The sequence below is a fragment of the Hyaena hyaena genome, unplaced genomic scaffold (assembly GCF_003009895.1).
Source record: "Hyaena hyaena isolate Hyena2069 unplaced genomic scaffold, ASM300989v1 scaffold_162, whole genome shotgun sequence".
Taxonomy (NCBI): Eukaryota; Metazoa; Chordata; class Mammalia; order Carnivora; family Hyaenidae; genus Hyaena; species Hyaena hyaena.
The window spans coordinates 1,591,306-2,168,021 of record NW_024080795.1 but is presented as its reverse complement, the minus strand read 5'-3'; the positions used below and the strand labels follow the sequence as shown (position 1 = coordinate 2,168,021).

General features: G+C 42.1%; 2 protein-coding genes and 1 non-coding gene across 4 annotated transcripts; all 3 read right to left on the bottom strand.

The window, feature by feature from the left end:
* Nucleotides 1–99,455: 99,455 nt before the first annotated feature.
* HS6ST2 (heparan sulfate 6-O-sulfotransferase 2) lies at nucleotides 99,456–391,272 on the bottom strand. Of its 2 annotated transcripts, XM_039239902.1 has the most exons (5): nucleotides 390,845–391,272; nucleotides 389,466–389,984; nucleotides 179,730–179,762; nucleotides 144,750–144,836; nucleotides 99,456–100,779 (listed from the first exon to the last, which is right to left on the bottom strand). In XM_039239902.1, exons 1-5 carry the CDS (start codon nucleotides 391,270–391,272, stop codon nucleotides 99,912–99,914), a joined length of 1,935 nt encoding a protein of 644 aa, XP_039095833.1. In that variant the 3' UTR covers nucleotides 99,456–99,911. The 2 variants fall into 2 exon arrangements, with proteins under 2 accessions (XP_039095833.1, XP_039095834.1); XM_039239903.1 differs by lacking the exons at nucleotides 144,750–144,836; nucleotides 179,730–179,762.
* Nucleotides 296,900–296,972, bottom strand: TRNAK-CUU. The gene has a single exon. It is a non-coding gene; the product is annotated as a tRNA-Lys (tRNA).
* Nucleotides 391,273–444,789: 53,517 nt separating the features above from the next.
* USP26 (ubiquitin specific peptidase 26) lies at nucleotides 444,790–448,060 on the bottom strand. The gene has a single exon (XM_039239888.1). The coding sequence runs from the start codon at nucleotides 448,058–448,060 to the stop codon at nucleotides 445,298–445,300; it is 2,763 nt and encodes a 920-aa protein (XP_039095819.1). The 3' UTR covers nucleotides 444,790–445,297.
* Nucleotides 448,061–576,716: the final 128,656 nt, after the last annotated feature.

Genomic DNA, 576,716 nt, shown 5'->3' with positions numbered 1-576,716 from the left:
AACTTGGCTGGATTAAATCTGCAAAGTCTTTTCCCCTACAATGTGCAGACCCTGATGTCCCTGCTCAGATTTTTCCCCTTTGGTTTTTTTCTTTTAGCCTGGCTACCTGTACTCACCCTTGAATGAGCTTAAACCACTTGTTGGTCAAAGGAATGTGCTTAAGCACAGTTAACCAGTTACGTCTCTTTTTACCATTGTGTGTGTGTGTGTGTGTGTGTGTGTGTGTGTGTGTGTGAGTGTGTGGTTGGATGCTACTCTCACAGTTCAAGGAATTTACATTTTTTGGTCCATTGAGCACCAGGGACTAGTAGCTTAGAGGTTCCCTCTTTGAAAGCTTCTGAAAAAGCACAGCCTTGGGCATGCAAATAGTCTCACACACTATCGGGGATGACTGTGATATTCTGTGATGACTGTGACTCCTAGGCCTGGTTTCCTAGGAGTCACCCCTGGGTCAGAGTGGTTTATTGTTCAGTGTTTGGTCAAAGGGGTGTTTAAGGCCCTTGTGCCAGTGAGGCTTTTGCCCTGTGTTGGGGCATCTGTGTGTGGCTAGGGGATGCTTTCAAAAAATTTTTAATGTTTATTTATTTTTGAGGGGGGTGATCTGATGTGGGCTCTGTGCTGACGGCAGAAAGCCTGATGCAGGGCTTAAACTCACAGACCATGAGATCATGACCCAAGCTGGAGTCAAACACTTAACCCACTGAGCCACCCAGATGCCCCTGGGGATGCTTTCAAATTTCCCTTATGTTTTGCTCAGATTGGTCCTGAGGGGAGGCAGCCTAGCATCCACTCACAGCCTTCCCAACCCACCAGATTTGACTACGATGCCAGGAGGGCTTTTCTTAACTGTCCCTCTGTTTTTCTCTCTTAAACTTCTGGCTGCTCTGCTTTTGCATGTATCATGGAGTTACCAGTCTCCTCTTATTTTACCCCAAGATCTTCATTGTTTTCCGTGGACTTCTCCATACTCAAGTCCAAGTAAAAGTCGTCCCCTCCAGCACAGCTGTGAAGCTCTGTGCCCTCATGACCTGCTTTTCCGCCTGTGGAAAGATCTCTATGCCACTGCGCCAGAGCTGGAGCCAGGGATCGAGGTTTCCTGGAGTGACACCTTGCCCTATGAGATTGGTACTTGCTAGAGGTGGCAACCTCTGATGTTCTTCCTTTGCCACTCCAGGCTTGGAGCCTTTGTCCTGTGAGCAAGCTGGTGCAGGGATAATTCAGGCCAGTATTCTTGGCTTGCCGTACCCCGGGCAGAGCTTTTACTCTGTGAAGGGGGGCTTGGTGAGGGAATAAGGACCTAGTCCCCTTGGCCACCCCTACCTGGAATAGAGCTTCTGGATCAATATGCTGGAGAAATGAGAAACACTAATATCTCAACCCTCCCAGGGTGAAACCATAGCCCCAGACCAGAAACTGTGGAGAAAGGAAACTCTGGTCATTTTGGTTGCATATGACCAAGTTAGAGCTTCCATAACAGAGCTGGGAAGGGTAGGCAAGTCTTTTGCTGTTGTAACAGAGATTTAGTAAATTTACTTGTGAATGTTCTTCCATTAGCTCTGTGCCCATAGGACCATACCCAGGGATTTAAAATGAGTGGTTTTATTTTCCATTTTTATTTTTTATTTTTATTTTATTTTATTATCTTTTTAAAAATATTTTTATTTATTTCTAGGAGAGAGAGAGAGACAGCATGAGTACGGGAGGGTCAGAGAGAGAGGGAGACACAGACTCTGAAATAGGCTCCAGGCTCTGAGCTGGCAGTCAGCACAGAGCCCGACGCGGGGCGGGGCTCAAACCCACGAACCGCGAGATCATGACCTAAGCAAAAGTCGGACACTTAACCGACTAAGCCACCCAGGCGCCCCTTCATTTTTATTTTTTAAGTTTACTTATTTATTTTGAGAGAGAGAGAGAGAGCGAGAGAGCGATGAGTTGGGGAGGGAGAGAGACAGAATCCCAAGCAGGCTCCATGCTGTCACTGCAGAGCCCAATGTGGGGCTCGAACTCGTGAAACTGAGATCATGACCTGATCCAAAACCAAGAGCCAGATGCTCAACCAACTGAGCCACCCAGGTGCCCCTAAAATGACTGTTTTATATAATTTTCAGCAGTTCAATTGTTTTGCTAGGGAGAGGGTCTGCTCAGCTCCTTGTTCCATCATTGCTCCTCATCCATTTTTTTTAGTACGATGAAACTGATGTAGAAATGGAAACATAAAAATTTTGAATGGCTTACACAGTGCTGAGGCTAGGACCAGAACCCAAATCCAGTGTTTTTCCCACCGCTCCAGGTGTTTCAAGCAAAATGGCCAGGGCTTTACATTTCTGCTGTGTCATAAATGAGTAGATGTGATCCAAGTAACATCTCAAAATCATAGCTAGATACAATAATCTAAGTTCAAAATTGGTTCACTAAAGAAATGTGTTGTTAAATGACCTTACTGTTTCCTTGATGCTTTTTCTTTTGATTCTTTTGTGCCTCACTGATCCTCCTTCACCCCATATTATCTCCCACCCCATCCTTTGCATATACTATAGTCAGTTCTTGGGTTATTGTGAAATTTCCAGAACAATTATGCTATAGGGAAGGCGCACATAGCTTTGAGTCTTTCTGAAGAGTACATGCTTACCAAACACAAATTTTGAACTGGTGGGCTGGTGTAGTTAAGAGAATCCAGGCTTTGATATAAAACTCAGTTTCATACCACAGCTTGGTCACTTCCTGGTTGGGGGCTCTCAGGCATTTTGGCCAACTTTCTGAAGCTCAGTTTCTGCATCTGAAACCTGGGAATAATAATGCTGTACAGAATGTTGTGGGGAATCAATGTAGTCAGGTGTGTGCAGAGCCTGGTGTGGAACAGGGACTCAGTCTACCATGGCTTCTTACCATCCTTATTGTCTTTGCTGTTGTTAAAGAGAAGTTGGTTATTAGGGTTTCAGCTACTACTTCTTTTCTGCAGATTGTTGCTTAGTTTCTTGTTCTCGATGGTATCTCTTTGGGTATTATGTTGTTCAGTTGACGCATGTCCTTAGCAGTTACATAATATTGTCCTCTACCTAATATTAAATTCAGTACTTTACATATTACTAAAAGGGCAGAGCTGCCTTGGAGATAGAGTCTGTATTTCTAGTCATTTTGTCCTAGTTTTTGATTTGGGGGTTTCTACTTCCACCCAGCTTCTTGCCTGTTGGTGTGGCTGTCCCATTAATGTTGATTATCAGAACATCTAGAAATAGTGAAGTCATTCATTAAATTAGTAGTTTGGAGATCAAAGGGCAATTGTTTTATGTAAGTGTTTTAAAAGATTCATATCCTTTCAAACGTAAGCAATTCAGTAAATCTGTCCAGTCTAAGTGTGTTATGATTGGCTGGATTAACCTCCTTCCCTTCCTCTTCTATGCAGAGCTCTGCACTGCAGCCAAGGTGACCTGGCTAATGTCCATCAGAGATAAACAAAGCAGTTGGTTCTAGACCTACATTCCATTTTCTTCAGAGTTTGTTCATGAAATTCGTAGGAGGCTGAGCCAATGAGAGTGTATTAGTGTGTGTGTATCTGTGTGTGTGTGTGTGTCTGTCTCTGTGTGTGTGTGTGCGTGTGTGTGTGTGTGTTTGCTTTGGGAAGAGGGTTCTGAATGAGGCCTTGGAGGCTCGTAGAGAGGTCATGACAGGTCACCAAGGTTCACAATAATTACAAATTACAATGTGTTTATTATGCTGAGGCCTTATTCTAAGTGCTTTATAAGTATTAATTCATTTAATGCTCCCAACAACCCTGTGAGGTAATTATGATTATTATTCCCATATTAGAAATGAGGATACTGAAGCACAGAAAAATGACTTGCCCATGGTCAAACAGAGTTGGCATAGAAACTAAGATGGCCAACTCTAGAATCAGTACTGCCAATTACTGTGTTGCCTCTTGTATGACATGGGCTAATAATTGTTCAAGTGGATTTGTATTATTCTTTTTTTAAATGTTTATTTATTTTGGGAGAGAGAGAGTGTGCACCCATGAGTGAGCAGAGGAGGGGCAGAGAGAGAGGGAGAGAGAAAGAATCCCAAGTGGAGGAGAGGCAGAGGACAAGAGAGAAAGAGAATCCCAAGCAGGCTCTACTCTGTCAGTGCAGAGCCCAACATGGGGGCGTAATCCCATGCACTATGAGATTATGAACTGAATGGAGATCAAGAGCCAGACGCTTAACTGAATGAGCCACCGAGGTGCCCCATGGTTTTACATTATTCTTAAAGCTACATTCTTACATTCTTTTTTATTTCAAAAACTTTTTATTGTGGTTAAAACATATGCTATAAAATTTACCATCTTAACATTTAAAAAAATTAATGTTTATTTTTGAGAGAGAGAGACATGGAGCATGAGCAGGGGAGGGGCAGAGAGAGAGAGGGAGACACAGAATCCAAAGCAGGCTCCAGGCTCCAAGCTGTCAGCACAGGGCCTGATGCAGGGCTCGAACTCACCAACTGTAAGATCATGACTTGAGCTAAAGTCAGATGCTTAACCTACTGAGCCAGCCAGGTGACCCCATCTTAACATTTTGAGATGTATATAGTTCAGTAGTAGAAAATACTGCTTTCCTTTTTAAATTTATTTTTTGCTTCCCCCCTGCTTTATTTTGGTATAATTGACAAATAAAGATTGTATATATTTAAGGTGTACATTCTTTACCCAAATAGCCTACGTAGAAGCTCCACAGTGAGGAAACAGCAAGATGTGCTCATCCTGAGCTTTCCCACTGACAGTGGCCGCCTGGTTCAACAGGGTCAATCCTGGGAGGGTTCTGCTCTCAGTCGTAGCAGGAGAACACTTGTGTTGGACTCCAGCACCTCACCCCGGCAGCCCCAGAGATCAGAACAGAGGCCACCAGGAGGGAGGCTGGTGGTGCAGTTGACTGTTGAAAGCTCTCTGGGGAGCCTCTGAGTGAATTTTTCAGGGCAACGGGCAAAATGTAGGCCGATAATGTAGAAATTTCCCAGTGCAGTACTGAAGAGACGTCTGTGGGAAGAGGGGGCAGAGCAATTCGGGGCCTACCCTGAGTATTGCTCTGAGGCCAGGTCAGCATGAGAGCATCTATCTCTCTTACCAGAACCTGGGATGTTACAGCGAAAGCAGCCACTCTGAGAGCATCAGATGGACACAGAGCTCAGTGGGGCAGCATGGATGCTGGAGCAACACTTTCATCCAAACTGGACCTTAGGTAGACCTATAAGCCACCAGCTTTCCCGACTCTGGGTCTCTTATTAATCCCACTTATTCCCCACCACACATGATACAGCTGTTTGCCAATTTCAATGGTGTCTGTAGACGTAGGGTGTGTTCTATTTGATTTGAATCTTCTGTTCTTGAGGCTGGTTGGTTGGTTGATAGTTTAAAAGGTATTTCTCTGGTGCGATGTAGGCCCCCAAAGAAAACAGCTAAAGAAACCATTGACCATAGACTTCAGAGTCAACACAAGCACAGAGAGATAATTTGTTAACCATCAGTGAAAGATTTTGGTCTGCCATTTGCCCTATTGGGGGAAGGTTGGAGAGGAAAAAACAAAACCTCTCAAAATCCATCCTAAATTCAACAATCTGTAATTGTACTGAAACAAATGCAAGGGGAGTATTTTCTACCCCTATCTTCAGCCTCATGAGAGACTTTTGCTCCCTTGTCACAGAGTGTTTCTCCTGAAAGGATATTGTCTCCTGTGCCTTTAAAAGGAAAGAAGGAAAAAAAAAAAAGAGTTACATGCAACTAGGATGCCATTCTCAATGGTTAATTCAAGCAAGGGGCTTATCTAGCTCTTTGTCTAATCGAATGAAGGCATTTGATACCTGTCTATATTCAAATTGATTTCTTCTTACAAAATAACAAGTGCAAATGACTGCTCAACATGAATTGATTGATACCATACCCTAGAGACCACTGGGTGAAGATTCCAGCCTTTGAGAAATCTGAAAACAGATTTGGGCCCATTGATGCAAGGTGCAGTCCCAGTTGGGAGACAAGGGATGGAGCCTATTTGTGCTCCCAGACCTGTTGCTGGGACCCAAACGGACATTGTGCTGATCAGGCTTTATGTTCTCTTGCTTCCATTGCCTCCGTGCTCTCTCTTCTCCTCTGGCTCCTTTCTTGACCTTTGGCCCCCACCCCCACCCCACCCCATCTCATTTTCTCCTCTTGGCTTCTTCTTTTCTCTTCAAGTTTTCTATTATTGTCATGACGTAGCCTTGCTTTTGACTGGTCTTTGGAAGAAAATAGTATAGTACAATGTTGAATAGAAAATGATGAGGGTACACATCTTGGTTTTTATTGGTCTTAGGAAGATAGTAGTCCGTTATATATATATAACCATCAGTTCTAATGTTAGCTGCAGGTTTTTGGTGTATGCTCTTTACCAAGTTGAAGAACGTCCCTTTTATTTCTCAATCTGCTCTGTTAAGAATGAATGTTGGCTTTTGGCAAATAGTTTTACTGCATATGTTAAATTCGGCATGTGGTACTCATTTTTTTAATAGGGTGAATTACATTGATTGATTTTCAAATATAAAATCAAGCTTGCATTTCTGAGACAAATCCTATTTTGTCATGATATGCTATTCTTGTTATATATTGATATTTATATTGATACTCATGAGGGACTTTGGTCTGTGTTTTTCTTCTCTAGGTTTTTAATCTTTTATTAAAAAAAACTTTTAAACGTTTATTCATTTTTGAGGGACAGAGTGTGGGCAGGGGAGGGACAGAGAGAGAGGGGAGACACAGAATTTGAAGTAGGCTCCGGGCTCTGAACTGTCAGAACAGTTTCAACCCCTGAACAGCAAGATCATGACCTGAGCTGAACTTGGATGCTTAACCCACTGAGCCACCCAGGTGCCCCTGTGTTTTTCTTCCTGTATAATGCCTTCATCTTTTAATATCAGGGTAATGCTGGTCATATAGAATTAGTTGAGAAATATTTTCTCTCCTACATTTTCTGGAGGAGGTTATATACAATTGTTATTATTTCCTTCTTAAATGTTTGGTAAAATTCAGTAGTGGAGTCATCTGGGCTTGGCTTTTTCTTTTTCTTTAAAAAATTTAAAAAAATGTTTTTATTTATTTTTGAGAGCGAGAGTGAGAGAGAGCATGAGCAGGGGAGGGGCAGAGAGAGAGGGCGAGATGATGACCTGAGCAGAGGTTGGACACTTTAACCGACTGAGCCACCCAGGCACCCCTGGGCCTGACTTTTTCTTTGTGTGAAGGTTTTTAACTGCAGCTTCAATTTCTTTTATAGATATAGGGTTATTAAGGTAATCTGTTTAGCCTCGAATGAGCTTTGCTAGTTTGTAGCTTTCAAGGGATTTGTTTATTTCAACTCACTTGTCAAATTTATTGACATAAAGCTCTTCATGGTATGTTCTTGTTATCTTTTTAATATCTGCAGTATCTAGAGTGATGTCATCTCTCTCATTCTTGATATTAATAATTTATGTCTTCTCATTTTTGCCTGATGGGTCTGACTAGAGATTTACTTATTTTGTTTTGTTTCTCAATGAACCAGCTTTTGGTTGCATTCATTATTTTCTCTTTTGCTTTTCTGCTTTCTATTTAATTGTTTGATACTCTGATATTTATTACTCCCTTTGTTCCATTAACTTTATTATCATTTGCTCTTTTTTTGCTACTTTCTTAGAACCCAAGGTCATTGATTTGCAGTCTGCTTTCTTTTCTACTGTAGGCATTTTGTGCAGTAAATTTCTCCTGAAATACTTCTTTTGTGGCATCCCACAAATTTTGATATTTACCTTTTTACTTTTAATCAACTAGATTGAATCTGTTGGTAGTACTGCCATCTTAACAATATTAAGTTTTCCAGTGTGTGAGCAGAGGATGTCTTCCTATTTATTGATGTACATTTTAAAAAAGAGATTAAACATTTCTGAAGAGTATTTTATGTGGAGCAAATGCTTTAAAATTTTCTCTTTCTAATACACAATGCATTCTACAAATGCATATAAGAAAATGTAGATATGTGAATGCAAAAACAAAATTTCCTGTGGTTCCATAACATATAGAAAGCCACTGTTAATCTTTGGAGATATGTATGTATCCAAAATATTTTCTGTGCCTTTATACCACTAGACAGATGTTCCATTTAAAGAAGTGGAGTCACTTCTAAATGCTGTTTGTATAACCTGAGCCATTACTTAACAAAGATCCATTAATATATCTCTATATCAGTAAATACACATTTACGTTATTGCCAGGAGCTGCAGTGTATTCCATGACACTGTCTCACCACACTTCTATTTTATTCAACGTGTTCATTTCCAAACAAACCTAATGAAAACATTTTTAAAACAGGCTTGACTTTATCTACTCATAATAAAGAACAGGACCCTAAATGCATTTGCATCTGGGAACCACAACTAGACACACACACACGTTCTCAAATGCACCACATAATTGTGTGCCTCTTTTCTGACATTTGGCTCCACCGTGCACAGGTTCAGAACATCTTCCCAATTAGTATGACCTGAGCACAACACCAAGTCTATGAAAAAAGGGATTACAATGACCTCCACCCCAGTGAAATAAGCAGATAAAAAGCATAGAGGAGGGCACTTGTGGGGATGAGCTCTGGATGTTATATGGAAACCAACTTGACAATAAACTAAAAAAAAAAAAAAAGCATAGATAGCATAGATCATCCGACTATCATTCGTGCAATCTTGAAACACTTAGTATAGAGTACTAATGTATGGGAATAAAAACATACATGGCTTTTACTATTTTATTTTTTAAAACCCCTTTCTCTTAGTTCTTCCATGGGTCTGATTCTATTTCAACCTATGTTCTCTTATTAACATCTTGTGTGACCCCATTGCATATTTTTTAAAAGGGGCATTTCCAATCCAGATTAATATCATGGCATTAATGTTTTTCCAAAGCGCAGTAAATACAGAGACTCACACACATGAGAATATAAGTTTAGTTTACCATTTAAAAATCAATATAATTCATCACCTTAATAGAGTTAAAGAAACATTTATATGAACTTCTTAATAGATGCAGCAACATTACTTAACAAAATTCAAAACCCATTCATGAGTTTAAAAAAAAACCCACAATGGGGCGCCTGGGTGGCTTAGTCGGTTAAGCGTCCGACTTTCGCTTAGGTCATGATCTCGCGGTTCGTGGGGTCGAGCCCCACGTAGGGCTCTGTGCTGACAGCCAGCTCAGAGCCTGGAGCCTGTTTCAGAGTCTGTGACTCCCTCTCTCTCTGACCCTCCCCTGCTCACGCTGTCTCTCTCTCTCTCTCCTAGAAATAAATAAAACATTAAAAAAAAAAAAAAACCGACAAGTCTGCAAACTGGGACTAGAAGAGAATATCTGGAACTTGTAGGAGATTTATATAAAACCTCAGCTAAGTCATACTCAGTAGGAAAAGACTGAATGCCTCCTCCTAAGATTAGGAGCAAGGCAAGGATGCCCACTCTCAACACTTTTTGAACTTGAAGTTCTAGCAAGTATAATAAAGCAAGAAAAAAACATCCCAACTGGTAATAAGAGATTAAATTATCTTTATTCATGCAGAACATATTCATTTGCATAAAAAATCCCAACTAACCTGCAGAAAAAAATTACAAAAGCACACTAATAAATGAGTTAGCAAAGTCTCCATACAAGGTCAATATACAAACATCACTTGTAATTTTATATATTAGCAATGAAATACTGTGAATTTAAGAAAAAAATTTTTAAATGTTTTTATTTATTTGTGTGTGAGAGAGAGAGACAGCATGAGCAGGGGAGGATCAGAGAGAGAGGGAGAAACAGAATCTGAAGCAGGCTCCAGGCTCTGAGCCGGCTGTCAGCACAAAGCCTGACGCAGGGCTCGAACCCACAAACTGTGAGATCATGACCTGAGCTGAAGTCGGACGCTTAACTGACTCAGCCACCCAGGCACCCCTGAAATACTGTGCGTTTTAAAATAAGTTTTAAAGTAACATTTGTCATTACTTCAACAATGCCATCCTTAGGAAGAAATGTAACAAAATATATGCAAGACTATATGCTGTAAGCAGTAAAGCATTGCCGAGAGAAATTTTAAAAGATTGAGATAAATGGACAGGTAGGAGGACTCAATGTTGTCAATAAGTCACTTCTCCCCAGATTTATCTATAGATTTCACACAACCAATAAAAAAAGTCCTAGAAGGAGTTTTTCGGTATAAATTTACAAGCTAATACTCAAATTTATATAATAATGAAAGGATCTAGAATAGCCAAAACACTTTTAATAAAGACAAACAAAATGTGAAGATTCACGCTACCTGATATTAAGACTTCTAGTAAATAAGAGAATAGACATTTAGATCAGTGGAACAGAATAGAGTTCAGAAAAGATCCAGACTTATGTGATCAATTGATTTTTCACAAAGGTACCAATGTGATTCCACGGGGACAAGATTGTATTTTCAGTAAATGGAGCTGAAACAATTGGTCAGCCAGATGCAAAAAAAAAAAAAAAAAAAAAAAAGCCCAAAATGAACCTCAAAGTTTATTTCACACTACATGTAAAAATTAACATGAAATATATTATGACCTAAATAGCAGAGCTGAGATTATAGAAACCCTATAAGAAAACATAGGAGAAATTTTTTGTGACTTTGAATTAGGTAAATCATTCTTAGGACACAAAACCCAAACCGTAAAAGGCTATAAATGGATACACTGAACTTCATCAAACTAAAAACTGCTATTCTGCAGAAGCCCCTAAAGAAAAGGCAAAGATTAATCACAAGGAGAAAATATTTGCAAAGGAAATATGGTAAAAGACTTGTTGTATCCAGAACATATATAAAACTCTTAGAATCGATAGTTGGAAGACAACTTTAAAATTGGAAAATAGGTAAAATATTTGAATAGACACTTAACCGAAGGAGATACATGGACGATCAATAAGTGCATAAAAAGATGTTCAACTTCATCAGTCAATGGAGACGTGCAAATGAAAACCACAGGGGGCTCCTACTACACACTTCCTGCAATGACTAACATCTACAACAAGACAAAAACTTGTCAGTGCTGGTGAGGAGGCACAATAGCTGGAACTGTCATACATCGTTGCTGGGACTGCAAAATAATAAGCCATTTAAATAAGTAATTTAGGGGCACCTGGATAGCTCAGTCGGTTAAGCGTCCGACTTTGGCTCAGGTCATGGTCTCAAGGCTCGTGGGTTTGAGCCCCACATCGGGCTCTGTGCTGACAGGTCAGATCCTGGAGCCTGCTTCGATTCTGTGTCTCCGTCTCTCTCCGCCCCTCTCCTGCTCATACTCTGTCTCTCTCTTTCTCAAAAATATATAAACATTAAAATTTTTTAAAAAATTATTTGGCAGTTTCTCATTAAGTTAAGGATATAGCTCTCTCTCTCTCTCTCTCTCTCACACACACACACATACACACACACACACACACACACACACAATTCAACTTGTAAGTACTCAAGAGAAATGATGTATTTCCTAACAAAGACCTGTATGCAAGCATTCACTGTAGCTTTATTCATAAAAAAATCTGGAACAAATCAAATGTGTCTATTAACTGGGAAAGGATGAATAATTTGTGGCATTGCTAGCCAGTGGAAAACTACTCAGCAATAAAAAGGAATGAACTACTAATACAACAAAAGAAAAAATATCAGAAGCTTAAGTAAAAGAACTCAGAAACAAAACACTCCACATTATGTGATTCCATTTATATAGTATTCTAGAAAAGGCAAAACTTTGGGACAGCAAGAAGATCAGTGTTTGTCAGGGCCTTAGGCTGTGAGAAGGGGATGGACCTCAAGGGAGCACAAACAAACTCTTTGGTGTGATGAAAATATTCTGTATCTTGGTTGTGGTGGTAGTTACGTGACCCACGACTATGTATTTGTTTCTCAAAACTCACTGATCTCTATGTGTAAATGAATAAATATTACTTCATGTAAATTATTTTTCAGACAAACTGGTTTAACAGAAGTGTAAAGCACATGACTTTGGTTTGGGATTCTGTTCTCCATTTCAGGCCTCCCCTGCCTGTCTGTCCATTGTATCTGAGTGTCTGAGGCTTACTTGTTGAGATTCCCAACATCATGTTGACCAAGCCTACCCTGTGAGACACTCTGAGCCTCTCTCTACCAGCCTCAGTATCAAAACTTACTTGCCTCATGTCCTTCCCAGAGTCCATGGTTCTCAGCTAGCTGTTCAGGTGGAGATCCTCACCCTTGTTTGTTTTTCAAAATGGAGTCCCCTAGTTAGCCCCTGGTGGTAGCTGTTTCTTCCACATTAAGGGAGGTCAGTGGAACCTTCTGAAGCGTATACATTGAGAGAAGATACTAGCTCTGATATAGGCAAAGGAGTAAGTTGTGGGGTGGTTTCAGGACTCTTTTGAATATATCATTCTGGAGACAATACTCCAGGTGTATTTGCAGGTAAACATTAATGCATGCTCTCTGACTCCACATCTGGAAGGTACACATGAGGAACACCTGAGATGGGCCATTTGTGATATTTGGTTTCAACTTGAAATATGAACAAGTTGTTGGTTTCAATACATCATTCCACATAATGATATCTACAGCCTTTATGACTGTAAACTCCTGCCACCCTGCTTCTCTCTTAAATTCCCAACCGAAACTTTGCTACCCCCACATTGCTTTACCCACATTTTAAGGACCTCTAGTAGCTTGGGTAGGAACTAAAATTTCTATTTTAGGGCAGAGAACACTGACCTCCATGTTAAAGGTTAAAGTACCTCTAGCAAATGACAAAACCTTTATTACAAAAATCCCAAAGCTCTAGCTTTTAAGTACACAATACAATGTATTATTAACCAGAAGCACTGAGCTGGAAGTATAGCCCTGGAACTTTCTCATCTTGTATAACTGAAACTTCGTACCCTTTGACCAATAGCAACTCGTTTCCCCCTTCCCAGAACCCCTGACAACCACCATTTTACTTTCTGCTTCAAAGAGTTCGACTATTTTAGATAATTACTAATATTACTGTATTGTATACATCAAACATTGCTAAGAGAGCAATCTTTATGTTAAGTGTCCTTACCACCTAAATGAATCAATAAGTAGGGTGGGAGGAAACTTCTGGAGGTGATGGAGATGTTTATGGCATAGATTGTAGTGATGGTTTCATAGATGTATACTTATATTCAAACTTGTCAAGTTGTATGTGTGATATATGTAGCTTTTTGGCTGTCAATTATATTCCAATAAAGTTTTTTTTAAGCTCCAGTGATAGGTGCTTCCGAGTGTCTCAGTCAGTTGGGTGTCCAACTCTTGGTTTCAACTTGGGTCATGATCTCACAGTTCATGGGTTGGAGCCTCTAGATGGGTTCTGTGCTGACTGATGGTGCGGAGCCTGCTTGGGATCCTCTCTCTCTGCCCCTCCCCCCTCAAAATAAATTTTTAAAAAGTGTCCCAAAAGCTCCAGCTATAGCTGACTCATCCCAAACGACAGTGGACGATAAAAACACGACCCTCTGGTTTCATTATCATTGGATTTGACCTGTGTGTTTTCAGGATTGCCCTGAGACAAAGGAGGGTATTCCTGAATAAATTACTGGATTTCTCTAGGGTGCAAGGGAAAATCCTAAAGGGGAACATAATTATTGTCTCGCAGAAATTAAGATTTCCAGTAAGAGTGATTTCCTGCTAAAAATACCAAATACAGTTATTTTCATTGAAAAATTAAAAACATGCACATATATAATATATACCATCTATATAATCTATGTACATATAAATGTGTGTACATACATATATATTAGATTAGGATTAATTTACTAAAAAGCAAAACAAAATCCAGGCTATTTAACATACCTTAACAATTCCAGCAGCATTAGGCACTGTAACATTCAGTGAACATAACACAGAGGATATTTATGTCCCATTTTACTTGATGTCACCTCATCCTGTTTACATTATGCTTTGATGTATTCATAGGATATATATTACCTTCAAACATTCTTGTCAATAACATTTTCTAAAGAGAAGCCAACATTCTAGGAAATCACTATTGTACTTCAAGTTGCAGGAATGTTTTAATCTCTTATGACTGTTTGCCTCTGATCAGAAACTCTCCTATCTTATCGAAGCAGACTCTGCAGATTCTTCTTAGGCCATTGTTTAGCTTGCAGACTCTTCCAGCCACAAAAAGTGAATTCCTTTTTTAGGAAAAGTGACTAAACATGTATTTCTGCTTAACTTACTCAGCAGTTCTACAATAAGTCCAAACATATTCCAGTTATATTTGAACAGACATCAATTTTTCTTCAATTTATAAATTTAGTATAAACAATTATAAATGTATAACACAAATTAAGACATTATAAATTTAATATTTGTCAAGTGTTTACTATGTGAAAAGCACTGTATTAGGTGCTAAGTGGGGTATTACAATGATGTATATGCCATCATCCCTGGAATCAAAGACAGTAGTAGGAGAGAAAACATGTATGCAAATAACTGTAATAAAATCCTTAGATTGTAGATATGACTCCAGTAAAGTACTACCAACGTTCAGAGAAGGGATCAGGAAATGCATAATACAGGATGTGGCATTTGTGTGGGAAGTGGTGACAGCATATTGAGGCTGAAATGGAGGTCATATAATGGTGAATAGATTGCAACCAGGCTAGAAATTGAGGCTGGTATCAGAATATGAAAAATCTTGGATACCACAATAGGGAATTTGGCTCTTCAAGAAATCAGAGTTTTGCAATAGATGAGATGCTCACCGCTCCTGCTGCCATTGGCCAATCTTCCTTATTCCCTGGAGACTTTTGACTCACAGAATTCTCCCTTCCAAGCCCTGCCATCTTCATCCTTGGTGACTTCATATGTCCACAGTGGACAACCTTTCCAATACATTGGTCTCTCTATTTTTTAATCTTCATCAACCCTCCACTTCAACTTCCCACTTTCATGTCAACACTTTGGACATTGCCATTACCAAAAACTGTTTCATCTTAGAAATCTTTTTTTTTTTTCCTTTCATAGTTTATTGTCAAATTGGTTTCCATATAACATCCAGTGCTCATCTTAACAAGTGCCCTCCTCCATGCCCATCACTCCCCTTCCCCTCTCCCCCACCCCCATCAGCCCTCAGTTTGTTCTCAGTATTTAAGAGTCTCTCATGGTTAGATTTCCCATTCTGTCAATGGCCACTCATTTCTCCAGTTCTTTAATTCTGTTACTCTTATTACACCTGTATTTTGGTGGCATCAAAACCTCTATTGGTCTTCTTTTGTGACTTCTTTTCTATGTAGCCTAGATCCTATTGTCCATAACCTTTATATTTTTTAAATATTCTAAATTTCTTGACCATAATTTTTTATTCACACCTCTTGGAAAAAATTCAACTTTTGGGTCAATCTATCTATTTGCTCTCTATATATCTATATCAAGGTTGATGAAAAAAAAAAGCCCTCTCCAAAAATACAGAAAAATTACATGATACTTTCCCAGCTTCAGCTGGGGCTTCCACGCTATTCCTCACACATGTATTTCACTGATCCACTGCTTTTCTCATTTCTATTCCAACCCTATGCTCTCGTTTTCAACATATGACCTCAACTTCTGCTTTACAGAAAACCTAGAAGCCATCTCAAAGGAATTTTCTCAACTTCCTTATATACCAACTATAAATGTACCAGCCTCTACATTCAGTATATAGCTGGTACCTGAAGCCATAGGAAAGATTTACATAGTTCAGTTGATATTGTTTATACAGAACATTGGTTTTCAATATTTGGAGTATATCTGAATCTCCTAGGATGCTGAATTACAATGTAGATTCTTGGATGTTGCGAGATTCTAAAATAGTAAATGACAGTGAAATTTACATTTTTACGGAGCATCTTAGCTTGTGATGACACATGACCCACATGTGTTCCCAGAACCACACCTTGAAAAATAATGATGTACAGGGACACCTAACTGGCTCAGTTGGTTGGATGTCCAACTCTTGATTTCAGCTCGGGTTCATCTCACAGTTCATGAGTTTGAGCCTCATGTTGGGCTCTGTGCTGATAGCGTGGAGTGGGCTCTGCACTGACAGAATGGAGTCTGCTTGGGATTCTCTCTCTCCCTCTTTCTCTGTCCCTCCCCCACTCACTTTCTCTCAAAATAAATAAATAACACTTAAAAATAAGGTACAGTGAGAATAAAAGAGGGCTAAGAGCAAAACCTTGGGCCATATCACCACTTAAGAGGAACCCATATGGCTTATCAAGAAGGGGAAGATAGAGAGGAAAACCAGGGGAACATTATACCAAAAAATAGGGGGAGAAGAGGGACTTTCAAGTAGGCAGGTGAAATGAATAATATAAATTATCCTAAAGATGTCAAAAAAAGTAAAATAGGTCTATTGGATTACAAAGAGGTGGGGGAGATAGTTATTGAGTTGGTAAGAAGGATTTCACTATGAGGGAAATTGTAGGGTGCTGTTGCTTTTGGAGAGAAGTGGAGATTGTGTTGTGTATGCAGCGAATATAGACTTTTCAAGAAATGTAACTACAAAGGTACAATCATTAGGACAGCAGCTGGAAGAGAGCGTGATATTCTAGACTAAAGACTCTTGGAGGGTAGAGCCTGTGCTTGCGTTTATCCTTAGGACCCAGTCCAGTTCCATTATATGTTTGTTGAATGAAATAATTACTCCAGTTTCACGTACATATGTTTCTCTTCACAGTAACAATTTTATTTAAATAGTCCTCAGAGACTCTAAGTGGCAAAGTCTGAGGAGAAAAATGGTTGGTGCTCCCTAACTGCTTAAGTTCATTAGTGACTGGGGGAGGAATAAGAAGGAGGGTATATTGTTCTCAACAACTGAGGGGCTAACTAGTGTGACCCCTACTGATTTTTGTTCAATTAATAACTGAGTCAGAAAATATGTGAGAGTAGGAAGAAATGAGTGTAAAAATGTGGCTGGGGCCAGATCATACAGGATTTTGAATTCCAGGTAAGAAATTTGTTATGCCAGGCAATTAAAAGTGTCTGAGCAGAGAAGTGACAACATGCATAGGTATTTAAGTGGATGTTTCAGGGGTGTCTGGGTGGCTCAGTCAGTTAAGCATCCAACTTCAGCTCACGTTATGATTTCAGGATTGGTGGGTTCAAGCCCCATGTCAGGATCTGTGCTGACAGCTCAGAGCCTTGAGCCTCCTTCAGCTACTGTGTCTCCCTCTCTCTTTGCCCTCTTCCGCTCACACCCTCCCTCGCTCTCCCTTTTTCTCTCCCTCTCTCTCTAAAAAAGTAAAATAAACATGAAAAATTTTAACTTGATGTTTCAGACTTAATTATTTTACGAATATTGAACCAGCTCTGTAACCCAGGAATGAATCCTACTTGATCATGGTGGATAATTCTTTTTATGTGTTGTTGCATTCGATTTGCAAGTATCTTGTTGAGGATTTTTGCATCTGTATTCATCAAGAAGATTGGCCTGTAGTTCTCTTTTTTTGCTGGGTCTCTGTCCTGCTTGGGAATCAAAGTGATGCTGGCTTTGTAAAATGAGTCTGGAAGTTTTCCTGCCATTTCTATTTTTTTGGAATAGCTTCAGAAGCATGGGCATTAACTCTGATTTAAATGTCTGGTAGAATTCCCCAGGGAAGCCATCTGGCCCAGGGCTCTTGTTTGTTGGGAGAGTTTTGATAACTGATTCAATTTCTTCACTAGTGATGGGTCTGTTCAGATTTTCTATCTCTACCCGTGTGAATTTTGGTAGTGTATGTGTGTTTAGGAATTTGTCCATTTCTTCTAGGTTGTCCAGTTTGTTGGCATGTAATTTTTCGTAGTATTCCCTGATAATTGCTTCTATTTCTGAGGGGTTGGTTGTAATAAATCCATTTTCATTCATGATTTTATCTGTTTGGGTGCTCTCTCTTTTCTTTTTGAGGAGCCTGGCTAGAGGTTTGTCAATTTTGTTTATTTTTTCAAAAAACCAACTCTTGGTTTCATTGATCTGTTCAACTGTTTTTTTTTTTTTATTCTGTATTGTTTATTTCTGCCCTGACATTTATTATTTCTCTTCTCCTACTGGGTTTGGGGTACTTTTGTTGCTCTCCTTCTAGTTCCTTTAGGTATGCTATTAGATTTTGCATTTGTGCTTTTTTCTAATTTCTTGAAATAGGCCTGGAGTGCAATGTACTTTCCTCTTAGGGGTGCCTTTGCCGCATCCCATAAAGTTTGGATTGTTGTATTTTCATTTTCATTTGTTTCCATATACTTTTTAGTTTCTTCTCTAATTGCCTGATTGGCCCATTCATTCTTTAGTAGGGTGTTCTTTAACCTCCATGTTTTTGGAGGTGTTCCAGAATTTTTCCTGTGACTGATTTCAAGTTTCATAGAATTGTGATCTGAAAGTGTGCATGGTATGATCTCAATTCTTTTATATTTATTGAGGGCTGCTTTATGACCCAGTATGTGATCTATCTTGGAGAATGTGCCATGCACACTTGAGAACAAAGTGCATTCCATAGCCTCAGGAGGTAGAGTTCTAAATATACCTGTCAAATCCATCTGGCCCAATGTGTCATTCAAGTCCACTGTGTCTTTAATGATTTTCTGTCTAGTTGATGTATCCATTGCTGTAAGTGGAGTATTCAAGTCCCCTGCTATTAGCACATTCTTATCCATAAGATTGTTTCTGTTTGTGATTTGTTGTTTTATATATTTAGGTGCTCCTATATTTGATGAATAGACATTTATAATTGTTAGCTCTTCCTGGTGGATAGACCCTGTAGTTATTATATAATGCCCTTCTTCATCCCTTGTTACTGCCTTTACTTTAAAGTCCAGTTTGTCTAAGTATAGCTACTCCAGCTTTCTTGACTCCATCCCCTTACTTTCAATCTGAAGGTGTCCGAGTCTCTTAGTTTCAGAGTCTGTGACTTCCTCTCTCTCTGACCCTCCCATGCTCACACTGTCTCTCTCTCTCCTAAAAATAAAATATTAAGAAAAATTAAAAAAATAATAAAATGAGTCTCTTGTAGACAACAAAGAGATGGATTTTATTTTTTTATCCATTCTGCTACACTATGCCTTTTGATTGGAGCATTTAGTCCATTTACATTCAGTGTTATTATTGAAAAATATGAGTTTAGAGTCATTGTGTTCTCTGTAGGATTCATGCTTATAGTGTCTCTGGTACCTTGCGTACCTTGCAACATTTCCCTCATAGAGTCCCCCTTAGGATTTCTTGTAGGGCTGGTTTAGTGGTGATGAATTCTTTCTATTTTTGTTTATTTGGGAAGACTTTTATCTCTCCTTCTAATCTGAATGACAGGCTTGCTGGATAGAGGATTCTTGGCTTCATATTTTTACTGTTCATCACATTGAAGATTTCCTGTCATTCCTTTTTGGCCTGCCAAGTTTCAGTAGATAGGTCTGTAACTATTCTGATAGGTTTCCCTTTGTATGTTAAGGCCCTTTTATCCCTAGCAGCTTTCAGAATTCTCTCTTTGTCCTTATATTTTGCCAGTTTCACTATGATATGTCATGCAGAAGATCGATTCAAGTTACATCTGAAGGGAGTTCTCTCTACCTCTTGGATTTCAATGTCTCTTTCCTTCCCCAGATTGGGAAAGTTCTCTGCTGTAATTTGTTCAAGGACTCCTTCAGCACCTTTCCCTCTCTCTTCCTCTTCTGGAATTCCTATGATACGGATATTTTTCCCTTTGATTGTATCACTCTGCTCTTGAATTCTCCCTTCGTGTTCCTGGATCGGTTTATCTTTCTTTTTCTCGGCTTCTTCTTTTTCTATAATTGTGACTTCTAATTCACCTATTCTCCTCTCTGCCTCTTCAGTCCGTGCATTGGACACCTCGATTTTATTATGCACCTCTTTATAGCATTTTTTAATTCATTGCAACTATTTTTAAGCTCCATAGTCTTTATAGCAATAGCTTCTCTGATGTCTTCCATGACTTTTTCAAGCCCAGGAATTAATTTTATGACTATCGTTTTAAATTCTTGTTCAGTTATGTTGCTTATATCTGTTTTGAGCAGTTCTTTAGCTGTCATTTCTTCCTGGAATTTCTTTAGAGGAGAGTTCTTCCGTTTCGTCATTTTTGCTAGCTTTCTGTCTCTTGTTAGTTTTAAAAGCTTGTTATACGCTCTATATCTGCGAGTACTGCTGTATTAAAGAAGGCTCTTTGACTGTCCAGGGCCTGTCCATTCAGGAAGTGTTCTTTGAATTGTGTCTCTTGGTCTCTCTTGTTGAGACATTGGTTATTTTATTTCCCTACTGGTAGTGGTATTTGGGACTCTCCACCATGTGTACTTTGGCTTGTTTATTGAGGTAGCCACGTGTATGAGGTTGTTTTCTCAGTGGTCTCTGTCCTATGGCTTCAGACCTTCTCAGTTTGAGAGATGGGGGTGAGTGAAATGAACAGAGCTCCCTACTTCTCTGCCATCTTTCCTCCTCTGTGCTTGCGGAAGTATGAGCTTTTGCTGTATCTCCTTATGCCAGATGTCCCGGATGCTGTTGTCTTCCAACAGATGCAAGAAATATAAAGATGTTAAGTCTGATCTTTCTCCACCTTCATCCAAGAAGCTTTCCCAGGGCAGGAGTCATGTCTTTCTCATCTTGTTTCCCCTCTGCTTGGCTCAGCAGCTGTTACAGAGCAGTTTCTCAGTATATGGGTGTTGACAAATATTGTTGGTGTGTCCTGCTCCCTTCAGAATTGTGCTTTGTTTTAAGGACCTGAATAGCATCACATTACCCTTTGTATTCCCCTTTCTTTATGACGATGGAGGTGATAAAACATATGTGATGAGATAAAGCGAGGAAAATCCAGACTTAATTATTTTAAAGCCTATCTGCCTGATATGAAATATACCCTTTCGTGAGATGTGGTGGAATGGACTATAATAATATTATAATAACTTTATATTGTGACAGATGTACTTATGGAGGTGAGCATCTCATAATGTGTGCAAGTATTGAATCGATACATGGTACACATGAAACTAACATAATATTATATGTCAATTATAATTCAATTAAAAAAGCAAAAGCTTGAGTTAGACATACTTGCTTTCAAATCTGGCTCTATCACTTACTGATGGTGTGTCTCAGCTGCGTCGTGGTTTCCTCATCTGTAACATTAGGTTGTGAGGATTCGGGGAAACTAATGTTTGCAAAGTATTTGACCCAGGTTGAGCCGAAAATACATGTTGGCCCTTATTACTGTTGTTCTAGAGAATTATGGGGATGTCCTGCTGGTGTTCTCTCTCTCTGGCCAGAAACAAAGCATTTTTTTTCCTCTCAGAACTATTCACACTTGGAGATGGCAATGGTGCAGAGCCTTTTCACTGTTACATTAAATACATCTTAAACATACCATGCAATGCCCCACATAAAGAATTGGGGTGAAGAAAGATAGTAATTGTTGCCGAAAGCTTGACTACTACTGTGCTCACCTCACAAAGTGGAGTTTTGGTACGTCCATCCTAAGCCATTTTCAGATTTTTGTTTCCAGAAAGCTTGTAGGAAACCCAGGCAAAAAATGTGGGCCATTGTTATTGTTCCTACCTCAGTTGACAGAGATATGCCCAACGTGAGGAAGTTACATGCCATCTTGAGGAATTTTGTTGATTGTTGAATAAAAAGCACTCTCCTGTAGAGGGTCTGCACAGTCTCCAGCTGAGATCACAAGGCAAGAATCCCTAGTGCTTACTTCCATATTAGTGACAGAAAAGAAGGTCAGATCTATCCTTGCATTCAGTGAGGCTTTAAAGAGTCTGCTAGTTATCCATTGCCTGTCACCAAATTTTATGTAATTTTTCAAAGGATTGAGCTATAAAATGCCTTTTGGGGGCACACAGCCCTTGACGTGAGCATCTTGTTAATGATTTGTTTAGTTGATTGCCTTTAGCTAAGATGACATTACCCATCAGGCTTTGTTTCAAGCCCTTGGACATCAAATGGGAATTTTTTAAGCAATTAGAATGGTAGCACCTCTTGCTTTTGAGATCCCCGAAGCAATAAATTGATGTTTAAACTATTTATAATTCAGTAGTGGCTGAGAGGACAATTTGCTGTGTATTTCTTGTAACACAACTACATCAAGTTTTTCCCTCAGAAATTCTTCAGTTGTGCTAAGATAGTTTCAACCATTTCCATTCCTGGTGTGGATTCTAAATCCTCAAATATTACTTAATGAGGGAATTGCTAGATCTTTTACTGTAAATCCATTCTCAGTACCAAAATGTTAGAAAGTGGGTTTTGAGATGTGGCCTATAAAAACAAAACAAAACATAACAAAACAAAACCCCTAACAGCGAGGGAATGGCGAAATATCAGAGTAAAGTCTTTAATCTGGGATAACTTTTCTAATACAGAGACCATTAGTTTCAAGAACTGATACAGAAACTGGAACATAGAAATAATAGCAACTTCCTATCACTTTGTATTTATTAGGTTATACTTTTCTCCTTTGCTTCTCCTTTTCCCTCATTCTCAAAAATTTCTTGGTATGAACTTTGCCAGGACAGCTATATAATTTGTGGGGCCAGGTGCAAACTGAAAATGTGAGCTCTCTTGTGCAAAAACTATTAATTTAAAGTTGGCAGTAGGAGAACATTTAGCCAAGTTCTGGGCTCTTCCAAGTGTGAAACCCTGTGTGACTACACAAGTTACGTACCCATAAAGCCAGTCCTGTTCCTAGCTTTATAGACTCCCGATGTGGGAAACTTTGCAGGTAAAATATCACCTTTGTGTTGAATCTCAGGTCTTTTTCTTAATGTCTTTCATGCTATATCTTGAAATAGAACAATATGCTTATTTTGATTTTGTAAGAATCCTCTATGTTTTACTTCCTTTCAGATTTTGTCTTTGATCCTTGCTAAAGTACCCCTTGGATGTATGTTGAACTTTGATTATAAAGCATCCACTCAGTGTTTACTCTCATTGCGACTTGTCTTTCTCCTAGTTGCAAGGTTTGTGCTGACCAATTTGATATTAGAGTGCATTATGTGGGGTTTTTTTTTCCTTTTTTTGCAATCAAGAAATATACATGATTTTCCTTTGTTTACAATTGTGGGTTTTTTAACTTGAATCTTAAAGCTACTTCTCTTACTTTTTACCTAGGAACATGCTTTTTTAAAAGATTTTATTTTTAAGCAAGCTCTCCACCCAACAGGAGGCCTCGAACTCACAACCCCAAGATCTAGAGTCCCATGTTCCACCTACTGACCGAGACAGGAACTTCCTTTTATTTATTTTTTATTTAAAAAAAATTACTTATTTATTTTTGAGAGTGAGAGAGACAGAGTATGAACAGGGGAGGGGCAGAGAGAGACACACACACAGAAACCAAATCAGGTTCCAGGCTTTGAGCTGTCAGCACAGAGCCCAACATGGAGCTCAAACTCAGGAACTGCGAGATCATGACCTGAGCCAAAGTCGGATGCTTAACCGACTGAGCCACCCAGGTGCCCCTAGGAACTTCCTTTTAATACTAACCATAACTCCATATATAGCTTGATTTGTTCTAATTGTTACAGTCCAAAGCTTTGACTTGATTTTTTTCATCAATTATTCAGTAGTTGGATTGAGGATCTGCTAAACTTATCATATAACAGATTGGTTTAGTTGAATACCTTTTCTAGGTTGTGTTCATTCTCTCATGAGGAGCTCTTGAAATTCATAGGCTTGTTCTGCAAAGGTATATTCATTTGGAGAAGACTCTGATTGCATTGCTTATCGAGAAAATACCAGTGTTTTTAATTTTCCTACTAATGGGTTTTCTTCACTGACGTTTTTTTAGAAATTTGTTTTAGAACTTTATAACTTTTCTACTCCTTTGTTATCTGCATAAACACTACCCTATCACATATCTCAAGATCCCTGAAACTTTCTTTTATTAAGTCTCATTTATAGAAGTGCCTAGAACAAAGCTACATGTGTAGAGAGTTATCCAGGAAGATTTCTCTTACGGTATCCTCAAAGTATGCAGTGATGCTCTCAAGGCAGTCCTTTTTGGGGAGCATTACTTATGAGAAGATCAGGTTTGTTGTTCTTTGACTTCATAGCAGAGAACCCAGACTCTGCCTTTGCTTCAAGTCTGAGACCAGACTCTGTAGGCAGGTGAGAGCTAGTCATGCCTCTGAAGTAAAATATTACTCATTAGTGTTTCTGAGATGAACTCTTATCGCTTTCAGTTTGTAGCACCACTTTCCTCCTTACCAATAGAAGAAACTCACTCATAGTAGATTTGGACTGCTGGTCATAAGTGGGGAATCCAAAGCCAGGTCTACAAATAAATCAGCCAGGGACTGGAGCTCCCTGTAAATGTTACGTGGCCCTAATTAATTGCCGAACAAGCTCTTATAGCTCACTCACCGTCTTTTGCTTCTTTGCTGGCTGTCAATTCAGCTCAGATTCTGCAAGGTCCACCATACTTTTGGAAAGCAAGTAGGTCACAAAACATCATAGACCAAGTCTGATATTCCTCTAAGCCTCAGTGTATATTTGGTAGAAGCCATGCATTAGTGTCATATAACATCAAAGAAGCAAAGACTCTAAGTTGCCCTCTGAAGACAGTTTGCGCCCCCACACCTTCTTGCTTTCCCCTGCTTGCTAAGCTCAGGGCTTGGGGTGAACGCTTTGGGTGGAGATTGATTACAGAAGAATTCCATCCATCTAACTGATAGCAAGAGGAGTCACTGAAGGTCAGGGAATTTCAAATAGGTATGGAAGATTCTGGGAACTGTTGACTACTCTGATTTCAAAGCAAAGCTACTGGAAAATGTCTAATTCTTATGACACTAAGTGAGATGCGGCATTTATGGTTCTATCTAATGCAATTTGTGGGATAAGCAGTCTGAGAGGGCTCCCAAGCTTGGCTCAACAGCTGTTGCTGATCATCCAGTGGAGCAGAGATGTCTCCATGGTGATCTCCCTGTTTCAGCCAGCATAGGGATTCCCATAGGGTTTAATGGCTTGGCATAGTTCTAGCATATCCTCAATAAATAAAATACTGTATCACATAAGGGAAACTATGAAACATCCTTTCAGAGAGAGGGTAAGGGTAGTGATTTTTGTTATATTATGTCAGTAGGGGGTGGAAAGTGAGAAGAGATTCAAATTGGAGGTTATTAAAACACCTCTATTCTCTGAAGTGTCTCCTTTTCCCCATTCTTCAATCATGTAAATGACCAATGAACAACCTTCCCCGGGGGTATGCAATTGATTGCACATTACAGATGATGAGAAGGATGCATTGTTGAGGGAGACAAATAGTAAAATAAGCAAATTTTATGGAGAGGCAGTTTCTCATTTAATGTCCTGTTAGTTTGGGAACATTTAGGGGAGGGGAGAAATGACAAACATGTGACAATTTAGAGAACATCTGTAGCTGTATGGGTGAGTGTAGGCCAGGGATTTGATTATTTAAAACATAATGAGAAAGATATTAAATCTTTCTCTTCCTCCCTTTCTCATCTGTTCTGTGCTGTATTTCCCAGATGAGGCAGCAAAGGTGGTACTGGTTTTGAGAAAGAGAGAGACACCAAAGTAGAAGGGCATGGTCTTCGAAGCCTCTGCAAAAGGAACGTGTCACTTGGGAGCAGAGGGGCACTCTATTGGCACATCACTGAGGTGTCTTAATGACAGTTTGAGTACTTGTTGCCTTGAAAATCACAGAAGCTTTGCTCCAGAGAACAAAGTGACCTGAATTCTATCTAGGATATATTATCCCACTGTTTTGAAAAGAGAGTTATATAATAAAGAACTTACAGATATTTTGTACTTTAAAATCTGTGACATTTAAAACAAATAAATAAAATTTGTGCTATCTTAGCATGAAGTCCCTCCTTTTCAAAACAAAGCATAACTTTAAGACCCTATAGTTTAACAGATACCCACTGGTTCTACCGCTGTTTGGTGGTAGAACACTCAAATATTCAGGGTTGTTTTTGCTTGTTTGCTTTTTTTGGCTGTTGGTGGTGGGATTGTGTGTGTGTGTGTGTGTGTGTGTGTGTGGCTTGTTTACTTAAGAGGGGAAATGATTAGTTTTGAACAGTTAACCATCTATCCCTTGAGTTCAGAAAGAATAGCAAACATTATATGTGTTTATATGAATGGATTAAGCCTCAGATTAAAAGTACAATTAAAAAACATTGACAGTCTCTATTCACAATACCAGAGAGGTGGAAGCAGCCCAAATGCTGATGGATGTATGAATGGATAAACAAAATGTGATATATACAATGGAATAGTATGCAGCCTTAAAAAGGAAGGAAATCTTGTCACATACTGCAATATGGATGAACTTTCAGGATATTATGCTAAATAAAATTACCCAATCACAAAAAGACAAATACTGTGTGATTCTACTTATATCAATTATCTAAAGTAGTCAAATAGAAACAGAAAGTAGAATGGTGGCTGCCAGGGGCTGTGGGGAGGAGGAAATGGAGACTTAGTGTTTAATGGTACAGAGTTTCAGATGTACAAGATGAGAATGTTCTGGAGACCTTTTACAATCATGTGAATACACTTAACATTATGGAACTGTATACTTAAAAATGGTTAAGTTAATAAATGTTATGTTATATCCTCTTTTTTAAAACCACTATTAAAAATAAACCCTGGCAGTCTCTCCCAAACCATCAAGCCATACAGGACTTTCTTTTCAAACATGTGATAATTTTGAACTCTGGCATACATTTATTCTGAGCCTCCAGTAAATTGTTTTAAAATAGTCTTTAGACATCCTGTAAGTTATTATATTTATAAACTCCTCTTTTCAGTTTTTTCCTTGCTGTCCACAGTCTTTCCATGGCTCCCTTTTCAAATATTGAATGCACAATGGATTTATTTCTTTACTTTTCTATTCTGAATTTCATTGTGTCGTGATCGCTATGAAATAGGAAGTACCTGTGGGAAATGCAAATTTCCTGCTTTTCCCTACTTTAATCCCAGATAGGCTACTTCTAGCTTGTATGCAGCAAAATAATACTTCTGCATTCTTGGCACTTACATCTCCTAGGTAATCACGGAGCTATCATCCCCTCCCTGTTTATCCCCCTGCTGGTACTTATTCAAACTCATGCCCACTTCCATTTTCTTTGTAAGAAGTCTCTGTAATCCATCTCTTATTTAATCTTACCATTGCACTTTTCAGAACTCTCTCTAATGTGTTCTGTCTTTTTGAACCGGAAGATCCCTGAACAATTTATTTGCTATTCCATGGGTGGGAGTGGATTCTGTAAAATTACCCTGAAATGTATTTCTGAGTGAGAGAATATACTTTTGCATAAGGAAAAGTTGGTGATTGTATAGTCCTGAGGACACTGGCCTTTTATAGTATGAGCATAAGGAGAGTTGTCACTAGGAGCAGCTGGGTGGCTCAGCTGGTTAGGCATCTGACTTCGGCTCAGGTCATGATCTCAAGATTCCTGGGTTTGAGCCCCATGTCGAGTTCTGTGCTGACAGTTTAGAGCCTGGAGCCTGCTTCAGATTCTGTGTCTCCTTCTCTCTCTGCCCCTCCCCTGCTTGTGCTCTGTCTCACTCTGTCTCTCAAAAATAAATGTTTAAAAAATTAAAAACTTTAAATAAAAAAAAAGAAAAAATTGTCACTCTCCATAATAACATTTTGAAGTTTGGTTATCTGTTAAATGAGAAAATCCATGATGGCAAAAAAAAAAAAGAAAAAAAGAAAGAAAAACAAAAACAAAAACAAAAAACAAAAAAACTCAACTACTATAAATTCAGGAACAATTGTATCAATCACAACATCTAGGTCTATTTGAAGAATAGGAGTGTATTTAAGCGAGAGATGTATTATTTATTTAATCTCCAAACAACAGTAACTGGGTGTGTAATGCTGGCCAATTTCTCTAACTCCATTCCACCCACCACCCTCCAGGAGTTTTGTGATCTGAAGTTTAGGAGAACAGTTGTGTAGAGTAATTCCAGGTACATTTCACTTAGGTAACTCCGGAGAGAGGGTTATGTAACTTGTAAAGACCTCCAGCCGAGGAGATTCCACAGGTTTGCACTTCCAGTTGCACAGGAGAATGTGACAACATAACTCCTCTGTTTTAGGCTCCCTGCCAGCTTCAGACATCTGTATCATTCAAAGGCAGGAACTTGTGGGGGTGTTTCCTTTTTCTAAGCTGGCTGCTTCTCCCCCTAATATGTGCAGTCAGTTCAGGGGATGGCCTAGGTGCCCCACCCTCATGCATGTTACAGAGGTGAAGAGCAGGGAGCTAGTTACAGGGACAAGGATATAGAGACACCAGGTCTCATATCAAATGCTATTTATTATCACTTCATGTATTCATCTTGGACAAGTTGGATAAACTTCCTGAGTTTCTATAACCTTTTTGGGTAAATAGAGGCAAGAGCAGTAACAGGCTGCTGTGGGCTTAGTTAGTTAAAATAATGGCTCTAGACTTAGGTTTTCTAAAGGCTTCAAAGCTGGGGAATAGCTGTCCTCCTTTTTAAAATCATTAATACAGTTATTAAATTGTGCTCAGTGCTGACTCCTTGGTGAATAGCTATACCCAGACTAGAATCAAAGTGTGTAGGTATTAACTATGCGTATAGTCATTTTTTTTTTTTTTGAGAGGGAGGGAGAGAAGAGAAAGACAGGGAGGGAGGGAGAGAGAGAGAGAGAGAGAACAGAGGAGAGGCAGAGGAAGAGGGAGAGGGAGAATCCCAAGTAGGCTCCGTATCCAGCACAGAGCCCAACATGGGGCTCAATCCCATGACCCTGGGATTATGATCTGAGCCAAAATCAAGAGTAGGATGCTTAACCAAATGAACCACCCAGGTGCCCCAACTATGCTTACAGACTTTGAGGAACTTCAGAATTCACAGGAGTTTTTTTTCAAGTATTTTGATTTAAAAAAAAAAAGTTATTATGATGTGTGTGTGTGTGTGTGTGTGTGTGTGTGTGTGTGTGTGTGTGTATGTGAAGGAAAATGTAGCAAGTAGCGCCAGATCATGGAAATAGCACTGGACAATCTTTATGGCAACCTTATTTACAATAGCCAAATTTTGGAAGTAGCCCAAATGTCCACCAACAGATATTAGAGAAAATATGGTGTGTGTGTGTGTGTGTGTGTGTGTGTGTGTGATGGAATATTATTAAGCCATAAAAAAGAATGAAATTTTGTAATTTGCATCCACATGGATGAAGCTAGATAATAATGCTAAGCAAAATAAATCAGAGAAAGATAAATACCGTAGGATTTCACTCATGTGTGGAATTTAAGAGGCAAAACAAATGAACAGAGGTGAAAGAGAGAAAGAGAGAGAGAAACCATGAAACAGACTCTTAATTATAGAAAACAAACTGAGGGTTATCAGACAGGATGTAGGGAGCATAGGTAAAATAGGTGATGGGGATTAAGAGGACACTTACCACAATGAGCATTGAGTAAGGCATAGAATTGTTAAATCACTATATTGTACACCTGAACCTAATATAACACTGTATATGTTATTCCACTGTACTGAAATTAAAACTTAATAAAATTTAAAAAAGAAAATATGGAGTGCCTGGGTGGCTCAGTTGGTTAGTTGTCTGACTTCAGCTCAGGTCATGATCTCATCGTTTGTGAGTTTGAGCCCCACATGGGGCTCTCTGCTGTCAGTGAAGAGTCTACTTTGGATCCCCAACCCCACCCCCCCTGTCTCTGTTCCTCCTCATCTGACTCTGTCAAAAACAAACAAACAAACATTTAAAAAGATTGTTAAAAAAAAGTATCTACTGTTGTCTAAGCTTCAGTTTCTTCCGCTATAAAATGAGATGATGGAGAAGCTAGTTACAAAGGTCCTTTGCAGCTCTACTTTCTTAGATTCTGTGTGTTGGTCATATTGCAGTTGATTGATACTAATGGCATTATTTTATAAAGCATATGTTAAAAATATAGTTTGTGGTAAAAGCTGTACAATCATATTAGGCAGTAACTCTCCAAACAGCTATTTTTTAATAGTTTATTGTCAACTTGGTTTCCCTATAACACCCAGTGCTCATCCCAACAAGTGCCTTCCCATCTCTCCCACACTCCCTCTGCCCTCAGTTTGTTCTCAGCATTCAAGAGCCTCTCATGGTTTGCCTCCCTCCCTCTCCCCAGATATTTTTACCCTTCTTTTCCCGCTTCGTCCTCCATTAACTTCCTCCTAATCCACCTATATGTGCAAACATATGGTATTTGTCCTTCTCTACCTGACTTATTTCGCTCAGCATCACACCCTCTAGTTCCATCCATGTTGCTACACATGGCCAGATTTCATTCTTTCTCATTGCCATGTAGTATTCCATTGTATAGATAAACCACATCTTCTTGATCCATTCATCAGTTAGGTTCTTTCCATGGTTTGGCTATTGTTGAGAGTGCTGCTATGAACATTGGGGTACATGTGCCCTTATGCATCAGCACTCCTGTATCCCTTGGGTAAATTCCTAGCAGTGCTACTGCTAGGTCATAGGGGAGTTCTATTTATTTATTTAACAAATAGTTTATTGTCAAATTGGTTTCCATATAACACCCAGTGCTCATCCCCACAAGTGCCCTCCCCCATGCCCATCTCCCCCCTCCCCCCCACACCCATCAGGGGAGTTCTATTGTTAATTTTTTGAGGAACCTCCATACTGTTTTCCAGAGGGGTTGTACCAGTTTACATTTCCACCAGCAGTGTAGGAAGGTGCCCGTTTCTCCACATCCTCACCAGCATCTAGAGTCTCCTGATTTGTTCATTTTAGCCACTCTGACTGGCGTGAGGTGGTATCTCAGTGTGGTTTTGATTTGTATTCCCCTGATGATGAGGGATGCTGAGCATCATTTCATGTGTCTGTTGGCCATCTGGATGTCCTCTTTGGAGAAGTGTCTGTTCATGTCTTATGCCCATTTCTTCACTGGATTATTTGTTTTTGGGTGTGAAGTTTGATGAGTTCCTTATATATTGTGGATACTAGCCCTTTATCTGATATGTCATTTGCAACAATCTTTTCCCATTCCAGCAGTTGCCTATTAGTTTTATATATAGTTTCCTTTGCCATGCATAAGCTTTTTATCTTGATGAGGGCCCAGTAGTTCATTTTTGCACTTTATTCCCTTGCCTTTGGGGATGTCCAAACAGCTATTTTAGACTTAGCATCTATAAACTAATGATCTGTAAGATAATAAATACTGGGAATTGTTAGAAAAATCTGAGCCATGATTCTGGTCTATGACATCTTTCTCCACCTAAAGGAACTAGGGAGCATGGGTAAATGGCTAATCCCAGGGCTAGGACAGGGAAGGTATAAGATGAGCCTAAGACATCTTATCATTCCAGAAAGCAGTGAAGTGCTCAAAATATAATTGGGGCCTTCAGAAGGACACAGCTTGGAGGAGGTCCCACTGTCTAAATTAGGGGAAATTTGAGCATCCAGATAATTCAGCAATAATTATAAACTATTGTGGGGAAAGTGGAAAATCATGAGGTCATCTGAATAATAAGTAACTAGGAAGAAGTCAAAGCTCTTGCCTTCAGTCAAATGCTGAATGCTGTCTGGTAAATATGGAGGAGGTGCTGGAGTTGAAAAGTCAGTATTATGTAAATATCATAATAAAGGTTGTATAAAATGAAAATCATTGGACATTAAGTTTAGGTGGAAGTTTTGGTGAGGAGCAGGATATTTGCATGGAATTAATGTGTCTTCTTACAGACTCCTTATAAGTTGCAAGGGGAAAATAGTAATTATACAGTGGAAAAACTGGACAACTATTTGGCCAGGTGATCAACATTAACATCACTAATGATGGACTGATGAACATTGTGTACCTTCCATATGATATCCTGAGAAGATCACAATGCCTACATAGTACTCCAGCCTAGAATACATATTCTAAAGATAATCACGAATTGGAGAAACCCCTGAAAAAGGATCATTGAACTTGTCAATGTCATAAAAAATGAAGAAGACTTGTGGAATGTTCCAGCTTAATGGAGGCTACAGAAACATCACAACTAAATGCAATACCTGATTCTAGACTAAATTCTGTACTAGAGGGAGGGAAATACTATAAAGGGTGTTGTTAGATAAACTGGAAAAAGTGCAATATGGTATATGGATGGTAGATTAGATAAAAATAGTATATCTAGTATATCAATGTAAATTTATGAAGTTGATAACGCCCTACAGAGCCATACACTGAAGTATTTAGGGGTAAAGGAATGCGATGTATGTAACTTACCTTCAAGTGGCTCAGGAAAAGAGGGGATAGGGTGGAGAAAGTGAGAAAAAGAGAGAGAGAGAAGTAAATGATAAAGCAAATAAGGTAAAATGTTAACAAGAGCTGAAACCAGTAAAGGTTATTATGCACATACACTTTACATTATCTTTTGCAACATTTCTGTATGTTTAAAATTGTTGCCAAATAATGAGGTAAAAAACTTTAAGTAGTCAAAGATTTCTTGGATACAACCCACAAAACATGATCCATAAAAATGTTAGGAAATTGGGACTTCACCAAACATAGAAACTTCTGCTTTTGAAAGAAATTGTCAAGAGAATGAAAAGACAAGTCATAGACTAGAAGAAAATCTTTGCAAACCATATGAAGAACTTGTATCCAAATAAAAGACTCAAATCCAGAATACAGAATGATTTTTAAGGTAATAAATATTGAAAAATTTTAAAAAGCTGAACCTGGATCTTGTTCTGTAACACTTAAAGGAACTAAGGTAAGGCAGAGAATGGCAGAAAATACAGAACGATAGAAATATGGAAAAGAAATATCCAAACAAAATAATGAAATTAAAAAACCAAGAAAAATGGTAAAATTATTTGAACAGATATCGCATCTAAGAAGGTCTACACGTAGCAAATAAGCTGTAAAGATGACCAATCCCATTGGGCGTTAGGGAAATGCAAATGTAATAAGACACCACTTCACACCCACTAAAATTGAAATGGCTGACCATATCAAACATTGGTGAGCCTGTGAAAGAACCGGAGCTCTTAAAAACTGCTGGTGGGAATCTAAAATGGTACAATCATGTTGGAAAATGTTTTGACATTTACTGAAAAGTCAAACCCGAACTCATCATAGGATCCAGCTACTCCCAAGAGAAATGTAAGTGGATTTCCACATAAAGACTTGTATGAGAATGTTCTTAGCAGCTTTCTTTCTTTCTTTCTTTCTTTCTTTCTTTCTTTCTTTCTTTCTTTCTTTCTTTTTAATTTTTATTGTTTTATTTCTGAGAGACAGAGAGAGACAGCGTGAGCAGGGGTGGGTCGGAGAGAGAGAGGGAGACACAGAATCTGAAACAGGCTCCAGGCTCTGAGCTGGCTGTCAGCACAGAGCCCGATGCGGGGCTCGAACCCACGAACCGTGAGATCATGACCTGAGCCGAAGTCGGACGCTTAACTGACTGAGCCACCCAGGCGCCCCTGAGCAGCTTTATTTCTATAACCAAGACTGGAATACTGCTCAAATGTCCACTACCAGGTTAAAGGATAAACAAAGTGAGGCAGCAAAACACTCAGCAGTGAAAAGGAATGAATTGTTGATACAGGCAACAAGTTAGGTAATTTCAAAATAATTATGCTGAGTGAAAGAAGCCAGACAAATGCAAATACATATAACATGATTCTGTTTATATAAAATTCTAGAAAACGCAAACTAATCGATGGAGACAGAAAGCAGAAGAGTAAGTGCCTGGAGCAGGTGGACAGGAGACGGGCGGGCAGGAGGGATTAGAAAGGCACAGGCAGAAACTGGGTTGTGACTAATGATGAATAATATCTTGGTTGTGTTGATGGTTTCATGGGCGTATGCACGTGCCAAAACTTATCAAAGTGCATGCTTTAATTAGGAACGGTTTATTGCATGTCAGTTGTGTCTCAATAAAGTTGTCTGGGAAAGTGGCTAGCAGAGTGGCTGGTACACAGCTCGTGTTCACTGTATGTAGATTCTCATCTCTTTCTTCTACAAACCCCCACCTCCTGCTCTTTACTAGGTAGGTAGTTGTGCCAAGTAACAGCAGTTTCCATTAAAGTTGTTTTTTTTTTTTTTTCAGAAATTTAAAAACAAAAATTAAAACAACAAAACACACAAAAGCTAAGCATCCAAAAATTCTGTACACACAAAGGAGTGACAACCATTTTTTTAGATTCTAAGATAGATAAGAGATAGATTCCTTCTCCTGTTCCTCTCTATCTTCTCCGTCTTCCTCTTTCTTCTAACAACTAGGCTTTGCAAAGATTTAGTAGAAACAATGGCCACAGCTTTGGGATAAGACGTTCTCGGTCAATTAAAGAGCAAAAACAAAACCAAAATATTCAGATTCCATCTCAAAGCACCTGCAACTCAGAAATTCAGAAGAAGGTAGGCAGCTACACGCCTTTTAACAAGAAATTGAAAAGAGGCTAATTGTTTCTTATTTCTTTTTCACAAACATGGAGAGTCAAGGAGGCAGCAAATTATTCTATCCTTCTTGGGGGGTTTGAAGTCCCATTCTCAGTTGAAGAATGGGATTGGGTTGGGTAGGATGGATTTGAGGTAGGAGATCAGAGAAGGGTTTCCCTTCAATTCTTGATTTGAAAAGAAAATAATGTCCTTACTCCCAGACTTGGAAATTTGCTTGAAAGCACACAAGTTTATGATGCTTGATAAGTTTTAAGCTAAATAAAATATTTGTTCTCTGCAAATATTGGCTCTCTTCTGAGTAGAAACTGACATTATTAGTGAGGAAGAGCTTCTGTCTGCACAGGTTCATCAGATATCATTGAGAGGATCCAAAGATGGGTTATTGTCAATATGTAATCTAATTCCTTACATGACTCACCAAAGTTGTCATAGTAATGCATATTGTTAATGAGCAGCAGAGTAAAGGCAAAAGACTGAAAGATGAATGAATGAGCAAAAATGGCAAGACAAATATTAAATCCAAGATTTAAATTAATTCCGTCCAACCAGTGGGTCAAGTACCTGTAGGCAGAATGATATAGGCCTATTGTGAAGATACGTACTAGAAACTATGGTTTAAAATATTTTGGTGTGTTAAAGTAACTTAAAAGGCCTGATAAACAAAATAAAAAAGACTCTTTTATGGTTTATATGATTTCTCATAACAGAGATAAGTTTTAAAATTTTCATGTAGCACAGATCAGCAAACCAGACATTTCTCTCAAAATTCCTGTAACTCTTTGGATATTGAGTGGAGTTAAGAGGGATTATTATGACAGGATGAAATCAGAGGGCCCTAAATGGGTACACAGTAGACCCACGGAACGAGTGAACTAAGCTGGCAACATAAGGAATGACACCCTAAGTGAGATGAAGTAGGCATTTACAAGATTTTAATGTTTTTCAATGATGCAAGGTTGCTTCTTTGTATAAATAGGAACACTTAGAGTTTTGATTAATCATGATAGGGCTCTGAGGCAATACTGAGTTGAAGACCAAGGTGAGTTTGAGACTGTTGCTTAGCCAAGGAAGAGAAACCAAGGTAGCCTTAATGCAATATTTGGGACTGAAGAAATAAATATAATTTTTACCTATGTATTTTGTATCTTAAAATTCATGTTCATATTTTTATATTTATTTATCTTCTAAAAGCAATAGCCATATTGCTATTTTTCTGTAGATGGTTTTAGGAAAACAAAGAGGATGCCTCGGTGTCTCAGTCAGTTAAGCGTCTGACTCGTGATTTCAGCTCAGGTCATGATCTCACGGTTCTTGAGTTTGATTCTGTGCAGACAGTGTGGAGCCTGCTTGGGATTCTCTCTCCCTCTCTCTGCCTCTTCTCTGCTCACGCATGTTCTCTCTCTCTTGCGCTTTCAAAATAAATAAACATTTAACAAGGAAAAACAAAAAGAGCAACATTTGATTGTATTGTATCTTTAAAAATATTTTTTAATGCCTATTTTCTCTGAGAGAGAGACAGAGTTCAAGCAGGGGAGGGGCAGATAGAGAGACACACACAGTATCTGAAGCAGGCTCCAGGCTCTTAGCTGTCAGCACAGAGTTTGGTGCTGGGCTACAACCATGAACCACAAGAAAATGACCTGAACCAAAGTCGGACACTTAATAGACTGAGCAACCCCGACACCCCTCACTGCATCATTTTTTAAAATGTTTATTTTGAGAGAGACAGAGAGAGCAGCTATGAGTGAGGCAGGGGCAGAGAGAGAGGGAGAGAGAGAATCCCAAGCCGGCTCCGCACTGTCAACACAGAGCCTGATGTGGGGTTTGACCTCACGAACGGTGAGATCATGACCTGAGCCAAAATCAAGAGTCAACCAACTGAGCCACCCAGGCGCCCCTGATTGCATTGCATCTTTCTAATTTCCTTCTCATTCTGTAACCCTAGGGAGGGCTGAACATATGCTCCATTGACAGGTGGCACTAATTGGGCACTGACCTAAATGACAAAGGTGGTACCAAGGAGACGCTAACTCATCTCTAGACTGTTGAGTGTTCCATAAATGTCACCCGATCTAGCGAGGTCTTATCAGAATGAAGATTTCCAATTCGTGGAATTCAGGCATGAAAAATATCTACTTAATCTTCAATGTGATTACACTGCATTTTAGTTCATTGCTGTGTCATGTTTCTCCATGCGTGTCCAACTAGAAAAGAAAACGAGACAAGCAAATAAAGACATGCTAATAGAAGAAAAGGTGCTGGTAAGTTAACTAGGCAATTTCTTTTCACTGTAACAAGACTTTCGAGCCCTGGCTAGTAAATTTAAAACACCTCCAAGATTCCAAAAGAAATAGCCGACACATTCCTTTTCACACATGCAAAGCCTGTCAGATCCTGTGAGAGAATAAAGGCTTCTTTTAAAACCCAATTTTGAAATTTGAAAATAAACGTAGAAATGTGATCAGATAATGCAGAAAAGACAGTTTACTAGATTTTTTAACTGCTAAATGCTCATCAACTTTTCTTTTTTTTTTAAGTTTTATTTATATATTTTGAGAGAAAAAGAGGGTTAGGGAAGGGGCAGAGAGAGAGAGAGAGAGAGAGAGAGAATCCCAAGCAGACTCTATGCTCAGTGCAGAGCCTGATGTGGGGCTTGATCCCATGACTGTGAGAACATGAACTGAGCTGAAATCAAAGGTTGGTTGCTCAACTGACTGAGCCACCCAGGTGCCCCTATTAACTTTTCAAAGGCCAGTGTCCACACCAAGACACTCCGAGAATCAAAGAATCTCTCCACTATTTTCTCCAGCAGCCCCCATCCGTGTCTTTTTACCTTATGCCTTTGTTACCATGCGAATATCCATCTCTTTGTGTTTCTCACCCAATACTTGTTCTAGTACTATTATCTCTTCCCTCCTTCCTTCTTTGCCCACCTTCCATTAATTGCCTATAACACAGAACAAAGTTTAGACAAAAGGTAATATGCAAGCGTAATGTAACCTTTTAATTGAAAAACGAGATGAATAGGAAATTCTATATTTGTTCCTCTTGGGGAAGAAGAAGATTGCTTTTTATTTATGTGACCTTGAATTTTTTTCTCCTCTGGATGAAGGGTCGGAAGAAAAAATTCCCCACCTTTGCTTTATGTAGCCAGTGCTGGGCACTGACAAGTTTAGCAGGATGAGAAACCAGCAGGGAGTCCAGGAAAACTTCTGTTCCATCCCCTGTTGTGAAGGTTGTTTCTTTATTAAACTTCTGCCTTCAACACACTTCCTGAGCAATGGGAGAAACATGTCCTTGCAATCACTCTGCCGCCTCTGCCAGGGAACAGAGTCAATACTTCTCTTGGTGGGAGGGATTTGGTCCCTCCTGAATGCATAATGCTTTGGAGACATAGCAAGGTGGAGTTTTTACTTGTCAGAAAAGAAGGGAAGGGGAGGGGAGGGGAGGGGAGGGAGGGAAGGGAAGGAAGGAAGGAAGGAAGGAAGGAAGGAAGGAAGGAAGGAAGGAAGGAAGGAAGAAAGAAAGAAAGAAAGAAAGAAAGAAAGAAAGAAAGAAAGAAAGAAAGAAAGAAAGAAAGAAAGGAGAGAGAGGAAGGAAGGAAGGAAGGAAGGAAGGAAGGAAGGAAGGAAGGAAGGAAGGAAGGGAAAGAAAGAAAAAGTAAGCAAGCCAGTGTACACGGGGCCTGGTGGAACCAGTGGTGGATTTCCTCTCCAGCAGCATCTGGGAGAGTTGGTAACCTTCCTGTTGTTTTCCTGGTCTTTCCACCTAAGTCACGGGCTCCCCCACATCCTGTTGCTGTGTTGCCAACAATTCCTCAGGCCCCGGGACACTGACGTTAACTGAAACACCATGCTCCATGTACTTGTTTAGGCTTTGAAGGAAATGTCACATGGGGCTTTGTAATCAGGAGATGCCCAGCTGATACCAAACGTGTTCGGAAACAACATTCTAGATTTAATGTATTTCTTTCTACAGGTGCCTGCCCTCACACTCCCCTTGCACCCCAGCTTCCTTTCTCTCATAAGGTCATATCCTAGAGGCTGGCTCACCACTCTAATTTAAATGAGTGTTCTTAGATTTATCTTACACTTGCTAAACCTAGAATTATAACTAGCGCCCCATACTGCTCTTTTCACATTCTGTCATTATATGCTGGGAACAAAACAAAGAGCATTATTATCAATGGAAACCTAAGGTTTTAAACATCCGAGAATCTTGAGGTTATACAAGTTCTTATTTTGGTTGATGGGAAATTTTTTTAATGTTTATTTATTTTTGAGAGAGAAAGAGAGAGCATGAGCGGGGGAAGATCAGAGAGAGAAGGGGCAGACACAGAATCCAAAGCAGGCTTCAGGCTCTGAGCTGTCAGCACAGGGCCCAACGCAGGGCTCGAACCGAAGAGCCACAAGATCGTGACCCGAGCCAAAGTTGGACGCTTACCCAGGCGCCCAGATGGGCAATATTTTTTAAAGAGACCTCAGAGAAACAACCACAAAGCAGTCAAAGGCCTGTCTAAAATGGCCGCAAGATGAAAATGCCTTGGCAGTGTCTCCTGGTTTTTCATCCTCAACTCTGATTTGGGGGGTTGTTTCTTCAGTTTGTATGTGATCTCTCCTAGTGACCTCTGGATATAGACCTTGGTTCCCTTTCCAAACCATCCTCTTAGACCACAGACAGCATCCACCTCCTGCTCATTCTTTCTGGTACAGACCCCTATTCTTCTGATTTTGCCATTGCCTGGGAGGCCGTGGGGTCTTAGGCCTGAAACACCATTTAAAATGCATGTGGCCTAGACCTCACCTCCAGAGACTGTAATTTCATAGGCCTGGGTGGACCTAACAAATTGGCACTTTAACTCATCCTTCAGGTGATCTTTTTAAAAAAATTTTTAATATATCATTTATTTCTGAGAGAGAGACAGCATGAGCAGGGGAAGATCAGAGAGAGAGAGGGACACACAGAATCCGAAAACAGGCTCCAGGCTCTGAACTAGCTGTGAGCACAGAGCCCGACACGGAGCTGGAACCCACCAACTGTGAGATCATGACCTGTGCCAAAGTCGGACGCTTAACCGACTGAGCCACCCAGGCGCCCCATCCTTCAGGTGATCTTGAAAAAGTTAGATCTCACTTTGAGAAACCACAGTCCCTTGACACCGTACTCCCATTTATCACCTCTTCCTCAGTTTCCCTATGACCTTTCCTTTTTTAATCCACTCTCTAAAAATAAGGATTCCTCAAGAATATAATTTACAATCTCTAGGGTGGGCCTGGAAATCTGCCTTTTAAAACAACCTCTCAGATAATTCTGATGCATGTTTTCTACAGATCACATCTTTACAAAGATGGCCTTAAAAGTTTTTGTAGGGGAAGAGTGTGATTACATTTGGATTTTGGGAAAACCACTCTGGTAGCAGTGTGGAGAGTAGAATACAGGACCCAAGTCTGGGCTTTGTCACTTCTGGCCATGTGCCTCCTCTCTGTCACTGGCTTTGGCCCTTCCCTCCCCTTCCTGTAGGAATAAATTCCGAGAGGCTCCACCTGCAGCCTTTCTCTTGTCTGTGGATGAGGTAGCCAACTTAATGCCTTCAAATATTATTTGCGTAAGGATGGTTCCAAAATTTCTACTGCTATCCTTTTTGCCATGCTATAGCCCCTCATTTCTGGGCACTCTGCCAGTACCTCAAGTGCAGAACACCCCCAATTTAATTCCACATCTTTCCCCTAGAAGGCATTCATTATCCTCTTTCCTCTCTTTGAACGGCACTGCCCTTCCAAAATCACTTATCCCTCAACCTCCCTTTTCCTTCACATTCAAATCTTCTCGATTCTGCCTTCTCAAAATCCTTGGTTTTGATTCCTTTCTATTTGCTATTTCATTCCTGTATTTCAAGAACCTTCATGACAACCGATCTTCATTCACTATACTTATTAGGCAGGCATTCAAGACCTTTATTTGGCCCCATCTACTTATCCACTACATCCTACCACTCTGCTTTATGACTCTTTAATGGCAACCAAATGCGATTACTCTTCCTTCCCCCACACAAACCTTGTCCCATCCTTAGGAGACGCTTTTGCTTATATATTTTGCATGGATTATCCTTCTCTCCATTTCCAAGTCATCCATTCCACAGCCAGCTCCATAGGCATCCATCTAAAACTTTCCCACCCAGGGTACTTTATCAATTCCTATTCTCTGCTGTTTAATGCTTTCAACCATATGTTGTCTATACTTTACATTTATGGCTTATATGCCATAGAATACTTTGAGTTCTCTTAAGGAAAATGCTTGTATCTGATTTTTCTTTCCTTTCTTTTTATTGTGGTAAAATGTACATACCTGAAGCTTATCGTGTTAACCATTAAAAAATTTACTTTGGAGAGAGAGAGAGAGCTAGTGGGGAAGGAGCAGAGATAGATAGAGAAAGAATCTTAAGCAGACTCCATGCTCAGAGTGGAGCCTGATGCGGGGCTCGATTTCATGTCCCTAAGATGATGACCTGAGCTGAAATCAAGAGTTGGACACTTAACTGACTGAGCCACCCAGGCGTCCCTATATTAACCATGTCTAAGTGTATAATTCAGTAGCATTCAGTACCTTCACACCACCACCACTATCCATCTCCAGAATACTGTCATCAACCCAGACTGAAATTGTGGACTCATTAAACACTAATTGCCTATTTCTTCTTCCCTCCAGCCCCTGGGAACCACCATTCTGCTCTCTTGTCTATGAATTTGACTGCTCTATGCACTCATATAAGTGGAATTGTACAATAATTGTCTTTATATGTCTGATTTATTTCACTTAGAATAAGATCTATGAGGTTTGTCCATGTTGTAGCGTGTGTGTGTGTGTGTGTGTGTGTCACATTTTTTATTCATTCATCTGTCAATGGGCTATGTCTGAGTTTTTAACTCCTATGCCCTCAGTACTTAACAGCAATGCCCGTGCCCAATAGATACTTAATGTTTGTAAATTAGATGAGCAACCTTTCTCTAGGTCTTAGTTTATCTATGAAATGAGTAGTATGGATTACGATACCATTAAGGGATGTTCAGTCTCAGACATTTAGTAAAAAGGTATTTTGACTAGGAAGGCATTGGAACTCAAATGCCTCTGGAGAGTGGAATTAGGCGATACCTTTTCTAAATAAATACCATATTTACTTAGAGTAGAAATTCACTTAAGTAGAGAATGAATTTATTGGAATGATATAAAGTAGCTCATGATATCAATGGAGAACCAAACTTAAAAAAAAAAAGAACAACTAAGCAGCTTCAGGGGTAGGAATCAGGAGCTACTCAATACTCTAGTCAGGGTAAGCACACTGAAATAACTGAGTTTCAGCCATTTTCCTGCTGTTCAGGATTTCTTCTCGAGATTAATATTCTTGGGAGAGTCCAAGTGGCTCAGCTTGGGTTACCTGACCACCCATTGGGCAAAGTACACCAGGATAGCAGATCATGGGGGAAGAGAGAGTTCTCCATAAGAAAATCAAAACGTTATGTAGTCAAAACCTGATTACACCTTTTAATTACAGGGGCTGAAGACCCTATTAAAGGAAGATAATTTAATCTGTGTCCACCTTCTGGGTGGTCTCATGGACTGGAATGACCCAAATTGAGGTCATATTGCAGGGAGAAATAAAACAGATTCCCAGAGAGATCTTAGAATGAAATGTTCAGCAGGTCCCCCAAAGGTGCCTGCTTTTAGAAAAGAGAGATTATTGCAGATACTACCCTGACAGAATCCGTGTGCCCTAGGGGAGTGGAATTTCACCATGGGCAGCTTCTCTGATTGAAACTAATGATGAAGAAAATGTTCTCACTTTGCTAGAGTAGTGATATGTGTATTAATCAGGGTGTCCCATTGTATTTCAGCATCACCAACATCCAGCATAGTAGATTTCCATCCTACCAATATCTAGGGGGAGGTAGTGATGATGGTGATTAAAACACAATTCCAGTTTCAGAAGAGACTGTGATGGACCTATTTGGGGCCTGTGTCTGTGGATTCTTTTTTTTTTAAGTTTATTTATTTATTTTTGAGAGAGAAAGAGAGAACCAGTGGGGGGGGGGGGAGGTGGGCCAAGAGAGGGAGACAGAGGATCTGTAGCAGACTCTGCACTAACAGCAGAGAGCTCGATGCAGGGCTCAGATTCACAAACTGTGAGATCATAACCCGAGGCAAAGTTGGATGCTTAACCGACTGAGCCACCCAGGCACCCCTGCCTGTGTGGAGTCTAAGCTCTGTTAATTGATGTGGTCACTAACAACCAGGACTAATTTGTCATCGGCTGTCAGCATTCATGGGAATTCTCAGGAGAACTTGAGGTATTTGTCAAAGGTTATATTGGATACAGAGCCAAGTAAATGAGATCTGACAGAGCTGCCAAGATTTTGATACTAATGATACAATCTCAGGACAATCTGGTTGGTGAAATATGGGGGAAATAGCCTATATTTCAGTGAATCTTTTGAATCTAGGAAGGTTGGGTATTGGGATAGAGTCTGTTAACAGTTAAGATATAGAGCAGAGTAAGCAAACCATTGTTAGTCCATTCTCCCTAAAGGGCGATGGTACCTTAAAAAAAAAAATAGCTGATAGGTAGGATTCATACCTTTCTCATTCAGCCTGAGAAGGAGCTTGCCAATTTTTCTCATACGAGTTACCCTATCAGTTTCTCATAACTCTGATATATCACATCCCTATCTGTGATTTCCCCCTTTTATTTATGTATTTGTTTTACTATTAGTCTCCCCTTGCTAGAAGGTAAGCTCTAGAAGAACAGGAATTTTTATTACTATTTTTCACTACTGTATACCCCAAGCAAGGGAAGTATATGGCACATGATAAGGACTCAATAAAAATTTGTTCTATGAAGGTATAAATGAATATAGTGCACTTTTTGAAAATTTGAACAACATTCAACAAAAATAATTCAAATATTTGATGGGTGGCCAAAATATGTTCCGCAAAATCAAAGTAGTGAGTTTTTAGGGGTAGGGATACAATGAATTCTAAAGTACTATTTTACACCCATCTAACGTTTGTGTAGTTCTTTTTTTCTTTTCTTTTTTTTCGGTATCTCAGCAATTAATGCTTCATAAGAGTATCACATAATCTGGATTTCAGAGAACTAGGTCTTCTGAAGCATGAATCACCCTAAGCCTGACAAACTTTAATTAAATTTGTGTCTCTTGTTTCCACAAGGGCATTTTTAGAACATTAACAGGAATTAGCCTTGCATTAAATTTCCTTGTACCCTCCACAGCATCTTAAATAGTGTTATGCATAGAGAAATCAACAGCAAATAATTGTAGAAGGAAGGAAGGAAGGAAATGAACCTACCCTAGCACCAGGTGAATTTTTATTATTATGCTAAAGAAATTGAAATAAATAGATAACCATGCATCTGATCTAATAGTAGGCCACATTTGCCCTGGCAAATGAAATAGGAAGTATTGAGGTTCTTGGCAATAAGAGGTATGTATTCTTCAAGTTTTTCCTTCCTTCCTTCCTTCCTTCCTTCCTTCCTTCCTTCCTTCCTTCCTTCCTCCTGCCCTCCTTTCTCTCTTTCTCTTATTTCTTTCATTTTTTTTCTGAGAGAGAGAGGGGGGAGAGGAACAGAGGAGAGAGAGAGAGAGAGAGATTGAGGATCTTAAGCAGGCTCCATGCTCAGTGTGGAGCCTGATGTGGGGCTTGATTCCATGACCCTGGGATCATGACCTGAGTCAAAATCAAGAATTGGATGCTCAACCAACTGAGGTACCCAGGCGCCCCCATTTTTATTTTAATGAAATTGACCTTCTAGGAGGTTTTTTTTCCTGTGTCTGGATACCTTATTATTATTTTTAATTCCAATATAGTTAACATATAGTGTCAAATCAGTTTTAGATATAGAACATAGTCATTCAACAATTTTATATATATATATATAAATATATATATAATATAATAATTTTTATGTATATATATATGTATGTATATTACTCAGTGTTCATCAAGGTAAGTGTTCTCTTAATTTTCTTCACGTATTTCACCTACCCCTCCCTCCACACACATATCTCCCTTCTGGTAACCATTCATTTGTTCTTTATAGTTAATAGTCAATTTTTTGGTCTCTCTCTCTCTCCCCCCCTTCCCTCCCTCTCTTTTTCCTTTGCTTGTTTGTTTTATTTCTTAAATTCTACATATGAGTGAAATCATATGGTATTTGTCTTTCTCTGACTTATTTCACTTAGCATTGTCCTCTCTAGTCACTTATGTTCTTGGAAATGACAAAATGTCATTCTTTTTATGGCTGAATAATATACATACATACACACACCACATCTTCTTTATCTGTTCATCTGTATATGGACATTTGGGCTGCTTCCATAATTTGGCTATTGTAAATAATGCTGTAGTAAACATACAGGTGCATATATCATTTTGAATTAATATTTTTTTATTCTTTGGGTAAATACCCAGTAGTACAATTATTAGATTGCAGGGTAGTTCTATTTTTAACTTTTTGAGTAACCTCCATATTGTTGTCCACAGTGACTGCACCAGTTTGTATTCCCACCAACAGTGCATGAGGGTTCCTTTTTCTCCACATCCTCATGAACTCTTGCTGTTTCTTGTGTTTTTTATTTTAGCCACTCTGACAAGTGTGAGGTGATAGTCCATTGTGGGTTTGATTTGCATTTCCCTGATGATGAGTGATGTTGAGCATATTTTCATGTGTCTGTTGGCTATCTGGACGTCTACTTTGGAGAAATGTCTGTTGATGTCTTCTGTCCATTTTGATTGGATTATTTGTGTTTTAGTGTTGAGTTGTAGAAGTTCTTTATATATTTTGGATACTAACCCTTTATGGCATATGTCATTTGCAGATATCTTTTCCCATTCAGGAGATTGTCTTTTAGTTTTGTTGACTGTTTCCTTTTTCTGAGCAGAAGCATTTTATTTTGATGTAGTCCCAATAGTTTATTTTTGCTTTTGATTGTTATCTAGAAATATATTGCTATGGCTGATGTCAGAGAAATTACTTTCTGTGTTCTCTTCTAGAATTCTTTATGGTTTTAATTCTCACATTTAGGTCCTTAATATACATTTTGAGTTTATTTTTGTGCAAGGTGTAAGAAGGTGGTCCATTATCCTTGGTTGAAAGTTCTAGGTCTTATGAGACCGAAAAGCCTGTTGAAGTGCACTTTATTTGTTGGCAAAATATTAATTGTGCACTCACCATGTGAAAAGTCATGTGCAAGTAGCTCAATCAAAGTGATACAATGCTGTTTCATAGAACTCTGTTTAAGATAAGGAAGGATGCTCTCATGTGTCTGAGCTGACTCTTCCCCTCTTGTGAGTCCATCCTTCTAAGTATGGTATACAGTTTCATTGATACACACATTTTCTTCCCATCAGAGAAGAGACTCTGCAAGTCTTTATAAAGGTCAGAGTTTATATATGTGTGCAATGGCTTGTGAAATAAAATATATTTCTTACTGAAAAATCATGAAGAGATTTTGAAAGCTACTGAAGTAGACCATGAGCTTCCTGAGAACAAGGGCAGTGTCTTTATTTTAGGGCCATAGCCTGAGTGTCTAGACCATTGCATAAATATATATATGGACTCAATGAATGCTTGTTGACTACAAAACCAAAATAAAACAGGCATATTTTAAAAGTTTATATCATAGCTACATGACAAGTCCTGAAGCAAAGGGCAGGAGTTCAACAGGCCTGGATTATAAATTCTGGCCATCTTCCTTTCCTGGTTAATTCATTCTGGCAAGCTCTATAACCTACCTGAACCTCAGGTTTTTTAAAATTTGTAAAACAGGAATAATAATACATGTCTAGCAGAGTGGTTGTGAAGACTAAATAGGACAAAGCTGATTTGGCAGAGAAAAAGGCTAAATGTGCCCATCCATTCTGTCACGAACCATATTCGCGAATACTAAGAAATCAAGAAGTAAGACAGTTTCCCGAAACTTATAAAATCTCTAATTCAAGTCCATTTTGCTTTCCATCTCTGCATATTAGGGACAGGTACATTTTGGCCTGATTTACCTGGCAAATGGTTATATTTCTCTCTCTCCTCTGCAGATCCAGAGATACCCAGACTTTGCTAGAAACTTCACTGTACCATGTTTGGCCTTCCAAAAAGGCAATGTTCTCAATGTACTAGACGGGAGCAGATGTGAAAATAACATCTGACTCAAATTCTACAGCCCAGAGTTCTTTCAGAGGGATTATTTTGTTGAAGGTCACGTATACTGGAGCCACAAAACTGGTATTTTGATTTATCAGGAAGGATCTAATTAGAGCTTAATATGTAAATCTTCAATTTATAAAGCTAATGATCTAATATTATTTGTAATATCCTAGAATTGCTCTTTGCTTTGTGAATTAATTATGGACATTTCATCCTGAAGTATTGTGCAAAGCATGAAGTACAATATGGAGAAACTGACAAAGGAGTGGAGACAGAGACACAGTCTCTTTCGTAGCCCTGTTTGGTCCCTGGTCATTCCTCAAGCCCACCACCCTCACTCTTTTCCATATAAAGTAAATAATCGAGTGAGTCAATCTTCTCATTTTATTTTGTTCATTTTAATAAAAACTAGAGATTCTCAGACTCTTATATTAATGCATAATTCATCTTACAAACTTTTTAATATATTGCAATTAGCTGTGAAAAAATACAAAATTTTTTGAAGCATTTGTTTTGTCAATTTAATATTACTGTCAAGTATCTATCTAAAAATTATTTTGTGGCTTTTCATAAGTCCGTTGGGCATATGTCTGGTGGCACCAGGTGCAGCCTATACTTTGTGCACTTTTAAAGCAAAAGGAGAGGCAAGTTTTTTTGGGAATTTCCTCGACTTGCTCTGTCTGGGGCTGTCAAAGTCTGTAACAATCAAACAATCATTCGTTCATGGATAGAGAAAATAGTGTGCTGCCCATAATATCACATTTGGGCATGCTAGTACATGATCCATATCTGTGTGTGCTTGCTCCACTTAACATGCATGGCAAAACCTACTCGTTTCTACCTGTAGGAAGTTTCTGCGAAGAAATATACTTGCAACTGTGTCAGTGAACTTCAAATATGGACTTTTAAAACTGACAGAAGCCTTAAACTCACATAAGCAATCTCTTCATTTTGCAGATGAAAAACAACGAGGCCTAAAGATGGGGCTTACTTGCCCAAGGACACAGAACAACCTAGAAAGAAGTAAAGCATCATCTCAGCTCAGTACTTATTCTTATATGTATGTTCAGAAAATGGGCTACGTCATGACACAATATTCAGTCAGTAAAGGACAAGAGTTTTATTACCAGTAGTATTCTACAGAAATATTATCATCCCTTGGGGCTCCTGGGTGGCTCAGTCGGTTGAGCATCCAACTTTGGCTCAGGTCATGATCTCATGGCTCATGAGTTTGAGCCCGGCTTCGGATCTTCTGTCCCGCCCACTCCCTGCCCTTCCCCTGTGCATTCTCTCTCTCTCAAAAATAAATAAACATTAAAAAAGAAATATTATCATTACATGGAAATAAAAAGTAGTAGCACTCTTATGGCACATTTGGCAAGAAATGACCTCAAAAAATGTCAATCAGTAACTTGAGGAAAGAGAGAAAATGTCTCTGGAAGGTCTTTGTTGTTGTTGTTGTTGTTGTTGTTTTTTAATTAAATTTTTTTTTTTTTACAAGAACTGACCAGTTTGTTTATTACTTCTCAGGCTCAGGTGAGTTTTCTCAATCAAATAGCATGCTAGACTACAGTTTTCTAATTGGTCATTGCACATTGAGTTCTTAGTCTTTTTTTTTTTTTGATTAGTAAGTAAAGAAAAAAGTAAACCTTGAAAGACAATAAAGATTATTAGATGAAATGATTTGCAACTTTCTGATGACTATATTTCTAGATCTAAACACATACAAATATGTGTGTGCAAGAATGTGATCATACTTTCCATGTTGTTTTGCAATACTTTTTAGAATTTTCATTTAAAACATAAATATTTCTCGTTTTACTGAATATTCCTCACAACCTCATGTCTAATGGCCCCTTAGTGTCTGTTATATGGGTTGATTATCATTTTCATAACCAATTCCTTGGGATTGGGCATTGGTATTGTTTCCAAATTTTCAGTATAATGAAAGAAAAGATCAAGGAAATTTATATGTCATTTTGCCTTTGGGTGAAAACCTCCTGGTGTGGTTCTTGAACTGGGGATTGAGGTGTCAAAAGACATATGCATTTTACATTGTGCTTAGTCTGTTATTGAGGTAAATTTGATGGCAGTCAATTCTAAAAGTCTACTTGAGATTTGATGGCATCATTTAATTGCTACCATTGAGGAATTAATAGTTCCTTATAAATAAAATTTACAAATACCTGAAACATACCTCTTATGACACCAAATAATTTTTAGCTCTTTGGCTAAAATATGTCTTTAAAATGTATCACGTGTCCCTCTGACTTCTTGCAAAAACTATGCTCAATATAATTTAATCCATATTACTTTTGTTGCATAAACATTCAAGTCATAGTGATTTCTTTCTCGACTTTTGGTCTCACATTAAATGGGCACAGATTCTCCTACCTTCTTTGCATTATCATGTCCTCATGTGTGGGATACAACATCCTCTCTTTTCTTGTTTCCTTTGCCCTTCTCCTTACATTAATAATCTAATACAATATTGTAAGAAGAATCAAAGGAAAAACAGTAATCAAACTTATTAAACCATAATTTGTATCCCATTCCAAGTCTATAGAATCGGACCTGAGGCTACTCATCATTTCTCAGAACCCTTGGCTATTGACTTCCTGGTTGACATCTGTGTACAGTTGGTTGAGACTGGTAAGAATCTGACCTGAAGATTATCAGTGTGTCTCTACCACAATGCAGTTAGTTCTTATCAATGTAATTATTTCAGTTAAGGCCAAGTTTACATAAAGTTTATGTATTTATCTTAACTCAACTTTGTCCCTAAGTCTAGCCTCTCCAACAAAAGCAAGAAACTGTCAGAGGCAGAAATGTCCACTCCTGAACAGAAGATTTCATTAAACTATTCCTTCCAGTCATTTTTGCTGTTATATATTAAATGGCAAGCTCTACACTTTTATTCTATAAAGTGGTGGTTTTGGCACTGAAATTAACTTATAAACATAGTGTTCAGGGTGCATTTTCTGGGAGAAAAAAAGATGTAAGGAATTATCTGAACTAGCAGCATAACAGTTGCTCAAATTCACTCACACTCAAGCATGAGCTGGGTCTACATAATCAAAGTGAAGTGGAGAATTAAAGTAATTTGAGATAATGCAGACCATAAAAATGTACCCCAAACCTTTCACCTAATTGCATCAATTATCTAATTGAAGCAAACCTTGGGGAATTGGGGCTTGAATTATTCTGATAATTGATTTAATTTTCATTTAGTTTTTTTGTATGAAAATACACCCACAAACACTCTACCTTGAAGCTTTCTATTTAGTGACAAGCTAATGCAGCCTTCATCACTGCAACTGACATCATTTGTCACGTGTCATTTTCTTGCACTGGCACATCCTGGCCATCAGACTTCATTGGCATGGCCATAATATAGCTCTAGGGGGAAGTTTCAACTTTCTACAACTTGCATTATGCAACTGGATATTGTCTTTTGGAAGTGAGGAATGGAAAAGTCCTGCATGACTGATATGGACTTATCAATTTTTATTCTACGTTTGTGTTTTAAAACATGATTTCTTACTTTTCTGGTCTATCTGACATGTTGTTGGAAAACTTTCGTTGGAGAGAAGAGGACCAGGGGAGATTTTCACTGCTCAGTTCTGCTAATTCAACATGAAAGTATTGATATAATGTGCTCATACAGAACTCAAAAGACTCCACATGACACCAAATATACACCTCCCCACATTAACTAAACCCTCTGAACTGGCAGTAGGGGCTCACTAGTTAGTCCCTTAGCTATTGAAAGCACGACACTCTCCTTTTGTTTCCTTGACCAATCACTAGTAACTCTGAGCACTTTGGAAGAGTCAGCCATTTGCCTCCTCAGACTTTGTCACTAATGGGGACCTAAAGACTATTCAGTCCAAACCAGTATCACAAACAGAAACAGAAAAGTACAGAAAATTGTAGGAGTTACTTCATTCAACATTTAGTAGGACTGAGACAAGTAAACTGGCAAACTTCAGTCCAAACTGAAGGTGTTCTGAGAGGGTAACTGATCACAGCATACTAAACACACACACACACACACACACACACACACACACACACACACACACACAGTAGTCCTGGGGGTTGGGAAAGACATTCCAGGCCATGGAGTTCAGCTTTAGATTTAGGGCAATAGAACACCATTCATGAATTATAAAAGAGGAAATAAAATTATGAGATCACTCTGTGTGTCAAAAAAATTGGTATGGAGTGAAAAAGATGTCAGGAAGACCAATTACCAGGGCACTTCAGTGATTTAGGTAAGAGAGGGTGCAGCAAAAGATGAAGATGAGTCGAGAAAGGTATTAGGAGTCAGAATCAGTAGGATTTAGTCATCAGTGAGATGTGGGTGGAGGGAAGGAGGAGAGATGCATACCTCTTGGTATCCCTTGGTGTCTAGCTGGGGCAACCAGGTGCATGGTGGTATCATTCACGGAGCCAGGAAATACAGAAAGAGGAGATTTGGGGTAGTTTTTTAAAAAATATTGTTCAATAGAACATTGTTTATTAACAGAAAACCGTTTAATATGACCTTAGGCTAACACAAACTTTTAGATGTCAGTGAAGACTCATAAGAATCAGAGATTTTATCCTATATCAAACTTAACTAATACTTTAAAGGATTCAGGTTATTTAAAGGATAGGGAGGTAAATATACTGGCAAAGCATAGACAAACATGAGGTCACAATTCTCTAGTGTAAGTGAAGAATATTTCTTTAATACAAATAATTGCTGGCTCTGATTTATCCATTTCATAAGTTCAGATTTTATTACCTCAGATTTTCTTAAATCGGGGTCCACTTTCTAGTTATATCTACAGCTATTGTTTAAATACATGGGACAGAGTATTATTGATGCCATCTTATCATTACCTTTAAGTAAATTTGCAGTAAAATGGATGTTTAAACTAATTACTATAAATACTATTTGCTAGTTATTAAGTAATTGAATATTCCCAACACTATATTTACTTTTTTCCCCTGGAACATTTCTTTCTGTCACTTTTCTAAAAACTTTACAAATTTAGCCTATCATGACGGAGCCCTTAAAAATTAGCTAGAACCAGGATGCCTGGTGGCTCAGTCAATCAGGCGCCTGACTTCGGCTCAGGACATGATCTGAACATTTGTGAGTTTGAGCTCTGTGTCAGGCTCTGTGCTGACAGCTCAGAGCTTGGAGCCTGCTTCAGATTCTGTGTCTCCCTCTCTCTCTGCCGCCCCTCCACTAACGCTCTGTGTGTCTCTCTCTCGGAAATAAATAAACATTAAAAATTTAGCTAGAACCCTCAATATCTACAGGAAATCTGGCTTGTAATGTCGTTAGTATTTTTGGACTTCCAGATGGTCCCGCTGGCTAATGTTTAACAAGAGGTAGAACATGAATGTAGCTTCCTGAGAGCCATTCATGGTTGTGGGCAATCAGTACACCTGCAGGCTGCCGGTCAGGATACCCTGACCACGCTTTGGCAGTCTTGTTTTGTGAGAGAACATTTATGGGGTCAAGTGGAGAGCAATCGGATGTGCCAGAACAAAGCAGGCTAATACAATGTGCAACAGCCAAATGGTTGTTGAAATCTGAAAGTTTGTTTTCAATTTGAGAAAGCAAGAGAGGGGAGAAAAGTGAGACAGTGGGGTTGGGGGAGCTCCTTCATACAAAGGACAGCACCATCCTGAACCCCTCACCACCCACCCCACTGTCATGCGACTACTATGATCCCATATCACAGCAGTTTTATTCAGGTTAGCTTCTGTGTATTAAACATCCAATACAGGCTAGGCCTAGAGCAACGAGGATGAATACAGCAGTTTCTGGCCTCTGGGAACTTATAGTTCAGTGTGGGTGACAAGCACATTAATGGATAGTTACCCAACAATGTACTTAGGGCTCTAATACGTGTGTGCACAAAGTGTTGTAGGTTGGGGCCAGAAAGTACAGGGACATAACTGCATTGCAGACCGTTTGTACCTTGTCCAATAGAAAGTCCTTGAAGCTTTGTGAGCAGCGAAGTGACATGGTCAAAGGAGTGTAAAAGAAAATCTGGTAACTTTGTGTAGTAAGGACAAGGACATGGGAAAAAATCACAGGAAAGAACGTAATTAGGAGACCGTTTGATTAATTCTGGCATATTACAACAAAGCTTTGAATTAAAATAGTGCTGGTAGTAACTAAAATAAACGGTGTCCATTAATTTAATGGAAGAATTGAAATCAGCATAGCCTGGTGGCTGAGTGGTCAGGAACGACGAAGCAAAGAATGGCTTTGTGTCTCTGTAACTGACAGACAGTGTGGTGGAGCCATAAATAGAAATGGAAAGTTTATGAGAGGAACACATTTCGAAGGAGAGAGGCTATGTTGTTTTCGGCATGTGTGTTTTGAGGGGCAATTGAGCATCTAAGTGGAAATGTGCAGCACACAGCGGACACATAGCCTTGAGCACAGGAAGGAGGACAGGTGTCAGGAGGGAGGCTTATAAGCATTCTACGACTAGGGGACAATTGAGACTGTAGGAAAGCATATATACTTTGAGAAAGTGAGTGGAACAAGAGGAAGATGGAAAGCCATAGAACAGAACTTTGGGAAATGCTGGTATTTCTGGGGTAAGAGTAAGCAAAGATGTCAAAGGGGAAAGAACAGTCTTTTCCCAAAATGGTCCTGGGACAATTGGATATCCATATGCGCCAGAATGAAATTGGACCCCTACATACTTCTATACTAAAAAATTAACTCCAAATGGATCAAAGACCTAAATATAAGAACTAACATTCTAAGACTCCTAGAAGAAAATAGACAGCAAATGTCCAAGACTTTGAATTAGCAATTTTCTCCTATATACGGCACCCAAAACATACACCACAGAAGAAGAAATAAGTAAATGGAATAGTATCAAAATTAAAAATGTGTGTGCTTCAAAGAACAAACATCATCAAGAAAGTGAAAAGACAACCCACAGAATGGCAGAAAATACATGCAGATCATATATCTGATAAGAGAATGCAGAATATATAAAGAATTTATAACTCAACAATAAAATTACAAACTCAATTAACAATGGGAAAAGATTTGGATAGGCATTTCTCTAAAGAAAAAAAACAAATGCCCGATAAGCACATGAAAAGAATCAACATGATTGGTCATTAAGAAAATGCAACTCAAAAACACAATACGATACCCGTTCACTTTCACCAGAACTGCTATAATCAGAAAGACAGACAATAGCACATGTTGGCAAGGATGTGGAGATGTCGGAAGCGTCATACATTGCTGGTGGGAATGTAAAATTTTGCAGCCACTATGGAAAACAGTTTGGAAGGTTTTCAACAAGTTGAACATAGAATTACCATATAACCTGGCAATTCCACTTCCTGTTACAAACCCAAAAGAATTGAAACCAGGTATTCAAACAAATGCTGGCACATGAATATTTATAGTGGCATTATTCAAAATCGTCAAAAGATAGAAACAATCCAAATTTTCATCAACTAATTAATGTATAAATAAAATGTGGTGTTCCCACATAAATGGAATATTACTCAGCATTATAAAGGAATGAGATGCTGATTTGTGATGTAATACAAATGAATCTGAAAAACATGCTAGTAAAAGAAACCAGACACATATTATATGAGTCTAGATAAGAAAGGTCCAGAACAGACAAATCTATAGACCTCTGAAATTAATCTAAAGTAGATTAGTGATTGCCTAGGTTAGGGGAGGGATGGAGAATAGCTGCTCAATGGGATTTCCTTTTGGGGTAATGAAAATATTCTGAAATCCAATTGTTGTACTAAAAACAGCATCATATGCCTTAAACAAGTGAAGTTTATGGTATATAAATGATATGTCCATAAAAAAGCAAATAGCATAAGTAAAACCTGGATTCAAAAGAGAAACAGAAGTAATCCTAAACCTCAGAAGTAATCATAAACCTCAACCTCCTCTCCCTCTGTGAACACACAGACAGACACACAGAAACACAGACACACACACACACACACACACACACACACACACACACGGCTTCGATTAGCACAAGTCAGTGAAGGAAAGAGTAGAGTAAAAAGTCCGGAGAGAAAAGGAGTTGGCACACGAAGGAACAGGAATACCACAGAGCCCAGAGGGCAATGCTTGCAGAAAGGCTCCTTTGCAGGGGCACCTGGGTGGCTCAGGGGTTATGCACCCAACTCTTGGTTTCGGCTCAGGTCATGATCTCGCGGTTCATAGGATCGAGCCCTGAGTAGGGGGCTTAGCTGACTGTGTGGAGCTTGCTTGAGGTTCTCTCTCTCCCTCTCTCTCTGCCCCTCCCCCAAATGTGTTATTTGTCACTCTCAAAATAAATAAACTTAAAAAGAAAAAAAAGAAAGGCTTCTTTGCAGAAGGTGGGTGGGAACAGGCAAGGCTGCTGGCTTAGGGAGGCACTGGGGATTGGGCAGACTGGAAGAGAGAAGGGGGCAAACAGAGATGAGGTGTTGACCAGAGAGGTACATGGCATATGGCCAGGGCCAAGAGAATGAGAGTGCTGGGTATGTAGAATAAGAACCTGGGGCAGGAGGCAGGGAAGGGAAAAGCAGCCAGCACTCCTGACAGGCATTCGGAAGATAAGTAGCAGTCACAGATCCCAAGTGGAGAGAACGGGACCAGAGACTGCAGAGGCAGATAGGTGAGCCCAGGGAAAACTACAACAGAAAGCACGACCCAGGACCAGGGAGGGTGGCTTCTGAATTATGCACTGAGAATTTCTAGCAGAATTCCTAGCAGCCATCTCTAGGCTGGCTATACTTGTTTTGGAGTGTGAGAGAAAAAAATAAATAAAAATGTGATCAAGAATCAGATAATATAAGAAATTCTGTCGCAAGACAGGAAAGATTCTAAGGGTCTGAAAAATCTAGTTTAAACCAGTTCCCTTATCAGCTATAATAAGAGCTTGAGTAGTCACCACCCTTGGCTATGGGCACTTGTGCTTTAAAAACATATTTCTTTCTGCTAGGGATTATTTTGAGATAACATCATCCATAAGGGACATAGCCTTCTAGATAGTTGAGATTTTTGTAATTACAAATATAGGCATAAAGCAACTAAATATATATATAAATAGGGACAAAGGCACTGATTACTTTATTGTAGTAGTATGGTTTGAGGTTTTCTATCTTGGTGGAAATTTGATACATTTTGCACTGTTCCAGGCTCTCTCTTCTGCCTGGAATCTTCTTCCCCTAGGTATCTGGATGGCTACCTCCCACCCTTCTTTCAGGTCTTGGACCAAGTATGACATTCTCAGTAATGTCTACCCCATCATCCTGTTCTGTAGAGCAACCTACTCAACACACCTTGCATTACCAATCCCCTTAACCCTGCCCTATCTTTTGTTAAAATTTTCAGATCATTTATAATCTTCTATCATACTATGCAGTTTCATTGTTTTCATGAAGAAGAAGAGTGGCTTTTAGTCACTTAGAGGAACACAGTTTCAGGGCTTATAACAATGGGACTGTCCTAAAGACGTTTTGTTTGAATAGGAAAATAATGAGGTCTGTGATAGGTGAGTGCGATGATCGATGTCACAGTAAACTATTTAGAACCATTCTGATTGTATCCAGTGATGCTTGAGAGATCATAAACTAGTTCCATTACTGCTTGTTAGAATCAGATGGAGATGTTCAGTGGCATCAGAAAGGAGGTATAAGAGATGTTTTATCTGAGCATTAACAAGGACTTCTAAAATCCTCTGACCTTTCCAATAGCCCTTGCTCACCAACTGGGTGATGCAATCAGATTCTGTGTGAATTAGGGGTGCCTGGGTGGCTCAGTCGGTTAGGTGTCTGACTTCAGCTCAGGTTCTGATCTCCTGGTTTGTGGGTTCGAGCCCCGTGTCGGGCTCTGTGCTGACAGCCAGCTCAGAGCCTGGAGCCTGTTTCAGATTCTGTGTCTCCCTCTCTCTCTGATCCTCCCCCGCTTGCTCGCTCGCTCTCTCTCTCTTTCAGAAATAAACAAAACATTTTAAAAAATTTAAAAAAAGATTCTGTGTGATTTAAGGAATATTAAATTCTTTAACTAAAACTAATCCTATAAAAGTATTACAGTAAATGGTAAATCACCCTCAGATCTCTATTGCTATCTTTTGCTAAGTTCCTCAGGCCCTGTTTTCCGTGCTGATAACTAGTAGAAAGTTCTTTCTGCTTGTCTTTGACATACACAGTGAGGTGATCAATCTCAGTCTACGACACTCAATGATAAGAGCTTCATAAAGAATCAGGTCTTGACTTCTAGCCAAATGGCTGTGACCATATTCACAAAAAAATCAGGTAAAAATGAGGATATGCTATATGATAGAGGTACTGTGAGCTACTTCTAATTGTGAGGGGAACATATGAGAAATATAACTTGTATATAGAGATGTTGGAACTTAAGGACCATTTCTATGATATATGGCCACAGAGAACAAGTGTTTGAAATCCAGAATCAGTTTTGTATGGTAAGAGACAGTAAGGGTACACAGAGCTGGCCTCTGGAGTCAATGAGGGCTGGGCTTGAATCCCAGCACTACCACTTACTTAGCTGAGTAATCTACTTCCTTCACCTATCAACAGTGACACCTTGCTGCATATCTTACAAGTTTGTTTTCAGGACTAAATGAATTGATATTTGTTAAGGGGCCTGGCCTATAATTGGTGCTCCACAAATATTAGTTCCTTTATTCATTCAACAAACTGATTGGATACTTTGTGTGTGTGATAATCATTGTGCTAGGTATTGGGACTACAAAGACAAATGAGATGGAGTGCCCATAGTTAAGGAGGTCACAATTAAGACAAGGAAACCCAGAAACAACCAGTTAAAAAATAATATGGAAAATGCAGCAATATAAAAGCTAAGCCTGGGCTTACCTTATGAAAGTGTTAAGGAAGGCTTCTTGAAGTAGATGATGAACCTTAATGGTTGATTGGGAGCTCTTCCAGGTGAAAGGAAGTAGAGGGGCATTCTGCACAATAGATGTAAACTGAGCAAAGACCCAGAGGTGAGAAAACTAAGAAAAACCATGGCACTGTGACCATTGGGTATTCCAAAACATAGTGTATGAGGAAGGAGTTGCTGGAGACAAGAATGGAGATGTGGGCATAGAATATATTGGAAGTCCCCTCTTTCCTCTTCTCCTTCTCTCCCTCTTTAAAAATCCAGGATATGTAGCTACTTTAGCAATCCAGAGAACTGGATTCCTAGGCTATTTATATGGTACATCTAGTAAACAGGAGGGCCATTTTGAGACCACCTGCCTCCATTACCACTTGGAAATTGGGGTGTGGAAGAAAATAACAACCTTCTAAGGCTCTTGGGTGGGGCTAGAAGACTCAGCAGCTGTGAAGTTAGGTTCTCATTATGGTAGAGCTTGGGTAGCTAAAGTGTGGACTCTAGATTCAGGCACACCTCTTGGCTAAATAGCAGCCACCAAAATTGTCATAAAAGAGCAATGAACCCAAAAGTTGGCCCCATTTTTCTCAACGATTTTTTCAAACCCTCCTAACCACTATTGCTTTGACTTCATCCCATTTCAGTCTGATTTGATTACACTTTTTAGTGGGGCCCCCAAGCTCCAATATTGTCACATCTGTGGCCATAACAACTAGAAACATAGCAATTACTTACCTGTCAAATGGGAAAAGCTAGTTTCTTCTTCCCTCTTTTCTGGGCAAATTCATGTTAAAGGAAGACTATCCAGGGAATCATCAAATTTGCTCACGCTTTATCATGCAGATAATGGACTTGTTTCATAGACATTGTATCAGCACATCATATTAAAATTTACAGACAGGAGGAATCATTTCATTCAGAGGCAATTTGGACTTTGTTTTTGTATGAACTTACTTTGAATTTTAAATTAAACTTCACAAATGGTATCAAGAAAAAATTAGCCTCAATTAAGCCTACACAACGTATTCATCTACAATCTCTTTAAATTAAAATGAACTTAGAAAAGAATGCTAAAATAAACATGGCTTAAGAACTCATAGGCCGGGGCACCTGGGTGACTCAGTCGGTTAAGTGTCTGACTCTTGATTTCAGCTCAGGTCAGTCAGGTCATCAGCTCACAGTTCACGAGTTCAAGCCTCCCTCTCTCTCAAAAATAAAAAAAAAAAAAAAAAAAGAACTCATTGGCCAAAATGCTAAACATGGAGTTACCATATGAGCCGGCAATTACAATTCTGGGTATATAGAAAAATGAAGATGTATGCCCACACAAAAACTTGTACACAATTGTTCATAGCAGCACTATTCACAGTAGACAAAAAGTCATAACAACCCAAATGCCCACCAGCTAATGAATGGATAAACAAAATGTGGTATATCCATACAAGGGGCTATTATTCATCCATTAAAAGGAATAAAGTGCTGATATGATATGGATGAACCTTGAAGATATGATGCTAAGTGAAAGAAGCTAGACACAAAAGGTCACTTATTATATGATTCCATTTATCTGAAACATTCAGGATAGGCAAACCTACAGAAACAAAAAGCAGATTAGTGGCTGCCAGGCGCTAAGCAGGGAAGAGGTTGGGAGGTTACTGCTTAATAGGTATGTGGGTTTTTTATTGGAATGATACAAATGTTCTAAAATTAGATAATGGTGATGATTGTACAACTCAGTGAATATACCTAAAACTGAATGGTACGCTTTGATGGGACTGTATGTATATAGTATGAACAGTGTTCCATCTCAATAAAGCTGTCAAAAACCCCCATTGGCACATTTAATGTTTATAATTGACTGTCTTGGGATTTAGAATGTTTATTTTGTGCTTGAGCAACTCCCTTCTCTACCATTGCTGCTAACCATGTATGATAACGTAACTAATGGAGCAAATGAAGGCAGAAAGGCTAATCATTGTTATTATACTTGTAGGCAATAAAAATAATCCCTTTGCCTTCTGCTCAAAGGGCTTGCAGAATAAGTTCCTTACTATTTGTCTTTAGCCAGGTTTTTAAATTTCTTGCATATTCGCAAGTGCTAGCTCACCCTATGTGCCCTTCTGCCCAGTTTATAATTAGGCCTAGATCTGTTGCCACAGCGTACCGTTACTTCAGCAATCAAGTATTAATGCCACTTTCCCCCCATTTAGTAGTTGAAGAATTTCAAATTGCTACTGATTAGCATTGGAACCATTCCCTAAATGGGTCTAAATAAAAAGAATGTGCTTCAATGTTAGATGAGAAACTAGGAGACTGCATTATCTGTTCCAGGCAAGCAGTCACCGTTTCCAAGTTGGGGCTCAATTTTTTTTCTCCAAAAACTAGGTTTCAGAAACGTATACCAGTTAACAGTAGGACTGAGAACATATGAATACAGTAAATGCAATGGGAAAGGTTCACTTGTGGCTTCTTTAAATGTCAAATAAGGCCATGGTCACTAAAAACTTTCTTCTTCCTTTTTATGAAGAGAATACCTGTGGGTATTATGTAGGGCATGACTTAATAGTTTGCAAATCATTTATCAGCTGATAAATTATAAAAAGTAAATTATTACAGGAAGGGAAAGGAGCAAAAGCTAACATTTTAAAACCTAGGCTGTCAGTTTAAAGAGATCACATGTTGATACTTGGAGCTGTCCAATGGCCATGCCCTGTGTTCTGCATTAGATGATTAAGAGCAAAATATTAACTTTAATTAAGCCCTTTTATAGGAGAGGGGTAGATTATACATTACTTCATATATTAGCCTGAACTAAAAAATTGGCCTAAAAGCTCTGTTATCTCCAGATAGAATCCAATAAAATTATTTCAAGAAAGACTTTCTTTCTGAATTCAGAGATAAAGGCATGTTTTTAACAGAGGGAAGATCAGCTCATTCCTTAACTCCACGAGTCAGGACTTGTCAGTCTACCACCATTATGCTATGACATTCACAGGTTAACACAGACATGTGCCAAAGGGGGAGACTTCACAGTCTATAACTCATGCTGGAGGAAATCTTCAGGATCCGGATAGAAACTTACATAGGTCCCAAGTATCTTAAGAATTACAATGCCTTTTAGGAATGTTCAAAATCGGAATTTTTAAATTTTTGTTTTAATGTACAGAGAGAGAAAGAGAGGAGAGAGACAAAGGGAAAGAGAGAATTTTAAGAAGGTTCTACATTCAGTACAGAACCTGACATGGGGCTCAATTCCATAGCCCTGGGATCATATCCTGAGCCAATTTCAAGGGTTTGATGCTCAACCAGCTGAGCCACCCAGGTGCCCCACAAGATCAGATCTTTTAAAATATGTTTTGAACAAGCAGATAGGGGAATGGTAAAGCAAGGGATCCTCATAAACAAGTAACTCTCTGGTGTGTGGAGAGCAAAGTCCTACACACCCCAAACTCCATAAAATTTCATCTTTAAGTAATCTTTACATCCAATGTGGGGCTTGAACTCACAACCCCAAGATCAAGAGTCACATGCTCTACTGATGCAGCCAGCCAGACACCCCAGAGCAAGGTCCTTAAAATAAGGACCAGCAGGAGAAAGTAGAGAGATTAAGGCTTCTTCTACTCACCTTTTGTAATTGAGTCTGTGTCTTCCACTGGACTGTGGGCTTCCTGAGAGCAGTCTATTTCTGTTTAATTAATTGCTGAGTTCCTCTCCGTATAGCACATTGTAGGTGCTCTTTAGATTCTTATGACCCTTAATGTGTTGGCAGAAAAGAAGCTTGAGTCAGTGTACCTGTTCTGTGAGTGCCTTTGAGTAGTTTCCTTACATCCCAAGGGGAAGTAGGAGAGTGAGCCCTATATCAGAGATTCCCAGACCTGACTGCACCCCGAAAATCACCAGAAGAGCTTTAAAAATGGGGATGTCAGGGCCTCATCTCCAGAAAAACTCATTTAATTGGTTTGGGGTAGGGCTGGCCATACGTGTTTTTTATTAATCCTCCAGAGGACTTTAGTGTGTGGCCAGTGCTGAGAAGCACTGCCCTGTAGTAATATAGGAATTCAATCCACTGGTGATTGTGAGTCACATTCGTTAGTATGCTAGAAAGTCATCTTTTTGTTTAACGTATGGCTTTCTCGGTTCTACCCCAAGAGATCCTGAATCACTGGGTTTGGCAAGATGCTTCAGCCAAGAATCTACATTTGTAATATGCACATGATTCTAATGCAGTGGGTCCAAAGACCACACCTCCAGAAACAGTACCATGGAGCCACTCCCTTTGTCCTCTGAAGGCACCTGGGTTAGCTTTGAGAATAGAAACCAAGTTAAACAGCATGAGGTCTATTCTTAAAGCAAAATAAAACTGTTTCTATCCTCTAGCCATCAAATGCAAGAGTATTCATTTCTCTGATAAGTGGTCCTATGGTGCCAAATTTTCACCTGCTTGATCATTGCTTAGCTTAAGACCTATCTGAAATGCAGGCTGAAAACAACTAGTTGTTCTTTCTGTGATGCCATTGGTCCTATTTAGGCAATTGTCTCAAACATTTTTGATCCAATGACATTAGACGAAACAATTGTTTCCTTTGCACCCAGCAGCCTTGCAAAGAAGTATATGAGACCAGAATTCTCATTTTGAAAAATGGACAGTTTGAGGCAGAAACTGACCCTAAGGCAGGGCTATATTAGATTGGAAAAAATCAAAGCCTTGATTTGATTTGCGTCAAAAGCACTTTAACATCCCTGACCTAGTTTTTCCTTACTAATCCCCTTATGAAGCAAGGTGGGGCAGGTGTCATTCTTGTCCATCTTTGAAGCCTCAGGTTCCAGCTTGAGCAACCATTCCTTCAGGCTAAGTTTTGTCTTCTCCCTGGGTCTTTTCATGTGAAGATACTCTAGCAATAGGTTATGGCATTGGATATTTTCAGCAGGTGGCTTCCTGTTTCCTAGGGGAGAAAACTGGCAGGGAGAGATCATTGAAAACCAAATAAAAGGGAACCATTACCCAAAGGAGCAACCCCAAGAGAAGTGATTGTGGAAAAATAATGTTCTAGATCAGCTTCATTTATTTCTCAAGTCACCTGGAGCAGGCCTTGGCACCCAAATGCAAATGAGGCAATTTGGGGACGTCGCCACGTTTGTTAGAACTGTGTTCAGGGACACATTATTCATTGATAGCAAAAATATTGAGAATTGAGAGAAAATAAAAATCGCCTTAAAATTGAGGTACCATCAACCTACCATCTTCTCTTTTAAAAATGTTGACCTTTGGGAATATAAAGTCTTTTAATACTAAATCAGTTTGGGTGATATTGAATTATGCCCTTAACATAGGGAAGAGGCTCTCTTATCTTCCTCTTTGGAAAAGAAAAGCTGTTCTCTGTAACTAACCTCCTTTGTTCATTTAAACAGTCATCTTTGCTTTCCCGACTCTCTTTTCTTTATCACTGTGATTTGTGTATTCCTTGAACATAGAAAGAGAGAGAGAGAGAGAGAGAGAGAGAGAGAGAGAGAGAGAGAGAGAGAGGATGGTCAGGATCTAGCCTTAGTAATGTGAGACGGAGTTTGAATAGAACCAAACAGAAAAATCTAGACTCAGAGTCCAGAGGTCAAGTAATCTCTGGAGTCTGAAAAAGTCTAAATATGAGTGCTTCACTGTGGAATCTGCTGTACGGGGGATGTTTACATGGAGACATAAGTTCGCATGGCTAGTTCAAAGCAAACTACTGGGCAATATGTACTCTTCAAAGAGGTCAAGGTAGAGTCCAGGGGCCAAGAGTTCCATGCAGAAAAACTGGGAGGTCAAGGTCAGAAGAGAATTATCTTTATAGATGACAGGGAGTTCCAGGCAGACAAATGCCTTACTGTGACCATCAGAGATAAGGTTACCAAGCTGTTCAAAGATAGGTGGGTATGTAATCACGTTAGCTGTTAGCTGCATAGATGTCAACAACTGGCACCTTAAACCTGAGACACAAATGATAGAAACATAGTTTGTGAGGAGTTGTGTCATAAGGGAAGAGCAGGGTACCCTTGATTCAAGACTCATCCAAAGGACAGCTGAAGACCTGGGATCTTGGTCCTAGCTCTGCCATGAGCTCACAGTATGGGACTTAGGCAATTCACTCATTTTTATCCAATGAAGGGGTCAAGATAACTCAGTTCTAAACCATGATATGGCACTAGTGTATTGCAGTGCTCTTCATCATTTGTACTGGTAGTATGGAAGTGTTCATGACGCTGAAGGAAATATGTCCTGCACAGAATTGTCATCTAATGTGTGGGCGCCATGGGGAAAGGTTGAAACTTATTTATGTGGGGCACTATTTCTCAAAATGTAATATGCTTGCGAGTCACCTAGGGATATTGTTAGAAGGCCGATCCAGATTCAGTAGGTCTGGGGTGGAGTGTGAGGTTCTGCATTTCCCTCAAGCTCTCAGCTGATGCTAATGTTGCTTGGCCATGGACCACACTATGAGTATCAGGTGTATAGGGGATCACACCAGCTCTGAAACTCTATGATCCTTAAGTCTAATTACTCACTATCTTCTTGTCCCTCCCTCTCCCAATTCTAGGTCAGTATTGGCCCCAGATATCAGGCTTTGATGCATCTGTTGGTGAGTGGGGCCAAGTAGGTAAAATGCAGAACTAGGAGAACCATTTCCCCAGTCTGACCCCAGATGCCAGTCCAGTTGACGTTGTGCTGCATATAATGTGTGTCAGTTGCCCTGACTCTGGGTTCCATGATCCTACTAGCTGTTGGCTTTGGTGGAGCTTCTTTGCTGCATCAAATTGGTGGAAAGGGTTGCTGGCGACATCCACTGTAGGGAAATTCATGGCATCATAGGGTGAGGTAGCCCATTCTCATCAGAGAAGCAAGCCTTTAAAAGAAGAGAAAGAAACACTACTGCGGAGAAAGGATGGTCAATCCATTTGGGAGATTTTTCCCAGACTCCCTGCATTAAAATATCCATCTCACTTACCTTTATGAATAACCATTTTCTGTCCTAGACGGTGACCTCTCCTTGTTTAATCCTGGATATCTGGAGCCGACTACTGCGCACCGTATAGGGTGGGTGTTTGGCAAATATTTGTTGAATGTATGACTGAATTAATGAACCAAGCAGTCAGATCTACAGTATGCTTAAAGGAGTCTTGCGTGGGGGATTCAGAAGGAGGAGCAGACCAGCGAGAGGCAGAGAGCAGGGAAGCATGCGTTCATTCAGTCTTCTGAAGTGCCCCTGCCCTTGCACTCCCCTTTGTTGTTCTGTAATACACAACAGGATGCACCTGCCCAGACATGGGAACTCTAGCTGGGTAGCTAGGAAAGCTGATACAAAGCCCCTGTTAATTAAAAAGCATTTGCAACTGGAATTGTCTTCTGGCCAACACAAAGTGGCCTGCCTCTTGATGGATTTAATGTCTACATGTATTGAGAATATACAATGAGCGGTCTCAGAATCATCTCCTAATCCTGAAGCCAGCAAAGGAAGCAAGATGTATCCAAAGTCACCCTGCTCTGTTATTTATCACGTCAAAGGAAAATATTAAATTAATGAATGGCCAGATGGCTGAGGAAATCAAGTATGCTTTTCTATGGGTTTATTAATGAAAATAATGTTTAAGCTTTTCTGTCCTAACTTCCTCTGGTTTCTTATTACTTGGTCCTACCTATCTCTAAACTTCTAGCTGAGTAATAGCACCAATGCCCATGCTGGAACTTTCAGAACGATGTACTCAAACAATTTAAACTAAGCTTTGCCACCTCTAGGGAACTTTCTATTTTGAAAAAGGACGCTAATTAAACCAGTGGAATGGATAGAAGAGAAGATGAGTGAGGATGAAGTGGAGGTGGGGAGGGAATTCTCACCGATCTTACCTAGAAGTCGTGTAGGTAAGCCACAACATCTCCCTGTCATGCCTGTTTACCAGGACACCACTAGCCCCACTATACAGATTTGCCATCAGGAGAAAAAAAACAACGTGTTCTGACCAATGGGAATCCAATCGTTCTACAGTTGCATTTTTGAATTAGCCTAGGAAAAATCCCTCTGGTTGAAAATTGAGACAGATGAGAGCTTTAAGTCTGTGTGGCTTAAAGGAGGACTCTTGTGTGGCCTTCTGGATGCACTGCATGACCTGGCCCTCCAAGCAGACAGACTGAGGTCCAAAAAGACCAGAGAAGCCGGCAAGTGTGTTGTGAACTTTTAATTGAGAGATCAGTGTGCTCCCCTGTGACCAAAGCCCGAACTGCAGCTGCGAGAGAGGAGACTCAGACCAGTGGTTCTTCCTGCTAAAGCCTCACCACAATTACTGTGTGGCTGCTTTGTTTTCCAGGGCAGAGGCTAAAGCGGAGGATATTTAGAAGAGCTTCAGAGGAAAATCTGAATTCTGCTTCCAGCATTACTAATCTTCCCTGTTGAAAATTAGCAACTCTTTAGTAAACCCTTGATAGAGCACCATTAGGGTTTATGTGTGACAAAGAGTAGCTACTAATGGCTCTTAATGATGAGTAAGTGGATTGCTCAGAATATTACTTATTTAATGAAAAGTAATGGCTGTCTCACTGCAGCGAGGAACGAGATGCTAAGTGGCCTCTTCATATGTATGTTCCTTTTAGTGCTAGCCTTTGTCAGAGCACACACACTTGAGAGACTCTAAACAAAAAAAGACTCATCTTCACCTGGTAACAAGCACTACAGAATGCACCCAGAAATTGCTTTCAGTCCATTTTCCAAATGCTCCTTGGTGCTTCCAACCAATTCTCAACCTCTTTGTGGTTCTAAAAGTTGGAGACCATTGATCTAATGGAAATGGACCAGAGAGTAAGGAAGTCTGAGTTTTTCCCTCTGAATCAAATCTCCACTAATAGCAGGATGATGTCAATGATGACATCTGTATCCTTACCTGGAAAACGAGAGGCTTGGGCTCAGGGGCCTTAAAGGCGTCTCCTTGCAAATTCGGTGTTCCGTGTTTCCGAGCTTCATTCAGTTTGTCACTGGAAAGGTGATATTGCTAAAGCACACACTTGAAACATGAAATCAATTGATTGATTGTTTGGAGGCAAAAAACACTTTAAAGGCTTGCTGGCTCCTGCACTGATTCAGCATGCCAGAGTGAGGGTGTAGTGACCTAACACTCTTCTTGCCCCAAAAGTATTTGAGAGCTGCTACCCCTCCATTATCTTGTTGGATTATTTGTGTCTTGATTCCACAACTTTCCCCAGTCTAGTGATATATGCACAAACACATTACCAAACTATAATAGGAACAATACTGAAATGGCTTTAAAGTCCAACAAGAGGGAAATGATTAAATAAATTATAATATATCAACTTGGTAGAATAGCAGGCAGCCACTGAAAATGACAGACAAGAAGTTGTGTAACAACAGGAAGGGGTATTTATAAACGCTAGAAGCTTTCAAAAGGAGAACACAGCATTGTAGATTTACCATGATTATAACCATAAATTATGTAAGTATATAGATAAAGTTTAAAAGGGAATGAGGGGAAATGAAAATAATTATATTTAGTCGGCAGAGGTTGAAAACATTTTACTTTAAAATGTCCTTTACTGTGGTTATAATATTTTAACAATTTTTTAAGAAAACCGAATTATAAGTGAATCCTATCTTAAAAACAGATTACAAGCCCGAGAGTATTCTGTAAGTCAAATGTCTGGCACACCAAAATATTATTCACAGTGATTCTGGGGAGTCTCAAATGATTTCAAAATATGCTACTGGAGTTAACCAAAATATAACTTAAGCACTATGAGTTTTCAGGGGCACCTGGGTGCCTCAGTTAGGGGTAGGGTTAGGTTTAGGGCTTAGGGTTAGGGTTAAGCGTCCAACTTCAGCTCAGGTGATGATCTTATGGTCCCTGAGTTTGAGCCCTGCATCATCAGCCTCTGTGCTTATGGCTCAGAGCCAGGAGCCTCCTGCCCCTCCCCCTCTCATGCTCTGTCTCTCTCTCTCTCTCTCAAAAATGAATAAATATTAAAAAAAAGAAACACCATGAGTTTTCAGTTGAAAAAAGTAGTATAAAGCTACAATGTTGTCATAAAATAGGAAAGAGACATTTTTATTTCTCTTGAATGCTGGTGGTACTTAAGAAAAAGCAGGCTTAATTAAAGGAAGATGATGAAGGTAGGCAGGTACTTCTGTTGACATTCTGAAGGGGTCTTTGGACAGTTTCAAGGGTGTTAGCAGTCTCAGGCACTGGTTCTTTGTATAATTTCATATCATAATTTATACATTTTTCTTTGATTCAAGTGCATCACTATCATTACGCTCATGCATTTTAGACCCGATGAGGGTCTTCTTCCTTTTTACACACAAATGAGATGAATATAGAGGGAGACAGAGAAAAAGAAAAGAAAAGAAAAAAAAGTTTCAGGAAGTAAACGCAGAGTTGAGAAAGAAAGAAGCAACTAAAAGGTGGTTGAAGTAGATGTAACCCAAAATTCAAGAAAGAGCCTGAAGTGAAATTATATAGATAAAGACAAGACCACGTTTATTTCTGGTGTTCTAGCAGAGCAGAATAACTATCTTGACTGATCCTCCTGCCTTAGACACACACACACACACACACACACACACACACACACACATACACAAACTAAAAATGTTAACTGAAATATTCTAAACATCATCAAAGCATCAAGGAGCTGGAAAAAGAGTTATTATTTACCAAGCCAAAATGTGACCGAAGGCTGGAACACAGAAGTTGTGGAGCATTCCTTGTAATTCTGAACTAAGGACATTTACCGAACTTAGAGAATCGCAGTATGAATTTTCATGGCCTCCTGAGGTGTGGCTGACAGAAGATTAAGCTCAGAGCCATCCAAGGTGGGGAGTCTAATACTGATTATATAATTACAATACCTTGTGGAGTCAAAAGAACAGAATACACACATGCACGCACGCACGCACACACACTTTATTTATTTATTTATTTATTTATTTATTTATTTATTTATTTATATAGCAGGTGCCTGAGTGGCTCAGTCGATTAAGCATCCTACTTTGGCTCAGGTCATGATCACAGTTTGTGAGTTTGAGCCCCTTGTCTGGCTTTGTGCTGACAGCTCGGAGCTTGGAGCCTGCTGCAGATTCTGTGTCTCCCTCTCTCTCTGCCCCTTCCCCGCCCCCACTCTTTCTCTCTCTCAAAAATAAATAAACAAAAAAAAATATATATAGTAAATATTTCTCGATGTCTCTGTATCAGAGAAGGAAGAAATGTGGTTAGTGTTACAAGGTCTAGTAATTGTCTAGGAGAGTAAGAAAATGATCAAAATATTGTTGGTAAGTTAAGTCTGCACATAGCCACTTCAAGGATAACCACTAAAAGCATCAAATAGAGTCTATAACTTCTAAATTAGTAGAAGAGAAAATGGAATGATAAAATATGTTTAATCCATCTAAAATAATGAAGAAAGAAACACAGAACAGGTGTGTAAAAGAAACAGCAGAGCTGAGACCATTGGAAAGCACAAAACAGCCCTCAGTTCTTTCTTGGCATTCAAGAGTCTCATGGCTGATGGGGATGGGGGGGAGGGGAAGGGGGTGATGGGCATGGAGAAGGGCACTTGTGGGGATGAGCACTGGGTGTTATACGGAAACCAACTTGACAATAAACTATTAAAAAAAAAAAGAAAGAAAGAAAGCACAAAACAATACGGTAGATTGAAATCCAAAGAGATCATTAATTATATAAAATGTAAGTGGGCTAAAAGCTCTAGCTAGTAAGAAAGATGTTCAGGTTAGATTAGTAAAACGATCAGCTAAATGTTGTTTATAAGAGTCACATCAGAGAGAGAGAGACAGAAAGGCTGAAAGTAAGATATGGAAAGATATGCCGTGAACATGCTAACAAGAAGAAATACGGTGTAGCTAGTTTAGTATCTGTTAAAACAGACTTTGAGGCACAAAGTATTTCTAAAGATGAAGAGGGTCACTTCGAAATGACAATAAGCTTAATTTGCAAGACTGTTAAGACAGTTGTGAATTTGTATCTCCTAACCTCTCAAGAATATAAATGGCCTATGAAAAGAAATAGAAAAGCCCACAATAATGGAAGTTTTTTAAACACATCTCTCTCTCTCTCAGTAATACATAGAACAAGCAGACCGAAAAAAAAAAAAAAAAGGAATACAGAAAACTTAAATAATATGCATAATGAATCATCTTAAGAGATGAATTAAGATCGTAACATTACAAAATACACATTTTGCCAAAGATGCGTATACCACTCATATAAAACTATACCTTCAACAAGTGTTCAATCTTGAAAACCACACAATTCACTTTATCTCACAGCAGTGCAATAAACCTAGAAATCAATAACCAGAAGATAATTGGAAAATACATTTGTAAATGAAGAAACATGTTAAGGGGGCGAAACAACAGATTATAACGAAAATTAGAAATTAATTTGAACTGAAAGGTAATGAAAGCCACAATGGCCGACTGCTACATGTGCATGAGATTGGCAAGAAGGGAGGAGTCTTACAATGCTTACTGCTGGTGAGTCTGCGGAGCAGTGGGAACTCTCGTGCACAGATGGAAACCTAAATTGGTACATCAGCAAAAAAAAAAAAAAAAAAAAAAAAAAGGAAACAGTTACGTATTTGGTCACAGGCTGAGTCCCAGTGATTCCATTCCTGGTTATATACCCTGGAGACCTGTGCTTATGTGTCCCAGGAGATGTGCACAGGAATGTTCTTAGTGTTGGTGTTTGTAATAGCTCAAAACTGGAAATAGCCCAAATGTTGTTAGTAATGACGTGGGTGATGCTGCTGCTGATAATAATAATGTGGATAAGAAATTGTGGAACATTTTTAAAATGGAATGCTTTACAGCAGTCCAAGTGAATGAACTACCCATATGTGCAGCAGTGTGTCGATCTCACAAATAGAAGGAGGGAACCATGCCTTTCATAAATGTATACTGTATAATTCCATTTTAAAGTAAAGTTTTTCAGTTTTACTAAACTTCAGAGACGCATACCCAAGAGGTACTAGTAGAAACTTAAGCAAGGGAATAATTGGTGCAAAGTCAGCATGGTGGGTCCCTCTGTGAGGAAGGACTGTGACTGAAGCAGAGGGAGCTTCTGAAACGTTGGTCTGTTCTGATGTTCTCACTGTTAGGAGATACAAATCTACAACTGTCATTTCATTCTTGTGAATTAGGCTTATCATCATTACGAAGTGACTCTCTTCATCCTTAGAAATACTTTGTGCCCCCAAGTCTCATTTAACAGATACTAAGCTAGCTACACCATATTTCTTCTTGTTAGCATGTTCACGGCATATCTTTCCATATCTTACTTTCAGCCTTTCTGTCTCTCTCTCTCTGATGTGACTCTTATAAACAACACTTTGTTGATCGTTTTACTAATCTAATCTAAACATCTTTCTTATTAGCTAGAGCTTTTAGCCCACTTACATTTGATATAATTAATGATCTCTTCAGATTCTATCTGCCATATTATTTTGTGCTTTCCAGTGGTTTCGGCTCTTCTGTTTTTCTTTTCTTATACACCTGTTCCCTATTTCTTTCTCCATTATTTTAGATGGATTAAATACATTTTATCATTCCATTTTAGCTGGGGTGAATGTTGCATGGGTTTTCTGTAGGACATCGTCCTTTAAAATATGCTCATGTTTCACATGAACTTCTCCAAGTGTGATATGTTTCATAAAAATTAAATTTGGGGCGCCTGGGTGGCTCAGTCGATTAAGTGTCCGACTTCGGCTCAGGTCATGATCTCAGGGTTCATGGGTTTGAGCCCTGCCTCGGGCTCTATGTTGACAGCTCAGGTCCTGGAGCCTGCTTCAGATTCTGTGTTTCCCTCTCTTTCTGTCTCTCCCCCACTCATACTCTGTCTCTCAAAAAATGAATACATGTTAAAAATTTAAAAAACACATATTAATTTTTAAAAGCATCAAGAAAAGAAAAGGTCACTTCCTCTTTCACTTCCTTTTCGGCTCATTCACACTCACTGAACAAATACTGACTTCCTACTATGTGTCAGGTATTATTCTAGAGAAATCACTGGAGATACAATAAAACAAGACTGACCCTACGTCTGAAACCTTTGTGTGGCAAATGGCAGAAAAATCTAACTCAAACTGGCCACACAACTGAAATGTGCAGAGGCACACTGAGTCTCAAATAGGGTTTGACCTAACAATTCAACAATGCCACCAAGGTTCTTTTCGTCCCTCTTTCCTAACCTCTGCAGTATCAGTTTTATCTTCTGGTTTTCCGTGATGCCTTCTAGCAGGTTCAGATGGTTCTCTACTGTCTATAAATGGCTACAGCAGCCCCAAACCTCACATCTTCATACTCATGGAAGAGCAAATGTCCCGAGGTTTACCAGAATTGGACAAGCTGAAGCCAGGGTTATATTCCCATTTCTGAAACAATCAGAACAACGTCAAGAGGGGGAGCAAATTAACGCTGCTGGGCTTGGAGTAGGTAATGAGCTCAACATATTCAGTCCAAGCTCATGGCTGAAAATCATATCTGGACTGCTCGCCAAATCGTGAATCAGAAGCTGTTGCCAACAGAATGGAAGTTAGAAAGGCAACTAAAATTGTTCTCTACAGCCCCCAGATCATGGAGCACATATTTTGGGGAGGGTTGGGGAATCAGAGAATAAATAAGTACACAAATAGGCAAGATAAAAATAGTGATAAACGCTTTGATGGTCATAGAATAGAATGTGGTCTCCAAGAAAACAGAGATTTGTAGTTGGTTTGCTCTTTGCAATATCCCACCTACCTAGTCCAGTGCCCAGCACACATCGGACCAAAGTAAATATTTGTTGAGTTGAACTGAATGAAATATTAAGCAGGGTAAAATGATAGTCATTGCTCTGTATCACACACACTCTGCTCCCAACCAACTGCTCCCCATGGGTTCCTTGTCAGCCACGTGCCTTGGCTTCCACTTTGCTTCCCACCTGGGACCTACTCCTTTTCCCCTCCGTGTGTCCAGGTCCTACACATCCTTCCAAACTTTGTCAAAATTCCATCTTCTTCAGGTGCCTTCCATGACCTATCTGCTGCTCTTTAACTTCTTCCTGACCGTCCTCTGCTCCACCACGGCATTTATCAGCGATGTGCCTTTTAGCCCTAGGTCTTATTATACTTGGTAATTTGCGAAATGTCCTTCTCTAACATTAACTGACGGAATTTTATCTTGGCAGCTTTTAAAACCCCAGACAGAGCGTGATCGATCTGTAGATAGGCATCGGTTGTTTTTTTCCCTAGCTTAGCCATTCGCTAGGTATATATGAACTTGGGTAAATGGTTCGCTGCTCTGAGAGTCAATTTCCTGATCTGGAACATGGGGGTAGTATCTCCCTCGTGAGGCTGTTCTGAGTACTGAGATTATGAATGCCACCACCACATGGTAGGTACTTGATAAACAGGGCTGATGAAGAGGAAGACGAAGGAGGAGGAGGGGAAGGGGAAAGGGAGTTGACGGGGAAGGGGAAGGAGAAAGCTGCAGGCTTTACCCCTCCTGCTTGTTTGTCACTGGTGTGGAGACCCAGTGCCAGCCCCCTTTGATTCTGCCGGCAGCGGGAGGGCACTCGCCGAAGCATGGCCAGCCAACTGACCACACTGCTGAAATGAAGGAATAGGGAGGAGGAGAGTGGCAGTAGCGTAGCCGCCACTGCCCTGACCCAGCCATCCGTTACAGCCACGGCACTCGCGACGATCTAACAAGCACCTAATTGACTCAGATGATGGTATGTGTGAGCCTGGGTGCTGGATGAACTCCCGCCGGGGGCAGACGCGCTGCTATTATGCTAATTCTTGTGCATCCCACGGGTCAGAAAAGAACAGATACTTCATCTGCCACGGGAGGAATGGCAGCAATTAAGGCAGTCACGATGCCATGAAGTGGTATTAACGAAACAAATGAGGACTCTGTCTCTGGGTAAAGTCACTCTGGTCTTTTGGGGGAAAAAATCCCTGCCTAAATAATTTCTGTTTACTTTTTGTGCTTGTAGGCCATGACTGCTCGATTAGATCATTCATGAGCATGGTGTCCCCAAATGTAAAGAGTGAAATGGACAGGCTTTGCTCTAATCCCTGCTTCTCTACCAGCTGGCTCTGCGGGCTTAGAGTACACCTGCTGCTTTCTCAGCTACAAACTTTCCAACCCCTCAGCCAAGTCCACCCCATCCAGCTCTGCTTTCCACTGCAGCTGAGAGTTGGGGCTGGGGAAGGTCACTACTGAGCAATCAGGTCAAGTGAGTTAGTGCCTGAGGTCCTGACCTGCACACATCACTTGCTGGAAAAACATTCTAGAACATGTTCCAGGTATGCTCATTCTAGCAGTTGAAGTGAGATTGACATGATTTTAATTTTTCCCATTTATAAATTATGTGGCTTTCAGCAAACACTTAACTTCCTTGGTGGAAAAAATAGGATCTACCTTATAAAGTAGTTATGAGAATCAAATATGATAATGCGTACATGGTGTTCGGCTTGGTGCTTGGCACCAATTAAGTATCAATGAATGTTAGCTTTTATTATAATTATTGGCAAGGGCAGTGGTGATATTGAAAGCAATGGCTTTGACCAAAGAGCTGGATGGACTGATATTATTATCTGGGTAGGTCTGTAGCTGCTCAATCAGTCTGGCCTTTGAGAATCAGCTAGCTTCGTAGACCACACGAGAGCTGGTACAACTGCAATTTAAAGAGAAAATATTTTCTGTAAAGCCTTAGTTGTCAGTATCTGAGAGGTAGATTTAGTTCCTGGCAGCCTCAGGAGTTTAGCTGGACCAAATGGTTCTGGTGGATCAGCACCCAGACTATTTCAGGATCAGCACGGGTCAGTATCCTAGTCTGATGACTCAGTGGTAACTTGCAGGGAGATTACACAGACATAGAGTAAGCCTCTGCCCTAGGCCTCATCTGCTCCCCTGTTAATCAGTTTGTTAGTCAGGTCCTGCAAGAAACAGATACCAAGATGGGAAATCTAATGTGCAAAGATTTCATTAGAGGAAACACCTGTGAGGGAAAATGGGGGTGCAGAGCCAGAGAGGCTGGCAGCAGCCTTGGACGGCGATGTAAGTCTGACCCCGCGAAGCGAAGGAGAGAGGTCAGACTGGACAAAGGATCTCAGAGCACCACAGCCGAGGCCCTTGGCCACTTATGTTCTCTGTGGTTGGAGGTCTGCAATGCATATTATCATGGCTGCCACAATCAATGACAGGAAAAATATCTCAAAGACAAAATGATCAAATTTGCAGATGACACAGATGCAATGCTCGGAATCCTGTCCTCCCCAGTTTTAAACGTATCCTTTTTCAAAGTGAGCCTATTCACAAGCTCCTCTTGTGAATACGCTAGTTTCTTGGGCCCCTCTCTCTATTCTTTCCATCACGACCATTTGTGGTTGTACAATCAAAATTACGTTCTGAAAGGTATACGAAATTATACGGTGGAGGAGTACATGCTGACATGAAAAGAGAGTCAAAGTGTATTTTTAATTTAAGAAAAACAGGTTATAAAACCTGTATTTATAACATGATTTCCATTTTGTTCCAAGGATATCTATGCATAGGAAAAAATACAGAAAGAGATAAGCATAGCAATATTAACAGTGGTTATATATTTGGTTTTTAACTTCTTTTTGTGTCTCTGTGATTTTGATTTTTCCACAGCGAAGGTGTATTACTTCGAAGACATTCCCAGTGTGTTGGAACTATCTTCCAAAGGCTGGGGTTCACCTCTCACTGGTTTGACCTCTTTGTAAAGGATGAAATGACAAAAGGGGTTATCTCAAGACTTGTCACTATTTTTAACTGCCTTCTTGGCTTTTCGACTCTTTACCTGCTGTGACCATTGAGAACTTCTGACACCCTGCCTAGGTCACAGGCCTCCTAATGTCCAAACCTCTTATCTGACTTAACTTGAAGCTACCATGGGATTATTCCCCATTGGAATTATTAACAGTCATCATATTATTAATATGTTTGCCCTACTTCCTCTGAGTGCTTAGTATGTGCTGAGAACTATAATGATTATTTTAAATGCAGTGACTCAATTCATTTTCTCAATAATTCTATGAGGTTGGTCCTATTATTATACATATTTTACAGATGAGGCAATGAGGCAACAGAGGTGACTTAGGTGAGCCAACTCACAGTCAGTGGGGATATTTGCCTACCTTTGTCTGGAAGATGGGTCACTGATGCTTCTTGGTTCTGCCTCCAAATGGCTAATTCCTATCAACTCCACTGGCCCACACATAGGTGTGAAAGATGTATATGCAACTTTTTTTCCAGGTAGGGCACCACATAAAGCATCCAGATGTGACTAGGGAAAAGTTATTAAATCCTCTGAGCCTCAGTTTTGCTGTCAGTAAAGAGGACTGACATACTTTTGCAGAGTTCTTAAGAAGATTGAATCAAAGGGGCGCCTGGGTGGCTTAGTTGGTTGAGCGTCCGACTTTTGCTTGGGTCATGATCTCGCGGTTCGTGGGTTCGGGCCCCGCGTCGGGCTCTGTGCTGACTGCCAGCTCAGAGCCTGGAGCCTGTTTCAGTCTGTGACTCCCTCTCTCTCTGACCCTCCCCTGCTCACGCTGTCTCTCTCTCTCTCTCCTAGAAATAAATAAAAAACATTAAAAAAAAAAAGAAGCTTGAATCAAATAAGGTGTGAGAGATACCTAATGCCAATTCCCAGTAAGAGAGAGGGCACTCATTGAGAGGAAGGTGAAGAATTAGGAATATTCATCTTCAGTTAATGGAAAAGAGGGAACTCGAATATGAGCCCTTTTAAACATTCATTTTTTGAAAATGAAAAAAGAGAAAGATTGTGTTCAGAATGAGTTTTCAGAGCAGTGGCCTTTAGAGTGTAGGCATTTGGAAATTTAGTGGACGAACCATATGACTAACACCTTGATAGGAAATGTAGTGTCACTCAGGTCAGCCCAGGGTGCTATGGAGGCACAAAGAAGCTTCTATGAACAAGGAATCTAGGAGAGAGGGCCCAGGAAAATGCCATGGAAGAAGCGATGTTTACACTGAATTGTGAAAAGTGGCTAGAACTGACCGAAAAAGGGAGTTAGGGTATACCATGTAGAGGGAACAGCACACACAATGGCCCTGAGGCAAAAATGATGTCACCAGCATCATTGTCACACCTATCTTTAGAGCATCTGCTGTGTTGCAGGCCCTATATAGGTGCTTTCCATATATTATTTCAAATCCCCACACAGCCTTGTAAAGTAGACATTATGCACATTTTCAAGATGAGCAAACTGAGCCTTTATAGGTTAGATAGTCATGTAAGTGGCAGAGCTGGAAAGGGGGAGCCTGGGCACACTGCCTCCAAAGCTTCATTCTGCTGCACCGAGGTTCTCTTCTGAGACATAAAAAGCCCAGCTGAGTTTTGGGAACCATGGAATAGTCCACGTGGGAGAGACATATCTGAGGAGTAAGAGAAACTAGGCTGGAAAAACAAGCAGGTCCCAAGTCCCCCAAGGGTTTGAAGGCCATGCTCAGCTACTCTGGCCTCATCCTGAAGGAACGGGCAGTTCCCAAGGCACTTCTGATGGTGGGGGTGGGTGACAAGCTCAGTTCTGTGTCATAGAAAGATCTCTTTGGCAGAAGTGGGCACTGAATGAGAAGATCGAAATTGAATTAGGGAAGCCAGTTGGGAAGCTGTTGTAGCAGCTCAGTGAGGACACCTGAGGAAAGGGGGCATAAATCTGTGAAATACCTGCTGAATTGGTGAATGAGTTTACTAGAAAAGTTTCTGAAGTCTGAGTCACTTGTCTCCAGAATCTTCACAGTCTCTCCTGCTTCCCTTTGTCTTCCCTTCTATTTCCTTGCTCCTCTTCCTCAATAGAATTCTAGATTCCCAAACCAGGGAGCTGTCTAGGAAGGAGATCATAAAGAAATAGAAAGCTATTACTCCTTCACGTTTGGAAGCATGCCCTGACAACGCCGGGGCAGTAAGGAAAAAGTCTGTTTAAAAGATGGTGGGGGTAGGAGAGCAGTGGCAGCAAGCAGCCATTCTGCCAATGCCACCAATGAGGCCATTTGGCCTTTCTAGTTGGGGACAGGGCTCACCTCTCAGCCACACCCGGATAGATGACTCAGGTTCTTACTGACTAATAAAGAAGCCTTGGGTGGCACAGTGAACCCTTTCACTTTTATAGGAAGAATGTATGTTCTGGGTGGTTACCTGCCAGCACCTTGATTCCCCATTAGCTACTTGAATGCACCAAATGGCACTGATAAGATGAGAAGAAGGGAAAGCTCACTAATATGTATAGTCATTACAACTCTGCTACTAACTTGCTGGACAGCCTCAAGCAGGTAGGTCATTTCCCTTCTCCAGGCCTGGATTTTCTCACCCACACATGAGGAGCACAGTGTAGGCAGGAAGAGCATGGACTCTGCTGCCAGACTGCTTGGGTTCAAACACCACAGCAGCACTTAATAGCTGTGTGACCCCGGGCTAGTTACACAATGTCCCCATGTCTGAGTTTCCCCATCTGTAAAATGGGGCTAATGATTATAGGGCTGTGATAAAGACAAAATGACTTGATATCTATAAAGGACTTAGCACAAGGCTTGGCTAGTTTTATCTAGTCAGTGAGGCACATGGAGCAGATGTTCTCCAGTGTTTTTAGAGTCCTCTTTCTCTCTAACCTGAGCATCTCCCTGACCATGGGTAGATCCTCACCATAGGCCACCCATACCATCTTAACTTAATTAAAGGGAGAATGCCTTCTCCCTTACAACCCATCCCCATCTTGCCCATGTGTGATGGACTCATTGTACTAAACTCTTATGCAGAACTTTCTCCACATCCCCCATGCTAAAATTTTCTTATAATTATTAATTGTAATTACTTATGTTGTACATGCTAACATCTCTTTAATTCTGTCGTGAATACACTTCTTGCTGAAGGCAGCATGGTTTTCTATTTCTTAGATGGCCACAGTAAGCCCATGAAAATAACTGAATGCCAGCCTGATGTCAGAAGAGCAGAGTTAAGCTTTTCTATGAACCATTTCTGAATGCAGTTCACCTTATATGTTCACAAAGTCGGTGGCAGTCTACATGGAGCAACCAGCCATTACCAAGAAGACCTCCTTGTCCAAAATATCTGCCTCACCAGGGCCAGGCACTCCACCATCAGTAATCCATGTCTATGTCTTAGGCTTTCCCCTTTTCATAACCCTTCTAAACACGGAACTACTCATGGGATCCTTATAAGACAGAAATGGCGGCAGGATTTAGGATTGGAATACATGGAATTGTAGAGGAGAAAAACATGTACTGGGAAGTTGAGTGCTCCAGTTTAAATTCCTGCTGTCCTTCTAACTTCCATGGAGAACTTTCATGAATCACAACCTTTCTGTGTTTCTGTGTACACAAAGAAATATTGTAATATATACTTCTCCCCATCGCTTTGGGCTTTAACCATCTAAGATTCTACAGAATCAAATAGTGAAAATTCAGTCTCACCTTCAGGCAACTATGGAAATATTTCTTGCCTGATACCCATTTCTCTTGCCCTCAGTTTTCTGATTGGTAAAAACAGCTCAGAAATCCACTGTGACAACATTTATCAAAAACTATAAGAAGGTTCACCTTCTTTGATCCAGTAATTTCATTTCTGTGAAATCATTCAAAGTACAGCAAAGCTTCATGAACAAGGACTTTAAATATAGTGATATTTATAATAATGAAAACAGAAACAGCCTAAATGCTAAATCATATGGAAAAGGGTAAATAAACTGTACCTTCCATTCATTAGGGTTGATTCATTCATTGGATTACCAAGTAACCTTTAAAAAGTAATACAGCAGAGACATTGTTTATGCTATAAAGACAAAATTTTAAAGTATTCAAAAATTGCATGTAGAATATTTGTACAACATTTCAAATAAACAAATCATTACAAATTATGAACAAAAGAAATATCAAAAGGGAACGTATAACAAAATGACAGGACTCAGGTGTAATTTTTTTCTGAATTTTCTAATATGAGCATATAGTTTTTAATAATAGAAGTGACGCTGTTTATTTAAACTACTGTATTTCACAGAATTTAATATGTCATAAATTGTAATATGGATGCTGATTTCATGGACATTTACTCCAAGTATAAGATAGGGACTAATTGCATTAAACAGCTTAGCGCAAAGCCTGGTTCATACTAAGCACTCAATAATAGTTAGATATTATTGTTTGTAACAGTATTATTATGTTTTTCCCTCTAATTCTGATAGACAGCAAAGATGAGTACAGAAAATTTCCAGCAAGAGGTACTTAGTGGGTTTTTTTTGGGGGGGCTGGGTTTTTTGGGGGGAGTTGTTTGTGTTGTCTACGAGAACATAAAGATGGGCTGAAGGTATGCATGCATTCACAAAATTACTTCTCTAATTTTTATACTTTATTTGCATTAATGAAAACAGAATCATAATACAAAGGAGGGGGAAATCTGAACAGCAAAGGCTAGAGAACAAGCTTCTATTATACCTTTATGTTAAAAAACTTATTGTATTTATAGAGAAAAAGCATGGGGTTTGTGTAAGTGAGGATTAGTCATTTAGACTCTAGATGCCAAGCTCCATTGTAAGATTAGAAGGGGCTTTCTCAGGCATTATCCCCCACCTCAGTACTATTTCCAGGAGTTAACAATTGCAGTCCTTGGCATAAGTGGATTGTAACAAAACTACCTGTGTGAACACTTCAGAAGTAGATTTATTTCTTAATACCTTTCTCCTGCCCACAAAAGATTTGAAACAGCTACATTTAAAGATAAAATGGGGAGAGTCAAAGCAAGGAATAATAAGATCCCGCTAGCAACAGATGTATGGGAAAATATTATATAATGTACAAGAGGAAGAGGAAATAGTGTGGTTCTTTGAGCTTGTGGGTAGGTAGTTGAAAACATGACACTGAAGTAAACGGAAACTTTAACATGCGCGCACATGCATGTGCACGCGTGTGCATGCACACACACACACAATCACAGCAGGCAACATGGGCTACCTAGATCCCCATGTACATACGACTGATACGAGCAATCTTAATTGATACTGAACATTAAAAAAGGTGTCTTAGGACCTTCATTTTTTTTTTTTTTTTTACAAATAGTTTATTGTCAAATTAGTTTCTACATAACACTCAGTGCTCATCCCCAAAGTGCCCTCCTTCATGCCCATCCCCCCCTCCCCCCCACATCCATCAGTCCTCAGTTTTTGTCAGCATTCAAGAGTCTCTCATGGTTTGCCTCTCTCCCTTTCCCCCACCATTTCCGCCCTTCTTCTCCCCCTTGGTCCTCCGTCAAGTTCCTCCTAATCCTCCTATACGTGCAAACATATGGTATTTGTCCTTCTCTGCCTGACTTATTTCGCTCAGCATAACCCCCTCAAGGTCCATCCATGTTGCTACACATGGCCAGATTTCATTGTTTCTCATTGCCATGTAGTATTCCATGGTATAGATAAACCACATCTTCTTGATCCATTCATCTGTTGATGGACACTTAGGCTCTTTCCATGTTTTAGCTATTGTGGAGAGTGCTGCTATGAACATTGGGGTACATGTGCTCCTATGCCTCAGCATTTCTGTATCCCTTGGGTAAATAACTAGCAGTGCTATTGCTGGGTCATAGGGGAGTTCTATTGTTAGTTTCCTGAGGAACCTCCACACTGTTTTCCAGAGGGGCTGTACCAGTTTACATTCCCACCAACAGTGTAGGAGGGTGCCCGTTTCTCCACATCCTCACCAGCATCTAGAGTTCTCTGACTGGCTCATTTTAGCCACTCTGACTGGCGTGAGGTGGTATCTCAGTGTGGTTTTGATTTGTATTTCCCTGATGAGGAGGGATGCTGAGCATCGTTTCATGTGTCTGTTGGCCATCTGGATGTAGGACCTTCATTTTAAAGTGTTTAAAGAACCACCTCGATTCCTTGAAGAGCTACTATACCGCTTTGGGAACTTCTTGGAAGCCAGAGTTCCTGGACGTCAACAAAAGGACAAGTCACCACATACCTTTTACAAAATGTTACAGGATCATCATAGGCATGAAAGGTAAAATAAGCCTAATTTTCCTTATAGGACAACATTAAAAAAATAGCTCCACAATAAAAATAAAAAGAAAGGAGGGAACAGCACAGAATGATGAGTAACAATCAACACTACATTATGAAGAAAAAAATCCTGCTGACCCAATGTAATTTTTGCTGGTAACAGATGACAAGCCTAATGGATTTGGGGTAGCAAACAACATAATATGTATTGACCTTAGAGAGGCTTTTGATTCTGCTCCCGGCCACGTCCTGCTCATTAACTAGCTTGAAAACTATGGTTCAGACCATGTACAATTGGCACTGGAGAATGATATCGACAGACTAGTTTTTGATAGTTCAATAAGAACAAGAGGCAGGGAAGCACACAGTGTTGGTTTCTCAAGGAACTGACCTAAGGCTGACATTATTTAATATTCTCATCAATAGTTCAGTGGGTAGAAGACCAAATATGCCTGTTAATGACAGGAAAATACAATAATGAAGATTTTCAACCCAGAGATAAGACATTACATGATAGATGATAGTTGACAGCTATTTTTACTCTCCACCTCCAAAAGCAAAAGAAAATAGATCTAGAGAAGTATATGAAAGATGGGCAGAGAAAGACAGATCACTAGTCTTTGACAAATACGATCTTCGAGGATAAGACAAAAAGGAGGTCATAGAGAGTTAAGGTGGGAGAGCAAATAAATGAGGAGGATCCGAGAGAAGGAGTTATTTGTAGATATACAGATCTAGGAAGCTACTGGAAAAGGCTGAAAAGTCATTTACAAATATAACTGCAGGTCAGAATCTGATGGTGATGTGTGACTAGCAATCTGTTTGCCTGTTGGAAAAAAGTACACCAGGCCACAAATAGCTAAATATGCCTGAGGAGTGTGTTTAAGGTAACCACTCAGCAAAGAAGGTAAAATAATCGGCTAAAATGGATATCATTCATCATGGCAATTTTTCCTCTGAGGGTAAATAGTTAAGGAGTTGAATGTAGATGGAGCCTTGATGGATGCTACATGGTATCAGAGCATATAGGATACTCCAAAATCAAGAACATTAAACAAAATGCAGTATAAGGAGGCAAATGTTTTTAACAAAGCAAAGCCATGATAGAAAGCCCCAGGTGGTCAAGAGGGAAGTGGGAGGCAATTCTATGGGTCTAGGAATAGATTACATCATTTTTAGTCCCTGGGAAGAAGGAAGAGGAGAGAGAGCAAGAGGTAGAATTGGCTGAAGTCAGAACTCCCCAAAGCCCTGAAAAGCAAATTGGAATTCTTTTTACAAAAAAAAAAAAAAAAAAAGCCTTTTACAAAAGTCCAAATCTAACCAGATCACGAAACGCTAATGACAAGTAGTGAAAAGTGCATGATTGCGTATGAATGTGATTTGGAAAGCCCTAAAATATAAAGAATACAAAAGGTAAAGAGGAAAACATACTTCAATTAGTTAAGGTAACAAAAGGAGGCTGAAGGAAAGAAAAACACGATTTTCTAGCCATCCGTTTTGCTCCTCACCCCAACCTCTCACATCATCCATTTGAGAGCTACTGCCACATGACAGCTGGGAAAAACTTGTAATGAAAGCAAATTCTGTGGGCCTGAAAAGAACAAATTAACGGGTATTAGGAGCACACAGTTGTTAAGCCCCATCTCATGTCGGTCTTAGCTTTTTGATTTGTTACTGAGGATTATTTGGGCACCTGTGAAGCTTTGAGAAGACAAATTATAACTTTTATAATCCGACTAATATCTTTTAAGATACATTTATTTTTACATTTTATAATACGTTAATACCTGCTCATTATTAAAGCTACAGAGAGGAGTACATAAAGCAAAATATGGTAGTGTTCCTTCACATTGCCAATCCAAATCCCCTCTAGGTCTAATTAGCTAATTAGTATTGTCAGGCTGGGGTATGTCCTTCCAGATCTGTTTCTGTAAATCTACACACATGCCCCCCCACCCCACCCCCACACACCTGAAATACATAGACTAGAAATTGGCTCATGGTAGAACATGTAGTTCTGCCCCATTCCTGGTAGTGGGAATGTCGTTCCGCATACCTAGTAGTATTGATATGCCAGTGTACTTAACAACCAGCCTAACTGATAATTAGATTGTTTTCCGCCTTTTCTAGCATAAACAAAACTGTGATGGCATCTTTATATACCCAAATTTGAGCACTTAGGGAGTACTTCTATAGGAGAGGAGCTATTCTCCTAAAAGTGTAATTTCTTGGGATACACTTGAGAAGTTTTGATAGAAGTTGTCAAATTGCCATCCAGAATTGCTGTCACAATTTACTCCCAAGAGTATTTGACAGTATGTCTTTCCCTACACCATCCACAACCCTGGATACCATCTCCTCCCCACCCTGCCCCCATTTGAGAAGCCAAAAAAAGCGACTATTTTTTTAGTGTGGATTTACATTTCCCCATCACCAGTATCTAGGGACTATTGTCCATTATCCAGTGAGGTTGAGCACCTTTTCATATGTTAATTAGCCAGTTTTAGTTCTTCTGTAAATTGCTTGTTCAAAGACTTTTATTCATTTAGCTATTGATTTATCTTTTCCTAATTGGCTTATATGAGTTTTTTGTACATTATGGATGTTAGCCCTTTGTCATATACGGTATAGCTGTTTTCTTCCAGAGTGTCCCTTGTCTTTTCTCTTTTGTAGCATCTTAAAACTAACTTTATATATTTTTTTCTGAAGAAAACCAATAATTTTTTAAAATTATATCATTAAATTAAGTTTTACGTTTTAATTCAATAAAAGCTACCCCATTTTACACTCTTTGTTATATACATGTAGTTAATCTTTCTGGCCAGTGTATAAATTAAAGCCAAGTCAGGCCTTACCTGTTGAGTTGTGCATTCTTTCGTAAGGCACTTAAAGATAGTTTACACTCACTTTGCTATCCTATCTTTTATGAAATTTTAGCCAAGCCCTGCTGGTCATATGCCTACTCTTAGGAATCAAGCTGCTAATGGTACTATGAACCCACCTACCTTCCGTTAAGCCCCAAACGGATGAGATAGCAACACTTACTTGAATTGAGACTCAAGTCAACTCAGACTGCTGTTATTTTGCCACCTTGTATAGGACTTAAGTGGCATACACAAAATGAATCTCATAATTCAAGCCTTAAGAGAAAAGTCCATGGTTAAAGGGATAAAACCTCTATGTGCCATTTTACTCCACAGACCATCAAGCATGTCCAATGACAACAGAATCTGTTCTATAAAAAGTGCCAATTTACGCCACAGTTTATTAGCTTGCTGTATAACTGACAAAGCAAAGAACTCATAAGTAGCTGACAGATTTACAGATCGCATACCTGGTGCCCATCGCTGGGATTTTAGAGCCAAGTCTGGCTGTAAATAGGATTTCTTCATTCTCAAACACTGTGGATAATATTTGGGAAAACATTCAAAGTCCTTGACTCCCTTCCACATTTGCTATCTTCCCAATGCTTAGGCCCCATATGAAAGAATAAGGAGCTGAATATTTGTAGGGCCTCCATTCTGTCCTCCCTGCTCCCCCCCCCCCAGTGTACACCATGTGAACAGTCACTGCACCATCTTGTGGCCATGCCTGTAAATTGCACGTTCCCTTCCAGTAGGCAACTTGCCAAGATTCTCTCTGCTGAAACCTTGCAAAAGGTCCATCACCATCCTGTCCTATCTTTTCCTTCTTTCCAGCCACCATATTGGAAAGGAAAGGCCATGCAAGCAAGCCTTACCCTCTGTGTTTCTGTGTGTGTGTGTCTGTGTGTGTGTGTGCCCGTGCCCACACACATGTCCTGTAAGGACTGCCTCAATGCCTCAACTACCTGTAAAGATTCAATTAGAAATCCTGAGGGCACCTGGGTGGCTAAGTCAGTTAAGCAGCCAGCTCTTGGTTTCAGCTCAGGTAAAATCTCACGGTTTCATGGGTTGAAGCCCTGCTGCATGGGCAGTGTGGAGCCTGGGATTCTCTCACCCTCTCTCTCCCTGCGCCTTCCTTGCTCACATTATCTGTCTCTCTCAAATAAATGGATAAACTTTAAAAAATTCCTTGAAAGTCAGATGAAGGGACTTCCAGAAGAAATTCTTCACAAAAGTACTGTTTCCTTCAATTACCGATATCACCTACTCTGAATAGCAAGTCTATGTTTGATTTTCAAACAATTCCCCTATAATACTGTAGAAGCCCCTAAAGAAGTATTAAAGATACAGCTAGCCAGACACATTTTGCTTCACTGGTAAAATAACCCAATGAAGGGCCCTCATTAAAACCAACAGCAAGAAATAAATTAAGATCAGCTTAGACACTGTGGAAGGAAATCACCTTATCAGATTAGTAAAATGACGTCTCTCTGAGGGAGGTGACAATGTGATATATTTAAAGGAGTACCAATTGTTTGGATCAAAGTACATGGGGGCTGAATTGGTCAAACAGGCAACTTGGACACATTTCAACAGGGTTGGTGGAGACAGGCTATTGTTTACTGCTCTACGGGAGTAAGGAGCATCTGATAGCTTAAACAGGATCCAAAGACTGAGGGCTAAGTCAAGGCTATTGCATTGGCTTTATAATGAGTCCACTTGCCTAGGCTGAACTACATTTCCCAGTATTCCCATTCTTGCATGTTTTGGTTACAGTGGTCCACAAGAGAGATTCTTGTGGGAGATTCAGAGGGCAAAAGGGAAGCAGAAATCATGATGCAGCTCACACATCTTGCTTATCTGCTGGCTCACCTTGTTGGTGTTGGGGTGTAGCTGGGCCTGCAATGGCTCCATTTTCCTTGTGTCTTTTTTCAGCTTCTTCAACTTCTAAACCAGATACATGTGTGTTTAGCTCTGTGACAAAGTGTCTTGGCCTCTGCTGGACACTCATGACATCAAGATTGAGGCAACAAGTACTGTTATGGGTTTCAGTTCATCTTCTTAAGTTACACAGTGTTCTCTTCCGCCCCATTTTCTATCCATCGTCCCTTCCCAACTGCATGCCCTGTGGATTTCAAGCTTCAGTATCAGGCACAAAGGCAACTACCTTCCAGAGACAGCTTAACTACACCCTACAATTGTGTGATGCCAGGTCCCTCAAAGACATCTCTTTATGGATAGATATACATCCTTATGGGTCTGCTTCTCTGGTTGAACCCATGACTGATAATATGCACGTATAGATGGGCCACACACAAAGAAAACCTATGACATTACAAACTGCTCTTGAACTTAGTGAAGTTTTCCCAAGGATATAATTCATGAAGAAAACCCCAATAAGTTTCTTCATTGGAAACAATTTAATCTAAACATGCAGGGTCCATTATAGGCAAGTCAATGATGGAAGACAGAAAATGTCTAAAAAGTATGTGTTCTCCTAAATAATATATTTATTGTTCAATATAGGAGATAAAGCAGGCATGCAAAAAATAAAATTCAAGGCAATATATGATAAGCCTTGCAAGAGAGGTTCAAAGTGTTATCAGATTAGTTTCCCCACCAAGGATACAATATTTTTTTTTTGAGAGAGAGGGAGAGAAGAGAGAGAGACAGAGCATGAGTAGGAAGGAGGGTTTCAGAGAGAGGGAGACATAGAATACGAAGCAGACTCTAGGCTCTGAGCTGGCAGCACAGAGCTTGAGGCAGGGCTTGAACCCACAAACTGGGAGATCATGACCTGAGCTGAAGTCAGATGCTTAACCAACTGAGCCACCCAGGCACCCCAAGGATCCAATATCTTAACTGTGTATAGAAATGACCACAAACATCTTAGTTGATCACCTCAAAGAATATGTCTACTGCTCTCAATGTTTCCAAAGTGTAAACCAGATAAAACAACATCCTAAGTAGTCACATAAAAGGCTATTTAATGCTGGAATAGCACTCCTGTTTGGGGTCTCCTCAAGGCCAGGGGTCAGGGGCCAGCAGCCAGGGTGCTGTGTCATGTGCATTGGGGCCTGGTAAGTGGGTTGAGTGGATGGCCAGGTCAGGGCACTCCCTGCTGTATGCATGTGCTCCAATCCCAAGGACTACCAGCGATGGACTGATGTTAGACCCCTGGTAGTCAAAGGCTACTGTAGAGGAAAATCCAAGACAGAGAATATGGGGCTCAGGGGTGATTCTTTCCACGACAAGTGATCCTTTGTGACAAAAGCCTTTGCAGCAGAATTCATTTTAAATATTCATCAGTCATTGGTTCATTCATTCAACAAACACTGAGTAACTAACATGTCCTTCCTCTCTATAAACACTCTGCCACTTCTCATCCTTCACGTTGTATTTGAAATGTCACCTCCCAGAATAGCCTTTGTTGTTCCACCCTAAATATTTCCTTTTTATCATTTTTCTCTATACATTTCCTTTATGGCATTCAGCATGGTTTGGCATTCTAATTGACTGGTAAGATATTTGGATTAATGTCAGTCTCCAGTAGTAGATCATAAGCTTCACAAAAGCAGCTATCATATCTCTTTTATACATATCTAAACATCCAGTATGAACACAGACCCTGGCATGTAGTTGGCTAGGTACTCAGTAAATATTTGTTAAATGAGTGACTCCCAAGGCACTGTAACTAGGAAGATGATTGGGACAGTCTACATCCTTGCTGTCCTGGGGCTCACAGAAACTAGGGGGAGGTAATTAGGCAACTAAAAGAATAAGTTATATCAATGACCTCAGACAGCCTAACTCTTTACTGGCCAAAGATATACCTGCAATGATATCAAGGTTTTGAAAGTGTGTATAAATCAAAGAGGACAAGATCTTAAGCAGTCAGGTAAAGCGGTATTTACTGTTCCTGGCTGAGCTCTGGGATGGGGGTTGACACAGAGGCTGAGGTGAGCGCAGGAGAGAGGTAACTAAATTCAGTTTGGAGAAGTTCAGGAAAGACTCACTGGAAGTGGTAACATTGAGGCAGAGTCTAAAGAAGAACAGGGCTTAACTCTGCTAAGAGGGTGCATTTATGTGCATGTGTTACTGGGTGGGGAGCACGTAATGCTAACAGAGATGGTAAGAGTGAGGGGGTAAGCGATAGCATTTAACGCAAAGGGAACAGCATGTGCAAATGCCCAGAGGTGAGAGGAGAACTCAAATAACTCCTCTTGGGTGGTGCAGGGAGTGTGCAGGGCAAGTGTTAAGAGATGATACAGGCAGATCAGCAGGGGCTAGGTCATGAAAGGTCGTGAATGCGAGACTAAAGAATTTGGAATGACACTCAAAGTTAGTCACAGAGTGCACTGTATTTACAAAGATACCATTTTGTTGGTTATTCACCAGGGATTATAATTAAATGCATGAAATAATACTAAAATGCAGTACTAGTAGTGAAGATACCATAGTTTTCAGATACAAAACTAGAACATATGAACTGAAAATGGAATAGTATAATAGAAATCATGATCATCATGGAAAACGTAGAGCATTTGGCTGATGTGTGGTTTTCCTTTACAATATTCAACAGACAAGGGATTCTGAGTACAAAGCTGAGTACATCATGTGCATTTGCTGAATAGTAATTCCTAGTATTGTTGAGGATAAATAGACATTGTTCTTATCTAATAAAAAAAAGGTATCTGCCAACTTTAGACAAGTATTACTATGTCCAGTGAAGTGTCCACTATGTGTAAAATACAACCCTGGACCTCATGAGCAGAGAGTGGAAGAAAAATATAAAGCAAAAAAAAAAAATTGGAAATCTCATTTTTGCAGGGATGGAAATATTTCCTTTTAGGATAGTGAACCCAATTACTGGGTAACTTATGAGAATACAATGAATGTGGCAGGGGAAGAATGTAAAACATTACCAAGAAAAATGGTGCAGGTGTTTCATAAAAATGTACCTAATGAATAAAACATATTAGTTAAAAATGAGAATCAACTGCTTCAGTTTTAGAAATGTTTACCTGTATTCATCCAATCACAATTGCAAAGCACCAGAACTCCGTTCTAAAGTGCTTTGTGTGTTTTAACTCATTGAATCATTACCACAAATCTATGGAGTAAGTACTATTATAATTTTAATTTTTTAGAAATAAGGGAAGCTAGGCTCAGAAAGATGAAGTCATTTACCCTGGGTCACATGGCTAAAAAGGGGTTGAGCCAGGATCGTGAACCCAGGAAGTGTGATTATTATAGTAGGAATCTCAGAAAAGATTCTGCTTTAGGTTGAATGCCAAAAGGCAATATAACAGAGAACAGTAAAAAAAAAAAAAAAAAAAAAAAAAAAAAATAACGTGGAAGTTCTTAAAGTTTTTTTTTTTTTAATTAAAACATTAGGGTATTGCTGGACACGCCAGACCCAGACAGACCTGAGATGGAATCTTATCTCTGCCAGGAATTACCTGTGTGAGCCTTAGGGAAGTCACTTGCCCTCTCTGGGCCTCAAAGTAAACCCGTAAAATGGGGGACAGAAGAGTGGAAATATGATATGGGTTTTCCTGGTGGTGGTAGATCTGAAATAAGTTTTTTAAAATGCTTTGAGATTATTTCAAAAGAAATTTTGCTATTCCAGGTGCATCATACCCACCAAGTATGGAAAACACATGCTCTCTTCAATTTATACAAGTACACGGTATGTGTAGATTGTATATAGTGATGGTCTTTAATAGGAAATGCAATCTATGAGGTACAGAGGGCCCAACTCAGACGGGAGACCAAAACCATTTTGTTGGACATTAAAAATATTTTCTAATGCCCAGAGTTGAATTGGGAATTATGCCCATGAAAATCAAAGCACAGAACTCTTGGTGAAAAGACCTGAGACCAAGGGCCGAGTTTGGCTGCTTCCATTTGTGAGACCTAGAAGAGTATTTATGGGTCTAGTAATATTGGGTTCAAGGGAGAGGGGATCTCAGGCTGTGTCTCCAAGGGCAAAGGGTCTAGGCAATGCGGGCTGGGTATCTGTAGGTCCAGAGCAATCCAAAGAACCAGAAGGAATCTAGTTGATTTGTGACTATTCCTAACTGGAAAAGAAACCATTGTTAATTAAATTTCAGAGAAGCCAGGGTCACCTGGCTGGCTCATTCTGTAGAGCACTTGACTCTTGATCTCACGGCCATGGGTTCAAGCTCCATATTGGGGATGGAGCTTGCTTAAATTTTAGAGAAGCCAGAAATGGCTTCCTAGCTGGTCTATATCAGGGGCTCAGGGCCCTCTGTCCCCAGGTGCTGTTCTGGAGGAAGCTTCTGCTATAGAAGAGAACTCCATTTGGGATAGGGCAAAGGGTTTGGAGACAGACTTGGTTGTGAAACCAAGACATGCCATTCAGTAGTGGTGTGTATGGGGACACATCTCTCTAAGCCTCAGCTTACTTCTCTGTATAATGGGGGAGCTACTAAAACGTACTTATCTGTGTTTTTGGAAAAATAAGATGAAGCTTCTTCTCCAGATGATGTCTGGGAATTGCTTTTGCAGAAACATTCACAGATGATGTTGGGGAATTGCTTCAAAATATTACAGTTGGTAGGGAAAGCAAGTGAGGACATAGATTAAACAAGTTTGGCCAGGAGCTGATAATTGCTGAAGCTGAGTGATAGGTTTGAACCTTCCCATAATGAAATGTTTTAAATAATAAATAAAGCAAAGAGATCGAGCTCCGGAGTTCCAACCAGGTTTGATTTGGGCTCCCGCCTCTAAGTACTGGGCACGTTAATTAAGCTCTCCTGAGCCTCAGCTCACTCCTCTGTAAACTGTGGGAAGTAATTATTCCTGCCTCACAGGGTAGCTGTGGAGATAAAATGAGGTTATGCATATAAAGGATTTAGTAGAGCATCTGACATAGAATACCCTTTCAAAGATATTAGCTACTGGTTTGCCATTGTTGTGGTTGTTTCTGCTGTTACTGTTATTAATATATGGAGGGCCAAGAAGAGCTGTTGGTATGCAGTAGGTGTTTAATAAATGGTATGGATCATGGTAATTATTCTCAACATCATCAGGAGTTGAACTCTTTACACCAATTCAAAATGCCGAGTAAATCTGAGCTCCTAGTCTGGCCAGAGGCATTGAAGTGTCCCACCTGAATAAGAATTTGTTCTCCCTTAGTGGAGTGGAGCGGTTATAAAAGTTCAGCAATTTCCATCCGAGAGCAGGACCAGCTAAGTAGCCTCAAGTTGAGCTGTGAGAGCGTTCCTCTGTGGACCTTCTGTGAGCAGGAGGTGGTTGGGGATTAAAGACAGCTGGACACAGGCAGCTCCACCAGGGGGTTCACCCAGAGGTCTAGAGCAGACTCTCGGGCCTGGGAAATAGACTCAGATGGTAATCGTATATATTTTTTTTAATTTTTGAAAGTAATCTCTGTGCCCAGCATGGGGCTCGAACTCGTGACCGTGAGATCAAGAGTCACATGCTCCATTGACCAAGGGGGCCAGGTGCCCCCGGAAATCATTTTCTTGATAACAGCCTTCTCTGACCTCCCTTTCTGGCTTCCTAATACACTGGGCCTAACTCAGAGTAAAGTGCTCAATGCAAGTTAGTCAAATGAATGGGCTATAGGAAAGAAATCAAGTTGCCAGAAACAGGAAGGGGGTCAGCAAGCTGAAGCTGGTTAAACAAATGCCTCCAGACTCAGGGTTGGTTTGCTTGCAGAGCCTGGGGCTGGCCTGGCCGTGATGTGGGGCACGGTGTTTGAGGGCAGGGAAATCAAGTAGGGAGTGAGAGAGCAGAGCTTTTAGCATGACCTGAATGACCTATTTGTCTTCATGCCTCACAGAGGTTCCACCGGCTTGAACTTGTGTCTATCTGGGGGTGGCTTCCTCTGGTCTGTCCAGACACACTCAGGGTGGAAACTCTCACCAGCTCAATTGCTTGCTCTAATTGGTTGCTACCTGCTTTTGACCCCAGGGTTATTAGAGTTTATTAAAACTCTATTAAGATGGCAATCAGCCTATGTAAGATTTTGCATATAGCCTTTTAGAGTCAATGATACTTCAAAAACTCCTATTTGAATTCATTTTGGAAGGCTCCTGCCTGGGATGAGCTCAGCTTTACAGAGCTTTAGCTTGGAGCAAAGGCTCAAATTCAAGTATGGTGGCATTCAGCGGTGAGTGTAGGAAGGGTTGAGGTGGGATTATGGAGAGCCTTGTGCATTTAGCTGAGTGTGGACTTCATCCGCAGATAGTGGAGAGCCTCCAGTACTTTCTGAGGAAGGCAGTGCAGTGATCAGACCTATGATTTAGGCCAGTAGTGCTCCCATTTACCTAGCCATATTCGATTCACCTTTGAATCGTCTTAGAATCTCACCAAAAGGCAGAATTCCCTTGCTTTGCCCCGGAGATTCTGATTCAGGAACTTGGCAGTGGGGCCGAGGAAACTGAACCTTTAAACGAACACATCATAAACACTTTCTGAGGCCACAAGTCCATGGTTAAGTTTTGAGACACAGTTTTAGGAAGATGAGTGTGGCAGTCAAGAAAGAAACTGAGAACAGGAGAGTAGTTGGGAAGAGGTCGCCACCATCCAGGTGTGCAGTATGGAAATCTGACCTTGATACATCAATTTATCACAACTAGTCAGTGCTGAGGATCTTAATCTCCCTTTCTGTCTGTTCAGGGTTGCAAAACCTAAGTCTACCGCTTTGATTAAATTCATGAAGTCTTTACCATATAACCGCAAGGACCTTGATGGGCACATGATCTTGGTCTAGCTGGTTTCAGGGACACAAGACCTCTCTAGGGGCTGAGAAAAAAACCACTCTTGTATTTGAATTAACCCATGAAAAGGCTGGCTAGGGTTGGCTCCAGCCGGCTGGTTAGGCCCCATTAAGTTATGGTATAGCCCTCTCTTTTAACACTTGACCTTTCCCCTCAGGGCCTCTTAAGTCACGTGAAATGCAGTAGAGCATTTTCAAGTCACAAAAACTGTTAAACTTTTCTTAGGTCCCGTTAGGCATCACTGAATCCTACCCAGATTAGTGAAGTCACAAGATTTAACCAAGCATAATGAGAATAGCATTTATGCAACTTAATGAGATTTGATGAGGATTATTGAACCTTGTCCGTCCCTTAAGGCAACAAGATCAAAATTTAGCAATTCAAATGAGAATAGAAGCTAAGTATTCTTTTTCCTCTTGTTTTTTTTTTTTTTTTTAAAGAGAAGCCAGCTACCTTAATTTACAAGACTTGCCTGGGCCCTTCTTGACTGCTAAGCTTATAAACTAGTATGTGCTCACTTTTTTTTATATATATATTTTTATTTATTTCTAGGAGAGAGAGAGAGAGACAGCGTGAGCAGGGGAGGGTCAGAGAGAGAGGGAGACACAGACTCCGAAATAGGCTCCAGGCTCTGAGCTGGCAGTCAGCACAGAGCCCGACGCGGGGCTCGAACCCACGAACCGCGAGATCATGACCTAAGCGAAAGTCGGACGCTTAACCGACTAAGCCACCCAGGCACCCCAGTATGTGCTCACTTTTAATGGGTTTCCTCTCCCTCCTGCCCCCAGGTGGCATATACGCATTTTAACAGGGTCTTCTGGACAGGCTGCTGTCACCCAGAGTAGAGACGTGGAGTGTGGGAATTCCAGGTGCCCACCTAGACCTGTGAGAGAGGCAGCTGGACTTTGGGGGGTGGGGGGGGCTCTCATATCTCATGCAAACAGGCCCACGCTGTGGCAGTATTGGGTGGAGAGGTGGGTGGGAAAAGAAGGGGGCTGGTGGTGAGTCATCCTTGCCTAAGTGCAGTAAAGTGGTCCCAAATGAGCCAGGGACATCAGATAATGCGTTTGCATTGCTGGAGAGAGCATCAGTGACTCACTTGGCATTTTGTGGATTAGATCTTTCAGAATGTTCCTGTCAGTAGCTCTATTCAAAATTCAAAAGCAAACCTTAGGATAGGTCTTTATATATTTAATTATGTGACAATTGTGACATATATATTTTATATTTTTAGAGTCATTGTGTCATTTGTGGGATTCATGCTTGTGGTGTGTTTAAAAATGAGTCACAATGGGACATACACTACTTTTTGCTTATTTTCTTGCCAATATTTTCAATTCTTGATCTCAGAGTCAGTGTTCAGCTATTAAAGACATAGGCATTCTCAGACATCTAGCCTTCCTACTAATGGCAAGAGTCATAACGATAATGCTATCCAACACATAAAAGGCTTATTCTGTGTCAGGCACTGTCCTAATTGCTTTACAAATTATCACCTTTTTGATGCCCACAACAACCCTCTGAAGTGGGAGCTATTATTTTATCCATTTACAGGGGAGGAAACTGAGGCATACGGAAGTTAGTGACTTCCCCAAGGTCACAAAGCTGGTTAAGTGGTGGGGCTGGGATCCGAACCCAGGCAGTGTGGATCCAGAACCTATGCTGTCAACTTACACCAGCAAAAATCGATTTGGGTGCTTAGGGGTAACCATCCACTGTTTTCCAGGTTTGGAGGGAAAACCATGATATGCTGTTGAACTTGGAAACAAAAAAGGATGGTGGTAATTGAATAATGAGAATGTTGTGGTTTCATTTTTGTTATCCATATTGTCTGTGTGTGTGTGAGAGAGAGAGAGAGAGACAGAGACAGGGACAGAGACACATGTAGACAGAGAGAGAGAGATGAGGAAAGAGAGACATTAGATTTGAATGGTGGTAAAACAAGGAGGTCTGGAAGAAATCACATAATTACACTAGTTATTTTGAATCAGTGAGAGTTGTGCTGGTAATTTCACTTTTTACTTTACGTACCTCTATTGTTTCAATTTGTTACAAGGATGTGATTGAAAACACACACTGAAGAACTAATTAAGCTTTTAACTATATTCTCTAACACAGTATTTGGTTTAGGTTTCCATAATTCTGAGACAAAAGATCAGAATCTTCCCTGTTCTCAGGCTTAATGCAGTGACTTTCATGTAATAGGTATTCAATAAGTGTTGTGTTGCCATGTTGTGTTATTGGGCAGCATGTCATTTGTATCACACCCCCTGATTCTCTCAGTCTCTGGGCTCATTATAAACTCTGTCAGGATTTCGCTATTTAGGACATTTGATTGTTTTAGCACAGGGGTTGCCCAATTTTTTCTTTCTCTCAAGGGCAAGAAGAGAAGTATTTCAGGCTTTTGGGGGTCATATGCTCTCTGTTGCAACTTTGTATCTGTCATGTGAGAGCGGCTGGAGGAAACATGTAAAGAAATGGGTGTGGCCAAGCTCCAATCAAATTTTATTAACAAAGCAGGTGCTGGGTGGCATTTGGCCCCAAGTTCACAGTTTTGGGATGCCGGCTCTAGCTGGTCACAACAGTGTCACAGGCCTTGAGAAATAGTTGATTTACTTTGTTCTGAGGATAGTTTTCTCCTGCAGTTCTAAGGCCTTTGCACTTTTGTGAAGGTGCGATTGATGTATTATAAATTTACTTTAGAATTTTTCGGGTGTTGATATGATTCCTTTGATGTTGAAACCTGTCAGGTTGCCTCATTCTTGCCGTTTGACACATTAGGATTGCCTTATTCCACTGTCCCATGGGATGCCACTTGGGGTCCCCAAACACTGTCTTGTTATGCTTTTTATAGAACACCCAGTTTTTGTTCATTTGGTTAGTGGAATCCCTAGTGAAGACGAGAGAGGGGGTCGTCTTCCTTAGGACAGGGCAGGAGAGCAGTGGGCTGCACACCAACCCCCACCCCCCCGCCCACTACTCTGTTGCTCTTCCACATCTCAGACGTGGGGAAACTGGAGATCTCAAGCCTGTTGTGTGATGCTTTCATGCTTCTTTCCACTCCCCGCAGAAGGAAATCATCCCCCCAAGTGTGAAAGCTCTTTCAGACCTTCCACTCACTGCCACCCCCACCCCCCACAAAGATAGCTCCATTTGGATTTGATTATAACTCCTATTGAGAATCCCAAGTCCTTAGGGACTGGGCCAACTAGTTTTTTCTTCATTACGGTTCCTCTCTGGACAAACTCAATAGTCCATTTCCTTCAAAGCCAACCTTGATCTTGTGCCCCGAAGCATAGATAGTGCAAGGCTTCTCCTTTTTCCCCACTTCAGTAAGAGTGCCCTGCTCTCCAAGAGGACCCTCCTCAAGGGAAAAGCGAAGCAACTTTTATTTCCTATTTCAAATTCTTGGCCTCTGTTCAAGTTCAGAGTTCCTCCCAAGGAAGTTATACAATCAGGGCGATTGGCCACCCAGCTCTTGCTCAACAGATAGTTGATGGGCAAAATTTTCTAAGTATGAATAGTTTCCAGATTAAATAGCTAAAGCCCCCAGATTTGTAGCTTCCTTCCCTTCTAATCCATGCAACTGATACCTAAATTCTCTTTGGAGAAGGTAAAGGGCAAGCCATCCCTATCTGTAATCCAAACCATAAGTTTGTTCTGAAAAGTATGTGCCTTACACATAATTAGATCATATTATGTTCATAACTTTAAAAGCCAATACTTAAAAGCTTACCATTAGCCTCTATGGTGTAGACAGGGGATAGATAAGAAATAAAAGGCTCCATGTTTCCTTTCTGCATGCTTGTAGACATGCAATATCTACTTTAAGAACATTTATGTGAAAACTCATACATGTTTAATTTCCATAAAGGACTGAATGTGTGGGTCTCCCCAAATTCATATGTTGAAACCTTAACCCCATTGTGATGGTATCTGGAGGTGGGGCCTTTGGGAGGTCATTGGGTCAGGGGAGTGGAGGCATCATGAATGGGATTAGTGCCCTTATAAGAAGAGGCCAGAGAAGTAGCTCGCTACTTTTTGCCATGTGACCATACAGCAAGAAGTCAGCCATCGACGGAAAAAGGGCCCTCCCCGGAAGCTGCCCATGCTGGCATCCTGGTCTCAGACTTCCGGCCTCCAGAGCTGTGGGAAAATAAGGTTTTGTTGTTGATAAGCCACCCAGTTTATGGTATTTTGCTATCGTGGTCCACTGACTAAGAGACATAGCAACTCTTGTCTTTCCTTGACAACTTTGTCTTACTCAGAAGAAGAGACACCGTGGACTCCCAGAAGGAAGCCCCCACACCTTCCTTGAGAAAAGAGAATTCTGTCCATGGTGTCATAAACTTGAAATCATGAAATTACTCAGAGTCTGTAATTTAAACTTTATTTCATATCTATTGTTAAATTACACAAAATCAGCAAATAGTTTGTAAAGCTACACCATTGGACAGATGTTTACAGTTGAAATCATGGGATTTCTATGATAATGACAAAAATGTATATTTATCATAACCTTTATATACAATAATCAGTATAGACAGAGAAAATGCACTTAATCTCCGCAAGCCATGCACACCACAGCAATATAACACAAAATGTTTTTTCTGTAACAAGCTTTTCCACTGGCTCCGGCTTCATCCTGCTTTCCAGCAGTACCTATCAGTTTTAAGAGCAAACATTGTCAACTGAAACTAAACAAGATTGAAATAACCACAGTGATCTACAGGATCTTTATTTTAAAAACACAATGTACACAAAATAGTTTCACTTGAAAACACGTGGACTTCAAGGTGTGTTCGGGTTTTAAACAAATTCCTTTCGGTTTTTCAGTTCTCCAGATTCCCAGGACTGCAACACTGTCAGACAAAACAAACTTTAGACACAGTAATCTAAGCTCAGCGTCAAGAACATTTATTTTTAAACCCAAATACTCAGCTCCTTGTCCGGCTCATGGCCATAGTATTACAGATGAAACTAGATCATGCAGATAAGCAGCAGATTGTACAAGATGTGACATTATCCTCACACTTCTAAGCATGTCGCTCCTGAAAACATAAATGCCACTTCCAAGTGGCTTGTTGGATTGACAGCAGGGAGTTAGTGTAAGTCCTTACAAAAGTATAGCAAAACCCATAAAATGGAAACTACCCAGAATCCTGATGCTTGCCAGCACAGTGGGGGACATGCTCCTTCTTGCCCTGCTCGATTCATAACCGATACCTTAAAAGAATTTGTGCAGAGACTTAACAATATGAAATCACTCTCCTCAATGCATATGCTCCTGCTACTTAACCTCTCTGCAGAGCACTCTTTCTCTTTGTTCCTTCTGAAAACAGAACATGGTAGGGGGTTACCCGAAGTATTGACAGACAGCTTTTGGTGTTACTGAATAACTGGCTATCCTAATGCTTATTCTACCATTTTACCCCTCTTGTAACTGTCTACAATCTGTCAACACACAAAAAAAGAACAAATGGGCTAGAAGCAGCCAGCCCAACAGGAAACAGTACAATAAAAATGTACAAAAAGTCAATAACAATTCACTCACATTCAGGTTCAATACTATCTGATCAAGAATAACTTCAGCAATATTTTTAGACACGTTATCCTGTTCAAGAGTTTCTTGATAAGGACCTCACTATACAAACATTGATAAGACAATCCTATAGAAAGAAAGTCCTGACTTTAATCCAGGATTATGTATCACAAGAAACTCAGCAACACACCATTTAGATGATGAAGAAAGATTCTATAAATGGGTTATTTTGGAATGCGCACAACTCGGAGAAGCCTTAAAATGAATGAGAAGCAGCGCCAAAAAGATTCCAGAATTGTTGAAATTACAGTGCCCAGAAAGTGTCTGAAAATTAGATCTTTACACTGGTATTCCATTTGGGAGAAAAATGTTTTTGTTTACTATGAGATACACCCTGTTTAAAACCTTTAGACAGTAGAAGGTAGAAAAAGTTTAAATTCTAAACATCTCTTAAATAACAAGATATAAATCCTGTTCTACTTGAAAAGCCAATGTGTTTACATAAAACTACCCATGTTTGGGACAGAAAAATCTTCGTATCTATGGTATGGTAAGATTTACCATCAGTTCTTATTCCATTTAAATAGATGCCTTGGTAAAATCAGAAGAAACTAAAAGGTTTCGTGGTTAATTTTAGTTGTTTTTTTTTTTAATGTTTATATTCACGCTCCCCCCTGGAAACAAATGTTTGCTTCCAAGATTGAGCTTTAACAGTGTATTGTGAATGATTTGGAGTCCGTTTCTTACCCATAAGTTGAATGACCACATTTTATGTTTTCATTTTGTCTCTATGACTAATTTAAGCACTTCTTAAAATATCGAAACAGCAATTTCTGGCAAGTCTGGTTTGGTTTTTGGATTTTATAAATACTCCAACAAACCAAAAAGAGACAATTTAATTACATACTGAGAGTTGTTTTACCCACACACAGTATAACATTTAATTGAAAGGCAACTGTAAAGGCAACATCTTTACTTTTTTCTCTAACTTCCAAACTTAAGGAAGCAGTATGTGTTTGGAAACTCTCATGTTTTAAGATCTGCCATATTTCTACTGGCGCTTTGGGACAAGTACGCAAAGGCCGTTGGGAGCCATTTAACGCCATTTCTCTACACTGCCTATGTAATCATTGGTGCCATTGCTAGTGTTGCCATCACTCTGCTCTTGGCCTGGGTTCTGCTTTTGGCTTTCACGGTTCTCCTTCTGGCTCGAATTCCGACTTGAATTCTGAGTCAGGTTCTGAATCAGATTCTGAGTCACATTATGATTGGCATTCAGATTTGGATTCTGACTCGGATTCTGGCTCTGACCCTGACTCTGGAAATGGGTCTGAAGGAACCTCCCCTTCAGAAACTTGCGTTGTTCCTGACGCTTCTGCCTAGCTTCCTGATGCTCCTTCTGCCTCATAAACTGATACCTTTGCAGAAAGAGATCTTTTGCATAGCTGTACAATTCCATATCCAGAAAATTTAGTCCCTCAATCCGCTTTTGGATTTCCTCATTGATTTCTACACTAGAGGCCCTAGTGGTATTGTATTGGGTAAATGGTGAAATAAAGTTCATATTGAAGGTTTTCTCAAAGAGATACTGGGTCTTTCGCTGAAACTCAGTGAGGCCAAAGAACGCCATGTGCTTCAGATTCGATTTGGCACTTTCCAGGAGGACCTTGTTTCTCTGCTTCTCAGGCATGACAGAGAGGTTGTAGCAGCCTACTAGGGTCAGGTCAGAGAGCATGCGCACTTGGCGGTTGTTGGCTAGATTATAGGGACAGTCCATGAACTCTTTTAGGGGGCAACCAGACCAGTCATCGCCAGTGTAGCAGCTGGGTAGCTCTTCTGAGGTTGGGGGTCTTCCATCACAGACATGCAGGGATGCTTTCCACGTCGCGCCTCTCTGGACATGCCTCCATTCGCTCAAGTACCGGGACACTGGGTCTCGGAGGATGGTGATGTAGTGGAAGTTCCTACGGACAAAGCGCAAAGACCAATAGTCAGAGATGTGGGTGACATAAGTGGAGTCAGGGAGGTGCATGGCTTATGTGATGTTCACTGGGCAGTAAGGAAGGCAAAAGGGGAATGATGGTGATCTGGTGACATCTGTCCTGTGAACTGTGTTGTAGACCCTTGTCTGAGTCCCACTAGCCTGGCCAGGAAGCTAATTCTTTCACCAAATTTGCTGGTACTGCAGCTAAAACAAGTAGGAAAAGTTTAGGCCTAGGACATCATCCTTGTCACTCTTCACTCCCTCTCCCTGCTCCCCGTTTCTCTTTCTCCAACCAATGACAGAATCCTCCCAGAGACCTCATTTGCTAAGAGGGGAACCATTCTATTCCATACCCCGCACCCTTGAACCTGCATCAACTAATCATAAAATGGACACCAGCAGAAGTGATTTTTTAAATGTTTTATTTACTTTTGAGAGAGAGAGAGAGAAAGAGAGAGAGCGAGAGAGTGAGAGAGAGCGCATGAACAAGGAAGGGACAAAGAGAGAGGGAGACAGAATCCTAAGCAGGCTCCAGGCTCTGAGATGTCAGCACAGAGCCTGACGCGGGACTCAAACTCACAAACCGCGAGATCATAGCCTGAGCCCAAGTTAGACTCTTAACCTGACTGAGCCACCCAGGTGCCCCACAAGTGATTTTATTGAAGTGATAATGGAGTTGATAAGTGAACTCAAATTGTAATCTTTCTTACTAAATATAGAAAAGCATTTCCCCAATATCCAGTCTGAACAGGATACCTTATTAAAAAATAAAACCTCATTGAAAGAGTGTCGATACGATGCTTTGATTTTGGCTGTTGTCTTAACATCGTGGCTCATTCGTTATGGAAGTGGAATGTACAGATAGGCAGAGCAGCCCGGGACCTCCAGAAATAAACACTGCGGTTAGTCACCGACTGAAATAGACATGGTAGCTGCCAATGGCATATATGCAAGCTACTACCTCGGTTTCAGCCGTTGCTCACGTTGCTCATATTCCCAGCATAGCAAAGTTAACTCTGTCAGCTCCAAAATGCCCCCTTTCTTTACCTACTGAAAGGACACCTGGGTGTCAACAAGAGTGGAGGCTTTGTTGTATGGCTATCTTCACTTTAAAACTGCAAATGATAAAGTTCTTCATTCAAAGAGTGTACTAGCAAACACTTAAGCATACATGCACACGCACACAGTGGGTGCACACACACGCACCACACACCAGAAATGTCAAAGCCTAAGAAGTGATTAGGCATACTCAGGGCGCCTGGGTGGCTCAGTCGGTTAAGCATCCGACTTCAGCTCAGGTCATGATCTCATGGTTGGTGGGTTTGAACCCCACATCGGGCTCTGTGCTGGCAGCCAGCTCAGAGCCTGGAGCCTGTCTTCGGATTCTGTGTCTCCCTCTCTCTCTGACCCTCCCCTGGTCATGCTGTCTCTGTCTCTCTTTCAAAAAAAAAAAAAAAAAAAAAAAAAAAGAAGCGATTAGGCATACTCAAGAGGAGAAATGACCCGCAGGTGGTGCTTTTAATTAAGAAAAAAATTTCTCCCCACTCAGGTTCAGTGGATGAAGGATGAAGTCAAGGAAGGGCATGTAGTAGAAAGAAAACAACAAAACACACTGAGTATTAGCATTTAGTTTCTTACAGGAAACCTCGATAATGGCTGGCAGCTTTCATGAAATCTATTGTGAAATCTATTCATTCCCATCCGAGAGAGTGCTGGGTCTGTACACTTGCCAAAGCGAACCAGCTCAACCACTCACTGGCTGAGTCTGTTGGCTAATGTCCTCTGAGGAAACGTTTCTCTAGAGTCTTGGGCTCTGAGCAACTCAGGCAGCCGGGGGTCTATCCTGGATGCCTCTATTCTGTGCCTGGTGTTTCTTTTCCTTGGCGTGACCTTCCTTCTTTTGCTGGAAAATTCTACTTATCCTTCAAGTTGTAGTCCAAGCACTATCTCCTCTCTGAGAAAACTTACCATACCCCCTGCTGTCAGCCCTCACCTCTTCCTCTGTGACACCACAGGACATCCACACTTGGCTCGCATGTCCACACTTAACCTCTGTTAAAACACTTTTGGTAAGGAATTGTGATTACTTGTTTGTATTTCTGCTTAAACTATGTTTTCCAGAACAGGGGCTCTGTGCTACTTTTCTAGAACTTCCGGGGGATTGGAAGGAGAGAGCTGGGGACTGGGAAAGCCATGCCTTACCATACAACATTTCTGGATAATCTTCTAAATGCCTTGCAAATACCACAGAAAGTTTCTTTTTAAATTATTTTATATATTTTTCTGGAATAAATAAGCATGGGGCATAGGAAAAGCATCTGGGAGTGAAAATGGAAAGGGGCCTAGACGTCCTTCACCTACCTCACTGCTTTTCCTAGGACCGGACTTTGCCTAAACCACTAAAATTCACGTCTGTGAAGACCCACTGCTTAATGGCCAGCGGTTTTTGCTGCCCCGCAGCCTTTACTAAGACAGGTGACCGTTCCCATGTGCTTCCTCCTTCCACCCCTTGTTCTGGCATTCATTCACTCCTTCATCCAATACATATTTATCGAGCCTTTATGCTATGCTTGAGGCAATAGCTTAGTGGCAATTAGTCTAAGTATTTGGAAAAAAAAGAAATTTATGAAGTCCAGTGATACATTTGGATTAATCTTTGAACCGGCTTTACCAGGCATGCATTATAATGGGGGCTGCTGGGTATTTTAGACCCCCATAACAGAGTCACCTTCATGCTTAGCTGACAGTCTGCTCTGACTTTCTGTACTGGTTTAAGCCTACAGTGACATCTTCTGGTAAATCCGGGAGTGAACCCCTGTGCAAGTCTGCGGCTCTTCTTCCTGAAACACTTTCCTGTCTTTCAGAACAGATAGATCCCAGCCATTGGGGTTCATGTCACAACCAATGTTTTGTAAGCAGCATCCTCACAGAGGAAGAGAGAGGAGGCACCATAGAAAGGCAGACACAGACACACATCCAGGGTCTCTCCTTTTATGGATGTGTGTCTCCTTCCGCCTAAAGGTCTCTGTGTGCCCACAGAAGATGAGGGCAGCCCAATGGGGGAGGCCTTGGTCTTTACACTGCAGGGATTGTCATGGCGACAGAGAAATCACACGAGCCCATACGCATGCACGCGTGCACGCACACACACGTGCACGCGCTGCCCTGGTGAGACCAGCTGTCTGTGCGCAGATGGCCATAGCTCTGGAGATTCAGGGGTTTCCCACAGCCAGCTTCTTCCAGAGGAAACAGGCTGGGGCTCCCAGACTGCGTCCCCTGGAAACACTTGGGGCTGCTTGAGAGAATGATCCCAGGGCCGAAAGGGAGATCTGGTGAAGGGCTGGTCTCCGGGAAGGGCCAGTGGCCTCTCGAGTGTCGTGGAGGTGGGAAGGCAGGTGAAGATAACACCTGGGGGGTTCTGTTGGGCAAAGGATCCAGGAGGCTCATTATTCTGAGTAGAGACTTGTCAGTAGAGACTTGCCCCCCCCCAAGGCACCTGAAGATGTGATAGCCCAACCTAAAGGGGAACGTGGCTGAGTAGGCGAAGAGGCACAGAAACACGGGTGGTGGTCTTCTGGTGGTCACTTCAGTTCCAGCACCTCACGTGTGCCTGGCGCTGAGACAGGCACCAGGGACGCCAACAGCACCAAGACCTGGCGCGTCAACACAGTGTGTCGTTAATGGTTGGAGCGAGCACAGGGCGCAATGAAAGCACCGCGCTGCGACTCCTAGCCTAGCCTAACAATATAGGCCAGAGCCTCTGCTGCTTCGTTTTGAAAAACAAGTAAGAATTACATGAGTGAAGAAGAGAGGAATGGAGTGTGACGGACCAAGATGAGCAAGAGCACCAACTAGCCTGTCGCGTGCAGAACAAGTGCCCTGAAATGCCCTTGCTGCGAATTAAGGAGGGAGTCGCAGGGCTTGGGGATGGACAGGTAGCCACAGACCTGACTGTGGAGGCCCTCGGATCCCTCACGAAAGGATTTAGACTTGTGTAGATGACAGAGAGGGCCCTAAAGGGTTTAATCAGGGGAACGACATGACGGAATCCGTGTCTTAGAAAGCTCAGCAGGCACAGTGCGTGGAGATGGAATTAGGGAAACCAGCTGAGGCCACTGCACAAAACAAGAGAAAAGAAGAAGGACAGACTAGGGACATTTTTAGCGGGCAGAGTTAACAAAACGTGGTGTCAAAATGAATGCAAGGGAGAGGAAGGAGGAGGGTTAAGGATGCCCCTGGGATTTTGGTGGACGGCCTCATGTGCCCTGGGGCATCCAAGAGAGAGTTGAATGGACAGATGTAGCATTCAGAGGGTGATGCGGCCCTCAGATAAAGATGTGGCTTTGCCAGCAAAAAGTGGTAGTTTCAAACTGTGACAGCCTACTTAGGAATCGAGTTTTAATTCCACACGTGTGGCTTCAGCTCCTTGGAGACAGCATTTACATACCCTGAGTTACCTCGAGGTTTCTCTTCTTTATGCTAAGTATGGTTTTCAACTATTCTGGACACTGCTTCAAGTTGCCTCAGTGTCTTCTTGTTTCTTCTCAATATGGTCCACTTTATTGGAATGTGCCCTCCAGGCACAGTCTGACGAGTGACACATAGGGACAGTCTATCACCTCCCTCATTCTCGACACCATGTCTTTTAATGTGGCCTCATATCACACCAGCCTTTTGGGCACACATGCCACATCGCCCACACACAGTCAACTAAACACTTTCATTTTTTCCATACATACCCCATTTTGAAATCCAATCTACATTATCCTGGACCTGGATGTACTTTACTTGTGGCCCTGTTTAATTTCTTCTTATTGCAGTAGGTTGAAGCCTGTCAAAACACATCTGGGTTCTGATTACATCCCCCGTATCTTCACCATATCTCCTTATTTCTTTTGGCAATGCCTATATGCAGGCATTGACCAAAGCAAGACAAGATGCAGGTGAGAGCAGATCTGTGGTAGCTGCTGGAAATCTCCCTTCACGGTGACATTAACCGGAAGGGTGCTGGTGAACGGACCAATTTAATTTTAAATGAGTGAGCCGTTTAATATGGCTCCATCCCAGGAAAATCACACTCCGCCTGTTTCAGTTAGTGGTAATGGGACAGAAATATCTTGCGATGAAATGTGTCACTTAATTAAGAAGAACAGGTATCACAACTTAATATTGGAGTCAAGACTTCCCTTTGGTTATCCGGGTGAATTTAATGACCACTGTTTGGTACGTCCGTATGCCCATGATGTCTTACAGGCAGACCAACGTGAAAGGCTTGCCACCCTCTATGAGTCTAGGCAAACTCTTTCCTGTCATTGCTAAGCAACTGTGGAAACAACAATAGAAATCAACAAAGCGTGAAACCTGGGGGCCACCCCGGACTTCCCTGTCTTGCTCACTACCATCATGTGAACATTCCCCAAGTCCTGCCGATTCTAGCCCTTAGGAACCCTCAGGTCCATCCTTTCTACCACTGCCTGGGCTCAGGCCCTTATCATTTCTCTACTCGGTCACTGCAGCAATGTCCTGGCCCACCTCCCTGCCTCTGGTCTCACGCCTATCCCACCCACCACCCATATGGCACACATCTGACCTGTCATTCCCTAATGAAGACCTCTTAATCCCTAACACCTGAGACATGAAATCCAAGCTCCTCCACATGCTAGGCACGGCCTTGTGGGAGCTGGCAACCACCTTTCTTTCTCTCCAGCCTTATTTCTGTCAAGCTCCCCGTACACAAGCCTTTCTCAACCAGGAGTGATTTTGCATCTCCCCCTCCCCTCCCCTGAGTCTGGCACATTTGGCAATCTCTGGAGACATTCTAGTGGTCACAGCTTGCGGGGGGGGGGGGGGGAACATGTGCTACTGGCATCTAGTGGATCGAGTCTAGAGACACTGCTAAACCTCCTACAGTGCAGACAAAGTTGTCTAATTCCCAGTGTCAGTAGTTGAAAAGCCCTGCTCTTTTCTGTATGCTCCAGGTATAGAAAAGTAATTTTGTTTCCCAAATCTGTCCCAGGCAATGACCCTAGAGGCCCTTTTCCTCTGTGTATGGAATGCCCACTCTTTTGAATGACCCGTGTAATTTTTAAAGTTTGTTTGCTTGTTTGTTTGTTTGTTTATTTATTTATTTATTTTTGACAGAGAGACAGAGAGACAGAGAGAGAGCAAGCACATGCAAGTGGGGGAGGGGCAGAGATACAAGGAGAGAAGAGAGGATCTAAAGCAGGCTCTGCACCATCAGCACAGAACCTGATGCGGGGCTTGAACCCACAAACTGCCAGATCATAACCTGAGCCGAAGCTGGACGCTTAACCCACTGAGTCGCCCGGGCACCCCTGGCCTGTGTATTTTTTAAGTTACCCAGAAGATGCCTTCAAAACTCAACCATAAGATTGCTTCCGCCATGACACCTTCCTCAACCTTCCTGGGCAGAGTGAACTGCCCCGGCATTTCTCTGTTCCAGGAATACAGCATTCCTATGTAGCATTTATCAGTATGTGCAGTGATTGTCCAGTGATTTGTTTGCTTCCCCTGCTGGACTGTGAGCGCTGGGGGTGCACAGGCTTGTGTCATTTATCACTGTAAGCTCCTCTGGGTCTAGCACAATGTTTGACATAAAATAAGTGTTTAATAAAGGATTGTCGAATGAATGTCTGCAGCAGAAGCTGCAGAGCTCGGGATGAGCTAATAGGAAAGGCATCTTTTACTTTGATAAGGAAAAGCCACTAGATGTCAGTATTAAATAACAGATACACCACTTTATGCCTGTGATGGAACATTTTAAGGAGATCCAGTTACATTTAGCTGTTGTCCCTGACTTTGTGTATGGCAGACCAACGTTAAAGAAAGCTGGAGAATTTAAGGATGTTAAAAGTAAGTAAATGGATAGAAACGGGTACCATTTTTTCATTTTTATTTTAACAGATTATCCTGCAATAAGGACCTGATTCTAAGTCACAGAATCCTAGACTTGGTCAGAGCAAGAAGAAACCTTTGAGATGGCAAATCATCTCAGTCACACACTTTAGAGGTGGGGAAATCGAGGCCCTGAGAGCAGCACGGATTTGCCTAGAAGACACAGGTTGCTAACAGCCCTTGCGAATCAGTCGAACTGCAAGGATTCCTGGGCTAAGGGTTGATATTCTTAGTAGATCCAGCTTCATGTCCGTCAGTTCCTTCTGAAAGCACAATAAACCGGGTCTGCAATAACCCTCATGAAGAGGAGACATCTGCTGCCGAGACACGGCACTTCTCATACCCACTGCACAGCCAGGAGCTGGGGGCGCTTGGGTCTGTTGCTTACCGACGAACTGCCATCTGGGCCATGAATCTGCTCTTATTATTCTCACTTTGAGGATGAAGAAACTAAGAGAGAGATGGTTTGCCCCAGTGTCACGTAGCAAGTCCAGTAAGGGTACTCAGACCGAGCCCATTTCTCTCCAGAACCTGGGTTCTTCACATCCTAGGGCTGGGGCCCAAGTCCAGGACTTCTGCTTCTGTCAACAAACTACCCTTGTGGCTCCAGAACCAGAAGCATCAGCACCACTTAGGAATATTTTAGAAATGCACTTTCTTGGGCCCACCCACTGAAGCCGACACTCAGGGGCTGGCACCTAGCAGTCTGGGTCTTTTTTTTTTTTAATTTATTTATTTATTTTGAGAGAGACAGAGAGAGAGCACGAGAGCTAGTGGGGGAGGGGCAGAGAGAGAGAGGGAGAGAGAATCCCAAGCATTTTCAGTGCCGAGTCTGACACAGGGGTTGAGCCCACGAACCGTGAGATCATGGTCTGAGCCAAATCCAAGAGTCAGGCACTTAACTGACTGAGCCACCCCGGAGTACCATGGTGGTCTGTGTCTTAAGAAGCCATAGGAAATTCTGTGGCACATGCACGCTTGAGTCTGGGAACCACTGTCCTAGGCATGTGTCTTCAGGGATTTCAAGTCCGAGATCCCAAAGGGGTGCCCAGAGTCTGGGCAAGCCAAGTGAGTCCCCAAGAGGAAGCCTGAGCTCCTTGCTGCACTCTGTGGACAAGCCTAAGTGATGCCCGTTTCTGTCCAGGGAAATCCCAGGGAGCTTTGCCTGAGCAAAGCTATGAGGATCACGCTGTAAACATTTATATCCCTTTTAGGCCGCTGGTTCACGAATGAGGGTTTTCTTGCACCACTCAACGGAAAAATAAGTATCAAATCTATTTCTCTTATGGAAGAAGGCCAACAAAACTGTACAAGTTAAGGTCATAGGAGTGATCAATAAAAAGTTAATTTAAGAAAGGAAACAAATTCTTAGCCCAAATCAATAGGAGTGAACGTTTTATTATACCTGTAGCTTAATTTCATACTTTTTTTTTTTTTTTAAGTTCAGCCCTTGCACCTCATGTTCTGGGAGTAATGAGTGGTAGCAAAATACAAGCCATGGTTGGTGGTCGTAAGTACACAGTGCAAACGGCAGGAGTTATATATGACAGTGAGTCATCAATGCTGAAAGGTCTGGTCTCCTTTATCGGCTAATGATGCCTAAACCAACTGCACAGATCATCTTATTGCATGCAAATGGCTCGGTCAAAGCGAGAGGAATGGCGTTCAGATCAAACAACATTAATATGTGAGCACAGAGTAAATCAAAGTAGAGTTAATCGAATCAAAGACACATAAGGCTCTGACAGGATTGGATCCCTCAAGGCCTGGAGTTGCCATTTTAACTGCTTTTCGTGGGCGACTCATGCTGGCAGTTCCCAAAGAGGAGTTCCACAAACGCTGTGATCAGCAGCAGTGAAAAAAGTGGGATTTCAAGAGGGGACTACCTTGAACTATCTGGACACTCATTTAAATGTGTTGTTTCTGGTACATTTGTTGAGACCCTCCTGTGACTCAGTAGTCATGCTTTAGCTGGTGAGAAGAGGGAGCCATCACATTTGCATAGAGTGAGTTATTCAAGCAGTGGCACCCGTGATTTAATCTATCTGATTGTCTTCCCGGCATCAGGGAGACCTATGTGATCTAGAACGTCTGCACTTGCCCTTCAAATTGATGCTGCGGGCTCAAGACAAGGCCAGACTCTCCTGGACAGCCTGTGAGAGGAGCTGACCGCCTTGGGAGCCCACCGACGTTGACATCTACCACAACCAAGACTTTCACTGCTTCTTTGAATGGACTGAGTAGAGTCCTCAGCAGGACAGAAGCATTCCAGGAAAAGCACCTGCTGGGCGTAAAACCAACTCGGAAGAAACTGAAGGTCTCACCCACCAAACAAACTACTCAGTTCGCCTTGCACAGGATTGCTTGCTATTCTTCACACATCACCCAAAGGAGCAGTTCTGTGTATGTAAAGTAATATCTTAATTAACACCTCAATTAAATGATCTCTTTTCTTTGGCTAACTGAAGCCTTTTTTAAATGTGTCTTCCTTGTGTTTATTTATTTATATATTTTTTTGTAAATAGCTTTTTTTTTCTTTCCTGCTTCCAGTTCTCTTGCCTTCCAGAAGGGTCAGCCTGGTGAGGGAGCTGGCCCGCCCTGTGGCCCCAGGCTACGCGGCCAGGCCTGCAGCCGTGTGTGTGTGTATGTGTGTGTGTGTGTGTGTGTGTGTGTGTGTGTGTGTGTGTTGTGAGGGCCCACTCGCCTGACCACAGATGGACTTTCATTAAACACAAGGATGTTTTTCTAAGCCAGTCTTCTCCTCTTCCTCTCACAAAACATCCAGATGATGTTTTTTCCTTTGTTGAAAAGGAAGAAAAGAAGATTTCTAATGTCTGTAAATTCAAACCCAACACAAAATTCTTCACGCACTAAGTCCTGGTGATATTTACTTCTTTTTAAGAGAAATCTAGCTCTCCTCCTTCCCAAAGCCCAGTAGGCTCCCACGTACATAAATCGAAGGACTTCTGCAAATAGTGAGAAAAATGAGTTCTTTAACAAGATGTGAAATTCCAGGTTTTATGACCCGTAGTTACCAGCCTTCACCCAGAGTCCACTCAATTGCTTGGTGGCATGAAAAGTTCTGCAGCTTACACCGAGCCCTGAAATGTTTTGCATTCTAAAATTATTTTGTGAGTCTCAGCTCATTAATACTCGGTGTGTTTTTGAGGTGTAAGGAAGTTTCAGAGAAAAAGTCGTTCGGTGCGTCGGGCCCCATGAGGGGATATGTTCTGCCCGTGCCACGTGAAGACCACTTCTGCCACTGGTTAACAAGCTCACGCGTCCCGCCTTCCCCACCTGCCTGCTACTCAGCTCCCTGAGTGTTTCTAGGTGGCATCCCTGTGTCAACTGTCACGGCCTGAGAGGGTTGCCACCCCAGGCAGCCGGCAACAGGGGTTGGTTTTCTTCCTTCCTTCAGAAGGGCGGGCAGAGGTGAGCCGTCGCAAGCGTCAACCCCTGGACGACAGAAGGAGGCCAGGGAAATGTCTAAATGAGACCGGCACGGTTACTGTCGTGCATCTCAGATGAGCATCCGCAGTGTCTCTTGTCCTGGGACACTATTGTCCCCGACCTGCCTTTTTGCTGGGAAGTACATCCACTACAAAGCACAAATCTGAGGTTTCCTTTTATGACAGGAAGTCATAAAAATGGTACCATCATGACATTCAATTCAGGGACAGGAAGGCACAAGTAGGGGATATGGTGTACTTTTAGCGCTGGAGGTGGGGAGCTAGGCATTGGGTCACAAGGGGAGCTAGGCATTGGGTCGCAAGGCATATGCTTACTTGATCCACAATGAGCATACCATCTCTGAGTGACTGAGAAGTTGCCACAAGGAAGCTGTGAGCGTAGTAGCCATATGTATGTGGGCTTCTGTTCTCAAAGAGCTTAACATGCAGCTGGGGAGACAGAAGCACAATTCAGTGGTGGGGGGTAAGGGTGGAACATGGCGAGGCGCTAATTGTGTCATACAGAGTCTAGGGACAAAAATGAGTCAGAGAGGACAGAGTTTATCGTATGTGATAGTCATCAAGGAAGGCTTCGTGTAGGAGGAGGTGGAGGAGGAGAAAGCCAATGCCTTCCTTCATTTTAGGCACAGTGTGTGTAATGATGAAGAGGTTCCGTTCTAGAGCTGTGCTGTCCAAAATAGCCACTAACCACATGTGACTGTTGAGCCTCTTGAAGTGCGGCTATAGCCCAAAAGAAGTAGTGGTTTTAGTGTTTTCAAGCAGACTAAGATTTCCAAGACTGAGGGGAAGAGAAAATAGCCCATGAATTCATTAGTATTTACAGTGTTTACATTGTGGGAATGATACTATTTTTGATACATTGGATTACATAAGATATATATTAAACTTATTTTCACTATATCTTTTCACTTTTAATGTGGCTACTAGAAGGTTGAAAGTGACAAATGGGACTTACATTGTATTTCTGTTGGAGAATCATTGTATTCTCTATCTACAGCCAGACTGCCTGGGTTCAAATTCAAATCCAAATTCAAATTCTAGCTCTGCCATTACTAGCTGTGTGGGCCTGGGCAAATAGCTTAACCTCTCTGTGCTCCTGTATTTCTCATGTATAGCCTGAGGGAAAACTGTAGGGTCTGAATGAAGATAACAATGAATATATCTATCTGTCTATCTATTTATCTCTCTCTCTCTCTATCAATCAAGTTGTTAAAACCATGCTTGGAACATAACACTACACATATCTTAGTTACTATTATTATTGTTGTTGCTGTTTGTATACAGGTAAGGGTATTTGGCTAAAAGATGTTATTTAACTATCCTAAAATCACAGAGCTAGTAGTGACTGTCTGGCAGGTCTGTGTGACTCCTGAACCCAAAATCTTTTTTATTTTTCTGGGAGAGAGAGAGAGAGAGAGAGACATATCAAGTGGGGGAGAGGCAGAGGAAGAGGGGAAGAGGGAATCCCATGCAGGCTTCACACCCAGCACAGAGCCCGACATGGGGCTTGATCTCACAACCATGAGATCATGACCTGAACTGAAATCAAGAGTCAGACGCTTACCCAGCTGAGCCACCCAGGCATCCCCTGAGCCCAAACTCTTGCCCACTGCCCTGGTTGATGCCCTGTTTGGTTTTTGTATCCTCACTGCCAGCGCTGTCTGAGTCTCCTGTGTGTGTGCTCTCCCTGGGTTGGACAGCCTCACTTGGGCTTGGGCACTGAGCTCAGCCTCGAGAGGCACTGGGCAAGGGCACAGCTGACCTGGCCAGAGCAGGAAGTGTAAAGTAGGAGGTAGCAGAATATGCCAGGATGTGGGTGGAGACGCTGGTTTTGTGGGTTTTGTGGGCCCTGTGACTGCGCCTTAGGGAGGGAGCTGGGCACATGAGACCTGGGGGCTGGGGCTGTAGCTCGTGACCATTCTAGCCCCAAATTCCCATTCCGCAGATGAGGAAACCAGACAGCCAACTCCCTTGCCATTCCCAGATTGTGACAAATCCAGAGACACATGGAATCATTTCTTTAGGGACCTCCATGAAGACAAGAAACCAAGTAACGGGGCGTTTTCACATGGTAGATGGTCACTAAATATCACTTATGGTAACTCTGAGCAGGCTGTAACTGGTTGCACTCATTCACCCGGGCCTGCTGTACACGTGCTGTCTGGGAGGCAGGCACCTCAAGTGTGCTTTGGAGAAATCGTTAGAGAAAAACTAGTCAAGATAAATGCCTGCTCTCAGCATTGTGCTATTTTCCAGAACAGCACAGGGGGGAAGTTTCCCCCTAAATGAAAGCTGCCCTTCTTGAGCCCTGGGTTGATTTTAATGAGCTTTAATATTGTTTTAAGGTGCTGAGAGAGATGAAGTACAAACCCTGGCTTTTGGGGGAGAAAGCAGATCTCGTTAACCATTTCAACTGTAAAGAATTGGAGCCATTCAGAATTTCCAGGGCTGGCAGGGTCGTGCCTCCTTCCCCCTGGGAGAGTTTTTTCTGCAGGGACTCAGGCTGCAAAAGGCACAATTATTGGATAACACGGCTGTGCTGTATGTGTGTGGAAATAAGCCTTCTCTACAGTACCAGGCACAGCCTTGTTTCTTTATAATGATAACCCTGGGAGTGGAAAAATAACTCACTAATACCACCCTCCCCTACTTGAAAAAGACTCTGATGTGTCATTGGAGTGAGTACAGGATGGGGCAGCGAAGACACGAAGATCCTGCCTGAGTAGAAGGAATTATTTTGAAGGAAATAGTTTGTTAGCTTGGTGCTAACAGTTTATGAGAGTTCCATTAAGTTCTGCATGTCATGGGTTTGTTTTCCGTGGTGTCGATAAGAGACTCTGGACAGCTAGCTGTATTTCTTCTTTCAGGCAAAGAGAGAATGTACCCGGGGAGGGGTGGGCGGGAAGGGAACCAAGTACCCTCCACACTGCTCCCCAGCTCCTGCACGTTACGAGTGAGTATCACACTGGAATGTCCCGAGTCTTAGAGAAAGATATTTTTGTACCCATCCACAGTGCGACAGAGTGGGAAAACGTAAAGTTCGTGAAACCGGACAGCTGTGTATGTTGTCAAATATAAGTCATGGTTCTAGTTTGGCAGGTAAAAGCATAAATGTTCCCCTATTTTTGACAGAGAAGAAGCTCTTTTAAAAAAAAAATGGCACTTCACACGAGCCATCTTGTGCAAAATGGGGCTCTAGTTTTCTGAGGAGTCGGCCATCTTCTACTTGCGGGGGGGAGTTCATTGAGCAGGAAGCCTGAGTGGTCGGTAGCTGCCTCCACATACAGGCTGAGCTCTGCGCTGCCCTCCGCATGGGTGAGGGCCGTGTCTCATGTGTGTAAACCAGCCCACCTGCTGAGAGGCAAAGCCTCTGTAAAGGGAGCCGATGGAGGTCATGCACAGATGAAGGCAACAGACCCATATCTGGCACGGAGTAGCAGGGCTGGCAGGCCTCTTACAGGTCACTTGGTCCAACTGCTTTACCAACGGGAACACCCAGGCTCAGAGATAAATGACATGGGCTTGTCAGGGGTCACCCAGCCAGTCTGTGGCAGAGTCATGATCCAGAAGCACATCTCTGACTCCTTCCCCAGCTTTCAAAATATCATGCTCCAGGTGACTGACAAACGAATCAGCTTCTGGAAAAGGCAGCCCCTCTGGTAGATGCTTACTGACTTTCTACTGCAAGATCTGAAAGCCACAAAGAAGGACTCAAAGTCAATGCTTAGACTAAGAAAGATGTCGGACTTGGGTTTTCCAACTTAAGGCAAATCCTTGAGGGTCGCACCACCCTCGGACCTTTCCATTAATCATTCACGCTGAAGATGTGTCAATGGGGAGTCAGATTCATTTACACGCTGCAGGAGTCACCTACACAGCTTTCCCTCCTGGCTTGGTTTTTCTCCTTGGAATTGAGGTGAACTCTCTGAGATAGTGACCCACAGTAAGTTGGATTTAAGGCCACAGATGTTTACTCTAAATAACATTCTCCTTCCCATAGCGATTTTTCAGAAAGGTCATCTGAAGAAAATCACGGGTATCACTGGGAGAAGGAAGGAAGGAGGGAGGGCTGGTTAATCACGATCGGAAGTTTCATGAGACACAATGAATGGCTCACCGTTCTTATATTTTTAGTTCATCACGAGATCCCTTTATGTATGCAGGACAAAAGCTCGAACTACCGTTTTCCAGATGAGGAACTTGAACTTCAAAGGGAGTGACTTCCTAGTCAACAGTGGGTCTACGATCAGAACCCAGGTCTCCGAACTCCCAATTTGGTGTTTTCTTCACTATTCTCTGCCACTCGTTAAGCCCCCAGGGGATATCTAAACAGTCCATTTCTCTTGTGTTCTAGTTTCAACCAGGCTGTACATTCTTTGAAGGTCAATCCTACCTGGCATCTCTCATCAATCTCAGCACTGGGCCCAGCATCTTATGGGAACACAGACTGGTGGGGTCAGTTATGGAAGGTCTACAGTGGAGCCTTGGAATTGACCAGGATGCTCCTTTTTGCCCTCTCCTACCTGCAGCTCCTCAGACCCCAGAGTCAGCCTTCCCCAACTGGGAGAGACTGCTGCATACATGAAGCCCCCCAAAGGGTAGACAAGGCCCCTTCTCCTAAAACACTTTCCCGACGAGCCCTGAAATCCCACCCTTGGTTACTATTTATTTTGTCCTTCTCCATCCCCATCCTGCGTCTTTCCTTCCTCTAGCCTTTCCCTCCCAGACTCTCTCTGCTGAGGCTGCTCGAAAGCTCAGATCTAGAAAGAAAGTGCTTACAGAAACTCCTTTTCATCAAGGCATCTGCCACCTGGCATCACCAGAAGGATTTCCATTTTAGAGAGGCATCCCCTGAGGATGCTCAGTTAGTTAAGCGACTGGCTCTTGGTTTTGGCTCAGGTCCTGATCCCACAGTTCGTGGGTTCCATCCCCACGTGAGGCTCCGTGCTGACAGTGGAGAGCCTGCTGCGGATTCTCTCTCTCCAGCTCTCTCTGCCCTTTCCCCTGCTCGATGTCTCTCTCTCAAAAAAAAAAAAAAAAAAAAAGAGGCCATTTGGTGACAGTTTTGATCAAACTTCTTTTCCTTTTCAGAGTCATGAATCAGTCATGAACATACCAAGTCGAACAAGATTTGATTTCCCTAAAGCTATTTTTGAAACCCTGTTGTTCCCCCACGCCACCTCCTTCCATTTAACATTTCACGAGTCACGGTGTTACTAGGAACGTGTGCGCCAGAACACATCGACCTTCACCTTCTGCATGGTGGGAAGAATGTGTTGACCGTCGAAATACGGGCAGGTACCTCTTGGAGAGGCCGGTGTCGCCGCATTTCAGTGTAAAAGCATAGTTCAGGCCACACGTGAGTCACCTTTGAGGTTCTCAAATAATGTGAAATATTTGTATTTCTCAGTTCATCTTCTAGGATTAAAGAGCTATTATTCCAACCCTTTTTGAAGGCATAACACCCTCTTTGTCTTCTAAAAAAAGTTCTCCATGACAAAGATTTTTTTAACAAGGCACATTTTCTTTTTCTCTCATTAGAGCCTCGCAACATGCCAGTCCATTTCATAGATGCCGATATTAGTGCACAGAGGTGAAAGGTCACACAGCTAATTCGTGATCAAGTTACATGTGTCTGAAACTCACGTCTAGACATCCAGACTCGTTTTGCTACCCTGTGCCACTTTCCTCATTTATTCGAGAATGAAAGGAATGTTGCATGAAGCAGCGCAGAGCATTCTGCAACATCCGACCGGGCATGCGACCATGGACCAGCCTTGAGGGGCGGCAAGATTTTCAGGGGTGCTGGGGAGCACAGCCTCTCCTCACAGTTGGCCAGGAACCCACAGTGTACAGTTCACTCCTTTGGCTTAAGGATCTACCCTCTCTGTGTGGGGCGGGGAGCAGGGGATAGGGGCTAGAGCGTCACAAGCCATTTAGATATTTAGCAGTCATTTAGATGGGAGAGGGTTTGAAGATCAGGTCCCGCATTGGGAAGGTGAGAGGGGTGCTCAAAGCACCCAGTTCCAAGGAAGGAAAAGGAGGCCAAGAACAAAAATTGAGGACACCAAACGCAAACTTGGCTGCCTTATAATTTTCCTGGGGCTGAGGACCTGTCAGGAATTTCTGATTTAAAAGTAAATGTGAAGCAAAAATAGAAAGGGTAAAGCACAGGCTTTGCAGAGAAAATTAACAGATTGATTTTTAGTTGAATAACATCCACACTTTATGGCTGAGTTACTGGGCCACTCGTATCTTCCAGCCTATCTCTGCCCCCCTGTACTCTGACCCCAGAAGTCCTGTCCCTGTGACTCACGCCTTTGCCTATGCTGCCCCCTCCAAGCACCGCCCCCCCCAATCAGCTGTTCCTCACTCCCTGTCTCTCCTATTAGGGCTGTAGGGCTGTCTTCTCCAGGCTTCCTTCCTCCTGATGCCCACAGCTGAGGCGGCCATGCTTTCTTCTGACCCTCCAAAAAGGGTTATGTGGACTCTCCGGGGACCCTATTTATCTGCCATTGTAATGTAAGGTATTCCTGTCTAAGTGTTCTCTTCCCCCCAAAGCTGTGAGCACCGTGGAAAGAGGGCAGGTCCAGGTCTTGAGAAACAGCCAGCCATTGATAAATGCTTTGTAGTTAAGAGCTCCGTCTCTGGAGTCAGAGAGTTCTGGAAGCCAGCCTCAGATTATACAACCTTGTGCAAATCACTTAAGCACTCTAAGTCTTGGTTTCCTCATCGTAAGCACCCACTTCACAGTGTTGTGATTTCTCAGTGAGATGATCCATGCAGGGTGCTTAGCACTGCGTGGGACACCTGAGTATGCATCCCATAATTACTTGCTCTTAATATTATTTTTCTCTTACTGAACGGTGCAATTCTCTTAGGCTCCCTTTGTCAATAACCCAACAGAGCCGCTATCCCAGAAATGAAGGGAATCGCATTAGGAGGGTTTGTTCAGTGCCAGGACTCACACTATCCTTACAGTGACATCTACCCCACCAAAATGCAGGCAAAGACAGTAACTCGTTTCAACTTGAATCCGATATTTCTGTGGCCCACATGCTGAATGCCGCTGTAGCCTCTGTTCCCTGAGCAGTGCTTTGTAGAGACGGAATAGCGGCAGTTTTTCATTTTCCAGAGTCCACTCACCCTTCCAAGAATCTCAATGCCTCATTGATTCATAATACAGTGCATAAAGATTTCATTTTTCCTGCCCACAGTGATACATTATGGAGGCAATCTGTTTTGCCACTGAAAAGTTTGCTTAGTAGAAAAATTTGGAGTTTTGACATTCAGGAAATTACAGTCATCTGTAAAACACGATTGATATGCCAAGGCTAACATTTTCATTGCACTTGCAGAGCCAGAATAACTATGATAAAATATGTGTTACCCCACACACATTTTGAGATCTTTTAAGGAAACATTAGTTAGTTCTAAGAACCCTCCTGAGGCTCTAGGTCTGGAATGGCTGGGCCAGTTAGCTGTTTGCCATTCACAAGGATACCTCCAGTGACCAAGCCAAGTCTCTGGTTCTTTTTTTAAAATTTTTTTTAATATTTATTTTTGAAAGAGATAGAGCATGAGCAAGGGAGGGGCAGAGAGAGAGGGAGACACAGAATCCAAAGCAGGCTCCAGGCTCTGAGCTGTCAGCACAGAGCCCGATGTGGGGCTCGAACCCACGAACTGTGAGATCATGACCTGAGAGAGGTCAGACCCTTAACTGACTGAGCCACCCAGGCACCCCACCAAGTCTCTGGTTCTAAGACAAACCTGACACTTCTGACTTGGACTCGGGTTGGAGGCTAGAGCTGTTTTTTGCGTGCCACCAGGTTAAAGACTTGAAAAAGAATCAAGAAAGAGGAGTTTAAAAAAATCCACCTCCTTTGTGGAATCGTCAACCAGCCACAAAAACAGAGGTAAATAATAGGCAGAGCTACAAGTTGAAGGCTTACAGTAGAGAAATCCACATGTCCTATGTCTGTTTACTGTTTAAATTTGCTCTCTATATTTTTACACTCAAACATTTCTTTGTCTCTTTCTAGGTACGCTTTTCAGTGTTAAATGGCCCCAGAAGACCATGTCTCTGGAGCTATCCACCTGTTAAAAACTGATTGCATTTATCATTCTGAAATCAAATGTTGGATTCAACTGAGCTGAGGGGTATGGATGATCTTTATAACCATACTCAACAACTTGTCCATCCAAAGTCAGGTTTGGCTAGGTTACAGAAAGTTTTTGGTTGGTCCTTGTCCACTGAGACCCATGAGCAGTACACATTCAAACTGTGTGGTTCTGGGCGGAGGGCGGGGGGTGTGTGTGGTGGGAGGCTGGGAAGGGGACAGGTGCCACTGCCCTTGATATTGGAAATGTCTGAGAGTGGTTCCCTAGCCAACCTTGGGTCAGCTTCATTAGGTGTTCAGGAAGGCATTTTTGCACAAAACATGTAAGCCAGACTCATGGATCAAGCTCCCATACTCAATTACAGCAAGTGCACACTGACCCTTTACTATGTAGCAGGCACAAGTCTAAGTGATTAACATATGATACGTCATTTAACTATTATCACCACTTATGAGGCAGATGATAGTATTATCATCCTCTTTCTATGGATGAAGAAACTGAGGCCCAGGAAAGTTGGGCAACTCTCCCAAAGGTAGTAAGAGGTAGAGCTGGGATTCAAACCACCAAGAGGTGATTGCGGAGCTCATAACCTCTGTGCTATAGAATGCCTTGTGTAAATGGTCGTTGTTGTTTATTGTTTTTCTTTATTTGTAAGGCCCTCTCTTGTCGGACATGTGACTTGGTTTCTTCAAGTGTCCCATACCTGTGGTAGGAAGGCTTTCTTGTCCTCTCGAAGCTCTTGGCTAAACTTGTGTTTTATATTTACAAAGCACTCTCTACTTGCCCCTCACCCTCCCCTTAAGCTTCCTGCACCTAACAGCTGATCTTTACTCGTTTCCTAACAGTGGTTGAACAGATGCTAGAGGGGCAAGGCTAAGGTTAAGGGTGGGGGGAAGCAGAGAGATAGGTGCCAAAGACAAAGTTTAGCAAAGAGTATGCTTACCTAGGAGCATTTGGACCCTCTAGCAGGGGAATCTGAAGGAAAAGTGATTTCTCAAAGGGGTGTTGAGGATCCATCTGCCCCCGCCACCAGGCTTAAGTTTAGGGGTACCCATATTCAGGATTCCTGGGTCCCATTGCTCCCCTCTAGGCCTTATTTAAGCTGACCAGGCAACTGATTGGGGGCTATTGGGAGATAAGGGAGCAAATAGAACTTACCGGAAAAACAGAATGAGGTGAAGTAGAAGTCTTAAGAGGTAGAGAAGATGGAGGGGAAGAAAAGGAAGCCAAGGGGCAGTAAGGACAAGAAAGGATGAAGGGAGAGCAAAGAGCAGAGAGTGGGGGACACCATGGAATAAAAAGGAAGAGGCGACGTCAGGGGTGTCAGTGACAAAGGGCTGTCAGAGGTGATGTCTCCTATCCTCAGCCGCCCTTGACCATTCAGGCACTGTCCAAAGTCTGTTACATTGCATGGGGCTTCATCCGAATGACCTTGCTCTTTCCCTTCTCCGAGCCCCAAGTGCACTTAGAGTCAGCACGTGACTTTTTTTTCCCTGAATTTTTACACATGAGATTTTTTTGGAGGGTCTGGAACTAAGCTGTATGCTCTTTAGGGCTTGGGGCCCACTCTTACAGCATGGTTTCTGTCCCCAAATCTCTCTCTATCATTACGGAAAATCCTCTGTGTGTTAAGGTAACTGACATATTAGGCTTCCTACAATCACTAGCTCATATTTGTTAGCAAATGCTCTATTAGAAAGTAAATAAATCCTTCCAGGCATGGGATACACGGGGAAATTTTCCACAGGAGGAAGAGCACTGTTTGGAGATCGCAGATACTGGGGGAGGGGCCCCAAAGGATACCCAGAGAAGAATGGAGAAAGTGCCTCAAAACCGCACTCACCTAAAGATTCCCCCTCAAGGTTTACCTGTTGTATAAACCAAGAGATCCCAGATACATTCATGTCCTTATATAATCATTCTTCTCTGGTTATATGATACACACGCACTCAACTTTAAGAAGTAGTGCTTACATACTCCTAGGCATGAGTAAGAGAGCCTTTTGGAAGTCACTTCAAATCCTTTTTAGAAGTAGGCAGCACAGGGGAAAAAAAAAGTGGCACAAAAATAGAAAGCCTTTCCCCCTTTGTTTATCTTCATGATGTTTTACAAACTGATTTAGAGGGCTCTACTACTCTGTGACTCACATATTTGGCTTACAACAGGTTTTGAAATCCAGAATCCATAAAAGGGACCTAACATATTGTGAGCAAATTGCAGGGGCTCTCCCACCCAGAGGGCTCTCAGTGTTCGCTGCCAGACTTGCCTGCCTGCCAGTCCCACCCAAAGACTCGAGGGTGCTTTGCCAGAGCTATTCAAGTGCCCTCTTCCTCCAGAATGAGGCAAGTGACTGTCACCCCCAAGGGGCTATTTTCAGGTAAGACTCACCAAGCCTCTGTGAGTTGTTGAGAGCTGGAAGAATTTGGAGGACAGGCATAAGGCAGGCATCCATAGTGTCCTGATCCCACTGAATTAGTGGAGCTTTTCTTCTCAGTCCCTTCCTGCTCCAAACCCACAAGAACTGTGCCCATTTCTCTTTCAGCCATCAGTCGTCAGGACCTCAAGAAAGCAAGGCCTTTGGAGGGCTCTCTTAGGCGCAAGCCAGGGGGCTGCTCCAACGTGCCTCTCCCAGGAGCTTCCAGGCTATTCCTTTCATCCCAACCCCCTCCACAGAGTCTCCAGCTTCATAGATTCAATCCCTTACACACCTTGCAATTTTCTTCACTGCGGTCCCTCGATAGTTTCTTTCACACCTCCCTTCACTGTTCTGTTTCCTCCATCTCCAGGGTGATCGATGACCCAATAGGCATTTACATTTACAAAGCAATTGCATTTACATAAGATAACTCTTATCTACAGCCCAAAGCGGCACAAGTAAAATACATATAGAATAGAGAAAACGCCTATTCATCACCTACCTATATAGTGCCTTCGAACAGGATAGACTGTTCTAGGAACTGGTGTATGAGGGGAGAGAGCCCCATAAAATTTATCACTAACGGTAATCAATGAGTTCCAACTAATGCGCTCCACACCTCAAGGTGAAAATATACCCCAAGTATGGGGAAAGCATATTTACTCCTTAAGTTTGCTGAGTTTCATTTGAGCTTTCATTGATTTCATTTAATACAGGATTATATAATCAGAAAGTCAGTAGCAACTGAAAATACCAAGCCTAGTCTTCACCCATCAGGGCATTTTGGTAATATCTAGTAATGGCAGGAGACTCTCATTTAATTGAATTGGAGATGCAACATGTATTAGCTTACAGAAACTTAATCAGTGTGATCAAATTAAAATGGGCCACTCAGACATACCATCCCGATTAAGGCACTTGCAAACACTCTACAATTATCAGAGATTTGTGGTGTTAATGATTTAAATTCAGGTTTTTTTCCCTCTGGAGGATTCGGTCTTGGAACTTTTTTTTTACTAGACAATTAGAAAACCCCATCCTTTATTTTGAAAAATGTTGCAATAGTATTATTGACATTAATTCTCAAAGAATGCAGAATAGTAAATAGCATGTGTTGGTGATTTTTTTTTTCTTTTAACATTCATTGCCTTCTCTTTGGGATGAGGATCATTAATCTCGAACCTTTAGCTCTGAGGAGTGGGAATGAAGTTTGGCAATGGTGAAGTGACCATTTTTAAATGTATTAGGGGAAAACTCCACTTTTCTGCTTTGCGCAAAGCGGCTCTGGGTTTCCCGAAAGAGGTTTGCTTGTGGCCCTATTCAAAAACCACTTTGGTTGAACTGGCCCGTTGTCTTGGGTAGAAGACTACAGAATTAGGCCATTTCAAATGCATTCTTAATAGACCATTATAAACACTAGCTTGGGAGATGTGAATTACTTCTCCCTCCCACTTTAAAACTCACCTTCCCAGCCCACCACCCTTAAATGCTACAGTAGTAAATGACCTGGGAAGGATGTCTTGTTTCCAACTCCATAATTTGTGTGGATAGTGGTGATGGGGAGTTGCCCAGCTACTTCTTACTACTTTAGTCAGCAAAACCGGTCCCTTCATCAAACAGCACAGAAAATGGAGCTTCAGGGTGATTTTTTTCAAGGTGGCAGAGTTAGTAAGGATCAGATCTGAGGCTAGATACCCAGTCTTTCCACACTCTGGTTTTATTCTCCCCTGCTTCTTGTCAAATCCAGCTCAGTCTCGATTAGGACAAATTCCAAGTCACTGGAATCTGCCTTAAAAAGAGGGTATAGGATTCACTAAGAGACTCAGTTAATGAAGTTAAGGGCTACTGTGGGGTGAGGGGGAGAGGGAGATCAAGGGGAGTAAGGGGATCATGTGCTGAGATGGGGTGGGAGGATCTGGATTCCACCAGGCCCGGCGGTGGTCTGCTATGGCAAGATGGTTAGAAACAAGATGATTCTGACATTGACCAAAAGCACCATCAGGCACAATTTCCCAGACAGTAGGTTTGGAAAGGCAGGGACAAGTGGTGGGTTAAACTTAAGAGGCTTGTGGGGTTAAGAGCATCCCGGAAGTGCTTCCTGCACCTGTCTGTAACATCATGGGCTGGGGGGTGGGGGATATGCAGTGAGCCCTACGCTCAGTTTAATACTAACATCCCCAACACAACTGCTCTTTGTTTAAAATAAGTCCAATGCCCTTTAAGGTTCAAGGAGAAGAATGTATTTATTTTTTATCTATTCATTTAAAACACTAGGCTAGAGCGCCTGGGTGCCTCAGTTGGTTAAGTGTCCAACTCTTGGTTTCGGCTCAGGTTATGATCTCATGGTGCTCCTTGGGATTCTCTCTCCCTCTCTCTCTCTCTCTCTCTCTCTCTGCCCCTCACTCACTCATGTGCACTCTCTCTCTCTCTCTCAAAATAAATAAATAAACTTAAAAAAATTTAAATGGGCTAAATCATTTTAACATTTTCACATACTGAGTTAACAGTGCACCCCTTTTCTGCTCTTGCAATTCCATGAAACAGAAGAATAGGTGGCCTTTCCTGGGGTGTGTTGAAGACACTTTTATTCCATTTACTATGAACACTTCACAGAAGTGTCTCTTATCAGTACATATATTGAGAGCCCATGATGTACTCTGGGATGCTCTATGGAAGAGAAAAGAATTACGCCCACTCTTCCTTAAGGAGACATAGTGGTAAGTTAGTAGGAGAGATCTGCCAACAGGGAAAGTTAATAAGAACGAGAGCTGCTCTTTCCAGAACTTTCTCTTTCATTGCCCAGCATCCACAGTGCTCCAGCCACGTGTCCAGTTGAGCCTTCTTTGAAAAATATACCTTTTTGTTCCTTGGTTTCTAGTTATCCATGGATACGAGCATCTTCTTAACTAGAAAATAAGGTGCTTAAAAGCAGTAACTGAATTTGTGCCTGTTCTCGCCCTGCTCTCTCCCCTCCTCTCACGTGTACCTCTCTACTCCCGCCCTACTCCTGCGTCTGCAACTGTGCCTATCACATACCAGACGCACAATAAACATTTGCTGACCGGCTTAATGAACACATATTAGTGCCTGGTTAAATGCTAAATAGATACAGTTCAAGGAAAGCGGGGGGGGGGGGGGGGGGGGGGGGGGGGGGGGGGGAGGATGCTCTCAGGCTGTATCAGAAGAGGCACAAAGGAGGGAATGGGAAGTTAACTGTGTTTTGCAAGATGAGGCATAACAATAATGCCATTTAACGAGCAGCGATATGGACCAGGATATTCGCGTAAGTTACCTCGCTGAATCTCTAGTAGAGAAGGCGGTCCAATTGTTATCCCCATTTTCCAGGTGAGGAAACAGGCTTGAAGAAATTAAGTCACTTGTCCAAGGAGTGAGAGCTCAGACAGAAACCCATATCTATCTAATTCAAAAGACTGAGCTCTTGCCAATATACTAGGATTTAGACAGGTGGAGTTGAAGGACAGAGGTTGCTGGAGATGGACACAATAGTATAAACTAAAGGAGACAACCCGAGGGGAGGGTTGGGGCCTATGGTGACACAGAACAGTGGTGATAGTGTTGAATTGGTCAGTGAACATAAGATACTCGAGAAAGAGTTTAAAAATCCTAACAAAATTGTGTATAGGCTTATACAAAATACGTTCAGTGAAGAAATATTAGGAAACTCGTGGGCCTTCTAATGGCATTCAAATGGACGACACAGACTTTGGCCTGAACACCCCGCCTGACTATTTTTCTGAGAGAGGATGCCTTACACAACTAAAATAATCTCCCCAAGCTAATGGTCCTTTCGTTTTCAACAGGTTTCATTATAGCATAGCATAGAGGCCAGTTTAAGGAAATGGAGTGGAAATAGCGAGTGTTCATTTAGCCTCCAGAGCAAGGGCCATTTGGGGAACATCACTCAAAACCTGCACACTGTTTTCCCTCTGAGTATTTCCAGTTCAGTCTGGGTTTGGGCTGCAGTCTCAGGGACCAGTCACCTGTCAGTCTGGTTCCCTTCCATCTGTTTAGAACAATGTGGCCACAGGAGGGAAAATATATCTTTTTTTCTTTACTTCTCCTTTGTCTCCCATCCCCTTCCTCCTCCCCTCCTCCTCCTCCTCCTCTTCTTTGTTTCTAAGAGCTTGAAGAATTGACGAAGGGGGCTGCCAGGCTGCCTAACAGTCACAGCTGCTTGGCCTGTCCTCGGGCAGCCAGGCCATGGTGGCTAAAGGTGCTGCTATTCCATGCTATGCACCCTGAGTATTCTTCAGCTGACTTTGTATCAGTGGTTATCAAACTCAGTCTGAGCAGCAGGGCTTTATAAAATGCAATCCAGTCAGACCTTGATATATATAACAGGTTAAAACAGAGTCACTCCGAAAAAGGTGGAGAGGAGGCCTGGCGTCCCATTATTTACCACTTTGGACTCCCCATTACCCCCACTTTCATCAGGCTCTGAGGTCTTTCTTCAGAACATAGATGCAAAAACCACTGGTCTACACAGAGGACAGGCATGGTAAGTACACTTCAATGGCTCTATGAGCCCAAGTAGCTTCTTTAGATCTCTTTTAGCCTTTTTTTTTTTTTTTTTTTTTGGCATCCATTGGAAGCGAAAATAGGAATGCCAGGCAGGCAGATTCTCCCCTAGGAGGCATCTGCAAGACAGGAGTCGGGTGCTCCTATGCCAGCACAACATGCCTTGTAGGCATGGTAGGCATTTGGAAATGAATGGTAACACGGACTTCTATATCACAAGAAAGAAGAAAAAATAAACAGCCATCCACAATACTGTGCATTTCTTTCTTGTCAGTGGATGGGTGATAGAGACCCAGATATTCAGGTAAAGGAACCCATAGTCTCCAAACTTAACATGTGTCCAGGGACAGAGCTGGCTATATCTAAGTAGTCCCTAAAATAGAAATGCTAGAGTGGAGAAATGAATATTAGGAGGACCCACTGCAGCCCTGGAGTAAAGGGGGTAAACTTTCTCAGGGAAAGGCATGAATCTGTCTACTTGCCTTATGTGGAGTCACACTTTTTCTCCAAATTCCTGAACATCACTAGGAAGTGTATTTGTAAGTAGTTATATATTGCAAGGCCTTTACAGACATGATATTGCTTGTTTTCACACCCTCTTGGCAATGCTGGGCAAAATGACAAGGCTTATCTGCACTTCACAGAAGGAAGAGGAGTGGTCCAGGGAGAGTCACGTGGCTGTGCAGTGGCAGCATACTATTTTCTGACAAAGGTCACAACCGAAACAGGGGCCTGGTGCTAATGTGAAGGCACAAAACAGAAGTTTCCATAGGCATGAATAGGGGAAATCAAGGCAAGCATGCAGAGGCTGGACAGAGCACCCCATTAAAGCCCAGGGAGCACACCTCTCCTCCCTAACGATGATGAGAGAGACACTGCTGGCAAGCGAGGCAAACCCAGCACTCCGACCTCTGTCCATTATGATCTCTGATGCCCCAAAAGTGAAACTCTTCACATTCCAAGGCTTGGAGAATCACCACCTTGGCTCAGCCCCACAATCCAGCCACAGTAAGAGGCTGTCTCCGCTGAGGCGCCTGGACATCCACCCTGTGGGGAACCTTCCAAATTGGGTATGATACATGCCATCTAAGCACGTGATCAGTTCCTGAACCAATGTCATGGGGCTGGTTCCCAGATTAAACGAGAAAATGCATGCATTAAAGCACTTCCAACGGTGGTGCATAGCAAGCACTCACTAAATGGTACTGATTCTTTTCAAATTCCTGGCCCTTGTTACAGCTGGCAGTCTTTACTATTTTTGTTGGGGATGCATTCTGTAAGTTCTTTACCTGCACATAAAGTATGTTTTGATGGGTTTTGTTTTGTTTCGGTCAGGTTCCTAAAAGTATTTGACTCTAAATTCAGAGTGGCCTGCTCTTGAGCCCTATGGAGTAGGGAAAATAATTTAGGATTTAGAGTAAAATGGGCCCTGGGTTCAATCATGGCCCTGCTACTTACTCTCTATGCGGTTTTGGGCAAAATATGTCATTTCTCTCAACCTCAGTTTTCTCATCTGTAAGCCGTAGACATAATTTCTGCCTCATAGGGTTGTTGGTAAAATTATATGAGGTAATGGATGAGAACACTCTTAGTGCACTATAGAACACTATACAAGTAATGATATTTTTATTATTAGGAATTTCAGGCTTACTCAGACTTGCTTCCCTCCTCCCTCATATGCATCCCCCAGTTCAATCTGAGCTTTGCAGACGGACAGTGATGGACAAACATATATCAGGTCTGCCAGACTGCACAGGACTAGCCAATTGATCATTATAATCAAATTATCCAGTCAATTCAAACAGCTAGTCTTTTCAATTATCCCAATCTCCTACCATGTTCAACCCCACTCCAGTGACCCAAGCAATGGTTTGTGATATCACATAAACATATCCTCTGAGTAACATGATGTTCCTCTTGGACCGTGTTCACTTCGACGATCTTTCCAGGGATGCTAGGCACTGTGCACTGATAATTTGTGCTTCAAACGCATGTGACATCTTAATCATCCAGTACACATGCTACTTCAAGTAAGCACTAACAGATGGTGGTTTGAATTTTACAGCATCACCAGCATTGTTCCAGGCAAAATGTATAGTTCCATCATCAGTGAGCTTAGTTCTGTGCGTCTCCTGTTTCTTTTTCATTTAGTCTTTAGTAAGCAACCATCCCGAAAACCCAAAGCATGTTGTATAATTAAGTCATAGCCATTGACCAATGATGGAATTTTGTTTCTGTCCTCCCCACTCATTACACAACACACATAGTAATGAAACTGTCAGAGCCGAGTGCTGGTGGTGGGATTCCAGGAAATATCATCCTTTTCTTCAAGTTGGAATTCTACGGTGAGTGAGATTTCACCACACTTAGTACCCTATAGAACCTTCTACCTAACTCAGTACTATTCCCTCAGACTAAGGTCTCCAGCAGCAGGGCCAGCCTTCCAATCTTTGGGAACCCAGGTCTACCTCAGTCTCTAAGTACAAAGGGCATCTCCAGAAAGGATGGACAAACTTAGACTCAAGGGACAAGTGCAGACGTGCCCAGAGTCTTGGCCCCATCACCTATCAAGTACATGACCTGGAACAATCCAATGTCTTGTCAATAAAAAGAGCTAATAATAACCTTTGTTTTATAGGCCTAGGGTAATGACGAAACAAATTAATATTATGTAAAGCATCTTGCACAGTATCTGAAACTGAGGACACTCAATAACTTGTAGCCAATAAACACATTATTACATGGTTGCAGTATGTGAGGGATGGTTCTACTTCCTATACATGTATTACCTTATTTGAATAAATGAAATTTTTCCTCAAATGTCACCTTTCAGGGAGGCCTTCCCCGACCACTTTATTTAAATTTACACATTTCCTATGTGCACCACTCCCTGTCCCCCTGCCATGCTCTTTTCCCCACTTATGACTTATTCCCTTTTAAAACAGTGCAGGGGAGCCTGGGTGGCTCAGTCGGTTAAGCGTCTGACTTCAGCTCAGGTCATGATCTCGTGGTTCGTGGGTTTGAGTCCCGCATCGGGCTGTGTGCTGACAGCTAGTTCAGAGCCTGGAGCCTGCTTCAGATTCTGTGTCTCCCTCTCTCTCTGACCCTCCCCTGCTCATGCTGTCTCTATCTCTCTCTCAAAAATAAATAAAATATTAAAAAAAATAAAATACTGCATATTTTATTTATTTGTTTAATAACAGTATTCCTCCACTAGAATGGACATAAAGGCAGGGAATTGTGTTTGTAATTGGCATTTGCTGTATCCTTAGAGCCTATAACAGTACCTGGTACCTAGTAAGCACTCAACAAAATGTTTGAATGAATGGAGAATTTAATCCTCAAGAAAATCCTATGAAGTGGGCACTGTTAGTATCCTCTTTTAACACGTGAAGAAACTGATACACAGAGAAATTAACTTGCCCATGGAAGGGTTGGGATCTTAAAGCAGCAGCTGGGCTCCAGAGTGTGCAGTTGTAAACACTGTATTATACTCTTGCTTTTCTTTTTCTTTTCAAATAGTTTATGGTCAAGTTGGTTTCCATAGAACGCCCAGTGCTCATCGAAACAAGTGCCCTCCCCCACCCCCATCAGCCCTCAGTTGGTTCTCAGCATTTAAGAGTCTCTCATAGTTTGCCTCCATCCCTTTCCCCAACTATTTTTTACCCTTCTTCTCCCCCATGGTCCTCCTTTAAGTTCCTCTTAATCCTCCTATACGTGCAAACATATGGTATCTGTCCTTCTCTGCCTAACTTATTTCATTCAGCATAACACCCTCAAGGTCCGTCCATGTTGCTACACATGGCCAGATTTCATTCTTTCTCATTGCCATGTAGTATTCCATGGTATAGATAAACCACATCTTCGTGATCCATTCGTCAGTTGATGGACACTTAGGCTCTTTCCATGTTTTGGCTATTGTTGAGAGTGCTGCTATGAACATTGGGGTACATGTGCCCCTGTGCATCAGCACTCAAGAACTTCATAAATGGAGAAGGGGGCAGAGGGGAGAGAGAGGAGAGAGGAAGAAAGTACAGATGAGAGAAAGAGAATAATGGGAAGAGTGTATGGGATCCTATGAACTTTAGGGTTTATTTTTCATTTTGTTTTTTGCTTTTTGTTCTGCACCTCCTCTCCATGAATAGCATCTACTCTTTTTTCTGATGAAATTTTTTTCTTTCATAGTTTATTGTGAAGTTGGTTTCCATATAACACCTAGTGCTCATCCCAAGTGCCCTCCTCCATGCCCATCACCCTCCTTCCCTTCTCCTCCATCCCCATCAGCCGTCAGTTTGTTTTCAACATTCAAGAGTCTCATTCTTTGCCTCCCTCCGTCTCTTCCACTATTTTCCCCCTTCTCCTCCCCCATGGTCCTCTGTTAAGTTTCTGCTGTTCTACTTATAAGTGAAAACATATGGTCTCTGTCCTTCTCTGCCTGACTTATTTCGCTCAGCATAATACCCTCAAGTTCCATCCATGTTGCTACACATGGTCAGATTTCATTTTTTCTCATTGCCATGTAGTATTCCATTGTATAGATAAACCACATCTTCTTGATCCATTCGTCAGTTGATGGACACTTAGGTTCTTTCCATGGTTTGGCTATTGTTGAGAGTGCTGCAATGAACATTGGGGTACCTGTGCCCCTATGTCTGACGCAATTTTTGTGCACTGCTGTGGGAAACTAGCTTTGGCCATGTGATAAAGGCAGGGATTAATAATCTGTCCCCAAAATAGCATCTTTAGAGAACACTACTATTGTTCAACTATCTCTCATTGTTAAATGTGTCTTTTTACAAAGTTAAATTGATGGCGATTATTTACACAACAAAAGATCATACCTATTCAACACTCCACTAGAGGTTCTAGCCAGTGCAATAAGGCCAGAAAAAAAATGGCATCCATATTGGAAAAGAATAAAACATTTTATTTACAGATGCCATAACCATATATGTAGAAAATTCAAAAGACTCTCCAAAAAACTCCTGGAACTAATAAGTGAGCATATTAGCAACTTAACAGGACATAGGATTAATACATTTAATCCTATAATACAAACAAAACTCAGTTGTATTTGTATATATGAAAAATGAACAATCAGAAATTGAAAAAAAAAAAAAACCAATACTATTTACCATAGCATGAAAAGTATGAAATAGTTAGGGATATATCTGACAAAAGATGTACATGAAAAACATGTGCACTGAAAGCTACAAAACATTGTTGAATGAAATAAAAGAAGATCTAAATAAACGGAGAAATACCCTGTGTTCATGGCTTGGAAGATTCAATATTGTTAAGGTGTCAGTTCCTCCCCAATTATTTTAATTGACATATAAATGACACATAACATTGTATTAGTTTCAGGTGCACACCACAATGATTTGATATTGGTATACACTGCAAATAATCACCACAGTAAATCTAGTCACCCTGCCTCCATCACGATATGAAGTTACATAATATGCAATACGGTATTATTGACTACAATCACCGTGCTATACATTACGTCCCCATGTCTCATTTATTTTATGACTGGAAGTTGGAACCTCTTGAACGTCTCCTCCCATTTTCTCCACCTCTAAAACCCCCTTCCCTCTAGCGACAGCAACTATGTTTTCTGCATCTATGAGTTTTACTTTGCTTTGTTTCTTCATTTGTTTTGTGGGGTTTTTTGGGTTCCACATATAAGTAAAATCATATGGCATTGGTCTTTCTCTGTCTGAATTATTTCACTTAGCATCACACCCTCAAGATCCATCCATGTTGCTGCTAATGGCAATGAAATCTTGCCATTTGATGGCCAATCAGTATTCCATTATATATCCCATTATATATACATATATATCAATCTTCTTTACCCATTCATTCATCAATGGACATGTTGTTTCCATATTGTGGCTATTTGTGAATAATGCAGCAATAAAAATAGGAGTGCATGTATCTTTTCAAATTAGAGCTTTTATTTTCTTCAGATAGAGACCCAGTGGTAGAACTGTTGGATCATATGGTAGTTCTATTTTTAGTTTTTTTGTTTTTTAACTTTATTTATATATTTTGAGAGAGAGACAGTTACAGAGAGAGAAAGAGAGAGGGGATGCAGGCAGTTGAGGGGCAGAGAGAAGGGGGGACAGAGGATCCAAAGTGGACTCTGTGCTGACAGCAGAGAGCCTGATGTGGGGCTCGAACCCATGAACTGTGAGATCAGGACCTGAGTCAAAGTCAGACACTCTCCCTACTGAGCCTCGCAGTATTTTAGTTTTTAAAGGAACCTCCATATTGTCTTCCACAGTGGCTTCACAATTTACCTTCCTACCAACAGTGCACAAGAGTTCCCTTTTCCCCACATCCTTGCCAACACTTGTTGTGTCTTGTCTTTTTGATAATAGCTATTCTGACACATGTGAAATGATGTCTCACTGTAGTTTTGATTTGCATTTCCCTAATGATTCGAGATGTTGGGCATCTTTTCATGTGCCTGATGGCCATTGAGTATCTTCTTTGGAGAAATGTCTATTCAGATCATCTGCCCCCTTTTTAGTTGGATCAGTTTTTGTAGTCGATTTGTATGAATTCTTTATATATTTTGAATATCAACCCCCTATCCAATGTATGATTTGCAAATATCTTCTCCACTCAGTAAGTTGCTTTTTCATTTTACTTATGGTTTCCTTCACCGTGCAGAACCTTTTTAGTTTGATGTAGTCCCATTTGTTTATTGTTGCATTTGTTTTCATTGCCTTTGGAGTCAGATCAAAAAAAATAAAATCAGCAAAAGCAATGTTTCCTTCTAGGAGTTTTGTGGTTTCTAATATCACATTCAAGTCTTTAATTCATGTAAAATTAATTTCTGGGTATGGAGTAAGATAGTGGTCCAGTTTCATTCGTCTGCATGTGGGTGTCCAGTTTTCCCAGCACCATTTATGGAAGAAACTATCCTTTTCCCATTGTATATTCTTGTCTCTTTTATTGTGAATTAATTTGGCCATTATGCACAGATTTATATCTATTCTGCTCTATTGATCTGTTTTCATGCCAATATCATATTGGTTTGATTACTATAGCTCTGTAATCTAGTTTGAGATCAGAAAGTGTGATGCCTCCAGCTTTATTGTTCTTTCTTTCATTGTCAAAATTGTTTTGGCTATTTGGGATCTTTTATGGTTCCATACAAATTTAAAGATTGTTTGTTCTATCTCTGTGAAATGTTTGGAAGCATTCCTTCCTCTTCAATTTTTTTGGAAGAGTTTGAGAATAGGTTTTAAGCTTTCTTGAATGTTTGGTGTAATTCACCAGCGAAACCACCTGGTCCTACATTCTCATTCTCCTTGCTAGTAATAAATCTGCTTTCTTCATGATTCAGTCTTGGAATATTGTAGGTTTCTAGGAACTTATCCATTTCTTCTACATTGTCCAATTTGTTGGCACATAACTGTTCATAGTAGTCTTTTATGATCCTTTGTATTTCTTTGGTATGAGTTGTAACTTCTCCTCTTTCATTTATGATTTTATTTATTTGGGCCTTCTTACGACTCAAGCTAAAGGTTTATTAATTTTGTTTATCTTTTCAAGAGCCAGCTCTCAACTTCATTGATCTTTCCTATTGTCTTTTTAGTATCTATTTCATTTATTTCTGCTCAGGTCTTATTATCTTCTTCCTTGTACTAAATCTGTGCTTTGTTCCTCTTTTTCTAATTTCATTAGATTATTTGAGATTTTTCAAGTTTCTTGATGTAAGCCTGTATTTCTATGAATTTCCCTCTTAGAACAGCTTTTGCAGCATCCCATCAATTTTGGTATGTTGCATTTTCATTTGTCTCAGGGTATTTTTTGGTTTCTCCTTTGACTTCTTCATTGATCCATTGTTTATTTAGTACCATGTTTAATCTCTACATATTTGTGATTTTTCTAGTTTTCTTTTTGTGAGTGATTTCCAGATTTATACCATTGTGGTCTGAAAAGATATTTCATATAATTTTAATCTTCTTGAACTTATTGAGACTTGTTTTATCACATAACATATGTTCTATCCTGGAGAATATATCATGTGTACTTGAGAAGAATGTGTATTCTGCTGCTTTGGGCTGGAGTGTTCTGTATATACCTATTAAGTTCATCTGGTCTAATGTGTCTTTGTGTCCTTTAAGGTTGATGTTTGTTTATTGATTTTCTGTCTGGATAATCTAGCCATTGATACAAGTGGGGTGTCTCCTACTATGATTGTACTGCTGTTGATTTCTCCCTTTAGGTCAGTTAATACTTGCTTTATATTTTTAGGTTCTCTTATTTTGAGTACATAAAAATTTACAACTGTTATATCTTCTTGCTAGATTGACCCTTTTATCATTATGCCATGCCCAACTGTGTCTTATATGACATTGTTTTTGTTTTGAAGTCTATTTTATCTAAGTATAGCTACCCCAGCTTTCTTTTGGTTTCCATTTGCATGAAATATTTTTCTTGATCCCTTCACTTTCAGTCTATGTGTGCTTTTTTATCTGAGGTAGGCAGCATGTAGACAGGTCTTGTTTTTTTAATTCATTCAGCTACTCTGTCTTTTGAGCAAAGAATTTAGTCCATTACATTTAATGTAGTTATAGATAGGCATGTACTTATTGCCATTTTGTTAATTGTTTACTGGCTGTTTTTGTAGTTCCTTTCTTCTTCTCTTCCTCTCCTTCCTTGTAGTTGATGCCTTTCTTTAGTGTTATGTTAAGATTTCATTTTCATTATCTTTTGTGTATATACTATGGTTTTTGCTTTGTGGTTACCATGAAGCTTACATATATCAGCCTATATATCTAACAATATAGACTAATGGCAAGTTGAGTTTGAACACATTCTAAGACTTTACCTTTTTACTCCCCTCATACACATGAGACACAATGATGTCACATTTTACATCTTTTATTTTATGTATCTCTTAATTAATCATTGTAGTTTAGTTATTTTTACTAGTTTTGTCTTTTGGCCTTCATCTAGCTTTGTAAGTGATTAGTTTACTGCCTTTAATACATATTTGCCTTTGCCAGACACATTTTTATTTTTATGTTTTCTTGTTACTGATTAGTGCCTTTCTTTTCAACTTAAAGAAGTCTTTTTACATTTCTTGTAGTTTGATTTAGTGGTGGTGAATTCCTCTAGTTTTTGTTTTGGTTTTGGTTTTGGTCTGGAAAACTTTATCTCTCCTTCAACTGTGAATGATAGTCTTGCCAAGCATTCTTGGGTAGAGGTTTTTTTTGCTTTTGCTTCTTTGAATATGTCATGCCACTTATTTCTGGCTTGTAAAGTTTCTGCTGAAAAAGCAGCTTATAGTCTTATGGGGGGAGAGGTCCTTGTACATAACAGGTTCTTTTTCTCTTGTTGTTTTTAAGATTCTCTCTTTATGTTTAACCTTTGACACTAATTATAAAGTGTCTTGGTGCAGCTGTCTTGAGCTTCATCTTATTTGTAGCTCTCTAGGTTTCCTGGATCTGGATGTCCGGTTCTTTCCCCAAGTCAGGGAAATATTCAACCATTATTTCTTCAAATAAGTTTTCTGTCCCTCTCTTTCTCTTCTCCTTCTGGGACTCCTATTTGTAAGTATTGTTCCACTTGATGTTGTCTTATAGGTCTCTTAAGCTATCTTCATTTTTTAAAATTCTTTTTTCTTTTTGCAGTAGTAACTTCTACTCCCGTGTCTTCCAGGTCACTAATCCTTTCTCCTACTTCATTTAGTCTGCTGTTGAGCACCTCTATTATGCTTTTCATTTCAATTATTGTACTCTTCAGTTCTGTGACTTCTGTCTGGTGCTTTCTTGTATTTTCTATCTCTCTGTTGAAGTTCTCTATGTTCATCCATTCTTCTCCTGAGACTGGCAAACATCTTTATAACCATTACTTTGAGATCTTTATTAAGTAAACTACTTTTCTCCCTTTCATTAGGTTTTTTACTCCCTGAGGTTTTATCTTCTTTCATTTGGAGCATATTCCTCTGTTTCCTCATTTTGTTGCACTCTCTGTCCTATGTATTAAGCAAAACACCAATCTTTCCCAGTCTTGAAAAAGTGGTCATAGGAAAATGAGCTTGTCTCAGTCTGCTGTCTGCAGTCCCCTGGAAGCCTAGAAATGCAAGCCCCTGGCCATCAAAGCCAGGTGTTCAAGGAGCATCCCCTATATGGACTGCATGCACTTACTGGGTATGGCTGGGCCTCATGGGAGCACATGACTGTGGCAAGTCCACTCAACGGGTTCGGTGAGGCAGGGCTATGGGGCACAATGGTCCAGGGCATGCAGCACTAGCAAGGGAGAAGGAAAGTGCAGATATGGCACCTTCAAGTGACTCCATCCCCAGAGAGAATTCCAACACATCCCTATACCTTTAGCAGACACTCTAAAATTAGCCAGTTAACTCCTTCACTCATGGTCTAGGCATTTTTCAACCTGCTGCTTTTGCCATGGGTTCCTAGGCAACTGAGTCTGTACATGGGCTCTTTAAGAGCAGTCTGCTTTCCTTTCCATCCTTTTGGGTCTCCTGGACATAAGCCCTGTTGGGTTTTCAAAGCCAGATGTTTTGGGAGCTTGTCTCTTTGGTGCAGGTCCTAAGGGTTACAGTTGCCAGATGTAGGGCTTGAACCCCTCACTCCTCAGGGATGCATTTGGTATTTGTGAAATCCCACCTGCTTGAGGATTGCCATGCCAGGGGTGGGGTTTTCGGTGAGCCCAGGTCGCTATCTCACCTACTCATCTCATTCTGGCCTTTTAATCCTTTGTTGTGAAGGAGCATTCAGCTTGTTTTCAGGTCTTTTTCAAATGATTTTTCTATACGTAGCTGTAGATTTGGTGTGTCCTTGGGAGGAGGAGAGCTCGTGGTTTTCCTACACTGCCATCTTAAACCACTTCTACCAATATTTGATATGTAAATTCAACACAATCATCTCCAAAATTTCAGCAGGCTTTGTTTCTTTTCCTGTAATTTTATAGGCTGATTCTAAAATCCATACAAAATACAAAGGACCAAGAATATCCACGACAACTTCCTTGAAAAGGAAGAATGAAGTTGGAGCACTCACATCATCTGATTTCAAGACTTTTCATAAAGCTAGAGTAATCAAAACAATATGGAATTGGCATAAGGATAAACACCAATCAGTTGATAATCTAGAAGTAGGTGTGTGTGTGTGTGTGTGTATGTATGTGTGTGTGTGTGTGTATAAGTGATTTTCAACAAACATGTCAAAGTAGGTCAATGGAAAAGATATTCTTCTAGTGAAATGGTGCTGGAATGACTGGATATCCATGTGCAAAACAAAACTTAGCTCAAATTGAATAACCGCCCTAAAAGTAACACCTAAAACTATATAAAACATCTAGAAGAAAACAGGTGAAAACCTTTGCAACTTTGGGTTAGGCAATGATTTCTAAGATACGATACCAAAAGCATAATCCAGAACATTTTAAAAAATGATAAATTGAGTTTCATCAAATTGAAAAGTTATACTCTACACCTAAATTCTTCTACACTCCATATTTTTAGCCCCTGTTGTATTCATAATGCTAATTTGGATAACACGTCAATTTTGCCCTATGTTCCCACACTTTCTTAGCACTGGAAATCATAGTTGGTCATATTTAATAGGTTAGTTTTCTGGAAAACATATGGCCTGGAGGCATTAGAAGATACCATTTATTTAGCCTTTGTAATTCCCTCAGCTCAGAAATAGCTGGTTTGAGAACTAACAATATGGAGGTGAAAAGTCAGATGTACCACTGACAGATGGATGGATGGACAGACAGATTGGGGAAGGAAGGAGGAAAGAAAGGAGGGCAGAAAAAAGACAGATAGACAGAGGCAGATTTATTAGTTGGAAGAAAATGGGGATTCCTGCTTAATATCACTCTTCCTTGCTCTCCTAGGCTTTCTTGAGCAGGAAAGCAAGAGTGGAATTCTAGCCAGCACCTTGGAACTGGACATAACTCTGAGCTGTGCCAGAGCAATGCAAGTGAGAGTTCTCAACCATGTATGTTTCAGAGGAAAAAAAAAAAAAAGTTATCAAGGACTTGTGGTCTAGAGAGCAACATGTTGGCTCCATGGTTTTGTATGGCAGGTAAGAAGGGGAGAAAGATGGCTCCTGCTTTCCAAAGCTCCATTAGCACCATTCTTGATTAAGCTGTAGAACCATGACCAGTATAGACAGTCAGATCTGGGGGTCATTTATTATGTTAGTAAGTATTCTCTTCATCTTAACCATCACAGAGATGCATGTATACCTGCTAGAAACTGTTTCCATGGCTGATCTATTTCTTTCTGGATCTATTACTACTTTATTGACTAATCTAATCTGCTAGAATTATTTATGTGATGCTGGTGGTGCTGGGGCTTCTGTTTTCACATCTCCAGAGCTGGCAAAACAGATATCCAGGTAAGCTGCACCACCAAGAACTCTCATTTGGCCAGAATCAAACTGTCCATGTCACTGTGTTCCCAGCTGCAATAGGTTGGCAGCTGAAGCAAACATAATCACTAGGTAACATTATTAAGCACTTGTCATGTGCCACGTACTGGGGGACCCTTACTTTGATTATGACATTTCATCAATACAATGGCCCAATGAGATAGTAACAAAAAGTTAATGAGTGGTAGAATGAGGATTCAAATCCAGGTGTATTTGATTTCAAAGCTGATGTCTTTTCAAATACACACAAGACTGCATGATTAATTTATTTAAAGAGATCTTTGAACATTCCTGTGCTGCAGCTGTTAGCTACAGGTTAAACCTCAAAGTATGTCCAGACGAATGTGTTATTTACCCCTTGTTATTGAAAGTCTTTTTCAAATGTTGTAGGCTACTTTCATGCCTTATTAACGAATGTGTTTTCTGGAACAGATTTGACTTTTTTGTTATGTCCAAACGTCTCACACTATTCTGGATGGGGAATATTGGAGGAAAAGGCAATTAGGCTACAAATGAACTGATTCTTGGGCACATTCTACTAAAAGCCATTTTTAGGAATGCATTCTGACATCAGTTCGGGTTTTTGTCATTTGTCTTTTTCTACAGAGGAGTAATTGCAGAGAGAAAGAGACAGAAACAGAGACAGAGAGAGATATCAATCAGTTTAATGCTCTGTGATTTTGGACTTAGTCTAAATCACAAGCCTTTGTTATATTAGACTTAGTCTTATTGCTAAACTAAGGCACTACTGACATCATCATCACAGAAAGCTACAGTGATTATTTGACAGGTTGATACATGGCCATCTGAATGTTATGTCCATATAGCACAAAACATTTTAAAGTAAATGTACACACACACACACACACACACACACACACACACACACTATAATATACAGGGGCAAAACTAGGGGTTTTAGGAATAGTCACAGACTACTGTCTTTAAAAATGCATGGCTTTCAATTAGAGGAAATGACATAATCATGAGCTCACAGTGTGCAGGATTTAGACTCCAGGAATGGACATATAAACTGCTGAATCTGAACATATAATTGCACCATGCTGAGTCCATAGAGATCAAGCAAGACTTCACCTCTTCTTTCTAATACAGCAAAGTTTTTCATTTGGCTCCTGCCAACCCAAACCAAAGGAATGTTGGTGTGTTTAGTTTATTTATGACGCTATGTGCTCCTAACTGCTCTCATCTAGAGACTGCTGAATAGATAAACAGGTCTGCTCATTATGGGACAGTTTTGGCAAAGACAGGTTGGAGTCAGTCTTCCTGCGGCATCTGCTACTAGGGTCGACTCCAGGCAGATTTTGTAAAGTGAGCAAGGTTGACTTGGTCCTCATATTCCCTTTTGTACTCCTTTTTCTCCATTTTAACATCCCTTCATCCTTGGCTTAATTACTTTTTTTGAAGTTTATTTATTTATTTTGAGAGAGACAGAGACAGTGCAAGTGGGGGAGGGGCAGAAAGAGGAAGAAAGAGAATCCCAAGCAGGCTCTGTGCTGTTAGGATGGAGTCTGATCACGGAGCCCAACGTGGGGCTTGAACTCACAGACTGTGAAGTCACCACCTGAGCCAAAACAGAGAGGCGGACGCTTAGCCAACTCAGTGACCCAGGTACCCCCTTGGCTTAACTCATTTAAGCTAACATTTACGGTACTTAATTCAACATTTATGGTATCATTTACCAGGCGCTGTGCTTGAGTTCTTTGCCCTGGTCCTGTAATATTCATGCCCGTCACTAGTATTTGAAAATTGAACTTGGTCCTTGTCATTCCATAGCTTGAGCCTATGTGGAAAACATTTCAGGCTAAGAGGGTGATTAACTTCTATCATTGTCTACAACTGCCTGTGATCTAATTTTTAAATTGATGCCTCTGAATGTCACACACACACACACCCTCAACCTTGGTTGGCTGATTTGAGGGAGAATAGCTGTAGTGATCTACAAGTTCATTTTATTGTTTCCTTGATGAAGTGGTGTCAAAGGTTTGAGATCATTCAACAATAATGTTGAGAATGGGTGATTGTCCAAACACAACCAGAATGATGTTAGTTTAGAGAAAATGGAAAGTGTTTGGAAAGTGCATGCTATTTCTTTTTATCTTCAGTCCTGCTACATTTTTTAAAAAGTGTAATAATTCTAATTTTTCCCCAAAGTCTCCATGTTCACAGTGGCTGGCAGAACCCACTTACACAGCTATCATGGTACATGGAAGGCCGAGAACTCAGCTGGACACCCTGAGACCACGCTCCAAGCCTCCTTTGGTGTGATTAGCTGAAGTCCCTTGCTATCTGGGAGAAGAAGTGTAGCCTACTTTGTAGTACAAAGAGCATGGGACAAATATTAAAAGACCAGGATTCTAGGCTGACCTCCACTACTAACTAGATTCATGTCTCTGGCAAAGTGACTGACACTTCTTGAGTCTCCGTGTCCTTATCTGGTCAGCAAAAGAGTTGGTCTCCTGTAAAACATGTTCTGATACAAAATGAAAATTTATAATGGCTCTTTGTCGCTGCCCTGTATATGCTCAGCCTTGACAGTGCAGGTACTTGCTAGGAACAACCCAATTCAACAAATGGGTTAATCCTGGTGTGAGGTATTCAATAGAAAAACAGATTCACATTACCAAAAGGAACCAAAAGTGAGCTTAAATGTAGCCTGTCTAATCATGGGTCAACATCTACAAAATTTATGCTTCCTGATATCAGGTACGGCTCTGTACTATATATATATATATACATATATATATATATATATATATATATGTATATATATATTTTTTTGGCCTTGTCAACTTGGCTCACCATTGGCATAGACGAAACTGCATGCATCTCCCCCAAAAGTCATTGCCAGGGTAGTCTGGCTCTGCTGCTCGGATATATCCCATGCCATCTGTTCTTTCTGAAACAGAGGGCTGGCTACCCAGCTTCAGATCCAGGGAATGAAACAGAGCAAGCAGAACCGACAAAACTTTGAAGCTGTAGGTTTCTTAAGCTACTTTGCATGCTGCACTGCATCTGAATCGGCCCCAAATGGACCAAAGTCTCCCCAAAAGGACAGAATTAGCCATTTGGTTTTTTTAGCTCTGACCTAATTCACAGCTCCAACTTGTTCTTATCAACGTAGGTGGATTCTGTCCACCTTAGTGACAACTTTGCCTTTTCCTCTTCTGACCTAGCCTTGCTACATGAGGAGTAAGTGGAGAAAACCAAAAGGTTCAGGGGTCATTTCTTAGAAGCTTTCATTGATATCGTCACATGATGTCTTCCCCACTTCAACCCTGGCACTGCTTGGGGGTGACTATTTGTGCTCCAACAGCACCTTGTGACTGCTTTGCTGTAAATACTGTCTTGTCATCCTGTCTCCTTTCCTCTCTCTACAAGGAGGCTGTGAGCTCCTTGAAAGCACATATTGTGTCTTGTATTTGTCCATGAGGCCCCAGAGTTTAGCAAAATGGCACAAAGTAAATGCTCTATGTATTTCTATTATTATCCTCAAGTAGGGTTTTGCCAAAATTGTCCATTTGGAGACCCTATGGAGGCACATCATATCCTCTCCAATTTCCACATGTGTAAAATAGAAATAATAATAATAATAGTGCCTATTTCATAAGCTTTTGGTGGGTAAGGATTAATGAGACAAAATTGTCAAATGCTTGGTACGGAGGTTGGCTCAGAGCACTCACTTGACACATATTAGCTATTAGTTTTTGTAGCCATGAATTTCGTTTCTTCAAAAAACAGTAGGCCTAAATTCTTTTCAGAGAAGAGAAACATATTCCTTCTGTTTTCCAGCCTGATTTCGGCCTCAAAATAACATAGACACTTAAACACTGCTCCATAGTACACTCTCATTAGGGCAAGTAACATGAGAAAGTCAGCAGAACGGCACCATGGATGCCGGGTGTTGTGACAGTGCACCACGGAAAAGCCCCAGGGTGCAAAAATCTACCTACCCACACCACACACCACCACACACTCCCAGACCAAGGAAACGCATAGGAAGTTAGCCTCTCTGAACTACAACACATGTGCCTGACAATGATAGACACTGTTGTAGAAAGTATGAAAAGTGCCCCCTGATAGTCTCACCGTATTGAGACTGCTCATGTTAGCAAAAAATATCCTGAGGAGATGTGCAGAGGAAAAAATTTAAAAACCTCCTGAAAGCTTATGGGGTATAAATAAGAGAAAGGGACATGGCACACATATCCACGAAGAGGATACCGGAGAGCGCTGTGGTTTTCATAAATAATCAACAAAAATAATGAAGAATTAAAAAGAACTATCTCAATCTGTGAGTCATGTGCACAGCAAACAAAAGACACCTAGCTCAAAATGTGCAAAGAGGGAGACCCTCATCGTGGTCGAAGCTTGGGATATGTCCAAATACAGAAAATGTGATATAAGATCACACTTATCTACTTAAGAATGTATTTATGCCAGCCTCCTATGGTTCACAAGCTGGGTATGGTATTAGGTATGCATTCTCTATGTCATCTTAACTCAGTTCGACCAATGAATGCTCCTTTTGTGGCTCACACTGGGAATCTTCACTCAAAATGTAAGAGACTAGGTTCCTGCAAAGCCAAAAGAAACAAAACGATGCCCCTTTCAAAGTGCAACAGCAGTAACAAGCATCCATTGCGATACATCAGGGTCTAATAAATGGAGACTGTGCCCTGCAATTGTCAGTGTGTACAAGGTGCACAGACGTGGCCCGCCATTTCTGTAAGCATGGCACTAGAAGCGATTCTCCAATGCCATATCTGTTCACTGAGAGTGCACGCTGACGATGAATTGGGACTAATTTGGAAACATTCATCTGCTTGGGACTGTGTGCATCAATTCCCTTCCTTCATAATTTATACAGCATTTTGATTGTGGTGCTGGGCGATAAATAACTGAAACGAGTTATAAGTGCTCTGAGATTTAGCCTTCGCCACCGCTTTTTATATTCTCCAAGATAGCCCACATTCAACTTTATATGCAAACCTAAAATGGTATTCAGGAGGAGAAGAAAGGGGAAAAAAAGGTAGCCAGTAGATCTTTCACTTTGGGAATTGAATATAAGATCATATTCAAATGCAGCATTTATGGTCCAACACTGAATACATAAAATATACGACCATTACAAATTCACCTTTCATTGCAAAGCCATACTCCTGCACTGACGTATCTTATTGCTAGATTAGAGCTTTTAGCATGATGAAGGCATCTTTCATCTTCTCCTAGATGCAGGCTGAGTACTCCTTCTGGGCTGTATTTCTGCCTGTCACAATGCCCTATACCACTGAGAGACGTAGCCTACAGAGAACCCAAGTCATTCACCAAAGGGCTGCAGCCACTTCGAAAGGGAAGCCCCTAATTGGAAGTATGTCATCTACATGGGATCACATTTGTTTCAGACTGCCATGCTCTGCTGAATCCAATTGGCTGCATCAGCCAGCGTTGTTTTCTGGAATTAACCCAAAGAGGTAAATCTTATATCACAAATATTCAGCCAATACAAGTTTTGGCAATGCCACAAAGACAGTTTCATGTAGGACATGGTACACGCTGGTTACTAGGAACAGAATATATACACCATAAAAATCAGTGATATGGTTACAATGTAAATGTATTTAAACCAGGACATTCATGGAATGGCTTTCCAGATTTTTCTACCTCAACCCTAAACCTTAATGTATGGATCAGAGACAGATTTTCATGGATTTTGCAACTCATAAAATGATTAATCCGGGCTGCTGCTACTTCATTCTTTAAGTGATGAAACACATAGTCCAAATCTTGCATTGCTTGAAGTCCTTGGCCTTCACATTCAGCCTGACTTTCCCCACCCTCTCCTCCCGCTTCTTCACAGTCCTCCATATACCCAATACTCTTGACACATTCTTTACTCATTTAAATTCCCCAGTGCGAGGCACACAGAAGGCATTCCACAAACCTTTGCTGAATGAATATGAATGAACGACAAAATGAAGACAGCACAAGGCTTTGTGAGAGTTTTGTCAGATGCACAGGGAAACTTTTCACTTACTTCCCACTCTTAGATGCGTTCCGAGCCTTTGTGGATGATGGAGAGTTGGCACCTGGATTAGTGTTTGGAGAACCCCGTCTATCCTTACTATACCCACAGAAAGAATAGAAAAACATATATAACAGTGACCACAGAGGCAAAAAGCAATTAGTCATTTCATTTAAACACTTTTAAGTGCTCTCTCTCTCTCTTTCTCTCTCTCATGTCAAAATAAAGCGTGATCTTATCCAGTGGTGCCCTTCAAAGGTAAAGAGAGTGGGACCCACTGGTCACGTTCAAAGAAAGCTATCCTTTTGGCATTCAAAACTTGAGCTGGTGGATTCCATTAGTGATAGCACCATAGCCCAGGCCCCGAAAGGAGGCTCCAGTAAAAAAAGGTGGAAAAATAACTAGCCTTTAACATAAAATCCTTTATTTCCGGTCTCTGGAGCGTCTGTATTGCAAGTTCAGTTCTGAAGCTGCTGACTTTTAGTGAAGTATGTGGATGCCAAATGACTTCTAAAAGTCTTTGGGAGATACTATCAGATGAATTAATAATTTTCACTCATAATGTTAACATGGGAAGGCCGTGAATTCAGATATTCTTTCAGGAGAAGTACCACCTGCTTCATGAGTAATTGAATTTAAATCTCCACCTTCAATAACTCCACAGCTTATGTCAAACCTTGGAAACAATTACAAAATAAATCACTAGGAAGGTCTGCTTAATCTCATCAGGTTAATAAACGCAGACAAATTAATCACTTGAAGGTAAACAAAAAGGAATAATTGATTGGAGTCTTCTTGATTACTTTATTCTATTTTCTTTATCAAACTATTTTTACCATTATCTTCAATTCAGCTGCTCTGCCTTGAAATTATTACTTTACTTCGTCTTCAGATTTCCATGGAAACCAATTCAAAGCCCTTTCTTTCCACTTGATGATGTGTGGAATTATTTACCCCGATTTCATCAGAAAGATTTTTTTTGTTAGTCAGATCTACGTCAGCATAACCTTTTATGAAAAGTGAAGGTAAAAAAGAAAAATGCATATCTTGGCTTTCAGGGAGGATAATAGAGCCTTCCGAAGGCACAGAATATTGTTTCAGAGAATGTCAAAGAGCTTTCCAGATGCTTCTGAATCTTTTAAGGGCTCAGAAGTAGGTACCTACCAGTATTTATATGTGGGGTAAGGTAGGGGTCAGAAAAGATATTCTGCCCTACACTCATCAGATTTAAATGGCTAAATGGATGTGACTGGAACAAGAGTTAATCATAGGTTCCGGGTGACTGCAGAGGCAACACAGAGGTATGTGGGCACATACAAGGGCTGATCAGACCGCAAAAGCCCCAACAGGTAGGATTCAGTGTCCAGTAGGTCTAAAAAGCAGTTCTTTGGAATGTGAAACATCAAGGTGAACTCTGATCCTTCTGCTGGAGGGGACAGACATTCTAGAGAGAGTGAACACACAGTCTACCCTGGGAAGAGGCATCAGAATCCTGCCAAGGCAAAGTGCTGGCACCCCTGCACAGTTGCAGGGACCGTTTCCTTGTGCTGCTCACCGGAATGTGGCTACATTCCGAGTGGCGCCTGCAGACTCCATTATGCTCTTGACTATGTATAATGACTTCCTAGCAAAGAACTCCTAAGCTGTACCTGGGACCATACTAGCTACCTTCCTCATCCAGAGGCAAGCTCAGAAACTACGAGATAATACCAAACAATAGGGCAAATTCAGAAGAATTCAAAACTGTCTCTTCCAGCAGGTTGGTGCAGTCTGATGCAAAGGACGTAATGTGCTACGTGTGGCGAAATTCAAGCAGGGCTCAGTTTTACTCACTTCCACATCCTAGTCACTGGCCACCGAGCCTTCCTCCTCCTTGCCCCTCACTCAAACAGGAGCCAGCGGGAAACCTCACTGGCAGCATTCTGAAATAAGGGATCTTTTGATCTTGCAAGCTTCGGGTCTCAGACTAGGTGGTCATTTAACACTCCCAGTCATCAAGTTCAGGCATCCGAGATCTTTTCAGTACAAGAGTACCCATTCTCACTGCTAAATTCCCATGCTTGTGGCTTGGGCATGAAACTCCTTTATAACCCCCATGACAAGTGACCCTGTCTATTAAGCTCAATGCAGGGCACGGCAGGACCTCAGGGAAAGCTGGCAGCAGGGACTGGCAGCCTTCTTATTGTTAAGTGCCACTCTAGATCGGAGTGGTCTTGGAGCAGTACCCCTTTAAGAGATAGGAACAAGGACCTGTCTGACCTACCGCCAGATCCTGTAAGTGCAGATCCAAAGGGAATAAAAACAAAGACTTACTCAGAGAAAAATCACACATGGAAGGTATGGCATGAAGACTGGGGAGTAAAAGTAACCAAATAACTCAAAATGTGTGTTCCAGGCAAATAGAAGATCCATTCACAGTGGTAAAGTGTGTCTGAAAGTGGAGTAGGGACCAAGCAGACTTTGTGGCAGGCTTGGGTCCCAGGAGTTTATTTTGTAGATATACTAAGGACTGTTGTATAGAAAGGCTTGGTGGACATTGATGGAAAAGAGTCATCGGTCTACCCCCAAATTCCAGGCTCAGTACCTAAGTCTGGACAAGATGCTGTAATTCTGAAACCTTGAGGCTGAAGGGCCCGGAGTTTTCCAGAAGGGCCCCATGAGAAAAAAAGAGAAAATCCTGCAGCTGCAGACTATCTGGGAGCCTCGGAGATCTGGAAAAACACAGGTCAAGGACCCAAAGATTAAGCCAGGAACGCTGGCCACTGGAACATCCACCAATCTCAGGGACTTAAAGCAATAAGCCCACTCTGCTTTTAGGATGTACAGATGATAATTTGTGGCATATGAGATGGGGGAGGGTTGTATGAATCAGGGCTAGTTTCCAACCCGCAGATCTGAAACAGACCTACTCCTGTTGTCATTATTTTGTCTCTAAACCACCTGTCAGACCTCTTTACTTCACTCTCCTCTTTGCGTTGCAATCCTAAAGGTTGTGGCCTGAAATCCCTGAGAGTATGAGCCCAGGCTTCCTCCACTGCTCCTGAGTAGCTATCCTTTTTTGAGAAGAGTCTTTCTTCCCTCCCTCACACCCAGCTTCATCAAAGGCCTATGAAAACTATTCCAGGTGAGCTCCTGAGAGGAAAAGTTAATGAGAGCCAGCACTCCTTCTGTCTGCCTGGCCGGCTGATGGTCTCCATCTATCACATAAGCCATTTTCCACAGGCTCCACAAATGTCTCCAACACCAGAAAAGTGAAAAAAAAAATCTGCAGTATTATGCACATTGTATTCAGGTGGGAAAACTCTGACTAACCCAACTCTCCAGCATTTTCAAAGTGTTTCTGATTGAATAATTTGATGCCGAAATGGCATCCAGTGTACTTAACCCAAAATGGCAATCAGATCCACTCCAATCTGGATTTTTCTCTTAGATCAGAGAGGTGCTTGAGGGAGAAGAACCTAGAAGTTTCAAACACACTCAACTCACTTTCTTGATGGGTGGCATGCAAAAACTTCTGCATTTCCTATAGTACTTTGTAGGCTCTTTTTGAAATTAATTCATCTTGGACACATGAAAAATAATTGTGCTGCTCTAACTACAACAGCACTGAAATTCAAAAAAATTAGTTTTTTAGGGTCTTAGGAAATTGAAATTGTATTTCAGGACAGTCAGGCTACATGTCTCTTGTTTGGCACATAGCATATGGTGCTTGTAGTGTTGCTTATATTTTATTGTGTATCTGTCTCTCCAACTACCTCTTAAGAGGGCACTCAGAAAGCATCTGTTGAACAAACAAATGAAAAGTAGTTGCCTTTGGGCTCAGGAGAAAGGAGTGCCGTGATCGATTATCAATGTCTGGCACTGGTGTGTGAGAGAGGAAGTGATGACATATGTCACATGTTTTCCATTTCCATTCCTAAAGAAGAATGGTCTGAGAGAACTGTATTCTAGTTGGATTCTGGTCTAGTTAGAATTGGACTGATGGTTGATCATCACATGGATCACAAGGACACATGAGCTTGGAAAGGATTCTCCAGCAAGCTTGCTTGGGTGGTTGAGTGAATAAGGAGAACCCTACTGCATTTGTATAGCTCTGACCATTTTCCAGTGTGTGTTCCTGTAAGTGGTAACTGAGATAAAACCCAAGCTATTGTTAAGGGGTTATTTCAAGTCTGTTTTGGGAAGCGGTAGGTACTATTTGCTCCCTAGAGATGACCCTGGGCTCCTGAAAGCTCATAGGATGAGGAAATGCACTTAAAGCTTATAGATTGTACCAGGGATAGAAGCTCATCGATCTGCTTCCCCAACAGGTGCTTGAGTCCTATCTACAACATACCCACCAAGTGGTCATCTTTTCAAAGGCTTTGAAATCATGATTGCTTCCCCATCATGATTGCTTCCCCATGAAAGCCTGCTTTTCTATTTTCTAAGAGGCTCACATTTCCGAAGTATTTTTGCCCCTTGTTCTGTTACAGATCAAGACAGCTCTTCAAATATTGATTTCCTTTAATTAGAGCTGATGAGGCATCTTTATTTCATTTTTCTATCTTGCTGGGTTATGTCCTGAGTGGTTTTCTTTCTTTGTTTCAAACTTTTTTTCATTTTCTTCTACCCAGAGTGTCTAAATTAGTGTCCCTACCCCTTTAAGGGTTTCATTCCTATTAGCTATAATTCTGCTAATCATCAGGCAGAGAGTTCAGGTCACTAACCTGTGCTTTCAGTTAGCTTCCTTCCATAGTTGTTCTTGGCTTAAGTGTGGATAATGGCAGGTTTTTTAGAGACGAGAAAAGCTCATCTTTATTGCTAGGAAGTGCAGTGTTAACTGCGAACTCTCAGAAGCAACCTCATCTGTTCAAAGCACTTATTCAAAAAAATCTCAACTTCTAATCCTGGCTGCCAGCAAGGCATATAACATCTCGCTGTCTTAAGATTCTCATTTATAAGGCAGAGGGAATGAAACTGATCAGGAAAACCATTCACACATACACTCACAATTGCTTTGTAATTGTAGAGCTCTTGGAAAAGGCAGTGAGACACTCACGTTATTTTGCCCTCTCCCCTTCCATTAACTTTCCACTCTCACAACTCACCTCAGGGGCATCAGGGTCTGGAGCAATAAGCTTATTGATTATTGTTGCTATTTTGCCCTCTTCACCTCTTGGCACATAAGGTGCCTGTTTCCTGTTTCTGCCCAGGAAAGAGAGTCACAACCCTGAATGCCTCAATGGGATCAAGAAAGAACATGAATCGTTTCCCAAATTATATTATTTTCTCACTTAAACTGGCTATTCACTTATATCTTTCCCAAAAGCTTGGACCTGGGTTACAGCCTATGGGAGGCTGCTGGAACTTGTCATACAGCTGTTACATGTACATCTATCTCTGGACTCCTCCATCAGATAGGGGATTGACAAGCAGAAAATCTTAGTTCTGGGACTGCAAGGTTTGGGGTGATGGACACCTGAAATATGATGGGAGCCTGGACCGCGACAGTAGTTATGGGGGTGGAAAGAAGGAAACCAGGCATGGCATATCAAAAGAAATGACAGAACTTGGGGACTGACTACATCTGGGGAATGAGAATAAAGTCTACATGAAAGGTCTGGAAGTTGAACAGCTGAGAGAGCAAAGGTGCCAGTGAAAGAGACAGATTGGTTGGGAGGGGAATCTGGATGAGAGAAGATGATAGATTCTGTTTGGGGCATACTGAGTCAGAGTGTTGATGGAAAGTGTCCAGCGAGCAATTAGAGAAATGGCACAGCAGCTTAAGAAGAAATACAGGGTCAGATGTATAGTCATTGCGTGGAAGTCAAAACTATGAGTATAACCATCAAGGTCTGATGGGACAGCGATCCATTGTGACAAACAAGTGGATGTTTCACATGGGGGGCAGCCCGTGCCATCGTCTGCTTATGTCTGCCTCAGTTTACGGGGATTTACATGTGTGTTACAAAGTCTTATCTCCCAGCGGTCCAAATAAAAGGCAGTTGACTTAGTTATGTAGAGTTCAATGCTAAGGTTAACATGGGAAAAGGCAGACCTTGACCCTTGTGAGGGCCAGTGATTTTCCCATCCCATGACCATATCCTGCTTCTTCCCATCTTTCTAGCCCATCAAGATTGCTTATGTGATAAGGTAAACGGCACTAAGAGGTGAGGTGGGTGACAGTCTTTGTCAATCCATTCCCATAACAAAAACACCTCACAAAGTACATTCCGTGCTGCTGGCAGATGAGCACAACTGTGCTTGAAACCTTGGTTTCGCTTGCAGCTCACATCTTTTCCTTTTGGCTCCCCTTTACCAAGGACTAACCAAACATTGGGGAATATACCTCTGATAGCGCTAAAACCTATTCTTATTTTTCACCATGACTCCCTTTCCCATTTTCAGTCTCCGCACTGTCTCTCACTAACTGGCACCCTCCACCACCCTCTCTTAGCATCCTGGGTGGTACAAAGATGTCACAGCTAGTGACATCACCACAGTTGGGGGCAGGGGCAGCCTGTCTGGGAGCAAATCAAGGGTTATGCCCTTGAAGAACTAAAGTATCCTAGGCTTCCTAAGTTGAGCTGGGTTCATGAGGGCGATATTTAGAGGAAAATGACGATTACCTTTCCCCAAACTGAGGCAAGCTTTTGCCTTTAGTTCTGGGTCTGTCATCCACCCACTGAATCACTTCACTTCTCTGGGTCTCAGTTTCCTGGTCTGCCAGTCTGACTTCTTAAGGCCATCCCATGGTTTTGAAAATTATAAAATGTTAAATAATCTGTTCACTCAAAGAACATTTCCTGTGTGTTTTCTGTGTGCCCTTCATCGTGTTGGGCCCCGGGGATACAATGATGACTGTGACAAGGTCCCTGCCCTCAAGCCGCCCAAACGCTAGTGGAGAAGGTGAGTATGTTACCAGATACATGACACAGTGTACCAAGTTGGATAAGTCAAATGTGGAAAAAGTGCTAGGGAAATAAATCAGGGAGTAACTGCCTATGCCTGGGAGAATCGGGGAGGTAAATGTACAGCTGAGTTACCATTAGGAAAATTATGATTTTCATTTTGTGTTAAAAATGCATAAATCAGAAAAGAAACTTTGGGTTATGAGAATTTTCACAAAATAGAGTGAAATTATGCTTATCCTTACTTTGAAACACCTCCTGACAGGGGCGCATAGACTTAATCATACATCAGGAATCACCTGCAGAATTTATAAAAGGTAGATGGCTGGGCCGCACGCCCACAGTGCCTGCTTCACCAGCTCTAAGTTGGAGCCTGAGAATTAACACTTCTAACAAGTTCCCATGTGAGGTTGCTGGTCTATGGAGCACACTTTGGGAACCACTGCCTCACAAGAAGAGATACCCACACTTTGTGGCAAGTGAGAGATAACAGTCGGCCATATCCATTGTCCCTGCTTTCCAGACAACACAATTAGAATCTGCTTGAATGAAGTGCCCCAATCTACTGCTGCTGAGCCAGGGAAGAGGAAGGACACAAAAGGGCTGCCAACATCCTTCTCTGGAGAAGCCCCCCCTTCTGAGGAAGTGGCAATTACTGTAAACACCAGAGAGTGGAGCCCAATAGCAGGGCAGACAAGAATTGGATCTGACAGCATCAATTGAGCTTGAAGTTCTATTTACTTTTTGAAAATGATCTGGCATAATTAAAAATTCACAACTGGAGCCTACTTGCTGAACATTATACATTAGGGAGTCCCCAGAGTAGGCCAGAAAAGTCTCAGTGAACTTTTTAGGAAAAGCCAAAGAGGCCAACTGCTGTGGCAGGAATTTGTACACAGAAAAGGAATGAAAAAAAAAAAAAGGAAAATCAGTGAGCTCATTTATTTGGAAGTGAGATTCTGACTTTAAACTGCAGAGTGATATGAACCAAGGGTGTTGGCGATGGGAGGGACTGATCATTTGTTCAGTTCCTTTTCTCTCGTGAATAATTACTTTGCTTTTACTTCCTGCTAAGTATGTTCTTATGGATTTTCAAGAATGTCCATTCTGCCTGCACATTATATGTTAAATTCGTTGAGGATACAAACAAATTGTATTCATGTATGTTCACAAACTTTCTTATACATCTGTCATATAGAAGGTTTTCAATACCTGCTGACCAACAACCAACCTGGTAAATTTGGCTTCAAACATATGTTTGTTGAATTGAACTGACTAACACATATTAGGTTAGAGGTTTAGTAGCAGTCATGTGGCTTTGGGTTTTTTGCTCAATTGACTTATGGTAGACTACACAGTATGCCTAAAGATGTCACAGTCTATCACAGTGCCATTTCTGAGCTCCAGTGCCCACAGATATGAGACTCAAGTAGGGTAAAAGCAGTGGGAATCAACAACTTTGGAGAATGGTGTTGACAGACTAACAGAGAGCGACTATAAAGTTGTAGAAAGAACATGGGCACTGGAATCAGGGAGAGCTGGGCTCATCTTCTGTCTCTGTAATAGCCAGAGGATCTTGGACAAGTTAGGCCATTGAGGCAGCATTGGTCCTGACTAACCAAGGCCTCAGATCTTAACACAGGGCTTTGGGGTTCCAATTCTCTAGCCACATGTTGGTGTCCAAAGGCAGGAGCATTCAAAGGTATTCCTGGTGCTGAACTTGGCGTCTTACATGCTTCCTAAGCTTCCTTGAATATATTCAAGATGTAAAAGTGCAGCTGTGTCCTTAGAAAGTGAGTGGAAGGGCCATGTCAACAATGGTGTTGACCATGCTTTCTGGAGTAGTCAAGAAAGAAGAGTTCTCTCAATCGTGCTCCAGTGTGTCTTTTAATAGTACTGAGCCTGTAAACCGAAGGTTCTTACACTTTTCTCTTCATTTATATTTAGAGGGACAGTTAAAAGCTTGAAAATATTTTCATTTTTAACTGCTTAAGCATCACAAATATCATTCAGATATTTGTTTCAGTGCATGCTATTTCGAAGTCAGGTCTCCATTGCAAACATTGTCCATTCTATGATGTGTAGAGACCACTAATTTTCTTTTCTGAATAAAACCCAATAGTCAGAATTTTTCTGTTCGTATTTGGAAAACTGAGCAATATTTTACCGTATATGTTCATGGGAGATTAAAATTCTGACAGTTCATGGAAACAAAACATATCTTGTTTGTATATCACCCACTAATCACTGTTAAATGCTAGGCCTTTTGTAATTTACACTCATATCCTTCTTTCCACGAATATGAGTTTTTAGTAACAGTCCAGTCTAACCCAAGACACTTAGCTGAGGCCCTATTAAATATACCTCACCCCAGTTAAGGGAAAGAGTCCTAGAAATAGGGAGTTTAGAAGAGCACTTCAAGGTAGTAAAGTAAGGTCCTGAGAAAAGAAGGGATATATCCAAGGAAACTACCCAAGGATGTAACATGAAGTTAATGACAGAACTTGGCTAGCACCTAGCAAACAGGGCCAGAGCCCCCACAGAGTACAGAAGAAGATGCAAAGGCTTTGGGCCAAAGATGAAGTAACATGAATAAGTTGTGGCTCCAACTGCCAAAATAAATAGTACAAGAAAGGTGGGCAGCTTTGTTGTTGTTGCTGTTGGGGGAGAGTATGAAGGAGATTCCAGGTTTATTTTGGGGATGTGTTGAGTTTTGTGTGCAAGTGAGACCCCCAGGCTATGAATTTGGTTGACAATTGGAATATACGGATGTAGAGCTTAGCTGGATATAGATTATCTTAGCTGAAGAATAGTCTCCAGAGATCTGAGAGTCTTCAGCATATTAGTGGTAGGTGAAAACCTCAGTGGAGAAGAGATTACACAGGAAGAGTGTGTTGAATGAGAAGAGCAGAGCCTGGGAAGAAGATTAAGGACAAGCTAGAGTAGACAAAGTGGGCTCATGCAAGCTGAAGAAGACACTGGCATAAGTTATACAATCATAAGAGACTCATTTGTTGATTATAAGACATTTGTTTGTCTTGGGTTTCCAACTGCTACATGTTGCTTTCCCTTAGTGCACTTTCCTGATGATTTGTGGTGTTTTATCAGTCATGCTGTCCTTTATAATGCCAGAAGTATTTATAGAGAACAAGCCTTCTCGATCACATGCAACCTATTCTCATCAGTTCCTGGAAAAGACGATCTGAAGTATGCTGAAGGAAGAAGCATCTTGTACCAAACAAACACCATAATTTTTTTTGGTTTGGAAGCTGTAATTATAGGCTTTAGACATATTTTTTTCAGTCTGGCCTTATTTGTTGCAACAAAGATCAATAAAATAAGAAATCATTTTTGTGACTGAACTAGATAAAGCAACTGTACTCAAGTTTATGCAAATATATCTCCCAAAGAAACAATTAGTTATAATCTCCCAAATAAATATAATTAGTCTGCTTTTCATTATTGTTTCTGTTATTTGCTTCTGCTATTATGTACAAAATCAGAAATGGGACTTACTGTTCTCTTAGCTTCAAAAGTTCAAGAAAATCTTGGCTCTGTAATCATCAGAATGTGGATCTGCCATATGCCAAACTCACTTGTTTTGCACTTGGGAAGGTCAAGGCTTCCTGAGAGTCATGGTATCATCTCTGCCACCTCTTTGTAATGTAGTCTCTGTGCTTTGACATAACCACTCTCTGGTTCTCCCTAGCCACTAAACTATCAATCTCCTATTTAATAAATTCTTTAAACCTGTATGAACTAGGTGTCCATAATTTCTCCATAGCAAACACTGACACCACAATGCAAGATCTGACTGTCTGGGAGCACTTCTTGGCCTAGGGGAAATGGAGAAATGGAGGAGTAGAGAGGTATAAAACTACAGTGATAAAAACATGAAAGGAAGAAATGAAACTTATTACTGTGAAAGCTTAAATGAAGAAAGGAATAAAGTCCTCATGGAAAATGTCCTCATCAGTGGCTGGGAGCAGATCCTTCGGAAAGAGCCTGCCCTCTTCCTTATGTCCCTCAACCTTTGTATGAAAATGGCTGCCTTCACTCTGTTGTTGACACTGTCTATGAAGGGATGCCATGAATATTAAACCATATTAAACCATTTCCAGATTCCTCTCAATGGGGGACATATGGGACAGGAACCCCTAGTGGTAAGTTGTAAAGAGTGACTCTATGTGACCTAGGCAGATAACTTAAGCTGTGAAGGGCTAGAACCTTCACTGGAGCTCAAGAATGTCATCTTGGCAAGTTAATCATCATCCCCTTGGGAAGAAGACCAGTTCTTCAGATTGTATCTGGAAATTGCACAGAAGATTCCAACCAGCGAAAACAGAGTTGTCCCTTAAAGGGAAACAAGACAGCATTTACCTAATGGAAAGCCACTATTTGGAGGACAGGCACCCGGCTAGCTGCCTAAAAGGGATCTAAACAATCATTTGGGGCTTAGGGGCAAAAGAAATGTATGTTTTGAAAAACTATTCAACGATTTCCTCGGGATTCTTAGAATTATTGATTTTGTGACCTGTCTACTCTATGCTAATTATGTTTTCCGTCTTTTGTTTTTAGTGTGGTTTATTGAAAGTTATCTTTGACATTCTCAGCTTGTCTAGGGCTCATGGGAGGGCAGTTCAGCATTAGGATTCCAGAAACTCATGTAGAAGATGAAGGCAGGAAGGGAAAGTGAGACCCTCTTATTTTAAAAAAGTTCTGTTATTGTTTTCATTGAATTTCTCTTAGGAGCTTTTGCTCTACTCATCCCTGGCAAGCCAGTGTGTGTGTGTGGGGGGGAGTTTTATTTAAATTAAGAGGGCATGTCCTTTACTGCTTGCTTTCCAGGACGTCAAAACTCAGCCAGACCTCGTCCAGGCACATTGTCCAACTGCCCATGGTTCTAGGGAAAGGTTATTCATGGCCCATGTGATACCATGGATGAGAGGGAGCCAACTACTTGCAGGCCTGGGCCCTAACCCATCCAGTTTTGATTCTGGGAACAGTACAGAGTCTTTGTTTCTTGGAGAGCACTCCTCTGGAATAGGCTATCCCCTTCAAAAACTGAGCAGACAGAGCAGAATTGATTTTTAATTCTGTCGAGTGATGGCCATAAAGTCAAGTAAGGCACCAACTACAACAATCCTACAACTAGTAATTGCCAGAGGTCAGCAAAACCCATGCTAGAAGGTTCTGGTTTAAGAGGAAATTTCCTTCTTGGCAGTTTTATACAACTGGCTCCTGAGATAAGGAGAAAAGTCCAACAACAACAGGAAAGTGCATGCTGCTCTATGCCCCTGCTCTATGGTGGCTTACCATACAGGACATCTATAACATGACCTTGGGGGAAAAAACGAGATGAATAAAAATACTTCAAAAAGAGAGGGACTCATTCTCAGACAGAAGGAGGGTTCCCAAAATTCAGTGCTAGATTAGTTCCGAGTTTCCTAGCAACCAAGGCCATAAGGGAAACATGCTGGGTAACAGCCTTCTCAACTTCTGATCAAAGAAAAGGGCATCATTTTGTCAGGAGAGTCAAACTTATTCCTGGTGGCAAGTCCAAGAAGCACCAAGTTTTCTGGAAATTCAGAAGCACTTTCCACAGGGCAGTATGTTACACAGCCTTTTTAAAAAGTCAAGTTGAGTGGAGTATAATTTCCATACTCTAAAGCTCACCCATGTTTAGCAGCTGAGGACACCACATTAGCAGGTAAGCCAGAGGCAGCAACCTGCGGGCAGCCCAGTTAATGTGGTATAGGTGCAGCCTTCCTGGTGATCCAAGCTGATACTAGGGAAAAGTGAGGAAAACGTAGAGACATGCATTTGGGCACGGGCCTTGGATCAATGGTTCTCCAGACCACCCAGTCGCTGGATAGCAGGAATGCTCGCTCCCATTGAATTGTCTTGTGTCAGTGGGCGTGGGGCTTTCCATGACTTTCCTTCCCTAGCACATCTCATCTGCCTGGATCTTGGCCATTATTAGCAGTAATACCTGCTGTTGACATTCTTTGGCCAAAGGCTGCAAAGAAGCACCTCTCCTGATTTCCCTTGAGCCTCTTTCTAATTGTTTGTTCAGGATTCCCGGGACATTGCTCTCTTGTCAAACTCTATCACCAGATATCATCTGCTCCTTCTGTTGGTAGTACTCCTATGTCTCGGTCAGTTCCTCAGGGCAGGGCACCGGCTCATCACCTGAACTGCAAATCCAATGATTTGATGCCCTTTGCAGGCTGGGAGACCACTTTTTTCTTTCTTGCCCATAGATTACCAAGGAATAGAGGAAGGAAATAGATATCTTTCCCCCACGGCATATTCACTTGTAATCAAAAAGGACACAAAAAAGGCACCAGAGCAAACAAAAAGGCTCCCTCTTTCAAGACCTTAACAAATTAAAACCCACATCAATTGATTCTTTAGTTCTTTAATTGTTCCTGGATTAAACGTACTGGGGTGAGTTTTCATTTCAGCCCAGGTTGTCACAAGCTCAATAATTCACCTAGGGAATTCTGATATTACAATTTAGCCCTGCTTGTCTATGGAGTCAAAAGGTGTAACTTATTACCAAGTAAGAGGTATTAATTAAATTTTTGTAAAAGAACCAGGATCAGAGTTATTGGCAAATGAGGAGTCAGTCAGTGTAGGCGGTGTGACAAAGTCTTGGAACAGATCGTTAGCAAGCCAAGCAGGGCCTATTTTATACCCAATGCATGCTGGTCCTCTTAAAGTTGCCACTGAAGAGGCTGTATACTTATTCCAAGGATGCTTCTGGCATTCACATTTCCAGAGCTCTTCCCTCGGAACTCTATCCACAGACAGTTACGAAATACGTGAGAAATCTCATTCATGACCGTGTAGTCACACCTCACTTTTGGCCCCAACCACAGCATCCTGCTTGATCACCCAATTAGTACCTCATAATTACCTTCTGATGACATGAGACTGGTTCCCAAAATCTAATCCACCCTCAAAGAACAAAGATGTCTCCTCACTGAGCAGAGTCAACAGAACATGCTACAGCTGTTGACTGTGTGCTTCACTATGATGAAGAAATCAGCACCATATTTCCATATATTCGTTCTGCTATGTTTCTTAAAAATAAATCTGTTCCTTTCGCGTATTCACTCTAGTGCCTTGGCGTCATTCTCCTTTTGATTAGAAATGATGCATAAGGAAATAGATTCATACGTCCGTGCCTTCAAAGGTCCATTAAACATAATGTTATTTAAAAGCACATTAACTATCCTAACCAGTGTCAGGCAACAACCAGGGAAGTGCAGGAGTTTGAAGACTAGTGCAGAGTTTTAGGATGCCAGATGAGAATGTAAATCACAACTCTCACTAATTAAAACTTTGGTCCTTTGATTGCTCCTGGATTAAGTTCACCGGGGTGATTTTTCATCCCTGCCTGGGTTGACACAAGCCCAATAATTCACACTGGCATTCTGACATCACTTGTTTGGCTCTGCTTGTCTATGGAGTCAAGAAAAGTATCTCATTAGGGAGTGAGAGGTATTAATTAGACTTTTGTAAATAGCGACCATGAATGATGCTAGCCCGTGATTTCACCCAGATTCTTGAGAGGAGCACCGGTGGAGAGCTGGAGAAGTGAAGTTCTCATTCCAAGCCATCACACCAGCCCCTCAATTGATTCACATGCCTCAGTTTCCACAAATGGAAAGTGGGGTAAAACAAGGCAATCTCACTACCTGGCTTCACAGAATAATGATGGTGATAAATAGGAAATGACAGATTATAATAATTCAATTATTGTATAATTAATATGTAATGATGATGTGAATCTCACAGTCATTATAGCAGTCTGTGGCCTTATTGTACAAGTTCACCACTGCTCTAATCTACTATTGTTTCAACAACAACCCACTTACCACCTGCTATGGGCAAAGCTGTAAGTGATACAAAAATACCTATTATGCACTCCCTACTCTCAAAGAAATTACTAAGTTGTAATATTAAATTCTAGGACACTCAAATGAGCCCTCTTCCTTGCCCCTTGCAGTTCAGTCACATACATTTAAGAGCAATAACGGAATAATTAATTTACAACAGTGTGGTTTTCTGCACCCCTCATATGCCAGTAGAACTCATCAGTTGTACCCACCATATTCTTCTCTGCCAGTCTTGGGCTTCATTGCCCTGTTTCCTGGCTGCTCTCTTTCCACCTGTCATGTCTCCTGAAGGTTATTTGGAATAGGCACTGAGGACAGGTCTCTTGGGGGAACTCAGCACTAGGGGAGGGTAGGAGAGATTTGATTGGACCCTTAGACTTACTACTTTCTCCTGAGAAGAAGCAGGATGATGAAAAGGAACAGCCAGGATGCTGGGCTCATTTGGATGTATAAGTTCTGTTATGTTTATTAGAGCAAGCCTCATTGCCTTCTAGTGTTGCCTGGTTTAATGAAGGCCTTTGCTGAATAAACAATCGTACCTAGAGGCAATAGGAACATTCCAGGCCCATGAAGGACAGTCTTATGTTGGGGGAGGCAGGAATCAATGCAGTGTGATGGCTGAGAGATCATTACTTCTCTGAATGAATTTCATCCTAAGTGACACTCCTTTGGGATAAGGAACGGCCAACTGGAAATCATTCAAGGTTATCAATGAAACAACAGTATCTAGAGTATTCAGGTGAAACATGTGCAACTTAAACTGGTGATCATATGAAGGACCACAGTGAAAGCTGCATTGTTTGTAATGGGCCCAAATGGAAGATGCCAGTCAGCCTTTCTGAAAATCCTCATACGAATCTTCAGTCTAGCAACCAGTCCATCAGTGGATAGCTCTGCTGTGATTTCCTAGAAGCCTCCTGAAATACAAATTGAAGCTGGTTCTGATGACTTTAGCAGAGCATAAAAACCAAGGGATGTGGTGGGGGAACCTTTCTGCTTGACTTCACACAAGCCTAAACCAAGAGAACTACAGAAGCCCATGAAAAATGGGGAGATCTCCAAAATAAAATCTAATTGGAAACGTAAGGTCATAATTGTATGAAACTATTGATTAGGAATACAAGTAACGAATGGGGAAATGCTAGAGTACACTACTGATTACAGAAATGTAGTTTAAAGAGGCAGTGGTGGGAATGAGAGGCCAAAAGGCCTCTGACCCTCTTAGCTGGGAGAAGAAATCACTTTCTCTTAGATCTAAGCTGCAGCTAATACAGGTGCTTGGGAAAGTGGCAGAAAGCAGAAAATTGCCTTAACTACATGGGCTTAAATGACAGCTAGTCAACGCAAAATATGTCTTTTAACCGCATGAGAAATGATTAGTAGGTCGAATGTCCCAATGTGAAAAATGTGCCTTTCTGACATTCCAGGGCTGGGCCTCAGCCCCTTCATTTATCTCCTGAGCTTCTGTTCCAAGCCAGGATCAACCCTCCTCCGTCCTTAGTGATGAGGTCCAGAATAGAGCTTTAGGTGAGTATTGAAATCCCTGCTTGAATTCCATTATTCAAAAATACCCTTGGAAAGCCTGGCTCTGTATGGCACTTTGGCGAAAGGTACCACAGTGAGTAGACGAGTCATTACCCAGAAATTGGTACCAGCAAATAACAGCCTATGCCCACAACCTGCCCAACAGCAAAGCTGTTGTTATGAAGGTATTAAAATCTACATCTTTAAAAAAAAACCAAACCTCAAATTGCTGACTTCACCATTCAGGCTTAAGCTACAGCTAATCAATACAAACTGTGTCCTCAAACAGCCTGCAGACCCCAAATTGCTAGCTGCTGGTTACATGAAGCAGGTCATTACAAAGGGCAAATGATAAAATTTCCAGTTAACCTCATTTGGAATTATCAGGACACTTAATATTACATTTTCGAAACTTTAAACATCTGATATACCTCTATAGCATACAATTTATCGTTAGACTGTGAGCCTAAGATTCCACTTTTCTAATTTGATTCTAAAATATGGTGATTAAGAGTGCAAGCCATTGAATTAAGTTGTATTGAACCAGAACGTCCCAGTGTCTCAACTCCCCTCTGGTTAAGAGCTGGGCCCAGAGGAAGTTACTTAACTCTTTCAGACCATGAAGCTACTTCCATTTAAAGCAGGAGGTGAAACGTTGTACGTAAAGTGCCAGACAGGAAGTATTTTCCATTTGCAGACTCTACCATTGCAGCACAAAAGCAGCCACAGGCAACACGTAAATAAATGCGTGGCCATGTTCCAACGCAACTTTCTTTACGGACGCTGAAATTTGAATTTCACATAATTTTGAAGCGTCACAAAATACTGTTCGTAATTTTTTTCAGCCATTTGAAATAAAAACCATTCCTAACTCACAGGCCATGCAAAAACATGCAATGAACTGGATTTGTCCCAGGGGCTATAATTTGCTGACTCTGATGTAAAATTCCAGGTCAGCAACTTCCCTAAGAAATGGAAAGGGTGTTCAGTTTGCCAAGACACTAACTTCCAAGCAGCAAGCTCTGAGAGATTCAGGTGCTTTATTGTTCAGGTATCAGTTGTTTACCCAAGTGAATGCATGAGTTTGGGAAAAAAAAAAAAAAAAAAAAGACACAACTTGTGTCAGTTCCAATCTCAAGCAAAGGTTTCTCCTCTCTCTCTTCCCTTCTCTCTTCCTCAGCCTGTTGACTTCACTTTATTTCTTCCATTTTGTCCACAGTGACCGCAGTTTCTTCTCACAGTGTTCCGAGAATTTAAGAGAAGTATTTGGAAATCCATTAGCAGTGTTTATTCCTGACCTAGAATCTCTCACCACCTTGTCTCCTAGAATGACTCTCTGTACCTCCAATCCATTCCAACTCTGAGGTAATTTTACGTCACCGACAGACTATTTTGATTTTTATTCACAAATCTTTTTGTAAATGATGAAAATATCAATGAAAACCTTCCCCAGTCTTCTTTTTAAAAAAGGAATTTAAACTCTCCAGAAAATGGGTCCCAGTCTACAACACATTATCATTTAAAATGCTACCAGCGGGGCGCCTGGGTGGTTCAGTCAGTTGAGCTTCTGACCTAGGCTTAGCTCCTGATCTCACAATTTGTGGGTTCGAGCCCCGTGTCAGGCTCTGTGCTGACAGCTTGGAGCCTGGAGCCTGCTTCGGATTCTGTGTCTCCCTCTCTCTCTGCCTCTCCACTGCTTGTGCTTGCTCTCTCTCCTCTCTCTCTAATATAAAACATTAAAAAAAATTAAAAAAAAATGCTACCAGCAAAACCATTGACAACACTAGAGTTATACTCAAGAGGTCATGGTGAAAAGCACTGTCCAAACTGTACTCTACAAGTATCAGCTCTAGTTGGTGGTATTGTTATGCCAACTGAGTTTTGATGTCAACTTGTCAAAGTGAATTTTTGGGGAAGAGCCAGCGTTATTAACTCCTGGGTTGCTGGAGTTGTTCCCAAGGGGCAGATGATAAAGCAAACCCCTGGGTTATAGACCAGACCGTGGCTGTTTCTGGCGATGACTAGCTGAGGACAAAGGGTAAGTCGTCTCGAGTTCTCATTTTGTAAGATGGGAGGGTTTGCTAAGATCCTTAAAGACCCTTCCGTGTTCTGACTCCTAAGTATTTTGAGTTGGAGATGATGACAAAGGAGAAAAGTGAAGCTTGCTACCTCTTGAGGTCCAGAGAAAAAAATGACCAGAGAAAACGCCTCAACTGTTGCCATCTCGTTGTCTCCAGCCATTATGAAAACAGAGTAAGCAGTAGTTGCAATTTTCCCAACATCATTGCCTGCTGCCAGTCTTTCCAAAACGAAATCTAGATCTTAACTTATACTTTAAAATAACTTATTATACGTCTGTTAGGTTAAGCACAGTGCAGTCCCAGACAAGAAAATGTCAATAAGCCCTAAGGTTGTTTTTACGGAAATATGTATCTCTATGGGCTGTAGTACTAGAATGCCTTTGGCCTAGAATAAAACCCTTCAGGACAAAACCGACTTCCAACAAATCATTCGAACAGCAACAGTCTCTGAGGATTGTCTCTTTAACTGTTCTTCATCTTGAACTCCAGGCATTTTTTCCTCCATTCTGTTAAAAGTAATCTTCTTCCCCTTCACTAAACGAATCTTAATAAGTTGCATTTTTTTTTTAACAGTTCCACTTTCCTCGGGTGTCTCGTCTCAGTCTGACAAGGTACAACATGAGTGATCCACATGTGAGGGGGACAAGGGGCATTGTGACTGGCGGGCATGGTCCTCTGACTTGTGCGCGGCTCAAAAGCCCCGGCTAAAACCCACAGGAGGTAACAGGGGAAGCATCTGTTTTCAGGTTTGTTACTTGGGCTGGGGGAGGCAGGGGAAGCTGGTTGTTTATAGAACAATTTATGGTTACAATTTCAATGGTTGATTACTTGATTTCTTAATCCAGCTCCTAATCACAGATCAAACACGAGTTCCAATAATGAAGTAATTTTAGGCATGATTACAAACAGTCTCCTACTGAGGGCTTTTGTCTCGGAACAAGGGGCTCCCATCCCACGCTCAGTGTAACAGGCAGGACAAATGATGGGTTGGCAGCTCTTCTGCCCAGGCAACACATGCCTTTGGACTAGAACAGTGTTCCCTTTCCTGCTAATAGTCTCAGTGTGGTCAGTGTGGTGATGGGAGTAAGTAGTAACTATCATGGCCCATTCCCTCCCACCTTCCACATCTGTGCCAGTATTATCTTTGGACAGAACAGCTATTTCACCCCTCCCTGCCTGCACACCTTGGATGGCTGCAGATTTGCCTACTGAATCAGATCCGCAGCTCAGCATGGCGTCCGAGACCCTTCATGATGAAACCCAGCCTCACACACACCCTAAATGTCACAGCTCTGCCCTTCCTAGATCCTCCATGCCTGTCCTTGCTTCTGGGCCTTTACAAAGCGGGGCCTTTCCTCTGTTTGGGCTGTGTTTCTCGCATCTTCTCCTCCTAGCAAACTCCTGCTTCTCTCTGGAAACCTATACTTGTTACCTTTTCTGTTGTGTCGTCTTCTCTACAGCCCCAGGCGAAACCAATCTTTTCCTCCTGGCTCCACTTTGTTCAGCTCTGATTTTATCACATTGAATCATAAGATCTGTCCACATGTTTATCTTTATTTCCACCTTTGCAGACTGTGGGCTTTTTGTGGGGATGTATTTCATCTCTGCATTTCCCCCATCTCTTTTACATCCAGGCCGAATAAAATGTTTGTTGAATGAATCCGGATGGTGTATAACTGTTCAGGAGGCATTTGATATACAGCAGAGAGAGTCACAGAAAGATCCTCTTTTGTAGGGGTATGAAATGCCCTTCAAAGGGTGGCAGAGGAACTACCTATCCTTGGCCACACTTGTGATACTGTCTTTCCTCCCCTTACAGGTACAAAGCCTTCTTAGCCACGGACCTGGGGGACTCTGTGAGCCCATGCTGCAGGAGACGCCACACACAATTCTCAGGCAGCAAAGGAAAGCAGGCTCTAGGAACAAAGGGTTTCAGGGAAGGCCAACCTTCTTTAAGTGTCATTTAGGGAAGGAACTCAGAGGTCAGAGCCCGAAAGAGGGAGTGCTATGTGAGAAGAAAAGCCATTCCGATGCTTGTTTTGAACATTAGCACCACTGCTAAATAAAGGAGGGGAGATAAAGGAAATGAAGGTTGAACCCAATTTATATATTTGGGAGAATCCACATTAAATAATTTTTTTAACCACCAGCTGAGTGTTAGTTAACTCTGTGAACACTCCTGTGGTCATTAAGATTTTGTTTAACCCCAAGGATTGCTTATGAATTTAAATAACCCTCTAAAAGGGGAATTTTCAAAGGGAAGTGAGCTAGTTAATATGCAAGCAGAGACGGAACTGTTTTATCTCCCTAAGAGACCTAGGATGGTCTCAGCCTCCACTTCCCCACTCTTGTGTGCACTGAACACCTCTAAATCATGTGCTTAACACCATGTCACGTGTTGGTACTCAGGGACTGGGTCTGTAGTGAATGCGAAGGTCTTACTTTATAACTGTGATCCCTGGGGGGGTGGGGGGGGGGAACTGAGGCAGCCGTCACAACTTTCAGCAACATAAGGTGTTTTCACGTAACCAATTGTTTAAAACTAACACTTGTCCCCTCACTCCACAAATGCTCACTGAAAACCAACTAGGTGCCAGGCACTATGCCTGATGCTGGGGACACCAAGTTGAATGAGAGAGCAGCACGGAACTCAAGAAGCACACAGTCTAATAAAGGACACAGATGGTTAGAGAACAACCTGTCTCCTCTTCCAGCGCTGGACACAGCTGTCTTCTTAAAGATCAGCAGTGGCTGCCTGCTGGCCAAGTCCAGTGCCCTCTTTTTAAGAATCGGACTTCTTGGCAATCTTAGTGCTGTGACATTTGAGGAAAGGCCTGATTTAATTTAAGGAGCAAGCCCTGCCAATATCTAAGGGAAGAGCTTTCCAGGCCAAGAGAGGAGCAAAGGCCCTGAGGTAGCAGCTGGTCTGGTGTACAGAAAGGAAAGTGAGGAGATCAGTGTGATTAGAGAGGAATGGGCACAGAGCAGAGTAATAAAATACGAGGTCTGACCAGGAACAGGGGCCAGATTGTGAAGGCCTTGCAGGCCTTGGGGGGAGGGTCCATCTTGGATTCTTCGTGAGATGGGTGTCACAACAGAGTTTGGAACAGAGAAGTGACAAGATCTGAACGGGGAGAGAAACAGAAATGTGAAAGGTCCTCTGAGGATTTCGACCAGAGCGACTGGAAGGCCAGAGGTGGCGTTTACTGAGATGGGAAAAACAGAGAGGGACAAACCCTTGGGAAAAGTGTGGAGTTTGTTTTGCAGCAGGTAAACTATCAGGTACCGATTAAGCTTCCCAGGGGAAGTGTGGTGTAGGATGTTGGTCATGCGAATCTGGAGCCCAGGGTAGAGCTGAGGGCTGGAGATGCACACAGGAGCCGAGGCTGTCCCCTTGTAGCTTCCTCGCCAAGCAGGCTCCACATGACTCAGCCACCACCATCATCACCCAGATGGTATAGGAGCCAACTGGTTTGCAGCCAGCCTGGCCTCTTCACCATCTTCCTCACATATCATGCTCACCCTGGCCTCTCCTCCTAGGACTCGCTTGGCCTGCAAAAGTGGCAATTCTAGTCATGGCAAAAGCTGGCTAGGAAAATGGTATACTGATGGGTCTGATACAGATCTTGTTATTATGATGAGCGATCATTCACCGAGGAAGTACATTTTTGATGGGGTTGCTTTTCTTCTAACATATGCTAGGATCAGAATGTGAAGATGGGCATAAGTACAAAATGGCGTCCTAGATGCCACAAAAACTTCTTGAGAATATCAACATCAAGTTAAATTCACCTGGAGGGGGACCTACTATCAGGCCATGCACTCTCAAGCTGAATTCTTGGGCTATTATTTTAGGGGCAGATGGTCAATTGTAAGCAAAGCAAGAGAATCACAGTGTTTTGTTTCCTGCAGAAACTAATGAAAGCAGGAAGAAAAAAAAAAAAAAAAAAGACCAGATACTAAAACCTGCCTGAAGCCTCACCTCGTAGCCGCAATCAGTCTGTCTGCTGGGTACATTGTTAGCTCCTCGCTAAAGTCATTCGCTGGCTGGAAGCTTGACAAGTACTAATTATTCTCATCAGTTCCCTGACCCTGCAAGTAAAATTCACGACTGTTTAAAAGTGGTGCAATTTGAAAGCCTGGGGAACACAGTGTGCTCAAAATCATCACAGAGCTTTAGAAACACAGACAGGTATCCAGACAGAAAGTTGGGCAAGCAAATGCACAGTAGGCTATTTGAGTTTCCTCACCCTCAAGCCACTTTCCACCCCTCCCTCTGATGGAAAGTTCCACCCGGAAAGCTGAGGGAACAGTCACACGTACAAAGCCTGACATCTGACTTCTCCTTCCATTTGGGCATCAGAGGTCATTTACACATCCTCAAAAGCTAGTCTTGCGAGGCTCTGGAAGAAAGAGATGGCCACACCAGTCAGAAAATGAGTCAGTGGTGGGCCCCAGAAAGCTGGGCCAGAGGCACGTTAAGGAAAGCTGCCAATTCCTCAGATCACCATGGCAATATCAAAAGTGATGAGATGATTTTGTGGCTCCGGCTGGTGCTCTTTGTGACTCATGGTCCACAGGCTCACCATAATTTTCAGTCTTCTCTCAGCGTTAAGCTAGCCTGTGCACGTATGCAGACAGTCGGTCTGTTTCCATGACTGTCTATGTATATTTCCTGCCTACCTTCTTGCCTGCCCTTTCACTCACCTAGCACCAGAGGGTAGATCTAGAGAGTTGGTAAGTTCTACAGAGTCGTCTTCTAGCACATCCCCTCATTTGAGAGATGGACAAACCAAAGTCCAGAGAGAAGTGACTTAACTGAGGCCTCATAGTGAATTTCACAGCAACAGAGGTGAAATGTGACCCTAGGTTGGCTGGTTTTCAGCTCTCGGTCTCTGTCCATCTCTGGCTCAGCATCTTGCTGCTTCATTGGTCTTTCTTCCTTTAGCTCTACATTTGTGCTCCTGTCTCAGTCTCTGTCTCTTGCACCTACACACAAATGTTGGGAAATGAATCTTGGTTTGGCACGTGTCGTACTTTTGCACCATTTTCTCACAACTGGTCACCGCCTCGTAACGTAGAGACTTAGTTGGCTCCTGTTACTTTACTGCATTGCTTCAGTTCCAAGCTTTGGTCATGTTTCTGTAACATCTCCTTTTTCTAAAAAGGTCAAACCAAGCACCTATATTATTCCACAGATGTTGCTTTCACCTGTGGGATTATTACAACTAGGAAATATCTCAAGGCTAGTTTATTAAATTAATGTTTGTGATACCTCTTCTACTCCCAAGTTGACCCAGACCTTCGAGGAGCTGAAATACTGCACATATTTCCCCATGGCAAATTGAGAATCCACTTTTAATTTGATCCATACTTTCCAATGTAACTTGTTGATAGAAAGAAAGAAAGAAAGAAAGAACGAACCTTGCTTGCTTTCTCATCCCCAATTTAGAAAATAACCCTATGATCTATTGCATATTCTATACAAAATAGCTTTCAACTTGAAAAGTCACAAAAAGAGAGTGAATACTCTCCAGAGGTTTTACAAATCCTGTAGACTGTGACATGCCACTTTGTGTTTTCTTTGAATTTATATGAGAAGGGAAATGAGTATATCAGGTGTGATGGATATTCTTTCCAGTTTGTTGTCTGTTTCAGATTATAAGCTCCCAGAAGACAGGACTATCCTAAGCCCTTGCTCAGGGCCTATTTACTGTCTTATGTAAACAGGCAATGAATCTGTGCTTTTGGCTGCAGCTGCTGCTAGAAATGGAGCTGGTGTTGCAAAAAGGAAAAAAAAAAAAAAAAGAAAGAAAGAAAATCAAGGCTGGCTCCTCACAAGAGGTCAGCTGAGAGTTATCCTGACCCAGCTTGGTGCCACATTCAAGGAGAAACTCTAGAATGTTCCTTCTAAAACCTAGTTGTTTGGAAGCTAGATCACACCACTCTATCTGCCTTTACACACTGGCACACAGATTTAATATGTAGGCATTTGAATCATGCCAAGACTGCAAAGAGATTTATTTGAGGCAAAGAAAATGAGGACACCTGCCCCATCACTTGCTATAGCAACTCACAGAATAGTTCCCTCAGTAGCTCCTGACCCAACAACCCCCATTTAGTGTAGACTCTTTGAGGAACCAATTGTGTATCTTTACACCATATTCCATCATGTTTATTTGTCTCCCTAGTTCAACTCTGAGTACCACAAAGGCAGGATCTCTTCCTCTGACTCACCTCTGTATCCCCAGTGCCTGGACAATGTCTGGCAGGGAAGTTGCTCAAGTAAATACCCAAGGAGCAGATCAATCTTTCTCAAAGCAGGGGACTAAAATCACACTAAAGATGCAGTTAAACGGCAATCACTGGCTTCCTCCCATTTTACAAAACCATCTTTACTAGCTCTCCTTTACTGGAGACACAATCAAAATTTCTGGAACATACTGGACTTACTAAAGGGAAGCTGTAGAAAGCACAGCACAGGGAGAAGCACATAAAGGGTTTTCAGTTTTCCTATCATGGCTTCCTTTGTCCATTCACCTCCATCGTAACATTGTTGCTTATAAACGTTTTCTATTCCTACACTCAAACTGATTTTACCTCACCAGAATGCTATATCAGGATTGTATAGATTTATTTGATACAAAAAGGCATAAGTGAAATTTCACTTTTTTAGACTAATAAAATGAAGGGACTAAATTATAAACTGTCATCATCAAATCCCACCTATTATAGCTGTATTAGATAGCTTGGGATATCTCTAAATGTTTATTTTATGTCCCACTCCCAATCCTATGATCATTCTTACCAACATGATAGTTAAAGTACATTTGCCAGTGATGACAAGGATTGACCAGTTTTAAAGAGAGTCAGGGAAATAGAGACAGTGCCGTTGATAGCTACAGATGCCTAAAGGCACACTGAAGAACGACACCCATTGTTTTGAACTTTTTACTACATTTAAAGAACACAAAAGTCCTTATCACTACTCAGCATAGTATATATTTCATTGGCACTCAAAAATATTATATTACATACATGTAACCCTCATTTGGGGCTGAAATCTTTATCAATCCCATATCATTTTTGATGCCTCCAAAATCATGTACACCCACAGAGGATAAAATTTGTCCCCACGGAGTTTATTCCAAAGGCTACACATCCTTCCTCTAGCAGTCTGCTAATTTCTTTCATAACATCCATGACAATCTTGACATGCTTTCTTGTTTCGGATGGTCTATACCCACCACTAGACTGTAAGTGCCCCGAATCCTTAGCACCAAGAATAGTGCCGGGTTATCGTAGATGCTCAAGAGTCCTATTGTCAAGATCTGAAAGACCTCTTCCATGAGAAGGGGGAATCCGAGATCTTGTGGAAGGGGACACCAGAGATCCTGTGCTTTCAGAGTGCCGTGGGACAGAAGGCGGAAATAGAGGACCCTCCCCTGGCTATTCTGCTTTCACTTGGCACTCAGATTAGAAATTCAGTGCTCAGGTGCTCAGATTAAACTATAGTTCATGTGTATAGAATTTCAAACCAGCCTCAAGAGTATTATTTTATTTATAAATATTTTACTAGCATTGTGAAAGAGACACTGAAGGCACTCATATAAAAAGGAACCAGTGAAGCTTGCAGAACTTTCCTGGTGGATGGCTTAACATTAGATTTTATGATCACTGAGTGTGAAATCACATGGCGCTTCAACGATGTAACACTGTATCATTTTCAGAGGGTCTTCATTAAATCCTCCAAGCCTCTTTAATTTTCTCATAAAAGATACCAGCATTCACAATGATCAATAATTAATTTTTGGAGGCTTTCTTAGTTGATTTCACCCCTGTGGATTTCAGAAAATCCTCTGTGTTTCCTATGCAACCAGAAAGTAACTGTCATTAATTAGTCAAGAAAGGCTATTTGTGCAAAAGAGAATCACAGCGACCCCTTTCCTCTGCATGGGTTCAGAAAGTAGGCTATCATCTGAAAGGTGTCTGTGAGTCAGAAAATGTCTCCTGCCTAAAGCATCGCATAATGTTCATTTCTTCCCTATAGCTTTTATTCCTTTTCATGCAAACAAGCTGCAACGGGCTTAAGAGACTCTTTATGTTGCCTCATGCATCATCTCCGACATTGTCAAATCAATTAATAGGAAAAAAAATGGGGGGAAGGCTACACAAAGGCCCTTCATAAAGTCTTCTGTGCATTTACATTTTAATATAGAAACAATCAGTAAATGCCATTTACAGGCCCATTTATGTCAGTTTAAGAGGACTCTGACATTCCACAACTGTACATGAGCAGCGTTCTTTTAGGGTTCCTGACAAATGAACAAGAGCTCCCAGAGAAGAGAAGGTAAACTGTGCCCTGTGGCGAGCAGAAATCGAGTCGGAAATCGTAGAAGCCGTGAGAAGAAAGACCAATGTACTGCCAAATGCCATTCACACATGGTCTCTAGCATACCCACCGCCAAAAGTATGAAAGTTTGAAAAGTTTTCAAACCACATAAGGCCTTGATGAAGGCCCTTATAATTCCAGTGTCTGGCTGATGAGGCAATTCTGAGTGTCTGGAAAATCAATGGAGCAAATTGGACGATAAGCCAATGCAAGCAAAGGGACAGGAAGCCCCACGGTGCCACGGTGACAGTCATTTTTTTTCCTAGTGCAATTTTAGGATTTCGAAGAAGGGCCATTTGCCAAGTAGGAAATATTTCAACTCTGGAAGGGGAACAGAAATAATCTAGTAATTTCTAACTTGTGAAATAGTGTTCTCCATTTTACGTGCTCATAAGATCTCCTGTGATATATAGCTGTACCACAAATGCCCTGGGTAAGACAGCGGGACCGGACTAATGGAAAATATTGTAGACGGAAAAAAAAGTAGAATAGTGAAATAGAAAGAAAAGGCGGAGGCAATAAATATGCCTGGAAAAGGATGCAAAGAACTGAGAACCTAAAACCAAAGACTTACATCTTCTGATGGAGAACGAGCTAGAGCAGCGATCAAGAAGGAGCGTTAAAGCAATGACATATACATTTAACTGTGGATCCCCAGCCTACAGCCGCAAACTTGCCTTTCTTCATTTACTTCAAGTGAATCTTGAGGTTTAGGCTCCATTTGCAATCCAGCCACTCTCTGCTCTATGTGATCTTATACTATCAGCTGACCCCAAACCTTTCAAAGCAAAATGTGCTTTACCTATTGCTAAGGGGTTGTCCTCACATTCATTGATAAAATTCCTTGAGAATAATGAATCACAAGTGCTGTGAACAGAACGAGTACCAAGAATTAAACAGCAGAAATCAGCAAGCAAGCGACAAACAGCAGTTGGCAAAGGCAATTACCAATCAAGGGACCAGACAGGATGCAGCTGACCCGGGTTCTTGTTTCAAATCTGCCTCTAACTAACTGTGTGTACGTAGTGAAGTCATTGCCTTGGTGGTCATCTACTTCCTCAGGCGCACACTATTATGGCCTTTTAAATTTGAGCCATATAGGAACTCCCTGTGCTGTCTTCCTCACCTGTTTTTAGAAGCCCCTTTCTTCTAGGTCCAAATCCTCTGGCTGGAAACTACATGGGTGCTTCCTGGAGTTTCAAAACCCTCTTGAATATTCCTCTCCTTCATACTCCCTTGCCACAAATTCTTGGCCAGCTTTTCTCTGGAATTAAATTTTTTAGTGTTTTTATTTATTTTTGAGAGAGAGATCGAGCAAGTGGGAGAGGAGCAGAGAGACAGAGAGACATGGAATCTGAAGCAGGTTCCAGGCTCTGAGCTGTCCGCACAGAGCCTGATGTGGGGCTCAAACTCATGAGCTGTGAGATCATGAACTGAGACCAAGTCGGATGCTCAACCAACTGAGCCACCCAGGCACCCCTCTCTGGATTTTTTCAAGACGGCACTCCTAAAATGGAGTCGTGTTTAGAACATGGCCAAGTGTCTGAATGCCAAGTGAAAGAGAGTGACAACATAAAAGAAGTTCCGAGGATGCTTCAGATATTGGTGACTTTCTATCTGTTCCACCTTCTCCAAACCTGCCCTTCCTGCTTCCCCATCTTCTCCCACAAAGTGTAGGGCAGCCAGTGGAGGAAGGTGCGGGGAAGTTAGGGAAGGCAAGCCTCCTCACTCATACCTCAGTTCCTAACTGCGTCAGCAAGGTGCTAAGGGAGATGGCCCAGTAACGGCTGGAACCACCGAGTGGCCTTCTCAGAGCTAATGTGATTTTCTTGGCACCTAACTCACTAGTAGATAACACCTGTATCATGTCATTTTGAGGCCAACTTAGAATGCCTTCCTTCGTTTTAGTGATACTTGGTTCTTTTTAAAGATTTCCTATGGGCAAGCTGAAAAGACAGTGACTTTCAGATAGTCACATATAAGAAGCTGCCAGTTGCATCTGCGGTGTTGAACTGCTGCCCTAGCTGGCAGAGGTTAAACCAAGAAGCAATGTTTTTGACTTCTTGTGACGTTTACAAGAATTGTAAAGCTGGCTTTTGCCGGAAAACTTATGCTTAATCTAAGCAATTCTGATCCTACTAGAAAATGTTCCTATGTATCCACTTTACAAAATGAAACAGAATGTTGGAAAGAAATCTTGGCCCATGTGTCTGGAAACAACGAATGGTACCACTCTATAGCTAGAAAGAACTGTAGGGACTGTCTATGTTGAACACTGGTTTTATAGATGAAAAAACAGACTCAGAGAGAAGTGATCTATCTAAGGTCATACAGCTCATCTGTAGCGGTGAAGACTGGCACTCAGGTCTCCTGACTCGCAGTCTAAGACTCTTCCCTCTACAGAAGTGCACAAAGCCAAATGCCACCACAACTAACTTTCAAAGTTTGTGTTTTTCTTTCAACAGGCAGTTTGCCTTGGGTGATCAAGTGCAGCATGCCTAAGGGACCAGTAAGTCCATTGATGATGTGTGACAGAGGAGAGGGTGAACCTTTCAAATTCTAAGGATGACAAAGGCAAGAAAAGTATGGAACAGAAGCTTAGTAAGAGGGTATACTGGGTTTTATTTCAAGACTAGCTAAGAGAAGGTGGTCCCAGTGGCAGAGCGGCCAGAAGCAGCAAAATTAGAATTGGTACCAAATCCACTACAAAATAGAGGAAACCAAAGCCCCCAGACAAAGTGTTAGTGAAGTCTGTACAAAACTTTCACACAAGCAAAAAGTAGAACTCACTCTGTTCACTCCCCACCCATCCTCCATCCACATCGTTATATTTTCGTCATGGCACTTATCCCTCTCTGAGATCGGCTTGCTCATTTACTTGTATACTGGTTTATTTTCAGTTTCCCTCCAACGTATGTGCATACACCCCTTAAGGAATACAAGAACAGGGACACTGTCCATCTTACTGTCCCCAGTGCCTGGAGCAGTGCCTGAAATACGTAAGTACTCGGTAGATGCATATTGAAGGAGTAAATGTGATCAGGGTAAAAGAAGTCAGACTATAGTTGATGCGAACCATGAGAACAAAGACATCCAAGACTATGGATTCAAGCATGGTTTCATTATTCTTACTTCCAGTCACAACAAGAGAAGTACATCAATGCCTGTAACTAATTTAGGGCGAAAAAAAAAAATCCTGCTCAATATGTGCAATGTTATGAGAACTTTTATGCCATGAGGGTCTCGAAGGAGGCAATGGCATGATGAAGGGCACTGGTACCATCTACACCTCCATAACAGGAGCTCTGGGGCATCAAAGTAGTTTTTCAGGATTACAAACGCCATGAGGAATCTTTGGGAACCAAGAATGATCATGAAGGGGACTTTGAAACTGACCATTCGGACCAAGAACACTTGGGTTTCAAGTAAAGGCCACGCTACATTTCCTAAGAGGAGGCTGGGGTGCACCCACAAAGGCAAAGAAGTCACCCGATGCCAGAGACCATTACAATTTGGAGGATAAGGTGGCCTCTGAAGACTCCATCGGGGAGTCACTAAACTGGAGGGATGGTACTTAATTTTGGGCATTGGGTCCCCCTTCTTCAAAAGGAATACTGTTCCCTGTAGCTTCAGTGGCTGCTGTAAGAAGAGCTCATTTACAAAGACATCTCCTACAAAGAATACCATACACATTAACCAGGACTTGTCTATCTCTCTGCTCTAATTAAGTTTTAGAGTTAGGTATAATCATTCTCCCTCTGGCCTGAAACACTGAAAGCCCACTGGAAATGTAAAATCCCAAAGTAATTCAATATATACTAAATTTAAAGGAAATAATCGATGTCTATTTCGAATTTATACACATTTCCTTCCCACTTTAACACTGTCTTATTTCCCTTAAGTTCCTCTTTGGACATTAGGATGATCTGCAAGGTTATGGTCATTGAACAGTTTGTCATATGCTGCAGGTATTTCTAGACCAAATGAGACTCTCAATGTACTTGCATATAACTGAAGAAAAATGTATTAGGCACTTCAGGACAGGTCCTTTTATGTTCTATATTCACAGTCCCATTGATCCACAGAGAGTGTAGCATCTACTAGGTATTCAGTAAATGTTTACAGAATGAATCAAAGAAAAAAAATTATCTACCTTCTGACAGGATTATTTTCACACATTCAAAAATCTCAGGCATATCTGACCCAGCATATGTGTATGCATCTGTGCATGCATGTGCTCTCAAAACTCCCACAGGCTCGCCCTTCAAGGTTGAATACGTTATCCTTCCTCTTGGCATGCATGTGTGTGCAACAAAACACTGAAGCAAGATTGACTATAAAGATTGTCCTTAGAAAGATACTTTTAATTAGCATTTCCCTCAAACATGCCAACCTTCCAGCACCTCAAAATTGAACTCAGTTTTTGTTAGGTAAGCTGTCTCCTTCTCCCTAGAAAATATATACCTTTTAAAGTTTGAACTGCCTATTTACATCTTAAAGTTCATAATAATAGAAATGCACAGTTTACTTGTTATGCTTTCCCTGAAAAATTCATTTTGAACCACTTGCCTAACCCAGGCTACTTTTACTTCTGCTTAGGCTAATGTCCAACACTTCTCCCTTGTTTTCAACTCTTAATACTTCTTGAGGCTAGATCTCTATCCCACCCCACCCCCATCTGTATTCTTGAGGCAGGATGACAAAAACCAGACTATACTTGAGCCTCCTACGATATCCTGCCCTGGAGATGCTCAGCAGGCAGTTGGAAATTGGAGTTAGCCCGGAGCTCCGGAATGAGTTAGGGATTGGAGGGGTCAATTTGGGAATCATTAGTGTAGAGGTGAAAGGTGAAGCTATGTGAGGAGATGAAGTTACCCAGAATGAGAACACAGAAAAAGAAGAGAAGCAGATCAATGACAGGCTTGGGAATTGCTCCATTGAAAGGGTTGGGGGGTGGGGGGGAAGCTGTGTGTGTTTGTGTGTGTGTCTGTGTGTGTGCATGCATGTGCTTAAAAGATATCCCAACAAAGGAGACCTATGAAATGTTGAGAAGACAGGAGGTGAACCAAGATAAATTATGAATGCTTTCAAGCAAGAGAAGATGTGCGAAGGCACCAGAACCTCCAAAGAGTTCAAGAAGACTGAGGCCAGAGAAAAGGCCATTGGCGTTTGAGTCACAGTGGTCACAAATAACCTTTAGGAAAGCGATCTTCCAATGTCATTCTGTGGACTCTGTGTGCCCACGTGCAGATGTGTATAGGTGTATATGCATGTACCTCAAACTACCATATGATTAACTATGTAATGAATAAGACTGTACTGGGTGTGCCAGATAACAGCAGTAACAGCCACTACCACTCACTGATGGTTTATAAAGTGCCAGGAACAAGGCTAAGCACTTGAGATGCCTGAACTCAATTTAATTTTTGCAACAGATCTATAAGGTGGCTACATTTTACATGTGAGGAAACGGAAAGCCCCCAGAGGTTAAATAAATTACTCAAGGTCACCCTGCAAGAAAGTGGCAGCACCAAAATTGGACCTGAAGACCGACCAACTCCAAGAGCAATAAAGTAACACTTCCGGTGTGCTGATGTGAGCTGGGTAATCCGGTCACGGGGATGAAAGAGCTGATATTGGTTGACTGTTTCCTACTGCCAAGTGCTTTGCATAGGACATCTCCTTTCACACACACGCCATCAACATCATGGCTATGTTTAGGGCAACTTTATCAAGGCATATATATATTTTTAAATCCGATTCTGCTTTTTAGAAAATAAGTTGAAGCTATATGATTTTAAAACATCTCGTTACAATTCAAATGTATTTACTATCATAGCTCCCAATGGTTTGAAAGTTTTAAAAAAGTGTGGCATCATTGATTTGGTGGTGGTTGCTGACATTCAAATTATTGACAATCAAACTCATTTGAAAAGTGAGGGAATTTGACAGGGTGATCTGAAGGCCTCCTCCAGCCTTGACTTCCTGTGGTTCTCCTATGCATGTATAATGCCAATCATTTTAAAGATACGGAATAATGAGTGGAATGTAAATGCAGCAGCAGAACTGGTTGGTGCGCCAGCACCCTTTTATTCCTTAAATTTATAGACGACTATTGTTAAAAGTATTATAAAAAACAGTCTTTAGTTGTCCGAGCCACTGATTGCTAACTTAAACAGAAACGTGGAAACTCCATCACAAAATGGTACACTGAAAATCCAGCCAATTCGTTTGCTTAAGCAACTGCAGACTTTATATTATGGCTGGCTATAGGAAAAAGAGAGAGAGAGTGACACTCTGGCAATTAATGTTTTTGCTGTCTATAGAAAAACAAATGAGGTTCTGGTCTGAAACAATTAGTATCAGTGTTAATTGTGCATGTGCGTAACAATAATACAAGGCATTTGGGCTGGCTTCCACTGATTGTTCCCTTCTTTCTCTGGATTACAGAATTCATTCAGACAACTAAATAATAGTGAGAATTTATGCAAATTGTTAATTATGAGGCAGAGCTCATCATAATCTTGTATATTTCTCAAACCGCATGTGCAGGGGGTTACCAAATGAACTGTTGCTTTATTTTTACTAGTGGTTGAAAAATACGCTAGCCTTGCAAATCGTTTTCATACGTTACTCAGCCCAGAAGCACCAAAAATGGCCTCAGTGACATTTACCAAAGCTGTTTCTCCTCCTTCTCCCCATCTGTACCTTTCTTCCTTTCTCACAAAGTCAGAGCAGCTATACATTGCTCTGATGATAACTGATCAGCACCATAATAAAAAGAGAGCATTCACTTTGTTACATAGCGAAACTGGTATAGACATAGAGTTCTTTCATGTAGTAAGTTTTAAAGCAAACCTAAAACAAAATTCTCAACATTTCCCCCATAAAAGCAATGGTTAGGATACTAGTTTGTATGTTATTGACCATTATTTTAATGGTCATCCACTCTTTTATTTTACAGATGAGGAAATCAAGGCTCACAGCAGAGATGGGACATGAGCAAAGTCATCCCACTAGTTGTGGCAGAATATAATGCCCTTGTCACTATGATACATCATCTATAATCTTTAAATGCCCTCCGATACTAATGTTCTGTGATTAGGGGTCTATGTGTGTCTATACAATTTATCCCAATGAATTATAACCTGACTATAGAATTAAAGGCTGAATTTACTATTCTTATCTGTGAAACAAATCCACTGAGGCCTTAATGGCAATATGGAAGTCCAGCTCCTGAAAGCTAACTGGGCATTTAAGAAATGGCCCATCTATTTTGTTTTAATGAGTATCTGCCGCAGTGGGAAAATCTCAAGGCTACCACCTTTGCTCCCTTCCCTATTTGGTCAGGGAGCATAGGATGGGATTTAGGTGGATAGGAAGAGAAAGCAAAGACACTGGTAAATATTTCTGGTGCCAATATGTCTATAATAGTCCAAACACAGTACCAGTGAGCACCATGATCTTAGAAAATAATGTGCCAAGCAACCAGAGCACACATTTACGAGACAGCTTATGATTCTCACTAGCTTCTTCAGCACTGGTGGCAATACGGTGGTACCACAAAGGTGCTGTCCCGGAGCAGTCTCAGTAACCCATCCACCCCCATGGTTAGGAACTTTCCATGTTTGATGGGATTTGCTCTGCTACAGAGTTCCTACCATAAAGGCCCCTCGCCTGTGGGATTATCCTATCTTGCAAGTCCATATATTTACACACTTTAAAACCCCCTGATATTTTCAAATAATTGATTTCCCTTCAGTGAAATGCTGACCTAGTTGTTCCCTAAACCACCAACCAGCCTAGCAACAGGCAGGCGTGCCTGAAGCACTGTGAAAAACACTTTGTTGACGGTGGGGCGTTCTTAACAAAACACTCTACTGTGTCCTCCTATTTCAGCAGAAAGGAAAAGGAGCTAATGACCCACTGCCCAACTGTCTAGGGTGCTGGCCCTGAACATTCATCCCACTTTTGCACTAGGTCAGCTTTCAGACCCGAGACTACATGCCTGGGTAGTTTCAGCTGTTTTAAACTTAAAAAAAAAAAAAAAAAAAAAAGAGCCCCGGGAATAATTTGTCCAAGCCCAAACCCAACTGTTCATTGTATTGAAATCAAAGGAATAGGCGACTGCAGAGTCATTTTGTTTGTTCTAGCTTACTTGGGTTCAGTTGAACTAAAAATACATTGTCACTTACCTTGCTGCATCTAGAATCTGAAAAATCCTCCACCTGTTAAAGGAACAGTAAAACCAGGTGCTAGCAAGAGCGTGGTAAGAGAGGAGTTAAAATAAGAAAAGTTTTCCACTTTGCTTTGATAGTGTATTTTTCCAGCTTCCCAGACCACAAGGAAATAGCCCATGGATGGCTCCTCCACTTTGTTCCCCGTTCACTCTTCTCAAGGAGTGGGGGATTATGAATCAGGGGGCTGAGAGGGGCAGGGCAGCATGAGAGCCAGACCTCTGGAGGGCTACGGGCTGAGAATGATAGATCTACCCCTCGGTCATGTTCATTCCACGCCCCTTCACAAAATTGACGGCAATCTAAGCAAAACACAGAAAGTCAATAAACCAAAAACCAAACCAAAGCAAATGTTATGGCATCACTAAAAAGGAAACACCTGACTGCAAAGACCTATGAGAAATTTACAGGTTTTTTTTTTTTTTTACATATTATCATGACTATATGCGACACAAATAACAAAAGGAAAAGAATGATTAGACTTTGTTGATGCTCTTCAAACATGTGACAATGCAAAGCGCACACGAAGTGATATATAAATCGTCACTCTAGACCCTTCCACCCAAATGCAAGACATTCACCAAAGGAAGCCATGTTTTTCCATGCAAAACAAACAAACAAACAAAATGCTTAGCTGTTTTCTTACTATATGTCTTAAGAGTCACAAAACACATGAATTTCTGATGTTCGCAGGGGCTGGGAATTTGCACACAGGTCAATTGCTAATCTGAGGGTTCAAGGGGAACTCAATTACCTTTTCATTATGAATTAAGCCAGAACAAGGGATATTACAATGTAATAACACATTTGTGTCCAAAACACATTATACAGCCTGTACACTTTCTTGGGAGAAGTGCTTCTTCACATGGGGAATGTCTGGATGCTTTAGGAGTTAACAAAGACTGAATTGTAGTACTAGGAGCACAGCCTTTGCATCACCATTTGCGAAGCAATATAAGACTCTTCTCATAGGTTCCTGGTGTGGCTAACCCCCTTCCCTGGTTCTGTGAGTTGTTAAGACTGCCGGAGAAGCCAACGTTATGAGAAACAAAAGTAATGTACTTGGTGAGCTTGACAAAAGCTCTATTAGACAAGACACCCCATTAGCTGACTTACCATCCAGGGCCCAATGTGCTCCTCTTCCATTCCAGTCGCAAGAAAGAGGCAATCTAGAGTGTTCTGACCTACCTACCCCATGACTTAGCTTCCCTACACAGTGAAGAGAGGCTAGGACCTCTTCCACTGCACTCAGCCTCATGAACAAAAAATAACACAACTTTGGGTGAAAAATTTTTACAAAAGCAACCACTAATAAGAAAACATAAAGCTGTATGTTGACTTTTAGTACTAGAAAACTCCAAAGTCAAATATATAGCACATTCCAAAACCATCATTTTCTATTCTGCTGCACTAATAGAAACCCTCAAATAATAGAATTACATACAGAATTGATTTATATGGGGACTGGACCAAATTTAACTTTAATCAGGGGAACTATTATCTCTTATGATTTAAAAAAATTTCTATGAAAATTTCCCCACTGCCTATGAAAGTTTGCCTGGTGACTGCGTTGAGAAGACTTTTGGGAGTTCATTGCCTTACCTTGGAATCCAGGTTGCCAGAGGTGGAATATTCAATGGTGATCCAGGAAGATGTTACAGGTGCATCAATCAAAAGGGTGGGCAGTCATCAGAAGTGAATCAAAGGCCATGGAGGGAAAATGTAAAAAAAAAAAAAAAAAAAAAAAAAAAAAAAAAAGAAAAAAAAGAAAAAAAAAGGAAAGCATACTGATTAGAAAAAGTGAATTAACTTTATGAACCCATTTTACATTCACACACACACATACATTCTTTTTTTTTTTTTTACAAATAGTTTATTGTCAAATTAGTTTCCACATAACACTCAGTGCTCATCCCCACAGGTCTCCTCCATTCCCATCCCTCCTTCCCGCCACATCCATCAGTCCTCAGTTTTTGTCAGCATTCAAGAGTCTCTCATGGTTTGCCTCTCTCCCTTTCCCCCACCATTTCCGCCCTTCTTCTCCCCCTTGTTCCTCCGTGAAGTTCCTCCTAATCCTCCTATACGTGCAAACATATGATATTTGTCCTTCTCTGCCTGACTTATTTCGCTCAGCATAACCCCCTCAAGGTCCATCCATGTTGCTACACATGGCCAGATTTCATTGTTTCTCATTGCCATGTAGTATTCCATGGTATAGATAAACCACATCTTCTTGATCCATTCATCTGTTGATGGACACTTAGGCTCTTTCCATGTTTTAGCTATTGTGGAGAGTGCTGCTATGAACATTGGGGTACATGTGCTCCTATGCGTCAGCATTTCTGTATCCCTTGGGTAAATTCCTAGCAGACACACATACATTCTTTAGGAAGGTTCTTAAATGGAATCTTTTAAAAGGAGTCTTTAATAAAAGAAAGGGTAATTGTACAATGTGACAGAGGTGGTAAATATCACTACAGTAGCATTCATATTACAATACATATAAATGTATTAAGTTAACACATTGTACACCTTGAATTTATACAATGTTGTACGTCAAATACATTTAATAAAAAATTACCCCACAAAAAAGTTTAGTATTTATTATGTGATAGGCATTAGTTTTTTTTTTTTTTTGTGATAGGCATTGTTAATAGGTATTGAAGATACAGCAGTGAATACAACAGACACAAATCCCTGCTTTCATGTAATGTGCAACCTCGTGGAAGATTTTTTTAAAGCCAAGTTCTTGGAAAAGAGTTCCACAGAAATATACTATGTGTTATTAGCTCTAGAAAAGAGATTTTCCCCATTTTATTTATGTCTTTACTTATGTATTGAGAACATATCCAATGGCATTGGATTCAACAATTGTACTAGAAAGAATTGTCTTTTTGATTGGAGAGGATGTTATTTGCATTCACGAAGTCTCCTTGTGCAAAGCCCTATCAAAAAGCTGTAAGACAGACTTCGTTTCAGCCAGGCCATTTGCTGTCCACAGAACTCCACGTGCGTGCACTTTGCAATGCTATAAAAACAAGCAGTGTCTAAATGGCAGCTATGTAATACTGCAGTGTCACAGAGGTCTTCTCACTGGATGCTGTGGTATTCTGTAACAGCTAGCACCGGTGACACTCTGAGATCAGACTCCTCACCCCTCAGCAAGTCACGTCCTGGGAAAGCAACAGCAGCTGGTGGATAAAAGGAGCTGTGGTTTTCATGCCCAAGACCCAGACACTGGATGGAGAAGAAGCAATCGAGTAACCATCCTCTGGGCTGGAGTTTGAGATGTGACTAAATCTTCCTCAAGTGACAGCTACTGCCTAAATGTCAAATTAGCAAGGAAAGGAAGAGACAAAAATGCAGGGAATACGTATGTATCATTGGAAAGATGGGGCAGACTTGGAGGCCCCAAAACTCCAGATGGCGATTTATGCTAACCAGAAACCTCCAATGATAACACCTACTCCCGGGGATTTATATCCTCAGGGTAGTTGCTCAGGGCTTCAGAAATATACATACCTACAAAAAGCGCTTTCTAGTCACTTTGATATTAAGGATCCAAATAAAGACCTCACTTTCTGAGTACAACATGCCATTTAGGAGTTCAGAGAGCCCAGAACCCAACATTCTGAGCCTATGTATAAATGAGAATATGGCCAAAGCAATAATAGCCGAGCTGACATGCAGCGGATCATCTCTCTTTCTTTCTTTCTTTTTTCTAATAGTTTATTGTCAAATTAGTTTCCACATAACACTCAGTGCTCATCCCCACAAGTGTCCTCCTCCATGCCCATCCCTCCTCCCCCCCCCACATCCATCAGTCCTCAGTTTTTGTCAGCATTCAAGAGTCTCTCATGGTTTGCTTCTCTCCCTTTCTGTCCAGGGAAACAGCTTTGTTTATTTGAAATATAGACTGGCTGGTTCTTTAGGATGGAAAAGTTATACAAGGAAACTTAATTGGAAATCTAACTGATGCACAATTGACCCCCCCCACCGCCGCCCCATTTTTCTTTCTGCTCGTGTAGCTACTTCATCGGTTGGGAGCCTGGGCTGTTGGTGATTGCTGTCAATCAGCAGAAAGATGCACACACTCCCAGATAAAGGCTACACAGATGCTCAGGTTTTGCAAAGAATGGTTTTAAAAAATCCATGCTGACATTGTTTTGGTCTGATTTCAGATCTGCGGCATATAATACGCTCTGTGGGAACCAATTACCTATCACTGTTCCAGAGCTGCCAAGCAAATGGCCCATTCACCCTCTCGAGTTTCTAACACAGGATTAATTTTCTCACCCTCTCACCAACTCCCACACCTCGAGTTGGAGTTGTGGTGCCCTTGATTTCCCACCTTCTTCCCATGTAGGATGCCCCTCCAGCTTCACCCTGGTCTGATCTAGTATACCGTTACCCAATTACCCACCACCTCTTTTTGTACCCCAGGCCACTTGCCCATATAGACTTTGAAGGCCAACTTCAGTATATCCTAGCGAAAAAAAGGTTATTCTGCATGCTAAATCGGGTCCTCTAAATGCGTAGGGGTCCCGTGCCCACAAAGTCCCAGGCAAAGAATTCTTGTTCAAACTGGTGTGAGGAAAGTCCTGAATGCTTCTTATGGGACTAGGCAAAAGCTACCTGTATTCTTTATTTGTGTTAAAATGCTTGGCCTCAGCCTTTTGCTTACACACAAGCCTGAGAGGTAGTGTGGGGCCATGGAATAAACCCAGGCGTCACACAGACTAGTTTTAGTCTGAGCTCTTTCATTTACTACCTGCATGACACTACCAAGGTGCCTTAAGCTCTCAGCCTTGACTCCTTCATCTACAAAATGGGGACAAGTATAGTGCCCACTCCAGTAATGACATTCAACATACTGACCAATCAGAGCAGAAAGCACCTAAAAACAACCTGTGTAGAAAGGCCGATGTGTGCGTCACAAGGCTGCTGTGAGGTTTAGATGAGATCATGCATATGGACCCACTCTAGCAGAGTACCAGGTCCAGAGACCGGACTCACTAACCTTTTATGCATGATTATTTGTATCTAGGGAAGAGACAAGTAAACAAACTGTCCAGAAGTATAGTGAGTCTACGGCATGCCGGTGTCAGGGACCACAGTCCCCTGTCACTAAGCCATCTTGTTACTTTAGGAACAGAAACGGCTTTTCAAAGCCAGCGTTCAAAGACACACACATGTGAAAGGTTATCTGGAAAGCAACCGCATTTATTGACATGGGAGAGTGGTGTTCCCCGACACCCATGTTCCACTGTTTGGCTACTCTGCATTTTTCCTTGTTCCATGCCAAAGCTACCAAGAGCTTACGTATTCCACGAGACGGAGCTCCTATGTTCTGAGGATACGGGCATCCAGAACATCCCTTCCAAGCTTTATTGTAGGGGTATTTGTTTTATCCCTGAAAGTCAGCCTTTGGCACAACCATGAGGTTTCCTGAATTTGTCTTGACTGCTTCTTCCAGAGTCCCCTTCCCCCAAGATACTAAACCTGGCTTCCAGACCCATCTTCCTGGCCTACTTTCTCTTCCAGTTGACAAGGATTTCAATGCTATCCTTACCTTTGGTCAATAGTATTAAGAATATAGCGTCTTCTAGACCCACAGAAACAACCTTCTAATGGTTCAGTCTCCAGTCTTACGACATTTAGAGAGGACACATTTTTGATAAGGATTTGTCCCTTCCATCTATACCACCTAAATACAGTCTATATAATATATGACACAGAGCTACTATAGCTATGTCAAAAACTCTTTGGTTAATAGCTGCTGGTTTCTCATTCCCTGGAGTCCATGTATGTAGGGAAAGAAACACGCGGCACAAGGTTAGAAAGACGAGACTGAGGTCCCCATGACAACTCTGCTGTGTGACCCATGGGGAAGATGGCTCTACAGGGACTGTGTAGTCCCTATCTACACAGTGAAGGTTTTAGACTCGGTGCTTTCCCAAAGGCTCCTGTTCATTACAACATTTTAAGACTTTATAAGGAATTGGACTCAGCTGGGAACATTCCTATGAAGCATAGCCTATGTTCTTACAAACGGAAACCTAGAGAGAAATACTCTTGAGTTGCTCTGAGAAATTCTGGGACCAAAGGCAGAGTGTCTTCAGTGGCCCATTCCTCCCATTAGATCGCCAGACCTCACTGGCTGCTCAGAGGACTGCACGAGGCAGGCCAGAGAGATTCCGGTCAGTACCTAGCGTGCAAGACGGGAGTCACCTAACTAGGGTGTAATAAGCCAATTTGTGGGGGAGGGCTACAGATAGCTTAAATGTGGTAATTCTCATGAGAGACTCTTGAATACTGAGAACAAACTGAGGACTGATGGGTATTGGGGGGAGGGGAAGGGGTGATGGGCATGGAGGAGGGTACTTCTTGGGATGAACACTGGGTGGTATATGGAAACCAACTTGACAATAAACTATGAAAGAAAAAAATGTGGTAATTCTCTGAAGTTATATTTGGAATGGGCAGTAAACCCCCCCCAAAAAAAGTAACTAACATGGGTATATCAACCCTTTTGGATGGCAAATCCCTCAAGTACCATCCCTACCGAGAGCATAAATCACCTTCTATCCCAAGGATAGATTTAGATCTCAAGTGCCTGATAAACAAATGAAATTGAAACTTCTTTTCTGCAGTCATCAACCACAGACACTGAGCCACTGAGAGATGATCTTTGGTGATGTTTAGGGACCATTAGTGTTGAGGGGGCAGGGACTCATCACAGATCACAGAACACATCTGTGGCCGAGCAAGACCAGGACCCAAGTCTATGGGTCCTTTCCCCAGTGTGTGTGGAAGGGGGGACACACTACCCACCCCGCATCCATCAGAGAACTGCCTGGGGGCGGCGGCAAGCAGGCACCTCCACCTCCAGACACAACCACACAACCCTCAGCACATCTCAAAAAGCAATGGCTGCAAAAGAATGGGAAGACAGCCATAAAACCTCTCAAGGATGTTAACTTCTTCTCTTTCAGTAGCTGTTCAATTGTAAACACATTTTCCTAAGCTGCTCTCTCACGTTCTGTTTTCTGCCTAAACAGGCTTTTACTACATCACGTGGCAACAATCAGGGATCCTTATGTTCTTTTCATTTGAGAAATAATGCCTAATACCTGAGTCTCGTATTGCCAAAAACACCAACCACATTTGGGAAACAAAGTGGATCTGATGAGGAAGATTGCTCAACAATGCTTTTCAAATAGTGTTTTCTCATCTGTTGGCGAGCCAGTGAATTCTCGGTTATGATGTCTTCTCTAAACTGTTTGTCTGTTGTCTGCAGTTAGTTACTGGACCGGCCGCTCACAACACCCCCGTCTCCGCCCACCGGTTTGTAGTAAAATTCTCCCCTTTTTGGCATCATAAGAGTGCCCTCTAGTGCTGATCTAATTAAGAATGTGGAGACTGAGGGATTCCTGTTTTGGTGAGAAATGGGCGTAACTCTAATTTGTCCTTGGCTATGTCAGGATATATTCTTTCCAAAAGAATCTTTAAGGAACCTATTTGACAATTTTGTCTTTCAAAAAGCAGTGAAAGGAGTGTTTTGCCACCGAACAAACAAAGCAAAATAAAACAAACAAACAAAAAGGAGGGCCATCAAAGAAAGTCTGGCTTGTTCTTCCTCCTGAAAAGCATTCCTACTCATGATGTGGGGGCAGTGTCTGAATTATAGAATAAGGCACACAGACACAGGCCGACTCCATCAATTGAAAGTTGACGGCGATTTTCAAATGTGTTTTAGAGTTCCCCAGATGCAAACACTTGCATTTGTATGGAAGGTTCCAGCCACACATTTCCTCAATTTGATTATATATATATACCTCTTCCTTGAAAGAAAGGCAGGCCATTAAGAGTCCCTTATAGAGATTCTGGGGGTATAACAGGGCTTGCTTTCTGTTAATAAGGGCCTGGAAAAGTCTCACTTATAAATATAAACGTGTGTGTGTATTGCTTGTTTTCTCTCGTTTTCGTTTCCACATTTTCAATTTTGGGGTCTAGGAGGTCCACAATGAATGCTATTTCAGCACTGGCTCAAATCAGCAGGGAGGATTTCCACTAGACCCTTTACATTAAGCTCCATTAGGGGCTGCTGCTCTATTGCACGCCATGTATTTTATGCTGACACAGACCACAGAGGGTGAGCTGCCAATGCGAGATGTACCTGCTTTGCTCACATTTTAACATGCTTACAGCACACAGCATGAAAAATTCCCTCCCACATAATGACTTAGCAAGTGCCAAACTAAACATAGAGATCATTCTCAGGAAATATCAGCCAAGTCACTGACAGGATCAGACAGTAGAGATACACAGAATGGTATATTCTGGACCATTCTGGAGCAACATGCCACCCACTCTAGGCAAGGAGCTTCCATCTCTGCTGACGTCCAAGTTGGCAGGAGACACTGGATTTGGTCTGAAAATTCCCTCAAGCCAGCCCCAAACAGTGAAGTGGCAGGTCCGTGAAGGGGTGATGTGCTGGAGCGGAGGGCGCACGGGCAGAGGAGTCCACAGAAGTGTTTCGATCTCAGCTCCTCCGCTGTTCTTTCCTTCTGTCTGTCTTTTCCTTCCTACCTGTCTCATTTTCCTCAACAAAACTGTGATCTCCTTGTGATCCATCTCCAGTGATAGGTAACAGAGGACCCAAACCAGGGGCTCGATTAAACCTGGTGAATGTAATGTAACCAAGTATTCTGGTGAAAAGTGCCCCTTCATTATCCAGATGTTCTCAAAGATCTAAGTGTCTGGGGTCAAGCAAATGAAACATCTGTATAATAGACTTCATTGTTAAAAATCTGGGCTAAATAAGCGAAGTAAGTCAGAGAAAGACAAACACCATATGATTTCACTCATATGTGGAATTTAAGAAACAAAACAAACGAGCTAAGGGGAAAAGGAAAGAGAGAGAGAGAGAGGAGAAACAGACTCTTGACTACAGAGACCAAAATGATGGTTAGGAGAGGGGAGGTGTGTGTGTGGGGGGGATGGGTGAAATAGGTGACGGAGATTAAGGAGGGCACTTATGATGAGCGCCGGGTGATGTATGGAAGTGTGGAATCACTGTATTGTACACCTGAAATTAATCGAACACTGTATGTTAACTAACTGAAATTAAAATTTAAAAAAATAATAAAAAGTAAGTATAGTTTTTAACCTGCTATTCATGGATATGCTGCTTTTTGAAAAATCGTGACCCACTCAACATTTTCGTAGGCTTTGGACATGTTGCAAGGTGACAATGTAGAACCACTGTGAGGGCAAATCCTTTGTTTTCAAGAGGAAACAGATCTCCTCTTATTGCAGAATTCTTAGTTTGATGTCTTACCTGAAGTTTCAAAACCAGGGACCAAAAAGCCATGTGTGCTTCTGCGCCACAGAATACAAACTACAGACAAATTTGCCAAATCGTCAGGATGAGTACACAGAGTATCTTTTCTAGAATTACTGGAAGTGATTCCTCAGTGACAAACAATAACAATCATGCTATTAGCTACCATTTAATGAGTGCTTACTACATGCCAGACACCATGCACTTTACAGGAATTATCTCATTGCGTCCTGAACGAAAGTCTACACTCACTGCATAGATAACGGAGCCTCAGAGGGGCTCGCACAGCTAGTAACTCAGATCCAGAGTTGTAGGATGCTAGCACCCCAGCTCATTAGCTACTAAAATGTACCTGTGAGGTAGGCAACCTTCTCACTTTACAGGTGAATCAGGTGAGGCCCCGAGAATAATTCGCTCAGCGTGGCGCAGCTAGTAAGCGAGAGGGCTGAAGTGGGATATCCAAAACCCTGCGTCTTCCCCTCTGCACTGTGCGCTACGCCTCCTCCAGACACTAATGACGGAAGAGTGACTGCATATAAACTCTCTGTGCCAAGAGCACTTGCACTGCGAGCCGGCTGCACTCTAGTTACTGTACAAGCCTGTAAACTGCCCTGAAGTGATTCCTTGCGAGCCTCTCTTTAAGCTTCTCATGGGACCGTTTTTCATTTTGAATTCCAGGATAAACTTGCAGGCTGTGAGTGCCAAGCACTTGAATACACAAGGAAGAGCGGTAATAGTTCATTTGAAGATGAAAGCCTGGTGTAAATCTTCACCATGGCCGCGCTGCTCCCCTACGACATAAATCAGGTAGCAGTGGGTGGGCTCGGGCCCACGGGGAAACGGAAGCTGGCAAGCAGGTCAGGCCTGTCTCTTTAGAGCAGAAGTGAGGGCTGTTTCTTGCTCATATACCTGTGTTTTTATCTATAGGAAATGTGATTAAATTAGATGTAGACAGAATCCAGAAAGTCCATGATGACCAAGGGAGAAAAAAAAAAAACAGGAATAAGCTACATGCCTCATTCCAAAAAGGCTCATATCATTACGGTAGTAAGAGGAGAATTGTTGCCTCGGGAAAGAACTGTTTTCGCAGAACGATGGGGTCCATCCTCAAGCACGGCAAGCTAGGCTGCTCACAATTTGACCTTGACATAGCTTAAAAGCCTGTCAGGGCTGGAAGATACACTTAGAGAACATCAAACCCAACCTCTGCATTTTATAGGCCCTGAGAGAGAAAGGACTTATCCAAGGTCACACAGTTCATACCACCATGGCTCTGCTGCTCGCCTATGACATCCAACAGGTGGCAAGGGGTGGGCTAGACAGATGGGAGTGAAAAAGCCAGTTGGGAACCAGCAGCAGGAGATCCAGGCATAAGGACTGGGCTTTGTTGTTTAATGAGAACAATAATCTTGCGAGATGATCTTTCCTATTGTACAGGTGAGGAAACTGAGCCTCTGCGAGAGGAAGCCACTTGCCACAGGTCGCGCAGCTATTTAGACAATGGGACTTGGTTGATCTGAATCCAAAGCCTATGTGCTTTTCACCTCAACTATGTTTTGGCCCCCTCCTTTCTCTGTTGGCCACATGCCAAATAGAAAGGAGGTCCCTCCAAGTTCCAAGCAAGTCGTTATGTGCTCCTGTTTTTGCAGTTGTAATTCAAACCGGGTGAGCTCACATCTGCAAACCCACGTCCAACAAAACTTTGTCCAGCACCTGGTTCTTGCCTCCTAGGAGCACCTTTAGACTCTCCTTGGCCTTGGAACCTGACGTACACAGGGAGTCATCAGAATAGCCTATCAATTTCCTCATAACCACAGACAGCTTTGTAATCACTACACACACACACACACACACACACACACACACACAGGAACTGGTGGTGCCACGTCAGGCTACTGAGGCTCCCTGCCTGGGGTCTAAGGGGCTACTGACCATGGTGCCCAAGCTGTCAGCTAAGCGGGATGATGCTGAAGGAGTTTCTCAGTGCCTAAAGGCAAGGGGGGCCAGTGAAGTCTGTACGTAGCATGAGGCATTGCTCATCTCCACACACGACTCCCCTCAGCCCCACTATGGGAGCCCTGTAGCAGCAAACTCATGTCTCTTCCTTTGAGAAGGCTGATAGGCACTGAAGTAGTAGGGCTAGTCCCCAGGAGGAGGAGGAAGAATCTGGAACTGCTAGTTTGAAGCTGGATTTGCTGAATTGCTAATTGTCCAAATGGCACATCTTTAGGCTATTTGTTCATTCCTCCTGAGCAAAATGGGGGTGGGGAGGTGGGCAGTGTCTGTCCTATGGACAGTGGAGAAATCACCAGGCAGTGGGGCTCGTGTAAACCAAATCCTGGTTTCCCACTGACATACATCCTGAACAATCTCTAACTCCCACCAGTTGGCAGTTGCCCTTCACGCTCTGGCTTTCAGCTACTCTGCCCTCAGCCCTTCATCAGGTAGGTAATGATCTGGAAACCCACATGAGTTGCTGCTGTAAGGGAAGCCCAATGTAAATGAATCTTTCTCTGGAGAAACCCTCTGAATATATCAGGAAAGCTATTCTAGATCTTGGATGGAGATCTCTCCCCAAACAAGAGCACATCTGTCTTCAATTCAAATTTTATTCTTCACTCCTCCAACATGTATCTAAATTTTTAACAGCTTTGTTGAGATGCAATTCACATACCACACAACCTACTTAAAGTGTACAAATCAGTGGTTGCTAGTAGAGTTACAGATCTATACTGCCATCACCTCAATTTTAGAAGATTTTCATCACCTTGAAAAGAAAGCCAGTACCCATATGGCTGTCACTGCCATATACCCCTATCCCTTGCAGGCCCTGCCCATCACTGATCTACTTTGTCTCTATGGATATACCTATTTTGGACCTTTCAAGTAAATGAAATCATTTAACACGTTGTCTTTTTATGTTTGGCTTCTCTGACTTAGCATCATGCTTTCCGGGTTCCTCCATGTTGTAGCATGCATCAGTACTACGTTCCTTCTCGTGGCCAAATAGCATCCCATTGCATGGATATCCAGACTGCAAAAAAAAATAGTAAAGGGCATCTAAACAATTTCATCCCCACCCACTAGACAAGTCTACAGATCCATCCTGAGCACCTGCTGTGGTGGGCCTAATACTAGCACCCCAGGGGTACACGGAGAAGAATCAGAAGATGAAACAAACACATCCAATTGTTCCACAAACATCTACTTAATGTCTCTAGTGCGCCAAGAATGTGCAAAGGCACTTGGAAGACAGGGATCATCCCTGCCTTCTCTGAGCAAACAGTGGGGACAGTGGTGTGGAAGACCATGCAGCATATATAGCTGGTCCACAGGACCCACAAGTTACGGTAAGCCCATTTTCCACTCGGGACGAGTGTGCGGGCCAGGATTGGGTTCCTGATCCCACAGACGTTCAGGAGTGAAGCCAGCCCAAGAGAGGGCAGCAGCCAGGGATCCAGGGCGGGGGGGTGGGGGGGGTGTTTTGCACTTTTTTTATTGGCATGGAATTCACATAACATAAAATGAACCATTTCAAAGGATACAAGTCAGTGGAAGTTGGTACATTCACATGTTGTGCAACCACCACCTCTATGTAGTTCCAAAACATTTTCATCACCTTAAAAGGAAACCCGTACCCATTAAGCGGTCACACTTTCTTCCCCACTTCCCTGAGCTCTGGCAACCACCAACCTGCTTGTTGTCTCTCTGGATTGGCCTATTCAGATAATTCATACGAGAGGAATCATACAATACATGGCATTTTTAGTCTGGCTTTTTTCACCTACATAAAGTTCTGGAGGTTCATCCATATCATAGCATACATCGATACTTCAAACCTTTTTATGGCTGAACAATAGCCCATTGTGTGAATACATCACATTTTGTTTATCCATTCATCCGTTGATGAGTATTTGTGTTGAGTCTACTTTTTCATTAACATGATTAATGTTGCTATGAACATTCATTTACAAGTGTTTGTGTGCACATATGTTTTCATTTCTCTTAGGTATATATACACACCTAAGAGTGAAACTGCTGGATCATATACTAACTCTATGTTTAACTTTTTGAGGGACTGCCAAACCATTTTCCATAGCAGCTGCACCATTTTACGGTCCCACCAGCAAATTACAAGGGTTCCAATTTCTCCCAGAGATTCGTTTTATTTCATACTCCAGAGGAGAGTTCCATTAAGCTGGAGACACCCAATTAGCCCAAATGATTGACCCTAATGTTGGGCATTTGGGGCTGCGCCTCTTAATTAATGCTTAGGCTGGGGGGAGAAACAAAGCAAATGAGGACAAAGAGAGAACCACAACCTCCCCTCCAGCCTCACCCCACCCCCAGCTCTGGGAGTACCTCTGCGCATGCTCACAGCCTAAAGGGAAAGTGGGCAGGTTGGCCGAATTGCTGTGGAACTGTCTTCTGACTCACATCAGTGGGATTCACAGCATCTTGCCCAGCAGAGAAGTGTGAGGAGAACATTCTCAGCTATAAGCCAAGCCCTGCAAGACTCAGGAGATGATTTTATGAAAGAAATGACATGAAATCAATAATGATTCTGGCAGTAAGGGAAAGAACAGCACAGCCTTCTCTATTAGACAAGAAATTGGAAGAAGTGTCAATGGTTTTTGAGGGCACTTAGATCCTGTGATACTTGGCACTAGCTCCTGTCCCCTGGAATAAAGATCTGACATAAATCTAGAAAATAAATAATGATGATGAATGTCTAGCTCTAAAGATGACAACATCTAAGTATATCACTGAAACTTGCCCTTAGGGCCTGTCTCTCTCCCCCAGTGATCAGACATCTCGGCAAACAGTGAATCCACTCCTCCTCCAGCCTGTATCACACTCCCTGGGCAGGTCAGCTCCATGCTGAGGTGGCATTAAATCTTTCAAGCATCTGATGCCATTTTCCTGAGCCAAGACTGTCACTATTAAGATGACATACTACTGTCTAGGAAGAGCAGAGGCATGATCCCAAAGCCCTCTCCTCAACGTCTGGGGGTTTGTATTCTAAGGGAAGAAGAGGCCAAGGGAAAGGATCTCAATGACCCTGATCACCTCCCAAATCCTTGGGTTTTCAGGAACCTAACGTTTAGGTGGGTGGGTTTCAAACACTTAGAATCAGAACCCTCTTTTCAAACAATACCCTCCGATACTTCCATCACATAAAACACATAAAAACTGAGCTGTTCCGTTTGAAGAGGGGATGAGATGAAGGCAGAGGGGCAAAGAGCAGAGCAGCCATGTACTGCTCCACAGGATGTGCCCTGCACAAGCCCAGGGAACACCATTCACGCAGAGCAGCAGTTCTACAAGTGTGGCATGAGGACACTGGCGGTCCCTAAGACCCAGGCCCTCCCTTTCCAAATATGTTTGTGTGAAGGTGGATCTTCTTCACATACTTCAGCCAAAATAACATATTAAAAGAGCTCGAATGCAGAATCTGATATGAGAATCCATGTGTCTTCTATGAAGCCAGATAACCAAAAAGATTTACAAAATATAAAATATTGCCACTAATTTTTGTTTTGCTTTGGAAATCAGTTATTTTTTTTTGTAAAAAAAAATGTTAGTCATGTTACTAGGTAATAGGTGTATTCTCATTACTTTCCATAAGTTAATACATGGTTTGGCATTTTTCTCAGTTTTAAATTCAAATACAGTAAATAGCAATAGATATATCCCGTATAAATAAAAGCTCTTTGGGGGTTCCCGGTGATTTTTTAGGAGCATAAAGGAGTCCTGATATTGAAAAGTCTTGGAACCACTGATCTAGAATACAGTGAATAGGAGCTGTGCAAAGCCCTGAGACCCTAAGGGGTGCTATACACGGTCTGAGTTCTGCCTGCTTGTCTCCTCCCACACCTTCCCTGCCCCTGAGGCAGCTCCTGGGACACCTACTCAGAATCCTGAGTCCAGCTGCTCAGTCCAGCCCCCTCATCTTAGAGACCAAGAAACTAGGGAAGGCAGGGTTATAGATTTGTACGTCAAGAGCAGCAGGGATTACAGCTGGGTCTTCTGCCTGCAACTCAGGGTTCAAACTGTCTTCTCTTACAAGGGCTGCCACCAAAATAACAATAGCAGCTACCCTTTGTTGAGCTCTCTGTGCTAGACACTTTCTAAAATTCAGGTGCTCCCGGTAACCCATTCAGGTGCTCCCGGTAACCCATTTCTACTTTGCAAGCACATCTGGTCTGTAAAGCTCCACGTTTGAAAAACAGCCTGCCTTCCCTCCTCCACCATACTCACCTCTGAATCAGTCCAACCCCAGCCTCCTCGGTACAAAGAATTCAAGCTGGCACCAGCTTCCTCAGCACATCTTGATAAGCAGCATGCAACCCACCGGAGAGAGGATTTTTGAAAAGCCAGGAATCAGTTAATTTAATCAGGTTCCTGTATAGTTCAAGAAAGACCCACGTGGCAACAACCGAGATGTGAACAGCAGCATCTTGGCGCCTTGCCGTTGGGTGACTGCACAGAGTGTGCCTTGGTGCCTCTTGCCCTCCTGCCCAGTGTACACTTCCCATCCTTTGAAAAGACCCTACTGGGAAGGGGTGAGCTGAATGGACCACGGGTAATCCCCATACCACTAGCGTGGCAGTGGCCGGGCACACAGTACCTGAGAAAGACCAAGAAACATTCCCACTCATCGCCCAAATTGGCAGAGCTGTGAGGGCCCACGGAGATTGGGGTGCACAGCAGAATCCCCTGGGAAGCTATTTAAAACACGCAGGACCGCAGGGCCCTGCCCCAAGGGAAATCTTAGTTTAGTCAGTCACGGATGACTCACTAGCGCACACCGCTGGTGGGGAACCAATGAGGAGCAAAATCTCTCACCTAGCAGATGGGGAAACTGAGAAACAGAGAGGGAAAGAGCTTTGGCCAGAACACAGAGTTCAAGAAACAGCTGGGATGAGAATCCAGATATCCTGAGTCCTAGTCTCGTGCTTTTCCCACAATTCCAGGCTATACTCAATCCAAGGGGAAAACTAGTGTGTGTAGGGGCGAAAAGGGGATGTGGAGGAGCATTTAGAAATCACCAAACCATTTTTATTTGATTCGTGCTTTTCATTTCACATTCTCACCCTCTTCTTCCAACTTGATCACTGGATCCAAGCCTCTCACTTTATAGATGAGGGACCTGAGGGCCAGAGTGGAGAGGCGTCTGATTCTGCCCTGGGTCAGATTTAGGACCCGTATCTCTGTGCTTTCTGGGCTGTTTTCCTCCCACTACATTTTGACCCCTAAGTCCCATCCTAAGAGAAATATATTATTATAGATTGTATTTCATTATTCTTCCTCCTACAGAGGGGCAAACTTTGTTAGAAGCCAACACCCCCCGCCCCCCGCCTGTCTGTACAGAACCAGCCTGCCCTGGGAGCTGCTCTGACTGCTGATTTACAATCTGAGCTCATATTTCAGGGCTGCCCTGGAAATATTGGGAAAGCCAGCTCTGCTAATATAGACAGATGATGGCAAAACTAAAGGGTAGTATTGCATGCAGTAAATTATTTGCATAGGTGGGACTTCTCTTTTAATTTTACCATTTTAAGATTACAAATTGTTTTCTGGCCTTTATGTATAATTAAATATAGACGTTCTCGGAGTTTAATGTCAATTTAAATTTCAGCCCTCGGAAAGTAATTTGTTTGCATGTTCAATGAACAAACCATTTCTTATCCGTTTCAAAGACCTGGGCTCATGCATCACGAATCAAGGTTGCCTTTATCAGAGCTATAAAGGTCAGGCAAAGTGGGCTTGCAACTCTAGTTTAGTCATTCTCTCAAAGAGAAAAATTGAGCTTTTGATTCTCTGTCTGAAGTACACAAACGTCTTCATTTCTTTAGGTATGTGAATGATTCACCTGTGCCCTCTTTACACACAAAGGCCAGGAAAATAGCGTTCACTGAGCCATTAAGGGCTGAATCACTGGAGGAAGTGGAACAATTCCCTTTACTCTCTGGGCCTCAGTTTCCTCAAATGTATTGGATATCTCTTCTATTGTCAGCTCTAGACATTGAAAGGCGAGCCCTAGAGGTGATTCTGAATGACCCTGCTTTGGCTTAGAAAGCAGTTCATAAGATTTTAAGTCCTTTAGGTGAAGCAATCAGCAGTGAAATGAGACCCATGGGTCCTTCGGCAACCTCCTCCCTCTGTCCTCTCCTTCCCCCCCATCCAGACAGATGGCAGCTATTGAAGACCTTTTCTCAGTAGTTCCAAGATGATCTCCACTCCTTTAGACATCCCTGTACTTCCAGAAATCTATTCTCCCGATGCATTCGCCAGTCTCTTAGCATTCCTCTAGTAAAGCCACGCATGTACTAGGGCTCGTAAAGGGAATACTGCTCATTGACAATACATGACCAAGATATTTTATTTAATTGAAAATAGGAGCAGGTTGTTAAATAGGTTATGTAAAATGATGTTAGTGCCCACATCCCCAGAAGTAACCCAATCAGCCCACACTTTCTGATATGGCAGATGTCTAGACTAACTAGGGTCTCTGTTTCACTTCCCTATCAAAGCTAACAAAGGAGAATTCTGGAAATTATCCTATAAGTACTTACTAATGGGTCCTCTGTTTTATCTTTCTTTGCTCTAATCCAAAGAATTAACATCTATAGAAGCTCTCTTTTTAAGAATGTGTTGAGACTCTGGTTCAATTTGCTGAATCCTTATAACTACATGCACATACCCCATACTAACATTTCGATATGGGGATTCTGAACCAGAAAACACAATGGATGAGAAATATTCAGGGTCCAAAACCTTCCTTACCTTCATAGTTGGATCTTCCTACCTCTACTTTAGCTCTTAAACTAGTGCTTGGTTTTATAATTAATTGTTAGGCACATCTGCCTTCCCATCTCAGCTGTAAGTTCCTTGAAAACAAATGGTTTCTTTTCCATCTTGTATCTCTTAAATTGCTCTAATATGAAAGGTCCCCAAACAAACAAAACTCTAGTTAGATATGAATTCTTTAAGTCGTTAAGATAATAGGACTCAGAACAGGAAAAGAATGTTGCTTCTTAATGTTCCATATTAGAAAGACTAGATAAGATTTAACAGAGTGTAGAAGCTTCTAGAGGAATGTCAGCAGTGGCTCTGGAACTGGGGTGACAGACTCAAGCCAACACTAAGTGCCTTATGATATATCTTTCACTTAAATATCCTTTATGTAATTCTAATAACATCTTAAGACAAGGTATTATTATTTTCCTTTTATAGATGAGGCACAGAAAGATTAAACCATTTATCCAAGGTCAACCTATGCTTCAGGGTAGTAAGTGTGTCAAAAAAACCAAAAGACTAGAATCTCTATTTTTTTAATATAATTTATTGTCAAACTGGCTTACATACAACACCCAGTGCTCATCCCAACAAACATGCTCCTCAAGGGATTAAGAATCTTTAAACCTGAGTTTTACTCTCAGCCTTACTACTGACTCTCTAACTCCGAGATGATGAAAACTCCATACTAGGTAACCCCTAAAGTTACTGCCAGCCCCAACAGAATCAAGCCCCAACAGAATCAAGAAAACTTGCCCATTGCTTAGATATGCAGCCGGCAGAGAGATGGTGGCGATGGAATTGTCTGAGAAGATACTGAGGTTTCTATCTTGAAAAAAGTGGCACTTCATTAACAAAAAGAAAGGGTATAAGTTTGGTTTTAGATTGGCGGTATTGGAAGGTTGGCAACACATGCCCATTGGAATGACCACGCAGCCTTTGAACCCGAACTCAGGACACAGGTCTGGGCTGGAGACAGTGAGGCTTTCCTCATAGCAACTGATAATCAATGAGATCTACATGAATGGAGGCAGAAAGGCGCAGAGAACTGAGCCTCTGAGAAATCCCGGTTAGAGGTATACACAAGAAAAACCTACAAACAAAGGGATAAACATGGAGAGAATAGCACAATGTCAATCAAGCCAAGAGAAGACAGGATTTAAAAATGTGAGGTGACGTGAGGTGCTCAGAGGTGGTGAAAAGCAGCTTAAAGACAAGTCACTCCCTGTTCTGCTTTTTAAAAAAATTTTTTAAATGCTTACTTATTTTTGAGAGAGAAAGACAGAGTGTGAGCAGGGGAGAGGCAGAGAGAGAGGGAGACCCAGAAATCCGAAGCAGGTTCCAGACTCTGAGCTGTCAGCATAGAGCCCAACGCAGGGCTTGAACTCATGAACCGCAAGATCGTGACTTGAGCCGAAGTCGATGCTTAACTGACTGAGCCACCCAAGTGCCCCAAAGTCACTCCCTCTTTTGAAGCCTCATGGCCCTTTCCCCTCTCTGAAGACATCTCTTTCCCCACGTGGGCTCCCAAAATAAGGGTGAAACTCCACTTTTCCCTGGATGCCCTGGATGCAGTAGACACTCGGTGTTCTCCAGTGGACTGAGTCACACTGCACTGACTAGTTTAAGCGACCACAGTCCTATGGACTGTCTCTCCACAAGCAAAGGCAAAAGGCTGCCTAAAAAGCATAGGGACAGGAACAAAAGCAGCTGCAAAGCCAAGCACAATCTGTATGAATGAATATGCCATGTTGGCCCTTCCCACCAAACCTGGATGCCATCATTAGCTGTGTCTTCCACATGTGAAGACACAAATGTGTCTTCATTTCTGAATGACAACAGAAAGAACAGTGACAGAAAGACCTGGAAAGATACAGTATGTGGGTAGAGATCAGCTCTATTGGGTATATTGTTTCCAGAGAGAAAGTCAGTGTGGAGATGGTGAGGGGTGGGGGAAATGAGAAGAGGCCTGAGTAAAGACGAGAACGATAAACGGTAACTAAATAAAAGGGCAATTTCATTATCATTTCAATTTGGGAAACCAAATTGTGTTGTTTTCTTGACTTTTCAAACACACGTGAAAGTTGTAAATACAAGAACAAAAAACAATGAGATCTTGCCAGTGTCTTGAATCAGTTGTCCAATGAGCCACTCCTCATACACGGCTGTCATTTGGTGCTTCAGTTTCCCAGGAGGGAGGCCCGTGCATGCCCAGAATGGTCATTGTCACACTTGAAAGTGGTTGGCATCAAGGCAGCAGAAGTAAGGCAGACTAGGAGGTGGGCTCCATAAGCAGGACGCCCGTTTGAGAACCTCTTGGGCAAGAGGTCAAAGCAGAGGTCAAGAACATGTAAAGACTCCAGGAAATTCCGAAGGAAAGGGTAAGATATCAAGTGGTAGGGTCCAGTCTGTGACAAGGAATTCAGGCAGTTAATCATGCATTCGGGGCCAGGCAGGTTGAAAAGGTCTGAGCGCACAATCAATCTGGAATAAAGGTATGTGTGAGGAGTTCTTGACACCAATCATCAGAGCTCAAAGAGGATGCCTACTCCCATGGTTTCTTCCTCCGCTGATACATTCTATGGAAGTCCAAACGGAATTTGGGTATGGCTGGGCTTGGGCCTGAGGACACGACAGACAAGGAGCAGTTGGAACCGGACAGTGAGGGTCCCATGGTTTTTCCTGATAATTCATGATTGAACACCACTCACCATCTTCTTAAAAAGCACTTCAACTATGTTCTGATCAACCACACACCATATGAAAGGTAACATATGGGCTCAGTTTCCCTTCTGTGAAATGGGCAAAGGCATGGGACTTAGGGGAGAATGTCATTGACAGTGTCTGACTCCACATCTTGTCTATTCAATCCACAGACAGAATTGTAACCCCGTTGATACTAGGTCGATACGTAGTCTCCTAAGTGGGATACGCTGCATCACATTTCACCATGGGAATGAAAACACACACGTGTAGCTTCTGTTAGCTTATTTGCACACCTTTTCCTATTTTTTTAGGTTAAACATCCTTTGAGCAATCTCGATTCTAGTTCGCTTAGCCTGTAAATTAATTAAATATTAAGCGTATTTGCAATACTCTTAAATAAAGTATTCCCAACGACACACTGTAGGTCGCATGGTCCCCCAGCACAGGTGGTGTGCAGTAGTGCAGATTTCAGCAGCGTTCACTGAAAATCACCTCCCTTCTTACAGTACTGATTGTGTTGCATATTCTTATGCATACATGGTGCCCAGGCCAGTACCAGCTGTGAAGTAGGCACACCATTGATATTGCTGAGTGAGAGAATGAATAAACGAATATATAAATGAATGAATGATTAAGCAAACCTAAGATAGAAGACTGATATCAGGTGATGGGTCTGAGTATCTTAGATAAATACAAGACTTCCTTATGGCCCTTCTTGAAATTAAAAGCAGAGGTGCCTGGGTGGTTCAGTCAGTTAAGTGTCCAACTCTTGATTTTGGCTCAGGTCATGATCTTGTGGTCGTGGGATCAAGCCCCGAGCTGGGCTCCATGCTTAGCATGGAGTCTTCTTGATCTCTCTCCCTCTCTCTCTACCCCTTCCCTCTCACTCTCTCTCTCACTAAATAAATAAATAAACATAAATTTAAAAAAATAAAAATAAGAAAAGAAAAATGGAAGACTGTGAAAAAAACCAGTAAAGACCCATATATTCAGATTGGTGGGGGGCAAAGAACAAAGGAAGTGCTGAGTTTAAGAATATGAAAAGGAGACAAGACTCTTGAAATGCAGTTTTGACCAAATGAGGACAAGTCTAAACCCACAGAGTGAATGTCGCAGCTGGAAGGTACCACAGAGCTCATATGACTTGACCCTCTCATTTTACAGATGGAAACACTGAATAGCCCAGAATGGAGATGCCACCTGGCAAAGGTCAAAGGACTAGACTCTGAGGGTAGCCAAGCAGAAGAATCATACCGAGGATAACCTGGGCTCCAGAAAGCCGAACAAACTGAGGAACATAGTGGAAAAAATGGCTCCAAACAAATTCTCTATCCACATCTAGGCCTGAGAGTCCCTTCTCCGCAAGTCACTTAGCCCCTTACATATTCCGACATCTGCTAGAAAACTGTTGCTGGCGCTTTCAAGAACAGACATGCATTGCTGTCATGACAACTTGTTGAGCAGAATTGGGTTCATGGGGAGTGAGACAACAGCTAGCAGCTGGGTGGTAGCAAAGGCGCACTAAGCTCTTCTTGTCTCCATGTTCACCCTCCCCATGGCTCCCAGCTCCTTCCACCTTTAGCAACATGGTGAGCGAGATGGTCAAGAACTACAACAGAGGCTCAGCCCCCCAAGCCTATCTTCCATAATAAACTCAGCCTAAACACCAGTTTGACTAACTCTCTAATTGAATCAACCAATTGTTTCTCTGAATCATTTCTGTGAATCCCTGAGGTCAATTCTGGGAAAACGGTCAAACCAGCGGAAGGGGCAGGCACAGCTGTTCGGGCATTTCTCTGGCTAGAACATGCCTTGTCCCTTTAGGGTACAGTGAAGGCCCCAGACCTGGGCCAGGGAAGTGCCAGCTGTGGCGGCCAGCAGATTAGGCACGGGAGGCCTGCTGGAGCCTCCCACTGAGTCCTGAGACGGGAGTTCCTGGAAGTAGGCGCCTTTGCACTAGGCAACATGCCAGCTGGGTTTGAGCAGGACCTCAGTGTTGGCTCCCATGGCCAGTGCCTGTTGTGTTCTCAAACTCACTGAGCTAGTTCTCTTCTGACCCGAACCAGCTGCATCAGTGAGTTAGCTCTCCGGGAGCCCTCGCTGCACACTGAGGACCCTGTCTATACTGTCTTTTCCACTGGCTCTTCTCTTCTTGTATATTTCTCTTGCATCCCCAGCCAGAATGATAACTCCACGGCGTCTTGCTCACCCTTCCTTACAGCCCCTGGGATGGGATGGGAACTGTCTGTGTACACGGGGTAACCTGAAATGGACTGAATACCAGCGTGCTTTCCCAAGTCACAGACACCCTCCCAAGGTCAAAGAAAGTTGTCTTCCTACCTGTTGCTTTCTCATGACGTTGACAAATCCAGATGGCTCTGTGACTAGTCCTTGCGGTGGAACTGTACAAATGCTTGCCCAGGGCAGGATGCAGGGCTGAGGGGGGAAAATGGAACCAGCCTGCTGACAGAAATAAGGGGACCTCTGCATTTTGATCTCAACGGTTAATCTACTGTGTCCCATCTCTGAGGGAACGAAACGAAATGCGGTAACTGCCATGACATTGAAGCAGCATTGCAAAAACGACTTTGTAGAGCAAATAACTATCTTATACTGGCTGTTTTTATGCCTTATTGAACAACTAGCAGCTTATGAAAACAACGTTTCATAAATATGGTCGCAGGTTCCTGAGTGGAGACTGTCAGGATGTGCAGCAAGGGCAAGTCACTGGTTTCCCCAATATCTCTCTGAGCTCGTGCCATGTGTGCCCTACTCTGGGCCATAGGGAGTATGCAGCCCACACCCAAACACATTTTCCGGGGCCCAAGAGACTATATATGAGGTAGCATGAGGGAAGGGTTTGAGTTCTAGCAGGGCCCATGCAAACCCAACCAAAGAGGATGCTTGTATGAAACGCAACGCTGGATACTGTGGAGGGATGGACCAGGCCTCCCACCAGCAGTCAGAACACCTGGCTTTCCATCTTCTCTTTGCTACTGACCAGCGATGCAACAAGCCATTACATCATGGAGAGTCCCTGCAACTCAGGATGCTCATCTGGAAAATGAAGATGATTATGCTTGCACCCCCTCCCCCGCCTCCCAGGGTTGTGAGATAAAATGGTAACTTTGAAAGCTTCCTAGATCCTCAGTCACTAGATGCACAGAAGGAATTATCACCAGTGTTATACTCTGAAGTATGACAGGCAGTGAACTGAGTTCCTCAAGCGCATTGTTTAAGCGCTCATTATGTGTGCCAGGAAGCCACTGAGGGGATCTTGGTGTCATTGGTGGGGTTGACACTGGATGTACTCCAAAGTCCTTTTCAGCTTTAACTCTGTAAGCTGGGAATGTACAGGCTTCTAATGAGCTTCTTGTGGAGACCATGAGTTTGAGTTGAATGATCATTCCCCAAGCTTTGTGTTTTTTAAATTTCTTTTTTTTAAATGTTTATTTAATTTTGAGAGACAGAGCATGAGTGAGGAAGGTCAGAGAGAGAGGGAGCCAGAGAATCTGAAGCAGGCTCCAGGCTCTGAGCTGTCAGCACAGAGCCCGACATGGTGCTCGCACTCACCAACTGTGAGATCATGACCTGAGCTGAAGTCGGACGCTTAAGCTTAACTGACCGAGCCACCCAGGCGTCCCTAACTTCTTTCATTTTTGAGAGACAGAGACAGAGCACAAGCAGGGGAGGGGCAGAGAGAGAAGGAGACACAGAATCCGAAACAGGCTCGAGGCTCTCAGCTGTCAGCACAGAGCCCGATGCAGGGCTAGAACCCACAGACCATGAGATCATGACCTGGGCCAAAGTCGGCCGCTTAACCGACTGAGCCACCTAGGCAACCTTGTTTTTTTTTTTTCAATATCTAACAGGTTTCTTTCTAATTATAAAATCAGTATGTTATCTTTGTAGAAAACCCCAGATAATATAGAATAGTACAAAGAAGAAAAAAATCATCAGTAATCCTCAGTCTTAGAGATGATTGCTACTTATATAGTGCATTTACATCCAGCCATTTTTTCCGTGCGCTTTTTTTTTTTTTTGAAATTGAGCTATTTTACAAAATGGGGATATGGTTAAGTTTTGTATCCTGAGAGGATTTTCTAAAGATATTATGCCTAACAAACATTTTCATATAACCTAAAGTCCTTAAATAGTCCCTAAGAACATGATTTTTGATAAATAAGCTAAGTAATATTCTGGTCTATGATTCAATTCACAAACACTGTTAGACAATGAGAGTCCTATAGTTTTTTTGTATCAGAAGTAATGCTTCAGGAAATATCCTGATACATAGATATTTGTATCTGATTGTTTCTTTTGGTAAAATTCCTAGTAGCAAAGCTGTAGAGCCAATGCATACAAACCTTTTTAATTCTCCTGATTACATTGCCAGCATGTTCTCCAGAAAGGCTGTGACTTTTCTGAAAATTTATGACTGAATTTATGACTCCTACCAGCAGCGTATGAAAACGTCCATTCCACTGCATCCTCTTCAACCCTGGAAAGTTTTATTTTAACATTTTCATCCAATTTTACGTAAAAATAATTTCCATTGTTAGATTTAATTCACAATTCATTAACTACTGGCAAAGTTGACTTTTTGCCTTTTGTTTATTTGCTATTTCTACATAATCAATTGTGAATTGTCTTTTGTATTAGCCTCCTTTAGAACCTACAATTCACACTGCTCTGCAGATGTAATCATTTCTGAGTCATCAATACCAAGGAACAGGGGTGTTTTGAATGAGCCCAATCCCATCAGAAGCTCCTAGAGCTTCTCTGCTTGCAAACCACTTACGATGGGGGTTGGGAGGGGGGTACTGAATAAAGGGTGTGTGTAGTGAAATCCATTAGTGATTTGTGTTTTTCTGCATTTGTTTCTCCTGCTCTGCTTCTTGTATAAGAGCTAATGAGTAGCAAAACTGACAAAAGACTAAGAAAAAAAGAGAAGGAGAAAGGGCACAGATAATCCCTTAACTAGGATTGAGGAATGGATGGTGTTTGCCTTTAGAAGACAAGACTTTTTCTTCCTTAAGTCATGCAATTCCCAAGATGCACCACTTGATGGCAATCCTCCATTGGTTAGGCAAAAAGGTAAGCGTTCCCAAGGCTAGGGAAACTGAGGAAGCTGCTGTTGAAAGCGAGAGACAGGCACATCAAGGTGGCTAACAGTTAAATACAGGTGGCCTTTGGACCCCACGGGGAACTTGGATCACTGGTGCACAAAGGGATGAAAAACAAGGACTATGTATTATAGACAGTGAGAGTTTGTGGACACTAGCTAAGGAGGATGGGAGGGGATGCATTTCTTTCTACTTCTCTTCTCCCCTCTTTCCCTGTGCTCTATTTTAAGTATTGTTTGATTTACTTCCTTGTGTCTGAAAAGGCAAAATTATCTGCTTTGGGCTTGTAATTGTCAGGAAGTACTGTGTGCTTCTCAGGGGCTGCAGGGGGTGGATGCTGTACGGTAGAGACTCAGGCTGTGCTGTTAAGACTATTGACTAAAGCAGGGAACTAAAATTTCTTGGATCAGAGAATGGAGATCGAATTCACAAGGCCTTTTAAGTCTGGTTCTAACCCCAAAGGTTAACACAGTATAGGAGAAAGGGCATCCCGTTGGAAGCACTCAACCTCTGGTTCATTTCAGCTTGGACGCTTCTAGGTGTGTGATTTGAGCAGGTGACCATACTTCTATGAGCCTACATGTCTTCCTGTATAAAATGGAAGATAACAGTACCTACCTCACAGCATGTAAGAAAGACTCCTACAGTTATGAAGATGTTCCACCCAAGATGCAAAAAGCAGTACATATACTAGTCACTAATATGTATTGATATACATACATGCATACATTAATACATAGTAATGACTATTAATACATATAATAGCCTCAGATTTGGATCCAATAGCCCTAGATCCTCATATAGGCCGACAATTAGCTGTGTGTTACCTTCATGAAGTCCTCCCTCCTCTCTGTAAAAGAGGATAGTAATTCCTATCCTATTGAGTGTTAGCAATACTGAAAGAGAAAACATACATAAGGTACAAAACACAGTGCCTGACACACAGTACCCAGTCAGTCATTAGGAAGTGCTATCCGTAATGGTAGTAATAGTATAATATAAAGCATTTCACCCATCTTCAGAGAGCATAGTCAAGAGGAGGGACTCACACATCCAGCGCTAAGATGTAATGGTCTTGTGTGATCAGCCAGTGCCTGGAACCATGCAGATCTGAGCAAGAGTGTGCATGTGTAGGAGCTAGTACAGGACCCAATCTTGACATGGAATCTGCCAGTTCAAACCGTGTGCCGTTAGTTACATGTGCTTTGCTTTGCTTTGTTTTCAAAGGCTCAAGGTCAAGACATAAGTTTGCCCATATATCGGCTGTTTCTCTTGAAGTCACCAGAATAGTCAAATATCAAATCTGAAGGGGAAGCTCTGAGGCCAGACTCACCTGGAAACTGAGACTCAGTCAAAGGCAATGGCTTGCCCCAAGTCACAGAAAGTCTGTTGCATTGTAAGAAATGGATTCCAAAATCCAAAGCTATGAAGAGGGGCTCTTCTCATGGCAAGGCACCATATGGCTGGTCCTTTACACAGCCCATTACATAAAGGCCAAACGAGGGTTCTCCCAAATTTGGGTGAGCTATTGTTGCATATCTTCATCTAGTTTCAAAGTAACCAGCCAAAATTTTCTCCAATGGCAGGTGCAAATATGGGTTTTGTCTGTGCTTCTGTTCATTCAAAGCTTGACTCTCATTTTTTATGCACCAGTTGAAGGAAACAATTACATGGTTAATCCAAATGTCATGCATGGACATCTGGATTTCCATGACACTAAGTAATTCTCTGAATTATATGAAGCCTGGGTCAATATTTGAAATCACACACATATCTCACTTTCCTCAATACTTAAAAGACTCAAGGATACAAAGCAAACCCTCTGGAGTCCTGTCTAGACACAATGGTAACATTTCAGGTAAATGCCACCAGATGTACAGCAATGCCTGTTTGAGGGTGTAGATCCAGGTTTAGGCAGAAGCTGAGGAAGACTTGGCTTCACAGCAGTCCCTACAGTAGGACTCTGGAGCTGCTGCTGACAGGAAGTTCAGCATCAGCACAGGGATGCATGCGATAGTGTCACCAGAAGGCTAGGCTCCAAAGCATTGTAGTTCTCGGGTCAATTTTGTACGCACACTCCCTGTGGGAGAAAATGACAAGCTGAAGCATGACTGAATGAAAGGGACTGGAATGGCAAGGAGTAAGAGAGCATGGCATGCTGAGGTGTGGCTGAAGAACCAGGGCACTTTCTTAGCAGCTACCAGGATGATGACGGTGATTGATAATCATGGTAACTATCTTATATTGAGCACTTCTATACCAGGTGCAGCACTCAATGCTTACATGATCTCACTCTTCACCTGTAACACAGGGTGAAGGGAGTGGGACCCACCAATAGATTTTAACCTGACTTGTTCAAGCCACTTAGTCAGGAAGTGGTAGAGCCAGAATTCAAACCCAGGCCATCTGGCACCAAACCTTGTGCCTTACCCACTACACTAATTACAGCATTATTTTTAGCAAGAATCATCAGAGCTTCCATCTACTAGATGCTTTCTATGCATGTATATGCACCAAGTGCTTTTCCTAACCATTGCCCATGCCTAATTTCATCGAATGGTCCCAACAGCTGTATGAAGCATGTAACAAGGAGAGAAGAAGCCACTGAGGCTCAGATAGGTCAAGGCACTTACTCAAGTTCACAATGATAATAAGCTGCTGAGTCTGATTCGAGCTGTGCTTTCCCCTCTCCTTGCCCAAGATGAAACGTTGGGGTAATGAGCTGCATAGCCCCAGAGATTTGAAGGACTGCAGTACCATGAGGGAAAAGATTCAGCTATTCTCATGGTACCCCAGGGCCCTTGATGGTGCTAGTCAAATCTGGTTCCGATGGCTTGAGCCAACTAGGCTCCAATGATTGCTAAGCAGATTCTTTCAGCATCAGCTGGTTGTCTGGCTTCCCAGGCTACAGTGCTGTGGTTCAGCCTTCCTGAATGACTCCACTAGCTCGGTCAATCAAATAACCTTTCAGTCCGACACTTGGTTGGCTGGATTGTTTTTGCACTCCGTTGACCTGTCTGACTGCACAGAGTACACTGTCAGGCTGCCTGAGGGTTATGTCAACACAGCCCCCACCCCCGCCTCCACCACCAAGAGCTCTCTCTGTAAGCCCCAAACCTCAAAAGCCCCAAAGCCAAATATCTGCTTCCACCATGTGCCCAGCATACATTCAGATCAAAGAAACGCATGAATGGAGGGCAGGCAACAAATATAACCTCACCCACAGTTGAGAATCACTTAAGTTTTGCCATAAAACTGCTTTGGCCACACTATTCTGAATGTACTTTGGAAATAGTTTTTAAGTACATGTGAAATTCTGTAATCTGTGAGGAAGAACAAGATGCCCTGACTAGCCAATGGAGTCAAAGACAAAATCATTAGTGCCCAGTGGTCTTATAAGGCATAATGAGAAGAGAATTGCCTCAGCCAGGTACTTTTACCTTTACCCACACACTTGATGTTGAGTCAGACAAAACTCAGACTGAAGCAAAGCTCCAGGCAAGAGTGGAGTTAGCGTCTCCCTCACAATCTGTAGTATCTCAAACCTTCACAGAGTTGGGGGACATGCTGAGTGTCCCAATTTAAAGGATGACCTCTTTTTTACAACCCCTGAGAAAGTAACTGAGACTCAGGGGTGAACACATTATCACTTTCTACTTAGGCAGATGGTTCTCAAATCTGGCTGCACATCAGAATCATCTGGAGAGTTTTTTAAGAACCGATGCCCAGGCCCGACCCACAAGATTCCAATGTAAATGGTCTGGTCAGGGCCCGAGCACCATTTCCGTCCTATAACTCTGGTATCAGTTTTTATTATTTCTTATCTAGAATCTTAGATTAACTTTCAATTTTTTTTTTATAAAAGGCTCTGAAGTGTTAAGAATGACACACATAGATGAGTAAGAATCTGAAAGCAAGCTACTTGTCTCCTGAGACCTATCATCAGCTGTCCTTCCTCCTACAGCCTTAGTTACAGCGCACAAAGGAGATGCTTTGCTCACTTCCCCGAAGTAAATGAGTCTAAGCCAAAAACACTGCCTCCAATGACCCAGGATCCGTCAGGTACATGGCTCATAGGAATAGGAATGCCATTAAATGCAAACCTGTAGAGCTCACTAGAAGGTCAGAGAGCCAATATGTCATTTAGTTAAAAGACAAAATATATTCTGACCTAAAGCTCTGGCTTCCTCATAACCAACCCACCCCTGCCCTGCCCCGCCCCCCACCTCTGCCTCGGAAGATGCCTCTCTCACCTGTAACGTTTCATGAAGGACAACAGAATTCAGCCATATAAACAACCCCTGTCCCATTTTCTGAAGTCTACAATCACAGGCGCCCAAAAGAAACACACCGTAGGATTGTAACGGGGTGCCCCTGGCAGACATACCAGCACAGAGAAGGCTATTCAGGATCTGAGCTAACAGAATCCCAGGAAGTGTTATGGCCAACAAGTAACAAAGAGCTCATTTGGATTTTCTATTTCTACCCTTGGAGTGGTTGGTTTTCTAAGCCAGAGGAGGAAACAAGAGTCACCCTTTGTAATGATGGGCAGCTAAGTCCCCAGTCATTTGAGAAACATGGACTGTGTGCATTGAGCCAGATGCTGTGCTGTACATTGGAGACACGGACAGGACACGGTCCCTGTCTTCAAGAAGCTCACAGTCCAGCGAAGGAGACAGTTATGTAAACAATTTCATACTGTGTAATAAGGGCTAGGGTGGGAGAGACTGTTCAGCTCAGTCTTGGAAATTGGGAAATGCTTCCTGGAGGAGGTGAGACCTAAACTGAGAAGACCCCTTCCTCCCACTATGCAAGTTTGAGGACAAAGCTTTGGCAAAAGAGGGCTTAGATCAACAATAAGACTTTGTCCACCTGAATCGCCTCTATAACTGAGGGAGTGCATTGATTGTCTACTTATAAGGCATATGAAGTAGGCAGCAATCTCCAGGGAAATGTGACTGGAAAGAACTGAGGCCAGTTACTGAAGGCCTGCCCCTCTTCTCCACACCCCTCCCTATTGACAGCAATTCCAGCACCTGGCTGGCCCCTCCAGGAGTAGAATCTGATGCTCTTGCCTGCTCTTGAGAGGGGCTGTGGGACCGGACTGAGAGAACCCTGACTTCTCCTCCTGGCTCTGCCTCCATGAGCTGTGTGACCATAAGCAAGCTCCTTTCCCTCTCTGGACACAGGCTTTCCCATCTGTACAAGGAGGGGTTGGGCTCAGTGCTTTTTTTCCGTGGGATTTCCAAGTCCTCATGTCTTTGGATTCTTAGCTCGTCCGAAGTAGGCAGACTTGGGCAAAAACAACAACCCAGCCGGTCAGCATGGTGGCCTCTGCCATCTCATCCGTGGGTGCTGCGGGCCCCAGAGGATGCAGCTCTTCAAGTCCCCACACCCCCCTAATTGGAGACTGAAGTTCTGCTTCCCACTGGGGTAAAGAAACAGCAAGCCTGTGAGGTTTGGAAAATAAAGCCAAATGAAAGGCATGCCATTAGTGACCACAGTTCTACAGGATTTTCTCTAGTTTAAAAAATTAGGAGAGAAAAGATTGACCTTTTTTTTTTTTTTTCAAAATAAAGCTGTTGCTTCTTTGCCACAATGCCCGGGCCAGTCAGCGTGCCTGTGAATCAGACATCAAATATTTTCTTCCTTCCTCAACGTGGCCCCCCTGTGGGAATAGAGTCTACTATGAAGAATAGCATTAAGTGGGACTACCCTACAGCACAGCTAAGGTGCAGTTCCAACCTGCCAATCAGAAAAAAAGTGATTCCAAATCCTATTGCCATTACTGTCTACCTGTTTTCTTTTGAAGGACCCTTTGATTTCTTTCTTTCTTTTCATCTCCTTTGGCTTTTCAACCCTACCCCGAACACTTCAGTGATACTTAGGAGTTCGTTAGGAGTTGGCCACTTGTTAAGCCTCACTCAGGAAAGGACCGCCGGTAATGGGACCAAAATAAATCTCAGATTTAACTCCTCTCTCCCACAAAGCTGCCGTCCTTGGCTGCCACCAGTTGCCACCATTTAAGGGAAGGCGGCTACATACCAACCTTTGGCACCCAAGGAGGAGCCATCCACAGTGACACACACTTGACTATCTACAAATGCCGACCGGGAAGGGGCTGAGGCCTTCATAGATCACAGTTGGGATGAACCTTTCAACAGCTAGATGCCGTTTATTTAGTCCATTCCCTGGAAAACCACCATCCATGGGAGGCATCTCATTTCTTACCTAAGTTTCCGCAAATATACCAAACATATGCATGCCTTCCCCGACACACTTCTCCCCGCTTGGAATAGCTTTCCCATCTGACCCAGCTCAAATATCACCTCCTCTGAGCAGCCTTTCCTGACCTCTCCCCTCCCAAGCAGAAGTAATGCTTCCTTCCTTTGGGTTCTCATAGTACACTTTGTTCTTGCCGCTCTCATGCTACTTATTACATGAGAGCCAGTTGGTGACCTGCCTGTCACTCCTGGGAGACTGTGAGCTTCTTGAGGACAGGGGCTACTCCTGATATTGGGACACGTAACTTTGAGCTCAGCCCATAAAACGTTTCAGAACTTGGGGGCGCCTGGGTGGCTCAGTCAGTTAAGCGTGCAACTTTGGCTCAGGTCATGATCTCATGGTTCATGGGTTTGAGCCCCATGTCGGGCTCGCTGCTGTCAGTGAGAAGCCCATTTTGGATGCTCGGTCCCCTTCTCTCTCTCCCCCTCCCCCACTCATGCTCGCTCGCTCTCTCTCAAAAATAAACAAACACTAAAAAAAGTTTTACAACTTGAAAAGGGGTAAAGGCAGCCTTCAACAGTGAAGCCATAAGGCAGACCTTTAATAGCTATAAAGTCCCATGCCTCTGAAAATGAAACGTGGACCCAGAGACACACTTGATCTTGGGGCTTGGGATGGTACATATTCTGACCACATGAGACAGATAGGAGATAAGGGACAGAAAGGACTATTCCCTTAACTAAACTCACCAGATTTTTGCAATCAGGCTCAAGCACTAGTAAGGGGGACCAACACTGTGCATTGTGTTGGGCAGGCAGCTGACTGACAGCTACGAACTGTGGGGGACAGTTTTGAATTGGGCGATTCTTTACAGTCACTGCAGCCTGGTTGGGGGAGGGCCACTAGTTACAGTTGCTTGGCTGTAAATAAAATATCCCCTGGAACGAAGCATTTTAATTTGAAGTGATTCTATCAGGAGCAGCTGACAAACCTTTCAAGGAAACTGGCAGTGTTAAGGGGGACCTCTATACTAATAGGAAAAGGGCTTTGAAAAGAGCTAATGAAGTTTTAGCACGCAGCCCTGAACATGAGCTAGGCCCATCCGGATACTGGTCAGTGTGTTTCAGAAACAAAGCAAATTAACCAGGGCAGGGGCTTTAGGAGTCCACATGCCCCAGCTCCCTTCTTGAAGTTTCCTGTGAAACATCAGGAGCCAACAGCCTCTTATACGCCAGCCTCCCACAACAATCTGTGTGGACCGGGCCTTATCTCCAGACTGGGCATGGTCCAATCTGGGCCTGTGTCCTTGTAATACCTTCCTCCGATTCCAGTGCCTGGACCACTCCCATGAACCTGCTAGGTTCTTAAGAGCTCTCAGCTGACTTTATTTTTCGGAGGAGGCATTTTGTTTTTTAGAAGGAAAGATGCCAGTCGCCAGAAAGAGCCAAGGAAAATCTGCAAGCCACCTTGCCTGGTCAGTATCAAACCAACAGGAAACAGGGTAGAGAGCGAGCAACTAAACCAAAAGCCACAAACTCTATTTTTAGAATTACAACAATATGTGGGCTGTACAGTAGTGCTGCTAGCTTTGTTTTTATCTGCAGACATCTGTTTGGGGTTTCTTTGGCTCCAGTGCTTCATTTCTGTGGTGTGACGGGCCAAGGGTCTGAGAATTGGGTAGAATAACTGGGATGTATATGCACAGTTCCCCAAACAGGCATACTATCATCTGCAGAAGGAAAAAGAGCTCTCCAAATGCTGTGACTTAATAAGAACTCAGGAAAATTTCCCTGTCCCCAAATTCCCACCCCCAAGTACCCCCAACCTGCAGCTGGTACCTAAAATTATGCTATTAACACATCAAGCCTTTGGCTTTATGTATTCACCCAAGCGTTTGAAGGCTGAATGCATATCTCTTGAATTTTTATTCAGTAAAGGCAGAACGTTCATAGTAAGCCACAAACACCAGGTTGCACGATCTTTTGCCACTCAGCTCCCAGAAAGCATGGCACCCAGCTGCTGTGGAAGGAAGGGATGATGGGTAAACCGGTGGATGAGGTCCACGAGACAGACACTTATCTAAGATTGGAAAGAAGACAAATCACAGGTACGTGGGTCCTTGTAGAGCAAGCCAGAAGGAGCATACACAGGCCAAGGATTTGTTTTGGAAGTGCTCTTCATGGCGTCTCAATTCATAGTCTACTCATCAACAGCTCAGCCCAACCTCTGGGTACACAAAGGGAGATCTGGGTAGGACACAGCTGCCATTCTGGATCCATCCCATCCCCAAAGAACCCTCAGAAGCTGTGTGCCTCACAAGGGGAGGGGCTACTTCCTGTAGCAATCGGTGCTTCTACCCCCCACTTTTCAACAAGGTCATCTAAATGTCAGCTGCACAGTCAAAAAAAAAAAAAAAAGGCGGGGAAGAGGAAGAGTTACGAGTGTTATTAAGACGGAAGTCCATCAGCACACTCTCAGGACTGCACCTGGGAAGGCAGATGTAGGATGCTGCCCCTTTTCAGGGCTGCCCCTGGCTCCCAGGGACCTGATTGCAAAGCCCAGACAGGGGTCATCACACGTTCCAGAAGCAATATAATGTAATATGCAGCCTGACCAGGCAGGGGAGAAAGGAGGGGCAAGCCACTTCCTCTGCAATCCCCTTCTTGACCAAGGAGCCCACCCTCCCTGTTTGCGGGCCGGAAAAGGAAGGATAAGAAACCGTGTTCCTACGGGATACCACCTTGGAATACCATTATTTTCCCTGCAGTCTCTTCCAAGATTCTCCCAAGAGCAAGAGTTCGTTTCTCAGCTCTTTCTTGTTTATTAATCAGCAAGAAGAAAACATCCCTGTGAAACTGACAGGCCTCCGGTGACATGTCTCCAGAGGTACTCCTGGGTCTGTGTGCTAAGGGAAGTGCCCCCTACCTCAGCCCCCAGCAACAGAGTTGGGTGACGGTGGCCACCCTCCATTAAGCACCTCTCCTGTGCCAGGCACTGGCTCGGCACGTGAATGAGCTCCTTCCATCTTCCGGCAAGTCTACTAGTGTCGCCATTTTACAAATGAAGAAACAGTTTCCGTGGGGCTAGGTGACTTGCCCAGATCACACAGTTAAGAAATTCTTGAGCTGGGATCCAAACCCAAGTCTGTCTGAAACCAGAGCCAGTGTTCTTCTACACGAAACCGGATGGAGCGTCTGGCATCCACTTCCTAGCACTCACCCTTCTAACCCCCAAGTGGCAGAGTTGTTAAAGAACAGACACCAGATTCAGCCACTTATTCCAATGGGAACCACACTGCCTGGCTTTGAAGGATCTTTTTACAGAGATGCCCGTCACAGATGAGATGGTACACTGCATTAGTGCCAGAGCCACTTACTCCCGGATCCCAATTCCCCTCAAAACAAATCTTTCCACCAAAGTCAAGTCAGCTCAACATTGTGCTTTCATTGATGCGGTTTCACCTGAGGGAATAAAGTGAAAGCAGTGTCTCTACCCAGCTCTCTGCCACTTGGCTGGCAGCCTCTCCACCCCCAGGAGCTGGGTGGGAGGGGAGAGAAGGGGAAGTGCGGGGAGAGGTCTATACCTAAGACATTATATCTTAAATGGAGATTTGTCCTCTCTTATCATACTGATGTGCAAAGAAGGAGAAGAGGAAAGACAATAACAGGAAGGACAGAATGTTCTGGGACAAAGGTCCAGGCTTCCAGAGCTCTATCTGAGGAGCAGACCCAGACAGCAAAGACGGGCTATGCCCTTTGCGAGGATGCCTTTCCTTTGTGGGAATAAAGCAGCCACAGGAACAGCTCTAGCTAAATGGGCACAGAATGGCCACCCTTCTTGGACCACATGCTGCTTCTGGGTCTTATACTTCCAGCCACTGCCTGTCCTCCTCACGGGGCTATATGGCTGCAGCAGCCAGAAGTGCACACTAAGCCTTTTCTACAGCCAGTCTTTGTCAGAAGCCAAGGAGTGTAATTTAGCTTACTCTAAGGAGAAGCTTCTGGAGGGAAGAGTACTATGGTTTTATTTATATACAAATAAAGAGAACGCAGGCCACGAGGGCCGTGTGCATGGTTCAGATGCAGGAAACCTAACTCCAGGAATTGGTTCTGCACTGGAGAGCTGGGCAGGGATAGGGGGAGGCAAGTGAGGTGCTCACCTTGGGCGTACCATTTAAGGGGGCACCAAAACCACTCAGTGTTCAAGATACTTTTTCACGTAAATGTTGGTATTTTAGAATAGTTTCAGATTTATAGGAAAACTGTGATGAGTACGGAAAGTTCCTACACACTCCACACTCAGTTTCCCCATTATTAACATCAGTAAGGTACCTTTGTCACAGTTAACGAGCTAATATTGATAGGCTATTATTAACTGAAGCCTATACTTCACTCAGATCTCCCTTAGTGTTGACTTTTTTTTCTATTCCAGGACCCCACATTACATTTAATTGTCAGCGTGCATCTCCTTAGGCTCCTCTTGGCTGTGACAGTTTCTCAAACTCTCCCGGTGTTTGATGGCCTTAACAATTTTGAAGGGTACTAGCCAGGCATTTTTGTAAGATACTCCTTTGTATGGCTTTTCCTGATGTTTTTTTCTCATGCTTAGACTGGGGCTATGGATGAATGGGAAGAAGACCACAGAGGTAAAGTGCCATTCTCATCCCATCACAGCAAGGGTACATGCCACCAACATGATTTATGACTACGGGATTCAGTCTGGATCACCTAGCCGAGGTAATATTTGCTAAGTTCCTCTACAGTAAGGTCGTTCCCCTTCCTCCTTCCACACTGTGCTCTTTGGAAGGAAGTCAGTCTTTACCACTCATACCTAAGGAGGACGGAGTCAGGCTCAACCTTAAGGGCAGGGAATCTACACAAATTATTTGGAATTTCCCTGCATGGCAGATTTGTCTTTTCTTACTCATTTACTTAATCACTTATGTATACCAATACGGCCTCAGATAATTACATTGTACTTTTGGGTGTACTCCAACATCATTTTATTTGTTTGTTACTCAAACTGTTCCGTCTTTGGCCATCTCTTTCAGCTGGCTTCTGTGCCATACCACCATCACTGTTTGCTTTTTGTTCCGTTTGTTTGTTTTTTTAGCACCTCTTTGCTTTCTGGCACTACAAGGTGCTCCAGACTCATCTTGTATATTTTCTGCTCCAGTTCTAGAATCAGCCATTTCTCTAAGGAGCCCTGGTTGCTGTCACTGGGGAACAGTATTAGCAACTAAGCTATGGGTGCCGTTGGATAACTAATGTATAAAATATCTAATCAGCAAACTCTGGCCTGCAGGGTGTCTGGTTGTTTTTATAAATAAAGTTTAATTGCAACAAGCCATGGCATTGAGGTGGTGCAAATGAGGCAGGGGTGTGCAAATGCAGAGTTGGAGATTGTCTTTATTTAAAAGTTGGACATTTGGTTCCTCATGGAGTTCTCTGCATTAATTTTGGGTCTTTCCAACATATCTTTAAAATATTCTTTATTTTGATTACTGAGATTTTTAACAACCCCTTCAGTTTCGTACCTGAGGTGAATGCCTCACTCATCTCATCTGAGTCCAAGCCCTCTTAGCAAGTAATCGGGCTAAAGGTCAGTGACCTAGCTGAACTTGTGATTACTTCTTCTTTTTTTTTTTTTTTTTTTTGCAAAGTGGAAACTAATTTGACAATAAAACTATTTGTAAAAAAAATTTTTTTTAATGTTTCAACCTGTGATTGCTTCTTAAGGGTGCAGCTTACGACCTACATCTGGCCAGCCACCAGAATCTCCAGAGATTTCCAGACCTCACTTCAGCCCTCCTAAATCATACTTCCTGGGAGAGGGTTCAGGAACCTGCTATTTTCACAAGTCTGTGACAATCATCCAGGGTGACACGGGTTCTAATGTTTGGGAACCATCACGTTAAGCCATCTAACAAAGGTCGGTGGCTGTTTTATGGGAAGGTGATGTGATAAGAGCATATTCCAAAATTATCATGCTCACCTTTGTGTTTAATGATGACATTTGTTTTATAATTTCAAATAATATTAATGCAGCAGAGAGGGCGTGTATGCGTGTCTCCAATTAAGATATGGGCCTTTAAAGTGCTTGTACAATACGGATTCTGAGCACATAAGTCTGGACGTCCTGAAAGTTCCTTTCGGGGTCCTGGAAGCTGAACTGAGACTGGGCCCTGAGCATCTCCTCTTCCTCTCTCGCTTACCAAGCTGAGGGGAATGGCTGCTCCCTTTGGACTTTCTCTTCATCAGCCCACAAATATTTGTTAAACTTTCTTGCTGACTCACGTGTCCCTTGAGCCCTCACTCCGCCCTCCCACCTCCTTTGCCCCTAGTTCTGGGGCTCCTGCCCCTCTTGCTCTCTTTGCTCTTATAGGCACTCTTTTCTCGAGGCTGCTCACACTCCTGAGTGTGCTCCTGCCTGGGCTTTCTCTACCCCTCCGGTCTCGTTCTCTGCCTCTGCCACGCGCTCGTGCTATCTTGCTCCCACGCATGCCTGTGATGTGGCTTTCTTTCTCGATCTCTTGTACCCTCTTCTTCCTCCCTTCTCCTCTACGTTCCTCACCCCCTTACACTCTTGCTCTCTCATTCCCTTCCTTTGCTTGTGTACCTGTGTGTCTCTTCAGAGCCAACGAGTCATTTCCCTAAACCCACAATGTTCCCCAGAGCAGAAAAATTAGAACAGCTCCATAGGGGAAAACAAGAAAGGGTTTTTTGTTGTTGTTTTTTTTAACATCCAGAACAGGAAACATACCACTGCGTCCAAGGCTCTCAACAGCGATCTCAGAAAAGTCTTAAAACCCTTGGGGCAAAAGGTGCTGTTAAGGATGTAGATGTGCAACCTAGCATTGTCTGTTAGAGACAAAGCAGGCAGCCTCATTAGAAGCAATCAGAATTACCAAAGGGGAAAACCACTTCACAAGGAGGGTCCCCTGGGAAGCTCTAACAGCTGGGGCTCTGTGAGACTAACTGTGGAACTCACCCTCAGGAGCAGGAAGCTGAGGCTAAGGGCGGAAGATGTTTAACTCACCTCAAATGTGTTATTAGCAAAAGAACTTCCCCCAGTAGAAAGCCAGAGTGTCTGAGAAGCAGCCGGCAGAGAGGAGAGCCCTCAGTAGAGTTCCAGAGTTGCTAGAGGATTTCAGAAACAAGCCTCAAGGATGGAGCTACTGGATAAGTATTTCGTTTCTGGCACCAAGACACGAAGACAGGCTGGGAGGTTCACTTAATTACCCCTGGAAACTTCTCTCTCTGCCACTCGCTGCCAGGGAGTAGAGAAGCATGGTTTGTGGCACTTAGGCAGATGCTGGGTGGGATGTGGGTGTGGAGAGACCGCAGAATCTCACACACACACACACACACACACACACACACACACACACTCATCCTTCCTCCCTTCTCTCCTCCGTAAGTGAAAAGTTAGCTAAAGACCCAGTTTTAGGAATGGGAGATTTAGGCAATGCTCCAGGGTTTTTATGATACTTCTAAAAGTCTTCTTGAGACAAACACATGCCAGAGGCCAAAATAAGACTTGGGCTATTCAGAAACTTCCCCCTTTGTTTGGAATATTTGCTTTTTAAGAGAGATTTAACCAGTACATTTGTGACTCATTTATAGGAACCTATCTAACTGTAGCAACATAAAAAAAATCATTCAGTTTCAAAACTGCAGTCTGATTTATATTAAGCTTTTTCCTCCAGGAACAGAAAGGACTGATTAAGCGGGAGCCACCAACTCTCCTTCCCTGTGAACAGGAGGCAAAATTCATTCTTCCCCAAATGAACAAACAGGAGAAAACAAAATACCCTTGAGCATGAAACCTTCAGAAATTTCTATTTATTAAAACCCAGCCATGGGTCTTCAAGAACACTTTTTGACTTTAATCTCATGGATGCAGTTGAAACTAAGAACGTCAAAACTAGTCCTACAACTTCACTTAATATATTTTCAATCAAAAGTAATGGCTGCCTACTAACTCTCTTGGCAGAGCGAGAGCTGAGTGCACACAAACAGAAATGAGTGTGAAGCCCTACTTCGGGGTCATTCCTCCTCAGTGTAACTTCCTGATACAACTTTAGTGAATAATCAGAGTATTCCGATCCCTCCTCCCTCCAGAGGACTCCTGAGAGCAGCGCTTCTCCAAGTTCAGTTCAAACATCAATCAACCGCATCAGAGTCACTTGGAGGTGCTTGCTCAAGAGGGGTTACTCTGGTCTCACCATCATTCTGATTCTGGAGGAGTGGAGCCCAGGAATCAGAATTTTAAAAAGACACCCCGAGTGATGCTAATGCAAAGTAAAGAGTGAGGATCACTGACCTAGAGCAAGACCTGCCTCTGCCCACAGAGGTTGCCATAGATGGGGGCTGGGGGGTGCGGGGAATGAAGTGAAGGGGTAAAAACTTCCAGTTAGAAGATGAGTAAGTTCTGGGGACATAATGTACAGCACGACAACCATAGTTCACAATACCGTATCGTATATTTGTAAGTTGCTAAGAGAGGAGATCTTGAAAGTAAGTTCTCATCACAACAAAAATGTTTGTAACTGTGCAAGGAGACAGATGTTAACTTATTGGGGTGATCGTTTCACAGTATGTACAGATATCGAATCTTCATGTTGTACACCTTAAATTTTTTAATGTTTATTTATTTTTGAGGGAGGGAGAGAGAGAGAGGGAGAGGGAGAGAGAACGAGTGGGGGAGGGGCAGAGATAGGTGGGGGAGGATCCGAAGTGGGATTCAGCGGGACTTGAACTCATAAACCATGAGATCATGACCTGGGCCAAAGTTGGACGCTTAACCAATTGAGGCACCCAGGCACCCCTACACCTCAAATGTATACAATGTTATATGTCAATTTTTGGAGAGAATTTTAAAAGCACAACAACCAAAGAGACTTGCCTATAAGTCCTGAACCCCACAGAGGCACAAAACCTGCCTCAATGAGGACTGTGCCAAAAGCTTACTGAGGAAAAAGGGTGCTCTCCTTTGTCATGGCCCCACAAGGCAAACGGGCCAACACGCGGGGCCATATCCAAGAGCATTTTTGCCAGTGTGCCTTAAATGTTTGTCTTTCTTCCCACTTAGTGCGGACTGGAGCTTCGCGCCTTCCTTGTCTGCAGCTGAGTCGGCAGCGCGGTCCCCCAGACATACAACCGGTGTAGGGAAGTCTCTGCGCTGTCTCTCTGCAGGCAAGTAGGCCGCCAGGCTGCACCTGAGTGCTGACAAACTAGGCCTCTCCACCCAGGGTGCTGTGAAGACACAGGCAGCTGCAGAAACAACCAGACACTTCAAAGGGTGGCATTTCCCCCGAGGGCTATCTGGAACAGAACTGCTTCCTCTCTTGGAATGCGGCAGAATGGCAAAGAAATGCAAAGAGGCTGGCCTGCTAACCCTCCGTGTGCTGGGCTTCCCCATAATTTGGTTACAGGGGGTTTCGAAAATCTACCCCTCCCTTCACTCAGCTGCGAGCCCGTTTTCTCCTTCAGTCACCAAAGAAAATGTGAACTACGACAGACAGACAAGCATCAAAACGACCATTTCTATGTTGGCCTCAGTGAGGAAACATCTCTTCTGATTTTTCACTCTGTTCTCTGAGAAGTCAGTCCTGCAATATCGGAGTGCATTTCTCCTGTTTGGGAATGCATTTCTGATGGACTTTTGGAAAAGTCTCACAATCCCGAATTCATCTTCCCGAACCCCTTGGATTTCTAGAATGGCTTGTAATCTGAAAAAAAAAAAAAAACAGATTTAAAAGCAGATAGTTTAGCTGGCAGGGCTGGGAGTGGGAGTGGGGAGTGATTGCTTAATTTGGGGTGATACAGGTGCTTTGAACTAGACGGTGCCGATATCATTTCACAAAATGGTGGGCCTACCAAATGCTACTAAATGGTGCCATTTAAAATGGTAAATTTGATGTCATGTGGATTTCACCTCAATAGAAACAGCAAATAATCTGGTAATGGAGAAGCTCGTTCCGAGTCCTGAGCAGCAAAGAAACAGAACTAACACAACATGAAATCTTTGACAACAAAAACAGCCAAGATCACAATGCTCAATGATAACAGCTCACGTTTATTGATTACTACGAGCTGGGCATTATGCTCAATTACCTGCCGTATTTTTACTGAATCTGCACCCAGCAATCCTCTGAGGTAGGTTCTGTGAGGAAACTGAGGCTCAGAGAATTTAACTGATATGCTCAAGGTCACACAGCTAATGAGGAAAGACTTGGCTTCAACTCATGGCCATCTGACTCCAGTGGGCATGTTCTTCGAAGGAACACGTGACCTGAAGATTTTGCACACAGGAGGAAGAGTATTCTCTCTACCCATAAAAGTTCAATTCCTTTTTTAAAAAAATTTTAACGAGCCGTCAGCACAAAGCCCAACGCGGGGCTCGAACCAATGAACCACGAGATCATGACCTGAGCTGAAGTTGGACGCTTAGCCAACTGGGCCATCCAGGAGCCCGAATTTCTGTTTTTGTTTTTGTTTTTTTTTTAAATTAAAGTATAGCCGACACACAATGTTACATTCATTTCAAGTATACAACATAGTGATTCCACAACTCGATAGGTTACGCTGTGCTCACCAGTGTTGCTACCATGTGTCCCCATAGAGTGCTATTGCAGTGCCATTGACTATGTTCCCTATAAAGCCCAGGTTCTTTAAATGAAAACCAAGGTGTGCAGGTGAGCACCTTGAAATGGCACACACCACCCAAGGCAGTGGGGTGGGGGTGGGGTGAGGAAGGTAGTAGAGTATGTATTCTAAGTGAAGAAAAGTTTTAGAAAGGAAAGTGTGTGTGGGGGGGGGGGGGTTGGTACTGTGTGTGTGGAGAGAGCATGAATGTGGGAGAGAATGACAACTGTTTGAGTCCATGGAGGGGGAAGGGTTAGTAAACGTCCACCTTCTCACTCTGCTCTCAACATGCAGAACTCACTCGCTCTTGAAGTCTGGACATCTCTCACTTCTAAGGGTGTTTGTCTGAGGGAAAAGGCAAGTTGAGGCCCAGGCCAAAAGCAGTGGCTTTTTACCAAAACGTTCCACACGTAACCAACAGAAATAAAATAATAAAACTTGGATAATGAATAAGACCTGCAATTATTTCCAGTTGGGGTGATGTGGCTAGTATTCAGTTCAGCTTAACTCAAATAAAAAGAGAACACTGTTTCCTGGAATAAGATAAGAGGGGGAAAAACCCACTTTCTAGCTAAGGATCTTCCATCTTATACAAGAAATGGAGGGGGAATAAAAACTTTCGCCTCTCTGCTTTAGAGCTGCGAAGCCTGCAGGGTCCAGGTTAATTGAACCTAGAAATGTTCAAAAAGATGCAGGAAAAGAAGCAAAATTACCCTTTACCTGTCTGAACACAATTCACTAAATTAAAGCCCTTCACAGGGAAGTACATCTGTTCTCCCCGGTGAGGCGCAATCTACAAACCTCCAGAGTGAAAAGAAGTTGTGGTTCTTTGGGACTGAAAGGGCCCTGGGAAATAAGTGCCCGGAAGTCAATAGGCCGCTGCTGCTGTGGGAGGGGACAGGCTGCCAAAAGAATCCCACTGAGAGAGAAACCCCAGGAGCTGGCCCAGCCGGGGGTAAACCAGCACCAGAGCATTCTGGGAAGCCAATCCTGGAAGTGGGCATGGAGTTCTTTGACCCTGAAAGTGTGGATCCCAGGCTCTGCCATTTCTCAGGCCAATCATCCTCCACCAAAGTCTCTACCTCCCTGTGGGCAGAGGCAGATAATGAAGTGCCTGTTCTGGCTCATGCTGCTGCTTTACAAAGGGAGTTTTTCTGTAATTGGTCCATGTGAGGAGAGTTATTGCATCTTCTGAACCGTTAGGTCTCGGATGGCAATACTGAAGCACAATGGCTACAGTCACTGCCTTTGGAGACAGTATATTCATAGCTACTTCCTGCAGAATGAGAGGGAAGACAGAAACGGCAAAGTGATGTGTGCACTGGACTTAATGAAAGGTGGGTCTGAATCTTCTGCAAAAACTCCATTAAAGATACTGCTCCTTATACTACACATGGGTCCACAGTGGTAATTCTCCTCCACCTCAATGTCCCGGTCTATACAATAGGGGGTAATTATCCATATATCATGGGGATCTCGGTGAAGGCTGAATGGAATAATGAATGCCAAGTGCTTAACACAGTAGCTGGCACATGGTGAGCTCTCCAGGAATATTAACTATTCTTGATATAAAATGATAATTTATCACTATTATTCGCATTTTAAACTAGCTTGTCTCTTCTGAAGAACAGATACAACTCTGTCAGAGAGGTGCTGTATAATCCATCACACTCCACTTACGGTCTTTGCTTGAATTTGGAGCCACACTGAATGTCAAGTTCACTGGTGATTTTAATCATACTAGATCTTGAGCTCCCTGAGGACAGGGGCTATGTTTTACTTGGCTCTGTATTCTTTTTTTTTTATTTTATTTTTTATTTATTTATTTATTTTTTTACAAATAGTTTATTGTCAAGTAGGTTTCCATATAACACCCAGTGCTCATTCGGCTCTGTATTCTTAGTTGCCGTCCAGGGACTAGTTCACAGTACTTATGAAATGTCTCAAATTACTTCCATCCCAAGTTCTTGATGGAAAATGACTTCTGCCTCTTCTCTTTTGCCTTTCTTTGACAAAGTCTCAGTTCCCTCTCTAAAATTCAAATTATTTAATAGACAGGCTTTTTTAAAAAAAAATTAATGTTTAGTATTTATTTTAGGAGAGAGAGAGAGAGAGAGAGACAGAGACAGAGAATGAGCCAGGGAGGAGCAGAGAGAGGGAGAAACACAGAATTTGAAGCAGGATCCAGGCTCTAAGCTGTCAGCACAGAGTTGGAGGTGGGGCTTGAACTCACGAACCATGAGATCAGGACCTGAGCCGAAGTCGGACACTTCACCGACTGAGCCACCCAGGTGCCCCTTAATAGACAATTTTTATTGGAAGCCCTCTTGGGTCCTTTTTAGAAGTAAGCAGGGAATAAATAATACTGTCTGAAATATTTCTCTACAACAGCCCTACACATCTCACCTAAAAGCGGGAGGCGGTGAAGGTCCAAACAGGGGTGGGCAGGGTTCCTGAAGGTCCAGAGGAAAGCACCGTGGAGGTCAGTAAGGGGGGCCAGGAGGGGCAGAGGCCACAAAAGACCCAGAAATGGGCCTGTGGACATACTGGTGTATACTGGCATCATGTCAGCTCCTGGTGGCTCTTCCCAGAAGACTGGTGTAACACAGCATTTCCCCTTGGGCCCCTGTTACGAACGTAATCAAGGAAATAAACAGAAACGTTTCTGATTTCTATCCTTTTCAGAAAGGGCAGGGGACAGGGAATTGCCCACAGCGTAGCATCATGGTTAATAACACGAAGTTGGACTGACTGAGTTTGTGTCTGAGCTCTGTCCCTCACTATCAGGTAACCTTGAGCAAGTTTCTTAGCCACTCTGAGCCTCCTTTTCCTCTTCTGTAAAATGAGGATTACACTAGTAATATTGTCCTCATTAGGTTGTTGTGAAGATTATTTGAGAATTATGGAAAGCTGTTATAATTACTGGGCCTGCAGGCATTAATTAGCCCTAGGCTTGGGTACGTGAACAGCTCATAAAGAAAGAATCCTGAACCAGGAGCTGTGGGTTCACACCTTGACAACTGGGCTGTGGGGCCAAGAGTCAGAGATGAAAAGGCATGGCTAATTCCTCATCTGTAACAAGGTAAAAGCCTGGCTTCTATCTATCTCCCATGATTAAAGTTTTAAGAATAGAATGAGCTAATGCGTGGAAAGTACTTTGCGAAATGCAAGCATTCTGCGCATATGTAAGCGGTAGTCTCACTGGGCATTCCCAGGGAGAGGGAAACATATTTCGCTCATGAATACTTCGGTTTTAATGCTTCTGGGGGCTCTTCTGCTATCATGTTGGCGTGCAGAGAAGCAGCACCAAGTTCGACCACAGATGTCCTCTCTGCTCTCCGATCTTTCCAGCTCCCATCCTGTACAGGAGCTTTTTAGAGGAGCCTGCTGCTTTTAAAGGTCCTTGCCACCAAGCCATCAGTTTAGGAATCATCTTGCAGCTGTGACACATCTAATCTTGCTTGCTGTGAACCGTGCTAGGGCCACGACAGTGTGACTGAGGGTTTGGAGCTGACTGTCACAGCTAATAGCTCAGCCCACAAGACTTGGAAGGTGCCTGTGTCACCCCCTGTCCACTTGGCAGATGAAGTGCTATAGAGTTGTCATCCGTCAGCAAATAGAAAGCAATCTCTCCTGATAGAGATAAAACAATCAATACATTTGGGTTTCAATCAGAGAGACTATGTTTTCTTCGAACAGGTCTTAATCAGCGTATGCTCTGCCAGAGAGCATGTTGGGGTGGGATGTGAGCTGTGCGGGAACCAATGTCACCTGTCACCCAAACAGATTTAATAGGGGCAACACACTTCCGAATATATCCTTGCTTCCTATCTCCTTTTAGACTCTGTGACACAATTCTTTAGCATGGTTACCTGACTCACTGGACTGCCAGCAGTTCAGCGTTAGGAAAGAATGGATTTTCCCCAAAAAGGGGTAGCACAATTCTATTTGTGGTAGAAGCTCCTGAATTCAGAGCTAAAAAGGACCTAAGGATCTTCCAGCCCAGTTCGCTCCTCTTATAAAAGGAACTGAGGTCATAAGAGGAAAAGTGACATGCCCAAGTTCACACAGCCTGTCAGTGGCAGAGCTGGAGTTTAAACCCAAGAAGTACTAACCATTTTGGACTAGGACATCATGCAGGAAACCAGCAACTAAAGGCAGTGAAACCACTACTGACTTCCTCATAAACACTGTAAGAGAACATGCTGTGTGCCCTCTGCTTCCTCTTCTAGATGATTGCTAAGATCTCTTCAGTGATGGCAGTCCAAGAGTTTATGATGTGGCATTTGTAACTCCGTCTCTCAGATACCAAATCCCTGCGCTGTGCAGTATAGGATCTGGAGGCACACGTTGTCTATACACCCTGAAAGAGCCAGCTGAAAAGCAGGAAATCCAACTGACCTCCTGTTTCATGTGTCCTGAAGGAAAACATCCTTCATTGAATTATCTGCCAAGTGCCCATGCAGAAAGCCCCCACAACCCAAGCTCTCTCCTCTACCCACCAAGTGAGGGCTTTTTCCTTCCTTCAAAAACCAAAGGTGCAATTTCAGGAAATGTCTCCCGTCTATGATTTCCAAAAAACAACAGTAATTGTAAGGGTGGTTTTAGTGGTGTCCTGTCAACTCCACTCCTTGTGCGTATTTCCTCCAATCCTATTGCAGAAGAAACAAGCCAGGGAAGACCCCACATCTCCTAATTTTATTCCGCCACCCCTGACTTGCTCTGGCCTAGAAGAGGAAAGAGGTTCTGGTCTGGTCTATTTCTGTTCAAGATGCTCACGCTTCAAGAACTTCAAGTCAACACAGAAAATGTGTTTTTGATAACTACTGAGTACTGAGCACCATGTAGGAGCTGTGGCTGCACAAAGTAGGAATTCAGGTACTGAATAGCCACCACAGCTCTTCTGTCCTAAAGGAGCTTGCAGGCTGGGAAGGGAGAGATGAAAACTTCTTACTAGAATTTTTTGTAGCACACAATGTCTTCTATGGGAGACATGAATGGAAGAGATACACAACGAACAATGATTCTAGTTGGGAGGAAATCAGAAACACCACAATAGAGTGTCATCACTAAGCTTTAAAGGGTGATTAAATTTCTTTGGAGATGCGGGGAAATCATTCCTTTACAACTAGGTATCCTTTATTAAGCAGCAACCCACATCCTAGGTTTTAAAATAATAATAGCTAGGGCGCCTGGGTGGCTTAGTCGTTTAAGCGTCCGACTTTCGCTTAGGTCATGATCTCGCGGTTCTTGGGTTTGAGCCCTTTGTCGGGCTCTGTGCTGACTGCCAGCTCAGAGCCTGTTGCCTGTTTCAGTCTGTGACTCCCTCTCTCTCTGACCCTCCCCTGCTCACGCTGTCTCTCTCTCTCTCCTAGAAATAAATAAAAAAACATTAAAAAAAATTAAAATAATAATAGCTAGGGGCATCTGGTGGCTCAGTCGGTTGAGCATCCTACCAGTTCAGGTCATGACCTCACAGCTTGTGAATCTGAGCTCTGTGTAAGGCTCTTTGAGCTCTGCTGACAGCTCAGAGCCTGGAGCCTGCTTCAGATTCTGTGTCTCCCTCTCTCTTTCTCTCTGCCCTTCCCCTGCTCTCTCTCTCTCTCTCTCTCAAAAATAAACATTAAAAAATTAAATGTTAAAATCATACTAGCTAACATTCCTCAAGTGATGTGGGTTCAGAACTACACTGAGCATTTCACATTATCTCATGTAACCATCATTATCTCATGTAACCATCAGAGCAAACTCATATTGGTTGGCAGGGACTGTTATTCTCTCTTTTTTAATGTTTATTAATTTATTTGAGAGAGAGAGAGAGAGGAGGGGAGAGGGAGAGAGAGAGGAGGGGAGAGGGAGAGAGAGAGGAGGGGAGAGGGAGAGAGAGAGAGAGAGAGAGAGAGTCCCAAGCAGGCTCCAGGCTTAGCATGGAGCCTGACATGGGGCTCAATCCCACAGGCCATGGGATCACGACCTAAGCAGAATTCAAGAGTTGGACACTTAAACGACTGAGCCACCCAGGCACCCCTGTTATTCTCTTTTTAAAGTCAAGGAGACCAAAGACCCAAGGATTTCCAGCTAGTCAATGGCACAGCCTGGAGTTAGCCTGACTCTAAAGTTTCTTAAAAGTGTGCTTTGCATGCTCTTTGAATGACTTGGGGAACTTGTGAAAAGCACAGATCCTGAGCCCCAGCCCAGACCCAGGGACCAGAATCCTTGTATGTAGGGCCCAGGAATCTGTATTTTAAACACGATTCCCCAGGTGAAACAAACGCAAATGAAGTTTGCAAACCGCTGCAATATAGCACCTGTTTCTATGAAGAGAACTGGGGGAGAAGAACCAAAAACAGCAGCAGCAGTCGCTATTATTGGTAAATGAATGGTTTCATCATTAATTTACTAAGTCATTTAGATTTTACCCTGATATGCTTGATGTCATGTCTAAGAAAGGCAGCACTAAAAGGCCGACCATCTGGAACTTGAGGGGAGAAAAGCGTGATAAATGGATGGCAGCCACTAGAAAGGGAAGCAGATCAGGTTACAGAGACAGTGGCTCTGGAAGACTTTGTCAGGAAATGGAATGCGGGGGCCTCAGCAGTCTAATCCTGGCCCTGCCACTAAGTAGGCCATTTGACCCAGAGCAAAATTCAGCTTTCCTAGGGCTCACTACCCTCTTGGAAAAGAATAGTACGTAGTATACATAACCCAAGAAGCTAGAGCACAGTAGCAATCAAATAATAGTGACATTGACAGTGTGCCAATAAACACTATAGCAATGACATCCTAGGGAAGCCAATCACCTAAGGATCTTATCTGATTCAGTAGACTGGGGTGGGGCCTTGGACCCTGCATTTCTCCCAAGGTCTCACGTGATGTCCATGTGGTTGGGCAATGGGCCACACTTTGAGTCGCAAGGGTCTAGCTCATTCTATCATGATTACATAGATCTTAATGGGCTATAAGGAACTCCTCTTTGTCCATGGTGGCTGGAAAATGAGCAGTTCTAAGCCAGAGAGCATCCTATGATGATGTAGTTTCCATGTACATGTCACCAATTTTCACATAAATTTCATACCAGGAAAACATACTCAATTTTAACATGATGCTGCATGTTATGAGGTCCTACTTCCATACCTTAGAAAATACCTTTACAGGGCACTTGTCATGTTCGAGTGATGGGGTAAAGTACTTTCACATGGATTATCATATTTCATTTTCTCAGTACCACGGTGCAGTACATAACTGTTTACTAACCATTTTGTAGCTGACAACAATGAGGCTCTCAAAACTTAAGTAACTTGCCCAATGTCCCACAACTGGAAAATGACAGAGCCAGGACTGGAACTCAAATCTGTCTGGCTTCAATGGACTGACTACTAAGGACTTCTAGTGCAGTCAATGCAAGATCAGTAGGTTCTAGACACCTGGGGACTGAGAACATGGCCTCCCTCAAAGAGAGTGCCAATGGAGCCAGTTGCTCCATCAGGCTTTAAGATGGCCCAGATCTTGTACCTTCAAGGAGCAATGCTGGCACTGTGGTAGCATCAGCCACTTCTCCCAACTGCCCGCTACTGAGCCTCCATGCCAGGTGTGGTGCTCTGTGCTGCTTTGCATACTTAATCTCATTGAATCTTCACTGTTCCCCTTTTATTCCAACTTTTTCTATAATGACACTGAACCACAGAGAGGTTAAGGAACTTACCCAAGATTCCACACCTAATGGCAGTAGAGCTTGGCTTCAAAAGTACTCCTGCCTGAACACACATCCTTTTCTTTCTTTCTTTTTTTTTTTAAATTGTTTAATGTTTATTTATCCTTGAGAGAGTGAGAGAGACAGAGAATGAGCAAGGAAGGAGCAGAGCGAGAGAGGGACACAGAATCTGAAACAGGCTCCAGGCTCTGAGCTGTCAGCACAAAGCCCGATGTGGGGCTCGAACCCACGAACCGTGAGATCATGACCCAAGCCGAAGTCGGGACGCCCAACTGACTGAGCCACGCAGGCGCCCCACACACAGCCTTTTCTTAAAACCATAATGTTGTGGTGCTTCCACTTGAATTAGCAGACCCAACTAGACTCTCCTGGAGTCTGGAGATGAAACATCTTCCTCTTTATCCAGAGGACTTTAGTAATGACCCAAGGCATCCATGCCTACAGTTGGCTCCACTGGGTTGACCCTCATGGTGAGTGTGGCTTAGTTGGTAAAAGAGATGCCAATACTTTATTATGCCCACCATACCTGTGTAGCCTAAACTATAGCTTGAGGACATAAATAATTGTAAAAACATAAAAAACATGTACTGGTCAGTTCTATAAGAAAAATAGAAACAAATCAAATCTTTACTATCCCAATCCTCACAAACATCTTGGGAAGCAAGTATTACTAGCCCCATGTAACAGATGAAGAAAGTGACGACCAGGAACATCCACTAGCCCGAAAATTGAGCTATGCATTCCCAAAACTCTGTCACCAAAGTTGGAACTTCTTCCACCAGCGTTTACTGACCATCCAGAACAAGGCCCAACACTTTTGCTTCCTTACCATGCTCAGGCTTCAATTTCTCTCAGTTTCATTAGGCTTGTGTGTTGGTGTGATTTGGTTTCTCTGGACCTTTATTCTAGAGCATTCTAAGTTTTCTTTCTCAGAAGAAAAGTGTGCACACATAAATCCAAGCCATGGGCTTCTTTTAAGCACTCCTTAATATTTTACTTTTCATCAAAATTCTAGGCATAAGCAACATTCAAATGTGGCTCTTTTATGTGATGTGATTAAAAGTCCTGAATAGTGTCTGTATGAATCATCAAGCCCTGTGAAAGCTTTTCTATAATAGCATTCCCCCTTTGAATAATGTGCTGATCCATTGATTAAATCAGTTCCAAAGGTTGAATCGGTGAGGTAAAATTGGCAAGCAGGAAGGTATTACCAGACACTAATTCTCCTTCCTCAGGGTAACCTCTATAAACGTGTAGCAATAGAATAGCTTTGCAATCTTCGGGGAAGTCTATGGTGCTGAAATGAAACCCATCAGACAAAGAATACCTTTTCCCTGCCACGAATTACCCTGTGCTTTATGAGCAACAGGTAAACAAGTAACTTTTGAAAGCAGGAAGACAATAATATTTTCCATTCGGCAAAGGTTTTATTTCACAAAGGCCTGCAGCTTTAGCACTTTAGAAAACGGTTAATTTGTCCTCATTGTTTTTTAAACCTGGAGGCACTGAATGTGTGGGCTTCAGGAGGGGAGAAGTCAGCACACATCATCGAAATAGACCAGCTTCCACCTGGTAACAGGAAAGTGGCTCAGGGGGAAAAGCATGCTCATCAATTGCGTTCTGGAGACATCTACTGCAGCTTTCCCAGCCACTGACTTCTTCTGCCAGACGCTTAGAGCTCGTGAATGTCCTCTCTAATTTCAAACCACAAAAGCTATTCTTTAGTGATGGCACAAGAGACAAATACCTTCCACTCTTGAAAAGCTTTGGGCTTGGTAGACAATTCCAGGCAAGCGGTGGGCACACCCTCAAAACTTCACAGAGACAAAACACACTCTGCGAGCCCTGAACAAGCGAGTGCAAAAAGGAGAGAGGTTATCAACAGGTGAGTGGACCAGAACTTGCAATGGCTCTGAGCAGCTGACCCTCCTAAGTCTCGGCGACCCGGGACATGTACAGCCAAACCCATCTTCAGTGCTATGTGCCAAGACTCGCCTTTCCCGTTGCTCTTTTATGACTGGTGTAGCTCATGTATGATATGTTTCCTTGATCTTCCCCAAAAAAGGGTTGTCAATATCAACGTTACCTTGATGTCGGTGGAGTACTAAGTGTTTTGCATTTGTTATTTCATTTAATCCCCACAAAATCCTTGGAATAGAGGAAAAATCACTACGAAGTAATGATAGTTATGTCCTGAGAGCTACCGTGCTATGGGCCAGTCACTTGACACGCATCATCTCATTTCCTTACTACGACTCTGTTATTAACCCCGTTTTGCAGATGAGGAAACTAAAATTTGGAGATATTATATAACCACCCCAAGGTAGCTGCTAATATAAGTAGCAGAATGAGAACTGAAACCTAGGTCATTCAAATTCCAGTGCCCACACCTTCCCCTGCTACTGGATTTTAAACTCTTGAGGGGAAGAACTGTGTTCAGTTCATCTCTTTTTCACTCCCAGCACCTAACAGGCTCTGACGCATAATAGAAAATCAGTAAATTTTTGGACTGCCTCTCTGAGTTTATGTCAACACCATTTCTCCAGCTCACTCTTAGCTCTGTAAAGATAATTCATAAACTTACATAAATAAACAACCCACACCATTCTCTATTCTTGGCTCCAAATCACAATGCTGCTAAACCGGGAGAGCCCTCCTAAGTGGTGTTCAATCATCCTAAGCTAACTGGCTTCCCCCTTAGTGGTAGTGGTCATTCTGACTCTCCTTGCAAGCAAAGGAATGGACTGGTAAGTCTTTCATTTCCTTGAGTCTGTTATTTCGTAATTCCCTTCAGCTGCATTTGAGAAATACTCACTGCCGGTAGACGCTTCAATTGGCAGAGATTTTCTGAAAGGTAGTTTGGCTAAGATAACAAAAGCCATAAAAGTATGTAAACCTTTTGACATGATGTTCCAAAGTGTGTTCATTATAATAGCAAAACATCTGAAAATGTCTTCAGTGACCCATGATAAGGAAATAGTAAACTGTGGTAGAACTATTACGCATCTATTACAAATATTATTTACCTAGTATACCTAATGACTGGTAAGTGGCCACAGTGTGATGTTTAGTGAATAAGATGGTCCTGGAGTTTAAAATCTAGGGGGGGAGACAGATATTAGACCAACAAGTATAAACCTAATAATTATAAAGAAAATTAGGACCGTGTGTCTGCATAGTGTATAGCACATGGTGGATAGTAGGTATTTAGGAAATATTTGTTGAGTGAAACAAGGAATGAATGAATGGATACAAGCAAACAAAGAGAGTAGGAAAGTAAGTCGAAATGGAGCTGTCTGGGTCATGAGACTGCAGGTGATTTTTATTTTCGTTCTACTTTGGGGGCTTAAAATTTTTTTAATGGATTATTTTTAATATCTGAAAACATATCTTCCTGAAGAGATATTACCTATAAAGAAGGAGGAGGAGCCAGCGTGGTTAGTGTGAAGGGAAATCAGGAGTGAGAAATGTAAGAAACCTCTGGAGGACCGGGATCTATTTTTTCAGATTAGAAGTTTCTTCCATAGAATGAAAAGAAGCAGCTGTTAAAACTCCTTCTTTGTCTTCTACATATAACTTTAGAAAGAAAGACAACTTTTAGTTCTTCAGTTTGTCCCAAAAGAAAAAAAAAAAAAAAACCGGGAAGCAGATCACAAAAATGGGCTTCTTGTCCTGCATTCAATGAAGGATCAGATCTTAAGGCCTTAGTTGGTTGCTTGGGCTTGGGCCCCATGGAACCCGGCTCACACTGGAATCTTCTGGCATGTAAAACTGGCAAAGCCTTGGGGAAAATACTGTCACCAAATTATCTTTGAAGTAGCATTTACAATGAGACTTCAAGATATTTTGTTTGCCTAAAAATAAAGTACGGGATGAGTTCACAATTTGTAATTTATGAGAGCCTTTGGCATATATTTGACATCTTCATTTTGATCTCCTCTTTGATGTGATGTATAAATTGATTTTCTTTTCCACTATCATTGTTCTTGGATTTGTACAACAGAACCCTTTATTTTCAGAAAAGTGATTAGCATGAAATGTGACTTATGGTGTCCTAAACTATGTGTTCTATAAATGGTAAATGGTTGTAATTACTATAAGATGAAAGTCATACATTGGATACATTCTTGTAATTATTATGAAGAAATGGCATGGTCATGGTCTCAAATCAATTTAAAGAGGCATAAAATTCAATTTCATTTTCTCAAGATCTGTGTAAAAGTTGAGCACATAACAAAATGTGGTTTCAAATGTAACATATTGGCACAGAAGCAATCTCTGCACAGACGTTATGAAATGACGTATTTCTAGAATTTACCATGCTATATTGAGGCCCAGTGTGTATTTTCTTATGACCACCATACTCTGAATCAGAAAAGTGCTAAAATCTGGTTCAGCAGATCCCTGATCTCTCTTTTTCATTTCCTCTATAAGGAAATTCAACACCACCACCTCAGAAAGATGCAAGGAAGAAAATATAGCCCTGGCAAGGGCATTTCCAATACAAAGGAATAACAGTTTAAGCCTTTCACACTTGTATCCCATAAGTATATTTATACCATGCATTTATAATTCAAAAGTCAACATTAAATTAACCCATTAGGATGGCTCTACTGAAAAAGAAAGGCAATAATAAGTACTAGCAAAAAAAGTAGAGCAATTGGAACCCTTGGGCATTGCTGGTGGGAATATAAGATGTTTTCCATGTGCATGCACTATGGAAAACAATCTAACAAGTTCCTCAAAAAGTTAAACATAAATCACCACATGACCCAGCAACTCCACTCCTAGGTACACACCCAAGAGAAATGAAAGCACATGTCCACCCAAAGACCTATGCATGAACATCCATAGCAGCACTATTCATAATAGCCAAAAAGTGGAAACAACTCAAATATCCATCAAAGGATGAATGGAAAAAGAAAATGTGGTATATTCATACAGTGGAGTATTATTCGGCCATAAAAAGAAATAAAGGTCTGATACTTACTATAACATGGATGAATCTTGAAAACATTTAGCTGAACAAAAAAAGCGAGACATAAAAGACCACATATTGTATGATTCTGGCTGTATGCAATGTTCAATATAGGCAAACTTAAAGAGATAGAAAACAGATTAGTGGCTTCCAGGGGCTGGAGGAGGAGGAAATGGGGAGTGCCTGCCAATGGGTACAAGGTTTCTTTTGGGAGTATTAAAATGTTCTGGAACTGGCGGTGATTGTGGCACAACTCCGTGACTACACTAAAAACCACTCGGTTGTATGCTTTCAAAGAATGAACTATATGTTATGTGAAATACATCTCAATAAAGCTGTTATTTAAAAAAAAGCAATATTAAATGGACAAGCTGAAAATAAAGATGATGACTCAAATAACATCCATGTCAAAAGCCGAAAATTCATTAGTTCAACAGCACATTATTCAAAGGGGGAAAATGTTGAGGTCTAATGTGTGCCAGACCCTATTCTTGGAACTGAGTGTAACAACATCCCTGCCCTGATGCAGGGGACACTCTAATGACCTAGATTTACACATTCTGGCAGATGGGTGTGACTTTAGGTTTGGAGGAACTTCCAAGGAAAAGGTTTTGGGGGTTAGGGGAAGAGCTCTTGAGCCCTCTTGTTCACTTACAAAACAGGGCTATTTTCTCTCTTCTGTTCTCCACCCCATACATTTATTTTTAGCACCAAGTGCAAATAGTCCTGCTTCAAGAAAAATAGCTCCTACAGACAGTGGCTCAAAACGGCTGTGAAACTAAATTCCAGCCACTGGTGCAAGGGACACCTATGTGTTTGGAGAAAGGCATACAATGAGTCACAAAAGGCCTGGACAGCTGAACTTGTGGTTGGTTTAAAGCACCTTCAGTGAACTGATCAGCATGGGCCATAGCTACAGGAATTACCACAACCAGTTTTACTTAAACATGAGTTATAGATCTCTCTAGAACTGCTCCTGCATAAAAGGAGTTTCTCCCACAAAGTACCATTTTCTTTATGGTCCATTTCTGCACTGTGGACTACACAGTGAGTAGTCTTTCAAGGCCCTATCTTCGGAGTCAGGGGCATTCTGTCCATCCCCCTTCGCAATATACTGCTTCCCTGTCTCATCCAAAAAGCGCGTCCAGACATTCCCTATGGACACCATGCTAGTTCTCTTTGTATGTGACTCAAAATGCCCACACTTTTTTCTCCATGTTACTTCTGAAGGCCCAGCAGAATTTTGACCTCCTCCAGGAAACTTTCCATAGCTCTCCAGTCCATACTGGGCCTGGTCTACTCCACAGAGGACTTATTCAATGACCCCAGCTCAGAGGTGGGTTCCATGAGGGCAAGGATCACCTGTCTGGCACTTCTCCTCCACCTCCCTGAGCACAGCAGAAGGCACAGAACAGTTTCAGGGCCAGCACTGATTCTGCAAGCTTCTGCTACCTCGGATATATGGAAGGGCCATTGGGGATTTCCTTTCCTAAGTGACATTACTAAGATTTCTTTATGGGGTGCAATAAAAGAAAGTGGAATATAGTGTCTTCTTTCCTAAGTAAACAGAGCTTGAATGACCCTGAGACCTTCACTGATGCACTGTCCACTGAAGGCACATCATTCCATTATTTAAATGACAGGCTGGCTGAGCTCAGATTCATGGTACCAAACCACGAGGCTTCACACTGTGCTCATGCCATCTTCTATTTTAACTTGTCCATTTTAATAACTTTGAGGTTAGTTGTGATAGAAATCATCTCTATCATCTTTTGGCTACTAAAGCAAGTGACTTTTTCTCTGTCAGCTCACACGAGCTTCAATGATAGCAGCTATAGTCTGAGGCTCTCCTATTTTCATTGGTCACAGGTCCTAAAGAATCTTGTGATTTTCTTGATACCCTAAACTTTCATATACTCACTTTTCACTGCTGATAACATATAGATGGGCTGCCAAACTCACCCCTGAATTATTCAACTGTATAAGCACACAGGATGGGCTTTATTTTATTTTATTCTTTTTTATTTTACTTTATTTATTCTCAAGTTAGCTAACATACAGTGTAGTCTTGACTTCGAGTAGATTCTAGTGATTCATTACTTACATGCAACATCCAGCGCTCATCCCAACAAGGGTCTTCATTAATACCCATACCCCATTTCCGCATTCCATCAACCCTCAGTTTGTTCTCTGTATTTAGGGGTCTCTTATGATTTGTCTCCCTCTCAGTTTTTATCTTATTTTTCCTACCCTTCCAGCATGATCATGTTAAGTTTTTCAAATTCCACATATGAGTAAATTATATGAGACACATGTTGGGCTTTATGAATGCCCTACGTGCCACAAAGTTGTTAATCTCATCACCGTGAATATGAGACATTTTCGACAAAAATAAAATACGAAAGACAAAGTTCTTTTTTCAGGTGTGCCTTACAATGGTGTGACCGCAATGGTATGCTCAATAGATCTGAATAAAAAAAAAAATGTGTTTTCCTATTGTTGGAGGAAAGACAGGGTAGACAAAACTGAGAAAATTTTCAAAGAGAAGACAGGTACATCATAGCTAGAAAGAGAACTGTTGGAAGACACATTGCTGAAAAGACAACTGTCTGAAGAATATGGATTTTAGCCCCAGGAGCTAATCTAAAAGATTGAGCAAAGTATATTAATGCGAAGAACAAGACAATTACTTCCGAAGACAAATCTGCAGCATCTCTATCTTCTGATCTGCAGAACTCAGGCAAAGAAGAAAAAAAAAAACCAAATCTGCAGAACCCATCCTATGATGTCAGTGATCTGAGGTCCAGTGCACATGCAACTAAGAGATGCCACTGATGCATTAGGAGTCTTCTCTGTCTATTTCAACCTGCTCTGCCCTCTTTCTTTGTAAAAGTAGGGATGAGTGGGGCTACAGGCCTGCTCCTGTCCGTCCTCCCTCCAACTCATCCCACAAACTTCAGCCAGTCAGATGCATCCTGTCACTCTGCTGCTCAGAAAGCTCGTGGCTCCCACCCATCAGCCCAGCATTCACACCAACCATCCCACCTCAGCAGCCTAGTCTTCCACGATCCGCTTACTCCTCCATCCAAGTCAGGCAGTGCATTCACCAGGCTCTCCCCCCAACCCACCAAGCACGATGCCGTGTGTGCGCAGCTGGTGCCATTCTCTTCACCTGAAATGATCTCTCTGCTTATCAAAACCCCACCCAACTTTTCCTAAGGTCCAGTTTAAGTGACCCCTCCAGCCCATTCACTCCCTCTCTTTTATGTCTTCATTTGATAGTCACATACTTATTTTGCATGACAAATGGCTTAACACCAATGGTTTTCAAAGGTAGGTGATTTTGCATCCCAGGGCAAACGGAGCAATGACAATTTTTGAAAACATTTTGGTTATCATAACTGGAGAGGGATGCTGCTGGCATCTGGTAGTTTGAGGCCAGGGATGTTGCAAACCATCCTACAATATGGACATCCTACAATGTCCACAGGACGACCTCCCACAACAAAGAATTATCCCACCCAGAATGTCAATAGCGCCAAGGTGGAGAAACCCCAATTTACACACATGTAAGTATGGTCTACTCAGCTGGATTGGAAGCTCTCTGGGCAGGAACATTGTCATTCAGCATCTAGCACAATTCTGAGTCTCTATAACAGCATTCTTTGATAAATGCATGTTGATTATATGTCACTGTCTATTGGATGAGTAAAGAGGAAAAACTTTCATCTAAAGTGATGCGTTGGTTTTATTCTACTTTTTTCTAATGAAGTTTAAATATCACTTTTAAAGAATGTTATTTTAGACTAATTTTTAGTATCCTTTCTTAAGCCTTTTCTGAGTTGGACGGCTCTTAATAAAGAAATGGGGAGAGAAGTAGTTAATGGGACTTGTCTAAAATTGTCAATTATGATAAACTAGAGAGGAGTTTCAATCTTTCAATTTTTCACTCAGCTGTACCTGAGCAGATTTTAGACAATTAATTCACCCATTTGAAAGAGAGCTAGTAAATTCCTATTATATAGCAAGCACTGGGCTAGCCTTCAGTTCTCAAGTTTTGGTGTGATGCATTCATCACTAGAAGCCATGTCACTGTCATGACTTACATTTTCCCATGGAAGCAATGCTGCAATCTTGACCAGAGGTTAAGCATTAAGTATATCACAGATATGACTATGCATGTGACATAAAGGCGATCATAACCAAACCATAAGGCAGTCTTTACAATAAATTCACATAGAACATTGTTCTCCAAGTTCTTTAAATAAACAATGGCCTCTGCATACAATGATGTATGTATTCAACATGCAAAATACAACTCCACTGAATTATAAAGTCCACCCAAATATAATACATTAGCTGTAGAAATGGATATCAAATATTGGGTTGAGTAATAAATGTGTTTACCTCTTATGAACTTGGGAGGACTGGGGGAGTGGTGTACAAAGCTAAATTTAAAGTCCTTGATCTTTTAAAAACTTGTCTTAAGGAAGCAGAGTTCACCTTTTCTTGCTCTCCAGAACATTCTTGACACTTGACAGCTATCAGGATGTTTCACACTTCCAAAAAACATATATAAAATCCTCCATACATGGAAGATTAGGCTGATGAGGTGACTTGGTTGGTGTGAATGCCAGGCTGATGGATGGGCACCACTAGGTTTTTGAGCAGCAGAGTGACAGGGTGCACCTGACCTTGTCGTTTGTGGAACAAGATGGAGGATGGACAGGATCAGGGCTATAACCCCCGTCATCTCTGCTTTTACAAAAAGAGAGGGTAAATTCAACATGTAAAGTAGAGATCATCAACACTACTTATTTTTTCATAAACTACATCAAAACATTTTCCAAAAAAATCATAGAAATAGGGATAAGATAGTATCCTGGAGTGGAGAGATGACTGCAGAGAGAATTGCTGTGTGGGTGGGGAACTCAGCAGCCACCACATGGCCCAGCAACATAGGGCAAAGTAAAAGAGCACAGGAACTGCCAGCAGGGAAAGGAGGAAGATGAAAAACCTGTCTGAGTTTGGGTTGAGATCAGCACTGTGGATAACTGGGCAGTGGTTGTGATTCTGCTACAATTCAATCCATTCTGAAAACAAGAGACTCCATCCTTTGAAACTTGCTTCACACCTCATGGATGATACTTTACATCCTTTCCCCAAACCTACAAGGACCATCTAGTAAACGAAGCTGCTCTAAAGTAGATTAAATGTGCAGGCTGAATCTTAGTAGTTAAACCCCATCTAGTCTAAGAATTAGTGAAAAATCATAATTTTCACTTGATACAAATATCACCTTACAATCATTTCAAGGAAAATTCCTGAAAGAATACAGTGGAACTGTCAGATACTGATATCTTATAGGATAGTTTTGAGTTGGACCAAAACCTCTATAGTGTTTTAAAAAGCTCATTAAGATCTGAGCCACAAAATAAACGTGAAAGAAACGAAGGCAAAGCTTCTTTTAATTAATGGAGGCAAATGCAATATTTGCAGAAGTCGATTTGGAGAAGATTCATTTGAGGTTGTTTTAGCAAGCTCTCTGATCATCCACACTGGTCCCTCCCCATCTCCTCCTGCCCCCGCCACATCCAGCACACACAATGATGACAATAACTGTTATTTCTTAAGCCTTTACCATGTACCTGGTCCATTCTGCATGGATAAATTCCTTTACTCTACCTAATAACCTTATGAGCTAGGTACTCTTACTATCACCAGGCTACGAATGACAAAATTGAGGCTCAGAGAGGTAGTGAGTAGCTCAAAGTCATACAGCTAACAGGTTGGCAGAGTCACAATTCTGACCCAGAGCCCATTGCTGTTGCGCTATGCTCCATTAACCACCTACTCCCACTTGTACCCCTTGCCCAGATGGTCTTCCATATTTGTCAGCTGTAGCTGACCTTTCCCAATAAGAGCTCTTGTGCCTGACTGCCTTCTCTCCCACTGCCCTTAAAATGGAGCCTCTTTTCACCCTTTGAGAAGTGTGACCATCATCCATTTGGAGAAGGGATTCCCCTTTGGTTCACTGAGAAACATGACCTTTTCATAGTTCAAATAATTTCTGGGCCCAAACTCTCCTTTAACACAAAATTGTCCGGTTTCCCTTCATCTCGGCTGTAAACAATGTCTCTGATGTCAGCCCACAAGAGCTATCGCTTGTAGAATACTCACCATATGCCAGGCACTATGCATATATCCTATTACTGAAAATTTAAGACCATTCCACAATGGTCTTCCTATCTCGGAATTGATAGGAGTGTTCTTCCTATCTCGCAAGTGAGAAAGAAAATTGAGGTTTGGCTAGAGTAAGTGATTTGCCCAAAGTAACACAGCAAGGATGTGCTTCATACAGGATTAGGGCCTGGAGCTGTTAAACCAACATTGACAGGCCATTCCACTTTGCTGAAACTTCATGCCCTCATCTGCAACATGGAAGAAAAAAAGAGTTCCTATCTCATGGGATTGTTGTAAGGATGAAATAAAGTAATAATTGCAAAAGCTCAGCACAATACCTGCACAAAGGAAGCTGTCCATAATGGATATTTTCCTTTCTTTGTTGAGGACTCGACTTCATGGGGTGGGCCGCTACTCCCAGGCCTCCAGCCCCAAGATGGCTGGAGAGAGATCCAGGCTAAGTAGCTGGAGGTAGCCTGAACTCTCTCGGGAGCATGGGCTCAGGTGGCTTTGGGTTTCATTTCTGCACCATGGTGTTATTATCTACCTTATGCCTATAATCAAGCCAATCACTACACTAAGAGAAGCAGCACACCGTGGTGCATGCTTTGCAGCTGAATTCATTAGCAAGTAGGCTGCCTTTAGATGTGCTCCAGACCATACCTAGTTATAAGGTCTCTTATATATGCTGTTTTTTCAAAAATGAGAAAGGATGGCATTGTTTTCCTATTGGGTCAGGAGACCCAATGAATAGATATAGAAAATATTCCAATTGGTTTGAAACGTTCAAAGCTACAAAGGAATGAAATAATTTCATATGTTCTAAATGTAACGTTCAAGATGTATACAAACATTAGAAGTAAAAAAGAGGTGACTAATTCTCACTTGGGGAGAAATCAGAGAAAACTTCACAGAAGACAGCTGAGTCTTCAGTTATGAGTCGAAGGTAGGTAGAGGCAGGGAGGGGAGGAGAGTGGCTTTTCAGGGAAAAGAAAAGCACAAAAACACAAAGGTATGTGAGGAGGAAGGTATTCTCAATAATTATGAGAGACTGAAAGTTTAACAGGAGGGGTGGTTGGACAGGTGAGCAAAGGTAAGATGAAAAAGAGGTGCATAAGTCAGGCCAAGGAGCAGAACATACAGATTGTGGTTTCAAAGGTGTTCTACAAATGGTTGTTGGCAGGACCTATACTGAAAAATGTGAATGTGAGGATGAAGGGTGATTCCATGATGAACTCCATTTGGGATGCTGAAATATACAAAGTTAAACATGGTTTTAACTGGACGACTTCTAGGGACACTCAAGAGGAGTGTCCAATGAACCTCCAAGAGGAGAAGAGTATAGTATACAGCCTTTCCCAAAGCTACTTGAACACAGTCCCATTTTTCACAGAGCATCCTGTAAAACCAGGGTGCAATGGAGTGTACTTTGGGAAATGCGGGTTCACAGAGTGGTTCAATAGTTTGAATAGGGCCTTGAAAGATCTCTCTGTCAACAGCACAAAACAGACTTGTGCGGTGAAGTAGAATTGGAGAGATATATTATGAAGCTCTTGAAATACTCTAAGAGATGTTCAAGTAAAGAAGGAGTCATTGGCATGGAGAGAATAGAGGACAGCTTTGAGAAATATACATGAAATAGAATGCATAGAACTTGAAGAACTGATTTAGATGACTGGATGAGGGAAAATATGTGCCCAACTTCCGGGCTTGGTAGAGGACATGGAAGGCAGTATCACTATTAAAGCATGATAAAGAATACAGAGAAAAATGCAGAATTGGGGTGGAGCGATGGTTAGTGGTGGATTTCTTTTTCAAGTGGGTGGAATTTGAGATACCTATCAGGTATCTTACATGAAAAACGTCCAGCAGTCAGTTGGATGGATGGGTCTGACGTTCAAGAGAAAGGTCAGAGCTGCATAGGTAGATTGGGACTTGTCAACATATAGATGGTACATCCATTGGAACAAATAAGATTGCCCAATTGAAAAATGCAGTCAGCATTAGTGCTAAATGCTATGAAAACAAGCTGGTTATGGGTTGATTACAATCAGGTTTGAAAATCTGGGCATTAATGACCTAGGGGAAGATAGTTCCATTGGTGATGTTGGGAAAGATGCCAGATTTCAGGGAACCAAGGAAGAATGGAAGGTAAGACTCTGGAGAGGACAAATCTAGGAAACATTCATTAAAAATAATCTGAAGAAACAGAAGGTGTTTATCATAAAAAGAAGACACGGGGAAGGACGATCATGGCAGGTGACTTTAAGAAAGCAAAAGAGTTATTTTGTGTTTCTCCAAAAGAGACCAACTTCAAGTACATATCAGACTGACCTGGTTCTTGTCCAGTTTGCATGACCTCAGGTAAATCATGTCAGTGATCTGAGCCTCGGTTTCTGAATGCACAGGACAATAATCATAGGTACCTCATGGGGTTCTGTGAGAATTAACGTAGTTACTAAAGTAGCATATGGATGAATGCATGTATCCCACTGCTTGGCACATATTAGGTGTACCAAAAGGGTTCCATCTCGCTTTCTAAATAGTTTTTTTTTTTTTTTTTTTTTTTTTATTTCTAGGAGAGAGAGAGAGACAGCGTGAACAGGGGAGGGTCAGAGAGAGAGGGAGTCACAGACTCTGAAACAGGCTCCAGGCTCCGAGCTGGCAGTCAGCACAGAGCCCGACGCGGGCTCGAACCCACGAACCGCGAGATCATGACCTAAGCGAAAGTCGGACGCTTAACCGACTAAGCCACCCAGGCGCCCCCATCTCGCTTTCTAAATCAGAGATAATGAAATAATGCCGGTAGCGCTTTGCAAACTCACAATCTTGACACGGACGTTGTATGATGGGCGGAAGCATGTCTGTAAACCTCTCTTGAAATTTTCTCTTTGTCAGGAGACTGAAACCTGCACAGACATGCGCGTTCTCCTTCCGAAGCCCCAGACCTTGTTTGCTAATGTCATTCATCGCCACCTGAAGCAGCCAGAGACGCTTTTCCCTTCGTCTCCTCCCCCAGTCACCCAAACCTGGCCCCGGGGTCCCTGGCAGAGCACAATCCCTCCACAGTAGCTTGCTTTCACCTAGTTGTGCACCTGGGCCTCCCGGGGGGCGGGGTGGGGGGGGATTCCCAGGGGGCCAGCGAGCCAGGGAATTTCGGTCTGGAATTGCTGCTCTCCAGAAAAGCCTCCCTCAGGCCTCACCATCTCTGTCTTCAGAAACCCCCTCCGGGAAGGCTGGCCAGGGAGAGCAGAAGCAGCCCTGTGAGGTTGCAGAGGATCCTGGGAACAAAGCCTTGAAGCCTTGAACGGAAGGAAGACGAGGGTTTTTCTTGGGGCCTCCTAAATGCCCCCTCTCTGCAGACTGTTTTCACACTGGGAAGTTACAAAGGCAAGTAATTTCTCTTAAGGTGTAGAGAAGGCAGGGTTACCAAAAGTGGTCTTTGGGAAAACTGGAAATATCAGTTGGAAACAGAGGCACAAAATGGAGGCAATCCAAACCACTGATCAAGGGTTCCGACGAAATGTGGCACATGTATTCTCTGCACTGAGGCCACCATACACACTTCTAACACTTGTCACAATGAAGAACAGAACTCTACTACTAAACTACAAGAGGGTAAGCGAAGCAGAAAAGGAAAATGTCCCCCAAATTCAATGAGACCCTTTAAGTCAATGGTTCTACGTGTCAGCTATGCATTCAAATCACCTGGGAAGCTTTTAAAATAACAAATACCCGGACACCCCCCCACCCAGACCAAATGAATCAGAATTTTAGAAGATGAAGCTTGAGCCTCAGTATTTTTGAAAAGCTCCCAGGGTGATTCAGATGAGCATCTAGAGCTGGGAACACTTCCCCGATGTATGTAAAGCACCCAAACAGAGTCTAGACAGGACACGGTACATGCTGGAGAAACGAGAGTGCCTTTTCTCCATTCCCTCAGCAGGCACCAACCACATCACTGAAGGAAACGACATTCGCTTGGGGTGGCATCACAGCAAGAAACAATCCCACAAAATCATGTCATTTGCAACACTTTTAGACCTTGAGGGCGTTATGCTCACTGAGATAAGTCAGAGAAACACAAATACCATATGATCTCACTTATATGTGGAATCAAAAAAAAGCAAAATTCATAGAAACAGAGAGTGGAATGATGGTTGCCAGGGGCCGGGGGTGGGGAAAATGGCGAGGTGTTGGTCAAAGGGTACAAACTTCCAGTTACAGGATGAATGAGTTCTGGGGCTCTAATGTATACATCGCAAGGTGGCTATAGTTAGCAATACTGTATTGTACTGTACACTGGAAAGTTGCTAAGAGAGTAGATCTTAATTGTTCTCACCACACATGCGTGCACACACACACTGTAATTATGCAAAGTGATAGACATGTTAACTAGCTTTATTGTAAGAATAATTTCACAACATGTATGTGTATTAACTCATCATATTGAACTTAAATGTACACAATGCTATACGTCAGTTATATCTCAATAAAACTGGGGGGAAAAAGAAGCAATCACACAGACTTCCAAACAAGGTCCTAAAGCAATGACCACATGGCATTTGAAGTCTGTACATAATAGACTCAGCCACCCACCAGGCACCGGACACCCCCTTGGGAAGGCTCTCCGGCATCTGCCCTTTTCCACCCCACTCCACCTCCTCCCTGGTTCAGTTCAGAAAAGTGAACATACTTGTCCACAGCTAAGCCACTCCAGACTGCAGGCCTCAGTTGTCATAGTAACCTGCTAAAACATTTATTTGTTAGCCCTCTTGTAGCCTTTCAATAGTTGATATAAACCTTCTCATTCAGTTACACTTTTCAATTTTAAGCCGCATTTGAGTCTTTTCAATTTAATTGAGGCAGAAGAAGATGATTAAAGGTTCTATCAAAATCAAGTTGTGACCGTGTAGCTTTCTACATAACTCCCAGAGAGCCCTCGCACGGCAACTCCATCCCACAAGACTTCAGGCTGAGGCTGAGGCCCAAATGTGGCCCTCGGAAGTGTTCAGAAGACAGAAGTATGGGGAAGTGAAGCATGAAATTGCTTTGAAATGATGAAGCAAAGATGTGTTTTTCTTCCCAATCAAATCTTCTCTGGAAATCCTGACAGCAGGTTTACTCAACGCCCTTGAAATCTACTCTGTAGCATTGTTTTTCATGCCTCGGTCTCCTGTTCAGCACATCACCCTATAATGAAGCCCATTTACCTTTAAATCACTTACAAAGAGACACATTAACATTGGTGGACACTTGGGGGATGGCTTCTGATGTGAGTGCTGACTTGAACTGAAGGGTAAAAATACCTTCCACCAGCTCCGAAACACTCGCTGTTCAAATGGCAATGCCGTGATGGAGGGCAACATGCTGGGCGGCCCAGCTCCAGGGGTAGGTTGAGCTTACTGACTCCCAGAGGTAGAACCACTCAAAAACAGACAGAGAGGGCGAAGAATTTGTTTTCATACTTGCAGTTACTGTGGGGTTATGTTATTTGGCCCATTTATGCACCACAGAGTTCCCATTAGCACAAAAAGAAAGGAAAGCACACAGGGGCCAGGAGGCCTGGGCTCCATTCTTGGACCTGCACCCAAACATCTCTATGATCGTGAGACGTGCAGACCAGTGATGATACCCAAAGTCTATAGTACAACTTGGGAGCTGTGTGACCATAGGCAAGTTGCTGAACCTCTCTGTGCCTCAATCTGTCCCTCATCTGTCAGATGGGAATTATAATGGCTTCAACCGCATAGGCCTTGTTCTGAGGATGAAGTGAGTTAATATAAACACTTAGAACAGTGACGGGTATATGGGCATTACTTTGTAAAGTTTTAGCTATCAATACCATAGTTTTAGCTATAAAATGAAAGATGTACTAAATAACTCTTAAGCCTCCTTCCAACTCAGTGACTGTGCTTTGCTTCTCTGTCATCTAGAACCTCTGTCAGATGTTGAAGTAGAAACAGCAGCATGAGTTGAGAATGTCCTGGGCCAGTCTGCTTGCTTTTCCAGTAAAATCCTGGATTTGTGGCATAATTGGGGAATGAGTCACTCCAGTTAACCACGTTTTCCAGATTACAAAGGTTTAGGACTTCAAACTTTCTCAGGGGTTGCCAGCTGTCCCCCGTCCGCCCCCAGCCTGCTGATTTCCTCCCTGCTGTCCTGCCTTCCTCACAGCTGCACCTTTAATCCTTATCATTCTCTTCTTCACTTTCTCTGCTTTCTTTCTTTCCGGTACTTTCCTTCCTTGGAGTCACATATTGCCTTGGCTTGGACCTTCTTCCCAGCTTTGCTCCTCCCTAGCTCCTGCTCCCTCTCAAGCCCCAACTTAAACGTGCACTTAATTCTTTCCTTTCATAGCACTTATCACCACTGACATGATGTATTCAGAAGTATTTTTGAATGAACGGGTAGTATTTATTCATCTGTTTGTTCGCTCGTTCGTTCATTCATTCATTTCTTCAATCCATCCTTCCAATCATCCAAGGTATTCTTTTCTTTTTGGTCATAAAACCAACTATAGGGCATTTTGAACAATCCTTTGAGTCAGTATTTGGCTCTTTTTCATGCTGTTTACTGAATCATTCTTTGCAGCCAAAAACGAATTAAGAAAATAAATATATGTCAGGGCACCTGGGCAGCTTAGTCAGTTAAATGTCTGATTCTTGATTTCAGCTCAGGTCATGACCCCAGGGTCATGGGATCAAGCCCTGAGTCAGGCTCCATGCTCAGCGTGGAGCCTACTTGGGATTCTCGTTCTCTGCCCCTCCTCTGCTCAGGCTCTTTCTCTCAAAATAAATCAATAAATTAAAAAAAAAGAAAATAGATACATATCTCTAAAAATATCACTTCTTTGGTTACCTGAGACCTTTAAACAAGTGGCTGAGAATAAACTTCATAATGTTTTTTTAACATTTTAATTAAATAATTTTTAAAATCCTCTTCAGAGAAAATGTTATGTTAAGATATGTTCAGGTCCAGGATCACAAGGGTGGCTCAGTTGGTTGGGCATCAGACTTTGGCTCAGGTCGTGATCTTGCATTTCGTGGGTTCGAGCCCCGCACTGGGCTCTGTGCTGACAGCTCAGAGCTGGGAGCCTGCTTCCGATTCTGTCTCCCTCTCTCTCTGCTCCTCCCCCATCACACACATAAATAAACGTTAAAATTAAAAAACAAAAAAGGGATATGTTCAAGTCCAAAGACACGGAATGGTGACTATCACTTCTCATTATCTAATTATATTTGGAAATATATTCAGGGAACTACATTAGGAAAAATTGTTTTTGTTGTTGTTGTTTTAAGGATTCATGCCATAAGTTTATTTACAAACATATAGAGTGTGTTGAACTCAAGGGTTTGATCCATTTTTGAAAGAGACTGCACCTCTTAAAATGTTCTTTTTCACATCTGTTTACTGGAGTAATTAAAATATCCTTATTTCTTAAGCAGTTGGTGTCTTACTATTAAAAGAGGTACAGCAGCTGAGGCACCTGGGGTGGGGGTGGGGGGCTTAGTCGGTTTAGCGTCAGACTCTTGATTTCAGCTTAGGTCATGATCTCGCAGTTCGTGAGTTCAAGCCCCATGTTGGGCTCTGACTCTCTCTCTCTCTCTCTCTCTCTCTCAAAATATATATATAAATATTAAGAAAAATTTAAGGATGTAGCAAGTCCAGATCCAAAGTACACAGTCATCATAATTAGTAACTGCCACTTGTTTGCCACTGAAAAATGGCATATTCTTCCCGAGCCTTCCTTATAGTGGCTCCTACAGACCAGAGCGGTTGTGAACCTCTCTGGATGCTTTGCCCCAACATGGTGCTATTGGAAGTTCTGCGAAAGGCACAGAGATCTAAAATGGAAGAGATCAGGAAAAACATTATGAGAAGACCAATGTCATTTTGACCAAAGCTTTGATTGTCACCATCATTTTAAATACCTGATACCACAGTCAATCTTTACTGAACAAATATTTTTACTTGAATTAAGGACATACTTGCTTTCTAGCATGGGCCTCTAACACGCCCTTCACAATTTCAACTGCAATATAATCTTCCTAGAAATATGTGTTCATTGATAAGGTTTTAATACAAAGTACTTACATTCATCAATGATGGTTAGAAATCACCGTGCAGTTTATAAGAAGAATATTTCCTTTTTCAAGTGTCCAAATAATATTTCCTCACTTTGGACCGGTTCCTTTTAAAGTCAGAAACTGGAAGTAGCTTGGGGATTGAATAAACAAGTTTTTCTTTTCCTTTCTTTATGTAAGCAGGAAAAAGAGCTAATGAGTGGAGTGGACAGCTCGATTTTCAAGTGTGTCATGCTTAAAGAAGGGTTAAATCTACCCCCTTTTGTTCATGGAGGTTACAATTTCCTATATGAGTCATAAACAATTTTTTTGTTGAAGCTTTCGTTGATAGAATCGTTGCACTCTTGTGGAAGAAAATACCCAGGCTATTTCGATCTCACAAGGAGGTAACCTGATTTGGGCTTTGCAAGGTCCTGGGAAGACAGAAGGATGGGAATAATTGGGTGACAATCTTGACAGTAGAGCACTTCCCTCAGTGGGAGCAGTGGTTATGTGTAGACACCACTTGACACTGAAAGTTTGTGTTTCTCCTCTTCCACCATGACATCAATTCTCATCCATGGAGTTCTTTGTTCTGGGTAACAGAACTTCAGCTGGGGCAGCAACAAGCTGGGCTGTGAGGAACCTGGAGGTCCTACAATCTGGCAACGGGGCTAAGAATCCAAACTGGGACTAGCATCGATTACTCTAGTCCAAGCTTCCGAATTGGGAATGCATGTCAAATCATTTGAGAGAAACGTTTTTGGAACAGCTTTATGGAGATATGATATCAGCCGTATGCCATACAATTCACCCATTCGAGGTGAGCAATTCAATATTTTTGGTATATTCACCTAGTTTGCAACCATTGTCACAATCAATTTCAGAACATTTTCAACACCCCGAAAAGAAACTGTATATTCTTTAGCTAATCATCTCCCAATCTCCCTCCTTCTCCCATCACCTGACAATCACTGTTCTGCTTTCTGTCCCTATGAACTTATATATTCTAGGCATTTCGTATTATATGGAATCATATAATATGTGGCCTTTTATGTCTGCCTTCTTTCTCTTAGCACATCTTCGGGGTTCATCCATGTTGTAGCATGTATCAGTATTTCATTCTTTGTTTACTGCTGAATAAGATGCCATTGTATGGATGTACCTTATGTTGTCTATCCATTCATCAGCTGATGGACATTTGGGTTGTTTCTACCTTCGGGCTGACATTTGCTTTTAAGGTATAGATACTGACTTCTCAATTAGGACCCCAAATCACATCCACAACAACTCCAGGAGAATCCCTGGGAATGTTTTCCAGAAACAGCTTGTAAATTTCCACATCAACTCTTTTTACATGCCAGGCCCTATGCTAGATGCTGGGCTTACAGGCAAGAATAGTACATGGCCCATGCCTTCAGGAAGAGTATTCAGAGAGAGAGTTTGAGATTGAAATGTGTGTGTGTGTGTGTGTGTGTGTGTGTGTGTGTGTGTATGTGAGAGAGAGAGACAGAGACAGAGAGGCAGACAGAGAGAGAGAGAGATATTTCTTCTATATTGGTCCCTATCTTCTTTCTTTTATCTCTGTTGGCCTGTTAGGAAATTGATCAGAAGTTTATATTTGATGGGAGAAGGCTTTCATCTAAATATTTATATAGGGACATTTGGCTTGACTTCTATCTTGGTCTTTACATTCTATGATGTACCATACCCTAAAGCGTGGAATGTAGATGTTAAAGCAAGCACCTTTAGAGTCAGGGTGAAAATGTTTGATGTTTGACAATTAAACACTTCTCAGAGCAAGCTGCTGTGTTGCCAACAATGTGCCAGGGAAGGAGCCTGAGAGAAAGCGAACAAGAAGCAATCTAAATCCTACTTTGTTCATGTTAAGTTTTTCCTTTTGGAATTTCAACTACTTAATTATAATCCCGGAATTGTGTTTGATTCATTCTTGACAAGACCATATGTGCCCGTGTTGCCAGATTCTAGTAAAATAGATATTCCGTGCCATGTTTCAACACTCTGCCATTTGTAAAATTAGCAATTTCAAGGAAGCAAAAGGCTACTTGCCATTTTGCTGGATCAGCACCTCATTTGATCTGCTTGCATATGCTGTGAGTAGAAGTAAAGAACGCACGATTTTGTCTCTAGATAAATAAATTTGAATGCAAAATAGATGCAAAGCTGTGTCTTGAGAGACAGGGTTCATTTACATCTCAAACTAGCTCTCAGATCAGAAATGTGGCGCTTGGGTTTCCTTCTGTTCTGGAAATGTGCTTTTTTTTTTAAGTTTATTTATTTTTGAGAGAGGGAGGGAGGGAGAGAGAGAGAGAGAGAGAGCGCATACATGCACACATGGTGGAGGGGAGAGGGGAGGCCAGAGAGAGAGTCCCAACAGGTGCCCTGCTGTTAACTTAACATGGGGCTCAATGTGGGGCTTGAACTCCTGAACCAGGAGATCATGGCTTGAGCTGAAATCAAGAGTCAGATGCCCGACCGAGTGAGCTACCCAAGCACCTCTGGAAATGTGCTTTAAAGACAAGGAAGCTTGCCCATCAAGGGAGGAGGACAGCATCCACTGCCTCTCATTTAAAGGACAATGTCAGTTATGTGACTACCCTTTCTTAAAATTCTCATAATCCCTTATATTTATGTGGAGCTTTTAGGCTTTTGAAATATGTTGACACGTATCTCTTCATTGAGTCCTTACGATGATTCAGTAACACAAAATGGGAAAGGATAATTCTGTTCACTGTAAAAATGCAAAAGTTGCCATTACAGGACTTGTCCACAGTTATATGCCTCATAGATAGCTGGCCTTGATGTCCCATCTTTTGACACTTAGCACAGGGTCTTTTCCACTGGCTCTGACACAAGTCTCCATTTGCTATTCCCTAAAAACCTGCAGCTGGTAGACTTCACAGGGGACAAAGGCAAAGAAAGTGAAACTGGAAGAAAAGTAACTCTGTCTTCAGTTTCTTCCCCTCCCCTTTCTTGCAGGGACCATCTTGTCCCTGCACCCCTCTGAGGCTGGGAGGGAGGGGATGCTGATGATGCCTTTCCGCAGGTCTGTCAAAACCATCCCTTCCGTTCTCCTTCCCTGTCCTTGAGTCCGCTCCTGGGGGCTGAAGCAATGCGAACTGATTGATAACCTCCCTGGGAGAGACACCCATGGGCCTCCATTCCCAGGGCTATGTAGGCAGATCCGGCTGGCTACACAGGAGCCGTGATCCTTTGTCTAATTAGCAAATGCCTTTCCTTTCTAGCTGAACTTCCAAATACTGCAGAGCAAGGGCCTTGAAGTCGGAGAGACCTAGAATTGAGTCTCAGCTCTGGGACATCCTAGCTATGCAACCTTGATGGACTTCAAATGTCTGAGTTTTGATTTTCTCATCTGTAACAGGGGGATGGTATCTTCTACCTCAGAGGATCTTTGTGAGAAGGATGTGAGATAATGTAAGTAAAGCCATTAACATGGTGCCTGGCATGTAGTACCTACTGACCACTGGCAGATAATGTTTTTAATAAACTCGCAACGTTTAATAATATTTCTTAAGCATATTTGGGGAAGGGGGTGCAGACTTGGGTCAAGAATGAGGTACAGTACTGAGAATCCTCTCCAAGTTTCCCATCTGCTAGGCAGATATTGACTGCCAATGGACCTGCAAATTACATCTAACTTGTTTCTGTTCTCCTTATGAAAGGTATGAAAGGTCAATGGTAAATATTTCCCATCCCACCTACTGAATTTCTCCTGCCACCTGGATACCATTTCCCCCCTTTAAATTTTTTTAAATATTTATTTATTTTTGGAGAGAGAGAGAGAGAGAGAGAGAGAGAGAGAGAGAGAGAGATTGAGCCCAGCAGAGTGGCAGAGAGAGAAGGAAACATAGAATCTGAAGCAGGTTCCAGGATCCAAGCTGTCAGCACAGAGCCTGACATGGGGCTTGAACCCACGGACCATGAGATCATGACCTGAGCCAAAGTCCGATGTTCAACCAACTGAGCCACCTAGGCGACTCTCCCCCTTTTTAATTCCTGTTCTCATTAATGGCACCATGACTTGACCCGGGGTTTGCTCAAAGTACCCACCATATGTTTTCAGTAAAAGGGGAACCTATGTCCTGATTGTGCTGAAAGCGGCAATCACACATAGGTTGGTAAATTTAATGGCGAGTGTCTTCTGAAGAACTTCCAGTGGTCAACGCATAAAATGCAACAACCAAGTTTGAACAGCAGTGTGGCTTTGAAATAAACAAAGGTCCATTCATGAAATAAGCCTTAACTGATACATCTTCTTCTGAGGCATCCAGCCAGATGGTCACAATTAAAGTCAATAGGCTTCCTGTGACAAGCAGAGCACTGGACTCTGGCAACTGCCTTCAACCATTTGCTCCACGTATGGTGATAAGGCCACAGATGCGGGTCAAGCCCACAAAGCAAAGGCAACAGGCTTATTCAGGTTCCTGAAAGGGTCAAGAGACATTAGGACTCTTTGGAGTCAGTTACTTCCATATTTTCAGTGGGGAGTGAATCTCTGCCACACTTTATTCTTCTTCAGCCTACATTAGGAACAAGAGCTTCCTGTAGCCCCAAAGTGCCAAAATCACAGAAAGGAAAGGAACATAAAGGGCAGAGGTGGGAGGGTTGGGTTTGGAAATAAACTGCATTATGTTCTTTGAGTCAGAAAACTTTAGTATTCCCTGAGTAGCCCACCTGCTTGTCCTTAAAGAGTAGATTCTGGTAAGGTAAATGCATCCCGACTGAAGGAAGGTATGGAGCTGAATTCAAAGGAATAAAAGTAACTCCAATTCCAAGAAATCTGTGGTCTACCAATGCTAAAAAGACACAAAGATTCAATTAATCTGTCATGTCCTCTCTCCTTGATTGCCATGGTACTTGGTGGATGCAGAGAACTACGTAATTGATGGAAAAAAGTATGTTAACCTCAAAGCAAAGTCATATGGATGGAAGCCGTAATACCAAGCCCCTTCTATTTTCCAAGTCAGATGAAAGCTGAAGCCTTCACACTGCCTAACTGCAGATTGATTACCTTACCGCCCTGTAACCGATGCTTGCCAAGAACACCATCACCATTAGAATTCTGGGCTCCGTCCGCTGTCTGAAACTTGACAAGGAGAATGGAATTCCATTTAATATCTAACTGTGTAAAAGTACAGCTGTCATTTGTGAGATTCTTGAGTGAAAATAGAAGTCTCTTCTTTCTCTTCAGTATGGTGGTAGAGCGTACACACACGTGTGCACCTAGGACCACACGTGTGTATGCATCAGGAGTGGGAGGGGATGGGGGAAAAGAGGCAAGTGCTCACTGATCCTCTGAAAGGCTGATCCTCATACTGTATTCTGGTTGGCTTTGTAGAGGAAAAGGCCCAGGAAGGAAAAAGGCCAGAAGGGACAAGGGGGAAAAGTGGAGAGTGGAAGCCCCATTCACTTTTTTTAGGTTTATTTATTTATTTTGAGAGAGAGGGAGAGAAAGTGCAAGTGTGGGAGAGAGGAGAGAGTGAGAATCCCAAGCAGGCTCTGTACCGACAACATGGAGCCCAATGCAGGGCTCAAACCCATGAACTGTGAGATCATGACCTGAGCCAAAGTCGGATGCTCAACTGACCGAGCCACCCAGGCAACCCATAGCCCCCATTCACTTTAAAGGAGTCTTTACTTTAGAGGGAGGGGAGGGGAGGGCTGGGCTACTTTTCCCTTCAGTCCAGCCCCTTCCTTCACAAGGCCAGATGCTCCCAGGAAGGCACCGCCAAGGCACACAGAAGGCAGGAAGCAAAAGCGGTGCCCAGTGCATGCAGTATGGAACGTCACAGCCATGTGGCATCATCATAGAAGTCCAGGGCTTTAGCAACTTGATAGGAAATGATGCGATTAAGACCAAAAGGGCACCTGGGTGGCTCAGTCAGGGAAGCGTCCGACTCTTGATCCAGCTCAGGTCATCATTTCACAGTTTGTGAGTTCGAGCCCTGCATCGGGCTCTGCATCGCTAGCACGGAGTCTGCTTGGGATTCTCTCTCTCCCTCTCTCTGCTCCTCCCCATCTCATGCTGTCTCTCTCCCTCTCTCGAAATAAATAAATAAACATTCTAAAAGTCTTCATAAAGACTGAGATCGAGATTCTCATCCACCACCCATTTTCCTGACCAGAAAACCAAGGTTCAGAGAGAAACAGGAAACTCCTAGAGTCACCGCGCAGAATAGCCAGCAGGGACCCTTTCTACCTACTTGCAAGTAAGTATTCCCCCATGCCCTGCTGCTTCTCTGTAGTTCATGATTGTTAGCATTTTGCTTTTCTTTGCATTTTTTAAGGTGCCGCTGTTTGGATGTTCCCGATTCAGGCTTTGCAGCACGCTGATGTTTTCCAGTATTGTCCTATCCATCCTACTTTATAAAAGTATCCCACAAAGCATGTCAAAACAAAGTTAGGGATTTTAAAGGGAAAATAGTTCAGTAAATCTCTACAGAACACATCGTTTGAGTTAGCATAATAAAAAAAAAACTGATTCTGTTAAAATAAAATCACTTTGGAAGACAAACGTTTGGCCTGAGGCTGATGTCAAGTCCAAGGTGGATAGGCTTCCAGATCTTCTAACAGGGCTGCCACTGTCCAGTCCTAATGTCCCAAGCACCCACACTCCCAAAGCACTCAGGGAACAGGGTTGCATATCTTTACGGTAGCACTTATCCAAGGATGTTATAATTACCTGTTTACTTCGTTTCTCACCCAGCTGACTGTGTGTGATCTCCTCAAGGTCAAGAATCCCTTCATCTTTCTGCCCTCACCACCCCAGCAAGGGGCCTGACTCAGAGTAAGTAAATGTTTGTTAAATAAATCATTAGAGCAGCATCATTCCATTTTACACAGCTCTTGCAAACCCATCCAGGCACTGGATTACGAGTAATTTATGCACTTGAGCCCAAGGACCTTTTGACTCTTTTTAGTAGCCCATCAGAAAAGTAAGGCACTGCCTTGGTTCTTTGCAGTGCATGGTGAAGTTTAAGAATCTTTAAGATGAAGATAAGGGGTGCCTGGCTGGCTCAGTCAGTAAAGCATGTGACTCTTGATCTTGGGGTCATGAGTCTGAGGCCCGTGTTGGGCATAGAGATTACTTTTTAAAAAAAGATGAGGGTCAGCACTGTTATCAAACAGTGAGTTCACAGGCCTTAAAAGTCTCTTCAGAGAAAGTAGTGGTTAGGATTAGGGATAATTACAAATGTTTCTGAAAATGTTTATCTGACTGGAAATATTTCTAATTAGACACTAATTAGAAAAGTGAGGTGCTGTGGAGTAGGATAGTGCAGTCCCATTAAGCCCTTAAACACAGGTCTCTGGACCACTTTATTTCACCCCAAATATCTTCAGGGTCCATCTCCATGTGAAACATTGTGCCCTCTTTTGCTTTTGAGCTGTGAATCTGCTTCTGCCACTGACTGGTTCTGGGACTGGTATCTATGCCTGGATAACCTCTCTGTGAGCCTCCTTTCTGTGAGGTGAGGATAATATCACTATGTATACAGGACAGTGGAAATGATTAAATGAGAGAATCTGTGTGAGAGGCCTAGTGTTCTTTCAAAAGTTCTTGACAAATCTATCTACACGATTGCCCTGCTTTCTTGTGAAGACTTTAAAGGATACCCTGATCTCCTTACCTGCTGGCAAAGGTTGAAATGAAATGGCACCTGTAAAGATGAAGGTAAGGTGGGGTGTGAGAGAGAACCAATTCTCAAGAGTCCAGAAGATGCCAGAAGGGTGCTCCATCTCCTCTGCTGACTGCCACCCCACATGTCTGCCTCAACGCCCCAGCCCACCTCGTGGTGCTGGAGAATTCCATCATACCATGGTCTGCAACATGGCTCCATATGGATTACACAGTCTGTCCCTTCACCGGCAGCACCCCAATGCCACAGAGAGAAAGTCTACAAGAACTTGGTTGCTTTCTGAATATCGTCCCTGCCTCCTGAATCTGGTGTTTTAAAGGACAAACTCGGCAGCCTCTGCCACCGGAGCCTGGCTCATGCCTCCTATAGAAGTGAACCCCAGGAAAGACCACCCATGGTCACAAATGTTCTCTTACTGACGTGCCAGCCACATCTGCAGCTTCCTCTTCCTACCTCCCTTGTGTTGTGCTGGATTCGCATTATATTCTCTGATTAGTTTCACTGCCTTGAAAATTGAATATTGACTATGAGATAAAGAATGGAAAGGAATATTAACACTTTTGATTTGAGAAGAGGACTTGTTAGAATTGTCCTCTGATGCATTATGCCAACAGCGCGAACCCCCAGGTCAGCAGGATTTTGGAGCCAAGGGGCTGCCCTCTGTTCTCTTCCACTCTTTGCTCAACACGGGAACAGAGCTTGAGGTGGCCTTCTTTCGTGTTCCTTGCACACTGCAGACCTCCACTCTCCCAGGGAACGTGTGCTGCCGCACCCCAGTGCAGAGCATTTGTTAGGCTGTTAAGCACTGTAGTTGGAAGGAAAACATTCAACGTGTGCATCCTCAAAGGACTGAAACAAAGGATAGTTCTGGAATGCTCCATAGAACCACCCCGGCAAGTGAGGAATCCAACTCTGTTTTTAATCGATACCTAAGGGATCCAATTAAACATGTGTCTTTTGTTTTTATTGATAACCAAAATGGTACATCAGAGAAATACAGAAGGAGATGTTTTTCCTCTCCAGGGTACATATTAATGCTAAGCTGTAAGGTAGATGGCGGAGCTTTTATAGAGGCTTAAATGGTTTATAGATTTTAATTGCAACCTATTTTGAATGAATACAATTAAACATTGTTTGTAATACAAAATACCTGCATAACACATAATTAGAGAACTCTACTCTTTAATGGGGGTGGGTGTGGAAGGCTGGAGATGTCCATGAATAAAGCCATACATGGTAGCAAAAAATGATCGTGATGCTATACAGCTAATGGAACACTAACCAAGTGAGGGGAAGAACAAAACCCCAGACACACGAAAAGAATGACAGTCATTTATGTCCTCTGCTTACTGCTTTTGCCTAAAGACCAGGCAGCAGAGTGATGGCCACACAGCTCAAGAAGTTTGTGTCACGCTCCCTTTGGAGTTGCCTTTGATCTGACGGGAAAACCAGATGCATCTTGTCTCTGTCCTCCCAGCCTGTGCTCCTGCAGCAAGGCTGCCTGCCTCTCATTAGCTGCACAGATGAGGAGGAGGCTGTAAAGTAGTAACACTTCCCTGGGAAAACAAACCTTCATTCTAAAATAAACTTTGAGATCCGAAAAACAGCGCAGGCCAGCTGTTCCCTCTGTAAAAAGACTTGTTGCTTAACTAATATCTCCAAGGACAGTGATAAGAAGTGAAAATTCACTCCCGTGCTCCCAGACCAAGGGAACAGTGGGGCACCGGGAATGCACCTGCACCTCTGCGCCCAGTGTTCTGTGCACAGAAACACTAAACTGAGCCACGGTGATGTTTCCAGTCTCCGAGACCTAAGGAAGAGGGGCTTCGGGTCCACTGTGCAATGACAATGACCCGAAGTGGACTGAAAAGGGCCTGGTCGGGGGGGAGGATCAATCGGAGGGGAGAAGGGGGCTCACTCTCTTGTCCCTCTAGTCAACATGTCACGTTTGAGAGCTCCCTAGAGATACAACTGCACCAGTAAACTTAATCTACCTCCCCCCCCCCACACACACACCCAGTCCTTCCTCAGGAATATGGCTGTGCAGCCTTGCGTACCAGAGCTGCTTGACTCCAGCCATGAGAAAGAAGCTGGGTGAGGCCATGGCTAGCCATGCCCAGGTACGGCCGTCTTGTCCAGCTCCTACGAGGCCCAAGGCTCTCTCTGCTTGGTTGGCTATGCTGTCAACTTCTCTCCTCGGTTTTCCCTTCACTGGTCCTTACAAGCTACAACTTTCTCTTAGGTTTTCCTGGTCTCCCAGGAAATTGTTCCCTTTTATCTGCTGTCCTGGTTTCCTGCTCTACCTCCGGGTCTCCACCTCTGTCGGGTCTGCAGGATATTGCCTAAAGGATAACGCCTCCAAGAGAAGTGTCCCACAGAGGTTCACAAACACGGTGCGAAGAAATGGGATAGGAAGTCAGGCAGCTTTGCCTTAGAATGTCGAGAATTCCTCAGAATCAGCAGTTGGTGTCTCGGACAAGTGAAGCCCTGAGCCCCACTCTCCCCATCTATAACATGTGTATAACAATAGGAACTACCAGTGGTATTAAATGAGATAACGTTTGGAAACACTGGACAATGCCTGACATATAAGAAGTCCTCAGAAAATGGTAGCTCTTCTTAATCAAGAGGTATGACTTTAATACAAGCTTCCCTGTAGCAAGAGCCAGAGAGTTCCTGCTGGCCAACTATACGTCTGCCATGGCAGAGCATAAAACTCCAGGCCGTTGTTTTTATTATTAAGTCAAAACTATATTGATAATTTATATATCAAAATCAATGGCAAACTAAAATAATTGGCTTTATTTACACCTTTGAGCCTATGCCTGTTATAAAAGTGTGACTTCAGTGAATAAACATGGCCAAAGGACTATTGATATATGGTTTTCTTCAGCAGGCTTCTTCCCTGAGCTCAGGAGGTTGGGCGGTTCTGCAGGCGTTACCAACATTCCAGCACAGGGACGGAATCACGACTGCCCCATGTCGACCATGTCCGCTCCCACCACCCACTGCTTAGAACCCTGCACCGAGCAGGCACACACATCCCTGAAAACTGACCACCACCCACCTGGTCCAAAGGAAACCCATGCACCGGTGGCTGGCAGTCCAAGAGCACTTCTTGGCCTCATCCTGGGGAAAAGGCCGAAGCCCGTGAGCCATTATCCTACATGGTGTTGACGTCTCTAGCTGTGTCTGCTGCTGTTCTCCGCTTAAATCATTCACAGGACAGAGTCATCAGCCCTGTTGCTCTACTGGAGTGGTAGTCTGGGCATTCAAATTGATTCCTCATTATTTTGTTCAAAAAAAACCTTCTTATTTGAATACAGTTTGCATACGATGTTACATTAGTCTCACGTGTACAACACAGTGATTCCACATCTCAATACACTATGCTGTGCTCACCGCAGGTGTAGCTATCATCTGTCCCCATACAACGCTATTACAATACCACTGCTATATTCCCCATACTGTACTTTTCATTCCTGTGGCCGATTCATCCCATAATTGGAAGCCTGTATCTTCCACCACCTTTCACCCATTTTGCCCATCACCCCCTCCTCTGGCAACCATCACTTTGTTCTCTGTATTTATACAGAGGTATAAATTCTGCTTTTTATGATATAGGTATGACTCTGCTTTTTGTTTGTCTACTCATTCATTTGTTCTGTTTTTTAGGTTACGTATATGAGTGAAATCATATAGTAATTGTCTTTCTCTGCCCGACTTATCTCACTTAGCATTATACCCTCTAGGCCCATCCATGTTGTCGCAAATGACAGATTTCATTCTTTTTTTTTTTTTGGCTGAGAAATATTCACACACACACACACACACACACACACACACACACAGTCCCTTACCCATTTTCCTTACTCATTTGTCTACTAATGGGCATTTAGATTGATTCCATATTTGGCTATTGCTATTATAACTAATGCTGCAATGAATTCTTTTCACATTAATGTTTTTGTTTTCTTTGGGTAAATACCCAGTCAAGGAATTACTGGATCATATGGTATTTCTATTTCTAATTTTTGGAGGAATCTCCATACTGCTTTCCACAGTGGCTGTACCAGAGATGGATTCCTTGTAAAGCAGCCTGTTGAGAAGCCAGATTTCCACCCCATATCCAAGCCTCATCAAAATGGAAGTCCACCAGTACAGTGTATAAAGAGGAAGTTCTGCTATAAATATAACTACTGATTATGACTGTCCACAGATGCTCAGTGTGCCTCGCAGGGGCAACAAAATGGGAAGGAGGGCTAAAGGGCAAAAGGAGTCTGGCCCCGTGCTATAAAGATTCTGATATAAAACCTCGGGCTGTAAATTAAGACTGCTTAATGGATTATGTATCTGATGAACTTGGAGTGCCAGTTCTATACACAAGTGGCCACCTTTCAGCTTGGCCTGTTGGCTATACACAGAAGCATGGAGCACATCAGGAGAAAATCGAACGTTAGGAAGTACATCTCCCTTAACACCAGTCCTGTAAATATCAAAGCCCAAAGTGCAGGAAGCAAGAGGTGGGGAGAAGTAGGAGGTTCTGAGATCTTCTCAGGAAGAGCTAGTCCAATACCTCCTCTCATTGCCTCCCTGCCTTCCTCCTTCTCCCTGTGACAGGCCATTCTCTCACCCACCCTTCACAGCCTGGGATCCCTCCCCGACAGAGACCCCCATATTGGTAGGTCTGCATAGCTCAGCTAAACACACATCTTTCCCCTGAGAGACCGGGCTTCCAGATGTTGCCCACCCCTTCCCCTGCCCCATGTATACTTCATACCTACTGAAAAAGCATTTCATTAAGGCCACAGGCCAGGCAAAGGACGGACCCAAGTACCAGAACCTAGCCCCTGAACTAGAAACATTTCTATCCACACTCCCATAATTCAAAACTGGGCATGATGTTTATGTGTCTCCATAATTGCACATTTCATAAAGCATATGAAATTTAATATCTTACAGATATTCAAATCTAGTTCCAATACACAAACACCCATTAAAGGCCATCTTGGTTGAACAGACTGAATGGGCTAGGGCTTGTTCGTTATATAATATTTTGCCTTCAAACAGGATATTGTATCTACATCAGCAGAGTGATATTCATATGAATATCATCCCTGTAGATCTCAAAGGCTCCTTCCACTTTCGATATTGTAAGATTTTCCATTTCTCTATAGAATTACCTTTTTGGAGAGAACAGGGTGTTAAGGTGATATTTGCTAAGATGAGACTTTGCCTGAGAATTACGGTACACCTAATAAGAGCAATTCAATCCATTTTACAAAGAGAAACTAGTCATCCATTTTCGCCTCCTTGCAGAGGAGGTTCTGATGGAAGAAAGAAAAACAAGAGAACATGTAAATGCATCTAACCAACAGTGCCACTACTTTAAAATTCTCCCTGATCCCTCAGTGACACAAAGTGAACCCTTAGTTTAAAATGCCACAATGCTGCACCTGGGTGGCTCAGTTGGTCAAGCGTCCAACTCTTGATTTCGGCTCAGGTCATGATCCCAGGGTCATTGTATTGAGTCCTGCGTCGGGTTCTGTACTGAGTGAGGAGCCTGGTTGGGATTCTCTCCCCCCACCCCCGCCCCACCAATCTCTCTCTTCCTCTCTCTCTCTCAAATTAAAAAAAAAAAATAACAAAAATAAAATAAAATTCCACAAATGTCTCATCTCATTTGTCCTACATAAACCTATATAATTTCTTCCCTTGTAAATCACTCTGTAAACACAAACACACAGAGTTTGGGAATGTTAGTGGTGACAGTCTGCAAATCATTCCCAAACCATCCGTCCCTCTGATGTTTCAGACAGCCAGCTAAATGTCCTAGAGCAGAGATTCGCAAGTAGTGAGAATGTAAGCTTTCTAGGCCATATGATCACTGTTGCAAGTGCCGAATTCTGCTGTTGTAGAGCAAAAGCAGCCATAGACAACATGCAACTGAATGATCATGGTTGTGTTCCAATAACATGTGATTTATGGGCACTGACATATGAATTTCATATAATTTCCCTGTGTCACAAACAGCACTCGTTTTTAATTTTTTTTTTCAGTCATTAAAAATGTGAAAATCATTCTTAGCTCACAGGCAAGCGGGATTTGGCCTTTGGGCCAGGGTTTGCTGCACCCTGTCCTCGAAGGCTAATATGTACTAACATCCTGTACTATTCATAATTGAAAAAGTCAAGGAAATAATAATTATGATGATATCTGAGTCCAAGGATTATGCACAACTATTTAAATAGAGTCTCTTATTAAATCCTCATGACTAACCTACGAGGTTGGGACTACTGTCGTCCCCATTTTACAACTGGGGACACAGACACAGGAAAGGCGATAGGACTTCCCCAAGGCTATGCAGCTACTAAGGAGTAGAGCGCAGATTGGAACCGCATCTGACTGACTCCACAGCCCATGCTCCTTACTACCGCCACATGTTCTATAGAACGGGACCGCCTGCTCCACACTAAGCAAACTTCCCCCAAGACTATGAACTCCTGTCCCAGGAAGAGGTAAACGCAATGGCTGCAAATGAAAACGCTGTCAAGTACATGAACTAGTGGGCCTGAGGCAGCCATGATTCAATTAAAGTCTAAGGAGCTGAAATTTGATTTTCCACCAGTGTTCAACGAGCATTTAGAATGCTCGAGTCTTTTCACAGCTGACGGAGATAAAATAATCAAGGCAGCCTAACGAGAAAAGGTGCCGGATGGGTACAGTGGAGTGGAGACGCGTTCCAGCAGGTACGGGATGGGGGAGCAGGAGTGGACAGTGGCAGAGCTTATGCTTCCAGAGACTCGCTTCTCTCTTTAGACCGTTTCTGTAGCTCTTTATTGAGCTCATGTCAGAGCAGGGAAAATTGCTGAATGCGGCAAAATTGAAAATGTTAACACCTTAAAAGACACGAAATGATTCAAGAAACAGCTGATAGATTCTTTGCTGTGAGGAGCAAGCACACTGGGAATAGAAAAGTCATGAAGCATGATTTTGGCTGAAATCCAGGCAGCGCAAAAGGACGCTATTTAAGTGACTCAAGACGAAGCGTTCTGGGCATCAGAGCAAAACAGCACTGGCGCTAAAAGGCTCATGGGAAGGTAATGTCATGGCAGGGAGTGCCTTTGCTTGCTCTCCCTCTAGAAGGCTAGAAGAAACTCAGCATAAGTGTCTGGCCATTTGCTCCCAGAGGGAAGGTTCCTGAATCCTCTTATGCAACCGCAGTTGAGACTCCCTAGCCTACAAGACACTTCAAGCTTGGCTGGCTTGGTGCATTCTCACTTTTAGTACAGAAGACTCCCCGCAGCCTTTCTGGAAATCTTACCCTTGTGGTGGAGAATGGCTTTCCCTAAATCCTTGTCTCAGAAGATCAGGCAGGTGAATTGAAATCAGTATCTGAATAAGACACAGGATGAACAAAAGTAAGAGAAATATACAAAAAGGGAGATGTTCCACACAAAGCCCAAATTGCTCCCTGAAAACTTCTTTTCACATTTCCAAATGTCACTCTCCACACTTAAATAAACATGCCTTTCTTCCAGACAGGGGAAAAAAAAGTGCCCAATTGGTTTTGATATTTTTAAATGTGCCTGTGATATAAGTGTTGCCTGTAATGGGCCCCATGTGCCTAGGAAGGCATTACTCAGTCACTCTACTCCCCAGGGCTCACTGCTCCACTTTCTCCTAAATCCCTGCGCTAGGAAGCCTACATTGTCAAAGACACAGAGGCCAGAAAGCCTTCTGGAAGCAAATGATACTTTGCAGCTCAGAACTCCAGGACCCATGATTGCTTTGAAGGTTAAGAGCCAACTCCTATCCCCTAGAATAAGAAAACTGACAATATAGTGTTGATTTAAATATGGCTGCTCAGGGGAAAAGCCCATAAAAACAAACATGAGGAAACTGAAGCTAAATAGCTAAGAGACGCTAAATGACTGCTCCCAATTCCATATGAACAGAGCTGGCCCGGAGGTGGTCCTCAAATCAGCATGCTGGACCATAGTCTTCCCGGTAGCAAGGGTCTCAGCAGGGGTGAGGGGAGAGGATGAGAATCACACACCACCTGCATTAGTGGCAGTTACATCTACTCATGGATTTCACAAAAGTGTGAAGTAGGGTTTCTCATGTATCAAATGCAGGAAATGGAAGGTGGGACCCAGGCATCTGATTTTTTTCTAATTTTTATTTATTTATTTACCTACTTATTTACTTATTTATTTATTTTTAATGTTTTATTTCTGAGAGAGAGAGAGAGAGAGACAGCGTGAGCAGGGGAGGGTCAGAGAGAGAGGGAGACACAGAATCTGAAACAGGCTCCAGGCTCTGAGCTGGCTGTCAGCACAGAGCCCGACGCGGGGCTCGAACCCACGAACCGTGAGATCATGACCTGAGCCGAAGTCGGACACTCAAGCGACCGAGCCACCCAGGCACCCACAGGCATCCGATTTTAAACAAACTCTATAGGTGATTCTGATTCTGATGTCTCAGGGACCACACTGTAGGGAACACTCAATCAAAATCTCTCAGAGTGGATCTCAGACGTTCCTTCAACAAATATGTTTTCAGCCCTATGTGGTAGGCACTGCGATTGGCGGAAGGAAGCCAAACATATGGTGGCTCCCACCTTACCGACCTTGCACATGACCTACGTGGGGGCAGCCATCTTAAAGTATATCTCTAAATCCACATTTTGACTAAGGGTCTGAGGAACAAAAACATCACACAACTGGCTAAATAAATGGAGTTTCTTCTTATAGTTTCCTTTCTTTCTTATTCATGTTCTCCTTGCTTGGATTACTATTCTTTTTTTCTTTCTTTTTTTTTTTAATGTTTTATTTCTAGGAGAGAGAGAGACAGCGCGAGCAGGGGAGGGCCAGAGAGAGGGAGTCACAGGCTGAAACAGGCTCCAGGCTCTGAGCTGGCAGTCAGCACAGAGCCCGACATGGGGCTCGAACCCACGAACTGCGAGATCATGACCTAAGCGAAAGTCGGACGCTTAACCGACTAAGCCACCCAGGCGCCCCTTGGATTACTATTCTAAGGTCTCGTCCAAGCAACAGTCTCAATGTTATGATCCTATCACATGTCCCATAAACCACCTTGATGCTTCATTTCCATTATATGAGCTTCTCTGGGACAGAAATACATATTATAACGAGCAGCACAAAACAAACGAACAATGTCTTCCTGACCTCCATTGAAAAATAATACCTTATCAGCTTTAACCCAGCTGCATTGTTCTTTGTAAAAAGTAAATGATTATATGAGATTGTCTGAAACACAGAGCTTTAGTTAAGACCCTGCCTTCAAGAAACCAAGCAGCCTGAATCATAAGCTGGAGCTAAGTTGAAAGGGGTATTTGCTCCCCAACTTGCAACCCCATTTTCTGAACGTCTTAATGATTGCAGTTCCAATCCTGGTGTAAAGAGACACTAGACTAAGATTTGTGAAAATGTTGTCCATGGATCACCCACATAAGAATCACTCTGGGATGCTTGTGAAATATGCAAGTTCCCAGGCTTTACTTAAACATTCTGTAATAGATTAACTGCATTAGTGTCCACAATTAATGGCCTCTCTACAGCCTTGCCCTTTGTCCTGTAACTTTGTAGACTTTTCTCACTCTGCATGTGAACTAAGTCATGTGACTTGCTTTGGCCAATGGGATATTCACAAATGGGAAGCAAGCAGAGACTTGCTCTCTTACATGATTGACTTGCTTGCTTAGACTAGTCACACTCATAAAAACAAGCTGGGCTTATGTTCTCAAGAACGAGAGGTCACAAATCATCCCAGCTAAAGCTATACTAGAAAAGCCAGCCTTTAGCTGTCCCACTAGCTGACTGCAACTGAGTCCAGCTATGATCAGCCAAATCTGGCCCAGATGAGCAGGACCATGCAGCCAAGTTTCCCACCAGCAGTGCACAAGGGTTCTAATTTCTCCACATCCTTACCAACACTTGTTATTTTCAAGTTTTGGGGGGCTTGTTTTTTGTTTGGGAGGTGGGGTTCTTTGCCATCCTAATGGGTGTGAAATGTGCTTTTGATTTGCATTTCCCTAATAATTAATGATGCTGAGCATCTTTTCATGTGCTTATTGGTGGTCTGTATATCTTTTCTGGGAGAAGAATCTATTCAAGCCCTTTGCCCATTTTTAATAGAGTTGTTTGTTGTTGTTTCCATAGGATAGTATATGGTACCAAAGGAGCAAGGTTTCTTAGACTAGAAGATAATTCTAAATTAAAGAGGTAACTAAGCATGAATGCCTCCTCACACTCTGCTGAAAAGAAGCTCTGCTTTATCTCTGCTCTGTGCATTGTTTCCTCTTAATCCCATCTCAGAGGAGGGGCCCGAGTCCACATTTAACCTTCTATCTGTGGACTGGCTTCCATTCTCTCCTGCTTCCTCCAAGATCTTTATCAATTATCCTCCAGTCTCTCCCCATTTATTAGCTGCCTCTTTACTGACTCATTGCCCTCAAAATATGTGCTCAAACTCCCCCATCCTCAAGATAGTTTCCTAGGATCTGTTTTGTCCTCAAGATTCTGCCATCACTCTACATACAATGTCTCCAGATAATCACTTCACATTCAGTTTTCAAACCACTGTCACATGATTTCCGCCCCAAATAGTCTACTTGGCCTGCTTTCTATTCCTCAATAACCTCTTCAATTGCTAAATGGAAGGCACATTTCTCAGTCTATCTGACTTGGCCATTCTGTAGCACTTGACAATGCCAACCACCTCTTCCTTATCGAAATCCACTTCTCCCGTGATTCTGGTGATCTCTCTCACTCACTCTTGGTCCTCCTCAACTGCTTCCTCTTGGCTTTGGTTGTTTGCTGCATTCCTTCTGCCCAGAATACACATGTAGCTATTTCCCAGGGTTCTGTTCTTCTTCTCCCTCATGCTTCAGACACATACATCTACCTGCTTACTGGACATTTACACTGGGAAGACTCTGAGAAAGCTGAACTGTAACAAAACTGAACTTACTTTCCTTCCTTCTCTAAATCCATGCCTCTGCCCAGGCTTCCTATCGTATTGAAGAGCAGCAGTGCAGTCCACCATATCATACAGGATGGAAAACCATGGCTTCATTATTGACTCTCCTTCACCCTTGCCCTGACCACATGAGATTGGCAATATGTCTTGGTGAGCCAGCCTCTCACATCTGTCTCCTCCTCTCCATGACGATGTCCCTAGTCCATGTTCTCCTTACTTTTACCTACTGCAAAAGCTTCACAATTGATTACGTTTGGCCTCTGATCTCTCTTCCTTCTAAGTAATCCTCTACATTATTGCCAAAGAAAGCAAATACATAAATGAATAAGTCGAGTAAATAAATAAACTACAATGAAAACGTGTTTCCTCCATGTTCAAAAACTTTCAAAGCTCCCATCTCCCATAATGCCCAACTGATATGCAAGTCCAAAGGTTGGTGTGGTATGTGGAAAAAGTCTGGGCATCACTGTCAGAGAGCAATCTCAGTTTGAATCTAGACTCTGCCACTTGCTAGGGGTGACACTGATCAGTTTACTCCTCTTCTTTACACCTGCTTCCTCAGGATGATTGTGAGAATCAAATGAATTACCTTATACATATTCAGGACACAGCATTTTACAAAGCCTGGTATATAGTAAGTGCACATAAATATCAATTTTCTTCCCCCATTTCCTACCAAGTACATTCCCAATCTGTATTTGCAGGCTTACCTCCTAGGAAGTCTCCTGAACTATGTTCTGGACACATACAACATTCAGCCTTTCCCAAGCCATAGCAAATACTTTCTTTCCTCTCCTTCTGCTATCACCCTAGCCTGGAATGACTTCTGTCATCCCTTCCAGCCTGATTTCAAAACCCAAATCAAATGCCACTGCCTTCATATAAAGTCTTTCCAATATCCTCTGCTCTTCACGTGTACTTCATTTGGGGTGGTTCCTGTTGCCTGCCTTGACTTATGGCTACTTATCTGTTCACCTGCCGTATCTATTCACCTGACTGTGAACTTCTTAAGTGCACACACTGTTTCTTAAACATATTTTTATCCCTAGACCTCAACACACAAAAACACTTAGAACAAACTGTTACTTTAACGTTGGAACAAAATTAATAGAAATTATGTATGAGGACAGTCAGGATTTAAAACCCAAAGAACAAATACGTAAATCACATTTTAGAGTCTAATGAAATATGTGTTTTCATATTCAGTAACTAAGTAATAAAACAATAACAGCCACTTGTATAGTGCCTGTTCTGTTGTAAACACCATGCTAAGTGTTTTACATGCATTAACTCATCTAATCTTCACAATAGACCCAGAAGGTAGGTACAATTATTATTTCAATTCAATGAAAGAGGAAGCGGAGGCTCAGAGAAATTAAATAAATTGCCTGAGGTTACACAACCTATAAAAAATAGAGCCGAGAGTCACAGCCAGGTAGTCTGGCTCTAGAATCCATGCTCTTAAAGTACCACAATGCTCCAAAATTGTATATTGTGATTAACGTTGTGACATGCTAAGATGGCAGAATATATGGATCTTAATCTTGGCTCTGTTAGTTGTAGGTCTTGGGGTAAATCACTTCTCTCTGAGCCTCAGTCTCCCCATATGTCAAATGAGAAGATTATATCCAATGATCTGCTTGGTCCCTCTCAGCATCAACATTCCATGATAGTCTGATAGCTATCATTTACCTGCCTGATGTCTCTTTCAATAGCTTGTGAACCCCTCAAAGGCAGGTCCTGTATTTTAGTTGAATTTGTATACGCCACAGTGGTTGCCTAGCACTGAGGGAGATGAGGACATTGGAGAGTCATGGATAAAGGATACAAGACTTCTTTCTGGGGCGATGAAAATGTTCTAAAACTGACCATAAGATGGCTGCCAAACTCTGCAAATATACCAAAGACCACTGAATTGTACATCTTAAGTGGGTGAATTATGTTATTTTTACTACATCTCAATAAAGCTGCTACCAAAAAAAAAAAAAGAACCAGAACTGTATTCCTATAGTCCAGCATATAGCGTTGCTCAACAAATGTTTTTTGAGTATTGAAGAGTCATACTATATGGCTTTCAACCTTCAGATTCGAAGCCTACTGATGGAAAGAGGTGTAGGCACTTACCAGTTCTTTGCACCTTCTGCAAGTGTGTTCTAGTTGGCAGGTTAAATAACCCCCTGGCCAGCTTCCTGACTTCTTGTCATAGACTTATCAAATTTGTTCTGCACACAACTATTATCTTTTGTATTAACAGGGGCTCAATTACAGAAGTTTAGCTATATTTCTAATAACAGTGTTCACTGTTCTACTGCCCATGAATAGACTAACCTAGCCCCCAAGATTCAAAGGTTATTGGCTGCCTGGAGTTCTTCAAGTGAAAGACCTTCCAGGAAAAGATGGTGTCACTCCTGTAATTAGTACTCCAGGTACAAAATTAGTTATTTGAACCAAATGAGTAGGGAGGCCTTGTCAACACTGTTTTCCACCTCAAAGGGAAGAAATTAAGCCTATTAGTTACTGGAAAATAGTCTGCAGTTTGTGTAAGAGTCTCTACTGGACAGAAGTTTTCTTAAAATATTTGCTGGCTTATAATTAGCTCATGTATCTGATTAACTTCAGAGGAAAAATACTTCAACTTGGAAACCAAATGTTAAGCCTCTGTAGTTGAGAAAACCTAACTCCAAAGTCAGTAACTTTGGAGTTCGCTGCCAACAAAGAGTAATGAAGCTTCCAGGCCGTGGGAAGTCCAGCGGCCAGCTGGGATCTGTTCCTTAGTACAAAGAGGTCCATCAGGCTGGGAGGCAGGCAACAGAAGCAGCAAGGACTCGGGGCTTTAATCGGTAGTGATCAGAGAATAAAATGAAAAGTAAAATAAGATCACAGCAGGACAAATTAGGGGAACAGTGGAGGCCACAAAGTTAAAACTTGGAACATGTAATCAAGGTGATTAAAAACTCGAGCTGCTCCACCTTGTAACTCACCAGCCCACCAGCTCAGTGCGCACTCTCCACAATCACAGCCAATTGTTCTCATATTTAAGAGAGCTTTATTCTAGAAACTCAGCTCAGTCAAACTTGTATTAGGGCAGTTGAACAGGATTTGTGTCATCATCCATCCTCCCCTCAGTAGATCTGACATGCCAGATAGGGACCCAGATTTAAGTCACGCCAGCAGGGTTTGGATGGCTTCTGCTTGCTCAGTGGTGAATAAGAGGAGAGACTGTGCCTAGTAAGCAGGACACAGAATACCACATAGATTCATAGACCTGCAAAGCCACCTAGCCCATACTTGGGAGGTAGCTTACAACCACTTTTGAACCCTCTAGTCAGCCTACTAGAGGAAGAATGGGCTTGGGATCAGGGCAACAGCCATCCAAGGAGGCCCGACTGCAAGTAAAGAGCCTAAGCTTTGCCAAGCCACCCATCTCGAAAAACTGATGTGATCTTTTGTCCATGTAGGTTCTCTTCATTCATCTAGTCAAGACTTGTGGAGTCCCTGCCACAGGCCTCAGGCCTTTGAGCATGATTCTGAAGACAAAACCTACATGGAGTCAGCAGTACACACAATCAACTCAAGTCAGCGAATACCAATAAACTCCCCTAAGTGTCAGGCACGGTGCCAGCGGGGATGCAAATGAATAAAAAGAACGTGAAGTTAAAGATGGCTAAAAGCCAAGATTCAGGAGCCACAGTGCTTGACTTGAAATCAGATCTGTGCTGCAACTTCCTAGCTTTGTAACCCTTAGCAAGTGACCTTAATCTCAGTTTCTCTCTCTGTAAAATGAGCATGATAATCATTCTTACCTCATATGGCTATGGTGAGAAGGAAATGAGTTTGCTTATATTCGTGTATATAAAGCCCTATCTGGCACACAGCAAGTGGTGCATGTACTTTAGGTATATATGGAAGTTATTAAACATCTTTATGTCATGATCTTCTTTAAGAAGCTACTGAACACTGGCCCATTGCCCCAAAATACCTAAACACCTATACATATGATCTAATTTTAAGGGCCTTATGGATTCCCCAAGGTCCCAGAGACTTAGGTGAAGAACGTCTGATTTCGTGGGAGAAACCCCCTAAAAGTAATCTCAATATTCTTGTGACCCCTACCCCCGGTATTACGAGTTGTATTGGGATTACAAACCTTTTTGGCTTTCTCAAGAGACAAAGCAGAGTAGTGGTTAAGAACATGGGGTATAGAGTAGGGGAGCTCTGGGCTCCAGGCCCGATTCTAGCACTCACTAGTTGTGTGACTAAAGGCAAGTGACTAAAGTTTTCTCAGCTACAATTTCCTCCTCTGCAAAACAGAATATCAACAGTATCTACCCCAGGGGGTCGCTGGGAGAGATAATACACACGCAGTGCCTTGGCATGTGCCTAGTAAATGCTCGTTAATTGTCTCTAATACTAATAATATCCATTAGGGATAGGCAATCATTCCCACGAAAACAAAGAATGATGGTCAAGAATGGTTCTGCATCAGGATGAAAATGAGCACCTGAATGTCTATTCTTTTGAAAATTACAAGCTAAAGTTTCCCACTTACAACTAAATCTCTATTCATCTATAATGGGAACGTGTGCAAAACTCAGTCAGGGCTCACCATGGAAGAGGCTGGTGTCCAGTGACTTTCTCAATAAATCAAAGACAGTCTATTTTCTGTATTAGCAGAGCTAATGCAACATGCCAAGAGAAATAGGTAGGTGTGACCAATTGGGAGTTTCTTTCCATACCACCAGACCCTTGAATGTCTCACCACATCTTTTGTCATCCAAATCAGCACTGAAAAGCACTGTCAGCCAACCCCCAGCGCATTCAGCAGATAGGTTGCTTAATTAAATATGCTACTGAATGGGCTATAGAATTCTATTGCTTATTCTGACAGGTGAAAGACAGAAGGGACAATTTCCCGGGTTTTTATTTAAGATGTATTTTCAATGTATCCTCTACACAGAGTGTCCCAGTCTGCATTAATTTTTATAAGATTTTTTTTCCTAAACCCAACTTTACACAGAATAAGCTAGTTGATGAAAACAAACCCAAAGTCAGTAATGCTGCCATTGTCCCCACACTGAGAAGCAATGTGCAAAGGGAGTATTAGGCCACGAGGAACGATTTAGACAACGATGCAAAGAGGTGTTGGGAAATTGCCTCTCTTTCCACCACTGTCGGTGTTTGTGCCTTTTGGACTAAGAGCGGGGAAGCATTCTTCAGGACCAGCTGCGAGTGTGCCATGTGTACACACTAACAAGTTCTATATATGCTGAACTTTGAGGTTCACTGAATAGTATTAAATGATGACTTGATTCACTTGGAATTCACCCAGCTTTACAAAAAAACTTTTTTTTAATGAATATTTACTTTTAAGAGAGGAAGACAGAGCATGAATGGGGAAGGGGTAGAAAGACAGGGAGACACAGAATCCAAAGCAGGCTCCAGGCTCCGAGCTGTCACCACAGAGCCTGATGCGGGGCTCGAATTCATGAGTTCTGAGATCATAACCTGAGCTGAAGTCAGACGCTTAACTGACTGAGCCACCCAGGCACCCCCTGGAATTCACGCAGCTTTGAAAACACAATGCTGCCACCAAAAAACAAAACACAAAAAAGTACAACAGTCTGGTGAAAAGTATAGTAAGCGTGGTGTGCAGGCTTGCTGGAACACTGAACTAGGGACTCACGAGGGCCAGCTGGGATCCATGTCCCAACAGTAGCATCAACTGCATGTAATGTGTTCAAAACACAATGTTCAGAGGACTCAGAGCTTGACCCACATCCTCTTGGGAGCTGACCTTTCTGAAACAAATGTGAAAGAAAGACAAGGCCCCGAAAGCATTCTCTTTGGGACCAGTTTGAGAATTGGGAAGAAACCCTCCCTCCTATTTTCCCACCTGGGGACAGAATTGTAGTTGACATGCTCCAGGTCACCTGCATTCCCAGAGTCAAGCACTTGACCTGACAAGGAAACTTAGAAAGGAGCCCTCTCCAACCACCGCGCCAACCACCTCCACCCCCCCCCACCCGCCGCTTCCTCACTTCTTTGGTTTAAGCTGCTGAATATGTGATAACACAAGTCCTTAATGCTGGGATGGCAACAAAACACACTGACAGAGCCCACCCAGTAGCTTAGCAACTGTTTTTATTTCTTTAGGCTTTTTTTTTTTTTTTGAGAAGTAGAGAAAAGGAAAAAAGCTTTGTCAAAGTGAATGTCACGCCACCTTACTTCTTTCCACTTCGCAAGGGTAGGGGTGAGGAGAGGGTTTGGCCAAATGGTAATTGTGAGCTGTGAAGCCTTTCATTCTGCAGTGGTGTAAGAATGTGAAGCCTTCCATTCTATGGGTGGTTCACCCCAGCAGGGGACGGCTCTTCTCTTCTCTTAGAAGGCACCGTGGACGCTGGCTGTCCTAGAAGGTACCTTGAGGCTCCCTAGCCTCAGGTTTATTGAAGGTAAGCAAGCTATATCTCTTAGTACTAGGCATTTAGGAAAACATTTGAGAGAGGCCAACTCCACCAATCCAAAGGTCTTGGCTTCCTTGCCATTGCATTTGTACAAAACAGGCAGATGAAAGAATGGACAAGGCCCAAACCCAGATGACCACCCTTTCCCTAATATCAAGAAAGTTGAGCACTGCCATGGGTCTAGCCTAGAGCTAGGGTATGTGGGGGGTGGGGGGGCAGCCAGAGGAGAATGATCCCCCATGGATTTCTTAGCCCAAAGGATAAAAAAATGGGGCCCCTGGGTGTCTCAGTTGGTTGGGCATCTAACTCTTGATTTTGGCACAGGTCATGGTCTCTAGGTTCGTGGGATCAAACTCCACGTCAAGCTTCAAGCTGATAGCGCAGAGCCTACTTGGGATTCTTTCTTTCCTCTCTCTCGCAGCCCCTCTCCCCACTCACACACTCCCTCTCTCTCTCTCTCTCTCTCTCTCTCAAAGTAAATAAATAAATAAACTTTTAAAAAGGGATAAAGGAAGAATGGAAAGGTGGCCTTACTTGCAGGCATCTGGGGAAGTCCGTGTAAGGCAGGAAAGGGGGACAGAGAGCAAGCTGAAGACCAGACTGCAAGACTAGCATGCAGAGCTTTCCAGGGGGGCTAGGGCAAACGGGGCTTTAGATGTCTGCTGTCATGAATCAGTGTAATGAGCTACATCTATGGCGCTGCATAAGGATGAGTGTGTGCTCTGATCAGTGAGGAATATGAGGGGTAACAGGGCATGTAACTGGCCTGTAATACACAAGTTGGAGCAAGGGCCTGAGCTGTTCTTCCATTCAGTGAGAACTGAGTGGTCATTAGGCTGGCCGTAGGGTTTACAGTGTTGGTGCGACAGCCTAAAGGACAGGACACTTATTCTCACTCCACCCCTCTGGAGAACTGCATCAATGAGGTGCCCTTTCTAAACTCCCCATCCCAGAGCGCTCAGTGTCTCTGCAAGTAGGGAACAGTAGCATCGTTTTTGGTGTCAATCTCCCTTAAGAAATTAAGGTCTGATTATGAAATTGAGCTCTTCTCCTTGTCAAAGTGACTTGACTGATAATTCTTGTCATCCCCCCTCCCCAAAAACCTCACTGATAAAGATATATAAAGTTCCTTTTAAATAAAGGACCATTTCTTACATTAAATGGGTGAAAGGCCACTTATCATCTGAGAAACTCAAATCAAAACTACAATGAGATACCACCTCACACCTACGAGAAGGGCTAAAATCAATACTACAAAAAACAACACATGTTGGTGAGGATGTAGAAAAAGGGGAACCTTCTTTCACTGTTGGTGGGAATGTAAACTGGTGCGACCTCTCTGGAAAACAGTGTGGCGGTTCCTCAAAAAATTAAAAATAAAATTACCCTATGACCCAGCAATAGCACTACTAGAAATGTATCCAAAGGATATGGGCGTGCTGATTCATAGGGGCACATGTACTCCAATGTTTATAGCAGTACTTTTAACAACAGTCAAATTATGGAAAGAGCCCAAATGTTCATCAGCTGATGAATGGACTAAAAATATGTGGTTTATATACACAATGGAATACTACTTGACAATGAGAAAGAATGAAATCCTGCCATTTGCAGCAACATGGATAGAACTGGAGAGTATTATGGGTGAAATAAGTCAATCAGAGACAGACAGATTACATATGTTTTCATTCACATGTGGAATTTGAGAAACTTAACAGAAGACCATAGGGTAAGGGAAGGAGGAAAAATAGTTTCAAACAGAGAGGGAGGCAAACCATAAGAGACTCGTAAATACAGAGAACAAACTGAGGGTTGATGGAGGTGGGGGAGTGGAGAAAATGGGTGATGGGCACTGAGGAGGGCACTTGCTGGGATGAGCACTGGGTGTTGTATGTAAGTGATGAATCATGGGAATCTACTCCCGAAGTCAAAAGCACACTGTATACACTGTATGTTAGCTAACTTGACAATAAATTATGTTTAAAAAAAAAAAAGAAGAGATGGTATATATACAATGAAATATTATTCAACCATAATTTTTTAAGTTATTTTTAAGAGAGAGAGAGAGAGTGAGCACAAGCACAAGTTGGGGAGGGGCAGAGAGAGGGAGACAGAGGATCTGAAGCAGGCTCCACACAGACAACAGAGAGCCCAATGTGGGACTCGAACTCACAAACTGTGAGATCATGATCTGAGCCAAAGTCAGATGCTTAACCGACTGAGCCACCCAGGCACCCCTTAGCCATAAAAACAAATGAAATCTTGCCATTTGCAACAACATGGATACAGCTAGAGAGTATAACACTGAGTGAAATAAGTCAATCAGAGAAAGACAAATACCATAGGATCTCACTCATGTGTGGAATTTAAGAAATAAAACAAATGAGCAAAGGAGAAAGAAAGAGAGACAAACCAAGAAACAGGCCCTTAACTATAGAGAATAAACTGATGGTTACCAGAGGGGAGACTGAGGAGGGATGTGGGAATTAGGGGGTGGGGATCAAGGAGTACACTTATTATGGTGACAATAAAATAGAATGATAAAAAAAAAAGAAGTGAAAGTCAAAAGTAGTTTTTCTGACTCTAATGAAATCATAGTTCCTGCTTCCCATTCCCATTCTTTGGAAGTAAGGGGAGGCATCCAAGTGGCTCCGACCCAGACCCTACAACCCCTCAGGAGCTCAGTTCTGAATCCAACACTGCGGCTGGAGAAACCCAAATGGGGAATCTAAAGCAGTCATGTTCCAATGAATATACCAGCTAACAGTTACAAAGCACAAGCTATGTGTCAAGCAGTCTTCTAGCACTTGATGATACAACCCATTTAACCTTCATTAGAACCAAGGAATGGGTACTATCATTGGGCATTTTACAGACAAGGGAATGAACTGAGCCAGAAAAAGTTTAAGTGAGTTGCCCAGGGTCACAAAGTTAATAAGTGATAGATAAAGATCAAAAGACCAAGAGCCCCGCTCCAGCGTCTGTAAGCTTCTCACATTGTATCTCAGAAGAGCTGGCTCTGTTCAGTAGGCCAAAGTGACTTCTGTCTCCCTTCTCCCCACTGGTCCAGAGTTACGTCTACCTCTATCCTTGCCTGTGGTCTTGGAGAGGACCATGTACAAGCACTCCTCATGCTTGGGCTAAAAGGAAGGGATCCTGGCAGTTCCTCAAGCTCTGCCTGGGCTCCCGATATGTGCTATATCACTTGCAAATATATCCAGATTATTACCCCAATACTTCACCTGAACCGTCCTAATGAAATATGAGTGGATATTAACTAAGCTGTAAAATCCATAAAACTGCTGCTTTACAAGAGACATTTACTTATGAATCAGCAGTTGGGTTAATTCATTATTTAGTAGGCTTGTTATTTATAGCATATTACAGCTTGGTAAATTATTTATATGTGCTTGTTTCTGTGCATGATTTTCCCTCAAGAGAGGGAAAATGTTTATCAACCACACACAGCGAGGTTGTTTCAGTCGGAGGCCTGTTGTTAAAATAGCCTGGGCTAGTTTCTCTGTCTTACTTCCTGCTCAGGACTTCTCTGAAAGGTCCAAGGGCTGACAGCACTGTAACCAAATCAGGCAGGCAGCCATCACAAAGCAGCCAGCAGTCACTGGACGGTAGCATTTCTCACTATGTACGGGTTATAAAATAAAGGTTCCGTAGGCTAATCCATTTGGTTACTACTAGGTTAGAGTCAAAGTTTCAGAGCTGCAAGACTCCTAAAGGCCTTTAACATAATAATATTTCTCTTACATTTCCAAGTGCAGGGCACGCAATAAATTATTTGACTAGAGTCCTTTTTATGCACAAAACTCATGGAACTGAAACCCACTTTAGAAACCTTTTTCTGAGAAGTGTTCCTCAGGCTTAAAGAGAAATTAACACTTGGTAAATGGGGTGGGGGGAAGGGTCTGAACTCTCCCATTTTGTCCCTCTGTGAGAAACTAAAATGGAAATGGTTAACACGGACCAATCTACTGATGTATCACATAAGCGATCTAGTCCGGTTATACCAAAGACCTGCACCACAACATTCAACAACACATTCTTGTATTGCTTCCATCAATTACTTGGGGTTTTCCTTCTGTTCTCTAAAAGGCTGTGCTTCGTTATGGCAGCGACTCTCTTTGCCTCTTCTGGTCCCCTCCTCACACCGCCTAAGTGGACGACCAGCACCAGATCCCCACAGACATGGGGATAAGCAGCAACAATTAAGTAGCAGTAATAGCAACCAGCTATTTCGGGCCTCAGCTGTCTGGGCTGATATTTCTTCAGGAGAAAGTAGAAAACCAGACAGCATATTATGGGGCGAAGAAGTCCATAAAGTTAAATGGTGGCAGAGGTCAGAAGAAAAAAGGATAAAGAAATTAAAGGTGGTGGGACCTCTGGGGCCAGGTTTCGAAGGCTTGGCCACCCCATGCCGTGAACGTTTTATCAGGTAAGGAAGGCAGCTGGCTCACCGCCAGGAAACCTGGCCTCCACTCCATGGTCATCTATTTTTTTAAACTCTCTCTCTTTTTTTTTTTTTTACTCCATGATTTGTTCTCCAACTGGAATCACATTCAGCGTAAGGTTTTCATTGAAAGAGTCAATGCTTTTCTTTTAAGTGTGAGTTTTAAAGATCTGCTGCATTCATAAGCACAATTTTATTCCATTCAGCAGGGCCAACATCTTTCTCATTTGAAGGACATCCGATTTTATCAAAATTCATAAGCCTATAAAGTCCACTTACCAGAAACTCATTTTATAGCAATCGTTGCTGAAATCCGTCTCTAAATTCAGGGATACCTATCACCTATGATAAAGTTTTTCAATTGTTAGAGAACCATAGACGGCTAAAACAATTACTCAGAGTAATTGAAATACACTTCCTAATCTGAATATGTTGCTTTCTGTTGAGGTCCTTGGAAAATGTTAGCATAGCTCTCTGGGTGGAAAGGACTCTGGCGTGGGCCCTGGCTCTGCAACTTCTAAAACTGTGTGAGCAAGTTCCTTCTTCTCTGGGCCTCAATTTCCTCCTATCAGATCAGAGCGTTGAGGTAAATGGTCTCTGAGATCCAGTATTCTAGGATGACCTTGAAGCATTGAGAGAGAAAGGAGGAAACCAGCTAATAGGACACCGGGCTGTTTAACGTGTTTAATGACATCAGTCAACAACAAAGGCATCATGCCAACCAGGCCCGTCAGGACCTCTTCAGAAGAAACAAACTGCAAGGAATCTTTGGCCTAGACCTGCTCTGTCATATGTTGAGGTGGCACCTCAGCACCCTCTGTCAACACAGGCCGGGGCCTCCCATGACACAAAGCACACAGATCACTGCCCCCAACTTTCTCAGGAATGTACCTGCTACTGGTTAAGGTGAATGCTTTGGGCTCAGATAGATTCAGATTGAAATCCATCAATCTCTCTAGAGATTCGGCTTTCTCATTTGTGAGATTCAGTGACATAATACATATAAAGCACTTAGTAGAGGAATTTACCTCTAAACACTCAAATGCTGCTTTTATTATTTTCACCATGTTATTAACTGAAGCAGCTTAGCCACTGCCCCGTACATTTTCTTCTCTCTGTAATACAGCCCAAAGAAATCTCACCTCCCTTTCTACAATTCTCTTTATGTGAACTCTCACTTACAGCCAAGCTAATCTACTCGCCATCTTCCCAACGCTTCTGACACTTAACCAACCCTATACTTACTGCCTGAACGATTTGTCCTCCATGAATTATCCCTGATCCCTTCAATTAGCAAAACTTAATTTTTCCCCTAAACATATAGTCGTCTACTACCTAAATCACTTTCTTGAGAATTAATCACAAAACTGGATGGCTCAGTCAATTAAGCATCTGACTCTTGATTTCAGCTCAGGTCGTGACCTCACGGTTCATGAGATCGAGCCCCACGTCAGGCTCCATGCTGACAGTGCAGAGCCTGCTTGGGATTCTCTCTCTCCCTCTCTCTCTCTTTGCCTTTCCTCTGCTTGCACAAGTGCTCCCTCTCTGTCAAAATAAATAAATAAACACGAAAAACTTTTTTTAAAAAAACTGCCTTGCAGTTGGGACACATAGATTACAACCAGAATGGCTTTGCTTTTCACACGCGACCACTGTGACAGATGGCAGAGGCTGCACTGCATTCATTGGCTCCCCCTTCGGTGCCTCGCAGAGAGCAACGGGTCCAATAAACACGCTGGCTTTTTTATTTGCCTATGGACAAACCTAGCTCCATCTTCAGCAGAAAGGTTCCACTAGAAATTTCTATGGGCCTTTGCTGTCCAATATGGTAGCCAGTAGCCACACATGCGTGACTGCTGAGCACTTGAAATGTGGCCAGTCTAAACGAGATGTGCTGTAAGTATAAATTGCACACTGGATTTCCAAGGCTTAATACAAAAAAAAAAAAGAATGTAAAATACCTTTTATATTACTTGCATGTTGAAATTATGATATTTTAGATATATTAAGTTAAATAAAATATAGTATTAAAATTAATTTCACATGCTTCTTTTTACATTTAAAAAATTTATATACATAACTATTTTATATATATATAACATATAATATACACATAATATATACATGAATATATTTTTTTAAGTAAACTCTTCACCCAATGCGGGGCTCAAATCGCATGCTCTACTGACTGAGCCAGCCAGGTACCCCTCTTTTTACATTTTTTAATGTGACTGCTAGAAAAGTTTAAATTATATATGTGGCACACATTATATTTCTATTGTATGGCACTGCTGGGGCCTTTTGAAAATATAAAGCATGTGAACACAATGATAATTAGACTCACTAATGATTTTGCCACTGTTCTTTTCAGAGAACACCTATAACGACCTGCTGGTGTTTGAATTCCATGTCTATTCTGATCTAGCGCTGTGGGTGTGAACTGTTCATGGGTCCTGGGACGATGGGAGCTCCCGATGTGTATGCCAGATGGGGACCTGCGTCAAGAGTGCTTGGTAAAGGTACGCACTATGGTCAGGCCATCTCTCTCTTGCTTGAAATGTTTTTCTTATTAATTAAGAAGCTTAAAAGCCCCCTAGTGAAATACTAAAATAAAATATGGTCAAGTGGTTTATTCATGCAAGTGGAGAGGGTGTCAAAGGAGCAAACTGAGGGATCAGTGTTGGATAATGATATTGATTTTAAGGCAGTTGCTGGGGAACTAAGGAGCTTCCATTGATCAGAAATCACTCAAGAGCTCTTGGTACATTCACAAAGACCGTTTGTACCTTCATGCCAAAAGTGGTTACAAAAACAGCCTTCCTAATCAGAACCTTGTCTTTGTCACTGCATTATTCAAGCCTAGGAAGTGACTGCTGTGTGCATGCAACTTCTCTAGGTGCTGTGAAGGCTCCAAAAGATATCAGATAGAGTTCCGACACCCAAGGGTCATTTGCTCATGAGCTCCCTCTGGTCCACAGTGTCAGGGAAGGCTTCACAGGAAAATTAAGGCTGGAGCTGACCCTTCAGGGCATGACACATTAGATAAGAGATGATCTGTCATGGCAGCAGATGTTACAGCAAAGGACAAAAAGGTTGAGAGGGAAAAGGAAAACAGAAGGATATCCATCTTGGGACTATCTATGGTGGGAAAAGAGGGAGTGGCAAGGAAGAAACGTAGCTGTGAGACTTTGGATGTCTTTCAACTTCCTGATCAACAAAGGAGGATGGTATCCTCACTATCTTATCATGAATCTTAAATGAGTTACTGCATATGAAGTCACCTAACATTGTTCTTGGTCTACTGGAGACACTCCATCACTGTTAATTCCCTCTCTCATCTTTCATGTTGGGCTTAGATCTCTTGGTGTCTGACCCAGACACCTTGATTTATACCTGTAACTGCTGCTAAGCCTTAAATTCAAGCCCATGATGTTCCTAACCTTGATGTTGATCTCTCTCTTATTACTAGAGAGGATTTCTGGTGTTTGTTAACCCGCGAAGAGCCAGTCCGTCTCAGGAAGGATGAAGATAGCTGAATAAAGCTCCCATGGAAAATGAAGAGCCACGAATTTCATCAAAACAGACAGCAAAATGACCAATTAGTCTCAACAAGTAAGTGTTCTCTCTCTGGATCCACATTTCAAACGGGACCAACTGACACAAACACCATTTCTTCAGCCAGTCTGACTGACCCTAGAACGCTCCATTTTAAATCCACTTCCCAGGGATTTGAGTACAAAGTGCAATTCTGCCACGGCAAAGTATTGCAAGATCTGCAAAGCAAGCACTTCACACACGCTCTGTTTTAACTCATCTAAAGAAAACAGACAGCCAGGAGCATTTGGGGGGGGGGACTGTTTCTCTTAAAGTCAGCATTACCCTTCCTTCATCTCTGTCACGCACCTTCTTCATCACCCCTTCCTGCTACTTCACGTGGTTCAGAACAGATGGCACTGGTGGTGTTCGTTCTTGGTGGGGGGGGGGGTGGATACATTATGTACAGTCACAAAGTGATACTAAGACAACCTAGGCACAAAATAAGCTAAGCTCAGTATCAACAGCTGGGTGGAAATGAAATGAAGACCATGCAGACCTGCTTGGGCCTGCCAACGTGAGGTGGCAGAGGTCCGGGTGATGCCAAGGACATGGAGTTCTTCCCTCAGAGATCACCTCTCAAATCACTTCAGAAGAAAGCAATTTTCAGAAATCACTAAGAAATGAGGGACTTTAGAAATAACATTTGCCTCAAAGAGGGGGTGCAGTTACTAACTGGGGCAGGAGGGACCCTTGTGGGGTTGATGGAAAGATCATATATGTCTAAGTCTATACCTTGATCTGGGTAGTAATTATGCAAATGTACATATGTAGAAATCCATCAAGCTAATGAGCTAAAGATGTGTGCACTTTACTGTATGTAGGTTATATCCATTTAAAAGGGATTTTTAAAACTCTTAAATGTACCCACATACAGGCCCACAGGAAGGCTCAGGCTGTGCTGCTGCCAGCCATGTCCACTGGCACAAGCCTTTCAGAAAGCAATTTGTCACTGTGTAGCAGGAGCCTTAAAATAGATTCAGAACCTCTGATGAAGTAATCCCACTTCCGGGTGTCTCTCCTAAGGAAATAATCTGAAACCTGAGAAAAACTATGTGCAGGATGATGGTCAAACAGATAACTGAATAGAAAATGTCCTTGCTTGTGAGTAAATAGGCTGTTATGTGAATATCAGGTTTAAAAAGCAGGATAGAGGGGTGCCTACGTGGCTCAGTCGGTTAAGTGTCTGACTCTTGATTTCAGCTCAGGTCATGAGATCACTTTTTGTGAATTCAAACCCCCATCTGGGCTCCGTGCTGACAGTGTGGAGCCTACTTGGGATCTTCTCTCTCCCTCTCTCTCTTTCTCTCTCTCTCTGCCTTTCTTCCCCCTTTCATGCACGCTCTCTTCTTCAAAATAAGTAAATAAACTTTAAAAAAAATAAAAATAGGGGCACCTGGGTGGCTCAGTTGGTTAAGTGTCCAACTTCGGCTCAGGTCATGAGCTCACAGTTCGTGGGTTTGAGCCCCACGTCGGGCTCTGTGCTGACAGCTAGTTCAGAGCCTGGAGCCTGTTTCAGATTCTGTATGTCCCTTTCTCTCTGACCCTCCCCTGTTCACGCTATCTGTCTGTCTGTCTGTCTCTCTCTCTCTCTCAGAAATAAATAAAACACTAAAATATTTTTAAATAAAAAAAATTAAACAGCAGGATATAAACCTTGTTTGTACATCATAACTTGCCCTGACCAAAGAAACATGGAGAACAAAAAAGAGGAAAAACACCCCCAACTATAGCAATGTTTATTTCGTGATAATGGAAAGGCAGGTGATTTATGAGTCTCCGTCCTCAGGTTGTCTTAGAATCACTTTGTGTCTCTGCACAACATATTTACTGTCTGTGTTTTCCATGAAATGTGATTATATTATTTTCTCAAAAAATCAAGGGATAGGGAACCTAGGGCTCTCAGGATGGTTCTGCTGTTAACAACTGCAAGTTATCAAGCCAGAGAGATGAACATTAGCATAACAAAATGATACTTCTCAAGGTAATACCACACCCTACCTGGATTCTCTTACGTTAGTACCATGCTTTAAATATTTTCCACAGCACTTTTACATACATAAATACATCAAAATTAGACACAGAGGCAATGATAAAAATGCAAACATAAAGAAGCCTCTGAATCTCCCAGATCACATAAGCCTCACAAGGATGGATATAAGACCAGGGACCCAGTGACTATAAAGGGGTAATGAGCACAAAGGTAAAGCTTCACATGACCAGCTTTGTCCTTCAGATCCCTGCATTTCCTAAGAAATTTTGATCTGGTCTTGATTTATTCAGCTAAGTGAGTGATCCAGAGGCAAGCGAGTTGAAACTCACATTTTTTTTCACTTCCTGTAATAAAATCAAGCACTTTCCAGTGGTTTTCATCATCCCCTGCTACTTCTTGCATTTCAAACCAAGGTACCGAAATCCCTGTCACTTCTGAGAACTTCTCAAGGTTTTCTCCATTCTACCTGCATGAAGTTTGAGGACGATTTCACTTTTCCCTCTAGGCTTTCCATTAGCTAAAGCCATTAGAAAGAGCCTGAACCCTGTCTTTATGAGGCCTCCTTCAAAGTGGGCTGTCACTGGGGTTGATGGTCCGGTTACAAGATTGAAGACTTGGACTCTGTAAAGAACTTTGCTCTTGAAAAGTCATTAGTCTCTTCAACAAATGGTGATGGGAAAACTGGGGCAGGCACATGCAAAACAATGAAACCAGACAAGCTTCTTACATTGCACACAAAAGGTGAACGTGGATTAAAGACCTGAGTGTGAGTCCTGAAACCATAAATGCCCTAGAAGAGAACACAGGCAGTAACCTCTTTGACATCGGCCACAGCAACATTTTTGTAGATAGATCTCCTGAGACAAGGGAAACAAAAGCAAAAATAAACTATTGGGAGTACATCAAAATAAAAAGCTTCTGCACAGCAGAGGAAACAATCAATGAAACTAAAAGGCAACCTACAGAATGGGAGATGATATTTGCAAATGACATATCCAATAAAGGGTTAGTATCCAAAATATATAAAGAACTTATACAACTGGGGGTGCCTGTGTGGCTCAGTCGGTTCAGCGTCTAACTCTTGCTTTCGGCTCAGGTCGTGATCCCAGGATCATGGGATCAAGCCCTGTGTCGGGCACCATGCTGAATGTGGAACCTGCTTGGGATTCTCTTTCTCTCTCCCTCTTCCCCTCTCCTTGCCCTCTGTCTAAAAGAAAAAAAAAGAAAGAACTCATACAACTCAACACCTCCAAAACAAATAAACCAAAAACAAAATGGGCAGAAGACATGAACACACATTTCTCCAAAGAAGACATCCAGACGGACAGCAGAAACATGAGATGTTCATCATCACTTACTGTCAGGGAAATGCAAATCAAAACTACAATGAGATATTACGTCACACCTGTCAGAATGGCTTAAATCACAAAAGACAAGAAATGACAAGCTTTGGCAAGGATGTGGCGAAAAAGGAACTCTCTTGCACTGTTGGTAGCAATACAAACTGGTGTAGCCACTGTGGAAAACAGTACAGAAGTTCCTCAAAAAGTAAAAAATAGAACTACCCTACAATCCAGCAATTGCACTACCAGGTATTTACCCAAAGAATACAAAAACACTAATTCAAGGGGATACGTGCACCCTGATGTCTACAGCAGTATAATAGCCAAATTATGGAAGCAATTGACTGATGAATGGTATATATGATATATATATGTATATGTATATACACACACACACACCAGAATATATATATATATATATTCCATTGTGTACACACACACACACACACACACACACACAGGGGAATATTATTCAGCCATGAAGAAGAATGAGGGCTTGCCATTGCAAAGACATGGATGGAGCTAGAGAGTATTATGCTAAGCAAAGTCAGTCAGTCCACAGAAGACAAATGCCGTATGATTTGACTCATGTGTAATTAAGAAACAAAAGAAACAAGCAAAGAGAGGGAAAAATCAAGAAACAGACTCTCAACTATAGAGAATGAACTGATGGTTACCAGAGGGGAGGGAGGGGTGATGGGTAAAATAGGTGATGGGCATTAAGAAAGGCACTTGTCGTGATGAGCACAAGATGATGTATGGAAGTGCTGAATCACTATATTATACACCTGAAACTAACATAACACTGTATGTTAACTAACTGCAGTTAAAATTTAAAAAACCAAAACAAAAGCCATCAGTGAGGTCCCCAGGCCCAAGGGTTTACACCCAATCAGAAATTCCCAGTGTATTTTACCTCCAGTGAATATATAAACTCCATTAATCCACCTGCATTTTTCTAAGACTGCATGCTGACGGTTATGTGTGCAGAACACACATACATATATGCATATAATCAGTAGAAGGTAGTGGGCAGAAAAGGAGGACACTGAAGGTTATATTGTTTAATTTTGAAGATTTTTAAGAAGAACAAGTATCAAGAAGTTGTCTCAGGATCTTCATTTTCCCAGACCTTTTCTTCCTTTCAGGTATCTCAAACCTAACTATAAACCCCGTGACCAATGTATAATTTCAGTACACTGGATTAAGGGCCAAATCATAAACATGAGGAGAAAGAGATTTTCCAGAATCCGAGAAGAAGAGGCAAAGAACCAATTCTGAAATACCATGATGTTATGATATAGAGGCAGACAAAATGCTACAAACTGACTTTGTTACAAGCAAGACCCTGAGCTAACCCGGACGTCAGTCTCCCCATCTGTGAACTGAAGGGTTCCAACAAAAGAGCTTTGCAGTTTCCAGATTCTCTGGTACAAAATGGTAGCCTAATAGGGGATTCAAGGGAAAGGTTATACTTGAAAAGACAACCTGCTATTAACCCTTTATCTGCTATGTCATTTGCAACCATTCCGCTGGTTGCCTATTAGTTTTGTGGACTGTTTCCTTTGCTGTGCACAAGCTTTTAATCTTGATGAGGTCCCAATAGTTTATTTTTGCTCTTGATTCCCTTGCTTTTGGATCAAGAAGATGTGGTTTATCTATACGATGGAATACTACATGGCAATAAGAAAGAATGAAATCTGGCCATGTGTAGCAACATGGATGGACCTTGAGGGTATTGTGCTGAGCGAAATAAGTCAGGCAGAGAAGGACAAATATCATATGTTTGCACGTATAGGAGGATTAGGAGGAACTCACGGAGGAACAAGGGGGAGAAGAAGGGGGGAAATGGTGGGGGAAAGGGAGAGAGGCAAACCACGAGAAACTCTTGAATGCTGACAAAAACTGAGGACTGATGGATGTGCGGGGGAGGAGGGATGGGCATGGAGGAGGGCACTTGTGGGGATGAGCACTGGGTGTTATGTGGAAACCACCTTGACAATAAACTATTTGTAAAAAAAAAAAAAAAGAAAGAAAGAAAAGAAAAGAAAAGAAAGAAAAGGAAAAGACAACCTGCTGGCTCCTCTTTGGTAAGGCCCAGCCACTAAGACATTCCAGAGCATACAGCCCCTGTCTAAGTACATTCTGGACACTGCTCCCCAGTTCTCAGAATGGAGGGGCTTCAGAAATGGTTCCCATCTACTAAAATGTAGCCAACAGCTGTACTTGAGGGCTGGGAGGAACGCACACGTTCTGTTCCGGGGGCGAACAAAGGGGTCAGGCCTGTCTTAGGCAGAAGCCACCCCAAGGCAACAATGCTTCTCTTCACATGAGCTTTCCCACCTGTCAACAGATGCTTAAAGCAACAGGATGAATATGGAACAGCTGAGTTGGACACCAAAGTAGAGCGAGGCAGCTGTTCCTTGCCTTTGAGTATAAAAAGCAAGGCAGTAATGTTTAAAAGGGTCTGGTGGTGTATAAATATGATCACTTCGCACATTCTCTTCTCTCCACACATTTTAGGACTCAAGTTATTTAACGGAAGGAACTGCAGAAAACCCAAAAATGCTCTGTATGGGCAGGCCAAAGAAGGCAAAATTATAGTAGACGATGGATGATCTTGTGCTGCCACGAGGAGGGGGCAGGACTAGCCAGGGAATCACTGCCCTGCAGAATCATACTTCAGTGGAAAGACTAGATCTTACCAAATTGTTCAGAAAAAGTTCATCTGCCCACCACATCTTGAGGACTAGTCAGCTGAAGATCACTTCTCTGAACGGTTAAATAAAGGCTAATAGAATTCTTGCTGAAATTTATAAAATGGATTTAAGCTCATGACATGTACATTTGGGAGGCATTCTGATCATGAAGGGGATCAGACTATGCCACCCCAAAATCTGTACTTTGATATAAGGATTATATTGAGCTGAAGACAACTGAGAAACAGTAGACACAGAAGGAACTCTCTGCCCTCCCCCTTTCTGCCTAAAAGCAGGGTATAAATTTCCCCTTGTGAAGGTTTTCTGTCTCCACACTCCTGTACCAGGAAGAGGAGACAAGTGTTGCCACTGGAGATAGAAAGTCAGCACTGAGATGGGTCTGCACAACAGACCTTACCAAAATAACCTTGTTTTCCTTAGTGGTCCCCCATATATTTACCTTCCCACAACTTACCACTTCGACATGTCCAAACCCCTTTTCTTTTGTCTTGTCACTTCTCCACGAATATATCACCTGGTGTTAAAATGGCATATAAGCCCCTGGGTTTAACCACCCCCTTGGGTCTTTCTTTCTTTTCTATGAAAGCCTTCAGGCACATAAAAAAATAAAATATTAATGTCAGATAAAATCTGGATGCCACTGCTCCTGTTAGCCTGTCTTCTATCAGTTTAATTTGCAAGTCTCAGTAACAGAACCTAAGAGGGTAAAGGAAAAGAACTGTTTTCTTCACCTATAATTACAAAGATAATTTTTATTTTATATTCTAAAACTTCCAAAAGCTCTAAATCTAAACCATGATAGGCATCAATTTTGCAAAAAAAATTAAGGTTATATTTGTCACTGATTTCCACCATTTCCAGCATTAATGTCTTATGTTTATATCCACCATTATGTTTGACAATTTTGTTAAAAGCTAAAATATTAGGCCTCCTGGGTGGCTCAGTCAGTGAAGGGTCCAACTTTGGCTCAGGTCATGATCTCGCAGTTCGTGAGTTCGAGCTTCACGAAGCCTGCTTCGGATTCTGTGTCTCCCTCTCTCTCTGCCCCTGCCCCACGTGTGCTCTGCCCTTCTCTCTCTAAAACAATAAATAAGCATTAAAAATTTTTTAAAATCTAAAATATAATGAAAAGTCTGAGTATTGACATTTAATGCAAAGTACATCAGGCCAAACAGTTTACACTAAACTTTCATTTTGTGTAAAAATAATTTTTATCGCCTATATTTTATCTTTATATTTTCAATTCTGTGAACTGAAAAAGTTGATATTAATTCACTTTTACTTATTTGCCCTTTAGTTTTTCCATTATAAAATGGTGAAGTAAACATGTGATCACTATGGAAAATATAAGAAAGTACAGAAAAAAGTAGAAAAAGAAAACAGCCACAATTCGCCACCAAATTATATCCACTGATAGCCTCCTGGGAAATATCTTTCCATTCTATTTTTCGATGTATAAGTTTTGCTTATACAAACCTTTGTTGTATAACAGCTTTAGTGAGATATAATTCACATTAACATACAACTCACCAGTTTAAAATGAACCATTCAGAAGTCACAGAGATAAAAGGTACAGCACAGGGGATATAATCAATGGCATTGTAATAACGATGCACGGTGACGGATGGTGGCTATCCTTGTGAGCATAACAGAATGTACAGACTTGTCAAATCAAGGGGTGCCTTGTTGTAGGGGCGCCTGGATGGCTCAGTCAGCTAAGCGTCCAACTCTTGATCTCAGCTCAGGCCATGGTCTCAGGGTTCATGAGTTCGAGCCTGGCATCAGGCTCTGCGCTGATGTCCCAGAGCCTCCTTGGGATTCTGTCTCTCCTTCTCTCCGCCCCTCCCCTGCCTGTGCACATGGTCTCTCTCTCTCTCTCTCTCTCTCTCAAAATAAATAAACTTGAAAAATTCACTATGTTGTACACCTGAAACTAATGTGTCAACTATACTTCAATAAAAATAAATAAGGAGTTATTGTATAAAGCCTACACAAAATAGAGGTTTCGTATGTTTGTTATGTTAAACATTTGAACTACAGTTAATATGCTATTTGGAATAGACAATATTAAACATCTAAAATAATTAATTGATTTAAAAACAGAATGTATCATTCATGCTCTTTAGTATATTCACAATATGTGTAACCCTCACCACAGTCAATATTAAAACATTTACATCATGTCCAAAAGAAACCCTGCACCCTTTAGCCATCACCGTTCCCGTCCTGAGCAACCACTAACCTACTTTCTGTCTCTTCAGATGTGCCTATTATTGTGTTGATTTAAGTTTCTAATTAAACTATATATTTGTATGGTTTTCCTTCAGTTCACATTATAACGTGTGCATTTTGCAATGTTAATTACCAAGTTTTCTTTAAAAAATAATGATTACATAATAGTCCCTCAAGTAGATTTATGATAATATATTCAACTACTTGTTATTGGAAATTTAGATACTTTCCACTTCTCTTTGTTCTGATCAGTTTAAGCTGCACTGGTCCTTGCACAAAAACAATTGGTGAGAGATTCATTCATATGAATTCAAGTCCCGGTAAGGCAACAGCAGCCTTCCTGCCAGCCTCTATTTCTCCTTCTCTGTAGGGCTTACTGCTCAGCTAGATTTCTGTCCATGGAACCCTTGGCACGAGTGGCTAACCTTGTCAGGGAAAAACTAGGACTCGAAAGCGCCCCATGTGACAAGCTGTCAGATGCCGGATGCCTGGTGTCGTGTTATCGTCGTGATCTGATCGCTATCACACTCAGAATACCATTCCTCCATTCCGCTCTGCAATCTGATGCCCCCGGGCTGCAGCCAGAAGCACAGGGCAATCGGGAAACCTGCAGGAATCTAGTCCCCACTCAGGAAGGAAGTGGGCAAGAGGCTTCCAAGGGCATTCGCAGGAAGGGAAGCTGTACATTCCGCCCTCTCTGAATATGAAAACTGATGGAGCAAAACCCAGCCAATCTGGAGCGAGCCTGAGTTTTCAGGTCGCATCCTCTGCAGTAATCCACAACTGATAATGACCGCTGTGAAGGACCAAATAAATACCAACTACAGAAAACACTCACCGAGCAGTTACATGCTTTTCTATGTACTATCTCATTTAATCTTCACAACGAAAACTTGAAGGTGCATATTTCTATTATCTATCCCCACTGGGCAGTTCAAGAACTCAAGGCTCACGTGCTCAGTAATGTGTTCAAGGTCACAAAGCCTGTGTTCCTTCTCCCCACCCCACCCTCCAAAAAGTGGCAGAGGCAGAATTCAAATCCAGGCCTACCCCATCCCAAAGCTGGAGCCCTCTGATTCATTTAAATGCTCCCTAGTTGCTGCCAAAGAGAAGGAAAAAAGCACTACCACACATTTATTAGAACGCCTACTGTGTCCCAAGACCTGGTACCATACTTCCTTATACGTGAGCACTCAGAACACCTCTGTGACTTCAAGCTATTTTCTTTTACAGTTTGACAAACCAAGACTTTTGAGAGCTTAGCAGATTTGTCTGAGACCTCATAGCTGCCTGCAATGAAATTCCTGATTCCAACTAAAAAAATCTCACTGCTAAACCCAAGTTTAAAGAAAAATGCCTCTGCTTTAAGTCATTGATAAGGTCGGGTCTCCTGGTAACAACATTATTTGAAGACCCAAGTCTCAGGAAATTGTTCTTTGGCCATGTTGACGGAGAGCAGGTTAAACCTGCCTCAGGGGGCACTAAGTTTTGAATACTTAGTTTCCAAATGTAAGATAAACGCAATGGAAATGATATAATTTTCTTCACAATTTGAGATTTGCACATCACGTAAATGTGCACTTTGTCAAAGCTTTGTAGTTCACCTTTACACTTAACAGACCTCTCGGGAAGCAGAAAAATATGACAATTATGCAAATAGCAGTGTTGAGCCAATTACATGGAAAAGTGGGTGTACTTAAAAGAAAAAAAATGGTTTGCCAAAATGTAAGCTTCCCTTCTTAACAATGGAGAGCTTAAATTCGAAGACATTTTTGGCAAACATGAGGGCATAGGTGGCTCTTGCTCTCCCTCTAGGTGTTATTAGCTCCCAAGGGATCCTCAGCCTTTGTTTTCTGCTTTTAATAGCCCAAGCGCTTTTTAATGGTATTTTAAGTGAGTTGCTAAAATGTTCAGAATTCATTTCCCCGCGTTGAGCTCCACAGAGATGATTTTCAGCGAGCAAATAAAAATAAGCATTTAAAAGATTTCTTTGCTCATCAAATGGTGAAGAAATCCATTCCTTTTAGCCTGCTCCATGCTTGAAAAGGTTAGTGTGGCCTTTGGAAAATACCAGGTTGTGCATTCCGTACACTGCTAATGATTACCGGGATGCGCTGACACTTGCAAGTACATCTTAACCTTTTTCAAATGGGGCCTCCATTGTCTTACCTTAATAAGCAGTTTGTTCACCTTATGTCTTACAAAGGCCACCGCAGTGGAAAATACATAGGACATGTAAAGCTACACGAATGAGCAGGAGGGCGGAGCACAGAATACATGAAACACACCCTGCAGAGAGCGCCCCCCCCCCCGTCTCTGACCACAGCCCCGTACTGACAACTGCCCCCTTGAACAGCCTTCGATGACGACTCATCAGCTCCATGTCTTGCTGGAAGTCCTCATCTAATCGTAACTGGGTGAATTTAATTCTTGCATATCTATGTGTCTCCTGATTGCCACCAAGCTCGGGGCTCGCCAAGCGGCCCCTGTGGTTGAGAGAACCAGACTGCTAATGCCTCCCGCCATCTGGTAGCAAATTCTAGATCTCATCAATCCCTACACATGCTTCAGCACAGCTCCAGAGTCCCCTGTTGTAGGTCCCTTTCTCCAGACCCCCATGGTACTTTATTTCTTCCAGCAGCTTGAAACATTCATTGAACATCAACTGTCTGCGACACCGCTGTGCCGGGCTCCGGCGGTAACAAAGGTTGAGCCACACGGCCCCTGTCCTCAGTGAGCTCAAGACTAGGTTGGGTGCGCTTCTGTGGAGTTTCTGTGATGTCAAAACAGTGGATGCTGAGATCGTTCTTCTTTATAGATTCCAATTTGTCCCTGACAATGACTGCCTTTCCAGGGTTCTGGCAACACAGTACGTGGAGGTTGTGGGAGGAGGGGGCATGTGTCACAAGGGAGAAGATGGAAAGAGAATTCACGAAGACGAGTTTGGAAGAAAAGGCAGCTTCTCTGGTCTCTCCACCTCCCAGGCAGAGAAATCCTCCTTTCCGGCCTCCCTCACCTCAACACAGATTCAACATAGTTTATACTAAGTGGCCCCTTGCGAATCGGTGGTGCTCAGTGGCTGGTGAGCTGCCTGAAGACAGCGTCTGAGCTTACCCTTCCCTGCACCCCCTCTAGCAGCTAGGACACTGCATGGGACAGCCTACGCCTTACCCTGTTCCTTGCGAGATGAACAAACAAGTAAGGGTAAGTGAGCATGGCTGGTTACTGGCAACTCTTGATGATAAGACTGACAAATCTCAACTTGGTTGTGCATCATTTTTTTCATGAGATAAGTCAGAAGAAATAAAGGAAATGTATATTCATTGGTGTTTCCTATAGAATTAAAAATTCTAGCTCCCTCAGTCTAAAGCATGATATTAAAAAACTCTATTGGACAATCTGTTTGTGGGAAATGAGGAGCCATTTAGGATTCATCAGAGCAAAGAGGTTTACTTGAGCCTTGAGGTGGAGAGAAATGGTATTATAAATCCATTTTAAAAAGAAAAGCCAAAAACGCCTAGAAAGCATTTTGCAGTACAAGAGAAAAGCAATTTACTTGTTACTGCTTCAATTTCTTAAATCATCTGGCTTCATAGATCAACACTAACTCTCTTTAAATCTACCAAATGAAATTCCATCCAATGACTCATTACCCAGGGCGAGCTGCAAATTGTGATTTGTGATTCCAGTAGCTCCTCCCGGAAATGCGAGAAAAAGGATTGTCCAAGAAAACAGCAGAGCCCTGCACGTGTGTAAATAGATGCCGTTCACACACCTTCCTGATTCTGCTCCATTATGTCCAGAATTGGGAAGGCAAATCCAAAATGGCTCCATGACTTTTCGGACAGGTGTTTCTAACTGAATATTGACGCCTGGCCACAGAATGAAGGAAAGTTAGCAGAATGCAGAACATCTGGCTTCACTGTCCTTGGACTCCCTAACTCAAATGGGTCCCCTTTACAGCAGTTTCATCTGGAACACTCTTTGTTGATCCCTTCATTCACACTTCTCTTGTATATCTAGGCAAACCATCCTTTACAGAGTAGCATTTGGGAAAATAAAACGCCCAAACTCAGCTGTCATTCACACTGGTCTACACTATTCTAGAACTGTGACTGCAGGTGCCCAGTGGGAAGTCCAAAGAGTTCTTGGCTTGACCCCATTTCCCAGAATCAGCCTCTCATCTCAAAAACTATTTGCCATACTCTGCGTGGTTCTTGGTCCAGTCCTAATCTGGTAAGAACGTATTGTTTAATGAATGGCTTTACGGCCAACAATTAACGTGAGTATGCAAACAGACATAACTTCCATGTTTTTTCTCCCCACTGGAAACACTGGGTTCTTTACGGTACCGGCACACTCGTACTCATCAAGTGGTTATTTGGTTTAATGCAGCATATTTTGCAGTAATTATATTTTTGCAGCTGTATTCTTCCACACTTGCACAAAGTCATCATTTTCATTATCACAAGTTCTTTACCCATCTTACCCTTCTGTGAACACTCGTGCCCTCCCCCCACCTCACTAGATTCGAGAAAGCCTACAGCAAAGCTTCATGACACAGTCTTCCTCTCTCTCTCTGTACAGGTCTCCCTTGCCTTCCCCACCCTTTTCCTGCTAGGAAGAATCATCGGTTCTATTCTCAAAAATGTCATTCATCCAGTGAGAGCCTAAGAACTATCCCCTGGTTTCTGTGTATCCAAAAGCATGTAGGTCATTAGCGACATATCTCAGTTTTGCCAGATGGTGTTTACAGACAAGGGAGCTAGGAGATCCCTCGAGTGATAGGCCTGTATTAAAGGGATAGTCTAAGGGGGCTTTGGCTCCTAGGACTTGGAATTATAAATTATAATATGTGAACTGCAATTAGACTCCACCTGGCAACACTGCAATGAATATCTTATCATTTTAACTTGGAGTTTATTTTTTCCCCACTAAGTAAAGACTTACAGAAATTCCAAAATCCCATATATTACTTGCAAAAGAATGCAAAAGGGTTGTTTTTTTTCTGAATCAAACTTAAGTGTAGAAAAAGTGATTCGGGATTTCTAACCCATTAGCTGAAAAATGCAGTTGTGGGTGATAAGTTAAGGGTAAAAAAGCATCCCACCTCCCACCACCATTAAATCTGTTGCCTACAGTAAGCAAGAATTGTTCACAAAAACTATGTTCTGGAACTGGAATAGGAAGATACAAAACAGATCCCCACAGAAGTGTGATATCCTCTTTGTTTAACGCTGTGGTTTCTTTTTTTAAGTTTATTTATTTATTTATTTATTTTGAGAGAGAGAGAGAGAGAACAGAGGAGGGGCAGAGAGAGAGGGAGAGAAAGAAAATCCTAAGCAGGCCCAGACTCCATGCTGTCAGCGCAGAGCCCAATACGGGGCTCAAACTCATGAACCGTGAGACCATGAAGCGAGCTGAAATCAGGGCAGGTGCCCGAGTGTGATATCCTCTTAGAAGAGCGCCTCTGGGCGCACCTAGGTGGCTTAGTCGGTTAAGTGTCTGACTCTTGATTTCAGTTCAGGTCATGATCTCACAGTTCATGAGTTCAAGCCCCATGTTGGGCTCTGTGCTGACAACACGGCATACTGCCTGCTTGAGATTCTCTTTTTCTCTCTTTCAAAATAAATAAATAAACTATAGAAGGAGGAGGAGGAGGAGGAAAAGGAGAAGGAGAAGAAGAAGAAGAAGAAGAAGAAGAAGAGGAGGAGGAGGAGGAGGAGAGCCTTGTAGGGCTAATGAGAGCAGCTGAAGAGCTGTGAACTGGGCCTGATCCCTTTGCTTGCTCCTGAGTGTGAAACAAGTCTCTCTTAGTTCTTTGTTTTCTTTTTAAAAGTAGTTTCTACACCCAACATGGGGTTCGAACTCATAACCCTGAGATCAAGAGTCACATGCTCTTCCAACTGAGCCAGCCAGGCTCCCCAAGGCTCTCTTAGTTCTTACCCACATCATAGCCACAAAGATTCAATTGGTTTAATGGCTGGATTTAGTCGGGTGTTGGGCAGGGAGGGGGAGTCAGAATAATGAGATAGATAATGCAGGTTCCCAAAAGTCCAGATGTTTTGAAATGACATAGACTTTGTGGCTCCTTCCCTCCCTTCCTCTTTTATCTCCTCCTTTTCTTTGTCTCTCTCCCTCTCTTTCTCTCAAAAAAAGTGCCCACCACATTTCGCATTAATATTACTGGAATTTGTAATGCGTGTATATTGTAAGGCCACTGTGAGGATTAAATGCAATTGTGCATGTGAAAATGCCTAGTGCAGCAACTGACACATTTGGAGTGCTCCTGAAATACCAACGTCACTCTCCTTTTCTCCTTCTCTTGCCTTGACACCCCTCCGCCCTCCCCTCTTCCCCGCCCCCATCCCGCCCATCTTCTTACTTGGCTCTGTCTATACCCATTGTGCGCTTATCTGTCCATGACTGGGAACTGAAGCCAATTCTAACAGATACATGCAAGCAGCAGAAAGCATAAATATCAGGACTTAGCTTTAAATCTAGCTGTATGCCCCCTGTTCTTAATAACAAAATGGTTATGTTGAACAATGTATTATTTCTCTCATATATAATGTAAACCATGTTTGTTTTTTATGAACTTCACAGGGATGGTTCATAAAATTCCCAAAGCAATTATAAAACTGCAGCAGGTCAGTAGAAAGGGATTGGCTTTCAGAGCTTCATTTTTTTTTTTTTTTTAAGTAGAACAAAGTTGCTCTTAGGTCCTAGTTATAAATGATGTGAAAACCCTAACAGGGGAAATCAAATCGCATGATCTCACACATTCACCAGATTTCATACTTTGAAAGAAATTCAGTCCCTAAGTTATTTTTACAAGAAATAATGAGCTAGTACTCTGATGTAGAGCCATGGTAGAAACTAGTGATTTACTGCCTTTCAGAGAGTTCCAAAGAAGCCTGTTAGATTTATTGCTCATTTCTCCAAAGGTCTCCAATGAGACCACTCTTCTTATCTGGAGTTTGTTTCTTTTATTTCCCCGAATCAAGAAAGTATCTATAATCAGCATCAATACTGCCTGGTGGTCCCATCCTTGGGATTTTCCACAAATACTTCTCCAGCATCCCCTCTGTGAATGACCCTTGTATCTGGTGGGTATTCTTAACAGATGTCGCATTGGGCACCAGAGGGACTCCTGACCTTCTCATAGGAAATAACCATGGACATGATACTGATTATGGAGTTCAAGGGCATGGAGGCATTGCTAGCAATGAAGCTCGTTATCAGGACTGGAAAAGGAGACTTCTTGTTGCCAATAAACGTCTCAATAATATTAAGAGCAAACTGAGGCTAATTCCACTAGTGGACATTTACTCAAAGAAAACAAAAGTACTAATTCAAAAAATATACACCTCTATGTTTATGGCAGCATTATTTACAATCGCCAAGATATGGAAGCAAACTAACTTCCTATCAATAGATGAATGGATAAAGGGGATGTGAGATGTATATATAATGGAATATTATATGTGTGTGTAATGAAATATTACTCGGCCACCAAAACAAATGAGACTTTGCCATTTCTGGCAATGTGGCTGGAACTAGAGGACTTTATGTTAAGTCAGACAGAGAAAGACAAATATATGATTTCACTTAAAAAATAAACAATAAATAATAAAAAAAAATAAAACAGTAGAAACATAAGTCAAAATAAATACAAAGAAGACACTGATGGTGGAGCCTAGGTGGCTCAGTCGGTTAAGCGTCTGACTTCAGCTCAGGTCATGATCTCATGGTTCATGAGTTCGAGCCCTGCACCAGACAGGAGTCTGCTTCAGATTTTCTGTGTGTGTGTGTGTGTGTGTGTGTGTGTGTGTGTCTTTCTCTGCCCCTCCCCTGCTCGTATTCTGTTTCTCTCTCAAAACTAAATAAACATTAAAAATTTTTAATAAAAAAAAAAACGAAGAAACTGATGGTTGCCAGAGGGGAGGGGGTAGGGAAGAATGGATGAAGGGGAAAAGTTTTGTTGTTGTTGTTGTTTTTAAAAAGAGCAAACTGAAGGGGCACTGGCTTCAACATCTACTTGGTGATCGATCTACCACATAAAATGGGGAGCCCCTACACAGATGATTCTCAGAAACAGGCTCACAGTTTGTTTATTTTTTAAAGATTTTTATTTATTTTGAAAAGAGAAAGAAGTGGAGAGAGAAGCGGAGAGAGACAGATAGAGAGACAGACAGAGAGGGAGAGAGAGAATCCCAAGTAGGCTCCACACTGTCAGTGGAGAGCCCAATGTGGGGCTCAAACTCACAAACAAACAGCGAGATCATGACCTGAGCCAAAATCAAGAGTTGGGTGCTTCACCGACTGAGTCACCCAGGCGCCCCAGAAGCAGGCTCATGTTTAACTTGATACTGAAACAGCCCATTGGAAACTGAAAAAGGCAAGGAACCATGTGTCAGGTTTTATTAAGACAAAAAAAGCTGTACTGATTTTTTTTTCCCACAAAGCACAGGTTTTAAAAACAAAATCTGCCCATTCTTTTTATAATCTATAGGCCTTACCATAACAGGTTACACCTTTTGTCTAGTGTTTTCACAAAAATAGGCCGGTGAAACCGATGGCCACATGGACATCCCCATCAGGTGAAGACGAAAGGGAGGGATGAAGTGCTTGCAGCTCTTAGAGTCTTAGAAGATTGCAGATGAAAGACACAGAGTCGGATACGAGCTATGAAGATGTGCTACCGAACACAAATGCTCAAAGGCCAGGAAACCTCAACCTGATGCATTCAGAGGTTTTGTCTATACAAAGGGGCAAAAACAAAAACACTTGAGAAATTTGGTCCGCACATCAACCAGTTTTGACTGAACACATCAACTCAACCTACTGCTCGCCAGCAGCCGGACTGGGTCGTCAGCCGTTCCAAGCAGAGCCACAAGCAACAGCCCGGCCTGGCCAATGTCCCATGACAAGGTTGCCCAGCCCTCTGTGGGGACCACATAGGCACAGTTTTGGTTCCGTAGTAATTGTATGCAGCCTAACTTCAGCACATTCATTTTTCACACCGTGGTTTCATTTGTTTACTTGCCATGTTCTGCAGATTGGTCCCTAATCACCAAACAGCTTGCAAGCAAATACCTTTAAATATGTTAAGTCTACCTCCTAATACCAAAGCATTGTGCAGCTGCGACAACTTTTCATTACCACCTCTAATTAAATGTTTTGCTAAACTATCAGAAAAGAAATGTTTTCCTTTTGATTCCCAGCAACCCTCAAGAGAGCAGGGCAGACAGAAAATGGCTTCGAGGCTGGCCTGCTCTCTGCCCTCTCTCCCCATGGGCTGGTTAGGATGCCTCTGTGAACGAAGACCGAAGCCTCCCTGTACAAACAGGCAGAGACCACCCGCACTGGTAATCAGCGCATCCAACAGGCACGGCCTCTGCAGGATTCGGGTCCTGGTGCCTCTCTTCCCGAGGGTCCTGTCACACCCGGGATGATTAAACCTGTCCTGTCCTTACCCGCAATTCATTATAGAACTGGGACCAGAGGGAGATCTCTAGCTCCATTACAAGTGCGTGGATCTACAACTAATGATATAACAGCAGTACACTCACAGAACAGTAACATGAAGAAACCATTCTATTTCACTAAGGAGCAGAGCCACCACACATTGGCATAAGTACCCTCTGCCTTACACTTAACAGCTATTTGTATACACATGGCACACAGTGGGCTTCTTGGCTCCTTTCCATTCCAGGCAGACCCTAATGGCAGTCGCCATTTCTGACATCTGCAGACAGGAGAGATCTCCACCTCCTACTTGGCTCACATTGCTTTCTTCATTTCATAAATGGCAAGCGACGGTTTTCTACCACAAATAAATGTTTCTGTAATGATTATATCCCTGAATGCTACCTGAACTGGTGTTTACCACTACTTACTCACGTCTTGCAAATAAAAATGTTAAATGTCCCTTCAAAAACAAGTAATTGATCATACAATAATTAAGTCAGTTATGTATTTTCATGGCTGAACATTCTTACTAAACACTGTACCACTCACATGGGTTTTAGTGTTTGCTCTGAAAATGTCAGCATTTCTTCAGTGTTTTGCAAAGCAACAAGGTTGATAAAGGTAAAATGAGGGCTTTTCTTACTAATTCCTGAAAGGAAGCTCAGTCATCTACATGTATGTGCACAACTGCTCTGATCTGGGCATCAACATGATGCATTTTTCTTTTTTAAGCTAAGACAGTGGGTATAGGGGCGCCTGGGTGGCTCAGTCAGTTAAGTGTCCGACTTCAGCTCAGGTCATGATCTCTCAGTTCATGAGTTCAAGCCCCGCATCGGGCTCGCAGCTGCAGAACCTGGAGCCTGCTTCAGATTCTGTGTCTCCCCCTCTCTCTGCCCCTCCCCAGTTTGTGCCCTGTCTCTCTCTCTCAAAAATAAAATAAAAACATAAAAAAGTTAAGACAGCTGGTATAAACAGACCCATAAACCAAACCTACAAACAGGTTGAAGAACGTGCTGGCACATCAACAGCTCCTCAAGAATCATCACTCCAGAGGGGTTGTCACAGAAACGAATGAATTAGTCATTAATAGAAATATATTAGCTAGAACAATGGGGTGATGGTGGTATTCTGCTTTGTGCTGGTGAGAATACCCGTGGAATGCTATCTTCAGGTCTAGCTACCATGACCTTACAAGGGACAGTGATAAGTAGACAAAACCAATCAACATGGGGAGGGGCCTGGAAGCCAGAGATATATGACAAACATTTAGAAAGTTTCTTTTGCTTGGGAAAGACACCCTGAGGAAAGTGTACAAACTTCTTCTATTCAAAGGACTGCAGCATGGAAGAAGAAGGGGACTTACTTTCAGTTACTTTAGAGGGCAGAAACCAAACCAATAAAAGTGAATTTGAGAAAGTTACACAGAGATAAAGTGCCACTCAGTGTGAGGAGGAAGTTCGTCACCATCCCAGCAGAGCAGGCTCATGCAACTGTAAATTTGTCATTCCTGAAATGTTTAAATGAGTTTGTGTTCAACTGTTGTTTATCAGGGTCCCTGTGGAGAGTTCACATCTTCTAGAGAGGAGGTTTTTCATATTTGGGGTGGGGAGGGAGTGTCCTGGATTCCTCCTGGAAAATAATGAAAGGTCTGAATTCTCTCTCCAGATAAAGGTATAGATATCTACCTTTTTCAGGGAACCATGAGCTAACCAGGTTAAGAACCCCTGGGCTAGAGGGCTGAAAACCAGGGCCCAAGGCCTCTTCCAACCTGGACATTCCATGATCCGCCTGTACTCTGGGTTTTGATCTCCAAGCACAATAATGGCATTTCTCATCTAACCGAGTACATACATTTTGAACCCAAGGACGGGATCAAAGGGTCTGCCTTCTTCAGCCAGTCATTCCCTTTCTCTTCCTCTCTCATTTCTCATAACAGCACTAGTGCCTTCCTCTCCACTTCCAAACGGGGTCCTCAGCCAGGGTGGCTGTCACAGGGGGAGCGCTGATTCTCCACCCAACCACTCTTTACTCTTCTGGCCCCTCTCTACACGACACAGACTCTAAAAGTGGAATCTACACCCACCTGCCTAATGCAGATATAACATAAACACGCCCTTGACAACAGTGGTGGAGCTACAGAGAGATATTTATAGGATGAGTCTCAGTCACTGATTAATTCTAAGGGTAAAAATTATGTACGTGAAGAAATCTCAAAGGCGTTCTCTCAATTAAAGTCAATTTAGGTCAAGTCAATAAGCTTAAATTTAATAGGCATCTACTATGTGCTGAGCACTGCCTTTGAATGCTGAGAATATCAAAGAAAATAAACTACGGTCTTTGCATATAAATGAACGATAAAAATAGAATGTTCTGAGTACTATAATAGTCTCTCTAGGGTTTAAACTCAGTTCCTGGGGGAAAAATAAATTATACAGAAATATATATATATAATTATAATTTGTATAATTTTATGTGTATATAATTGCGTATTTTATCTTTATAGATACACACATACATATAAACATACATACAGTTATAGATACATGGAGACTGATTTAAAGGATGAGTCTCAATCACTGACTAATCTAATCTTGAGAACAAAAATTACATAAAGAAATCTCAAGGACATTCTCCCAATTAAAAGTCAATTTAGGAGTGCCTGGCTGACTCACTTGGAAGGGCATGCAACTTTTAATCTCAAGGTCATGCGTTCAAGCCCCACACTGGGCATGGGGCCTACTTAAAATTTAAAAAAATTAAAATTTTAAAAAGTCAGCTTAGCTTAATTAAAAAATTATATATGTGTGTATGTAAAACAGGGAGCTGATATTTCAAATTTCCAATTTCTCCATGTATATGAGGCAGAGAACTAGCCATAAGCCAAGAAAAGAATAACATAACTTAGCATCAGGTTAATTGTAAAGAAACTGAGATAGAAGCCTCCTAAACTTCCCCATCTAGAAAAAGCACTAGGAAAGGTCCCCACACTTACTGACTGGCACACAGGGAGTGTACAAAAATTCTGTTGAATGAATGTGACTAATCAAACTACCCTGAAATCTACTCAGAAGAAGGAGGCAATCCTTTAAAATGCCTTGGATATCAAAAATTGCTGTACAACCCCCTATTAAGAGGCTATTAAGTCTGCATATAAAGAATCCAGAAACGCCCAGCCCAGCACCTTGACTGAGCTTCTTGAAATATTCCTTCCAGCTCCAAGACCGTGATTTTATATATAGAATTGAATGTCTTATTTAGCAGTTTCAAAACTCTCCACAGTTCTTTCCTTGAGTCCCCATTCAGATATCAAGAGACTCCTGTTAAAGATGTTATTCCTAAGGAGTTTATTTTCCCAGCACCCAACAGAGCAAGAGACAGAAAATGAAGAGTCCTTTACAAAAACTATGCTCTAGACCAGGCTTTGGCAAGCTTTTACTGTAAAGGTCCAGAGGATAGATTTTTAAGTTTTGTGGGCCATACAATCTCTCCTCCAGTACTCTGCTTTTATTTCAAGAAAGCAACACAAGCAAGACCTAAATATACAGATGTGGCTTGTGTTCCAATACTCCTTTTATATACGGACACTGAAATCTGAATTTCATGCGATGGTTTCGTGACGCAAACTATTCTTCTTTCGACTTTTTTCATCCAAATAAAAACGTAAAATCCATTCTTAGCTTATATGTCAAAGAAGGAAAAGAAACAGGATGGCTGACCTCTGCTCTACAACTTAGAAACCAAAATGGCACATCTGGCCCTTGGAAGCAAAACATTTCCACTATCTGTTCATTTCACTCAAGTGGAAGATCTCATGCTCTAGGGGTACCCAATAAAGAAGACATCAGAACTGCCTTAGTAGGATTCGTGTACCAAGGTCATCTCGTATCATTTTTTCGAGGGATAGAATACAATTGAAAGCTGAAACGAGAGTCTGGTGATCCTGATTAGCTGTGGAGACAATTTGCTCATAAAGCCAGCAGCTGAAGCATTGCTCGGCCTGACGCAGAAATCGGGATAGAGGCAAGAAAGTTTTCCGTAAAACAAATCACAACAGAGACAGCAGGAAATGGCCACCATTATCCGTGATTCTCCATCTCTGTCTAAGAACAGTGCTTGCAAGGGGTGCATTTTGCCCAGCAACCATCAAGTCATCCTGGTCCCCCCATCACCTAGGCTCTGTGGATGTCAATACTTTTCTTCCCACTGAGGTGGCATTTGGAGATTCCATTTGCAGAGCAGCAGTGCTTGGCTAAATTCTCTCTTGCTAGTCTGACTGAACAGGGTTGGTTACAATTGCCATTCTAGATCACACCAGTTCTCTGCTAGGGAAATCTGAGAGTACCAAAAAAGTAAAATAATAATAATAATAATAATAATAATAAAATAAATTTTAAAAGACAAAAGAGAAGGAGACTAAGCACAGCACTTCCCAACGATTCAATGGTTACCAGCCCACCTACCACAGAAGCCCATGTCAGTCCAGGAAACCAATCTGTATTATGTAACAGGGAAACCCTCTGAATTTGATAATTATGGTCCATCAGAAGCAAGAGAGGCTCACGCAAGAAGCTGGAGGCACTAAAGATTTGCTGGCTGACGGTGTGTCAATCTAGCCAGTACGAAGAGATCTCAACATGCTATAGTGATGCAATTTCCAACCAGATGAAATTAAATGGGAATAAATTTAAGGTCCTGTCTCGGGTCAATAGAATTACCTTCCCAAGCGCACACAGCGAAGGAATTTGGAAGGAATGTGGCCACGTGCGGCTTAGTGGAATCTTCAGTATGATGAAGCCATCAATAAACAAGCAGGGTCTTGGGCTGCATTGTTGAACCAAAGTAGAGTATAAAGAAGAAAGAGATGATCAGTATCAGGGAGACCATATCTGAATATTGTTAAAAGCATATGGAAGAACTAAGGCTTATTTCTGTCAGAAGGATCAAAAGGAAGAGAAAAAAAAAATCAAACAGATGTCATCGGAGGAGTGGCTGTATGACCCCTCATCCCACCCCTTTCTCTGATTCAGGTGAACTCTGATTCAGTCACACTCTGCCTGGCAGGGAAAGGAACCCCCTCCTCCTGTTACCCTGAAGGCACCCTTTGCATGCGCCTTTGCTTCTTCTCTGCTTCATTAGAAGGCACATCAATGGAAAGGACTCGAACCAGACTAGAAAGAGTGGGAGTGGGGTGTCACACAAAGCTCTGACAGGCTGGCATTCTGCAGAACAATTAGACATCTTTTGTGCACTTCCAAGAAGCCCCACTAGCACCGATGGCTGGGAACAATTGATGAGAAAATTTCAACTCAATATACTGAATGGCTTCTGAGACCCTTGTCTCAGAGAGCATCACGCGTAGGCAAGGATGACAACTTGGTTGTAGAAGCAGCTGGGGCATCAGATGGGGGTGGGTGGGTGAAGCAGATGACTTTTGCGAGCTTTTCCAGCCCCAAGATTCCAGCAGCTATGCAAACCGAATGCTGACAACACTGTGTTCCTTCCAGTGCAGGCTAAGAAGGCAGTACACTAAGCCATTCATGCGGAAGATACCCAGGACCCTGCTTCACACGAGTTCACCAAGATCACCCGTTCCCACCGTCCCTTTGGAAGAATTATGGTCTATCTAATAACCCAACAACAAAGCACCAATGCGCAGGGCTTGCAGTCATCGTCCCTCAGCACCGCCTCCATACCTGAAGATGCGGCCCTCCAGGGCCTCAGGGATGGCAGCAGGCCAGTCACAGGACAATGTTTGGCATCGGCACATGCCCAACACCCATCCAAATGGAAACATAAAGAAAATCGGTTTCCAGATCCTTTCTGCTCAAAGGAATAGTGTCCTTTAGAATTCCTGGCCCCTTTCCACAAGGCAGCGCCTTCCAGTTTCCTGGCACTTGGCCTCAGTGGCACTCAACATACATTCATCTGGCTGTCACGAGGCCATTTTAATAGATGTGTGCCATGGACTCTTGGGATTGTGAATGGGAAGTCTCTCCACTCCCAAAGCATCGCTAAGAGGTCCAGAAGGTACAGCTTGTAATCACTCGACAGGGGCTCTCAAGAACATTCTATGCAGATCCCAAGAGCATCCTGACCAAAACCTATAATGAAAGCCAACAGCCTTCTGGTAGGAAACCCAAAAGTGGTGGGAGCACCAAGGTTTCCAGCTCTGGAAACAGCACGCTCCTTAAACACCAACATTCCAGCACCTGCAAAGGTCAGTCACAAGCAAATGGACAGACAGGCCAACTGTGATTAGATAGACGCATGCAGACTCCTCCCTTCTTTTGAAAGAACACAGATGAATGGACCTGAATTTCACACTCGTAAATGTGTTCAGGTTCCCTTAGAGCATATCTTAAAAGGAGAAAAAGAGAAATCTCCCTGTCCTTGAGCTGGTCAGGCAAAGAAAAAAAAAAAAAGTGTGCACATGGGCACGGCGACTCTTAGCAACCAGACAAAATTCAGATGCATTGGTTTGGAGAGGTCTTCTTTTTCCTTCTTCATTAAAGGTGGATAAATCTCAACAAAGCACTGAAACAAAAAGCCAACAAAGATAAAAATCTCCTTTCACTGTCCACTTTTCCCTTTGTTATAATTTGTAATAAACTCCTTCTGGTGATTTTTGATTGCAGAAATAATGTGTGCTTTTATTCCTTTATGCAACACAGCATTAACTCTCCAGTTCTCCCCCTGACAATGCAAAGACACAGTCAAAAACCTGGACGCAAGGAGCAGAAGGCATTCCAGCTACACACATTGTACTGTATGACTCCCAAGGAGCCAGACAAAGAACTGTACGTGGAAAAAAATCAAGCAGGGCGGTTGCCAGCCAAACACAACTGTCTTTTCAAATCAAAATCATTATAATCACAGAAGCCTACATGAGATCACAGGGGTTATGCTAACAATATCACACAATCATTCCTACCTGTGGGAACCGTGCTGCACTGCAAATATTAGCACTGAAAAGACAATACTCTGCAGCATTCACCCTCAGCGGAACCCAAGTATTCAATAAGGTAAAATATCTGGAAAAGGCAGAGATGTTTCAACGGGGCACACTGACTTGATAGATCACTCACTTGGTGACACCACGAATATCAGCAGATCTGATATTCCAATACACAAGCCGTAAGTTTTATGCAATTGCATGCATCGCACCTATCACCTGTCATCCAAGGACACTTTATTATCTGTTAAATGAACTTGGTGTACAAAACTACCTATTGCAAATCAGAGAACTTTTTACAGTGATACTGCAGAAGCTAGAAACTAGTGGTGTTAAGCCATGTAACCATTTGTCTTCCCATTTGCACAGACATATAGAACAGCAAGCTGCTTTAGGAATCATGTAGTTCAATCTTCTTATTTTGCAGAAAAAGATCTCAAAGTCCAGAGAAATGATTCGACTTGACGAAGGTCACAGAGCATGAAAAATGAGTTAGAACCCAGGTCAACCAGCTCTCATCAGCAAGCTCTTGCGACACACGCAGAATGCCTACTCACTTTCTACATCAAGAAAGGGTCCATTGTTGACATCTAGAAATCAAATGGGACATTTCACTGGGATGTTGTGTTTGGGGAAAGGTATGGTGTATGTTTTTTAAATACTCTCTAAAAACCTTATTATAAACATATTTTGCAAGAAAGATGATCATTTTCTTCGAGTCTAGGTTTATTTTTATTTATTTTGAGAAAGAGAGAGAGAGCACAGGAGAGGCAGAGAGAGAGGGAGAGAGAGAGAATCCCAAGTAGGCTCTGCACTGTCAGCACCGAGCCTGATGTGAGGCTTGAACTCATGAATGATGAGATCACGACCTGAGCTGAAATCAACAGTCAGACGCTTAACTGACTGAGCAACCCAGGTGCCCCGGAGTCCATTTTCCAATCAATGCCTTATTATGTAAAAAGTGCCAAGCTCTGGGGAGCCAATTTTCCCCACTCTTTATTCTCCTTGAAGTTTAACCCTGGACCCGAACTGTTCTCTGGCCACCAGATGAAGCTGCCAACATAGTTTTGCATTCTCTCTTTCTCGGAGAAGTAAAGAATCGGGAACAATGATGGCAGTCAGATAATGCAACATGCCAGTTCCAGTCAGGCAATCTGAGTTCCAGTTTGTGTGGCTTCGGGGGACCTCCATTTCTGCATCTCTAACACAAGAGGAGCAGCTGTCAATCAGCTACTCAGTGTCCTGCGACCTCATACTCCTAATCGGGTTTACTTACACCACTGCCATGTGGGGAGAGAGAAAAAGGTGGGTGAGGATGTGTTAAAGGGGAAACATCTGTTAAGAGCTCAGGTGGGAAATCTACACATAGAAATGCATGGATATAATTTACTTTAAATATAAAGGCTGATGTCCAGGTTAAAAATGGCTAGGTTTCTACATCTACATACATACACTTCCACACAGGACACACCAGCATGCAGCACAGCCTGATGTATGTATTCTCTCCCGAGCTAAGTAGAAAGATCCTGGCTTGGTTTTATGTGCACAGCTACTTCTCAGGCACTGCATGCTAAAAAGCAGTTTATTTTTCACTTTCTTTAAGCCTGTGCGAAGCAGCCTTCCACTGCTGCTTGCCTAATGTTCTCTGCTATCTATTGTCTACTTCAAACTCCGTAGTAGGAGGTCAATATCAGGTAAAATTAAGAGCCATTAATCTATGTAGAGATTAGTATAAGAGCTACAAAATCTATGTTAAAAATATAATATCGGGGGTTTTTTTTGTTTGTTTGTTTAAAACAAATCACATCACTGATCTATACAGTGTTTCTGCATAGCTGTCAGGGAAGGATAGGCTGAAAAGAGGCAGCAGAAAAAATACTTTCCTATCACTTACTGGGGCCAATAATTACCTGTTTAGCATGCAGAGGTGAGGACAGGGGGATGAGGAACAAAGTATTCCTGGTGGTTTTAAAACTCAAAGTAATCAGGGAGCAAAAAGACATTCGTAGCAAAAAGACATTCATTATTGCCTATCTGTGATAGAATAAACTTTGCTTAGTTCTCATGATATCACTTGATGTCCATCTATTCCAGAACCTCGAGAGGCATGTTTCCCCATGAGCAGATCTTCAGTAGCAACACAAAGTCCTGCTGCAGCACCTCGGGCGGCTGTCCCTTAGGTCATGTTTATCAGGGACTCGAGCTCCAGCCAGCGCCGGACATATATCTATGCTTCGCATTCATCAATTGAGAAATGAGTTTGGCAGCTGATAGGAACCTCAGCTCAATTAACAAACAATACAAAAATGTGAATCAAAAACAATAAAAGACTCTCCCAGACATTAAGCAAATTCCACATTTAACAGCTTGTGTAAATGTACTTCTGTGCTATAATAAAGAATAGGATATTATGAACCATATCTGGTGTGTGCGATTCACTGAAGTTCCAAGGATCTCTGCGCATAGCAAGAGGCTGAGGTTATTTCCATGATACTAAGGAACACATTTCAAACCATGCGGGTGAGGAAGAGAGAGACAAAATTTAGTTCTAATCCAATTTCTCTTTTTTATTGTACTAAAGAATAGCCAATATGCAATCCAGAGACTCCGAAATCAACTAGAGAAATAAATAGCTCTCCTTCCTACAGAGACACACCTCCCAATGTACCCTTAAAAAAAAAAAAAAGTAAATGTTAGAAAGATCAAGGTCTCCGGCATCAGGAAGGCTTAGGTTCAAGCACCTTACACAAGTGTGGGAAAGTCGCTGAACCTCTCAACCTCACAGGGTTGTTGTGAGAATTAATTTAAACAATGCCTGGGAAATATCTACATATAACAAGAACTTAACTGATATTACTGCCCTTCTGTTGGAGGTTACTAATGTGGGCGATGGAAACAACATCCATAGAGAGACAATTCATAAATTGTCTGGTGTCACAAATCTATATCACGCATTTTCAACAAGGGCAGGATCGCCCACGAAGGGAAGAAAACTGCTTCTCAGAGAGGATGAAAAGCAATCTTAGGTATTACAGTGGTTTGTGACCTTCCACGGTCTATTCCTAGCCCATCAACCCCCCAAATCTTAGTTTTTAGTATTTTGTTTCCATTGTTAGCAATCAGTTAAACTGAATTTAACTTCTCCTTACAAGAATGATCATGAAAAAAAAAAAAACCCATTAAGAAACACTGCTCTGTGTCCTTCGCATTGTTCAAAACATGCAATCTTAGGCTATTTCTTTTTTTCTCTCTCTTTTTTTAAGTAGGCTCCATGCCCAGCACTGAGCTCAATGTGGGGCTTGAACTTACAACCCTGAGATCAAGACCTGAGCTGAGATCAAGAGTCAGATGCTTAACCGACTGAGCCACCCAGGCATCCCCACTCTTAGAAATTTTCATTCTATTTTCCTACACTAGCACCCCATAAAGAACTGCAGTGTTGAGCAGCAAGGGTTAGGAGTAACCAGAGGGGCTTTAGCTTTATGTATAATAACATCTGTTGTACAAACATATGACATTTTCTGCTTTTAACAGAATAATAAATTCCATTTTTTAGGGTCTTCCTTTATAAATTTTTGTATGTCCTTTTTCCCACCTTCCGATTCCTATTTTTAATTCATTTCAGAAAGACAATATCAATGCACTATTTTCCTTTTCAATCAGGATTTGGGATAAGCAGTACTATATCAAAACGTTCTTGGAGCGGATACAGATTAAATATGAAGCTTCATTCTTGCTTATTTGCATTGCTATCCACCCAAAGAAATTCATCAAGTTTCCAAGGGTGACCTCCCAGATATAAATCTATCCAGCTATCTCTAATGAATCTGTACATGTCAAAGTCTTCTCCTATTTTGTCATCAACTAATGAGCCTGGGGACCCATCCCAGTATAGGATTTGGATTATGTCCCTGTAGTTACCTAGAGCCATTCTATAAAATGGATAAATGGATGCCACCGCCAGTTTAGTCCCTTAAGTGTCACGGTTCTGATTAAAGTGGGAGAAGGGCTTCCAAATGGGAGGCCTACACACAGCTGATAGCCCTAAGCTCCACCACCTGTCCAAGATCTTTCCCGCAATCCTGGAAACACTAAGTAACTTCAACTCAAGATTTATTCAGTCTTTCATTTATAGCCAGCCGCCAATAATTTGCAGTCTTGGGGGACAGCATGAGCACGGATAATTGAAATCCACAATCTCCCAACACAGCATAGCCAAGAATGTCAGCCCCTTCCTCATTTAACTATTTCACTTGCAAAGCCATAAAATAAAAATTAAAACTGTTTCCATCCACCTGTCCCCCTCCAATCCTACATAGACATTGTATCTGGAACTTACAAACGTAAAAGGTAGGCATGCAGGCAGCAGGAAGCCGAATGAGGCAGAATATTCCCCAGTAAAAACAATCAGACTGTGAATAAGAGTTACTATCACCCAGAAACACCAAGTCTTCTAAAATGTTACAATGTGATTCTAAATGAATTGTGTCCTGGAGGTTAAAGTAGTGTGAGCCTTCATCAGGGTCTCTGGGGAGCATGACCCAGGCGCTCACCACTTAGAGGCTTGAGGTACGTCCAATGCACAAACAAAACCCACAAACCACATTACCGTTCTCCCGACCTGGGAAGCACACCAGCAGCCTGGTCTAACAGCATTCTGGAATCTGTGCAATTCCCATAGCTTCCTTTCCATTGCTAGTCCCAACACTACTCTTTGCTGAAAAAAAAATTTTTTAAGATTGCCATCTTCATGGTCTTACAACATCCATCTTTTTATAGATGGATATCTTGTTTGAGGAGGCTCAGACCTAATTACTTCTCATCTGTCTGAAAGGATTTTGGTACTAACCTATTCATGTCAGTGTGACTGAAAGAGCAAAAAGTAGTTGCTGTGGCCAAGTGCTGTGAAAAAAGAAAACTGTGCGTCTAGTCCCACTTTCTGTCTCTGACAAGTGGATTCTTGAGAGAGTGTCTGCATTTCAATGTCTTCACCTAGGAAATTGAGATAATAATCCTGGCCCCATTAGGCAGAGTAAAATAAGATAGGTATAAAAGCATTTTAAAAGCATAAACCATTATAGATGTGAAGCTTATTTCTAGACCCTTTGACTATAAATGTTTGGGTCCCCCCCACATCCATATGTTGAAACCTAGCCCCCAAAGTGATGGTATTTGGAGGTGGGGCCTTTAGGAGGTGATTAGGTCATGAGGGTAGAGCTCTCACGAACGGGGTTAAGTGCCATTATAAAAGGACCCCAGAAAGCTCTCTCCTCTCTTCTGCCATGTGAAAAGATGATGAGTAGACAGCCATCTAAGAAGGTAGGCTTTTATCAGGCTCTGAATCTGCCAAGACTTTAATCTTGGACTTCTCAGCCTCCAGAACTGGGAGAAACAAGCGTCTGTTGCTTATAAGCCACTCAGTCTGTGGTATTTCCGTCATAGCTGCCTGAAGACTAACACAAAGACATAATGAATTTGTGGCCCTTTCTAATTTATAATGGGATAACCATAAATAAAAATAATTTTAATGGGCATAGGGAAACCTCCATTTTTAAAAACTAGAGCAAAAAAAATTTTTTATAGTACAAAAACTCTTTAAAAATATCCACCTACAAGTACTCATTATGGAAAAAAATAACATTGCTTTGTCATGCCCTTTACCGACCTTGACCATTTATTCTGGACTCCACTTACTAAAATTAACAACTGGAATTATTTTGATTTGTTCTAACACAGATGAGCAGATTTTCAAAGCAGTCAACTGTACCTGTGCTCTTCTGCATTCCTCCTAGCTGAGAAGTCAACTGCTCAGTCTGTCTGGTCTTTTAATAATTTCCAAAATGCTAGAGTAAACGCCATCTTTAGATTTCCCTTGGTTAGTTCAAGAAATGCCACACCTAATGTACTTTGCCTTCTCATTCAAATGTATTTGAAGTGAGTTTTATTTTTTTTTAATATTTTTATTTATTTGTAGGAGAGAGAGAGAGAGAGACAGCGTGAGCAGGGGAGGGTCAGAGAGAGAGGGAGATACAGACTCTGAAATAGGCTCCAGGCTCTGAGCTGGCAGTCAGCACAGAGCCCAACGCGGGTCCCGAACCCACGAACCGCGAGATCATGACCTAAGCGAAAGTCGGACGCTTAACCGACTAAGCCACCCAGGCGCCCCTTTGAAGTGAGTTTTAAAATGCCCATGTGGAAAAAGGGGGTAGTTCAACACTTGATCTTAGCCAAAAGGCCGAGAAGCGATAAAAGGGGGTAGTTCAAAATGGCAGCATAAGAAGACCCTAAACTCACCTCCTCCCATGGACACACCAATCTACGGCTAATTATAGAACAATTCTCTCTGAAAAAGACCAGAAAACTAGCGGAACAGCCCCTCCACAATAAAGGATAAAAAGGCCAGACTGAGACAGCTAGATGAGGCAGAGACAGTCTCACCAAAACCGCACCCCCAATACAGCGACCTCAAGCAGGAAGAATCTCACAAACAGAGAGTGTATCCCTGCTGCGTGAAGGGTTCGAACCCACAACAGGAAATCCAAACCCTGGGACCTGCACTGGAGAAAAGAACCCCCAAGTATCTGGTTTTGAAAACCAAGGCTTACATCCAGCAGACTCAAAGAGTTGTAGAAAATAAGATTCCACTCTTAAAGGGATCACACACAGATTCACTCTCCACAAAAGCAGCAGGTTGAAAAGTACATAGACCACATGTGAAGGTGATTCACTGGCTAACCGTAAAGCTTCTGCTAGAGAGGCAAGGGTCTGTTGGAACTCTCTTCTGTAATGGAGGCACTGAAGGCCATTTTTCTATTCTTCTACCTTGCCATCACCAAAACTGGAAAAAGCCATTTTATACTCTCCCTTTATATTGTTAGAGTCACGTGCTCTGCCCCAGCACTCACCCAGGGACCCACCTCACTAAATCCAGCAAGCAAGTTTGGTCCAATGCTCCCCCTGGCCCCAACAAAGTTAGTGGATGCATACAGTCCACACACAGGATGCCCTTTGAATGCCCGGCTCTGGAGGCCAGAGGCACTTGTATTTCTGAGCCCCACAGAATGAAAACAATTGGGGAGAGTTTTTGCCACACTACCACCCCCAGGGGACTACACAAATGGCAGACAGAAGCACACTTTTAGTCTGCCAACAACCACTCCTTCAAGATAGAGAGAAACAGCTGTTTCACCTAATACACAGAAACAAACACAGAGAGTGATGCAAAATTAAGAAATAGAGGAATATGTTCCAAACAAAAGAACATGATAAAACCCCAGAATAAAACCTTAATGAAATGGAAATAAGTCAAAGAGTTCAAAATAATGAACTATAAAGAGTTCAAAATAATGGTCATAAAGATGATCACAGCGAAGAATGGATGTACCCAGAAAGAGCTTCAAGAAAGAGATAGAAAATATAAGACAACATCAAACAAAAGTCACAGAGCTGAAGAATATAATAACTGAACCGGAAAAATATACAAGAAGGGTTCAATAACAAAACAAGTGAAACAGAAGAATGGATTAATGGCTAGAGGACAAGACAGTGGAACCAACCCACAGAGAATATCAGAAAGAAAGAGAAAAGAATTCTTAAAAACAAAGATACCTTAAGAGATCTATAGGATAACATCAAGTGGAACAACAGTTATTTAATAGGGGAGATAGGAGAAGAGACTGAAAGCTTATTTGATAACATAATGGCTGAAAAATTCCCTATCCTGAGTAAGGAAAAGCAACCAGGTCCAAAAAGGCTAGAGAGTTTCAAATAACATGAACCCAAAAGATCCTCAGCAAGACACATTATAATTAAAACATCACAAGTTAAGGATAAAAAAAGAATCTTAAAAAGCAGCAAGAAAAAAAAAACTTACATACGAGGAACTCCCTCCCATAAGTCTACCAGTAGATTTCTCAGCAGAAACCATGCAGGCCAGAAGAGAGTGGCAAAATATATTCCACGTACTGAAAGCAAAACTTCCAGCCAAGAATACTCTACCTGGCAATATTATCATTCAGATTTAAAGGACAAAAAAGAGTTGTCCAAAGAAGCAAGAACGAGAAGACTTCACCAGCACTAAACAGGCTTTACAAGAAATGTTACAGGGACTCCTTTAAGCTGAAGAGAAAGGGCACTAATTAGTAATAAGGAAACATATGAAAATAAAACATCTCACTGGCAAACAGCAAAGTTAGTGGGCTAATCACTTATAAAAATAACATGAAGGGTAATAGATAAAAGTAGTAAAAATAACTATAATCACAAAAATTAATTAAGAGATATACAAAATGAAAAGACATAAAATGTGATATCAAAAACATGGAACTTGTGAAGGAGGAAAAATGTAGTCTTAAAATGCATTCAAAAAGTGCCATGCTATCAACTTAAAACATACTGGCATATACATAGACTGATGTATGTGAGCCCCATGGTAACCACAAAGCAAAAACCTGTAGTAGATACCCAAAAAATAATGAGAATAAAATTTAACTATAACACTAAAGAAAGGTAGCAAACCACAACAGGAAAGTGCAAGAGAAGCAAGAAACAGAGAAGAACTACAAAAAAAGCAAGGAAACAATTAACAAAATGACAATGAATATATGCCTATCTACAATTGCTTTAAATGTAAATGAAATTAATTCTCCAAATATAAATGAACTACATTCCCCAATCAAAAGACATAAAGTGGCCGACTGGATTGGAAAACAAGACCCATCATAGATGGGTCATATAAGGCGGCCTACAAGACAGTCACCTCAGATAGAAACACACAGACTAAAAGTGAAAGGATAGAAGAAAATGTCATGCAAATGGAAACCAAAAGAAAGTTGGGATAGCTATACTTATATCAGTAAAATAGATTTTAAAACAAACACTATAATAACAGGCAAAGATGGGCATGGCATAATGATAAAGTGGTCAAGCCAGCAAGAAGGTGTAAATATTTATGCACCCAACATAAAACACCTAAGTATATAAAGCAAATATTAACGGACTTGAAAGAACACACCAACAGCAATACAATAATAGTAAGGAACTTTATCACCCCACTTACATTAATGGAAAGATATCCAGACAGATAATCAATAAAGAAACATCAGCCTTAAAGGACACATAGTACACATTAGACTAGATGGACTCAGTAGATACATGCAGAACATTCCATCCAAATGCAGCAGAATACACATTCTTCTCTGGTGCACATGGATCATTCTCCAAGATCATGTGTTAGGGCACAAACCATGTCTCAATACATTTAAGAAGACTGAAATCAGAGACACCTGGGTGGCTCAGTCAGTTAAGCATCCAACTCTTGATTTTGGCTCAGGTCACAATCTAGATAGAGCCCTGAGTCAGGCTCTGCACTGAGTGTGGGGCCTTCTTAGGATTCTCTCTCTCCCCCTCTCTATGCCCCTCCCCAGTTTGCTCTCTTTCTCTCTCTCTTTCTCTCTCTCTCTCTTTCTCAAAATAAATAAATAAACATTAAAAAAAGAAGACTGAAATCCTACCAAGCATCTTTTCAGACCACAATGATATGAAACTGGAAATTGATCACACACAAAAAACAAAACCTGGAAAAAAATCACAAAGATGTGGATATTAAATAACATGCTACTAAATACCCAAATGATTAACATAAAAATCAGAGAATAAATTTTAAAAAATACCTTAAGACAAATGAAAATGAAAATACAACATACAAAAACCCATGGGATGCAGCAAGAGCAGTTCTAAGAGTGAGATTCAGAGCATTATATTTAACCCTATGTCAAGAAACAAGAAAAATCTCAAATAAACAACATACCTTTACATTTAAACAAACTAGAAAAAGAGGACCAGACATCCTAGCCATGGCAATTAGACAACAAAAAGAAATAAAAGGCATCCAAATTCATAAGGAAGAAGTAATGTTTTCATTATTTGCAAGTGACATGATACTATACATAGAAAACCCTAAAGACCACCAAAAAACTCCTGGAATTGATCAATGAATTCAGTAAAGCCACAGAATACAAAATCAACATGCAGGAATTCTGTTGCATTTCTATACACTAATAATGAAGCAGCAGAGGAGCACCTAGGTGGCTCAGTAAGCGTCTCACTCTTGATCTTGGCTCGGGTCCTCATCTCACAGTTCATGAGTTCAAGCCCCTCATTGGGCTCTGTGCCGACGGTGTGGAGTCTGCTTGGGATTCTGTCTTTCCCTCTCTCTGCCCCTCACCTTCTTGTTCTCTCTCTCTTTCACTCTCAAAATAAATAAACTTTAAAACACCCTTAAATAAATTAAAAAATAATGAAGTAGCAGAAATAGAAAGTAAGAAAATAATCCCCTTCTCTCTGCCCGTCACCTACTTGTACTCTCCTCACTCTCAAAATAAATAAATAAATTTAAAAAAAACTTAAATAAATTAAAAAATAATGAAGCAGCAGAAATAGAAATTAAGAAAATAATCCCATTTACAATTGCACCAATGGGGGTGCCTGGGTGGCTCAGTCTGTTACGCATCCGACTTCGGCTTAGGTCACGATCTCACGGTTCGTGGGTTCGAGCCCCACGTCGGGCTATGGGTTGACAGCTAGCTCAGAGCCTGGAGCCTGCTTTGGATTCTCTGTCTCCCTCTCTCTCTGACCCTCCCCTGCTCACGCTGCCTCTTCTCTCTCTCTCTCTCAGAAATAAATAAAACATTTAAAAAATTTTACAATTGCACCAATGATAGTAAGATACTTCAAAATAAACTTAACCAAAGAGGTGAGAGACCTGTGCTCTATAAACTATAAAACATTGGTGAAAGAAATTGAAGACAACACAAAGAAATGGAAAGACAGTCCATGCTCATGGGTTCGAAGAATAAATATTGTTGAAATGTCTATATTACCCAAAGTAATATATGCATTTAATGCAATCCCTATCAAAATATCAACAGCATTTTTTCCACAGAACTAGAACAAATAATCCTAAAATTTACATGGAACCACAAAAGATCCCGAATAGCCAAAACAATTTAGAAAAAGAAAAGCAAAGCTGGATGTATCACAATTCCAGACTTCAAGTCACATTACAAAGCTGTAATAATCAAAACAGTATGGTACAGGCCCAAAAATGGACACACAGATCAATGGAAGAGAATAGAAAACCCAGAACTAAATCTACAATCATATGGTCAATTAATCATCGGCAAAGCAGGAAAGAATATCCAATAGGAAAAAGACAAGTCTCTTCAATAAATGGTGTTGAGAAACTGTACAGACACATGCAAAAGAATGAAACTGGACACTTTCTTTCACCATACACAAAAAATAATCAAAATGCATTAAAGACTTAAATATGAGATCTGAAACCATAAAAAATATCCTAGAAGAGAGCACAGGCATTAATTTCTCTGATACTGGCATTAACAACATTTTTCTAGATATATGTCCTGAGGCAAGGGTAATAAAAGTAAAAATAAAAATAAAGTACTGGGACTACATCAAAATAAAAACTTTCTGCACAGCAAAGGAAACAACAAACAACTCTAAAAAGGAACCCACTGAATGGGAGAAGATATGTACAAATGACACATCCAATAAAGGGTTAGTATTCAAAACATATAAAGAAGCCAAAAACAAATAATCCAATTAAAACATCGGCAGATGACATGAACAGACATTTCGCCAAAGAAGACATCCAGATGGCCAACAGACACATGAAAAGGTACTCAACATCACTTATCATTAGGGAAATGCAAATCAAAATTACAATGAGATATACCCTCATACCTGTCAGAATGGCTAAAATAAAATACACAAGAAACAAGTGTTGGCAAGGATATGGAGAAAAAGGGACCCTCTTGAACTGCTGGTGGGAATGCAAACTGGTGCAGCCACTGTGGAAAACAGTACAGAGCGAGGTTCCTCAAAACGTTAAAAATAGAACTACCTTGTGATCCAGGAATCACACTATTGGGTATTCACTCAAAAAATACAGGAGTACTACTTCAAAGGGATACACATATATCCTATATTTATAGCAGCATTATTTACAATAGCCAAATTATGGAAGCAGCCCAAGTGTCCATCGATAGATGAATGGATAAAGAAGATGTGGCATAATACAAAATAGAATATTATTCAGCCATAAAAAGAATGGAATTTTGCCATTTGCAACAACATGGATGGAGCTAGATCATAATGCTAAGCAAAATAATTCAGTCAGAGAAAGACAAATACCATATGATTTCACTCATGTGTTGGAATTTAAGAAGCAAACAAACAAAAAATGAACAAAGAAAAAAAGAGAGACAAACCAAGAAACAGATGCTTAGCTATAGAGAACAAACTGATGGTTACGGGAGGGGGCAGGAATGGGTAAAACAGTCAATGAGGATTAAGGAGTACTCTTGTCGTGATGAGCACTGGGTGCTGTTTGGAACTGTTGAACCACTGTATTGTACACCTGTAACTCATATAACACTGTATGTTAACTATACTGGAATTTAAAATAAAAGAAAAGAAACAAAGCCCAGCATTAATAAAATGAAGGAAACTAAATAAAGTTGAGAGCAGAAAGAAATGAAAATAGAGACTAAAAAGAAAATTAAAAAGATCACCAAAACGAATAGCTGGTTCTTTTAAAAGATAAACAAAATTAACAAACCTTTAGCTAGAGTCATTAAAAGAGCAAAAAACTTAAAAAAAAATCAGGAATGAAAGAAGAGAAATTACAATTGATATGAAAGAAATACAGAGGGTCATAAGATTCTACTATAAATAATTATACAACAACAAAATTGGACAATCTAGAAGAAATGAACAAATTCATAGAGACAGACAATCTTCCAAGACTGAATCATAGAGAAAAGGAAAATCCGAAGAGACCAATTACTAGCAAGGAGGCTAAATCAGTAATCAAAAACCTCCAAACAAACAAAAGTCCAGGACCAGACAGCTTCCCTGATTAATTTTACCAAATATTCAAGGGTTCTTAACACTTATCCTTCCAAAAAATTGAAGAGCAGGGAATGCTTCCAAACTAAATTTATGAGGCTAGTAAAACCCCAATAACCAAAACCACTCAAAGATGCCACAAAAAATTACGGCCAATATCCCTAACGAACACAGATATAAAAATTATCAACAAAATATTAGCAAACTGAATTCGACAATACATTAAGAAGATTATACATCACGGTCAGGTGGGATTTATTCCAAGGGTGGATGGATAGCTCAATATCTGCAAATCAATCAATATGATGCACCACATTAGCAAAATGAAGGCTAAACATCATGCAATCACCTCAACAGATACAAAAAAGCAGTTGACAGAATTCAACATCCATTCATAATAAAAACTCTCAACAAGGTGGGTATAGAGGCAACATACATCAACCTAATTAAGGCACATATGACAAACCCACAGTAATTAATATACTCAATGGTGAAAAGCTGAAAACTTTTCCTCTAAGATCAGGAAAAAGACAAAGATGTCCATTCTCACCACTTTTATTCAGCATATTACTGGGAGTCCTAGCAATCGGGCAATAAAATAAATAAAGGGTTTCCAATTTGGAAAGGAAGAAGTAAAACTCGCACTGCTTTTAGACAACAAGATTTTCTATGTGAAAAACCCTAAAGACTCCACACACACACAAAAATGTTGGAACCAATAAGTGAATTCAGTAAAGTTGCAGTATACAAAATCAATATGCAAAAATCAGTTGTGGTTTTATACACATCAACAAACTATCAGAAAGAGAAATTAAGAAAACATTCTTATTTACAACTGTATCAAAAAGGAATAAATTTAACCAAGAAGTGAAAGACCTGTACACTGAAAACTACAAGGTACTAATAAAAAGAAATTGAAGAAGACACAAATGAATGGAAAGATATTCCATGCTCATGGATTGGAAGAAGTAATATTGTTAAAATGCCCATAATACTCAAAGCAATCTATCGATTCGATATAGTTTCTACCAAAATTCCAGTGGCATTTTTCACAGAAATAGAACAATCCTTAAGTTTGTATAGCAGCACAAAAGATCCTGAATTCTAAAGCAATCTTGAGAAAGAAGAACAAAGCTGGAGGTCTCACACCTCCTTATTTCAAACTATAATACAAAGCTATACTAATCAAGACAGTATGGTACTGGCCTAACACCAAATACATATATCAATGAAACAGAATAAAGAACCGAGACATAAACCTATGTATATACAGCCAATTAATTTATGACAAAGGAAGTAAAATTGTACAATAGGAAGAGGATAGTCTCTTCAGTAAATGGTGTTGGGAAAACTGGATAGCCACGTGCAAAAGAATGAAGCTGGACCACTATCTTCCACTATACACAAAAATTAACTCAAAATGTATTTGAGACCAGAAACCATAAAACTCTCAGAAGAAAACAAGCAGTAGCTCCTTGATATCCTCTTGGAGATATTTTTTTGGATCTGACTTCGAAGGCAATGGAGGCAACAAACTATTACAAAGCTTCTGCGCAGTGAAGGAAAAAACCATCAAAGAAATAAAATGTCAACTTACTAAATGGAAGAAGATATTTGCAAATCATATATCCAAAAAAGGGTTAATGTTTAAAAATTTTAAAACTCATACAACTCAATAAAAAATTGTCTAGTTTAAAAATGGGCAAAGGATCTGAATGACCATTTCCCAGAGAACACATACAGACGGCCAACAAACACTTGAAAAAATGTTCAGCACCAGTAATCATCAGTGAAATGCAAAACAAAACCATAATGAGATATCATCCCACATCTGTGAAAATGGCTATTATCAAAAAGACAAGAAATAACAAGTGTCAGTGAGCAGTGGAAAAAAGGAACCCTCGTGTACTGTTGGTGGTAATGTTAACTGGGGTAGCCAGTGGAAACTGTGGAAAACAGTGTGGAGGTTCCACAAAAAAAAAAAAAAAAAAAACCAACAACTAAAAATAGAACTAACATGTGATCCACTAATCCCACTTCTGCGTATTTATCCAGAGGAAACAAAACTACTAATTTTAAAAGGTATGTGCACCCCCAAGTTCATTGCAGCAATAATAGCTATATGGAATGGAAACAACCAAAGTGTCCGTCACTGGATGCACAGATAAAGAAGATTACACACACGCGCGCGCGCGCACACACTAAAACCTTGGTTTGCAAGCATTATTCATTCAAGAAACATGCTTGTAATCCAAAGCAGTTGTATATCAAAGCGAATTTCCCCATGAGAAATCATGGAAACTCAGATGATTTGTTCCACAACTCAAAAATATTCATATAAAAATGATTACAATACTGTCATCTAATACAAAATAATAAAGAAAATACAAAACAAAGAAAAATAAGTAAATTAACTTACCTTTGCACTTACCTTTGAAAACCTTCATGGCTGGTGTGAGGGAGACAAGAGAGAGAAGGGTTAGGACGACTTTCACTATCACTAACAGAGTTATTGCTATCTATTGGCTCAATGGAATATTTTTCTTTTTGTGCAACTTTAACAAGGAACCTATCCAATAACACTTGTTTTTGCCTCCTTTTGAGGATTTAGAGAAATGTGACATTACATTGACAATCACCCCCAATCCCACAATGAGAAAGAGAGAGAGAGAGAGAGAGAGAGAAGAACCACTGGCTCAGTTGAGATCATGTGACATGCGGCATCATGTACTACTTGTATTGCAAGACATCATTTGTTTATCAAGTTAAAATTTATTAGAAATGTTTGCTCATCTTGAGCAACACTCACAGAACAAGTTATTCACAGTCCAAGGTTTTACTGTATATATGTATACATATATACATATATAGGTACACAGACACACACAGCAAGTGGAATACTACCCAGGCACAAAAAGTAATAATGAAATCCTGTCATTTGTGACAACATGGTTGGACCTTGAAGATATTAGGCTAAATGGAGTAAGTCTGACAGAGGAAGACCAATGCCACATGACTTCCCTTGCATGTGGAATCTAAAAAATAAAACCAATGAACAATAAAACAAACCTTCCAAATACAGAGAACATATTGGTGGTTACCAGATGGGAAGGGGATTGTGGAATGGGAGGACAAGGAGTCAAGAGATATAAACTTTCACTAAATAAGTATGTCACGGAGACGTAAGGTACAGCGCAGTGACTACAGTCAAGAATACTGTACCGTACATTATGTAACTTTATACTAGAGCCCTGCAGGACTCACAATGATTATAAAAGCTACCATCGATTGTGGTTCTACAACGTCCTATATGCCACGCATCACACTGGTGCTTTATAGATTGGTGCCCTTTCATTCTCACGACAAGCCTGCAAGGTAGGCATTATGCCTATTTTAAGATGATGACACTTGAGACTCAGAGAAGTTAAATGACTTAGTATTTAATTTCCTTAATTGCTTAAGAAGCCGGATGGCAAGGTTCATGAGAAGCCATGTCTTTTTTATTCACCAACATATCCCCGTTGCCTAATATAGAACCTGGAAAATAGTAGGCATGCCGTAAATATTTGTTTACTGACCGATGAAATGGCACTATGAGCAAATGGCTATATCAACACACAAATTCCAACAGGGCTGGGGGATTGGAGAAGTCTAACAACTGATTTTTTTTTTTAATAATAAAAATGTTAAGCAGTCCCCAAACATTTACTGACTAGAAATGTGTGAAGTTGTTGGACTGCCTTCAACTCTTTGCCCAGGCACTGCAAAACAACATGACCCAAATCTTCAGACCCATACTGGTTTCCAAATAGGATTCACCTGAGACAGTTTAAAGTAACTTTTACTGTTCCTTGTTAATGGAGAGAAGTGACTTTCTGAAATAAAGTATTTCATTTCCATTCCAGGTAACTAGAACGTGGTTCCCTGAGTTAGTCGGTCAATGCTTTCCTTATGGCTAATTATAATGCTCACAGCATCTTGGAAACAGCCACCAAAGATAGACCATTATTAGAGTTCTCATGTAAATTCACATTTGACATGTGTGAAATTATGGATCGAAAATAGAACCTTCATTTCCCTAGACCAACCCCATTTAATAGTTAAACCTGAATTAGTACCCATTCCTAAAAGAAAACATTTAGTTGCCTTACTTAGGTAATATGTTGCTATCAATCATACCTTAGGTCTTGAAAGTGAAATTTACATAACATGTGAACAATCACTGGACTGAAAACACTATACAAATCATATACGATTAAATTTATCATATTTCCTTAAGATTTTTAAAAATTAATCACATTTATTGAAAAGTTGTATTTTTCCCCAATAAAGACCAAATCAAATGCTACTGCCAACAAAGAGGTTTCCTGAGAGGTAATTACTATTAGTAAACTAATATTACTCCAGGAAAGTAACCACAGTCCTGCTGGTAGCCAGGCCAAAAGATGTAACAACATTAAACAAAGCTATTGTGGGAAACTCATTATAAAAGAAAAACGATATCCCCAAAATAAACACTCAAGCTGCGTCAAATCAGATACCAAATTATTTGGAAATGAAATTATCTTTGAGAGGATATTTACTATAAGCAGTCAAGATTTAAACAAATAAAATTATAGGAGAAAAAAGACCCAATTTTCTCCTGAAGATTTATCATGGTTAAACAGGCAATCTCCTGCAGCTCAAGAATCCAAGGCTGTAACTCTGGGAGCTGCTCTCAGGACAGAGGACTGAAGGATATGAACACAAGAAGGTTGATGATGTAATGAAAGAAAATCTAAAGCAATACTTAAAAAATCTGAATAAAAGCTGATTGTGATCTGGGTACTCAAGGCAGAAATAAAACAGCCACTGTCTTTGAGCAAAAAAAAAAAAAAAAAAAAAAAAATCCATAACAGGAAAAAAAAAAGGGAGAATGATCTAGGCAAATATGGCTGTAGAAATACCCAAAGATGAGCCATTTTAAAAAGCCATCTTTGGGGCACCTGGGTGGCTCAGTCGGTTAAGCATCCGCCTCTTGGTTTTGGTTCAGGTCATGATCTCACAATTCATGAGTTCGAGCCCCACATGGGGCTCTATGCTGACAGTGTGGAGCCTGCTTGGGATTCTCTCTCTACCTGTCACTCTGCCCTTCCCCTGTTCCCCGTCTCAAAACAAATAAATAAACATTTTTTTAAAAAGGCATCTTTGTCATTCTTCTTATTACTCAATATTTTGAATGTAGGGAAATAGAGACATGACCAAGAAAGCACTTACAGGTGGAGACAATGGTTGAAGAAAAAAATAATGGGAAAGAAGGCTGGAAATATTTGTGAAAATTTCACAGGCAGACACACTCAAGTCCCAGACAGAGAAGTGATTTGGCTGAAGCCATACACAGCTAGTAAAAGGCAGGTCTGGACAAGAACAGCAAGTTTCATGAAGGCAAGGACTTTGTACTGTTTTGTTCATTACAAGGAAGACTGAAATATAGTATTACATAGTCAAAAATATTTGTTGAAGGACCACTGGGAGCTGGGGGGTGGGGAGAAAGAAGGAAGAATCAATTCAGTTCAACTCAAAAAGTATTATATACAATATCCTGTTTGGAATTACAGGAGAGGACATGGTGTGGCACCTGGCTCAAGAAATTTGCAGTCAGTCTGGGGTAAATAAGATGTACACATAAAAGGGGTGACTCAACTACCAATGTTATATGCTGAGAGCCAAATGAGTGGTGTGGATGTCAGCCCTGCAGGGAAGCTGATGAAGAGAGACTCAGCCATGAACTGCCGTGGTCAAGGAATTCTCCATCGCAAAACAAGAAGTACCAGGCACCACTAAAGGCAAGGCACTAGCACGACTGGACTTCCAAGCTCGTTGACTACCTAATGCAACAAGATCTCTTCAGAGTTTCCAAGGTACGTTCAGTTTGCATGATCTCCTCCGAAAGGAAGAGAGAAGACATGTTCTCTGAAATGAGAATTCATTCAACCTAGGGCTGTATGTGATGGCACTTATCCACTTGCAGGAAGTTGGGAGTCTTAATGCGGATGTTTGCTGCCTATGTGATGAGAAGATGCCAGATGGCCACAGATAAGGGAAGAACAATCGTTGGGCGGTGCAGCAGAGTCAAAGCACAACCGAGAAATGTGGAGATGATGGAGAAATGGCAAGCACTTCCTCTAGTGCACAAGCTGAGCCATTCTCTCCCTTGTTCTGTAGCAACGGCTTGGAGAGAAGCCACTGTACACTCGCTGGGGATGGCAAAGGCTGCCCCTAGCACGTATGGTGCCTTTATGCACAAGACTGAAAGATGCCTTCTCCAGGCACTCCTTTCTCCAGGATGACATGGCCCCACTCCAAAGCCCAGGGCTTGGTGAGCGAAGCACAGGCTGCGTTTTAGCTCCCACTCATCTCCTCTGCCAGGTGCTTTTGTGCAATGCCCAAATTGCACACCCAAATATGCCAACCCTGGAAAAAAAAAACCCATTCTGTCTTTGACCTGCTATATTAGAGGGTACTTCCTTTTACAGAGTCTAAATCCATCTTCCACTGGGATTTGTAGTGTTCTTTCCAGCCAGGGAGGGGGATATCTAAGTCCCCTGCCCAGCGATGGCCCTTCACTGCTTTTGTGCCCGTCCTCAACGGCATGTAGCTATCTCTTTGGAAAAAAAATCAAGCCAGCTCCAAACACACAGAAAAACCACAGTGCCACTGAAAACACAGTTACAACAGAGCTATCATAACGGGAATGGAAATACCAGGAAGAACTCTATGCAGACAAGGATCATGACAAGTTTACCACCCCTCTAAAGGAAGGGTTTTGAATGCAAAACATGAAACATGGGGAAAAGGAGAAGTCGCCGAATATGCAAGATAAATGCACTCAAAAGAGCCCCAGAGTATGAGCTAAAAGGAAATGGAGAAGAACAGAATGAATCCAGGGGAGGAAATAAGAGGAAACTGTAGTGAAATTGTAAAGAATTCCAGAGATGTGTGCTACAGGATGGGGACTGAAACTGCTTAGGAAAAGAAGAAAAGGCAGACGGGTGGCAGGGGTGCCTGAGTGGCTCGGACAGTCAAGCATCTGACTCTTGATTTCAGCTCAGGTCAGGATCCCAGGGTTTGAGTTTGAAGCCTGAGTCTGGCTCCGTGCTGACAGGTTGGAGCCTGCTTGGGATTCTCATTCTCTCTCTCTCTCTCTCTCTCTCTCTCTCTCTGTCTCTCTCTCTCTGTCTCTCTGTCTGTCTCTCTCTCTCTCTCTCTCCCCCTCTCCCTCTCCCTCTCAAAATAAATAAATAAGCATTTTTTAAAAGGCAGGTGGAGAGGAAGAAGAAGGAGATAAAGAAAGAAGGGAGATAAGGGAGGGAAATATAGCTTATTTCAATATGCACGTTTGGATGTCTGGTTTGGGTGTTTGAGAATTCACCAGTGACCGTGACTCTGGAGAAATCAAACTCAACGCCTTCTTATGAATCCTGATTTATCACTTTCAATGAAACAGTAGCTCTGTCTGAGGCATCTGTGTGTGTGTGTCGGAGGGGAGTGTCCTTTGCTGATTTTTCTCCCCCAGGGGAAATCCACATAGAATGTAGTCTGCAAAATCGGGCTTGAATGATGTTCTTGGTAATGGGCATGTCTGAGCGTATGAGGGGCATATTGTCAGTCAGTAGTTGATTTGTTTTAGAGTGCTTCAGCTGGGCTTTTCCCAAGTCTGCTGCATTTGGCTTTTCTTCTGGTATTTCATGTTCATAATATGCAGTTTCATTTGCCATTGCACATTGACCAGATGGCCTCCTCTTTCATTCCCACCTCGGCTGAATCGGCCCAGTCTTTGTACATCCTTTCTCTTGCCAATCATCACAGAATAAATCTCCTCAAATCAACCAGTACTTTCTTCTATTGACTCTGTTCCACTGAAGACTGGATAATTCTGATATTCTGATCGCTTACTGCTCATCTAAATGAAGAGCAGGTGTCTGAGGGCAACGGGGGAAAAGGGAACAGCTTCCAACAAGCAACAATGCTCCATGAATAGAATTCATTTCTGTGACAGCTTGTTCGTGTTTTCCTTTCAATCTCTTTATTTATTTCAAAATAGGACACAGGCAAATAAGAATAAAAATAAATCACCCCTAGGGGTCCCTAGGTGGCTCAGATGGTTAAGCGTCTGACTCTTGACTTCGACTCAGGTCATGATCGCACAGTGGTGAGACTGAGCCCTGCACTGGGCTCCGTGCTTGAGCACGGACCCTGCTTGGGATTCTCTCTCTCTACCTCTCTATGCACTTCCCGCACTCGTGCTCTCTCAAAATAAATAAATCAACTTAAAAAAATGAATCACCCACAATCCTATGATCCTAATATACCAACTGTTTTCATTTCCCTGAGCTCCCTTGCTACAGGCCCGTATGCCTATCTTTTAACACGGTTGAAATATTAGCCCAGATACAAATCTGCATCCTACTGTTTTCCATTTGCCATTATGAACACTTTCCATGCTGCTACACGGTGGTCACAGTGATTATTTTAACAGATGTATAATAGTCCAAGGCGTATGTGTATCCGCACAAATGACTAGATATTTTCTATTGCTTCCCTTTCTTTCCTTATAGCTAATGCTATAAATTTAAATGTTCACATATTCAATATCCAGACTTTTTCCCCTTTAAAGATATAGTGGTAGAAGGAGGTAAATTTCATCAAATTCACTTTCTAAATCAGAGTAATTTTAGCTGCCATAGCAACATATGAATATACCAGCTTTACTACTTGTCTCCAACACAAAGAAATATTATTTTCTTAAGTTTTGGTAATTCAAAAGGTATGAGATGCCATCTTGTCATCATCTATGTTGTACATCTTTGAAAAGCTCCATTTCAACTATGCCCCACAGTTTATTCACTAGTTGTATCCAGTGATATGTGAATTGTCTGTTCGAGTTTTCCATTAACTTACCTGGGTGTCTTAAGACAAATATTCCCCAATCTGTTTTCCTTTTCATTCTAAGTACTTTTTTTGTTCATAATTTTTGATTTCCTTTTTTACACTTATTCATTTATTTCAGTAATCTCTGCACCCAACGTGGGGCTCGAACTCACAACCCAGAGATCAAGAGTCACATGCTCTTCTGACTGAGCCAGCCAGGCGTCCCCATAAGTCTTTACTTCTTAAGTAATCGAAATCCATATATATTTTCCTTTATGATTTCTTCAGTTCAAAACTTACCACATAACAGATGGTTTCTCAAATGAATTTTCCACTGGATTTTTTTCTGTGATTTGATTTTTAAAATAAGTTTATTCTTTAATAATTGAATCATATGTCATTTGAAATCGATTTTCATATAATATATCAGATTAGAGGCTTATGTATTTTTATTTGGTAACCAGTTTTCCTCAAGCCATCAGTTAAATAGCACTTCCTTCCCTTATTTTTTTGTGATGTCCAGTTCATCACATATTCAATTCATATATACGAATTCAAATAGAACTCACAACCATCCATTTTCATTTTTTCTTTTCTCTATATTTTTTCAGTTTTATTGAGGTATAATTGACAAATAAAATTGTAAGATATTTAAAGTGCACATCATGATCTGATATACATATACATCATGAAAATATTCCTCCCATCTAGTTAATTAACGCATCCATCACCTCACAGATTTCTCTCTCTTTTTTTGGGGGGGTGAGACCATTTAAATTCTATTCACTTAGCAAATTTCAATTTTACAGTGCAGTGTTATCTACTTTCATATCTATATACCATTTTTTTTCTGTTCCATTAGCTATACTATTTTGGGACCAGGGTCATGCTGCTTTGATGACTATTGTCCTTTATTGTGTATTTATCAGCTTTCTTTCTTTGCTTGGTTAATTGCAAGTGTACTGGAGGTGTTTCTTCACAAATTTCACTAAAATAGGAGCAGGCTCGGTCTAAAAAACGGCCATAGAATAATGAGATAAGGACATCGGCTTCATAATCAAATCCCTGCTCTGCCATTTGCTAGCTCTGTGACCCTGAGAAAATTATTTCTCCTCTTTGATCCACAGTTTCTTTATATGTAAAATGAGAATAATGAAAGTACTTATACCTCATATACACATAGTCCAATACTATAGCTACTGGCCATATTGGCTGTTTACATCTTAATCAAACAGAATTAAGTCATCAGCTCCTCAGTTACACTAGAAACATTTCGAGTGCTCAATATTCACATGTGCTGGTGGCTGCTGGAGTTAAACAGTGCTGGCATTATAGAACATTTCCATCATCTTGGAAATTTCTCTGGGACAGATCTGCATAGGGTTGATGTAATGACTAACTAAGATGCCTCACGGAAAACACTTAGCACACAACCTGGTACACAGGCAACACTCTATGGTAACTGTAGAAACTATGAAAACACAAATGTTTTCAAATAAATGTTAAAGTATTTACTACTAGTAGTAAAACAGAAAGGGTCTTCATCAAGAAGTTATATTCGCACCTCATAGTAAGAGACCACTTAAAAATCAGTCGTTGAGGAAGTAGAAGAAATATATCAGTCTCATCAAGGTGGACAAACATGGCTTCGGTCCTGTATTACAACTCCAAGGGTGCTCTGATGCTTCAGGGTTGACATTTGGCACCTCAGCCAAATAATCTTTACCACAGAAGAGATAATTCACATGGAAATATTTCAACCCTATTCTCCATGGAGCAGTCACTAGTCTAGAACTTGGTGTCCTGAGGGGAATCCCCACTAAAGGATATACCGTCGGGTCTGAGCAATCAGTGCCAGCTGTCAGTATAATTAGTAAATGAATGAAACAGCACTTCATAATTATAGGTCAGTGTCTTATACATTTGGCTAAAATCACTCATCCAAAGTTGGATAAGCTCTCGGTGAACCTAACATTCCTTAAGTTATGAGCAGTGTGCAGATGCCCACCCTGCCAACCCAGATGCTTAATCCCTGGCTACTATCTGCACTCGCCTCCCAACACCTGTCTAGGGGCCACTGCTCACCACAATTGGCTGTTACATGCTACAGACACAGCCGCCTTCCAATATCGTTCTGGGCCCCAAACCCTCAACTCTTGAGTGGAAGTGGAAGAGACCTTCGAACGACCCACATCAGTAGTCCTTTATTGGTGCAGACAACTAAGAGCTGGTCATAGTCTTTCATAAGAAATCAGTTGATCTCCAGGACCTACTTACTATTTAACTGGAAGCTTGTGCCTCTCAATCCCCTTCACCTATTTCACTCATCTTCCATCCCCCTCCTCTCTGGCAACCACCAGCTTTTCTCTGTATTGAAAAGTCTGCTTGTTGTTGTTGTTTTGTTTTTTTACATACAGCAAAGGGAATATAGTCAATAATACGGTAGTAACATTAGATGGTGACAGACAATGACTACACTTATGGTGGGGAGCACTGAGTAATGTCTAGAACTCTCAAATCACTATGTCGTTACCCCTGAAGGTAATATAACATTATATGTCAACTATACTTCAATAATAACAAAATAAAATAGAAACGAAATCAGTTTATTTTTGGCATTTTCGTTTTATTATTATTTATATTTTAGTTAGTTACCATACAGTGCAATATTGGTTTCAGAAGTAGAATTCAGTGGCTCATCACTTACATACGACACACGGCGCTCATCACAACAAGTGTACTTCTTAATACCCATCACCCATCTAGTCCATCAAATCCCATATTGATAAGATCCTCATATTTGATTTTGGAAGTCAGCCTTTCAACTAAATTTCCATTTGCTTAAACCACTTTATGTGGAAAACATTCCAAAGAATAAGCTATCTTCTATGAGCTTTTAAAAACTTGAAGATGTTAAAGCTGGTGAGAGACCTAGTGGGGACTGAGACTCCTCATCTTACAGATCAGGACAGCAAGGAGGAAGAGAGGGGAAGTGACTTACCCAGGGTCACAGCTAATTAGTGGCAGAGTCACTAGAACCCAGGTGCACTCATTCCTAGTAGAGTGCTCTTGAAACAAATCAAGTGCCTCAGTAGTATTTTGCACAAACACTAACATGTCTTGTAATTTAACAGAACCCCTCAATGTAATCATATAAACTCTGCAGGTTAGCCTATTATTTAATGAATTTAATGTTCACAACCCAAAATGTTCACTGAGAACTCAGCTACCATAGACTGGATATTTGTGTCCTCCCCCACCAAATTCATATGCTGATATCATAATCCCCAATGTGAAGGTATTTAGCCATGGGGGTTTTGATAGGTGATTTGGTTAGGAATGAGATTAGCATCGTTATAAAAGGGACCCCAGAGAGCTTGGCCATCACTTCTGCCCTGTGGGGACACAAGGAGACAAGCTGGCTAGGATCCAGGAAGCAGGTTCTCAAGAGACACCTAACCATGCCTTTGATTTCACACTTCCAGAACTGTAAGAAATGAGTATCTGTTGTTTATAAGCCACCCAATCTATACTGTTCTGTTATAGCAGCCTGAACAGACTAAGACAGAAGCTGACTCCCTGTCCTTTTGGGATACTAAGAAACTACCAAGATTGTTGTGTTTTTGAAAGTAGGAAAAAAAAATAAATCAATGAGAGACCGTTCCAGAATTATATTACACAAAGAGGCTTTATACCAAGATACTTTAAACAATAAAGGAAAAGATAGCCATGAAACAATCAATAAAATGCCTTCTTTCTGAACGGGCTAATCAAAACTCTGCAGAAGCACACAGCTTCCTTCCTAGAGTCCTCAGGAGTAAAGGTGACGCACCGCCGAGTCCCACGGCTGAGCCATGTGAACATCAAGCCATCTTCCGACTCAGCTCATCAACTCCTGCAATCTTCCAAATTGAATTAAGGCCAATTAAACGTTTCAGGGATTTAAAAAAAACAAAAAAAAAAACAAAACAGAAAGAAAGGAGAAGCTTTGGCACCAGCAAGCACTGAGACATATACCATGGAAATTTCATGTCTGGTCCTCAGTGAAGAGTCTACGTAAGATCCTAATTCCTCTGTTCTACTGTCTTGCTGCTATTGCAAAACCACAGGATCAGAGCGGGCTGCTCCAGAGATCACTCTTTCCGCTGTACTTGTGATATAAGCTTGATGTTATTTCTATCCCCACTTATCCTCTTAAATTTGTCCCAGGGAGGACAGGAAACAGTTACTCCATGAGTGACGATGGTAGGTTCTGGGTCCTCGTTCATGTATCTAAATATTCCATTATTCCAGACTTCTCATTCCCAACAATTTCCCCTTGCCATCGGACCTCTGGTTACGAAAAGATATTAAATTAGAAATAGGAGCCTCGGTGGCAAACTTCATTAAACTGCATCTGCCTGAAGCATCCATCCATACTTATGGAAACTATAGGCCCAGCATACACTTAATTTCAAGACACATTTGTGGAATGAAGAAGAACGTGAGAGAATGAATGAACGGCTTTAATGACATGAGCAAGCCATCAGTTAAGCGAACATATGAACTGGCTGAGAAAGAAGTGTCAATCTACTTAATGATCAAGAACAAGAATCTGGTTCAGGACTTGGAGAAAGGAGAACAGATATGGATCCAGGGTGAAATTGTGAGCAGCCCCCCATTCAGGCTCCTGCAAGATGAATCCAAAGCTTCAGTGTCCTAACAGCAGACAAATTGTTCCCGCAAGTGATGAGACATCGTCTTTATGCATTTGACAGCTTTCTACAGCTCCCTCCTACTTCGTGAGAATAGCCCTGCACACCAGATTTCAAAGCAGCCAGAGGCTTTGAGCACTGCTCTCTGCCAGGTTTATCAATAACCTTGAAGCTGCAGACTTGCCCTAGATCCGAGAGGGCACTTCCCCAGCATTCTTGCTCTGGCCTTGGGAATTCTCTGTGTGTACTTTGAGACAAACAAGTAATCCATAAAAACTGGCAAGAAGAATTTATCCTAGAGCTGTCCCAACAAAAAGGAAGAATTTGAATCGATAAGCAGAACCATCAATGCAACTTTATTTCAGTTCTGAAACACCCTCTTTGGGGCACAAAGCAACTGGTAATGGTAAAAAAACCTCCACACAAACAGCCCGGGATGTCAGATCCCAGCAAAACTTGGGAGGCACCAGCGGGAATGCGCTCAAGACGCAGATCCAACACTTCTCCCTCGTGCTACCAAAGAGGGGACAACGCTCCCTTCAAGAGTCCTAGGAGCCCGACTCGTGCTTCCACCCCCTCAAACCGGCTATGTGAGAATGGAAAACCCAAATCCCAGAGCGATCTTGGGCCAGCACAATATCCGGGCCAAGGTGACTGCCAAAGGCCTCCCTGGATTTGGCTGGCTGTTCCACCATGTGGGAGAGGCTCTCCCACACCCCCTCTTCCAGAAGGGAAACCCATGGCAGAACATGGACAGCAGAGAGTCAGGAATGTTCTTTCTCTGTGCCTCTGCCACCTCAGAGAGGGCCATGGATCACAGAGCAGAAGTCCAAGAAAGAGTTCAAGGAAATGAAATCCACTTCCTAGAGACAAGAAAACTGTTGGTTGCTCTCTACCAAGAAGCCTGACTCACTAGCAAAGCAATGAAAGTGCCAAAGCCTGGGGCAGGAGGCAGGTAGTTGGGGCAGGAGTTTGGGCTGGAGACGATGGTCCCCGCAGGTAGAGCGTATTGCCAATTTGTCGGTAATAGCGGAACCGAATAGGGGCTGGGGGCACCTGGCTGGTTCAGTCCGTAGAGCACATGACTCCTGGTCTGCACACGTTGGGTGTAGAAATCCCTTTAAAAGAAGTCTTTTTAAAAAATAACTACAAAGGGTTAACATGTCCCTGGGAGAAGTGGAGAGCGTGGGAGAAGTTAAATGGACTATAAACATGGAGTTTACTGTAACGCTCCCTTCCATTCAAGGTTCAAGTTCAGCAGTTAAAGGGTTTGAAGACCCTGAGTTCCAGCTCAACACTCTGGAGATGGAGCCCTGGTACCTCCGTGCTCAGCCCTGTTGGAGAGGCATTAAGCAGTCCCAAAGTCCCCCATCTGCAAAGGCTAGCAGGCTGGCGTGAGAAAAAAGTCAGGAACCAGCCAGCTGTTTCCTTTCTCTCTCTCCATCTGTGTCAGCAGCACCCAAGATGTCTGAGCATTTTGTTATGGGCTAGGGAAGTGGTTAGCTTGCAATTAGCACAGACCTTTCTGGAAAGCTCCTCGTGGGGGGCCCTTTATGAATAGCAGAGGAGACCTCGCATGAATTCAGTTTCTTTAGCTGATAGAAACAGGGGTGGGGGTGGGGGTGCGCCACATCTGTAGAATGACACACTTAAGGCCAAAGTCTACAGTCCAAGGCTTGGATGAGAAGTGGATGTTTTATTTTAAAATCCAGCACACTTTTAAGATCACAAGACTTTTGGGGGTGAGGGGTGGTGGCAGGAGTGAAGAGCTATTTGGTTTTACACCAACATTCTGTTCTCTGTTAGCCCACAAAAATACTGCCTCGGGGTATCTAAAAGGATGTGAAGTGAAAATCCAAAGATAGAGCCATTAAATGAAAAAAACTCAACTTCTTTGGAAAAGATGCTATAACTGAAAGTTTTGCCAGTTGGTCATTTCAATGCAGAGGATTTAAAAACAACCACAGTCCTTCAAGGAAGGACTCCAGTAATGAGAAAATCCTGAAATACCGCTTTTCCAAAATGCAGGTCTATAATCACGTCCTGAGACAAATATGGGCTTGCTTAGGTAATCCTCTGAGCACCCCCCCCCGCCCCTTTGTGGTGAAAATATCAAGGGACAAAGGGACTGGAGGATGGGTTATTTATGTGAGAATGGAGGGCCTAATCCACTGCCACCTTAGGCAAACTTCATTAACCTCTGGGATACAGTCCCCATTTACTGAAGAACTGAGGCCCATCCAGAGTTCCGCAGGCATCAGGTGCTAAATTAATTGGAATCCGGTGGAATCTGGATCTCTGGACTTTCCTTTCTCCCATCAATAGTTCTTTGAGTGGCAGAGCTTTAAATGAGGCTATTTGTGATCTGGAGACAGAATAACAGCTTATTTTCAAGTAATCCTCACCATGGTGGGGAGGGGTGTTTACATTTAGGATGGTCTTTCCTGGCGAGTTTTCATTCTGAGGCTTGATTGCTTTTGGTCCCAGGAAAGAAGAATCAGCCAGGGGGTAGAAGGGTTCTGGGAAGAATGTGTGGGTGGGGAAAAGATGGATAGAGAGAGGGGAGGATGCATACTCCTGGAAGAACACCTACTCCTTTAAGGTGGGAGGGAGGTGAGAGACAGCTTGAGGAGGCAGAGGAGTGAGTGGCTGCTGAGGAATCAGATCAGTTCCAGCCTTCGAGAAGGGGCCTGACAGTGCCTCGATTTTAACCCCTGGTGTACCTTGGCAAAGGAAAATCTCACTCTTGCTGGCACTGCTGTTTCAATACAGATAACACCTTCTAGTGGGAAATTCAAAGGGGAAAACATTTTTCTTAGTTTTCTTCTCAAAATCCAAGGTGGAAATATGTGCCAGTAAATATGATATTTCCTCCACATCAAGGACATGAATTGCAAAAGAATAATATTTTGCCTCTTTTATTGGCTGCCATTCAAAGACCTGGAAACATTTACCAGCAAATGTAATTACTCTGCATTTTATAGCTGAGGAGTTGGAGCTAGCAAGGCTAAAAAAATTTTTTTTTTAATTTTTTAAGTTGCCTAATCCAAGATACAAGCAGTCTGTCTTCCATACACATTTGTCAAGGTCTAGGAAAGCCCCACATCAGGACAGTCCACAGAGGACAAGGCACACCCAGGCAACATTTGTTAAACACCTCCTGTTTGCTAAGCACTTCCACGTATATTATCTTACTTATGCCTCGCAGTAACCAATGAGGAAGGCAGTTACTAATATCTCCACTTTACAAATGGAGAAAAATGAGGCCCTAAACATGGCAATTCACTACATGTGTTTGCACTTACCATTTCTAAAATGTCTACCCAGATATTCGCTTTTTTAATCCCCATAGCATCTTTTCAAATTATGTACTTCAGGTACTGTTAGTATTTGTAATGTGTAAAATTAGGAGACTAAGCTCCCAAACGTGAAGCAACTGACAGTCGCACTGCCAGTTGGTAGCAGGTCGGGGGCTTCAATTAGGTCCTCCAACTCTAACCCTCCACTTCTGGCTTTTGATCAGAAACTATTTCACCCAGGTCATTTGACACAACCAGTGTTCCCCAAAAAGTTCAACACAATATGATAAAGAAGGCTGCTCATGCAGCACATGCACTCAACAGGCACCGTGCAAGACACGATGAAGGATCAGGTCCAAACTGCATACTCGCTCTTCTCAAGTATCTGCCAGCCTACTGGCAACAGTGTTCTAGAAACGCCCTGAACTCTGTAAGCCACACCTTGGCAAGAGGGTAAGAGAGGCGTTGACAAAGACTCGTGGTACCAACAATGACAAAGCCATCACTTCCAGATGCGGAAGGAGGGAAGGTTGGAGAGGCTTCTTGGAGGAGGTGGCCTTGAAATTGAGTAGCAGATGGAACTGAATGACAATCCAAGACAAGAGAATCATAGGAGTAAGAATATTTAAAAGAACATGGGGGGAGGGAATAGTCATTTGGGAGTAGGATATAAAACCCTTTCTAGCAAGATATATTCCCCTAAGTAATAAGCAGTTGTAAAATTACGGCTGCTACCAAGGCTGTAGCAAATGGTTCGGCTCATATTCAATGTGAACTTTAAAATGAAGAGACATTCTCTGCTACACAAAGAATGTATTTGTTTTTCTTGAACACTCAAAGATGATGAATAATAGCAAATGCCAATGAAATGCTCTTAAATGGTGCTAGAAAGCAAAATAGAACCTCAAAGATTGCACAAAATATTAATTTAAAGAAAATAAGATCATTTGGAATATAAATCAAGGATAATAAACCCATCACATTGTCAAAATCTGAAACATTTTCAATAAGGTACCACATCCTAGATACCACATACAATCAGACAATTTTCTTGGCTATTACAACTTTAATACAGAGCACCACAAAATGCTTCCCTGGCACCCTGAACCAGTCCCAATCCTGAAATAAAAACCAGAAAATCAGTAATGATGCCTGGGAAAGCAATATTTGAAAACCCCATTTCCAAGATGAAGCATGTCATAAAAAGAAATTAAATAAACTTCACCAAAGCCAGCAATGCCCCGGTTGCTACAAGCTCCCCAAACAGACTGCTTGACAAAACACAGTACGATTTAACTTCTGTTTAATTAGCAAATTGGAATGTAAAACCCATTTTCAAGGGCCTTCAGCCTCTTCTCCCGAAGCAGGAGAATAGCGAGGTCTTTGGTCTCAGCTTAAACCCCATGTAAAGTAGCTAACAGTGCAAGGGCTTACCTCTTGAGGAATGCCTCCTAGTAACTAGAGTTACTTAGCCCCTGCTAAGTAAGGCAAGCTGAGGTTTGCAATGCCCCCATCCCACTGGGTAATACCCGCCCCATGGAGAAATCCTGTGCATCATAAAGAAGAATGCCTGTTCTAGAGAGCAACACATTTTCAGACCACAGTACGTATAGCAAAGGTGGCCGTCTCTCAACTCTTGGAAACATATTGTTTTGGTCCTATTTGAAATTCTATCACATTCTGGTAAGTACAACAGGAAATTGACACCCTCCCAGGACTTGATTGAAAACCTATACCATTCAACCACAAAGAGGTGGTTAAAACAAAGGGAGCACAGGATTTCCCTCCAGGAGGCTTAACCAGAGCTGTCATGGTTGAAATCAGAGGAATTCGAATTTTGGGGCTAGCAGGGGCATGAAAGATCAGCTTTGGAGTTCAGCTCAATCTTCAATTCCATTTTTTCTTATCCATTACACATCAACTGAATACCCTGGAGCAAGCCTCTCCTCTGAGCATTGCAAATATAATTCAAAGACTCGGACTTATTGTGGTGATCATTTCTCGATAGGGGCGCCTGGGTGGCTCAGTCACTTAAGCATTTGACTCTTGATCTCAGCTCAGGTCATGATCTCACAGTTGGCAAGTTCGAGCCCTGCATCCGGCTCTGTGCTGACAGCATGGAGCCTGCTTGGGACTCTCTCTCTCCCTCTCTCTGCCCCTCCTCCACTCACAAGCGTGCATTCTTTCTCACTCTCTCTCGCAAAATAAATAAATGACCTTAAAAAAAAGAAAAACAAAAAGATAAAAAAGACTGTGCTGTAGCAGCTCACACTCACAGGGAAACAGGCCACAAAGCAGCACAAGGACCTAAAGGGCCATGAAACTTTTTCCATCACTTGGAAGCTGAGCAACTACAGTGTTCACCACTGCTCTCTTGGCACTTCCTCACTTCCTGTTCTTGCATATTAGAACGCAACACTCCAAAATGCACATGAGCTAGACCTCAGGGGCCACTTTATCCCACCCTGGACCTGAACACAGGAGCCCCTCTTCAGAAAGAGTGCCAAGTGGTTGGTGTTCTGCTGGAACTCCAGGTATGAGCCAAAACTTCTCCAGGATTTGCCACTATATCACAGATGTTAACAAAATGTTTATTCAATGATCTGTTTCTTTCTCTCAAAATGTTTATTCACTGATATATTTCTTTCTCAAGCACTTCATGCCTTCCTTTTCCCTACCGCACCCTTCACTTCCCTCTACCCCCAGATTAAAATAAATGCAGCAAAGAAGTTTAGAGAGAAGAGTCTCACCTGAGAAGACATGCTGTAAATTTAGTAGGGAGTCAATTTCATCCACTTTTTGCATGCTCGAATCCATGGCAGGAGTGGGAAACAGTTTACAGTGGGGAGGGGCTTCTGTACTGAGTCAAAGGAACAAGCATGAAGACCAGCAAGTCCTGAGGGCATCAAGAGCAGGTTCAGTGGGGCAAGAGGAAAAAAGAGATGGGTGTAGTCAGTGATGAATGTGGTCAGAGGCTGAGGTCTTCAGAGTGAAGCCACTTTCACAAAGCATATAAACAAATGTTTATAAAGCATGGTAACTAACAGTTACCAGTACTGGTCTGTGTACTTGAAAGCTCCTTAGAGAGTAGCTCTTCTTTTCTAAGTTTGTTTATTTTGAGAGAGAGTCAGAGAGAGAGCACACGGGGTAGAGGCAGAGAGAAAAGGAGAGAGAGAGAATCCCAAACAGGCTCCACGCTGTCAGCACAGAGCCTAAAGCAGGGCTCAAACCCATGAACCGCAAGATCATGACCTGAACTGAAATCAAAAGTCAGACACTTAACTGACTGAGCCACCCAGGCGCCCTGAGAGTAGCTCTTAAACATCCTCACCACCCAAAAAAAAAAAAAAAAAAAAAAAAAAAAAAAAANAAAAAAAAAAAAAAAAAAAAAAAAAAAAAAAAAAAAAAAAAAAAAAAAAAAAAAAAAACGGATCTATGTGAGGTGACAGATATGTTAACTTACCTTACTATGGTCATCATTCACGATATATATGCATATCAGATGTGTATCAGATCATCACATTGTACGCCTTAAGCTTACACGATGCTATTGTCAATTATTATATCTCAATAAAACTGGTAAAAATAAAAATAAAAAAATAAGAAAGCTCAAATGTGTGACTGCGCTAGCAGTGCATATGCGAGTGGATGAGCATGGAGCAGAAATGCATGTCATCCAAGCGAGTATAGAGACACTGAAGCATCAGAACAGTCAGTGTGGAAGTAATTAGGTGATGGGTGCAAAAAAAAAACTATGATCAGTAACGTCAAGGTTTTTAATTTCTCCTCCACTAATGTAAAGAGCTCAGATTCATAAACAACAATAACTCCTCATACCACATGCACCTGTTAAAGAGGTCATTACTTTTAGCCTTGAGAGTGTGGCCACAGCTAGTGCTTAGTGAACACTTACTACGTGCCACGCATTGGATTGTGTGCTTTAGAGTGATTATTTCATTTAATCCTTCCAACAACCTCATGGTCAGTACTATCAATATTATATTAGTATTGTGTTGCAGAAAAAAGAAACCGAGACTGGGAAGGACAGTACCATGTCCAAAGTCACACAGCTATTAAATGGAAGAATTACAGTTGAATCCATGCAATCTGACTCTGGATCCAAACTTCCAAACTTTCAGCTTCATAAAAAAATACAGAAATATAAAAGCAGAGGGATGTTGGTTTAAATGTAGGCTTTCACGGCCATTATCAGGACCAGAATTGTTTCCAGGTTGAACCATCAGAACGGCTTAGTGTGCTTAAAGTTCCCCAAGCTCATATATATGTAATGTATTTGTGACTTTTGATTTTTTTAATTCTGTAATTACCTCCTCATCACTAATAATCAAATATTGATCAAGCTCATTTTGTGGTTACGGATGTTGAAAGCACAGAGGCCCTGGGTAAGTACTGATGAGCGTCACCTCCACCATGCTCCTGGGCGAGGCTGTTTCACATAGAGCTCTAATGACAATCACAAGAGCGAGGGAGGGAAGCTGAAGGTCACTGGCTCTGAAAGCCAGGGAAATTGGGGAGTACTTCTGCCTGGGCTCTGGCCGGCAGTCATCAGGAAAGTTATCTAAAGGGTCTAGTGCATTTATTTTTACCTAATTATAGCTATCAACTGACATTTTCAAAGGGCTTCAATTATGTAGTCAGCAGCCTGGGAACTCATAGCATCTGATACAAATAAATTGCATACATTACCATGTATGCTTCTTGGTCAAGGCTTCGGTAATAGGGAAATTCCAGAACCATTTGCAGGTGTGCCCATTCCTGTGGGAGCAGGAGTTCTTAACCTACTGGAGGTCACGGGTGCAAGAAGAATGTGATGAACAGTTCCAGATTCTTTGCTCAGAAAAGGCACATATATACACACATGAATAATTTTATATATAATCTTGGACAAGGGGAGTGTAAAAACTTCCTGAAGCACCTTTAAAGACCCCTCCTTAGAATGTTACCAATGTCAGCGAGTAGGGCAGGAAGGTTTTAACTTGACGCATTCCCTCACCTAATTTCTTACAAAAATTTTGTTAATTGAAAAAACAAAATGTTTTGTCAATACACCTTAACCTCACATTCAATATGGTCTTGAAAAGCAAAAGAACATTTTATCATGTAAAATCACTTCAACAATATGTTTGTTAAAAATGCCCCATCAGGTTATAATATTTGACCTCCCTTGTATTTCTGATAGTGAACACTCTTGCTCAATAAAATACTGTCCAAGGATCAGCAGCACTGGCATCACCTGAAAACTTGATAGACACAGAAGGCCTAGGTCTCATCCCAGAAGTAATGGATCCAAATATACATTTTACGAGATTCCCAGGCGATGTATATACACATTACATCTGAGAAGCACTGATGTACACAGTAGAAGCATCAGGGAAGAAAGAGGCAGTGAGGTGTAGAGCAATGAGGACCCGGACTCTGAGACCAAGCTCTACAGTTGGCTAGCACATGACCTTGGGCAAATCCTTCTACTTCTCTGAGGATTCCTCTTCAACTCTATCCATACATCAAAGGGCTTTGGTGCCTGGCTTAAAGTAATCACCTGGCAAATAATACGTCATGTTCTCACTGTTAAGATTTTTATTACATATTAACAAACGTCCTATGTCAGTGTTTAGCAAACTAAAAAACCCTGTAGAGGTAAACAGGAGGAAAGGAGAGGGAGCAGTGTGCAACTGATCTCAGTGGGATGAGTGGACTAGATGGGCTCACAGGACTTATGCGTGCAAAATTAGGGGTCTTGTGGCTCTACTAACCATCTCTCGGATGTGTGCCTCTCAGCATATAGGGAGGACTGAAGCGAAGTCAGGCTATCTGCTCAAATGCCAGATGGTTAGCATTGTCCATGAAGCCCAAAGGAGTTCTTCCCAGGCTGAGAGATACCCAGGGCTCGGTGGTAATGGGTAAGGGGGAGGGGGCATTCCACCAAGATGGTCTGACTAAAGCCAAGGAAAGCAATAATGAAGATAGTGTTGGGGCCTATCAAGGCCATGAAAGAGGGTGTCCACTGACTCTAGGCATACATGTTTCTGTGTTTCCCAACTACACAGCCCTGAGAGTAATTTCCAAATGGTAAAGGACAGGGCCAGGGCCAGAATTCGAGCCCGCAGTCTCCAGATCCAATGCTCTTTCCACTTCATTGCAGGAGTTTCATTCAGAACTCACCAACGACCTAGGCCCTTTATGTAATGTGCTGGGGCTTCCCATAGCACAGGGCTGTTCAAATTCACCACAGGCACCCCAGCAGGTCAACATTGGGGTGCTTCTGAGGGAACCACAGGTTACATTTGTGAAGTCCATTTTGAGGCTTTGGCGACACGACACAGTCACAATAGCTTTCAAATTACAAGAAAAAATAGACCTATTTTTGTAATGGAAAAGATTACTAGGAAAGCCACGTACTTCATCTTCAAAGATGATACAGTTTCCAAAGGGATAATAGAAGAGGCTGAAGGGCAGGAAGTCCAGTTTAATGTGAGAAGCAGATTACTGCCACAAACACTAAGTGAATGTATATTTTTAAAATTTCACTTCAAGAGTAGCCAACTTTATTTTACCCATAAAATCAAAGCACCTCTTCCTTCTTCTCGTCACTCAGTTCAAATTTCATCCCTGATCCCTTGGGTTTCACTATTCCGATAAACTAGGAAATTACAATTTTCCTCCTCCAACCCATTACCTTTTACTGTCACTTAAATTTAGCACAGAAAGCATGCCATCAAGAAGAAGGTAGCAATTGCATTATTTTATTTTAAGGTGTCTTCATTAATCTGACCATGTAGAGAGAAGAAATTCTTATTTTATTAAATACGGTGGCTCCTCATTTTTCTAGCTTCATTGGAGAAAACAGCTTTCCATTGTGATAACTAAAGGTATTTCTCAATGAACTGACATGATTTTTGAAATTATAAGTACTTCCATGGAAATCTTTCCAAAATGTCATAGGCGCCTCTCACTTCTTCAATGTATAATGTATATAATGATATATATAAGGTACAATAATCACAATTTTGCTTGTTCATTCATGTATATGTGGATATAATGTATATGCACACACACTTTATTCAGTGCTTTATATGTGACAGACATTTGATGAGGACTTTATTTCATCTCAGGGTCTTTATGAGTATCTATTACTGCACTAGGTTAGGACAATGTGATGCTCAATGATATCAACATGGAAACAACTCTCTGGAAACGAGCCATGCTTGTTAGATTCACCTGCTTCCTCTTTCTGCTATCAGCTGTCGCTTCTGCTTACTGACACTGGACTGTGGTTTCCAACCTGTTGCTCTAGGTTTTCTCAGTAAACTGAGAGTGAATCTGCATGCCCACAGAGTATAGTGCATGAGCTTAATGGAAACTATTTACACAACTCGGATGTCTCTTTGGCTTCTATACGAGCATCATTCTAGTGTTGTCATCTGGAAGATCCTAAGAGTGAATAAATGGAAGAATAACAATCATTAATAACGGAAGATTGGGTGGCCCAGTCAGTTGAGCGTCCACCTCTTGATTTCAGCTCAGGTCATGATCCCAGCGTTGTGAGATTGAGCCTTGTATCAGGTTCCATGCTGAGCATCAAGCCTGCTTAAGATTCTCTCTCTCCTCTGCCCCAATCTCACTCATTTGCATGCACTCTCTCTCTCAAAAATCAAATAAAATAAACTAAGAATGGAAAGATTGATTGCCTTGAAGGAGAAGGATAATGTTAAATTTAATGTTTGCTCATATTAGGAACTCAATGAATATTTTATGCTAGGAATTTGGAGCAAGTTAGAATGTAAATATAGGGGTATGACATCATAAACTAAAGAACCAATGTACCACATGAGAAAGTCAGACGGACATGTAACCAAATCCAAAGCAAGGGCTGATAATGCAAGTATCAGAAGGATTTCTGCCGGATGTGGTCCATCAGAAAAGATAACATCAAAGAGCTAAGTCTTGAGCTTTGAAGGCGTATAAGATTTAAAGACAGAAATGAGCAATGTCTACACAGGAGTCAATAAGGAACTCTACCACTTAATGCAGAAGGAAACAACATGGCAAAACTATAAAATGAAACTCAGTCAGAACACAGACCACTTTAGAGATTGAGAGGTATCTGTTGTTTAGTAACATACAGACTCTTCCTGGACCAAGAGTAGCCTAAAATAGTATTGAGGAGAAAGGTACAGGAAGTGCCAGATGATGCAGAAATTATTGTAGAAAAACAGGAAACCCCTAGCTTTTTAACAGCTCAAATGCAGATATGACGGCAAAAGCATAGGGTATAGAATCCAAAAAGCCCGGGTCCTAGCTCAGCCAATTACTAGCTGCATAGGCTTAGATACATAATTAAACCTCTCTGTATCTGAGTTTCCTCACCTATAAAATGGTAATCGTGATAGCACAATGCAAGGATTTGGTGAAGGAGAATATATAAAGTACTTAGAGCAGTGCAAGGCACATAATAAACACTGGATGAATGATAGCTCTTATTTCCAAAGATCACTGATATCAGTGACCTGGGTCTCTAAACATGCGAGACCTGGGTCTCTAAACATGCAGAAAAAATAAGGGATGGAAGTTCCAGGAGTAGGGAACATAGGAGAAAATGGGGATGGGAAGGCTCTCAATCCCTGTGGATGTTCACCAATTCCCTCTATCCTCTGCCATTTGCAAACTTGGTGACAGATGAAGTTCAACTCTTACCATTTTGGACCTGGAGTCATATGATTCATGGTATAGTCTCCTATGAGTCACTCCTGCTGCTAAATATCATGATCACCATGATGTTAGTTTGAGTTAGCTACTGCTCTAAATGGATTTACATCTTCCCAACAGTTCAGAAAACAAAATGTTTTATCTACTATTAGGCCCCAAAAAGATACCTTTTTATACATATTCTCTTTATTGACTTAGGGAAAACATATAGAAACTGTATTCTAATAAGCTGCTTGAAGGACTAAACAACGTAAATCCAATCCGACATCTGTAATATGTATTAACAAGTTCTGCTTCCAACCATGATGGAGTAAAAGAATCAAGCTTAGCAACTAAAAAACTAGACAAAATATATGAAAGAGATGGTTAATAGACAGTGAACAATAGGCAAGGCAGGACTCTGATCCATGAGAGAGGGAGAACAAATAAAGCAAACACTATAATTGCCCAGAGAGGGGTCCTATACAGCAGTGCAAGAAGGGGGGATACAAACAGAGCCGAGTGGTTTCTGTGTGTTGAGGACACAGAGATCAGGGTATTAGAAGGCCAAACACAGAGGCCAAAGCAGTTAAAACTTGTGGGGAGGAAAGTACCAAAGAGGAGAGAGCTGCACAGGCGAGAGCTCTAGAGGTCTTTAGAAGGCTCCCTTCGTGTCTTTAGCTGAGTATTGATCTCATGTACGGGGAGGAAATTACCCAAGACCAAGGAAAGAACTACTAAAAAATAAAGTAAGAAGAAAAATCCCCAGAAGCTCACGAAGGGACAGCCACAGACTGGAAAGACCTTGTAATACATGGGGAAATAGTTAGCAACCCCATCAGTGTACTGCCTCAGTAATGGGATAAAATTAGCCCTAGGCTAAAAGCTGCAGTGATACTACCCTAACAAAGCATAAAGCAAGCTTCAAAAGGATCCAACTGATTCCAGTTAGCTGCATCCAGTTCAAAGCTCAACAATAGTCAAAGGGATACAATAAAATCCAGCACCCCACAATATAAAATTCATAATATCAAACATCCAATGAAAAATCATCAGATATGTAAAGAATCAGTAAGATGGGGCACCTGGGTGGCTCAGTCAGTTAAGCATTCAACTCTTGATTTCAGCTTTGGTCATGATTTCACAGTTTATGAGTTCGAGCCCAACATTGGGCTCTGCGCCAACAGCACAGAGCCTGCTTGGGATTCTCTCTTCCCCTTTCTCTCTGCCCTTCTCTTTCTCCTCTCTCTCTCTCAAAAAATAAATAAACTAAAAAAAATAATCTGTAAGATACTACTCTTCAATAAGGAGAAAATAACAACAGAAACATTCAGAGATTACACAAGTCATGTAATTAGCATATAAGGACATTTAAAGAGCGATTATAAATATATTTCATTTGATAAGAAAACTAGAGAAAAGCTTGAGCATGTTAAGTACAAACATGGAAGATACAGAAAAGGCCAAAATTAAACATCTAGAGTTGTAAAGTATAATATGTGAAATAAAAAATACACGGGTTGGAGTTCCTCATGTACTAGACACTGGACAAGAAAAGATGAGTGAACTTAAACACAGAGCAACAGAAACTATCCAAAATCAAAAACACAGAGAAAAAATTGTGAAAAGACCAAAGCATCAGTTAGTTGTGGGAAAATTCAAGGGGGTCTAATGATGTACCAGAAGGTCTGAAGAAATAAAGACCAAAAGTTTTGAAATTTTTATGAAAACAATAAATGCATAAATTTAAATAATAAAAAAGTTAGAAAAAGATTTTTCAAAGGAGCAAAGAATGACAGCAGACTCCTTGTTAAAAGGTATGCAAACAAACAACAACAAAGTGACATCTTTGAAGCATTGAAAGAAAAAGTTAACATCTTCTAATTCGATTCCCAGAAAAAAAGTCTTTCAAAAATAAGTTCAACATTTTTAAATGAGGTGAAACCAAGGAGTAACCTTAAAAAATTCACTGTCATAACTCAAGCTGTTTTCAGATCAGTCACTGGTGCAGAGAAATACTATGGATTTTTGTAAGTTGATACTTAATCAGGAAACATTGCTGTACTTTCTAATTACAGTAAACCCTTGGGTTGGAAGCATAATTTGTTCCTGAAACATACTTGTAATCCAAAGCACTTGTATAGCAAAGTGAATTTCTCCATAAGAAATAATGGAAACTCAGATGATTCGTTCCACAACCTAAAAATATTCATATAAAAATGATTACAATACTGTAATATAATACAAAATAATAAAGAAACTATGAAATATAAAGAAAAATAAACAACCTACATTTACCTTTGAAAACCTTTGTAGATTGTGTGAGGGAAACAAGAGAGAGGTGTAGGACAACTTTCACTATCACTAATGGATGTTGACTACAGTACAGATTTAATAAACTCTTCTAATATACTGTATTTAATGTAACTGGCAATAAGGCAGCAGAGGAAAGGGTCTATAACCGCAGGCAGCCTGACTTAGAATGAAGCAAAGCATTCCTAAGCTTGCTCTTTTATGGAAAAGCCCAGGACTGTCCATAAGTGCTTTGAAGTGACAAAAAATACACTAATGCCAGTTGTGGGCACCTTCCAACATTCTGGAAAAGCACTGATTTCTGCCAAACACTGCAGCCTGAGACCGAGCATCCGAGCATGGGAGATAATCACCCACAATCCCACAGTGAGAGAGAGAAGAACCATTGGCTCAGTTGTGATCATGTGATGTTCGATGTCACATAGGACTCGTATTGTGAGACACTGCTCATTTATCAAGTTAAAATTTATTAGAAATGTTTGCTCATCTTGCAGAACACTTGCAGAACAAGTCACTAGCATCCAAGGTTTTACCGTAGTTTTCGCTGTTTTTCTGTATATTACTTTCTTTTTGTTGAAGATCATATCAACTACAAATAATGATAGCTTTATTTCTTTACTTTCAATCCTTAAACTTCTTACTTCTTTTTGTTTCCTTAAGGGATAATCCACCGCCACAATTTCATCATTATAAGAAATAATAAAATTCTTTCAAGAGAAAGGAAATAATACCAAATGGAATACTGGAGATGGGAAAAGGAACGAAGAACACTGGAATTGATAAATATGTATGTAAACATTAAGTATTTGTTTCGAATTTTAAAAAATCTCTTTCAAAAATAACTGTTCAGAGCAAAAATAATAACATCATTTTGAATGCTGTATAATTCATGTACCAAAAAAAAATCATGAAAAGGAGCACAGAGGCTGAGAGGGGGGAAATTAATGCACACTTTTCACAGTACATGTGAAATGGTACAATATTATTTCACGGTAAAATGTTAAAAGTTAGAGAGATGTTGTGATAGACAGCCTCTAAGATGCCTTCTATTATCTGTGCTTTGTGTAATCCCCTCCCTTTAAGTGTGGGATGGATCAGTGACTCACTTCCAACAAAGAGAACAGAGTAAAAGTGCTGGGATGTCACTTCCAACATTATGGAGCAAACATGGTTCTGGTTTCTCTCTTATTCACCCTCCCTCGTTATCTCTCACTTATTCTGATCAAAGCAGCCTATATGGAGGTCAACTGGGCAAGGAACTGAGAGGGACTTCTGACCAACAGTCGGTGAGGATCTGAGGCCCTCAGTCCAACAGACTGCAAGGAGATGAGTCTTGATAACAACCACATGTGTGGGCTTGGAAGTGTATCTTCCCTCAGTTGAGCCCTCAGATGAGGTGACTTCAGCCTGAGCTTGTTTGTGATCTTGTGAGAGACTTTGAGCCAGAGGATCCAGCTAAGTCAGGCCTAAATTTCTAACTCCTATAAACTGAGATAAGTATTTGTTGTTTTAGTTGCCACATTTGTGGTTAATTTTGTTAGGCAGCAACACATAACTAATATTGTTATAAATTACCACTCTAGAATAACACTAAGGAAAAACACAAAATAAGAAGCATAATTAATGAGCCTATAAGAAATAAAATGGAATGTTAAAATAATCAATTATTCCAAAGGATGGCCAGAAAAGAGTTGAAAAGAACCAAACATGTATTGAGTATCAACCATACTAAAGAAATGGGGTCAAGTGCTAATAACCATATGGAGTCCCTGCCTGGCCTTAAGAAATGTTATATTCTCAGTTAGGGACCGGAACTCAGGAAAGTCCACAGAAGAAAACAATCCGAGGTATGGTACCCAGAGACCATATGCTTTGATGGTTTAAGGGCAAAACAGTCTCTAAGGTATGGGGGAAACCAATGGAAGAGATGTGAGATATGCCTAGAAGATGGCTAAATTTTCAGCAAGCAGCAATGTGGAAGAGAGACAAAATATTCCAAGCAGAGAGGACACAGAATCACAGGCTCAGTTCAGAAAGCTGGAGGGACATGTTAAGGGAAAAAGTCAGGGGAGGGAAAGGCAAAAATCTGACAAAAGATCTGGAATAGTGCTTTGTAACAGATCTAGGAAAGAGGGAGTCTTATAAACGAGTATGGGGCTACAAGACCAAATTCTGCAGAAGAAGCAAGGAGAGCAAAGACTGCAGAAGAGAGACTGAAATTGACTGAGGCACAGGCAGACCTTACTCCAGGGATGGTATCTATTTGTACCCTTCCCTACAATGAGACCAGGGGCAGACATCACTAATTGACAGCAGCACTGAGACTGTACATAGCCTTAGATTCCTTCTCAACACAGTGCTTCAGGAAGCTAATACCAAAATTGGCACAGGAGATGAAACGTATTTGTCTCCTGTGGCCTAATAATTTAAGAAGTCGGGTCTGTAGGGAATGAAGGATGTAAAGTGCTAATTTTGTCTTCCAACATGGAGGCTTATTATAAGTCCACCTCTAACTGGAAATTTTGCAGTGTTTCCAAAATCATGAATCCCTTAGAGGGATAAAATGGAGGAGGCTTTAAGAAAGAAGGCTGCAACTTCCAAAGTAGCAGGATTTCCTAAATCTACCTTGGTAATCAAAAGGTTAAAAAAACCAAAACTAACTTCCTCCACCTAATAAACAGCACCTAGGAAGAATCTTCAGCTAACATTACACTTAATGGTGGAAGACTGAATGCTTTCTCCATAAGAACAGAAACAAAGCAAGGGTGTCTGTGCTAGCCACTTTTATTCAACATTGTACTGGAAGTTTCAGGCAGGGCAATTAGGCAAGACAGTGAAATAAAAAACATCTTGGTTGGAAAGGAAGAATAAAAACCATCCCTACTTGCAGATAACACAATCTTATATATAGAAAATCTTATGGAATACACTAAATACACTATTAGAATAAATAAACAAATTGGGGAATGTTGCAGGATACAAGATCAATATATAAAAATAAATCGTATTTCTCTACGGTAGCAATGAACACACTGAAAATGAAATTAGGAAAGCCATTCCATTTATAATAGCATAACTAAAAATAGGGGCGCCTGGGTGGCTCAGTCGGTTAAGCGTCCGACTTCGGCTCAGGTCATAATCTCACGGCTTGTGGGTTCAAGCCCTGCGTCGGGCTCTGTGCTGACAGCCAGCTCAGAGCCTGGAGCCTATTTTGGATTCTGTGTCTCCGTCTCTCTCTGACCCTCCCCTGCTCACACTGTCTCTCTCTCACTCTCTCAGAAATAAATAAAACATTTTTTAAAAATAAATAAAAATAAAGTACATAAGAATAAATTTAATGAAAGCAGTACCAACTATACACTCTGAAAATTAAAATAAATTGTATAATGAAATTATGAGGACCAAAATAAATGAGAAGGCATCCCATGTTCATGAATCAGAAGACTTGATATACTTAGAATTACAATACTCTCCAAATTGATCTACAGATTCAATGGAATATCTATTAAAATCCCAGCTTTCTTTGCATAAATAGACAAGCTGATCCCAAAATTCACACAGAAAAAGAAGATATCCAGAGTTTCTGGAACAATCATGAAAAAGAACAAAATTGAAGGACTCACATTTCCCTATGTCAAAACATTAATCAATATAGTATAGTAGTGGCATAAAAATAAACATACAGATTAATGGAACAAAATTGAGAATCCAGAAATAAGCCCTCACATTTTTGGTCAACTGATTTTTAACAAGGATGCAAAGCCACTAGAGAAACAATTCAGTAGGAAAATAACAGCCTTTTTTTTTTTTTTACACCATTGCAATTTCTGTTACATAGGATTTATGACAAGTATTTTACAGTACAAAAAGATGACTTTCTGTTTGCATACTGACATTTCAAAACCTACAATACATATTTTATTAGAAGATAAACTCTATGTATTCTTTAACCACAATTCTGCTTTTTGGCTTAAAAATGTTACTGTGTATTTTATGTCATAGTAATTGATATGCTCATTTTACCCACACGTATAAACTAAAGATTATAAAACAAGCACCTCATGTGACCATGACCCAGATGTAGCTACAGGACACTGGTCAAAACCCTGAAACCTTCAGGTGCCTCCAGTAAGTAATGTCCCTTGCACACCCAGAGGTGGCCATGGCTTAACTCTTGTGATTATTACCTCCTTGACTCTTGCTATAGATTTACCATCTATTAGAGTTTAGTTTTCCCTGTTTATGAACTGTATATGGAAATGGAATCATACTCTATATATTCTTTTGTGATTTTTCCTCTTAGTCCATATTGTGCAAGTCAGCCTCATGTGTAGCGGAAGCTTGCTCATTTCACTGTTGTTTAGCATGTCATTGTATGAATATACCACAAGTTGTCCATGCTCCTATTGATAAACATTTCCAGTTTTTACTATTACAAATTATGCTATTATGAAATGCATTGTTGTACATCTGATGGTGCAGTATCTAAGATCTATAGTTAAAAGTGTCATTGCTGGATCATAGGGTATGCATATTTTGAATTTTTTTAGACAATGTCTAAACAACCTTGCCAGCCTACTTCTACTGCCTTATACAGAAACAAGTAAGACCATCCCAAAGTACTGAGTCTGGGTGTATCAGACATTTTTATTTTTGTTAATTTTATGGTATAATGGTATCTCAGTGTGGTTTTAATTGGCATTTCCAGTCACTAATGAGGCTGAATAATTTTCTTGATTATTGGCCTTTTCATTTTCTCCTTTTGTACAGTACTTAGTGGTCTTTCACATATTCTTTCTTTTTTATTTTCTTTTTTTCCTAGATGTTGTTCTCTGTGTATTCTGGATATTAATCACTGTATCATGTTTCTGCAAATACTGTCTTTGTGACTTATCTTGTTATTACTCTTGTGGTATCTTTTGATAAACAAAGTTACTTCAGTGAAGTTGAATATAAACCCTTTCCTTTAGAGTTAGCACTTTTTAAATGGCTTGTTTAATAAGTGCTTTTCTACCATAAGGTCATGGAGACACTCTCCTATACTATCTTCAAAGGGTATTTTAGATTTGATTTTCATATCTAGGTTTTTAAAATCTAGAAGTCATTTTCTTGTTTGTATGATAAGGTAGTAATCTGGGAAACATTTTGTCCCATATGGATATCCAACTGTCCTACTACCTTTACTGAAAAGTCTATCCATTCACCACTGATGTGCCATGCCTCCTCTAGGGAATGTCAAAATCAATGTATTCCTGTATCTATTTCTCAAATTCTGTTCCACTACTCTAATTAACTACTCCAGCATTAAGCACAGCCTTATTCATTACAGCTTGACATCCAAAGGGGCAAGTTCATGCATTTTATTACTGTTTAGGAATATCTTGTCTCTTTTTGACTCTTTCCATTCCTACATAAGTTGTAAAATCGGCTTAACAAGTCCCACAAAAATAAATGGGATTTTGACTGCAATTACACTGGATCTGTAGATCAATTTGGAGAAAAGTTAACAGTTTTAAAATGCAAAGTCATCTAATCCAGATATGTAGTCTCTCTCCCCTTAGGTAGGTCATCTTAATGTTTCTCGATAAAATTTTACAAACTTCAGCAAGGTCTTGCACAATTTTTGTTACTCTTCCTAAGCATTTAATGTTTTTTGATGCCATGCCAAATGGCATCTTCTCCAAATTTTATTGCTTATATGTAGAAATGGAAATGACTTTATACTAACGTTATATCCAACCACTTTTGCTTAACATTTATGAATTCTAAACATTTATTTGAAAAATCTTGTGGATTTTCTATTTGTACAATCATATTTGTGCAAAATAAGAGTTTTGCTTCTTCTCAGGGCGCCTGGGTGGCTCAGTCGGTTGAGCGTCCGACTTCGGCTCAGGTCATGATCTCACAGTTCATGGGTTCAAGCCCCACGTCGGGCTCTGTGCTGACAGCTAGCTCAGAGCCTGGAGCCTGCTTCAGATTCTGTGTCTCCCTCTCTCTCTTACCCTCCCCTGCTCATGCTCTCTCTCTCTCTGTCTCTCTCAAAAATAAATAAAAACATTAAAAATTTTTTAAAAAGAGTTTTGCTTCTTCTTAATTCTTGTATCTTTTTATTTTTCTTGCTTTATGGTGCTGCCTAGGATTTCCAGTAAATTACTAAACAAGAGCTGAATGTTGATAGCCTTGTTTTGTCACTTTCTGAAATCTCCTGTAATAATTCTGTAAGTTTAGCAGCCACATCAAGGCATCAACACTCTGGCACAACAGGCAGAGCTGTGACATACGTCAGTCTTCACTAGATACTGAGTCTTTCACTTGACCCATGATGTGATCTGTTAACTCTCCACCACCTACCTCTGTGACAGTGAAATACTCTGGCTAAGGAATTCCCTAAGTTGCTATAACTGAATCCAAGTTAAAGTCGTTGAAGCAGAACAAGGCACCATAGGTAAAGACCGGGAGTGTAGTTAATATGCTGCCATCACCAAGTCCAGCCCACCCGGACTCCACATCTCTTCTGGTGGAAGTCACTAGAGTGAGGCTGCTGCAGGGTGGTATAGGAAACTGCCAACAATAACAGACTTTTCAGGAAATGGTGCTGGGGCAAGTCAATATCCACATGCAGAAGAATGAGCTTGGACTCCTACCTCACACCATATACGAAAATGAACTCAAAATGGATCAAAGACCTAAATGGAAGAGCTAACACTACAGAAGTCTGAGAAGAAAACATAGGTGTAAATTTTTGTGGCCTTGGATAGGCAATGGCTTCTTAGATATGACACCAAAACATCAAACTACAACAACAACAACAAAAATAGATAAACTAGGCATCATCAAAATTAAAATTTTTGTGCCCCAAAGGACACCATCAAGAAAATTAAAAGACAATTCACAGAATGGGAAAAAGTATTTTGCAAATTCTACGATTGAGAAGAGACTTATATCTAGAATATATAAAGAACAATTACAACTTGGTACTAAAAAATCAAATAATCCAATTAAAAACGAACAAAGATTCTGAACAGGTATTTCTCCGAGGAAAATATAAAATGGCCACTAAGCAGATGAAAAGATGATCAATACAATTAGCCATTAGGAAATGCAAGTCAAAATTAGTATCACATACCACTTCACACCCACTAGAACGGCTATGATGAAAAAGACCAATAATAACAAGTGTTGGCAAGGCTGTTGAGAAATCAGAACCCTCACCCATCGCTGGTGGAAATATACAATGGTGCAGCCACTTTGAAAAAAAGCCTGGCAGGGGTGCCTGAGTGGCTCAGTCGGTTGAGCGTCCGACTTCAGCTCAGGTCATGATCTCACAGTTCGTGGGTTCGAGCCCCACGTCGGGTTCTGTGCTGACAGCCAGCTCAGAGCCTGGAGCCTGCCTCAGATTCTGTGTCTCCCTCTCTCTCTCACCCTCCCCTGCTCACGCTGTCTCTCTCTCTCTCAGAAATAAATAAAACATTTAAAAAGAAAAAAAGCCTGGCAATTCTGCAAAGATTAAATATAAGGTTACCCTATGACCCAGCAATTCCATTCAAGGTATATACCCAAGAGAACTGGAGGCACAGAGTAGTACACAAACATTCATAGCAACATCATTCACAATAGTCGAAAAGCAGAAACAATCCAAATATCCATCAACTGATGGAGAGATAAATAATATGTGGTACATCCATACAACAGAACATTATTCAGCAATAAAATGAAATAAAGTATTCATTGATGCTACAACACAGATGGACCAAGAAACTAGTCACAAAGGACCACATATCATATTACCCCATTTACGTTAAATGTCCATAATATGCAAATCTTTAGGGACAGAAAGTTGATTAGTGGCTGCCAAGGCTGTGAAGTAGGGAAGACTGGAAGCGAAGGCTAAAGCTTGTGAGGTTTCTTTTGGGAATAATAAAAATACTCTGAAATTATAGACTTGTCAAATCACTGTATCGTACACTTGAAACTAATGAAACATTATGTACTGACTATCCTTTCATTTCTAAGACTTCTAAAACTGACTGTGGTTTTGGATGCAGAGCTTTGTGAGTACATGAAAAACTATCGAACTGTAGCCTTTAAGCAGATCAATCGTATGGTATGTTAACTGTGTATCAAAAACTGGTTTTTTTTTTAAAGGAGAATTAGGAGAGGTGTTGAGAGTCCTATCAAAGTAGCTGAGTTGGACATGAGTTGCCTGTGCTCCTGCTTTCTTAAATTAGAAACCATAGAGATGTTTCTAAGCTAGGCCCATTGAAGAACCCCGCTGGAATCGCAGGTTTGCGATCTGGCACTGGCAAAGGTTGCAGTGTGCTGGACCCCAAGCAGCATGGAGCCAGTCCCCCGGCTGTCTTTTCTGATTAGAGTCAATAAGCAGCTATGAGGTTTAAAGCCAGGTTAACATAGAAATGAGATTTTCTGCCTTAGCAAATCCTGCTCTAATTAAGTAAAATACTTTTAAATGATTATCAAAATAGGCCTACTACTGAGTGATCTCAAAACATGGAAATGCCAGGATTTTGATGCCTAAAGTGAGCCATACAGGCTCTTGTTTCCTGAATCCAGGCGGAGAGGTCTTTCAACTGTCAACTCTTCATTGATTTGATTTATCTCATGGCCCACTGGCTACACAGTGGTGTATTTCCCACAGCTAAAGTGGAATTAGCAATGCAAGACCATAGAGTAAGGCTAAATGCAAAGAGGTCAGCAAACACAGTGCCTCTACTAAGAATCATTGATTTAAACTTCTTTTTTTTTTTTTAACAGAACTGAAGTACAGGTAAATTTTTTGCTAACTACATTGATGACAAGAGAATGCTTTCCTGATGCTGGGCAGGAGGAAGGAGCAGTCGTTGTGAAGTCATTCCTCAAACCATAACAAATTGAGAGCTGCGGTTTAATATATAACCCAGATGGTCAGTTTTGTAATGATTTTAAGTTTGCAGTATCTTCCCCTTTTTCCCCCCTGGGGCTTTATATTTCACTGGGCAATAGTTCACACCCTGGTTTCCCACCAGGCACTTTTTAAAGGCAAAAATGCAGATTACTTCATCTTGTGGTTTGGTCCTGGTATATGGAGCATTGCAGCAGCAGCAACGATTTCTTGTAACCACCTCTGGCATGTAGTAAGATCCTTAGGGAGGTCGTATTTCAGGCAGCATAATTTTACTACCACCAAGAACGGTCATCGCTTAAATAGCTACTGAGGTAGTAGTAAATGAGGACATCGGAAACCCCCACCCATCCCACCCAAGCTCCATTCTTACGTGGATAGAAGAAGACGACGTGAACAAAACTTCCCTGTATATTCACATCCACTCCACCATTTGCCATCCTGGGATCCCAAAAGCCTTCCAATTTGGACCAATGCCTTATAAAAGGAGAATGTTATTCTTTTCTACCTCTTGCAAAAACTGGTTGCTATGAATCTTGGCTGTCACCAGCACTTCTTAGAATTTCAGTTAGGAGTAAACTACAGATCCAAACAAATCTGAGGATCCTATTTTAGTAGAACACGTTCTGCTTTGTTGCTGAGGCAAATCATCTCTGAACCAATTCTTGTTCATCAGTTTTGTGTGGCCAACATTGAATATCAAAGAATGCAACCTTGAAAAGCATCAGCATGGCAAAAGAAAAGGAGGGAGAAATAAGAAACCTAGATATGGCCTCCATTATATCTTTTCGGGCGCAGTAGGAAATGCACAAGTCAACTTACATGCACTCTTTCAAGGGCATACTTTACTTTGAGTCACTATCAAGGAACATCCTGATGACCCATACCATGAAGAATTTGGATTTGGTTAATGCCTTCATAAATCCTGTCGATGACAGTATAACTGTGTTAGAAAGGAGAAGGATGGACATTTTATGCATATCACACAGAAAGCGGAGGAGTACAACCTGCAGAGTCAAAGGTCAGTCGGTTCCAGGGCAGGAAGTAAAATCCTGGCCTTGTGTTGCTTGGTTCCGGGGCCGAGCCCACACAGGGATGGTTTTAGGTTTCCAGCAGCAGGGGTTCCTTGCCTTTGATCCATGTGCCTCTGTAAATACAAGCCTCTGACGGACACAGGAAAAAATACTTCTAGGAATCCTGTAGCATGACGTGTATTAAAAGTCTTAGAGGGGAAATATTTGCCAGTATTTTCCCAGTAACCTGGTCCTACAGGCACTTAAAAGGCCATTCTTAACTAATTTCCTTCCCACTGCTCCACGCCCCCTGTTATACTCCAATGATCCATCCAGCTCTTACCAAAAGTTCAGCAGCTAAACAGCCAAGTTTTAAGGGGATTGCATTTCATGAGCTTCTAGCACAAACTCTTGTATTAGATATACCAGCAAAGTAACACCTGCCCCCTGGGTTTGTCAAAGCATTACCTCCAAAAAAGGGCTTAAGCAAAGATCTCATCAACATTCCTTGAGGTGAATTAACCTCAGCCATCTTTGCAATTGCGATTCCCTCAGCCTGAGCTACTTCTGGCTTGTCCATGGTTAATTCCTTCTCATATTCTCTGGGATTTCAGCTCAAATGTAACCTCTATAGAGTAGCCTTTCCCAAGCATCCCTCCGCCCTCCCACCACAAAACCCTCTTTCACGTCGTCCTGTGGTCATGTCCATAGGCAATAAATGAGACAGACCCTGGCTTCTGCCACTCACTGGTGTGACCATGGCCAAGTCACTTAATTCTGTCTCCTGACCTTCATCTGGGTGATCTCCATTGCAAAGTCACCGTGACATGTAAAGGGGAACAAACTATAGATTGAGAATCAGGGGGCCTCCACTTTAGTGTGGATTCTGTAACTAACATGGTGAGTGACCTGGGACAGGTGACTTCCCCTCATGGAGCCTCAGTTTCTTCATCCATTCACTGAAGGGATTGGACTCAAGGAAGTCTATGGGCTCTCCCTGCTCTGAGAATGGCTTATTCTACATCTAGGCAGCTGCATTTTCATCCCTCCATCCCCAGTTCACAGCTGCCCTGATGTCAGGCCAAGGTTCGGATTTCTGGTGGCACACAAACTATCCCCTCCCTCTCCCAGACTACTCCATTCAACTCAATAAAATGCATAGTTTAATAAATGCAGGCTGGGGCACCCCAACATGCATGGTGTTGGAAAGGTGTTTATTTTACAACCAACAAAGGGGTCAGGGTCATCTGTGGTTTGTGGCTCAGAATTTAACTCTAAAAGTGCACTAACATTTATTTCTCTTGGAACCTTCTTGCCAAATTCAAATGTTCTTCTTTGCGCTCTTCAATTTGATGAATAATGTCCCTTCCATTGACCCATTATGGAAACTCCTAACCCGTGGCTTTACCTCCTGTCTCTGTGTCCTGCCTTTCCTGGTGAACTACTAGTTCCCACTACCCTTAGGGGACATCCTCTAAAATCCAGTCCCCTGTACTTGGTCAACTTATGAGTCCCAACCCTATGCCAGACCCTGCATGAAAACCTGAAGGTACAGCAATTAAAACAATCTAATAGCCCCCGATTTGGGAGTGAGAGACATGTTATGCATAAAAAGCCTGTTCCACCAAATCAAACATGATTACATACCAACCTGGCAAATGGTGGCTGATTAACCGTCTCCTCTCTCTGCCTCTACCTTTCCTTCAGGCTTCATGTTGCTTCCTCTGAAGTGTCCTTTTACCCATTCTTTTAAACCTTGGCTTAAGTCACCACGGAATTATTTCAATTGAATTCAATAAAACTCATTAACTAAACATCTTATCTTATACAAAGAGTGAATTTTTTGTTTCAATAACAAAAACAGACCTTTAAGTTTACCCACACTCTGCTCTCCCAAAGGGGGAAAAAAGATGATTAAGGTGCCGTCACATTGCTAATGTTTACTTCCATGAGAGTGTGCTTTCTGTATGATATCATCACTTTAACAATCCACATACAAATGCTTAAATTGACCAGAGAGTTATGGAATCCACTGACAATTACTACCTGATAACCTACCCGAGCACGGCAAAGCTGGGCCTTCATCTGACAAGCATCAGATCATGTAATGCACTTCTGGCTCTGAAGCCAGTCTATGTTCAGAACCGAGGGAAATCACAGTCTGTAAAATTTCAGCCTAAACCACCAAATGTTACTTGGGGTGGTAAATGTTTGCAGGGTGGTTTACTTACGATTGTGTGTTTGGCTATTTTCCTCCTTAAACTACATGAAATTAACAACATGGAGTTCTATAGATGGCAGCTTTCTACTCATCCACAAAAGGGAAACTCACAGGATTGGCATTTTCCAGGCAGCCAACTCACCAACACTGGCCTTGGCCCAGGGCAAGCACTGAGAAGGTTCCATTTCTCGGTGTGACCAAATCCTTGTCTTCTGAACCTCAGTGGACCTCCAAGGGGCCTGCGGAGTTGGGCCTGCACCCCCAAAACACAGAGCTGGCATCTCCTCCACTCACAAAAGGGACCAAACAAGTAGGTGGAGTTTTTCTTCTTTCCCGTGACATTTTTTAAGTGTTAACAGTTAACAAACATTTCTATGCCAGCTTCAAAAATGATCAGCTTATGAAAAATAACAATGTCTCATCCAATTTTTAAAAGAAAGATGTACTTGAAAAGGGAAAACTACAGCAGACCGAGAAGCAGCCAAGTGAAATGAGTCCTTGGTGCTCTCCTGTAACCAGCCAGAACTGGAGACAGATTTCTCAAAGCAACAGCTAATCCTCACTTTAGCCGTTGGACTGTTGTCAGACTTGACCTCTGGGGCCAGCCTCAGCTCCTCCCTGGCTTGATGCTCCCACTGCTAATGCAGAAAGCACTGCCATTGGCCATCAGCCCGCTGGTGAACCTCAGCTATCTCTGTTACTATAAACACTAAGGCTCCATAGGAGGCAGTCCTCAGGGCTCAGGCTATGGCAACAACTTATAGGTGAAATCACCTAGTGACTTGATGTTTCTGGGGCTCTGGTGATTCATTTTCCCTCATGTACATGAACTGCATTCAGCAGTGAAATGACGTCCCTGCAAGATGAAATATGGCTGTGGACACAAAGCACTATGACAAGGTGAAGAGAATTTGATTAGCACTTTCAACAGGCCAGAGTTCCAGTCCCAGCCCTGCCAGAAGCTAACTATATGACGTTCTCCTCTGTGGACCCCTGCAGATGCAGCAGGCTGAATTAGGTCAATTTTCAAACTTCGTAAGAGCAAAAGTCTGTCACATGAAACCGTATCTGGGAGCCCAACATAGGAAGCAGAGCAAAGAAACAATGTCTTTCCAATTGTGTAAACTTCCACTGTTTAGCAGGAAAAAAAAAATACATCTCCTTCATCTTAAGATGGACTATATTTAGTCATAGTTCATATTTAAAATAGGATGGGGCTGGGGTGTCAGGGTGGCTCAGTTGGTTAAGCATCTCACTCTTGATTTCGGCTCAGGTCATGATCCCAGAGTCCTAGAATAGAGCCTTGCATCGGGTTCCACGTTGAGCATGGAGTCAGCTTAAGATTCTCTCTCTCCTTCTCCCTCTGCTCCTCCCCCTAGTACCGCTCATGCTCTTGTGCACTCTATCTATCTATAAATAAATAAATGAATAAATGAATGAATAAATAAATAATCGGATGTGTCTTAGAATGATGGTATACATTATTTTATTTATTTTTTTAAATTTTTAAAATGTTTTATTTATTTCTGAGAGATAGAGACAGCATGAGCAGGGGAGGGTCAGAGAGAGAGGGAGACACAGAATCTGAAGCAGGCTCCAGGCTCTGAGTTAGCTGTCAGCACAGAGCCCAACACGGGGCTCGAACCCACGAACCATGAGATCATGACCTGAGCTGAAGTCGCACGCTAAACCGACTGAGCCACCCAGGTGCCCCTACATTCTTTTAATATTCCCAAAGTCCTAATAATAAATAGACGCAAATTACCACTAATGACATCTCAGCATCAAAGACAGATGATGCTTTGGAGATCCCCCAATCTTCATGTCCCTTCTGCCAACAGTTGGGATCTGGAGAATGTAGTGTGAAAACTATTAGACCAGAATGTTTCCAAGGAGCATTGGAAATCTGACATTCTGTGGTTTGAATGCCATGCATAACTATTAGAAATGGTGGCAAGGTCCAAGCATATCCAGTGAGTGACCATTTTGGAAGATGTTTCCTTTGTGCCTTAAAAAAAAAAAAAAAAACAGTTCTGAAGGCAATTCTCTAGGAGGGGGATCTCAAAAGGTTAAAACCACCTTTACGTGGTTGAGATATGTCCTCACGCCATGTCCTCCCAACGTGACTTCTCCAAAGGCACACACACCTCTTATTTTGAGCCCTCATTGATTAAATGGAGCCACATGTCCCTGTAGGAGAGAATATTTATTTCAGCGTTAAGGTGAGAAAAGTTTTATTTTTTTTTAATTTTTTTTTTAATGTTTTATTTATTTCTAAGAGAGAGAGAGAGAGACAGCATAAGCAGGGGAGGGTCAGAGAGAGAGGGAGTCACAGACTGAAACAGGCCCCAGGCTCTGAGCTGGCAGTCAGCACAGAGCCCGATGCGGGGCTTGAACCCACGAACCGCGAGATCATGACCTAAGCGAAAGTCGGACGCTTAACCGACTAAGCCACCCAGGCGCCCCGGTGAGAAAAGTTTTAATAGAGTTCTGGGCCTGCCTGGCCATGGGCAAATGGGGAAGCCCTTTACTGTGGGCAAAGCACTTTCATGTCCATGACCTCCCCTGATGCCTCAACACAAGCCCAAGAGGTAGAGAGGGCAAGCACTGTCCTATCCTCATCTTAGAAGACAACCAAAGATCAAACAGGTGAACCAAATTGCCCAAAGCTGCCTAGCTAGCAAATGGCAGAGCCAGGATTTGAACTGCTTCATCAGAACGCAAAATCCACATCATTCGCTATCATACCTGTCCGCTCACAGACCTTCCAACATGAAGTCCCAAAGCAATCCGAGCTCAGCCTGGGATCAGGTTCATTTTAACGGAGGAGCGCCATGGGGTAGTAATTTACATGCCACTCTCTCTGCCAGAAGTGGAAGGCTTAATTTCTTAGGTCTGTATCTCTGCTTTGAAATCATCAGAAGCTCTAAGGATTGTCCAGACTGTCTATTCTGGAAGAGCCAGATGACAGACACATAGATAGCCCTGGCAGCTCTATTCAGCCGAGGAACGATGGTGGCATGGACTCTGAGAAGGAGCGTTACCAGAGGTGGATGAAAGACTAGCACACTTGGTGCTGAGAGCTGGTGAGGTTTTTAAACAGGCCATAAACAGCCATAATTTTCAAGATCAGAGGCATTTACCCCCACCCTCTGAAGAAAGCCTTCAGAAGTATAATTCAATTAAAGCCCACCTGCTACCTCCTAGGAATCTGGTCAGGTAAGACATGGTGTCTCTTACTGGGTAGTCTTCAGGGAGGCCCTGCTCTGCTGCCTTGTTTGTTCTGAAAAAAGCCCCATCTCTTGCTGACAGCCACCCTCTGTTTAACGGTCCCTCTTCTGGATACAAATGACAAGGGACCTCAGAACAAACGACCTGAACGACCTGCTGAAGGCAAGAAAGTGCTGCTAACTAGTCTGATCACACCTTGAGATTGACCCTGAGTCCATGCTCCTTCTTTATGCAGTCAGTCCTTAACATTTATGCTAACAGAAAGGAACAACGTCAAGCACTATCTAGAAAAAAGATGTAATGAAGGGATAATTCATACTGGGTGGTCGGCCATGTTGGGTGATGTTTTACAAAATCATATTCCTAATTGTGTTTTCTTTAAGGGGTCATGGAAATAATTTGCTTTTCCTGGTTTGGCAGTGGCAGGGAGTGCTTCCAGCTGTGTATAACAGGGAAGGGGCGCCTCTGGCCAACCCCCCAGAGTTCACAGCTAGCAGACTAGACCCCTGCAGAACATATGACCAAAGGTCACTATGTAAAGGCAGCCCAATCGCTTAAGGCAAGTGGCTAGAATATTTACTTCACCCTCCAGGTACGACCATAGTTAATATCCTAATAGAGGAGAAAAGATGAGATATAGTTTTCAAATTTGCTGCACTATAGTCATAGAAACTCTAAATGAGTCCATTTCCATGATAAAATTTATCATAGCAGGACTTCTAAGAACACAGAGATCAGCAGCACTGAGTTCTAAAAGCCTAAGAAGCATCCTCTGAAGTTTTCCCTGAAATACAATACAGGTTTCAGGTTAGTTACTTCTTAAGCCTTATAGGAGCTAAGAAACTGAAGGAAAGGTGAAATGGCTGAAAAGAGGGATTTTGTAAGGCTTCCCCCTCCCACCCTCTTGTCCCCACCCCTCCAGTAATGCACGTGAAGGTACAGTTTATACAACTTTGATCTTCCATTAGCAAATTCCTTCAAGTCAAATGCACTTCACTCTCTGCTCACGCCAGAGTTTTTCACAGCAAAACTGGACGCTCGGGCTGCAAAGCAGCCATCAGGGCATGATTGCCCTGTTGCCATCTGGGAGGCACTTCGTGGGCAAATTTCTGTCCTCAGAAGCACTTCTTCTCATTGAACAGAATAGAAGCTGCCTGAACACATTTGCAAACCTGATTGACCCTTTAAGATCTCCTTGATTTGATCTTCCCAGCACTTCTCCCTAGAGAAAGCCAGCTGTAAGCATCAGTCAGAGTACAGAAAACCCTGGAAAGATGAACAAAGAACAACCCCTGCGATGAGTTGCTAAATTAAACGAGGAAGAAAACAAGCTCTACCAAATGTCAACAGAGCTCAGCATTCTCCCCTGAATGTGACCACCCTCCAGTGGTGGGAGCAGTGGGGGGCGGGGCAGGGGGGGTGGTGGAGGGGCAGCTCTGGCTGAAGCCTGGAGAGTGGCACAGAGCTAAGAATTCTTGAGGTAGATTCCTCCCCCCACCCGATCCATCCACCAAAAACACTGTGCTGAAGCCTTCCCAGGCACAGGTTGTAGCTGGTCCCTCCCACATTAAACATCTACCAAACTCTGACAGAAAGCAAGGTAAGAGAAACCTGAGAGGAAAAGGAAATGACAGACAATCTTTTAGATACACTATTTGTAACAAATTGCTATTCAGTGTATGATAAAATCCTCAGTAATTCAAATGAAAAAAAGGGGCGCCTGGGTGCCGCAGTCGGTTAAGACTCCGACTGCGGCTCAGTTTGTGATCTTGTGGTCCATGAGTTCGAGCCCCACATCAGGCTCTGTGTTGCCAGCTCAGAGCCTGGAGCCTGCTTCAGATTCTATGTCTCCCTCTCTCTCTCTCTGCTCCTCCCCTGCTCATGCTCTGTCTCTCTCTCTCTCTCTCTCAAAAATAAATAAACATATAAAAATGAGAAGAAAAAAAAAAGAATGTGAGCATGGCATCTTGGATTGCCTGGGACCAGAACAGCAAATATTCTGACTAGAAAACATTGAGGTGTCTCATTGCCAAAAGATCTGAAACAATGGATATCAAGTTATTGGGGTTTTACCACAAATGATATAAAAATCTTATTTGACTGTCTGCTCCAAGAGCCAACAGTCTTAACATGTCTGGTGCCTGAACAGCTAGCTAACTGACTGGATGAACAAAAGGATGGATGGATGGATGGATGGATGGATGGATGGATGGATGGACGGACGGATGGATGGACGGACGGATGCCTGGCAGGCTGGATGGATGAAGTGACAGATGGATGATCAACTGGCCAGCTGGATAACTGACTGACTGGCTAAATGGATGAATGGATGCTTGCATGGATGGACGGATGGATTGGTGGGTGGGTGGGTGGATGGATTGGTGGTGGGTGGATGGATTGGTGGGTGGGTGGATGGATTAGTGGGTGGGTGGATGGATGGACAGACGGACAGACAGATGGACGGACAGATGGATGGATGGATGGATGGATGGATGGATGGATGGACAGATGCCTGGCAGGCTGGATGGATGAACTGACAGATGGATGATCAACTGGACAGCTGGATACCTGACTGACTGGGTAAATGGATGAATAGATGCCTGCATGGATGGGTGGATGCATGCATGCATGGATGGATGGGTGGATGGATGGATGGATGGATGGATGGGAGGAAGGAAGGAAGGAAGGAAGGAAGGAATAGCATCTGTAGGCAGCCATGTCTGGATGAGTTGGCCCCTAAGACTGGTCCACCTGCACTCTAAGCCCTTGGCTCCTCAAGCCTTACATTTTTTTGCCCCTGTCTCTGCTCCCACCTAATATAAAGACAAATCTAGCAAGAGTTGGGTTGTTGCTTTATCCAATATAGAAGGCTACAACAATGAACATGATCAGAAATGTATTCAAGAAATATCATACTGGTTATGGTGTGTATAGAGAATGCAGTGGAGGGGATGCAGCCAGGGAGACTAAATGAAAGCTATTGCCATAGTCCACCCCCCCCCCCCCCAAAAAAAAGATGAAGGCTTCAGCTAAAGTGTTGGCAACAAGAAATGAATGGTCAGATTTGGGACAGAAAAGGGTCAAGAAGGCTTGATGATGGACTAAATTTTGGAGATGAAGCAGAGACCAGGGTCTAAATCCTTGCTACCTGAGGTGTAGTATACAGACCAACAGCATCAGCATCACCTGGGAGCTTGTTAAAAATGCAGAATCTTAGGCCTACCCTAAACCTACTGAATCAGAATATGCATTTTGGCGAGAGCCTCAGGTCACTTGTGTACAGTAAAGGTTGAGAACGTCGTTTTAGAGAACGTTCAGGTTCCTGCAAAACTGGCTATGGTGCCAGCCAGTGAAAGATAAAACTGGGTTTAGCTTTTGGAAGGTTGGATTTATGATGCTTGAAAGCTATTTTGTCTTTTCAACAAACATTAACTGACTACTATGAACAATGGCTCTGGGAAGACAGACATGAAAGACAGTTCCTGGCCTTAGAGAACTCACATCTGGTAAAACAAAACAAAAAAAAAATTTAAGGCAATTATATTATAGCACAATAAATACCACGTTTGAGATATTCACAGACTACAAGTTTGTTACATTATTCAAAAAATGCTTCACCCTACAGTCATCCTGGGGTCAAGAGCTAGCCAAGACCCCACCTGGGCAAGGTCAGGTTGAATAGGGAAGCCCCCTCTTCAAGTTACCCAGCCAATGAGAAGTCCACATCATCCTCCAACCAGACATGTCAATCACTTAGGACCCCAGGGCTTCTTTCCTTCAAATCATGTGGTTGGGGTGGTAGCATGGCTCAGTGGTCTAAGGCGCTGGATTCAGGCTCCATTAATTTTGATGACATGGGTTCAAATCCCACAGCTGCCACACCCTTCATGGTCTCAAATCGTGTGGTTGGAGGTAGGAGGTAGGAGAGTATTTTATGGAATAAATAATTTGGCTCAGATGCTGATGAGCAATCTTTTTTTTTTAAATGTGAATATTAACTGGATTTTATTTTTTTATTTTTTATTTTTTTATTATATATATTTTTTTACAAATAGTTTATTGTCAAATTAGTTTCCACATAACACCCAGTGCTCATCCCCACAAGGGTCCTCCTCCATGCCCATCCCCCCTCCCCCCCACATCCATCAGTCCTCAGTTTTTGTCAGCATTCAAGAGTCTCTCATGGTTTGCCTCTCTCCCTTTCCCCCACCATTTCCCCCCTTCTTCTCCCCCTTGTTCCTCCGTCAAGTTCCTCCTAATCCTCCTATACGTGCAAACATATGATATTTGTCCTTCTCTGCCTGACTTATTTCGGATGAGCAATCATTTTTAGTGACTGCCTTACAGGTCAAATCGTTGAAAGGAGTAAAGTCAGAAAGCTGTAGACATAAAGAAGCAGCAGTATTTTAACAATTAAATACTCTTTTCAAAAAGTTAGTAGGCAGATTTGGAGAGTACCACCTTGGATCAGCTAAAAAGGCATTTCACCAACCACAGGTACTCACTAATGCTGGTTGCTTCTATTTATCACCCGCATCCAAATTCAATTCATTACCAAAAAGTGAGAAAAAGCCATTCAAGCCACTCAGCCATGGACCGTGTCTAAATCAGACTAGCATTTCAACGTCTCCCTTCTATGGGCAGAGCAATACATTCCTCTTTGCTTTAACGCCATCATTTACATCTGTTTACTGATGTCAATGACCCCTACATATATTGCTCCCCTAGTGATTCATTTCTTGACAATATATATCGATGCTTACAAAACCACAGACTACTTTATTTGAGAACAAGATATTTTTCAATAGAACACCAAGTGGTTTTAAGACATGATCTAATTATCAGTCCTGCGTCTCCACAAGTTCAGTGATAGTAAGTAACCATTTTCGCTTTGCCATTACGGAGACTGAAGCAGAGAACACTTTAGGGGTTTTGTCTAGAGTCAATGTGCTGAGCTGGGAGATGAACTTGGAAACTCTTACTCCCAGGGATAGTGCCATCCACCACAGACCCTCCCCCTATGTAACAGCATTCGTAAATAGATGACTCAGATGCGCAATGAGAAAAGAAATCTCTAGGCATCAGGAAAAGTCCGCAGAGCTCCATAAAACTTTTGCAGTGCCTGGATTTCTGCAAAAACAAATGTAATTTCCCCCTCCAGCATCCAACAGTACTTTGAATATCTTGCAAAGATGACAAGACTTCTTACGATAACTATTCCCCAGTTAAAATTCATCACTGTGTAAAGCATTGTTCTTGAGCTGTCCCACATCATCAGAGGCAAGCTAAAATACCTAAAATCCCTCAGATATGGCACATTAGCTGAACTTCATCTTTTCCCAATATATCTAGCTCAAGTTGGAAACCAAGAATATTTATGGGACATAATGAAAGCACTAATAATTACAAGCTTTGACTAATATATGCAAAAATCAGATAATATCGATGTTTGGGGACCATTAAAACATTTCAAGGGGTGCCTGAGTGGCTGAATCGGTTAAGCGTCGTGCTCTTGACTTCAGCTCAGGTCATGATCTCATGGTTCATGGGTTCAAGCCTCGCATCAGGCTCTGTATTGACAGTGCAGAACCTGCTTGTGATTCACTCTCCCTGCCTCTCCCTTGCTCACGCGTGTGTTTTCACCCCATCCCTCCGCCTCTCTCTCTCTGTCTCTCTCTCTGAAAAAAAAAAAAAAGGAAGAAAAACAAAAAACAATTGCAAAACAACCATTTCAATCTTGGGGCGCCTGGGTGGCTTAGTCAGTTAAGCATCCAACTCTTGATTTTGGCTCAAGTCATGATCTCACGGTTCGTGGGTTCAACCCCTACATCAGGCTCTGTGCTGACTGTGGGATTTTCTCTCTCTCGCTCTCAAAATAATAATTTAAAAACATTTTAAGCGGAAGTAAAGAGCAACAATAGCCTCAAAATCATAGAAGTTGTTGTTACATTTTAGGTTTCACAGATGATTAATACTTAAACAGCAATTTATTCCTTCTAAAGCCCTTTCACTTACCTTACAGCACGTGTGCCTCAAAACAATTCCATGAGGTAGCACCCCCATTTTACAAATCAGGAAATTGAGATCAGAACTATGTGAAGCAATTTACCCAAAATCTTACCAGTAGTATGTGAAAGAGCCATCTTTCACATCTGTGTGACTCCAGATCCTAAAGATGAAATAGTTGATCTTACCACACACATACACAAAGAAACCTTTGAAGGTGATGGATACACCTATTACCTTATTGTGGCAATGATTGCATGGGTGTACGCCTATGTCCAAGCTCATCAAATTGTATACATTAAATATGTACAGTTTCTTGTATATCAACTACATTTCAATAAAACATTTTTTAAGTGAAATAGCTGATTCTAGATTTCTGAGAATAAACACCTCTATTAGCAATTTGACTAGTTATAGATAATACTCACAATGGTAATTTTTTTTACCATAGAACTGTTATTTCCCCTTTCTCCATGAACAATTGTGATCTAGAGAAGATGTGGTATATTTATATAATGGAATACTACATGGCAATGAGAAACAATGAAATCTGGCCATGTGTAGCAACGTGGATGGACCTTGAGGGTGTGATGCTGAGCGAAATAAGTCAGGCAGAGAAGGACAAATATCATATGTTTGCACATATAGGTGGATTAGGAGGAAGTTAACGGAGGACAGAGGAAAAAGCGGGAGAAGAAGGGGGAAAATAGTGGGGGAGAGGGAGGGAGGCAAACCACGAGAGACTCCTGAATGCTGAGAACAGACTGAGGGCTGAGGTGGGGTGAGGGAGAGGGGAAGGGGGGAGATGGGCATGGAGGAGGGCACTTGTGGGGATGAGCACTGGGTGTTATATGTAAACTAACGTGACAATAAACTATTAAAAAAAAAGAGAAATTGAAGCTTTTCAAAGGCAGTATAGAGAAAAAAGAGAACAAATAAATAATAAATGAAAAGGTATTTACTTTTCAGTGTACACACTTCATGGGAAGAGTACGTATTTGCTCCCCAGTGCTCTTGGGCTTGGCACATGCGGTGGGGATGAGTGGGCATCTGAAGGCCGTGCCTGAGAGGTGCTCTGGAATCCCTCACTTGGGGTCCTGCTGCTGGGCTGAGGCAAGTAAGGCCTTGGCACCATTTTTTGTGGTTTCCTCTTATCAGCCATCTGGACATGTGGCATCCCATTCAGTCAGGAAAAAACCTCTTCCTATGCTTCACATTATTAATTAGGTGCAATTTCTTTTTTTTAATTGTTCATTCATTTTTGAGAGAGAGAAAGACAGAGTACAAATAGGGGAGGGGCAGAGAGAAAGGGAGACACAGAATCCGAAGCAGGCTCCAAGCTCTGAGCTGTCAGCACAGAGCCCGATGCGGGGCTTGAACTCAGAGTCATGGCCTAGGCTGAAGTCAGATGCTCAACTAACTAGGCACCTCTAATTAGGTCCAGTTTCTGATTTTACCCTCAGCAGCTACTGAGGATGACTTGCACTGCAATTAGATGTACTTTTTACGTAATTCAGAATTATTCTAAATGAGATAATGAGATAAGTGTCTCCTGACTCCCAGTCTGTGTCTGCAGTCCTGAGCTCCCATCCCACAGATCCAATGCCTGTGGGCATCTCAACATGGTGGTGCCACCATCTCCTCAAATTCCATGTGTGTGAAGCTTGTCTCATCCCCCATGACTCTGCCCTGCACAGCGGGGCCTCCAGTTTGCCCTTCTCACTCTCACTCCCCACCATCCACACCTTTCAGTTGCACATTTTTTTCCATCCTTTCTCCCAAAAACCTCCTGAAACCATTCACCTTCTCAGCACCTCCCCCCCAAGCTGACCCACCACCCCCTTTGCAACAGGCAAGTCTACAGTTATGGTTGGGGACTCTAACACCTCTCTCTCAACAACTGAAAATAAAACTAGACAAAAAATCAACAAGGATGTACAGGATCTCCACAATACCTTCAACCAACAGGACTTAATCAACACTGGCCAAACAACAGGACCTAATGACCTCCACCCAACAACAGTAGAATTCCTCTCAAGTGCATGTCTAAATTATTGATGTTTAAAGACAATAATGTACTGCTGGGTTTCTAACTTGTATAGATGTAAATTTTATAACAATAACAGCACAAAAAAGGAGAAGGAGGAATAGATTAAGAGAAACATTTCTAGATCTAACTGTAATGTATTATAAATATGGAGTCAATTCTGAAAAGTTCCAATGTATAGATTAAGCCCTGGAGCATACACTAAAAAAGTAACAAGTTACAGCGAAAAATCGCTAACGCAATTAAAAGGTTATACTAGGGGGACACCAGGGTGCCTCAGTCGGTTAAGCCTCTGACTTCAGTTCAGGTCATGATCTCGCAGTTCGTGAGTTCAGGCCCCATGTCGGGCTCTGTGCTGACATCTCATAGTCTGGAGCCTGCTTTCGATTCTGTGTCTCCCTCTCTCCCTGTCCTTCCCCCACTCACACTCTGTGTGTGTCGCTCTCTCAAAAATAAATAAACATTAAAAATTTTAAACATACCTCAAGAGACTCTTAAATACAGAGAACAAACTCAGGGTGGATGGAAGCTGGGGGAGAGGGCAAAATGGGTGATGGACACTGAGGAGGGCACTTGTTGGGATGAGCACTGGGTGTTGTATGTAAGCCAATTTGACACTAAATTATATTTAAAAATAAATAAAATAAAATAAAGTAAAATGTTATACTATGAAATAGTTACCTCATACAGCAGAAAGCAGTGAAGGAGGAAAAGAGGAACAAACAACAACAAAAAAGATGTGAGATATACAGAAAATAAAAATAAAATAACAAATGTGGATTGGGCTATTAATAATATGAATGAGTGAAACAATCCAATCAAAAGGCAGGCACTGTCAGATGGATTTTAAAAAGACAAGGTCCAACTATATGTTATTCACAAGAAATACCCATTACATCCAAAGGGAGAAACAATCTGAACAAAAAAGGAGAAAAAGACCTATATCATGGAAACAAGAACCATAATACGGAATGACTCTACTAATATCACAGAAAATCAATGTTACTAAATGTTACTAGAGATAAAAAAGGAATTTTTATAATAATTAAATGAACAATGCACCAGGAAAACAAAACAATCATAAATATACATGCAGTTACCAACAGAGCCTAAAAACACACGAAGCAAAAGCTGACAGAATTAAAAAGAGAAATAGAAAATTCAATAATAATAGTTGGAGACTTCAATGGCTTAATTTCAGTAATAACTAGAACAACTAGAAAAACATCAATAAGGAAACAGAAGTCTTGAGCAGTATAATAAACCAAGTCTTAGCTGACATCTCGAGAACATTCCACCAACAAGCCAATACAGTCTTCTGAAATGCATGTAGAGCAATCTCTAGTACAGACCATAGGTCAGGCCATAAAACACCTTTCAATATATTTTAAAAGACTCAATCACACAGTGTATGTTCTCTGACCACAGTGGAATGAAATTATAAATCATTTAAACAGGGTATCTGGGAAATTCATAAATATGTGGGAATCAAACAATGCACTCTTAATAGATAGATAGATAGATAGATAAACAATGCACTCTTAAATAAACAATGGCCCAAAGAAGAAAGCACAAGGGAAATTAGAAAATCTTTGAGATAAATTAAAATAAAACAAAACATACCAAAACTTACAGGATGCAACCAAAGCAGTTCTTAGAGAATATTTTATAGCTGTAAATATAAAAAAGAGAGAGAGACAGAGAGAGAGAGAGATCTCAGTCAATAACTTAATTTTCCACCACAAGACACTGGAAAAGAAAAAACCACACTAAGCCCAAAGCAAGCAGAAGAAAAGAAATATTATAGATTGCAGTGGGAACTGAGAGTTGAAAGGAACAGAGAAAATCAATGAAGCCAGAAGTTGGTTCTTTGAAAAGATCAACAAAATTGACAAATCTGAACCTAGACTGACGAAGAAAATAAAAGACTCAATTGCTAAAATCAAGAATGAAAGAGGAGGCATTAAAATCATTCTTTAAAACTACAATGAGGGGTGTCTGTCTGGCTCAGTTGGTAGAGCACGCAACTCTTGATCTCAGGGTTGTGAGTTCGAGCCCCACATTGGGTGTAGAGATTACTTAAAAATAAAATACCTTTTCTGATGGACATTCAGGTTCTTCCCATACTTCAGCTATTGTTGAAAGTGCTGCTATAAACACTGGAGTACATGTGCCCCTATGAATCAGCACTTCTGTATCCCTTGGGTAAATTCCTAGCAGTGCTATCGCTGGGTTGTAGGGGAGTTCTATTTTTAATTTTTTGGGGAACCTCCACACTGTTTTCCAGAGCAGCTACACCAGTTTGCATTCCCACCAACAGCTCAAGAGGGTTCCTGTTTCTCCACATCCTCACCAGCATCTGTAGTTTCCTGATGAGGGGACAGGAGAAAGGGGGAAACGGGTGATGTGCATTGAGAAGGGCACTTGTTGGGGTGAACACTGGGTGTTGTATGTAAGCAATGAACCATGGGAATCTACCCCCGAAAACCAAGAGCACGCTTTACACACTGTATGTTAGCCAACTGGACGATAAAGTATATTAATAAATAAATAAATAAATAATCTTTTAAGATAGCTCTATATATATGAAAAAAATAGAATTAAGAATCCACAAATAAACCCATACACTTATGGCCAATTGATTTTCAACAAAGGTACCAAGGCAATTTAATAAAGAAAAAGTCTTTTCAACAAATGATAGTGCGAAAATTGATAATCACACAGAGAAGAATGAACCTAGGCCCCTTGCAATACGCACAAAAAATAACTCAAAATATCTCGAGGACCTTATTTGAAGACCTAAAACTGTAAAACTCTTAGAAGAAAATACAGGGGTGAATCTTTGTGGTCTTAGGTTAGGCAAAGCCTTCATAAGGGACAAAACAACGAACAGTTAAATTGGACTTGATGAAAATTTAAAACTTTTGTGCTTCAATGAGCATCATGAAGAGACTAAGGAGACTCCCTGAATGAGAGGAAAATACCTGCAATGCATCAATCTGATAAGAGACTTGAATCTAGACTCTACAAGGAGGCACCTGACTCAGTGGCACTTGCCGGGCTCAGTCAGAGGAGTGTGTAACTCTTGATCTCGGGGTCTTGATTTCGAGTCCCATGTAGGGTATAGAGATTACTTAAATAAACCATTTAAAAAAGAACACTTAACTGAATATTGAGGTAGAAAAAAAAAACAACATAAAAATGGCAAAAATGTCTAAATAGAACTTTCCCCAAAATTACTTCCGAATGGGCAACATGCACACAAAAAGATGCTCAACATACCTTTTAGGAGAATGCAAATCAAAACCACAATAAGGTGCCATTTCACACCCATGAGATGGCTGGGGTGAGGGAAGAATGGACAGTGACTGGTAATGGATGAAATTTGCTAGTGGCGATAACGGCACAACTTTGCGAATATATTAAAAGTCACGGGCTGCATGCTTTATTTTTTGTTCTTTCATAGTTTATCCAGCTGCATGCTTTAAAAGGGTGAATACGATGATGCATGAACTGTATCTAAATAAGAAAATAACTTTAAAATGTATCATAGGCTTAAAAGTCAAAGTTAAAACTATAAACCCTTTAGAAAAAAGCACAGGAGAAAATCTTCAAGATCTAGGGCTAGGCAAAGAATTCTCAAACCTGACCTCAAATCATGATCCATAAAGGGAAAAACTGATAGACTGAACCTTATCAAAATCAGAAATTTTGCTCTGTCAAATACCACGTGAAGAAGATGAAAGGCAGGCAAGCAATGGACAATGGACATAGAGAGAACAATTTAGCTGACAAAAGACTAATGTACAGAATATAAAAGTGACACTAAAAACTCAACAGTTAAAGAAAAAAGAATCCCATCAGAAAATGGGCAAATGGCATGAACAGACACTGCGCCAGTGCCCAGATGGCCAGTCAGAATGAGAAAGGGTGCTGAACATCACCAGCCATCAGGGAAAGGTAAATTACAGCCACAATGAGATGTTACTATACACCTATCAGAAGGGCTAAAATAAAACAGTAACAACACCAAATGCTGGGAAGGATGGGGAGAAATTGGATCAGCCATGCATTGCTGCTGGGAATGTGAAATGATAAACGTACGGCTTTCCACAAAACCATTTTGGCAGTTTCTCATAAAAATAAACACATAATTAGAAAATGACCCAGCAACTGCATTCTTGAGCATTTATCCTAAAGAAATTAACACTGATCATCCCACAGAAGCCTATACACTAATGTTCATAACAGCTTTATTCATAATAGCCAAAAACTAGAATCGGCCCATGTCCTTCAACAGATCAGTGGTAAAAAAAAATATGTGGTTCATACTTACCATGGAAGAATCTTCAGCAATAAAAAAAGTACAAACTATTGGTACAAGCAAGATTGAATGAATCTCAAGTGAATTATACTGAATCATCAGAAACACCCCAAACTAGCTCTCACCCCTAATCCAGCCAAATCATGGTGTACCAGAATTCCACACTGACAGCCACAAGTGGGTGTGAGACCTAGATGGTGCCTAGGGCCCTGAAGCAGATGTGGGTGCAACCGATTGTCCCCAAAGCTAAACCTGGGGGAGTAAGTCATTCAGAGGCAATCTGTCATTTAATTATAGCAATAATTAAATGCTGGGTGGCTCAGTCGCTTAAGCATCCAACTCTTGATTTTGGCTTGGGTAGTGATCTCATGGTTCGTGGTTTCAGGCCCTGTGTCAGGCTCTGTGTGTGATGGCAGTGAGGGGCCTGCTTGGAATTCTCTGTCCCTCTCTCTCTGTCCCCTCCTGCTCCCTCTGTCTCTCAGGGTAAGTAAATAAACAAAACACATTAAAAAATAATTATGGCAATAATGTATCTTTTTCCCCCACCTGGTGTTTCTCTTCCTCAGACCCAATTTTAGCTTCTTCAGTTGGAAATCCTACCATTTCTTGACTATTGCGACCTGCTTGAAGTTGTGGGAGAACATTTCTTTTCTTCCTTCTAGGTTTCTTCTGCTAAGCCAAATTCAGAGCCCAAGAGCCAAATAACATAGCTGTGTGTACCTCGGGCTTTGTGGCACTCAGATCTCTCCATCTTAGCAGGCTCACTACACACAAGAGCTCCCCTCCAATAACAGAAAGAGCTACATCCTGAAGTCAGACCTCAGCAAACCAGAAGAGCTGGATTTTCGTAGCCCCAGGTCTTTCCGCCATCATCATGGAAGTAAGACCTCTGTGACATTCTCTAGACAAGATATTGCCAGCCAAAGGTCACAACCTGAGACCTCACACCCTCCCTACATACTGGAACCATAAAGTCCCTACAATGAATAATCACCATACTTGAAAAGCAAAACAAAAAAAAAAAATGACAATTCAACGGGGAGCATCGCAAACTTGCCCATTCCAATGCAACCATGCTTTTTAAAAAGGGAGAGACTGCTCCCCTGCCATGTAACTGCTCACTTCCATGCTTGCAGCATTTAACTTGGCATTCTGCAAAACTCTGGAAAATCATGAGCCACTTTCCTATAATTGGGGTAGATGAGGTGCCTGCAACACAGGACTCCCTCCTTGAGATGAGCTGAGCTCACTGGGCTTCACTGAACAGTCTAGCTAAGCCATATACATGCCTTTAGCTTCCACCATGTCAAAAGCCCACCCCCTTCTCATACAGGAGAAAGTGCTGGAAACCCAAGTGTGATTTCGTCTCATCCTAATGGATCTCGTGACATCCAGGTCTCTGAGGCCCTTGGTAATAATTTTTCAAGGCCATCTGGAATAAATAGAAGTCTCACTCATAGCCGCATGTATGCAAATTTCCGCACTTTAAATGGATTCTGTCCTTAAGTGCATAAACCAAAAAGCATAGAAACAATTGGATTAGAAAAGCGAGGGTTTTTTTTAACCCCCCTCTAATTGGCATTAAGTCACCAAACATTGTCAAACACATATCACTTGCTTAGTTACTTTGTGTGCACATGTGTATATCTTTACAACTTCATAAACATATAAATGAGAGGGAGATATGCAGATTTAATGTACACCCATATGGTGATAAATACAAATGCTGCCAGAAGATTCTAAAATGCTATACTAATGCTGAAATGATATCTTTTTTATCTTTTGATTTGCTTCCAAGTCACAAAGAACAAAGTGAGAGTGGTAGACGCTAAGCATGTATCCTTACCTTAACAGAGGAATAATGTATAGGCCATGACGTTCAATAACGTGAAATATTTCAAAAACTACCTTGCTTAAGGTCCACAGTCACATATTAGAATAATTGTCTTTCATTAATCTTATGGTGTGCTTCTGCATAAAATCGCTTCTACATGTCCATTAAAATTTGTAGTGAAGTGCTTTTTCATAAATAGCCTACTGTGCACCATTCACTCCTATATGCTTCATTCCAACATTGCTTTCATGAGTTGGAGTTGGCCTGTTTTACTCCTAGAACACGCTGTACCACCCTCAGCAAAACCAATCACAAAAATACTAAGTATTTCTGCGTCTAGTGTATCTGGCAAATAGGCTCCATTTTTCAACCTTCAGGATGTCGAGCCGGTTAACGTTCCACTTAGGAAAGTCTCGGCCGTAAGGTATCTGCTGAGGTGGCCATTATTCCAAGGTCACCCTCTGGTTATACTGAGCATCTTTTTACCATTCTTCCATGCCATCAGCCTAATTTCTTGGCCGCCCGCATTCCCATCTGCCAGGCTGGTAGACCTATGCTAATTCACATGTTCTCTTTTCCAAAGCAGCCTCTTCCAAAAGAGAGAGAATGGTCACTCCTATCTTCGTGATGAGCCCACGGGATAAGAGCAAGTTTAAGGATTTCTCACTTGGTTTTGAGAGAAAGTATCTTTATGTCACTGGCTTTCATGTTTCAAGACCATATGAACTGATATGGCAGAACTCATTCGCACTACCTTCCAAAGGCTGTGTCTACACAGACCAAACACAGCGAAAAAGTGATGGTCGTTTATAGAAACAGGCCAGAGTCAGAGCAGTGCAACTGACATTGCTCATGAGGCAACTGCCAACATTCCCGAAGGACTAAGATGCTTTGGCCTCTTAGAAATCTTATCAAGTATGTGCACCATACTTTAAGTCCACACAGGGCATAAATTAAAATACAGTTAAGGTGCTCATTTTCCTTATCTGAAAATCATCTTTCCTCTAACATAACTCCTTTCTTTGTTTATTTCCCCTAAAACTGCATTCTTCTTTGTAAATCAGTGTCGAACTCATTTGCAATATCTTTGATATCTACTTATTTTTTCTTTATTGTTGGAGATCTAAGTCTTCACTTAAGAAGAGGCATAAAGAGCTGCAGAACTCACCTTTAAATTGTTTTTAATGTTTTATTTATTTCTGAGAGAGAGAGAGAGACAGCGTGAGCAGGGAAGCCCAGAGAGAGAGGGAGATACAGAACCTGAAACAGCCTCCAGGCTCTGAGCTAGCTGTCAGCACAGAGCCTGATACGGGGCTCGAACCCATGAACCGTGAGATCATGACCTGAGCCGAAGTCCGATGCTTAACCAACTGAGCCACCCAGGCGCCCCAGAATACACCTTTAAAGAGTAATTTTTATTAAACTTTCTAAAAAGTGCTTTGGAAAAAATATCAGTTAACAAGTCTCATTTTACCTAGCCTGTATAATAGACATGGCCAAAACGCAGGTAGAGGCTCCTGGAGATTTTCCTGAAAATTTAGTGGCCATTAAAACATATCAGACAAGCCAAGTGGCCTAATTCTTTTTACACTGTCAGCTGCTATATTGACTGGCTGGGTAGATTTGGGCCCAATTTTCTGTTCGTTCGTCTTTAAATGGATTTTTAAAACATCTACCTTAGAAGGTTGTTTTAGGATTAAATGAGAAAAATACAGCTATGCCCGTGGCATAGGGCCTGTCTTAATAGGTACCCCAAAACATTAATAGGTCTCCAGGGGAAATCAGGCCAACCTACCTGGGTCAAACCATCACTTTCCAGTACTTTTCTTTGCCAAAATCTTGGAGTTCTACCCTCTTGCATGTGAATTAAGAAACCTGATGTGGTCAGTGAAGAATTGGCAATCCTTCCAAATATATCAGGCTACTAGTTCCTTCTCATGCACTCAGAGCCTGATCCCTTGTTCCTGCCTAACTGATTACAACATTCAATGACTAAGCACTGCATGGTCAAATAGTATGGTCTGTAAGATATTTACTCACTTAAGTTTTTCCAGACTAACTTTACAGCTTAGTATATGGTCTATTTTTACAATTGTTCTATATGTGCTTGAGAAGAATGTGCATTTTTTTAATTGGGTGCAGGCCCGTTACACTGAGCTTGTTAACCAAATCTTCTGTATCTTTACCCATTTTTTTTTGTTTGTTTCCTCTGTCAATTTCTGAAAGACATTAGTAGATTTTACATCTCCCTAGTGGCCTGTCAGTTTGTGCTTTATATATTTTAAAACAAGGTATCAAGTGCATACAAGTTTAGAACTGCTATCTGGAAAATGGAACTTTTTGCCATTATTCAGTGATCCCGTATATCCCCAATGAACGTTTTCATTTAATCTATTCATCTGATTTCAGTGTAACTACTTCAGCCTCCTTCTGGTTAGTATTGGCATGGTATGTCTATTCCAATCCCACCTGTATCCTTATGTTTTAGTTTTGTCTCTTATGCACAGCACATGGCTGGAGTTTGTATTCCCATCAAATGTGATAATCTAGGTCTTTCAACTAGTGAGTTTAGTCAACTTCTATTTATTATATTAACTGAGAAGCTGGCTGCCTAGATCAAAGGACCTTTTGGAAGTATCTCTTGAGTTTCCTGTCTATAACCTGGTCACTCTAGTCAATTTCTAAACACTCTTTGCTGGCATTCACTCTCATATAGGAAGTTAGGAAAAGTCCAATGATCTCCATCAGTGAATCAGAGCTGATACTATGCTGAAGACTTGTCTTCATTAGTACAGTTATGGGAGAAAGTCAATTAATGCAAGGAATGTAAATCAATGCATTACACATTTCAATTGCCCTATATTCCTTCAGAAAAGTGCATGGAAGTGATTCATTAGAACTAAACTCTTCACAAGAAACAGACCAATTCTCTTAGGCTCACTGGGGCATCTCTGCTAGTAAAATTTAAAAAGCAATCAAACTGAATAAGAAGTCCTTTTTGCAGACATTTACATCGGGGAAGAACATGATTCTTGACAATTCAAAGTAAATGAAGTGCAAATTATTCTCTTATAATATATCCCAGAATTGCAGCTTAAATTGTGACTAAAAAAGAATCCACAGTTTAATCAGAAAAGTATATTTATTGGTAATTCCCATGAGCTCCTTTTTGATATATTTATATCATAGGATAACAAGTTCATAACTATTGCTAAGTTATAAATATGGAATTCATGCAGAATTTGCATGTATTGAATTTTATTTTGAATTTGCAAGTGTGCCTATATTTGAATATTTATAATATTCCAGAAAAAGCACAGTAGAATGTGCAAGACAGATTTATTTAGTGTAATGCTCTGAAATGTGTCAAAGTCTTCAACACTGTTCTTAGAGGCAAAATGGCAGAAATAACAAATGGGATGCAATAAGACCAACGGAATAATCTGTGAAGTCCAATCCCCAGTAAAACTAGAAATGCTCTTTTGCCAATAAATATTTTACTCAAGTTAGACAAATATTTCTGCAAGCTTAGAATGGCATTGTATTAGAAGACATATACCATTAATCGGATTCTTCATTATGCTTTAATGGAAAAGAGAACATTCCCACCCATACCTGCTTTTTTTTCCTAAACTCGGTGACTAAATATCTTCTTTTTTTTTGTCTTCAAACGTCGATATTAGCTTTTCAACTGGGAAGCACGTTCTTTACACTGTCAAAATAACTGGTACCTAAAATGGAGTTTCAGTGGAATTGCAACAGTAAGACTATGCACCTCACTGTATATAGTAGCCCCTCGGATACCCAGAGCAGCTGAGGAATGAAGTGGTCTAATCAACTTAATTCATAATTCATAAATGTTATTTATAAGTATATTAACTAATTCATAAGTAATTTAATTTCCGGTTAACTGGGTGCAATGCTCTTATGAAGGTAAAACTGCTCTGCGAGCCGGCTGTCCCAGCAAAGTGGACTCCCTCCCTTTCCTGGAAGAGGACATGAGCACTAACTGACCGAAGCTCTCAGTTGTGGATGTTTAGAACGAAAGCCCTTCCTCAGCCCCAGGACTAGACTCTTCGAGCCACACCATTAGCTCCAGCATCAGCTGACCTGGAAAGAGGCCAATGAAGATTCAGAGTCTAGGCTGTCTTGGGTGGCTGCGGCTGAGCCAAACAAGTGTTATTATTTCCAATTGTGTACCATTATTAATTTCCTGTTCCATTTAACTTTTATTTTTAATGTTTATTTATTTATTTATTTATTTATTTTCAGAGACAGATCAAGCAGGGAAGGGGCAGAAAGAGGGGGGGGAGAGAGAAAGAGAACCCCAAGCAAGCTCCATGCTCAAAACAGAGCCCAAAGCGAGGCTCTATCCCACAAACCTGGGATCATGACCTGAGCCACCCAGGCGCCCTTCCATTTAACTTTTAAACAGAGAAGCAACAACAGCAATCCATTCAAATATCTCTATACAGTACTGGGTGTAAGAGTTCTACGGTGTCTTTAGCATATGATAAAACAGCCACTCATTAAAAAAATCAACAGCCGCTTCCTGACTTATCACCTCTGCCTTTCAGTCTGAGAGCTTATTTAGCTGAGACTGTTTTCCTCATTAAGAACTCCCCGGATATCAAGAGGCTAATGAAATAGCCAGCCATGATTTTCAGGAACCAAAAGGTTGACATGAGTATAATTTATCACAGCCAAAATAAAACATCATTTTAAAAATCGTTAACGTTTACTTTTATTATAAAAGGAGTGCATACTCATAAAGGAAATGCAAACCCTTCAGAGAAGCAGAATAATAAATCACTAATGGATCTACTAATACCTGGTATTTTCCCTTTCAATCTTTGTCTTTTATGCTTAGCTTTAGAGGGATGGGAAGATGTTTTGTCTCTCACACACACTCTCTCTCCCCCTCCCTCCCTCTCCCGCTCTCCACCCCCTCTCTCTAACATAGCTGTAGTTATAATGGGTCCATAATTGTCTATCTCTTTTTCCCTTAGCTTTAAATCACTAGCAATTTTCTATACTTTATGAAAGGACATTTAAATGATTTTGTAATAATCCTCCAAGTGGATGTACTGAGATTCCTTGAGCCATTCTCTACGTGGATGTCCAGACTTTTCCAATGTGTTGCACTTATGAAGAACTCCAGTGTACCTACGATTATATCCCCCTAAACTTCCCCCACCCATAGTATTTCTCACAATTTTAAGTGATTAAGTGTTGGTGTCAAGTCTATCTTTCCCACTTCACGCACATCTGCCTGGTTCCTGACAGTGCCCCCACACACACAGCACAGTGATGGGGGACACTCGATAAATATTTGTTGAATTGAAAAGTGAGTAAGTGAGTGAATGAATAAGTGAGTGAGTGACTGAATGAAAATGAATGAGTGTCCAGGACTGTGGCTTTCAGTAAAATCCCCGAAAAGAAGTTATAGGTCAAAGAAATAAATATTTTTAATGTTCTCTGTTTATATTACCTAATTTATTTCCAATAGAATCATTCAAATTTCCATGCCCACTTACAATGTATGAGAATTAGGATATTTACCACATCCCTGTGGGACTAAACAGTGTTTCCATGTCTGTAAACTAGTTGTGGTGCCCGTGCTGTAAAGTGTCTGGTCATATTCTTTGCTTTTCTAATCAACTCGTAGGAGTCCTCTATACCGAAAAGATGTCATTTTTTGTCTATTTTATTTGTTGTGCATATTTTCATCAGTTTGACATATGCCTTTCCATTTTGGCTACTTTTTGACAGATGAACAGTTCTCGTTTTTATGTAATCATAACCGCCTATCTTTTCCTCTATTCAAACACCCTTCTCCTTGGCTGAGAGCCCCACATGTGAATCGCGGCTATCATTTAAATAATAATGCCAATTGTGAAATCAGATTAACTGGGTTCACAGACTCCCACATATACAACTAAGCCCTAATGTGCCCCACAGTGCTCTCCCTTCCCTATAAACCCTGGCCACTAGACACCTAGGCCACATAGACAAGCCACAGCTCTTTAGTATAGTGCCCTCCAGCCCAAACGAGGTCCCCTCCTCAGGCTCTCCAGTTTGAACGCTGGTACCACCTCCACTCCCGAAATCAGGAAGATGCATTCAACTGGACTCCACCCTTCACGTGCTTTTGTATTTTTTACATTCCTTCCACCCACGTGTTTCGCCCACTCACTGGGGTTCAACTTCCTCATTGCCATTCCAGGACCTCGGCAACAAGGGCTCCCCTACCTACCTCCTTCACCCTTCCCCAACCAGGACCTTCTCAGGTCTGGCCAGCCCTGGCTAGGTGGGCCTGCTGAACCTCGTGATGCCAGAAGGATGCCACGCCCACCCATAATGCCTCTTTTCTTCTAAATACAACCCACCCATTCCCAGACGCCTTCCTGAATACATCTCTCCTTTTTCTGGCCTGTTCCTCCTCACTTAGGAAGGAATGGGCCTGAGAAAGCGTCTTGGTTAAATCTCCCATTCTACAGAGGGGGATGGACCTGCATCAAGTGACAAGCCCTCCTCCACCCTCACCTCAACTCTGACCTGTCTGTACTACACAGGTCTGCACTTGACCCTCTAATCTTTATGGACTTGCGGCTGAAGGTGGTGGTGACCTTGGCTTTTCAGGCTTTGTCTTGGCTCTAATTTCCCCCAACTGCTAGCACTGTGCAGAGGTCACGATACTTCACAGTTTGCCGATTAGACATAAACTTTCACATAAGCAGATGGACTTTTCTCCATGTTGTGAAGATGTGACATTTTAAAGACATCCTAGATATTCAAATCGCTCCCAAACAAAACTCATCTCCTTTATTAAATGTCTAAAATCCCAAATTATTTCGTTCTGTTGTAAGCTCTGTGACAGCAAGGATGATGTGCCTTCCCCGGAAGATAATGGGCAGTTTCACAAAGTTTTGCTTAATGAATAACGAAGGAAAAGATGACTAATCATTAATGTCATTTCCCGCTACCGAAGTTGACGACAGGTATCTATAAAAGACAAGCTCTAACAGTCTTCTCGCCACACAGCACCACTGAACAAAAATTCCTGTTAGGAAATGCTCATCCTGAGTAGCTCTTTCGTACCCTGAGGAGGGAGAGTTTTGTCGGGACCCTGACATGTCTGCCATCCAGGCAACGGTGCCGACGAATCCTGCTGCAGTTCGACAGATGTGATCTGAGTCTCTCCCCTTCTCCTGAGGAGTAGGTGGGAGGCCATGACAGCTCTTCGCAAAGGCCGCTGATGCAATGCACGCCCGGCTAAGTAAAGCCGGCCCCGTGAGAGCGAGCTCAGCGGCCCCCGGCCTCAAGGGCCACAGGGCAGCCTCGCTCGCTGCACCTGCCCATTCGCTCGCCCCCTCACCCCCTACCTGGCACCTAAAAGCCTGGCGTGTCATCCCGCCTCGCTGCAAAATCCAGAACGGGAAGGAGTGGGAGCCTGGGCACGTGAGGCGTGAGTGGGCACCGGCACCACGGAGGGCTGGCTAAGACGCAGCTCTTTCAAAATAGAGCCACCTTTTTAAAAGAAACGGAAAGCCAAAGACAACTCTTCTCCCTACAAATGCCTTTCAGTCTTTTCCTGTCAGTGGTATCCTACTGGATCTTAGATGACAATGGGTTACTCTTCCCCGTGGCCCCTGCAATCTTTGGAGACGCTAAAAGTCGAGGACGCCACAGGAAGAGCACGATCGGATTGTTTGACTTGTACAGCAACAGAGCCTGATCTGCCCCCCTGCACCGTCCGGCTGCCCCGTGTGTGCCAGCCAGCACGGTACCTGGCAGACAGAAACGAGGCCAGCACACATTCTCTGCGCCCAGTTCTGAATTCCTCCCACAGACGAAGTGGTGCACTAGAGTTGGCTACAGACAGAGGGGATTTGGCCTCGGAAGAGCTTGCAGAATTTGGGAGTTTTAACAGCTGGTAAGCAAGAATGTTCTGATACATTTTCAAAAAAAAAAAAAAAAAAAAGGTCTTAGAAATTCTAGAATGAGCAGGACCCTTCTCTGACCCCAAACAACATATTGGCAGACGGATGCATGAAATGCAATTTCTAGTTGTTTCCTTTGTTTTGTTTTGTTTTGTTTTTCTTTCTGAGAACTCTTACTCTCAATAAATAACTTGACCCTTTTGCCAGCCATGCATTCTCCGTCTTTGTCCTTGCCAGGCAACGTGCTCACAGCCATTTCTATATCACGCAAGCACTCCGCCATCCTCCGAGGCGGGGAAGCACCGCACAAGCAGCAGCAGGAGCGGGATTCAGGCTCTCAGCCCGCAGCCACGATGGCCCCTCACCCCTCCCCACCCCCCCACCCCCCTCCGCCCTGCCCCACCCCTGTAATGTGGATGGGATGGTTGTGAGTCAGAAGGTGGCCCTCGCTGCCGCTGCCACTGAGCAGAAAGCCTCGCGCGCTACAAATCTGTTCTCCTCCCAATGGCTGTGGCAACCCTGCTCCAATCACTCGTCCAAACGCACACGTGTACCATTATTGCAAATGGCGACGATGCAGGTGATAACAATATCGGTTAACACCCATCGAGTGTTCACTTTGTGGGCATTACTAACCTGAAACACGGTGTTTGTGCCAATTCCCTGCTCATCAAGACACAGGCAACAGAGCAGACAGAATTGGAAGAAGATTCCCACTGTGCCACTAAAGAGCTCAGGGACCTTGGGAAAATCTTTCCCCCACGTAGGCTTCACTCCCGTCTGACAAATGGGGATACTTTTGCCCACTCTGCCCTCTTCCCAAAGACACTGCAAGTTTACGGCGAAATACCAGAGATTAAGGGATGTGAAAGATCCATCAGGAAGTGGAACACACTCTCCATACGTATAAGGTTTGGACAGGCTCTGGTCCAGGGTCACACAGCTGGTTCATGGCTGGCCTGAAGCTGAGGCCCAGGGGCTGGGACTCCCAGGCCAAACAGACAGAGCCGCTGTTCCTCTCAGTTCAGGGGAGCACACAGACCACCACCTGGCACGGAAGACCACTCCACACAGGAAATCCGCATGGCTGACTCTCATCTCCTGAGGCGGCTCCTTACCCCCACGCATCACTGCTTCCCCGTGTCTCAATTTTCCTCACACACACACACACACACACACACTCTGTCTCTCTCTCTCTCTCTCTCTCACTCATACACACTTATGCGTAACTTCCCTCTTAGAGATTCTCAGAACTCACTGAACTGGTCCTGAAGGCAGGGATGTATGAACATCCTGGGAAATTCTGGAACCCTCAAGCTATCGCTGTTCTTCAAAATGAAGATTTCTGGAGGTGGGGAGGAATTAGTGAAAGAAAAAGGTGCCCTCAGGGTAGCACTGTGTTTCTGTAACAAATTGTATTTGACGTGTGCAAATATTGTAAGACCCAGTAATTCTGACTCTTTAAGAAGTGGCTCTTCTTTAATTAGACTAGATGGCACTGTGGTATCACCCTTTTTACAACCAAGGAGATCTCATTTCATTTCAGATCATTTTGCTTCGATTTGGGACAATCCAAGAGGGTGAACCCTCCCCTTGAGAGGTCTGGTTACCTTACGGAAATTTTCTGAAGGAATCTGCCAGAGGATAGTGGCCACCAAAAAAATACATAATCCCGACCACATCTAAAAGGTGCGCTTAGAGACCACGTCACACTCTGACCTATATGTCCACGAGGATTTCAAAAGACACATGTGCCCTAGACAGAGCCATGACTTCCACAGTGGCCACGACCTCATTTCTATTTCTCCGGATACAGTCACGGCTGTGGGATTCTATTTTTGCCCTAAAGAGCTTTTTTTTTTTTTTTAAATATCACCACCCCTCACTACACCTACAAGCTCTACCAGCAAGTGAGATTATTTTCAATATTGCCAAATTGTTTGGGATCTTCCTAAACACCAGAACCTCATGACAATGACTTACACAACTCCCACAATGGACTGAGGTGGCAACCTTCCTGGAGCCAAGGTTTGCTCACGATTGGAAAAAAAAAAGAAATCTGTTAGGGTAGTGAAGGCAGTGAAAGGTCAACAGATTCTGCCAGAATCGCGGCATTCAAGAAAAGACGCTGTAGCCTGAGGGAAGAAAGAATGAGCAGGGGTGAGGTCTCTTCACAATTCAATGGTGACCAGAAAGTCAGGGGGCTCCATTTGCCTGCATCTAGAAAGAAGAAACTGCACTGGCTGTGTGCAAAGCCCCTACTTGGAGTACCCTGCCTGGGGCGCGGGGCCGCAGGGATGGGAGCTGGGAGCGGCCCAGGTAGGCAGCTAATGTAAACAACAGTCTGGAGTGTCCCCGTGATGCCTGATGGGGAGGCAGAGAGCACGGCCTGTCCTTGCCTGCCCAAAAGCCCCGTCCAGAGGTCCCCTGGCAACTAGACTCACCCAGCCCAGTCCCTGGGCCCCCTGCCCCAGCCCAGATCTGTTTTAGGGGCAGTGTCAGAATGGGAGCCCTGGCTTGCAGCAACTCCAGCCCAACCTGCCCTTCTTCCCCGCCCCCTTTTATGGCATTCCGTGACCTCCAGCAACTGGGCACTGCGGCTGGATGGAGGAAAATGCCCTAGCTTCAAAAGCAGCTGGCTACACACTCTTCATACATCACCTTTCTCCGCATCAGCCCCGGGTTCCCAGCTCGTGGGCTGCCGCCCCCCCCCCCCCCACCACTGGGGCTTGGGATTCGTACATCTGGAGAGGTTCCTCAAGACCGAACATCACATGGGGTCACGGCAGAGTCCCAGCTCGCCCGTCGGCACGCAGGGTGCCCCCTCACACGCAAAGTGCTGGGGGTACCTCGAGTGCAACCAGTAGCGAGGGGCGCAACCTGGGTACCATCAGCTCTCTCCCGGTGTCCCAAAACGGCGGCAGAGGGACACCCAATCGTCCAGGAAGAGCAGAGCCAGAGGAGACAAAGGAGGAGGGTGGCAAAAGTCAAGCAAAAAGAGAAAAATCAGAAAGGGTAAAAGAGAAAGAACGAGGAGCTAAGTGAGAAAGAGGGAAAGGGCAAGAGCCAGCGGCTAGGAGTCGACAAGATCAGGAGCAAAAGAAAGAAAGGCCAATAGAGGAAGTGAGAAACGGAGTGGGGGAGAATGCAGGAGCGGGAAAGGGAAGAGAGCGCAGAAAGGAGGCTTTGGGACCAGGGTGCAGAGAAAAGCAGAGAAAGAAGAGGAGGGACTCGGGACGCCACACACAGAGCCCGGTTCTTTCCGGCGCGGCGCGCTGGTGCGGAGTCCGCGGGCGGCGGCTGAGTGAGGGGCGCTCGTTAGGGGCCTCCCGACCACTCCCCCCGCACGCACTCGCGGCCACGGAGCAGGCCAACCCGCAGACAGACAGACCAGCCGTCCCGAGCAGCGGCGGACAGGCTTTCCGCGGCCGCCACGGCGCCGTGAGCGTGCGCGCCAAGGAGTCTGGCGCCCGCCCAGCCCGGGCGCACTCGCGCGGCCCCCGAGGTGCGCACGGGGGCGCCCGCAGCGGTCAGCAGCGCGTCCCCGCCCTCCGCCCGCCCAGGCCCAGGTCCCCTCCCGCGCTCCAGGGCCCTGCTCGGCCGCGGGCGCGGACTCACCTGGACGGTCTCAGCCTGGCGTCGCGCTTGCCGTCCACCACGGCGGGCACGCAGCTGGTGAGCTCGGTCCAGTCGGCGTGCAGCCCGCAGCTCCAGCCCGTGGAGAACCTGGAGAAGAGCCAGGTCTCCCGCTTACCCGGCCGGTGGCAAGTGCATTTCTTCTGCCCCACGCGGCACTCGCAAGGCTGCTCCAGCTGGATGTTGCGCACCAGGTGGCGGCCGAAAGTGGTGCCCCCGGTCTTCTGAATGTGCAGGAACACGATCAGGTCATCGCCCTTGATGTCGAAGTCTACCTTGCGCAGGAGGTCGCCGCGGCTGAAATTGTAACGGGGCACGAACCTGGCGGAGCTCTCATCCTCCGAGCGGTACGGGTCCGGCATCGGGGAGCTGAACGCCTGCAGGCGGAGGAGCTGGCATTCTGTGCCGGGGCACACGTACTGGAGGACGATCACCGCAAATAGGAAGAGCATCACCAAAGCCAGCAGCAGCTTGTTGGATTTCTCATCCATGTTCCCGACGCTGGGGGAAACCCAAGCTCCTTACGTCAATCCCGCAGCTCAGCCCGCGCTCGCCGTGCGCCCGCACCGCCTCCTCCCCGCGGCGCCGCCGTTGCGCCCCTTTCCCCCTCCCCTCCACACCGAGTACTCCACGGCGGCGGCGGCGGCGGCGGCGGCGGCGGCGGCGGCGGCGCCCTTCCCCGCTTCCTTCCTTCCCGGCAGGCTCAGCGCTGTGGCTCCTGCCGCACACCCCCCTCCCCCCGACTCCTTCCCGCTGGCCGCCGGCCCTCTCCCCCCGCCGGAGCTCGCCGGAGCCGCGTCGTGGGGGTCTCGTCCCCGCGGGACGCCGCTCGCCTCGGTCGCCCCACTCCCCAACTCACACCCCCGGTCCGAGCCCCCGCACGTCTCGCTCCGCTCGCGGTGGCTCCCATCTCCATCCCGCTTCGCCCACCGGACTCTCCCCGGTGCCTTTGCCCCCAGTCCCCTGGGCGCGCACGCCGCCGCCTCCCCGCCCGCCCGACTGGCGGGCTCCCTCGCCGCGCGCCCCGAAGCCCCGCACTGGCCCGCGCCCGCTCGCCCACCTTGGCGGCCGCCTCGAGTGAGCTCCGAGCCGGGCGTTCGGAGTTGCCCCGGGGGGACGAGTCCTCCCGCAGCCCGACTCGCGAGCGGAGACGCTGCGCAGCCGGTGCCCGCGGAACGGCGGGGAAGCGGCCGCAGCGGGGCCAAACGCGCGCCGCGCCCCTCCGGAGCCCCCCAGCCCGGCCGCCGCCGGCCAGCTGGAACTTTGCGCCCTCTCCTCCCCTCGCGGCTGCCTTCCCTGCCCGCGCGGCTCCTGCGCGCCCCGACCCGGGAGCGCGAGTCCCGCTTTCGCCCAAAACGTACCTGGCTAGGGGGCCGAAAATCTTGGAGAAGATCGCGCCGAGCACGTGCTTCAGCGAGTGGCCCAGGGCGGCCAGGCCCCGAGTGAGCAGGGCCCGGCAGAGGGAGCCCAGGTCCCAGCGTCTCCTGAGGTCGTGCATCCGCCTGCGGCGGCCTCGGGGCAGCAGCGCGAAGAGAGAGGTGCGCGCGGCTCCCGCCAGGGAGGAAGACGCCTTTAGGGGCTCGTCCAGGAGCGGCTGGGAGTTGAAGCCGCGAGACACACCCCTAGGAGGGCCCGCGCGGACTGAGGCGGCGACTGATCCCGGCCGGCTCGCTGCCAATTCGGCCTCTACTCTGGAATGCCGGCGGGGACAGGTGGTGCGGGCGGGCGCTCCTCGCTCCGGTTGCAGCGGCGGCCCGAGCGCCCGGGCTGCACACGCAGGCAGTGCCATTCCCCCCTTCAGGCAACTCAGGGTACTAAGGATCAGCAGCGAGCTTGAATTTATGTAATAATGCCTCGCGCCTAAGAGCTCAAGCCACTTCACGAGCAGAGGACCTGGGTTTTCTCCTGTCTTGGGGAACGGAGGTCACTCCAGTGAGCGCATCACTCCACTTTGGCTGGTAATTTCAACCTCCCCTAAAATAGCAAAGGCGCAAATTGGACCTTTTCCCTCTCTCTTTGCCAATTTCCATTCTCCAGCGGAAGCGGGGGCTTTTTCTGAAAAGGTAAGTCAGCATGAAGGAAAAGCATGACAAAAAAAAAAAAAAAAAACACGTTACCGAATGGGAATCTGAGCTTTTACAGAGCAGAGACTCACCCTTACTCCTCTCTCCTCTCTTCTTGCTGAATCCCAGTCATCCAGCCCCGTGCCTACAGGAAGGCTTCGCTCCTATAAGGTTTATTGAAGGAAAGATACATGACTAAATCCTACATCAGAGTGAGGCCATCTAATCCAAGGCGATGTGATAAATGAACTGAGGCCCAGAGACGGAAAGACACTTGCCCAGGGTCACACAGCAGAGCCTCAGGGTTTGGAGCCAAAAAACCAGGCACTAGCCAGACACTGACACCACCTCCTCTAATAAATAAGTGCAGACCATTCCCCAAGCCCTGGTGTTAAAAGGCTCTTTTTGGCTGCAAGGACCACAAATGTAAGGATTAGCAAGGAAAGAGGACAAGGACCCCAGCGAACTCAGGACTCAGACTGTTCCTATCTGATTGATCAGGTACCTCACGAACCGCTGTTTCTGTGATCAAATGCCCATCTGTGTAGTCCCACCGCTGCAGAAGGGACTTGGGTGGCAGCAGAGTTTCAGAGCAGCACTGTCAGGGCTGAGGTAGGGGGATAGTGAGATGAGTATGGGGATGGGGTCAAGCCCCACCAGGGACAGGCTCTCCCAGGATCTCTGTCAGAACATTTGATCCTTCTGTGCAGCGAAGCAACAAGCACTGGTCTGAGAACAATCACTTCCTTGCTGGGCAGCCCTGAGATAATCACTTGCCCCTCCTAAGCCTCAGTTCCTGCTTCTGTAAAATCAGACTCATTCCTCCTTTTTAACCATCTGGGTAACTGTGAGGATGACCTTTGGGCAATTTTTCCTGCTATGTTTATGGGCTGCTCTAAGCTCGGATGTGCTCACTGAATCACAGGCCAGGTAAGGAAGGGGTCCTTCTCAGCCTATGTCATAGCTGCGCCCCTTGCCCTTACCTCGCCCCCGTACTTCCTCAGTCCTGGCTGGACTTCCATGTGCCCCCAAACCTACTGGGGACAGTCAGGGACCCTTTGCCCAGCTCCAGGAATGAGAGATTTGGGGGAACCCTGCATTTCAGGTATCATACCTGTCCCAGGGCTCCAGGGGGACACGCTGACTTGAATACGGAGCCAGATGCAGCAACTTACAAGGTAGACATCTTGGCTTCCCCAAGAGCTCCCTTGCTGCTCCCCTGCTCAGGCTTGTGGGACATGCCTGCTCCTCCTGAGGATGGGTGTGGATGTGAGCCCCCCGGGGGAGTGGGAAACCCTGGGGGTGGCCCCGGAGTTCGGCTCGCTGGCTGTCCCTTCCTTCCCCTTGGCCCCTACAACAGTCAGCCTATTTAGTCCAGCAGGTGGCTCTCCTTGTGATGCCATATGATGAACCCTCTGCCATCAGACTATTATAATGGCATTCTTTGGATCCCCAGGAAAACAATTCTGGAATGGGTGGGTCACACATTCATGCCTCCAGCAACGAATTGGAGTTTCTGGGATTGGAACAGGGGGAAGTGCCTTGGGCAGAGATGCAGGGAGGGCAGGTAACCAGTGGAAGGAGGGGGGATTGGGATTTACTCTTTCAGATCATGAGAAGGAACGCACACGCATATGCGTGTGCACACACGCACGCACACACTTACAGTCTGACTCAGAGGAAGAGACAGGCAGATGGGTAGTCGCAGAGCAAAAGAAGGGACAGGTTGGGGCTGTAAAGCCCAGTTTCTGAGATCCAGAATGCGTGCATACAACAGCTTACTGAAGGATATTTGCATTTACAAGCCTTGCCTCCACCCACCTCATGCTGTAAGAAAAAGAAATCAATCTCTCTGGTAGATTTCATATATCAGGGCTCCTAGAAGTGGAAGTGTCTTTGAGGGGGGCAGGGGACCCCACAAGTCTCAGAGGACCCCTCCTGAGGTGAAGAGGCTGTGTCTGAGCCGTGTTCTGCTAAACTGTCCAGGCTGGACCCACCTCCCAGGAGCCCAGGAACTGAATAACAAAGATCCTTATACGCAGGAAGCAGCCCTATTTGGGAGCTGGGGGGGTGGGGGTGGGGCAAAAGGGGAAAAGACCTGGCCTTATCAGGTCTTTGGTTTTGCATCTCCTTATTTCTTAGACCAATCTGAGTGTCAACGCGTGGGCGTATATTTGAGATTCAATACTTGGAAGATGAGGAGGACCCTGCAGTCAGAGCAGGGCTTCTGTTTGTCTCCACAGCGTGCTTTGCTTTTCATTATTTTTCCAGAACCATCCTTCCACGGTTTCCACAAAAGTTTGATGATTCTGGGAGCATAAAGGTCAGCCTGGCTTGCATACTAAGCAGGGCACTTCCAGACATTCATTTGGTGGCTGAGTTTGAGAGGGCTGCAGGGAGAGTTAGAAGAACATCCACCCCAGGAGTCCAGAGATCTGGGCTCTTGTCTCGACTGGACCACTAACGAGTGAGGAAGCCGCTTGCCGGCTCTCAGACTCAGCCCCCTGGTTGTAAGAAGGCAAAGTTGATGTGGTGATTCAAAGGGCACTTTCCTGCTCCTGAATTCTAGGTCATGTGGTTTCTTGTCTCCCCCAAGGGCCAAAGTGCTACCAAACCCTCTGCGCCTCATCTCAGCGGAAAGCCATAGGCCTAGTCCTTAACGATGGCAGTCGTGACACTCACATTGTTAGGTCCCACCAGGCAATCAGCAGCTGGACTTGTTCCGGGCCGATGTTATAGGGGTGACAGCAGGGTCCCCTGTTCAAATTAGAACAGAAACAGTGAAAACGTAATGTCAAAGAAAGTGCTGGCACTCTTGATAGAAAGCATAAAGCACTAAGGAAATCTAAAGAAATGTGCTTTCCCCCTTACCCTCAGCCTTCTTTTCTGCCCTGCCTTCCCAGCTGTCTCTCATTTTTTTAAATGTTCATACCCCGAATAAGAGGCGATTTTTGTCACAAAGATTGAAGGCATGAAAACTATCAAGTCAGTTCGTTTCAGTTTTTATGCATCTCTCCGAACTTCAGTGAACAGCAGTACTTAACGAAAGCACTGTTCTGGAGAGCCGCCTGGGTGGCTCAGCGGGTTGGCGCCCGACTTCGCTCAGGTCATGATCTCACAGCCCTCGAGTTCGAGCCCCTCACGGGCTCTGCGCTGACAGCTCAGAGCCTGGAGATTGCTTTGGATTCTGCGTCTCCTTCTCTCTCTGACCTTCCCCTGCTCATGCTCTGTCTCTGTCTCTCTCTCTCAAAAATAAATAAACGTTAATTAAAAAAAATAAGAGTGCTATTCTGAAATGTAAGCTCGAATATTATAAACAAGTTGGTGTGTTGGATACAGCAGTATCAACAGCCAGCCAATTTCCCCGCACAAAACACTGCGTTTTATTTATTAGTCTTACAGACCGTGGGGCTCAAGGAAGGAAAGAGGAGGAGAATGTGCCAGGTACACCTTTGCGGGTGCTACGTGAATGCATGCTGCAAAGGTAAAATGAGCACTGGCCGGGGAGTCACAGTGGATGCGGAGCGTGCAGACCAATGACTGCCCGTATCCTGAGGAGGAGCCTCCACTATCTCACTAAACGGTGGAATTCCCACTTCTCACTGTGTGGAAGAATCGGTCATACAGGCAGGACCTTTTTAGAGCTATGGAATCCAGGGCTCGGCAGCCAGAGGCAGCAAGTAAAACTCACCTCCTCAGTCACCTTACTTCTTTGTGCCTCAGTTTGCATTCTTATAAAATAGCCTGACTGGGTACCTTTAGAAAGCTGCTTAAGAGGAATGCAATCTCAAATTAACTGTGTTTTTTTGTTTGTTTTTGTTTGTTTGTAGCAAGGAAAGAACAGAGATTTAGAGAGGATATCACCTTGGGATTTAATCAGGGCCTCAGTTTTCTCATCTAGGAAAATGGGACTAATGACAGCCACCTCACTGGGTTGTCGTCTACTGAGTGAGCGCACTGAGTCTAGTTTCAGGAAAAGTAGATCTTTAGTAAGTGTTCATTGAGTATCTTTGGTCTGAGCTCTTATATTTTCCACAATAGTAACATACATATATTTAATGACTGGCCATGGGTGGCACGCGATGGTCTAATTGTGACCCAGGCTGGCTTTGCCGCCCCATCCCAGTTATTTATATGCTTCTTTCTCTTACCCTACCTCTCTGTACCTCTCCAGTGATCTCCTGGCCTGTATCCCATGGAGGAGGAAAACCTCTGACCCATTTAATCATACTGAGGATTGAAACATGGACTTGAGAGCCCTAACAGGAGACATTTACAAGAGAGGAAGATAGCAATACTTAGCCCTAATAAATGATCCCTCCAATGAGATACCATGAACTGCATAGTAAGGGATACTACGCACAGTGCACCCTCGAATGACATGAGGCTTAGAGGCGCTGATCTCGCGCAAAGTCAGAAATCCATCAATAACATTTAACTTCCCCAAAATTTGACTACTAAAAGCCTGCTGTCGACCAGAAGCCTCAGCAATAACATAAATACTTGATTAACACATATTTTGTATACTATATATTTTTTTTTAAGATTTTATTTTTTAAGTAATCTCTACGCCCAACACGGGGCTCCGACTCACAACCCCAAGTTAGAGTCACGTGCTTCTCCGTCTGAGCCAGCCAGGTGCCTGTTATATGTGTTATACTGTATTTGCACAACAAATTATGCAAGACAAAATGAAATGTTATTAAGGAAATCATAAGGAAGAGAAAATACATTTACAGCACTGCACTGTAAAAAAATTTGCAGGGGTGCCCGGGTGGCTCAGTCGGTTGAGTGATCAGCTCTTGATTTGGGCTCAGGTCACAGTCTCCCAGTTGGTGAGTTCTAGCCCCACATTGGACTCTGTGCTAATAGTGTGGAGCCTGCTTGGGATTCTCTTTCTCTCCCTCCCTCTCTCTCTGCGTCTCTCTCCTTCTCTCTATAAATTTAAAAAATAACATTTAAAAAAAAATTTACGTATAAGTGGGTCTGCATAGTTCAAACCCAAGTTGCTCCAGGGGCAGCTGTATAATTGGGTGGGGAGAGATGCTTGGGATGCTGAGGTGGAGAGTAGAAGTGGGTTGTACTCACTTTACGCCACTCTACACTACTGACGCTGATGGTTAGCTCCATCCCCTTCAGAACTTAACAGTGGATCTGGCCAGAGCAGTTTTGATTTGATCAGCTGGTCAAACCACAGCAGTCAGCTTGAAAAACAAGGTCAGTTTTGTGTTCACCCTGCAGGAGCCGGAGCTGGCCAAGTGCATCCATCCCCAGAACCCTGGGCCGGCAGCACCAGTTCACAGCAGCAGAGCAGGAAGAATACCAAGCTGGATGCACAGAGAACAGTGTCTGAGTCCCAGTTCTGCCGCTAGCTTGCTGTGTGACCCGGCGCTACTTGCTTGATGCCGCTGAGATTTTAGCTGCTGACCTTGGTAAAATGAGGCACTGCACTCGAGGACCCGGAAGGCCCATCCCAGCCGGAGCTTTCTGTGATCCAAGCAGTGCTCGCTATGAGAAGTGTTGGGGAGGGACCCCACTCTCTAACCTTTGTGTTGGCAAAAATGCACTACCACAGATGATCCTCCGGCTAGTAGCTGAGGCGAAAAAGCAGGGCTTAGGGGCACCTGGGTAGTTCAGTCAGTTAGGCGCCTGACTCTTGGTTTCTGCTCAGGTCATGATCTCCTGGTTTTGTGAGTTCGAGCCCCACAGCAGGCTCTGTGCTGGCGGTATGGAGCTGCTTGGGATTCTCTCTCTCTCTCTCTCTGTCTCTCTCTCTCTCTTTTCCTCTGCCCCTACCCTACTCACACTGTCTCTGTCTCTCTCAAAAAATAAATAAACTTTTAAAAAAGTAGGACTTGAGGCGCCTGGGTGGCTCAGTCGGTTAAGTGTCTGACTTCAGGTCAGGTCAGATATCACGGTTCGTGGGTTCGAGCCCCGCATCAAGCTCTGGAGCCTGCTTCAGATTCTGTGTCTCCCTCTCTCTCTGCCCCTCCCCTGCTCATGCTCTGTCTCTCTCTGTCTCAAAAATAAATAAACTATAAAAAAAAATTTTTAAAGTAGGACTTAAATGAGAGGCAAACTTCTTTAGATTTATGGGTGAGACAGAAACATGCAAGCCTTCTGGGCTTCTACTGACTCTCGGACGATAAAGTCCAAACCAAAAGATTGGGGGACAGAGTCGAAACTGACTTCCATATGACACAAAAGCCCTAGGCAGGCTTTAATAATGATAATTTAAAAAACAAGACTAGCGTTGCCTGGCCCTCAGTCTCCCACTTGTTTTTGTACTCTGGGATCTTGGTAAGAGAAGCGCACAGCCACTGCTGATCTCCTGGCTGATCCCCATGGGAGTTTTGAATAATAAAATAAAGAGCTAGAAATTGTATCTCAGATCAACAGGAAGGATTTGGAGAAAGCTAGCCTCGAGGCTAAAGTTGCTCCCAGGAAAAGCATTTCTTTGTCACTCAAACAGCTTTGATAGGGAATAACCCAGGAAAAAAGAAAATTAGTTTAGAAAAATCATACATGTCACAGACTAAATGAAAATTAATTTTTAATAAGAGAGAGCCAGACAGAAGCTCCGAAAGCCCTGAAACTGGGCTTGAGAGCAAACTCTGGGGAAGGGCTTACTTTGTGCACATGTATTTTCAAAATCTACGTTTCACCAAGTGACAGTAAGATGCAGAAAGCTACGTTAAGGCAGCATGGGGAGGAGGGTGAACTTGGTAAATACACTTTGCACGCTCATCTCCACTGAAGAAAGTCGCCTTTATGGCTGTCATCTTACAGAAAATTTAGCTGAAGCAGAAGGGCGATATTCAAATCCCCAATGAAAAGAGACAAAATGTAGTTGGTGGGGCCGAATGAAGAGTTAGAAACATAACGGGGTGGCTAAGGGGAGGGCCGAATGCTGACAAGGATGCCCCGTGCCCTGGTGCTCTGCACAGTGATCAGCGGTGGCTGGCCGTGGCGATGTCTCCTGTAGGCTGACCCCAGAATGCTTAGCAGACGGTGCCAAGAACCGCTCCCGTACCGAACACCTAATATGTGTCAGGCACTTCACCAAACACTTTGCAGGCCCTCTCTCAGTGAACACTCCCAGCAGCCCAGGGAGGTAGTGACTTCTGTTGTCCTTATTTTACAGGTAAGTAAACCGGGGTTCAGAGTTACAGCCATCCAGCTAGGAAGTAATACAGCTGGGACTTGAACCCAAGTCTGTCTAACCTCACAGCCTTCAATAACGCTATGCACCGATGATCTTCATCCAGTTCGGGGATACCTGGGCATGAGCAGGCGAGTAGGAGACATCCTGTCCCGAAACGAATTTCAAGAGACCCAGGTAATCCTCATCGCAGGCAGGAGAGTTGGGCAGAGAAAGACTGTGGCGTGTCTGCCCGTTTGCACATGCATGTGTGTGCCTGCACGTGCTCTAGGGCACCGATGGATTTAGAGGCCGAGGGCCCAGGGCCTGAATGTTTTTGATAAAGAAGGGGGGCAGACGTGGAGATACTGCTGACTGGGCAACTCAATCCATCCACACAGCCTTGGGATTTCACCCACATCATCTGATACTGTTATTTTCTGGAAATGTCATAAGCAACTTTGTCTACTCTACTAAGGAATAGCTTTCTGGAAGGCTGGAACCTTGGCTCCTTCATTTTTTAAAAATCCCCCATAGTGTTCAATAACAATAATATTTGGTGTGAGACTACTCAGTTTACCAAATAACTTTCACAGACACTGCCGGGACCTTCCCACCAACTTGGCGCAGCAGCTGTCATGGCCCTCACTTTATACATGACAAAATGGAGTCCCTGAGAGCTGGAGGCACTCGGCTAAGGGCACACAGCTTGTGTGGCATTGCCGCTGCTGACCACTCCCTTACTCCCCTCCCACATGCTAACGTGAAGTAATGGCAAGGCACCTCACGAAGGACCTGGCACAGGGTAAATGCCCGAGAGGTATGAGCTTTCCCCTTACCGGACAATGTATGACCAAAAATGATGTTTTTCTCCCCTAATTATATCCCACCAGGTACCCCACTATCCCCGACAGAGATATCGTCCATGTTCTCAGTGAGCTTGGCATCGGAGCAAGGAAATCCACCTAACATGCATGAACCTGAGGCGAGTGAATGACTGACTGGTCTGTGGCACTGGACTTAGTGCAATGAAAAGTCAGAGGACGCTTGGCAGTGAGCTGAACTGGTCAGAGAAGTTTTGCTAGCAAAACACTGGGGGGGTCTTGAAAAGCCAATCAATCCACTCCCCCTTCCTTTTCGTCTTGGTGCCAGAAAGAGAACTGGGGCTGACAGAAACTGCTTTAATCGCTTTTCCTTGTGCTCAGCACACCCAGTTGTTTCCTTGGTGATGAGGTTGTATAAAAAGTGTCCTCGTGGGGCGCCTGGGTGGCTCAGTCGGTTAAGCGTCTGACTTCAGTTCAGGTCATGATCTCATGGTTTGTGAGTTCAAGCCCCGCCATCAGGCTCTGTGCTGACAGCTCGGAGCCCGGAGCCTGCTCCAGATTCTGTGTCTCCCTCTCTCTCTGCACTTCCCCCACTTGTGCTCTGTCTCTCTCTCTCTCTCTCAAAAATAAATACATGTTAAAAAAATTTTGTAAGTGTCCTCACTCTCCCCATCTACAAATCCCACCCTCAATCAGCGGCGCCAAGAGCGTGACATGGTGGGGTCTTTCATCAAGAGAGCGGTGTGTGGCCTCACAAGCACAGCACAGTCTGTGTCAACACCCACAACCCCGTCGGAGAACAAATAGTTGATTTTTTAGACCAAATCGGTAAGCTACTTTTCACAGGGAGAAGAGAGAGCAGGGTAGACACAGCTTAAGTAAAATAAAAGGCAATCTGCATTTCACCCTCAATGTTTCTATAGTCCCACGATCGTGCCAGAGGTTTGGTGGCAGGTCGAGGCAGAAACTGACATTCTGTGTTCCAGAGTCTTCTGGAAGACAGCCAGACAATGAATTACCAAATGAACAGTTCCTGGACCTCTTATGGAGGACAAGTCTTTGGCCCACTGAGATGCCAGGATGCTGTGGCAAACTAAGAATGAGGACGACGACAAGAGCAATCATTTGCCAGGATGATGCATCCAGAATGCAGGACAAGACTATTTTCTTTTTTTAATGTTTTTTTTTTTTTTTTAATTTATTTCTAGGAGAGAGAGAGAGACAGCGTGAGCAGGGGAGGGTCAGAGAGAGAGGGAGTCACGGACTGAAACAGGCTCCAGGCTCTGAGCTGGCAGTCAGCACAGAGCCCGACGCGGGGCCAGAACCCACGAACCGCGAGATCATGGCCTAAGCGAAAGTCGGACGCTTAACCGACTAAGCCACCCAGGCGCCCCAGGACAAGACTATTTTCTTTGTTGGCTGCGATCCGGAAATATGGCTAGATGTGATTTATCATCTACTCGAATGCTCATACCATGACATCCTGAACAGAGACATTTTATATTTCATCTCAACTGAAAAATTCTTTTTTTTATTATTTAAAAAAAAATTTTTATTGGAGGAGGGGAAGGGCAGAGAAAGAGGGAGGCACAGAATCCGAAGCAGGCTCCAGGTTCCGAGCTGTCAACACAGAGCCTGACGTGGGACACAAACCCAGGAACCATGAGATCATGGCCTGAGCTGCATTTGGACGCTTAACCTACCGAGCCACCCAGGTGGCCCTGAAGAATTCTTTCTTCAACACTAAATTTGTCAAAAACTCGATAAGCTGATACAGCCAGATTTTGTTAACCGATGAAAGAGAATTAGTCAGATATGAAACAAATTCACTGTAAAGACGTTATTTTATTCTCCATATTCTCCATACCTCTTTTGTGCTCTATCATATACTAGAGTTTGCAGTCTAATACTCACACAAGAACTGAAGATGCAAGATTCGGACTGAATTTTGCACACACCACCCCCCTCCGTATTCCCAAAACAGATCTGAAAAGAGAAGGCAGAGGTCCCTGTTAAGAATATTTATGGACCATTCTTCATGTAAAATAATAGAAGAACTCCCCAAAAGCCAAAGTGCCAGAATGCACTGGGCAGGTCATTTTCCTGCCTTTCTCTTCCCAGAAGTCTGCTGGGAAGGCTCCTGGTCAGTGCTGCAAGCTGCTCTTTTATCTCTGTAACCGGAGTGCCTTTGCTGAGCAGGCCTCAGGTCAAGTGTCAGCTTCCCTCTCTCCGGTATTTAGTGAATTCCCAGTCAAGTCCAGGCTCGAGTCAGCTGCCTCCATTGTAAGTCTTTTGCAATTCGATGGATGGCTTGGCCCTTATGTCTTGAGGATTGGAATCTTCCATGCAGGAATTGGATTTCACTTTCCATGTCTACAGCGCTTGCATCAAGGTTATTAATATAGTCTATACAGGGGGATCATATTGACAGCAAGCTGGAATCCACATAATAAAGTCTGTGGCTTGGAGCTAGGCTGAGCCAAGCCCCCCGGGAAGAGACTGAGTCACCGTAAGCAGGCAGCCACCCTTGGGGAGCTTTGAGAAGTGTCCAAGCCAACTCTGTCTGGGACACAGCGTCTTCTCTTCTCTCTCAACTCCTGTCTCCCAGCCTCCCCACCCATGCCTGAAAGTGCCCTGCACCATCTCTGAGGGAGGAAAGTAACAAAGAACACTCATTTTCACCAAGGTGTGAGGGACTCAGAGGATTCCCCTCCCCAAAGCTCAGTTTAAAATGAATGAATCACAATACAGTGACTTCTACCAGCCTATCAATAAGACCACTGGAGAAGCAGGCACTGTCTTGGAAAGAGCGTATTCCCTACAGTCAGACCAAGATTTGGATCTCAGCTCTGCTCCTTCCTAGCTGTGTGGACTTGGGCAAGTACTTAGCCTTCCAGAGCTTTCTTTCAGTTTCTTCCTCCGCGTGATGGGAATGATATTAATGAACTATCTCGTAAACATGCATAAGAAAGGTGAGTGATAATGTATGTAAAGCACGTTTTCCAGGATCTGACAGAGAAGATGCATCCAAGAGATGGCAGCCATTGTCATTGAACAAAGCAAGACAGATGGCTGGGTTCTTCTTAGGGTTCTTCAAATCCAGAGTGACTGTCTACATGCACTCCAGACAAGAATTACTCTGCTCAAATAAGTCACTGGATCTACACATATGCTTTACTATTTATTCCACCTTCATGTTTTTAATTACCCAAATAACTCATGACTGAAAACTCTTTATAAAAGTTGTTCAGGGGGGTGGGGTGGCTCAGGCGGTAAAGTGTCCAACTTTGGCTCAGGCCATGATCTCATGGTTCATGAGTTTGAGCCCTGCATCGGGCTCTGTGTTGACAGCTCAGAGCCTGGAAACGACTTCAGATTCTGTATCTCCCTCTCTTTCTCCCCTCCTCCACTTGCTCGCTCTCTCTCTCTCAAAAACAAAGACTTAAAGCAATATTTTTTCAAAAGTTGTTCAAAGGGGTGCCTGGGTGGCTCAGTCGGTTAAGCATCAGACATCATCTCAGGTCACTGTCTCACAATTTGAGCCCCACATTGACCTCTCTCCTGTCAGCACAGAGCCTGCTTCAGATCCTGTGTCTCCCTCTCTCTCTGCCCTTCACGCGTGTACCCTCTCTCTCTCCCAAAAATAAATAAACTTAAAAACAAAGTTGTTCAAATATCAAAGAAACCTCCAAAATTCTCTTCGCCTCCACACAATCCCATTCCTTTCCCCTGGGGTGATTACTGTTTTCAGCTTGTTTTGTAGGTTGGTGGACTTTTTTAGTAAGCAAGTTCACAAATGAGTATGCATATAAAAATACATAGTGTTGTTTTGTGTAAGTTTGAAAAAAGGAAATGTATGTTTTGTACGCTTTAATATTTTATCGGCATGCATATGGAAATACACATATGGAAACGTGACCACAGGCTAAGTGTACAGCTTGAGGAATGTTCGCAAACTGAACATACATGTAACCAGCGCGTGTAGCACAAAACATTAACATTACCCCAAAAGCCTCTGTACCTCTTTCCAGTCAAGAAGCTCCCAACAGTGGCCGCTGTTCTGACTTATCGACATAGATTCCTTGTGCCTGCTTTTGTACGTTAGGTAAATCGAATCACACAGTGTATTTGCTTTATATTGCTATGTAACAAATTACCGCAAGCTCCGTGGCTTTAGGTGACACAGATCTATCATCTCACGGTTTTTGTAGCTCAAAAGTCCAGGCATGGTGTATGCAGCTGGACTCTGTTCTCAGAGCCTTTAAGGCCTCAAACTGAGGTGTCAGCTAGGCTAGGGGTCTCATGGAGGGCTCAAGCTCCTCTTCCGAACTCACTGATTGTTGACAGAATTCATTGCTCTGTAATTCTGGGACTGAGGCAGTCCCAGAAAACAAGGGTTTTCTTGCTAGCTGGTTGACCAGGAGTCTTTCTCAGTGACTAGAGGCCGCTCACACTCCTTGCCATGAGGGGTCCCCCACCTTAAAGCCAGCAACAGAGAAGTTCTCTTATGTCAGGCTCCCTCGCTTTTCGCTCTGACTTCCTCTTCTGCATGCAGGCTGAAGAAAATGCTCTGCTTTTAAGGAACTCATTAGATTAGGTCAGGCCAACCTGCATAACCTATCTTAAGGCTCACTGATTTGGGAGCTTAATTAAATCTGCAAAATTTCTTTGCAATATTACCTAGATTTGTGTTTGACTGAGTAACTAGGGAAGGTATGTGTACCCAGCTCCAAGAATCTTGGAGAGCTATTTCAGAATTCTGCCTACCACACGCAGTGTTTACTCTTTCATGTCTAACCTTCCACTGAACATTATGTTTGTGAGATTCATCCATATTGTGAGAAACAGGTCTTTTGGGGAACATATGTACATATACAAAATAAACATTGTTTTGTTATAAGGAGCTAAGATTTTGGAATTCTTCGTTACCACAAAATAAAGTAGCCTAGGGGCGCCCGGGTGACTCAGTCTGGGCATTGACTTCAGCTCAGGTCATGATCTCTTGGTCTGTGAGTTGGAGCCCCACATCGGGGGCTGACATCCCAGAGCCTGGAGCCTGCTACCGATTCTGTGTCTCCCTCTCTCTCTACCTCTCGCCTGCTCATGCTCTGTCTTTCTGTCTCTCAAAAATAAATAAATGTTAAAAAAATTAAAGAAAAATAACCTAGCCTATCATGACAGAAATCTGAAAGCGCAATGGCTCTGACCAAGGGCCACAAATACTGCCATATTGTCCTCCACTGAGGCAATCCTATGAATGTCATACCAGCCAGTACCTTGATGGCTATACCCTTACCAACATATATTGTGATATAAGTTTGTGTGCATATATAAATTTTGGCCAACCCAGGCTTTATTATGTACACCTATAAAATACGGATTTTACCTTGCCTAAGGATCTAAGATAACACGCCTAACCCCACTGCCAGCTCGAACCGCTAACATTACCACTACGCACTGGGGATGTCCCTTACTGTGCTCTATTTTTTTCATGGATCTGATCACTTCCAAATATCCCATTTATGAATTTATGATGGCTATTGTTTGCTTTCTATCTGCACCCACTAGGATATAAACTTCCACATGTCAGGGGCTATTATTAGTGTATTGATATATCCCAAAGGCCTAGAAGACGGCCTGTCACATAGCATGTGCTTAAAAATATTTGCCAAGTGAGAAATGACTGAGTAACTCAGTCGGTTGAGTGTCCAAGTCTTGATTTTGGCTCAGGTCATGACCTCATGGCCATGAGATCGAGCCTCAGGTCAGGCCCTGCAGAGCCTGCCTAAGATTCTATCTCCCTCTCTCTCTGCCCCTCTCCCCTGCTAGTGTGTGCTCTCTTTCTCTAAAAATAAATAAATAAATAAAAACTTTAAAACATATTTTCCAAGTAAACAAATAAATGTTAACCCAAGATATAAACTTTAAATACTTATTATTATTTATAATAAATTATTTTTACAGTTATAATGATCATATTTCCTAAATGAAACAATTAGAACACTGCAAAAAAAAGTGTTTTCTAACGTTAAATGTGAGAAAAGATTTAATTATGCACTTATATCCATTGAAACTCCCCTACCTCACTTTTTAAATTTGACTTTACATGGTTGTATTAGACCTTTCTAAGAATACCCTACATTCTTTCTGGATATGTCTATAAAATTGAGAATTGAGAAACTTCTCCAAAATCTAAGAAAAGGGCCCTCTCCATCAAGCATAGTTCCATATCAAAACAATAAACATTTTTTTCCTGTAAATTCTGTCCTGAAATATGTTCCCTTCTCATCACGACTAATGAATGAATATGCTTCTCCTCCTTCAAGATTGCAGTCAGGAGGTGCCTGGGTGGCTCAGTCGGCTAAGTGTTGGATTCTTAGTTTTGGCTCAGGTCATGAGCTCATGGTTTGTGGATTTGAGCCCCACCCGGGCCTCTGTGCTGAGAGTGAAGCCTGCTTGGGATTCCATCTTTCCTCTTTCTCTGCCTCTCCCCAGTTTGTGCGTGCTCTCTCTCTCTCTCTCTCTCTCTCTCTCTCTCTCTCAAAATAAATAAATAAATAAACTTTAAAAAAAAAAAGACTGTAGTCAGTTGAGGTATTGAGCAGAGTGGTCAAAGGGAGCTTTTAGCGAGAGTGGAGGTATTCTTTATCTGTGTTCTCTGATACCATAGCCACTAGCTACCTGTGGCTACTGAGCTCTTGAAATGTGAATACTATGACTGAGGAATTAAATTTTAATCCAACTTAATTGTGAGTCATTTTTATTCAATTTAATTTTAAATTAAATTTAAATGCCCATATGTGGCTAATGGTTGCCATATTGGACAGGAAAGCTCTAGAAGAAAGTGATGGAAGAGTGGAATCCATTTTTGATCCTTCAATTGTGACAGCAAAAGGGATCCTGAGACTCATAGGTGGGAGGAGAAGGTGCCAGGTCTGGTCCTTTTCTTCACAGTCCCTTCCCCCAAGTGATGAAGAAGGAACAAATGCTCTTACCCTCTCTCTTCAGGTAGGCTGGGGAACAGAAGGACTCATGCCCTTTCAGTCATTAGATTATAACCCTGAGTTGTTCTTTCATGGGGTCATTGGCTTAGGCTGTATTTACATGGGTCCACCGACTCAAGCTGGAACTCTGGATGCGAAATGGGAATTGGGGAGTCATGGATTTCACAGCTCACACAGTTTCCCTGCTTCTACTCTGCCTTGTGCAGCTCACCCTGAGGGCATGTGCAGAGAGGCACTCAATCTACCTGCTGGAGGATTGGACATTTCAGAGGAGGTGGTAATTACTGAAACAGGTAATGGATCATAAGGAAGTAAAGCCTAGATAGGTTATCCAATAAAGAAAATAACCAGACCCAGGTATTTCAAAAGAGCAAAGAAAAAAGAATATTACTTACTTTGAGTTACTTCTTGGAGCAGAGAATATCTGGCTCTACTGTGCTGTTATGAAATTAATTTGAAGTTGAGAAACTATAATATATTACAGCTATCAGTCTCTCTGGACGGTTTTACAATCAACATGTAGGATATGAAAAAAGAAAGATGCCAATAACATATTAATGTGGTATTTGGTGTTCAATCTTCTTTATGCAGCAGAATATTACAGCTGAGCAAAAAATGATCAAAAAGTTCATTCTCTTTTATACAAAGAAACAGAAGAAGATAACTTGAACTTTAAATTATCCCATTTGTCACTTTCCATTGATTGAGTCTTGCTCATTAAGATAAATTCCAAGCCAGACTATCATTTTTATCTTGTGAGCTCTCCAGAATGTATGCTTTCCAACTGCCTTGATTTCTTTCTTTCCTGTAATTTTCCTTTCACTTGTTTTTTTTTTTTCATTTCTATATTGGCAGCTGTTGAGGAGGTATGTCCATCCCATGGTGTTTCCCTTCCTATTTGAGTTCCTCTGGAAATACATGTACCTGTAGCTCAACGCCTGACGTCCACCTCCATATATACACAAGTAAAGTCAGGCACAGCCCCCCTTCTACCTTTTGCTTGCCATGTTAGTACAAGACGGGTGCATGGGGCACCTGGCTGGCTCAGTCAAAAGAGCATGCAACTCTTGACCTGGGGATCATGAGTTCAAGTCCCATGTTGGGTGTAGCGATCACTTTAAAACACACACACACACACACACACACACACACACACACACAAATTGTGCCTTTTAAAAGGTGTGTGCCTTCTCTTGAATAGAAGAGAACCCAAACTCAGTTCTACCATAAACTGGCTATGGGATCTTGGGGAAGTTGTTGACCCTGATTCTCGGCTTCCACATCTGTCAGAAGGGAGATACTAATGAGAAGGACACCAGGGCTAAGTGGGCTTGCTTTATATCTTTTGGCTGATTCTCACTATCTTCTCCAGACTCTGTTTCCCTTCTCTCCCAGCATGCCCTGGCTCTGCTCAGTGACTTGTTTCAGAGCCCTCCAAGGACTAATGGTGAGATGACATGGACGTTCCTCATAATTGGCAGATAGCAGGTGCTCAATAAACATGAGTTCATCCCTCCCTCCCCTCTATTCTCAGTAAAACAACTAGTGCTGGATGTCAAACAGCAGCCCCTTGTTCCTCCCCCACCCTTGGCTCCCAGGGCTAAAGTGAAGGGACAGCCCAAAGCACCCATGATTCTAACATGTTTATTGATAACCCAGGTTCAGATGGATCTTGTGAAAAGTGGAAAATCAGAAATTTATGTTCAGTTACCTCACCCCACCTGCCACCCCCACACCCCTGTGGATCTACGCTTCCTTACTGCCTCTACTCATGGGCTCAGTGGCCTCTTTTCCCCTTCATTCGCCCTCCTAAAACTCACCCTCAGGTCCTTCATCCACACTACAGTGTGGGTGAGTGGAAACCCTCCTCCCTCCACGTCCATTTGCACACGGATCAGAATCTTCAGTGAAAACAGATTGTTCTCTGAGTCTAAAATCTTACACATCGAGCAATGGGAGAATATCCTCCATTTCAAAGGAATGTTCAAAGGAACTCTTTTCTGGAGTCCTGGAAATAAAGCGTGTAATTACATGCCCACAGGGGCGAGCCAACACCACAATGGGTTCTTGAATCACAGCGCAGCCAACTATTTTCCCAACAGAGATTGCCCAAGTAATTGTTACCCACAGGAAAGAAATCCTCCTAAGTCCTAGTCAGTTTGAACAAGGGGGGGCAGCAGAGAGCATTTTGCCAAAGCCGCAGGAGGATAAAATGCTGCAGTTTGAAGGGAGGTTTGTGAAAAGGCAGGTTGGAAATGGAAGCGGTATTGATGCCAAGGAAGCAAACGGAACCAGGGGAATAGGTGTAGACTTGAACAGACGGTTTTGGTGCTGGGGGGCAAAGAACCATGAAGAGGTCTGGAGCTCCAAATAAAGTCTCTAGGGAGGAAGCAAATAATTCTTCAAGAGACTGAAGCAGCCCTCCCCAACCTTTTGTGGGTTAGGAAAGTGCCCAGGTTTCAAAATCCGATGAAATCCAAGGGATTTCTCTGGAGAAAAGTAAACACAAACACAAATTTTGCAGGCAAACGCAAGGAGTTTTCGGCTCTCACACCAAACCCATTCATGGGCTCCCGGTCCCAAATTAATCTAGGTTCTCAGAGATAATAAAAATGGGGCCATTTGGTCATTCAGGTTTCTTGCCCTCTTGCATGTGTAGACCTGGGACTGCCTTCTCACTCAAGAAGGGGCCTGAGCCTGTCTTCAGAACGACTTGTGTTTGTATTGGTTCTAGACCATTCCAAAGTAGCGGTGGGCTCTGGAGTTTAGCGATTTGGAGGATCCCCTGCTACTCTACCTCCATACACTGGCTAACATATCGAGTTACTCACAGGACCTAAGGACTCTGCATCCCTTTCTTAAATATGGTCTCACAACAATAAACACTTCCTCTTCTTATCCCCCTTTTATAAACAACAAAACTGGGGTTAAGCCACTTGCCGGTTTCACAGAGCGGGTCGTTACAGAGCTGGGATGGGCATCCAGCACACTCTGAGCCTGAAGTCTGAGTAGTCAGCACTGTCTATGCTGATTATCAGATCCGGCTCAGGCTTCAGAGCTTTCAGAACGACATTCAAATATTCTTCTGCATAGGAACACTGTTCAGAAAGTCAGCTTCAAGTCTTTGCTTTTCTAATGGGTGGTAAAGATCCCAGTCACTGGGATCCTTGTCCAATATTTGGTTAGGCAGGTAACATACCCACTTGGGGATGAGAGGGACCTGTGAGGCTTACTTTCTCTGTACCCTTAGTTCACGTGCTGCGCCTTGAAACACACGACCGACCCCCAGATAACCACCCAGGTTTGTGAATGTGAAAACATTGCTGCCCCAGAAATCCGTAGAACTTGCTGACTTTTGTAGAGGTAAGTTGCTTTCTTCTTTTTTATTGTTATGTTCTGTTGGATTTTTAGTTGATAAAGTGGATGTTAAAAGAAGGAATATGATTTAGAGAAAAAAAAAAAAAAGCAGAGCCCCCAGTAGTGGGGGCAATTTCCTCCTCACTTAATGACAGAGGTTTGGATCTATTAGATTATGTGAAAAGGTAGCAATGAAACATGGGTTGAAAACCAGCTGTAGTACTTGGCTTATTAAAAATAAATAAATCTCCTTAAACAATTACTTAAAAATATAATATTGGTTAACTTACTTATTTTATTTTGTTTTGTTAAAGTTTATTTATTTTGGAGAAAGAAAGAGAGATAGAGAGAGCACAAGCAGGGGAGGGACAGAGAGAGAGAATCCCAAGCAGGCTCCATATTCATTACAGAGCCCAACACGGGGCTCCACCCCAAGACCATGAGACCATTTCCTGAGCTGATATCAAAAGTGAGACACTTAACTGAATGAGCCACCCAGACCCCCCTCTTTTTTTTTTTATTTGAGAGAGAGAGAGTGTGTGCAAGCCAGAGAGAGGGACAGAAGGAGAGAGAGAGAGAGAGAGAGAGAGAGAGAGAGAATCTTAAGCAGGCTCCACACTCATCGTGGGCTCAGTCCCATGGACCCTGGGATCATGGCCTGAGCCAAAATGAAGAGTCAGACATTTGACTGAACCACCCAGGCGCCCCTGTTAACTTACTTTTTGAACAACCCTATAGAACATAAACAAATATGATCACAAATAGCAGGTATTTTACAGAATAAGGAAGTCAGACACTGCATCATATAAATAACAGATTCCTGTGGGTTAATTTAAATTGTATTCATACCAAAAACTTCACCTAGCTTTCCTACTGTTCAATCCGCTGCCATCTTAGATGTACGGGCTTTTCACCAGCTTTGTAAATAAGCTGGATCAAAGCATCCTACAATAAAATGAAAAATAATTAAAACGATGTGTTTCTCAACTTCCCTACAATGGCATGGCATTATGGGTGATATCCATGAAATATTCAATGTGCTGGGGTTTGCTCTACTTCCCACGTTTGTAAAAGACTTTTATTTATTTCTTACAGCTACCTAGAATAAAAGACTGCCTAGTCACTCACTCTGATATTTTAGCTCTAAAGTATACTTTTCCCAGGGAAAAAAGTTTCAATTGACATGATTCCCCCCGATGCTTCCAAAGAATATGGTGGTTTTCCAGTGACACACTCTGATCTGCCATGAAGTATGGTCAGTGTCCAGGGAAGTTGCTTCCTGCAAAACAGCACAGTTCTGAAAAAGAGGGAGGGGAAGAGGAAGTGAGGTAGGAAGGGAAAAGAAGAGGGGGAAGAGGAGAGAAGGAAGAAATGGAGGAAGAAGATAGAAGGAGGGAGGGAAAGAAAGAGGAGGAGGAGGAGGGGTGCAGAAGAAAATTCTTGAGAGCAGCCCTGGTATTGAACTTTGAATGAACTGAGTTGAAATGCAGAAGCAAATGAGTAATTAATTACCCCAAAGTGGTTTCATTTTCAACCAGAAGATACTGAACCACCTTAAAGGGGCAATTCCTTTCCTCCATCCATGGAAATGGATGGCTCACAAGCAGGTTGAGATCAGTCATAGAGGAAGAAAGAAGGTTACATTTCTGCGCATATGAATTAAATGAAATCACAATTCTGCTAGAAGGTGCCATCCCCACAAAATTTCCAAGTGGCATCAAAATGCTTGCATGTCCTTTGGGGAGTTTCTCTTAATCTATAGCTGACTCCACAGAATAGTAATTTCACAATACGTTATGAGCTATAACATAAAAGGAAGTGTGCTATGGTCAAATAAATGTACGGAAAGCTGAGTTAAATAAATAAGTACTTGCAATTGCAAGGCTTCTTAAAATCTTTAGTGCTGATTGGCACTGCACATATCCCATAGGAGGATATAGCATATTATAAAGTGTTTCCCAAACATACATGTCAGGGAGTGTGTTGTTAATAAAATGTTTATTAAGGAGTTTATTTACTTTTTAAGTAATCTCTGTACCCAACGTGGGGCTCAAACTCACAACCGAAATATCAAGAGTCGCATACTCTTCTGACTGGGCCAGCCATGTGCCTCAACACCTATTAATATCTCATTGATTTAATGTTCCCTGAAAGAGTTTGGGAAATATGGTTCAATAATTTAAGTCGCTTTCCATGGTATCTGAGCCAAGGACACAGAAGAGAAATGATGAGGGTCCCTGAAAGATGGGCAGAGGAACCACAAAGACCAACTTGCCCTCTTTCTTAAGTTTGCCTTGGCTAGCCCTGGACTGGTCATGGGAAGAACTACTTCTTGGTTTCTCTGAGCTTAGTGGACAAACCTCTGGCCCCACATAAGTACAGCTTCTTTCCAAGCTGCTTCTGTAGGTCTAGCTGTGAACATGAATTATGCTGGTCAATCCAGCTTCTGGACCAAATTCAGAGGGCGGACAGCTGGGGTCTTCCAATCCACCAAGGGACCCCAGTTATGTACATCATGTCCAAAGACTGCAGCCTGAATTTGTCATAGCTGCTAGGCATTTCACCAAGTACTGGCGACCAAAAGGATAAGGGAAGGGGGAGACGCAGAGCCAATGAAAATGGCAAAGAACGGATTTGTCAGGTCTGCAGTTAAGAGATTTGGTTATTGGAGTTTTCATTTTATTTTTATTGAAAGAATGATGCCAAGGTTGGAGAATTTCAACAGGGTTCTAGATGTTGGCTGAGAGATCACAAACAGATGAATCCTGCCACTTCACACTTCTATGACCTCAACTTACCCACAGATTATCTGGAAAGTGACATTTACTCCAAAGCCATTTCATTGCGCCTTTTCATGAATGTGGAATGTCATGCTTTCCTGGAACAGCTACGTTTCTGTCACAACTCCAAAAGACAGGAAGTTTGGTAACAGAGCATTAGCTTAGTGGAATGTAATCCTTCTGCCCTACTTCTGAAGCTCTCTGCTGTTTTCCCATGTAATTGTCTTTGACGTTTAATTGAAAGCACCGTGTCTTGTACTAAGCAACTCATTTGAGCCCTTGGTGGTCACTTAAGACCCACTTCATTGCCATCTGGTGCTCATCTGAAGCCAAGATTATGTAGTAAATGCCTGGTTCAGTTCTGTCTACTGCAGTCACCCATTGATCTTGCGGTTCTTGGAGAAGTGGTTTCTTATTCATATTTTCAAGTCCTACTTTATAATGAAGGTTCTTTGGCTTCTCATGGTTTCATAGCTGTGAAATCAATTATGACTTCAGTGGCACTGACAATGTACTGTATTTGTGAGAAGAAAATTGGAAAATTATTACCTGATGGATGAGAAATGATTTTGACATTTAAAAACAGAAAATGCTTCTCCACATCTCTCCTAAATGATGCCTGATGTTGACATTAGCATTTATGTATTTCATTCAGTTGTAGGAGCCATTGTGTACTAATTCTTAATAGCAGTAAAACCTATTGTGAAGGAGAATAATATGCCTCCGAAAGGTTTTATTGCAACTTTCTCCTTCTAGGCCCATCGTATCAACTCTATAGTAACTAACTTATTTCGCTGAAGGCCTGCTGTAAGAACCTTGAGGAAGAAGTGCTGGGACACCTAGAGCTGAAGTGGAAATGGACAGGTCAAGAGGTCTAAGTCCAAACGTTCACTTTCATTCAGGAAAGGCTTAAAGGACAAGATTAAAGACTGAAAGGTAAGAGGTTTTTTGTTTTGTTTTTTATTTTTGTTTTTTTTTGTTTTGTTTTGTGTGTGTGTTTGTTTTTTGTTTTTTTGTTTTTTTTTTTGTAATGAGGACCAAATCTTCCCTCCATTATCCAAAGGCAATTTCAATAAGGAGAGAAACAAAATGTAAGGCTTACGTTTGGGGCAACTTTAACAAAATTGTAACCTGCCTAGCTGTGATGAGAACAGAGGAAAATGTTATTCTACCACAGTTTCCCCACAGTGATTGGATTTGGAAACCTGAAGCCAAAGGGCTTCAAACTGTCTACAGATGGATGTGAGTGCATGTATAGAAGCCACCTCTCTGTGGAAAAGACCTGGGTAGCAGAACCACATCCTATCAGGTCAGTCAGGTCCATGCTCACTGAGCCCACTAATGTGTGTCTGTGCCAGCTCTGGACAGCTCTGTGGTTTGCTAAGATGTTCTCTTACTCTGGGTCACCTTGCCAAGTTGAAAACAAGGCCCTGAGGGGACACCTGGATGCCTCAGTGTGTTAAGCATCCAGGTTTAGATTTTGGCTCAGGTCATGATCTCACCGTTTGTGAGTTCGAGCCCCACATCAGGCTCCGCACTGACAGCATGGAACCCCCTTGGTATTCTGTCTCCCTCTCTCTCTGCCCCTCCCCCACTTGCTCTCTCTAGCTCTCTCAAAATAGGTAAAAAATAAACTTTAAAAAAGAGAAAACGGGGGGCGCCTGGGTGGCTCAGTCGGTTAAGCGTCCGGCTTTCGCTTAGGTCATGATCTCGCGGTTCGTGGGTTCGAGCCCCGCGTCGGGCTCTGTGCTGACTGCCAGCTCAGAGCCTGGAGCCTCTTTCAGTCTGTGACTCTCTCTCTGACCCTCCCCTGCTCACGCTGTCTCTCTCTCTCTCTCTCTCCTAGAAATAAATAATTTAAAAAAAAAAAATTAAAAAAAAAAGAGAGAAACCAGGGGTGCTGAGCATTGCAGGTGATGGGAATCATCTGAACAAAGGAAAGGGACTATGAGCGAGTGTGTTCTGGAAATACTAAGAGATGTTCAGTGAGACAGAGTATGTGAGCCAAAGGGTCCCCCAGGTAGTCTGGGGCCATATTTTAAAGAGCTTCCCAGGCCACACTGAGTTTGGATATAACTTTGGAGAAACATAAATCCCAGAGCAGTGAGAACAATCTGTGAATGGGGGAAGATTGGTAAGACGTCCGTCTTCTGCTTTCCCTGGGGATCAATTCATCAACATGGACTTAGCTCAAGCACCACCACCACACACTCTCTGTGAGACCTTCTGCCCAATCCCACCATCATAGACACATGTGCACTTGTGTAACACACACACACACACCAGCTAATACTTCATTTCACCCTGTAATTGCCACTATCCTGACACCTAGCACAATCCAGTGAACAAACTTGTGTACATACCTGTTTCCTCAACTAGAACATGGTATCTGCCCAATGTGTTTTGTTCATCTCTGTACAATGCCTGGCACGTAGTAGGAATTCAATATATGATGTTTGCTGAAATAAATTCTCTACCCCCTTTTCTGCAGACAACCCTGCAAGCTCAGAGTTTGATCCTGCTTCTGTGAAGAGGGTGTGATGTTAAGGTTTTCCTCTTTAACACGATGGGAGGATATCACACACGTTGCTCATAACCATTGATTTCTATTCAACTGAGGCTTGTGGAACACCTACTAAGGGAGAGTTATATTTATTATTTGTCTACAGAACATTACAAATGGTGCTTTGGTATTCAAAATCCATTGTACTTGTGACTTATTTAGTTCTAAAAGAAAAGTCAGGAGACTTTTTTTCCTCTTTAGGTAATGGACACGGCAAGTCAACAAAAATATACTGAAAGACATGTGCATTCAATTTTCATTTGTCTTAGATCAAAATTAGATGTTTCTCCTCCACTATCTCATAAACATTTATGAAAAGATTTATGAAAGAAGATTTATGAAAGAAACTGAAGGGAGTGTCATTAAAACTGATTACCATAGTGAAGAGTGACATACACGTGGGGATGCAATCGTGATTATGATGTTAGGAAAAGTAATCTAATGATCAGTAGAATAACGTAATTTTACGGTGTTGGTAAAAGACTAAGGGCAGAAGCTGTTGGTGAAATCGCACCTGCAGATGCAAAATGGACCCTGATTCATGACCAAGAGGACGTTTGTCTTTGACATCACCCACTACACGGGCCCCCAGGTGGACAGGGTCTTCGGGGCCTCCCCAGCCACTAAGAGGCCACATTGCCCAGACCTTGGTGACAACTGAGCCCACCTGTGTTATGCAAAAGCTGGGAGAGAGAAGGACGCACTCAACAGGAAGGGGAAGGAACGTTCTCTCGGGGAGGAATAGCTCCTTTTGACACACGTGTCCACCAATGCTCCCAGCCCCAAATGGAGTAACTACTTGCTGCTTCCTGTGCTCCATGTGCCGTGATTTGTGCCATCCCACTTGCTCTGCGGCTGGCCGTCCCAGTGATCCTCCCCTTTCTTGCAGAGCACCACTCTCTTACTCACCCGTAGACACCCCGCTTCTCAGAGCTTCTCACCCTCAAAAAATCCTCTAACCAGGGCACCTGGGTGGCTCAGTCAGTTGAGCATCTGACTCTGGATTTAAGTTCAGGTTCTCATGGTTCATTAGATCGAGCCCCGCATCTGGCTCTATGTTGTTCATTCTCTCTCTCTCTCTCTCTCTCTCTCAAAAAAAAAAAAAATCCTCTGCCACTGTCTTTACATTCCCCAGCAAACCGATGGGAGACGCACTCTGTCCTGGCTCTCTCTCCTTCCTCACCATACCCTGACTCCTTACTCATGAGCCTGGATCCAGTTCCCCACCCCCCACCATCCTGCTACTGGCTTGCACTCAAGTGACATAAGCGGCCATCTCAGTAGTAAGTGCCACTGCCTCTTCTCCATTCTCCAACACATCTGGAGAAGCATCTGAAGCATCTTCTCCCACTTAGGATCCCTAATATTGACCTTGGCCAGCCTCTGCTGACTCTCTAACCAATCCCTTCTCCATCTCCTGCTGCCTATGTGCGGGCATCTTCAAGACTGTCCTCACCTCTCCTCTCCTCCCCTTCCCAGCTGTCGGCTTTTCCCATGATGCAGATGACCACCCCTCTGGGGCAGACTCACATCTATGACTCCAGCCCACCGTGCTGCTCCTTCCCATCCAGCCCCCGCTCCCACCAGCACACAGACAAAAGCCCCTCTTCACCAACTGCCCTCTGCGCTGATGGCACGGCTCATGTAACGTGTGGCATTTCACTATTAGGGTCCAAAATTAGAGTATCAGACCAAACCAGGCACAAGCTTCAGCTCTGCCACATACTTTCTGTCTGACCTCTGACAAGTTTCTGCAGCCATCTGAGCCTTACTTTCCCCATCTGTAGCATCAAAGATATTGGGGCGCCTGGGTGGCTCAGTCGGTTGGGTGGCCAACTTCAGCTCAGGTCATGATCTTATGGTTTGTGGGTTCAAGTCCCATGTCGGGCTCTGTGCTGATGGCTAGTTCAGAGTCTGGAGCCTGTTTCAGATTCTGTATCTCCCTCTCTCTCTGACCCTCCCCTGCTCAGGCTGTCTCTCTCTCACTCAGAAAAAAAAAAAAAAGATACTAACTCATCCCTGCCTTAGGAGGTCATTGTGACAATTAGAAGAATTCGTGTAAATTGCGTGGGACATAATCAATATTCCTTAAGTTTAGTTGTTATTATTAACATATTCAGTAAATGTTTATTGAATGAAGGAACAAATACGGGGACGTTTCAGGCAGCATAGCAGGAAGGTGGGAAGGGGCAGTGAGGTTTGAAGACCTTGGAGCCCCCTCACCTCTTGCACCATGGAGTGCAGACACCTCCTCCCGGTGAGCCAATGCAACCCAATGAAGATGACTAAATTGTGCAAAATATTGCTTTTTAAAAAATATTTGCTGCTACAGAAGGCATGTAAGTAATAGTTGCCTTTCAGCTCAAGCTGTTTATCATGTTAACCTCATGTATACAAACTCCATTGTGAGGTTATTCCAGTTTTTGCTGATTACATAAATGGGATACAATTACCCTTGGTGAAAATTGCACAAACAGAATGTGCTATCAAAGAAGAAAACCACCATTTGATTTTCCTGAAACCAAAGCATCCTCTCCTCCTCAGCGTAGCCAGGTTATCTTCTGAGATATAGCAGGCTTTTTCTGTGAAGTAACTTTCTCACCAAATCAAGCAGTCATCTCCCTAAAGGATTTTTCCCCCAGTGTGGGAGGAATCGGTGCTTTGATTGGCGATTTCTCTTTGCTTCATTGACCACTCCGATTTGTTCTTACCTGAGCCTATTTCTTAAACAACCTTTGTATTTTGCAGTTATTTTATATTTACAGAGAAGTTAGAGTGTCCCCATATAGCTGTCATCCAGTTGCCCTTGACGTTAACATCTTATGTAACAGTGCTTTGTTTGTCATATCTTGTCAAACATTGGTTAATTATTATGAATTAAACTACAGACTTTATTCAGATTTCCGTGGTTTTTCCACGAATGTCTTTTGTTCTACTCCAGGATCCAATTCAGAGTAGCATATTGCATTTAGTCATCGTATTGTTTTAATAAATACTCAACTGATATTGAGTAATGCCATATAATTATGGTCAAAAAGTTGTCTGCCCCATAGCAATGTATAAAACCTATGAAGTGCAAAGTGGGGTGGGGAAAGCTGGCCAAAATGGACTTGAGGCCAGTCAGCCAAATAAGCCAAATTAGTCAGGAAAATTTGTTCCAAATATTGTCAAAGTGAAATGTGAAAACACTTTGCTTCTTCCTCCCCGGCTATGCTTCTGGTTGCACCTTTTACATTCATGGGTTGAATTTTGCAGGGATCTCGTTTTTCACCAAATCAGAAGAAACAAAGAGTTGTGTTCATCTTCACTGGAAACACAGCTGTGCAACCTTGAGTGAGTCAATTTAACCTTCCTTGGCCTCACTTTTCCCGTCTACACAATTTGTGATTTGTCAATGGCTGCCAAGAGCTGGCTGGTGGCTTTGTTGCATCAGAATCACTTAGAAAGCTTGGTGTTAGGCTGATTTGCAGATCCTACCCCATTTGTGAATATCTGGGCAGCTGCGCCTGGGGATCTGTATTTTCTCACACACACACGCACACACACACACACACACTCGCACTCACCCCAGGTGATGTGGACACACAGCAGGGTCTGGGACACACTGAGTTAAACTAGCCACATACCTCCTTGGGTTCAGAGGCATAAGTGTGCTAGAAAGTGCCCTCTAACAGGAGGCCGAGAAAAGGGATTAACCTAGGGATGCCTGGGTGACTTAGTTGGTTAACCATCCGACTCTGGATTTCTCAAAATTCGTGAGATCCAGCCCTGTGTTGGGCTCCATGCTGACAGCACAGAGACTGCTTCGGATTCTCTCTCTCCCTCTCTCTCTGCTACTCCCTTGTTCATGCACACATGCTCTCTCTCTCAACATAAATAAATATTAAAATAAAAGGATCAGCCTAGCTGTGCAAGCAGGTCTGGTGCTTCCTGGGCCCCCTAAGACCATCTCATGAAGAGACAATTCCCCACTTCCTAGGCTTCTGTTGTGTTCTCCCTAGGCATGCAGTTGGAACTGCACATTTGACCCTACATAGTCCAGAATGTTTTTGTGCATTCTATTTAAAGCACTTTTGGGGAAAGTAGCTAAAGAAAATAAGTAATATAGGTGAAAGTTTTACAAAGACATTGGGATTTTAGTAGATGACAACTTATCTTTGTTATATTTGAAATTTCTGCATTGATTACTTTTCATTCCTCACACCTGGGAGTCCACAAACATGAAAATGAAATGAGCTCACACGATACAGTAAATTAGTGCACTTGTTTACCTGCCTTCTGCCTTTTAAGAAATCTTCTTAAACATATTCCAACAGTCAAAACAGAATACGAACACATTAGTCTTACTAATGTTGATTTTCTCTGTGATGGCTACAACTTTCTCCATTTAGTTCACAGGACCTCAGAGCTGAAAGAAGCTCAGAGATCATGCAATCAAAACAGATTATATATATCGAATAATATAATCTGGAAAAAGTCAAAATGCAGACAAAAGGTAATGGCACATGACATTGTGAGTAAATTGGTAATTAGTCAGTTCGTATCACAATGTTTTGAGACACCCATTATTTCTACATTTTACAGAAAAAGAAGTTTATGCTGAAATGCACACACAGCTAGTAAGTGAAACAGGAATTCACCCCAGGGCTAAGACCTCCACTGTCATGCTCCAGAGATGCTCACAGTAGCCTTATTTCTAACAAGAATGGATTAGAAGTAGCAGAGAAATACTTACATGATCTATTGTATATCTACTCAATGTATGCAGTCATTAACTTAGACACCCTTATATCCTGCAGATAGGAGAATAAATTGATACAACCAATGCTGAAAGCATTAGCAATATGCATAAAGTGTCTTTTTTTCACTTCAAATTTTCATATTTATTTATTTTTGAGAGAAAGAGAGACAGAGTACAAACAGGGGAGGGACAGAGAGAGAGGGAGACCCAAAATCTAGAGCAGGCTCCAGGCTCCGAACTTCAGTGCAGAGCCCAATATAGGACTTGAACTCAAGAACCGCGAGATATGACCTGAGCGGAAATCAGATGCTTAACTGACTGAGCCACCCAGGCGCCCCTTTAACCATTCACTTTTAGAAGAATTATTTTCCCCTGGTATTTTGGCTATTACAAATACAGATTATGTACTCTTTTGTCCAGTAATCCACAGTCTTGGACCTTACTCTAAGGTGATAATCACAAACATAGGAAAAGGTTTATTTGAAAAAGTATTTATTGAAATAGGACTTTAAATTTAGAAAAAAAAAACTAGAAGGAAAGTAAACATTCAAAATTAGATAATGAGTTAAATAAGTGATGGTTCTTTATATACAAAACGTGTCACATGAGCATTAAAAATGGGGTTTAAAGACATATGAAACTATTTATAATATTGTAAGTGAAGAGGGGCGCCTGGGTGGCTTAGTCGGTTAAGCGTCCGACTTTCACTTAGGTCATGATCTCCCAGTTCGTGGGTTCGAGCCCCGCGTCGGGCTCTGTGCTGACTGCCAGCTCAGAGCCTGGAGCCTATTTCAGAGTCTGTATCTCCCTCTCTCTCTGACCCTCCCCTGCTCACGCTGGCTCTCTCTCTCTCTCTCCTAGAAATAAAAAATAAAAAAATATTTTAAAAAAATATTGTAAGTGAAGAAAGTCTGATCAAAATATTGTGTGTACATTATGATCTCAATTTTGTTGAAAGAAAAATATGTGCCTATGTAAAGAAACGTAAGACTGAAAGGAAATATATCAAAATATTTTAAAGTGTCTTAAAAATGAAAAAAAAATTCAAATGGTTCTCTCTGCATGGTGAAATTAGAGTTCATTCTTTAGTATCTTCTTTGTGCCTTTCTGAATTTTGAATTCACTTTCGTCAGAAATGAACAACTTTTATAATCATAAAGAATACAATGCTATTTTTTAAAAGAAATGAAAAAATCAGATTACAAAAATAAATACATAACATACAGAATGCTATGATATTTTGAGTGAAAACACAGAAAAATTGCATACACAGTAGAGTTTATGAAAATACATACATAAATAATTGTAACTCTGCAAAAGAAAGACTAGAATGAAAATATAGCAAAATATTTAAAGTATTTGGGTTTGGATGACAAAAATAAAGTGGATTTATTCTACCCCTTTTTATTTTCAAAAATCCCATTAATTAACAGGATTTTAAAAGTTATGTTCAAAAGTTCCTCCATCTTCTCCCCATCCCAATAAATCCCATGACAACCTAGGGTGCAATGTGGGTTAAGAGCACACAAGTTCTATAATTAGACACACGTTCACTCCAGTCTTGGTCCTGAAATTTACTAGCTGTGTGTCCCTAGGCAATCAGCTTACCATCTCTGAGAAATAACATAGCACCTAGCTCCTCAGATTACTGGGAGCGGGAAAGGAGATGACAGATGTAATTGCTTGTCATATGACCTTTTGGAGTCACTAATGGGGCTTTCTGGCCATTAGGGTAGGGAATATGACGTATTTGGAGTTTTTACAGATTCTCAACTACACTCTCGGGCTTGCTCACTTCACCAGGCCTCAGAAAGGTGAGAGTAAAGTCGGCAGGCCTTCTGGACCCTTTGTATAGCATGAGGAAAATGCCCAACAGTGAGGACAGGAGAACGTGGAGGAAAATGTGTTCTTCCAGTCCTGCTAATGATCTAACCCACACTGGATGTCTCTGTAGTTGGTAGGTCTCCTGCCAGGGAATTTCCACTTTGGTCAGCATGCTCAACCTCTGCTTATTAAACTTCAACTCAAAGATGTGTTTGTTTGACTCTTTCTTTGATTTATCAATATCTGTCCCTCTTTTGTATAAGTGTGGGGTTTTTTTTTAAATGTTTTTATTTACTTTTTTTGAGAGAGAGAGAGAGAGAGACAGCGTGAGCAGGGGAGGGTCAGAGAGAGAGGGAGATACAGAATCTGAAGCAGGCTCCAGGCTCTGAGCTAGCTGTCAGCACAGAGCCCGACGCGGGGCTCGAACCCAGGAACCGTGAGATCATGACCTGAGCTGAAGTCGGCCACTTCGCCGACTGAGCCACCCAGGTGCCCCTGTATAAGTGTTTTTAAGGAATAATGATGAGTGCTCAAACAGGCCATGAAGACACACACAGACACACACAGGGATGCACTATAGTATCTTCCTGTTGCCCTTCCCTGCTATCTGATGATCCATAATTAAATTCAGTCCTTTGGGTCAACTTCACATTCTCCTAAAATGGAGTATTTACTCATATCAATCACACATCAAGGCCATTACTTTGTTAGGGACTTCCTCTAGTCAGATACCTGGGAACAAGGTCTAGGGTAATGTGAATTTTGAAAATAAAAGAGAATTTCAAAATTGAGGACATTTGACTCAGTGTAGCCTAAGCATAGAGTCAAAGACAGGGGGTTGAGGGACTCAAGGAGGTTCCCCAGCTCTGTGGTGAAGAAGAGCAGCTACCCTGGCGCTCATTGTCTTCAGCTCTAAAGTGGCCCAAAGATTCAGGCCTTCATTACTTGATGAAACCATCACCTTATTTTAGAATCAGTGGAAACTAATCATTCAAGGTCTGGGTCAGTCACACATGAACCCTAAGTCAGAATCCACACTGTCACTGTGGAACCCCAAGGAATACTACTTGAGATGATATGGCCTATCAACAGGTGGTGTAGTGATTAAGTAAAATACTACCAATATTGAAGAGCACAGTGGCGGGCACAAACAGAAGTCCTCAATAAATGGGAGCAATTATTTCTCTACCCCTTGAGGTCATTCTTGTTCCTAAACATTTCTCCAGTTCCAACTAGAAAATGAAGACACAAGCCTCTCCCTGATCTGTGAATGACAGTGCATAAGAATACTAGCCGTGGCACTTCCTATGTCAGTGTGCCCCGGGCTTTGCAAAACCATAGTTACCTTAATTCACATACCTCCCTCATTCCAAGTCAGGCCAAGGGAAGACTACATACACTTGGCCACCTTCCCCCATCCACTGGGGGTAGGTGGAGCAGGACATTGCAAGCTTCGTCTGAACTGTGGCAAAGATTCATTGCCAGACTCTCATTATAAGCTGGTTCAGAAGGTGTTCATCTCAGTCCCCTGAATGTCACTGGCCATCTGCTCACCTAACCCCTCAGCCCCTTGCAAACTGCTCACCACCCAGAATGGCATTTATGAGACTCTCTGGGGAGGACACACACTATGGGGATACAGTATTGTTTGTGGTGAGGGTGAGCATAGTTGGCTAAGAACGACTCACAGCCAATGGACAACCCATTCCTTAAGACAGAGAGGGGAAGTATTTATAAATACAGTTCCAACTGCCATGGAAGACCAGGAGAGGAAGAGAGAGAATCCCAAGCAGCCTCCTGCTGTTAGCGCAGAGCCCAGTGTGGGGCTCGATCTCACAAACTGTGAGATCAAGAGTTGGACGCTTAACTGACTGCACCACCCAGGCGCCTCACACTACACACTTTAGATGCAAGACCTGTGCTTGCATTTAAGAGGCAAAAAGAGCTCCCAAGGCTTCTACGGGACCTCCCTGTCATGATGGCTTTTGTTGCATGGGTCCGGAAGCCGGGATGGATTTTGGAAAATGCTTAATATGCACTCATTTGTGTCTATTATGCCTTAGATGATATCAGTGAACTATAAATTATAATAAATATGAAAAATACTTGGAGGAACTATAAACTTTTTTCAGGTAAGTGATTGTCAATGTGCTTTGGATCCTATATTTTTGGACAGCTGATATATGTGAAAAGAACTTCAATCCGGAACCATCTGCAAGTACCAACAATTGCATCTATTGTCTAGAATTACAGAATAAAGGCCCAAGATCCAGAAACTGTTTATTCAATTTCTATATCCTTCAATACCATCAGTTCTAGGAACTGTGTGTAATATCCCCTTTTTTCACAAGAAAGAAAGAAAAGAAGAGGAGAGGAGAAGAAAGGAAGGAATTTTTAAAAACCCACAAAAAGTGCTGATGCACAGGGGCACATGTACCCCAATGTTTATAGCAGCACTTTCAACAATAGCCAAATTATGGAAAGAGCCCAAATGTCCATCAACTGATGAATGGATAAAGAAGATGTGGTTTATGTATACAAATACTACTTGGCAACGAGAAAGAATAAAATCATGCCATTTGCAGCAATGTGGATGGAACTGGAGGGTATTATGCTGAGTGAGATAAGTCAGTCAGAGAAAGACAGATACCATATGTTTTCACTCCTATGTGGATCTTGAGAAACTGAACAGAACACCATGAGGGAAGGGAAAGAGAAAGAAATAGTTGCAAACAGAGACAGAGGGAGGCAAACCATAAGAGAGTCTTAAATACAGAGAACAAACTGAGGGTTGATGGGGGGTGCTGGAGGGGGAGAGGGGAAAATGGGCAATGGGCATCAAGGAGGGCGCTTTTTGGGACAAGCACTGGGTGTTGTATGTAAGCAATGAATCATAGGAATCTACCCCCGAAGCCAAGAGCACACTGTATACACTATATTAGTTATCTTGACAATAAATTATATTTAAAAATTTTTTTAAATAAAAACCCGCAAAAAAGTAGAAGTGACAATTTTGATGGGTGTGGGGGGGAAGGGGGGTGATGGGCATGTACACTCTTTCAATAAACTTCATTTGAAGTTGTGTGCATGTGTCCAAATTCTGTGCATGGATTAAATACTGTATGCCAATTTCAAGAATTTTACATTTCATGCTCTGCAAACTCTCAGTACAGAGAATATAAAAAACTTAAAAAATTAAAGGCCTCAATTTAAAGCAAAATTACCAGTATAGATTTTTCCATGTATAAATTGAGACTACCAAAGACATACATTCATAAGTTAAAAAACGTATCAAATTTGAACAATTAATATTTTGAGTTTCATATTCTCTCCAGAAAAGTGATTCTTTATCTTAAAGATTTTATTTTATTTTTAAGTAATATCTATACCCAATGTGGGGCTCAAACGTACAACCCTGAGATCAAGAGTCACATGCTCCACCGACTGAGCCAGTCAGACACCCAAAAATGGTTCTTTAATAAGACAAGACAGCAAAAACTTCAGCTGAGTTCAAAAGAAACAAGAACATGAACTGTTTTGTAACTCATCTTCAATATTTTAACATGTTTTCAAAGCTTAGAATTTTTCTTTTTTCTTGTTTTTAAAGGTTTTTTTTTTTTAATTTTGAGAGAAAAATGAGCAGAGGAGGGACAGAGAGAAAGGGAGAGAGAGAGAAACCTAAGCATACTGTCAGTGTGGAGCCCAATGCAGGGCTCAAACCCACAAACCTGTGAGATCATGACCTCAGCTGAAACTGGGAGATGGACACTTAATCGACTGAGCCACACAGACATCCCCAAAGTTTAGAATTTTTCAATACTTTCAAATATTGAAGATCTTCAATACAGCCAAGTTGGTTTCCAACGAGTGCTAGTATGAATCCCGATGCTTATACAAAGTCACATTATCTGAAAATAAAGAAAGTGGAAAGTGTCCTAAAAATGACTACTGCCATTGTGTTGCTGTATTCCTTTCCCGACTGTTTTCTACAATACCGGCTTTGTATTAAAATGGGATCATACTATGTTAGCCGGTCTACAACTTCCTGTTTTCATTTGACATTCCTTAAACATTTTTCTGTAACTTGAGATACAGATTTGCCTCAATCTTAACTGCAGTGTGGTTTTCCATTTTCCAGCTGTCCTGAAATGTATTGCACTGTACCTGTCAAACGCTGCCAGCAGCCAGGGCTCAGGAAGTGTCGATCTCTGCTCTCCGTACAACCCAGCAAGCTTAGTATTTTAGAAGCTAAGCAATGTCTAATGTTGAAGGCAATCAAAGTGTTCTACCAGTCTTTGGAAACATCTTCAACTTCACCCCGGCCGGTGGTTGTCACCTCGGGTTTCTGACCCTTCAGGTATTTTTGAAACCTAAATTATTATGATCCTATCATCCACTCCTCCATTTTCCTCTTCTCATAAATCTCAATTATTCTCTTACCCTGAAGTGCTTTACTGTACACACCAAATACACCGAATTGATAGGGACACAGCCAATTTATTTTGAAGAAAAGCACCAGAATGGTTTCCTCTCCTTCTCCACAGTGAGGAGGGAGGATGCTTCTTCCCAACCCCAGAGCCTCCCATCTCTCTATGAAGAGAGGAGGTTGGTAAGCACTTAACAAATGTACTTAAGATTGCAAACAATGCCACTAAGTGCACGATTTTAACACACCTAGACAACACTCCATTCGCCTTACTCATTCAAAGCAATCCGATAAATATCTTACCTTACATAGCTGAGCCAGCGAGGGGCTTGTACACACGCTGCCCTGCCCACAGCTCACACGGATTCCTGTTGCTCTGACTTGGCTCTCAGTCCCAGAGCTTAATGATCGGAGCTCCGTGCCTTGAACATGTCCCTTCAGATTTTTATCATGGATGTGCTATCTGCCTGACTTCCAGTGTGGATTTCTGGCCTCATCAGTGTGAATGGGTTTATTCTTATCTCCACACACAGAGCAGATGGACCCCTATGCAGGAAATAGCACCAAGTCCCCATGCCTCACCCTGGAGCAGCCTGCCCTGGAGAGATGCTTTCTTTGAAGGATAACTAGGAAGCCATTTATTGCCTACAAAATACTATTTCAGTGCCATCTGATAATCCATCTGTCTCTACTTCGAAGAGTTCACAGTTGAATGAAATCAAACTATAAAGTGCACGTACAGCTCGAATTATAATACAGATAAAAATGTATCTATTTAGTATTTTCCCTATTCTCTTAGATATGTCTGCCTAATCCTCACCTCAGCCATTACTAATGGTCAAAAGACACTGGGAAGCCTCTCCCTTGACTGGGCTTTTCTAGTTTTATCAGTTATCTTTGAGAAAGGTAGTTACTATGCTTCACGCTTCTAGAAAAGTTCTCACTAGGAAAGACCTGCAGGTGGCTTTGTTTTCAGTGAACATATACCCTTTTCGTTACTTGCTTCAGTGAAGCCGTGCTGGCAATAAAATCACTACGTTCGTGAACTGGTTGCGAAGCCACAGCCAGCCAGCTCTTGAACCCGAGCAGCCAACTAATTAGCGTTCCCATGGAACCCAGCTTGTACCTGGACAAGAGCTGGGTTATTAGATGGGAAATAGGGAATCGCTGCAAAACACAAAAAAAAAGGCCTAGAATACAACTGTTGTTAGGGCACTTGGTCTAAGACTGGCATGTAAATGTCTGGGGAAGAAAATAGGTCCACAAATCGGAATGAGCTGCTGGGAATACAGGTTCCAGCGCCATCTTCAGAGATAAGATCCTCTGCCTGCTTTCTAGCAATAAACCGTATATGTCACTGGCTGGCCTGTTATAATACCTACTGCCTTTTAGAATAGAGAAAAAAGTCTCAATGCTTCGAAGAAACACTAGAGTCAGTCTATTGCCTTTTACGTAGGCTCCATGCCCAATGTGGAGCTTGATCTCATGACCCTGAGATCAAAAGTCACATGCTCTGCCGACTGAGCCACCAGGCACCCCACACTAGAGTCACTCTAGTTCAACACCCTTATTTGACATATGAAGAAACAAACCCGTCTAAGCTAGTGCTTTTTCTCAGTAAACCTCTGCTTCTCAAAAAAATCATATGGCTCACGTAATCCATGGTGTCATTAGAAAACAATTATCAATTTGGGGCGCCTGGGTGGCTCAGTCAGTTAAGTATCCGACTTTGGCTCAGGTCATGATCTTGTGGTCTGTAAGTTTGAACCCCATGATGGGCTCTGTGCTGACAGCTCAGAGCCTGGAGCCTGCCTCAGATTCTGTGTCTCCCTCTCTCTCTGCCCCTCCCCCACTCATGCTCTGTCTCTCTCTCTCTGTGTCTCAAAAATAAATAATAAACATTTTAAAAATTAAAAAAGAAAGCAATATCAATTCAAAAGCTTTTCTCTTTAGAAATGACTCTTCCAGAAGCAAAGCTTTTATTTTCTGAAACTAAATAGCACTAACTTCATTTAACTCAGATTGAATCACTGGAGAATTCATATTTGCATATGCATAATGTATAGACGATGCCAATACATTCCTATCTTCTTGACTTTGTCTTAACTCGCTGTTTGGTTTTGGCTGCACGTCTCTGTGCGCAGCAATTAACAGGAGACACTGGGCTGCTGGAAGGAACGCACCATGTACTACGGCAGTCTGGGGCCATGGCCACCTCGGTCTGTTGAGATGGCACCTCACTCCATATCAAGCACAAGGAGGCCACAGCAGACAAAGGCCCCTTGCCTCTTACAGTGTCACCAAAGCTAACCTTATCTAAAGACTTTTATTCTAGAAATTCTTCTGGAGGAGAATGGGATCAAGTATCAGCATAAGTAGCTTCAGACAAAGAGAAAGGAAGCTACACCAAAGCGAGTGATCGTCCCAAGCATGCATGCAGCAAAAGTGAATTCGGGGTTCCCGGTTTGTAAATACGGTGGTATACTCCCAACCACAAAGGCCATGACAGATGAACCGCAGTACAAGCAAGACAGCGTCACGGGTACATGGGAACTTGCCTGAGCACAGAAGCCCCCAGCAAACAACGTGTTTGCAGAAACCAGAATCCTCTTTTGAGTGGCAATTAGAGTGTAATCTCCCGCCCTCACTGCCCTCGTTCTTAATTCCCACACCCGTAGTCCCAGAGAGCACTGTACATGCAGGGAAATGGAATTATTTCCCAGTCTCTGGGGGGATGGGGGCTGCATCTCCCATCCCCGAGGGCAGGCTAGGCTGACCATTTTGAAAGCTTGATGTTTGTATGTCAGCAGGTACCTATATTCATTTCAGCTTCTTGAAGCATTTATGAACATAAGTTAGTCATATTTCAGCCACAATATGGGAGATAAGACAGCCAGGAGATCTCATAGGTAGGTTGTGAGGAATAACTAATGAAAAAGCACTTTGCAAAATATGAAGTATGGTCCTAATGCTCAATAGTATAAGATGCTTTACTTGACCATTAGCCTACTTTATCACAAGCTGCCTGGAAGGCAGGCAAATGCTAGACGTCATCAGCACAGCCTCCAGTTATGGATTAGGTCATAGAGAACAAAGTCACTTTGGTCAGAACTGTCTCATCTCACGTGAAACCAGGTCATTAAATTTTTCCAGAAGACACCTAGTTCTTGGGGGTCTCATGACCCCCATTTACTGTTCAAAAATAAACTTTGTAATAAGGTAAAAGCTGATTTAATCCATTCATTTCTTCTGGAAAAACACCTCTAACAATGTATTGATTTCTTTTTTCTTCATAAAGAAGCCAACTTATTACCAGATACTCGAACCTAGGGTAGTCTAATAAAGAGGCAGAACAGAGTTGGAATTATAAATAAGGGCCTCATACTTGCAACTCATTTTGCAATCCTGAAGCCCAGAAACTAACACCATTTTGAAGCACTATTATACGACAGATAACAGAGACTAAACTAGGTATATGAGGCTGACACGATAGAAAAACCAAATAAACAGGAAATGACACAAGCCTGGAGTTCCTGAAAAACAAGCAAACTTTCTTGAAAAGCTAAAAATACAATGTGAATAAGATAAGCATTCTTTGTCTTTAGGGAATTTGTAATCAAGATGAGATGACAAATAACTATGATATACAAGACAAAGCCTTCCATAAAATCTTAAAGAAAGAACTTGTCACCATTCTTCTCACTGCACCTCTCCCCACCTACCCCCACAAAGAAGGAAAGCATCTCTGCCTTCAGTAGCTACTCCCCTAAATTGCATATTCAGTGAAAGTTATTCACCAAATTTCCTGTTCCTTCTTTTAAAGAAAGCAAGCTCCCCTACATATTCACATATGCTCAAATGAAATGTTCTAATGTCTGGAATTTGCTCCAAGATAATTCCATGGTGTTAGGAAAGGGGGAGGGGGCAGAGATCAAACCTGATTGACCATGGGTGGCTATTTATTGTATATAGATTATGGGAACACGAAGTTTCTTTGTACTACGTGTCAACTTCCGCATGTTTGAAATTTCCATGGTAAGGTTATGAATTGCATTCTGCCTTGTAGAGCTACATTAAATGCTGGTCGTCATGAACAATAAGTGCTTTCTCACACTTGCTTTTCCCTGGAGAGCAGGAAACCAAACCAGCCTGCACACTGCGCACTGGGAGATGGACCCAGACAGAAGGGGTCAGGGGCCCCGGAGGCATGGCTCATCAGGCTCATCACCACCTGGCCGGGACTGCAGATGCCAGGATCTAAAGACATGTGATTCCTGACAGGAGACCACAGACCGAAGATCTCATAAAAGGTTATGAAAGCATCTGGATGTGAGTAATGCAGGCACCTCTAGCAGCTCTGTAATGACGTCTACAGAGATTTCCATCCCCAGTCACAAACGAGAAACAAAATCATCCTTTGCAACTAACACCATCAAGTGGAAGCTGACATTAGAGGAAATAAAGATGCATACATTCCATGGAATCAATATGAGACCACAACCATATCAAGAAGAAAACAATGTAAAAGCAAGCACTGCCCATTTCATGCTTTAACTCATTCTTTGTACTGACTCTGAATCTTGTTAATATCAGGAGTCAGCTAACCATGAACAGATCTGGGGCTGATTTCTCCCCCTAAATCCAATCCCATCCAACTTTTCTCTTGCTTTTCTCTACTGCAGATGTTGAAAAGCTAAAAACACCTTTGTCAGGACACCTTGCAGCTATCGGTGGCCATGTGAAAAATGTATTGTCTGGGTGTGCAGCGCCTGGATTGAAAGGAGGAACAATCAGACCAATACGCTAAGAAAGACAAAGCTAAACAATCCTCAACAATATGTGCCATGAGACAGATATGTTTACATTATTGTTCAGTTGGGTTTTTTGTTATATGTGGCCAAATACACTCTTATCTAGTTCAGGAAGAGAATCAATGTCTGTCCAAGCAGAGAACGCAAAAGGGATATGCGTGCTGAGAAATGTTTAACAACCAGTGTTCTCAAAGGCAAAGAGAAAAGACCTGATTTGTAGTATTTGCTAATTTCTGTGGAGTAAAAACACCCACCATGGCCAAGATGAAGCTACCAATGGATGCCATTAACTGTAGCGGTGGGAAGGAATGCACATAAACACCTCCTACAGTACAAACCTGCCCCAGCCCACCAATGGATATGTCCTTTCTAGACTTCCCAGGAAGCCAGGCTCAAGAAGACTGCTTAGAAACTGTCTATAAGCCCACAGAGAAATGGTACTGAAAGAAGCCAGGCCGCTCAGCGAAAGGGGATGAGAAGGAGGAGGGAAATGGGAAAAGCCAAAGGGAAAACATTAATTTTGACTGCTAGCTTTCTTCAGGGAATAAGAGCTTTGGAAGTCAACAACCTGGGAAGGAAATGTTTTGTGCTATTTGGTTATGCTACCTGACTCTTAAATGTGTAAACATTCATGGGAACCCTAAACAAAATATAGGCACCTCCGTGTCGAACACTTGTTTAACACTTAAGAGTCTACATGGTATTTTCACATAGGTTATCTTGTTTAATCTCCACAATTATCTAAGGACAAAGAAGTTATTATTTTTGTGTGTGTTTTACACATTAGGAAATAGGCATCGACCTAAAATAGCTTGTTCAAGGTAAGGCAGCTTCAGAATCTACCCCTTATGGCAATAAAAATCTGTGATGACTTTCCTCGTGACACTCCCCAATGAGTGGGAGGCAGAGTCGCAAACACAGAAAAGGTTTCTCTTAGTGCTCATTGGACCCTGACTTCGGAAAACAATGGTTAGTGTGGTGGTTTGTAATTAATACAAACGCAGTAGCTTCTGTGGGGTTTTTTGTTGTTGTTGGCTTGGTTTGTTTTTTTTTTTTTTTTTTTTTTTTTTTTTGGTATGGAAATCATGTCCCTAACACAGAAAAGAACAAAACCCACAGGGATGGCATATGAAAAGTATTATCAGTTCTTATACATATTTCTCAGACTTTGTCTTTTCAGGTTTCTGAATAACAGCTCAGATCCCCGGCACTTCAGTAACTATCTAAAATGAAAAGGGGGAAAAGAAAATTAGAAGCTTCTGAAAGAGGAAAATGAACATCCTACAGAAAAGATAATCATTTTCAATAATGGTCATAATTATTGCTAAAGGAGAATCTCTGCTTAGCAAACTTTTCATTTCCTACTTGTATTTCTCTCTGCTAAACTCCAGGCTCTCTCTCAGAATTATTCATGTAATTTCCTCCCAAATAGGGGAAAATAATTAAGGCCATTAGAGCATATTCTAAGTGGCCAATATGACTAAGTGAAAAATGCTTAATACTTACCAGACTCCAGAGTGATTTTAGAATCCAACCCCATCTCTTCACCACGAGACCCCAAATGCCACCAGTGAGAAGGGACAGGAGCTTTTCTAGGTAAGAATTCACCTCAATGGTACAATGGCTATTAGGCTATTATCTCAACACTTGAGGGAGAAACCAGCCTACTGAGAAAAGGGAAAGTTTTCATATGTTATAAGGGAAGGTTAAGAGGGAAGGAGAGAGAGGTAAGAGAGAGGAAGAGGCAATCAGAACGAGGCAGTACCAGGAACGGCAGTTTTGGGGATAATCCCGAATGAAGGGTGCCAATAAATGCACAAGGTGAAGGGAGATATAAAGGTGAGCTGTGAAAGATGGGGGGAATTATCCCAATCGAAAGTGGCCTGTTACATAATGGTGCCCATGAACCAGGCTGTTCCAGACAGTGGGGCTGCGGAACAATGGGCTTGCATGTTTAAGCAAAGTGGAAAGTGATCTGCCTTGAAACCACGCAGAGGCTTATGGGAATTGAGAACAATTCTAGGGACATTTTGCTGCCACTTTAGGCCCTCTGGGTAGACCTTGATGAGAGGATTCCAATCATGCACAAGAATACCCACTATGTCCTAGAGGACCTGCTCATGGCCCAAGCCGTCTCTGAAGTTGCTTGTTCCCACCACGCCCGGGGCCCGGTAGCAGCAGTAAAAACTAAGGTAAAGAAAGTACTTGTCACATCAGGTACTTTCATTACCTCCAGCTATTCTTTCTTAATGCAAATCAGTCAACCTCTCTGCACCAACAAGACTGGAAGCAAATATGAGTGACATGTTAGTATAAAAATTCCCAACGTCTTTCTTTCTTCAGTAGAAACTTAAAGCCTTAGGCTTGCAGATGTGTTATCCAAATTGCTTTTCCAGAGCATCCAACACTGTAGAGTGAATGTATAACTTGTTTTAAAATTTCTAAGTAGAGAGGTGCCTCGGTGGCTCAGTCAGGTGAGCTTCCGATTTTGGCTCGGGTCATGATCTCGCAGTCTGTGAGTTCAAGTCCCACGACGGGAGCTGGGCTGACAGCTAGGAGGCTGGACCCTGTTTTGGATTCTGTTTCTCCCTCTCTCTCACTTTGCCCCCCCCACACACACACACACGCTGTCTCTCTTTCTTAAAAAATAAACATTAAAATTAATTTAAAATTTTTAAATGGAGCAAGTGTTTTGTGGGATAGAAAAAGGAGAGATTGAGAATTTTAGGCAGGGATCCGAAGACTCCTATTTACTTTCAAGTATTTGGAAAATATGTTGCTCAAAACGTATAAATATTAAGCCCTTAATGTTACAGGTGGATGCAGGGGTAGGGAGTATTTCCCTTGAGCTGTGTTCCGATGGTCAGAGAACTGAAGCTCAAAAATTTACTCTAGCTCAATGGTCACACAGGATTTTAATCCAAAGAAGCAGAGGCCTGATGATACTGAAGTGAGGAATCCATGCCAGTTATCAATGTATTGTCTCGTAGCTCCAAATTCATCTGTCAATACATGCGCTGAGGTAATGGACAGAATTCATGTAAACATTTCTCCTTCACAGTGAGCACAGTGTTGGGCTTTGCCAGTAGAGGGCGCAGGAGAGACATTGCCGGAGAAAAGGGGCTCTTGACTGTTTCTGGCAGTTGCACAGTGGGCCTGCGGTGTGGATGTGAAGTTTGGGGAAGAGGTCTGTGAATAGAGGCCTCCGAATAAGTGCCCAAGGTGAAGATGTCAGCTGGACAAAATGATGCAGTCTGTGTATGCCAATCAGCTTCTTTCCCCAGCCACCCGATCGCTTGCTCAAAGAGCGTATGAACCAAGTTGCTGTGATGGCAGGCGTGGTAGAGTCTGTGCTTGGGCAAAACATCGACTTCCCCGCCTGAAGGCGGACCTGGCCACAGCCACTGCTCAGTGTGTAACTTGCTGACGATGGAGTTCAACCCTGAGCCCCGGATACGGTACCGTTCCTCGGCAGGCCCAGCCAGCCGCCTGTTGGTGGATTGATTACATTGGACCTCTTCCACCACAGAGGGGGCAAATATGTATCCCCACTGGAATGGGTATGCATTCTGAGTCTGTGTTTGTATTCCCTACTGATCATGCTTTTGCCAGCACCACCATCCATGGGCCCACAGAATGCCTTATCTTGAGCATCGTGGCAATCCACACAGCCTTGCATCTGATCAGGGAACCAACTCATCTCACGGCAAGGAATTGCACCAGTGGCCTCATACCCCTGAGAACACCTGGGCTTATGACATCTTCCATTACCCACCAGCAGCTGGCCTAATGTAATGGCTGACTGAAGACTCCATCACAGTGCCAATTGAGAGAAAGAAAATCCCTTGCTAGGATGGAATTCAGTCTCACAAAATGCAGTTATGCTGTAAATCACAGACCACAGTGTGGTGCCATGTCCCCTGTGCCCAGAATACACAGGTCCAGGAATCTGGAGAGTGGGAGGGGCTTCTTTCACCATTACATGTAATAACACACTTCCTGAACTCTTGCTTTCCATTCCGGGAATTTTGAGCTCCACTGATTTGGAGATACTAGTTCCCAAGGGAGGAATGCTTTCACCTGAGGCCACACACATGTCTCCACTGAACTGGAAGTTGAGAGTGCCAGCTGGACATTTTGGTCTTCTTGTGCCACTGAACACAAGAAGGCTTAGTCTACTAACTGGAGTGATTTATCCCCATTACCAAGGAGAAATCAGTTTACTGCTACACACTGGAGGCAAAGGAGACTTCGTGTCCAAAAAAAAATTCTGGACCTAGGTAAGGAGAGGTTTTATTCAAGGGGACTATTGCAATAGGAGGAGGGGACTGTTGCCATAGAGAATCTTCCAACCATAGGATCTGCAAGTGTCTCAAAGGTTGGGTGGAGAGGAGTTTTCTTCTATAGGAAAGAATGAATAAGGCTAGAAGGACCTGGATGTGGGAAAGTGGGATGAACATGTGGTATGTAATTGGAAGAACAATCATGGAAGGCCTTTCTCTGTGGTCAGACGATTTTCAGGAGGGGTTGTTAAGGAAGGACCATTCTGCATTCTGGTGCTTGCTCAGGCTGAGAGTAAGCCCATGTTCAGGGACCTTGTAGGGATGGGGAGAAGCTGGATTAAAATTTGGTCAAGTCTAAAGTTAGCTAGTTACGTGATGTTCAGATTGATCAAAGGGACCAAACAGTTCAGTTCAAGTGATGAAACCCGAATGGGAACTTGGAAAGTCTGTGTCTGGCCTTGTCATAGGTAAACAAGGGGGTCATGCACAAGTCTTACCTAAGTCATGCCGGGAGGAGAGATTCTTTGCAATAAGCCATTTCCTGGAACAAAGAAGAGTGGGGGGATTTCTTTTTTTTCTTCCTCCCAGCTTTACTGAGATATACTTGACATCATAACATTCTGTAAGTTTAAGGCATGCAACGTGTTGATTTGATACATGTACATATTACAAAATGATTACTACCAGAGCATTAGTTAACCTCTACCTGTCACATAATTATCCTTTCTCTTCTGTGGTGAGAACATTTTAGATCTCCTCTCTTAGCAACTTTCCAGTACATAATACAGCGTTATTAGCTGTAATCACCACGCTGTACATTAGATTCCCAGAATTTGCTCTTCTTATAATTGGAAGCTCACACCTTTTGACTACTATTTCCCCCAATCACCATCCCTTGTTAACCATCACCTCTCCAAGTTTTTCTCCCTCTTCCACTTCTAAGGATCATTGTGACTACATTGGGCCTATCCAGATAATCCAGGGTAATCTCGCATAACAACCTTGCCAAGTACCATAACATGTTCAAGGGGTCCGGGGATTAGCATGTGGACATCTTTGGGGGGCATTTATTCCCCCATTCCAATTCCAAGTCCATTGGGAATTGGGATGAGTTTCACTCATTCAAAGAAAAAATGTGTCTTTTGGTGGGGACATAATATTGTCATTTTTTTGAATGCGAGAGGGTGTTTATCTTGACGGTTGGATGATGGGTGCATATGTGACAGTAGGGCATTGTTCCTGCATATTTTGTTATGTCTGTTGTCACCTCTATCCTGGGCAATACTGCCCAATTGTTAACCATTCTCCTGCTAAATGTTCTTCAGCTGGAAGGGCATCATTTATTCACTGACCAGCTTCTCAGGTACATGGTGTTGGCTCTCATGGGGATGGATCGTGAGTGGAATTCAGCATTGCTGTCAAAGAGTAATCAGTGTAGATGAGCACAATGTGTTGTTTCAAAATTTCACATGACTTCAGGGCGCCTGGGTGGCTCAGTCAGTTTAAGCGTCCGACTTTGGCTCAGGTCATGATCTCACGGTTCATAGGTTCAAGTCCCTCGTTGGGCTCTGTGCTGACAGCTAGCTCAGAGCCTGGCTCCTGCTTCAGATTCTGTGTCTCCCTCTCTCTCTGACCCTCCCCTGCTCATGCGCTCTCTCGCTCTCTCTCTCTCTCTCTCTCAGAAATAAGTAAAAAACAAAAACAACCAAAAAATTTCACATGGCCTTGATTCACGTGTCCTCATCTGAGAACCTGTTGACATATATAATGAGATCATGATACAATCTGTAGAGGTCATTGGACATGTGGTAAGGAAGGTGGTAATACAAAGAGAGAATTGCCAGTGGGGCAAGAGTGGATCAGTGCCCATTTCCTTCACATCAGTTACCTGCCATGAAGATGATGATGTCTGGACAGAGGAGGAAGTATGTCCTGGCTGGGTAGGAAAGTACAGAGTTACACGTATGTACAACAGTGGCTTTTTAGGTTGGATTAATTTCTAAAAATATAGCAAAGGAGAGATTTCCCAAGACTTAGCTTGCATATTTGTCCTGCAGAATATTTTGTGGTTTGAGGATAAGTTGGTACAGATTCTGTAAACAAACCAGTGATGAATAACATTAATTTTTAAAGAATTCCACAAAGGTATGAGTGAACTATAAAATATCTTACCGTGTTCTCAACATGGACATGGATGCCCCCTTTATTTCTTCATGTTGGATTTGTTTCACTAGGATGCCATTTTAAAAGCAAGGTGTGTGTGTGGGCTGTCACTTGCTCCCCTTCCAGACATTCATGATTATGTTCTCTTTAGCGTGAGTAACAGTCTCCCTGGATATAAGAGACCGTTAATCAGTATATCCTTTCACATTAATTAAATTAAGTGAGCAATCTAAAGATGCTCAGCCAGCTCGTTGGTGATCACATAGCTTGGGTAAGGGTTTGGTCACTGCTCTGGATGGCCCACTTCATCTTCAGGTGATGGAGTTTTAGATTCTGCTTTAGTGACACTGTGTGTTGTAATAGAAGAATGAGGCATTCCAAACATTATACCATCGCTAGGCCCATCCCCTCACTTGAAATGCCCCCTTTTCCACCCTTCTGAATTCTTTGCAACTTTCCAGGCTTACCTCTATTGCCATGTCTGTGCTTTATGCTTTTTCTAATCAACTCAGAATACAGCAACTCCCCTTCTCTGAAATTTTATCCTTTCCATGTCTACTCGCTCCCTTTGGCACTGTATGGTTTCATCGGTTATGTTTTCTTGTATACATCATATACTCAAAGGATTATTAGTAGACTGATTACAGTCTGGTCTAGGCTGGTAGTCCTGGGAATGAATGAAAATAGACAGATGATTGATTTGGATACACAGTGGTTGAGAAAGAGGGTGGAGCTAGAGTTGGTGCTATTATTTCAAGGTTGGAAGCCCCTATCCACCTTTTGTCTTCTACTATATAGATGAAGCACTCAATTAATCCTTGCTGAAGTTAGAGGAATTCACTTCAGCCAGAACCTTTTCTCTATCTTTTGGTATTTATTCAAAGTCTCAGTAAAGTGCTCTCCATGTCATTCTTCCATGTTTGGGCTTGGCCTTCTCAGGTGTCACAGGGCATGGTATATAAACATGTCTGCCACCTATATGCCCCCTATTCTCCACAGGTATATTCTCTGTGGGTAAATAGTGTTCATAACTACATCCTCCATTACTCATATCTCCTGCCCTACAACACCTCTCAATGCCTCAACTTCCTCTCTCCCTATCGCTATGTTAATTTCTGCCCTAGGCTAAAAATTGGTAGAGAAGAGCATCTGACCCTATGAACCCTGGATTATTTTCTCTATTCAGGGTTTTACCCTTTACCCAAAGGAAGGTCCCCGAATGATGTCTTCCTAATGGGGAATTTCAAGCACTAGCAGAACAATAGCCTACAGAAGAGTAAGCTTTATCTTTAAAGGGCAAGGCAGTAAATATTTTAGGCTTTCCAGGACTTTTCACAGCTACTAGACTAGGCTGCTAGAGTTAGAGAACATGTAAATGAATCATTCAGATGTAAATGAATATGTTAACGTTCCAATAATATTTATCAAAAAAAAAAAAAAAAGATACCAAGCCATAGCCCATAGACCTTAGTTTGCTCAATTCTGGCTTACAGGCTTATTTTTGGCATTCCCTATGTTTCTTAAGTCATAGCACAAAAGCAGTAGCCACTTCCCTTTATCTACCCATCTACCTACCTACCTACCTACCTACCTACCTACCTACCTCCTTCCTTCCTTTGTACTTCTGGGGTACGAAACTTTGTGCAAGGTACAGAAAAGGCAAAGCAGTATGCATTTCCATTGAGAACACGGGTTGTGAATGTTACAGGTGCCATCATTGCAGAGAGAACTGCAGAGGCACCTTCCAGAGACCCCAGGGGTTGGTGACTCACAGAAGCAGAATTAGAGATGGGAAGTAGGAGTGTCTGTCAGATGGAAATACTTTATTCTTGGAAATCTGCTTAATTTTATACAGTAAGTTTTGTGCCTCAAAAGTGGTTAAAACAATGACATTTTTTTGTAATCATGAAACTGAAGAGACAGCTGCCTTAGTTTTATTAAGTGGCCTAAGGAACAATTTCCTTAGGCAGTGGGCTTTTGGTTTGGGCTCTATGCCCAACCTGAGGCCAGAACTCACAACCCCAAGATGAAGAGTCGCATGCTCCACTGACTGAGCCAGCCAGGCGCCCCTTGTGGTTTTTTGTTCTTAAGCCTGTTCAATTGAATTATTTCTAATAACCCTTTATCTTGTAATGATTTAGGATTAATACACAAAATTTGGCGTGCTTTAACAAAACTGACTTTTTTTTGCTCATGCTTTTCTTCAGGTACACCAAGTTTGTGCATGGACGTTAACACGTGTGACTTTTGGTTCTACGCTATCAACTTGCATGAGCTGTGGGCCATAGCCCCGTTATTTAATGAAACAGCAAACTAGGTGTTGCTGGGAAGGTATTTTGGAGACATGGCTGACACTTATGATCAGTTTACTTAAAGGACATTACCCTTGATAATGCGGATAGACCTCATCCAATCAGTTGAAGACTTTAGGAGCAAATCCGTGTGCCAAAGAAGAAACTCTGCCTCAAGACGACAGCAGTTTCCAGTCTGCCAGCATGCCCTGTGGATCTCAGACTCCAGGCTGCAACACGGACCTCTGCCTGAGTTTCCAAGTGGCCAGCCTGCCACACAGAATTCAGAATTAATACATTAAGTTTAAAACGGAAGCCTGGCGGGTGGTAATCTCAAGTACGAAACTTTCAGATTTTTTAAAATTTTTATTGAGTTTTTGAGAGAGAGAATGTGAGTGGGAGAGAGGTAGGGAGAGAGGGAGACAGAGGATCCGAAGCAGGTTCTGCGCGGACAGCAGCAAACCCGATGCGAGGCTTGAACCCACAAACTGTGAGATCATGACCTGAGCCAAAGTCAGATGCTCAACCGACTGAGCCACCCAGGTGCCTCCACCCAGATTTTTTTTTTTTCAGCAGAGTACCTGGTTAACTCCTGATGCAGGTGAATCTCAGGACAGTGGCAGATTCTGGGATGAGGGGGTGGGCATCAGGCCAGGGCCTGGGCTAGAACTCCCTTGCAGACAGGGAAGTCCTCGTCCTGCATGGACCTGGTGCTATTGCAGCCCAGCATTGTGATACCCAGCACCTGGTGCCAGATGTGAGTCTCCTTGCACCACTTCTGCACCACCACTGAATCAAAAGTGGCGATCAGGTTTGACTAGAGGTCATTGTCTCACCGTTGCGTGCCAGCCACCCAAACTTTCAGTGGAGGAAATAATCCACTCTGCTAGGCTACTGAAACATACTTTGCTAAGAATTCTCTTGTGAAATATTTTTACTAAGTGGGGTCAACATAGAGAGCAGAAATATAACCAGGTTGATAAAGGGTGAATGTAGACACTAGAGTGCTCTTCTGGCCCAAGGTCCCTTGTCATTGACACACGTGAACCTGTCTGTATTGCAATCACCCCATAAAACCATCTAGCAGTTGTTACTGTTATCCACACAGCAGATGGAGCATTAAAAGAAGAGGTGCTTTCTTGATATCTTAGTCACCTCTTCCCAGAAGTTGCACCAGCAACCAGAGTGTTATGGTTCTCTATTCAGGCTTCTTTGCACCAAAAAAGGAATACTAAATAAAATCAGAACACAGAAACTCACATTAAGGTCTTTGGATTTGATTGGAATAGTAGAGCCAGAGTACCCGACATGCTCAGCCTCTGTATCAGTCTGCATCTAATCAAAAGATATAAACTAGGTATTTAAAAAGAAATTTAATATAAAGAATTATTAACCTATGATAAGAGTTAACTGTAGGATACAAGAAAAACCGCTATTGTATCCTAGGGCTGAGGGAAAGTATCCAAAAAAGGGCAAATTTTGGAAAGGGACCAGATCTCTGGGGCTAGGGTTCAGATCTCATCGATGATGTAGCTGCAGCCCACTGCATGGCAGAGAAGTTTGCTGGTTGGCCTGAGCCAGATGTGGTCCGTGGTCACTGGGCAAGCAGGAAAACAATCATCTGGAGTACAGTGGAATAGTCAGGACACAGACAAGCCTCAGCCACTTCCTGGACACAAGAGCACACAGAGAGAGTGGGGTCCCCAGTGGTAACCCTTCGGGCACCAGTAGGGCTAGAGCCAACAGCCAGGTATGCAGTCATGCAGAAGGACTAAGGGTGCTGGCGTGGCAGGAAGCCTGGAGTATGTGGATTCCTGTCAAGAGGGCTGGGCATTAGAAGGGCCATGGAATGCAAACCTAAGAAGGGCATAAGATCAAAGGGAATCAAGGCATGGGTAAAGGCCAGATCCCTAGAATTCATGGTGTCCAGGTTGAGATAGCATCGGGAAAGTCATCACCAGACCAGGCTAGAGCTGTGAGGTCATGAGGGGACCACACATTCTGGTTCTGTGGCTGGTTTAGTGCATCACCAGATACATACACCCAGTCACAGCTTACATTATTAACCTACCTCAACAACTGGAAACAGCAAGGGAGCCCCTTCCCCTTGCAATGTACCTCTCACACCATCTACTGAAAAGTTCAACATTTGCTCAGTGTAAAAAAGAAATGCCTAAAGGCATTCTGTCCATTAGCACAAAAGGGCAAATTTGGAGCTGTGAGGCAGTATGTTGGTTAAGTGCACAGCCTATCCCTTTGGGTTACCCAGCTTCCATATGCACCCCTTTACACGTTTTGACCTCTTATGGCAGCAAACAACTCGTATTTCCACCTTCTAGACATAACAGGACTTCTGTATGTTTTCACTGTTCTCCCAAATTAGACGGCTCAGAGCCCCCAAGTCATTGGTGCCCATCATGGGCTTTATTAATTATTCCTCAAAGTCAGTCGGGCACCCATCAAGTATTCCGTTACCTAAAGACTAAACTGTAAAGTAAATCTTCGATAACTTGTGCATAAAATATAGGAAGCAGAATAGAGAAAAAGAGAATGGTGAGTATACACAAATAGGCACATATAATAGCGAAAATGTGCAAAGCCACTGTAGCCCTTGTTTCTGTAATTGGTCTCAAGGTGTTAGTTCCTTAATTACCAATTACAATTTTCCCTTGCTCTTGGCCAAAACCTTAGGTGCTTTGGGTTCTTTACCTGGTGGAGTGACCAAAACCATTTCCCAAGTGTCTGAGTCCTAAATCAGCCTGCTCCTTTTGTTGTTGTGACAAAATAGTTTTCCATTAACTTTACTATCAGTAGGAAGAGTAAGGGCCCCAGTAAGATGTTCAGATGCTAACTCCAGGAACCGGTGAATCTATTATTACAAAACAAGTGGGAATTAAGGTTGTTAATCAGCTGGCCTTAAGGTAGGGAGACTGTCCTCAATTATCTGGCCTTGCCCAGTATCACCATGATTCTTAAAAGTGGAAGAGGAAGGCAGAGGAGGGAGAGCCAGAGATGGCAGTGTGGGGATTCAGCCTGGTATCACTGGCTTGGAAGGTGGAGGAATGAAACCACGAGTCAAAAAATATGGGGAAGCCCCTAAAAGCTGGGAAAGGTGAGAAAATAGATTGTCCCTTCAGAGCATCCAGAAGGACTGTCAACATCTTGATTTGAGCCCAGCGATACCATCTTGGACTCCCGAACTCCAGGACCATAAGATAATAAGGTCATGTTGTTGTAAGCCATTAGGTTTGTGGAAATTTGTTCCAGGAGCAATAGAAAACTAATACACTGTCAAAGAAAGGTTTTATATCAATGGATTACTTAGAAATCTGATCTGTAAATTAGAGAATTAATTAAAATCCATTAATAAGTAACAACCACTGACTCAAGAATTATTTTAATCTTTTATTTAAGTAACAGTATAACAGGCAGATGGCATGCAGCTGCTCATTGTGCACCCCAAATTTTTTCCTCACAGGGCAATGATGGGTTCCACCCAAGCCATCTGTCCAGAAGGACAGACCCTCCCCATCCCAGATATCCCAACCATCATCTTCTCCTTTTAGCTGAGCCTGCATTTGGGAAGTGCTCAGAACAGCAGCATATTAAGGATTATAATACTCTATATTCCACACCAAGCATTTCTAAATCTCAAACGTACTAGCATCTTCATTCTCCTTTCAAATATAAAATAACTTTTCACTCACTCCTACCAAAACTCCTGCCTTGATGCCTATGTAACTGAGCTCACATTTAACTATTCTAGAGAGGTCAAAAGCCTGGAATTGTGAAACCGAACTGTCCCTCCCCTACTCTAAATGTATGTAACTCCAGCCTTAACCTTCAACCACCACAGCTACTGAAGTACTACACAAGTTGAATAAACTTCCCCTCACTGTCTTAAGGACTTTCTTTCATGAGACTGATTAATTCAATCTAGAAAATTGCTTCCATCTACCTCACAATCTCCAGATCTCACTCAGACCTCCTTCTAGATGCACTGTGCTGTGAGCTATAGAATTCCTAACTTTCTAATCTGGTTTTTCCCTTAAAGGGCATTTTCTAACTTCCCCACACCACTACATTCCAACTCACCTCTTTAAAGGCCTCTGGGATTAGTACAAACTGTTGGATTAATATAACCCTACCAAGCCCACACCCTAGAAACAAGGAGGGACGCCCATGTAAGTAAAGGTGGAACGAAAAATTCAGTCCCTCCATGTGATGTGAGAAAGCCTCTTAGTATCAGTAATTTGTTCCTAACAAAGCCAAGGCGTACCTGCCTCAAAGGCACCTCAAACAGGTGTAAGTTTCATGACATAAAAAATCAGTAACAAGTAACACTTTCAAGTCATACAGGTCCACTCTAAAGTGTGCATTTTGTGTTTATTCCTTGAAGGAATAAGGTCACCATTGCCTTAAGATTCGGAGAAATAAAAGAAATCTGTAATTAGTCTTACAATGTTGAATGCAGAGGATGGTTCAAGGCTTCAGATAAAAGTTATGGCAAATAAATATTCCTTTGAGGCAAATCAAGTGCCTCTTGGAGAAGACTAGAATGACACCACGAACACCTGGATAGCAGACAAACAGAAAAAGTGGGTCAATTTCTTGAGGGCAAATAAATTCTCCATCCTTAAGCTTGAGTGTGTATAACCCTTTTGGTACTGAGGAAGAGGAGGAGTTTAGCAAACAATCTGGAGACTTGACCTGGTGTCACAGTCTCATTTGCATATGCCCAAGAAGATTCATAAATTACCAGCTTTACTTATTTATTGACAAGACCACAGCCAACTATTTTCTTTATTGCCAGAACCTCATCAATTTTGTTTGTTTTTGGTTTTTGGTTTTGTTTTTGGTCAGGACTCCAGAAACTTTTTTTTCATCAAATCACTGAGTATGAACAGCAGAGGAGTGATTTCTGTGTGTGTGTGTGTGTGTGTGTGTGTGTGTGTGTCGTTTTTAATAAGTTTCTGAAGGAAAGGTATACATGAATATAAGAAACGAAAAATGTAATCAAACTCCTTAAGAAATATAACTAAATAAACAACAGCAAAATCTACCAAGATACTCTAACACACTACAGTGGTTCTCTAAATTTCTCAAGCATCTGATGGAATCTCCATCAAATTGCTGTTCCTTATCCTCAGCCACCCCAACACCTCCCCACTAGAGTTTCTGAATTAGCAGTTATGTGATGGGACTCAAGAATTTGCATTTCTCAGAAGTTTCTCGATGATCCTGATGCTGCTGGTTTAAGGGCTGCACTTACAATTCACTGCACTAGAGTATGAAGAACACAATTCTAGTTTAATAGAAAAGACTACTTATCTCTCACAGCTGGAACTGTGAGATTGAAATGTCTGTATTAGGGTTAGAATAGAAATTTTCCAAGTGTTTCTGCTTGAACTCTGATCCTGGAACTCTGATCCTGGATGCCATGTGCCTATTCATCTTCGGCTAGAGTGGAGTTTTCCTTCCATAGAGGAAGTGGTTACCAATGGGCAGTCAAGCAGATGGGTGCAACCAGGAGTCTGTTCCACTTATTTCTCCTGAGGGGTCTCCCCTGCCTCTGTGTTACAAGACTGTAAGTTCTCTTCCCTTTTCAACAGCTCTTCAAAAATATCATTGTGCATGTAAAGGAAGATGTACCCGGAGCAAAGCCTAGCCTCCTGCAGGAGAGGCTCTTCGATACTCAATACCTGTAGATCATTGTAAGTGAACCACGTTTGCCTCTCAAAGTCATAGGCATCGCTGATATAATGGCCTGAATTTGGGGTCTTCCCAAGATGGCTGACAACAGCAATGAGCCGATAGGGATAGAGATTGCTCATCTTAGCACTGCTTTTTGGTTTTGTGGCTTCAGTTTCTGACTTCTCCTTATCTAAAAATTCTTTGTTTCCAGAGTGTTTATTAGAATCTGGTGCCCCTTGGGAATTCTCATTGGCCTCCTGGGGATTTAATTCTGCAGGTCTTCTGAGTTTTCTTCCGTTCCACTGGGCACGTGGCTTCAAGAAGGTTCGGAGCAGTGCCTGCTGAAGGGCTTCTTCATAGATTTTCATCCAGTCATCCTGCTGGGTCTGATTACTCAGTTTTTGGAATTCTTTTGGAATTCTTTTTTTTTCACATCTATAAACACCTTCAGCAGTCTTAGTGCCACTCTTGAAATTGCTAAGCTTCTTAGTTGTCTCCGATTTCTTTCGTTTTAGATTTTTAAATATGTCTCGAAGATAACCTTCTGCAAGACACTTGTCTGGACCACTGGTGGGTTTACCTTCATCTTCCTGGATCTGAGAACGGGGCGTTGCTTCAAGATCCGTCATTAAGCCAGCAGCTAATAGCTCTTTTTTAGGGACTGCTCCCTTTCCTAAGTTTACCAATTCAGACTTTGTTACATTCAGTTTAGGACGTTTCCCCAGGTCTTCTTTCTGTTCTCCCTCTGACCCTTCACAGAGATTCTGGCTTTTCTGTGGTTCAGACTCTTTGTCTGGCCCAATGTGTGGAATCAGGGAATCATTGGATGCCAAGGTCAGCTTTCCTGAATACGTTGATAGAAAGTGGTTTTCAAAATTCAGGCTTTGAAAGACTTTTAGGATTTGGAAATCCCTAGTAAACACATTCTTGCTCATGGGAAAAGGCGGTTTGGTACTTTCAGTGCAATGAGACGATACCTCTAAACACGTGGAAATAGTGACTTCCCGGTCATCCTTCCTTAGTGACCAAAACTCATTAAAGATATAACGTTTCAGATGAACAATAAGGACCCTGGGCAACCTACTAAATTTGTGCTTTCCAATAGAACTCTTATGCTTACATTTCTCACAGGTATACTCAAGGTCTTCGGTTCTGAAGAAGAGATCAAAAGCAGACTGAATAGACAAAGGAAGTGATTTCATTCCTTGTGGAAGGTTGATGGAGAGATAATTATTCACTTCGGTCTTGAGAACAACATGACCACAGCCTTGACAAGTAATAGAGCGCAGCAACTCAAACTCAAAATTACTGATGACAGGGCAAACGAGCGCTCGGGTGGCAGCACTTCCAGCAAAGATCTGTTGAGCCGGATTCCCCTCTTCAGATTCAATTTTAGCCTTCCATATGGTGTTTAATTTCCCCATATTCTCTTTCATCTGATCTAAACAGTGACCTAAAAACTCATGAGCATCATTTTGTACGTTGCCAGAGAAAATCTCTGCAACTGATGATATGGTGTTTTTAATGTTCATAAGTAACCTCTCCTTGATTTTTATGTTATAAATATCTTTCAAAACAAACAGCTGTGCTAAACATATGCTAAGAGCATCAAAGGGAATTTTACCCCATGGGAAATCCTTACTGAATAAATCATCAGTAAATGAGGGAATTGAAAATAAGGTCTGTAAAACTGTGTTCATGTAACAGGTGTTTCCCAAATTGGGGAGGCCTTGCAATAGTTTCTCTGGGTAGAACTCAAGGGTCATCTTGAGTCTGTCCCACTCTGACTTATCGGCATTATACTTTGCTTCCAACAAAAATGCCAAATATATTTTCTCAAAAAGCATCTGGAGAAGACTAGAGCTATTCAGGTAAGGGTTTCCGGTAGAACTGGTCTTGAATAACTGTTCAAATTTTAATTTCTTACTTTTTAACAATTTTAACCTGAATTTTTTCTTCTTATAGTGGCTTACATACCCCAAGGGATTTGTCTTGGACTTCTTATCTCTTACACAGCTAGCCTCTTTCGGGAATTTCCCATCCATCTCTGAACCAGATGATAACATTTTTTTCTTCTTCCCATGTCCATTTCCTGGTAAATCATAGCAAGTAAGTGTTGATGACTGTGATGCACACAAAGGCATTTGCTGAAGGTCAGGTGTTCCACTTCCTTCTCCTGTCTCAAAAGATCCACTACTTGACTTATTACACGTTTCGTGAAATGCACTTTTGTTGCTTTCATTCTGTGTTGCTGTGCTGGCAGAGATCCCTCCATCCTTAACATGTTTCATGGATGGTTGAGTGTTATTTTGACGGAATCTATCCAGGAACATCTTCAACTCTTCAGCATCTCTGGAAGATAATCCTTCAATAAACAAGAAGCTATTATTTTGGAAATTTAAATGCACGCGATTTTGGTTTTCTCTAGAGGATCTAAATACCACATTTTTAATATTGCTTAGTTGAAAAGTTGTATATTCTCCACTGCTGAAACAGACCAGCAGTCTAATCTTCTTTCTTTCCACTGATCCAATGTATGCTTCTTTGAGCCTAGACATCCCCATCTTCCTGCTCCACATTTGGACAAAGCCGTGTGCCATTATAGTAGCCATACTTTACAAATACAATTCAGGTATCCTTAATTATTGATAATCTTGAAGTTCCACTTTGTTTTGCAAGCTCACTTCTGGAGACAACACCAAAATAATGATTCTTTAGTTCCCTATAAGAATGGTACTGTTTCTAGTGTTGGTTTTATACTAGAGCCTCTTCAGGTTCCGGATGTCCACCTATTTAGAGATAAAACCAATATCGTCTAAGAGCTGTCCATAGTTACCATGAGGGAAGAATCTTGATTTCCACGCCAAGGCAGCTACTGGAAAAAAAATCAAGAAAAATCATTTAAGCTATTAGATAAATGCTTGGATAGAACTCACATTCGACTCCCATACACTAAATCTCCTTTCCACTACAATACTAGATTCCATTGTGATTAATTTCCCCACTTCAGCTGAAATCATTAAACACTTGGAAGACTTTCAGTAAATAGCTGAGAGCATAATGAACAGTGTCTCAAGTGTGTGCATATAATGTGCTAATCCTCCTATCATAGAATGACCCCACAGGGCAACCATAGTAAGTAAATACGAGAGTGGAGGCACTAGGCAGCCCTCAAACCAAAAACCTACGAATAGCTCTTAATATCCAGAAATCTAGAGGACTTCATACGCAGGCCACAGAAATGTAAATCAATCTACCTCTTTCCATTTCCAGTTAGGTGTGAAGTCTACACATTCTACCCCATGTGGGAGGTCTAACCTATCACTGCTTAAAGCAGACATCAAAGACTTGGCTATCTCCAGCCCCAAGAAGCCAAGATGACCTGGTATACTCTAAGGAATCCCAATTCTTCCAGTAAGTGTGGGAAAGGCAGAGAGAGAGGGAGACCTAGAATCTGAAGCAGGCTCCAGGCTCTGAGGTGTCAGCACAGGGCCTGACGCAGGGCTTGAACTCAAACCGTGAGATCACGACCCAAGCCGAAATTGGACGCTCAACCGACTGAGCCACCCAGGTGCCCCTACTTCTGTTTCTTAATACGTCATTATATGGCCTAGGGAAAAATTGGTAATGCTCAACATGGGTGAATTATGCACTAAACAATACCATCTTCTGGACTTTTAGTCCTGCTTTCCTCATACCTACAATTATGTCCATATTCACCTGTCTAAAGTGGAATCACCGGTAGATTCTCTAGGACAGTGTGCTGAGGAGAATGGTCATGGGGCCTTACAGTATAACTGGACCACCAATACAGGCAATGGGAAAATCACATGGAACAACTTCTAGTAGGCTTTCAGTCTTATATTCTGTTTTCCAGAAAATACTATCTGAACACCTTTAGGACATATATCTAGCCATTTATGGACAAATACAAGGCATTTCATCCAGGGTTAAATTGGGAACCTGGACAAGTGAGTGTGAGATCTGTTTGTGCTCCAGACTACATGGAAATTAAGACTATAGAGCAGCCATTTTTATAATCACAGTCTAACACTGTCCTTCTGATTGGCTAGAATTGCTTCCACACTCCCTCCAATTACCTCTTGCAACTGACATGAAATGCCTTACATGCACTTCACACAAGCTAAATTAGGTCAATTTCCTGAAATAACCCCATTTCTCTACTCCCCAGGTGCCTCGCCTACTAAACCACACGTTGAGATACGTATTTTACAAGTTAGGTATACCAAGTTTACCTGACTCAAGTCATTTTTGGCTTGAGAAATTCACAGCCATCCATTCTGAACTTCAGTCCAAGAACTCCCCAAACAAGTTCTCAGGTTTGCAAACACATCACTCATGAAAGCATCTTAGCTCCTTTTAATTAGTTTCATAAATTTGTAAGTCTACAACCCCAATTCTTTACATATTAACACTTCCAAGCACATACTGCCTGCTTTGGGACAAGCCAGATTTCCCTGGAGATTCTGCTCAGTACTCTGTAGGGTCCCGAACATCACCCTAGCAGAAGGTAAATAAAAGGAGACTGTCAGATAGCAAATCACTGATGAAAGGAAAGAGAAGCTCCCATCGGGTTGTGAGGAACACGACCAGGGCGGTGCATGAAAATCTCCACAACCTCCATGGAAGAAATCACAGTAGAACTGAAAGCTTAACACCAAGTGCTCTAAAATAGGACAGGAAAATATCAATTTAAAAAACTCCACCATGGATAATTCTGCTTGTCATCCTATATCAACTACAAATGGTTAAAAAAATATAGCCAAATGTCCCACCTTTCCAAAAATGTCTGAAACGTCCTATGTGAACATTCACTAAGCTTATATAAGAGCCTGTGTTCAAGGCAAGGACAAAGTCTTGAGTACTAAGTGAAGAAACTCTTCCCCCAAACCCTAACTGTTCTAATATGGCATTAAAATGGACTTCAGGTACAGTGCTGCTAACAACCAAGACACCATCTGTTGGTAATGAACACTGATCTCTAAAATAGAATGGATCCTCCCAACACCCATCAGTATATGCCCACTGGTATTGAGCACTGCACAAATATGTTTTTAAAAATACAAGGTTTAGTGATTCTCCTGACAAAATTATTTTCCATTAGGCCAAGTCGAGACTTTAGGTTATGAGGTATCAGAGATCAATGTGCTGTTCCTCCCACGCCCACCTGCTTCTTCCATGCTTAGCCCTCCACAGGACACACTGGTGACTCCAAAGAAGTTCTGTTAGTAACTAGCATTCCACTAACACCATAGCCTAGAGTATTGGGCTCACCGACAAAAGTTAAGTCTAAGAACTTCCTGCCCATTGTACATAGGCTAGAGAGGCTGCTATAGCTAGCTTTGGCCACACGGCCCACATAATTTGAGCTAAGTCCCTGTAACTCGAAACCATGAGGAAGGATCAGGTGTACTTAATCACTCAAAATTTAAAATTTCTGAATAATTCTATAGGAGACTCTGTTAGCACTTAACACTACAGATATTTGTATCAGAAAGCATGCGTCCAAAATTGATGGGAAGCTATGTTTTCTCCTACATAGTAAAATACTCTTCCTGAATCTTATCGGTGTTACTAACTTGCTCAGTAAACCCTGTTGCTGTGGATAATACCAAAGGAAACTTCTGCTTGGTCCCTGTCCAAATTATCAAAAACTCAAAATTGGTGGAGCATAAGTTAGTGAGATTTTTGTTTTATCAAGTCTTTATCTATCAACCTCTGTTCAGTGAAGTAGAGATTGCACTCATCCATACACAAAAGTGCATATGCATCCAAGTGAGAGAATGATCATATTTATCACAGTGGAAATAGGACCATAAAAACATTCAAGCACAGCAGCAGATTCAAGTTGTCTGGATTATTTACAGTCCACTGTCCTACTGCAGATGCTAAGTAAGAGTTTAAATTATCTCCTCTCCCCCCCTCCAGAAAAAAAAAATAAGTAAAGACAAAGTTTTCATTGTTCCTATTTCGACCACTTGATAGAGAACCTAAAACCTCAGAATGACTTCCAGGCTGCATTCAAAAATTCTGCAATCCCAGCTGACCCGTATTTATCAAAAATTGTTGTCCATTCTTTCTAAGGGTAGCTGAGATAACCTAAAACCCTGATGGCATTTCCACCCTCTGCCTTCAACAGCACAGTTAAGAGTCATGTGTTTCCAAACTGATGTGTCCCTACATCATTCCTTCTTCATAGTTCAACGTGGTTATATTTCATTCCAGGAGACTAAAGGAGACTTCGTTGAGCCCCCCTAAGCATGGAAAGTAAAGATTAGGAGCCATCTTGCTAATGTGCAGCTGAGGGGTCTAACCACTTCTCACGTTCCTGGCTAGCACATCTTAAAGTTTCAATCCTTTTCTTGATTCTGCCTTGTCAATCAAAGGCTTTTAGGGCTTCTTTGATTGCTTTTAGAAGATTTTCAACTAAAATGTATCCATTTTCTACGACTCCACTGAGAGCACTATGTGACTATTCTATGTGGCCTAAACTAGGCATCCGCAGTATTGATACTCCAACTCCATTCAAAAGTTATGAAAGCTGAAGTGTTTTTCTCGTTTTACCCACAAACTCAGTCCATTCAATGCGATTGGCCACCTACTAGCGCAACACACCAGGCTGGTGGGTATCAAAGCACAGACAGAAACTCATAAAGCTACACCGTTCTGATCAGACCAGGAGGCATGACCTATGGGGTCAAGAAGCTGACCATAAGGTTAAAAAACTCCAGGTAGAAACATGTGCTTCCTTGTTAATTCACTAATTCACTTTACATTGACCTTCTTGGTCACGGAATAGTTGTTGGGCATCTGCTCTACACTGCAAACTGTGATTTCCGGAGTGTGTTCCCAATGCTGTGTATTGTGGCCAGTGTTCTCAGGGACACAAAGATGTGAGAGTATTCACTGTACCTAAGCAAGATGGACTGTAAATGTCATCATCGTGTAAGCATCATAGCTTGAAAAGGGCTTTGCTTCCAATGGGGACAAAGAATCTGGGAAAATATCCTTCCACTGCCATTTTCTACAGCTTGACACAAAGTCAGGGTGGGAGCAGCGTTTTGTCAAAGAGAGTTATCTTCTGGAGTGAGATTTCCCAAGCCTCACCTCGAAGAAATTAGCCCTTGGGAAAAAACGCCTCCAAGTCCAAAAACCCAGAAGCCCAGTTAATAATTTTGTATTAAGATAGCTTTATGAGGACTTGTGAAGCTTTTGGAGTATTTATTCTCTGTATCCTGGATTTGTATTTCCCACCATTCATGCTTTCATTATTTCAAGAGCAAGAAATACTTGAAAGCCAATTAGAATGCACCCTTCAAATTTGAATATGCATTTGTCACTCCCAAAGCATTCATTACAAACAGAGAAAATTTGGAGGTATTACAACCTGGAGACAGAAGAATAAACCCTAGAAGGTCCTTTGGGCCCATGACTACAAATAACATCTCTATTGTCAGATCTTTTCCACTGATATCTTATTATGCTTGTCATCATCTATATAAACTCAAGTATGTGTTTATTTCACTGAATGGGTGGGGGTCAAGGTGCAGATGGTGGTTTGGTACAGGTGGTGAGTTTTAAATAGCACTGCATTTCACAACTTCTTACATTTGAAAACATGTGGAGTGAAAGAACAAAGACGAACCTAGCACATGGTGAGAAATCCTGCTCAGTTATCCTAGCAAACCTCATTGGATAGAAATGAAGGACCCATGAGGCAGTGTGCTAGTCTCTATATGCAGTCAACAGAAAAGACAGGGCCACATAATTACCATGGGCGTTTCCAATAATTTCTGGGTATCTCTGATAATCACAATCAAGAGCTCTAAAAAGCCAAACAACTTCAAGTCACATTTATTTTAAACTCAACATAGCTTAGTGACCTTGGCTAAGCCAATTCCACTATCAGGGCCCATTCGACTAACTGGAAAGTGATCATCTAAGATTCCTTTGAGGACTCCATTCTATAGACTATGATTCTAAGTAGGATATACTTAATCATCCAATGTGATGGGAAATCCAAGAAAATCCAAATTAAAGATATTCTCCCCACCAATTAGATGATGTGCATCAAATCTGGGCTTGGAAACTATGGTTGCCATACAAAAAATACTATACGGGGAGTAGGTAAATATGCTGAGTTTGGCAAATGGGAAGAGGGGATTCTCAAAACCCAGCTGGCATTCATCTATCCATTCAAGCCTTAAACAAGTATGTATAGCATACTAGCAAGCACTGTGTTAAGCTCTGGGTATGAAAGAATGAAAAGGAGGAAAAAACCCACAGTCTCATAAAAGTCTTCCTCTGGCAGGAAGATAGAAAATGTGCACACCAAAAATACATAGACTACCAAATGGTTGTAACTGTTAAAGAAAACAAAGTTAGGGGCCCAGGGTGTGCCAGCGGTGATAAGGATGTGCTTGCTGCCTTCTATGCAGTGGCCTGGGAAGGCCTGACTAAAGACGATGACATGTGGCGGGGTCTTGAAGGAATCGAGGGAACAGACAGACAGATGCAGGACGCTCCAGGCAGGAGGGAGAGTAAGTTAAAAGGCCCTCATGTGGGCGTGTGGTTGGCATGTTAGAAACAGACAGCAGACCAGTGTGGCTGGAGAACAGTGAAGAGATCTGAGGAGAAAGAAGGTGTGCAAGTTTTGGAAAACAGCAAGAGCGCGAATGGACCAGAACCCTTGCAGAGCAACACAAAGGGCCAACTTAAGGCCAGTGGTCACGAATTTACAGTGAGACCAGTCAGCATATTTGCGTTTTTCTCCAGCTATATTTAGTGGCCTGGCTGCCACGGCGCAGGTGTGTAACAGGCAGAACCTTATATATAACTTTCCTCGGGATTCTGCCATTCATTAGTAACCACGTAAAAGGAGTTAAGGGAGCCGAAGGTGTAGAGAAGGGAGTAATTACAAATATGGCCCAGAGAGGGTAAATAGAGACAGAAAACGGAAAAATAGAAACACCTAATCTCAGGAAACATTGGGGAGTGGGGCAGAAGCATCACAGGGCCAGGAGTTCAGCTCTCATCTCAGTAGCTGTAATTCTGCCCCCTGCTTCTAAGCAGCGGTCAACTGCCTGTAGACCTTTCTCCTATTCTTCTCCTGCTTTCCTTTCTGTTCTTCTGTTCATTCCCACCCTGGCCCCAAAGCGGGAAGTAACTAATGGGTAAGTGGGGGCAGCTGCGTGTTAGAGGTACACGGACAGGGCTGGAGGCAGGCACAATCAGACTGGGGAGGAGAGAAGAGGAAGGGAACCCATCCCCTCTCTTTTTCACACTCCCAAGTCTGGGTTAAAGGTCAACACATCAAGAGGCGTGTTGCCTCTAGAGAATTGGCAATTAAATCCTGTCGTCATGTTCGTTCCCGGCTTCAGTGCGCATGGCTTTTCAAAATGACTGGATCAGGGCAGACTCTGCTTCTTTCTCTCGTTTAAAGGTGCATTTCTGCACTCAGCAAATGTCTGAGTCATTGTATAGCAGAGACATGCCATTATTTTGCCTCTTGACATATACTGCACATAAATCTCTCCATAGGAGGCCCTGACCAAAATGGGAAGAATTCTCCAGAGTAGCAAATTGTTCCCATGAACTATTTAGGCTTTGAACCTTTTCTGAGAGACAGATCTGGCAGAGCTTTTTGTTGTTGTTCTTCATTCTTTTAGAACGATTATGTCAGTGCTATTAATAAGACATAGTTGATTAGGAAAACAAAATGCAGACTATTTTCCATAAGTTAAATATGATCTCGTTAAGAAAGAGTGGCATCTCATGAGAAAGTGCATGCTTGTTTCACTGAAATTATGATAAATGAGGTTTTCTGGAAATTAATTCCTTTTCTCCTACTTCAACCCTCCTAGTATTTTGGAGCCCTTTCTGCGAAGTACTGCATTCGCTTGATTACTCACTTGTTAGCCAAAATATTTGTTGATATCCAGTCAACTATGGCCAAGAGCCAAAGATGAAGCAATAAAATATCCCTGACTTCAGATCGGTTGGGAGACAAAGATATAAAAAATGGCAACACAAGGGGAAGCGTATCAAGGAAGATACGGAGAAGTCAGTGTTACTGAAGAGTCCTTGTGTTTTCTGCCACCTCAGCTGCTTGTAGCATCTTCTCTCTGCCTGGAATTCCCTCATAATTACCCTGCCTTTTTGTCGCAGTTCTACCCTTCCTTTTAAGTCCGAGTCGTGCTTCGTTCAGAGGATTTCCAGGCCTGAGTTTTTCCTACCTCAGAATTCACAAAGCATTCACTCTTTGCAAGACTTGTCACTTAGTCTGTGCTGCCTTGCGCTGCTGCTCCTGTGACCTGATCACAAAGTTAACAGGCAGCAGGGAACCGTGAGTTTGTTTTCAATCTCGGTGGAGTGAAACTTTCCTCTGCTAAGGGGAATCATAAAGTCGGGTGGGTAGGAGTCCTTTAAGGGTTGGGCCCAAAGAATTCTAACTTTCCTCAAGATGATAGTGTCCAAAGTTTCAAACTAAGGACTGGCTGGGCAAGAAAGGGTGAAACGAAATTGGATGGAACTGTTACTGAAAGAGCAAGCTGACCCGGACATGAAGAGCAGGCTAAGGGAGACAGGACACCACACAGGTAAAGACTATCTATCTATCATGTTTGAAATGCATACACACAGGGACGCCTGGTGGCTCAGTTGTTAGAGCATGTGACTCTTGATCTCAGGGTTGTGAATTCCAGCCCCGTGTTGTGACAGAGATTACTTTTTTAAAAAGGGAGGAAAATGAATAAAAAAATAAAATGCACACACACATTAAGTATGTGCACTTGTTGTGATGAGCACCAGGTGATGTATGGAAGTGTTGAATCACTGAAATAGCTGAAACTAATATTTCACTGTATACTAACTAGAATTTAAATAAAATCTTAAAAAGATAAAAATAAAATGCGTCCACACTTCAACGAAGCAATTCTATTAAGGTTTTGTCCTATAGATATAACTGTGAAGCTGTGGAAATCTTTTTAATAATCAAGACCTTTTACTTACATAATTTTAAAAGCAATCTGTAAGGGGCGCCTGGGTGGCTCAGTTGGTTAAGCACCCAACTTCGGCTCAGGTCATGATCTCGTGGTTCATGGGTTCAAGCCCCACATCGGGCTCTGTGCTGACCGCTCAGAGCCTGGAGCCTGCTTTAAATTCTGTGTCTCCCTCTCGCTGCCCCTCCCCCACGCTCGCTCGTTCTCTCTCTCAAAAATAAACATTAAAAAAAGTTTTTAAAACAATCTATAAAATGAAACCTTTTCTTCTTGTCTGGCTCTCCTGGCAAAGATGCAAAATCAGCAACAAGAACTACATTATACAAGAATTGCTATGCATGTGAATAACTTCAGTAATCATCAAAGCTAATTTGAAGTAAGGAAATGCATTAATAGGGGGCGCTGTGGCCTTTCCTCCCACCCTTGCATCCAAGTCAAGTTTGGGGTGGGGACTAAGACTGGGGAGTTGTTTCCAAGAGAGACTTGTGATTGCATCTCACACCCATGTCTGCATGCCTACTGAGCAACCAATATGTTACAGTCTAGGCTCACATAGGAGAGTGTGCGACACCCGGGAAAACTTGCCACGTTTCCCCTGGTGGGGGGGGGGGGGCAAAGAAACTGGTGCCTGATTCAAACTGAAAGATCATGACACGGGATGAGGAGGCAACAGTGGGATCAAGTTCCACTCCCTCTATTTGGAGAGGAAATGGTGCAAGAATTGATGTAGTAAGTGGAAGACAACACTACAACCTCATGAGGAAAACCATCCCAAAGGAAGTGTTTGTCAGAAAAATGTGACCTGCAAGAAAGAAGCTCCCGGATATAGGGTAGGAGAGTAGAAAATAAGGGGGAATCACAAAAAGATGAGCTCCATCCCCTGGTACTTTCCTGCATAGCAATGTTACCATCCCCCCCCCCCCCCCCAAAAAAAAGGGTTGAGGAGATACTTTTAAAACTAATGGAGTGGCTTCGGCTGCTGTGGCTTCATCAGGGATGTTTTTGGCTTCACACGACACAAGGGGGAGCTACAGCATTTTCCTTTCCAAGGTAAGGAGGACAGTGATTCCAAGCATCTTCATCTAATTTAAGGATACATGGGACATAGTAAGGCCTAGTAAGAACCGAGAGGGAATTTGACAGAGCCACTTCTGGAGGAAAAATGAACTTGAAAATGCATTAAATGCCACAAGTGCTGGAATGAAAATCCCTCACAATGCCTTCAAAACACCATCTGTCTTATCTGAAAGATTACTTCCTTCAACAGGAGAAATATAAAGTGGCCTGAATTCATTCCTTATTTTTTTAACTTGTTTTGATATATCCTTAAGAGTGGATTCCCAAAACCCAAGTCATACCTCTAACCTCTAAAAAAGTGATTCTCACTCTTCCGCCTACTTAAGTGCTTCCTTATTATTCTGCATACCACATCTGTTTCCTCCTTGTGGCCTTAAAAAAAGTGTGTGTGTGTGTGTGTGTGTGTGTGTGTGTGTGTGTGTGAAAGAGAGAGAGAGGAGAAGGAAAGAGAGAGAATGATAAAGAGAGAGCTGTCCAAAATAAAAAAACAAACAGTGCTTCCAGTTATCTGGAGCCACACAGCTCCAGCTTCTGGGGCCCCTACCCCACTGCAATCAGCTCGGTCATCTTGGAAGGCAAAGGAGCTCACAAAGCACAAATAAGAAAATGAGCAGCTGCTCTGGATGTGCATCCTTGAACAGTCTCTAAGAATTCAAACTGGGGCGCCTGGGTAGTTCAGTCGGTGCAACTTCAGCAAAGGTTATGATCTTACGGCTCATGGGTTCCAGCTCAGAGCCTGGAGCCTGCTTTGGATTCTGTATCTCCCTCTTTCTCTGCCCCTCCTCTGCTTTCTCTTTCTCTCTCTCTCTCGCTCTCGCTCTCTCTCAAAAATAAACATTAAAAATTAAAAAAAAAATTCAACAAACCACTTCACGCTTCCCTCATTTCCCTACTGATACTTTAGTCATGTTTATGTGGTGCTAATGGAGGCCATCCTCAAAGTAAAGAAAGCAGAGAGCTAAGAAGCTCTGCTCCAAGTTTCAAGCTACATTTATTAAAAAAAAGCACAGACAAGGAATCATGCCACCTAACTTCAGAGAGCCCTGGACATTAGAAATAGGGCGCTGAACCTCAGACCTTCAAAAATAAGGCACGGAAGGGGTGCCTGGGTGGCTTAGTCGGTTAAGAGTCCGACTTTCGGATAGGTCATGATCTCGCGGTTCGTGGGTTCGAGCCCCGCGTCGGGCTCTGTGCTGACTGCCAGCTCAGAGCCTGGAGCCTGTTTCAGTCTGTGACTCCCTCTCTCTCTGACCCTCCTCTGTTCACGCTCTCTCTCCTAGAAATAAATAAAACATTAAAAAAAAAATAGGGCACCGAACCTCACCCAATGACTCTTTCCATTTTCTCCCCAACAGGATGATGGCAAAATGGGAAAGTCTTTTCTTCCACTGGATGAAATCTTTTTTTCCAGTTTTTATTTTAATTCCAGTTTAACATACAGTGTTTTATTAGTTTCAAGCGTGTGATATAGTGATTCAACGCTTCCATACATCAGCTGGTGCTCATCAAGTGCACTCCTTGCTTCTCACCACCTATTGAACCCATCCACCCAACTCCCCCCACCCCTCCCGGGAACCATCAGTTTGTTCTCTACAGTTAAGAGTCTGTTTCTCGGTTTGTCTCTCTTTTTCTTTTTGCTCATTTGTTTTGTTTCTTAAATTCTACATATGAATGAAATCATATGGTATTTGTCTTTCTCTGGCTGACTTTGCTTAGCATTATACTCTGTAGCTCTATCCACATCACTGCAAAGGACAAGATTTCATTCTTTTTTATGGATGAATAGTATTCCACGAGAATATATACATATACATATATATATGTCTATACACATATATCTCATATATATATATATGATACATACATACAGCTCACCTCTTCTTTATCCATTCATCTATTGATTATTCATGGACACTTGGGCTACTTCCACAATTTGGCTATTGTAAATAATGTAAATAATTCTGCTATAAACTTAGAGGTGCATGTATCCCTCTGAATTAGTGTTATTGTATTCTTTAGGTAAATACTCAGTAGTTCAACTGCTGAATCATAGGGTAGTTTGATTTCTAACTTTTTGAGGAACCTCCATACTGTTTTTCACAGTGGCTGTACCAATCTGTAGTCCCACCAACAATGCATGGGTGTCCTTTTTCTCCTCATCCTCGCCAACACCTATATGTGCTCTGAATGAACTCTTAACGAAGAAAGGAAACCATGAGTGGCCAAGCATCAGTAGCCTTTAACACGAAAGATCTCTCTGAACTTACAACCAATGATCAGGGCTTAGCTCAAATATTACCTCCCTCCATGAATGTGTCCATTATTCTCTCAACCTAGTAGTATCCTTTTCCCCTCAATTCTTGCTTCTTATCTCTGTGAACCTTAAAATACACAGGCATCTGGAGTGTCACAGGACACGTGTATTCCCCCAGTATATAGGCACTGAGAACCAAAATCGTGTACATTAACAAGAGTCTACTATTCCACTATTTTCATCAATGTGACTTTACAATTTGAAAACACTCTTACCCAGGAAAATACAAGTTGCAAATAGCCTCACTGTTCATTCCAGCAACTCGTCAACAGAAAGCATCAACTGACAGTTTATACCCTAAGATTTTCTGAACCTCTTGCATCCAAATCTGTTTTGCCATGCCCACCTATACCCAACCTTCCTCAAGTCCCCCACTCCCATCTCTCATCAGGTCAGACTTCAAAGTTTCAATATCCCAGCCTTTCCCTTCTTCTTCAAAAACATGAATAGACTCTGTCAACATGGAGTTCTCCATGACAGTAGTGAGTAATAAACTCGCTGGTTTTTCTTGACAAGTTGTTCTGGTGATATTGGGGGGGGGAGGCAGTATTCAACATGCCCATTTGACAAATGTTAAATCAAGTAATTAGTTCATGGGGTGAATCTATGGATTGGATCTGTCAGGCACAGGGCAAATGTCAAAAGAGCTCTTATTTTGGTGTTGACTTTGAAGTCACTGAAAGGGGTTTGAATTTGATGGGTGTTTCTCTCCCCATTTTCATAACTGTACTTTTATAGTTTTACTTTCCCATGACTTTGACTAGACACATTAGAGAACATGTGACAGAGTCCACCTACCCTCATGCTGTGGCTAATATCTCAGTGGAGCAGTTTCTTTTCTTTAGAGTCTACTTATTTCTGCTTGATAAGCAAAACACCTTTGGAATTTGGGGAACCACCTAGGCTTACTTCTCTGAGGAGATGCTGCATAACTGTGCAAGTTTTTGTACAGACGTGTTGTTCCCCACACAAGGTACAGAGACTCAAAGAAGGAAAGAAAAATAAATTCATGACAGCAGATCAATCAATAACACATTGATTTATTCAATGCTTCCTGACAAAGGTTAGAATTCATGAGAATTTCCTTGGGAACTTGCGATTTTCTTATTGAAAGAGACCATGAGTTGTATTGGATGTTTTCTACTACAGCTGTTTTCAGCAATTTCCAGTGCATTTTTTCCATTTGTGCTGAGGGGGTAACATCTTTAATAATTTCCAAAAACTGAGGGACAGGGATATTTCCCACAAAGAATCGGAAAATTTGTCACCAAAAAAATGTGTCCAGGCCCATTTTTAAATGAGGAAAATAAACCTATATAGGTAAATAGCTTGCTCAAGAACACAAATTCCCTAATGTTCTTAAAATATTAGTAATATATGCTGTTGAGACACACATTCTCATTACTGAGACCTAAACCCAGATTCCCCACTGATCATCTGTGTGGTATTTTTCCAAGACACAATAGATTTCCACTTATATCTTCTGGGTATGTGAAAACAAACAAAGCACAGATCTAGGAGGAATCAATATCTTCTCAACCTAGAGACGCTTATGCTGGTTACTTATTTCTTGGCCGAGAGCTTGAAAAACATGCACAGAGACTGAAGGGACCAGGGAAATGAGTTATGGGAAAAGTTGAATTTCTCTGGTATGAAAAAAATGAGGCCAATACTCAAGAACACTGGGTATGTCCTCACTGATGCACTACAGCGGGCTGCTGCCAAGTATTTGATTTTCAGTGTGTGGCTTTCTGATTACAAAAAGGGAGTTCAAAATGAAGGCCAGATACCGGAGGGAGATGTGTACTCTTCTCAGATGCCAACTTTCAACTCTGGCTATAGCCACAAGGCGACTGATGATGGCTTATTTGAGGCAGTACAGGCAAACGAACTAAATTTACATTAAGAAATCAAGAATGACAGCAATAAAGTAGATAATGTGCTCATATATACTTATTATCACTTACATAGTTTCCATCTATTATTTCTGGAATAGCCCAGTAAATGATGATCTCCCCCCTGCCAAAAAAATCAAATGCATGGCTACTCTTAATTACTTCTAATATTCCCTATTTTTCTAACTAATGCCTTTTCTCTTGTCTCCCTCTATCACCCAAGACTATTTACACATGCTTGAAACCAGGTGTTTCCATTTCTATGTAGCTATTACATAGAATCTAGGTGATACCAACCCATCTCCTCTTTAATACTCTTACAACATCTTGGCTTCTGGACTGTTCTCCTCCATTCTAGCCCTGCTCCAGGCTGAGGATCTAAAAAGCTTTTTAAAGGATTTGCAACATTTTGTGCCTCTAGCTATTCTTCACTCAGGTAAGCCTGGAAGCTCCTGATTTTACCATCTGGTTTCTTAAAGGGGCAATGCCTTTTAGCCATTACAGAATAAAATCTTTTACAACTCTTACCTACTCTCAACTGACTTATTTAAGGTCACTTAGGCCCTTGCTGTATTGTAATGTTAAGTGGCTAAATGCATTAGGAGGGAAAACACCCACTACGGGATGGGATATCCACGTTGGCATTTTCAGCATCTCATTTACACCACAGCATGAAAGAATGACAAAATACAGGTATAACTGCTTGAAAATAAGAAGCAATATTAAGAAAAAAGACAAATGTACAGAAAGCCATGCTATCTACTTAAAAGAATAATAATCTGAACATTAGAAACCCAAGTATCTGGTTTCTGCTTCACCTCTGGCCAACTCTGAAAACTGGGAACTAACCCTGTTCCTTCACTGACTATTTCACCTGGCATAGCACTGTGCAATAGAACTTTCTGCAGAGATGGAAATGTACTGTATCTGTACTGTCTACTAGGGTAGCCACCAGCCACATGTAGTTATCGAATACCTGAAGGTGGCTAATGAAACTGAGGTTGTGGATTTTTCACTGTATTTCATTTTAATAGCTACAAGTGGCTATAGCTATAATTAGCTACCATATTGGACATAGATCTATAAAATAAGATAATTGTAAACATAGCTTAATACCTTGCCAGTTATGGGAATTCTACTGTGATACGTACTTCCATGTAGCACATGTTGTAGGCTGGCTCACTCAACCCCCATCCACAACATTTCCCTTTCCAATCCCTCTTCTGGAGTTCTGAGGACATCTGACATAGCTGTCAATAGACAGCAGCAAGAGTCTACTGAACTTGTGTACCTGATAAAAAAAAAGAGAATGGCTGGCAAGACCAGTTTTACCATTCAACATTCACTCTTTCCCTTTTCACAAACTGAATACACATATGACAGCTAGAATCAGGAAGACTTCCTATCTTGTAGGACAACAGTATGAAAATAAACACTGCAATAAATAAGTCTTATTAATTCCAGTAAACAAGTATGAACATGAAATATAACCAGAATTGAATAGTGAAAGGATATTAAAAAACATGACATCTTCAAGGAGCCACTGCAATAACCATCATATTTATTTAAGTAACCGTAGTTATTTTGTTACTTGCAGTTGAAAGCCCACGACTACTGGTTATGGAATACCATGAGGCTTAAGTTCAAAGGCTCGGAAAAGAAAAATAATTTTATTTTTTGATTTGTATTTACTTTTAAACTAAGCTCTGTGCCCAATGTGGGGCTCGAACTCACAACCCTGAGATCGAGTCACATATCCTACTGAGCCAACCAGGCGCCCCCAAGAAAAGTAATTTTAGATTAGCGAAATTGGAAAGCTAACCAGTTCAGGATGCCAGAATAAAATGGAATATCCTAAGAGCATTGATCTGTAATGATCTGGAGCTACTACACAAGGAGTGAATTTACCACCAACACAGTTGCTGTGATGGGACTCTGTAATTGTGGTTGCATGCAATAAAATTTTTTGTTACCTGCAACTATGACTGATAGTTTCTTGAGTTTTGGCTTTTTTAAGTTTATTTATTTTGAGACAGAGCATGTGCGAATACAGTGGAGGGGCAGACAGAGGGAGAGAATCCCAAGCAGGCTCTGTGCTGTCAGTGCAGCGCCCTACACGGGGCTTGATCCCAGGAACCAAGAGATCATGACCTAAGCCAAAATCAAGAGCTGGGCACTCAACCAACTAAGCCACCCAGGTGTTGATATTTAGTTTTAATCATTAATTCCATACTCCAGTTTGGAAGAAGCCTTAAGTAGAAATTTTGACAGCCCAAGATATACTTGCTATGTAAAAAAAAATAATTAAAATAATTAAATTCCTACTTATTTAACCCATTAAAGTCACTTCCATTCGTAAAAAAAAAAAATAATTAAAATAATTAAATTCCTACTTATTTAGCCCATTAAAGTCACTTCCAGTGAATGGTTTCCTGATAATCTGTTTAAGTATTCCACATTTGTGTCTGCTTTTAGTATGAAATACATGGGATTCTGACAGCCAGTGGTGGAGTGATAAAAAATATAGAGATGAAATCGTAGAAATAAATGATCGACATCAACCAGGGTAAGGCAGCGGCAAAGCATGAAGCATGTTGCAAGAGCAGTTAATAGCCCCTTTGGATGGATAGCTTGGTGCTACAAGTCATTAGGATGTAGAATTTAGTGAGTCCAAAGTATGATCCCAGAGACGGAAAATGAAAAAGTGTTTTATGATGGTGGAGTGTGAGTTCGAGTGAGATTGAGGTAGATAATTGGTTATACATTTATGCAGCTCAAGACAGCACACTTAAGTGGGAATGCAGATGACATCTGATGCCATATGTATGACCAATTGAACACAGTGAGTTCAAATGTTTATAGGGTTTCAGAACCACTTGAAGAGCTGACTGAAAAATGCAGAAAAGGGAATGAATGTGTCTGTGACTAACAAAAGGTGAAAAAATATAAAATTAGATTTTTATTCCTGTTAAAGACTTCACAAAATGAATTTCACAATTGAGGAAGGAAGTCCCTCCACAGATGTCACTGGAAACATCGACTTGATTGTCTTTTGGTTATTTTCAGCTGGAAAGAGAGTGTGTTTGTGATTCCAGCCAGGGGGTTGTTTCCACAAAGATTCCCAAGAAAAAGAGGGAGACTGGTGTGCACGTTTCAGTGATGGTGTGAGTGCTGAGCAGCCTAGGAAGGGAGTGCCATGGACCGCTGCTGACACTGTCAGTCATGGTAACCCATGGCCTCTCTCCACCAAGGTCCACGCGGGTGATGCACGTAAGCCGTGTGGAGGGCAATTGGATCCCTTGAGTCTAAGCTTCTCTTCTTGCAATGTCGACAAGGGGGAGCACTGGTAACTGTCTCCTCTTGCCACATGGAGAGGGCCCTTCTGTGTCTGGAAACAGCCAATACTCAGTGAAGAAGAGAAAGCAATGTTGAGAGGTAGAATGAAAAAGAATACTACATGCGAAACTAAGGACTACCACAGGATTTCTCGGTAACATACCATTAAGTTTCCTTTCTTGCTTAAAAGATACTTTGAGGGGCGCCTGGGTGGCTTAGTTGGTTAAGCGTCCGACTTTCGCTTAGGTCATGATCTTGCGGTTCGTCGGTTCGAGCCCCGCGTCGGGCTCTGTGCTGACTGCCAGCTCAGAGCCTGGAGCCTGTTTCAGTCTGTGACTCCCTCTCTCTCTGACCCTCCCCTGCTCACGCTGTCTCTCTCTCTCTTTGTCTCCTAGAAATAAATAAAACATTAAAAAAAATAAAAGATAATTTGAATTGCTTTTCTTTCTGACACCTTCAACTGAAGGAGCTCCACTAATACAGTATTTGGTTCAGAATGTATAGTCATTATACGAAGCCCAGGACAAGGATATGTTAAGAAAACAAGATATTTAACCATGAATATAATCTGAGTTCATGCCTTCTTTAAAATATGCATAGAAAAAATGTAGAAGGTTAATAATTTCTACTGCTGATATAAAACAGATTCATACTTGAGACAAGCCAAAAGTAAGTAGGGATTAATCTTTTAATGTGCAAATTCAAGAGCCAGTCAATGTGAGTTCTTAGATGTAAGTAAATCCTAACTCCTTATGCCAATGGGTCACAAAGCAGGAACGTCTCTGAGGTTGGTAAATACACAGACTTAAGGACTTCTGGTGCTGATGAGACATAAAAGATCCTCAGCCTCACTGCCAAGTTCATAAGAGAAGGAATCAGGTCAGAGAGATTTTAAGTATCTGAGTCCAGTCTAGAGTCCAAAGATCCTACCTAGTACCTACCTAAGTACAGTTCCAGTCTTTTCATTAAGTGAAATGAGGGGGTGCACTCTGGGGATGAGAAGTAGCGCAAAGGTTCAAAGCACAACGAATCATGTTAGGTTGGAGGAGAGTGTGGGGTAATAAGGATATTCATTATTTCGGTAATTAAACTCTCCTGGATAAACTCCAAGAACTTCTGCCGTATCTTGATTCCTATTTTCTAGTGCACAGAGTTAGCGTCTCTTCCAGGGGTTACACTTTCTACATGCGGGCAAGAGGTTAACAGCCTTCTAGAAATTCAAAAGAAGGGACTCATTCAGAGTACTCTAGACAGCACTTAATTCTTAAGCTATGGATGGAGGCGACCAGGTGGGTGTCACTGGTCACACAGCTCCAATTAATTTTTTTTCCCACCTCCTCTTTTCCACTCACTTTACATTTTCCCTCCTGAGTTTTAATGATGCAAACAGCACCAAGGCACCATCATCTTCCATACCTAAACTGAAATGATTCACATAATAGTTTTACAGCACTATGCATTCAAGTCACAATTGCTGCCTGGTTTGCCTAGCTCTGTCTTAATGGCCAACAGAAACTACTCTCAGAGACCTTTGTAGAAAAGCAGAGAACTTCTTAACATAATAATAGCATCTTAACAATTCACTGGAATGTATTATGGGCTTAGCTGGTTTTCAGATTCTGTTCCTTTCCAAGCTTCTGATGCACTTTTTTCTTCTCACTGCCCATAATGAACCTCATTCTCTTAATTTATCAGTCATTCAAAATCTGAGTGACTTGAAAATTGAAGACCATCCACTTGGATAGATTATTTGGTGTAATAATGCTTAATGATACAACCTAAATAGCCTTACCCTTGAAATCCTAGTCCGCCATCCTCTTATCTAATCTAGCCCACAGAATAACTTAGTGGACAGTTCTTAGGTACTGTCATTAAACTGAAATGTTGACAATAAAATTACAGGTGTTATTTATCAGCTAAAACATCTGTTACAGTCCTAGCAGACAATCACGAGGATGGTTGCTGCTTATACACAGATGGCTTAGACTCCAGTTTCAAAGACTGTCCCGAAGTACAGTAGCTAGTTAGGGAGCTCAGGTACTATTGACATCCTTAAAAGAATGACAAAGACATGCTCATGAATACTTGAGACGAAAACAAAAAAAAGCCTGAAGTTTCAATGATTGATTGCACAGCCACGTTTGCATGTGGTAAAGGAAAAATACTGCTTTCACTGAGTTTTTAAGTGATGTGTAGCAGTTGGTGAGGTTGGGGTAAAAGGATGTAATTAATTACACACAGCGCTAGTTTCTTGATTGAATGGGGGGTACCCCAGCTCTCAGAACACTGCCAGTGACAGATTGGAGCTACGCAGACACAGCAATGGCCCTTGTAGTGGAAGTCATTACATTAGGTGTCAGGCAATGTAAATCACAAGCAAAGAACACCCCCCAACAGACCTAGATTAGAGTCAGCCAAGGAGCTACATTATTACATGAAATGACTTTCTGCTATTAAAACACAAAGAGACAAGCCAAATTGCCTTTTAAACAACTGTAAACAGCAAACTTCCACACTGGGAATTTCTTTATCCGTGCTTTATGTGTAGGCAATACTCTAGCTATTGCCCCACTGATCTTCATGGCCAGAGAAAGAAGGATGGAGGGAGTCTTAGTAAGCTGGAGCTGGCGTAACAAATACCATAGACTGGATACCTTAAAAAGAAGAAATTTCTTTTCTCATAGTTCCAGAAGCAGAGCTTGGCTTCGAGTGAGAGCAATCTTCCTGGCTCGCAAATGGCTGCCTTCCCACCGTGTTCTCATATGGCCTTTCCTTCGTATGTGCGCATGCAGAAAGAGCTCTCCCTGTCTCTCTCTTCTTAAAAGGCCATCAATTCTATCTGATTCTTACCCTTATGATTTTATTTAAACTTAATTACCTCCTAAAAAGCTCTTCCTCCAAATAGTCTCACTGGGGGTTAGGGCTTCAACATGGATTTGGGGGAGACACAATTCAGTCCACACCAGAGATAATGCTCTTTTACAGCGTAAAAGTATGATTGCTTTGTTCCAACAAGACCTGTTTTCTCCACATGGGAATAATCTACAGGATCTAATAAACAAAAGGGAGGTATAATCAGGGTCCTGCATAGATATATCTGATAGATATATCTGATAGATATCTATCTATCAAAGACTTTGTCCATTCACAACAGTAATGAGTAAGTACTCAGCAGCATTTGGTAGCAATCTTTGAAAAGATTATAACTAGATGAATCTTGGCAATAGCCTTCAGGTGCCATCAAACTGTGGACACATGAACTCTCTTTCCCAAATATCTGAGCACTTCTATTTTCTACCTCCTCTCTCTCACAATCCCTTGCTTCCAATAGAGAAGGTGTGGTGACAGTCGGTTTGGGCCTCTTCCCATCTCCTGCCGGAACCTCTTCACATCCTTCCCCCTTACTCCTTTCTGACCCCTATGAATTTATTTTCTGAAAACAGAGTTAGAGGTTCCTGGGAAGAGCCAATTAAGGCATTTCTCTTTGTTAGGAGCCAGACTAGCAACCCAGTGACTCAGAGGCAGAGATTTGGGACAGGAAGGCAGTATCTGAAATTGCATATAATCATAAGGTTTGGCTCAGGTGAACCATTTGTAATGTAAATTTAAAAAGCCATTCACAAGTGATTTTCTTTTTTGCACTTGTGATGTGCTGACAGAACCCTGGCTTAAGCAGCTTAAAAACAATAGATATGCGCTATTATTATTAGCTGTTAAAATGATTGTCATCATTATATCAATCTTGTTGCCTTTTACTGACCACTAAGGCCCATTTATTTGCCTTAAGAGAAAATAAAAGGCAAGCCAGTCAGTCTCAACCTTGAAAAATTTTGCTTCAGGTGAGGTGAACACTTATATTAAATCAACAGTGTTACCATGATGAATGAGTGACAATTAAATGCGGCCCCCAAATGCAGCCACAAGCCTGGCCAAGCCACACTCTGGTATCTTTGTCTTACTATCCACTGCAGCCACAGCAGACTGGAAACGGATTCCTAAGCTCAGCCTAGCCTTTTGTAAGTTGATCATCTGCACAGGAGCCCACAGCCAATCAGAATTCATTTTTAAATTGTATTTTGAGTAGACTTTGTTATTTTATAAAGCTTTATATTTAATGTCATCAGTGATACTCTTCTTTCATTTCAGATATCAGTGATTTGTGTTTTCTCTCTCTTTTATGAAGTTAGTTGTAGGCCCAACATGGGACTCAACTCACAAGCCCAAGATCAAGAATCACGTGTTCCACTGACTGAGACAACTGAGACAGCCAGATGCCCGTTTGTTTGTTTTTTTTTTTTCACCTTCATCACCCTGGCTAGAGATTTATCATCAATTTTATTGTTCTTTTCAAAGTGTTTCCTTGATCTTTTCTATTATTTTCCTGTTTTTAATTTCATTTATTTCTCCTCCAATTTTTACTGTTTATTTCTTTTCTTACGTTTGCTTGAGGCTCAAATTGTTCTTTCTCTAGTTTCCTAAGGTGTAAGCTTAAATTAATTGCCTTTAAATCTTTCTAATATATGCACCAAATGCTCTAAACTTTCTTTCAAAACACTGCTTTTGCTGCATCCCCACAAATTTGGATAAACTGTATTTCCTTTTTTTGTTTAGCCCCAGATATTTTTTAATTTCTCTTGAGACTTCTTTGATCTATGTGTTATTTAGAAACATGTTGATTCATCTTGAAATATTTGGGGTCTTTCTAGCTATTTTTCTGTTATTGATTTTTAGTTTAATCTTACTGTGGTCCAAGCACATACTTTACATGACTTCTCTTATTTTAAATTTGTTTTGGTGTTTTTCATGGTCCAGAACATGATCTATGTTGGCGAATGTTCTATGTGAGCTTGAGAATATGTACTCTGCTGTTGTTAAATCTATAAATGTCAGTTAGATCAAATTGATTGATAGTGTTTTTCAGGCCAACTATACCCTTACTGATTTTCTGCCTGCTTGATCTATCAATTAATGAAAGACGGGCATTGAAGCCGCCAACTCTAATAGTCGGTTTGTCTATTTCTCCTTGAAGTTCTATCAGTTTGCCATACATATTTTGACAAACTGTTGTTAGGTGCAAGCATATTAAGGATTGTTATGTCTTCTCGGAGAATTGATTCCTTTTCATCATTCTGTAAGATTCCCTTTTATCCTTGGTAATCTTCTTTGTTCTAAAGTCTACTTTGTCCGAAAATAACACAGCTACTCCTGCTTACTTTTATTTAGTGATAGCTTCTTTCTCCATCCCTTTACTTAGGAACTACCTGAATATTTATATTTAAAGTAGGTTTCTCATAGACAACATACAGTTGGGTCTTACTTTTCCATCCATCCCAAAAATCTGCTTTTTATTTGATGTATTTATACCATTTACACTTAAAGCAGTTACTGTTTTAGGTGGATTAATACCTACTATGTTAGTAACCATTTTTATCCCCTGCTCTTAGTTTTTCTTCCCCTCTGTGCCTTCTCTGATTTTAACTGAGCATTTCATACAATTCCATTTAATCTCCTCTCTTAGCATATCAACAATAATTTAAAAGTAAATTTAGTGATTCCCCCAGAGTTTACAATATATATTCACAATTAATCTAATTTTATCTTCGGGTCCCCCGGGTGGCTCAGTCTGTTAAGCGTCTGACTTCGGCCTGGGTCATGATCTTGTGGTTCATGAGTTAGAGCCCTGTGTCAGAGCCTGGATCCTGCTTCGGATTCTGTGTCTTCCTCCCCCTCTGCTCCTCCCATGTTCGTGCTTTATTTCTCTTTCTCAAATATAAAATAAACACTAAATTAATCAAATTTCATCGTCTAATGACACCATACTGCTTAACAGGTAGTGCTGATGCTTTATAATAGCTATTCCTAATTCCAAACTCTCATCCTTTACAGTACTGCTGTCAATCGCTCATTTATCCAAATTCTGTAATTAGCCATTATTCCATTACTATTATCAGAACAGTTACTTTTTAATTAAATTAACACAATTTAAATTAAAAGATTTTATCTTCATTTATTCTTGCTCCACTATTCTTCCCTTTTAATGTAGATCTGATTTTCTACTTAAATAACTTTCATTCTCCCTGAAGACTTTCTTCTAATATTCCTTGCAGGGTAGGCCAACTAGCAATATGAGACTAAAAAATTCAGAAACTCTTCAGACTTCTACAAGTTGAGTCTCTCTCAAGGATTGCACTCTGGCAGGAGATACCATGACACACCTAGGAGTTAAGAGCATCTGCCCTAGTACGTACGTAAGTGTTGAATCACTAATTGTACACCTGAAACTAACATGACACTGTTATGTTAACTAACTAGAATTTGAATAAAAACTAAAAAAAGGAGAGAGAGAGAGGGCATTTGCTCCAGAATCCAAATTGTTTCGGCTTTAATCCAAGATCCACTGGTAAACAAGAACTGAACTGCTTTAAGACTCAGTAACTTTATCTCACATTTATGCAGTTTAAAATTAGTGCTCTTCTTCCAGATAGCTGTCTGAATTTAATGCTATGGCTGGAGCCATAATACTGGAGTATAATACATAATACTTTGGCTGGAGCATACTAAGCACTCAACAAATACCAGTTGTTATTGCTTTGGGTGACACTACTCACAGAACCAAGATCTGGGGACAAAGCTGACAATGAAAAAAAATCATATTCCAAGCATCCGAGCAGAAGATCCCGATGTTCTACAACCAGGAAGGTTGCAGTACAGAAACAGTGCACTAAGTTAGTTCCTGAAACCTCTCTCCCACTAAAGGACGGACCTGGGACTGCCACTCTTTTGAGTGCCATCAAGCCTCAAGAGCCAAGACTGCTACACAAAATAGTCCAGGACCTAGCTAAGGACTTCTCTGAACAGAAACACATGGCACATTTGCTTGTCTCCCCCCCCACCCCCCCGACTCTTCCTCTTCTTTATAAGCACTGACGACAATCTCCAAGAGATCATGAAAAAGCAAAGAATGATGATCCAAAATAGAAGATACAAGAAAGAGAATTTTAGATACAAGAAAGTGGCTTTTAGAAGTACATGAGTCCTAATAATTCCTAAAACTCCATCATTCTGCTCTGTGAAAATGCATCCTGTTGAGCTGATTAGTGTAACAGCACAAAAGAATGACAACAGGCCATGGCCAATTCCTTCCTTGTGACCCAGCATTTCCCAGTTCCAAGATGCTGAATGCTGTATGACAGAAAGGGGTATCAATCAAAATGGAATTTAATCTTGCAGTGAAATGGAGATTTAGTGCATGAGAGGTTTGAGGTTTTATGCAAGTATTTCTCCAAGAGCTTGAATCACTCTGCTACTGTGGCAAGAGACAGTATGACACACGGATGTCCTAATAATGCCTAACATTCTATTGTTCTGCTCTGCGTTGGAATGCAATCTGTTCAGCAGATTCATGTAAAAGCACAAAAATATGACCTGAGTCCAGATATTGGTCTTGCTTTGAAATCAGACAAACATTCAAAAAAGCGTTATTCACTATAACATGAAGATTATACTTAAATGTTATTTTCCTAATGTTAATGGTCTAATAATTTACTTTTTTCTTCATGGACTATAAGAATCTTTCCTCTTACAGTTGCTTTGAGTGCTTATCACACTACCCTTATGGTTAGGGTAAAAATTAGTGATTTTTGTAAAGTTGCATCAATTCATGGAAGATTCACTAATAAATTTACTGGGGTAATCTTATAGACAAACTGTGTCCAACTGTATGGAAGCTAAGTTTAACTTACCATTGCTAGGATGGTTTAACATCTAGCTTCAAATTACAGTAAAAATACACAATTATGGTGTTTTTCTAAATATGAAGTGCCGCATAAAGTTTGCTCTCTTAATAACCTTGACATGTGTTAAAAGGAACTATAGAAGGAATCTGTGAATTGATTGGAGTTGATGGTTGTTCAGTTCTTAAGATATTGTTCTGGAATGCCCTCTCTGCTTCTTAAATCCAGATACAGAGAGGCACATTCTTTGAGAGTCTTTCATGAAGGCTCCAATGAGACAGAATGAACAAGCAATGTGTGCTGAGGGTCTTATTTCCCTCAGTCACTTCTAAGTATGAAAGACACAACCCCATTCATCACTTCCAAAATTACAACCTGTGTATGCTTTCGTAGGTTGTGAAGTGAGGAATGGCCTGTGAAAGTTTTGCCCTAATAAAAGCAGTTTAGGTGAAGAATGAATGGGAAAGATTAAGTAAACACTTCTTCAAAGAAACAGTGCCCTCTAGCTCCAAATTCTAAGATCAAAAGCCTCACTTTTAATCTTACAGTCTTGCTTTGGCATCTCGAGATACTTTAAGGGTTAAAAAAAGAAAGAAAGAAAAGAAAAACCTTTCCTCATTTACCCACTGCCTGTACCCACTGACAATATGGACCCTCTGCTTGAAAGCAAAAGAATTTGGTTAATTACCAGGCAGTAGGAACTGGGAGGGCTAAGTGGGCCAACAGTCTCGCAGCAAGTGGGAGGCTGGATGAGCCCATCATCTGGAAAGTTTCCACTTCGCACAAAACATATTATTGCAGGAAAATTCTCAAGAATTTCCGGGACAGAAGTGATGCTATATATTTCAAGAAGTAAATTGCAGAGCTTAAATCAAGTGACTTGTTGATACATATTAAAGCAAAAACTATTTGGATTACCAAGGCAGTATTTTGAGGGTATTCTACCAATTAAGAATGAGTTAATTAGCACCTCATATGAATGCAGTACTTACTATAGGTTTTAAAATTTATATTTTTCTGGATATGGAGACTCCTACACAAGTAACCTTCCTCCTTCCTTCACTTGTTACTTGAGATGTTTTTAGACGGCTCATTTAATGCATGACCTTATACTATTTCTATTTACCCAGCTTCAAAAGTAAGAGTTGTAGAAATCAGCTGTGGAACAAGTTCACAAAATAAATTCTATTTGAAGCTCAGGCATGGCATTGTGAAAGGCAACCTTATGTCTTGTCAAGTAGACAAGTTTATAATTGATGCCTATGTTGCATAATGATATTCCAAGGGAAGGAAAATATACATTTCCATGAGAAATTAAGGGGGATGACAGGAAGGAAAGGAAGAGGTTTTCTACTTATTAAAGAACACATCTGAAGATTAGAAATAATGACATCTATGTCTACTATCACCAGAGTTGGAGTCACTATTATGAGTTAAGAAGCTTAACAGGGTCCATCGGGAATAGGACTCAAGGGGTACCTGGCTGGCTCAGTCAGTAGAACGTGCGGCTCTTGATGTCAAGGTTGTGAGTTCAAGCCCCACATTGAGTGTGGAGCCTACTTGATTAAAAATAAATAAATTAAATTAATTAATTAATTAATTAATAAATAAAATAAATAAGAATAGGACCCAGGAAAGACCAAGGGAATGAGCGGTACAGGGTCCACTATGACCTCAAAAAGGGTGTCCAATGAATCATGAATTTCACAATATTGAGAATGCATTCTCAGAACATACAGCAAAAAGTCAGAGACAAATATAAAAAAATTTATAAATGCCACACAGGATAGGTTCAGAAGACCCAATATCAATCTGACTAATGAAAGATCCAAAAAGGTGGAAAAAATAACCATGCTTTTGAGCCTAGAATTGTATACCACGTTTCAATCAAGAGATTTTCAAGTAATTAACAGTTCAGAAACTCTGCCTTATGCATACCTTTCTTAGGCGCTTACTTAATAGTTTAGTCCAGCAAAATAGGGCGATTATAAAAAAGAGTGCTTCGACAACCTTGGCAATGGAAAACAAAGGTTATGTCTGACAGAATGCAGAATATAAAAGGAAAAGAAGAGAAGAGAAGGACAGAAGTGCAAAATAAATGTCCCTGTCAACTATGGAGTCCTGAAGCAACAAGAGATGGACACTGAAGTACGGTGGCCGAAGCTGCAGTGGTAACTAGTAAGGAAATTAACAGTCTTGTAAATTTCAGGGAACACGACAAGAAAGAAGATGACGATAGGACAACTGAGCTATTAGAAGACAGTAGACAATTTCCTAAGACTGAGTTTTAAATAATGGCTATTAGGTATAGTGTGTGTAGATAAGGAAACAGAGCAACTGAAAACAGGGAGGGCAGGTAGAGAGACATGGGAGGAGCAAAGGCTCTAGATCTTCATCACAAACCCATCCTTATTTTTGAAAGCATTTCTACGTTTTACTCCACAAATTGTTTTTAATTTAAATAAAAAGGAGGAAGGTCAACTTTTCTAGGATCTGTCCTGTTCTTCCAGTGTGCTAGGCTTAGCCACTTACTTGTTATGAATCTGGACACCATGGGCTGTCCCTCTTTATGCCTGAGGACCCCAGGAAACTTATTCATCACACCCGCTGGCCTGGTGTCTGCACTTTCTCATAGGTCTTTAGGACACGGTGTTGGCAGCACTCAGCGTGTCAAGAGTGTCTGCTGCTCTTCTAATAAAATTCTTTTCCCTATAACATTTAATTACTCTAATTTTCCACTTGATCTGATGTGTTTAATGTGAGTTATATAAACTTCTCTTACGAATGATACAATGTGGATAGTCTGATTTATCTTCCAGACATATTAAAACCAGCTAATTTTCTCTTCTCAGAAAATTATGAGTGTTTGGGTGTCATTTGATGATTATTGGCTGACAAACTGAAGCTCCAGGGTGAGTATAAAGATATTTTCAATTTTCTAAGTTGACTATGTCATTTTTCGATGTTGATGAATTTCTACTTGTTAGGAAAAAGTCTCCCAGAATTAATGAACCTATTTGGACATCCTGATACTAGCTTGAAGCCTCAGTTATACAAACCTTGAATATACAATTAAATCATATTGGATAAAAACTAAAACAAACACCCATCCCAACATGAGCAAATGAGTATTTGAAGGCTGAATAAATACAGACACACGCAGCCTAGGGACAAGTTTACTAAGAGCTTTTGAAAGGTTTTTCAGTACAGTCTGTAATAACAGAAACATTTTAAGTATAATTTACTCGAAAAGGTTTGTGTGAAACCGCTCAGGGCTTCCTCACATGAGGTATCATCTCCCCAACCTCCTCCACGTCCAAAGCAGTAAGTTGGCCCATTAAATACTTAGTTGAAAAAGATTCAACTTTTTTTAAGTTTAAAAGCAACCCAACAGTAAAAAAACCATGCAATTGCTGAAAAAGATTAATGACATGAGAATTATTTATTCTAACTTCAAATGCCACATATACAGACACAGATGGTGCCGCTGTCCCCTCATAGAAGTGAGACAATTTCTTACCTAATTTTCTGGGCTTCAAATGGCCTAACAGGAGCCTTTGTTACCTTAGTTTCTTGCTTTTGCCTGGATCTGGTCACTGGCTTACTTTGCTGGATGCCTGGACTGCACATTGCCTTCTGTGCCTAGAACAAGGCTGGGTAAATAAGGCACTATAAGGGGCTTCAGGAATCACCCCATTAGAACATTCTGCTTTTATTTTATAAAAAACTTGGGGAAATAATGCAATGGGCCCAAGGTCACGTGGCTGGTCAGGACGGAATTGATACTAGATACATGTCTTGTATCCAGCAGGGCCCAGAGTGCACGGAAGGCAACCGAATGTCTTATGATCAAATAAGGAAATAATTGCTTAGATAAAAATAACAGAAATTCTTAATCTGGGTAATATGTTGGACTCCTGAAGGTAGTCCTTGAACCCCTAAAAGTCTGTGGACATGTCCAAAAGCCTATTTCTTTGAAAAGATGATGGAAAAGGTCAACAGGTTATCAAACTGATCACCTTAATATTTTGGACCCCCCAAAATATTAAGAAACCCTGGTTTTGAACACATAAAAAGCATCCCTACAAATAGCACTCTTGGCCTTACGGATGGTATGGACTACCACGTGGTCCCCTGCTGTCTATGTGCATGCGCACAGGTGCACACACTGGATTGGGATTCGCATTCTCCACAAACACACACACCATCACAGCTCCTTTAGCTTGCGAGGAAACGTTTTTCTCTACAGGATTCTTTTGGCTGATCTAAGAATGAACTGACATGAAACAGATTAAGAAGAAAAACTTCAAGTTCAATTACACACCTACAGGTCTCCCAAAGGCTATGAGGCCCACAGGTAGGCAGTCAGGAAACTGAGGCTTATATGCCATCCAGAGCTAAGGAAAAGAGCACGGGGGTCTGGGAATTTGAAGGGAAGAAAGACGATTCACAGGAAGGTGAAAAAGAGTAAGTGTTTGGTAAATGAATGCTTTCTGGGCCATCCAAAAACTATTAAACTCAGAAAGGAATGTTAACAGACTTTGCTAAGTTTTCTTCTGTCTCCCACAGCTAGTTCATGTTATACTGTAGTTATCTACGGTGATAGTGCCCTTCCTGGAGCAGGTCCTTTATCTAAATTCTTTTAGGCAGTTAAGGGGAAAGTCAAAGGTTCCTCCTGAGCCTTCTGTTTCTTAAAAATAATCAGCCTAAAATAATCCACATGGCAAAGGGACACTTTTTGGGGTGGCAAATTATGCTCCCATACACAGCCATTACAAACACATACTTTCACATACATAGAACCTCTGTGAAGTCCTTGTCTACTTTTGTCCTTCAAGATCAAAAGAGTTAGGTATGACAGAGCTTTCTGTAAATGGCACATAAAGAAAACCTTATTACAACTTAAAGCAATAGCATCGTGAAGTTGAACATAATACTCTATTATTTCAAATTGTGTGACAAGTGAATAATGACTGTCATCAACAGGAAAGGAAGCTTTGCCCTTTGGCAAGAAGAGTTTTGGTCCTTACTGGCTCTTAAGAAAAATCCAAAGCCCCTTTAGTGTCTTTTGCAGATGGCTTCTATCCAATCTACCACCAATTTAGCCTTTCCCTGAATCATATACTCATGAGTTGGAAGAGACCTTATTAGGTCATCTGAGTTAACCTCCAACCCTCTTCAGGAGACCCTTTCACAGCATTCTTGACAACCTGTGAACGAACACGGTTTGGCCTGAACTAGAAAATCAGTCCAAACGACAAATAGCCAACTTGGTCGGGACTGTTTTCACACGACCTTATGAAATGATTTAGAATATAGCTTTCTGAAAAATGTACTACAAGCACTTATATTGCTGATTTGCATAGAATTCTTTCAAAACCAGGCTGAATAATTCAAATGGAAAGACCGTCAAAGAAAGTGCAGTTAAGGGAGGGTGATATTTTACTGCAAGCAGTATGGTAATCAGTGCATGACAACATTCAAACTAATTGTAGGTTTTAGTGGGAAAGCGGAGACTGGAAACTGTTTCTAAATAGCAAACTGGTAGTCCAGCCACAGAGTTAACACTGGCTTTGTACTTCACCCTCATTGCTTATTTGAATACATACTCTAGTGGATTATTAAATGCCCCCAGTCTACTCTCTTAATATAATAGAATTCAATACTTGTTTGCAGGTTAATGAAGGAAGGAATGATGGTTGTCCCATTTTGTTTTGTGGGATCTAAAAAAATAATATACTTTTCTCCAAGGGCATCTAATGGTTCTATTTATATCCTATCTTGCCCAGTGATTTCCCCAACTTCACACAATACATGTGCCTAAGAAAGATACTCCCTGTGTCTATACCTTCTAGTAACACTTTTGAGTGCTGATTTAAAGCATTAGATCCAGACCCAGACCTCAATCACAGTACTTACTACTTTCTACCTTCTAATTATATGCTTATAAAGGAATTAGAAGCATGCAAATTATAAAGCATGCTTATTACATGCTAAGGAGCTCCTGGAAGGCTAAACCCCTATGGGATTCAACTATACACACTACATCACTATGCACTTTCCACCCTTAATACCTCAAACCGAAGCTTAATCTAACTGTAGACACAGGCATACAAGGAATCACTATAAAACTTTGGATTCTGGAAGGATGGTAAAGCCTTCCTAATGGCTGAATGTCACATGCAATATATACCAGTTGGTCTAAACAATAAAAAATTAACCACCTAATCACATGACATTTCTTCCTAAATATTGATGCAGTTATCAAACAAGGGTGTGGCCACAGCACAGTGACACAGATTCTTGTCCTCTCTCTGGTCTTGTGACTACGGATAAATCATTTAGGTTCACTACAGTTCCATCCTTCCATGTAGAAAAGGAGATAATTTACTGCCTTTGTTTAACTATAAACTCCTCGGAAACCTGAGGTTTGAGGTTTCCAGAGAGAGAAGACACACAAGAAAATGGAAATAACAACACAACAGGGGACAGGCCTGCAGTGTCAGTTCAATCACAATCTGTGGTCACTATCTGGCTAAGTTGCCATTTCTTCATTTATACGGTGGAGAGTATGCTCCACGGGCCCACCTGTCTCTGACAATGTGAGACTAAGGACTAAATATTAGGGAAAAGCATGAAGTACCCCTGAAAGCAGCCCTAAGTGATCTTATGAGGAGTTCAATACAAATAAGAACATAAATGGTTCTGTGTGTTCACTTCCCAGTACTGGATGCAAGACTTCCTTTCTTCTTTACATGAATACACCTCCTTAAAGTTTAGGCACCCTGTACCTTTTTTTATTTTCCATGTCTAGAGTGCACTGGAAAAGCTGATTGAATATTCTGTTGAGGGATTGGTCATACACACACACACACACACACACACACACACACACCCCTCTAAGAAAATCTCCTTTGAGAAAGAAGCTTGTTTGAAGTAGCTGGTTTCATTTCTGTACTCAAGAAAGCAACTAGTATGTGGCACAAAACAGCCTTTCCATTTCTTTTTTTAAGATTTTTTAAAATAATCACACACTCAATGTAGGGCTCAAACTCACAACCCTGAGATCAAGATCGCATGCTCCACAGCCTTTCCATTTCCGACCGTGCAAAATAATCAATGTTACAACTGTCTGTGCATCATATGAACAAGTATCTGTTTCATAGACTTGAGCAACATTCAAATGCTCTGATCAGATATTTTTCTCACCAATTCCTCTGGGGAAGAGTGCGAAGTTTAATGCAAAATTCAGTCCAAATTCTGAACACAAAAGAGTTGTTTCTAAACAACTCTGGAGATTCATAGCCTGAATGTAAAACTATTCCCCATTCTTTTACTTGTCCAAATGCAAAGAAATTAATTTTCTGGTCATAATTTCAGTACTTCTGGGAAACTATCAGAACAGAAATAAAAACAGAACATCATTATATTGTCTGGTCTATAGCTGAGTGCGACTAATAGCTGCAGTGTCACAGACGTAATCATCCAATAAAGCCTGTGTACTCAGGGCCAAGTAACATCCGTGCTGGGAAAAATGTAAGTCTGGTGACAGAAACAGATTTTAGTTAGCAATTCAGCTTTTTTTAAAATGTTGTATATATTTTTGAGAGAGAGTGTGATCAGGAGAGGGTCAGAGAGAGAGGGAGATACAGAATTAGAAGATAGGCTCCAGGCTCTGAGCTGTCAGCACAGAGCCTGATGCGGGGCTTGAACCCAACGAACCCACGAACTGTGAGATCATGACCTGAACTGAAGTCGGACACTTAACCGACTGAGCCACCCAGAGGCTCCAACAATTCAGCTTTAAAGATCAAAGGTCTATGTGAGCCCTCCTACTTCTATCCCCTTACTTCACACCTTTCTCTTCTTTTGAGTACTCTTTCCCTCTCCTCGTGGATTCTTACTTTTGTTCTATCCTTGAAAAGCTAAAGCAAGTTGTATCCCACCATTAAGAGTTTCTAAGACTTCGCAGGGTGCCTGGGTGGCTCAGTCGGTTGAGTGTCTGACTCTTGACTTCAGCTCAGGTCATGATCTCAGGGTTCATGGGTTCAAGCTCTAGGTCAGGCTCCACACTGATGGTGTGGGACCTGCCTGGGATTCTCTCTCTCTCTTCTCTCTCTCAATAAATAAATTAAATAAATAAATAAAGTTTTAAAAAAAATATTTTCTAACATTTATCTAAAATGCTGTTTCCTTCCCTCAACTATGACACAGATTAAGTGAATTTAAGTTACTTTTGCCTCTCTAACTAGGCAAAGGATCATTTCATTGCCATGTGTTTTTATATTTCCTTCAATGTCTGACTTGGTCCTGAGTTTCCTTCAAGTATGTGATGCATTCTTTGAATCCTCAGCAAATCTATTTTCTTCACTGTTTTTATCTCCCAAATGAGGTAGAGAAATTACTACGAAGCCCTTGAGGACCCTTCCAGTTCTCCTATTTCATAATCATCCACACTGGTAGTCCAATGGATCAAATACCACACTGCAATGATACTATAGAGAGCCAGGGATCAGCAGACCAGGGATGGCTAAGACCAACATTCCAAGCAGAGGAAATAGCAAGAGCAAAAGCCCTGAGACAATAAAGCATTTGTCTTGTGTATGAAACAAAAAAGAGGCCCAGAGTCATGGGAAAAGGTAAGAATCAGAAAAAATTATGTCAGAAGGTTGTCAGACGGTTGACCAGCACGGAACAGCACTGCAATGAACAGTTGCTACCTTTTAAGCACAGTTGTTTTACCCACAGCCTCACGCCTACAGGAGAGAGAGAAATGAGAAAATCCCATAGTGGAAGGGAATTTTTTAAAAACTGATTATAGGCTGGGGCGCCTGGGTGGCTTAGTCGGTTGAGCGTCCGACTTTCGCTTAGGTCATGATCTCGCGGTTCGTGGGTTCGGGCCCCACGTCGGGCTCTGTGCTGACTGCCAGCTCAGAGTCTGGAGCCTGTTTCATTCTGTGATTCCCTCTCTCTCTGACCCTCCCCTGCTCACGCTGTCTGTCTCTGTCTCTCCTAAAAATAAATAAAAACATTAAAAAAAAATTTAAAAAAAAAACTGATTATAGGCAATCAAGACTATCCGAGTACCTTTACTTATGTTATTTCTTTCTTTTAAGTTGTGTTAATCTATTGAATTATCTGTGAAATCAGAACCAAGGTAGACTAGGTCAAGGATTATTTACATTGCCCCAGTCTGAGAGTTTCAGATAAATTATGTGCAAGAACAGAAATACAGCCACAGAGAAAGGTAGAAAGGCTGGAATTTATCAACTCAGTGGGTTAACATAGGCTATCCAAAGCCATAATGAATAGTTCCTAGGTGGAGATTCAAAGAGAATAGGGCACTCAGAGAACATAGAGATTTTTTGACCCTTCCACATACGTTACCCTATGCATCGCTTCCATCTGGCTTTTCCGGAGTTCTACCCTTTTATAATAAAGTAGTGAACTAGTTTAAAATTTTTCCAGTGCCAAAGATTTCTATGCACTGAGGAACCAAACTGATACTATTTGTGTTACTATACTACTATTAAATGCAGTTTATTTGGTTCATGCAACCTTTAGAATTCAGTTTTTTAGTGGTCTAGATGCAGGAGAGCATTAAACAAGATGATATTTGTAGTCCTTCTTCTAGCAAGAAAATAAGATGAATTTACCTATATTCCTCACCCACAGAAACTTTAAATAACATTTTGTTTTAAGCTGCTAAGTTTTGAAATTTCTTTTTCTTTTTTAATGTTTTATTTATTTCTGAGGGAAAGAGACAGCATAAGCCATGGAGGGTCAGAGAGAGAGGGAGATACAGAATCTGAAGCAGGCTCCAGGCTGAGCTGGCTCTCAGCACAGAGCCCCATGCGGAGCCCGAACCCACAAACCGTGAGATCATGATCTGAGTCGAAGTCAGACGCTGAACCGATTGAGCCACCCAGGAGCCCCTAAGTTTTGAAATTTCTTATCCATCCGAGAGAGAGAGAGAGAGAGAGAGAGAGAGAGAGATTTACTATAGGCATCCATCTGGAACAATAATCAATACTAAGCACTGCGAACAGCTTCCCGTAGCCATTTCCCCCTCTACTCCAAACACTTAAGAACTCTTCAGAGTGAATTAACTAATATACGAGCTCTAGGTTAGTAAGAAGCTATAATATATGCCCAAGGACAAAGCTCTTTCCTCTGCGTACATTTATTTTCTACAATGTCAGAACAATTAGTAGGAAATCACACAATTAAAAGATTAGTCCAATAATACTGATTTGATGTTTATGTAGCCTAAAGATAAAGATAATAGATTCTGTAGTAACTATCTTGGGAGAACCAAATTCTAACTTTTTTTAGTGTTTGTTTATTTTTGAGAGAGAGGGTAGGGGAACATTGCATGAGCAGGGGAGGGGCAGAGAGACTGGAAGAAAGAGAATTCAAAGTGGGCTCCGTGCAGAGAGCCAGATGCAGGGCTCAAACTGACAACCATGAGATCATGACCTGAGCCAAAGTCGAACGCTTAACCAACTGAGCCACCCAGGTGCCCTCCAAATTTTAGCTTTTGGTCCAATATTAACATAATCTTCTTATGATATTGTACCTCTATCAGTATATGGGTAAAACAACCTATTCTCCAGTTTATGGTCAATGAGTTTCTGAAAACAGTTTATGTATACCATGTAACTGGAGTTAGCTAGTGAGCCAGCGTTAAGGCCAGAAGGGAAGCCAGAAAGAAAAGAACTACCGAGATAGATTTCACTTTCAGATAAAGAAGGTAGAAGGCTGCCTTGAGTTGGCCAGGTGAGTTTTTGTTTCACCCAGCATGTTGGTGTATATCTGCCCCCAGTAATTTTATCTAATTTTGAAGGATTAACCTGAATTAAAACCTCCTAAATTTGCCCTTCATTATCATTTATAATTGATTGTTTTCTAGAAAGTAGATGAAAATCGTACACACTTGGCTTTTTCAAGCAAGGCTGGAGACAGGCATGGAAGTAGAGCTAAATGATATTTCAGAAACTTAGTATTTTGAATAAACTTTCCTACCGAGTTTAAGCAGAAACAATATTGCATTTAGGTAAAAAAGCATAAAAATCAAAAGGAAGTTAAACTCACTTTATCAATACCACCACCATTTATGTAGTACTTACCATTTACAAAGTGCTTTTGTATACTGAGAACTAAAAGCCTCTACCTCCTCACATTGCACTGCCTACATTAACGTGATTTTTTTACTCTGTCTTATCAAACATTATTTCACTACTCTGTATTCATCAACATGAATGACTCTGTATTCATCAACATGACTTTACTATTCCAGGTAACTCTCACTCATGAAGAAAAACATTGCAAATAACTCTGTTGTTTATTCCAGAAGCTTCCAGAAAAAAATTCAAATGAACAGCAAACAAGCTTTCAAGCACATAGGATTAAAACCAAAGTCCTTATCTCAAAGGCCTCCCTTTGTTGGGCCCACCAATCCTACTATTATATCATACTTAACTAATCCTAACCAAGTTTTCATACTCAAACAGCTGCCTTCATTCACATTCCCAAACTTCAGATTATCCCCATTCTGCCTTTCCCCCGTGACATGCTACTAAAGCTCTACCAAGGTATGTTCTTCCTTACCAAGGTAAGGATAGACTGAGCTTTGCCTTAACAACAAGTTATCTTGGTGGTATTCCTGGGGACCCAGCATTCAAGAATGCCTTTAACTTTTGCTTTCATAACAACCCCTTTAAGAAGATGGGGCAAATCTTATCATCTACATCTTATACTTACTTAGGGAAATATAAGTTCAGAGAAATTAACCTGCCAAATCAAAGAACATGAGCAGTAGAAGAACTAAAACACAAAAGTTCAATGTAAGAGATCTTAATATTGAGTATGAGATCTTAGAAGTCAGCTTGTGCAGACAGGCAGATATGAGATCCTGAAGCCCAGTAGGGACAGATAAAATGAGAAAAGGTCATGCATTCAGGTCTACATTCTCTTCAAGAGTATATTCTATAGGGGCGCCTGGGTGGCTTAGTTGGTTAAGTGTCCGACTTTCGCTTAGGTCATGATCTCGCGGTTCGTGGGTTTGAGCCCCGCGTTGGGCTGTGTGCTGGCTGCCAGCTCAGAGCCTGGAGCCTGTTTCAGAGTCTGTGACTCCCTCTTTCTCTGACCCTCCCCTGCTCATGCAGTCTCTCTCTCTCTCTCCTAGAAATAAATAAAACATTAAAAAAAAAAAGAGTATATTCTATATTAGGAAGGATGTTTAAGTTGTTAAAGATCACCTGAGTGACCAGGATCCAAGAACCTGAGAACTGATAAAAGACAAGAATTCAGTAGTCAGAGTGGAGCCAAGAGATAGAAAATGATTAAGAAGCACAAAGTGTTCTTATTACTGTTAATAATAGTAATTTGGAAACTATCTCTTAAAGATCAAGACAAAAAAAAATCTAGACGGATTACAAAAAAAATCCAGTAATATCAACATAAAATACTAGAAGACTTACTGAATGATTTTCCAGTGACAGCTACTGTAAGTGGGTTGGCATATAGGAACTCCATGTTTCCTAAAGGCACATGGCAGAGAAATTTATGGAGTTAAGAAAAGCACACCAAAGATGAAACATGATAAAGTATAGCCAAGCAAGACAAGGACAGATAAAACCAAAGCTTGGAGTGGATTTCAGATAGCCTGATGGCATTCGTGGAAAAGAAACAGGATTTAGTTGAAGAATGGATGCTTTTTGACAGACACAAAACACATCATCTTCGGAAGTGTCATTACAGTGAGAATGTGTTAAGAAAACAAAGGTCTGAGCCAGAAAACAAGGAGAAATTGGAGGGGAAAAAAAGAGGCCCTGAAACCCAGCACACAGAACTGCCCAAAATAAGAAAGGAAAAGAAATGGACCAATGTAAGGAGTTAAAACTTAGAAATTTAGCTGAACCCTCCTGAAAATCACAATGCGGGACCCCAAGTGGGGAATGAAATACTGCGGGCAGCAACCACAACGGCAGATTAAAGTACAGCAGGAAAGATGTGGAAGACAGAAAAGCTGAAGGAAAACACATTGGAGCAACTTCACCCTCAAACAGAAGCTCATATGCAAAAGTCGGTCCCAAATAACTCAACTCTCTAAACAAATGAGAAGTTGAGAGGCCACCTACCCCCAGAGCCATTTTTCATCCCAGAGCCATTTTTCACAGATCGAAGAAAAATCCACAAGAGGCAGAGACCACGAAGCCTATAGCACCTAAGATGTACACAATTCACAGGGAAAATAGTAAATAAATTTCACCAAATTCTCAGCTTTGCCAAGGGGCAGTACTCTCTCATGTACTCAACACGTGCGTTGGTATCTGCTTCTTCTTTACATATATTTGGGGCACTGTCTTGAGGATTCTTAAATCTCTATAATTCTTAGATACTCTTCCCACATTACTAAAGATTTGAGTAGACAATCCAACTTAACTACTCATTTTCCAATGAGTTCAAGGTGCTTGGAAAGAAATGAATCAAATATATAAACAAATTCTGAAAATTGAAAAGTTCTTAGATAATGGTCTCCTGACAAATGGGCTGATTGTGAATTGTCTGTTGAGTACTTTCCAGCTCACACACTTTCCCCTCACTCCTTTCCACACTGCCTCATGTGGCCTGTATTTTTACACCCTTCAGTGCACTCCTGAAGTATATTTATATACCTAAGACTTTCAGCTATCATTTTTCCAGGTTGAGAAACTACCACCAAGAAATTCGTATTTAGAATACCTACAGCAGAGTCCAAATATCCTTCGGCATTTTGGTGGATACAATAGATTTTCAGGACTAAAAAGAATCAGTCTCAGACTCTAGATGACAAAGAGATGATGAACACTACTTACAATCCTTACCTCATGTATCAAGGGCAATCAGTCTTTCTGTCACTTTAATAATGGACCAAGAAAGGGGATAATGTTCAGAGCATGGAGGCACCAGCTCCATGCCCACGTGTTTAAAAACGGGCCCACAGATGCATTATGTATTTAAATGAGGCATTTAAAAGCAACTGATGCCTCTAAAACTCCATACCTTCCAGGATACTAAAATTTAAAATGTCTCTTATAAATATCTTTGCCCAATAAAAATCATCGTCAGATATTACTCATTATCAACCGAAGGAAGCCACAAGGCAAAAGGCGGGAAGACACATACGAAAGTTTTTCAAAACATCGGAAGACAACAGTGCTATGCATTTCTTTTGAATGGCCGTACTCGGAAACAGAAACCTATAGGGAGAAGTGATATTTGCAGACCGTGGTGGCTTTCCCTCAAGGTACGTGTCTATCTCCTTCCATGCTTGCTGGCTACCTCTTGGGCCATGGTAACGAACTCCCAGTTGGGTGATACTCCTTAGGCTGCTTGTCCAGTTGAGGAGATGTTGAAGTACGGGGGTGTGGGGCAAGGGAGCAGGAGGCACTCTGCTGAACACACAACTGCCATGACACCTTTCACACCAAAAGCCCTTGTCCTTCATATATATATATGGCCACATACACACACACACACACACACACACACACACACACCCAGAGCGGAAGGTAACTTGGTGCATCTCAATGACATAAAGACTACCCTTGTCCTGAAAAGCATCTCTGCCCTTGTTCTGTCATTTTTTGGCAGAATTGAGAGACACAATGATATTTTATTAAAATGAGGGGTTCTCTTAACAGTACACTGACCCTACTGTCTCATTCCATGATAAAACTCTACTCCTCACATGCAGGCATTTGCAGAAATTCCTATTTTTCATGATGTTCTCATGAGTCAGAAAGGACTGTCCCTTGATCCCTGACTGTCCAACTGTGGGGCTGACCTGCATTCCCTACGGTGTCTCTGTGCAGGGTTCCTCTGAGTAGAGTTTAGCTAGCTACTCACTGGGTGCACAGACCAGTCAGGGAATAGAAGTTTGCGTTTTGTTTTTATTTCTGTCAAACTTATACAAGTATGACATCTTGTAGGGTAGTCCTCCACACACACACACACACACACACACACACACACACACACACACTTAATGAACCCAAGCAAACCACTGACAAGCAGCATTTGGAAATTAGACAAAATTGATTACTAGACTCAAGCAAAAGTTCAAGGTGAGGGGGAGAAGGTGAGGAGCAGACTCAGATGGAAAAGAAGTCATTACTAGCTCCTCTGGAATACCAATAAACCTCAGTTTTGTGAAAACATATTTTTTATGAAATTTCATAAACATCACCCTATGGTCCCTTGACATTTCAACCTAACTACATGTGCAAGTGGAGGGCCTGTTTATAGAATATCCAAAAATTAGAAAGGCTGAGAACAGGGGCGCCTGGGTGGCTTAGTCGGTTAAGCGTCCGACTTTCGCTTAGGTCATGATCTCGCGGTTCGTGGGTTCGAGCCCCGCGTTGGGCTCTGTGCTGACTGCCAGCTCAGAGCCTGGAGCCTGTTTCAGAGTCTGTATCTCCCTCTCTCTCTGGCCCTCCCCTGCTCACGCTGTCTCTCTCTCTCCTAGAAATAAATAAAACATTAAAAAATTTAAAAAAAAAAAAAAAGGCTGAGAACAGGCAGCTGGAAAGTTTTTGCTTAATAACGGAATGAAAATTTTCACTAGTTGAAGTACCCAGTGTGTGTGTGGGGGGGGGGGCGGTATGAGTTTGTTTTGGTCAAAAGTCCAAGGGAACAGACAGGTTTGGGGGTTTCCTGAGGGCTGGGTGCCAGCCATGCCTTTCACTGATAAGAACCAGTTTCTCTGCATAGTTATTTAAATTAAACAAGCCCTCTCACAGCCAAGGCTTCCAATTGGTTCTAATTAACACTTAGGACAGCTGTGAAAATCTTCACCTACAGCCATTTTGTTTGTTTTGGGAATCAAAACAATATATTATTGAAAATGCTTCTCTTCTGTGACTCTTATATATCCTCACCTCCATAAGGATCTGGACAGAAACATAGGCCCAGAAACATCAGCCCAGGGGGAAACTGTGAAACTAGATCTGTTGAGAAGAGATCACATTTAGACAAATTACTCTCTGAGCAGCAGGCTGCACATGCCCCTTGGTACACTATGGACAATCCTCCTTTTTTCTTCGCTCTCTTCCCACCGCATTTCCAGCTGGCCTCTCTTGCCATCTCTTGCCTCTAGTGAAGTCCTTCCCCAGACATCAACCACTGCATCATCAGCTAGACAAAGACGCGAGTAAGGAGGGCGGAACCTCCACTCTGGACTCTGGCAGAAGCTCACAGGTCTGCTCTTTGGGGATCTCACAGTCACGAGGCTCTCCCGAGGCACTCATGATTACCCATAGTCCTTTTACTATATTCTACCAGAGTGACCTGGAAAGTCTGCCTGATCCAGCTGCAGTGTGGCAATCTCATCAGCTCCTTCTGGACCTTGGACAGGATTGCTTAAATTGAGTATCTACACACAGACACGTAGCAATGCCTCCTGTCCCTCTTGACACTTCCCCTAAGACCTAAGGTCCTTCCCTAGGAGGCAGTTTGTTCCTAGAACCAATTCTAGACCCTGAGAATGCAAATATGAACAAGACAGAGAAAGCCTCTTGCTCCTCGTGTTTACAGTCCCATGGGCCAGATCTATAATCAGTCTGCATTAAGCCATGCAAATGAACTGTAACTCTCCCTGTGAGAATCATGGTCTTCTGACCATCCCTACACATGCTGTTACTTAAGTAGAGGAGCAATACATCTGCAGCAACCATACAACTTTTTAAGTGCCACGCCGTACAATGCTTTGTGGAGTATTAGGTTTAACAAAAACTAAAATAAAAAATAAACTCACTGAATCATGTACACATACTTCCCAAGTGTGTACATAATATTGGAGTTTGGGAACAAAATGGAGTCAAATCTCTGAATGAGAAAACACAAGATTTACTTACCAAAATCTAATGACCAGACTCTCCATCAGAACCAGTATGGGTATTTTCATAGAAAGACTGGTTGGTACAGACACCAAACAGTGGTTGTAACTCTATGTTAACTGAATTGTCAGTGATTTTTAAATTCTTTCAGTTTTGTGTAAGAGCTGGCTCGTAGGAGGGGACAGTGTACAGTTCTTCCTAAATCCGCATTCAGTGGTGTCATATTTGTGGCTTAAAATTGGCCATGATGGGAGTATTTTCACCTCTGAAACTGGCAGCTGCTATATATCAGAGTGTTTTCTCTTCTTTTAGAGAGCCAGTTTTTAAACATTTACTAGCATACCACTTTTTGTGGTCTCTAGACCGTCTCTGTATTATAATTACAATTTGAAGTTATTTTTAAAGGAAATAAAATGTGAGTATATTAACCTTTGTGTACATGGTGCTTTTTCATCAAGTGCTAAGAAAATTGATTTTTCCTACATAAAAGACCCTTAATCCACATAGGCTTGCCCTTAAGTTTTCACTAAAATCCAATCTCTCTCCAATATCCATATAAATAAGTATGAAAACACATTTATTTTAATTTTTAATATATTGTCAAATTGGTTTCCATACAATACCCAGTGCTCATCTCAACAAGTGCCCTCCTCAATGCCCATCACCCACTTTCCCCTCTCCCCCACCCCCATCAACACTCATTTTGTGAAAACGCATTTAATCTAAGCAGGAGTTTAAAGTAGAAAAATCAAACCAAGAATTTATAACTCATTAAAATTCCAAATAATTAGCAGCCATTCATAAGTAGGCCCCGGATGAGTAGAAGGGCAAAAGACTGAACTCATTAGGATTCAAGAAGGCCGCCTCCACTTTACGTTTTGAAAAGAGTCCCTTTCACTTCTCCCAGGTTTCTGAATTCTGGGGGCAAATCTATCCAAATGGACATTAACCTTTGTGGACTCCTCTGCCTTGTGACTTTTTAATGCCAAGGCTTAGTGAAACTACCCACTAAACCATTCATTTAGGCCTTCCCCACACCTGACCCCACAGAAGGACACAATATGCCTGAAATCTGCAGTACAGATGTGTATGGAATGGGGATGAGGTGGCAGAGTTATAGTTAAGTTTCATGCCTTTTTTGGACTAGCACGTAAGCTAAGGGCACCATCCTATTGCTTGGTGAGGGAACTTGGTTAGCACAGGGCCACTAAGTGATTTGGGGTAACACTTTTTCTAAATACTTTTAGGCCTTAGTTTTTCACTTAATGGGAAATAATAATGACCCTCGGGTCCAGGGCCTTAAAGTAATTTCATCACTTACAGGGATAAATCAAAAGGCTTTGAAATGTCAATGTGCTACGCAACAGCTAGACACCTTAGTTTCTAATCAAAAAGAAATGTGGATTTTTAAAAAACGTTTATTCCTTTTTGAGAATGAGAGCATGAGTGGGAGCTGGGTGGTGGGGACAGAGGATCCAAAGTGTGCTCTGAGCTGACAGCAGCGAGCCCAAAGTGGGGCCCAAACTCATGAGCCACAAGATCATTACCTGAACCAAAACTGGATGCTCAACCAACTGAGCCACACAGGTACCTCAGAAATGTGGATTTTTTTTCACCTTCGATAGGTGAACTTTAGGTTCCATGATCCTACCAGAACATAACCTGTACTAATATAAAAGTAGGGAAACCAGAGATATGTTTTGAGACTAAAAATTAACAGTCTCTTTGAGAACATCTTGGGATCGCACATATGTATATTTAGCATTTTGTCCCATCTTTCACACCTAATCTTAAATGAACTAATCACAGCCCAGGGGGGACTTGTTATGCAGGAGGAAAGAGAAGAGAACTTTCTAGCACTTCCAGTTAACAGGCACCCTCCAGCCTGCACAGCTTGACAAATCCTAGAATGTCATTCTGGGTGCTGAAAGCCTCAGTGTAAGGTGTTCAAGTTGGCCAGAAAAGAACCCAGCTCAGGGGCGCCTGGGTGGCTCAGTCAGTTAAGTGTCCGACTTCGGCTCAGGTCATGATCTCATGGTTTGTGAGTTTGAGCCCTGCACTGGGCTCTGTACTAACAGCTCCGAGCCCGGAGCCTGCTCTGGATTCTGTGTCTCGTTCTCTCTCTGTCCCTCCCCCACTTGTGCTCTGTCTCTCAAGAATAAATAAACTTAAAACAATTTTTGGGGGGAAAAGTAGAGCTCAGCACAAGGAAAATCTCAGGTCCCTGGGCCACCTCTTGCTTAAAAGCAAGCTCACAGAGGTGTGGTTTCCAGAGAGAAGCCAGTGTAACCTGTGAGGATTGTGCTGTAGCTGAGAAAGGAAAGAAGATAATTAAGGAAGAGAGCAAGAAGGGGACCACCCCAAGGAGTGAGGTAACCTGTTCTGATCTATACATTTAGGAAATGGGGGATTAATTCATCGAGTGCCTTCTGTATGGTGGGTGCATTACAAAAAGTATCACACTTAATTCTCACAACATCCCTCATCGCAAATAAGGAAACTGAAGCTCAAAGCGCTAGGACTAAGGATAATTACTGACGAAGGCAGGTTTGAACTGAGGTCAGACTGACCCTGTTAAGCAAGCTAGAAAGCTCCAAGCCTCAGAGCTACATAATGCAGGCACTTACTCTACAGCTGACAGGAATAAGTACCATTCCTCAGGCTTACTGTTCCAGGCTGCAGGGCAAGGCCACATCCCAAAACATATGTCAAAGTGAGCAACACCTCTTCAAGTGTAAACTGTGGTTAGAAGATGCCCCCACTCTGAGGTCTGGTGTTCCCGCGTTCTGAAAGTTTCAACCCCAAATATGAAATCTCATCACTCATCAGAAACGAATCCTGACCCACTTCCTGCATACCCTGCCAGAAAATTGACAGTTAGCAAAGGTGAAATCAAGTTCAGACACAGAACCTCTACGTGTTTTGAAACAGCACAGTGGGTAGCTATCTGGGGGAAACAGCACCAAAAAGGGGAACACTCACCAGTCAAGCCTTGAGGTTTGGCCACTGTATTGATAGAAAACTGTGACCTGGACAGGGACAAAACAGCGCATTACACAGGAGCATTAAATGTAACCTAATCAACAGTAGCGCCTTTTGTCGTGATCAATTTACCCAAGTCTATTCATCCCATTGCACACCTTTGTGTAACACGACAAGAAAGACAGGGGTCAGGGAGCCTTAGCATGCAAATCTTAAATCTTGTCCACAGCTTCCAGTACCTGAATTAACTGAAAAATTTTTAACTGCGACACAACGTGTTGAAATAATAGGTTAGAAGTCATCAACAGATGAATGGATCAAGAAGATGTGGTTTATCTATACCATGGAATACTACCTGGCAATGAGAAACAATGACATCTGGCCATGGGTAGCCACATGGATGGACCTTGAGGGTGTTACGCTGAGCAAAATAAGTCAGGCAGAGAAGGACAAATATCATATGTTTGCACGTATAGGAGGATTAGGAGGAACTTGACGGAGGAACAAGGGGGAGAAGAAGGGCGGAAATGGTGGGGGAAAGGGAGAGAGGCAAACCATGAGAGACTCTTGAATGCTGACAAAAACTGAGGACTGATGGATGTGGGGGGGAGGGGGGGTGGGCATGGAGGAGGACACTTGTGGGGATGAGCACTGGGTGTTATGTGGAAACTAATTTGACAATAAACTATTTGTAAAAAAAAAAAAAAAAGAAGTCAGCTGAGCTGACAGACTATTGCCTTGGAGTAACAATGAGCAGAGCGTCTCTCAGACTCAGAGATGAGCGGCTTCCTGTGTATGAAACACAGCAGCATCTGCAAAGCAATGAAATGGCCAACAGTGTATGGAACAGTAGCGATTTAGAGGAGAATCGACCTACATATTACTTTAATTGCTGGCCTATGCCTTCAGGACCCGTACCAAATAAACCTCACAGGGAGGGGTGGCTGGCCGACTCCCATTCCCTGCCCTCCACCTGGTCCATGGGTCTCATCTTTCCCTCTTTTTCACAGATAGAGCTTGGCTTTAAAATTATATTCAGATCCATGTTCTCATACCTGCTGAGACAAAGCTAGCACCCCACTCTGCTTTGACTCCCGAAGTCTGTTTTCTACAATCTAATTCACTCCTTCGTTCTGTCGTCCTTTACTGTATTTGCAAAAAGAATAAAAAGATAGATTAAAACTTTGGTGTTAAAAAGTCAAAGTGCAGTTTCTTTGAAATCACAACAGTCTAATTATGCCAAACTCTCTGTAACAGTCGCAACCACAGTGTAGAGAAGAACACAGATACGTGCGGGAGAAAAGATGGCCCTGCCTAATTAAAGGTCGTGGTCTCTACCCGTGAATTAGTCAGCAGTGCCCAGGAGTGACTCTGCCACCATTGCTACCTTTTAGAGACCCAGAGAAAACGTATCAACACCATCTTTAATGATGACACGGGGACAGCAGAGGGGGACCACCCTCTGCCCAGTACTCCTCAGCTCACACCACACAGAGATGCACTTATTTCATCTGGCTGGTTCTGACTACTGGTTCTGTTTCCATGTTCAGCCCACAGACCGATCAATACACAGGTCACAGGTCATGAAAGGTGATGAATCTGCAAGGAGATTTGCCTGTGGGCAGAGAATTACTGAACTTGGAAACTCAGGTGGGTGGCTGGGACAATTGTACTCTTCCCCCTATCCAGAGGAACTTCTGAAAATCGTTGGTGGGGTTAGGGTACCCAATAATTAAGAATGAAAGACAACGTGGGACACCTGGGTGGCTCTCAGTTAAGTGTCTGGCTTCGGCTCAGGTCATGATCTCACCGCCGTGAGTTTGAGCCCTGCATCAGGCTCTGTGCTGACAGCTCAGAGCCTGGAACCTGCTTCGGATTCTGTGTCTCCCTCTCTCTCTGCCCCTCCCTTGTTCATGCTCTCTCCCTCTGTCTCTCAGAAATAAATAAACGTTAAAAAAAATATTTTTAATACAAAACAATGTAAAACAGCACCTACATTCATCCTGTGGTTACAAGATCAGATAAGACTGCTGCTTCAGAGGTTTGTCCCTTCAAAAGGATCCACTTACCCTGCTTTAATCAAACATCACAGGGACCTTATGAAATGTTAGACCGATAGAATCCCTTAATTCCTCTAAGGGGGGGCTCAAATAAATCAGTTTATTCTATTCAATACCTTGGCTACCTTGGCAGGGTGGTCCACCAGGCTACACAACAGCACTTCATGGTGTATTAATGTCAGTAGTTGGTAACGCAGTAACTTAGCAAATTATGGATGTCAGAAATAAGCTAGTATCATTTAGAGTAATTTCACGAATAATTTCGACCACTAAGCAATATCATTACCGTCTGATACTGAGCACAGCAAGTAACAATGGAAGAAATATGACAGTTGCTAATATTGGCTTTTGTGGATGTGGTCTTTAGAAAATGTCCCCTCTGGGATTCTCTGAGCAAAGTAGATACAATAAAGATGGCTTCAAGCTCCACATCTGGCTCTAAATCCCACAGTTGGAAATTGTTCAAGGTTTACGGCTCTGCCTCATTTTTTAAAAAATTTTTTAAATGTTTGTTTATTTTTGGGAGACAGAGAGACAGAGTGCAAGCAGGGGAGGGGCAGAGAGAGAGGGAGACAGAATCTGAAGCAGGCTCCAGGTCCGAGCTGTCAGCATAGATCCTGAAGCCAGGCTGGAACTCACAAAGTACAGGATCATGACCTGGTCTGAAGTCCGACGCTTAAGCAACTGAGCCACCCAGGCACCCCAGGGATCTGCTTCAAACAGTAGTATTTGTGAAGCTAGTTAATGTCCTCATTCCCCAAACCTTGGTTCCTCATAGCAACAAAAGCAGAGGCAGCTTTCAATCCTAGCAACAATCGATCTTTCTGATTTCTCACTATAGTCCAGGAAAATATATGGAGAGTAACAATGTTCCACCAATAAAGGTATCAATAAATTATTTACATAATAAAAAATATACATAATTCAAGTCAAAATCAAAAATGAACTAGACAGATTCAACCAGTACCACTTTACCTCAAGGCAAGAATCAGGTCCCTCTCGGGCGTTATTAGGGTTCTCAGATTGTTGAGAGGGACCAGAGTTTTCCTTTCATTCAGCAAATACACATTAGACCTCACAAAATGGAAGCATGGATATAAAGAAGCCATCTCTGTCCATTTCAAATGCCTGCACTTGCCATTTAATAGTCAAACCCAGCTTACTTCATAGTTAGGCACGTGAGGGCTAAGGGGCGGGGCCGGGACGCGCGAGCGTTTCCAGCCCCTTTCTCTGCTGTCTGACTTCCTAATAAACGATGTTTGTTTTTAGCTCAAAACCATACAAATCTTACTTTTCTGTAAGAAACACCTGGGAAAGAGGCGCTAGCAGTAAAACTTTACATTACCATTATGTTAAGTACACAACTATACCGTAAAGTAAAAAGATTCAGAACTACGTCACATGATTTCCAATGGCTGTTCCCTGCCTGAAAATACAATCTTGACGTTCCTTCCAAATTTATACATTGAAATACCCCACGCTCGTCAAAGGAAAGGTATGCAACAGACAAGGGGCAGAAATGACTTGAATAACTTGCTACTACACCTCCAATTTTTACAGAAAATAAAACCTCAAAAGGCATTCCGTGGTGGTCAGGGACCGGCACTTTGGGAACATTCACTGTCCTAAAAGACGCTCTCGGCCACTCACATTGTGAACGTGTGTGCACTTCTACACTGAAAATACCACAACGCCTTTCTTCGATTAGAAAACTCTTCAAATTAAAGATAGCACGTGACTTTTTTACACAAAGCTTATGAAAAGGACCAAGAGTAATAAAATGATACGAAACATACAATTTCTGTGTAAAACGAAGTGCCAAACTGGGTTAAAGGACCGCCCCGACAGACCCCATACCGCATTCACTGTGGTGAAACATTAAGGTCTGAGCCAGATGATTAAATTCTGCATTTGTAAAAATCGCAGTACCTCAACCTTTTTTTTTTTTTGAGGAAATTTAGGACGCGAGAACAAAGCCCGGAATCTAAACCGAGTACATTTATACCAAATCCCCAATTATATTACCAAATAAAAGGCACTCAATCTGATCATTCATTTCCTCACTTTAAATAAAAAACCTATGAAATCTCCAATACCAAAATTTAACGGAATGCAATGAGTTTGAACAAACAATTGTTTTCCAAAATGAAACATCGAAGTACATCGAGTTCGGGCTGACGGAGGTTTGGAAGACATCGAGCGCAAACAAGACCAAACTTCTAAAGGGAAGTACAGGAGAAGTGCCAGGACGACTTCTGGCTAAATACCGCATTAGTTAAAGAAAAGCAAAGGTGTTAAGGTTCTGGAAGTCTCTTGGAATTTAATGCCGTCAATGAACAAGTTCTGAGGGGATCGGGTCGTCAGTTTCCTCGTTTTTAAGTTGAAAATACCGAGGAACTTTCGGTTTCTTTTTAAAATTAATTAGCGTACGAGGGGCGCCTGGGTGGCTCAGTCGGTTAAGCGTCCGACTTTCGCTTAGGTCATGATCTCGCGGTTCGTGGGTTCGAGCCCCACGTCGGGCTCTGTGCTGACTGCCAGCTCAGAGCCTGGAGCCTGTTTCAGAGTCTGTGTCTCCCTCTCTCTCTGACCCTCCCCTGCTCACGCTGTCTCTCTCTCTCTCCTAGAAATAAATAAAAATATTTTAAAAAAAATAAAAATAAAAAATAAAAATAAAATAAATAAATAAAATTAATTAGCGTACGATAGGATTGATTCCAAAATTTTACCACACAAACGATATTTAAGGGGGGGAGCCCTACAAAACGACACTTGAAGGACGCCGACAAGTACTAGCCAGCAGCCCTAATGTCATGTGCGATCCCTCAGCAGGTGAAATTTCGCCACTTCGGGCGGAAAGGAACGGCAACAAAGGGACTATCGCCAAGAATTAACCAAATTCACACAGGCAATAAGCATGCAAAATTGTAAAATTGAAGGCAAAATCAGCTTCCAGGCCGCCACGCAGCCTTCCACACGCGCTCGGGCAGCAGCGCTATCCACTACCTCAGTCTTCAGTTAAAAACAGCATAAAACCTTAACACCACATATAAGAGGACCAAAACCAATATTTAAACAGGTAAAATATCATAGGGCCCAACACTGGCCTAAGTTCACCTAAAGGACCCACCCACGCGATCCCAAATCTAAAGCCCCCTTGACTATTAAAATATATTAATTAGTAAAATATGTTACTACATTTCATATACCCACCTATAAAAGGTATACTACATACACATAGTCAAACTACCAGTGACAAGTAAAAATTAAATTAACCTTACATTTTTCTGATTGTGTGTGGGAGCAGCCATTTCTCCTCACGACTGAGAAGAACGATCAACTGCGGCCTCACCACGCCCCTGGAACCGAGACTAAAAGGGGCACCGTTGCAAACCGTTGGGCCCCTTTTATAGCCAGCCTGTGGCTCTGCTCTCAAAGGTCCTGATTGGTTGGTGTGGGAATGATTGACAGGGATACTATCCACTCACTTTTCTTGGTCTATGAAAATCCTGTATGTTTTACGTGTCGGCTCCTTATTGGTGGAAGGATTTTCACTCGGAGGTGTTCGTGTTTGAGTTGGGGTTGCAGAATTCCACGAAGGCAGAATGAACCAGGCTCTGACTGGTTCAAACCAGATTTCCTGAGGGGCTCCCGTGTGAATTCAAACCAGCCTCACCCATTTTTTTTTTTTCAGATTTTCATGTCTGCCTCCTTCTAAAAGTTCTCTCCACCGTCTTCGGTCTTGTGATCAAACTCGAACCAGATACTTGATTGGTCTTAGCAGGGAATTCAACCCCCACAGCCGCTATATTCGGGAGTGCTCACTTGGATACCACGTTTACGAAAATTGGGAAAGAGACACAGGGGTGATACCGGGGATCTATGTGGAGTAGAAAGTGATCCTAAATAGCCGCTCACCTCACAAATGCACATACGCATTAAGCGGGGAGTTCACTCGTTGAAGAACAGATAAACAGAATAGGCAACTATGTAACTGTGCGTGGGCGGTTAGGGAAACATTCACAGAACAGGGAGGACGCCTGAGGGGTGACAGAGGCATGAGGAATGGGATCATGAAAAGAACTAGGAAATGGCCAGCCTAGACTTTGAACTCATAGCCCTCTAGCGCCAGTGTCCATAGTTCAGGCCTCTGTACTAGACTAATCACACCTTTTGTGTGGTTGCCTCTTCCTGGAACGTCTTTTCCCCCCAGTACCCACCCCTCAGGGCCCAGCTCAAATGCCGCCTCCTACATGAAGCCTCCCTGATCTTACTCCCATGGGCAATAGGCTCTCTTCTGCTCTTGTGGGGTGGAGAATATGGGAAAACATCAGAGCTGGGGTGCAGGGGAGTTTTGAGGACTCTAAGATGAGTCAGCACTGCACTGGACATGGTGGGAAGGCCCCAAGGCTTGTACTTGGAAGTCTGCACTTGTGTTGAGGTCGCAGAAATTCTAGAAAGTTCGAGGTGAACAACAAAGCAACCCATACCGGTCTCCTGATTGGTCACAGCAGTTTAAATGAAAACTGCAAGTTGAAAGTAAAGTTGATAAAGAAAGTAATGGGCAGCAGCTACCGGGATTAGTCAAAACTAGGAAATCAACCTACATGGTAACCGTATTTCAGGCTGCGCAGGAAAATACTACCAAGACAGGACACTGGCAAGGTGGAGCGAGTGAGACAAGTAAACCCGGCAAATGCATGCCTGTAGTCAGAGGATATGGAGGGGACTGTATGCTCTGCAATTCTGGTTCTTTCTACCTGGGTCTTCAGAGGCTTTCAAGTGAAGAAAACAGAAAAAGTGCAATCCTCATCCCTTGGAGGCCCAGATTGTATGATGAAAAGTGGTTGACCTAAGTGTGGTTCCTAAATTGCCAGAATCCCTATCAGTAGGGGAGCTGCTCTTGTTGTTGTTATTGAAGTAGAATTCACATAACATAAAATTAACATTTTAAAGTGAACAGTTCAGGGGCGCCTGGGTGGCTCAGTCGGTTAAGCGTCTGACTTCAGCTCAGGTCATGATCTCACGGTTCGTGGCATCGAGCCCCACGTCGGGCTCTGTGCTGACAGCTAGCTCAGCCTGGAGCCTGTTTCAGATTCTGTGTCTCCCTCTCTCTCTGACCCTCCCCGGCTCACGCTCTCTCTCTCTCTCTCTCAGAAATAAATAAAACATTAAAAAAAACAATAAAGTGAACTGTTCAGTGGCATTTAGTACACTCACAATGTTGTGCAACCACCATTTCTGTGTAGTACCAAAACACCTTCATCAGCTCCAAGGAAAGCCAGTATCTGTTAAGCAGTGGCTCCCCACTTCCCCTCCCCTCAGCCCCTGGCAAGCACCAGTCTGTTTTCTGTCTGCATGGATTTGCCTGTCCTAGACAACTTGTATAAATGAAATCACACGATATGTGATCTTTTGTGTCTGGCTCCTTTGACTTAGCTTACTGTTTTTGAAGTTCATCCACATTGTAGTCATCAGCACATATTATCAATTATTGGTTTATGCTTCTAAATCAGATAAGAAAAAAATAAAGTTACAAACAAAAAGAGTACGTGTATACTTTCTTTTATCTCTATGTACGTACTAACCTTTACTGATGCTTTTATTTCTCACGTGAATTCAACTTACTGCCTAATATCTTTTAATTTTAGCATAAAGAACTGCCTTTGTATTTCTTGTCGGGCAAATTTGCTTTTGTTTATCTGGGAACGTCTTAATTTCTCCTCTGTTTTGTTATTTTTTTATCGTAGTAAAGTAAGCATAACTTAAATTTATCCTTTAGGCCATTTAAAAGCAAACAATTCAGTGGCATCAACTGCATTCATAATGTTGTGCAACCATCACCGCTATCGAGTTCCAAACTTTTTTATCATCACATGCAAAAACTCTGTACCTATTAAGCAATCACTCCCCATTGTATGCCACTGAAATTTAGTTGGTATTAATCAGAACTATATTGTTACAGGCTAAGAGGTTAATTGTAATCTCCAGGGCAACCACTAAGAAAGGAACCAAAAAATATGTAGTAAAAGAAGTGAAAAAGATTTAAATGATGTATACTAGAAAATGCCTATTCATACAAAAGAGAACATAATGGAGGAATAGAAGAACAAAATGTCTGACAGGACAAACATATATCCTACCTTACAAATAATTCAATTATTTGTAAGTGGATTAAACACTGCAATAAAAAGGCAAATAGGAGCAGAACAGATTTTAAAATGACCTGTTTAGGGGCGCCTGGGTGGCTCAGTCGGTTAAACCTCCAACTTCGACTTAGGTTATGATCTCACAGTTTGTGGGTTCAAGCCCTGCATCAGGCTTTCTCCTGTCAGCACGGAGCCCGCTTCAGAGCTTCTGTCCCCCTCTTCTCTCTGCCTCTCCCCTGCTCTCTTGCTCTCTCTTTCTCTCTCTCTCAAAAAAAAATATGTTTCAAAAGAAAATATAATTATTTAATATATTAAATAAATATATTTACAAGAAATGAATTTAAAGGTCTGTAGGATACAAAAATCAACCGTATTTCTGTAAGTTAGCAAAAAATAATCTAAAAATGAAAGAAGAACATTCCATTTAAAATAGCATTTAAAAAGAATAAAATACTAAGGAATAAATTTGACAAAAAAGGGTGATACTTGTATAGTGTAAACTGTAGTACGTTTTTTAAGTAATCTCTACACCCAGCATGGGGTTCAAACTCATGACCTTAAGATCAAGAGTCACATGCTCTCCTGACTGAGCCAGCCAGGTACCCTGTAATACATTTTTGAGAGAAATTAAAGAAGCTCTAAATAAATGGAAGCACATTCCATGTTCATGGATTGGAAAACTTAATGTTTTTAGTCCCCAAATTGATCTACAGATTCAATACAATCACTATCAAATTTCCAGCAATCTATTTTTTCCCTCACAAATTGACAAGCTGATTCCAAAATGTATATGGAAATGCAAGGTACCCAAAACAGTCAATATATTCCTTAAAAAGAAGAGCAAAGTTAGAGGACTGATACTTCCTGATTTCAAAACTTAATGAAGATCTATAGTAATCTAGACTATGTGGTACTGACATAAAGATAGACATATAGAGGAATGGAATGGAATTGAGAGTACAGAAATAAATCCATGTAACCATGGTCAATTGATTTTTCATAAGGGAGCCAAGACCATTCAACGATGAAAGAGTAGTCTCTTCAACAAGTAATACTGGAACAACTGCATACCCACATTCAAAATAATAAATTTGTACTTTTATTTCACATTATATACAAAAATTAAATCAGTATAGATCAATGACCTGAAAGTAAGAGCTAAAATGATAAAATCCTTAGAAGAAAACATAGTTGTAAATCTTTACGACCTGGGATTAGCAATGGTTTCTGAGATATGAAACCTGAAGCACAAGCTTACAAACTAGATAAATTGGACTTTATCAAAATTAAACCCTTTTGTGTTTCAAAAGACGCTATCAAGAAAATGGAAAGATATCCCAGAGAATGGGAGAAAACATTTGCAAATCATATAACATGACATTGCATATCACATTTTTGATAAATAAATTGATCCAGAATATATAAAGAACTCTTGCAATTCAACAATAAAAAGAGAAATAACCAAGTAAAAATGGGCTAGGGAGACATTTCCTCAAAGGATATATACAAATGGCCAAAAAGCACATAAACACATGCTCAACACCATTAGTCATTACTGGGGTGTAAATCAAAACCATAATGAGGTACCACTTCATACCCACCAGGATGGCTAGAATCAAAAAGGTGTATATATTATATTATATATATGTATATATATATATATATATATATACACTTTATATAATAATGTTTTATATATTATATATACACCTAATATAATAATATTTTTATGTTAATATATAATATATATTATATATACACCTTATGATAATTCTTATTATTCTTATAATAATGTGTATATTATATATATGTATTATATATATGTTATATATATATATTGGAATATTACTCAGTAACCAAAAAGAATGCAATCTTGCCATTTGCAACAATGTGGATGGAACTAGAATGTATTATGCTAAGTGAAATAATTCAGTCAGAGAAAGAGAAGTATCATATGATTTCACGCATATGTGGAATTTAAGAAACAAAACAGATGAACTTAGGGGAAGGGAAGCAAAAATAAGATAAAAACAGAGAGGGAGACAAACCATAAGAGACTCTTAAATAACAGAACAAAATGAGGATTGCTGGAGGGGAGATGGGTGGGGGGATGGGCTAAATGGGTGATTGGCACTAAGGAGGACACTTGGGATGAGCACTGGGTGTTATATGTAAGTGATGAGTCACTAACTTCTACTCCTGAAACCATTATTATGCTTTATGTTAACTAACTTGGATTTAAATAAAATGTTTTAAAAATTTAAAAAGACATGGAAACCAGTGTTTATGAGGATGTGGGGAAATTAGAAACCTCATACATTGCTGGTAGGAATGTAAAATAGCACAGCCGATGTGGTGAATTTTATGTTTTGTGAAGTTTGCCCTAATAAATCAGTAAATATAATACACACACACACACACACACACACACACACACACACACACACTCCATTATTTCCCTGAGAATAAGCTTAGCAATCTCAAGATGAGAGATCCCTATTTGTTTTTGTCTTTTAATAGAAGGTAGGTAATAGTTGATCTCCAAGTTCTGGCTCAACCCAGAAGCAGGTATCTCAGTGGCCATCCTTCACCAATTCTCTGCTTTCTGAACATTCATTAAGTTTTGCTGTCAACCTAGTGGCCTTGGCCTATGGCTTCTTGTGCTATCTAGCCAGAGCTTCGATCCATAGCCTATTGCTAACCAGCCTAGTGTCTTAGGATCAATTAACTCTTTGAAGGCACAAGGGAAGAAACACCTTCTGTGTCTTCAGTGATTTTAAAAAGAACATAAATGTCCTTTTTAACAGTGTCTATACCTCTAGTCAGTGCAGTCCCTGGGAGACACACACAAAGAAAACAATAAATGCGTGTCAAATAAAATAATTTAATCCACATATAAGCCTATGATTTGGATATCATTACTTCTATATTACAGATGAGGTCTTTTTGTTTCTACATTGGTAAAATGCAAATTTATTAATACTCACCTCACTGCATTTTGTTGCATCTGTTAATTATATCCATCATAAAAGACAGAATAATGTAGAAAGAGCATTGGTTTTGTATCAGAAAGTTATGAGTTGGAGTATCAGCTGAACGATATACTGTGAACATGGGAAAATGACTTATCTGAATTTCAGTTTCCTTGGCTGTGAAATTAAATTTACATATAATACTAAATTACAAATTACATTACATATAATGAAGCATTATATATTATATGTAATATAATATAAATTATATCATTTTGTATATATATATACATACACACATAAATATATACATACACACACACATATATACATATATTTACACTTCAGCAAGCAGCTGTTGAGTTTTTGGGCGTCTTGTTCTTTCTCTTTCTCACTTCTAAACAATGTAGTGTCCAGGGCTCAAGCCTTGAGACTCTTTATCTACTCTTACCCATGTGTTGATTTCATAGCTTCAATACTATATATAAAAATATATTTATATATATAACATGTGTGTATGTATATGTGTACATATATTCATATACATACATATAAACATTTAGCAACCTATCATGGTACCTAACACAGCATAACTAGTTGAAGAATTGAAGCCAATCTTGACTAAATGATAGTTATTATTACAGATAAAGCATCTAGCTCAAAACAGGTGCCAGAAGGTTCCTTCTCTCCTTTCCTGGTCTTAATTTGGCTCTCATGCACATATAGCTTCTTTCTCTGTTGTTACTCCTGAGTTACCTTTATTTTTCTCTCTGGAACACCTCTGCTCCCTCTCACTCGAATCTAATCCTTGCATCCCTGGCCTTCCTAATAAATACACTTGATCAAGCATGCACCTCTCTGCATCAGCCTTCTGGGCTAATTATTTGACACTGAGCACAAATCAGGGTCCATGATCAGCCCTTTGCTGCCCTCACCTGGCCTATTCCAATGTCTGTTACAGTTGACAGATGACCACTGGTCAGCAGAGACTCAGCTCTGACCTAGTTCTGACAAGGAGTTCACAGGAATAACTCCCTAGGGAATTCAGGCTAATGCATCCCTTTCTCTGGAAGATAGGGATGAAGAGGCCATGGCCAGCTCCATCTGGTATCTCCAAAAGAGAAAATTCAGTGACTTCGAAATGGTTTGTTTCAGAATTGTTCAGGACTACGCATGGGTAAGTCAGTATTGTGTGGAAAGAAAGCAAAAATCATAAGGAACCCCCAGGCCACATATGGTTGCCTTTCTTAGCTCAGTTCACCTCTAGACCTAAACGCTGGGACCCAGCTAAGCCGTCTCTATTTCTGAACATCGAAGCTCTCTTCCTAATCTAGAACCACGTGCTACTCTGGAGGAGGAGGTGGGCACTGGGAGCACCACCTCGCTTACTTCACTGTGTGTTTCATAAAACGCCCCGTTTGGACTTGCCACGAGAAACTCCATTTTCTTGGGAGGCAGATAGCCTGAACCACCTCCCCCATCAACTGTCAAAAGAACAAGTGTACATTGGGGTGGAGCGTGGGAGAAATGGGTGTTGGGGGCCAACAAGAATAAAAGAAACAAAGAATACCAATTTCTCATACTTTAAGACCCCCAGCAATCTGTTGCACAGATCCTCAAGTGGGCAAAAATAAACTTGTTTGTTCATTAAGCAAATATTTTTATAGGGATAAAAAGGGAAAAGTAGTTGTTTTGAGGGGTAAAGTTATACTATCCACTAAGTATATACTTGAAAAAATGTGTATATGTGTTTGTGTGTGTTGAGTGAAGGTGGAGAAGGTGATTGGAAAAAGACAATATTGATCCCCAAACCAGACAATAAGGACAAAATAGAAAACTGAAGATATAGCCAATCTCTGAATATTGATATAAAAACCCTAAATCATTAGCAAATAGAATCCATCTTCGCATGAATTAATACATTGACATATTATAGCCAAGTGGAATTTTCCCTAGGAAGGAAAGCACTATTTAATATTAAATATTAAACTAACATTTATATTACATTAATATCTGCATTGATATATTAATTAATTTGTATTTTTATCTTGACTTGTATTGTATTAATATTTGATATCTTAAACAAATCTAAAGAAGAAAGACTCAGCATGTGGTTATTTCAACAAATAATGCAACAGATGAATGAATAAGTTTATCTATACTGATTTGTTTTATGTTTTATAAAATATAAAAGAGACGGATACTTTCTTTTTTTTAATGTTTATTTAGTTTTTGAGAGAGAGAGAGATACACAGTGTGAGTCGGCGAGGGGCACAGGGAGAGGGAGACACAGAACCTGAAGCAGGCTCCAGGCCTTGAGCTGTCAGCACAGAGCCGAAGTCAGACGCTTAACGACTGAGCCACCCAGGTGCCCCAAGAGATGGATACTTTCTTAACCCTACGTCAAACAGAACACTGCTAATTTTGAAACAATAGATTTCCACTGAAATCAAGAATAAGGCAAGGAAAATAGTGTGTTGACTATTATTTCATATTGTTCTGGAAGTATGAGTCATTATATTTAGAGGAGAGAAGAAAATCAGATATATAAAAGAGGAAAGAATAAAACTTATTATCAACACAGAAAATAACTATATATCATTAAGAACTCAGAGAAATGACTTAAGTTAGAAGATAATTTATAAGGTAATTGGTTAGAATTGTTAATAAAAATTCAATAGCACTTATACTACATTAATATAAATTTAATGTAAGAACATATCTCATTTGTAAAAGTAATAATAAAAATTAATTTCCTAGAAATAAACTTAACGAGATATGGACAAGACCTTATGAACAAAACAAAATTATAAAACTCTACTGATAATCATAAAAGAAGATTCTAGTAAGTGAAAAGACATACTTTATTCTTTATGAGAAGGTATACATGGTTTTACAAAATTAATTACATTAATCAAAATATTCTATGTAATCTCAACAAATATTAGCATAATATTTCGCTTTGGAACTTGAATATATTATTCCAAAATTCACCTGGAAAATAAGCATGAGGCAACTGCTAGAATAATTTTGACACAAAAAATGAGAATGTCCTAGAACCTTCAGATACTAAAATGCATTAGAAGAATATAGCAATACTATACTGTATGTTAACTAACTTGAAATTTTAAAAAGACATTAAAAATAGACAGCTCTGTAAATAAGCAAAGTGTGAAATTCAAGAGGGCAGAAAAAAAAAAGAAGCAATGATTCAGTATTCACTAATTCAGTGTTTTCGGTGACCTTGGAGAATGTGACTGCCACATATAATTGAGAACTGACCGTGTTTAGTACCCATTTTTTAAAAGATGAGGTTATGGAAGAAATTATCTAAGGTGTTGCAAGCTGAAATACTTGAGCATCCTTAATAGCTACATTTATCTTACTCACATTCATCTTATTAAATGTGATTAGTTCTGGGGAAAAAAAAGAATATAGCAATAAAAACTATGTGTTACTTAGCAAGAATATACTAACAAATTAATGAAACATGAAAAAGTTCTCCACGTAAGCCCAAATATACATTGCACAAATGTACTGTTATATAGTTTCAAATGTGAGGAGGAAAGCTGGTTGATTAAACAGATTTCCTGAGACGACAGGCTAGCCATTTGGCTGAGTAGAGGGGTAAAATCTATATCTTATTTTTCACACCAAACAAAAAGAAAAAAAGATGGAAAAAAGAAAAGAAAAATTAAATTAAAAAAATAGCAAGCATAAATTGAGATTGTCATTCATGGGCAATTTCTTGGCAGACCCTGACATCTCATCGTGGGACCTGGAAACCTCTTAACATCATAAGATCTCAATGAATTAGTGATTACAAGGTTTCTGAGGGAAATCATAGCTCACTGGAGCACTAAGATTCAGGCTCTGACCTTTTTTTAAAGTAAGAACTAAGTTGGTCTTTACATACTGATAGGTGCTATCTGGAGAGCAAAACTTTTGTCTTTGCAATTAATTGACTAGAAATCTTTTTTTAAATAAGAAATGGAAACACCAACTGGTAATCTTCCTCTCTGATATCACCATTCTTTTATTTACCGCAGCTGTTGACACAGAGATGAAATTTTTATGTGTTGCTTCCTCCAAGTTTGCATCTATTTAAACATTCCCACCCATGTTGCTCTGGGGGCATGGGGGGGGGCACTAGCTATGTACTGAAGAGCGTGTGCCAGGATGCCATGAGCCTTCAGTTTGAGTTCCAGCTGTGCACATGTCAGCCCTATGACTTTGACCTCAGTTTCCCCATGTACACATTGAAGGAGTTGAACTACATCATCTCTAAAGTTCCTTTGAGTTGAGGCATTCAGTACAAAGAATCAGTTGCTTCCTTTCTTTCATATCCCTTCCGTTAGAGGATCTTTGCTAGATTATCAGTTAGATCTATCAAGAGATTCTAATCATAAATACTTTTGTCCATTCACAAGTGCTAACATCCAAACAGCTGCAACTAACTATACTTTTTAGGACTCCTTGCTGGCTCCCGATTCTCTTACTTGGAGTGCACAGGGCTCAGGCCTTGAGTCTTTTCATCCACCTCTACCCCTGTAGTGATCTCATCTGTTTTCTTAGCTTAAAAGCCGTCTATGCAATGACGACGACACAATCTATCTCCCCAGGCCAGATCTCTCCAGGTCATAGATACCCAACCGCCTACTAGACATCTCTTTTTGAAAGTCTAATAGGCGCCTCAGACTCAACATGTGTCAAAAGAACCGCCTCCTCTTTTTACCAAAACTGGCTCCTTCACCCGTCTGCCAGTCTTAGTAAACTCAATTCTTAGTTGCTTAGACCAAAACTTGGGAGTCATCCCCCACTGCACTTCCTCTCATGCTCTTCATCCAGTTTGTTGGCAAATCGTGTGGTTCCTTCCCATAAAATACATGCAGAATGCCATCCCTTCTCGCCTCACCCACTGCTACCACCTTGGTCCAAAACACCATCAATTGGTCCCTATATCATTGCAGTCACTTCTTTATTTGTCTCCCTGCTACTGATTTTACCACCCTGTAGTCAAGGCAAACAGCTAAAATGTCAGATTCTATCACCCTTAGCCTTTAACCCTCTAAAGGTCTCCCCTCACCCATTTAAAAAACAAAGGCATGTACCCCTGCCCATTACCTTTGTAACCTGCCTCCTATTCTTCCCCTCTCTCACTCCGTTACAGACAGAGGATTTCCTCAAATACACCCAAACATATTCCTGCCTCAGGCCTTTGCATTTGTTATTCTCCTTCCCAGGAAAGCTCCTTTCCAGGTATCCACAAAGCTTATTGGCTCCCTCACATCCATCAGGTCTTTGTTCAAATGCCTTACTATTAGGCATTCCTCAACAACTCTGTTGAAAATTACACACGTCTCCAGCTAAACACACCTCTCCTCCTTCTTCATTTATCTTAATATAGCATATTTTACCCTCCTACAACCGTATATTTTACTTCTTTACTTATTTATTGCCTGCCTCTCTTTAGCATGTAAGTTCCATGAAGACAAAGATTCTAGTCTGTTTTTCCAGGGCTAAGAGTATGCCTAGCACATATTAGATACACAATAAGTATTTGTTGAATGAATAAATGAACTGTTCCCATTGACCAGATGCCCCAGAGATTCCCATCCTTGTTAGAGAATGATAAAATGGCTTTATAGAGTGAATTAGACTGTGAACAATAAGTATAACATACTGCATAGATGCACAAATGATTATTTCATTATCTGGCCAATGTATAAGGGACACATACAAATTGTTCTAATCACACAGTGATGGAAAAATAATGAACAATGAGTTCTTGAATAAGTGTAGGAAGAAAATAATGGATTGTAGTTTAAAAGAAATTGGGATGCAATGGCCTGCATCACAGACTTGCTTTATCTACACTTTGAGCACTGTCGTTTGGGGAAAATGTCCTTTAGAGAGAAAGAAGTAAGTCGGAGAGACGGGTCATCTGAAGAAACAGTGGGGCCCAGGGCTTGTGCCTAGTACGGTCAGTATTTAAATGTCTTTTCACTGTGACTCTTTTACTTTCCAGTACAATACTCTAATTATTTACTCACAACATTGAATCAAGTGAGCATTTGCTCCTTTGCCTTGAAAGCAAATTTACTCTTATTCAGAATTTTTTAACAGCAATTGAAAACTCTGGCTACCTCTGATCAGATACCTTCCCGATCCAAATATAATGAACTGAACAATAAATCGTGATTAGGATTGTGTTTTCCAAGAGAAGGTTCTTATTTAGGGTAGGTCTACAAAATACCATTTTCATTTCCTTTTGTGCATCTTAGTTGCCGGATGCAGAATTAGAGATTTAGGCTGCTAGATGCTATAGCTAAGGAGAAGCCCCCTTACCTAGGTCATCACAGAGTTCAATGCCAAATGATCTCTCCTTCAACATACAGTGGAATGTCTTTAATTGCTCAAGATACTGGCTTGCATTCGCACAATTGTAGATTCAAAACAATGAAACCATGGGCTGAGGGCTCCCATAATGATGGAGTGGGAAAGAAATATCTAGTCTTACTACAGTATATTTAAGATTTGGGTTTTTTACACTAAAAGAGTAGTTGAGCCCGGAGAGAAGAAGAACCTGTTTGGCATTAAAAGGCAGTGCCTGGCACCAGCTGAAGGCAATACCTAAACAGGAAATAACATTTTGATGCAAAGATAAAGAAAATAAATCACGGCATCCATAGTCATTACAAAAAAGACCTACCTTGTCCTCCAGCAGGTCTCTGTGCTTCTAGATGAATGTCACACGGGAACTCAATTATTCCCACTTCTCATCAGCAACGGGCTTTTTTCCTGATGGTTGACAATTCGAAACACAGTTAGGAACTAGATATATGCCCTTCACACTGACCACTATGCATATCTGTTTAAAACATTAAAGTAAAATGGTGGAAAAAAAAAATCATTTCCATAGATGCGAAGAATAGGTCTATGCACTACTAATACAGAATTGCCATTAAGTTTTCTAGGAGGCTCTCCTCTCAAATCTGTTACAAGGTAATGTGATCTGTTATCCTTCTGCCTGTGTTTTTAATCACTGAAAGATGCTTTCAGGTAAACAGTAAACACCGTCATTACAGTTCTGGTGTCAGCTACCTATTGCTGTATGACAAACGGCAAAGAACATCATCGTGGCTTAAAAGAACGTCAGTTTGTTATTTCTTACGTGGATTGTTTGGATGGTTCTGCCACTTCCTGGGGGGTGGTTGCTGGTTTTCTGGGATGGCTGGAAGGTCCAAAATGACCTTATTCACAAAGCTGGCAATCGGTGCTGGATCCCAGCTAAGAGCTCAGCTGAAGCTATCGGTTGGGGACTTTGATGCCCCTCTGTGAGAGCTGCCCTGTGAGGCTTCTTGGGCTATCCCATGGTATGACGGCTGGGTTCCAGAAAGAACAATCCATACAGGAAGGCAGAAACTGAAGATCTCTCAAGTTTCAGCTGTCACTCTTGCCACACTGTGTTGGACAAAACGGGTCACAAGGCTCGTCCAAATTTGTCTGTTAAGAAGAGGAATGGTGGGGCGCCTGGGTGGCTCAGTCAGTTAAGCGTCCGACTTGAACTCAGGTCATGATCACACTGTTTGTGGGTTCAAGCCCCGCGTCGGGCTCCTTGCTGACAGCTCTAAGCCTGGAGCCTGCTTCGGATTCTGTGTCTCCCTCTATTTCTCTCTGCCCCTCCCCTGCTCACACTCTGTCTCTGTCTCTGTCTCTTGTCTCTCTCTCTCTCAAAAATAAATAAACTTTAAAAAGAAAAAAGAGGAGGAATGGTAAGACCACATTACGAATAGGCACGTGGGATGGGAATTGATGTTACAGCCAGCTTTGGAAACATATTCTACCATAGTCAAGAAACGTCTCATTTTCCCCCTTTGCTGCTTTCCTTCTCGTTTTCCTCATATATTGGATTTTGAACTAGATCACAGAGACTAGCTATGTTAAGTACACAGGCTAGTCTGATCTTAATTTATAAGCTATGTCAGTGTAGATCAATCAAGGGGAATAGGACCAGGCAATAGCCATCTGAAGATTTTAAGGAAATCAAGAGAAAAATTGTAGTAATATTTGTCAAAATGCGTAGTCTGTGATTCTGGAAGGTTATTATGCAAAGAGGAGCTCAAGTTTTCTGAAGTGTCTCAGTGCCAGGTATCATTCTGAATATTTTACAGTCATTAGCTTATTTAATTTTCACAACACTTTGAGGTCTGTCTTATTGTTTTCATTCCTCAGATGAAGAAATATAGGTCCAGAAAGATTAGGTGAACTTGCCCAATGATCACAGCTATTAAGTCAGTGGACATGGGCTTAAAGTTCAGGTATGTCCAACTCCAAACTCCTTGCTATGTCCACTATCCTCTTGCTACACAAAGAGGGGCCCCACAGAATCCTTACCCCATTAGGAGAGGTAGAGCCTGAGGGTGGTCAGGGAGGGGCTCCCTGAAGTGCAGGGCCCAGAGTAGAGGTCTTAGTTGCTAAGATATGGAAGGGAAGTAAGGATTCAGAGGTCTACAAGGGAAGTTTCGAGTGAGGAATAGCAGCTGGGATCAGATACATAGGTTGTGGAATACCCAGGGGTAAGATTTTTTGAGTGGGTAAAAAAGATTCCAAGGCAAAATGTTCTGCAGTTGGAGTTTTATTGCCTGCACCCTCGGGCGAGGTTCCGCCACTCACGAGAGGGGAGTCGGGGAAGTCGCGCCCGGGTTGGGTGGTGAGGGGTTTTATAGCCTGTTGGTGGGAGTGGGGGAAGTCCAGATAACAGGGGCGGTCTCTTGACTAGAAAGTCCCGGGTGGAAGGTTTCGGCTTCTTGCTTAAGTTTCTGTTTCCCGCCGAAGTCGTTAACGGTCACTGATGTATTGGCGGGAAGGTCAGCCATCTTAAGAAGTCCGCCATTTTGTGGCGTCTCTGCCCTACCTCTCAGCCGGCCCGACACCAGGCAGTTGGCAAAATTTATAAAAGCTATGATGAGCTTGCAATGAAATGTAACCTGCTTGAGGAAGACAATAGGGTTTCTCTGAGAAGTCAGGCCAGACACAAGGATCCAAATTCTTTTAGGGAATGAATGAAGGTACAGTCCATTCTTTCATGTGTGCCTACTATGAGCACTTAGAGCTTCCTAGAAGCATCCTCCTAAAATGAGAAGTAACAAAGCCAGTACATATACTCAGCTATGTGGCAGCCCGAGGCCCCTGCAGCCACGGCTCCAGGGGAGCTAGAAAAGCTAGTATCAGAAGTTTGTTCAAGGTCCATATCCTTCAAGAAAGTGAGCAGCAAAACCTCATGGAGCTCTGAAGTGAAAGCTATCCGTGGGGGGGGGGGGGGGGGAGGAGCCTTCACTTTTCAATGAGGCACATTTCATTTTGAACCTTGGTCTGAAACATACCGCCTGTGTGACATCATGTAACCTGTCTTAGGCTCAATTTCCATATCAATAAATGAAGACTAATAAAACTTACATTTCAGTGTGGTCACGTAAAACAAAAGAGAAAAATGTACGTCATAAGACCTAGCAGGGAGCGCCTCGGTGGCTCAGTCGACTGAGGGTCCGACTTCGGCTCAGGCCATGATCTCATGGTTTGTGGGTTCAAGCCCCACGTAGGGCTCTGTGCTGACAGCTCAGAGCCTGGAGCCTGCTTCGGATTCTGTGACTCTTTCTCTGCCCCTCCCCTGCTCATGCTCTGTCTCTCTCAAAAATAAACATTTAAAAAAAAATTTTAATGACCTGGCGGGCAGTGAATAAATAACTTAGTTTATTTATTTTATACTTACATAATGCTTACTATGCCAGGTACTATTCTAAACACTTTACAAATGTTAACTCACTCAATCCTCATTAACCGTCCCATGGGTATAGGCACTATTATTACCTTCGTAGTACAGATGAGAAAACTGAGGCACAGAGACTTGCCCATGGTCACACAGCCAGCGAATGGGAGCATCCAGACGTGAACCCAGAGAGTCTAGCTTGGCAGTCCACATTCCTAACCATTATGCTATTTAACCACTCTGCTAGGTTGGAATTCGGAATTGTCTATCATTAACATCTTCTAATGATCCATCTGAATAGAAGGACTTCCCATTGCACTTTATTTTAAACTCTGCAAGTTATTTTAATGCAAAAAGAAAATGCAGACAGCAAGCTTGGAGACACTGCAGCAAGTTACCTTGCCTCCCAGGAAAAATTTGCCCAGGCGCCATTGCTAACTCAATGGAAATGGGGCCCCAGAGCCCACTTTCTGTCCCCCCACCCCACACACACCACACCCCAGAGTGTTTCTGAAAGCACCGTCCGCCTACATGTCCCCTTTTGTGTCTGCAGGCTGGGTCAAGGAGGTTGACAGAGTTTTCATTCTCTCCAAGGTGATCATTAAGGACATAAATTTTTATTTCTCTCCATTAAATTGTTGATTCTGTTCCATAAAATCTAAAATGTAGTCTCCAAGGGTGGAGCAAAGTAGGCAACTGGCCATGATTCTGACTTTCTATTTAATTTAGATGGAAAGGGGTTGAGAGATCACAATGCGTGATTTAGCCCTGTATCTTTCCCTGCACCAGAAACCACGACTTCACAGGAAAGCAATAAAAAGTCAGAATACACTTTGCTCTTTGATATAAGATTATACCTAGTAGAGAAATAAAGGAATGACTTATAGAGCAAAGTGGCAGGACTAAGCCTCCAGTTCAGGTCTAATAAGGATTTACTTCGACTCAGTCTGTTCTGTCAGGGAGTTGATAATTTAATGAATAAGAAACTGTCACTCATGGGTATGTTGAGCTCCACTGCCTTTCTCACCCAACTCCCTCCCACCATCCACACCAGCATGACCCCTACCTACTTGTCTTTCTACTTGGAAATCCAAACATGGAAGGGGCATTGTCCAGCCAAGATGGATAAAGAAAGGACCTAAGGGAGACGGTGCCTGCCTGTCATTGCCTGGGGCAGGGAGGGAGGAGGGATTCCACATTGAGTCTTCTAACTCTCTCTTCCAGCTTTTCAGTATGCTCCCTCCCAATGTTCCTGGCTGGCTGTGCTGAGCTTTGGTCTGCCAATTTGCCTTTCATGCTCTGGGGAGATGCTGGGTTTGAGCAAGAGCTGCAATAATTGTCTGGTCTCTCCCTTTCTCTCTTTAATTGCTTAAACCTCAAATCTGAACCTTGAGAGAAAAGGAAATTCCAAATACGACCTGCCCTGCCTCGAAAATTCTTCCTCTCCTTCACTCCCTCATCTGCCTCTCTCTTTTAGAAAGACAGTACTGTGTGAAAATTAACAAAACTCCATTTTAAATGGAGCCTGGAGACTAGAAGGGGGAACTCTCAAGCCCCACCCTTGTCGTCAATTACAGACCCAACAGGAAGAGAGGTGCCCTGCAAGTCTTACCACTTTAGCTACTGCTTTACTACCACCTTTAGAAGAAGAAAGATTTTCCTCGTTCCCTGGCAACGGCCCAGCCAATAAAAGACAATCACAACTCAGCTGATGAAAAGCCAGTTTATACTTCCAGCTCCCAATTTCCTCCAGTGGACTTCTTGTTTACCACAGCCCTCCCAACTCGCACTTTCCTCTATAAAGAGGTTTTCTTCTGTACTTTGTTCTCCAGTCTTACCTGGGCTTTTGCAACAACTTGCTTGTCCCAAATTGTAATTCTCTGTTATTCCCAAATACACCCGTTTTTTGCTGGTAAAATAACTGAACATTTTATTTTTTAGGTTAACAGCTGCCTCATCCATATAATGGAGAACATAAAAGGGCCCACCTCATAATGTTGTTGTGAGACTCTAAAACACATAAATCATTTAGAATAATATCTGGCACAAGTAAATACTATGCAAGCATTTGCTATTACTATGTCATGAAGAAACTCGTGGTGATAAAAGGTGGAAAATATAGGATGATTTAGAATTTCGGACTTGTAAAGATGCAAAGTATCTTAGAGATCAGCTGGCTTATGCCCTCATTTTACAGATACAGAAACTGAGACCCAGGCAAATGAAACTCTGGATTCCCATGTTAAAACTCTTTCTATAATGCTGGACCTCAATTGATTTTGTTCCTAAGCTGGTCTACCTCTGATTTATTTGTGCCTTCAGCCAGCAAATATTGAACTGAGCAATTAGTAAAGGGTTGTCCTAATGTACAAATCGGGGAAGTTGTGCAATATGGTAGCTCTAAATCTAGATAGTGAGATATTGTACTCCCTATTACCCCCCTTCCTGGGGTCCACACCATAGTGTGATCTCCTCTCGAGTGTTGGCAGGACCTGTGGCTGCTTCTAAGGAATAGAACACAGCAAAGGTGATACAGCGTGTGTGATTATGTATTCAGGATTACATTACATAAGATTTTAATGCCCATCTTGCTAAAAGACATGCTCTCCCTTACTGGCTTTGAAGAAGAAAGCTGTCGTATTATTAGCTGCCATATGGATAAGGAGCCGAGGGTCACCTCTGGCTGACAACTGACAAAAACTGAGGCCCTCAGTCTGGCAGCCTACAAGGAACTGAATCCTGTCAACAGCCACATGAGCTTAGAGGTAAATCCTTTCTCAGTAAAACCTCAGGTAAAACAGAAGTCTCAGTTAACACCATGATTACACTGCTGTGAGACTTTAAGCAGAAGACTGAGCTAAGCTGTGGCCAGACTTCCCGGCCCACAGAAGGTATGAGATAACGTGTGTGTGTTCCTTTAAGCTGCTGTGTTTGTGATAATGCTGCTATGTGGCCATAGATACCCAGTGTAGATTTATTTTTTTTTTCCCAGTGTAGATTTAAAGGTGAATAAGACAATGGTTTCTGATTGCAAAAATGTCACAGTCAAGTGGGAAGACACAAATCTGCTCATATGACAGTGTGACTAAAGAAATGAAGCATAGTGATGGGCAAGAACAAGGCAGTTGATGAAGTGGGGGTGGACACAGCAGGAAATGAAGCTGGAGAGACAGGAAGGATAGATGTGGGGGTCATGACAATGGGCTTTGGCATTGGGGAGATCTGGGTTCAAATTTCAACGCTGCTAGTTCCTAGTCTTGTGACATTAGGCAAGGAGATTAAGGATTCTATGGCTCAGTTTCCCCACCTGTAAAACAGCAGTAATCCTCATATTCACTTCTTAGGGTTGTTATGAAGTTAAAACAAAATGCTGCTCATAAAGCAGTTAGTATGCTACTAGCATATAGTGTGCGCTCAATACAAATGTGGGCTGTGGGTAGAGGTCAAAACATGGGTAGAGATCCTGTAGACAATCAGGATTTAAGGATGGGAGTGATGTCAGCAAGTTTGTGATATAGCAACATTTATCTGGGGCTATTGTGAGAAAAGATTCAAAGAGGATGAGACTAATGACAGGAAAGCTAATTAGGAGACTGTTATAGTGGTCCAAGGGAAGTCTGAGAAACAGCTGAGCTGGTGGGATGGGTATCATAAATGGCTACGTAGCTATGTTATGTTCTTGAGTGGAAGAGCAACAACAACTAACCCTGGCATAAACATATCCCCTCTGATACCTGTACATACCCCCATCAGGGGTCAGGCAGTAGCGCCACTTGATCATTTGGTATCAAACCTCATGGTGGTCTCCCAGCCCTCTCTGTAACCCAGTGAGCAACTTACTACCTTGGCTGTTTTCCTTCTGATGTGTAATTTCAAGAAAGTATATGAAGATACTCATTTGTCCACAAGAGTACTCAGACTTGCTCTCTTCAGAGTTGTAGGGTAATTACTCATTTATGAAAATAAAAATGCAACCCAAGGTAAATGACCCATTATGATGGCATTAAGGTCAGGGACAATGTGCTATACTTACAACTCACTCAGGTCCACAGGTCAAGAATCCTAGTACAGAGGATATGAATCTCCTTGCCACCAGATTGCTCAGTAAACAAAACTTCATCTCCCACACGGCCCCTGACAGGGCTGCAGATTGGTGTTTCTTCACCCATCAAGGCTGGAGCTTTGTGACAGCCCAGCTTATTAGCACGCAGCACTGACGGAGTCCAACATCGCAACAGAACAAAAAGTTGCCAAGTTTGCGAAGCTTTTCTCATGTACTTTCTGTCCACCATCTTCTCTATCGCCTCCTCTTTCTTTATCTTCACCTCTACTTTGAGTATCCACTTCCATCAATCTTAAATTCAGCATTCTCATGCTCTTCAGAATCACGCTATTTAGGGGGAGAGATGCTATAACTAAATTAACTCTTGTTAAGGGGACTAAGACTTTGTGTTTTGCTCCTTCCAGTGTGAAAAAGCAGCTAAGTGTCAGGCCCAAGACTTAAATTATAAGAGTAGCTGATCTCCAGGGAAGGTTGAAGCCTCATACCCAGGAGGTCTGGTATGGAGATGTTGGGACCCTAATTAGGAAGGCACCCTAAAACTTGGGCTGGTGAATGTGAGTTGATGTGCTCAAACATCTTGACTCCCCAGATTCTCCTGACCCTTCTAGGCCTGTAGAAGTACCCCACTTCTCCCCGTGAAAAGTTCATGCCCCGCCCCCCACCACGCCTTACAGACAAGAAAAAGGCCTCTGTCTTATAAGACAACGTGCATTACTGAAGTGCCCTCTCACCCCCAGAAGCAAGGTAAATTACCATTCTCTGGATGAATGGCAGAGTTAAGTGCCACCCTTAGACGCCCAAATGATGTAGGGGTAGTTTTTGCCATCATGTCCCCATGTAATTCACCAGACTTTACACTACAAAACCCAGGCAGACCCTAAAGAGTGACAGTAGGCTGCAAACTCAACCAAGTAGTAGCCTGAATTGTAGCAGCTATGCCAGATATAGCATCTTTTCCAGAGTAACTTAACACAGCCTCAGGTTCATGGTATGTGGGCCCTGAGATCTGGTAAGGGAGCTCTTTTCCATCCTATCAAGAAAGATTACCAGAGACAGTTCACATTCACATGAAACTAACAAGACAATAAAATGTGTTTATGATCTTGCTCCCAGGCTCTATTAACTTTCCAGCTCTCTGTCTTACTATAGTCGAAAGGGATCTGAACACTCCTCAGAACATCACATGGGTCTGCTCTAGTGATGACATCATGTTAATTGGACCAGATAAGCAAGAAGCAGCAAGTGCATTAGAAGCTCTGGTAAAACACAGGAGTATCCAGAGGGCCAGAGAAAAACACAAGGAAGATTCAGAGAACATGCCACTTCACTTAAGTTTTTAGATGTCCAGCGGTTTGTGGCACACCAGGGTATCCCCGCCAAAGTAAAGGAGAATTTGGGGGTGCGGGTGTTCCTGCTGCCACTAAGGAGGAAGCACAACACCTGGGCAGCCTCTCTCCCTCCAGTGGGTACAGTGGGTATCAGCTCAGTGGTCCATTCATTCCTCTGGAAGGTTCCATTAAGCTCCCCAAGTGTCAGTGGAGAGGGGAGAAGGCAGAAGCAGAGGGGGAACAGGAAGGAGAGAAGACAACTGGACGGGGCAATGAGAGGGCCATGGAAACAATAGAAGGAGAGAGAAAGATGGGAAAAAGAGAAGGAATCAAGACAAAAAAGGAAAGAGAATGAAAAGAGATAAACCAAACAACAATAAAAATAGAGGAAACAATTATATGGGAAGAGAAAAAGAAAAGGGAAAAACAAATTTTTAAAAAGGCATCAGGGCCACCGAGGGGCTCAGTTAGTTAAGCGTACGACTCTTGGCTTTGGCTCAGGTCATGATCTCATGTTTTGTGAGTTCGAGCCCCGCATCGGGCTCTGTGTTGACGGTGCAAACCTTGCTTGGGATTTTCTCTCTCCCTTTCTGTCTGCCCCTCCCCTGCTCGTGCTTTCTCTCTCTCTCTCAAAAATAAATAAATAAACACAAAAAAATTTAAAGGTGAAAAGGGAGAACTTGAAGAAAAGGAGACACAGAAGCAATTGCTGAATTCCTAGGTTGGGGTTCAAGATCCATTGGAGTAAAGGAGTAGCATTTCAAATCATTTTAAAGCCTGGGTGGCTCAGTCAGCTGAGCGTCAGACTCTTGATTTTGGCTCAGGTCATAGTCTCACAGTTTCGTGAGTCGAAACCCCTTGACAGAGCAGAGCCTGTTTGAGATTCTCCCACTCTCTCTGCCCCTCCCCTGTTCACACTCCTTGTCCCTCTCAAAATAAATAAACTTTAAAGAACCAATATCATGAGGAGAAAGAAACACAAAGACTTGACTTGCATTCAACATTATTTACCACATTTCCCCCCAGATATGGACCTATGCCTCTTTCGGACTAATAATTGAACAGCAGAAACAGATGAAACCCCCATTCCGTCCTCTAGAACAAAACACAGTGGCCCCCTGGTGGCTCAGTCAGTTGAGCATCTGACTTCAGCTCAGGTCACGATCTCACAGTTCGTGGGTTCAAACCCCACATCGGGCTCTGTGCTGACAGCCAGCTCAGAGCCTGGAGCCTGCTTCAGATTCTGCGTCTCCCTCTCTCTCTGCCCCTCCCCCGCTCACTCTCTGTCTCTCTCAAAATAAAATAAAAACATAATTTAAAAATACACACACACACACAGTAAGGAGAAGAGAGCAGTGTGCAGAGCCACATTAGTGCACACTAGGAGAGAAGGGGAAAATGCTGTTCGTGGTGTCATGTGCCACTGGTGGAAACCAGAACACTTTGGCCACATTTGGGGGAATCTCTATGCACACTTTTTTCCCTGAATTTTCTGAAAGCAGGCGCGGGAGCTGTCTGCCTGGCCATACCTGATCCAGGCACAGAGCTGGACAGACTGCAAATACCTTAAGGGGCTACCCCCATCAACACAATGAGCACATTAGAAAAAGCCCATCCTCTGATGTTCCTACGAACACGAGAGTACCCTGGAGGAGTCTTTAAAACACAACTAACTCTAAGACCCGTACAAAAACATAAACTTTATAGTACAGCTTTGTTTTTATTTATTTTTAGCAGTTTTAAAAATTTTAATTGTAGTAAAAACCATATGGCATAGAATTTACCATCTTAACCATTTCAAGTATTCAGCTGAGTAATGTTAAGTATATTCACATTGTTGTGCAACAGTTCTCCAGAATTTTTCACCTTGTAGCTGAAAATCTACACCCATTTAACATCTCTCTGTTTCCCCTTACCCTCCGTCCCTGGAAACCGCCATTCTCTATGACTTTGACAACATTAGATACCTCATATAAGAAGAATAATATGGCGTTGTAGCATGTAATAGGATTTCCTTCTTTTTTCTTAATGTTCATTTATTTATTTTTGAGAGAAATAGCACAAACGGGGAGGGCAGAGAGAGAGAGGGAGACACAGAATCTGAAGCAGGCTCCAGGCTCTGAGCTGTCAGCACAGAGCCCGACACGGGTCTCAAACTCACGAACCTTGAGATCATGACCTGAGCCAAAGTCAGATGCTCAACTGATGGAGCAACCCAGGCGCCCTGGATTTTCCTCTTTTTAAGGCTGAATATACTCCATTGTACCTATAAGGCACATTTTGTTTATCTGTTCATCCACTGATGGATGATGCACACTTGGTTTGTTGCTTCACCTCTTGGCTTTCGTGAATAGTGCTGCAGTGGACATGGGCGCGCAAATGTCTCTGAGATCCTGCTTTCAGTTCTATTTGATATATACTCAGAAATGAGATTGCTGGATCATATGGAAATTCTATGTGTAGTTTTTTAAGGAGTCTTCATGTTGTTTTTAATCCTGGCTATACCGTTTGACATGCCCACCAACAATCACAGTGTAGCTCTATGGAATGAAAAAAGTTCCTGTGTTAACAATTGCTAGCGGGGGAGCACTCACTCAGCAAACCAAGAACATACAAAATTCTAAAGAGGAGGTCACCTGGTATTTATACAACCATTAGTGCTTTTGATCTATCTATTTTCTGTAGGCACAGACACTGGGAATTAAAGAAACCACATAAAGCAAGACATTTTAATAAAAGCCCATTATAAGGGGATTCTGCTGGACAAAAATTCCCGTTTTGGCATTGCTCTCTATGCTATGGAGAACAAGTAATCAAAATCTGCTTTTAAAACCACTGGCATTTTTTTTAAATGTTTATTTATGAGAGAAAGAGTGTGGGAGAGGGCAGAGAGAGAGGGAGATGCAGGATCCGAAGCAAGCTCCAGGCTCCAAGTTCCAAGCCTTCAGCACAGAGCCCAACGCCAGGCTCGAACTCAAGGACAGTGAGATCATGACCTGAGCTGAAGTCGGACGGCCAACTGACTGAGCCACCCAGGCGTTCCTGGCATATTTCAACATACATTTCTAAACTCCTTGCCAGCCAGAAAAGTAGTTTACGGTATTTCTTTCCTGTTGATGTCAGAAACAAATTACGCACAGAATTTGTACTCTAGCTATGTTGCTGCTGCTGCTGCTTGAGACCCTTTAATATTCCAAGTCATGGATTTTGCCTCATGTCTTGGTATTTTCTCTGCACGCTTCCAAAGCCCACAGAGAACGGTGAATGGCTCTCCGAAGCCAGCCCTCTGCTGTTTGCAGAGTGTCACACCCTGAAGACTCATCGCTTCCAGCAGGAGCCACATGGGCAGTAGCGATAAACTGCAAAGAAAACTGGTCTGAGCACTTCCCCCGCCACAACTCGCTCCCCTCTCCCAAAGGTAAGAAGAGTAAATGGGTTTGGATAGTATCGCCTGGGTGCCTGCAGTGCAAATACACGCTGGAAATCCAGGCACAGGCAACAATGTAGGCCTGAAGGAAAAGAAGGAGGGATAAATGGAAGGAGGGAGACAGTGGTAGACAAAGACAGACAGACAGACAGAAGAGAGAAGCAGCCTCCGATTTGGAGAGTTTATGAGAAGAACACCATCCAATTCTCCAAAGACCCTTGGAAGCCAGGTAGAGGGAAGCTGGTCCTGTCTGGGGACAGATGTGCAATGCCCCACATTGTCCCTCTTTTCTTTGACATCTGTCACAGTAGTGACCCTTACCTGGTTTCTATGAATAAATGACAGATAGCAGGCAAATTAGCATTTTGCTTCCATCCTGTTTCTTTCTATTCCTTCCCCAGCACAGGTATTGCCTGAGTACAATGAGTATCATTAAGGCCTCCTGGGAACCAAGTGACACCATGGTCCACTGATACCACACTGTCACATTACCCCTGTTAAATAGAAATAATGAGTGCCGTGAAAAATTTGAACGGCAAACGTGCTCTATATTATCAAGTTATTTGTTTCATGCATATAGATGTCACTAATGATTTCCACCAGCCTTGCTGTTTGTTTCCAATAACCCCAGACAGCAGTGACAAAGGCCACTCTGGTTTTCTTCCCTTTTCCACCTGGTAATTCTCTACTACGGCAATGGGATTTTCCTGTTTAGAAATCTTGCTTTGGGAATTCCCATCCAGGGAATCTTAAAAGTTCTTTAAAAGGGTATTTCTCCAGTCAGTTAAACCTCTGCCTCTTGATTTCGGCTCAGGTCATGATCTCATGGTTCATGAGTTTGAGCCCCACATCGGGCTCAGGGCTGGCAGTGTGGAGCCTGCCTGGGATTCTCTCTCTCCCTCCTCTATCTGCCCCTCCCCCCTCAAAACAAATAATCTTTAAAAAAAGAAAGGAAGGAAGAAAGGGCAGGTTTTGGGGTATTTCAAATATTTGGCTTCTGTTACTCTTACGTCTTTAATGAAAGAATAAGACACACATGGAAAGAGAAAGAGACAGAGACAGAGAGAAAGAGGCAGAGGGGGAAACTGAATGTCCATGTCTAAAGCCTTACTATCAGAGGTAAAGGGAGAAGGGTGAAATGTAAGGTTCAAGAGTGAAAATCACTTCCCTAATTCTTTCCACAGGGAGAAGCCTGACAGAGAGTGTCTAGGACATGGAGAAGTTATATATTGGTGGTGATGGGGGGGAGGGCATCCGGGGAAGGAGACAAGCAAAGGGAAAGCGAGGAAGAAATTTGAAAGAGAAATGTTTAGATTCTTTCTACGAAAACAGGCCTTGAACAAGGTAGGCATCTTTGAGAACGAAGAGCCCAGGGTCAGCAGTTTTGACGTGCCAGGGAGCTTTGAGGCGCATCGATAAGGTGCCTTTATAGACTAGTGAGTGTCCTGCTAGGACTCAGTTCCTTCAAATAGCCCCCTGGCTGGCAGAGGAATGTAGCTACATCATCATGGCTTTGTCTCTTGTGCGGCACAGTGTGTGCTCTAACGTATTTCATCCTCACAACCACTCCAAGCGGTAAGTCCTGTTCTTACCCCCATTAAAAAACACAGAAGGATGCCCGGGTGGCTCAGTCCATTAAGCATGCGACTTCGGCTCAGGTCATGATCTTGCAGTTCGTGGGTTCGAGCATCAGGGCCTGAAGCCTGCTCCGGATTCGGTGTCTCCCTCTATCTCTGCCGCTCCCCCACTCGCGGTCTGTCTGTGTCTCTCAAAAATGAATAAACGTTAAAAAAAAAAAAATTTTTTTTAAATACACAAACAGAAGCTCCGAGGTCAAAGAAAGTTTTCCGAGGATGCACAGCTGATAACAGCCAGAGCCAGGAGAAGACCCAGGCCTGTTTCGTTCTGAGACCAGCGCATCTTCACTACGTCCCCCTACTGCTGCTCAAACCCTCAAATGTAACTTCAGAGATTGTTTCTCCTCTTTCTCTTATAAAAAGAGGTGGTGCCTATAGAAGGTGCCTGAATAGGCTTTAGAAAACTGTTCAACAAAACGGAGGCAGCGCAGTATAGATGAGACCTGGCTGGTCGTTCCCCCTCGGTGTTATAAAATTAGTGCCCCCTCCATTTTGGGCTTTGGTTCCTTGACTGTCAAATGAGGGGCTGGAGAAACCTCTAGGAAGACCTCTGGCTCTCTGAGGCAAACACTTGACAATTACATTAATGGTGGGAAAACAGCAACAATCCAACTAGTCTTAGACCCATCTACCCGATTCATGATTAGAGCCCTACCTCCCTCATCCATGAGCTCTGGAAACAGGCACCATCTAACCGCTGCACACCCCCCTCCCCCCGCCCTCCTCACGTGACCCAGTGCAGCGGAACAATAGCGCTCTTGCCACCACTCTCCCTCTGTTTGGTAACTTCTCTAGAAGATAAAGGGAGCGTAACCAAAGCTAAAGGTATGGTGGCATCAAGCCAGAGGAGGCCAAAGCCTGATCACAGAAAAGACTGAAATGGAGTGGAGAAGTGACTGGAGTGAGTGAGGCGCGCCCCTCGGGCACAGAGTTTGAATGGACAACAAAACCCCAGGAGTCAAGGAAAGTACTCTTTGAATGCAATATTGCTGAACTATCAATATTCATGTAAAAGAACGTCATGAACAAAATGTCAAAATGCTAACTGAATATAGAATCCGACCTTGCAAGACTGACCATCGTTTACCTCTCGTTCTGGCTGTCTTGAAACCTGGCCCAGCCCACACTGGGATAAACTGTCATAGACATGAGTTGGTATTCGGGAAGCGCGCTTTCTTTGGGTATTTGGACAAAAGACGATTTTCTTTCATCTGTGCTGGAAATTATATTTTGTTTTACTGTGCTTACTGCAACCAGATGCAAAGCATATATCTCTTACATATATTTACTATATGCACACATACACACAATCATAGGCTCTTTGAAATAAGATTATGCAAGTCAGCTGTCCACTTGAACTTCTGACAGTGAGCTTTTGGTTGCTGTTACCTGAACTTTAAAAAAAACAAAATTTGGAGGTAAATCTGTCCACTTTTGTTTTCTCCATTCCATAATCTATGCTAGAGTTTTGGACGCAAACTCTCGGCAGCGAATTTTCTGTAACAGTGCTGTAGTCTATGTGAAATCGCTTCCAATAGAAAGTGGGAATGTACCATTAGTAACTCTGGATACTGAATTGTACTTTTTTCCTAGTTTTTTTTTTTTTTAACAATATTGCCTACCACTGACTTATAATAGCTTTATTGAGACCTAGTGGACGTGCCACAGAATTCACCCATTTAAAGTCTAGATTTCAGTGTTTTTAAGCATGTTACCAAGTCGTGAAACAATCATCACGATTTAATTTTAGGACATTTCCATCATCCTCAAAACAAACCTTTTACCTATAAGCAGTCATTCCCCATCTCCCTTTCTACCGAGGCCCTGGCAAGCCCTAGTTTACTTGTAACTCCAATGTTTGCCTGCGCTGGAAATTTCATATAAATGGAATCATATAATATGCAGTCTTTTCTGATTGGCATCTTTTACTTCGCATAATGTTTTCAAGGTTCATCCATATGGATGCATGGATCAATACTCCATTCCTTTTTATGGCCAAATAATAATCCACAGTGTGCATGTACCACATTTTGATGATCCATTTATCAGCTGATGGGCATTTAGATAGCTTCTATTTTTTTTTTCCTTTTGGCTATTAGGAGTAATGCTGTTGTAAAACCTTTGTGTACAAGCCATGTATTTATGTTTCGAGTTCTCTTGTGCATATACCGAGAACAGGGGCTGCTAGGCAATACAGTAGCTATATATTTCATTTTTTGAGGAGCTGCTAGACCATTTTCCAAAGGGGCCGTAGAATTGTACAATTGCAGGAGCCAAGTAGAAGGGTTCTACTTTCTCCACATCCTTGTCAACATTTATTTTTGTCTCTTTCTGATGCTAGCCATCCTGCTGGGTGTAAAGTGGTATCTCCTTGTGGCTTGGATTTGCATTTCCATAACGACTAATCATGTTGAGTGTCTTTTCATGTGATTTGTTGGTCATTTGTATATCTTCCTTGGAGAAATGTCTATTCAGATAACAGTTTTTGAAAACACTTTTAAGTGTACAATTCAGGGGCGTTGAGCATATTCACACTGTCGTGCAATAATCACCACCTTCCTTCTCAGGAAAATTTTTATATCCTTCCAAACTGAAACTCTGTGTTCAATAAACAGTGACCCATTTCCCACACCCCCAACCTTTGAAAATTCTAATTCCATATAATTTCTGTCTCTATGGATTTGACTACTTTAGGTATCTCATGTAAGTGGAATCATACAGTCTTTGACCTTTTGAGACTGGTTTATTTCACTTAGCACGATGTCTTCAAGGCTCATCCATGTGGCAACACGTGTCAGATACCCTTCTTCACACCCACTAATGCACTGCAGTCCAGACCTTTTCCTTAACAGCAGGGTTCCTCAGCATTGGCACCATTGACATCTGGGGCTGGCTGATTATTTTGTTGTTGTTTTGTTTTGTTCTTTTTTCTAGGGAGTTGTTTGTTATATGTATATTTTTATTTTTATTTAGTCTTATAATTTTTTATTTTTTTTATTTTAATTGCAGTATAGTTAACATACAGTATTCTATTAGTTTCAGGTGTGCAATATAGTCATCTGACCCTTCCGTACTTCACCTAGCGCTCACCAGGACAAATGCACTCTTCAATCCTTATCAGCTATTTCATCCATCCCCTGACTCACCTCCCCTCTGGTAACCCTCAGTGTGTTCCCTATAGTTAAGAGTCTGTTTTGCCAGTTTCACTATGATATGTCGTGCAGAAGATCGATTCAAGTTACGTCTGAGGGGAGTTTTCTGTGCCTCTTGAATTTCAACATCTACTTCCCTCCCCAGGTCGGGGGAGTTCTCTGCTATAATTTGTTCCAGGACTCCTTCAGCACCTTTGCCTCTCTCTTCCTCCTCTGGGATTCCTATGACAGGGATATTGTTCCGTTTGATTGTATCGCTGGGTTCTGGAACTCTTCTTTCATGTTCCTGGATCCGTTTATCTCTCTTTCTCAGTTTCTTCTTTTTCATTAACTGTGTCTTCTAAATCACTTATTCTCCTTTCTGCCTCTTCAATCCGTGCATTGGACGCCTCCATTTTATTATGTATCTCATTTATCGCATTTTTTAATTCATCATAACTATTTTTAACCTCCACAGTGTTTGTAGCCATAGTTTCTCTGATATCCTCCATGCCGAGAACAAACTGAGGGCAGATGGGGTGGGGGGAATGGAAAGGGGGTGATGGGCATGGAGGAGGGCACTTGTGGGGATGAGCACTGGCTGTTATATGGAAACCAACTTGATAATAAACTATTAAAAAAAAAAAAGAGTCTGTTTCTTGGTTTGTGTCTCTCTGTTTTTTTCCCTATGCTCATTTGCTTTGTTTCTTAAATTCCACATATGAGTGAAACCATATGGTATTTGTCTTTCTCTGACTTATTTTGCTTAGCATAATACTTTCTAGCTCCATCCATGTCATGGCAAATGTTAAGATTTCATTCTTTTTAATGCCTGAATAGTACACCATTGTATATATCTTACATCTTCTTTTTAAACTAAAAAAAAAAAAAAAATTAAGTAAGCTCTATACCCAAATGGGACTCAAACTCATGACCCTGTGATCAAGAGTTGCATGCTCTACTGACTGAACCAGACAGGCGACCCTATCTATACCACACCTTCTTTATCCATTTATCAATCGATGGACACTTGGGCTGCTTCCATAATTTGGCTATTATAAATAATGCTCCAATAAACATAGGGTGCATGTATTCCTTTGAAATTAGTGTTTTTGTATTTTGGCGGTCAACACCCGATAGTGTGATTTCTGGATCATATACTTTTAATTCTTTGAGGAACCTCCATACTCTTTTGTAGTTTTGATTTGCATTTCCCTGATGATGAGTGATACTGAGCATCTTTTCATGTGCTTGTTGGCCATCTGAATGTCTTCTTTGGAGAAATGTCTGTTCATGTCTTCTGCCCATTTTTTAATTAGGTTATTTGTTTTTTGGGTGTTGAGTTCTATCAGTTGTTTATATATTTTTGATTCCAACCCTTTATCAGATATGTCATCTGCAAATATCGTCTGCAAATATCTTCTCTCATTCAGTAGGTTGCCTTTTTGTTGATTGTTTCCTTTGTTATGCAGACATTTTTCCAGGTTTATTGGCATATAACATTGTATAAGTTTAAGGTGGGTGGCACAATGACTTCATTTATATACGTATTACAAAATAATCACCACAGTAAGTTGGGTTAACATCCATCATCTTGGGTCACCTGGCTGGCTCAGTCGATTAGGCATCCAACTCTTGATACCGGCTCAGGTCGTGATCTCTGGTTGTGGGATCGAGCTTTGCATTGAGACCTGTGTCGAGCCCTACATTGGGCCCCGTCCTGAGCCCCACAATGTGGAGCCTGCTTGGTAGTCTCTCTCTCCCTCTTTCTCTGCCCCTCCCCTGCTCGTTCACATGCTCGCTCTCTCTCAAAATAAACAAACTTTAAAAAACCCATCCTCTCACAGAGTTGCAGTATTTTTCCTTGTGATGAGAAGGTTTAAGACTATTTTCTTAGCAACTTTTAAACATACAATACAGTATCATTAATACAATATAGTTTTAGTCAACATGCCATATATTGCATCCCCCAGAATTTATTAATCTTATTATTGAAATATTTATTTTATTTTATTTTATTTTTTTAATATATATATATTTTTTGCTGGCCACATGTCAATTTGTAGAATAAAAACTCTTGTTATCTTGAATTTTAATATTCCTAGCTCTTTTGTCATAAAAGGGCACTCATAATCTAGCTAGCTCCTAAGGCAGTGTTCTCTTAGAACTGGATTCATTCTCTCTACCCTGTCAGGGGACAGGGGCACATGGGAAACCAGCTTGTTTGAGGTAATCATGCTCTTCCAGCATTCATGCCATAAAAATTTTATTTTTAAGTAATCTCTATACCCAACATGAGGCTCAAACTCACAAACCTGAGATCAAGAGTCACATGATCCACCAACCTAGCCAGCCAGGCACCCCTAACTTATTAATCTTATAACTGAAAGTTTGTACCTTTTGACCACCTTCACTCAAGTTTCCCCACCCTCTTCTGACTCCCCATGCCCACCTCTGGCAACCACAAATCTGATCTCTGGGCCTATGGTTTTTGTTTTAGACTCCACATATAAATAAGGTCACATAGCATTTGTCTTTCTCTGATATATTTCACTTAGCATAATGCCCTCAAGGTTGATCCATGTTTCTACAAATGGCAAGATTTCCTTCTTTCTTATGGCTAAATAATATTCCATTGTGCATATGTGCCATGTTTTCTTTGTCTATATGTCAGTGGTCACTTAGGTTATTTCCATGTCTTGGCTATTGTAAATAATGCTGCAGTGAATAGGCTGGCTAATTCTTGTTGTGGGTGCTGTCGTGTGCATTGTAGGATGTCTGGAAGTACCGCTGGCCTGTACCCTGCTGTATGCTAGTAGCATTTCCCGAACCTTGATAACCAAAAATGAGTGAAAATATTGTCAAAATCCCTGAAATGGAAAATCAGCATAGGTAACAACCATTCCCTGAGAATTTAACAAAGTCGGGCTGAAAACAGGACTGGTCCTCAGGAAAATTGTAATTTGCAGTGGCTTGAATGCCAAAAGCCTCAAGACTTAAAGGATTGTTACTCTGAGCTGAAATTCCAGGTTCCAGATGGCCTTGAAGCATAGCAACCAGATATGCCCCTTTTCCCCTCAAAGTTCTCATTTCTCATCATTTTATTCCTCTGGTGATAATGATTTTTTAAACATATAAAATGTATATTTCTATTATATGTCTAGTCCTCTTATTTTGATACAGTCATGAATTAGAAAAATGATCCCTTAATACAAGAGTGCTGATTCTAAGGGGCACATGTACCCCAATGTTTATCACAGCACTATCGACAATAGCCAAAGTATGGAAAGAGCCCAAATGTCCATCTACTGATGATGGATAAAGAAGATGTGGTATATATGTATGTTTCAAGGTCTTTTCCAAGCCCCAAGATGCTTTAATCTCAGGTATGAAGGACCATTGTGGGGAGAGAGCACCTTATCAGGACCACTTTAAGGACATCATGCAGGTGGTGAGTTCCCACTGGACCTTTTAATTGATCTTTTTTGATTCCTTTCTATGCTCTGTTTGTCATGATGCCCAACCAGCCCTTCTACCCTCCTCTGAAATGCTCATTCTCTTCCTCAATTAGATAGATTATAGCACTTCCTTCTTTCATTCAAGTCATTCATGAGACATATAGGCACTGAGGGCCTACTGTGTGTCAGGCACTAGGCTAAATACTATTGATACAATGGTAAAAAAGGCAAACTTATTCTCAGACCTTATAAAACTGTTGTTCTATTGATGCAATTGAGAGAAATTGATAAACCCAAATAATATAATTACCAAGTGAGTTAAGTACTTAAAAGAAGAAGAGCAGGGATTTTATTTTATTTTATTTTTTTTAAAAATCATAATGTTCAATTTATTTTTTATTTTTTTGTATATTTATCATTTTATTTTTTATTTTTTTTTACAAATAGTTTATTGTCAAATTAGTTTCCACATAACACTCAGTGCTCATCCCCAAAGTGCCCTCCTCCATGCCCATCCCCCCTCCCCCCCACATCCATCAGTCTTCAGTTTTTGTCAGCATTCAAGAGTCTCTCATGGTTTGCCTCTCTCCCTTTCCCCCACCATTTCCGCCCTTCTTCTCCCCCTTGTTCCTCCGTCAAGTTCCTCCTAATCCTCCTATACGTGCAAACATATGATATTTGTCCTTCTCTGCCTGACTTATTTCGCTCAGCATAACACCCTCAAGGTCCATCCATGTTGCTACACATGGCCAGATTTCATTGTTTCTCATTGCCATGTAGTATTCCATGGTATAGATAAACCACATCTTCTTGATCCATTCATCTGTTGATGGACACTTAGGCTCTTTCCATGTTTTAGCTATTGTGGAGAGTGCTGCTATGAACATTGGGGTACATGTGCTCCTATGCCTCAGCATTTCTGTATCCCTTGGGTAAATTCCTAGCAGTGCTATTGCTGGGTCATAGGGGAGTTCTATTGTTAGTTTCCTGAGGAACCTCCACACTGTTTTCCAGAGGGGCTGTACCAGTTTACATTCCCACCAACAGTGTAGGAGGGTGCCCGTTTCTCCACATCCTCGCCAGCATCTAGAGTTCTCTGATTTGCTCATTTTAGCCACTCTGACTGGCGTGAGGTGGTATCTCAGTGTGGTTTTGATTTGTATTTCCCTGATGAGGAGGGATGCTGAGCATCGTTTCATGTGTCTGTTGGCCATCTGGATGTCCTCTTTGGAGAAGTGTCTGTTCATGTCTTCTGCCCATTTCTTCACTGGGTTGTTTGTTTTTCGGGCGTGTAGTTTGGTGAGTTCCTTATAGATTCTGGATATTAACCCTTTATCTGATATGTCATTTGCAACTATCTTTTCCCATTCCGTTGGTTGCCTATTAATTTTCTGGGTTGTTTCCTTGGCTGTGCAGAAGCTTTTAATCTTGATGAGGTCCCAACAGTTTATTTTTGCTCTTGATTCCCTTGCTTTTGGGGATGTGTCAAGTAAGAAGTTGCTGCGGTGGAGGTCAAGGAGGTTGTTTCCTGCTTTCTCCTCTAGGGTGTTGATAGTTTCCTGTCTCACGTTCAGGTCCTTTATCCATTTTGAGTTGATTTTTGTGCATGGTGTGAGAAAATGATCTAGTTTCATTCTTCTGCATGTTGCTGTCCAGTTCTCCCAACACCATCTGTTAAAAAGGCTGTCTTTTTTCCATTGGATATTCTTTCCTGCTTTGTCAAAGATCAGTTGGCTGTATACTTTTGGGTCCACTTCTGAGTTCTCAATTCTGTTCCATTGGTCTATGTGTCTGTTTTTGTGCCAATACCATACTGTCTTGAGGATGACAGCTTTGTAGTAGAGGCTGAAGTCTGGGATGGTGATACCTCCCGTTTTGGTTTTATTTTTCAGTATTACTTTGGCTATTCGGGGTCTTTTGTGGTTCCATACAAATTTTTGGATAGTTTGTTCTAGTTTTGAGAAGTATGCTGGTGCAATTTTGATTGGAATTGCATTGAATGTGTAGAGTGCTTTAGGTAGTAATGACATCTTAACTATATTTATTCTTCCTATCCATGAGCATGGAATGTTTTTCCATTTCTTTGTGTCTTCTTCAATTTCCTTCATAAGTTTTCTATAGTTTTCATCATACAGATCTCTTGTATCCTTGGTTAGGTTTATTCCGAGGTATTTTATGGTTTTTTGTGCAATTGTGAATGGGATCAGTTTCTTGATTTCTCTTTCTGTTGCTTCATTATTGGTGTATAAAAATGCAACCGATTTCTGTACGTTGATTTTGTACCCTGCAACTTGGCTGAATTCTTGGATCAGTTCTAGTAGGCTTCTGGTGGAGTCTGTCGGGTTTTCTATGTAGAGTATCATGTCATCTGCGAAGAGTGAAAGTTTGACTTCCTCTTTGCCAATTCTGATGCCTTTGATTTCCTTTTGTTGTCTGATGGCTGATGCTAGGACTTCCAGCACTATGTTAAACAACAGTGGTGAGAGTGGACATCCCTGTCGTGTTCCTGATCTCAGGGGGAAAGCTCTCAGTTTTTCCCCGTTGAGGATGATGTTAGCTGAAGGCTTCTCATAGATGGCTTTGATGATGTTTAAGTAGGTTCCTTCTATCCCAACTTTCTCGAGAGTCTTTATTAAGAAGGGATGCTGTATTTTGTCAAATGCTTTTTCTGCATCTATTGACAGGATCATATGGTTTTTATCTTTTCTTTTATTGATATGATGGATCACATTGATTGATTTGCGAATGTTGAACCAGCCCTGTAACCCAGGAATGAATCCCACTTGATCTTGGTGGATGATTCTTTTGATATGCTGCTGGATTCGATTTGCAAGGATCTTGTTGAGAATTTTTGCATCCGTATTCATCAAGGATATTGGCCTATAGTTCTCTTTTTTTGTTGGATCTCTGTCTGGCTTGGGAATCAGAGTGATGCTGGCTTCATAAAATGAGTCCGGGAGTTTTCCTTCGACTTCTATTTTTTGGAATAGCTTGAGAAGAATTGGGATTAATTCTGTTTTAAATGTCTGGTAGAATTCCCCAGGGAAACCATCAGGTCCAGGGCTCTTATTTGTTGGGAGATTTTTGATCACTGATTCGATTTCTTCACTCGTTATGGGTCTGTTCAGGTTTTCTATTTCTTCCCGTGTGAATTTTGGTAGTGAGTGTGTGTTTAGGAATTTGTCCATTTCTTCTAAGTTGTCCAATTTGTTGGCATATAATTTTTCATAGTATTCCCTGATAATTGCTTGTATTTCTGAGGGGTTGGTTGTAATAAGTCCATTTTCATTCATAATTTTGTCTATTTGGGTGCTCTCTCTTTTCTTTTTGATAAGCCTGGCTAGAGGTTTGTCAATTTTGTTTACTTTTTCAAAAAACCAACTCTTGGTTTCATTGATCTGTTCAATTGTTTCTTTGGTCTCTATGTTGTTTATTTCTGCTCTAATTTTTACTATTTCTCTTCTTCTACTGGGTTTAGGGCGTTCTTGTTGCTCTGCCTCTAGCTCCTTTAGGTGAGCTGTTAGATTTTGGACTTGTGCTTTTTCTAATCTCTTGAAATAGGCCTGGAGAGCAATGTACTTTCCTCTTAGGACTGCCTTGGCCGCATCCCATAGATTTTGAATTGTTGTGTTTTCATTTTCATTTGTTTCCATATATTTTTTAATTTCCTCTCTAATTGCCTGATTGGCCCATTCATTCTTTAGAAGGGTGTTCTTTAACCTCCATGTTTTTGGAGGTTTTCCAGACTTCTTCCTGTAATTGATTTCAAGTTTCAAAGCATTGTGATCTGACAGTGTGCATGGTATGATCTCTATTCTTTTATATTTATTGAGGGCTGCAAGAGCAGGGATTTTAAATAGAGAATAACAGGACAGGCTGGTAGGAAAACCAAAGCTAAGTTAGAATGAATAAGAACAGAGTGGCATCACCCTAAGCTTGTAGTACAGTAAGGCAGAAAAGAACTCAGATGAAAGACTCACTTCAGTAACACAATGGGAAGGGGACATGCTCAAGACAATTGAAAAATTTTAAATCGCATTATAGAGAGATGCTCCCAGAGATTGGCCTGTTTCTGCAAAAAGAGTTATAGAAAGGCAGTATTTCTCCAAAAGATAAATTTATTTTTCAGAATTCAGACAACTATAGAAAGAGAAGACCAGGGAAATCCGACACTGTAGACTTCAAAAAAGAGGGGCATTTGACTATGTGGCATTTGGCAAGATAATATGTAATAAAGGACAAGTTCACCTGTGATACCAGTGGATTCAATTTAATAACTCCCTTTGGGAACACTGTATATTAAAAAACCACAACAGAAAGCCAGAGCAGGTCCCATTTGTTGAACAGACCTCAGCAAATCCCAGGCCAATACATCAAGCCTTTCACATCCCTGGACCACGACCAGGTTGGCCTAGCCCATCGTAGTAAAGCAGGGCCAGGCTAAATACTATGCCTGAAACATCAGCAAATTTCCTGCCAAGAGAGTTCAATTGTGGCCAGACCTTTCTCAGCCCTGAGGAGGTTACCATCTGAAGTTCTCCAGAAATTTACCCTGGGCGGGTGGTTCTGGAAGTGTGGTCCCCAGTTCAGCAGCACCAGCATTAGCTGGAAAAAGTGTTAGAAATGAAAATTTGGGGGCCCTTTCCAAGATCTACTAAATTGGAAACTGCAAGTGGGGCCGGGCAATCGGTAGTCTAACAAGCCCTCCAGGTGATTTTGATGTAGGGTCAAGTTTGAGAACCTCTGTTGTAGGTGGTTGCGATTGACCCCATCCCTGGAGTAGAGCTCCGAGGTTTTTCTTAATGTTTATTTTAATTTTGAGAGAGAGACAGAACAAGAATGAGGAAGGGGCAGAGAGAGAGAGGGACATACAACATCCAAAGCAGGCTCCAGGCTCTGAGCTGTCAGCACAGAGCCCAATCCAGGGTTCAAACCCATGAACTATGAGATCATGACCTGAGCCGAAGTCGTCTGCTTAACCAACTGAGCCACCCAGGCACCCCTAGAGCTCTAAGTCTTAAATGGCCAGTTAGAGCAAGCCTAGCACTCCTTAGAGGGAGCAGGGTTCTCCTCATTTCCCTGAAAAGCCTTCATTTGGTACCTATGTCTGAACGTTGAACCATAGCCTTAGGAAACATTTTTCTGGTAACATAGCCAGTTTCTAGTTAATTATCCCTAAGTAACACAGTTAGCAGATGCATCAACAAGAGATCAGGGGATATTAGCTTCTCAGGGTCAGAAGAGACCTCAAAGATCATGTCATGCAGTACTTCTTGAGCTCTAAGGTGCATAAAATCACCTGGTAATCTTTTTAAAATTCAGACTCTGTTTCAGCAGATTGGGAATGAGACCTGTGATTCTGAGTTCCTTAAAAACTTCCAGGTGACACCAATGCTGCCTCTGTGTGGGACACGGCTTTGCACTGTTAGGCTACACTCCAAGCCCTACGTGACACTCGAATCCCCCACCCAGTAATTCCGAAATGTGGCTTTGCCTCAGAATCAGCCGAGGAGCTTTAAAGCCCAGGCTTCTAATTTCTACCCCAAACCTGAATCAGATTATCTTGTACTGAAGCTTATATGTCTAGATGTTTTGAAAGTTCTTCAGGTGATGCTGGTATAGGCAGATTTTTAACTCTTTGATTTGGCATTTGTGACTTGCTGGCCTATATTATATGCCCACCCTGTCACATAGTCTTGCAGACTCTCCCTCAGCCATTCTAGGGGAAAGGGGCAATACTCTTGAGAGGGTTGAATGCATTTGCAGACAAGAACTAATAGCTCTTAAATATAGGTCTGGGCTCCATTTTGCGTTAATTTTTGTGTACGGTGTAAGGCAGGGGTCCAACTTCATTCATTTGTGTGTCAATTTTCAGGGTTTTTAGCACTATTTGTTGAAAACACAGTCTTACCCATTGAAAGGTCTTGGCATTGTGGTCAAACAAAATTTGATCACATATCCAAAGGCTTATCCAAAGGGCTTATTCCTGGGTTTTGTTTGCTTGTTTGTTTGTTTTAGTAATCTCTACACCAAACTGGGGCTCAAATTCATGACTCAAGATCAAGAGTCACATGATCTACCAACTGAGCCAGCCAACGGCCCTGGGCTATCTATTCTATTCCATTGATCTGTATGTCTTTATGCCAGCACCATACTGTTGTCATTACCATAGCTTTATAGTTAGTTTTTTTTTTAAATGTTTATGTTTATTTATTTTTGAGAGATAGAGAATCAGAGCGTGAGCAGGAGAGGGGCAGAGAGAGAGGGAGACGCAGAATCCAAAACAGGCTCCAGGCTCTGAGCGGTCTGAGCCGAACACTGGGCCCGAACCCATGAACCGCGAGATCATGACCTGAGCTGAAGTCGGTCGCTCAACTGACTGAGCCACCCAGGTGCCTCTAGAGTTAGTTTTTAATTTAGAAAGTGAGTCTTCCAACTTTATTTTTTTTTTCAAGATTTTTTTTTGCTACTCAGGGTCCCTTGAGATTCCATGTGAATTTTAGGATGGGTTTTTTTCTGTTTTTGCAAAATATGTTGTTGGGATTTTGATAGAGACTATATTGAATCTGTACATTGTTTTAGGTTATATGAACCTTTTAACAACATTAAGGCTTCCAATCCAGGAATAGAATGTCTTTCCATTTATTTGTGTCTCCTATAATTTTTTCAGTAATATTTTATTTTTCAGTGTAGAAGTCTTTTCCCTCCTTGGTTAAGTTTATTCCTATTTTATTCTTTTCAATGCAATTGTAAATAGAATTGTTTTCTTAATTTACTTTTCAGATTGTTCATTGTATATAAATGCAACTGTTTTTTGTGTCCTGAAGCTTTGATTAATTCATTTATTAGTTCTAACAGATTTCGTGGTGTCTTTAATGTTGCCCACATATAAGATCATGTCATCTGTAAGCAACGATGATTCTACTTCCTTTACAATTTTGATGCCTTTTATTTATTTTTCTTTTCTAATTGTCCCAGTTAGAACTTCAAATACTATATCAAAAGAAGTGGCAAAAGGGGATATTCTTGTCTTGTTCCTGATCTTAGAGGAAAAGCTTTCAGTCTTTGACCATTGAATATGATGTTAGGTGTGCGCTTTTCATATATGGCCTTTATTATGTAGAACCATGCATGCATTTTCAGCTCCATAATTTGTTTGGTTCTTTTTAATAATTTCACTTTGTTGCTATTCTGTTGTTCATATATCATTTTCCTGATTGACTTCAGTTTTTTGTCCATATTTTCTTCTAGCTCTGACCATATTTAAGTCAATTGATTTGAATTATTTCTATGAAGTCTGATGACTGTTTTCTCAGTGCCACTTTATTTTCTTCCCTTGAATTAGTGGCGTTTTCTTGTTGTTGTTGTTGTTGTTGTTTTGGTATCCTTTATGATTTTTTTTATATTGGGCATTTGGAAAAATAGCCACCTCCCAGTCTTTGCACATTGACTCTGTGCTGAAGTCTTTTGCTACTTAGTTGGGTGTGTCCTGAGCCTTGGGATCAGCTCAAAAAGAAAGCTTAAGGTCTTCTCAGGTCTTTTCTTTCTTTTTTTTTTTTTTCATTTTTTTAATGTTTATTATTTTTGAGAGAGAGACAGAGAATGAGTGCAATTGGGAAGGAGCAGAAGGGAGAGGGACACAGAATCGGAAGCAGTCTCCAGGCTCTGAGCTGTCAGCGCACAACCCGATGCAGGGCTCAAACCCACAAACTGTGAAATCATGACCTAAGCCGAAGTTGGACACTTAACTGACTGAGCCACCCAGGCGCCCCTTCTCAGGTCTTTTCCAAGCATGCATCTTATGGGGGCTTGTCTAGGTTTTTTAAAAAAATTCTTCTGTATATACAGCTGCTTTTTAATGTTTTATTTCTTTTTCAGAGAGAAAGAGAGGGGGCTGGGGAGGGGCAGGAGGGGGGATAGAGGATCCAAAGCAGGCTCTGCACTGACAGCAGCAAACCCTATATGGGGCTTAAACTCATGAACTGTGAGATCATGACCTGAGCTGAAGTCAGACACTCAACTGATGCCCCTAGAGCTCCTTTTTAAAATGTGTTAATTCTTTAGTCTCACCCCAGCTTCTTTCTTGATCCTTAGCTGGTCTATTGTATGTCTGCACCCATAATATCTTGTCAAAGGATCTTAGTCTCCCTGCAGTTTTCCTAAGCTCCACCAACTGCTTCTCCTCACCTGCGATCTAAATTGAGTCAAACAGAGATTAGTCCATCAGTTATCCCCCAGACAGGGGAAAATGTTGCAAATAAAGTCTGCTCTGCTCCTTCTGGTTCTGGGGAAGGAATTGGGAATGGGGTCACCATTTTCTCCCCCACAAAACCATGCTGCACCAGGGAAGGGGACTGCCACAAGTTTTCCTACTGTTTTGAATGTATATTTTTCTGACCGGGCATTTACTTGGTTGCTGTAGACCTTTGACTGTTTTCTGCAGCTACTATAAGATTATTTAGCCAGATTTTTTGTTTTTGGTGTTTCCGTAGGGAACAAGACCTTGGAACTTCCTATTCCATCATTTTGCTGAAGTCACTCAAGGCCAAATTCTATACCACACAGTGCGTACTTATTTCTTGGGTGCTTGCTAGTGGTTTTTAAAAATTATTTCAATTCCTATGGTAAGTTCCTTGAAGATCAGAATCATGTTTTCTGCATCTGGAGCTCTACCTCTTCCAATCCAGCCAGCACTTAACAAAGGGCGAGGCACATAAGTGTCTATATAGTCTTGGAGAACAAATGGTCCCCTGCCTTTTTCAGAATTCATCAAGGTAAGGACCATTTGTCGTAATTCATTCAATAAATATTCATTGATCACTTACTATTTGTATTAATTCAGGGTTCTTCAGAAAAACAGAAACCAATAGAAGATAGATACATACATACATACATACATACATATTATAGGAATTGACTCATGTGGTTATAGACACTGAGAGGTCCCCTGATCTGCTGTCTGCATGTTGGAGAACAAGGAAACCCATTGGTGTAATTTAGTTCAAGTCCAAAGGCTTGGGAATTGGGGGATCAATGGTCTAAGTCCCAGCCTGAGTCCAAAAGCCTGAGAACCAGGAGTGTTGATGCCTGAGGGCAGGAGAAGATGGATGTTTCTGCTCAAATAAAGAGAGTGAATTCACCCTTCCTCAGACTTTTTATTCTATTCAAGCCCTCAATGGATTCAATGATGCCCACCTACATTGGTGAGGGTGATCTTCAGTCTACCGATTTAAGTACAAATCTCTTCCAGAGACACCCTCACAGACACATCCAGAAATATTTTGCCAGCTATGTGGGCACTCCTTAGCTTGGTCAAGTTGACACATAAAATTAACCATCACACTATCTGTCAGCCATTATATGAAGTGCTGGGAGTATGGTAGTGATCTAATAGGAAATATCCTTCCCTTCACAAAACTCAGGGTTTTTTTTTTTTTTTTTGTTTTAATTGCCCTCAATTATGTGCACATTGAAACCTCTCTTCCTTTAATTTCAGTAATTATGAACTTGAGAAAAAGGAATGATGAACCTATTAATACTGCTTCTTGACATCATCCTTCAGTATTGGATTTAGATTTCACATGGTTTGGAGAGGGCCTTAAAAATCTGAATTCCAAGGGTGCCTGGGTGGCTCAATCAGTTGAGTGTCCGATGTCAGCTCAGGTCATGATCTCATGGTTTATGAGTTTTAAGCCCCGCATTGGGCTCGCTGCTATCAGTGTAGAGCCCGCTCCTGATCCTCTGTCCCCGGTCAGTGCAGACCCCACCTCAGATCCTCTGTCCCCCCCCCCACCTCTCTGCCCCTCCCCTGCTTGTACTCTCTCTCTCAAAAATAAACTTTTTTTTTTTTAAGTGAATTCCAGGGCTCAGTCAGTAGAACATGTAACTCTTGATTTCAGGGTTGTGAGTTTGAGTCCCACGTTGGGCATGGAGCCTACTTAAACTACAAAAATAAATCTAAATTCCAGGCCAAATAGTCCATGAAATTCAGGTTTAGTTTTTCTCTTTGCCAAATGAAACAAAGCTGAGTTGAATTTAGTTGAATGGAAATATTTCAATTCAGTTAAGGGTATGATGATCAAATAATCACAGGAGTAGGACTTGATTATTAAGAACCAAAGTATTGGGGCACTTGGGTCGCTCAGTCGGTTAAGTGTCCAACCTAGGCTCAGTTCATGATCTCATGGTTTGAGCGTTCGAGCCACACATGGAGCTCTCTGCTGTTGGCGTGGAGCCTGCTTCACATCCTCTGTCCCACTCTCTCTCTCTGTCCCTCCCTGCTCGTGCATGCTCTCTCTCTCTCAAAAAATCAATAAAAACTTTAAAACAGAAAATAATTTTAAAAAAAAGAACCAAAGTATTTATGACATAACTCAAGAAAAACCATGAGTCAAAGGAGAGTCAAGGACTGCAGCACTGATTTGCTATGCTTGTCCACTATCTTTTCCTACATATACTTAGTGACCTAATCTCTTGAATAAGGGTGTTGGACTAGGTCAATATTTTTAAATTGTTTTGTAGAGGCCTAGGTCTCCAGTATCCCCATCCCTACTGCAAAGAAACTAACATACTCTGTTTCAAGTTCCCATGGCTGTAAAAACTGAAAACACTGAAGTACATGATCCCAATGGTCTCATCAAGCTCTGAAGATCTATGACTCTATAATTCATCATTATGACCTCTCACAAAAAATAATGCAATATCCTCTCCAACTTCATTATTCTTAATTAGTCTGTCAACAAGATGATTTCTTGAATACAGTTCTGTCGGTCTAGGTTCCTGGTAGACCTTGTGGTGGATACCAAAGCAGCTCAAGATGTGGTCTTGCACTTCATGCAATGCAGATCAACTGATCATTGAACATTCCCCTAAGGTGGGTCATTTGTAGTTGTCCCTTCAGTGAGTCCTTTAAAATTGTTTCATGAAACCTAGAGTCACAGGATCTTAGGGCTGGAAAGGACCTTTGGGGCTTCCACAAAGATATCATTAAAATCAACTTAAGTATCTATTATTTGCTCTCCTTTTAAAAATGTTGTCTCCAGAGAACCCTGAACATTAAACTTGCACTGAAGCATGCTTCCTTGTTCAAAGGTTTTAAAAATATTCTAAATATATGGGTTCTTGGCTTTGTGCCCAGGACCTTGTCTTTTAGGATAGAAGTTTAGGATAAATGACACTTCCAATTATAATTTCTCCCAGAGGAGTCCTCTCCAACTCACTTCAATAATAGAGTAGTTACCCGGGGCAAGCAGCCTGGGGTTTCATAGAAGGCTCTAGGAGCTGAAAACGTGCACAGCTGATAATTAAAGTCCTCATCCATTTGACCTAAATCTTTCTCTGGCCTTTGTGAGATTTGCCTTTACAGGTAGAATCCTATTTTACAAGCTTGACAAGACACCAAGATCGCTAGTTGTATCCTAATCTCCATAAGAGGGAGACCTACTGTTGCAGGTAGGGAAAGAGCCAATGGATTGTGGTTTTAATATTTCTTATATGAGGCAAATGTTTGTTATTTTACTTTATTTGCAAAGCATACAAGTGTGTAGGGGGTGTTAAAAGGAGTATCGCTATGAGGGCATGTTTTGACTATTCCAAAGTGGAAGTGTTTGAGAAAGAATATGCAGACTTGTCTTTCTTCTGTACAGCAGGACAAGAGGTCTTTGAAATTTTAAAATATCACTGTAACATGTGATTTCCCTCACCAACTGTGTTCTGTAAAAGAATCATCTTTTCCAAAGGGCCCAAGCTACAAGTTTCTGATTTCAGTTTTAGCTCTGGGATCACAGCCTCTCTAAAACTCTGTGCTACTTATCATTCTTAGTGGTTTTAATATACACAGAGCTGCACTCAGATGAGACTCAACCTATACCAGACAAAACAATCTATAATTTCTGACAAGGCTGGTTTATCTATACGATGGAATACTACATGGCAATGAGAAAGAATGAAATCTGGCCATGTGTAGCAACATGGATGGACCTTGAGGGTGTTATGCTGAGCGAAATAAGTCAGGTAGAGAAGGACAAATATCATATGTTTGCACGTATAGGAGGATTAGGAGGAACTTTATTGATGATCATGTGGGAGAAGAAGGGTGGAAATGGTTGGGGAAAGGGAGAGAGGCAAACCATGAGAGACTCTTGAATGCTGACAAAAACTGAGGACTGATGGATGTGGGGGGGAGGGGGGGATGGGCATGGAGGAGGGCACTTGTGGGGATGAGCACTGGGTGTTATGTGGAAACTAATTTGACAATAAACTATTTGTAAAAAAAATAAAAAATAAAAAAATAAAAATAAAATATACACAGAGATGATCCTTCTTACACTCTGGCCTCTTTTCCTTGAACTCCTCTCCATCAATGATCTTGTCTCCATGCTGCCTTGGCCTCTCACCCCAGAATCTCATTGTCACTACTGCCCCTACCTCAAACTCATTTTCAAGCCTCCTACTCTGGAAACATCTCCTAACCAGCCAGCTCCCTTGTCTTAGAACCCTAACTCCATCAACCACACAGTGTACTAAAGTCTGATGATCTTACCATCATTTCACTGATCCTCAGCCACTCAAATCTTTACTTCCTTCCTGGCATTCAATTCTGCAGTCCATCATTATAGCCATCCTCCTCTATACATCTTCAACTTTACTGCCTCCATTTGCCTCTGTTATTCTGACCTGGCACAACCCTAACCCGGTCAAATTTAACTTTCCAACAGCACTGGACCTGCAGCCCATTATAGCTGGAGGAAAGCACCAACTTCTGCTGACTGCTCCCACTTTTCCTTCATGACCACAAAACTCCAGTGCTGCCTAGCATTGTGCTAACTTTCCCCAGGGCAGTTCTCTCCCACATACCTCAATGATGATTTCATAACTTCTATGTTCTTTTCAAGCCTACTGTTTTCCTTACTGTTTTCACTGCCAGGTGATTGATTGATGATCATGTTTCCCCTTCCATTGAGAAAATACCATCAGTCAGAAGAGAACTTCTACACCACCGCCAAATCTACAACATTGCCTATACCTGTACCATGGTCCCTACTTTCTTTTCTGTTACTATAGATGAGCTGTCTGTGTTCCTATGGAAGACCGCTCCTATGTGCTAGCATACTTGTATACTAAATCCCTTCCCATTTCACCTATGCCAGGTCAGTACGCTAGAAATTCCACTACCTGACTCATCATCTCTCCTTCTCCATTGCATTATTGCCATCAGTAGACAATCGTGCTATTGTTTCTCCTATCTAAAGTGCCAAATGGAAGGAGGGGCAAGATGCCAGAGAAGTAGGGAGCTCTGAGCATTTTACCTGCACCCATCTCTCAAACAGAGAAGGCCTGAAGACATAGGACACTGAGGCACAGGAATTTGGGAAGAGAAAGAGACAGAATACGCTGGGAAGGCAACCTCATAAGTGCTTTGCATGTTTATTAGATTTGTCTGTGCTTTTGTGTACCTTTGTTCCCTGTGTGGTTGTCTGTCTGTTTTCTTTTCCCGGGATACCTCAAGAAACAAGCCAAAGTACACATGGTGGAGAGTCCCAAATACCACTACGAGTAGGGAAACAAAATAACCAAAGTCTCAACAAGAAAAACCAAGAGACACCATTCAAAGAACATTTCCTGAATGGACAGGCCCTGGACAGTCAAAGAGCCCTCTTTAATATAGCAGCACCAGCAGAGACAGAGTGCATAACAAGCTTTTAAAATTAACAAGGGATAAAAAGCTAACCAAAATGATGAAATGGAAGAACTCTCCTCCAAAGAAATTCCAGGAAGAAATGACAGCTAAAGAATTGCTCAAAACAGATATAAGCAACATAACTGAACAAGAATTTAAAACAATTTTCATAAAATTAATTGCTGGGCTTGAAAAAAGCATGGAAGACATCAGAGAAACTATTGCTACAAAGACTATGGAGCTTAAAAATAGTTATGATGAATTAAAAAATACTATAAATGAGATACATAATAAAATGGAGGCGTCCAATGCATGGATTGAAGAGGCAGAAAGGAGAATAGGTGATTTAGAAGACACAATTATCGAAAAAGAGGAAGCTCAGAAAAAGAGACATAAACCGATCCAAGAATGTGAAAGGAGAGTTCGAGAGCTCAGCGATATGATCAAACGGAACAATATTCGTATCATAGGAATTCCAGAAGAGGAAGAGAGAGGGAAAGGTGCTGAAAGAGTCCTGGAACAAATTATAGCAGAAAACTCCCCCAACCTGGGGAAGGAAGTAAACGTAGAAATCCAAGAGGCACAGAGAACTCCCCTCAGATGTAACTTGAACTGATCTTCTGCACGACATATAGTGAAACTGGCAAACTATAAGGACAAGGAGAGAATTTTGAAAGCAGCTTGGGAGAAAAGGGCCCTAACATACAAAGGGAAACCTATCAGAGTGGTGACAGACCTATCTACTGAAACTTGGCAGGCCAAATGTAATGGCAGGAAATCTTCAATGTGATGAACAGAAAAAATATGCAGCCAAGAATCCTCTACCAGCAAGCCTGTCCTTCAGAATAGAAGGAGAGATAAAAGTCTTCCCAAAATAAACAAAAATTGAAAGAATTTGTCACCACTAAACCAGCCCTACAAGAAATCCTGAGGGGGACTCTATGAGGGAAACATTGCAAGGAATGCAAGATACCAGAGACACCACCACAAGCATGAATCCCACAAAGGACACAATGACTCTAAACCCATATATTACAATAACAACACTGAATGTAAATGGGCTGAATGCTCCAATCAAAAGACACAGGGTAGCAGAATGGATAAAAAAACAAACCTGTCTATTTGCTGCCTACAAGAAACTCATTTTAGACAGGAGGACACCTTCAAATTGAAAGTAAGGGGATGGAGAAATATATATCATGCTACTGGAAGTCAAAAGAAAGCTGGAGTAGCTATACTTATATCAGACAAACTGGACTTTAAGGTAAAGACAGTAACAAGGGATGAAGAGGGCATTATATAATAATTAAAGGGTCTATCCATCAGGAAGAACGAACAATCATAAATGTCTACGCACCAAATATGGTAGCACCTAAATATATAAAACAATCACAAACAAACAATCTTATGGATAAGAATATGCTAATAGCAGGGGACTTTAATAGTCCACTTACAACAATGGATAGATCAACTAGACAGAAAATCACTTAAGAAACAATAGACTTGAAAGACATATTGGACCAGATGGATTTGACAGATATATTTAAAACTCTACATCCTGAACCAATGGAATTCACTTTCTTCTCAAATGCGCATGGCACATTCTCCAAGAGAGATCACATACTGGGACATAAAGAAGCCGTCAATAAATATAAAAGAATTGAGACCATATTATGCACACTCTCAGATCACAATGCTACCTGACATTTAAAACAGAATTAATACCCATTCTTCTCAAGCTATTCCAAAAAATAAACATCAAAGGAAAACTTCCAGACTCATTTTACAAAGCCAGCATCACTTTGATTCCCAAGCCAGACAGAGACCCAGCAAAAAAAGAGAACTACAGGCCAATACCCTTGATGAATATGGATGCAAAAATCCTCAACAAGATACTTGCAAATTGAATTCAACAGCACATAAAAAGAATTACCCACCAAGGTCAAATGGGATTCATTCCTGGGTGACAGGGCTGGTTCAATATTCACAAATCAATCAATGTGATGCATCACTTAACAAAAGAAAAGATAAAAACCATATGATCCTGTTGATAGATGCAGAGAAAAGCATTTGACAAAATACAGTCTCCCTTCTTAATAAAGACCTTCGAGAAAGTCGGGATAGAAGGAACTTACTTAAATATCATAAAAGCCATCTTATGAGAAGCCCTCAGCTAACATCATCCTCAATGGGGAAAAACTGAGAGCTTTCCCCCTGAGATCAGGAACACGACAGGGATGTCCCCTCTCACCACTGTTGTTTAACATAGTGCTGGAAGTCCTAGCATCAGCCATCAGACAACAAAAGGAAATCAAAGGCATCAGAATTGGTAAAGAGGAAGTCAAACTTTCACTTTTTGCAGACGACATGATACTCTACATATGAAACCCGACAGACTCCACCACGAGCCTACTAGAACTGATCCATGAATTCAGCAAAGTTGCAGGGTACAAAATCGACGTCCAGAAATCAGTTGCATTCTTATACACCAATAATGAAGCAACAGAAAGAGAAATCAAGAAACTGATCCCATTCACAATTGCACGAAAAACCATAAAATACCTGGGAATAAACCTAACCAAAGATATAGGAGATCTTCATGATGAAAACTTATGAAGGAAATTGAAGAAGACACAAAGAAATGGAAAAACTTTCCATGTTCATGGGTCAGAAGAATAAATATCGTTAAAATGTCGTTACTACCCAAAGCAATCTATACATTCAATGCAATCCCAATCAAAATTGCACCAGCATTCTTCTCAAAGCTAGAACAAACTATCCTAAAATTCATATGGAACCACAAAAGACCCCAAATAGCCAAAGTAATATTGAAGAAGAAAAGCAAAACGGGAGGCATCACCATTCCAGACTTTAGCCTCTACTACAAGGCTGTCATCATCAAGACAGTATGGTATTGGCACAAAAACAGACACATAGACCAGTGGAATAGAATAGAGAACTCAAGTGGACCCACAAAAGTATACAGCCAACTAATCTTTGACAAAGCAGGGAAGAGCATCCAATGGAAAAAAGAGCCTCTTTGACAGATGGTGCTGGGAGAACTGGACAGCAACATGCAGAAGAATGAAAGTAGATCATTTTCTCACACCATACACAAAAATAAACTCAAACTGGATAAAGAACCTGAACGTGAGACAGGAAACCATCAAAACCCTAGAGGAGAAAGCAGGAAACAACCTCCTTGACCTCCACCGCACCAATTTCTTACTTGACACATCCCCAAAGGCAAGGGAATCAAGAGCGAAAATGAACTATTGGGACCTCATCAAGATAAAAAGCTTCTGCACGGCAAAGGAAACAACCCACAAAACTAATATGCAACTGATGGAATGGGAAAAGATAGTTGCAAATGACGTATCAGATAAAGGACTAGTATCCAATATTTATAAGGAACTCATCAAACTCCACACCTGAAAAACAAATAATCCAGTGAAGGAATGGCCAGAAGACATGAACAGACACTTCTCCAAAGAGGACATCCAGATGGCCAACAGACACGTGAAACGATGCTCAGCGTCCCTTATCATCAGGGAAATACAAACCAAAACCACACTGAGATACTACCTCATGCCAGTCAGAGTGGCGCTAAAATGACAAACAAATTAGGAAACTATAGATGCTGGTGAGGATGTGGGGAAACGGGCACCCTCCTACGCTGTTGGTGCGAATGTAAACTGGTGCAGCTCTGGAAAACGGTATGGAAGTTCCTCAAAACATTAACAATAAAACTCCCCTAGGACCCAGCAGTAGCACTGGTAAAATTTACCCAAATGATACAAGAGTGCTGATGTATAGGGGGCACATGTACCCCAATGTTCATTGCAGCACTCTCCACAATAGCCAAAACGTGGAAAGAGCCTAAATGTCCATCAACAGATGAATGGATCAAGAAGATGTGGTTTATCTATACCATGGAATACTACATGGCAATGAGAAACAATGAAATCTGGCCATGTGGAGCAACATGGATGGACCTTGAGGGTGTTATGCTGAGTGAAATAAGTCAGGCAGAGAAGGACAAATATCATATGTTTGCACATATAGGTGGATTAGGAGGAAGTTAATGGAGTATGATGTGGGAGAAGAAGAGAAAAAATAGTGGGGGAGAGGGAGGGAGGCAAAGCATGAGAGATTCTTGAATGCTGAGAACAAACTGAGGGCTGATGGCGGTGGTGGAGAGGGGAAGGGGGGTAATGGGCATGGGGAAGGGCACTTGTGGGGACGAGCACTGGGTGTTATATGGAAACCAACTTGACAATAAACTATTTAAGAAAAAAATAAAGTGCCAAATGTTGATAGAGTGAATGGTATATGGAGAAGGGGAGAGATGAGAGGCCAAAATATACTTTAAGAGGCCACTTCACAATTCAGATGGAAGATCATGTGGGCTGAACTAAGACAGTGGAAGTGAGATCTGTACAGAGAATATGGAGTCAGGAGACATTTCAGTGACTGAATTAATAACAAATTGGGTTCCATTACATGGGCATATCAAGCGATTTGGAGGGAGAGGGAAAAAAAAGAGAAAAGATACTAAGATGACTCTGCCTGGGCCAAGTCAAAATAGTAGTGTCATCAACTAAGAAATAGAGAAGTTGAGTTGTGTTTGGGGCTTGTATTTGTTTGTTGGGGGTGGGGGCATAATAAAGTACTATAGACTAAGGGACTTAAGCAACAGAAACTAATTTCCTCACAGTTCTGGAAGCTGGAAGTCTGACGTCAAGGTGTCACCAGAGTTGGTTTCTTCCGAGGCCTCTCTTCTCGGCCTGTCAATGTCTATTTTCTCTCTATGTCTTCACATGGTCTTTCCTCTGTGCGTGTCCTAATCCCCTGTTCCTATAAGGACACCAGCCATACGGAATTAGGGCCAACCCTAATGACCTTAGTTTACCTAATTACCTCTGTAAAGACCCTATCTCCAAATACAATCACATTATGGGGGTACTGGAGTAGGACTTCAACACATGAATTTGGGGAGGACGCAAATCTGCCCATAACACAGCTAGTAGATGGTTGAGGTGCTTGTGAGGCATTTGGTTGAGATGTCTTCTAGTGGTGGACTAAGGCTGGAAATGAGGGGCGCCTGGGTGGCTTAGTCGGTTAAGCGTCCGACTTTTGCTTAGGTCATGATCTCGTGGTTCGTGGGTTCGAGCCCCGCATCGGGCTCTGTGCTGACTGTCAGCTCAGAGCCTGGAGCCTGTTTCAGTCTGTGACTCCCTCTCTCTCTGGCCCTCCCCTGCTCATGCTGTCTCTCTCTCCTCTAGAAATAAAAAAAAATTAAAAAAAAAACATTAAAAAAAAAAAAGGCTGGAAATGAGTCCTCCTTATAATAGTGAGCAAGAGCTCCCAGAGAAAGATTATAGAAGAAATGCAAAGGGCCAAGGATTGAAGCTCTGGTAATACTTGCATTTAGGTGGCATTCAGAGATAAAGCACTAAGACACAGCCATTTTAATAGGCTACCAGGGGCCGGCTATTGGAACAAGAAATAGCTTTGACTTCTAAAAGGAAGCAACAGTACATTTCAATAGCTTCCGTTTTGCCCCCTTCCCTGCCATCTCCCAGCCTCTGCTATTTTCATCTCAACTATTAATGCTGGCAGCACTGTTTCATTCCCCTCTCTACCACCACCACCTTAGCAAATTGGTGAATAGGGCTGCATTCCCAAATGGGTTTAGTTCTATTTAAAGAGCACATTCTGCAGCTAAACGAGGAACTCTCTAAGTGCCATTTGAACAACACTGGCAGATTAATGGTCATGACCTCCACACATATACATAAACACATACCTGCTTACAATACCCTCACACGGTCACCAGAGGGGCCGTGAAAGATGTGTGGCCTTCACTAATGGCAGACCACCAACAACTGACCCTGCCTTTGTCTCTAGTGGGTCCACAGCAGGACTCAGTGAGCTGAAGAGTCCAAGGGCAGAAAATATTTCCACCCTCAGCATCATGTTCATTTCTATTTAATAAATATGTATTCGGCAAGGTTGTACTTTATAATAATTTTCCCTGGACTGCCACTCAGTGGCCGCTTGGAGAAATACCCAGAAAGGAGCTGCCCATTCTGGAAATTCTCTAGTGTCTTTAGAGAGGGTCAAATGTGAATGTTTGAACTGCATTTTATTTTGTTTGTTTGTTTAAAAAAAAGCATGCTGAAATCCATGTTAGTGTCATTCACTGTTGAGCAGTAACAGCACTGAAGGATAGGATCTTGTCACTGTCGAACTCATTGACCTGTGTATTTCAAAGTCTCATCATTTTCCAGACCTTCAGAAGGAGCTTCAAAGAGTCTTCTGCAAGTGTTTTCTCTATCAAAACCCCCAAGCACCCACTCCCTCTGAAGTCATTCCACTTGTGTCCTCTGAGCCCTTTCCTTAGGGGCAATGTTTCCATGACACATCTTCCACTCTATCGGACCATCTATAATCTTGGTATTTTCTTTTTTAAATTTTTAAAAAATGTATTATTTATTTCCGAAACACAGAGAGAGAGTGTGTGAGCAGAGGAGGGTCAGAGAGAGAGGGAGACACAGAATCCGAAACAGGCTCCAGGCTCTGAGCTGGCTGTCAGCACAGAGCCCGACGCGGGGCTCGAACCCACAAACCGCGAGATCGTGACTTGAGCTGAAGTCAGGCAATTAACCGACTGAGCCACCCAGGCACCCCTAATCTTGGTATTTTCTAAATGTGGGGTGAAGTTGGCAGACAGAGCCTTAGAATCAGGAGGCATAATCAAGGGAAACACTGAGTTACAGCCCTAAATATTCTAAAATCCTGACTTTAATGAAAACTTCTTTATCTTTTAACTTCATGAAGAGTTTTTTAAAGTAAGTTTTTAACTTATTGCAAGAACAAAAATACACTTTATTGTTCACATTGGAAAATATTAATGCTTGTTTCATTGCAGGAGTTTCGTAAAAATCTGAGAGCCAAAACTTACAACCAGCATCAATGACTTTATTGCTTCCAGTGGCTTCTTGTCTCAGCATAAAAGCCAGATATGTTACCAGATTCTACAAGATTCTACACAACCTGACCTTCGGTTACCTCTCTGATCTCATTTCCTGCTACCACCCCTCCCAGTCTGTGTCAGCCACACTGACTGGCCTACCTGGAACATTCTCCCCTCATAGCCTCATGACTTGCCCCTTTCCTCAAATGTTACTTTGCCAGCAAGGCTTTACCTTACCACCTTATTCAGGCCTGAGGGCCCCACTCCTTATATCCCTTTCCTACATTTTCTCCAGAGAACTTAATACTTACTAATAAGTATTATTATATATATTCTTCTTCATATATATATATATATATATATATAATTTTTGCTCATTTTTTTCACCGTCTGTCTCCTTACCTAATAGAAGGCAAGACTTTGGAGGGCAGGGATTTTTGTCTGGTTTGTTAGAGCTGTATTCTCAGTGCCTAGAATAGTGCATAGCACATACTACATACTCAGTAAATATTGAATGAGTGCCCCACGTGCATTGCAATACCATTCATAATAGCCAAGACGTGGAAACAACCTAAGTGTCCATCACTGGATGAACGGATAAAGAAAATGTAGTGTGCATGTGCTCACTCGTGCATGTGTGTGCGCGCGCACACACACACCCACACACACACACAATGGAATACTACTCAGTCATGAAAATGAAGGAAATCCTGCCATTTGTGACAACACAGACTTGAGGACATTATGCTAAGTGAAATAAGTCAGAGAAAGATAAATACTGTATGATTTCACTTAAATGTGGAATCTGAAAAAAAAAAAAAAAAAAAACCTTGTAGAAACAAAGATCAGATCGATTGCCAGAGGCAGGGAGTGGGGAGTGGAGGAACTGGGTATAGGTGGTCAATAGGTACAAGCTTCCATTTGTAAAATAAATAAGTTCTAGAGATGTAACATCCACCATGATGACTGTAGTTAACAAAACCATATTATATGTTTGAAAGTTGCTGAGAGAGTAGATCTTAAAAGTTCTTACCATAAGGGAAAAACCTAGTAACTACATAACGTGATGGATGGTAACTAAACTTATTTTGGTAATCATTTTGTAATCTATCCAAAGTATCAAATATATACATACATACATATATTGAATTATTATGTTGTACACCTTAAACTAATACCATGTTATAGTCAATTATATCTCAATAAAACTGGAAAAAATGCAAATATGTTGAAGGAATTAAGGAGTAAATGAACATGGGTACAAATGAAGTTAGGAAAAATATGAACCTATTTTCTTTGTATAAGAACAATTTTCTTCTCTGGTTGCATTAAAATGAAAAATTATCTGGTCTTGGTAATCCAATGAATCCTTGCCATTCTTTATTTAGTGAACTCCTATACAATCAACACCAAAACTGAACATCGTCCCTTACCACCTACCACCCCAAGATTAGTTACTTTATCTGTGATCCTATAGTACGTGTATGTGTCTTGGTTTAGCATTTATCAACTATAATCCAATAAAAACAACAATAATAATACAATTGTAATCAGTAGTAGTAGTAGCAGTAGTAGTAGTGATTTACATATGAGGCCCTCCAGAATAGAAACTGCCTTATTGGGGCACCTGGGTGGCTCAGTCAGTTGAGCATCTGACTCTTGATTTTGGCTCAGGTCATGATATCACGGTTCGTGGGTTCAAGCCTCGCCTCGAGCTCTATGCTGACAATGTGGAGCCTGCTTGGGATTCTCTCTCCCTCTCTCTCTCTACCCCTACTCTGCTTGTGCGCTCTCTCTCTCTCTCTCTCACTCTCTCACTCTCTCTTTCTCTGTCTCTCTCTCTCTCTCAAAATAAATAAATAAACTTAAAAAATTTTTTTAAAGAATTGTCAATGAATTCCTTTAAAAAAAAAACAAAGAAACTGCCTTATTTATGTGAGTAGCCTCTAAGTCTCGTGCAATGCCTGGCACACATAAGGTGCTTAATAAATATTTGGTAAATGAATGAACGAGTGAATGAGTCATTGAATAAATGAACCCATGAATCAGTATGCAAATAAAAGCTGAAACCTTGTTAGTGCAAGGTTCTTATGCATGCTAAACTGAGCTTCCTAAAAATGCAAAGGACTATACCACATTCGTTACTGCCTCTTCGGAATTGCAAAGACCAAGTTCCTGGGCTGCCCGCTGTATTGGTTTATTATATCCTGTTATCAGTTGGAAGCGTGCATGAATTGCTTTTCCAGTACCAGGGATGGCTTATAAGCAGTAACTGGTAAGTTCAGCTGCTTAGACCATAGTTTAAGAGGAGGCCAAGGTCATGGCTTGGTTTTCACATTAAGCAACTTCAACTTAATTCTGTAGTCTGCCCATAGAATGCGTTTCTATCCCTAGCTAGGGAACTTGTAAGTGTGAACCCGTTGTTATAAAAGGCCATCATGGGTTGCTTGGCTGGCTCAGTATGTAGAGCATGGGACTCTTGATTTTGGGATTGTGAGTTTGAGTCCCATGTTAAGTGTGGAGGTTACTTAAAAATAAAATCTTAAAAAAAAAAGAGAGAGAGACCGTCACATACAAGCCTGGAAAACTTGGTGAAGCCCACACACAAAATGATCTGTCCTGCTAACGGTCTGTTGGGACTTTCACCCTGGAACTGGACACCAAGCCCTTCTCATCAGGTCTCCTGGATCCCTGTAGGTACCAAGTATTTTAAAAAGTTGCTTCAGGGCACCTGGCTGGCTCAGTCGGTGGAGCATGTGACTCTTGATCCTGGAGTCATGAATTCGAGCCCCACATTAGGCATAGAGCTTACTTTTTTTAAAAAGTTGCTTTGTATGACCATGGGGCCAAGCATCCTTTGGAGCCATCTCAGCACAGGGGACTGTGATCAGCCACTTCCACTGCTCTGAAGTGACGTGCTCAGTCACTGTGGACATCGTGTAGCCCCTGGCCACTGAGCAGTTTCTTTTGAACAAACCCATCAATGGCCTCTCCCATCCACCTGACCTGCCGTGAAAATGATAGTCTTTCCCCCTGGCTATTTCAAGATGGGAGAGATGTTAGTGCTGCACTAGAATCTGTCACAGATATCAAGTGTGATATCCCAAGGTTGAATTTGGTTGAAACAGGTACATAAGTCAAAAGGTGCTGAATAGCCTTAAATGATCATATCTAGGGGACTAGTCTACCCTCATCTACTTACACCTCACCGGGGAGGGAAATGAACCCAGTAACCATTCCAATTGGCAAGGAACACAAAACAAATAGATTCCAAAAATGAAAAGCACTCCCTTTTAAAGTAAAGAGTACCGTGATGCCAGTAGCAGAATATGCCTGACAAACTCTAGACTAGCCAGCGGCAACATGAATAAATAAAACACTGTGGTAGTTTGCCAGCTCGTAACACGTCCTTCTCACGGCGCTTGAGGTCAGTGAAGCTTGGTCAGACCACAAGAGCCAGGAAATTAGAAAGACATGAATGCTTGGAGAAGAATACAACATAGATCCATTTCCCTGTGGTATAAATGAAAAGGATCGAAGCAGAGGCACCCAGCAGAATGTGGGCATCTCAAAGGTAAATGAACATCAAGCTCACATAGAACCACAGTTCAAAACAGCTCAAGTCTGTTTCAAATCACATCTTCTATTCTGGGCTGAGTAAATAATAACTGGAACCTGGAAACATCACTGCCTAACCCAGGAGACACTGGGCTCCCCTGTAACAATATATACTAATTAAATTCAACTTGCTGAGTTTTATTTCCAGTGTGACTTAATTCATATTATGTCTCGTTATTGATTTGTGGCCAGAGTTAAGCAGAGCTCTCTTTACAGCTAGCATGGTTTAAAGTGCCACCCACAAATAGAAAAAGATGCAAATCCGATGCCTTCTAAAGTGCTGAGGTTCCGTGGTGGAATTCTCTATGGTCATTAAAGATGACAAGCCTGTGGACTCTCTTGATGTACGGAGATGTGTACGCACAAATAACGTGAAGTGAAACAGTGTGTACCCATTGATTATGGCGCTGCAGAACCCAGTCTGTGCATCAGCCAAGATCATAAGTGAGCTTGGAGTGACACAAATAGAATTGAACGTGCATTAGGTTCTGAGTCTTTTTATTTTTTCTCTTTTAGTAGCGCCCTTTAAACTCGCAATGGAAATAAATGAAAGGGGTTAAAAACAAACAAACAAACAAAAAAGATAATGCTGTGGTTCCAAACCTGTGTAGTAGTGAGACACAGCTTGAAATCCAAGTCCATCAACTCCAGAAAGGGAGCAAACAACGGAAGGATGACGCAGTGACACAGCAAACAGAGGAACTTGCCTAGAAACACAATCCTGACACAGCGCTGGCCTCGAGGGCGGAATGTCAACGATCCTGTAGATGCCCGGACACATTCGAGCCGTGTGCATTCTATTTGAACAGGACACTCTCCACTAGAACGGGGGGATACTTTTACTTTTCAAATGTCTGCCCTTCCCATCACGTGTGCAGGTACCAGTTTTTTTTTTTTTTTTTTTTTTTTTTTTTTTTTTTTTTTTTNTCCACTAGAACGGGGGGATACTTTTACTTTTCAAATGTCTGCCCTTCCCATCACGTGTGCAGGTACCAGTTTTTTTTTTTTTTTTTTTTTTTTTTTCAAATGGACCTAAGGAGGAATTGCAGTTGTTACACAAACGTCAGCCCAAGGCCTTGGCTTTGCCTCTGGAGACAAATGGAGAGGGAAATGGAGGCCCTGCCAGAGAGCCAGCGCACCGGAGCCAGCTGGAGGGTCAGCAAGAGCGCAGCGATGATGCAAAGGTAGCCTGCCCAGGCTCCCTCACCGGCGGGCAAGGGCAGGGGCTAGGAAGCCGCGGGGTCGGTACACACACTGCTGTGACACGTCTGGCCTCTCTCCAGACCCCTTGCCTGCGCAGAAGCCACGCAGCACGTGCTCGACTGTTCTGCTTTCCCCAACTGTGCGCCCCAGTCGAAGCGGGGAAGGAGAGAAAATGCAGTTCCCTGGCCTGGCTTGCAGCTGTCGCCTCTCCTAGTCCCACATTAGTGACAGCACCGCATGGAACTCTGGGCTGTTTGCATAAGTTGGTGTAGCAATGAGCAAGGTGTGTGCAGTTTCTCCAGGGGCAGGACCTGCCAGGTTCTCTAAGCATTTTGGAGAATTTCAGAGTGATGTACATTAGTTTGGGTCAAATTTGCATACCCTTCCCCTTGTTTGTGGCCTAGATCACCTGTCCCGCCATTTTCTTCCCACTTTCCCTAGTATGCCAAGGGGGCTGCGCTCTGCTTTAACAAGAAGCTACTAAAACGGACACACCGATAATAAACAAGGGGACTCTCAGAATCCATGTGCAGCAGGTGTTCGACACAACGCCTCGCGTGTCACTGTAAAATCACCCGGAGCAACTGATGTACATCATCTCAGAGCAGTGTTTGTAGCTTTGTAAACTTACAGGATAAATCAGAGGCACCATTCTTGGAACGGTCTTCAGTGATGACATCAACAATGAAGGCAGGGACGGAATTGGGATTTCTGGCAGCTTTAGGGGGGAAAAGGCCGTGTATTATGGCTTTATGCAACCCCGTGCTCAGAAATAAAACTCCTCTCCACTGACTGATCAATGCAGCATTCAAGTCCACCCAGGGAGGTTCCTGATGAAGGGCCCCACGGTGCCGCACTCAACAGGCCAGTGGTGCCACAATCACACGTTCAGTGAATGTGAGGGAGGGAGAGGGGGCCTCAGCCAAGGTCTTTATTTTATAGACTGTGAGTTCAGTGAGGGGTTGACCTGCACTGATCCAAAGACAGCAACAAAAACGGAAACGGAAACACAGCCACTTGGAATGAATGTTGATACACTGCTCATTGAAGCTTCTGAACCAGGTGACAACGTGATGGACCGAGTCCAAGGGCACAATGACAGGAGAAATTGCCTGGAAGAATTATCTGGCTGGCATCAGAGAGCCGAGCTGTCGGGGAAGCCAATCCTGACATTTACCCCGGCTCAGCCGCTGACTTCAAATTCAGAATCCTTTGTTCTGTTTTGCTGACACAGGAGCTAACGCAAGGCCCTGAGGCAAACCTTTGCAAAGGATGGAGACTTCCAGCAGGAGACATCACACCATCAAAGCTTTCATCTAGGCAGCGTAGTGTACGGGTGAATGTTTAATGAGCACTTACTATGTGCCAAGTGCCGGCAGAAAAGAGACGGCACCTTCAAAACAGGTAAATACAGAGACTTTAATGAAGGGGCTATTTACAAAAGTGTGAGCAGAGCTAGGGAAACCAACAAAGGGCGAGGAAGCACCCAGTGCTAGCATTAGCTGGGTGTCCTCACCACCCCAGGCTGGGGGAACAATCAGCTGTGCCTAAAAGAAGCTGTGGCTGGCCTTGGGGACAGGAATGTGATCAGCCTGCAGCCAGGAAGCAAAGAGGAAGCCAGGTGAGGAAATACACAGCCCTCACTGTCCTGATTTCTAGCCTCCTGCTAGTGCCCCAATGGGCCCAATCCAACCAGAAGCCTAGGGCATAGGAGCCCACTGATCAGTTCATTAATATCTGCCTCCTGGGAACAGAGTAGAAGAGAGAAGGGGAGAGAATGGATCTGAAGGGGCATGCAGAGAATATCCAGCACATTCCCTTTTGACAAGTCAGCAAAATAAGGAAAAATAAGTGCTCAGGGAGAGGGTGCCTGGGTGGCTCCGTCGGTTAAGCATCTGACTCTTGATCTTGACTCAGGTCATGATCTCAGGGTTCGTGGGTTCGAGCCCTGTGTTGGGCTCCACACTTACAGCATGGAGCCTGCTTGGGATTTTGTCTCTCTTCTCTTTCTCTACCCCTCCTCGACTCATGCTTTCCCTTCTCTCTCTCTCTCTCTCTCTCTCAAAAATAAATAAATAAACATTAGAAAAATAACTGCTCAGGGAGGAAGTGGTAGAGCAAAGAATGAAACCCAGAGCTCTCTGACTCAAGAGTGCATCCTCAACTACTTTGTCAGATTCTCTATTTCTGGGCTCACCTATCCTTCCCTTCTCCTCTCCTTGGGGTTCCCTCTGTACATGCCCCATGTTGCTGCCAGTAGTACTGTGGACCCTGGCACATTTCGCTTCCAGCTAAACTGCCATTCTTCCTGGAAGTCTTCTTCTAGCTGAAGAACCTCCTGCAGCCTCTCGCTCTCCCCCTCCCTCTCCCTGGAGTGCAGTGTCTCAGCTCTCTAGTAGACTGTGACTTCCCGCACGGCAACCACTCCACCTTACGCATATTTCTATCAGCCCCATGATCCAGCCCAGTGCTGGACAGATAGTAATGGTTACATGCTTGCTGCTTTGCTGGGATGAAGTTGTCAGCACTAGGGAAACAGACAAATGATCTCATCAAATGGAAACTAAAGTAGTTGAAAAAAAAAAAACACTGAAAAATTTAGAGGGAGGTATATCCAAACTCACAACATTATGTTAGGCTTCAATATTTTCTTTTGTACCGCAAACAAGATTTATTATAATTTTACTTTTTTTGATGTTACTTATTTATTTATTTATCGATTGATCTATTATTTTTTTAAAGTAATCTCTACGCCCAACGTGGGACTCGAACTCGCAACCCTGAGATCAGGAGTCACATGCTCTATGGAATAAGCCAGACAGGTGTCCCTGAATTAAATTTAGCATTTTAGATTTAAAACAAACACATCAGTGATATTTTCAGAATCTGCTTCTGGGGGAAAACATGTTTAAAAACACATAAAACCATGTATATAGAGGACATACATTTTTTTCTTTTGCCTGAGGCTCCCACTTGGCTTGGAACAGCACTGTCAGATTCTGTCCTTCAATTTATTGATATTTTGCTTATTATAGATTGTTTTGCATTAGTGTGGATATTTAAATTTTTTTAATGTTTTATTTATTTTTGAGAGAGAGAGAGAGAGACAGCATGAGCGGCAGAGGGTCAGAGAGAGAGGGAGACCCAAAATCTGAAGACAGGCTCCAGGCTCTGAGCCGTCAGCACAGAGCCCAACACGGGGCTCGAACCCACGAACCGTGAGATCACGACCTGAGCTGAAGTCAGACGCTTAACCGACTGAGCCACCCAGGCGCCCCTACTGCGTATATTTAAAATAACTGTATTAAAATGTGAGGGTTTGGGGCGCCTGGCTGGCTCAGTCAATGGAGCGTGCAACTCTGCATCTTGGGGTTGTAGGTTCAAGGCCCACATTGGGTATAGAGGTTACTTAAAAAGAAATCTTCAAGAAAAATGTGAGAGTTTGGGCCTCCCCTTAAAATTTCTAGCAGATGGCAAGCCCTTCACTGGCCTCACCCTAGCCCAGCACCGAGGCCAAGGCAGTAGCCTTGAGGCTGGAGGGGAAAGAACTCAAAAGGGCGAAGGAAGAAAGAGCTGAGTCTAAAGAAGTGATATTCTAGCCTCGTGTTCTTTCACCTCAGAAGCATTCAGTGAGAGGTCTTCTAAGTCAATCAGGAGACTGTTCCATGAGATCTGGAAAATTAAAGTTTCTCCCAGACGTGGGAACCAATAATGAGAGTAAGATAATTTCATCCAGAATCTCTTGCCTTCATTTCAGGCAAACGATTTCTATGTGGGGAAGCTTAAAACACAGTGTTGAACCGCTGACAGATCTCCTTTGTGCTTCCTTATCCAATGGATGCCTCTGAGCTGTCCGTGTGGAGCCTGATGTGGGGTCGTAAGATCAGGACCTGAGCTGAAATCAGACGCTTAACTGACTGAGCCACCCAGGCGCCCCTAGATCTGACTTTAAAGCTCATTCTTAGAGAGCAAAATGCTATATTGATGACCTTCTGATGAGACCATGTGGTTGAGCAGCTCTTGCTCACAGTCCCCCGTGGCACTGGTCCCATCCCGCCCCTCAAGGCCTCAGTGACCATGGCTTACTTAAGCTTCTGCACGCACAACTCTCGGCCCTCAGTCAGACGTCTTCTGTCTTCCGTTCCCATAGGCCTTCAGATTTAGATGAGCTTGATTTGGTCTTTCTCAGCAGGGAGTGAGGGACTTACCTGGAGCCAGTATTCTCTTAAATCTTTTTCCTGCCTCTTTTTCTTGTTTCCCGAAGGCTACTAAAGTGACTTTTCCTCTGAGGACGGTTTTGTTGTTTTTGCTATCTTTCCTTTTGAGAATTGTTAAAATGCTTTCTTCCCTGTTTTGAAGTTCTACCTGGCAACCTTTATTTTGGTTTGCATTAATAAAGTAATTTTTTTCCAATTATAAAAATATCACAATGAGGAAGAACATCTGGAAAAGAAAAAAGGCATCGAGAGTCCTATCACCCTGACACAGGAATTGTTAACATTGGGCAAAAGAGCACAGAAGTGAAATCTGGGTTCTAAAGTCAGACTAAATGTGTCTGGAAACCTAGGTCTACCTTTATTAGCTCTGTTAATTAGCCTTTCAGAACTTTCTTAGTGGGTTCTAATCCCAATTTCCGATGTGTGGAAGCAAGGGTTTACCCCCCCACACACACACACACACTACCCAATTTGCTGACACTGGCTAAGTGTCCTACAACTCACCTCAATTCTGACATGATTTACCCAGCAATACCATCAGAGTCCACAGGTTAAGGACTCAGTCCTACAAGCCTTCTGCCCAGCCCCCCACTTCAGAAGGAAATCTCAAGCCTAGGTTGTCGCCTGTGCTTCTGATCAATTAGCTATAAACCAGAGGTTCCAAAGACCCTCTCCTCGGGTTCGATTAATTTGCTAGAATGGCTCACAGAACTTAGAAAAACATCTTCTTTAATAGATTCCCAGTTTATCGTGAAGGAAAATGACTCAGGAACAGCCATAATGAAGAGAAGCAGAGATCAGGGTGTGGGGAAAGGGACCAGGGCTTCCATGCCCTCTCAGAGTGCCGGTCTCCCCAGATCTCCATGTGTTCACCAACCCAGAAGCTCTCAGAACCCCATCTTTTTGGGTTTTTATGGTGGCCTCCATGCATAGGCGTCACTGATTAACTCATTGGCCATTGGTGATTGATTCAGCCTCCAGCCCCTTCTCCTCTGGAACCAGCCCCATACCCAGGTGTGGTCTAAGAGTCACCTCATTAACATGAGAAAAAAACACCTTTGTCCTTTTCATCACCTCAGAAATTCCAGTGGTTTTAGGAGCTCTGTGCTAGACACTGGACAGAGGACAACCCAATACCTATTTCTTCTAAATCACAATATCGCATCTTCATTTTCCCCATCGGCAAAATGGGGATCACAATGTCAGTTTGAGGACCCAATGAGAAGGTTTAAAATGCATATGTCTGCAACTCGCATGCAGTAGGTGCTCAATAAGTATTCCTTTGGGCAGTTTCTTTCTTTCCAGTCTATTTCCCAAAACAAATTCTAACTAATTGTAATAAGAACGTATGCGATTTCTTATACTGTGTTTCTTCCCTGAACCTAGGTTTCCATGGTGCTACTTAGTCCTCACGGTCATCATTTTTGTAATGTCTTTTTATTTTAGAGAGAGAGAGAGAGAAACAGAGCACGAGCAGGGAAGGGGCAGAGAGAGAGGGAGACACAGAATCTAAAGCAGGCTGCAGGCTCTGAGCTGTCAGCACAGAGCCCAACGTGCAACTTGAACTCGTGAACCACGAGGTCATGACCTGTGCTGAAGTCAGATGCTCAACTGACCGAGCCTCCCAGGCGCCCCTTAAGTGCTTTTAAAATTAAGAGTTTAGCGGCACCTTGGTGACTCAGTCAGTTGAGCATCCGACTTCAGCTCAGGTTATGATCTCGTGGTTCACGAGTTTGAGCTGCACGTTGGGCTCTGTGCTGACAGCTCAGAGCCTGGAGCCTGCTTCAGATCCTCTGTCTTCCTCTTCCCTTCTTCACTTGGACTCTCTCTCAGAAATAAACAAACATTAAAAAATATAAATAAATAAAATTAGGAGTTTATAAGTAATGGAAATGAAAAGTATAGCATAGGGAATAAAAATTAAAATAAAATGAAGAGTTGAAACCATAAATACTATTTACAAATGATTAAAGGACTTTCTTCCATTTTCTATTATGGATGTATGAGGGGTAGGAAGCCGGGAAAGAAGGAGATGGGAAGCAGGGGATGATGGATGATGGGAGAGGATAGATGGAGAGGTAAGCAGGAGAAAGGAGGAAAGGGGAAAGGGATCGAGGCAGAGTGGAGAGAGAGGGTAAAATCAGTCCAGAGGGAAAGGTCAAGGCAAGCCGGAGCTGCAGGACGCACAGGTGCCGGGGCCTGAGCTGTCAGCGCCTGCTCTGCTCTCAAACCCCAGCCTTCAGAGGAAGTTGTCGTTGCTCTTTGCAATAGCCTTGCTTTTTCCACTCTTGAAAGCAGTTTTGCTGCCTTTTTGTTAAACCTCAGTGTTTATTTCTGAAATCAAATCTAATTGTGTTTGTGAAAGGATGAGGGTTTATACTTGTACGTGGATGGAGGGATGGCTGGGGATTTCGTCATCTGCCTTGGAAGGCAAAGAAGTCAGCAAATTGACCACCTCCATCTGGAAGCCCTTTGGCCATTGGGAAGCTTTCAGAATGACTCAGGTCTGTTCTTGGAGGCTGCCTTATACAAATGCGTTCAGAAAGTTACACTTAGAGCAGCATGGCCCTTGGTTCTTCTGCCTCTGGGAACAAAGGCAGAGGTGAGCTCCAAAGGCCAAAGGTTCCTCCCGTCTGCTTGCGGGCCCCAAACCGGAACATTTCAAAACAACTGGCCACACAGGGACATGAAGGAGTTAGAGGCTTAGTGCCTGGTGCCTTGTCCGTGTTTGAGGTTTGAATCTGTGGTGGAGTAGGGCAGGGTAGGTTGGATGGGCTGGGGGTGAGGGGTTGCTAGTCCCCCTCTAGGCTTGTTCTGGTAGTTCAGAGGTGGCCAGGACTCTGGGTCTTCCTAAACTTCTTTCTGAGCCTGTGACAGTTGGACTGATGGTCTAGCTCGGGGACTGATAAACTTCTTATAGAATAGGTCAGCTAGTGGGTTTGCAGATCATACTGGCCCCTTCACTGTGACTCGGCTCCACGGTTGCCGTGCAAAAGTAGCCAGAGACAACAGTTAAAGGAAGGAACACGGCTGGGTTCCAATAACACTTTAGTTGTGGATACTGAACTGATCATTGCACACAATTGCCGTGTGTCACAAAATAGTATTCTTTTGGTTTTCCAACCATTTAGAAAAGTAAAGATCATTCTTAGCTTACAAAACAGTGTACAGACACAGGCAGTGGGTCAGATTTGACCTGTGTGCCACAGCTGGCTCACCACCTTTCAACTTACAGGATTCTAGTCTGCAGAATTAAATATCTGAGCTTAGAAAGGACTGAGGCACAGTGGACCATACCTAAGGTTCCTGAAACCCCGAACCCCACTCCTATGCGAGGAAACTTTTCCTCCGGAGCCATTTCACTCTAAAAAGAGGAACCCCAATCCTTCATCAGACAACCTGAATTCCTCATCGCCTGACAATGTCTGATAATCAAAGGGTTAACAAGTTACTGTCCAAGAAATATCCATGTTGCCTTCTAATTCCGATTCCAAACTCCATTTTTTGAGGTTAATGAATTTCGAGAGTGAATAAGGTAAGTTCCATCAGCAGCTAAATTAGGGACTCTTACACTAAGAAGCAACTCACTGAACAGAACTGATGAAATTTGAACCAATTTAAAGAACTAACCAATGGGAAAATGCCCCAAAGCTGTAGCAACTAACATGTTTAAAGATGCACATAACTTTCCAATAAGATACGTGTGCTGTTTCAGCACAGACATCAGATGTTCAGGCATCCACCCCCCATAACCTCCAGGGACCCTGAATTATGAACCATGAACTAAGTCCAGCCCTCTTATCTAATATAGGAAGCCCATTAAATGGAAATGACTTACATAAGGTCACACACTTTGCCATGGAAGGAGGGAGCACACACTTGGATTAAGCTGTCAAAGAGAAAGATCAAAGGTTACTACTCCTAGGCCCAGGGGCTGGTGAAGGTGGGGAAGAGTATGCCCCAGATGGGCAAGGAGTTCTCTGCAGATGCCAGAATTTCCACAAGAGATTGAGAGTAAGGGCAGTATCATATATAGAGTATAAAGTGGGCCAGTAAAAAATACCAAAATGTACATGCTGTCGTTTTGGAAGCCTATTAAGAATACCTGCTCTGAGCCCTGAATAGGATCAAGGGTGTTTTGTACACCCTGCCTTAAATTCACACAGTTACTCTACCCTACAAGGTAGGTGAGAAAATCCCCATTTTACAGACGGGGAAACTGACTGAGTGACACAAGCTGTTAATGCTGGTAGGGAAAGAACCCTTTGCCGCTGCAGCAGCAACAGGAAGGGCAAGGTCTATTCAAGGTGTGACAGCCAAGGACACACAAGGCCTGGGAAAAAGAAACCTCAGCTTCCTGGTGCCTGTGAATGAGCTCTCAGGGCCTTCTCAGGATGCAGCTTGGGGAAGGTTTGGACTTCAGGGTTATTTTCATTCTCATTGGGACTAATACCCACGCCTCATCATACTCTACAATTCTACCTTGCCCCCTCCCTTCCTTCCGTTAAGATTTTGAGCCGCAAAAGTTCAACTCCTAGTGCATGACAGCCTCTGAAAGCATGCACATTCACACTCTATTCCACTATCAATAAGTGCCTTGTTCATTGTTTGGCCATCTGTGGAGACACACAAGTCTCACATCTCTTTGGTTCATGGAGGCAGCGTCCTGTCATGACTAAGAGCACAGATCTGGAACCCAGGTCCTGAAGCCAAACTCTCTGGGCTTGAATCCCATTTCCATCACTCAGTGGTTATCTGACCTTGAGTAGGTCACTTAATCTCTCTGTGTTCTATGCCTTCATCTGCAAAACGGGAATACTCATACGTACCTCACAGGACTGTAAGGATTGAATGAATTGTTACGTGTACAGCTCGCAGTGTGGGCTGTGGGAGGGAACTGCTATTGTCAGCAACGTTAAGGTCACATCCTGAGTTGTACTGAACCAGGAAAGCAGCCAAGAGCAGTACAAAGGCTGCTTGTAAGAGAGGGTGTAGAGGAGTAGGGAGGTGGGGGAGAGAACAAGGGAAGGGAGGAAAACAGAAAGTCAGGGAGGAGGGAGGAAGAGGAAAATAAGGTGGGGAGAGGGATAGACAGGGCCAGGGGAAGATCAGAAGTGAGGCAGAGAACCCGGCAGCAAACTCAACACTGAAAGAACCATCCAACCACTAGCCATGGCAGAGGTGGTTGCTCGATATTAGCCAGGCAAAATACCAACAGCGGCCACATTGCTTGAGTACTATGTCTCGGGCACTGTGCTAATGCCTCATTTGTGTTTGCTCTAACTGTATGAGAATTTTACCACGACCCTTTGGGCAAATAGGGAGTTATGCTTAAAAGGGCATCCATTCAAAGGCGACTCATCCAGTAAGAGGCACAGAAAGCCCTAGATTCAGACTCGGGTGTGCCTAACTCTAAAGCCCATACTCCAGACGCAGCCCATACCTGTACCAGTTCTGTGTGTTTGAAATCTGCTGGCACTAAATTACACTGAGAAAGGCACTTACAATTCATGTAGAATAGTAGTCTAATAAAAATCATTAGTGTTCATAAAATGACTAAGTATACCACTACTTGTTACGGGATTTCTTAACAAGACAATCAGGCTAGACTAATTTAAGATGCTAGCTGGCCCAGAATGTAAATCGGTTCAACTTCTTGGTGTCTTCTCAAAGAGCTTACTCTAAAGGCAAACCTACTGAATGCTGGGAATAAAAGAAGACTAGAAGGAAGATGTAAAGAGGGTTAATCTCTCCATTTTCAAGAGGAGAAAACGAAGGCCCCAGAGGGCCCAAGGTCACGTAACCCAAAGGGGGGGAAGGCTGAGCCCAGAAGCTCACTTTCTTTTTCTGTCCCAGTGGTTTTCTTTCCTCCACAGAGTCAGTTGGTCCAAGAGTAATTCCCTTTCCTGATTTGCCCAAATAAAAGACAAATGTTAAGATTGAAGGAAAGGTGCTTTCCCCCACCCTGATGCAGGTGTGCTTTCTAGCTGAGGGGATTTGCCCCTGCATTTTTAATGAAGAGATTACGGAAGGAAAAAAAATGCACATACACTTAAGATTCAAGTAGCAGAGTTAGGGAAAATCAGAAGTTCTCTGGAGGCTCTTCCCATGCCCTTTGTAATGTTTAGCCCCTTGTTTTTCCCTTGCCTTTCTCCCCTCTCCCCATTTCTCACTTGTGAGGGGCCCCAGGTTTTCTCTTGGCTGCAAAGGTCTGGGTGGAGACTACCTTCTTGGAGCCGCTGTGTGTTTGGAAGAGCCTGGAAGGGCCCACTGTAAAATTAGGCTCCTCCCAGATGCAAGCCAGGCCAATAATTCACAGGGCTCGGGCTTCGCCTGGCTCTGGCCAGCTCTGAGGACACCAATGGGAAGTGATTCCCTAAATCCAAACAAGACATTTGCCCCAACAAGCTTTAACAATGTATGTTAAAGATGCCCTTCAAGTTTCCTCCTTTGTTTGGCTGGAAAGTCGTATGTGAGCTCTTCCAATTTAAACACCCATTGGAGTAAAATACTTCCTCACTTTTCTGTTCTGTGCTTGCTGCAGGCCCTCTCTTACACACAGTTTAATCACTTTGCTGGGAACTACGTTTATTTTGCATCTCCCAGAGGCTCCTGAGAGACAACTGTAAATAATGGCTCACTCTCTTCACCAAACAAGAACGCAATTCATTCACACAATTGCCTGAAGACGGGGCCTGGGACCCCCCGTTTGGTTACATGGGGATGCACTTAAGGGGCTGGCAGGGGATGGAAAACTCGCCAGTGGAAGCTGGAACGGTCATTTTCAAGCCAAATGTTTTTTCAGGCTGAGGCCTAATTTTAATTTGTCTTTGAATACATTTAGTTCTTGCTTGAGATTCTCTTCTCACAATACTTCTTCTTCTTCTTTTTTTCGTATCAATAGGAGGGTGTTTCCAGCTGCCGGGGTCTCTGAGGGACAGTTTTCATCTCCAAGACCCAACAAATTGACAAATGATCCTGGGAGGCGTGCTAGCTGGCAGTTTACAAAATAGATTTAAAAAGAATGATCTTGGGTGACTTTTCTAAACACATTAATGTTAAACTTGACATTTGTTTAGCAGCCTCCCGGAGTCCATTAAAAGCCACCTTCTCCACTCGGCTCTCTCTGGTTCTGGGCCTGGGAAAGGGGGATTAGGAGATTCTCCCCTCCGTTTGGATGCTCTTAATTCTCTGTAACTGCATTTAGAGTGCCGGGCTCTGATTGGTGGAGATTAACCACAAACAGGTGAGGCTTTGAGGGTTTTCCTGCTTGTCTGAATTCTGATCGAAGGCAGGGCAGACTGTTTGGATTTCATTCAAACACAGCCTCAGCCTAAAGTATCATTGTGTACACTGAGTGGAGCAGACAGAAAGAAAGGCTGGATATTGTTGCCAGAATCTAGAGAGTTGCATTCTGGGGGGGGGGGGGCGGGCAAGAGAAAGCCCAGGGCACTCGGTCATGGGCTGGAAAATGGCTCAGACTTCCCTCTTCCCTGAATAGCCATTCTTGGACTGTTCCTTGGGCTTCTCAAGACCAGGCCCCACCCTTGCAGGAATGCGGAGACCATCCCCACCTTGTCATGAAATTCCTCTGTGAGAGTCAGGCCTAGTGGTGAGGCAATCTCTTCTGATTCTCCTGACTTCTGAAAAAAGCCAATTCCCCTGAAAAAGGTGCCACTTGAAAATGTCACCCATAAATTTTGGTTTTGGGGTTGTTGTTTTTTAAAGTCGGTTCCACACCCAATGTAGGGCTTGAACTCATGACCTTAAGATCAAGAGTCACATGTTCTACTGACCAAGCCAGCCAGGTGCCCTTTAACCCTTAAATTTTGAATGAGGCCTTAGGTTCTTTTTCCTAAGGTACTAGAGAGACCTCAGAAGCATTCAATTCATAATGCTAAGAGGAGAAGGGACAGGAAAGCAAGGAAAGGGTCTTGGATGGGAACTGAAGGCAGAGGTGAAGAGAATAGTAAAGCTCAGCTCTATGTTCTTCATGATTTGGCCTCAGGCCCTCCCTGGTAGTCTAATCGTTGGCCTGAGCCTTAGAAACCAGGAGGGAACCCACACCGGCCAGCTGCCTATGTTTCTCAGGAGCTAGGACAGAAACATGTCCCTCCCCCTAACAGTATCCTCATTTCCTTTCTCCCCTCCACCAGCTGTGAGTCAGGTAACAGTTTTTATTTCTATACATGAAATAATATACATAAGTCAGTGGTTTCCTTATGAACTCCACCCTTCCCCTTTGGAATATGAACATTTGTCTTCCATTTGTCTTCCATTTCCTGGCACATTCCCCTCCTCATCAGCCAGCTCCTTCAAGGGGAGCCCTTTTCCCCAAGAGCGAGGGGCTCCCTCTGTGCATAAGCAGCAGAGGGGCTGGAAAGCAGGTCTGGCCTGTGAAGGGGCAGCTCCCCCGCCCGGCCCCCAGCTAGAGGGCTGCTTCCCACCCACCTCTGCCAGCACCGTGGCACAACATTCCTAAACACAAGGCCTACTGGGGGGTCTTGAACCAACACTACCACAAAGAGTAACTCCTACAAAGGCTTCCGGGGCTCCTGCTGAGACCCAAGTCTGCAGAGACTGTACCTTTTGTGGAGCAAATGATATGTGGAAGGGCATTCTAACAATGCCAAGGGGACAGAGTCCAAAATGGCGGGGGGAAATGTGAATCAGGCAGGTAAAAGCTTTCTCTGCATTCCCAACCCACCCTTCCTCCCGAAGCAACCAAAGCTTACTTCTGAAAGGAAAGAAAAGGAAACAGGTCTGAGAAACTCATTGGTAGGAAGGAGCCAGTAGCTTAATGGGTAGTGGTACCAGGACAATTTGTATTTGTTTTGCTTTTCTTTTTCCCTCCTTTGTTTTGTGATTTCAGCTCCAGTATAGTTAACGGACAGTGTTATCTTAGTTTCAGGTGTACAATATAGTGATTAAACACTTCCAGACATTAGCCAGTGCTCATCACAACAAATATCCTCCTTGACGATGCCGATGCTTAACCCAAGGATGCTCAGAAGAAGTTTCCAGCATCAGTGGAGAGGGGGCAGTATGTAGTGAGGAGGAGACTTTTCTTTTTTTTTTTATTTTTTTTTATTTTTTTTTATTTTTTTAAATATTTTTTTTTTATTTATTTCTAGGAGAGAGAGAGAGAGAGAGAGCGTGAGCAGAGGAAGGTCAGAGAGAGAGGGAGACACAGACTCTGAAATAGGCTCCAGGCTCTGAGCTGACAGCACAGAGCCCGACGCGGGGCTCGAACCCACAAACCGTGAGATCATGACCTAAGCGAAAGTCGGACGCTTAACCGACTAAGCCACCCAGGCGCCCCGAGGAGGAGACTTTTCTGCTGCCTCTCAAAGCAGACCGTGCAAGTGACTGCCTTCCTGGACAACCAGGCCTGGCTCTAGCCTTTCATACATCTCCTTTTCAGCTCCCATGGTCATGCCTGAGCTACAGAAAAGGGATGAAATTTTCCTCGGAGATACCCTTCTTGAACCTCTTCCTTTGGGAACACACAATTATGGATCTCACTGCAAAACCACAACACTGAATACTCATTCTCTGTCCCCAGAAAACGTTCTTCCTAACCCACAATTGGATTCCTCACCGAAAGCTATATTTTCTCTGGGAAGTGAAAGATGTCATGCCAGAGTTACTCTCTTAAAGTTTCTGAGAACAACAAAGCACTGTTTGGTGCCACCAGCATTCAGGCTTAGGGCAATTATATAACAAAGCAGCAGCATTATAAGGTTGTTTCTCATATAACTTATGTTGCATCATTGTTTCCAAATCTCTTAATCATCCAAAAAGCTATTACATCTAGGGATTACCAAGTTAATTGAAGGGGGGGAAATCCCCGATTTCAATCAAACTTCAATGGCACTAAACCACCTACCACACCTTTCTGATTTTTTTTTTTTTGAGTTATGTAAAGGGTCACTGACTTTGTGGCTTAATAGTTTTAATAGTGTTTTTTAAAATTATTTATTTTTGAGACAGAGAGAGACAAAGCATGAGTGGGGGGAGGAGGCAGAGAAAGAGGGAGACACAGAATCTGAAACAGGCTCCAGGCTCAGAGCCTGATGCGGGGCTTGAACCCACGAACCGTGAGATCTAACCTGAGCCGAAGTCGGATGCTTAACTGACTGAGCCACCCAGGTGCCCCTTTAATAGTGTTTTAAGAGTGGTGGTAGTGAGAGATGAGGAGAGAGGTTATTGCCTCATCTTCTACTAGCAATCCTAATGCCTAGGAAAGAGCTCTGGATTTAAGAATCAGAAAAACTTGCTTCAAATCTTGCTACTTACGATATCAATTATTTCCACTTTGAGATGAAGGGCCTTATTGAGCTGTCTCATTTTAAAAATTTAAAGGATATGTGAAATCTGCATGGGTTTTCCCTCATGATTTTTTTCTTCTCTAGAACATGAGAGGCAAGATTTTCACGTACCCTTTAAAAATTGAAGTTTCTTTTGGAAAGGAATATATTTTAAGTTCTAGAAAAAACTAAAGCAAATTGTCAACACAGTCCAACATAGCTGTTTCCGATTTTGATTTCATTGAATTCTCACAACAATCCTGTGATATATGGTTCCTATTTAATAGATGAGAAAATTGAGCTTGAGAGGGAAGAGAGGACTGGGCCAAGGTCATGCACTTACTTAGTGCATCCCACCGGCACTATATCCGTGATAGGAACAATATATATATGGGTTCAATGCTCTTCTAAAAAGGAGAGTGACAAAGGTCCCTGGCTGGCTCAGTTAGTGGAGGGTGCAACTCCTGATCTTGGGTTCGTGGGTTCAAGTTCCACATTGGGCATAGAACTTACTTTAAAAAAAAAAAAAAAAAAAAAGGAATGTGACAGAATGAGTTTTAAAAAATTACATCTTATCTCCCACAAGAAATGTATTTTATTTTTTTAAGTAGGCTCCATGCCCAAGGTGGGGCTGGAACTCAGACCCCTGAGATCAAATCATATGCTCTACTGCCTGAGCAAGCCAGGCGCCCCAAGCAATGGATTTTAAATAAAAATACATGAACTGATTCAAAGTTAAGAGCTGTTTTGAGATCTCTTATATGATACAAATGCCAGTAAAGCCATGATTTCTAATCATTTAAGACAATATAGATATCACAGCAAAAGAATGGGAGATTAAATGAGGAAACAATGATAAAAAGTTAATAAACCCTGGGGCACGTGGCTGGCTCAGTCGGTACAGTGTGTGGCTCTTGATCTCTGGTCGTGAGTTTGAGCCCCATGTTAGGTATAGAGATTACTTTAAAAAACAGAATTTAAATTTTAGAAAGTTAACAAAACCTAGTATTCTAAATGTTAATGTCCCAAAGTACAAAGCAACAATATATATTGAAAAATAAAACTGACAAAAGTATCAGAAGAGTCTAATTAAATTTAATTAAAGATCTTAATATTTGAGATAGGATGGTTCACAGTATATTCAGGTGATGGTGGGTCCTTTAATAAAAATAAACCCCAACATTTCAGTGACCTAACACATTAGAAGTTTCTCACCGACTTAAGAGTAGAATGTGGCTGTTCCTGGTGGGTGGGCAGCTTTTGTGCCTGTAATAATTAAGAAACCAAATTGCTTCCATTCTGTGTTTCTACCATTGTCATAGAATCCCAGAGTCCTCTGCTCCAAGCCATCAGAAGAGGAAAGAAAGAACCGAAAAACCCCACCACCTCTCAGAGGCCTCAACCTAGAAATGACACAGTCCGTATCAGCTCACATTCCATCGGAGAGAACATGCCCGTGCCCACATGCGATGGGGGCTGGGAAATTTTGTCCCTGGCTTTACAGCCACCTCCCAGGAACAATTCCACACTATGCAAAAGGGAACAGGATTGTTTTTGATGGACCAGCGAGCCACCTCTGTCACAGACAGGCAAAGAACAAACAAAGCCAACCATAGAAAGTAAGGAGGCACTTGTCCACAAGCTCATTGCAAGGCTGAAGGGCAGATGCAACTAGGAGACATGTTACCTAACACGGCCTAAAGTTCAAGTAGACTCAAAGGAGCAGATAAAGTTGTCAGAGGGAAGAAAGAAGCATTCATTCATAAATTCCTAGGGATCGATGAAGGCACAAGAGAAGAGGACTCACAAAGTCAGCGGCTGGGAGAGTCAAAACAAACAAAAAAGCAGCCCCCTTAGCCAACAACAACAATAAAAAACACAACCAAACAAAAACAGGACAACATTTCAAGTTTGAGTTCGATTAACTAACTCAAGTTCTTTGCCCAGTCTCTCTTTCTATTTATTTTTTAAAGGAAGGTATGTCCCAGGGATCTCCCTTAACTTGGGGAACCTGGTGAGGGAAACAGGGTTTGGAGTAACTTTTGGAAGGAGCCTCCTAGGGCTGGACAGCACTACCATATGGAGATCCCTTCATGATCAAGCAATAGAAAGGACTTCATTTTTAGTTAGTACAGAAATGTCACCAAAAAACCAGCCATATATACAGAAAACGCAAAAGTTCATTTTGGAAATATAAAACAGAATTCGACATAACACATTCTCAGGCTACAATGAAATAACATTAAAATATATGGCAAGAATGGAATGAAATAATAAACAGCAATGTAGAATTTTTAAGACTCTCTTAGGTTACTTTCCAAGTCAAGGAGGAAATGCAATACAAAATGACAGAATGTTTTAAAATGAAAATATAAATAAAGAATTTCATAATATATGGAATGCTGCCAATTTAGTACTTAAAGGAGAACTTGTCACTCTAAATGCCTGTATTAATAAGTAAGATAGAGAGGGCGAGAGAAACATGATGAACTAAAGCCCTTTAAAAGGGAATAAAGCAAACACCCAAAGTATAAAAATAGAAAAGCCCAGTAAAAATAAGCTAAGTGGAAAGGATAAAAAGAAGTATTTGATAAACAAGCTAATAGCTGTTTCTTTGAAAAATTAGCCGAATTTTTGGCCAAATGATTTACAAGGAAGAGAATAACACAACATAATAAATCCGTGAGGAGAAAAGCAATTTGAAATCCAAAACATTTGAAATTACATGTCCCTCTTCTCTGTTTCTATAGCACCCCGTGTATATCTCTATCAAAACATGTATTGCACTATACTTTAATTATACAGTTATTTGTCTGTCTCCTTGTATTAGCCAGGCTCCCCAGAGGAAACAGATGGCATGCTCCAAGAGATTTTACTGGAGACAAAAGGGACTATTTGCAATAATGCCACAAAGTCAAGGGAATCAACAAGGGATGCTGAAGCCCTATAGGGCTAGCAAGAATGACAGGTCATACCACCCTAGCCCTGAGGGGCAGGAAGCAAGAATGATGCTAGGGGATGTGAACATTAAAAAGGGGGAACCTCTCTAAAATGGGGTCAGGAGGTTGGCAGGGGCAGCTCGGGCTCCCTACCACTCACAGTCAACTGCAGACCCAGCAGGAAGAGAAGGACCTTTCACATGGATACTCCCAACCGCAGAAAGGCTTCCTCTTCCCTGGGCAACAGACAGCCAATGAGAGACAGTCACAGCTCAGCTAATGAGAAGCCACCATACTTAGGACTCCTAGTTTACTCCAATGGATTTCTTGTTTACAACCGCCCTCCCAACTGCCCCCCTTCCTCTGTAGAAGAGCCTTTCTCTCCTTTGTACTCTAGACTTGCCTATGCTTTTGCCATAGCTTGCTTGTTCCGGGTTGCACTTCTGTGTTAATTGCAATAAACCTATCTTCTGCTGGTAAAATAACTGGCTGTTTTGTTTTTGAAGGTTAACAGGGGGCAAGGTTACCCTTAACCTTAACCTTAAGGTTAACCATGGCAAGAACTGGAGCTATAACATTGGGGTTGCCCGACAGGCGCTATAGCGATAGACGGAAGAATGAAGCCAAGCCAGGGGAATAAATATGCCAAATTCCCATACCTCCCAAAGATGGAATCCTATCTGAAGCCAGAGGTGAGGAGAGCCTTGGGGGCTGAGTCTGTAGAAGTCAGACTCCCAGGGCACAGAGCAGGGCAGAGAATGGATTCGGGTGGGATTAAGGGGGCCAGAGAGAATAACTAGCACATTCTACATTCAACCTATGGTCCCATTGTATCTTGCTCAATTTGTGCCACCAGCACCTAGGGCAATGATTCAAAAGTATTTGTTATGTGAGTTTAATTATTGAATTGGGTGAGTTATTATTACTCTCAGCTACATGCTAATGAAAGTAATAACTGAGCAGCTATGAATAAGGACCTACACAATATATACAATACCAACTATGACACAGAAAAATTAGCATGAATAGCATATTCATAGAGGAAAGGACAGAAAAAGGAATATTCAAACAATATACTCACTATACCTCAATAAAGGTGAAATTTAAAAATGAGTAAATATAAAATAAAATAATGTAAAACCAGGCACCTATCTCTGACCGATTCACTGGAGAATTTTTCCAAGAAACAATTCTTCTATTAAAGAATCAGTAAATTAATGAGCAAAAATAACAGAAAAAGGTATAAATAACAGAAAAAGGCAAACTTGTTTTATGAGGAAAATATGGTTTTTATTACTCAAAAGCAACAATATCAAGAAAAATTACAGGTGAGTTTTATGAGCATGGACCCTAAAATTCTAAACAATACCACATCACAAAGGAAACACAAAACTGCCAAGAGCTAGGTACAAATATTTTATTTATTTTTTTTTATTTATTTTTTTTTTTACAAATAGTTTATTGTCAAATTAGTTTCTACGTAACACTCAGTGCTCATCCCCACAAGTGCCCTCCTCCATGCCCATCCCCCCCCACATCCATCAGTCCTCAGTTTTTGTCAGCATTCAAGAGTCTCTCATGGTTTGCCTCTCTCCCTTTCCCCCACCATTTCCGCCCTTCTTCTCCCCCTTGTTCCTCCGTCAAGTTCCTCCTAATCCTCCTATACGTGCAAACATATGATATTTGTCCTTCTCTGCCTGACTTATTTCGCTCAGCATAACACCCTCAAGGTCCATCCATGTTGCTACACATGGCCAGATTTCATTGTTTCTCATTGCCATGTAGTATTCCATGGTATAGATAAACCACATCTTCTTGATCCATTCATCTGTTGATGGACACTTAGGCTCTTTCCATGTTTTAGCTATTGTGGAGAGTGCTGCTATGAACATTGGGGTACATGTGCTCCTATGCCTCAGCATTTCTGTATCCCTTGGGTAAATTCCTAGCAGTGCTATTGCTGGGTCATAAGGGAGTTCTATTGTTAGTTTCCTGAGGAACCTCCACACTGTTTTCCAGAGGGGCTGGTACAAATATTTTATAATCTTAGAAGTACTTTTAGGGGTGCCTGGTGGCTCAGTTGGTTAAGCATCCCACTCTTGATTTCAGCTCAGGTCACCATCTCCACAGTTCATGAGTTTGAGCCCCAAGTTGGGCTCTGTGCTGACAACACAGAGCCTGCTGTGGACTCTCTCCCTCTCACTCCCTCTCTCCTGGCCCCTCCCCTTTTCTCTCTCTCTCTCTCTCTCTCTCTATTTCAAAATAAATAAATAAAGCTTTCAACATAAAATGGAAAAAACACTTTTAACAGAAGATATTACATTAAAGGATAAATTCTAAAAATATATCCATTTATGCCTTAAAAAAAAAACATGAATCAACTGCCTGGTCTGTATGAGGCACGATTCTAGGCAGTGGAGACCCAACAATGAAGGAGACAGGCAACAAGCCCAGGTCTCTAGGAGCCTCTGTTCTCATGGGAGAGGGAAACCAGTGAGGCAAAAACTAACCAGAAGACAAGTGCTCTGATGAAAATAAGACAAGGGCGACATGGGTGTGGCCAGAGGTGAGCGGGCACATTTAATAAGGTTATGAAGGAAGGCCTCCCTGGGACTGCTTGAGTGGAGGCTTGATATTCAAAAGATGGTGAGGAGACATTTCTCAAAATTCAAAACTTCCTTTGGTTCAACAAAATAAAAAGACATGAAAGATTCTCTCTTTTGTTTTCTATCCTGAGGTAAATTATTTATTCTACAAATGATGCTTGGTGTGAAAAGAGAGTTGAGGATTCCTTTAAATAATTTTTTTTTTATTGAAGTGTAGTTGACATACAAAAGATTAGCTTTCTTAACAGGACCATTATACACACCTAAAACCAAGAGCCAGAGGCACTGAAGATGCTCTATTAAAAACATAAATATGACAAGGATGTTTCTCTCATCAGTCTTAATTAACTTTGTAATAAAATAAGATTGAAGAAGAAAATGAAATGAGTCATAAGTATGTGGAAGGAAGAAATAAAAATATCACTCCTCTCAAATGACAGGATTATATGAAGAATTCCCAGACATCAACACAAAATTCATTAAAAATTA

Coding starts and splice junctions, on each gene's coding strand:
- HS6ST2 (XM_039239902.1), bottom strand. CDS start 391,272: ATGGCACTGCCTGCGTGTGCAGCCCGGGCGCTCGGGCCGCCGCTGCAA. Junction 389,985..390,844: donor ATTTTCGGCCCCCTAGCCAG/GTACGTTTTGGG, acceptor GGTTTCCCCCAG/CGTCGGGAACATGGATGAGA. Junction 179,763..389,465: donor GCCAGGCTGAGACCGTCCAG/GTGAGTCCGCGC, acceptor TTCCTTTAACAG/GTGGAGGATTTTTCAGATTC.
- USP26 (XM_039239888.1), bottom strand. CDS start 448,060: ATGGCTACTATAATGGCACACGGCTTTGTCCAAATGTGGAGCAGGAAG.